The sequence below is a fragment of the Ornithorhynchus anatinus genome, chromosome 8 (genome assembly GCF_004115215.2).
Source record: "Ornithorhynchus anatinus isolate Pmale09 chromosome 8, mOrnAna1.pri.v4, whole genome shotgun sequence".
NCBI lineage: Eukaryota > Metazoa > Chordata > Mammalia > Monotremata > Ornithorhynchidae > Ornithorhynchus > Ornithorhynchus anatinus.
In genome coordinates this window covers 3236616-3764773 of record NC_041735.1, presented here as the reverse complement: position 1 = coordinate 3764773, position 528158 = coordinate 3236616, and the positions used below count along the sequence as shown (strand labels likewise).

The window sequence follows — 528158 nt, the reverse complement described above, 5'->3', positions numbered from 1 at the left end:
CCGTTCCCTGCTCACAACCAACTTACAGTCTAGAATTAGAGGATGGACCTACCTCCTCGGACAGATCCGTTCCCTGCTCACAACCAACTTACAGTCTAGAATTAGAGGATGGACCTGCCTCCTCCGACGGATCCATTCCCTGCCCACAAAAAGTTTACAGTCTAGAATTAGAGGTTGGACCTGCCTCTTCAGACAGATCCGTTCCCTGCTCACAACCAACTTACAGTCTAGAATTAGAGGATGGACCTGCCTCCTCAGAAAGATCCATTCACTGCCCACAACCATCTTACAGTGTAGAATCTGAGGATGGACCCTCCTCCACAGAGAGATCCATTCCCTGTCCACATCCAGTTTACAGTCTAGAATCTGAGGATGGACCCTCCTCCTCAGACAGATCCATTCCCTGCCCACATCCAGTTTACAGTCTAGAATCTGAGGATGGACTTGCCTGCTCAGAAAGATCCATTCCCTGTCCACAATGAGCTTACAGTCTAGAATTAGAAGACAGACCTTCTTCCTCAGACAGATCCATTACCTGCCCACAACGAGTTTACAGCTTAGAATTAGAGGATAGACCTTCTTCCTCAAACAGATCCATTCCCTGTCCACAGTGAGCTTACAGTCTAGAATTAGAGGACAGATCTTCTTCCTCAGACAGATCCATTCCCTGTCCACAGTGAGCTTACAGTCTAGAATTAGAGGACAGATCTTCTTCCTCAGACAGATCCATTACCTGCCCACAACGAGTTTACAGCTTAGAATTAGAGGATAGACCTTCTTCCTCAAACAGATCCATTCCCTGTCCACAATGAGCTTACAGTCTAGAATTAGAGGACAGATCTTCTTCCTCAGACAGATCCATTACCTGCCCACAACGAGCTTACAGCCTAGAATTAGAGGATGGACCTTCTGCCTCAGACAGATCAATTCCCTACCCACCACGAGCTTACAGTCTAGAATTAGAGGATGGGCCTTCCTTCTCAGACAGATCCATTTCCTGCCCTTCCCTGCTCAGATTCTAGACTATAACCTTGTTGTGGGCAAGGAATGGATCTGTCCCTGCCTACAATGAATTTACAGTCTAGAAGTAGAGGATGGACCTTCCTCTCCAGAGAGATCCATTCCCTGCCCACAACTAGTTTAAAATCAAGAATCTGAGGATGGACCTTCCTCCCCAGACAGAGCCCCAGACCCTAAACCATTCTATGTCCCTCCCTGGCCCTAACCCATCCCAGGCCTTGGCCTAGCCTGAGTCCCCTGGCCCTAATAATAATAATTATTATGGTATTTATTAAGTGCTTACTATGTGCCAGGGACTGTACTAAGCACTGGGGTGGATACAAGCAAATCAGGTTTGACACAGGCCCTGTCCAACGTGGGGCTCACAGTCTCAATCCCCATTTTACAGAATAATGGCGGTATTTAAGTGCTTACTATGTGCCAAGCACTGTTCTAAGCACTGGGGTAGATACAAGGTAATCAGGTTGTCCCACATGGGGCTGACAGTCTTAATCTCCATTTTACAGATGAGGTACTGAGGCCCAGAGAAGTGAAGCGACTTGACCAGGGTCCAACAACAGTCAAGCGGCGGAGCTGGGATGAGACCCCATGATCTCCTGACTCTCAGGCCCATGCTCTATCTATTATGCCATGCTGCTTCTCTGCTTCCTCACCCATCCTAGGCCCCCCCACCCCAGCCCTGATCCAGCCTGGGCCCCCACATTCCTGAGCCATCCTGGGCCCTACCCCCCGAGCTCTGACCCCCGTCTCCTCCCTCCCCCCCCCAAGTCCTGACCCAAACTGGCTTCCACTATTCTTGAACCAACCTGGACCCCCAGCTCTGCTCCTGGCCCTGACCCAACCTAGACCACCCCCAAGTCTTGACCCACCCTGGGCCCTCTATTCCTGAACCAACCTGGACCCTCAGCTCTGCTCCTGGCCCTGAACCCAGCCTGAGCCCCCCAGCCCTGACCCACCCCTCTGACCCAGCCTCAGAAGGCTCCCTGCTCTGCAAACCACAGTGGCACGGGCTGGAAATACAGGTCTCAGGTCAACTGGGCAAGAAGGATCAGCCCAAAGCAGACATAGGAAGGATAGAATTCTGAATCCCCTTGAGGAAGCAACCCATCTCCCGACGGGGAACCTGCCTGCAGAAAGCTGATTATCTGAACGGATTGGAGCCGAAACTGGATCAGTTCATTGAAAATCTGAGTAACTGAACCAGACTGGGTTTGGCAGTTTCAGACAGGCACTTTCTCAGCTGCGTTTGGTTGCCGGAGCTTTTTGGGGTTTGGGGTTAGACTCGGTTAGACTTCAGAAAGCAGGCATTCCGCTGTACTGGCCACAAACAGGAGCCGTGTGCGTAATCAACCAATCAATCAGTAGCATTTGCCGAGCTCTGTGCAGAGTGCTCTACTAAGGGCTTAGAAAGTACAACAGAAGAAATGCAAGAGAACCCCTCTAAGCTAGCTGATCCTATAACCTGCAAAGTTTTTACGTAGATGAAGAAAATAGCAACCCCTCCCCCTACCATCTCCTAAAATCCGTACCTCCTAGCATTTTCCCCAAAGATAGTAACCATAATTGGAATCTAGACAGATCTCAGAATGCTTATATAGCCTATTACTTCAGCACTATCTCTTACACATACCCCCTCTTCAAGGAGGGTGGCCTAGTGGAAAGAGCCTGGGCCTAGGAGTTGGGACCTGGGTTCTAATCCCATATACCTGTTGTGTGAGCTCGGACAAGTCACTTAACTTCTCTGTGCCTCTGTTCCCTCATCTGCAAAGTGAGGATTCAATACCCGTTCTCCCTCCTACTTAGTCTGTGAGCCCCATGAGAGACCTGATTACCTTATATCTACCCCAGTGCTTAGAACGGTGCTTGGCCCATAGTAAGTGCTTAAGAAATAGCACAATTATTATTATTACTGTTATTCTTATTATCTCTAATCCATCTCCCCCGTTAGGTTGTAGACTCCCAGGGGGCAGGGATCATAACTTCCAATTCTACTGGACTCTCCAAAGTGCTTAGTACGGCTCTAGACACGTGATGGGCACTCAGCAAATGCTACTGTGTTTTTTAAAAGTCCATGGGAAAGAACTTATCTGTGGATTGAGAGGTTTAAGATGTTTTAATATATTTAAGAGAAAATAAGAGTGCAATCCACGGAAGACACAATAAAATCCCCAAATAATGTATCCATCAAACCTTAACCTACATTTAACTTCTGAAATTAATTGTGCAGTTAAATTCCTCTTTAGAAAAAGGATGCATCCCAGAACTCTAATTGCTGACTATCATAATTCAGAGGCATGACACCAATAATTTTACTTCTAGCTAAGTGTAGAATTATGCTTAAATGCATGAAAAAGAAAGCTCTATCAGTAAATATTTGGATTTCTATCTTAACAAGAGCAGTAGAATTTATCAGACCTGAACTAATGTTAACAACACCTAAAGCTTAACAAATTGAAAGTTGAAGGCATTATCTTTCCTCCCAAAACCCTCCTCAGCCCTCATAACCCTCGTATGGACTTCAACTCTCTCTTTCTCTATCTTTCCTTCCCTCCCTCCTCCCCATCCCCCAATCCAAGATGTTGCCAAGCCTTTCCAATTCTAACTCAATAATCAGATCTCCTTTCCGTTTCATTTCCACAGCCCCGAGCCTCGTTCAAGCCCTAATCAACTTGTACGTGGATTAATAATTGGGGCATTTGTTAAGCGCTGTTAGCAACTCTGAATTTGTTACTATGTGCCAAGCACTGTACTAAGCACTGGGGTGGTTACAACACAATTGGGTCAGATCCAGTCCCTGTCTGTCACGAAGCTCACATTCAGGATGAGAGAAAATGGGTATCGAATCCCAATTTACAGATAAGGAAACTGAGGTATAGAGAAGTTACTTGCCCAAGGTCACACAGCAGGCAGTGGAAGGTATTGAACGCTCACTGTGTGCAGAGCTCTGTACTAAGTGCTTGGGAGAGTATAATCCAACAGAGTTGGCAAACGTTCCCTGGCCACAATGAGATTACCGTTTTAAGAATGAGAAAACAAATATATAAAAGTCAGGGAGGGACAGTGATAGATATGAAGGAAGTAGGATTACCTTATGGTGCTCAGTACAGTGTCTGGCACGTAGTAAGTGCTTACCAAATGCCATAATTATTATTTTTATGAGAAGTCCTCAACATTCACACCAATGAGTGCTGCCTGATATAGGAGCTTCCCTAGGCAGCCCCCAAATAATACGGTGGCCCGTAGGGTCTCCTGTATCTACCTGAGGGGCTAAGGTCTAGGTATTTACTGATGACTTTCTGTGTGCAGAGCACTGTACTAGACACTTGGGACTGAACAATACAGTAGAGTTGGTAGATTAGTTCCCCCTCTAGACTCTAAGGTCACTGTGGGCAGAGAAAGTGCCCACATTCAGTCAGTCAGTCATATTTATTGAGCACTTATAGTGTGCAGAGCACTGTACTAAGCTCTTGAAAAGTACAATACAGCAATAAAGAAAGACAATCCCTGCCCACAGTGAGCCTACAGTCTAGAAGGGGAGAATGGATATCAAACTGTAAGCCTGTCAATGGGCAGGGACTGTCTCTATCTATTCTCCCAAGAGAAGCAGCGTGGCTCAGTGGAAAGAGCCTGGGCTTTGGAGTCAGAGGTCATGAGTTCAAATCCCAGCTCTGCCACTTGCCAGCTGTGTGACTGTGGGCAAGTCGCGTCACTTCTCTGTGCCTCAGTTACCTCATCTGTAAAATGGGGATGAAGTCTGTGAGCCCCACGTGGGACAACCTGATTCCCCTGTGTCTACCCCAGCGCTTAGAACAGTGCTCTGCACATAGTAAGTGCTTAACAAATACCATCATTATTATTATTATTATTGCCGATTTGTACATTCCAAGCGCTTAGTACACTGCTCTGCACAAAGTAAGCGCTCAATAAATGCTATTGAATGAAAACAAGTAAACAGACATCAATATAAATAGATAGAATTATAGATATATACATAAGTGCAGGGGGTGGGGAGAGGGTTATATTATATTATCCTCTCCCAAGGGCTTAGTAAGTGTTCTGCACAAAGTAAGCGCTCACTAAATACGATCGATTGACTGACTGACTTGTTCCCTCTCCACAAGAAGCTCACTGTCCAGAGGGAGTGGAGATGGAGAAGAGACTCAAATCCACTTTTTTTTTCATGTTTAATAGCAAGCAAGTGCCTGGGCGCAGCTAGTAAATGGTATATGTGTATATTTAGCTGTCCTTTGTACTCAAAGGAGATGGCCTTGACAGAGGATACAAGAATATCAGAAATCAGGAATCTGCATAAATGTTAGTCCATCCATAAATATCGATTGTGGGTTCCCCAGGGGAAAAGCCCTGTATAGGCTAGTGGTCTAGAGATTAACCCTGAGTAGTTTTGGAGACTATATTATTGATTAGACGTAGTAAATGCCCTAAGGAATTTACTATTAAATCCGGAAGACCACGCAGGCAAATACATTCTCAACATAAATAGGTTCAGTTAAATGCAACAATTACAAGATGGATACTGGTTTACATTGGCACCGGTGTGGGATTTTGTTTTGTTTTGTTCTTAATGAACATCACCTTCCCTGCAAGTTTAAATTAAGCCAAACATGCCTATAGAGAGATTCTAAGGGAACAAATGACTGCAAATGTGTTTGATAACAGTCATAATTTATTTCCCTGATGGAGACAGAGAAAGTGAAAAAAAAAGAAAGAGAGTGATAGAGAAGGAAGAAGAGAGGAAGAAAGGGAGAGTGTTGAGAAAGTAAGAGAGAAAGGAAGGGAGAGAGAAAGAGGGAGAAGAGAGGGAGAGAAGGAGAAGGAGGAGAGAGATCCTATTTCTGGGCATGTCTATAATATCAAATTTCCAGTGAAACTTGATTTAGTTTATTTATTTATGTTAGTATCTCTCTCCCCTTCGAGACTGTAATCTCGTTGTAAGCAGGGAACAGGTCTATCGATTCTATAGCTTTGAACTCTCCCAAGCCCCTAGTACAGTGCTCTGCGCATAGTAAATGCAGAAGCCCAAAAAGTTAGAGAAAGAGTGAGGCTTAGTAGATAGAGCCCGGGCCTGGGAATCAGAAGGACCTGGGTTCTAATCCCAGCTCTGCCACTTGTCTGCTGCGTGACTTTGGGCAAATCACTTCACTTCTCTGGGCCTCGGTTACCCCGACTGTAAAATGGGGATTAAAGAGTGTGAGCCCCATGGGGGACAGGGACAGTGTCCAAACTAATTAACTTGCATCTACCCCAGTGCTTGGCATATAGTAAATGCTTAACAAGTACCATAATTATGATTATTAGTTTGTATCTACCCCAGCTCTTAGTGAAGACTGTGAGCCTCTCGTGGGACAACCTGCTTACCCTGTATCTACCCCAGAGCTTAGAACAGTGCTCTGCACATAGTTAGCACTTAACAAATACCAACATTATTACAGTACCTGGCACATAGTAAGCGCTTAACAAGTACCACAAAAGAAAGGAAGCACTCAATGATTGATTGAGGGGTTGATAATTTTCCATTTCCCTGAAAGTTTTGCCTTGGGGATCATCACTTTACAAAACCTCCAAAGTTTTCCCAATAAACTCCTGACCTTTCTGTTCTGTTCACTTACCTCTTGGAAAGACAACCATTGATCTAGATTCTCAATTTTAAGACTTTCTTCACTATTTTTCACCTGGTGTATCCAGAAACAGCTTTCACCTCAGAACTAATTTATGGGTTTAGATTAATTACACCCCACACTTAGACAATTAGCCTTAATTTAATGCTGTCTTTTCTTTCTAACCAGAGTAGTTTAGGACAAGATAATTTATGTAGCCAGAAGCCACACACATCATTAAATTTCATAAAGATTTTACCACTGTATTTCCAAATAGCTTAAGTACAGTGCTATTAATATAATGATTTTTGCAAACCTCAGAGGACTCTTCTAAATTGTGAACTACGTATGTACGGGGAGGGATCACTTCATTCACTACCAAAATTGTTGTCTGGAGGAGGTGATATCAACAGAGAGCCTGCTGGACTTTGTAGAGAACTGACATCCCTTCCAGGAGATTTGCATCAGAATTCAGGGAGAACGAGAAACAGTGTGGCCTAGTGGATAGCGCACGGGCCTGGGAGTCAGGAGGACCTGGATTCTAATCCTGGCTGCGCCACTTGCCCGCTGGGTGACCGTGGGCAGGTCACCTCACTTCTCTGTGCCTCGGTTACCTCATCTGTACATTGGGGATTAAGACTGTGAGCCCCATGTGGGACAGGGCCTGTGTCCAACCTGATTACCTTGTATCTACCCTAGCGATTAGTACAGTGCCTGGCACATAGTAAGAGCTTAACAAATCAATTTTTTAAAAATGTCCTTTCAGACAGTCGTTGCCAATAAAGGATATCAGTGGGACCTCAGTAATAATAATAATGATATTTGTTACTCACAGGTCTCCTTTGTGGTCAAGAGATTAATTGGCCACACCCACTTCTCTTCAACTGGGAACTTAATCACTGTCCATGGAGTAAAAGTGATATTTACCTAGCTCCTGCTGAGAGCAATGTGCTATACTAAAAACTTGGGAAAGCACAATGGAAGCACAGTGGATGTTCTCTGATCCCAAGAAGCTCACCCTGTAATGGCAAGGACAGACATAAAAATATTTTCAGAAAGTGGAACTGGAAGAAATAAATGGAGTGTTCAATTGAATTTACAGCTAGACGTAAATGCCGAGGATTGGTGTAAATAACCCCATGCTTGTCAGAGGCAGCTTTTGGGTTGTTACGAACCCAGGTGTTGGTGAATGACTGGTGGACGGTACGTTGGAGAAGCTGGGATTTTAGGGGACTTTTAAAGGTGGAGAAGGATGAGGTCTGGAACGTGTGATTTGCTTCTGCTGTACTCTCCCCAGCACTTAGTGGAGTGTTTTGTACTTAGAAAGGACTCACCAAATATCACTGATGGATTGATAGGGAGGGCAGATTAGCTTTTGCCTGCCTCCCCCTCTGTCCTTCTTCCCTTCTCACTTCTCCCACTTTCTGGTTGCTCCAGGTTTGGGAGAAGAATTCTGTCATAGCTCTAGAAAACCGATATAACCCAAATTGCTCGCTTCACTACTCTTATCACCAACCTATTCACTGTACCTTGATCTCATCTATCATTCACTGATTCATGCAATCATATTTATTGAGAACTATGTTCAAAACACTGTACTAAGTGCTTGGGAAAGTGCCCTACAACAATAAATAGTGACATTCCCTGACCACAGTGAGCTTACAGTCACGCCGCTGACCCCTTACCCGTGTCCTCCCTCTGTCCTGGAACTCCCTTTCCCTTCATATCTGACAGACCACCACTCTCCCTAATCAGTCAATCAATGGTGTTTATTGAGCACTTACTGCATGCAGAGGACTGTACTAAGCACTTGGGAGAGTACAATATGACAATAGAACAGAGTTGGTGGACACATTCCCTGCCTGCAACAGTCTAAAGGATGATCTCACAACCTTCAAAAACTTATTACAATCACATCTCCTCATTCCTCCTACTCCCTCTCCCTTCTACGTCAACCTTGTACTAAGATTTATACCCTTTAAACACTTGATATTCACCATACCCTCATCCCCACAGCACCTATGCATATATCCATAGCTTATTTTCATTCATTCATTCATTCAATTGTATTTATTGAGCGCTTACTGTGTGCAGAGCACTGTATTAAGTGCTTTGAAAGTACAATTCAGCAACAAATAGAGACAATCCCTGCCTATTTTAATGTCCATTTCCTCAAAACTCTAAGCTCCTTTCATTCATTCAATCATATTTATTGAGTACTGTGTGCAGAACGTTATACTAAGCACTTGGGAGAGTATGATTCAACAATAAACTGACAAATTCCCTGGCCACAATGAGCTTACAGTCTAGAGGGGCTTTCTTGCAGGGAATTTGTCTGTTTATTGTTATATTTTTACACTGTGGTCTCCCAAGCACTTAGTACAGAGGTCTACACACAGTAAGCGCTCGGTAAATACGGCTGACTGACTTGCACTTGGATTTCTATTCTTTTTTCACCTCACCCTCAGCCCTAAAGCACTTACGTCCATATCCAGCATTTATTTTATTATCTGTCTCCCACTCTGGACTATAAGCTCTTTGTGGGCAGGGAACACGTCTATCAACTCTGTTATATTGGACTCTCCCAAGGACTTAGTACAGTGCTCTGCACACAGTAAGCACTCCATAAATACGATGGATTGATTGACTGGTTGGGAAAATACAACAGTTAGTAAAGAAGATCCTTGCCTGTGGGGACTTGACAATCAGCAGGGGGAGAGAAATACTAAAATAATTACTGGTGGGAGAAAAAAGGAAGGTCATTGGAGAAGTCTTACTTCCGCAAGAGGGTACGTACAAAATCGCAGCAGGTGGTTGTGAGTACATAAGCGTGTGGTTGCACAAACTGTGTGACCTGGACTGTCATTCATTCATTCAATCATATTTATTGAACGCTTACTCTGTGCAGAGCACTGTACTAGGCATTTGGGAGAATACAGTACGGTAGTAAACAGACACATTCCCTGCCCATAAGGAGCTTACAGGCCCATCGAAGGAGGCGAGCACCCAGGAATCTGTCAGAAACGGATCGACAGAGTCCAAAAGTTTGACTTGCATTCCTGCAGAAGTGTAAATGGGTAGAAAGTTTCCCAAGACACTGAGGGAGCCAAATGAATCCTGGGAAGTCGGTCTTGATCAGGGGTCTCAGCCTCTCGTTCATCCAAAAACGAATCTCCATTTTCATTCTGGTAGGGCCCTAGTACAGTTCTAATTCACAGCAAATGGCCTCACTTGCCAAATGACCAATATGGATTGCTTTCGCGTTTCTTTTCACCCTTTGGGCTCTTTCTAATGCAAGTTTTAATTTGGTCCAAATCTGTGGAGCATGTGAGACCTAATGAGATAATAGTTCAAGTTGGGATGGTGCCAGGCGATGGATAATAAGAGCAGGTCCCACTTTTCCATAATTGATACATAATGGACCAGATCCCTTAAGATTTATTCTTCTAGTCAATACTGCTCCTGCCTCTAAGAAGGGAAGAAATGACTCAATCTTTAGAGAAGTGCTGTTTCTGTCAGGATGTTAATTCCTGTAATGGCTGTCCTTCTTAAGAAGCCTAGCTCATCGTATCTCTAGGCTGGCCTAATAACAATATTAACAGTAATAACAATAAGAATTATCATTATTATTATTACTTGTACATTCAGTTAAACACTATTTCTTCTACTTCCACTTCATGAAATTATTTTTACATCTGTCCTTCCCATTACAGTGTGAGCCTCTTGGGGTCAGAGAACATCCATTGTGCTTCTGTTGTGCTTTCCCAAGTGCTTCTTATAATGCATTGCTCTCACTGAACTAAGCGGTGGGGTAAATACTAAATAATTAGGTTAGACACAGTCCCTGTCGTGCACGGAGCTACAATATAAGGGGAAAGGAGACTAGGTATTGCACCCCCATTTTGCAGGGGAGGAAACTGAGGCTCAGCCAACTGAAGTGACTTGCCCAAGGTCACACAGCAGGCAAGTGATAGAGCCAGGATTGTGAACCCAGGACCTCTAACTGCCAAGGCCATGCTCTTTCTGCAAGGCCATTCGGCCTCTGCAACCCTCCGGAGGGAAAAATCTCTGAAAAATATTTCATCGTTGGAGAGTGCCTTTTGGTTGCTTCACTGTAGATTCTCGCATCGGGCTTTGAGGGCACACAGGCACCCACAGGTGAATTTTACCAGCGCCGTGGAGAATTAGATACCTGTAGCCCTTGTCTAAATCGAAGTCTCCGGGCCAACCTGCCTTGTAAGAATATCGAGCGCATGAACGAGAGATAGTGGATCAAATCCTGCTGGAAGAGGAATGTAAATCAAGCAATAGAAGGTGCATTAAGGGTCTCCAGGTCACAAGCGAATCACTGAAGACCTGAAGGAAACTCGGAATCGATCGATCAATCAGTGGTAGGTATTGAGTGCTTTCTGTGTGCAGAGCACTGTACTAAGCACTTGGGAGAGTGCCATACTACAAAGTTGGTAGACATGTTCCCTCCCCACAGGGAGCTTACAGTCTAAAACATAAGCACTTGCATAGCCGGTCAGTGTAGAATTCTATCCTCTAACGTGGCCATGGGATATTTGGAGACACTGTGTTGCTCCCCTTGATATCCATCCTAACAGTTAAGGATGGTTCTTCCAACAGTCCAAATTTTTCCTCATGGACCTATCGTCTACCTTTCATCTTTAGCATCCCTAAATTTTCCCCTTAATAATCTGTTATGGACCCTTCTCCCCATCAGCCAGTCAATCGGGGGTATTTATTGAGCATTTTCTGCTGTTCAGAGCACTTTACTAAGCACTTGGGAGAGTCTAAAATACCACAGTGGGTAGACGTGTTCCCTGACCCCAGTTGGCTTACAGTCTAGAGGGCTTCTATGAATTGATCCAAGTACTGCTCAAACTTCTTGTTATTTTTACCTGCGATTTGGAAGTGATTAAATTCCATATGCTTACCGCCGGCAATTCCCGTCTCCCAAGCTTTAGGCATGAATGAACTTTTTCAGGCCCCAAAGTCACCATCTTTTCCAGGATTCTAAATAGTACCTCGCCAGAGAGTTGCCACCTCCTAGAGATCTGATTTTGCACCTCTTAAAATGTCAAATTCATCCTCAGATTGAACCCGGCACCATTACTTCTTCCTCTCCAGCAGTCTGTGACTCATTCTTAAGATAGGAAGAAAGGTCCTTGCTAAATACTGAGCATTTAGAACACTGATGAGGCTTAATTTTGTGATATTATCCTTTTTCCCTGAACACTAAGGTAATTGGGTGTGACTTTTTGTTTAATCGTATTTAAATGTTTACTCTGTGCCAGACACTGTACTAAGCACTGGGGTAGATACAAGATAATCAGGTTAGACATAGTCCCTGTCCCACATAGGGGTCACAGTCTTAATCCCCATTTTACAGATGAGGTAACTGAGGTACAGAGAAGTGAAGTGACTAAAGTGACCCATTCACAATACCTTTCTTCCCCACCCTCAAACCTGCCGACCCCGATAAGAAACAAACACTTCTTTTAATTTTACATAAAAATTCCATTTGCCAAGTTGTTGGGAATTGGAAATTATTTATTTGGCTGCTAACATAATCTCTGATATTTTATCACTGTCAGCAAATATGCCTATGTATCGTATGGCCTTAATGATTACCAGCTGATTTTTCTTTTGGCTTTGATTAGCATCCCCACTCTTATGTGAACTGAATCTGAGATATGATTCATGGTGTTTAACTACTATTTCAAGCTTTTTTTTTCCCCTTCGCAGTTTCCTCAAAGCCTTCCAGTTTGAACAGCATGCTGTCATCCCATTTAAGCCATAAGCATTTTTGGAGGGAAACAGAAATATTGATCGCTCTCTTACTTTGATCAAATGGCTGGATTAAAAACGAGAGGATGATACTGCAAGTGAAGATTTATTTATTTATTTTCCGTGGGGCCCTTGAAGACACAGAGATAATCACAGGCAGGCTTCAGAATGAAACTCCCCCTGACTATTTTTATGAAAAATAGAAACAGGAAATTGTATCTATTTAAAAGGAATGACTCCCTGCAGATTAACATCTTCCAATATTTAACTGTCTCTTTGTCCCCTAAGTGGGGGGAGAAATCCACTCATTTCCATCTCCATTTTCATATTAAGGAGACTCAAAAATGGCATGGTGGTCTGAGTCTAGATTTTCTCGTTTGAATATTTTGCATTGCAATTGTCAGACGCCAATGAATTCAAGACTCTTGGACTCATTTCTAAAATGGCCACTCATCTGGGTCCTTACTGGACAGTGAGATTTGCAGCTGGTTTATCTCTATACTATACAAACATAACCATTTTAATAATATTATGTGGCTTAGTGGAAAGAGCCCAGGCTTGGGAGTCAGAGATCGTGGGTTCTAACCCCGGCTCCTCGACTTATCAGCTGTGTGACTTTGGGCAAGTCACTTCACTGCTCTGTGCCTCAGTTACCTCACCTGTAAAATGGGGATTAAGATTGCGAGCCTCATGTGGGACAACCTGATTACCTTGTATCTACCTCAGCTCTCAGAACAGTGCTTGGCACATAGTAAGCACTTAACAAATACCATCTTTTTTTTTTTACTGTTCGAACATTTTTTCCTCCTATTTATAGTTTATTTTAGGACTTATTTCCTCCCCACATACATTGTAAACTCCTTGCGAGCAGGGATCGTGTCTTCTTCTTCTACTGCGTATACCATGGCACTTAGTAGAGTGTTCTATGCCCAGCAGATGCTCGATAAATACCCCTGATTTATCGACTGCGGAGACCCCAGCTTCAATTCCCTCCTCTGGACCCTCCCCTGGCTTTAGCTCATTCTCCCACCTCAACTTCCATCACCTCAGACTCTTCTTTCCTTCGACACAGACAAAAATGTCTTCCCAAATCTATGAAGTGATGGAAAACTTTCTAATAAAACTAAAATAATCCAGGCGAAATCAAGGACACCATTTTCACTGCACTGAGGCTCTACTTGAGAGGAAGCAAACAAAATCAAGTCCTTGGAATGAATCCTTAGGAGAAAATTATTCTTGCCACTCAACAGCAAAGGGCATTCATTGCTAAATTTCTCTTATCTTGGGTGCACTAAAATGAACTAATAAAAGCCTGTAAATATTGGCCTTCCATGTCTGCTTCGGCTCAAATCTCCTTAAGCAAGGAGAAGGAGCGTGGCCTAGTGGACCGGGCATGAGCCTAAGAGTCAGAGGACCTGGGTTCTAATCCTGGCTCCGCCGCTTGTCTGCCATATGACCTTGGGCAAGCCACTTAGCTGCTCTGTGCTTCAGTTACCTCATCTGCAAAATGGGGATTAAGCCTGTGAGCCCCACTTGGGACAACCTGATTACCTTGTAGCTCCCCCAGCGCTTAGAACAGTGCTTGGCACATAGTAAGCGCTTAACAAATACCATAACTGGTATTATTATTATTATCAATACCATCTCTACCACTTATCTGCTGATTGACCCTGGTAAGTCACTTAACTTCAATGTGCCTCAGTTACCTCATCCGCAAAATGGGGACTAAGACTATGAGCCTCATGTGGAACGTGGACTGTGTCCAACCTGATCAGCTTGTGTCTACCCCAGCGCTTAGTACAGTAGCTCGCACATAATCAGCACTTAACAAATACCATTTTAAAAAATGACATCAGCATAAGGGAGAGAATTTTGTGATAACCCTATATTGTGCCTTTTACTGTCTCATTTCAGATACCGCAGATTATTTGAAAGCTAAGCCTAAGGAAAGACCAGGGTTAAAAAATCAACTTCCCATCAGAACAGAAGGTCAAGTTGGCAAGGAGTCTATTAGCATTAATGATTTTCAATGATTACCAACTTGCAGGCTGAAGGAGAACAGGTTTGTTTAGAAAGAAGGAGAGGAAACTGTAATATATAATCTTCGATTCGGAGCCCAGGAGGTCGCCCCATCCCAAGGCTTGAGGGGAAAGAAAAAAACGGAGGGAGCGAGGTAGACTGTGAGCTAGCTGTGAGCCAGGATCATGTCTACCAACTCGGCACCGACCTCTTGCCTATGTCCTGCCTCCGACCTGGAAAGCCCTCCCTCTTCACATCCTAAAGGTAATTATTCTCCCCGCCTTCAAAGATGTATTAAAAGCAAAACTCCTCAAAGAGGCCTTCCCTGACTAATCCCTCATTTCCTCTCATTAACAATAATAATAATAATAATACTCTCCCCACCTTCAAAGATGTATTAAAAGCAAAACTCCTCTAAGAGGCCTTCCCTGACTAAGCCCTCATTTCCTCTCATTAATAATAATAATGATAATTGTATTTGCTAAGCATTTACTATGTGCCAAGCACTGTTCTAAGCCCTGGAGTAGATGCAAGGTAATCAGGTTGTTCCACGTGGGACTCGCAGTCTTCATCCCCATTTTACAGTTGAGGTCACTGAGGCACAGAGAAGTTAAGTGACTTGCCCAAAGTCACAAAGCTTATAAGTGGCAGGGCCGGAATTAGAACCCATGTCCTCTGACTCCCAAGCCCGGGCTTTTTCCTACTAAGCCATGCTGCTTCTTTATTAATAATGACGGTGTTTGTGAAGCACTTTCTATGTGCCAAGCACTGTTCTAAGCAATGGGGGGATACAAGGTTATCAGGTTGTCCCAGGTGCGGCTCACAGTCTTTATCCCCATTTTATAGATGAGGTAACTGAGAGATAGAGAAGTTAAGTGACTTGCCCAAAGTCACACTGCAGACAAATTGCAGAGTTGGAATTAGAACCCATGACCTCTGACTCCCAAGCCCGTCCTCTTTCCACTAAGCCACATAATTTTATTAAAATGGTTATTATTATTAATATAGTATTTGTGTTTGTATAGTATAGACATAAACCCAAGCCCATGCTCTTTCCACTGAGCCACGCTGCTTCTCTCACTTTTTTCTCCTCTTCTCCCACTCCCTTCTATGTCACCCTTTCGCTTGGATTTGCACATTTTTTTCATCTTTTCTTCAGCCCCACAGCACTTACGTATTTGTAATTTCCCTATTTATATTAATGCCTGCCTCCCCCTCTAGACTGTAAGCTCATTATGGGCAAGGAACCTGTCGGCCAACAGTTACGTGGTAGTCTCCCAAGTTCTTAGTTCAGTGCTTTGCACACAGTAAGCACTCAATAAAAATGATTGAGTGGCAGAGCCAGGATTAGAACCAAGGTCCCGTGCTCTTTCCACTGCGCCACATTCTGAGACTTTCTAGGGCGCTCATGCTTAGTGTGCTTTCTCCTGCTGTTCCTTGGGGCATCAGAAATGTCAGAAATACTAATTCGGTGGCAGGTAATGTCTTCTGATTTTATTTAATGGTACTTGTTATGCACTTACTATGTACCAGGCACTGTACTAAGCACTGAGGCAGACTGTAAGACCATCAGTGGGCAGAGATTGTCTCTATCTGTTGCCGAATTGTACATTCCAAGTGCTTAGTACAGTGCTCAGCACATAGTAAGCGCTCAATAAACACTATTGAATGAATACAAGCTAAGCAGGTTGGACGCAGTCCCTGTCCCACATGAGGTTCACAGTCTTAATCCCCATTTCACAGATGAGTTAACTGAGGCACAGAGAAGTTAAATGACTTCCCCGAGGTCACACAGCAGACGAGTGTTGGAGCCGGGATTAGATCCCAGGACTTTCTGTTTTCCGGGCTTGTGATCTACCCACTAGGCCACGCCGCTTCTGGTTATTGATGTCTTTGGCTTTCATTCAGGGTACACTGTATTTCCCAGAGAGTTTCTTTCCATGAGGCTAGAAATCGAAATAGCTGCCTTGGCAGGATCACCCCAGCCAGCACTCTTGAGTACTCTTGAGTACCCTAGAGTTGTTTGTTCCCTTTGGCTTTGGGTAAGGCTGGCAAATATATGCAAAATGTATGGATGGTCACCCTCCACCATTATTAAGCTGTCAATCAAAAAAGCTTTTCTGCCAGGAGATACGGTTTCACATTCCCACAGCCAACCGTTCGCTCTATTAGAATCCTTGCGAGGCGTAGACCAGATTGGGTTTCCACATGTCTTGGATGGCAGCGTTTTCAAAACCAAATGTCTGCTTCTAAAAGCGGAATGATTTGCCATCCCCTGCCCTTGGGAGTAGCTTACCCACCCAGGCTCGGCCCCGGCAGGCTTTAAATGTTTAACTTCCAACATCATTCTTCGGGTGACATAATTTAACCGCTGTTGACGTTGGAAGACGATGCCTCGACTTCTCTGTGACTGCCCTTCACCATCCCGGTCTCGCTGGGGTATAAATAGAACCCCCTGGCTAAGCGGTCGTGGACTGCAAGACTGTTACGTGAAGAAACAGTCAGTCAGAACTCGAGACGGGATAAAGAGCTTGGGTGCAGAATTCTGTAAACTATTTAGTAGTAGTAATAATAATAATGATAATAATGTCGGTATTTGTTAAGCGCTTACTATGTGCCGAGCACTGTTCTAAGCGCTGGGGTAGATACAGGATAATCGGGTTGTCCCACGTGAGGCTCACAGTCTTCATCCCCATTTTACAGATGAGGGAACTGAGGCACAGAGAAGTGAAGTGACTTGCCCAAAGTCACACAGCTGACAAGTGGCAGAGCCAGGATTCAAACCCATGACCTCTGACTCCGAAGCCCGGGCTCTTTCCACTGAGCCACGCTGCTTCCTTGATGATGATGATGATGATGATGATGATGATGATGATGATGATGGTATTTGTTAAGCTCTTACTATGTGCCAAGCACTGTCCTAAGCACTGGGATAATAATAATAATGATGATGATGGTACTTGTTAAGTGCTTACTATGTGCCCAGCACTGTTCTAAGCACTGGGGTAAATACAAGGTAATCAGGTTGTCCCACATGAGGCTCACAGTCTTAATCTCCATTTTGCAGACGAGGTCACTGAGGCAAGGAGAAGTGAAGCGACTTGCCTAAAGTCACATCGCTGACAATAATAATAATGATGGTATTTATTAAGCGCTTACTATGTGCCAAGCACTGTTCTAAGCACTGGGGTAAATGCTGGGAAAGCAGGTTGTCCCACGTGAAGCTCACAGTCTTAATCCCCATTTTACAGATGAGGTCACTGAGGCACCGAGAAGTGAAGTGACTTGCCCAAAGTCACACAGGTAAGAAGAGGTGGAGGCGGGAGTCAAACCCACGACCTCTGACTCCCAAGCCCGGGCTCTTTCCACTGAGCCACGCTGAGGAGGAGGAATAGTAGGAGTAATAATAGTTGTAGCAATAGCAGTAGCAAAGAAGAAGGAAAAGGAGAAGTGGAGAAAAAAGCTGGGGAGGCAGGAAACCTGAGAACAGTCCTCTAGACTGTAAGCTCCTTGTGGCTGCGGAAAGTGTCTATTGTTCTAGTGTACTCTCCCAAGCGCTCAGTACAGTGCTCTGCACGCAGCAAGTGCTCAACAAATACGATTGACTGACCCCTGGAGGAAAGGACACCGACCCTGGGGCAAGGGTCCAGATGACAAGAGACAGGGAAGAGGAAGGAAAGAGCCACGAGCAAGAGTGGAAACGGGAGGGCCACCCGCTTTGTTCTGCCCGCTTGTGATTGGCGTATATTTCCTGCACAGCTCCCTGGGAGTAGTAATCATATTTCTGATGTGCTTTCCGTGTGTCGGGGTGAGTCTTCGGCTTGCTTGGGTTTTAAGAACGGGGTCTCCGCGCTCTCTGGGAAAACAAAACTACTCAAGGCCCTTCCTCCTTAGCTAATTTCTGTTTTAAATCCGGTAGAACTCCCAACCGCCAATTTTCTAGTCTAAATCAAATCTTGGGCCATTCGGCAGGCCTTCGTGATGTCACTTCCTTGCCCATTTCTCCCAGGGAATTACAATTTTTGAACTGAAAATCTGACCCAGCCAAATCGACTCCCATCTTGGTATACATCCGTGGGTCGCGTTTTCATCCCGTACATTTTCTTCCACGATCTGGTTGAGTAGTGGGAACGTGTCATCGGCATTAACTGATTGACCGTTTATTTAGACCGTGAAGTGTAGATAGTAAACTTCTGCCTGAACACAGATGCATATCTGAGCTCGACAGTGTTTTTAAATATGATATTTATTCATATTTTCCAAGCTCATGTGAAAGCTATTCATACACTTTACTTACAAGCCAGGATTACTCACTAGACCTGCCAATCCCTAAAATTAGTTTTTTAAAATACCATGTACAAGTCAGAAGAAACAGCTCATCTCTTTGAAGGTTGCAGACAGGCTAATATTTTACTTTTCTAAAGAAGATAAGGACAAAATATCAGGAGAAGCTGCATATATGTAGCCGTAATACTTAGAGGTCGACTTCAGTGGTGAATTATTACACTTTGAAAGATTTCCAGGCAGAATTGAGTCTCATTTTTGACATCGAGTTAAAATCACTTTAGTGTGAATAATTTTAAAATGAAACATTTTCCAAGGGGTGGGGGTGGAGGAGGAGGTTTACACTGGATTTTATCCAGTTATTAAATTCTACATCCCTAGTACCTTGAATCTAGAAAGAGTTTATTGGGCCTGGTGGAATGAATGTGGTCTTTGTGAAAATGACACTGTGAGCCGTATGAAGACAGTTCTGGTCTAGACAGAATAAATGCTTTTCCCTGAGGGGATGCGGGGAGAGGAGGGATAATCATTATAATAATTTTTAAATAATAATTATTAATATTACTACATGTAGCATGCATTAAGTGCTGTTCATGTGCCAAACACTGTGCTAAGTCCTGAGTAATAATAATTAGTAATAATCATGGCATTTATTAAACACTTTCTATGGGTGTACCCTGGGTAGATAGAAGATTGCTTGATCAGAATCACCGCCGCCTCACATAGGGCTCAGTCTATTTTATTCCCATTTTACAGATGAGGAAACTCACGCCCAGGGAGGCAGATAATAATAACCATAATGGTACTTGTTAAACCCTTAGTGTGTGCCAAGCACTGTTTTAAGCCCTGGGGTAGGTACAAGTTAATCAGGTTGGTCACAGTCCCTGTCCCACATAGGGCTCACAGTCTAAATCCCCTTTTTACAAATGAAGGAACGGAGAAGTGAAGTGACTTGCCCAAGGTCATACAGCGGACCCGTGGCGGAGCCTGGATTCGAATCCAGGTTCTTCTGACTCGCAGACCTGGGCTCTACCCACTAGGTCACGCTGCTTCTCAAATGACTTGCCCAGTGTCACTCAGTAGACCAGTGCCAGAACTGGGACTCAAACTCTGGTCTTCTGACGAGCTTCCCTGTGCTCTTTCCACCAGGCCTCCCTGATCCATGGCATAGAAACAGATGATCAGGCTGGACTCATTCCTTCTCCTACTCAGGGCTCACAGTCTGAGGAATATATTATAACATTCATTCATTCACATTTACTAAGCGCTTACTGTGTGCAGAAAACTATACTAAGCACTTGGGAAAGTACAATATGACAATAAACAGTGACAATCCCTGCTCACGACGAGCTCACAGTCTAGAGGGGAGGAGACAGACATCAATGCAAATAAATAAAATTACAGATAACCATATCAGTGTCTGTCTCCAGCTCTAGACTGGAAGCTCGTTGTGGGCGGGGAGCGTGTCTGCCGACTCTGTTACATCGTACTCTCCCAAGCGCTCAGTACAGTGCGGTGCATATAATGAGCGCTCAATAAGTACTACTGATTGATAACTTACTGTTTTAATCTAAGCATTCTCGCAGCTCACAGGAAACAAATTCGACTTTGGACCGTGATCCCACTAACCTCTACGGCATTCCTGATGGCTTCAGAGCCGTGGCCCTTTTTAAGTCTCTCCTTCCATCCTTGGCCGGTCCTTCTGCTGCTCGCCGTTGACGTTTATTCTACCTACGCAAGAACGAAGAGTTAGGTGAGAATTTCTGCTCCGTGTGGAGTCTTGATAGAGGGGAAACCTTGTCTGGTTCAAAGCGGGATCTTTAATGAAATTCTTTGGACTATTGGACACTCCTCCCTAGACTGTAGTCAGCCTGTCAGTCTGTCGTATTTATGGAGTACTTACTGTAGTGGACTGAACATTGTATTAAGCACTTGGGAGGGTATATAACAATATCATAGACACATTCCCTGCCCACAATGACCTTACAATCTAGATTGTAAATTCCTTGAGGGCAGGGCTAATGTCTCTGACTCAGTTGTACTCTCGCACTCAATACACACTAGAAGTAGATGCAGTATTTATTATTATTATAGTTATATAATAATGGTATTTGTTAAGCGTTTACTACGTGCCAGTAACTGTATTAAGGGCTGGGGTAGATACAAGCAAATCGGGTTGGACACAGTCCCTGCCCCAAGTGGGACTCACAGTCTCAAAGCCCCATTTTACAGATGAGGCAATTGAAGTCCAGAGAAGTAAAGTGACTTGCCCAAAGTCACACCGAAGACAAGTGGCAGAGTCGGGATTAGAAGCCATGACCTTCTGACTCCCAGGTCCGTACTCTAACCTCTAGACCGTGCTGCTTCTCATAATGTACTATGCTAAACCTTCCAGAAAGTACACTAGTTTCACAAGACACCTTCTCTGGTCTCAAGGCTATTACTCTCTAATGGGGAAGACAGTCATGAAAATATTTATCATTTGAGTCATCAGAATAAACAATAGGTTGTAAAATCGATCGTGCTAATATATGCAAAGGCTGCTTAAGAAAGACAATAATAAAGAGCCCCCATGTGGGACACAGACCATATCTAATTTGATTATTTATCTTTATCCTAGTGCCCGGAATATAAGTGCTTAATAAATACCATGATGAAAAAAAGTGCTACTATAATGACTCTTCCTTTAAGGGTGATTGATCGTTTGAATGATTGAAAGAAAAACAAATCTGGCGGCTGTCAGCCTCCTTGTCACCATTTTTCTATAGGCAAGCAAGCCTTAATTTTTGCAAATATTTGAAATGTTTCTTCTGGGACGATACATACTGAGACATCTCTTATTGTGGGCTGAAGTGTAGAGAATCTGTGTTTCTTCCTATTTTGGGGTTTCATTTTTTTAAAATGGTACCTGTAATGGTATTTTTGAACAAATATCATAAAAAAATTGTGAAGCACTTACTATGTACCAGATACCGTACTAAGCACTGGGGTAGATGCAAGATGATGATTCAATCGTATTTCATTCAGTTGTATTTATTGAGTGCTTATTGTGTGCAGAGCACTGTAATAAGCACTCGGGAGAATACAACAATAAACAGACATATTCCCTGCCCATAAGGAGGTTAAAGTCTAAACTGTTGGACACAGTCCCTGTCCCACATGGGGCTCAGAGTCTTAATCCCCATTTTGCAGATGAGGGCACGGAGACACAGAGGAGTGAAACGACTTGCCCAAGGTCACACAGCAGACAGGTGGCGGAGCTGGGATTAGAACCCACATCCCCTGACTTCCAGGCCCTTGCTCTTCCTACTAGGCCATGCTCTTCTTGCAACCTCTGTAGTTCATCCGTCAATTTCTACAGCCCACTATCTATCTTTAAAAAGTTTCTCGCTCCTCATTATCATCATCACTCTCGAGGTTGAGAGTTTCTTGTGGCAGGGAAGGGACCATGGACATATCTCCTAACTCTGTTCTGTACTCTCCCGAGTGCTTATTGCTACTCACACCGTAAGTACCCACTCAATACGACTGATTGACTGCCTGATTGATTATATTCACCGAATACTTACCAGTGCAGAGCTGCATAGTTGGTCCTACGGAAATACCCAGAATAAATAAAAGATCCCGGTCCCTGCTCTCTAATTGAATGGGGAAGACCAGCACGTGTCATTTAATAGGCCAGAGAATAGATTAAAGCTCCCAAGCCCAAGAAGTCACAGGAATGAAAAATAAGGAAAAAATCTGTAATTTCTTCAGTGAGTGCTGAGGTGACTATGAACAGGGAGCTTGAAGAGGATGAACCAGCTGGTAGAGAGTGAAGAGAGCAGAGAGGTAAGTGGGAGTCAGCTGGTGGTCAGATATTTTTATTTTATGAGATGAGCAGTGGGAAGTCACAGGAGATTTTTGAGGAGAGGAGTCATATGCTCCAATTGGTTTTATAAAAAGTCGATACGATAGATTATGTAAACGGAAGATAGGTGGAAAAGGGGAGAATCCGGAAGCACGGATGGTGGTTTTAAGGATGGAGGAGAACGGGGCCGGTCCATGAAATATTATGGAGGAAGAACAAAGGAGAGTAAAGAGTGATTCAATGTGGGAGGGAAATGGCAATGAGGAGTCAAAGATGGCACCAAAATGGCAGGCTTGGGGGAGAGGGAGGAGGATGAAGTCTGAGTCAACCATGGGAACTAAAGGAAGAGGGGAGGGATTTAGAAGGATGATGAGGAGTTCAACTTGGGCCTTATTCACTGAGATGCTAGCTGGATATAGAATTGGAGGCTGCCCAAAGGTAGTTAAACTGGAAATATAGATTTAGGAGTCACGCCTTAGCAATGGGAGGGCTACCATAAGATAGAAGAGTTCCCAAGAGAGCAGGTGGGGCCGGAGGACGGGCTGAGGCCGAAGAGAGAGAGAGAGAAGAGCAGGAGGCCTTCCTCCACTTAGTAGAGGTAGGATGCTGTGCTAGGCGGAGCTTAAACGGTGAATATGTTCAAAATGGTGGAATTACGACTCTCCAGCTGAGGCAAAATTTCCCTGAAACACTGCCTGGCAGGAGAAACCAGCCTCGTGTGAAATAATCAAAGGGGTTGCCATGGTCTCCCGCTCTCCGATTTCTCTCATATTAATTGGGGTCAGCCCTTGAGTGGCAGGTGCCTAATCCAAACAAACATTCTCCATGTTGCCTGCGGTTGACTTTTCAACTCCAGTGGCAAATGCCTCCGCATCCGGTTGACTAAACCGTGGTGACTGGCAGCAAGTCAGAGGGAAAGCAAGGCGGCCCGAATGGGATTCCAACCTGTTTCTTTCCAGGGATTGTGTCCCTGGTTAAGACCATCTACTTAGATTTCGCCGTCTTCTTACACAGGAAGTGTTTAGACTGTGAGAGGAGTCACACCCCACCAGTCTCATTGTCTCATCCCACCTGAACCTCTGAATTTGACACCATGACTAGTCGGTCAATCGTATTTATTGAGCTGTTACTGAGGGCAGAACACTGTACTAAGCGCTTGGGAGAGTACAATAGAATGATATAACAGACACATTCCCTGCCCACACGAGCTTAGCCGATGGGAGCTGGCTGGCTCAGGAGCTCAGTACCGTGCTCTGCACACAGGAAACGCTCAATAAATACCATTGATAAAATACCATGAATTGATTCAATAGTATTTCAGTAGTGTTTATTGAGCACTTACTATGTGCAGAGCACTGTACTAAGTGCTTGGAATGTACAATTCGGCAACAGATAGAGACAATCCCTGCCCACTGACGGGCTTTCAGTCTAATAGCTCCATTGCTGGCTAGGTCCCAGCCGGGGCCTTTCTGGACCATCTTCCATGCCTCGGGTCCCTCATCTGTAAAATGGGGATTAAGACTGTGAGCCTTATTTGGGACAGGGACTGTGATGATGATGATGATGATGATGATGGTATTCATTCAATCGTATTTACTGAGTGCTTACTGTGTGCAAAGCACAGTACTAAGCGCTGAGAAAGTGCAATTCATCAACAAATAGAGACAATCCCTGCCCACAATCAGCTCACAGTCTAGAAGGGGGGAGAAAGACATTAAAACAAGTAAATGGGTATCAATAGCATCAATATAAATAAATAATATTATTGATATGAACACACATGTATTTGTTGTCGAGTACTGTTCTAAGCACTGGGGTAGGTACAAGGTAATCAGGTTGGACACAGTCCCTGGCCCTCAGGGGCAAACAGTCTTAATCCCCACTTTACAGATGAGGGTACTGAGGCACAGAGAAGTCAAATGAATTCCCCAAGGTCACAAAGCAGACAAGTGGCAGAGGTGGGATTAGAGCCGAGGTCCTTCTGGCTCCCAGGACCATGCTCTATCCACTAGACCACGCTGCTTCTCTGTGTCCCACCTGTTCAACTTGTGTCTACCCCAGCGCTCGATACACTGCCTGGCACACAGTAAGCGTTTAACAAATACCATAAGTAAACTATCACTGACCCCACGCTTCTGCAATCGCAGTGTAGATTCTACCCATGGCTGGGCACAGTTTGGGCCCCGTTCACAATCAGGAAGCGAAGGGACGAGCGCTGAGATTTCTGTGTGGTTTTCACAGCCTGGGTGAAAGCATTAATGGACTCTGTCACTGACTTGCTGTCACCATCTGCGGGTGGTTTCTTTGTCATCAGAGCAAATATGTGAGAGTAAGTCATATGGAAAACTCTTCCAACTCCACAGAGTAAGGGCATCATCGAATATTCTAGAGAAGTCATTCAAGGGTTGCTATGGACACACCCAAAATGACATGGAATGGGACTATTCCGCTTTGCAGAATCGGCCCGGAGCTATCAACAGATGAAAAGTGAAGAAAACTGAGGTAACAAATGGTTCAACCTGGCAGAGGGAATCCTACAAACAAGCAAACACTTTCACTGATAACCTGGAACTAAATGCCAAAATGGAATTCTGCATCCAAAGAAATTCTTTACCATTGGCTTTAAAACACTCCGTCACTCTTCCCCGCCTATCTTACCTCACTGATTTCCTACTACAACCCAGCCCGCACATATCACTCCTCTAAGGCCAACCAACTCTCTGTACCTCCATCTTGTCTACCTCGCTGCCAACCCCTCACCCACATCCTGCCTCTGGCCTGGAACTCCCTCTTCCTTTCACTCATTCAGTTGTATTTATTGAGCACTTACTCTGTACAGAGCACTGTACTAAGCCTTTGGGAAAGTACAGTACAGAAGCAAATAGGCACATTCCCTGCCCAAAATGAACTCACAGTCTAGAGGTGGGAAGACAGACCACCAATAATTGACAGATAATTGATAAATAATTGACAGATATATACATAAGTGCAGCAGGGCTGGGTTGGGAGAAGGACCAAGGGAGCAAGTCAGGGTGGCGTAGAAGGGAGTGGGAGAAGTGGAATTGGGGAGGCGTTTAGTTTGGAAGGCCTCTTGGAGATGTGCTTTCAATAAAGCTTTGAATGGAGGGAGAGTAATTGTCTGTCACTGGATTTGAGGAGGGAAGATGTTCCAGGCCAGAGGCAGGATTTTGGTCTGACCAACAAATGCCAGAGGAGATTTGGAAGAGGTCAACCAGGAACATACCTCTGTCTTCGAGATCCCGTGTCCCCCCTTCTAGCCGGAGAGAGTCCCTCATACCCAGTGATGCTGTCCAGAGACCCTCGGTTGCATTTTCTTAGGTCTATCCTGAATCCCTTCCGCTGCAGTTTAAAGCCATTTCCTCTCGCTTGTCCTCAGTGGAGAGGGGGAGCAGATGGTCCCCATCCTCCACAGAACAACCCTGATGTGCTCGAAGACTGACTGCTAGGAAGCCACCCTCCACTCTTCCCCCGCAGAAATCCCGGCGTGACCAGAACGTCATGTTACAGGGAAGATCATCCCAGTGTCAGGAGAAGGGCCATGCCTGCAGCTTGCCACCTTCCTCTGTTCTCCCGGGGTAGAGGCATACAAAATGGATTTCCATAATAGCTGCTATGGTCTGTCTGTTCCCTTCAGCCTCAGGGTCCTGACACCCTTCCACCGCAGAGGATCTTCGGAGATCCAGAGGGGAGGGTTGGCTACCTCGCCGCCAATCCCTCACGCACGTCCTCCCTCTTTTCATACCTGACAGATGATTACTCTCCCCACCTTCAGAGCCTTTATCGAAGGCACATCTTCTCCAAGAAGCCTTCCCCAACTAAGCTCTCATTTCTTCCACTCCCTCTCCCTTCTGCATCACCCTTGCATTTGGATTTTCATCCTTCATTCACCCCACCCTCGGCCCCACAGCACTTAGGCACGATATCCATGATTTATTTTACTGTTGGTCTCCCTCTAGACTCTAAGCTCCTCGTGGACTTAGTCTGGATAAAGTAAAGGCCGTGCAAGACCGGGCTTCCCTCCCTTCTGGAAGCGGTCAGGGTGGCCTGGTGTTAGTTGGCTGGTGCGGGAAGGGGGATTTTTGAAGAGATGCAAGATTTCTCTGTTTCCTTGCAGCCTCACCCCTTGGGGTGTAGGTCAATACAGTGATCTGGATGGTTCAGAAATGGGCTTTCAATCTTTACCTGGAAGTAGCAGGAGCTCATGGAGAAAGTACGGACGTGAGAGTTGGAGAGAGGAGAATCAAGGGTGCTGAATAATCCGTGTCGGGTCACTGGGGGAGAGTTAGGGATGGAGAAGGGAGCGTCAGCGGTGTAGATGGTCTGTGCTGGGACACTGGAGAGGAATTCAGAGACGGGGAGGGAGAAGTATGCAGCACTGTGTGATTCTGCCTTAACCACGAGGATGAGTATCGGGGAAAGCACCGACACATGGTTCATCCAAGCATCTTGGTGCCTCTGTCAGAGACCGGCCCCTGGGCCGAATGGACCACGAGTATGATTCATTAACAGCTCTGCAGTCAATCGATGACATTTGTTGAGTGCTTACCGTGTGCAGAGCACTGTACTGAGCACTTGGGTGGAGTACAATACAACTGAGTTGGTAGACTCAACTGCTGCCTACAGGAGCTTACAGTCTAGAGGAGATGGACATTAATATAAATTACAGAAATCAATCAATTGTATTTACTGAGCACCTGCCGTGTGCAAACGTGCTTGGAGGAAAAGGGGAAATAGTAGGGAATAAGGATAGGTATGTATGTGTCGTCGGGGTGGAGTGAGTATCGAAGTGCTCATGGCCTTTGGTTCTTCAGGCCCTGGAGAAATCACCTTCATCCGAGGTTTGTGTTTCCTGAAACCTGTGAAAGACATCCGCTGGCAGGGAGTGGTCTCTCAGTTGGAACAAAAATCCCCTTGGAACATCTAAGCTCCTCTATGAAAACAACTCCCTCAGACCCCGCATTAAAACAGTGAGAAATACCACCCTGGGCTAGATGTTGGTATTTGTTAAGCGCTTACTATGTGCAGGGCACTGTTCTAAGCGCTGGGGGAGATACAGGGGAATCAGGTTGTCCCACGTGAGGCTCACAGTTAATCCCCATTTTACAGATGAGGGAACTGAGGCACAGAGAAGTGAAGTGACTCGCCCACAGTCACACAGCTGACAAGTGGCAGAGCCGGGAGTCGAACTCATGACCTCTGACTCCGAAGCCCAGGCTCTTTCCACTGAGCCACGCTGCTCTGGAGAGTCATAAGGACCTGGGTTCTAATCCCACCACTGCTGTGTGACCTTGACCAAGTCACTTCACTTCTCTGGGACCTCAGTGACCTCACCTGAAAAATGGAGATTGAGACTGTGAGCCACATTTGGGCAGGGACTCTGACCAACCCAATTTGCTTGTAGCCAGTCTAGCGCTTAGTACAGTTGACCGGCACATACTAAGCACTTGACATATACCGCAATTATTATTATTAAGGGTGTCCCCGACTGAACCCTGCAAGTGTCTAGCTCCGAGGCCTCGGGCCAGGCCCCGCCGGAGAAACACCGGGCCACCGCGCTCCTCACGATTGATTAATCTGCTCTGGAGCCCGCCACAGATGGTCTCGGTCTTCGCCTCCCCCAACCCCCCACCTAGGAATTTTTCGAAAATGACACCCAAGTTTTTCTTGGCAGAAGTTGGACTGCCTGGCAAACAGTTCTCTCCAGCTCTAATTAGGATGACAGCTTTAATGGGGAAGATAATCGCATTAAATGGTTCTTATTCCACTCCCTGGGACGAATTTGCAATGGCCGTGAAACGGGTGAAACGGCAAAAAGAAAGGGATGAGAGACCACACATCTAGCTAGCAGGTCACTGTCTCATCTCCTCAGAGGTGATGGCCCCCAGGGGGATTCTTCCAGAAGGTCCATGTGACTGCTGACAGAACAGATCCAAAGCTCTCTCCTCTCCCCACTCACTGATTGGTGTCGCCTAGGTGCTTAGTACAGTGCTCTGCACTGATTGATTAATTAAGCAGAAGGTTTGGGAGCTCAAGGGTAGGGGCTGTTCCCTAAATATCCTAGATTCTTCCCTCGGTCAGGGAAAATACTGCATGAGAGAAAGGTCACTGAGAGAAGGGGATTGGATTTAATAATAATAATAATCATTGAGGTATTTGTTAAGCGCTTACTACGGGCCAGGCACTGTACTAAACGCTGGAATGGATACAAGCAAACCGGGTCGGACAGATTCCCTGTCCCACGTGGGGCTCACGGTCTTAATCCCCGTCTTACAGATGAGAGAACTGAGGCACCGAGAAAATAAGTGACTTACCCAAGGTCACACAGCAGACAAGTGGCAGAGCCAGGACTAGAACCCAGGTCCTTCTGACTCCCAGGAATGTGCTCTTTCCACTGGGCCACACTGCTTCTCACAGGTCGCGAATACTTGTTATGCATCTACTGTGTGCCAAGCACTATATTAAGGGTTGGGGTAGATACAAGATAGTCAGGTACTGTTAAATTGTCATATTGTACTCCCCCAACTGCTTAGTACAGTGCTCTGCACACAGTAAGTACCCTAAAGCCAATGGCTAGGAGTTTCTACTTGGTCAATGAGGAATAGGGAACCACTGGAAGATTTTGAGGAGTGAGGAGATTGTACGCTAAATGATGTTTTAGAAAAGTGATTCAGGCAATATGGGCTGGAGAGGGTAGAAACTGGAGACAGGGAGGCTGATGCAGTAGTGATTCATAATAATTCCTTCTGTCGTATTTATTGAGCACTTACTGTGTGCAGAGCACTGTACTAAGCACTTGGAAAGTACAATTCAGCAATAGAGACAATTCCTGCCCACACTGGGCTTACAGTCTAGAAGGGGGAGATGGGTCAGAAAGGTGGCTGATGCAGTAATCCAGTCGGGATAGGATGAGTGACTGTACTAAAGTGGCAGCGGTTTGGATGGAGAGGAAAGGGCGGATCTTGGCGATGTCGCGAAGGTGAGACCGGCAGGATTTGGTGACGGATTGGATATGTGGGGTGAATGAGAACAAGTACTAATAATGATAGTACCTGTTAAGCCCCCTCTCGGGATCACACCTGAAGACTTTCCAGGATCCTACCAGTCTCAGCTACGGGAGGGAGGGTCAAGGAGAGGCCTACCCATTCCCTCACTATGCCCCTTTCTGAGACATAGCACTTGTCCGTGTTCGGTGCGAATTAACCTGACACCGCACTCAACATCCAGTTGATTTGACTTACGTGGAGGAAAGTGAGGGAATAACTCTTGCGTGTGTGTCATGGGAGACGTATTTCAACGCTTGGAGCTTTAGGAGTGGAAATGGTGAGATTGATTAGGTGGTGAATCAGTCATTCCCGTATAAATAGATGCGTCGGTCCACAGACGCAGCCTCCCAGCGGCACGCTTAGTTCCTTAAAGCTGCACACACGGAGTACAACGTCGTGCTCTGTTGAGAGAAAGGTACCCCCGTGCGGGAACTCTCTGATGCCACTCAGAGCCCTCCCCAACTCTGGGCAGTTTTCTCACTGGCCTTTGAGGTTCTGAGAGGCTTTTTAGTCTCCTTAGAGAGGCAACTTGGTGTAGTGGATAGGGCACCAGCTTGGGAATCAGAAGGGCATGGGTTCTAATCCCGGCTCTGCCACTTGCCTACTCTGTGACCTTGGGCAACTCACTTCACCTCTCTGTGCCTCAGGTACTTCATCTGTAAAAAGAGGATTGAGATTGTGAGCCCCACGTGAGACAAGGGATTGTGTCAACCGGTTTGTTTGTATCCATCCCAGTGCTTAGTACCATGTCTGGCACATAGTAAGCACTTAACGAATGCCATAAGTATTATTAATATCATTAACATACCTCCATCTTCTTAATAATAAGTACGGTCTCGGTCAAGCATTTATTATGTGCCAAGCATTATAGTAGATACGAGAAAGGACAGATCATACTCGGACAGAATCCCTGCTCCACAAGGGGCTCAGCGTCTAAGAGGGAGAGAGAATAGCTGTTTAACCCCCACTTTACAGATGTGGAAACTGAGGCATAGTCAGTCAGTTAATCATATTTATTGAGCACTTACTGTGTGCAGAGCACTATACTAAACGCTTAGGAGAGTACAATAGAACAAGGTAATAGACACATTCCCTGCCCACAATGAGCTTACAGTCTAGAGGGGGAAATTAAGTGACTTGTCTGAGGTCACACAGCAGATAAGTGACATTAGAACCCAGGTCCTCTGACTTCCGGGTCTGGGGTTTTTCCACTAGGCCTCACGGCTTCTTCTGGGGCTTAATGGCTTACTGGTTCCAGTGGAAACTTAGTTTCCTGCTACCGCTTCCTGCTCTTGTTCAACCTCCTTCTCCTCCTCCTCCACCGCTGCCCCAAACAAGAGAGAGAAACATGGTGCAGTGGAAGGAGGTGTAAATTAGGATTTCCCCTTTGCAGCGGGCTGATGATTTACGTCCACTCTGATTTGGACATCCTAATGGGGAAGATAACTCCTGCTCGCTGTCCCTCTCGTCACAGGGATGTTCATGGGCACGATGGGATTGCTGATCAATCAAAGGTATTTACGGAACTCTTAACTAGGTGCAGAGCACTGTACTAAGCGCTTGGGAGAGTACAGTACAACAGGAATTAGCAGTCACGTTCCCTGCTCATCGAGCTTTGAGAAAGTGCTTTGGAAAATGGAAAGGAGGCATGTAAAACCAAGGTATTATTAAATACTGTTATCCTTAAAGGTTCTGGCACCTTGACTAGAACAGCAGTTTTTAGATCTATATCTGAATCTCCAAAGCTGTCGTCGTCGTCGTCTCAGGGAAGAGATTTTGGGGCATCTGTTGAAATCCGACCAGATTTTCCATTGAACTGCAGCCCTGATTCCCGTTTTAAATAGAAGTTTCTTTTGCCATCTTCAAACAAAGCTTCTCGTCCCTGCCAGGAACCGGCTCGAGAGTAAGGGTTGGGAGTGGGTTGGATTAGGCTGGTGGGAATTCTTCCTTTAGGTGACAATGAGCCTCAGTCAGTCAGTCAATCGTATTTATTGAGTGCTTTCTGCGTGAAGAACAATATACTAAGCGCTTGGGAGAATACAATATAACAATAAAACGGACACATTCCCTCCCCAGAACAGATACTTTCCCTATCCATCCATGCATAATCTTCAGTGGCTTCTGAGAAGCAGCATGGCCTACTCTCCCATGCATTTAGTACAGTGCTTTGCACACAGTAATCGCTCAATAAATACTGTTGAATGAATGGAAAGAGCAAGGGCCGAGGACTCAGAATACCTGGGTTCTAATCCCAGCTCCACCACTTACCTGCTATGTGACCTTGGGTAAGTCACTTTGCTTCTCTGTGCCTCAGTTTCCTTAACTATAAAATGGAGATTCAAAACCTATTCTTCCTCCAATTTAGATTGTGAGTCCCGGGAGGGACAGGGTCTGAGTATGACCTAATTGACTTGTACCTACCCCAGCACCTAGAATGGTGTTTGACTCACATTAACCGCTTAACAAATACCATAAAAACAGAATATGGAGGGAAAAGTATAAAAGGATTTATAAAAAATTACATTTGCTGAATGAGACAATCCACCCAGTCAATCTGACCCCAGTAGAGTCACTGTTATTAGAAATATTTTGCTTTCATTCCAAATGTCAACAAGCTTGGTAACAAGAGGTCTCTGCTGGTTTTGTACCGATCTTTATTCCAGAAAAGAGGGCGCCGCTGCCTAAGATCTTAGCTGGCAATCCCCAACAGAAGATCTCATGAAATTCCTTATCCTCAGCTGCGCCCCTCAAATGATGCACCGATGGACAGAGAGTCAGAAAACCATAGGCAGCCGAACAGCACGGTTTGGGGAGGCTAGCGGACTACCATTTCCTATTGCCCAGACAGTTTGTGCTCATGCCCCGTTGGAGGTAAAACGTGACATTCCCCTCCTAACTGTTGCTGTCTGAGCAATACTCACCTGAAGCAGCGTGGCCTAATGGCATTTGGTCCGTCAGTCAGTCAATCCTACTTACTGAGCGCTTAGTGAGTCTGGAGAATGGTACTAAGCTCTTGGGAGAGTATAACAGAACAATATCACAGACACATTCCCTGCCCACAGTGAGCTTAGAGTCTAGAGGGGGGAGACAGAGGTTAATACAAAGAAATAAAATTGCAGCTCCACATCCCATCCTGCTTTGGTATAAAGGCCCCTGGGAGCAGCTTACCAGGAGAGCAGTGAAGGGGAAACATTTGCCGTCTTTTGGAAACTTTCTTTTCCCTCCTCTCTCTTCGAAACGCTCCCCCTCTCTCGCCCATCCATCCTATATTCAGCACCTGCCATATGGGCCGTTCAGCAGGTGGCTCAGACATGCAGCTGTTCATACCTGCCGCTGAGGTGTTTGACAGTGTGACTCGCTAAGGAGATTTTCGAGGACCTCGCACCCACACTGTGTGTGAGAGTGAGAGTGTGTGTGTGCGTGAAGGAGTCGGGGTGAGAAAGACCGAACCATCAGTTTACAAATGCCAGGTGACTGAGACGCATTAAACCTTAAATGACGTGTTCCGGCTGGGGCAAACGCCTAGGTGGAGGAAGGGGGAAAGGAAATATGTCTTGTCTCCCTGCTCAGTGTTTCTGGCTCAGAGAACCTTCAAGGCCACTCGCCCATAGTAATAATAATAATAATGAGGGTACATGTTAAGCACTTACTACGTGCCAGGCACTTTTCTAAACACCGGGATCGACAAGAGCAAATTGACCTGGACGCAGTCCCCGTCCCATCACGTGGGACTCACAGTCTCAATTTCCATTTTACAGATGAGGTAGCTGAGGCCCAGAGAAGTTAAGTAACTTGCCCAAGGTCACAAAGCAGACAAACGGTGGAGCCGGGATTAGATCCCATGACCTTCTGCCTCCCAGGGTCGGGTTCTATCCATTCCACCATGCTGCTTCTCTGCTTCCCCTACCAGTCCTCCAGTCTGAATGATAATAATAATAATAATAATGATGGTATTTGTTAAGCGCCTACTATATGCCAAGCATTACTCCGAGCACTGGGGTAGATGCAAGGTTATCAGGTTGTTCCACGTGGGGCTCACATTCTTAATCCCCATTTTATGATTAGGGAACTGAGGCACAGAGAAATTAAGTAACTTGTCCAAAGTTACAGAGCTGATAAGTGGCAGAGCGGGGATTAGAACCCAGGTCCTCCTACTCCCCAGCCCGTGCTCTATCCACTAAGCCACGCTGTCATCTGTGACCCTCTCCCCCATGATTCCCTACCAGTTTCCAGCTCCATTTTGGGGTTCAGTCTCCAAATACGCCTTAAATCAATCCATAAATCCATCAGTGATATTTATTGAGTACTTTCTGTGTGCAGAACACTGTACTTAGCACTCGGGGGAGTACAGTATAACAGAGTTAGTAGATACGTTCCCTGCCCACAATGAGTTTATAATCTAGAGAGGAAAGAGAGATTCTAATATAAATAAATCCTTTATAAGATATGTACTACATAGGTGCTGTGGGGCTGTGGGTAGGGTGAATATCAAATGCCCAAAGGGGACAGATCCAAAGGCATAGACGATACAGAGTGTAGCAATGACAAAGACCTGCATGGCGTAGCGGTTAGACCCGGGGCCTGGGAGTCAGAAGCTCGTGGCTTCTAATTCTGGCTCCACCACTTGTCTGCTGAGTGACCTTGGGCAAGTCCCTTCACTTCTCTGGGCTTCGGTTCCCTCATCTGTAAAATGGGGATTAAGGCTATGAGCCCCACGTGGGACAGGACGGTGTCCAATCCGATTTGCTTGTATTCCCCCCCCGCTGGGTTTACTACAGTGTCTGGCACATAGTAAGCCCTTAACAAATACCACAATTATTATTATTATTGATATATTTCCCTCCCCAGGCACCTAGGTACAGAGGAGCCTATTCCAAATCACCAGACTTGAGTTGTGAATTTTTTTAATGTTTGGAACAGCCGCGACTTCTCCGCCCCCTTGACTGCGTGCCCTGAGACAGATGCCTTTTTGGCTTCCCATCTGCAGCCGGCCCCTGATCCCATTCTTCTGGAATGCACCATGGCCCCGCGCCCAGACAGGGGGAAAACTGCGCAGCCCTGAGAGGGGTGGGACCGACCGTGGGGGAGGCCATGCCGAGCAAACACTCTTTCATCTTGGCTTCGCTGACACCGTCCTCTCCTGGTGCTCCTCCTGCGTCTCTGGCCGCTCCTTCTCAATCTCTTTCGCAGTCTCCTCTTCTGCCTCCCACCCTCTAACTGTGGGGGCCCCTTAAGGTTCAGTTCTGGGTCCCCTCCTCTTCTCCATCTACGCTCATCCGCTCCCGTGACTTCAACGACCGTGTCTCCTTGGATGATTCCCAAATCTCCATCTCCAGCCCTGACTTCTCTCCTTCTCTGTAGTCTCGCATTTTCTCCCGCCTTTAGGACATCTCTAGCCGGATGCCCCGCCGACACTTCAAACTAAACACATCCGAAATGGAACTCCTCATCTTCCTATCCAAACCCTGTCCTTCCCCGTCTTTCTCCTCACCAGAGGCAACCCCACTATCCTCCCTGTCTCACCAGCCTGTAAGCCTGGCATTATTCTTGACTCAACTCTCTCTCCACCATCTGATATTTACTGAGCGCTTGCTTTGTGCGAACACTGTACTCAGCACTAGGGGGAATGCAAAATAAATAAATTCAGACATGGTCCTTTGTCCCACTGGGGGATCACAATCTCCGAGGGGAAGGACAGATGTCTAGAAAAGAGAAATGGATTATCGACAAGGTACAGACCATAGGAGTACTTAGGAAACAATAATAATAATAATTGCTAAGGCCTTTCTTTGTGACGAGAACTGTATTAAGCATTGAAGCAGATGCAATATAACCAGATCAGACACAGATCTTATTCCTCATAGGGCTCACAGTCTAAGGAAGAAGAACAGGTATTAAATCCCCATTTTGCAGAAGAGGAAACTGATTTTCAGAGAAGTGAAGTGACTAGCCCATCATCACCCAGCAGGCAAATGGCAGAGGCAGGATTAGAACCCCGATCTCCCGACACCTAGTCCTTCGGCCTTACCATTAGGCCATGCTGCCTCCCAAATAATCAAAAGTAGGGTGGCGTAGTGGATAGACCATGGGCGTTGAAGTCAGAAGGACCCGAGTTCTAATCCTGACTTCACCTCATTTCTGCTGTGTGACCTTGGGCAAATCACTTCACTTCTCTGGGTCTCAGTTCCCTCATCCGTAAAATGCGGATTAAGACTGCAAACCCCAAGTGGGACCTGGACTGTGTCTAATCTGATTAGCTTGTATCTAACCGAGCAGTTAGTACAGTGCCTGACATATAGGAAGTGCTCAACAAATACCATTAAGAAAAAAATCAGGAGGAATAGAAAGGAATAGGAACACATAAATAATGCTTTGATGGGGAAATTCTGATTATTTCCCCATTTCAGGCACAGGGATGTTGGGAAATGAAAAACAGAGTGTAAACACAGTATTTGTCTGATTCATAGGGGAAATTTCCACGTAGGAAACTTCTTGAAAGGGTTTTGCGGTATGCATTCTCTGTGTTGTCAGATCCTTGCAGCTGCCAGTAACAACAATCAATTAATCAATAAATGATATTTATTGAGCGCTTACTGTGTACAGAACGCTGTACTAAACTCTTGGGAGAGTACAATAAAACAGAATTGGTAGACATGTTCCCTGCTCAGAGCGAGCTTACGGTCTAGAGAATTCAATGAAAGTGATATTTGGTTTCCCAGTTATTAATAAGATCCGCGGATTTCCCAGACCCCAAACCACTGAACTGAACTTCCTTCCAAAACTAAAGTGACACTAATTTTCATTCAGATTTCCCAAATCGCACAGTCCTGTGAAAGCCACATGACAGATATCATTAAAAATTAATACTCTAGTTCAAAATTAACTAGACATGACTGAGTTGTGCCATCTTAACAATCAATCAATGGTATTTGAGCACTTATTTTGTGCAGAGCCCTGCCCTAAGTACTGGGAAGAGTACAGCACAATAGAATCGGTAGACATGATCCCAGCCACAAGGAGCTCATGGTCTAGTTGGGGGAGACAGATGTTAAAATAAATTACAGATAGAGGAAATGGCAGAGTGTAAGGCTGTGTACGTAATAATAATAATAAGAACGATGGTATTTGTTAAGCCCTTACTATGTGCCAAGCACTGTTCTGAGTGCTGGGGTAGATGCAAGGAAATCAGGTTGTCCCTGGCTCACAGTCTTCATCCCCATTTTACAGGTGAGGGAACTGAGGCACGGAGAGTTAAGTGACTGGCCCAAAGTCACACAGCTGACAAGTGGCGGAGCCGGCATTAGAACCCATGACCTCTGACTCCCAAGCCCGTGCTCTATCCAATAAGCCATGCTGCTTCTCAACATAAGCACTGCTGGGCTGAGAGTGGGATGACTATCCAGTGTTTAAGGGGTAATAATAATAATGATAATCATAATAATGATAATAATGATATTTGTTAAGCGCTTACTATGTGCCAAGCACCGCTCTAAGCGTCGGGGGAGATACAAGGTAATCAGGTTGCTCCACGTGGGGCTCACAGTCTTTATCCCCATTTTACAGATGACGTAACTGAAGCACAGAGAAGTGAAGTGACTTGCCCAAAGTCACACAGCTGACAAGTCACGGAGCCGGGATTAGAACCCGTGACCTCTGACTCCCGAGCCCGTGCTCTTTCCACTGAGCCACGTTCCTTCTCCCAGAGCAGAAGAGCCAGACACCGAGACGCTAGCGGTCTTGCGGAGTGTTGCCCTGCTCGGGCGGTGCCTCGTCACGATGCCATAAGGAACGTTTTGTGGAAGCGTGCCCGGACCCAGAGCAGTTCCTAGGGCTACCCCGACCCCCGCCGCTTGCTCCAGAGCCGGTGCGTTGTCTTCCCAGGGCCCCGTGAGCACGGGTGCGGCTTCTGAGCCACGAAATGGGGCGGCAGGAGCCGGAGCAGAGAGAGGCCGGACCCTGAAAACGAAAATACCGGTCATAAAAATGTCTGGTGCCAAATCATTACCAGACCAGCCGAAAGCCAGACTATCCAATAAACTACTGAACAAAAAGCCACCCTAATTATATTGTCTGTCAATTATCCTGACCGTCTCCTTTCTTCTTCTTCTCCTTCCTCAAGGGACGGGAAAAGGAAAGGAGATCATTATCCAAAATCCAGTTTGGCTACTTGTTTGCGGTGCTTGCGGTCGATCCTGTGGGGAATCATCGTCCCCCTTTCGCAAACAGGTCCCTGAAACACGGAAGGGTTCTAGTGTCTATTCGAGGTCCCGTAACTTAGAACTGGAGCTCGGAATTCCAAACTCAAGACGGGATTTATACGCTTATCTTCCTTCTCCATCGGGGCATCTGGGTTTGGCTGCCCGTGGCACGTGAGTCTGAGGAAGAACTATTATTCATAGTAAGGGGCCTCATCAATCATATTTGTTGAGCACTTACCGTGTTCAGACACTGCACTAAACACTTGGGAGAGTACAATAGAACAGAGAACTCAATAAATACGATTGAATGAATGAACGGATGATTGAAGACGCATTCGCTGCCAACGAGGAGTTCATAATCTGAAGTCGTATTTAGTGCTTTAACAGGACTTATTAATAGCATTTAATTTATTCATATTATAATACAAATAGTATTTACTGAGGACTTACAGTGTGCAGAGCTCACTTGGAAAAGTACAACAGAATTAATAAATATAATCACTGTCCTGGGAAGCAGCATGGCCGACTGGGAATCAGAAGAGCTAATCCCGGCTTTGCCAGTTGCTTGCTGTGTGGCCTTGGGCAAGTCGTTTCACTTCTCTGTACCTCAGTTCTCTCTCCTTTTGAGACTGTGAGCCCCATATGGGACAGGGACTGTGTCCAGCTTAATTAACTCATATTTACCCCCAGCACTTAGAACAGCGTTCGACACATAGTAAGCGAATTACAGGTATGAGGAAGCTATAGAATATAATGCCATGCAAATAGGTTCTCCGGGAGCAATTGGGGGTAAGAACCCAAGTGTTTAGGGGATGCAGAAGGGGCAGCTGGAGAGAATTAAGGGTGAGGTGATGAGCGTTTAATCAGGGAAGGCCTCCTGGAGGAGATGGGCTTTGAGAAGGGCTTTGAAGATGGGAAGAGCAGTGGTCTCTATGGGGGGCTCATGATTCCCCCTCGAAGGACTAAGGCTGGTCACCCTGCTATGGAAAATGTTAGTAACGTGGCTCTGAAATCCCATTATTCCAGGTTCCGGGCTTGGAGCCTGTCCACTGGGAGTTTAAGTAGCGACCAACAGACTTGCTCTAGTCCTAGGACTGAGTCCCTGGATGATCTGAGTTTTAAGTCTCCTCTCCCTTGCCCCATTCCTCCACTCAGCGCACCTGGATAGGGGGTGCCCTGACCCCCAGCATGGCCTAGTAGAGAGAGCACAGGCTGGGGAGTTAGAGAATCCGGGTTCTAATCCCGGCTCCGCCACCTGTCCACTGCGTGGGCAAGTCACTTCACTTCTCTGGGTCTCAGTTCCCTCGTCTGCAAAATGGGGATTATTAATAATAATATTAATACTAACAAATATGGTATTTGTTAAGCACCTACTATGTGCCGGGCACTGTGCCAAGCTCTGAGGTAGATACAATCAAGTCAGATCGGACACAGTCCCAAGTGGGGCTCACAGTCTCAATCCCTATTTTACAGGTGAAGTAACTGAGGCACAGAGAAGTCTCTTGATGATGTTGCTTTATTTTCTTTTGTCCTGTTTTGCTTTGCTGTGTCTCCCCCGTTTAGACTGGGAGCCCGTTGTTGGGCAGGGATTGCCTCTATCTGTTGCCGAATTGTACATTCCAAGCGCTTAGTACAGTGCTCTGCCCATAGTAAGCGCTCAACAAATACGATGGAATGCATGAAAAGTACAGCGACTTGCCCAAGGTCACGCAGCAGAGAAGTGGCAGAGCGGATATGACCCATGACCTTCTGAGGCCTGGGAGTCACGATGCTGCTTCACAGGGGATTCAGTACCTGTTCTGATGATCTTGCATCTATTATAGTGTTTTCTAGTGCTTGATTCTATTTATTTGCTCTTGATTCTATTTATTTGCTATTGTTTTAATGAGATGTTCATCCCCTTGATTCTATTTATTGCTATTGTTCTCGTCTGTCCGTCTCCCCCGTTTAGACTGTAAGCCCGTCAAAGGGCAGGGACTGTCTCATCTGTCACCGATTTGTACCTTCCAAGTGCTTAGTACAGTGCTCTGCACATAGTAAGCACTCAATAAATACTATCGAACGAATTGACATGTAGCAATCACTGAACACATACCACATTTTTTATTATTATTATCGTTGTCATCCCGCTGGGGTCCATACACAGCCAGTTGGTTCTTCTCTTGCCTCTATCTCCTCTCACCCAACTCCCTCTCTGTGCTTATGTGAAAAGCTTCCATTCATCGTCCCCCCAGCAGCGTGGCTCAGTGGAAAGAGCACGGGCTTTGGAGTCAGAGGTCATGAGTTCGAATCCCGGCTCACTTGTCAGCTGTGTGACTTTGGGCAAGTCACTTCACTTCTCGGTGCCTCAGTTACCTCATCTGTAAAATGGGGATTAAGACTGTGAGCCCCACGTGGGACAACCTGATTCCCCTGTGTCTACCCCGGCGCTTAGAACAGTGCTCGGCACATAGTAAGCGCTTAACAAATACCAACATTAATATCCAGCCTGCAGTGGCCACCGGCTCATGCCACCCGTCTAGCCGCAGCCCCTGAGAGCCGCTAAATTCCAACCTCTATATTTCATCCCAGCGTTTAGTACAGCACTCTGCACATAGCAGACACTAAATAAAGACTACTGTTACAGCAACTAGTACTGCTAGGAGTTGATGGGGCCGGGGCGGGGGAGGGAACGTTGCTTTACAGTCTTAGGAACGAGAAGCAGTGGGGCTTACAGGGTTGGGAGTGAGAAAGTCATGGGTTCTAAACCCAGCTCTGCCACGTTTCCTGTGTGACCTTGGGCAAGTCACTTAACTGCTCTGTGCCTAAATTCCCTCATCTGTAAAATGGGGATGAGTAGTGTGAACTCCAACCTGTGTCCGATCTGATTAACTTGTATCTAGAACAGTGGTGCTTGACACTTCGTAAGCCCTTAGGAAGTATCTTAATTATTATTATCATTTTTATTAGGAAATCAGGGTATTGCAGGGCTCCGGAACCACTGGCCGAGCTCTACCAGCAGAAGCAGCACGGCCTAGTGGCAAGAGCACAGGCTTGGGAGTCAGAGGTCATGGGTTCTAATCCCATCTCAATCATTTGTCTGCTGGGTGACCTTGGGCAAGTCACTTCACTTCATAATGATAATAACGATGGCATCTGTTAAGCGCCTACTATGTGCCGAGCACCGTTCTAAGAGCTGGGGGAGATAGAAGGTAATGAGGTTGTCCCACGTGGGCCTCTCAGTCTTAATCCCTATTTTACAGATGAGGGAACGAATAATAGTAATGGTATTTGTGAAGCGCTTACTATGTGCAGAGCACTATACTAAGCGCTGAGTTAGGCACAAGGTAATTGGGTTGGACACAGTCCCTGTCCCATATGGGGGCTCACAGTCTTAATCGCCACTTAACAGATGAGGTAATTGAGGCATAGACAAGTCAAGTGACTTGTCCAAAGTCACACAGCTGATCAGTGGCAGAGCGGAGATTAGAACCCACGACCTCTGATCCCCAAGCCCATGCTCTTTCCACTATGTCGCACTGCTTCACTTCTCTGGACCTCAGTTCCCTCATCTGTAAAATGGGGATGGAGGCTGTGAGCCCCACGGGGGACAGGGGCTGTGTCCAACCCGATGAGCTTGTATCTACCCCAGCGCTTAGGACAGTGCCTGACACCTAATAAAAATAATAATAATAATGTTGGTATCTGTTAAGTGCTTACTATATGCAGAGCACTGTTCTAAGCGCTGGGGTAGATACAGGGGAATGAGGTTGTCCCACGTGAGGCTCACAGTCTTCATCCCCATTTTACAGATGAGGGAACCGAGGCACAGAGAAGTGAAGTGACTTGCCCACAGTCACAGTGCTTAATGAATACCATCATTATTCTATTCTTAGCAGCTCCACCGTTTACCCCCGGCCCGGCACCGGGGTGGCGGGTCTTCGCCGGGGCCCGGTCGGGGGGCGGAGGGGGAGGAGACGGGGCGGCGGGGCCACCGCGGGCCCGGGCCGAGCCTCGCTCGGGACCCGCCTTTAACGCGGCCCCACACGGGGCACACGGGAGCCGTTCGGCCCGCCCGACCCTGACCTTTGCCCCCCGTGCATCCCTGCGAGTTACCCTGCCTGCAGACCTAGATCTTCTCCCGCCCCGGGAGCTTCCTCCTCTGCAGCCCTGCTCCTTCCCTCTGCCCCTGTTGTAACCAGGCACTCTCCTGGGGGGGGGGGGGGGGCAACTTATCCCCCTGGCCTCCCCGGAGACGCCTTTTTGGACGCCACCCGGGAAAGGTGAGGTCCTTTTGCCACGGGCTGGATTATCGGGGAAGAGTAGACGGCTCGTGTCTCCTCCATGCCTACTGATTCTCTCTCGGTGGGAGTGCGGCCTGGTTCGTCTGCCTCGTGCTCGGCTGCTCCCCCGATTAGACCGTAAGCCCGTCAACGGGCAGGGATGGTCTCTATCTGTTGCCGAATTGTACATTCCAAGCGCTTAGTACAGTGCTCTGCACATAGTAAGCGCTCAATAAACACTATTCAAAGGACCTTCCCCCTGCCCCTGCAGGCCTGGACCTCCCCGCTGCAGGCCTGGACGTTCCCCCTGCCGCTGCAGGCCTGGACGTTCCCCCTGCCCCTGCAGGCCTGAACCCTCCCCCTGCCCCTGCAGGCCTGAACCTTCCCCCTGCCCCTGCAGGTCTGGACCTTCCCCCTGCAGCCCTGCCGCCCTGGGAGTTTACCCCGCTGCAGGCCTGGCCCTTCCCTCTGCGGCCCTGTCGCCCTGGGAGCTCATCCCGCTGCAGCCTTGGACCTCCCCCTCTCCCCCTGCAGGCCTGCAGCCCTGGCCTTTCCCCCCCTAACCATGCAGGCCCGGAGCTTCCCTCTGCAGGCCTGCGGCCCCCTTGCAGCCGGGCTGCCCCGGGATCTTCCCCTCCTGCAGCCCTGCAGCCCTGCAACCCTGGACTGTGTCGTCCCCCCCCCCCCCCATGCAGCTCCGGGAGCTTTCCCCGCTGCGGGCCGGGAGGTGGGTGGAGGAAGAAGGGCTCAGGTTGCAACGAGGGACCCGCATCTGCCTCCCGCCGACTCGGATTTCAAGGCAGGGAGGGAGAAAGGAAAGGAGGGAGGGAGGAAAATCAGGAGGGAAGGAGGGAGGGAGGAGAGAGGGGGAAGGGCCTGGCTCTAGGGAGGGGGCGTGGCCCGGAGGGGGTGGGGAAAGGGGGCGTGTCCATCCCGATGACGTCACGGAGGCGGGTGAGGATTGGCAGTCCGTCTGCCACTTCGTTCATTCATTCTATAGTATTTATTGAGCGCTTACTAGGTGCAGAGCACTGTTCTCTAGCGCTGGGGGAGATACGGGGTCATCAGGTTGGCCCACGTCTTCATCCCCATTTTACAGATGAGGGAACTGAGGCCCAGAGAAGTGAAGGGACTTGCCCACAGTCACACAGCTGACGAGGGGCAGAGCGGGGATTCGAACCCGTGACCTCTGACTCCCAAACCCGGGCTCTTTCCACTAAGTCACGGTGCTTCTCGGGAGAGGGATTATAGGAGAAGATAGGACGTTCTGGAGAAAATCTATCCATAGAGTCGCTATGAATTGAAAACGACTCGATGGCATTTGATAATAAATGATAATAGCTCCCATCCGAACCCCGTTCAGCAAGGGAGCGTGCTCAGCCGGGGGAGGTCATGGGTTCTAATTCCACCTCCGCCACCTGTCCGCTGTGTGACCCTGGGCGAGTCGCTTCACTCGTCTGTGCCTCAGTTACCGTATCTGTAAAATGAGGATTGAGACTGTGAGCCCCACGTGGGACAACCTGATTTGCTGGTATCCACCCCAGCGCTCAGTACAGTGCCTGGCACAAAGTAAGCGTCTAACAAATACCGTAATTATTATACCACGGCTCTAGGACTTGGCTTAGCCAGGCACACTGCGTACAGCTCTGGGACAACGTTCGACGGGGGATGCAGTGATCAGGGGACTTGCTCCTATTGCAGTCTCTCGAGCGTTCAGTACAGTACTCCACCCTCAGTGGGGGCACCGTGATGATGAGGCTCGGGCACAACTCTTCCAAACCCGTGCTCCACCCTGCCCCACGCATCTGGGATTCAGGCCTCCTCTGCTGGGCCGGGAGATGATAATAATATCAACAGTAATGACATTCCTCATTAAGCACCTACTATGTGCCAGGCACTGTTCTGAGCGCTGGGGTAGATACAAGATCATCAGGTTGGGCGCAGAACCTGTCCCACATAGGGCTCACGTTCTTAAACCCCATTTTACAGATGAGGTAACTGAGGCACGGAGAAGCGAAGTGACTTGCCCGAGGTCACTCGGCAGGCACGTGGAAGAGCCGGAATTAGAATCCACACCCTCCGATTCCCAGAAGCAGTGTGGCCTAGGGGAAAGAGCCCAGGCCCGGAAGGAAGAGGACTTGGGTTCTGATCCTGACTCTGCCACTTGCCTGCTGTGTGACCTCGGGGAAGTCACTTAATTTATTGTACCTCGATTTCCTCATTCCTAAAATGGAGATTAAATACCCGTTCCCTTTCCTCAGACAGTAAACCCCAGGAAAGGCAGGAACTGTGTCCCATCCGCTTATGCTGTACCTACTCCAGTGCTCAGTACAGGGCCTGGCACATAGTAAGCACTTTATAAATTCCACCATTATTACAGTTAAGACTCATTTGGAAAAATGACCGGGGTTCTAGTTTTTTAGGAAGGTTTCCACACTGGACAGGGGAGCTGATTCACTAATTAGAGAGTTAAGGCCCTGCCTTTCGATCACTGCATGTAGCATAGCCCAAGTGCAGGGCGTGAAATGCGCAGCGGGGAAGAGAACGTGTACAGAGAGGGGATTTCATCGGACAGATGACTTAATTCAGAATGGTGCCCCAGGTGCCTCTGGATAGCTAGCACCACCGACTGTCCCTTCTCTTCAACGGTAAGTTTTCATGCAACATGGGACCTTCTTCAAACAAGTAGCTCACTTGAGATAATTTAATATACATTGTTCCTTGGGGCTCTGAAAAGTAACAGGAAGAACAGTACAGTATTAACCACAGTGTATTTCTAATAATAACAATGGTTAGACGATTTACTCTACTGTAATTTACTTTAGGGTCTGTCTCCCCCATTAGACTGTAAGCTCCCTTAAGGCAGAGACCAAGGCTGCTGACAATAATAATAATAATGAGGATATTTAATATGCAGTTATCAAGCCAAGCACCGAGGCTTGTCTTGCGCCGTCAGAGTCGTCTCCGACCCGTGACGACTCCCTGGACGCATCTCGCCCAGAATGGCCCTCCTCCATCTGCCATCGTTGAGTAGATGCAGAATAATCAGATCAGACCCGGACCCTGTCTCGGACGGGACACCCAAAGAGGTAGAGAGACAGACGAAGCAATCGATCGATCAGTGGTATTGATTGAGCGCTGACTGTGTGCGGAGCGCTTGGGAGAATACGATGCAACAGCATCGGTAGACATCTTCCTCGCCCACAAGGAGCCCGCAGTCCAGAGGGGGAGACGGACGTCAGGATAAATAAATCATTTATAATATATAATTGATAGATGTGTACTTAAGTGCTGTGGGGCTGAGGTTAGGTGCAAATGAACTAAGTAGAGGCCAAGTAATCAGGTCAGACACAGTCCCTGTCTCACGCTCAAAGGGAAGTCGAGAGAGCGGGTCACAATTCCCCTTCTGACAGATGAAGAAACTAGGGTACAAAGAGATTAAATGACTTGCCCAAGTCACACCTCAGGCCAGTGGCAGAGCTGGGACCAGCATCTGGTTTCCTGACTCCTTCCCACTAGGCCACAAAAACCTTTTTCAGCGTTTGCATGGCCTCTTTCTTCCCCGGGGGCTTTACATGCAGCGTTGATGTACCTAACTCATTCTCAAAGATGTTGATTTACAAGATTTTTCTCCAGCAATGTCTGTCTCTTCAAGTGAGAGCTACTGCACTAGGCATTTTTTTTTAATGCCGTTTGTTAAGGGCTTCCTAGGAGCCGGGCGCCGTGTTAAATGCTGGGGCTATTATTATTATTAAGTGCCGTCGAGTCGTTTCCGATTCATAGCGACTCCACGGATAGCCTTTCTCCAGAACATCCTGTCCTCTGCCATAATCCGCAACCTTTCTTACCGTTCTTCCGTTATCGTTGTTAGGGTCTCTATCTATCTAGCCTCTGGTCTGCCTCTTCCACGTTTTCTCTGGACTTTTCCTAGCATTAGTGTCTTCTCCCACTCAGGTTGGACACAGTCCATGTTCCACGTGGAGCTCTGGGTATTAATTCCTATTTCAAAGATATTCCCAAGGTTCTGGCGGCCAGACCAGAGAGCAGAGCACTTCTTGGCTCCTCTCTCTCTCAGAATCACACTTCTGGTATTTGTTGAGCCCTTACAGGGTGCCGGGCACCGTTCTAAGCACTGGGGTGGGTACAAGAAAATCGGGTTGCACGCAGTCTCCGTCCCGTGAGGGGCTCACAGTCTCAATTCCCATTTTACTGATGAGGTAACTGAGGGCCAGAGCATAATAATAGTAATAATAATAATTCTGGTGCTTGTTGAGCGCTTACTGAGTGCCAGACACTGTTCAGAGGTAGTGGGGCAGATACACGAAAACTGGGTTGGACACAGTCCCTGTTCCATGAGGGTCTCACAGTCTCAATTCCCATTTTACTGATGAGGTAACCAAGGGCCAGAGAATAATAATAAAAATAGTTCTGGTGTTTGTTGAGTGCTTACTAAGTGCCAGACACTGTTCAGAGGTGGTGGGGTAGATACACGAAAACTGGGTTGGACACAGTTCCTGTTCCTTGTGGGTCTCGCAGTCTCAATTTCCATTTTACTGATGAGGTAACTGAGGGCCAGAGAATAATAATAATAATAATTCTGGTATTTGTTAAGTGCTCACTATATGCCCGACACTATGTTAAGCAGTGGGGTAGATACAACAAAATTGAGTTGGACACAGACCCTGTTCCTTGTGGGTCTCACAGTCTCAATTTCCATTTTACTGATGAGGTAACTGAGGGCCAGAGAATAATAATAATAATAATAATGATAATTCTTGTATTTGTTAAGTGCTTACTAAATGCCCGATACTATGCTAAGCAGTGGGGTAGATATAAGAAAATTGGGTTGGACACAGTCCCTGTTCCACATAGGGCTCACAGTCTTAATCCCCATTTTACAGGTGAAGGAACTGAGGCCCAGAGAAGTGAAGTGACTTGCCCGAAGTCACACAGCAGACAAGTGGTGGAGCCGGGATTAGAATCCATGACCTTCTGACTCCCAGGCCCTTGCTCTATCCAAGCTGCTTCTCTTCTCATTCAACCCCCAATTTCAGTCCAGCACTAAATCATGTCAATCCCACCTGCAAGACACTGCTAAAATCCACCCTTTCTGCTCCATCCCAACTTCCATCACATTAATCCAATCATTTATCTTCTCCCACCTTGACACTATATCAGCCTCCTTGCTGACATCCCTGCCTCCTGTCTCTGCCCACTCCCGTCCATACTTCACTTGGCTGCTCGGATCATTTTTCCATAGAAACGTTCAGGCCATGTCTCCCCGCTCCTCAAGAAACTCCAGTGGTTGCCCATCCACCTCCGCGTCAAACCTAAACTCCTCACCGTTGGCTTTAAAGCCCTCAACCCCCTTGCCCCCTCCTTCCTCACCTCGCTACTCTCCTACTTCCAACCAGCCCGCACACTTCACTTCTCTAATGCTAACCTTCTCACTCCACTTGTCAGCTGTGTGACTGTGGGCAAGTCACTTCACTTCTCGGTGCCTCAGTGACCTCATCCGTAAAATGGGGATTAACTGTGAGCCTCACGTGGGACAACCCGATCACCTGTATCTACCCCAGCGCTTAGAACAGTGCTCGGCACATAGTAAGCGCTTAACAAATACCAACATTATTATTATTATTACTTGGTGAAGTAGCACGGCCTAGTGGATAGAGCGCAGGCCTGGGAATCGGAAGGGCCTGGGTTTAGCTCCGCGACTTGTCTGCCGTGTGACCTTGGGCAAGACACTTCACTTCTCTGAGCCTCTGTTACCTCTCCTGTAAAATGGGGATTGACGGTGAGAGACCCAGGCAGAACAGGGACTGCGTCCAACCCGATTTGCCGGTACCCACCCCGGAGCCCTAGTCTAGTGCCCGGCACACAGTAAGCATTTAACAAATTCCACAATTATTATTATTATTCCCTCGATCTCATCTACCTTGGCACGTATTAAGCGCTTAACAAATGCCATCATTATTATCTGCCTCACCACCGACCTCTCACCCACGTCCTGCCTCTGGCCTGCAACCCCCTCCCTCCTCGGATCCGACAGACAGTGTCTCTCCCCCACCTTCGAAGCCTTAATGAAGCCCCATCTCCTCCAAGAGGTTTTCCCTGACTAATCCCCTGTTTCCTCTTCTCCCACTCTATTTTGAATCGCCCTGGCTTGCTCCCTTTATTCACCCCTCGCACCCCCCAGCCCCACAGCACTTATCTATATAGCTGTCATTTATTTATTTCTATCAATGCCTATCTCTCCCTCTAGACTGTAAGCTAGTTGTGGGGAGGGAATCTGTCTGTTTATTGTTCTATCATACGCTCCCAAATGCTCTGCACACTGTAAGCGTTCAGTAAATAGCATTGACTGACTCGGCTGTTCACCAAAGTTCCTAGACAGTTACGATAACCCCCAGTAAAACTTCCCTGTCCAAGTAACTCACACCTGACACTACTCAGGCCTCCCTGCTGAAACGGACCAAAATTTCTTGGTTCCCGAGCCTCCTCCTCCTCCTCCTTCAACCTCACCTCCTCCAGCCGCAAACGTGTTCCAGGCAGGAACTTTCGCATGGGGAAACTTCGCCTCTGCTTCCGAGATCTTTCTTTGGTGGCCACAGTGATTGCCCCAAGGATTTCGAGGAGTTGGCAGAAAGGTTCTTACTTTCATTCAGACTTGCAGGGGAGAAACTGAGGCAGAGCTTGGACTCCAGAAATAGAAATGTGGTGAAGGAAAGAGATGGGAAAGAGGCTGGAGTGGAAATCAAAAGGGCTTGTAACACAGTCTCCAACCTACGTCATGCTATAAGGATCACGGGAAGCAGCTTGGTCTGGTGGAAAGAGCGCGGGCCTGGGAGCCAGAGGGCCTGGGTTCTAATCTCCACTCCTCCCCTTACCTGCTGGGTGACCTTGGGCAAGTCGCTTCACTTCTCTGGGCCTCAGTGTCCGCATCCGCAAAATGGCGAGTCAAACCCTGTTCTCCCTCCTACTTTGACTGTCAGCCCCATGTGGGACCTGGTGATCGTCTACCTAACCCCAGCTCTAAGGACAGGGCTTGGCACAGAGTAAGCACTTAAGAGATACCATAGTGATTATTAATAGCATTTATTTCAAAAAACCACAACAGAGCCTAGCGGCACCCCGAGGTCCTCGGAGAGAAGCACGTGCTCCTCAGACAGTGACTCTCCCCCACCTTCAAAGCCTTAATGAAGCTCCATCTCCTCCAAGAGGCCTTCCCGGGCTAAGCCCCCCTTTCTCCTTCTCCCACTCCCTTCTGCGTCGCCCTGACTCGCTCCCAGCACTTATGTCCCTACCTGTCATTTATTGATTTGCATTGATGTCCGTCTCCCCACCTCTAGACTGTCAGCTCCTCGTGGGCCAGGAATGGGTCTGTTTATTGTGGTTGTGTAACTTTCCCAAGCGCTTAGTCCAGTGCTCTGCACACAGTAAGCACTCGATTAATGCAAATGAACGACTGAATGAAAGCAAGGGTCCCTTGGGCTTCCTGGCAGTGGTGGATCAGCATCAGATTATTATTACAATAGCTATTATCATACGGTTCTGGAAAAGACAGAAAAGGGCTCAGAGGGTCGGGAGCTGTAGGGGGAACTTGGTAATAATAACAATAATAATAATAATGATGGTATTTGTGCAGCACTTACTATCTGCCAGGCACCGTACTAAGCGCTGGGGTGGACACCAGCAAATCGGGTTGGACAGAGTCCCTGTCCCATGGGTTGCTCACAGTCTCAAGCCTCATTACACTGCTGAGGTTGCTGAGGCCCAGAGAAGTAAAGGGACTTGCTCAAGGTCACACAGCAGACAAGTGGCGGAGTCGGGATTGGAACCCAAGTCCCTCCGACTCCCAGGCCTGTGCTCTAATCCGCTAGGCCAGGCTGTTGTTGCTTGTTAAAACAGCCAGCCCCTCCCTCGCCCGTGAGCGCCCTTCCTTCCAAAGGCAATGATGTGCTTCTTATCAGCCAGCAGCAGAGATCAAGGGTGGGGGGTTTTTGCTAAGGGGTGGGTCCCGGACAGTTGCCCAATTATTATTATTGCCACCGTTTAATGGTTGATGGGAGACAATGATCTGGCTGTTGGTTGCTCTAGCGTCCTCTCCCGCGGGCTCAGTCCAGTTCTCCGCACGCAGTAAGCGCTCCAGAAATACGAATGAACGAAAGGAGACAGTGTAGCCCCTGACCTGCTGGCTACACCGAGCAGTGTCGCTTAGTGGCTAGAGCCCGGACCTGGAAGTCGGAAGGACCTGGGTTCTCACCCCGGCTCCGTCGCACGTCCGCCGCGTGACCTTGGGCAAGTCGAAGTCGTTTCACTTTTCGGGGCCTCAGTTCCCTCACCTGTAAAGCGGGGATTGAGACTGTGAGCCCCGGGGGGGGACGACAGGGACTGAGTCTCACCTGATCAGCTTGTATCTACCGCACTGCTTAGAACAGTGCTTGGCACATAGTAAGCACCTTAACGAGTACCTTAATGATCATCGTTATTATTACTGGATGATTTGGATGAGAACCGTTGGGATTCCTGTCCTTTCTCAAGGCATACATAAACACACATACACGCAAACACACGTGTGCAAGCTCGGAGAAGTGGCCCAAACCACAGTCCCGACTGGTTTACCTCAGTTTATTTTTTTCTCTGACTCTGCTAAGGAAGGCCTCCTCTTTATAATAGTAATAATGTTGGTATTTGTTAAGCGCTTACTATGTGCCGAGCACTGTTCTAAGCGCTGGGGTGGATACAGGGTCATCAGGTTGTCTCACGTGAGGCTCACCGTTAATCCCCATTTTACAGAGGAGGTAACGGAGGTACAGAGAAGTGAAGTGACTTTCCCACAGTCACACAGCTGACAAGTGACAGAGCCAGGATTCGAACCCATGACCTCTGACTCCCAAGCCCGGGCTCTCTCCACTGAGCCACGCGGCTTCTCTTTGTTCAGCGAGGGGCACGTTCCGGCCTGGGGAGAAATCCTGAGCCCGGCATAGACACGGCGCTAACCTCCTCGCCTCCCCGTCACCGGCCTCAGTCTCCAGATCCGGAAAATGTCCCCAGCGGGAATAGAGCGGGTCAGGGAGAGGGAGTGCGAGCCGGGCAGCGGTACTGATCGAGTGCCCACTCTGTGCCGAGCACTGTACGGTGATAGTTGTTATTGTGGGGAGAGGAACAGAGTCGGTTCAAAGCCCTACTGAAGGCTCACCTCCTCCAGGAGGCCTTCTCGGACTAAGCCCCCCTTTTCCTCAGCTCCCCCTCCATCGCCCCAACTCCGTCCCTTTGCTCTCCGCCCCTCTCCGCCCCACAGCACTTGTATATAGATGTATATACCTTTAAGTCTATTTATTCATATGCCTACCTATTTACGTGTTTCGACCTGTATACGTACCTACAATTTTATTTATTTATATTGATGGTATTGATGCCCTTTTCCTCATCTTGGTGTCTCCCCCCTTCTAGACTGTGAGCCCGCTGTGGGCAGGGAGGGTCTCTGCTGCTGAATTGTCCTTTCCAAGCGCTTTGCCCACAAGTCACTTAACCTCTCTGTGCCTCAGTCGCCTCATCTGTGAAATGGGGATGAAGACTGGGAGCCCCACGTGGGACGACCCGATCACCTTGTATCGTCCCAGTGTTTAGAACAGTGCTTTGGACATACCAAGGGCTTAACAAACGCCATCATTATTATTAGTAAGTGCTCAATAAAAACGATTGATCGAATGAATGAGTAAAGGTTCCCTGCCCACAAGGAGCTTCCAGTGTAGAGGGGGAGACCGCCTTCATCCGAACAGCCTTCCGTCAGTCGGTGGTATTTATGGAGCGCTTCCTACGGGCTGAGCACTCTACTGAACGCTGGTGGATCGGTGGTATTTACTGAGCGCCTACCGGGCGTAGAGCCCTGTACTAAGCGTTTGGGAGAGGGCCGCATTATAGAGTCGGTAGACACGGTCCCGGCCCACCTGCACTTGGTCGGTGTTTCCGATGGCGGGGTTTGCTGGCCTGTGGATTCATTCATTCAATCGTACTTACTGAGCGCTTCCCGAGTGCAGAGCACTGTACTGAGCGCTTGGAACTCATTCGTTCATTCGATTGCGTGTATCGAGCGCTTACCGTGTGCAGAGCACTGGACTAAACGCTGGGAAGGGCCAATCGGGCAACGGATAGAGACCATCCCTGCCCGACGACGGGCTCGCAGGGGGAGACAGACCGCAAAACAAAAGAAGTCGTCAGCCATCGATACCCTCAGAATCGATCAGTAGAATCGCAGATCTATCCCCATTGCTTCGTTCTGTTTTGTTTTACCGTCTGCCTCCCCCGTTTAGACGGTGACCTCGTCTCGGGGCAGGGACGGCCTCTCTGCCGTGCACCTTCCAAGCGCTTAGTCCAGTGCTCTGCGCAGAGTAAGCGCTCGCTAAATACGATCGAATGAATGATTAGTCAAATAGAGCCATCGAGAATATCGACCGGGGGAGGGGCGGGGAAGGGGAGAGGGCGGAGGGAGGGAGTGGGGGCGATGGGGAAGGCTGAGTCCGGGAAGGCCTCCTGGAGGAGGGGAGCTCTGGGGAGGGCTTTGGAGAGGCCGGGGGGCGGCGGGGGGGGGGGGTCCCGGGGAGGTGGGATCCAGATGTTCCCCCCTCCCCCGACTCTCCGTTGCCCATCTGTCCGGGGCGGAGGAGGGGGAGGGGCGAGGGGAGGAGGAGGAGGAGGAGGAGGAGGAGGAGGAGGAGGAGGAGGAGGAGGTCCTAGGGGGCAGGGAATGTGTGTGGGTGTCGGCGTGGTGGAGTCTCCCAGGCGCTGAGCCTCCGGTAAGCGCTCAGTCCCCGCGAGGGGCTTTGGGGCCGGGGGGCTTTGTCCACGGGCGGCGGGAGGGGGAGGGGAGCAGCAGCAGCAACGGCGGCGGCCTGGGGGCCCCCCGCTTCTCGGGGGCTGGGGGGCGGTCCCGGGGGGCGGTCCTGGGGGGAGGGGCGGGGCGCGGGGAGCCGCCAGTTCCGCCGGCGGCGGAGGAAGGGGCGGCGGCGGCCCCGGCCCCACTAGGGCCTCCTTCTCCTCCTCCTCTTCTCCTTCCTCCTCCTCTTCCTCCTCCCCGGCCCCGGGGGTGCGGGCGGCGGCCGGGAGGGGGGCAGCGTGGACGCGCAGCGAGGCCCGCCCCGCCGAGCCCCCTCCACCGGGAAGCCCCCCCCCCCCTCCCTGCACCGGGGAGCCTCTCCGCCGCCCGCCCCGGCCCCGGCACAACTTTCCTCGGGGGCCCGGCCCGGCCTGGGCCCGGCCGGCAGGTAAACGCGGGGCGGGGGGCGGGACTGCGCTCTCCCGGGGGGGCTGGGGGGGGGTCCGAGTGTGCGAGGGGGTGTGCGAGGGGGTGTGCATGGGGGGGCGAGGGGGGGCGTGCCACCCGGGAAGGCTGCGAGGGAGGCCGCAAGGCGGGGTTGGGCTGCGGGCCGACGGCTTTGGTCCGCCCGACAAGGACCGACCCTCTGTCCGGCCGGCCTTGGGGCGGGGGGTGTAGTTGGTGTGTGTCTGTGTGTGTGTCTCTAGGTCTGGGGGAGGGCTGGGAAAGTCTACAGGGGAGTGTGTGTGTGTGTGTCTGTGTGTCCCCGCGCACATGGAGGGGACCGTGGAAGTGGATGGGGGGGGAGACGCTGTGTGTGTGTGTCTGTGTGTTTGGGGGGTTGGGGGGAGACTGTGAAAGCGTATGGGGGGGAGAGAGTATGGGGGTATCTGGGTGGGGGGGAGACTGTGAAAGCGTGGGGGGGGGAGAGTATGTGTGTGTCTGTGTGTGTATGTCTGGGGGAAGACTGGGAAAGTGTATGGGGGAGAGGGTGTGTGTGCACATGGGAGTGTGTAAGGGAGCAGGGGGAGAGTTTGTGTGTGTCTGGGGGGAGACTGGAAGGGTATGGGGGAGAGTGTGTGTGTGCATATGGGAGTGTGTAAGGGTACAGGGTGAGAGTGTGTGTGAGTCTGGGGGGAGACCGAAAGCGTATGGGGGAGAGTGTGTGGGGGCATATGGGAGTGTGTAAGGGTACAGGGTGAGAGTTTTTGTGTGTCTGGGGGGAGACCGAAAGCGTATGGGGGAGAGAGAGAGTATATGTGTGTGTGTGTGTGCACATGGAAGGGAGTGTGTAAGTGTACAGGGTGAGAGTTTGTCTGGGGGGAGACTGGGAAAGTGCATGGGGGAGAGAGAGTGTGTGTGTGTGTGTGTGTGTGTGCACATGGAAGGGAGTGTGTAAGTGTACAGGGTGAGAGTTTGTCTGGGGGGAGACTGGGAAAGTGCATGGGGGAGAGAGAGTGTGTGTGTGTGTGCACAAGGAAGGGAGTGTGTAAGTGTACAGGGAGAGAGTTTGTGTGTGTGTGTCTGGGGGGAGACTGGGAAAGTGCATGGGGGAGAGAGAGAGTATATGTGTGTGTGTGTGCACACATGGAAGGGAATGTGTAAAGTGTACAGGGTGAGAGTTTATGTGTGTCTGGGAGAGAGACTGAAAGCGTATGGGGGAGAGAGTATGTGTGTGGGGGGGGGAGGGGGAGACTTTGTGTGTGTGTGTGTGTGTGTGTGTGTTTATGGCTGGGGGAAGACTGAAAGTGTATGGGGGAGAGACAGTCTATGTGTGTGTGTGTATGTGCACTTGGATGGGAGTGTGCAAGTGTACAGGGTGAGAGTTTGTGTGTGTGTGTTTATGGCTGGGGAAGACTATGAAAGTGTATGGGGGAGAGTGTGTGTGTGTGTGTGTGTGCACTTGGATGGGAGTGTGCAAGTGTACAGGGTGAGAGGTTGTGTGTGTGTGTGTGTATGGGGGAAAACTGAAAATGTATGGGGGAGTGTGTGTGTGCACATGGAAGGGAGTGTGCAAGTGTACAGGGTGAGAGGTTTTGTGTGTGTGTGTATATGGGGGAAAACTGAAAGTGTATGGGGGAGAGTGTCTGTGCACACATGGAGGAGAGTGTGTAATTGCACGGGGAGAGCTTGTGTGTGTGTGTTGGGGTGAGTGTGTGTTAGCGGGAGTTCGGGGGCGCTGCCCCCAGCTCCCTGACCCCAACCCCTTTCCCGAGGGGGTTGGGGGAGGGAGGAAGGGAGGGCCGGGCAGACCCTTTCCCCACGGGACCCCCCCAGGACGGGCCCCGGCGGGCGCTGGGGGCGGCTCATTGTCCGGGCCTGGGGCCGTCAGGCCTGGGGGTCCCGGGGGTCCGGGAGGGTCCTGGGGGGCGGCGGGGCGCCTCATTGTTGCAGAGAGTTCGGATCCCCGCGGCCTGTACCCCCCCTCCCTCCGGAGGACCTCCTGCTCTGCAGAGGTGGTGGGGGAGGGGGACCGGGGAGGGGGAAGGGATGCCCCCCCCCACTCCCCCTCCTGGGGTCTGGCAGTGGGGTGGGGAGGGCCACGAGGAGGAGGAGGGTCCGGCCTTCGGGAAATTTAGGGGATGGCGGCCACCCAGTTGGCCAGACCACTGTCCCCTCCACAGGCACTGTCCCCTCCACAAACACTATCCCCCTCCCCCACGAGCACTGTCCACCCCACGAGCACTGCCCCCCCCCCCCCAGCACTGTCCCCTCCACGAGCACTGTCCACCCCAGGAGCACCATCCCCTCCATGTGTGCGCCGTCCAGAGACCCAGCAGAGGAGCCGGGACGCCCCCTCACCCCTTCTCCGGCCCCCTCCCCTCCATCTGTCCGTTTCCCCCCCCCGACTCTTAGTGGACGCCCCAAGCCATTGGTGCACTGTGCCCCTCTCCAGGACCGGCGGTGGCGAGGAGGGTCCGAAGATGAATCCGCAGCAGCAGCAGCAGCAGCAGCAACAGCAACAGCAGCGGATGGCCGCCATCGGCACCGACAAGGAGCTCAGCGACCTGCTGGACTTCAGCGCGGTAGGACCGGATCCCCCGCCGTGGGCCACCACCTCGTGGCAGGGGGCTGGGGGAGTCACACAGAGATACACAGAGAGAGAGAGAGAGAGAGAGAGACGGCCACTCCGGGCCGGCCCGCTCAGCCAAGTTGGACACCTGAACTTTGTTGTAACGTCTGGGCTCCCGGATTGGAGACTCCGCTGCCGGAAGGGTCAATGACTTTAGTTAAAATCATGTTGCCCCCCCCCCCCCCATCGTCTGATGGTGAATTTGGGTTGAGTCACCCTGTGCTACTGCTGATGGTTATCAGGAGTAGTTTTGTTTTTGTTTTTACACTCCCCCCCCCCCCCACCTCCCCTTGCTTCCTCTTCCCCTTATTCCCTCCCCCACCACCACCACCATCCCTTTTTTTTCCGGTTTTATTGGTGGGACCTTGAAGTGTCAGCTTGGAGAAAGTCAGTCTGGAGTTAGGGATTTCAGGATGCTGCCTTGCTTATAAAGCCCCTTGGGGATTTGAAAGAAGAAGGGGAAAAAAAAAACCCCAAGAACCCCCAAAACCCAAAAGACAAACTCTGGTGTGTGTGTGTGGCGTGCATGTGTGTATACATCTATATACCCACACACATAATCTTCAAACTATATATACACACACACACCATATTATGTGTATTAAATATATAATCAATTACCCTTCGTTAAAAGCGGCTCACTCGTCTAGTCATAGTTGGCAGCGAAGATTATGGTGCGAACATCTTGAGCTGAATTCAATCATTTTAGTGTCTACCGCTGATTTTCCTGAAGAGAAAATGTTTGAACAAAATGTCAGGGAAATGGCCGAGATCATCAAAACTCACTTCTTGGTCCTGCCGACGTGCCAGTATCCTGTTTTGGGGTTTTGGCTCCAAAACAGATCAGCTAATTGATTGTTCTCCACGAACCTACTCTGGCAGAAAGACTAGGGCTATCGGAGAAGCGATTTTAATACTTTAATGCTTTTTTTTTTTTTTTTGTGTGTGTGTGTGTGTGTGTGTTGTTGTTGTTGTTGTTTTGCAGATGTTTTCCCCACCTGTTAATAGTGGAAAAACCAGACCGACAACATTAGGAAGCAGCCAGTTCAGTGGATCGGGTAAGATACAGTTGAGAACCCAAAGCTCAATTCTTTGAATTCTGAGCAGCCTCTTCCTGAACCCCCCCACCCCACCCCTCGGTCTAGTGGTGTTATTCGGGTGGCTGTGTGCCTCTGTCTGAAAATAACCGGTGACTTCGCTAGTGACTCCTTTGACTTGCTTGAAAGGAAAAGGTGGATTTCAGACGAATCTGACGTGCGCCTTAAAATGTGGTTATTTGTTTATCCAATACGATGGCCTGCCTTTAGAGGCAACCTAGGAGATAACGGTTGTGTTTCTGTTGGTTACGGCGAGCACTTCTTCCTTTTCGTTTTAGCGCGATACCTCTTCGGCTAGCTAGCGGTTAAAGTGGAATTAATTGCTGGATGTTCCTGAAAGTTAAACGACAGGCAATCAGGTATCTCTCTAAGGACTTGGCGTGGTTCTGGTTATCTTCATGGAAGACCGAGAGAGGTTTTCGGCGGGATTTGGTCGTCGGTTGTTTCGAGTTCCTTTCGGGGAGTGAAGTGAATGAGACACGAGTAGGAACGTAAGTGTAGGTAGCGAGCCCGTGTCGAGAGCGGGGAAGGCCTCTTCAAGGATAGCATCGTGTTCGAACATCCTCTGGGCCCCCAGATGGAATTCTGGCACCAGATTCTAAAGTGTCCCTGGCCCGTTCAGTGTACGTTTTGAATGCTCTTGATTAATCTGCCCTTCCTAGATGAATATTTGAATGGCATTCTGAATCTTGATCCAGAAGTTCATTTTTACAGACTCCCACGTTATCGCTCTTGCTTTTCCCCAATCATCCTCCGTAGATTTCTCGCCAGCCTATTTCAGTCCAAGAAGGGTGTAATTTCCTGTGCCCTTTGCTCCTCAGTACTTGGAGAATTAACCCCCCCCGCCCCCCCCCTTTCACTGACGCACCATCGGGAGCAACGTCTAAAAATGGCAGATATTAAAACCCGTGCGTCGGGGCCGAGGGAGTTCTGTAGGTGTCTCCGTGATTCGAGTGCCTTTTTCGAGGAAGTCTGAAAACGAGAATGCAGGGGCATAGGCTCTCTTTACAGCACTATTGATAATGTATTGAGCAAACTTCCTTGTTGTTCAGTTTCTGAATGGAAGAACCTATTTTGAAAAACGATGCTGACATCATCCAGTAAAGTATCTTTCAAGGGAGAGAATTATTCAGAGCTGGTGGAGCTTCTGTTATTTGAGAAACTATCCTGAATATTTTATTTTCTTTATTGATTTTTTTTTTCCCCATTTCTCTAAACCAACAGCCAAATAAACTCTGGTCACAGAACTCCCTTCCAGGTCAAGAGAAAAGCCAGATTTGGCTGACTTTCCAGGTCAGGAATGGTACAACCGTCAGACAAAAGTGATTTCCCCATCTACAGTCTTAGTACGGTGGGTTAAGAGCATCCTCTTGCAGCAGACAGTTCTGAGTGAACCAAATTTTCCAAATGTGCCAGTGTGTTCTTTTGACCTTGATGTTTATTGAAAATTTTTGTAACCTGACTGCTTTGGGGCACTTTTGAAGGCAAGCTGCAGAAGGCATCAGCAGGTTATTTTTATTATCGGGAGGAATTTCCTGTGGGCTTTTTCCAATGACCTAGATAGTAATATTAAAAAATAATAATGATAGTCACTAACTAATTTGGGAGTCAATTCAAGGCGACCGATCAGTTATTCGAATGCTTCAGAGGGAATCTGACCCCAATCATCCCACAACGTTAATCTCGGATTATTTTTCTGCACGGCAGGAATGCTTTTAAGGGAGGAGCTCGAGATTGACAATTCCCGTTTTCAGTTCAATCCCCGACTCCACCTCCGTTCCTCAACCTACCCTGCCAAAGAGTTGGGGGAGGGATCTCTCCGGCTCCTTGGGACGTGGTCAACCTTACCCTGGTCATGACGGCTGGGTCTCCCTCTCCCCCCCACCCCCGGCCCCCACTCGGGTGTGGGGAACGACCCAGGCGAGGGTGAGTGTTGTCGTTTGAGGTCATAATAAAGGTCGGCACGCGTGACAGAATTTGACCGGACTTTTTTTTAAAAAGGATGACTTAAGGAAATGCTTAGGCCATTTTCATCCGACGATCTGCATTCTGAAACAGTCTTCCGTTCTAGTTCCAACTCTTTTTGGCTTTTCAGCTGCGGAAGGCAAAAGCTTGAAAAATCTTAAAATCAAATCAGAGTTTTCTTGGCATGGGAGTAAAATTCCAAGCGAGACTTAAGCCTTTGAGTCATGGAGACGAGGAATGTTCAGTTTGGTCCTCGTTGGGGAAAATTCCGGCCCTTTTTACGGAGGTGACTTCATTTTACTTTTGGGGAGGCGTGGAGGGGGGAGACGGGACAGGGCGGTCGGGTCGCCAGGGGCTTGTTCAGAGAGGTCTGACCCGCCCACCCTGTGTGTGTGTATGCGCGCGCGTGCGGAGAGTTTTCCCGGAAGAGGAGACACCCTTTCCGAAGCAGCAGGCGCTATCGCCCGATTGATCCCGTTCACGGGGCAAGCCGTAGCGATGGGTGGCAGCTTGCCGCCTCATCGGAAGCTACTTCCTCGTGAGACGACGGTTAATGCCTACCAAACTGTTACTTCTCTTCCGCGCAAATTCCGGCGTCACGCCATGCGATCGCAGCCACGCAGGTGTCCGTTTCTCCCGAGGGGCTCAGGGAGCCGGAGGCGGCCCCGTGGTTGGGTCGGGATGCTCGGATTCTCCCAGAAGATTGGTCCGCGGGGTGATCTTGACCCAGGGTGGAGTCCCTCTCCGCAAGGGCGAGAGGCGACAGACTCCGCTTCGGCTCGATCGTCAGCCGGCGTCGGGCTTTGACGTAGAGAGCGGTGTCCGAGTGGCAGAAGTGCCGGAGTCTCATTACTGGCTCCCTAAGGGATAATCAGTCCATCAGGGACATCTGTTGAGTGCATCCTGGGTGCGGAGCACTGCTCTAAACGTTTGGGAGAGGATAGTCCAACAGAGTTGGTCGACACCTTCCCCTGCCCCACCTAGAGCTTACAGTCTAGACTCACGAGACTATAGCGATCCTGGGTGACTTTGTTGGGGAATCAGATTTCAGGAAACAGACGACGATCATCGCTGAATACTTTGATTGGATGGTTTTTGAGGCCAAGTAGTGAAAATGAATTTGGAGGGCAAGCCAATATTTATTTAGTTGTTTACCCACTTAGGACTATCCAGTAGCAAATGATCTGTTTATTTGGTTACCGACATAGCTTCTCCATAGCGTGCAGCGTTTTGAGTATGGAACCTCTTTGATATTTCCTCCTCGACCATCCAAGTCTTTCGTAAAAGGAAGCAATGGTTTGCTTTTTCTCATTCCAAACGTTGTATTTTGCTCAAGTGAAAGGAATATGAAAAACTTGCTTATCCCCTCACTGGAGCTGTTTTTTCTATTTCTGTGATGGGGTCGAGATTGGTTCCGTTCTAGGTTTTGGAGGAAGTAGCTGTAAAAGAACAACAACGAAACAGCAACAAAACCTCTCCGTCATTTCATCTTGAAAGGGATATGACAGTAATGATAACTGTGGTATTGGTTACGTACTTACTATGTGCCAGACACTGTTCTAAGCGCTGGGGTAGTTGCAAGGCAATCAGGTTGGACACAGTCCATGTCCCTCATGGGGCACACAGTCTTGATCCCCATTTTACAGGTGAGGGAACTGAGGCACAGAGAAGTGAAGCGACTTGCCCCAGGTCACACAGCAGACATGTGGCCGACCCGGAATTAGAACCCGTGACTTCTGACTCCCAGGCCCGTGCTCTTCCTGCTAAGGCCTTGGCTCATGCTCCTAATTCCCCAACAGCTTTTACAGGTGGTCGGAAGGGTGGGCTTTCAAAAAAAGTTGGGTTTGCACCAGAAATAATTGTAGTGACTAAAATCTTCCACCTGAAGCACGTTCCTTTTTCAGCGTCTAGCTAAGATTGGAATGATAGAATTTTTTTCCACCAGAATAAAAATTGGGATAAAGACAGATTTAGCAAAGAGCATATTGTCAAAATTCGTAAGGGACTGGAAATAGATTTCAGTGCTGTCTAGGTTGGTTTCTAAGTGCAAGGCGTGGGAGGCCTCAAATTAATCAGAGAAGCAAGGTTGGTGCTCTTCTTGGCAGTGATTCCTTAAGGAGACGGGCCAGGGTCACGTCATTTATCTGAGAACGTTGCAGTTGTGGCGGTGTTTTTACAATTCCACGCCGTCACGCTCTCCCCTGTTACGGTCTCCCCTTGAGGGTGCTTTGTCCGGGGGGTCCCGGCAACCGCCTGACGCAAATCTCGAGGACGAATATTAGGTTTCGGTCAGGTTGTGTGTGTGGAAAAAGTAGAAAAACGTACGGCCGTTCTCAGAACTGTTAGCTCTTCGGTGGGGTGCGTTGCTGAGGTAGTCCTCGGGTCAGAGAACCACCGGCCGGGAGTGAAAGCCATCGGGTACGACAGCAAAACCTCCCCGTGCCTCCCGGAGCCTTCCGATGGCAAATCGTGTCACTTAGCGGCGCCGAACGGATCCCCGAGTGGGGGAAGTGAAATGACACGTGGCGCACGGCGGGTTAAATGACCGAGGGGTTGGGTCGTTCGAGCCGTCGCTTTCGCGGATGGTTTCCGTCTCCCGGGAAAGCTCCGTGGTCTTGGATGGTTCCCTCTTTGGGGGAATTTCCCCCCTCCCCTCCTCCCTTCCGTGTTTGGCCGCGTTTCTCCCACCCGCCCCCTTGGTTGGGTTCCTCCCACAGCCCGCCCCGACTCTCCAAGTGGGGCTTCCTGCTGGGAAGTGGAAAAGGCCATGGAAAAGGAATGCCATTCCTGCGGGCAGAGTCCGGAGCGAAGCCAACTGGGGGCCGACGCAGGCTGGGCGGGAGGGAGCGGGAGCGGGGGTGGTGGGAGGGAGCGGGGGTGGCGGCGGGAGAGGGGGTGATGGCTCGTCATAGGCGGAGGGGACTTCCCCGCCTGGTGAAGTCACTCGCACCCAGGGCTCCGGGCTCACGCTCCAGGGTCTGCTTTCCTGAGGAGGGGTCTCTGAGGAGAATGTTGTGGGCAGGAAGTTGGGGGGAAATCATTAATCAGTCGATGGTGTTTCTTGAGCGCTTACTGTGTGCAGAGCACTCTACCGAGTGCTTGGGAGAGGACTGTATCGCAGAGTTGGGAGGCACATTTCCCTGCTGACGACAGGCTAGCGCGCAATCTCTCTTGTACCGTCTCTCGCTCTCTCTCCCACTCCTAGCCTTTCCTCTGCCTTCCTCTCTCTCTGTGTCTCCTCTCTCTAATTTGGAGTGACTGCTCTAATTCCATTCCTATTTGTATCATGTTTAGGGTGGAGAGGTTGACATTTAACCTGATTCCGTGGTGCTTTAGGGAGTGAAATGAGAAGGCGGGGAGCAGTAGCAATAAGACCGGACTTTGGGAAGCTCGGGATGGACTTCGCCGCCGCCGCCCGGTTGCCAAACGACACCCACTTCGGGCCAGGAGTGACTGGAAAGGGGTCGGGGCCAGCGCGGGCTCGGAGGCTTCGTTCTTTGCGCTCCAGGGGAATCCCGCAAGCGGCCCCCCGATAGCCCCCGCTCCTCTGCTGGGAGAAAATAGCTCCAGCGTTGGACAGGGAGGGGCGGCGGCGGAGGGAATGGCGGAGTGCCATGTGGTGCTCTGAGCTGGGAACTGGGGGGTGAATGCTTGTTTTAAGGGGTTCTTGCAACTTGGCCGGCCTTCTGAGAAGCAGCGTGACCCAGTGGAAAGACTATGGGTCCGGGAGTCCGAGGACTGGGGTTTTAATCCTGGCTCCGCCACCTGTCTGCTGCGTGACCTCAGGCAAGTCACTTGATTTCTCCGGGCCTTATCGGTAAATTGGGGATTAAGAGTGTGAGCCCCATATGGGACAGGGACTGTACATCCAACCTGATTGACTTGTATTTACCCCAGTGTGTAGACAGTGCTAGGCACATAGTAAGTGCTTAGCAAGTATTATTATTATTATTATGGAAAGAGTTGGGTTCTAATGCTGGCTTCGCCACCTTTCCGCTGTGTGACCTCGGGCAACTCATTTGATTTCTCAGGGCCTCCGTTACCTTGTCGGTAAAATGGGGATTAAGAGTATGAGCCCCTTGCGGGACAGGGACTATATCCAAACCGATTAACATGTACTTAGAACAGTGCTTGGCACATTGTAAGTGCCTAACCAGTACCATTATTATCATTACTGTGGAAAGAGACCGGGGTTCTAGTCCTGGTTCTGCCACCTGTCTGCTGGGTGACCTTGGGCAAATCACTTACATTCTCTGTGCTTTGGGGGTTCAATACATATTCTCTCCCCTACTTATAGTAAACACCATGTGGGACAGGAACTGTGCCCGACCCGCTTGTCTTATTCATTTTAATGTCCGTCTCCCCCACTAGACTGTAAGTGTATTTTGGGTGGGGAAAGCATCTGCTAATTCTGTTGTAGTCTACTCTCCTAAGCGCTTAGAACAGTGCCCTGCGCGTAGTAAGCGCTCAGTAAATACCACTGACTGATTTTTTCCTACCCCAATACTCAGTATGGTCCTTGGGATATATTAAGCACTTCCACAATAATTCCTTATTGCGATTATTGTTATTTGCAGCTCGCTGGAATGCCGGTCTGGCCCTGAGGTCAAGTGTTTCCCGGGTAATGGCACTCCCAGATCAGGGGATGCGTTCCCACCCATCCAGGCCAGGCCACGGGGAGGGAGGGCCAAGATCCTTTCATCCTGATCGCCGGGCCAGGTGAGGCCGGATTCCAGCTAGGAGGAGATGGATTCCAGCTAGGAGGAGATGGATTCCAGCTAGGAGGAGATGGACGGCTCCCTCACGGAGAGGAGCCTGCTCTCCCGTGGAGAAATCGAGAGAATTGGCTCGGGGCTGGGTGGGGGGGTGAGAGAGGGAATTCTCTGCCAAGGGGAAGGTAATAAAGCAAACCTGGGAAACAGTTATCTTCCAGGGTCATAAATAGTGATATCCATTATTAAAAGGCCAAGCTAAAATTGGGCGCAGGAGGAAAGGCAGAAATGCAGCGGTCAGCGGGTTATCACCCAGAGAGCTTACTAATCGTTCTGGAAAAGAGACCATGGCTCTGATCCCTGGAATGGCTTGGGGATGTCGGATGGTTTCGCTGTCAAGGTATACAGAAGCGGCGTGGTGTAGTGGATAGAGCATGGGTCCTAATCCCGGCTCTGCCACGTGTCTGCTGTGTGACCTTGGTCAAGTCACTTCACTTCTCTGGGCCTCAGTTACCTCATCTGTAAATTGGGGATTAAGATTGTGAGCCCCATGTGGGACAGGGACTGCGTCCAACCTGATTAGGTTGTTTCTGCCCCAGCGCTTGTTCATTCATTCAGTAGTATTAATTAAGCATTTACCAAGCATGTACCAAGCGCTTGGGAGAGTACAGTACAACAACAAACAGATACATTCCCTGCCCACAATGAGCTCTCAGTCTAGAGGGGAAATTTAGAAAAGTGCCAGACATTGTCCTGATTATTATTATTATGTTCAAGTTGCAGGATGATGTCCCTTTGATTAAGCCAGGTGGGGGGTTTGGAAGAAAATGAGTTATACTGCGTACTTTGCCCATGGGTGGGCTCTGGGCTCACAGAGAGTAGGCTGATGTGTGACCCAAATTGAGGCTGGGCCAGGAGAGGGAGGGGCAGAGATGCTCCTTTGGACTTGGCCTGATCGGCGTCCTCTGAATCTAAATTCTCTGAGGGTTGGGATCATCCCTCTTGCTTCCCATGCCTCTCGATTGGACCTTTCATTCAATTCAGTCGTATTTATTGAGTGCTTAATCTGTGCAGAGCACTGTACTAAGTGCTTAGTACAGTCCTCTGCACATGGTAAGCGCTCAATAAATATGATTGAATGATTGAATGAATGTTTCTCTCCAGTTCCCCAATCCCCCTGCCCCCCAGCCTCCCGGACCATCAGAAGTACTGAGGCAAGTTCAGCTCTCTAGAGTGCCAGACCTAAATGAGTCTGTGCGCAGAAGCAGCAGGGCCTAGTGGATCAAACGTGGGCCTAGGAGCCAGAAGGTCACGGGTTCTAATCTTGGCTCCATCACTTCTCTGTTGTGTGAACATGGGCAAGTCGCTTCACTTCTCTGTGCCTCAGTTCCCTCATCTGTAAAATCGGAATTAAGACTGTGAGCCCCGTGTGGGGCAGGGACTGTATCCAACTCGATTATCTTGTACCTACTTCAGGACTTAGAACAGTGCCTGGCACATAGTAAGCGCTTAAATACCAATATCATCATCATCATCATGTGTCTGTTTTATTCTACTGTACTCTCCCAAGTGCTTAGTACACAGTAAGTGTTAAATAAATACGAATGAATGAATGACTTTACCCGGGGACCCAAAGCTCTTTCCCTGGGGGGTTTTCGGAGCTCAGTTCACAGCCCCAGAAAAAGAGGTTTTAGGGCAGTAACCGGCTCCGATATGTTGGATGCGTCTGAGAGTGGATCAAACGGCCCGTAATAAAAGGCAGAAGCATAAAAGAACACCCTCGCCAAATTCAGACTGTTGGTAATGATCTAGAAATCCCGCTCCTCCCGTCTCCCCTCCCTCCCCGTCAAGGGAAAACGAACCCCAGCCGGCAGGAAATCTGTTTTGGACTTGAAGTGAAAAGGGCAGGCCGAGACGAGAACGCTCGTAGCCCTCGGCCTTGTGTCTCGGGGCCCAGACGGTGGTGTCCATGCACTGGAGATGCCTGCAGGTGGACAGGTCCTTGATCTGGGTGGCGGGGGGAAAGAGGAGGAGGTTAGAGGGAGGCCAGAGAGAAGGAGGCGGCAGCGTCTCAGAGAGGGTTCCACCCCTCTTTGCTTCCCACAGCTCGCCAAGGAGCTGGAAACCAGCAGGGCCAACTTGAAAATCCATCCACCGCTTCATTGGAGGTTGTCGTGGAGAAGGCCGGCTGCACCTTAATATGGACACGGCCGCCCCCGCAATGCGGGAGGAACTCTGAGGGGGCTCCTGCTTCAGGAGGGAATTGAAGTCATCGAACCCCCCCCCCCCCAGACATGGGTGGGGCAGTTGCGGCTGTGGTGGGATTGTCGTGGGACAAATGTGTGTGGGTGTGGGTGTGCGCGGAGAACGGGGCGGGCGCAAGAAAAAGGTGCCAGACTCTATCTTGGCACAACTTGAGACAGACATGCACACACACACACACCCACATCCCTCAGTGTTAAACAGGGCCAAAGAGCCTGAACTCTCCCAGTTCACTCTTCGGCGGTGAAGGGAGGGACGCTCCCTTGTGTCGTCCACTCCCCAGGCTGCAGTGCGGAGATTTCTGAAGCGTCCGGCTGAGAGGACAGGCCGGTCCTCAAGGAAAGAGCCTCCCGCCGGGTCAGGAGCATGAATGTGGAAAAGATCCTTCTGGAAAAGTGGCGGTGGAGGCCAGAGGTGAGGGCGGGTGACTCAGGCCGCTCAGGGCCAGAACCACTTCCCACCTTCCAAGTGGGGGAGATAAATGGGATTGTTTCAGGTGGATCCCTTAGTCTGTTAGGGTTGTGTCCGACCCGATTATCTTTATCCGTCCCAGTGCTTATTACAGTGCTCGGCACAGAGTAAGCTTGGAACAGATGTCATAGTTATTGTTGTTTTCCAGGCCATCCCAACTTTTTCAAGTCAGCAAGCAGATCATTTTTGCGACTGGTTGGCATGGCTATCTGTAATATTCCTAAGAGTCAAAGCGCTTTCCACATCTCATCTCATCTGCCTTCACACTGTGCCCGTGAAGCAGGGAGAGGCCAGGGATCCTTATTCCCATTTTACAGTTTGGGAAGTGGAGGCCCAGAGAGGTGAATTGACTTCTCCAAGTCCCATCGTGTCAGTGGCAGAGTCGAAATTTGAACCCAGGTTTCCTGGCTAGCGGACAGACTCTTTCTGTAGTCTCTTTCTGTAATTTATTTCTATTAATGCCTGTCTCCCGCCCCAGGCTGTAAGCTCGTTGTGGGCAGGAAATGAATGTGTCTGTTTATTGTTCTTTTGTACTCTTTCAAAGGGCTTAGCACAGTGCTCTGCACACAGTAAGTGCTCAATAAATATGAATGAATGAATTTTTCCTCGTCTACGCTGTTGGAATTGGTCAATGGTGCTGTCCGTCCGTCCCTTCCGCCCCCGGATGGAGCACCCTCATCCGAGAACGCTTTTAGGGACAGAGCAAGGAAGCAAGGGAAGGAGCATGGCCTAGTGGATAGACCATGGGTCTGGGAGTCACAAGGTCATGGGTTCTAATCCTTGCTCCTCCACTTGTCTGCTGTGGACCTTGGGCAAGTCACTTCTCTGGGCCTCAGTTACTTCATCTGTAAAATGGGGTTTAAGATTGAGTCCCATGTGGGACAGAGACTGTGTCCCACCTGATTAGAACAGTGCTTGATACATAGCAAGCGCTTACAAATGCCATTATTATTATTATTATTATTATTATTCTAGTGCAGGATGCAAGGTCTCTCAAAAAACAGAGTCCCGGTGGGAGCGGGATCTGGGAAGCTGGGTGTTTCCGGGAGCCTCCCGGGAGCCTACCTGAGGGAGTGAACTGGGCCCAGGCTTAGCACCCCCATTTTCCTTCTGCAGTGTGTGTGCTCTTGAGCCGCGTTAGCTGCTCCCCGGGACTTAGCTCCCAACTTCTCGAGGGAGGGCAAGCGTTCGGATTTTCCAGCCCCAGGAATGGTCGATAGAGGCTACTGAGCAGGGCTGGATTCTCTCTCTTGTGGGGGTGGGCCGGGGCCCCCTGTATATACTAAACTTGCCTCTCAACATAAAGCGACTGTGGTGTATTAGTTTTAATTTGAAGTGGCCTACTTCTTGTGAACAGCTGTTACATTCCAAAGCATAGATCATACTACATTTATATATGTATATGTATATATATGTGTGTGTGTGTGTGTGTGTATAGATGCAGACACCCACACACCCACATATAATAATTGTGGTACTGTACTAAACTCTGGGGTGGATACAAGCAAATTGTGTCCAGCCCATGTGGGGCTCACAGTCTCAATCCTCATTTTACAGGTGAGGGAACTGAGGCCCAGAGAAGCAAAGTGATTTGCCCAAGGCCACACAGCGGATAGGTAGCGGAGCCGGGGTTAAAACCCATGACCTTCTGACCCCCAGGCCCTAGCTCTAGCCACTAGGCCACGCTGCTTCCTTGCATGTAGGATGATTGTATGTAGCTGGGGGATTATTTTTGCGCATTCCCTCCCTGTTATCCTGAGGCCTTGGGAACCCTGTTGTAAAGTCTTTGGATGTCCCCTCACTAGGGCTGAATCCCGATTCCACCCTTCTTAGACATCCTGTTGGTTCAATGAAACTGGGGTCTCGAATAAACGAATAAACACCCCCCTCGATCGAGAGGAAAGTTTTTGAAGGAGCAGAACACCAGCCCCCTATCTTCACGCCATCTTTCTCCATCCGCTCTCCACCAAGTGGAGAGTTTTTAGTCGTCCCAGGGAGGGACTCAAGACCTGCTGTGCAGCAGCAAGTTGTCATCCGGCTGAGCTTCTCCCCTGGGGAACCTGAGCTTCCTCGTACCTACCTGCTGCTTCCCAATTCATTCATTCAGTTGTATTTATTGAGTGCTTACTGTGTGCAGAGCACTGTACTAAGCGTTTGGAAGAACTCAGTAGTACAATAAACAGACACATTTCCTTCCCACAGTGAGAAGCAGCATAGCCTAATGGATAATAATAATAATAATGTTGGTATTTGTTAAGCGCTTACTATGGGCCAAGCCCTGTCTAAGCGCTGGGGGAGATACAAGGTTATCAGGTTGTCCCAGGTGGGGCTCACAGTCTTCATCTCCATTTGACAGATGAGGTCACTGAGGCACAGAGAAGTTAAGTGACTTGTCCAAGGTCACACAGCTGACAAGTGGGAGAGCCGGGATTAGAACCCACGACCTCTGACTCCCAAGCCCAGGCTCTTTCCATTGAGCCACGCTGCTTCTCACACAATAATGGTATTTAAGTGCTTACTCTGTGCACTGTTCTAAGCTCTGGGGTAGATATAAGGTAAACAGGTCATCCCACGTGGGGCTCGCAGTCTTCATTTCCATGTTAGAGATGAGGTAAGTGAGGCACAGAGAAGTGAAGTGACTTGCCCAAGGTCACACAGCAGACAAGTGGTGGAAGCAGGATTAGAACCCACATCCTCTGACTCCCAAACCTGTGCTCTTGCCACTAGGCCATGATGCCTCTCAGTACAGCCCAGGCCTGGGACGCAGAAGGACTTGAGTTCTAATTCCGCCTCCGCCGCTTGTCTGCTGTGCGATCTTGGGCAAGTAATTTCTCTGGGCCTCAGTAACTCACCTGTAAAATGGGGATGAAGATGATGAGCCCAGTGTGAGAGAGGGACTGCGTCCAACCGGATTAGCGTCCAACCAGATTAGCTGATATCTTCCCCAACGTTAAGAACAGTGCTCGACACATAGTAAATGCTTCACAAATACAATTATTATTATTATTGTTGTTAATGGGTCGTGGAGGAGGAAAGAAAGGAGGAAACCTATTGGAGGGGGCAGTAGCAGACGGTTCACTGATTCTGACCAGCATGGCAAGTGTGTTCCCGGCCCGGGTACCAAGGTACCATAATGAATAATTTAAGGCCCCTAAAACAAACTAATTAAAAAATAAATAAGCAAGGCCACGGGAAGTGTTAAAGTGCTGCCCTTCAGGAAGCTGGAAACACATTCTCTGTTGGGACTCTCTCTTCCTTTCCCAGATGTACCATCGCCACCTTAAGCTCAAGAGCAGAGCCACGAGAGGGGGCCATGTTAAAGTGATTTTTGTCTGCACTTTGGTACTAACTGGGTTAGATTTTCTGCCTGGAAATAGGTTGAATTTAGGTCTGAGGGGCAGCAGGGTCTTGTCCAGAAACAAGTGAGAAAAGTAATGCTAGTAATAACCGCTGTTTATTAAAGCACGTACTCTATGCCAAGTACTTTGCTAAGCACCGAGATAGGTACAAGGTAATCGAGTCAGACACATTCCCTTAATCACCGGGAGAGCTGTTTGTCTGTTTTAAACTGAGGACATTGAGGCCCAGAGAGAGTAAGTGACTGGCCCAAGGCCACACAGCAGGCAAGCGGTAGGGTAGGATTAGAATTCGTGTCTCCCGACGCTGGGTCCCGTGCCCTTTCCACTACGCCATGCTGCCACCTTGTAATCCTGATGCTCTTTAGCATACATTAATGATTCGTTACCTATCTAACACTTGTGGTGAGTTGGAAAGTGTTATTTTCATTTCACAGAGGAAACAGAGAGAAATATACAGATCTATGCATTTGTCTGTGGTTTCTTATTGCCCTTGAGTGACAGCAAACTGAGCTGTTGGGAGTTGCACCTGTGCTGATATAAATCAAAAATGTCTTTTCGAAGAGGAATTTTAATGCCTCCAGAAAAGACCCCCGTAAGAGCTTGAGTGGCATGTCTCCCGTTGGATTCCCCCCGCAGAAAAAGCTGTGCGCCTGTAACTCTTTTCTTGTCCAAGCTCTCGGTTTGAGAGTTGAAGGAAGTTTGTTTTAAATATCTGACCTGCTGTAATGTCTTTCAGAGCCGCAGATGAGGGGAGAGGTTTTTGGCACAAGCGATGTTCACATTCCACGGAAAGGACTTCTCTGCCCCTTCTGCCCGGTTGGCCGCGGGCAGTTAGTTTGCAAGGCCCCTTCGGCAACCTTGGCACCCGGAGAAATTCGAGGGTCGTAGGATGCCAGGGTGTCCAACCCGGGGAGGCTGTGCATGGGGGGGACTAGCAGTCTTCCCCTAGGTTAGAAAAATCACCTGATAAGAATCAGACTAATTGTGTTGTTGCTTATGAGAAGCACCACGGTGTAGTGGATAGAGCCACGGGCTTCGGAGTCAGAAGGTCATGGGTTCTAATCCCGGCTCTGCCACTTGTCTGCGGTGTGACCTTGGGTAAGTCACTTTATTTCCTGTGCCTGTAGAATGGGGTTAACTGTGAGCCTCTTGTGGGACAGGGATTGCATCCGACCCGATTTGCTCGTATCCGCCCCAGCGCTTTGTACGGTGCCTGGCACATAGTAAGCGCTTAACAAATACCACAGTTATTATTATTATTTACTTACCGTGTGCTAAGCAGTGGGCTGAGTGCTGGGGTAGTGTTGGTTATGTACTTACTATGTGCTAAGCGGTGGACTGACCGCTGGGGTGCATATTAGGTTGGAAGCTGTCCCTGTCCCACAGGGAGCTCAAAGTCTAAGTAAGGTTGGGAGGAGGTCAGTCAGTCAGTTGTATTTATTGAGCATGTACCGTGTGCAGAGCACTGTACTAATCGCTTGGGAGAGTACAGTGAAACAACATAGATTATATTAACTGCCCACAGTGAGCTTATATTCTAGATGGGGAGACAAACATTAATAATAATAAATAAATTACAGATATGTACGTAAGTGCTGTGGCATTTGGAGGAGACGGATGAATAAGGGAGTAAGTCAGGATGATGCAAAAGGGAGCGGAAGAAAAGGAAGAGAGGACTTAGGGAAGATCCCTGGGAGGAGATGTGCCTTCAGTAAGGCTTGGAAGTTGGAGAGAGTCAATGTCAGATATGAGGAGGGAGGGCTTTCCAGGCCAGAGAGACAGGAGGACGCGGGTGGGATATTGGTGGTGAGATAGATGAGATCCGAGGTACAGGTGGAGGTATTCGGGCCCATTTTGCAGATGGGGAAACTGGAGCCCAGAGGTGTAGAGTGGTTTGCCCAGGGTGATACAGCAGTGGTTTGCCCAGGTCCCCCGACTCCCAGCCTCGCGCTCTTTCCACTAGGTCACGCTGCTTATGGGGGTATCGCCACACTGGCCGAGCTTTTCCATTCTCGAATTAGGAGCTGGTCACCTAGATGGAGAAGGTGTTTGTGGGTCCACAGAGCAACAGGAAGTAATTGGTTCTCGTGTGCTTAGTACTTGGTTTTCAGACTCCGGCTACAGAGGTGAAATGCTCATATCGTTTCGACTGTTTATACGCACACAAAGTGGGAACGGAGTGGAAAGAGAGAATCTCATTTTCTGCTCAGATAACTTGGCAAATTTATTGGGCCCCGCATCAGTTACTCCTCATTTCAAGCCCGGCTGTAAGGCCGAAATGGGTTATGACTGGAAATGGGATGACAGAGTGCCTACCCTCGGGGGTCAGTAATCACAGGACGCTTCTTTCCAAGTGCAGATGTGGGGAACTGCGTCCCCAACGCTCAGATCCCGCCACCCCCCAAGACGGGGACGGGGGACCCGCAGGTGCAGGACCGAAAAGAAGGCTCCATTCCAGCTCCGATCGAACCCAGATCTTCCCACGATTACTTCCCGACGCCTTCCCCAGGAAGGATAGACTGTGAGCTCGTTGTTGGGTAGGGATTGTCTCTATCTGTTGCCAAATTGTACTTTCCAAGTGCTTAATACAGTGCTCTGCACTCAGTAAGCACTCAATAAATATGATTGAATGAATAATGGGAGCCAGCCTTCCCTTGGAGCCGAGCTCGGTCCTGATTCTAGGACTGAAATGAGGATGGTAATCGTGGTATTTGCTGAGCGTTCTGGGCCGCGTTTTCTAGACGATCCTCAAACCCCAGGCAGAGGCTGACAGTTGGAGGTGAAATTAACAGCCTGTCATCCTCACTTCCCAAGATCTGTCTCCCTTGCCACCTCAGGGGCCAATTTTGAACTGTGAGAGCCGGGGCGATGGGACAGGGAGGGTGGGGGAAGCAAGCAGGCCAGTGGGTCTTAAAACTCAATTTTTGGTCCTTGCTGCCCAGCTCGGAAACCCGTAGATCTTTTCAGTCTGCTAAGGTCCCATCGGAGACCGGGAATCCAACCCTAAGGGGAAGGGGGAGCAGCATTGAAGCAGCATGGCCTAGTGGAAAGAGCAAGGGCCCGAGAGTCAGTAGTCCTGGATTCTAATCTCGGGTCTGCCATGTGCCTGCTGTGTGACTTCGGGCATGTCACTTACCTTCTCTGGGCCTCAGTTACCTCATCTGTATAATGGGGATTGAGACTGTGAGCCTCCTGTGGGACAGGGACTGCGTACACACCTGATTATTTTGAATCTACCCCAGTGCTTAGAACACTGCTTGGCACATAGTAAGCGCATAACAAGTACCGTAATTATTATTAATTATTATTATTAGGGGACCAAAAGCACAGCTATGAAACAAAGGGGGCAACAATTCTATCGTCACCCCCCTCCCCTTCCCAAGGAATTGTTACCTTTGCTCACCGCATTGAACTTGCGGCTTTTCCCTAAAAAGTGAGACTCTTTCCCTACCCTCCTGCCCAATGCCAAGTGTTCAGTACCGCTGCCTACATCTTGCCGGAGGAGAAATCAACTGAAGCGGCAACAGAAGCTGCCCAGGACCTCAAGCTCCAGCAAATACCAAGGTATTCCACTGGGAGACTTGGGTATTCTCTCGTGACCCCAACCGCGATTTGAAATGTAAATATACATGGCCCCCGATCAACCATTTGGTTGAAAACTAATGAGGAAAACAAAAGAAGCCACTCCCTTCAAGAAACTCTAACACCTGTGGAGCCTTTAATAGGAAAACCAATGAATAATAGATGCTGATATTTAGTGTAGCCTAATAGAGCGTGTTCTTTCTCAGGTTGGCAGAGAGCAGGGCCCTGGTGCTGTGTTTCCTCACTCCCTAACAATTCCCCCCCCCCCTTTTTTTTTCCAACGAGGGTCTCTTCGGGTGGGAATGTGCCTAACCCCCCCAGGGACGGGGACCACTGTGATCAAGGGTGATCAATTAGTTAACAACCTGTGCCACTTTTCTTTTTTTTTTGGTATTGGTTAAGCGCTTCCTGTGTGCCGGCACTATACTAAATGTTGGAGCAGATACAAGCTAATCAGATTGGACACAGTCTGTTACCTCACAGTTAAGGGACTTGCCCACGGTCACGCAGTCAACAGGCGGTGCAGCCGGGATAAGAACTCAGGTCCTCTGACTGCCTGACCTGTGCGCTTTCCACTAGGTCACACTGTAAACTCGTTGTGAGCAGGAAATGGGTCTGTTTATTGTTGTATTGCACTCTCCCAAGCGCTTAGGACAGTGCTCTGCGTACAGTAAGCACTCAATAAATACGATTGACGGACGGCTTTCCTTTCCACTGGCAAGGAGCCGTATGACGCTTGAAAGACTGGATGTGGGGTGACAGATTCAAGTCTTCCCCCTCGGGGTCTTGAAGGATTCCTGCAACAGCAGTATCCTGAGAACAACCCCACGGGGGGAAAATGCCACCACCCCTTGCCCTTCGAGGTTCTGACTTGCCTCCCACCAGAAGAGAAGATCCCTTTATAGGGCTCAGAGGCTCTTGGAGGAAACTTGTGCTCTGAAGGGAACATCACTGTAGGGTCCTTGAGGTCAGGGATTGGGTCTGCTAACTCCATCGTGTTCTCCGAGGGTCTCAATAAAGTGCCCAGAGGACGTGCTCAATAAATACCACTGATGGCTTGATTACTCACTTTGAGGCAAACAGTCCTCCCAATCATCTCACCTATTTCAGTCAATCTGTGGTACTATATTGAGTGCTTGCTGTGTGCAGAGCACTGTGTTAAGTGTTTGGGAGCGTATGATACGATAGATGTGGTAAACACGGTTGTTGCAGATAACCAGAGGGTTCCAATCCTGGCTCTGTCACTTGTTGGTTGTGTGCCTTTGGGCAAGGTACTTCACGTCTCAGTTCCCTTGTCTGTAAAACGGGGATTAAGATTGTGAACCCCATGTGAGACATGGACTGTACCCTACCTGCTTTGCTTGTATCCACTCCACCGCTTAGTACAGTGCCTGGCACAGAGTGAATGTTTAACAGAGGCCATTAAAATAACCCAACTCACACAAAGAAGATGGCTGCCGTGTTAGTGGACCCATTCAGGCAGCGCTCTGCTCTCTGCGGGTGGGGTACTCAAACTGAAAATGGCAGTCCGCAGACAATCCCCTCTTGTTTCTTGTTTCTTGCAGTTGTTTCCCTCTCTTGCCTAATGGCTTTTACCAGAGGCCCAAGATCTGACTCTGTTTCCCCGTCCAGCCTTGTGGAGGTACCAAAGAGCAGAGAAAGGGCCAAGGGTGGGGGCAAGAGCTAGACGGGAATCGGAGGGCCTGGATCATCCACCTCCGGGAGCCTTCTGTTTCTCACCTTCGAGTCGCTCCCGCCGACCTTCAAGGGAGATGGTGAACCTGAGCCATAGTCGTTTAAAATGGAAAGTACACTCCTGCCATCTTCGAAGAAAAGTTGGTATCTCCTGACCTTCACATTTACCCTTTTGCTTGATTGCAATAACCGGAAGTCGGAGTAACCTGGGTGTGCTTTGGAGCCAAAGTGTCTTCTTTGCTTTTGGAGTCTGGAAAAACCTGACTGGGAAGCTCGAATGGAAGGTGAAGGATTTCTAGGGAGTGAGTGCCAAGACCACCCTGAGCGAGAGGCAGATGGGGTTGATAACGAAGCAGCGTGGCTTAGTGCATAGAGCACGGGCCTGGGAGTCAGAAGGACCTGGGTTCTAATCCCAGCTCTGCCCCATGCCTGTTGTGAAACATGTTGGGCAAGTCTCGTAACTTCTCTGGGCCTCAGTTACCTCAACTGTAAAATGGGGATTAAGACTGTGAGCCCCATGTGGGACAGGAACTGCGTCCAACCTGATTAACCTGCACCTACCCCAGCGCTTAAATCAGTGCTTGGAACATAGTAAGCGCTTATCAAATACCATTATTATTACATACTTATGAAGACCTTATCTTCACAATCTTCTTCAAGACAAAAAAAAACACCCAAACTCTCCTGGGAGATTCCCATTGCCCTGAGACCAGTTTATCTGTTATATTGGTGGCTTAGAGTACCTTTTTCCATCCATTCCCCCTATCGGGCAACTGGCCTTCTGAAATGTGTGTAATGTTTTCTCGAGGAAGCAGATCTGGCCATCCTTTTCCCCAGCAGAAAGTTGTTGGCCCGTCAAGCTGACTGTGCAGACAGCTTCTCCGCTGGAGACCCCAAACTCCCTGCTAGCTCTCAAGAGCTGGCCCAGCGGTTTGGGGGGCAGGTTGGCTTTTATGATGTGATTCTAAGATGAGATAATGGGCGATATTTTTTTTTTTAGGCCTTGAATGGCCGCTTTATAAATTTGTGTTGTGTGAAACAAAGTGGGGCTTGTGAACACAACATTTAGAGACATAAAGGACACACTTTTTGGTGAAGATGTTCACTGAATACCAAGAAAGATGAGAAAAAGGAGCTTTTGTTTGTGAAGTTTAATAATGTGCCACTGTGTTCCCTGGCTAATTAGGTTGAGAAAGAAGGGCTCCTGATCTCTAGCCCTTTGGATGGGAAACCCTCAAATGGGCCTACCAGTGGCTAAGGATGAGGTGCTTGGCTGACAAGAGTCCTGTTCCACTGTGAATGCATACAGTGCTGCTGATGTCGGGGACTTTGTTTCTCATGATACCTTGCAGATGTAAGAGCGCCTTGATTTTTTCATAGAGCTTCCCCTCAATTACCTTCTTCTCACAACATCCTTGAGAGAGAGGGAGAAGTGGGTATTTTTATTATTATTCCTGTTTTGCAGACAAAGAAGCTGAAGCAGAGAGGGTTAAGCAGTTTGTCCCGGGCACAGGGAAGGCCACAGGCTGAGCTGGGCGTAGAGTCCCAGCTCCCCCCTTTAGACTGTAAACTCGTTGTGGGCAGGGAAAGTGTCTGTACATTGTTGTCTTGTACTCTCCCAAGCGCTTAGTACAGTGCTCTGCACACAGTAAGCACTCAATAAATATGACCGACTGAATGAACGAATCCAGGGCCCCGATTTCCAAGTCCATGCTGCCTCATGTGTAAGTAACAGCCACAGAACCAAAACGAGCCTACGCATCTCATCTGGGTGGATTGGAAGCCTTTAATGCTTTGAGAAGCAGCCTGGCCTAATAGAGAGCTTGGGTCTGGGAGTCAGAAGATCTGGGTTCTAATCCTGGCTTGGCCACTTGTCCACCGTGTGACCTCGGATAAGCCACTTCACTTCCCTGGGTCTCAGTTCCCTTATCTATAATTTGTGGATTAATGCTGTGAGCCCCAAGTGGGATGTGGACATAGTGAGGAGATTATCTTATAAATACCCCAGTGCTTAGTACAGTGCCTGGCACATAGTAAGCATTGAACAAATACCATAAAAAAAAGTAAACAAAGCACTGAGAGAAATGCCTCCTTCCTCAGAATTCATCCTTGGAGTGCCAGTTAGTGGAAATTCCCAAGGCCAGTCAGCTTCACTTTATTTCACTTCCCACTATCCCATCTGCCTCTCCCAGCCCGTTGTTCTTTAAAGATGGGCTCAGGGCTGGTGCCACAGGCTGATTCATTCAATTGTATTTTTTGAGCGATTACTGTGCACAGAGCACTGTACTAAGCGCTTGGGAGAGCCTCACGTGGGACAACCTGATGACCCTGTATCTCCCCCAGCACTTAGAACAGTGCTCGGCACAAAGTAAGCACTTAACAAATACCAACATTATAAGCAGACATATTCCCTGCCAAAAGGAGCCCTGCTGGAGGGAGAGGCGTGGGGCCCTGGTTAGACTTGGCCTCATCATGTCTGCTCTCACTTTTTCAGAGGTAAACCTAAGAGAGTTCTCATTAATTAATTTGCTGCAATTAATTCACATCTGTATATATCTGTAATTTATATTAACGTCTTCCCCTCTAGACTGTGAGCTCGTTGTGGGCAGAATGTGTCTTTTATATTGTATTCAACCAAGGAACTAGTACAGTGCTTTGCACACAATAAGCATTCATTAAATATGATTGAATGAAAGCCCAGAGACACCTTCCTCAACTCAGTGGCTGTGGATTTGTTTTTAATTTATTAGAAAATAAAGGGTCTTTTATCAGCTAAAGTGGGTGAAGGAGGGAAAAAACAATCCCTCAACAAATCAAGAGGAGGGCCAAGTTCAAGACAGAGAAGCAGCAAACTGGATGATGGGAGTAAGGGCGGCCTTCGTCTCGAGCTGCTGGTTGTCCCTCACTCTGCTGGGGGTTTGCTGGTAGAAGCAGCAACAGTAGCCACAGCAGTAGTGCGGTCCTTGAGTTCGGAGATGACGCTGCCGGTGGCGAGCGTGTACCTCAGAGTGGGGTGTTTGGGAGGGGGATGGCAGGTTTGCTCGTTCTGTGAAGATCTTGCTGGGCGGCACTCTCAGTGTTCAGGCCGTGTTCAGGCACGAGTGGCCGCCAAGGGGGAAGGTCTGTCTTGCCGTCCGCAGCACCTGCCTGGAGTCTGGGAGGCTCAGTGCAGCCTGTCGCCATTCCCACAAAAACAAGGCCAGCGGAGCAGGTGCGGCCTCTCACCTGATCAGAAACCTTACCGAAGGCCCATCTCCAAGAGGCCTTCCCTGAATAAGGCCCCCTTTCCTCTTCTCCTACTCCCGTCTGCATTGCCCTGACTTGTTCCCTTTGTTCTCCCCCTCACCAGTGTCACAGCACTTAATGTACATGTCTGTCATTTATTTAGATTCATGTATTTCTCCCCACCTCTAGACTGTAGATTTGAATGAATGAATAAATCAGTCGATCGTATTTATTGAGTGATTACTATGTGCCGAGCGCTTTAATAAGCACTTGGAAGAGTACAGCACAACAGAGTTAGCAGACACGGTCCCTGCGCCTAACTAGCATACAGTGTAGAGAGGGAGACAGGCATTAATGTGAATCAATAAGTAATTTATAATATGTAATTTAAAGATACGTATGTAAGTGCTGTGGGGTTGGGGGTGGGGCGAATGTCAAGTGGCCAAAGGTCACAGATTGAAGTGCGTAGACGACGCAGATGGGAGAGCGAGCCCGGGAAAAGAGGCCTTAATGGGGCAAGGCCACTTGGAAGAGATGTGACCGGTAGTAATGCTTTGAAGGAGGAGAGAGTGGTGGTCTGGCATAAAGGGAGTGGGAGGAAGTTGCAGGCTGGGGAAGGGGACGTGGGAAAGCTGTCGGCGGCAAGGTAGACGAGATCCGGGGCACAGCGAGCAAGCTGGGGCTGGAGGAGCGGAGCGTGCGGGCTGGGCTGGAGTAGGAGATTAGTGAGGTGAGGTAGGGTGGGGCGAGTTGATTGAGGGCTTTAAAGCCGAGGGTCAGGAGCGAGCGTTCCTCTGGGTCTGATCCATTCTCCCCTAGTGGCTGTAGGGGCTCCCAGGAGGGACCCTTCCTTCCTCCTGGGGCCTTCTGGCCTTGCTGGAGGTAGAGGGATAGCCCCCCTGCTGGGTCCAAGGCCGCAGGGTGGTCTGGTGGTTAGAGCTCGGGCCTGGGAGTCAGAAGGACCTGGGTCCTAATCCTGGCTCCACCACTTGTCTGCTGTGGGACCTTATCATCATCAACAAGTCACTTGACTTCTGTACCTCTTCCCCATTTGTAAAATGACTGTGAGCCCCATGTGGGACAGGGACTGTGTCCAACCCTTTGGCTTGTATCCACCCCAGTACTTAGGACAGTGCCTGGCATACAGTAAGCGCTGAGCAAATAGTATAAAAAAACCTTCTTCGGGTTACCCTTTCCAGGAAGTTCTTCCTTTTGTCTGCCCTCCCTCCTTCCTGTTGCATTATGAGTTCATCTCTTCTTCTCCTCCACAGCAAGGAGGGAGAACAGCTGGCCACCATCCTCCCTGTAAGAACTCTTAATAGTTGTTGAAGAAATAATAGCCTCCAAGTGAGTGTTGATTCCAGAGAACTCGGCTTCTCCGCACCAATTAAGAGCACTTTGGGGAAAAATGAGGAGAGTTGGCAGAATGTTAGCAACTTTAACTTGGAGCATTCCAATTTGCCTCCAAGTCCTCTACTCTGGGAATGAAAAACACGTTCATTTGAAATATTTAAAGGAAGTGGAAAGTCATCATCATGGGAGATGGTACTCTGAAAAACACAAGGCTCTTCATCAGTCCTGTCTCTCAAATGCTAGCTTCTTCTCCGGCTCCATGGGAGAAGCCCGAGACCCAGTGGCATCGTTGTCCTCTCTCGCCCCAAGCCACTGGTTCGGGTGCATCCGGCAGAAGCCGGAAAGGGTTCATGTGCCATGGTTACTGGGAAATGGAACGAGCCAAGGCAGAGGCTGGAAGTCGAGCTGGCTCTTTCCTTCACCCACGCACCGGACAGCCCGGCGCTCCCATTGCTATCAGTGGGGAATCTGGCTTCCGATTGGGCGGGAAGCAGAAAACTGCCTGGAGGGGCAGGTTGGAGGCGTTGATGAACCGAGGAGAGCCAAACCTCATTTTGGTGGTGATTTTTTGTTCCCTACCACCAGTGGAGTTGACGTGGCTGCGGTGAAACGCCACCGAGCGCTCGCCCTCTCTGGGTTAGGAGAAGCGATGGATCATTGCCCTGCTGTCAGCTGAAGTCTGCCAATCCGCAGGATGGAGAGGAGGCCAACTGAAAAGTTCAAGACCTCAGCTTTTCCTCCTTCGACACTCTCATCCCACACTAGGATTTTGAATTAGGTCCCTGCTTGGAATGGGTGGATTCTGGAAGCGCTTAGGGTAGTGGGGGAAAAGTGACCCACCCTAGACGGGTTGGATTTCTTCCGGGCGTGTTTCTCACCAGTCGGGTTCCAGGAGCTGAATTGAACCCCGAATCAGGTCACCGCTCCCTCCGCGGAGGCTTGGTATCTCAGCGTTAATTCATTTTAACGTCTGTCTCCCCCTCTAGACCGTAAGCTCCTTGTGGGCCGGGATTGTGTCTCAAATATTTAGTAGGGTCCTCTGCACACAGTAAGTACTCAATAAATACGATCGAGTGATTGATCGATTGGATCCCAGAGACCCAAGCACAGCATGGCCTAGTGGATAGAGCACGGGCCTGGGAGTTGGAAGTCAAATCCACTGACCAGAGCTTCCCCAGCTCTGGAACATGGAAGGGCTTCCTTCTTCCCCTCTGGGATGTAGTGGTTCATTTTTAGATTGCCCAAGTGCCCCTCGACAGCATAAGACGAGATAAGACAAGTGGCCCCTCGGACCGTCGTCAACTGCTGCTCGATGCCCTGTAGTCCCGCGAGCGCGAATCAGTACGGACGGGACAGGGCCTTGTGCCGCCAGGAGGAATCAGCCAGAGTTTGGCCGTCGCTCACGTTCGTGTCACAGGGCACCCCTGGCTCGGTTACTGGAGAACATTCGGTTGCCATAGTGATAAAGGCCCTATGAAAGGAGGATTCTTGGCAGAGTTGCCGCGTCTTCTGAAGCACTGGGTGTGTGCGGAGAGGGAAGGAGCCGGTCGGTGCCGGCGGCCCACAGCAGCCAAGGAAAGGGTGCGATGAGTTTTCAAGCTCCTCGGGAGACGGAGTGGTGGACTGGGGAGGGGATGGCGGAGGGGACGGTTGTCATCTTGAAGGTGACGGAGGCTTTGAGTCGTCCTTCTCAGGGAGAAAGCTGGAGGATTTCCCCAGTAGGCCAGGAACGTTGGCCCAGGCTGAGCCCAGGGCAGGCCTGGAGCTCTTGTCAGGATGCCACCTCTGTTCTTGGGGAAGCCTGTGGTTTTCCTGGCGTTCCTCGGGTGGACGGCCTTGGCCCCTGGCCACCCCTGGCTCTTGTTTGGCCCGTTCAAGTCCAGGGAAGGATGGAGACTTGACCCGCCGAAATTGCTGGGGCCCCTGACAGTGCTCTGCGCACAGAAAGCGCTCAACAAATCCAACTGACTGACCCTGAGGCTCCTTTGCCAGCCCTGGGTTTCCTGATGCCCCCTGATCATTTTCTGTGTCCCTCCCTGGGCACCCGATCCTAGTATTGGAATGGCCACAGCCTGGGCCTGGGAGTTAGAAGGACCTCGGTTCTAGTCTCAGCTCCACCACTGGTCTGCTGTGTGACCCTGGGCAAATCACTTCACTTCTTTGTGCCTCAGTTCCCTCATCTGTAAAATGGGGTTTAAGACTGGGGTTTAAGACTATGGGGGACAGGGACTGTGTCCAATCCAGTTATCTCATATCTACCCCAGTTCTTAAAGCAGTGCCTGGCACGTAATAAGTGCTTAACAAACAGTAATTGCAATTATTATTATTATCATTATTATCAACAAGGGCTGGGTTGCCTCTTTTCTCTATGGCCCCCCGGTAAGCCACTAGTCTTGGGCTTGTACCCTCCTTCCCTTCCCCCACCCGTCCTCTAGCTTTTTGCTGAAGTCTTCGCTCCCCAGAGAGAAGTATGGGGGCTTTTTTCCCATCCAGGCCACCCTCCCCGGGAGCCTCCCAGCTGGCCCGCTGCCCAGGGAAGTGACCTGAGGAGTGCCGGTCACCTGGAGGCTGGAGGCCAAGGGGCCAAGAGGACGGGTGGGCAAAGGGGAAGCAATTTAGCAAGCCGTCAGTAAATTCCACCGATCGATTAACAAGGGGCGACACCATGGGCAGACGAGGTTTCCTCCTCTCCCCACCCAGTTGCCCTCCAAACAGTTTGGGAGCAGATTGTTAAACTGCATAAGCTCCGCTGTACCTGAAATCCGTAGCAGGCCTCGATTTCATCGGTGAATCGTTCCAGAAAACTTTTGCCTTCTAGGTTCGACTGCTTCCTCCGAAATAGAGGAATTTATTAGAAAGATTTTCCCTTTTCAAGTTTCTCCCCAGCCCCCTTCACTTTCACATTTGATCTGTTTTGTCTTTTTTCCATAGGGTGATTGGGCAGAGGGGATTTAAAGGGAAGTGACTCAAATCAAACCGTCTCTCATAACCAAGATCTGCCCCATAGAAGCTGACGGCCAGGGGCAGAGGAAGCATGTCATTCCTCTCCTTCCTCCACCATCCCCCCATCCTCCCTCCCCAATTTTTTTCTTTACATTTGAGTAAAAATCATTCTGTTTTTGACCAGAGTGCATTTATCAACCCTGTTTTGTCGGCTAGAGCAGTCAAGCTTCCACTGGGCTTGGCCTTGGGAGGAATTACGTAGCTCTCTTCTAAACAATTTAGACACGTTCTGCTATTTTGAGATTCCACAAATGTTACTTTAACTGAAGAAGACAAGTTATTGGTTTGGACAGGTAGAGAGGATGGTCAGCTGTGGTTGGTAAGGAGAATATAAAATAAGGAAATGTATGGCATTTGAAGAGATGGCTTCAGTGAAGTATCCTCCCCCTCTTGGTTTTTCAACACATGGAATGTGTAGATTTTGTGCCGGTCCTTGAAACTGACGATCCACTGGAAAAGTTCCTTGTACGAAGGGCCAGTGGCAGAATTCCACCTGCTCGATGGGGTCCAACGTAATAATAATATCAATAAACATAATAATAATGATTCAGTGAGTTCAGAGAGCACTTTTATTTTTCCAAACACCAATGGTTTCAATTTATCCTCCAGCTTCACTGCCCATGGATCACTATCTCCATTTTACAGTTGAGGAAATGAAGCTCGTACAGTAGACTTGTAACAGAGCTAGAGTAGAACCCAGGTTTCCTGACTCCCATACTCAGTCATTCATTCACCAGTATTTATTGAGCCTCTACTGTGGGCAGAATATTTTACTGGCCGCTCGGGAGCTTCTGATAAGGAGAAAATCAATCAGCGTATTTGCTGAGCGCTTACTCTGTGGGCAGAGCGCTGTACTAAGCACTTGGGAGAGCACAATAAAATAGAATTGGTAGACATGTTCCGTGCCCACAATGAGCTTACAGTCTAGAGGGAAGACATGTCTCCTTCCCTTGAGGCACCTACAATCTAGTGAGGGAGAAAACAGATGGAAATGATATATACAAACCGGAAATAGGAGGAAAGATATAGATATATGTGGTTCCAGCCAAAGCAAGAATGATTAAAATATGAAGGGATAACATAATGTATTAATAATAATAATTGTGGTATTTGTTAAGCTGTTACTAAGCGCTGGGGTAGATTCAAACAAATTGGGTTGGACATAGTCCCAGTCCCACATGGGGCTCACGGTCTCAATCCTCATTTTATAGATGAGGTAATTTAGGCACAGAAGCCACACAGCTGACAAGTGGCAGAGCCAGGAGTAGAACCCAAGACCTTCTGACTCCCAGGCCCATACTCTAGCTACTACATCATGCACTCATGCGATAGGGATTAGTTGAGGGGGGAGTTTGGAAGGGCTTTGAGGGTGGGGAGGAGGAGATCTGCTGGATTTGAGCTTAGTACAGTGCTAGGCACCCATTAAATAATAAATACCGTTGATTTGATAGGGAGGGATTTCCAGGCAGCCGAAAGATGAACCATGGAGGAGTGGCATGGCCTAGTGGAGGGAGCACGGCCCTGGGAGTCAGAGGACCTGGGTTCTATTTTCAGCTCCACCACTTGTCTGCTGTGACCATGGGCAAGTTATTTTACTTTTCTGGGACTCAATTTCTTCATCTGTAAAATGGGGATTCAATCCCAGTCCTCCCAACTAGGACTTTGAAGCCCAGCACTAAAAGCAGTGCTTGACATAGTAAGTACTTAACCAATACCATCATAGTAATAGTACTAATTACAACAGTACTTGGGAGATGGGAAATTAGAGAGCTAAGTGTAGTTAGGTGAATTTGGGAAGAGTGAAGAGTATGAGCTGGGATGCTCTGTGAGAATAGAGCAGAGAAGGAAAGAGGAGGGTTGGTGGAGGTGGAGAACCCTGTATATAAACCTCAGAAGCGGGAAGTAGCATGGCTTAGTGGAAAGAGCATGGGTTTGGGAGTCATAAGGCATGGGTTCTAATCCTGGCTCTTCCACTTGTCTGCTGTGTGACCTTGGGCAAGCTACTTCACTTTTCTGGGGCTCAGTTACCCCATCTGTAAAATGGGGATTGCGACTGTGAATCCCACATGGGTCAACCTGATTACCTTGTCTGTACCCCAGCGCTTAGAACAGGGCTTGGCACATTGCAAGCACTTTACAAATACCATAATTACTATTATTATTAAGTGTCCTTTTCCACCCGACGTTTTGAGGAGAGGAGGGATGCGCTCCAAAGAGCATTTTTGGAAGATGATCTGGGAAAGGGAGAGACTGGAGGCCGGGAGAGCAGTAAGGAGGCCCGTGCAATAATCCAACCAGGAGGTGACGGAAGCTTCTCTTTTTTATGGTGTTCATTAAGTGTTTACTATGTGCCAGGCACTGGGATAGTTACAGGGTAATCAGGTTGGACACACTCTCCCTCATGGGACTCACAGTCTTAATCCCTATTTTACAGATGAGGGAACCGAGGCCCAGAGAAGTGAAGTGACTTCCCCCAGGTCACATACCAGAGAAGGGTTGGAGCTGGAATTAGAACTCAGGTTCTTCTGACTCCTAGGCCTGGGTTCTTTCCACCAGGCCAGGCCACTTCTCCAAGCTTGAATCGGAGTATGGCTGAAACAGAGAGAGAGAGGGGCAGATCTGGGAAAATCCATCAGAATTTAGAGAGAGCCCAAACGTGGAAGGTGGGAAGGCAAAGGAGTCTAAGAGAACAGCAGAGTTGCGAACTTCTGGCTCAGAAAGGCTGGTAGTGATGGTGGTGGTGATCATGATGGCAGATTTAGGAAGGAAGACGAGTTGTGCTTTTGCTGAACTGCGTTGTAGAAGCCGGTGGGTGAATGTGTCAGCGATGCGGGAGGAAAAGGAGCCAAGGGAAAGGATCGGAGACCCCGCTGGCGTACGCAGTCTCAATAGACAGAAAGGGTCGAGATTGAGGTGGAAGAAGCTTGAGAAAAGGAAGTGACGTCAATGGGATTCTCCCGCTCACTCATGGAGATTGGATAAGAGCAGCAGTGGGAGATGGCGATAGCCGGCGGGGACAGCTGGACTCCAGAGTCTTTTTTAGTGTGGGAGAGACACTTGAGCCTTATTGAAGGCATCTCTCCTCCAAGAGGCCTTCTCCGATTAGGCCCTCATTTCTTCTTCTCCCCCTCCCTTGTGTCAGTCAATCGTATTTATTGAGCGCTTATGGTGTGCAGAGCACTGTACTAAGTGCTTGCTCTTGCATTTGGAATTGCACCCTCCCTCAGTCCCACAGTTCTTATGTACACATCCATAATTTATTTGTATAAGTGTCTGTCTCCCCCTCTAGACTGTAAACTCATAGTGGGCAGGGGACATATCTACCAACTGGCACATTGCACTTTCGCAAGCAGTTAGTACAGTGCTCTGCACACAGTAAGCGCTCAATAGTTACGCTGGATTGATTGAGGCCCACAGACCGAGCTGGCTCCCAAACCAGCTCCCCGCCTCCCTCAGCCCACCTCTCTCCTTTCTACCGACCATAGGAAAGCAAGTCACTTCCAACTGTTAACAGCATAGCCGACACGACCGTTGCACAAAAGACAGTTCTTTTCCACACTCCGCACAAGGGAAGGCCGTCTTCTGGGGTTGACACACAGCATCTCCTGGTGCCGATTCTGAATCTCCAGTTCGTATCGTGGTCTCCTTCCAGGAGCAAGAGGTCGGTGGCCAGATGGAAGTACAGTGAGAAGGATGGCATAGAGGATGCGGGCTGGATTGTAGTAGGAGAATATTGAGGTGAAGTAGGAGGAGGCAAGGTGACTGAGTGCTTTAATGCCAATGATACCACCGAGTGCCTTGACCCTTCCTGCTTGCAGGATGTCAGGGGGAGAGTGAAGGGGTGTTTGAGTCAACGAGAAGCAGCGTGGCTCAGTGGAAAGAGCACGGGCTTGGGAGTCAGAGGTCATGAGTTCGAATGCCGGCTCTGCCACTTGTCAGCCGTGTGACTGTGGGCAAGTCACTTAACTTCTCTGTGGCTCAGTTACCTCATCTGTAAAATGGAGATTAACTGTGAGCCTCACGTGGGACAACCTGATTACACTGTATCTCCCCCAGCGCTTAGAACAGTGCTCGGCACATAATAATAATAATAATAATGTTGGTATTTGTTAAGCGCTTACTATGTGCCGAGCACTGTTCTAAGCGCTGGGGTAGACACAGGGGAATCAGAATGTCCCACGTGGGGCTCACAGTCTTAATCCCCATTTTACAGATGAGCTTTTCCACTGAGCCATGCTGCTCATAGTAAGCGCTTAACAAATACCGACATTATTATTATTATTATTATTTATTTTTTTTTGTATGATCCTGGCTCTGAGAGGAGCCGAGAGAGGTTTGCCGAAGTGGCTAAAGTGCACTACAGGGACAGGAGACCTGGCTTCTAGGCCAGGCCCTGCCCACCCTTGCTGGATGACTTGGAAACTCACTCTACCTTTCTGGTTGTCACAGTTTTAGCCACAAACTCAGGAAGGAGCTCTCTATGGTTACAGGAACTGCTCTGAGCTGTTCAGTGCATGATGCAGCTCAGGAATATCACTGGTCTTTAAATTAGGTGAAATTTACCGTGGGAGTTGGAGGGCAGTGTGGCCGGAGAGGCCGATGAGGGAACTGACCCTTCCGACTACACCTTGTCTGCACACGGACTGTTGCCGGCTCCGACGTGTTTGTTGTTGGCGGTGCCTGTCATTAGAGAAACAGCGTGGCTCAGTGGAAAGAGCCCGGGCTTGGGAGTCAGAGGTCACGGGTTTGAATCCCCGCTCTGCCACTTGTCAGCTGTGTGACTGTGGGCAAGTCACTTAACTTCTCTGTGCCTCAGTTACCTCATCTGTAAAATGGGGATTAAGACTGTGAGCCTCACGTGGGACAACCTGATTACCCTGTGTCTACCCCAGCGCTTAGAACAGTGCTTGGCACATAGCGCTTAACAAATACCAACATTATTATTTTCCCCTCCTACTCTTCCCCTCCTGCTTGGAGAGAACCACCCTTTTCTTCAGCGTGGCTGGTCTTGGTGTTGCCAAAGGATCTCACCTTTCAAACTGGTGATGACTCAAGGGCTGTAACTGGGTTTTAGGGCAATCTGAAATTCATGGTGGTGCTGTTCTTGGCAAACTTTGTAAATTGAGAGTCTAATAATAACAATAGTGGTATTCTAAGCGCTAGGGTAGATACAAGGTAATCAGACTGGACACAGTCCCTGTCCCACGTGGGGCTCACGGTCTTAATCCCCATTTTATAGATGAGGGAACTGAGACACAAAAAAGTGAAGTGATTTACCCAGGGTCAAACGGCAAACAAGTGGCAGAGGCAGGATTAGATTAGGATTAGAACCCAGGTCCTTCTGACTCTCGGGTCCGTCACAGGCAGCCCACCACCTACTTCCAGGTGGGGTTTAGGGTCGCCGAGAAGTTTCTTATGGGAGGTGGCCAATGGCTGCCCATCATCAGGTTGAATTTGGGGAATAGAGTTTGGGTTAAATATTAGTGCTCAGCTACCTTTAGGGGTCTGCCCTTGTAGCCAGGGAAATCTGTGTGATCATTAGAGCTAAAGCAGATTGTGTTGGAATTTTTTTTTCCATTTTCCACTCTCCTTCTACTGGGCTAGTAGGTTTAGAATTCTCCAAGGTTCCATTTTTCTGCATCTGACGCCAGTCCAGTGGCTGGCCCGGCTGATGTAGTGAATCTATCCCCTTCTCGAAAGATGGTATTTGTTAAGCACTTACCAGGTTCCAGGCACCGTACTAAACACTGGGGTGCATACAAGCGAATTGGGTTGGACACAGTCCCTGTCCCACATGGGGTTCACAGTGTTAATCTCCTTTTTATAAATGAGGTCACTGAGGCCCAGAGAAGTGAAGTGACTTGCCTAAGGTCACACAGCAGACAAGCAGCGGGGCTGGAATTAGAACCCAGGTCCTTCTGACTCCCAGGCCTGTGCTCTATCCACTAGGCCACACTGCTTCTCTGTGCACGTAAGAGCACTTAGAGAGCATCTTTAACACCCAGGAGTAGGATATAAAGCCACATCCCCTCTTTTCAGATTTAGCTGAGTGAAGGCCCAGGAAAGGAATAAACCCAACCTCCACACTGAGCCCAATGTAATAATAATAATAATGGTATTTGTTAAGTGCTTACTATATGTCAAGCACTGTTCTAAGTGCTGGGAGGGATACAAGGTAGTCAGGTTGTCCCAGGTGGGGCTCATGGTCTTAATCTCCATTTTACAGATAGGGAACGGAAGCACAGAGAAGTTAAGTGACTTGCCCACAGTCACACAGCTGACAAGTGATAGAGGCAAGATTAGTAACATGACCTCTGACTCTCAAGCCTGTGCTCTTTACACTGAGCTACACTATTTCTAATGTAGAGTCCCATGTAATGGAGCTGGTGGGAAGGAAATAGAATTGCCAAGTGAATACTTCCCTGTTGGTCAAGCTGCCTCTTGCCTTTTCTGTGGCCTGTTAAAAAAAAAATATCAGTAAAGAGATTCTTGGAACAGCCCTTTTCTTGATGATCTCCAAGGCCGGAAGCTAGCCCAAGGATTCATCACCAAAGGGCAACTCGATTTTCAAAGTCTGCTGTGTTGACTCTGAATTTTCTGGTTGGCTTCAGGAGGGGGAGCAGGCCCGGTTTTTGCTTTGAGAATCCCGAAAGTCGAATTAAAATTCCGAGCAGAGATGATGCAACCGGGCGATGGAATTCACTCTGCCACTTAAGTGCATTTTCCAGCATCCCAGCCGTAGGCCGTGTGGGGTTCGTGCTTCGTTTATAGGAAAGGGTCAGTAATAAAAGTGGGTCTGGACCAAGGCAGTGCTGGATTTTTTTGAGCTGCAAGTTCACTTTGGGGGTAAGTGTGGCTCATAAAACGGCTGTTTCATAATCCACAGTAGTGGCTTGTCCTTTGGGTAGCAATGCAAACATTTCTCTTTGTGACTGTTTTCAAACTCATTAGCTCTCCCCTTCACCACAAGCTGTGTTAAGTCACTAATTGTAATGTGGTGCAGAGCTAATGTACTTAGTAACCGAAATAAGAAATAAAACTGTTTAATGGGACTGAGCTTGCAAATGCTCCCTCCCTGTATTTTGAATATTTATGAAGACCTCTACTGATACAGCTTGCCTGAACGTACATTGTAGACAATGAAAAGATTTGTAATTCAGACGTTCTGCATTTTTAAGGGGGTGAAGTTTTTTGTTTCAAACCAAGATTCCACTTCTGACGTGGATTTGGAGATGTAGGGCTTGAAAGATTATGTATTCTCTTCCTTTCCTCTAGAACTCTCCTTCCATGACTTGACTTAAGCCTCAGTAGTAATTCAGCGATAACTTGGGGATATTTGAATTAAGTCAGTTTTGGAAGACGTGGGCCTAGTGATGAATTGATAGCGTTTTTTTTTTTTTATTATTCCTTGTCTGTCTTTGTTCTGTTATTGAAACAATCTTTTATCTTTTTTTAATTGTGTCCTTCAACCGAAGGTGATTGCCATTGGCTGGATTTTAAAACAGTCAATTGTAAACAGAGTGTATCAGTAAGAAATACCGAATTCTTCCCAAGTCTTCCACCAGTCTTCCCCAAACAAGCGACGTTTAAAGAAAAAAAAATCAGGTTAGAATGTTTATTTATATGGTTTTAAAAGGAGATCACTTGTATAGTCTTCAGAAGTCTGTTGGGTAGTTGACTCCAGGGTAGAATAACTGTGGTATTTATTAAATGCTAACTATCTACTGGCACTGTTCTAAACGCTGGGGTAGATACAAGCTAAATAGGTTTGAACAGTCCCTGTACCACTGAGGCTTACAGTATTAATCTCCATTTTACAGATGAGGAAACTAAGGCACATAGAAATTAAGTGACTTGCCCAAGGTCATACAGCAGACAAGTGGTGGGGCTGGGATTAGAATCCAGGTCTTCTGACTCCCTGGCCTGTGCTTTTTCCACGAGGCCACGCTGAAGTGTTTATCACTTAAATGCTTGAAATGAATTTCTTTCTTAGGCTATTACATTCTCTGGACTTCGGCTTCCTCTAGAATAACTTTATTAGATACTGCACAGCAAATGTTTTCTGGTGATTTTTAGATGTAAAATCTGAGCGTGTGATATGCTTAATGTTTCAGTGAAAGATTGCCAGCTGCTTTTTTCCCCATACAATCTAAAAAAAAAAAAAAAGTACCGTACTTGGAATTCCTTATTGTCCATATCAGTGCGATTATTTAAAACCACCCCTTAAAATTATTTTCGGTGTGCTAACGTGAGTAGTAATTTTACTAAATGTGTCAGAAAAGGACCCTGCTTTGGAAAGTAATTTTTGATGTAGAAGTGGAAAAAAACCAAAGAAATCCCTGTCTAAGGCTATCTTTTTTAGGTGATAGATTACATTTGACAGGTGGATATATGTACCAGTGCCTAGCCTACGGCCATGATCTAATAATCCTGGATGTGGTTACAAGTCGTCTAAAAAGATTCAATAATCAAGCTTGGTTTTTTTTTTTACTTTTTTTTCTTTTACGCAACAGAGTCTGACTGAAAGAAAGAAATAAGGCTGTGTTAATGTGACCGAATTTGCTTCTTTGCCCTGTATTTTGAATATTTAATAATACTTTTGGGAAACAAGCCGAATGGTCACTTTAGGAAAGATAGGGAAGCCACTCAGGAGGTGTATTTTTAATAATCTGTAGTATCGGTCTTTGATATCAGCAACTTGTTTGTTATTTTCATAGTATCGGACCTTTAAACTTTCAATAATTCCATTTTTCCAAGAATTAGTCATCCATTATTTTTATGACCATTATTATTTAACCCCACATTCTAAATGAGTAATTGTATTTAGATTCTAGAAAACGAAATGGGGAAAAAAAAGGCGTAAGGAAAGACTGGTTTGAACAAGGATAGTTTATTTGCTAGGTTGGCGTGAGAAGGTTTTGTTGACCTGATCCCATCACAGGATGGCCCTGACGGCCCTTGCGGATACCGGTTAGGGAGGTGCTCTTGATGTCTTGCGATGTCCCCTGAGGTGGGAATGTCATATGTCATTTGTCAGAAGTATCCTGGCCCCCTCCATACCCCAGAGCTGTTCCCTCCCCAGGGCCATTCAATAGTATTTATTGAGCGCTTACTATGTGCAGAGCACTGTACTAAGCGCTTGGAATGAACAAGTCGGCAACAGATAGAGACAGTCCCTGCCGTTTGACGGGCTTACAGTCTAATCGAACTTGAGTCCTCATGTCCAAGACAAGGCACAGGGAGGTTTGATCAGGCAGTGGTATTTTTGGGCAGAGCACTGTACTAGGCACTCGGGAGAGTACAGTACCACAGAGTTGGTAGATGTGATCCGTGCCCCACAGGAGATTATTTAGAGTCTGCAGAGGGGAAACAGACTCTAAAATAGATTTGCGGAGGGGGAAACTGTAGAGAATCATAATTTTTACCTACGTATTGTGTGGCTGGGGTGAGTATCAAAGTGCTTAAGGAGTGCACAGCCAAGTTCAGAGTCAGAGCAGCAGGGTGGGCAGATGGGGTAGATGAGGGCATTCGTCAGGGAAGGCTCTGTGGAGGAGATGTGATTTTTGAAGGGGTCTGAGGATGGGGAGACTGGTGGTCGGTCTATCAGATACGAAGGGGGAGGGAAGCCCAGGGGGAACGTGGATGAAGGGTCGGGGATTAGCCCTCTGGACTCTGAATCTAGAGATCTGAGTTCAAATCTCAGCAGGATCTAAATTTCCAGCGCTTAGAACAGTGCTTGGCACGTAGTAACTGCTTAACAAATACCATTATTATTGTTATTCCCTCATCTGTAAAATGGGGATTAATATTGATAATAATAGTGGTATTTGTTATGTGCTTACTGTGTGCCAATCACTGTTCTAAGCGCTGAAGACCGTGAGCCCCATATGACTCATGGAATTTTTCCAACCTGATTAGCTTATCTGCCCCAGCAATCAATACAGCGTCTGGAACGTAGTAAGCATTTAACAAATGAAGAGTGGGGAGATTGGACTGAGTGGTTTTACAGAAAAAAAGATCTGGGCAGAAGAGTGAAGTATGGCCTGGAGCGGGTAGAGACAGGAGGCAGGGAGGTCAGCGAGGAGGCCGACGCAGTAGTCAGGGTGGGAAGTAAATTCTTGGATCAGTCTGGTAAGTTTGGCTGGAGAGGAAAGGGCAGATTCTAGAAATGTTGAGAAGGCAGAACCGACAGGATTCGGTGACGAGATGGAATGCGTGGGTCGAATGAGAGAGAGGAGTGGAGGATAAGGCCGAGATTATGGGCTTGCGGGACGGGGGGGATGGTGGTGCTGTCTACAGTGATAGGAAAGTCGGGGGAGTGTATCTCAATATTTTCTTAAAATGAGAACAATTTGGGCTTTCCCCTTCCAATTTTGGTTATTACGGAAAGAGCCACGTATACAGATGGGAAGGATGGTGGAGGAGCTTCTTTGTGATTTAAAACTCATAATTGTAGCCTTTGAACTCCCTTGTCTGCCCCTGTAGAGTGGAAGCTTCGTGTGGGCAGGGAATGTGTCACTGGCTTGTTTTGTACTTCCGAAGCAGTTAGTGTAGTGCATTCATTCTTTCATTCATTCATTCAGTCGCATTTATTGAGCACCTACTGTGTGCAGAGCACTGTACTAAGCGTTTGGGAGAGTACAATACAACAATAAACAGACACATTCCCTGCCCAGAAGGAGCTTATAGTCTAGAGACGGGGGATGGCATGGCACCCAGGGGGTGCTAAATAAAGGCCATTACTACCACCAGTGTAGAATGTGAAGAATGTGGTCTCTCTTAAGCGCTTGCTACATCCCAGGCACCGAACTAATCGCTGGTCATATCAGTTGCTTTAACTCAGTCCCGTGCCTGAGATTAATCAAGTCCCTTATGGTACCTTGAAGGGCGGTCTCATGGATAGGCAACACCAAAAACCCCAATTTCCCCTGTCCTGTGCAGTGTGGAAAATAATGTCTTAACACCGGACCTCATCTTCAGCCTCATTTCTGGGACTGAATCGGTATAAGGCAGGCTACTGATGGCATTTATTAATCTCATCTTATGCTGCCGAGTCGTCTCTGACCCATAGCGACTCCATGGACGTATCTCTCCCGGAATGCCCCTCCTCCATCTGTGGTCGTTCTGGTAGTGTTTCCATAGAGTTTTCTTGGTAAAAATCTGGAAGTGTTTTACCACTGCCTTTCTCTGTGCAGTAAAATTAAGTTTCCGCCCTGGACACTCTCCCGTGCTGCTGCTGCCCAGCACAGGTGAGTTTTGACTCGTAGCAGATGGCCTTCCGCTCGCTAGCTACTGCCCAAGCTAGGAATGGGATGGGGAGGCCGCTGCTTCACTCTCCTTCCCGTAGCCGAGACTGGTAGAGTACTAGAAACTCTCCAGGAGTAATCTTGAGAGTGGTGGCTTTATTAATGGTTTATTTTAAATAATAAATCAATAATTGCGATATCTGTTAAGCGCTTACTATGTGCCAGGCACCGTACTAAGCGCTGGGGAGGATACAAGCAAATTGGGTTGGACACAGTCCCTGTCCCACGTGGAGCTCACAGTCTCAATCTCCATGGTTGCTGCCGTTCCGACAACCAAGGGAGGGTGGCTCAGGGTAACAGCCAGGTTTATGCGTCCAGGTCGCGATGGCGTATATGAATGGTTTAGTCTGTGCAAAATCAGTCGTTCATATTAATTGAGCACTTACTGTGTGCAGAACAATGTACTAAGTGTTTGGGAGAGTACAATGCAACAGTTAACAGGCATATTCCCCGCCCACAACCAGCTTACAGTCTAGAGAATTTAGCAAAGCACTGTGCTAAATGCTGGGTTAGTTCAAGATCAACTGAGGACTTGCCATCCCTAAATGATCCTTCACTCCGTGGCCTTTGTGAATCATGAAGGGGTTTGGGGCTCTGTCGTTGCTGCTGTTCTAACGTTACCGAGGAAGGGTGGCTCGGGGTAACAGCCAAGTGTATTTGTCTAAGTGACTTTATGCCGTCGGAGTACCCGCCCTCTGCCTAACCACTTGAACAGTTTACTCATTTCAAACACCAACTGCCATTCATTGGTTACAGCTCCCCCACTTGATCTGCTACCCACGATTCCTGACCACACGCTTCTAAATTAAAGTGAATTTATTTGGCCTGCTAGAAAATACCTTGGATCTCGGTCCTCATATTGACCCTCTCCATTCAGAAGTCAGATCCATTTTGAATTTTTCCTGGCTACTGTTTGACAGTTGATCCACGCACTTTCATGACTCTCTTGTGACATGTTACCCTCCTCTGGTTCACTAGGAGTGAAAAAAAAGTCTCTCGCTCTTTGTTCTTTGTTTAACTTATTCTTTGTTTCTCTGATCATAAATTATGTAGCTGCCAGGTCGTTGCAATCTATTTTAGTGATTTCCTACTCTCCCCTCCCACGTCTCTCTGCATACTGCCATTATTGACTTTATAGGTCGACCTGTGGGATGGCAGTGAAATCGGCTGGATGGATATTTGTATCGGTATTAGCTGTGCTAATCAAATTTAATTTTCAGCATTTGGTCTTTCTCTGCCATTCACCTAGGGTAAGAGTGCGTGTTTGCTGAACAGGTTGTTCCTGACCTGGAGGGCAGTCACTTGGAAAGTTGTCCCTCTTATTTTTTTCCCCAGATGGCATTTACTAAGTTCTTACTATGTGCCAAGCATTGTTCGAAGAGCTGGGTTAGATGCAAACTAGTCAAGTTGGGCCAATCCATGTCCCGCTTGAGGCTTACAGTCTTAACCTCCATTTTACAGGTAAGGTAGCAGAGGGACTGAGAAGTGAAGTGACTTGCCCAAGGACACACAGCAGACAGGTGGTGGAACCAGGATTAGAACCCCCATCCTTTGGACTCCCAGGCCCGGCCTCTAGCCACTAGACCTCCAAAGTCACTTGTCGTTAGTTTACCGGAACCTCCTTAGGACCATTTTCTTCCCTGAAAAAAGTTTTCGTTATATTCTTTTCATATCCTTCCCATAGCAGGCATATGGAATTCACTGCCACCAAAGGTTCTGCAGACAGAAAACCTCAATCAATCGTATTTATTGTGTGCTTGCTTTGTGTGGGGTTGTGTACTAAGCGCTTGGGAGAGTACAGTATAGCATCACTAGGTTCAAGAAGAATGGGAAGAAATGAATGGGCAAGAACTCTGTTAGAAGAAGCAGAAGAGAAGCAGCGTGGCCTAGTAGAGAAAGATTGTGGCTTAGTGGATAGAGCATCGCCCTGGGAGTCAGAGGACAAGGGTTCTAATTCCGTTCTGACTCTTATCTGCTGTGTGACCTTGGATAAGTCACTTCACTTCTCTGGGCCTCAGTTACTTCTTCTGTAGAATGGGAATTAAGACTGTGAGCCCCATGTGAGACATGGACTGTGTCCAATCTGATTAACTTGTGTCTATCCGCGCTTAGAACTGCACCTGGCACATAGTAAGCGTTTAACAAATACCATTAAAAAAAAAAAGTTAAGCACTGTTAGAGTGCTCCAGTAGGATTTAGGTAGATTCGCATGGAAAGCAGCGTGGTCTTGTGGGAAGAGCACGGGCCTGGGAGTCAAAGGACCCGGATTCTACTCCTGCCGCTGCCACTTATCTGCTGTGTGACCTTGGGCAGTTGCTTCACTTCTCTGAGCCTCAATTCTTTCATCTACAAAATGGGATTCAGTACCCGTTCTCTCTCCTACTTCTACTGTGAGCCTCCTGTGGGATCTGATAATCTCATATCTACCTCAGTGCTTAGTAGAGTGCTTGGCACATGATAAGCGCTTTACAAGTACCACAGTTATTATTAATAGTTGTATTGTTATAGTCATCATCAATATTATCTAAGAGGGGAAAGTTAGGATTGTTAGGGCATCTTTTAACCCTGAAAGTGAGTTTACAGGAAAGCAGGCCATAGGTGTGATCCAGTGGGTTGCTGTTGGATGTTTCCACCTCCAGGTTGGTAGCGTCTCTGGGGTCAGCATAGCCTAACTCTGAACTCCGTCAAAATTCTCTCTGTATTTTTCCTTGTTTTTAAAGGACCGTACTTCTTGGGTACCCTGCCACCCCGTTCCCCATCTCAGGAAAAATGTATCTCATCGCCTCAATTTGACCTTCTGCTTCTTTTGTAAATAGAGGCAGAATTCAGTCAGGCTTTTGGCAATATCATCCTCATCTGTCACTAACTCCCTTCGCGCGTCTTTTAATAGCCTCGGTGGCGCTCGGCCTGCTATTTGCTTGTTATGCATTTTAAGAACTCTTCACTGTTTAGCTTTATGTCATTTCTATTTGAATTTAATTTATAACTTTAACCTTCCTTATGAATATTTTACAATTTAATTTTATACATAATCGTTCGCCCTGAAAGTTTCTCATTTACATTAAGCTTTCTTTTTTTCCTTCGTCTCCCTGTAAAGGGCCTTTTTCTTTGAAACAAGTTATTTTTCAGCCGAATAACTGACACCTAACCCTTCACTAATAAAACTCATTTACTTGAACATCTTTCCTTTGCCGTTTTGGAATGTTCTTCAAATACGGTATCGGTACCCGATTAACTTGGCCGCTTTTTAGGTAACCTTACTGGTCATGCTCTCTCTCGCTTCGGCTTTCATTTCAGTCCCAGGTCTAAAGAGAGTTTGATTCACGGCTTCTCAAAGGTCTCCATTGCTCTGCATTTTAATTATAGTCACTGTATTACTGCAACCTGTTCCGTGTTGAATTAAGAAAATTGCCAAAGAAGCAAGTCTTCAGGTGACTGCTTTAGCAAACTCCACGGGAATGTCGCCCCATATGCAAGCAATGGGCTTCTGAGCCGACCAGAGGGGGAAGGGAGAGCTTCGATGAGCCTTGGGGAGCTTCGATGAGGCTTCATTCAATCAATCATATTCATTAAGTGCTTATTGCGTGCAGAACATTTTACTAAGCGCTTGGGAGTGTTCTAGTCAAGTTGGTAGACTTGGCTAGAAGGTCAGGGTCTCTCACTTGCCTTCCTGCCCATTTGGGCGGTCCCTCAGTCCCTCTCCCCTTCACTCCAAGCTTCCCCAGTCAATCAGGCAATCGGTGATATTTGTTGAGCGCTTACTATGTGCATAGTACTATTCTAAGATCTTGGGAGAGTACAATGCAGCAGAACAGGTTCTAGACTGTAAGCTCATTGTGGGCAGGGGATATATCTGCTTATTGTTGTATTGTACTCTCCCAAGCACTTAGTACAGTGCTCTGCACTCAGTAAGCGCTCAATAAATGTGATTGAATGAATGAATGAATGAGTAGAATAAGGGATCTAGAGAAGGAGACTGTCAGCCCAACTCTCAGCCAATTCTACTCTATCCACTCCTCAGCCGTTGAAGAAATGTTTGAGAAGCAGCACTGCCTAGTGGAAAGAGCCCAGGTCTGGTAATCGGAGGACCTGGGTTCCGATCCAGTCTCTGTCAACTGTTTGCTGGGCGACTTCGGCCTAGTCATTTCACTTCTCTGGGCCTCAGTTCCCATTTTACAGATGAGGTAACTGAGTCCCAGAGAAGTGAACTGACTTGCCAAAGGTCACACAGCAGACAAGGGGCAGAGCCAGGATCAGAGCCCATGACCCATGGAGTCAGTATTAGTAGTAATAGTATTTATTAAGCACTTACTGGGTGCAGAGCACTGTACTAGGCTCTGGGAAAGAGTTCCCTTTGAGGAACGGTTCCCGGTTCCTCAAAGGGACCACAGTCTATGAAGGTGACCCGATCTCTGTCCTCCAGGAGCTTCCAGTCTAGCGGACTGGATGTAAAATCACTTACATACAGAACTCTCTCCCTCCAAATCCGCCAGACCGCCACTCTCCCCAACTTCAAAGTCTTCGCATGGACAAGTCTCCTCCAAGAGGTCTTCTCCGATTAACCCCTCTTTTCATTATAATAATAATGACAATCGTGGTATTCGTTAAGCGCTTACTATGTTGCAGGCACTGTACTCAGCACAGGGGTGGCTACAAGCAAATCGAGTTGGACACAGTCCCTGTCCCACGAAGGGCTCACGGTCTCAATCCCCATTTTACAGTTGAGGGAACTGAGGCACAGAGAAGCGAAGTGACTTTTCCAAGGTCACCCAGCAGGCAGGTGGCAGAGCGAGGATAAGAACCTGTGACCTTCTGAGTACCAGGCTCTAATCCCTAGGCCACGCTGCTTCTCTCTTCCCCCGCCCCCTCTCCCTTCTGCGTCTTCTTCGCACTTGGATCTGTGCCCTTTGGGTATTTGGTATTCTCCCTACCCTCAGCCCCACAGCACTTATGTCCATATCTGTAATTTATTTGTTAATGTCTGTCTCCCCCTCTGAACTGTAAGGGGAGGGAGTGTGGCTACCAACTGTATTGTATTATACTCTCTATTCCTTCTAGACTGGCAGCTCACTGTGGGCATGGAATGTGTCTGTTTATTGTTGTATCATACTCTCCCAAGCGCTTAATACAGTGATCCGCACGCAGTAAGCACTCAATAAATATGATTGAATAAATGTTCTCCCAACTGCTTAATGCAGTGTTCTATCCATGGTAAGCACTCAGTAAATACCATTGATTGCTTTAGAAGAGTGAAGAACAGTGAATATGTAGATGAGTCAGAGATAGAGCATGGGCCTAGGACTCAGAGGGTCATGGGTTCTAATCCCACCTCTGCCACTTGTCTGCTGTGTGACCTTGGACAAGTCACTTCTCTGGGCCTCAGTTACCTCATCTGTAAAATGGAGATTGAGATTCTGAACCCCACGCGGGACAGGGACTGTGTCCAACCTGATTTGCTTGTAACCACCCCAGTGCTTAGTACATGCCTGGCACATAGTAAGTGCTTAACGGGTACCATATGCATTATTATTTCCCCCCAGTTAAGTCCCTAATCTGTGGTGCCCAGAGACTCGGCCATTGATTTAGGCCTCCTTCCTAGAAAGAAGCTTCCTTTTCCTGATGCACTCTTACAAGGATTGTGATTTTCATTTTTATTGTTCTTTTCCCCAGTAGGCTTCCCTTTGACTAAAAAAAAAAAAAAGCACTCGATTGCGAAGTAATGATCAAAGGGGGTATTTATTGAGCACATACAGTGTGCAGAGCACTGTACTAAGTGATGTCATTGTTACCCTGTCATAATGTATGTCGCCTTATCCAAAACACAAGCCAATAACGCTTGATTCTCCACTCACAGCTATTCCACCACATCCGTTGCCTTCACTTTTAGACCTCTCTGGGTTTTCCCAGCTGCACAGAGACCAACTTAAAAGACTAGTAGAAGGGTTTGTTTCCTTGCCCTTTGCAATTTGCTGTTTTTTTTCTGTGCCACCATGTTACTGGGGATTTATGCTCGGGATGTCACTGGGGGAGAAAAGTGGGAAGATTCTGTGGTGGCGCTGCCTCGTCTCAGCTGTTTAGGAAGGCAGCAGGGGAGTCAGAGGACCTGAGTTCCCTTCCTGCCTCTGCCCCTTGCCTGCTTTGTGACCCCAGGCAAGTCATTTCACTTCTCAGTGCCTCAGGTTCCTCGCTTGTAAAATGGGGATGAAATACTTGTTCTCCCTCTTACTTAACCGAGGAGTCTCATGTATCCTACCTGATTATCTCGTATCTTTACCTACATTCAGTATCTTGCTTGGCACGTAGGCGCTTAACGGGTACCACTATTGTTGTTATTAGTAGAATGCTTGAGCAAGAAGCACAGGTTAGATCCAACGGCACGGACTGCGCGTCGGACTGCCTCGTGTCCGTTCTTCCTTCCGAGGCCCTCCGTCAGGCAGATCTGTCTTGCTTTTCCAGCCCTTGGGGGAGACAGGGTGTGCTAATGGTCGGAGAGGGGAGTGGAGTAAGAAGCCAGGGTCGCGCAGAGAGTTAGGTTGATTCATTTTAACCCACCCACTGAATTCCTCCCTCAGCCAAAACCCGATCCAGTCAAATTGGCTGATTGTTAGCATTGCTGACAGAAGGCCCGGTCGGGGAGGAAGTGGAGACGTTTGTCTGGAGTGCTGTTTTTGGATCATTGGTGGATTTCAGTTATCCGGACCGCTTTGCAGTCTGTCCTGTGACCATTCCCTAGAGTCTTCCGGATGCTCACGGTGACCCTAGGATGACCCAGTGTGGACCCCATTGAGGCGATGATGGATAATCAGATTGCATGTTGGGAAGGCCTGCCCTCTTGGGGCCTGCTCCGGGTTCCTCTTCCACACCTGCTAGGGCTTTGTGGGATTATGAATTATTAAAACGGCCTGGAGTTCAAGCTGTAATCGCAAGCGGCCCAGCTCTATTGAATCCCTTGGCTGAATCGGAGCGATTTCGGGGATCCGGCCCTCTCCCGCTTCTGTCGCCTCGAGGAACCATCCGATTTTCAGATCGTAGTGCACTCCGAGCCCCAGAGGAGGCAGACCGCTCGCCAGCCTCCAGAAGCGCACGGAAAATTCGCCCCACTTGGTGCCGAAAGGCAACCCGCTTTCAGGACAGGATGCAGCAGTTGCCCAAGTAGAACCTACCAGCACCTTGCGATGGTTTCGGGCCGGGACCGCCTCGGCCAGTGGAAGCAGTAAGGCGGAATTTCGCTCTGGAGGATGGAATTATCATCCAGGCTGGAACCCGGCCAGGGCCCGAGGATTAGCCTCCATCCCCTTGTGGAAGAAAAAGCCCCTCCCCCTCCACCCTCTCCTGACCTCAGGAGACGGGAGTTCTGGTCTGTAGTTGGAGGGCTCGCCGAGTCACCCCTGGGGAAGCCAGACCCAGTGTAGCGCTTCAGCCTCCAGTAGTTGCTTAATCGCCCAGACCCCGGCAATTGGAGTTGCAAACAGCGTTTCCCCTTCAAACCCGTGCAGCAGCTCAGCGGGCGACAAAACAAACATGCCACAAAGTATCGGTCCCCGGGGCCAGTCAGACGAAATCAGCTCAAAATCAGCTCTTCAGGCTCCTCGAGCTGCAACTCTCTTCTCCTCTTGGGGTGGCAGAAATCTCCCACCCAACTCCCCAGCAGAGGATTCGGGGTCCCAGCCCTTCTGGGGAGGAGAGACCCCCCCTGCCCCCGGCAGCCATGTGAGCCGGAGTCCCAATCCTGCTCGTCCCGGGTCTTGTCTGAGACTTTTTGATCAGACCCAAAATGGTGGTGCTTTTTTTTTTAATGGAATCAGTCTTATTGAGCGTTTACTGTACTAAGCGCTCGGCAAAGTACAATGCGAAAGGCAATCCATCATATTTATTGAGTGCTTATTGTGTACTTAGTGCTTGGAAGAGTACGACACCACAGTAGAACAGACACGTTCCTTGTCCACAACGAGCTTTCAGTCTAGAGGGGGAGACATGTTACGATAAATAAATTATGGATATGGACATGAGGGCTGTGGGGCTGGGCGACGCAGAAGGGAGAGGGAGAAGAGAAAACGAGGGCTTAGGAAGGCTTCTAGGAGGAGACATGCCTTCAACAAGGCTTTGAAGGTGGGGAGAGTGATTGTCGTATATGAAATGGGAGGTCGTACCAGGCCGGAGACGGCACATGGGCGAGGGGTCGGTAGCAAAATAGTGCCAGGCCCTGCGCTAAGTGCTGGGGTAGATACAAGCTAATCAGTGGGACCCAGTCCACTTCCCATTTGGGGCTCACAGTCCTAATCCCCATTTTCCAGATGAGGCAAATGAGGCCCAGAGTAGTAAAGTGACTTGCCCAAGGTCACACAGCAGACACGTGGCGTATCCGGATTAGAACCCAGGTCCTTCTGACTTCCAAGCTCAGACTCTTTCCACTAGGCCACGTTGCTTCCTGGGCTTTCTGGTCTGTTCTTCCTTTGAACCGCCCCACCCCCGCAGCAGTCCCCAGGAAAATTTGGCTTTCAAGGACCCCACCCACATCCCCCTCGTGGAGGTTTTCCTCTTTGCTGACCGCAGCAAGTGCGCACGCTTTCTGAGGTCAGTAAATGCTGATTCCTGCAGGAAGGCAGCTCAGACACCGGACCAGAGAGCAAGGCCAGGGAACGGAACCTTTGAAGCAGCAGGATCGCGCTTTGGAATTGAAGCGCGTGAGTCAGCCGGAATGAATCTTACTTTCCTGCCAGCTTTTAACTCTCCGAGTGTTGTGTCCAGTGGTTCCTTTTGCTTTTTCAGGAAGTTGGCAGGGTCAAACGCCAATTCTTGGTTGAAACAGGGAAAGAGAATCGGTGCAACAGTGGATGCCAACCCCCAGGCACGAGCAGAGACCCTTCCCTCCCCGCACCTCAATGGGGACGAATGCCGTTAAGAGTTAATCCGGAGAAATCGGAGCTTTTAAACGGCTTCTTTTCGGGCCAGAAAGGGCCGAGAAGCAGCGTGGCCTAGTGGCAAGGTGACAAGCTTGGGAGTCAGAGGACCTGGGTTCCATTCGGATCCGTCATTTGTCTGCTGTGTGACCTTCAAGTCACTTCTCTTGTCTGGGCCTCAGTTAGCTCTCATCTGTAAAATGGGGATGAATCTGGGAGCATTCATTCATTCAGTAGTATTTATTGAGCGCTTACTATGTGCAGAGCACTGTACTAAGCGCTTGGAATGTACAAATCGGCAACAGATGCAGTCCCTGCCCTTTGACGGGCTTACAGTCTAATCGGGGGAGGCAGACAAGAACAATAGCAATAAATAGAATCAAGGGGAAGAACATGTCATTAAAACAATAGCAAGTAAATAGAATCAAGGTGATGTACATCTCATTAACAAAATAAATAGGGTGAGGCAGGGACCATTTGCAACTTGATTACCTTGTGTCTACCGCAGTGCTTAGAACAGTGTGTGGTGCACAGTAAAGCTTAGGAAATACCATTATTATTGTTATTATTGTTGTGGGCAGAGAATGTGCTTATTATATTTTACTCTCCCAAGTGCTCAGTACAGTGCTCTGCACACAGTAAATGCTCAGTAAACATGATTGAATGAATGAATATTAGAAGACCACTTGGGCAGGGACTATATCTACCAACTTTTTTATTTTGTACTCTCCCAAGCGCTTAGTACAGTGCTCTAGCACACAGTGAGCACTCACTAAATGCCATTGATTAATTGAACATCTTCACAGCCCCGTTGGTCAGCGGTCATCCCCCAGAGACATCCCGAGTTCAGCCTCCCCTCCGAGGTTATGGCGATTCAACCCCTTTTAAATCCTTCCTCCCGTCTCTGAGACCGCCCAAACATGAAGTAACTTTAGGTTGATCCTACATAATTAATTTTCAACCCCGTTTGAATCGAGGTGGCCGTGCCTGGGAAAATGCCGTATGGGATTTTCCTCCCGGTGATTGATTCATAGACCCTCTGTGGAAAAGCCCAGGGCAAGGGGCTCTGAGGATATTCGTGTGTGAGGTGTGGTTCTTTTTTGCTGTTTCAAAGAGAGTGGTATCCGGGGTTGTGATGGAAAGCATTTGAAGACAAAACTCTGGGCACTATTTGATCTCTTTGAGAATTTCTCCCATGACAAGGTAATAATAATAACTGTGGTATTTGTTAAGCACTTACTAAGTGCCAAGCACTGAACTAAGCGCTGGGGACAGATACAGGATCATCAGGTCCCACGTGGGGCTCACAGTCTAAGTAGGACAGAGTGCAGGTATTGAATTCCCATTTTGCAGATGAGGAAACTGAGGCCCCGAGAAGTAAAGTGACTTGCCCGAGGCCACAGAGCAGGCAAGCATCAGATTAGAAGCCAGGTCCTCTGACTCCCAGGCCCCGGGCTCTTTCCATTAGGCCGTGCCGCTCCTCAAGTTGTGTTCTGATGAAACCGTGGGATCAGATTGATCTCCGCATTATCGCTTTCTCATCACTGCATCGCAGCTCACGAGGTGAGCCGAAAAGCTCCGGAAAACTCAGAAAATAGCTGGACCTGGGAGTGCTTGAGAGGAATTCTAGACTTAATACCCAGAAAAGGGGGTTTCTGGAGACAAAACTCTCCAACTAGAGTTTAGCTTGTCCCATAGTATATCCTGCCTGCCACCCGCTAGGATCATAGTGGGGATGGAAGGAGGAATCTTTTTGGGCTGTGAAATTAGGTGAGTCAGTATCAAAGGCGGGTCAGGACAAGCACTGGGCACGTCTGTCTAAATGAAAATATGAATACCTCTGCTTTCTAAGAACAGTAGTAACAATCATAATGACAGTGATATTCGTTAAACGCTTACTATGTGTCCAGCACTGTTGTAAGTGCTAGGGTAGATAGATGGTTATTGGATTGGACGCAGTCCCTGTCGCTCACGGGGCTCACAGAGTAATAATAATAATACTTGTGGTATTTAAGTACTTACCATGTGGCGAGCACTATACTAAGTGCTTGGGTGAATTCAAATAAATCAGGTTGGACATAGTCCTTGTCCCACATGAGGCTCACAGTCTCAATTCCCATTTTACAGATGAGGTAACTGAGGCCCAGAGAGTGAAGTGACTTGCCCAAGGTCACACAGTAGATTTTTGGCGGAGCCAGGATTAGAACTCTTGATTTTCTGACCCCCAGGTCCCTGCTCTATCCTCTACGCCATGCTGCTTCTCGAAGGAGGGGGACGTATTGGGGCCCGGGCCTGGAAGGCAGAAGGTCATGAGTTCTAATCCCTGCTCTGCCACTTGTCTGCTGAGTGGCCTTGGGCAAGTCACTTCACTTCTCTGTGCTTCAGTTCCCTCATCTGTAAAATGGGGATTGAGACTGTGAGCCCCACATAGGACAGGGACTGTGTACAACCCCATTTGTTTGTATCCACCCCAGGGCTTAGTACAGTTCCTGGCACATAATTAAGTGATTAACAAATACCATTACTATAATATAATAATAATAATAGTAAGCCCTCACATTACAGATGAGAAAAGAGAGGCTCAGAGAAGTGAGTTGTCCAAGGTCACACAGCAGTCAAGAGGCAGAGCTGGGACTATTATTATTATTATTATTACTATTGTTATTGTTGTTCTTATTATGGAATTTACTAAGCGCTTATTGTGTGCCAGGCACTGTACTAAGCACTGAGGGGAATACAAGCAAAGCAAGTTGGGCACTGTCTCTGTCCTACACGGGGCTCAGAGTTTCAATCCCCATTTTACAGATGAGATAACTGAGGTCCAGTGAAGTGACTTATCCAAGGTCAACAGCAGGCAGAAACGGGATTAGAAACCAGGTCCTCCGACTCCAAGGCCCGGACTCTTTCCACTAGGCCGCGTCGCCTCTAATTCATGGAACTTTAGCAGCAAACTTGATTTCGGTGGCCGGGTGCCTCGTATGTATGATCTGCTGTTTCCATGAGGGAAGTGTTGATTAAGTAGTTTCCATTTTGGTATTACAGTATGTCCTGTTGTAAGTTGCTGACTGAGTAAAAATCTTGTAAGTCAAAAAAGCAGCTCAGCTTAAACCCCTGGTATTTCTTATGGAAACACCAGAAATAGAAATCTAGCAGCAGGCTTATTATCTACTGAATGCACCGACTCGCTCTGGGTGTAAATTAGTTTTCAACGTAGGGAGGAGAGGCTATTGACCGTGTGTCCGAGCAACACACTTCGGAGAGCTGTCAACGGAAAGGGTCATCGCCCCTGCAACACTGATTTTTTTGCTTTACGAAGCACGAGCCCTTCTCTCAGGGCAGTTAAAAAAATATATATATATGACCACCTGTGAGCAGTCAATCGTATGGATTGAGCGCTTCCTTTGCGCAACATGGTATTAAGCACTTGGTTGAGGACACTGCAACAGAGTTGTGGTTGTTTTTTATTTTTATAGCATTTAAGCGCTATCTAACAGCACTGTAGTAATGATGGGATTTGTTAAGTACTTTTACTGTGTGAAGGCTGAGGTAGATACAAGCTAATCAAGTTTGACACAGTCCCTGTCCCAATGGGACTCCCAGTCTTCACCCCCATTTTACAGATGAGGGAACTGAGGCGCAGAGAAGTAAAGTGATTTGCCCAAGGTTAAGTGACTTGTAAGCACCAGGGAAGATACCAGATTATCAGGTTAGACACAGCCCCACATAGGGTTCCCAATCGTAATCCCCATTTTACAGATGAAGTACCTGAGACATAGTGAAGTGATTTGCCCCAAGGTCACCCAGCAGACCAGTGGCGGAGGTGGGATTAGAACCCAGATTCCCTGTCTCCCAGGCCTGTGTGCCCTTTTTGCTAGGCCACAGTGTTTCTCCCTTTGGTCCCCTACCCACAAAGAGCTTTCATTCTAGAAGAAGAGTCAGATATGTACAGATGGTCTTAAGAGAAACTATCACTGCCTTAGACCCAAAGAAGAAATCTCCAAATCGATTGTTCTTATTGAGCATCTGCTGTGTGGCTGATCACTTGATGAACCATTTAGAATTGATCTGAATAGTCTCTACCCTCAGGGAGTTTACAACCCAAGTTTGCCCTACTTCTGTTGCAAAATCACAAACTTGGCTCCAGGTAAACTCTGCTGCTTGTGTACTGTGTGACCTTGGGTTAGTCACTTCACTTCTCCAGGCCTCATTTGCCTCATCTGTAAAATGGGGATTAAGACTGTGAGCCCCATGTAGGACAGGCGTGGTGTCCAACCTAATTAGCTTCTCTCTACCCCAGTGCTCGGTACGGTGCCTGGCACATAGGAGGTACCTATCAAGTATGATTAAAAAGAAGAAAAAACAGAGCGATGTGAGATGAATTCTTTGCCTCCAGAAATTTCCCAAAGGGGCTGCCGGGAGACAATTCCCGACTCTCCTGAGTCAGGCTTGAAAGTCCCAGTCTGGGCCTATTTCCGAACTTGGAGTGCTACAGAGAGCTAAAGAGGAGAAAGGGGGAGGGAGAAAGGCCTTGCTGCCCTGCTGGCTTTCTGACAAAACAGGTCCCCCAGGTGAGGAGGCAGAGATGCCACCTGGGGATTTCCTGTCCCAGAGAGAGCTGCAAGCCATAGGTTTCCAAGCCGACCTAAATCACCGTGGAATCTTTATTGCCTGGCCCCTGGGATGGTCTCTATACTTCTGAAAGTGCAGACTTTTCAGCTTCAGTCAGGTTACATATATTGGCAATTTGCACAGGCATTGAAAAGCCAATGGAAAAAAGCAGAGAGAATCAATCAGTCCATCAGTGGTATTTATTGAGTGCTTACTGTGGGCGGACATTGTACCCAAGCACTTAGGAAGCAGCGTGGCCTAGTGGAAAGACCCCTGGCCTGGGAGCCAGAGAATCCCGGCTCTACCACTTGCCTGTCGTGTAACTTTGGGGAAACACTTCACTTCTCTGGGCTTTAGTTTTCCTCAACTGCACAGTCGGGATTCAAAGTCTGTTCTCCTTACTTAGGCTGGGAAGCCCCATGTGCGACGGAGACTGTATCCTGCCTGATTAACTTGTATCTTCCCTAGTGCTTGGAAGAGTGCTTGACACAGAGTAAGCGCTTAACAAATAGCATTTTAAAAAAGGACAATCCAACAGAATTGATAGATGCAATCCCTGCCCACATTGAGCTCCCAGTCTACGGGGAGAATCACATTGGACATGGCCAAAATATCCCGCAAAGTTGGCTTCTGTCGGGTACACCGAGGAAAACTGTAGGAAACGAAGCACAGTTTATCGACTCGTTTTCGTTGTTCTCAGAACATAATGATGATTTCAGAAGCAATCTCTGATTTATCAAGCCAGAAGAGTTAAAATGGTTTTAATGGCCTGTCATCCATCACCTACGGTTACCAGTAACTTGTCATCTGTGTTTACCAAGGTAATTGGGCTTTCCAAGGCAATTATACGTTCCCCTCTATCTCCGGTTGAAGCATAAAGGTGGCAATTTTTGAGCACAAAAACGTGAAAAACAGATGAAAACGATCCAATCTGTGTCTGTCCTTGATTGGTCTGAAGCGAGAGCGCCTGTTTGCTTATAAACGATAATGCGAGCGCAGCAATCGGACCGTGCGGGATCATGCGTGTTTATGTTCCTCCGATGGGTTATTAGGGTTTGGGGACGACTGCACGGATTAGAATTTTCTTAATGATCACTGCTATCAATGGAGAACTAGTTTGCCTTTTCTCTGAGTAACGAGAGTTAATTTGACCAGAAATTATACCGTGAACGATGACTTTGAATGTAGTCATTTGCCACACTCATAAATGGGAAAGCGATTGTGATGTGTGTAAAATATATTTTGACGGTCGGTCACGGTTCTCCTGCTTTTTCTTGCTTGGGAAGGGATCTGGCACCGAGCATAAATTTCCTGAATTTCCTCTGGTATTTCCCCCATCCCTAATCTATTTTAATGTCTGTCTCCCCTGGTAGACTGTACCCTCCTATGGGCAGGGATAGCTTCTACCAACTCCGTTGGATTGTACTTGCTTATAGTCTTCAAGAAATACCATCTGTTGAATGATTGAAAGCCCCTCCTGATGATTGGGGTGGTCCACTTTTTTCTTAATGGTATTCGTTAAGCACTTACTATGGGCCAGGTACTGTACTAAGTGCTGGGGTAGGTAGAAATTAATCAGGTTGGATACAGTCCATGACCCACTGGGGCTACCAGTCTTAATCCCCATTTTCCAGATGAAGTAACTGAGGCCCAGAAAAGGGAAGCGACTTGCCCAAGGTTGTCCAGCAGACAACTGGTGGAGCCGTGATTAGATGAGGTAAGTGAGGGACAGAGAAGTGGAGCGACTTGCTGAAGGTCACCCGGCAGACAAGTGGCGGATCTGAGATTAGAACCCAGATCCCTCCGACTCCCAGGCCTGTGCTATTAGGCCACGCTGCCTCTTGGGAAGTTTGACACATTCCTAAAACACACATCTGGGGGCGTTGGGGGAGTCCCAAGAGACAGAAATAGAGAGGCCCTTTGTGTTAAAAGCTCGAGGGGGCTTGGTCAGTGTCGGGATTTCCATTTCATTCTTAAAACAGAGCCAGAACTTCCTGAAGTTTCCGAGTCCCTGGTCCTGCAATGCCAGTTGCTTATCCTGCCCTGATGTAGCATTGGCCAGGGAGAGGGCAGAGACACTCCCTCAGCTGTGCCAACTGCCCCGCTCCAACTGTGGAAAAGTCGGGTGGCTGTAGGCGGAGGGAGCACTACGACGGAGACGTTGCGGAAAGCCACTCCGCTGACTGATATCTGAGGAGAGCTGATTGGCCTGAGTGGTTTTGTTTATATGCGTGTGTGGCGCACCCAAGTATCTCTCTCTGCGGTTTTTAAGATCGTCTTTGAAAGTTAGTTTGTGGGAACTAACCTGGCAGCGGCCCCAGGGTCCCTGACACGAGGGTGGAGGCGTCCCTTCCATCAATGCTGTCTGTCGACATCCATTGATTCCGGGGACTGATTTGGTCTGGCATCCGCTGATTCTCTCAGGCGGAGTGGGCGAGGGAGACTTAAAATGGTGGGCCCAGGGGTCTTTTCCCCTCTGTGCCCCACCTTCCCCCCACCCCTCAACAGAGGCAACCCCCAACAGCCCGGTTGGTTGCTGATGCGGAAGGTGACTTGCATGGTTTCTGTGGGGGAAGGGCATGCTGCACATTTCGCCCCTCCAATGTCAACCGACTCCCTGTACCGTGAACGTCTCTCGCCGCCGACCTCTCGCCCACGTCCTGCCTCTGGCCTGCAGCGCTCTCCCTCCTCAGATCCGACAGAGAAATACTCTCCCCACCTTCGAAGCCTTATTGAAGGCACATCTCCTCCCAAAGACTTTCCCTAATGTGGTCCTCATTTCCTCTTTTTTCACTCCCTTCTATGTCACCCTCGCTCTTGGATTTGCACCTTTTATTCACCCCTCCCTCAGCCACACAGCACTCATGTACAAAGCGGTCTTATTTTAGGCTGTCAAGTCATCTCTGACCCATGGCAACTCCGTGGACTCATCTCTTCCAGAACGCCCCACCTCCATCTGCACTCATTCTTGTAGTGTATCAATAGAGTTTTCTTGGTAAAAATATGGAAGACGTTTACCGTTACCTTCTTTCAAGCAGTAAACTTGAGTCTCCGCCCTCGACTCTCCCCCATGCCACTGCTGCCCAGCACCGGGGAGTCTTGACTTGCAGCAGCTCGCTTTCCACTTGCTCGCCAATGCCCAAGCTAGGAATGGAATGAGTAGGCCTCTGCTTGACAATCCCTCCCATAGCCGAGACTGGTAGAGTATTGCAGGCTCTCCAGGTGCGATCCCTAGAGGGTGCAAATTGGTAATTTTTTATTAATAGTTGCTTCCCCCTCTAGACTGTAAGCTGCTTGTGTGCAGGGACCAAGTCTAGCAACTCTGTTGTATTGTACTCGCCCAAGAACTTAGTACGGTGCCCTGCACACCCAAGCCGTATGGCCTAGTGGAAAGAGCACGTCTTTCCTGGGATTCAGAGGACTTGGGTTCTAATTCCCGCTCTGCCTTGCGTCTGATCTGTGACCGTGGGTAAGTCACTTCTCTGTGCCTCATTTACCTCATCTCTAAAATGGGGATTCAATCCTAATCCCTCTTAGACTGTGAACCTCATGTGGGACAGGAACTATCAATCCTAATCCCTCTTAGACTGTGAACCTCATGTGGGACAGGAACTCTGCCTGATGAATTTGTATGTATCAGTGCTTGCTACATAGTAAATGCTTAATAAGTACCATAATTATCAGTATTGTTACAGTAAGTGCTCAATAAGTACGATCGACTAATTGACCATATCTGAGGGGAAGCCCGTTCCCTCCTGAGCCTCCAAGGGAAACAGGCTGAGCACTCCAGGGGCTGTGGGGGGAAGAATGAGGCTTTCTTGAAGGCGCTCCTTCAACCTTGAGCCAGGGCCGCCTCCTAGCTCCTTTCATTCGGCCTTATCACTTGATCCCTCCTCCCCTTCTGTTTGAACTACCCCTATCGCCAGGTGGCTAGAAAGATTTCTACCAGAGGGAGCTTGGAGAGGGTGGTAGTCCATGGCCAGTGTGGAGAGCAGCGTTGCCTAGTGGATAGAGCACGGACTTGGGAGTCGCAGGACCTGGGTTCTAATTCCGGCTGTGCCACTCGTCTGCTGTGTGGTCTTGGGCAAGGTACTTCACTTCTAAGTGCCTCAGTTACCTCATCTGTAAAATGGGGATTAAGAGTGTGAGCCTCACCTGGGACGTGGACTGTGTCCGACCCATCTATCTTGTATCTACCCCAGCACTTAGTACAGTACCTGGCACATGATAAGCACTTAACAAATATCATTAAAAATAAAAAGAGAAAGAGGGAAATGGGATGGGAGTGGAAAAAAATGTGAATACAGAAGTCAAGGGATAGGTCATCTTCTTAGAGAAGCAGTATTGCCTAGCGGATAGAGTCCAGGCCCGGGAGTCGGAAGGACCTGGGTTCTGATCCCCGCTCAGCCATTTGTTGGTTCTGTGACCTTGGTCGGGTCACTTCACTTCTCTGGGCCTCAATTACGTCATCTGGAAAACAGGAGTGAGACTGTGAGCCCCGTGTGGGACTCGGACTATGCTCGCATCCATCCCGACACTTAGTACGGCGCCCGGCACATAGTAAGCACTTACCAAATACCAAAGATGCACCTGGTGGCCCAAATTAAGCCTTTCAATAAGGAAGCAGCCTGGCTTAGCGGAAAGAGCACAGGGCTGAGGGTCTGAAGACTTGGCTTTTAGTCTCATCCCTGCCACTTGCCTATTAAGTGACCCTGGGCAAGTTACTCAAGTTTCCTGTGCCTCAGTTGTCTCATCTAGATGATGGGGTTTCGGTATCAAGCAAATCAATCAGTTGTATTTTTGAGTTCCTACTGTGTGCACGGCAGATTTTCTCCCTCCGACTTAGAGCCCCATGTGGGACAGGGACTGTACTCAGCCTGAGTTATCTTGTATCTATCTACCCCAGTGCTCATACAGTGTTTGACATATAATAAACACCTACCAAATGGAAAAGTGCCATGGCCTTTACATAGAGCATAGGCTTAGGAGTCTGAAGGGCTTGGGTTCCCATCCCTCCTCCGCCATGTGTCTGTGGTGTGACCTTGGGCAGGTCACTTAACTTCTCTGGCCTCAGTTCCCTCACCTGTTAAATGGGGATTCAATACCTGTCCTTCCTCATTCATTCAATCGTGTTTATTGAGCGCTTATTGTGTGCAGAGCACTGTACTTATTCTCCATCCTACTTAGACTGTGAGCTCCATGAGGGACACGGACTGTGTCTAACCCAATTATCTTGTATTTACCCCACTGCTTAGTACGGTGCCTGGCACATAGTAAGCACTTAACAAATACCATTAAAACCCACTATTATTATTGTTTTTGTTATTATTATTGTTAGTGGCTTGTGTACTGGGAAAATGTGGCAATCTAGGATGGATCCTGGGGTCTGGATTCCAGATGCTACTTCTGACCATGCCTCCACACCACCATTCCAAAATGTCTCCAGAGAAAGGGAATGTACGTGGAACGGAGTCTTGTGGGGGAGATAACGGCTCTTGGAGTTATTTCCAGAGTCTCCCTAATGATATGACGGAAACCAAAGTGTGTGGTCTTTTTCCGGGCGAGTGATCGAGAGACTTAATCATAGCTCTCGGGCCATCCCGCCTAGAAGCCCGATTCAGACGGAGCCTTGTGTCTGTTGGACCGTTTCTCCTTCCCTAGCTCTTCCATTTCAGAGGGATTTGTCCTGTGGGTGCAGAAGGATACGACGTTCTCACTCAGATGTGCCCTCCCAACTGGCCATTGAAGAAACGTTGGCCCGCTGGTTTGGGGTGTTAGAGCCCAAGGCTGCATTTCGGAGTGGGGAGGCTCGGCGTGTCACCTCGGAAGTATTTACCCCCGACGGGGAAAGGGTGAGAAGGTCAGCATCTGAGCCGGGCAGAATCGCCGTTGTCCTCGGGGCTGGCGGCGTTTGTTGTTCTCCTGGTGACCTCGGGCGTGCTCGCACAGCAGATGGGTGATGGTCAGCGGGGGCAGAGGAGGTGGGCCGCCCTGCCCCGGGATTCTTGTTTTTAGGACGCCCGGCTTCCCTGGGGTCCTAGAACTAGCCAAACTGAGCTGGCGGGTGCCTGTTTACTCCTTGCACCCCTACAGCGGGGCATTCGGGGGATCCGCTTCATACGCCAGGTTCCTAAGGAGGGATTAGTCCCGGGATGCTATCTTTGGCTTCCGAGCGATTCCAAAGACCGTGCTATTTTCCTCTCGAGCAGCGAGGTCTGGCCTATTCCCCCTGAAAGAGTGGAGATTTGGTTTCTGCGCTTAGTACAGTGGTCTGCACACAGTAAGCGCTTAATAAATACGATTGGGTGACATAGGCATAGTTTGGAGCACCCCCAGCCCCAGTGTCTGTCCTGCCGTGCTTGATGAAGGATGAGGGTCCCGGGATCCCCCAGCCTGAGGGTTGGAAGAGGCTCTGGACTGAGAGTTGCTCAGTGGAAAAGCGTTTCTGTGGAGAAGCGAACGTTCTTGGCAGCGATTTCAAGGTGATTTAATTCCGCGACAATGCTCTTACTGTCAGAATAACAAAGTTGGGTCTCATGGAAATGAGCGAGGCTGTTTCTTCGCCTTGTTTACTTAGATAACGCCCATCATCATTGATCTGGACTCTGTTCAAAGTCAAAAGCAGCCTTTGAAAACAAAGGCCTAGTGACCCAGAGAGGGGCAGGAAGTCAGCTAGAAGGAGGTCCGGGGAGAAAACACTTGTTTCATTTTCTACTTGTGTGAGGAGGCCTGGGGTGTGGTGAGTGGGGCACTTGGGGCAGCAAGGAAAGAACTGCTGCTGCCCTGGGAGGCAGAAGGTCGTGGGTTCTAATCCCGGCTCTGCCACTTGGCCAAGTCAGTTCACCTCTCTGGGCCTCAGTGACCTCATCTGTAAAATGGAGATCGAGACTGTGAGCCCCACGCGGGGCAGGGACTGTGTCCATTCCGATTTGCTTGTATCCACCCCAGCTCTTAGTACAGTGCCCTGCACATAGTAAGCACTTAACAGATACCAGAACTGCTTTCATTATTATTATTATTACTGCTGCGCTTTTAGTAGGGCTGGGCTTTTGTGAACTTGTGAACGGTGCCCAGGAAACACAAAACCCGCTGCTGGGTTCAGATAGGGCTGGGCTTTTGTGAACTTGTCAGTCCGTCGTATTTATTGAGCACTTACTGTGTGCATAACACTGGACTAAGTGCTTGGGATAGTACAGTATAACATATCCATTCCCTCCCCACAGTGAGCTTACAGTCTAGAAGGGGAGACAGACATGAATAGAAATAAATGACAGATATGAACATAACGTTGTGAGGCTGGGAGGAGGGAGTGAAGAAAGGGAGCAGGTCAGGGCGACGCAGAAGGGAGTGAGAGAAGAGAAGAGGGCTTAGTCAGGGAAGGCCTCCTGGAGGAGATGGGCCTTCGCGTGGGGTGGGAGGTGGCAGAGTCATTGTCTGTCTACTAGGAGGAGGGTGGGCGTTCCAGGCCAGAGGCAGGACGTGGGTGAGAGGTCAGCGGCGAGAGAGAGCAATGCCCAGAGAAGGCAAAGACCGAAAAAGGCGGCTTACTGCTGTGGCTACTGGGTTTTGGTAGGGCTATGCTTTCGTGAACTTGTCTGCGATGCCCAGGGAAAACCTGGAACACATGAGCAGCAGTAACTGTTTTTTTCTGAACTCCCGCTTCTAAGATCACTTCTCCTTCATCTCCGATCGGCAAGATCACCCTCCCCACTTTAAAGTCTTATTGAAAGCACATCTCTTCCAAGAGGTCTTCCCAGACTAAGCCCTCATTTCCTCTTCTCTCATTTCCCTCCGCCTCACGCTTGCACTTGGATTTGCATCCTTTATTCACCCCACCTTCATTCATTCAGTCATAGTTATGGAGCTTGTACTGTGTGAGGAGTACTGTACTGTGCGCTTGGGAGAGTACAATGCAACAATAAACAGACACAGCCCCACAGCACTTAGGTACATAGCCCTAATTTATTTATAATCGTTTCTGTCTCCCCCTTTAGATTGTAAGCTCGTCGTGGGTAGGGAAAGTATCTATTGCCTCTGTTGTAGTGTACTCTCCCAAACGCTTAGCTTAGTGCTCTGCACACAGTAGACTCTCAATACGTACCTTTGACTGATCTCCAAGAGGCCTTCCCAGACAAAGCCCTTTATCTCCCTTATCTGCCCTCTCTTCTTCCTGGACTATGAACTGGGCTGTGTGTTTTTTGTTTTATTATCATTATTATTCTGTTATTTGTTAAGCGCTCTCTATATACGAAGCACTGTTCTAAGTGCTGGGGTAGATACAGGATAATCAGGTTGGACCCAGTCCCTGTTCCCCATGGGACTCACAGTCTAAGTAAGAAAGAGATTAGACTGTAAACCCGTCAAAGGGCAGGGACTGTCTCTATCTGTTACCGATTTGTACATTCCAAGCGCTTAGTACAGTTTTCTGCACATAGTAAGCGCTCAGTAAATACTATTGAATGAAAGAGAACAGGTATGGAATTCCCATTTTACAGTTAAGGAGACAGGCACGGAGAAGTTAAGTGACTTGCCCCTGATCTCCAGGATTAGAGATTAAAAGTCACTAAACTTCTCTGGGCCTCAGTTATGTCTTCTGTAAATATGGGGATTGAGCCCCAGGTGGGCCCGGGACTGCGCCCAACCTGATTCGCTTGTATTCGCCCCAGGGCTTAGTACAGTGCCTGGCACATAGTAAGTGCTTCATCAACACCATTATTACTATTATTAGATCTAACCCAGGTCCTCCGACTCCCAGGCCTGTGCTCTTTCCCTTAGGCTACACTGCTTCTTCCCCACTTGAGTTCAAGCATGGGAGGTTTCGAGGGTGAAAGATTAGCGGATCAGGGAAGGGTGACACTTCTGGACGATAAGCACTGTGAGGACAGGGATCATGTCTATTATCTCTGTTGTGTCCTCCAGGCACCGAGCTATCTGCTCAATCCCCAATAGGCGTTCACTAAATACAATCGATTGATGGGTTGATTGGTGCCCAGCCAAGTTTGGCAGCTGGAATAATAATGTTGGTGTCTGTTAAGCTCTTACTATATTCCAGGCACCGTACTAAGTGCTGGGGTGGATACAAGCAAATCAAATTGGACGCAGACCCTGTCCCATGTGGGCTCACAGTTTCAATCCCTATTTTACAGATGAGGTAACCGAGGCACAGAAAAGTTGAATAACTTGCCTGAGGTCATACAGCAGATAAGTGGCGGAGCCTGAATTAGAACCCATGATCTTCTGATTCCAAGGCCCGTGCTCTAACTACTATGCCATGCTGTTTGTTGGGTAGGGATTGTCTCTATTTGTTGCCAAATTGTACTTTCCAAGTGCTTAGTCCAGTGTTGTGTACACAGTAAGCGATCAATAAATACGATTGAATGGGTGAATACGCCATATACCTTGCTTTTTCCCTATGGGAATTCTGTCTCAGGATTCCCTCTTGGAGTAGATTCGGGTTAATGCTCAAAACAGAGGCAAGTTGAAATTGGAAGTGTTGGGGGGGTGAATGGGGAGCCCCCCCCCCCGCCATTTATGGTATGGTATCGCCCTCTACTCTGTGGACTATGAACTTGGCTGTTGTTTTATCATTATTATTATCATTATTACTATATTTGTTAAGTACTTACTATATGTCAATCACTGTTTTAAGCTCTGGGGTAGATTCAAGTTAATCAGGCCAGACAGTCCCTGTCCCACTAGAGGCTCACAGTCTAGGTAGGAGGGAGAACAGGTATTGAATCCCCATTTTGCAGTTAAGAAAACTGAGGCACAGACAAATAAGTGACTTGTCCAAGATCACAGAGTGGGGATTAGACCCCAGCTCCCCTGACTCCCAGCCCCGCGCTTTATCCCCTTGCTAATTCTGTTGAATCGTTGTCTCCCGAGCCCTTAGTACAGTACCCTGCACATAGGAAGCACTCAGTAAATGCCATTTATTATCCACTGGGCCAGTGCTGCTTCTTAAAATGTTTTGTTCTTCCCGAGGGCCATTCCCTATTGAGTCAATGGTCAGGCTGTCTCGGGGGACCCGAACCCCCCTTCCACACGTGCTTTGCTATTCTTGGGACAGGTGGACCAACCACCCCCCGTCATTGCCTGGCTCTGATGGGGGTTACTTTGTGAGTCCACACTAATATCGTCTTTTTCACGGAGACCAATAGAAACTTCCCGTTTGTCCCTGTGACCACCGCACCCCAGTTTCTCTTTCATTTTCCCCCTCATTCACTCCCTGATTTATTGACTTGTTCGTTACGTTGCGGGGGGGGGATGGGGGGAATCCGCACCTCTCCACCCGCTGTCCGGTTTCCTGGAGAGCAGTGCCCATCCGCTCTGGACTGGTCTGAGGTTCGTTGCTCGCGGACACGCCTTGACTCTTGTTTTACTTGGTGTGCTCTCCCCTCCTTGCCCTCCCTCAAAAGAAACTCCCACCTTGAATCCCTCCTGAGTCATTGCATTTTAGACAGACTCCCACCAAGCATCCCTGCTTTCCCTTCTTGCCCCACGGCCAATTCATTCATTCAGTCGTATTTATTGAGCACTTGCTGTGTGCAGAGCGTTGTACTGAGTGGTGGGAAAAGTACAATACAACAATAAACTGTAACATTTCCTGGTCACAACGAGCTCGGCGGTCTAGAGAGATGGGGGAACCAACACCAATACAAATAAATAAATGCCTTTCTGCTGAACACCTTGTATTCCCTCAGGCGGAACTACCTACGACAAATAATAATAATGATGATGATGGTATTTGTTAAGCGCTTACTATGTGCAAAGCAATGTCCTAAGCGCTGGGGGGAATACAAGGTGCTTAGGTTGTCCCAGGTGGGGCTCACAGTCTTAATCCCCATTTTACAGATGAGGTAACTGAGGCACAGAAAAGTGAAGTGACTTGCCCAGAGTCACACAGCTGTCATGAGAGGGAGACGGGATTTGAACCCATGACTTCTGACTACCAAGCCCGGGCTGTTTCCACTGAGCCATGCTGCTTCACTTTGCCTCTCGACGACTCAGTTTCCCAAGGCCCATCTCCTCCAGGAGGCCTTCCCTGACTAAGCCCCTCTCTCCTCTTCTCCCACTACCTTCTGCTTTGCCCTGACTCGGTCCCTTTGTTCTTTCCCCCTCTGAGCCCCAAAGTATTTATGTACATATCTGTCATTTATTTTTTTTCTATGAAGATCTGTAAACTGTAAGCTCTTGTGGGCAGGGAATGTGTCTGTTTACTGTTGTCCTCTCCCAAGCCCTTAGTGCTGTGCTCTGTACACAGTAAGCACTCAAGAATATGAATGAATGATTAAATGTCTGCTCTCAAGTGGGACAGTGACTTGTAATCTACCCCGCTGCTTTACATCGGGGCTTGAATGTGGATAGAGCCTGGGCCGGGGAGCCAGAAGATCGTGGATTCTAATCCTGGCTTGCCACTTCTCTGCTTTGTGACTTTGGGTAAGGCACTTCACTTCTCTGTGCCTCAGTTACCCCATCTGGGAAAAGGGGATTGAAACTGTGAGCTCACACGGGACAGGGACCGTGTCCAACACGATTTTCTTGTATCCACCCCAGAGCTTAGTACAGTGCCCGGCACACAGTAACCACTTAACAAATACATCAATTATTATTATACATAGTAAATGCTTAACAAGTACAAAAAAACTCACCAAAAACAAAGAAGCTACCCATTCCCTGGCCACAGGGAGCTTCCGCTCTGGCCAGTTAGCTCCATTCTGTTTGGAGACACACTTCAAAAAGGCCGATCAGGCAGGCCAGCTTTCCATTCGCTGGCCACCCTACCCAGAAAAGAGGCCCTCCCAGAAACAAGGACGTGGCCCTCAGGCTCCCTCTTTTTCTCCTACACCTCCTCGGGCTGCCCGGCCCAGGTAACCCTGACACTTCTCCGCCCCCGGTCGAGAGGTAGAGACTGCCACTCTCCCCGTCTCTCATCCGGGAATCCTTCCACGGATGTGGTTTGTGGAGACAGCTTTCCCCTGCCCTGGGCGCTTGGGGAGGTTTGCCCGCTGTTCTCTTTTAGGTCAGTCGATCGTATTTATTGAGCGCTTTCTGCGTGCAGAGCACTGTCGTAAGCACTTGGGAGAGGACAGCACAGCAGTGTAACCGACACATTCCCTGCCCACAGTGAGCTTACCCTCTAGAAGGGGAGACAGACATTAATATAAATAAATAAATGAGAGATATGGACGTAAGTGCAGCGGGGCTGGGAGGGGGGATGAAGAAAGGGAGAAAGGCAGGGCAACGCAGAAGGGAGTGGGAGATAATGAAAAGAGGGCTTAGTCGGGGAAGGCCTCTTGGAGGAGATGGGCCTTCAGTAAGGCTATTGAAGGGAGGGGAGAGTCATTGTCCGTCCCATATGAGGAGGGAGGGCATTCCAGGCGAGATGTGGGCCAGAGGTCGGCCGCGAGATAGATGAGATCGAGGTACAGTGAGAAGGTTGGCATTAGGTTGGCATTTTCGGTCGGGGCAATGCGGGGGTGTGCGGATCAGGCCCCGTTTAGCCCCTGACTCTCTGACGGCAAGAAGGCATTGTTTAGAGCAGCTGTGTGAGATGCAGCCTCTCCGAGGTGGAAGGAGGTGCGGGCGAATAATTAAAAAGGGAACCGGAGAGTTAATAACCATGTCTGAACATATGGTTTGGGTGTGGGGGAAGTCCAGGAAGCCAGTGCGAAAATTGCAGGGAATTACAGGCCGGGATTTGATGTTGTTTGATTTGAACCTTTTATCTGGAGATGCATCGCTGGGCTTAGTCTGTTTACAAATTATGAAAGGAGTACTTTACCTTCTAGCGTTTGTTTAGCGCTTGGAGGGGGGGAAAACCAAACTCCTATAATTTGTATGTTTCCTGTTGCATGCAAGCTTCCCGTCGAAAGAACGTGGTGGGAGAGCTGGGAAAGACTTCCTGTTCACTCATTTGTTCGTTTGTAGTTATTGAGTGCTTACTGTGTGCTAAGCACTGTACTAAGGCCTTGGGAGAGTAGAATACAGCAACAGACACATGCCCTGCCCATAACGAGCTCACAGTCTAGAGGGGAGATTCATATGACTAGTGAGCCAAGTGGGTAGAGCCAGGGGAATTTGCAGGGTTTTTGGGGGGGAGGGGTGGTGGTAAATGATTTATTTGAATTAATCCGTTTCCCCCTCTAGACTATAAACTGGCTATGGGGAGGGAATGTATCTACCTGATTACCTTGCGTCCACCCCAGCGCTTAGAACAGTGCTCGGCACATAGTAAGGGCTTACCAAATACCAACATTATTACCAACACATTTTGTTGTAGAGTATTGTACTCTCCCAAGCGTTTAAGATAGTGCTCTGCACCCAGTAAACTATGTGTAAATTGTGAAGTGGAGATTCCATGCCTGTTCCCCCTGCTCCTTCTTAGACTGTGAACCCCTTGTGGGACAGAGACTGACCCTTTCCTCTTTCCCCTTTCCTCTTCTCCCACTCTCTCTGCCTCACCCTGACTCGCTCCCTTTATTCAGCACCCCTCCGCCCAGCCCCACAGCATTCGTGTACAGATCTGCCCTTTATTTCTTTCTGTTAATGTCTGTCTCCTCTCCTTTAGACTGTAAACTCATCGTGGGCAGGGAATGTGTCTGTTTGTTGCTGTATTGTACTCTCCCAAGCGCTTAGTATAGTGCGCTGCCCACAGTAAGCGCTTGACAAATACGATTGAATGAATGAATGACACTGTCCAACCTGATTAATTTATACTTGCTCCAGAGCTTAGATCTGTGCACGACACTGAGCCCGTTATTGGGTAGGGATTGTCTCTATTTGTTGCCAAATTGTACTTTCCAAGCACTTAGTACAGTGCTCTGCACGCAGTAAGCACTCAATAAATACGATTGAATGAATGAGTGACGGTGTCCAACCTGATCATACTTGCTCCAGAGTTTAGATCTGTGCACGACACTGAGCCCGTTATTGGGTAGGGATTGTCTCTATTTGTTGCCCAATTGTACTTTCCAAGCACTTAGTACAGTGCTCTGCACGCAGTAAGCACTCAGTAACTATGATTGAATGAATGATGCGTAGCAAACGCTAAACAGTTAAAATCATGGGGATGATAATTGGTTTGGAGGAATCATAGCCACCCAGATCGGTGAATGGAAGGAGTGAGAATCGGCTGTGGCGAGTGGCGTGGGGTAGGGTTTGCCGCTTCCCCGGAGCTCCGGAGGGCAGACTGCTTTCCTAATGTAGAGTGTTGCTTAGGGGCCTCATCCTCACCCACCTGCAAAGGGGGGGAGATGCCTTTTCCTGGGAAAGCACCTGGAGTTGATCAGCGGGCACAGTGAACGCTCTAAGAAGGCCGGCGGTGTTTCCACCCCAGATGATGATGATTTGTTAAGCGCTTCCTATGTGCCAGGCACTGCTCTAAGTGCTGGGGTAGAGCCAAGCTGATCAGGTTGGACATAGTCCCTGTCCCACGTGGGGCTCACACTCTTATCTGCGTGTTACAATGAGATAACCGAGGCCCAGAGAAGTCAAGTGACTGGCCCAAGGAAGCACAGCCAACAAGGGGAGGAGCCGGGATTAGAACCCAGGTCCTTCTGACTCCCAGGCCTGGCCTCTATCCACTAGGCCGTGCTGTTTTGCTCTGCCCCTGCCACCCTCCCAGCACTTACGTATATATGTATAATATTATTTATTTGTATTGATATCTGTCTCCCCCCTCCTTGACTGTGAGCTCACTGTGGGCAGATATTGTCACTGATTATTGTATTGTTCATTCATTCATTCAGTAGTATTTATTGAGCACTTACTATGTGCAGAGCACTGTACTAAGCGCTTGAGATGAACAAGTCGGCAACAGATAGAGACAGTCCCTGCCGTTTGACGGGCTTACGGTCTAATCGGGGGAGATGGACAGACAAGAACAATGGCAATAAATAGAGTCAAGGGGAAGAACATCTCATAAAAACAATGGCAACTAAATTGTTCTTTCCCAACCGCTTAGTACAGTGCTCTGCACACATTGCTTAATAAATACGATTAAATGAATGAATGCTTCTCACCCCTCTTGGGTCAGGGTGGACATTGGGGGCGGGAAGCCGCTAAGGAGGTGGCGAAGGGGGGACCATGGCTCCCTCCGGGATGGCGGGCGAGCGCAGATCCATGTTTTTCCAATGACTCCCCGCCTGGAAAGGCCCAGTAGAAGGGCAGAGCTTTCTGCCGCTCGACAGCCTGTCAGTCAAGGGGAGAGCTCGCAGGAACTGCTCACAAACCACTCCGCTCGGCTTCCAGATCGGGGGAGATCCGTGAAGAGACTCTCCTGCCGTGACATGGCTGATGGACGGGTGTCGTGCCGCCTGTCCCCAGCCAAGTGCCGGGAGGAGACGGAAGGGAGCGCGTCTTTGGAGCTCAGCGGGTAGGTGAAGAATCAAGCAGTCGGTTGGTATTTAGCGAGCGCTTACTATAATAATTATGGTACTTGTGAAGGGCTTGGTTTGGGCCGAGCACTGTTCTAAGCGCTGGACACAGCCCCCGTGAGAGCCCAGTAAATGGAGTTGAATGAACATGGGGCTTGCAGGTTTAGTTCAGTCATTCATCCATTCAATCGTATTTATTGAGCGCCTACTGTGTGCAGAGGCCTGTACTAAGCACTTGGAAAGTACGGTTCAGCAGTAGAGACAATTCCTGCCCACAACAGGGGGAAGGAACAGGTATTGAATCCCCATTTTGCACATGAGGTACAAGACACAGAGTAGTTCAGCGATTTGCCCAAGGTCACAACAGCAGACATATGGTAGAGCCTTAATTAGAACCCAGGTCCTCTGACTCCCAGGCCCGTGGCCTTTTGGCCACGGGAGCACTATATTAAACGGTTGGAAGAGAAGAATACAACAGAAGGATCAAAAGAAACAATGTACATTCATTTAATAGTATTTATTGAGCACTTACTATGTGCAGAGCACTGTACTAAGAGCTTGGAATGTACAATTCGTGAGGGTCTGCATACCAAAGTAAGATCCTAGTGTCAGCCTGTTAGCATAAGTGTGGCTAGCTCTCTCTCGATCTGTTTATGATCTGACAAAAATTCTTAGAAGGTGGTCCCGTGATAATTTGTTCAGCTCTTACCGTCAAGCATTGCTCTAGGAGCTGAGGTAGATATGGGTTAGGTTGGTTGTATTCACTCAGTCGTATTTATTGAGTGCTTACTATGTGCAGAGCACTGTACTACGTGCTTGGAAAGTACAATTTAGCAACAGAGAGACAATATCTGCCCACAACGGGCTCACAGTCTAGAAGGGGGGAGACAGACATCAAAATAAGTAAGCAGGCATCAATAGCATCAATATAAACAGAATTAGAGAGATATATATACACATCAGAACAAGTAGACTGGCATCAATATAACAAAATGGAATTGTAGATATGTACATATATACACAAGTGCTGTGGGGCGGGGGGGGGGGGGGGGCTAGAGCAAAGGGAGGGAGTTGGAGCAATGAGGGGAGCTGAGAAAAGGCGGGGAACTTAGTCTCGTGCAGTCTCGTGAACGTTTATCGAATCCACGAATAACTTCGGGCTGCATGTGCCCGAAGAATCTGACCTGAAGAATTGGTGGCTAAGACTAGGCGCGGGGTTTGTGTTAGGTCTGTCACAACAAACTGTTGGAAGCAGGGTTTAAGGCTTGGGAAGCTTCGGATTCCTTTCCAAGCTGAATTGGGGAGTTTTTTTAGGGTTTTTTTGTTTTGTTTTGAAATGAGCATTTTTTAATGGCATTTGTGAAGTGCTTTCCGTGTGCCAGACACTGCACTAATAATAATAATTACTACGGTATTTGTTAAGTGCTTACTATGTGCCAAGCACTGTTCTAAGCATTGGGGTGCATACAGGTTAGGCCCAGTTCCTGTCCCACAAGGGACTTCCAGTCTTAATTCTCATTTTACAGGTAACTAGTCCCATCGAAGTGACTTGCAGACGGATGGCAGAGCTGGGATTAGAACCCAGGTCCTTCTGACTCCCAAACCCCGGCTGTATCCACTAGGCCATGCTGAGCATTTCCAGTTTGCGTGATGCCGTGGCGGCTTATCAGCGGTGATGTTAGCGGCCTTAGCTTTGAAATGCGTCCTCTGTTCCCCCCCACACACACACCCAACCCCCCAGGGTTCAGACGGGGACACCGTGGTAAACTTGGCCCCTATCTCGACCAGGCCTGCCTTGGCCACGCTGTAATAATCACCGGAAGATCATTTTTTGAGCACCCTCTGGATGCTGTGCCCGCAACGAAGCACTGGGGAAAGCCCGACCCAAAGAAGCGACACAGTCTTGGCTCAAATAGGGGAGGAAGGCATTAAGTCAGGCCTTAGAGGTAGAGGAATCAGAGTGACTGAATGGACACTAAAGCGCTGAGGTTGGGTAGAAATCAGCCCATAAGCGGTAGATATGGCTGATGAGTTCTGTGACTTGGGGATACTTTTTCCCACAGCTACTGGGGAGGCGTTAACTTCCGGCCCTGGAACACTTGGATGTGCCCACGGTGGCAATGGGGAGGAAGGTAATTTTTCCTCTTGGTGAAAGTGGGAGGGACCCAGACTTATATCAACCAACCAAGGGCCTCAAATGAAGGAATTTTTAGTCACCAGGTGACTTGCCGGCTTGCTCCATCACCCTTCCTTTGGCCTAGTGGAAAGAGATGGGGCTTTGGAGTGAGAAGACCTGAGCTGTAATCCTGGTTCTGCCACCAGTCTGCTTTGTGACCTTGGGCAAGTCACTGCACTTCTCTGGGCCTCAGTTGCCTCATCTGTAAAATGAGAATGAAGACTGAGAGCCCCATATGGGACAGGGACTCTCCAACCTGATTTGCTTGTGTCTACCCCAGCGTTTAGTACAGTGCCTGGCACATAGGAAGCACTTAACCAATACAACAATTCTTCTAATTATTATTATCATGCAAGGGGGTGGCCGTCTGGCTTGCCCTGGTGGGTGGACATTTTGAACCGAAGAGCCCCATTAAATCCCTTTGAGCACTTTCCAAGGCCATCAGATCCGTCGGCCGAAAGCATCGTTGAGGGCTCCGCGGGCAGAGAGCTTTGTCGCTGGCACCGGGGGTGGGCGCGGCGAGGATTAGACCCGCTCCTCGCTTGGCCGGCGCCAGGCCTCTTGTTGGATGTGCTGTTAATCCACTGTGGCCTTGCCTTGAAAAACACGCAGTGAAATCAGATCCCGGTGGTTTCCAAGGTGGGCGAGCCCCATCTGGCGCGGGGTCCACCGGACGGATCCCACACCCTGCCACGGCCAGGCCTCCGGGCGAACCCCCGGGAGAGCCCCGCCGCTCGACTTTAGGCCGGAGCGTGGGCGGTGCCCGCCCACCCACCCACCAAAATGGAGATTCATGTCGATAATAATAGTAACTTGGGTACTTAAGCGCTTACTGTTTGCCAGGCAGTGTACCAAGCACTGGGGTGGATGCAAGAAAATCAAGTTAAACCACAGTCCTTGTTCCACATGGGGCTCACAGTCTCAATCCCCGTTTTACCAATGAGGTAGCTGGGCCCCAGAGAAATGAAGTGACTTGTCCAAGGTTACGTAGCAGACAAGGGGCGGAGCTGGGATTAGAACCTATGACCTTCTGACTCCCAGGTCCATCCTCTACCTACTACATAAGATTTGTGCCCTAGAAGAGCTGGCATTCTAGCGGCGGGATGAGGATTTGGGACAGTGGAGGGATTTTTTGTTGTCTCCCTGGCGCAGACCAGAGGTTATGTGATGGGGTTCCCATCCCGGACCAGTTCTCTGGAAAATGGGGATTAAGACCGTGAGCCCCACCTGGCGCAACCTGATAACCTTGTATCTCCCCTGAGGCTAACAGTGCTTGGCACATAGTAAGCTCTTGAAAAATACCATCATTACTATTATTGTTATAATGGTACTAATAATAACGATAACCCTTTTCATGCTCGCACCTGCTGCGGAAAACTGTGTTCCGGCCTCTTCTAGGACTCTGAAAATGTGAGCTCATTTGTGGGCAGGGAATGTGTCTGTCGTTGTATTGTACTCTCCCAAGCGCTTAGTACAGTGCCTTGCACATCTGCTGTGTGACCTTAGGCAATAAGTGCCTGCACAATAAGTACAATTGAATAAGTGAATGAATGAAAAGGAAGAGGAAGGGCGTTTCTGCCAACCTGGGTATGGCTGACTTGGGGCATGAGGTGGAGGATGATAATAATGTATTTGTTAAGATAATCAGATTGTCCCTCATGGGGGACATACAAGATAATCAGATTGTCCCCCATGGGGCTCGCAATCTTAATCCCCATTTTCCAGATGAGGGAACTGAGGCACAGAGAAGTGAAGTCACACAGCTGATGAGTGGCGGAGCCGGGTTTAGAACCCACGACCTCTGACTCCCAAGCCTCTTTCCCTTAAGTCATGCTGGAAAAGGGGAGGGAGGGCTCGGTTTTGACGGTTGGTGAGATCCCCCCCCCCCACGGTATCATTTCTTTATGTTCCCTCCCTGCGCTCTCCTCTTTTATGTATTGTTTTGTCAGTTCAGGTCATTCTCCCCGGGAGGAACAGGCCCTTACTCTAACCTCTCAGTGGCCCAGCACAGCATGGGTGGTTTTCTCTGGTGGGGAACCAGCTCTGTTGTGTGAGTGAAAATCATCTCTCTCGGTCGGTGGAGGTATTGTGGTTCCGTAGGTAAACATTCTCATTGTGGAAAAAAAAAAAAAGAAAAAAGGGCCTACAGGCCTGCTTTATTTGCGTTCTGAGTAATCCCTTTCCATTAAGGCCGAAGGGAAGGTTTTGTTTGTGAAAAGCCCTGCATATCCTGTCACATCCCTCTCTGTCTACTTAGGTTGTCTCATATATGTGTGTGTCTGTGTGGGTGCGGTGTGTGTTTGGTGTGTGAGCGTGTGCCTGGGCAGTGAGCATCTCGCTAGTCTTCGGGTCACGGGGTTCTGTGTTTATCTGTAATTTATTGGTATTGAGGTCTGTCCCCGCCTCTAGACTGGAAGCTCATTGTGGGCAGAGAATGTGTCTGTTAGTGGTTGTACTCTCCCAAGCGCTTAGTAGAGTGCTCTGCACGCAGTGAGCGCTCAAGAAATGCGATTGCATGAATGCATGATCGGAATTCATCCTTTCCCCCCTGAGAATCTTTTCCTTCCCGTTCTCAGCCAAGCAGCCAGCCTAGGTGCCCATTCTGCAGGGGCGGTGTGGCTAACAATAATAATTTTGGTATTTGTGAAGCACTTACTATGTGCCAGGCACTGTACTAGGCGCTGGGGGTGATTGAGTTGAACACAGTCCTTGCCCCACATGGGGCTCACAGTCTTCATCCCCTTTTTACCTATGAAGGTCACTGAGGCTTAGAGAAGTGAAGTGCCTTGCCCAAGGTCACACGGCAGCCAAGTGGCAGAGCTGGGATTAGAACCCAGGTCCTTCTGATTCCCAGACCTGGACTCTATCCGCTAGGCCATCGTGGTGGTCTCCAGTTTCTCAAGCTGGACCCCCACCCACCTCGATCATCCTTGGCTTGCCAGTACCTGAGACTTCCCAGGCACGTCCAAAAAAGACCCCAACTGATGGTTCATTCATTCATTCAGTCCTACTTCCTGAGCGCTTGCTTAGTACAGTGCTCTGCCCCCAGCACTTGGGAGAGTACGATACAACAGTAAACAGACACATTCCCTGCCAGCAATGAGCTGACAGTCTGGGGGCGGTGCGGTGAGGCGCTAGACAGACATCTATTCAAATAAATAAATGACAGATATAGACAGAAGTGCATATTTATGCTACGTAAGTGCACCCCAAATGGTGGTGGCTTTTTGCCCTATTTTTTGGCTCTTTGAAGCAGACTGTCAGCTCGTTGTGGGCAGGGAATATGTCTTTTTTCTGTTGTACTTCCCCAAGTGCTTAGTACACTGTTGTACTTACTGTTTACTGTTGTACTTCCCCAAGTGCTTAGTACAGTGCTCTGCACACAATCCTTATCTCTTCTCCCCTCTTCCAGCTCCCTCTCCCCGCAACACCCCTAAAATCTCTGCCCCTTTTTTCCCCCGGTGCTCAAAGCAAAAGATTCTCAGGGGGGAAGAGATAAATTCCCATCATTCATTCATGCAGTCGTATTTATTGAGCACTTAATGCGTGGCGAGCACTGTACTAAGCGCCTGGGAGAGTACAAAACAAAAGGTTGGCCACCTCGGCAGCAAGGGCGGTCTAAGTTCTCTTTCTTTCGTAGCTTTTGAGTTTCGTCGGGCACTTGACGTGGTGTGACCTGGCCGGAGAGGACCCAGCCCCAGTCTTTGAGGGCACAAGCGGCTCGGCCTAGCGGATGAACCCCAGGCCCGTAAGTCTGAAGGACCTGGGTTCTAATCCCGGCTCTGCCCCTTGTCGGCTGTGTGACCTTGGACAAGCCACTTCACTCCTCTGGGCCTCGGTTCCTTCATCCGTAAAATGGGGGTGAAGACTGTGAGCCCCATGTGGGAGAGGGATGATCTGTGGTATTGAGTGCTTACTATGTGCAGAACTCTGTTGTAAGCGCTTGTACTAACATTACCACGGAGTCCCCTTGCCCGGAGGGAAACATGTTGTGGGCTCCACTCTGAGGTTGAGATCGATTGAGCTCAGCCTGAAAACCGAGAACTCTAGGCGGGTCACCGAACCCAGAAATCATTCAGTCATATTTATTGAGTGCTTCTTGCGTGCAGAGCTCTGTACTGAGCCCTGGGGGGTGTTCAGTATAAGAGAATTGGTAGTAATATCAGCGTTTTAGAACATAGTAAGCGCTTAACAAATACCATCATTATTAATATTCCCTTGCCCACCACAAGCTAACGGACCAGAGCAGCTCGGCTTAGAGGATTGAGCGCGGGCCTGGGAGTCAGAAAGACCTGGGTTCTAATCCCAGCCCCACCACTTAGGGCTGTGTGGCTTAATGTCTCTGGGCCTCAGCTCTAAATTGGAGATGAGTGTGAGCTCTGTGTGGGACAGGGACCATGTCTGACCTGATTAACTTGTATCTACCCTAGTGTTTAGAACAGTGCGTGGCGCATAATAAGCGCTTATCAAGTATCATTATTATTAAATTATTAAGTCAGAGCGGAAAGGTGGAGACGTTGCTTCCAACCCGGCAGCAGCAGCAGCTCCCAACCCCCGGAACTGCCCTGGCGACACAGGGAGAGATGATCCACCAGCAGTAATAATCATAATTGTGGTATTTAAGTGCCTACTCTGTGCTAGGAACTGTACTAGTGGATAGTACGGGGTGGATACAAGGAAATCAGGTTGGACGCAGTCCGTGTCCCATGCGGGCCTCACAGTCTCAATCCCCGTTTTCCAGATGAGCGAACTGAGGCCCGGAGAAGTGAAATGCCTCGCCCAAGGTCACACAGTAGACAAGTGGCGGAGCCGGGATTAGAACCCATGACCTTCCGACTCCCAGACCCGTTCTCTGTCCACCACACCATGCTGCTTCCCGCGGCCCCGGACACCGGCCCTCCAGACGACGAATCGGCCCCGTGAAGCCCCAGACCGAGGGAAGACAATCTGTTTCCCTTCAAAAGTTCTCTGGTGCATTTGCCTTGTTGGGTTATTTCGGTAATTCCTGAGCGTGAGACGCAAGTTGGGCTAGCGAGGGGCACTTGGAAATCAGTCGTCGTCATTTCTCTGCCTTTGGCTTTTGGGTCCACTTAGGTTAAGAGAGGATTCGCTTCTGTCTGGGAGGGGTTGGATTTTGGATGTCTTGGGCCGAAAACGGGATCTCATGCAAATTTGACAACGTATATATAGACTGGCGGGAAGATAAAGGAAAGGACTCAGTTAAACAAAGGTCTCTTGCCAAACCTAAAAACAACAATGGCACAAAGAAGAGAACAGAATGCAGGGTCTAAAGCCAACAAAATCCAAATGTAAATTCATGACTTGACAGGCGTTGCATGTAAATGGGCTTGTTTTTGGCAACTGGCAGAGAGTTAAAAATACAAAAGGCATCACTGCTTTTACAAGAGCACAAGTAATTGAGGGTTTTGTTTTTTTTTTTTTTTTTTAAGTTGCAGAGAAAGTAGGCCATTTCAGAGTGTCCATGTAGTTTGAGGGATCGTCAGAATCGTCCTTTAGTTCCATCGCCTCAAGTTCCTTTGAGTTTTTATGAATCAGTCAATCAATCAGTGGTTTTTAATCAAGCGCTGACTGAATGCAGAGCACTGTGCTAAGTGATTTGGAGAGGACAGTACAGTGGAATTGGTTGTCACGATCCTTGCCCACAGGAGCTTGCGGTCTAGAGGGGGAGACAGATACGAAAGTATATTTCATAGAGAAGCAGCGTGGCAAAATGGATAGAGCGCGGGCCTGGATGTCAGAAGGATCTGGGTTTTAATCCTGGGCTCCGCCACCTGTCTGTTGTGTGACTGTGGGCAAGTCACTTCACTCGTCCGGGCCTCAGTTCCCTCATCTGTAAAATGTGGATTAAGACCGCGAGCCCCCTGTGGGGACGGGGACTGTGTCCAACCCGATTACATTGTGTCCGGCCCAGCGCCGAGTACAGCGAAGAAGCGGCGTGGCTCAGTGGAAGGAACACGGGCTTTGGAATCAAAGGTCGTGAGTTCAAATCCCAGCTCTGCCACTTGTCCGCTGTGTGACTGTGGGCAAGTCACTTCTCTGTGCCTCAGTTACCTCATCTGTAAAATGGGGATTAAGACCGTGAGCCTCACGTGGGACAACCTGATTCCCCTGTGTCTACCCCAGCGCTTAGAACAGTGCTCTGTACATAGTAAGCGCTTAACAAATACCAACATTATTATTATTATTATTACAGTGCCTGGCATAGGGTAGATTAGGAAATTCCACAGCCATGATTATTATTATTTCAGATCGGGGAAATAGAGGATAAGGAAAAGCTCAAGTACGTAAGCTACTTGTATTGATGTCCGTCTCCCCCTCCTCTAGACTCTGAGCCCGTTGTGGGCAGGGGTTGTCTCTCTTTATTACTATATTGTATTTTCCAAGCGCTTAGTACAGTGCTCTGCACACCGTAAGCGCTCAATAAATACGATTGATTGAATCAATGAATGAATGAAGTGCTGTGGGGCTGGAGTGATTATCAAAGTGTTTAGGGGTTCACAGCCAAGTGCATGAGAGACACAGGAAGGGGAAAGGTGGGAGAAATGAAGCCATTGGCAGGGCAGGCCTCTTGGAGGAGGTGTGATAATACAAAATCCAAGAAATACATTTGACTGGAATCTTGGAACTTCGGGGTTCTCACCGGCTTTGTCCCAGGAAGTGTTTGTCAGTCAACCAGTCGTATTTATTGAGCGCTTACTGCGTGCAGAGCACTTTACTAAGCGCTTGGGAGAGTGCACGACAACAGTATAGAAGACACATTCCCTGCCCACATCGAGCTCACAGTCTAGGGGGGTAGACAGACGTTAATATAAATAAACGAATAAATGACACCAGCGTGACTTCGCGGAAAGAGCCCGGGCTTGGGAGTCAGAGGTCGTGGGTTCTAATCCCGTCTCTGCCACTGGTCAGCTGTGTGACTTTGGGCAAGTCACTTAACTTCTCTGTGCCTCAGTTCCCTCATCTGTAAAACGGGGATGAAGTCTGTGCGCACCACGTGGGACAACCTGATTACCTTGTATCTACCCCAGTGCTTAGAACGGTGCTTGGCACATAGCGCTTAACAGATACCCTCATTATTATTATTAGACTGTAAGCCCGTCAGTGGGCGGGGATTGTCTCTGTCTGTTGCCGAATTGTGCATTCCAAGCGCTTAGTACAGTGCTCTGCACACAGTAAGCGCTCAATAGATACTATTGAATGAATATTTCAGCAATGCAGAATTTTGGACCCCCAGTGGGGACTGTTGGAGTGGTTTATAGCTTGAGTTTCTTTAACTCCGGGCCCCCTCTGGTGGTTCCCCACCCATTCCCTGGGGACAGAGGTCAGTGAGGTCAAACTTCGGTGGGGGGCAGAGGGGAGGGTCTGTTTTGGAGCAAGCAGGGCTGTGTCTCCACTCCGACTAGGGGGTCAGGCATGTGACACCTTCCCTCCTCGAGACCCTGCTGGACCTTCGGGCCTGGGAGTCGAAAGGTCATGGGTTCTAATCCCGGCTCCGCCACTTTCATTTATTCATTCAATCGTATTTATTGAGCGCTTAGTGTGTGCAGAGCACCGTACTAAGTGCTTGGAAATTATAATATAGCAGTATATAGTGACATTCCCAGACATCACTACAGATCAATACAATTATTCATTCATTCAATAGTATTCATTGAGCGCTTACTATGTGCAGAGCACTGTACTAAGCGCTTGGAATGAACAAGTCGGCAACAGATCTATACATAGGTGCCATGGGGCTGGGGGAAGGGAGAGAGCAGTGGAGTTCCTTCATCTGGGTTCTAATCCTGGCTCTGCCACTTGTCTGCTGTGTGACCTTGGGCAAGTCGCTTTACTTCTCCTGGCTTTAGTTCCCTCATCCGAAAAATGGGGATGAGGACTGTGAACCCCATGTGTGTTAGAAATTGTGTCCAACCTGATTATCCCGTGGCTCAGTGGATAGAGCCCGGGCTTGGGAGTCAGAGGTCATGAGTTTGAATCCTGCCTCTGCCGCTTGGCAGCTGTGTGACTGTGGGCAAGTCACTAACTTCTCTGGGCCTCAGTTCCCTCATCTGTAAATGGGGATAAAGACTGTGAGCCTCACATGGGACAACCTGATTACCCTGTATCTACCCCAGCGCTTAGAACAGTGCTCTGCACATAGTAAGCGCTTAACAAATACCAACATAATTATCATCCCCAGTGCTTAGAACAGTGCCTGACGTGTAGTAAGTGCTTAAAAAATACCATGGTTATTAGTATTACTATTATTATCTAGACTGGAAGCTTGTTGCAGGTAGGTCCGGTAGATTGTTATAGCGTACTCTCCCAAGCGTTTAGTCCGGTGCCCTGCACCCAGTAAGCGCTCAATAAATAAGATTGATTGTTTGATGGTTGATTCGGGCCTCTGGCCCGACAGGGTTATATTGCAACTTCATCAGCCCTTAGCCGATCTCACCCCGCTGGGGCTGCCAGGGAATGCAAATGAGTCTGCTCTGTCTCTCCACCTGGCCGGTGAGGAAAACAAGAAAAAGAAGCGGGCCGCGGTCTGACCCCGGCGGGGAAACCCCGGCTGCGTGAGGCAGGCCCGTGAGGCGGAACCATCCGTGACCGTGTGGCACCAGGGCCTTGCCCCCAGCCCGGCCAGCAGCTGAAGTCATCACCGCGGCTTAGTGGAAAGAGCCCCGATTTGGGAGTTAGAGGACGTGGGGCAGCCGGACATGCCTCGGGGGCGGTCAGACCCACACTGGCACTTGCAGGCGGGGTTGCCGTTGGCCAGGACGGGCCGGCAGGGAAGCCTTGGGCTCGGAACCAGCGTCCGTCTCATTTTTGAGGTGTTTCAAATTCTGCCCGACGGGGCTATGGGGGCAGAAGCCAGAAATCAAAATACCCACCCATCCAGATTGTCTATATTGATGATGGTAATAATTATAATAGTAATAATAATGATGGTATTTGTTAAGCACTTACTCTGTGCCAGGCACTGTACTTAGAGCTGGGTGGATGCAAGCAATTCAAGTTGGACCCAGTCCCTGTAAGTGCCTGCAATGTGCCGAGCACTGTTTTAAGCACTGGGGTAGATACAAGTTAATCAGGTCGGACCCAGCCCCCGTGCCACATGGGGCTCACACTCTTAATCGCCTTTTTCCCAAAGCCGGGAGTCCAGCCGCCTCCCTCGTCGTCCCTGGCGGAGCGGGGCTTCCCCGGGAGGGTCGCGTGGAGCAGGGCTACCAGCCGTGGCCACCGCGGCTCCCCGGCCCGGCTTCCCAGACTCCGGACAGGGCCCCGCTTCCGGGCCGAGCAGGTCAGCGGGCTGTGAGGAATTGGGGTCGGGCAGGCCGCAGGGGCCTCTAGACTGTGAACTCGTTGTGGGCAGGGGTTATTACTCATTTTTGTTGTATTGTACTTTCCCGAGCGCTTAGTAAGGTGCTCTGCACGCAGTCAGCGCTTAGTAAATACAATTGAATGAATGAATGAATGACCCTGGCCCCTTTTTTGCCTCAGATGGGGCAACCATCTTTGCGCTGCCACTCCTCCATTCCCATCTCTCCCCCGCCCAGAGCAGAGTGACGTTCAGCCGCTCTGGGGGGCCCCGGGGCCGGAGGGACTGGAGGGAGGGTGGGAGCCAGGAATGCCCTTCCTCTTCATATATCAGAGACTCTCCCCCACCTTTAAACCTTACTGAAGGCCCATCTCCTCCAAGAGGCCTTCCCTGACTGAGCCCTCCTTTCCTCTTCTCCCGCTCCCTTCTGCGTCACCCTGACTTGCTCCCTTTATCCATCCCTACGACACTTATGTCTGGATCTGTAATTTTATTTATTTTTATTAATGGCTGTCTCCCCCTCTAGACTCTGAGCTCATTGTGGGCAGTCATTGTGTCTGTTGTATTGTTATATCGTATTCTCCCAAGCGCTCAGTACAGTGCTCTGCACCCAGGAAGCACTCAGTAAATACAATTGACTGATTGAGTACAGCCTCCCCCTCCCGCATTGGGGTGGAGTGGGGTTCCACACCCCAGTCAGATCATGGTGTAATGGATACAGCACAGGCCTGGGAGTCAGAAGGTCATGGGTTCTAATCCTGACTCTGCCATTTGCCTCCTCTGTGACCTCAGGCAAGTCACTTCACTTCTCTGGGCCTCAGTTACCTCATCTCCAAAATGGGGATTGAGACTGTGAGCCCCATGTGGGACAGGGACTGTGTCCATCCTGATTTGTTTGTATCCACCCCAATGCTTAGTACACTGCCTGGCACATAGTAAGCGCTTACCAGATACCAGAATTATTATCGTTATTATTATTAGTCTCCTGAGAGACCCCTTCCTTTGGCCCAGCTCTCGATCCCCGCTCGAGAGATGACCCGGTGTCGTTTTTAAGCCAAAATGGTTTCTGCTACTTTACCTCCTCGTCAGCACTAAGTGTATTTCAGAATTTAATTTGACTCGGTTTCTGCAACCAGCTGATTTTTCGTGTCTGTGGCTCTTTTCTGTTTTCAGTTCCCACGCGGGAGCACGGAACACATAAAGCTGCGTATTTCTTTCGCCGGCCCTCTGCTCCGCTCTCTGCTCAGAACAATCTTTGGCTCAGTAGCATTTTTTATGTTTATATAGACGGGAATGTAAATGAATGCATGAATTGTTTTGCGCGAATGTCAACATGTTCTTAAAAGCCCCTCTCTTTTCCTTCTTGGGAGTTTGAAAAGAAATCCTGCCTTAGGATTTCGTTCATCCAGGTTGTGGCGCCTTGTTCAGGAACCTTTCGTCCTAGACTCTCAGAAGGCCGTCGCGGGCTCCGTTCTCGTCCCCTCTGGGGAACCCTGAGACTTAGCCCTGCGGAGGGACAGTCCCAATTATAATAATAATTCTGGTATTTCTTAAGTGCTTACTCTGTGCCAAGCACTAAGTGCTAAGTGCTGGGATGGATACAAGTAAATGGAGTTGGACACAGTCCCTGTCCCATGGGGGGCTTTCAGTCTCAACCCCCATTTTGCAGATGAGGTCACTGAGGCCCAGAGAAGTAAAGTGACTTGGCCAAGGTCACACAGCAGACAAGTGGTGGATCTGGGATTAGAACCCAAGACCTTCTGACTCCCAAGCCCATGCTCTATCCACTACCGCTGCTTCTCCACGTAGGATGGAATTACAGCTCCCAGGTTTGCGCCACTAATAATTATAGCGATCACGGTTCTTGTTATGCATTTACTCTGGGCCAAGCACTGTCCTAAGCGCTGGGTTAGATACAAGGTAATCAGGTTGGACGCAGTCCCTGTCCCACATGGGGCTCACACTCTTGATCCCCATTTTAGAGATGAGGTCACTGAGGCCCAGAGAGGTAAAACGACTTGCCCGAGGTCACACAGCAGACAAGTGGTGGATCTGGGATTAGAACCCAGGTCCTTCTGACTCCCAGGACCGGGCTCTATCCACTAGACCACACCGCTTCTCATTTCTGCCTCCAGCAGCATGAATGTGTCAACTTTAGAGTGGAAGCTTGTCCCTCTAGACTGCAGACCTATTGTGGGCCGGGAACGTGTCTACCATCTCTGTTATACTGTACTCTCCCAAGGACCTAGAACAGTGCTCTGCACTCAATAGGTGCATTGGATCGATTGATTAGTAGTAATAACTAATACTGACAATAATAAGATGTGTTAAGCACTTACTGTGTGCCATCTACTCTACCAAGAGCTGGAGTAGAGAAAAGATAATCAGGTTGAGCGCTTACAGAGCATTGTACCAAGTGCTCGCAAAGTATAATACAGCGTTAGACACAATCCCTGCCCACAGCGGGCTTACAGTCTAGATGCGGGGAGACGGACATAATAATAATGTTGGCATTTGTAAGCGCTTACTATGTGCAGAGCACTGCTCTAAGCGCTGGGGTAGATATGGGGTAATCGGGTTGTCCCACGTGAGACTCACAGTCTTCATCCCCATTTTCCAGTGAGGTCACTGAGGCACAGAGAAGTGAAGTGACTTGCCCACAGTCACACAGCTGCCAGGTGGCAGAGCAGGAATTCGAACCCGTGACCTCTGACTCCCCAAGCCCGGGCTCTTTCCACTGAGCCACACTGCTTCTCTGCAAGTAACCGGGCGGCAATATAAATAAATAGAATTATAGATATACGCATTTGTACAAAGTGCTCTGGGGCCGGGAGGGGGGGAAGAGCAAAGGAAGCGAGTCGACGTGATGCGGAAGGGAGGGGGAGCTGAGGAAAAGGGATTGTCTCTATTTGTTGCCGAATTGTACTTTCCAAGCGCTTAGTACAGTGCTCTGCACGCAGTAAGCGCTCAATAAATACAATTGAATGAATGAGTGAATGAAAAGGGGGCTTAGTCTGGGAAGGCCTTTTGGAGAGACAGGGATCGGGTCTGATTCCCAGAGCTCAGTACAATGCGGTGCACACATTAAGCGCTCAATACGTACTATTGCTCCTACTAATAGTGGTAGCATTTATTGAGCTCCTGCTTGGTGTGGTGCACACAGTAAGCGCTTAATAAATATTATAAATGCCACTAATAGCAGTAACCTTTATAATAATAATAATGATGATATTTGTTAAGCGCTTACTATGTGCAGAGCACTGTTCTAAGCGCTGGGATAGATACAGTGTCATCAGGTTGTCCCACGTGAGACTCACAGTTAATCCCCATTTTACAGATGAGGGAACTGAGGCCCAGAGAAATGAAGTGACTCGCCCACAGTCACACAGCTGCCAGGTGGCGGAGCCGGGATTCGAACCCATGACCTCCGACTCCCAAGGCGTGGCGCAGCGTGGCTCACTGGAAAGAGCACGGGCTTTGGAGTCAGAGGTCATGGGTTCGAACCCCGGCTCTACCACTCGTCAGCTGTGTGACTTTGGGCAAGTCACTTAACTTCTCGGTGCCTCAGTTACCTCATCTGTAAAATGGGGATTAAGACTGTGAGCCCCACGTGGGACAACCTGATTCCCCTGTGTCTACCCCAGCGCTTAGAACAGTGCTCGGCACATAGTAAGCGCTTAACAAATACCAACATTATTATTATTATTAAGGCCGGGCTCTTTCCACTGAACCACGCTGCTTCTCTATCTTTATTGAGCTCCCGCTTGGTGTGGTACACACAGTAAGTGCTTAATAGATAGTATTTTTGCTTCTCATAGTGGTAGCATTCATTGAGCTCCCACTTGGTGCGGTACACACGGTAAGCGCTTAATACATTCTATCTATGACTATTAATGGTGGTAGTGTTTATTGAGCTGGGTGCACACGGTAAGCGCTCGATAAATACCACTATTAATAGCGGTAGCATTTTTCGAGCTCCCGCTCGGTGTGGTACACCGTACTGGGCACTCGGGAAATAAAGAATAACGGGGTGAGACTTTGTCCGTGAGGAGCTTACACGCCAACGGAGGAGACACGTAAAAAAGATATTCACAGCCAAGAGGGACGCGAAGGAACACTGCGGTGGTGGTAGCCACCTGGGGGTATGTGATCAGCGGGTGCACCTTTCCGCAGCCGCGACTTTTCTCCCAATCCGTCCATCGGTGGTATCTATTGAGCGCTTACTGGGTGCGGCGCACTGGACTAAGAGTTTCGGAGAGTGCAGCATAACAGAATTGGTGGTCACGTTCACTTCCCACGGCGGGCTTTCCGTCCTCTAACTTCCCTCCATTTCTTCTCCAGGAATCCTTCCACGGTCATTCGGTGGTATTTATTGAGCGCTTACTGTGTGCCGAGAAGCAGCGTGGCTTAGTGGAAAGAGCACGGGGTTGGGAGGCAGAGGACGTGGGTTCTGATCCCGGCTCCGCCACTTGTCCGCTGTGTGACCTTGGGTAAGTCACTTCCCTTCTCTGGGCCCCGGTGTGACCTCATCTGTGAAACGGGGATTAGGACTGTGAGCCCCACGTGGGACAGCCTGATTACGTTCTATCTATCCCGGCGCTTAGAGCCGTGCTTGGCACAGAGGCGGCGTGGCTCAGTGGAAAGAGCCCGGGCTTGGGAGTCAGAGGTCGTGGGTTTGAATTCCGGCTCTGCACTTGTCAGCTGTGTGACTGTGGGCGAGTCCCTTCACTTCTCTGGGCCTCCGTTCCCTCATCTGTAAAATGGGGATGAAGACGGTGAGCCTCACGTGAGGCAGGCTGATTACCCTGTATCTCCCCCAGCGCTTAGAACAGTGCTCCGCACAGAGTAAGCGCTTAACAAATACCAATATTATTATTATTATAGTAAGCGCATAACAGATACCATAATTATCATTGCTGTTACGTTCTAACAAGAGTTGGAGGGCACGTTCCCTGCCCGCGACGAGCCTACCGCCTTCTAACTTCCCGCCGTTTCCTCGCTCAGCGGTATTTATTGAGCGCTTACCGCGTGCAGAGCGCTGTACCAAGCGCTCGGGAGAGGTCAAGGCAACAGTGAACAGACACATTCCCTGTCCCCGACGGGAACCCCTCCTCTTCAGCCGAGAGGCAGACCCGGGGGTGGGGAGAGAGCGGTCCGGAGGATGTGAGTCGTTCCTCTTTTAGATGTAGAGGTTATCTGGGTAAATCCCCGGACTCCAGAGGCCAGCGTTTCAACCCCGATGAGACCGTAAGCCCGTCAGAGGGCAGGGACCGTCTCTATCTGTTACCGATTTGTCCATTCCAAGCGCTTAGTACGGTGCTCGGCACCTAGTAAGCGCTCAGTAAATACTACTGAATGAATGAACCAGCCCAGAAAGCCGGCAATCCCGGACGGTAAGCGTCGGGTTCTCGGCTCTGCCCCCGGCCTGCTGTGTGGCTGCAGAAAAATCACGCGGTCTCTCTGGGCCCGTTTCCCTCATCTTTTCACTGGGAGTAAAGGCAGCTTCTCTGCCCAGTACACAGAGATGTCGGGAAGGTACGTGGAGGGAATCGATGTGAAAGCATCTGAGGATAATAAGGACCCAAAGTAGTAATTGCCAACTCTGTTGTTTCGTCCTCTCCCAGGCCCTCGGTACGGTGCTCTGCACATAGTAAGTGCTCACTACTTGGCCACCAAGGATGGGGAATGTGGACAGGGAAAGTGTCCACCCCTGAGAGGCAGCATGGCTTAATGGAAAGAGCCCGGGCTTGGGAGTCAGAGGTCGTGGGTTCTAACCCCGGCTCCGTCGCTTGTCAGCTGTGTGACTACGGGCCAGAAACGTCACTTCTCTGGGCCTCGTCTGGAAAATGGGGATGAAGGCCGTGAGCCCCACCTGGGACCACCTGAATACCTTGTATCTACCCCAGTGCTTAGAACAGCCCATAGTAAGCGCTTGACAACTACCATTCTTATTATTACCAACTCTTTTCGTTCTGTCCGTCGTATTTATTGAGCGATTACTGACTCCTCTAGACTGTAAGCTTATTGCGGGCAGGGAATATGTCAGTTTGTTGTCGTATTGGCCTCTCCCACGCGCTTATTACAGTGCTCTGTATACAGTAAGAGCTCAATAAATTTGATTGAATGAATGAATGCGCAGAGCACTGTACTAAGCATTTGGGAGGATACAAAATATCAGAGTCGTGCAGTTGAGGTCTGCACGTAGGAAGCGCTCAGTAAATACGATTGGATGAGTGAGTGAATGAATGTGGGTCGAGCACTGGACTGAGCGTTCGGGGGAGCACAAAATAACGGAGTTGGTAGACACATTCCCTGCCCACAACAAGCGTGGAGTCTTAGAGGGAGCTTACAGTCTGAGAGTTCAGTCTGTGCTCTCCCCAGCGCTTAGCCCAGTGCCCTGCGCACAGTAAGCTCTCAATCAATATGACTGATGATGATAATGTTGGTATTTGTTAAGCGCTTACTATGTGCAGAGCACAGTTCTAAATGCTGGGGGAGATACAGGACAATCAGGTCGTCCCACGTAAGGCTCACAGACTTAATCCCCATTTTACAGATGAGGGAACCGAGGCCCAGAGAGGTTAAGTGACTCGCCCACAGTCACACAGCTGACGAGTGGCAGAGCCGGGATTTGAACCCATGACCTCTGACTCCCAAGCCTGGGCTCTTTCCACTGAGCCATGCTGCTTCTCTAATTGTGGTCAGTCGACTGATTGATCGATGGATCCGAGGGGCCTCAGGCCGATCCTTGCATCGGAAACCGGTGGTCAGGCCGGGAACCACGATGGTGACTCTGTTCTGTCTCCAGCGAGCGGAATCTGCGTGCGTTGGGTTTTAGACTTTAGACCACGAAGAGGGTTGCAGATAACAAGAAGAATAATAATAATAATACTGGTATTCGTAACCCTTTCACTGTTTGCCAGGCACTGTTTTAAACACTAGGGTGGATACAGGCGAATCGAGATGGACACAGTCCCTGTCCTACAAAGGGCTCACAGTCTTCATCGGCTCAGTGGAAAGAGCCCGGGCTTGGGAGTCAGAGGTCATGGGTTCGAATCCAGCCTCTGCCCCCTGTCAGTCGCTTAACTTCTCTGGCCCTCAGTTACCTCATCTGTAAAATGGGGATGAAGACTGTGAGCCCCACGTGGGATGACCCGATTACCCTGTATCTACCCCAGTGCTTAGAGCAGTGCTCTGCACATAGTAAGCGCTTAACAAATACCAATTACTTATTTATTAATCCCCATTTTATAGATGAGGTAACTGAGGCTCGGAGAGGTGAAATGACTTGCCCAAGGTCTCATAGCAGGCAAGTGGCGGAGCTGGACTTATTCATTTGTTCGGTCTTTATCGAGTGCTTACTGAGTGCTTGGGAGAGTCCAATACAACAATAATCAGACACGTTGCCTGCCCACAAGGAGCTTACAGTCTAGAGGACTAGAATCCATGACCTCTGACGCCCAGACCCGTGTTCTATCCACTATAAAGTGCCGCTTCTCCGATATGACATACTCATCCCGGGCCTTTTGCTCCACCTGGATCCCACTTCCCGGCCCTGGGATATTTTATGGGGAGAGCCAGGGTGATGGCATGCTCTCCTCGGTGGCCGATCGACCGCCGGAACGCCCCGGGAGGGCCCGGCCCCGCAAAGGGAGCGGGCAGTCGTGGTCATCCGGAGGCCCGGCAGGCGACTCGAATCCCTCACCGGCCTGACGAAGCTCGGGCCGGCTCCCTCGCCCCCGCCCACCTTCCCTCCGAAAGAGGCCGGTCCGAGGGGCCGGTGGGTGGTCGGCGGACCTGGTCAGCATCCTGAGTACCCTGCTGGTGCGGCAGCTCCTGAGATCAACGGGGACGCTCGCCAGCCCGCCGCTCGTTCGACGCGGGCCTGCTCCCGTGGCCTTGCGGGGGTCCTGCCAGGTGCCCGGAAAGGAGCCCACCCTGGCCGAGCCGGATTTTAAGTCCCCGAAAGGCAGAGGTCGGGATCCGCCGAAACGCATGGTGAGCGGCGGGACCCCGCGACTCCCCGACCCCTCCCCGTGTCCCCCGACGTCCGGGTTGGACCGTTGGCGGCCACCGTCCCGCTCGTGGGGTGCACCCCCGTTACCGATCATGGGGTCCAGTGGAATTCCCCCGCTTCTGGGCTGTTCGGCGGAGCCCGTTTACTAGAACCCGGTGGGGTTTTTCCGGCCACCGACGTGTTTACGGGTCCCGCCGGCTGACGCTTGACTGCCCCGGGGCCGGTCGGCCCCGGCGGGGGGCACGACCGCCGACGGGAGCCCCGGGCCGGGACGTTCCGGCCTGTGCCGGGCCCCTCCGCAGGCGTCCCCGCCGGAGGTGAGGCGGGTGGTTCCCGGTCACCCCAGACGATGCCGAGCGGAGCCAGGAGCGCCGCCGGGATGGCTCGGGGCCGGCCGGCGGATCAGGCCGCCGCGGCGATGGCCGAAACCCCCAGCTGCCCACGGGCCGGGGGGCCGGGGGGCCGGGGGGCCGGGGGGCCGGGGGGCCGGGGGGCCGGGGGGGGGTCTCCCGGGACGGGCCCGGCCCGCCGGCTCGGTATCCGGCCGATGCCGTCGCCCGGCTCGGCCGGGAACTGCCGTTGGGCCATTTTGGGCCGGGCCCCGCCGGTCTTGTGACAACGGTCTCCATCGATTCAGTGGAGGGTTAAATAAAGCGGCTGAGTCATAACGGAAGAGACCACAGGGAAATTTGTCACCGAAATGAAGCGATATGATTGTCGGAGCTTGACACCTACCGAATCGTTTTTTTAGGTTTGACTCGGTTTCTAAGTTGGGAGTTCTTGTAGCCGGTGGAGCGCCAAGGTTCTCGCACTGGAGGCTTTGTTTTCTTCTCAAGGCATATCATGCGCCTTCTCTGAAACACAAAGAAAGCCCCAAAATACGGTATATAAGGCGCCCCGGCGATCCGTGTGCGTTGGCGCATCCGTCTTTCGTTCTTCGTCGGCGATCTGGACCGATGGAAACAAGGGGGCCTGACGCCTAACGCGGAATCTGCGAAGGTACTGTCCATTTTGTTTGTTGTAGCTACGTAAGCTGGTCGTGGGCAGGGAATGTGTCTGTTGGTTGTTCTCTCCTACTCTCCCAAGCGCTTAGTACAGGGCCCTGCGCAGGATAAGCGCTCGGTAGATACGACTGAACGAATACGATAATAATAACTATAAGAGTTCTAGTACTTGTTAGGCGCTTACTCTGTGCCAAGCACTGTCCTAAGCACTGGGGTAGATACAACTTGATCGGGTTGAACCCAATCCCTGTCCCACATGGGGTGCACGTTCTTGCTCCCCATTTTAGAGACGAGGTCAGTGAGGCCCAGAGAAGCGACGTGACTTGCTCGAGGTCACACAGCGGACACGTGGCGGAGCCGGGATTAGAATCCACCGCCATCTGACTCCCAGGCCCGGGGTCCATCCGCCGAGCCGCGCTGCCTCGAGGAAGCGATGCGGCCTAATCAGTCAGTCGGTGGAGTTTATTGAGCGCTTACTGTGTGCAGAGCACCGAACTAAGCGCTTGGGAGAATACAGTACGACAGAATCGGTAGAAACGCGCCACAGTGAACTTACAGTCTAGAGGGACTGATGCCGGGAGCCCAGGCCGGAGAGCCAGAGGACCTGGGTCCTCATCTCGCCTCCTCCACTTACCCGCCGGGTGAACGTGGGCAAGTCATTTGACTTCTCTGGGCCTCGGTTTCCTCATCTGTAAAACGGGGACACCTTACCTGCTATCCCCCCTACTAGACTTTGAAGTCCGGGTGGGCCGGGGACTGTGTCAGACGCGATGATCTCGTGTGTCCCTTGACGCTTAATGCTTGGCGTAGAGCAGGCTCTCAAAGACCACCACGGTTAGTTTTCATTTATTTGTCGTACTGAAGTGACCTAGCTGCGACGGGGAAGGCGTACACACGTGCGCGCGCGTACGCACGCCTGTCCCGATCGGCGTTTTTTGATCCTGAGATTTTTGGGTCGTCCTTTGACGTCGATCCATCGACGGTATTTGTTGAGCGCTTACAGTGTGCTGAGTGCCCTCCGCAAACGGAGAGAATGTGAAATCGGGAGCCCCCGGGATCGCAGATGATCAAAATAATAATGGCATTTGTTAAGCGCTCACCGCGTGCCAGGCACCGTACTAAGCGCTGGGGTGGATGCAGGCAGATCGGGTCGGACCCAGTCCCTGTCCCACGAAGGGCTCAGAGACTCAATCCCCATTTTACAGATCAGGTCACTGAAGTACAGAGGAGCGAAGTCACTCGCCCAGTGTCACACAGCAGACGAGTGGCGGGGCCGGGATTGGAACCCGTGACCTTCTGACTCGTAGGCCCGGGCTCCGTCCACCACACCGTGCTGCTTCAGATGCTGTCGTGTCGGGCTTGTGCGTTTCTGCGACGGGCGTGCGGAGAGTGGCAACGTCACGGGATCCCGTTAGCCTCCCGCTTGGCTTTTCGGCGGCGTGCGTGCGTGTGTGTGTGCGCGCGCGTGTGTATGTGTGTGTGCGTGCGTGCGTGCATCGGAGCGTACGGCAGGGAAGCGTTCTTCCACCAGATGGAACGGTTATGGAGTTTTAATTTCATTCGGCAAGTTGGGCTCGCACGGGAGAAGGAAAAATGAAAAGAAATGAAATTTCGAAGAAGTTTGCTCCGAGAGGCAGAGCGGGCTGCCATTTCGGGAATTAATGGTCTAAGACTCTTGTACGGAGGGAGTCCGCGGGCCTCATTACAGGAAATGAATAGAATTGTTGGTGGAATTAAGTTAAGAATAGTAATTGCTCACACAGCTGTTTTTAAATAGCAAATTCAGTTAGGTAATCAGCAAAAAACCACTAAAATGTAGTTGATAGTTATACAGGAACTGCTTTATTGGTCCTGACCGATGGTCCTAAGGGGTACAACGAAAACAACCCGACGAAAACCTTTGTACGCAGTTTTCGTGTCCGTAGAGTGGGGTTTTGCCCCCTAGGTGTAAATGCAGTTAGAATGGATTTCCCCTCCCAGGCTTAACCACGGAAGAAGCAGCGTGGCCTGGTGGTTAAAGCACGGGCCGGGAGTCAGGAGGACCTGGGTTCTAATCCCGCCTCCGCCGCCCGTCTGCCGTGCGCCCTTGGGCAAGTCACTTAGCCTCTCTGTGCCTCGGTCGCCTCATCTGTAAAGTGGGGATCGAGACCGTGAGCCCCGTGTGGAACAGAAAAGGTGCCCGACCCGATCCGCTTGTGTCTGCCCCAGCGCTTAGAGCAGTACCTGGCACATAGTAAGCGCTTAGCGGATGCCATTAATAAAGCAAAAATAAAACAAAAACAACCCAAGCTGGGCCGCGGCTGGGCCGCGGCAAGGCAGGGGTGGGTGCCGAAGGTACGTGCTGCCAACTGAGTGGGTCTTTGCCTCCCCGTAATTCCCCTCCGCCCTCCCCCCCGGCAAGTCGGTGGGATAAAGAGAGTCACGTGCTGCCGACTGGTCAGTTGATAGATGGTATTTATTGAGCGCTTACTGTGTGCAGAACACTGTCTGAACCTAATAACGTTGGTATTTGTTAAGCGCTTACTATGTGCAGAGCACTGGGGTAGATACAGGGTCATCGGGTTGTCCCACGTGAGGCTCACGGTCTTCATCCCCATTTTACAGATGAGGGCACTGAGGCCCAGAGAAGTGAAGTGACTCGCCCACAGTCCCACAGCTGCCAAGTGGCAGAGCCGGGATTCGAACCCCTGACCTCTGGCTCCCAAGCCCGGGCTCTTTCCACTGAGCCACGCTGCTTCTCTCTCTCTATAAAGTCCAAGTGGTCACTACAACAAATTATTATCCCCTCCAGACTTACAAGTCTAGGGGGGCTCAGCTGATCTTTTCCTTCCCATGATTTCCCCCTCTCCCCCCGACCTCGAGTTTCCCGTCCCTGGGGAAAATGGCTTCCCGCTGAGGTTCGGGACGGACGTCTTTTCTCGGACTTAGGGGTTTCTCAGCCCAAGGACAGCCCTCTTTGTGGGGAGGGGGCTGGATCCCTCCGCCCCCGGCCGGCTTCAGAAGGAGCAGTGTCTCCGGGCGGGTCACCTACAGCTGGGACCCCCCCTGCTCTCCACCTCTTGATTTTGGTGGGGGAGAGAAGGTGCCCCAAGGGACACGGCTGGGAAGGACCCGGGTGGGCGACCAGGAGTGATATTGGGATTCCAGCGGGACCTGAGGAGCTCATTGTGGCCAGGGAATGCGTCGACCAACTCGCCTACATCGTGCTCTCATTCATTCAGTCATATATATTGAGCGCTTACTGCGTGCGGAACGCTGTCTTAAACGTTTGGGAGCGTACGATTACCCTATTTATTTTGTTAATGAAATGTACATCGCCTCGATTCTATTTAGTCGCCATTGTTTTTACGAGACGTTCTTCCCCTCGACTCTATCTGTCGCCATCGTTCTCGTCTGTCCGTCTCCCCCGATGAGACCGTGAGCCCGTCGGGCGGCGGGGACCGTCTCTATCTGTTGCCGACTTGTTCACTCCAAGCGCTTAGTCTAGTAAGCGCTCAATAAATACTATTGAATGAATGAATGAATGAATGAACGATAGAGCAGTAAACCGACACATTCCCTGCCCACAACTAGCTTACAGTCTAGGGATCTCTAAACAGGATCACCCTGTCCTTTTACACGTCCGGAATCTGGCAAAAGATTTATCTGATCGGGATTAAAAAGGGTAGGTTCGTTCATTCGTTCAATGCTATTTATTGGGCGCTTACTGCGGGCAGAGCACTGTACTAAGCGCCCGACCGTCTCTCCTCAAAATGAGGTTGCTTATTGGACTCTCCCAAGCGCGTAGTCTAGCGCTCTGCACACAGTAAGCGCTCAGTAAATGCACCCGACGGATCGAGGAGATGACGGCTCAGAGAGTGTCCTCATCTGTAAAGCAGGGACACGGCACCTGCCATCCTTACCTATGCCTGGAGCTCCGTGCGGGACGGGGACCGTGTCCGACCCCCTGGGATCTCCTGCGAACCTTGGGGCTTAGTACAGTGCTTGGCGTCGAGTAAGTGCCTAAAGAATACCACGATTCGTTTTTATTTGTTGTACCGTAGCGACCTAGCGGCGACGGGGAAGGCGCTCACCTCACGATAACTTTCGGTGTTTTTTGATCATTAGGTTTTTGGGGCCTCCTTCCACTCTGGGACCCCCGGCCAGTGCGTAGCGAGGCCCAGTTAGACGTCCCCGCCCCGGGAGATTTCGGGGAGACCGTTTGGGTCGAGACGAAGGAAACGGTTTGGGCTTCCCGCCCGGGAATCGGGCTCCCGGGGCTCTCTGGGAAACCTCACCCCCGGCTGCTTTCCCGGGCCTCCGGAGGCCGTGGAGATCCGAGATTATTTGGGGTCCTGGGGTTTCTGGGAGAGTCTCTCCTCCCGGATTCCCGAAGGGTATTTCCCTTGCTTCGCCTCGTGCCTCCGCTCTCGTGGTCCGCTCGTTTTGGGCGGGGGACGTGCCTGCTGATTCCGTTGCGTTGTACTTTCCCAAGTGCTTAGGTACGGTGCTCTGCACATAGTAAGCACCCCACAGATACCATCGATGATCCTCTGGTCAGGCAGTCTCGGGCGCTGTAAGGGTAGGAGCAGAGCAGTGTAGTTGTCGGGGGCGGGGGCAGATAGAGCTGAGCCAGGTGGGCCCGAAACGGGCAGCCCTGCCCTTCCGCAGATGTGAAACGAGGTAAAATAATAGTAATCGTGGTATCTGTGAAGCGCTTTCTGTGTGCCAGGCACCGTCCTAAGCGTTGGAGTCCGCGTACTAAGCGTTGGACGGAACGAGATTTCAAGGTGCCTTGAAGAAAGTTGGTTTCTTTTTATCGGCGGCTTAGGTTGTTTCGAAATTGGTATTCCCTTCTGGACCGGCATTCTCCTAGACAAATAACTCTGGAACCCCGGTGAGCAGTAGGCTCGCGAAAGACCACTGGATTGGATTATCTGCACCATTAAAATGAGCGAGTCCGTCGATCAAATCGGTAGTATTTATTGAGCGCTTCCTGTGAGCCGAGCACTGTACTAAGCACTGGGGAGAGTCCAGTATTACCGGTAGTTACATTATTACCTACAGAGTCGGTAGATACGTTCCCTGCCCACATTGAGTTTGCAGCGGTGCGGGGGACGACTGTTTAATATAAATGAATAAATTACAGCCGTAATATATAAATTACGGATGGTTCCATGTCCGTCCACACGAAACGCCAGCCGATGCCAACCTCTGTTCGGCTTGTCTTCTCGGCGGGGGCCAGGTAGACCGAGTGATGGCGTTGGGAGTTAGAGTTGTCTTCCGGGGGACCGTACGTGACGCCCGTGTCACATCAATCAGTCGATTTAAGTGAGCGCTGACTGTGTGCAGAGCATTATGCTAAGTGCTTGGGTACCTTCAAAATAATATTCATTCATTCAATAGTATTTATTGAGAGCTTACTCTGTGCAGAGCACAGTACTAAGCGCTTGGAATGTACCAATAGGTAACAGATAGACACATTCCCTGCCCACGGTCAACTTACGGTCTAGGGGGGAGGCAGACATTAATAGAAATAAATAAATTATGGATATGCACGTAAGTGTTTCGGGGCCGGGAGGGGGGGGATGAATAAAGGGAGCAAGTCAGGGCGACGCAGAAGGGAGGGCTTGGGAAAGGCCTCTTGGAGGAGTTGTGCCGTCAATAAGGCTTCGAAGGTGGGAAGAGTAATTGGCGGATATGAGGAGAGAAGGCGTTCCGGGCCAGAGGCAGGACGTGGGCAAGAGGTCGGCGGTGAGATAGATGAGATGCAGGTCCAGTGAGAGGGCCAACCCTCTCAGAGGAGTCATGTGTGAAGATTGGGCTGTCTTTTGGAGGCCTGGCTTCAGGCCACACGTATGTAACGGCGGCCCATAGCGGATAGAGCAGGGGCCCGGGAGTCAGAAGATCACGGGTTCTAATCCCGGCTCCGCCGCTCGTCTGCTGCGTGACCCTGGGCAAGCCACTTCACGTCTCTGAGCTTCAGTTCCCTCATCTTTAAAATGTGGTTTAAGACTGTCAGTCCCATGTGGGACAGGGACCGTCTGGCCCCATTTGCTTGTATCTACCCCAGCGCTTAGTACAGCCCCCGGAATTCAGTAAGCTCTTAAAAAATATTCATTATTATTATTAGCCGGGGCCGGGGCAGAGGCCAGAACTGCACCCGAGCCCGGAGCCTTTCGGGAGCTTCGGGTGATCTCAGTTCCCACTTGGTGCCTGGGAAGACCAAGCAGCTAAGAACGGGGAGAATGGAGACGCTCACCAGCTGGCACATCTGCTTCCCGTCTGGGCGACCACGCTCCCCGCCCCCCCGCCCCGGCCCACGTCTTCTTGTCATCGGGAGGCGGTCACGCCATCGTTGTCGGCTCGCCGGCGTCTTCTTCAAAGGCCACGGGGTCCGGAAGCCGGCCACCGCCGCCCCGTGTCGGCCGCGGGCCCCGGGGCTCCGGGAAGGTCGGTGGGAGCCGGGATTAAGACTGGTCATCTGTCACCACTCCGGCCGCCGGCCCGAGTACCGGGTGGTTCCGCTCTCCGGGACCCTCCCAGATGTTACTCCGCAGATTTGTCCGGGATCCTCCCTGGCTCGTAATAATAATAATGACGATGGTATCTGTTAAGCACTTACTATGTGCCGAGCACTGTTCTAAGCACTGGGGTAGATACAGGGTCATCGGGTTGTCCCACGAGGGGCTCACACTCTTAATCCCCATTTTACAGATGAGGTCACGTGGTGATAATGATAATTACTGTGGTAAGCACTGTACTCAGCACTGGGGTGAGCTACGAGATAGGTCGGGCACAGTCAGTCGTATTTATTGAACGCTTACTGTGTACAGGTCATTGAGAAGCAGCATGGCGCAGTGGCTAGAGCCCCGACCTGGGAGTCAGAAAGAAGGTCATGGATTCTAATTCCGGCTCCACCACTTGTCTGCTGTGTTATCTTGGGGACAAGTCACTTCACTTCTCTGGGCCTCAGTTGCCTCATCTGTAAAGTGGGGGATTGAGACTGGAAGCCCCGTGTGGAACAGGGACTGTGTCCAACCTGATTTGCTTGTAAATTAATAATAATAATAATAATGATTCATTCATTCATTCAATAGTATTTATTGAGCGCTTACTATGTGCAGAGCACTGTACTAAGCTCTTGGAATATACAGATCGGCAACAGAGACAGTCCCTGCCCTTTGACGGGCTTACGGTCTCATCGGGGTTTGTTTAGTGCTTACTATATGCCAAGCACTGTTTAAGCACTGGGGCTAGATACAGGATAATCAGGTTGTCCCACTTGGGCCTCACAATCTTAATTCCCATTTTACAGACGAGGTCACTGAGGCACAGAGAAGTTAAGTGACTTGCCCAAAGTCACACAGCAGATAAGCGGCGGAGCCGGGATGAAAGCCCAGATCTTCTGACTCCCGAGCCCGGGCTCTTTCCATCCATCCCAGCACTTAGTACAGTGCTTTGCACAAGATAAGCACTTAGCAAATACCACAGTCATTATTACTGAGTGCTTGGGAGAGTAAAATAGAACAATAAACAGATCCATTCCCTGTCCACAATCCCCGTTCCACTTAGAGAAGCAGCATGGCGTAGTGACTAGATCACGGGCCTGGGGGTCCAGAGGACCTGGGTTCTAATGCCGGCTCCACCACTTGTCTGCTGTTTGACCTGGACTAAGCCACTTACCCTCTCTGGACCTCAGTGACCTCATCTGTAAAATGGGGATTATGACTGTGAGCCCCATGTGGGACAGGGACTGTGTCCAACCTGATGAGCTTGTATCTACCCCAGCGTTTAGAACAGCGCCTAGCCCATAGTAAGTGCTTAACAAGTACCATTAAAAAAAAGAAGAAGAGTTCCATTTCCTCCCCACCGTGAGTCGTTTCCCGCTCGCTTTGCTGGGACCCATCAGGCGCGTCTCTTTTTGGAGACGCGATGCAGATCAATCATTTTGCCCAACAAGAGCTCTTTGGGAGATTTAAAGGATAGGGCTCCCAAGATGCTAAAACACAATAAAGAATGTTTTGTTTTCTGGGGTATATTGCTTTGGAATTGATCGAGGCCGTTGAATCTGATCTACAGGAATATCATTACTCCCCAGACGAAATTGGATAAAGGAGCTAGAAAAGATAGACATTCTCATTGCTTTGGTACCTGACATATAACCGTCTACAATTAGATTTCTTTGGTCAGATCATTTATTGGATCATCACACAGCAGCTGGCAAACCTGCAAAGTATATTATCTCTGCCGTGTTGACAAGAGTGTTAGGATTTAGTCTCGTTGAAATAAGTTTGAAAATAGTCGTATTTATCATTTACCGGCTAAAGTACAAAAATGTTCTTTGCGGTGCTTTGGAAATCCAATAAGCCTATATGGGTGTGAATATCTGTGTGCGCCTCTATAATCAAACTAGCAGAAAGCCTGAGAAGCAGCGTGGCCCAGTGGATAGAGCACGGGCCTGGGTTCTAATACCGCCTCCGCCGCTTGTCCTCTGTGTGACCTTGGGCAAGTCACTTCACTTTTCTGAGCCTCAGTTCCCTCATCTGTAGAATGGGGATCAAGACTGCGAGCCCCAAGTGGGACAGGGCCCGAGTCCCACCTGATTATCCCGTATCTACCCCAGCGCTTATGCCTGGCACGTAGTAAGAGCTTGACAGATAGCGTTAAAAAGAAAAAAAAGACTGGATTGTCTTTTACAGCTGTGTAATGGGGTGTCTCTGAGCAGAACAGTTAGAGGCAGTGGACAGAAAGGGAGAGCTAAGGTGCGGGCAGTGGGGGGTGAGGAGGTTGGGCTGGGTGGAGGGGAGGAGAATAGGAGGAGAGAGAGAGGAGTGGAGACGTCTCCTTCGGGCCTCCAGTGGCTGGCTGGTCAGCGTCGGGGCCCCAGCAGTGAAGGTCGTGGGTTTTTTGGTCTTGCTTTGCTTTTTTAATGGTATCCGTTAAGCGCTCACTACATCCCAGGCACTCTATTAAATGCTGGTGTATGGGGTTCACAATCATCCCCATCTGACAGGTAACCGAGGCCCAGAGAATCGACGTGACTCACCCAAGGTCACGCACGTGGCAGGCAAGAGGCGGAGAATCGAAGTGACCCGCCCAAGGTCGCCCAACCGACGTGGTGGAGCCGGGATTCAAACCCACGGCCTTCTGATTCCCAGGCCCGGGCTCTCTCCACTAAGCCACGCTGCTTCTCGTGTATAGACCTCCTCCGTGGAAGCGTCACCTTTGGACCGAAGGACAACGGCTCCGTTGCGTCCGGGCCCTCCCGACGAGGCCTCGGACGGTTCGTCGTTGAGCCCAGCCTGCGTTAGCGCAGCCGTTGTCCAGGGCAGAAAGGGGTCGCCTGTGCCAGAAGGTGACTGAGCTTTGTCCGTTCCGGCCGCCACTTTTTCCCGGTCCCTCGAGCGGTCACTGTCAGACCTTAGATTAGACGCCTTGGAAAAGGAGAGGAAAATCCCCGCTCCCCTGGGCTTGAGGCCTCGGGAGGATGGTGACAAAGAGGTGGTGACCTCCGAGGGGATTTGTTCCTAGATGGAGCCTCGCACCAAATAGAGCCTGATGGGGATCCTGGTTGGGCAGCCGTGTCCTGAGGGGGCCCGAGGTCACACGGCAGGAGAGTGGCGGTGCTGGGGGTCACAATCCAGGTCCTTCTGACTCCATTCAGCTCTCTCTCCATTCAGTCATATTTATTGAGCACTTACTGGGTGCAGAGCACTGTAACGACAATAATAATACTAATAACGATGGCACTTGTTGAGCGCTTACTATTCGTCAAGCATTGTTCTAAGCACTGGGGTAGATACAAGGTAATCAGGTCGTCCCACGTGGGACAACCCACTAGACTAGACTGTGAGCCCGTTGTTGGGTAGGGATCGTCTCTATCGGTTGCCGAATTGTACTTTCCAAGTGCTTAGTACAGTGCTCTGCACACAGTAAGCGCTCAATGAATACGATCGAATGAATGAACGGATGGGGCTCACACTCTTGGCCTCCATTTTCCAGATGAGATAACTGAGGCCCAGAGAAGTGAAGTGACTTGCCAAGGTCACACAGCAGACAGGTGGCGGAACCGACATCATAACCCACGACCTCTGACTCCCAAGCCCATGCTCTTTCCATTGAGCCCCGCTGCTTCTCTGTACTGAGTGCGTGGGAGAGTACAGGAGAACAATAAACGACACATTCCCTGCCCACGGTGAACTGTCTTCCACGCTGATTCACCTCTCTTACTAAAGGTGTACAATGATAAAGGAAACTTGCTCCAAAATGCACCATTCATATCCTTCTCGGGACGTAGACTGGCCCTTTTAGACAGTTGTGTGTGTATCTGTGCGTATCGTCTTGTAATTTGAACTGGCAGTGCCCATGTTTCAAAGAAGATGTGAAGTATCTGACTGCAAAAAAAAAAAAAAGAGCGGGTTGCCCGTCGAACTTGGGAAGTTCCACAGGAGAATCCGTCTCTGGATCGTTGTCCGCATCATCCTCGTCTACAGGTGCATCCTTCACACCCCGCCCCTTCTCCGTCTACCGCGGGCACATCCGGCTGCCTCACATCCTTCTCCTTTCTCGTCCCTTAGGTATGGATGACCGAGGAGGTCCAGCGTCTTGGGGAACGAGCGGTCAGCTGAGTCCCTCCTACGACTCCTCTAGGGTAAGTTTGCCCGGCGGCGCGGGCTGGAAACGTGTCGGGAGGGTGGACAGAGGCATCGACGGTGTCTCCGGGAAGAACCCCCGGTTGTCCTGACGTTCCCAGGAAACCCGTTCGGGTGAGCAGAGTGGATTTACCCGCTTTCCGTAAACTGCCGCCGTGTTTAGTCTCAGAGGGCTGCCCCGTGGTGACCGGTGAAGATGCCGCTTCTTCTGCCGGTCTCCCGTAATCCTCAGGGCTTTGGGTCACAAGAGCTTAAAGGGGAACTGGTTTCCGTTGCCCCATTGGCTCTCCCTCCTTGTGACCCAGCGACAAGCCCTGGGAGATGATGGGAAAAGCGCTCAGCACTGTGCTCATCTCCTCAGCACTGTGCTCATTTGTCTATATTTTTATTACCCTATTTATTTTGTTAATGAGGTGTCCATCCCCTTCATTCTATTTATCGTGATGATGTTGTCTTGTTTTTGTCCGTCTCTGTCCCCCGATTAGACTGTCAGCCCGTCATTGGGCAGGGATTGTCCCTATCTGTTGCCGAATTGTACGTTCCAAGCGCTTAGTTCAGTGCTCTGCACGTAGTAAGCGCTCACTAAATACTATTGAATGAATGAGTGATTCCAAGGACCCTTCCTCCCCAGGGCTTGGTTCTGGCTCCCGAAAGGTGCCGTCTTGACCACGGAGGGATGTTTTAGCGGACGCGGAGAATGTTTCCTCAGGGCTGTCGCTTAGGAGGAGTCCAAACTGAGCCCCTTTCACGTTCTGCCTCTTTCAGCAAGTGTGAGAACCCACCATCCTGTTTTACCATCCCCAGCCACGCAACGCGTGAACTTTCCGCTCACCACCCCTTCAAATTATTTTCGTGCGGTGTGTGGGCAGGGAGCTTGTCCGCCGGCTGTGTTGTATCGCGCCCTCCCAGGCGTTTCGTACAGCGCTCTGCGCCCAGGGAGCGCTCGCTGAGCACCCGCGATGATGACGGCTCACCGGGAGAGCAAAGGTTGAAGGCGAGTGCAGAGGAGGGTCGGGAGCGTTGCCAGTTGGGGGTCCGGCCCGCGATCCTTCCGGCCCAGGATTCTGCCCGCTGAGGGTGGCACCAGGGAACTGGGAGAAGCTGGTGGCAGGTGCCCTCCAGGTCACCCACTCTCCTCATTAGGAATAAACCACCCGGAGCTCTACGACCCAACCAGAAAGGGTAGTGCTCCGGCGCTTAGTACGTAGCAGTGATAATGTTGGTATTTGTTAAGCGCTTACTATGGGCAGAGCACTGTTCTAAGCGCTGGGGCAGATACAGGGTCATCAGTTTGTCCCACGTGAGGCTCACAGATAATCCCCATTTTACAGATGAGGTCACTGAGGCACAGAGAAGTGAAGTGACTCGCCCACAGTCACACAGCTGACAAGTGGCAGAGCCGGGAGTCGAACCCATGACCTCTGATTCCGAAGCCCACGCTCTTTTCACTGAGCCGCGCTGCTTCTCCAAGTAGTAGTAGTACAGGGGCTGAAACAGCACGGCTTAGTGGATGGAGCACCGACCTGGGAACCGGGTTCTAATCCCGGTTCAGCCACATGTCTGCTCCGTGACCTTGGGCAAATCACTTCCCTTCCCTGGGCCTCAGTTACCTCATCTGCAGAATGGGGATGAAGAGTGCGAGCCCTGTGTGGGACAGGGACCGTTTCCAACCTGATTAACTTGGATCAACCCCAGGGCTTGGCGCATAGTAAGTGCGCAACAAGTACCATAATTCTTAATAAGTGCCGTAGTAATTATTATTAGTAGTAAAAGTACAGTGCATTGCACACAGTAAATGCTCAATAAATATGATCGAAATTTAGTCCTGGAATATAGGATCGAATTGGTGCCTCCCCCCACCCCCTGCTCAGGATCTGTAGTCTGAGGTACACAGGGGTACAGTGCTCTGCGCATAGTAATAATGTTGGTATTTGTTAAGCGCTTACTATGGGCAGAGCACTGTTCTAAGCGCTGGGGTAGACACAGGGGAATCAGGTTGTCCCACGTGGGGCTCACGGTCTTAATCCCCATTTTACAGATGAGGTAACCGAGGCACCGAGAAGTTAAGTGACTCGCCCACAGTCACACAGCTGACAGGTGGCAGAGCTGGGATTCGAACCCATGACCTCTGACTCCAAAGCCCGTGCTCTTTCCACTGAGCCACATAGTAAGCACTCAGTAAATACGGTTGAATGAGTGAATGAACGATCAAGAGATCACTCTCCACAAGGCTAAAGGTGCCACCCGATTTCATTCATTCAGTCGTATTTATCGAGCGCTTACTGTGTGCGGAGCTCTGTACTAAGCGCCTCTCGATGACAGGGAGAAGCCGCCGGCGTTTTCCCCGGAGCGTCCGTGGAACCCCGCCGGTCGGGCGAGCCCTCTCCGGAGCTCTCGGAGGAAGGGCGGAGGGGCTCGGGATCCCGCTAGAGTCACTTTTCATTCATTTATTCAGTCGCATTTATTGAGCACTTACTCTGTGCAGAGCACTGTACTGAGCGCTTGGGAGTGGACAGCACAACAATAAACGATATTCTGTTTATGAACATGAAACTTGGCATGTTTTTCTGAGACGTGCAGTCAAGCGTTTGTTCTCGCTTCTGTAACAGAAAGCGCTTAATGGACACGTCTCCTTGTGCGTGAAACCTCTACTCTCTTGTGCCTTCAGCGGTCACGTAAATAAAACGCCCCGAGATTTAACCGACATCCAAGCCCTCGAGCGGGTCCTCTCTTAGTTCCCTATCAGATACACACTCCCCGCTCCTGTTTCAGCTTGGGTTCGGGGGAAAGGAGTGGAAGGGAGTGGTTGGGAGGGAGTGCGAGTGTCCCGAAGTCAGGTGGGGAGGCAGGGGAACGATTAATAATCGTCGTGGTATTTGTTAATTGTGGTATTTGTTAAGCGCTAACTATGCTATGCCCCGTATTAAGCCCTGGGGTGGATACAAGCAAATTGGGTTGGACACAGTCCCTCTTCCACGTGGGGTCCAGTCTCACTCCCCATTTTACAGATGAGGTCCCTAAGGCCCAGTGAAGTGACTTGCCCAGGGTCACGCAGCAGACCAGTGGCAGAGCCGGGATTGGAACCCATGACCTTCTGATTCCCAGGCCCGTGTTCTAGCCACCCCGCCGTGCTGCTTCCCCGATGCCCGATCTCACCAGAACTTTAATCTCGGTGGTCCGGGCCTTCCCGGCCGACTGAGGTCTCGCTTGGGGGCTGTCCGTGAGCCTGCTGGATCGCTCTTCCTTGGATAACTTGTTGCCGATTTGTCCATTCCAAGCGCTTAGTCCAGTGCTCTGCACCTAGAAAGCGCTCAATAAATACTATTGAATGAATAACTCTTTTAGACCATGAGCTCACTGTGGCCAAGGATCATGTCTGTCGACTCTCTTGTCCTCCCCCAGGTGCTTTAGGACGCATCTGTAATCTATTTTATTTATATTGATGTCCGTCTCCCTCTGTAGACTGTAAGCTCTTTGTGGGCGGGGAGTGTGTGTCTGTCATTAGATTTTACTCTCCCAGGTGCCTAGTACAGTGCTCTGCCCACAGTAAGTGCCCAAAGAGTATGACTGACTCACTGATCTAGTGGAGAGAGCACGGGCCCGGGAGTCGGAAGGACTTGGGCTCTAATCCCAGCTCCGCCAGTTGCTCGCTGTGTGACCTTGGGTGAGTCGCTTCACTTCTCTGTGCCTCGGTTTCCTCGGCTGCAAAGTAGGGGTATTTAACAATAATGATAACGCCGGTATTCGTTAAGCGCTTACTATGTGCAGAGCACTGTTCTAAGCGCTGGGGTAGATACGGGGGAATCAGATCGTCCCACGTGAGGTTCCCGGTTAAGCCCCATTTTACAGATGAGGTCACTGAGGCCCAGAGAAGTGAAGTGACTCGCCCGCGGTCACACAGCTGACCAGTGGCAGAGCCGGGAGTCGAAGCCATGACCTCCGACCCCGAAGCCCAGGCTCTCTCCACTGAGCCACGCTGCTTGTTCTCTCTCCTACTTTGCGAGTCAGAGACTGTGGTCTAATTAGGTCGTGTCTTTAGAATAGCGCTTGACCCCACAGTAAGTTCTTACCATAAAAAAACCACCCCCAAAATCAGGAGTATGGATTTAGATCAACCACACCCAGCAACCGGTAGGTGATCTTGCCAGGGAGCCAGAAGAGGTGGGTCGTGATTTGGAGGAGATTCTTGTAACCTTAGTTATTTTTTAGGTGCCTGCAATTCAGCAAATTAAATGAACAGCCCCATGTCCACCATCACCTTGCCCCCTCCTACCTCACCTTGCTACTCTCCTACTCCAACCCTGCGTGCGCACCTCTCTCTTCTGGTGCCGACCTTCTCACCGTATCTCAGTCTAGTCAATCTCTCCACCACCCTCTCGCCCACATCCTCCCTCTGGCCGGGAACGCCTTCCTTCCTCAAATCTGACGGACGTTAACTCTCCCCTCCTTCAGAGCCTTGTGGAAGGCCCATCTCCTCCAAGAGGCCTTCCGTGACTAAGCCCTACTTTCTTCTTCTCGGGAAGCAGCGTGGCTCAGTGGTAAGAGCCCGGGCTCGGGAGTTAGAGGTCATGGGTTCGAATCCCGGCTCCTGGGTGACTGTGGGCAAGTCACTTGACTTCTCTGCGCCTCACTTCCCTCGTCTGTAAAATGGGGCTGAAGACTGTGAGCCTCACACGGGACAACCTGATTACCCTGTATCTACCCCAGCGCTTACAACAGTGCTCCGCACGTAGTAAGCGCTTAACAAATACCAACAGTAGTAGTATCATTATTCTCGCACTCCATTCTGCGTCGTCCTGACTTGCCTCTCTCCTCATGTGCATATCTGTAATTTATTTATAGTAATGTCCTTCCCCCCCTCTAGACTGTAAACCTGCTGTGGTCAGGGAGTGTCCGTTTACCGTTGAGTCCCAAGCACTTAGCATAGCGCTCTGCACACAGTAAGCACCTGACAGATACGGTTGAACGAGCGGAATGAATGGCGTGTGGGCCCGGAAGGGTGTGGTGTGGCATGGAGCTGGGCTCTCTGCCCAGGCTTGGGTAGCTGCTGTGAGTCAAAGGTGTCCTGGCAGCTAAGATGATGATGGTATTTGTTAAGCGCTTACTGTGTGCCAAACACCGTTCTAAGCGCCGGAGTAGAGACAGGGTAATTAGGTTGTCCCATGAGGTGCTCACAGTCTTAATCCCCATTTTCCAGATGAGGTAAACGGGGCACAGACAAGTTAAGTGACTTGCCCTAAGTCACACAGCTGATACGTGGTGAAGCCGGGACTAGAACCCACGACCTCTGACTCCCAAGCCCGGGCTCTCTCCACTAAGCCACGCTGCTTCTCGAATAGAGTGGGTAGACACAATCCCTGCCCTCAAAGTGCTTCCAATCTTGAGGAGAAGACAAAAATTCAAAATAAAGTACAGGTTAAGCGGAGCATCAGAGCATAAGGATATATACCTAAGTACTGCAGGACATGATGCGAAGTATTTGTGTCGGGGAGGGGGGTACAAAAGGCGCTTAGGGCTCAATAATAATAATAATAATAACGGTATTTGTTAAGCATTTACTATGTGCCCGGCACTCTGATAAGCACCGGGGTGGATACAGGCAAATCAGGTTGGACACAGTCTCTGTACCACGTAGGGCTCATAGTCTCAATCTCCAATTTACGGATGAGGTAACCGAGGCACAGAGAATCGGTCGGTCAGTGGTATTTATTGAGCGCTTACTACGTGCAGAGCAGTGCTCTGAGCGCTTGGGAGAGGACAACAGAATTAGCAGATGCCAACTGCACCCGGCACTAAATGTGTCCCACCCTAGTCGGTCTTTTATTGAGCACTTACTGTGTGCAGAACACTGGACTGAGCGCTTGGGAGAGGACAACAGGAGAATCAGACACATTCCTGTCCTCCGGGAGCTTACGGTGACCTGACGGCGCCGTTTCATTCATCACGGCTAATGAGCTGCACGCTGCATTTTTCTCTCTTCTTTTCTAAGATATTCGTTGAATGCTTACGACGTGCCAGGCAGCGTATTAAGTGCTAGAGTAAACTGTTCGGACGCAGTCCTCGTCCCTCCTGGGGCGCCCAGAAGCGGCATGGCCTAGTGGCTAGAGCACGGGCCTCTGGGCCTCAGTTACCTCAAATGGGGATTGAGACCGTGAGCCCCGTGTGGGATGGGGACTGTGTCCAACCTGATTTGCTCGTATCCACCCCAGCGCTTAGTCCAGTGGCTGACTCGTAGTAAGCGCTTAAGGAATACCATCGTCATCGGTCCCCATTTTACGGGGAACGCGGAGAAGTGAAACGGCCTGCCCCAGGTCAGCCGTCAGATGAAGTCACGGAGTGGGGATCAGAACCCCGGGGGCTCTTTCCACTGGCCACGAGCCTTCTCAGCCTTTGATCTCGGGCCTCGCCGTTGTCGGTGGAATCCTTTCATCCCACCCATGAGGCACTCCTTAAATTCCAGAGAATGGGTGGGAGGGGAAGGGCAGGTGTCAGCTTCTCCCCCTCATCACTTCCTAGTCTCCCCCTTCCTCAAGCCTCTCAAGGTTTTTTTCTTCTTTGCTCTCTGGTAGCCCGTAACCCCTTGCCCCCTCCACTCTGCCCTTGGCGTGTCCCGCGGTTTTCTATTCGGAGAAGCAGCGTGGCTCAGTGGAAAGGGCACGGGCTTTGGGGTCGGGGGTCATGAGTTCGAATCCCAGCTCGGCCACTTGTCAGCTGTGTGACTGTGGGCGAGTCGCTTCACTTCTCTGTGCCTCAGTGACCTCATCTGTAAAATGGGGATGAAGACTGCGAGCCCCACGGGGGACAACCCGATTCCCCTGTGTCTACCCCAGCGCTTAGAACAGTGCTCGGCACGTAGTGAGTGCTTAACAAATACCAACATAATTATTTTCTATTTCTGCTCAATCGCCTTCTCAGACATCTTTGCCTGCCCCACGCAGAAAACTGTACTGGTCTCTAGGAGGAGACAGGGCAGTCGGTCAGTGGTATTTGTTGGGCACTTACTATGTGCAGAGCACTCTACTAGGCGCTTGGAAGGGTCCGATGCAGCAGAGTTAACGGACACGTTCCCTGGCCTTCGAAGCGTTCCCGGACTAAGCGCCCCCTTTCCTCTTCTCCCACTCCCTTCTGCGTCACCCTGACTTGCTCCCTTTCTTCATCGCCTCTCCCAGCGCCACGGCACTTTGTATATAAGCCTCATTTTTTAATTTCTCTTAGCGTCCGTCTCCCCATCTAAACTCTAAGCTTGCTATGGGCAGCTTATTATCATATCGTGCTCTTCCCAGTGCTTAGCGTAATGCTGTGCACACAGTGAGCGCTCAGTAGATACAGTTGAATGAATGAACATGCTTACCATCCAGAGGGGAAGACAGACATTACTGTAAATCAGTAATTTATATTAATTTCAAGATCGGTACATTAGCGCTATGTGTATATATAATTCTATTTATATTGATGCCTGCTTACTTGTTTTGATGTCTGTCTCCCCGCTTCTAGACTGTGAACCTGTTGTGGGCAGGGATTGTCTCTCTCTGTTGTTGAATTGTACTTTCCAAGCGCGTAGTACAGTAAACGCTCAGTAAATACGATTGAATGAATGAATGGGATTGATGGGGGGGGCGAAGAGCAGATGCCCAAAGGTCACAGACCTGCATAGACCGTTCAGAAGGGAGGCAGAGATGGGGAAAAGGGGGCTTAGTCGGGGAGAGCGGCATGGAGGAGATGGAGCCACCCGAATAATAATAATAATGTTGGTATTCGTTAAGCGCTTACTATGTGCAGAGCACCGTTCTAAGCGCTGGGGGAGATACAGGGTCATCGGGTTGTCCCACGTGAGGCTCCCAGTCTTCATCCCCATTTTACAGATGCGGTAACTGAGGCACAGAGCAGTTAAGTGACCCGCCCACAGTCACACAGCTGCCAAGTGGCGGAGCCGGGATTCGAACCCATGACCTCGGACTCCCAAGCCCATGCCCTTTCCACTGAGCCACGCTGCTTCTCGCCGCTGCTGCACGCTGCTTGAATAGCGGCGTGGCGTATGTGAAGAGGGAGGATGTTGGAACGGGAAGAAAAGGAAGATGTGCTCCTTACCTTCAAGGAACTCACGAAGGCTTTTTTGTGTCCTGGTCATCCCCATTTATTTGTATGTTTGGCGAGTCTCCCCAGTGAGATTTTTTGACTCTAATAATAGCATTTGTTAAGCGCTTCCTGCTACTGTCTGCCCCCCCCCCCCCCCCCCCCCCCGACTGTAAGCTCGTTATGGGCAGGGAGGGCGTACGGCGACAAAATTAGCAGGCACGTTTCCTTCCTGTAATGAGCTTCCAGTCTAGAGGTGCCCTTTGTAGAGACAGTCTGTCTTTTATTGTGTGGTAGGATCCTTTTAGATTGGCAGGTCACTGCGGGCGGAGAACGTCTATACCAACCCTGTTGCATCGTGCTCTCCCAAGCGCTTAGTCCAGTGCTCTGCGCACCGTAAGTGCTCGATAAATACCATCGGTGGATCGATGGGTCACTTCGCTCCTGCCTCGTCGTCTGTCGGTCGTTACTGTTTGTTGCGCTCTATGTACCGAGCGCTGTTCTAACAGCTGGGGTAATTGTAAGATAATCAGATAATAATTGTGGTATTTGTTAGGCGCTTACTATGTGTCAGGCACTGTACCAAGTGCTAGGGCAGATACAAGATAATTGGGTTGGACACAGTCCCTGTCCCACACTGGGCTCACAGTCATTCATTCATTCATTCATTCATTCAATAGTATTTATTGAGCACTTACTATGTGCAGAGCACCGTACTAAGCGCTTGGAATGAACAAGTCGGCAACAGATAGAGACGGTCCCTGCCGTTTGACGGGCTTCCGGTCTGATCGGGGGAGACGGTCTTCATCCCCATTTTACAGATGAGGTAACTGAGGCCCAGAGAAGTAAAATGCCTTGTTCAGAGGTACAGAGCGGACAGATGGCGGAGCTGGGATTAGAACTCAAGTCCTTCCGACTCCCAGGCTCGTGCTGTATCCACTAGGCCACGCTCCTCACCCCGGTCCCAGACCCTCACATGGACTGATCAGATACATGTGTTGAGGAGATCAGACTCAGTCCCTGCCTCACATGTATTGAAGTATCGAATCCCCATTTTAAAGTTGAGGAAGCTGAGGCTGCGAGAAGTCAGACTTGCCCGAGATCACACAGCAGTCAAGGGGCACAGCAGAGATTAGAACCCAGGTCCCCCGGACCCCCAGGTCCCCGCTCTTTCCACTAGGCCTCGCCACTCCCCTGATCGTAATACGCCGGGCTAGTCTGCCCGTGGCAGCTGAACCCCAGTTTCCAGCCAAGATGCCGCAGTTATCCGAGACCCGGATGGGATGCCTCGAGCGCTTCCCCTGACCTCCCGGCTTGCGGTTTCCCAATTTCAGCCGACCAGACGACAGCTGCCCGTTGTCGTCCGTTCTCCTCACGCACCCCACCCCGCGGGGCCGTGGGGCAGCGTGACGGGGCTTCGTTCCGTCCCTTCCGCGCCGAGGCTTCGGCCGCTGCCGGGAGAAGGCCGGGCGAGCCCCGGGTGGGACGGGGACTGTCGGGGGTCTGTCTCAGCGCTCGGTACGGCGCGCGGCACCCAGTAAGCGCTTCACGCGGTGACGCGGGTCGCTGCTGCTGAGGAAACTGCTCAGGGAGTCAGTTGTGGAAGCTGCGACCTTAGCATGAGGTGATTAGGGCTTCGACAGTGGTGGGGTCGGGGGGCTCCTCCAGATGGCCGACGCCTCGCGGGCAGGGATCGTATCCTCCAACTCTGTCGTGTTGACCTCTCTGTCTCTCCCCCCGTCTGACTTTCAATCACTTATTGGATCGTATTTACTGAGCGCTCGCTGCGTGCTATGCTAAGCGCTAGTACGACGATAAATGGACACATTCCCTGCCCGCGATGCACTTACGGTCTAGAGCGAGGGAGGCAGACGCGAACAGAAATAATTAAATGACAGATATGAACATAAGTACTGTGGGGCTGGGAGTGGGGAAGAAAAAAAGGGAGGAAGTCAAGGTGACGCGGAAGGAAGAAGAGGAAAGTGGGGGGTTAGAGAAGGCCTAAACCGATATGCTTCACTCACTAGACTCTGTGAGCTCCATGCGGGACCTGATTTATCTTGTTTCTCCCCCAGCGCCGAGTGCAGTGCTAGAAACATAGTAAGCGCTTAATAAATAGCACAATTATTGTTCGTATTATTATTACCCCTAGTGCCTAATTCAGTGCTCTGCACCAAAATTTAGCTTCTGATAAATTCCCTGATTAATTGATAAGACCGACGCCAGGAGATACTCCGAAAAAATAGACAGTAAATCTGTTTTTTGTGTGTGTGTGGGGAGCCCACTGAAGGACAGGACTCCATCAGTGGCATTCATTGAGCTACTGTGTGCAGAACACTGTACTAAGCGCTTAGGAGAGGCAATCAAATAGACTACGTAGGCACAGTCCCTGCCCACAGCAGGCTTACGGTCTACAGAAGGAGACAGGTATTAATAGAGACTTTTTAATTCGGTCTCTTCCCCCTATCTTTTTCACTGAAGATACATCTGAATCTTGTATTTTCCCAACAGTGTCGTGTTTTGCCCGGGTTGAGAAGCAGCATGGCTTAGTGGATAGAGTCAGAAGATCATGGGTTCTGATCCCGGCTCCGTCACTTGTCTGCTGGGTGACCTTGGGCAAATCACTTAATAATAATAATGTTGGTATTTATTAAGCGCTTACTATGTGCCGAGCACTGTTCTAAGCGCTGGGGTAGACACAGGGGAATCAGGATGTCCCACGTGGGGCTCACAGTCTTAATCCCCATTTTACAGATGAGGGAACTGAGGCACAGAGAAGTGAAGTGACTCGCCCACAGTCACACAGCTGACAAGTGGCAGAGCTGGGATTCAAACTCATGACCTCTGACTCCAAAGGCCCTGCTCTTTCCACTGAGCCACGCTGCTTCTGAGCCTCATTCTCTAAGCCTCATCTACCTCGTCTGTAAAATGGGGATTAGGACCGTGAGCCCCACATGGGACAACCTGATTACCTTGTATCTACTCCAGGCCAGGCGCTTAGAACGGTGCTTGGCACATAGTAAGTGCTTAACAAATACCATCATCATCATCGTCATCATCATCATTATTATTATTATTATTACAGTGCTCTGCTCTGTCCCTTGTGGGACAGGGACTCATCATCTTATTATCTCGAATCTACCTCAGCGCTTAGAACGGTGCCTGACACCTAGTAAGTGCTAAACAAATACCGTAATTATTATGGTTATTAAGAGCCAAAGACTTAGCCCGCGAATGAAGAAGCAGTGTGGCTCAGTGGAAAGAGCCCAGGCTTGGGAGTCAGAGGTCATGAGTTCGAATCCCGGTTCTGCCACTTGACAGCTGTGTGTCTGTGGGCGCGTCACTTCACTTCTCTGGGCCTCAGTTACCTCATCTGTAAAATGGGGATTAACTGGGAGCCTCACGTGGGACAATCTGATTACCCTGTATCTACCCCAGCGCTTAGAACGGTGCCCGGCACACAGCGAGCGCTTAACAAATGCCAACATTATCATTATTAACTTCTCAAGATGTCCGAAGGGTTTTATTTGTCTGAGTAGGGAGGCAGATGCTGTTCCGTGTAATAGTGGCCCGTGCCACCGTTGGACTCTGAATATTTGCTCTGACCACCCGCGGTTGATGATAAACCACCCGACATAATCGCTCTTTGATGTTGCGCGCATGTGACCCACACAGTCTGTGCACTTTGATAACGGAGGTACCGAAGTGCTTGTCCGCACAGCCCCTGCCTGGGATTAGGACGCAGTGTCAGCCTTCGGTTATTGATTTCCAGTACACCTCTCTAGGCCTTTAAGGCAAAAAGTGAATCCTCCGGGTGCTCGTAAGTTAGCCGGCAATGGGCAAAACACTACCCGTTTAGGAAGGCTGTCTCTCTATAATGTAGCGCAGATAGAATGGTGAAACGGATGGATCTTGGGCCGGAGTCCGAAGGTCAGGGTTTCTGATCCTCGTTCTGCTGCATATCTGCTGTGGGACCTTGGGTGAGTCACTTCACTTCTGGGCCTCGGTTGCCTCATCTTTAAAATGGGGCTCGAGACTCTGAGCCTCACACGGGACAGGGACTGGGTCCAATTCGATTTGCTTGCATCCATCCCAGCGCTTAGTACAGTGCCCGTCACATGATAAGCGCTTAACAGATGCCATTATTATTATTACTATGTGACACAGGGTTGGTGTCCAACCTGATTAACTCGTATCTACCCCAGTGTTTAGAAGAGTGCTTGGCACGTAGTAAGCACTTAACGATTACCACCGTCACGAACCGTCTGATTATTATTTTTAGTATTATTATTTCCCCGTCTGTGAAATGGGAAGAAAACGTCTTTTGTCCCTCCCTCTTAGACTGGGAACCCAGGTCGAAAAGGGTCGGCGTCCGTCCTGATGAGCTTGTGTCGGCCCCAGGCCCGAACTCGCTGCTCGCTGCGTAGTAAGCACTTAATAAATGCCTTTTTAAAAATAATACTACTACTTACTATAATTGTTCTTATGACTATTAAAGATAGGGAGGCCCCGGCCCTCTTTGTGATGCCCCGTAGGGTAGTGGGCGACAAGAAGATCTCGGGGACCCTGCCAGAGGGCTGACACACTTGAACGATGGCTCTTGGATGCTTCGAGCCCCAAGGGGGGAGAACGGCACCCGGCTTGTCTCCCTCAATCTCCCCAAGTTGCTTTTGAGTATTTGACTGGAAGCCGTTTGCAGAGACGAGCTGTCAGTTCACATTGCACGGAGAGATGGATCCGGCTTTCTACCCAACTGACAAGAGGAGCAGAAACTATTGAAGGATCGTTTACGATGCGGTGGCGGGGCGGGCTGGATTTCGGGGATCTGCGTTAATAATAATAATAATAATAATGTTGGTATTTGTTAAGCGCTTACTATGTGCCGAGCACTGTTCTAAGCGCTGGGGTAGACATAGGGGAATCAGGTTGTCCCACGTGGGGCTCACAGTCTTAATCCCCATTTTACAGATGAGGGAACTGAGGCCCAGAGAAGTGAAGTGACTCGCCCACAGTCACACAGCCGACAAGTGGCAGAGCTGGGATTCGAACCCATGACCTCTGACTCCCAAGCCCGGGCTCTTTCCACTGAGCCACGAGGCGGGATTAGAATCCAGGTCTCAACCCAGGCCCGTCCTGTGTTCACTGGGCCACATTGCTTCCCCTGCCCAAGATTGAGGACCCTCGGCTTAGGGAGGCGACGGCGTGTGTGTGGTGGGTGGCGGGGAGGGAGCTGAGGAGAGAAAACGGTAGAAAGAGAGAGGGAGAGAGGTCCAGACCAGGACACGGCCTCTGCCGTCCGAGGAGGACTATTTGTTAAGCACTTACTGTGTGACAGGACCTGTGGTCAGTCAGTCGATCGTATTTATTGAGCTCTTACTTTGTGCAGAGCACTCTACCCGACGCTCAGGCGAGTACAATTATAACAATATAATAATAATGTTGGTATTTGTTAAGCGCTTACTATGTGCAGAGCACTGTTCTAAGAGCTGGGGGAGATACGGGGTAATCAGGTTGCCCCACGTGGGGCTCACAGTCCCCATTTTACAGATGAGGGAACTGAGGCCCAGAGAAGCGAAGTGACTTGCCATAATAGACACTTTGCTTGCCCACGAGCTCACAGCCTAGAGAGGGAGATTGTACTAAGCACCGGGGTAGGTACACGCTAATCAGATGAAACACAGTCCTTGTCCCATCCCCCATTTTACGAATAAAATAACCGAGGCGGAGAACGACTGAAACAACTGAGGCGGAGAGAAGTGAAGTGACTCGGCCAAGGTGACGCAGCAGATGAGGGGCAGAGCCGGGAGTAGGACCACGGTGAGGAGAAGCAGCATGGCGTAATGGCTAGAGCGCGCACCAGGGAGTCAGAAGGTTGTGGGTTCTAATCGCGGCCCTGCCACCCGTCTCCTGTGTGACCTTGGGCAAGCCCTTAACCTCTCTGGACCTCACCTCCTCTATAAAATGGGGATTGAGACTGAGAGCCCCATGTGGGACAGGGACTGTGTCCAACCCGATTCGTTTGTACCCACTCCAGCGCCTAGTACAGTGCCCAGAACATAGTAAGCACTTAACACATACCATAATTATCATTAGTACTGTAACTCCCAGAGTTGACGCTCTTGGTCGATTGGGCGCCCTACGTGGGACCCATACCGTGCTTCCTCTGATCATCTGGTATCCACCGCAGGGCTTAGCACATAGCAAGCGCTCAATAAATGGCAATCAGTCGATCGGTCAGTGGTCCGTGTTGAGCGCTTACTATATGCGAGGCACTGTACCGAAGCGCTTGGGAGAGTACGACTCAACAATATAACAGACACATTCCCTGCCCACACAGCAGGGATTAGACTAGAGAGAAAACGTGGTATTTGTTAAGCGCTTACTGTGTGCAGAGCACTGTTCTAAGCGCTGGGGGAGATACAGGGTCATCAGGTTGTCCCACATGAGGCTCACAGTCTTCATCCCCATTTTACAGATGAGGGAACTGAGGCACAGAGAAGTAAAGTGACACCCACAGTCACCCAGCTGACAGGTGGTAGAGCCCATTATTATTAATATTAGTAACAGCATTATCATTGATTTAACTGGTGTGTTTCAAGAGATTCTCTCCCCCCACCTCACCCTCTCTCCCTCCTCTAGACTGGAAGCTCGTTGTGGGCAGGGAATGTATATGTTTATTGTTCCATTGCCCTCTCCCCAGCGTCTAGTACAGTGCTCTGCACCCAGTAAGCGCTCAATAAATACGGTTAACGGACCGCCTTACTCGCCCTCCCCCCGACCCTTAGAGCTCTACAGACATCAGAGAAGCAGCGTGGCTCAGTGGAAAGAGCCCGGGCTTGGGAGTCAGAGGTCACGGGTTCGGATCCCGGCTCCATCACTCAGCAGTGTGACTGTGGGCAAGTCACTTAACTTCTCTGTGCCTCAGTTCCCTCATCTGTAAAATGGGGATGAAGACTGTGAGCCTCACGTGGGACAGCTCGATTACCCTGCATCTCCCCCAGCGTTTAGAGCAGTGCTCTGCACATAGCAAGCGCTTAACAAATACCAACATCATTATTGTTATTATTATCTGGCTGCGGAAGGAAAGAATCCCTCGAAGCAGAAGAAAAAACAGGGAGATTTAGCCCATTTGAGTGGGAGGAGGTTAGGCTGCTTTTCTTCCTATTTTTCCCCGGTCGCATTTCGTGCCAGAAAGGCCGAAAAGTTGCCATGGATTATTACTTTATAAACACTGGGACTTTTTTTATGATTCAACATGAGGTAGTCAAGAGAAATGACGGGAAATAGAGGAATCGGTGGAGGAAATGAAATCATAGGAGCCGTGAGCCGTCTTCCAGGCCTTCAGCTTTGAGTGCTCTGCTTTGGTTTGTAGCTCACCGCAGCGGCGTGGGCTGAGAGCATTCTTCTGGGCCCAGTCCTGTTGAGGAAAGCCCGCGAGAGATCTAGAAGTGGACTGTGGTTTGGCGAAGGAAAGGGTGGATCAGAGAGATGTCTGGCAGCACATCAGTGCCGCTGCTAATAATAATGATAATAATAGCGATATCTGGTAAATGTTTGCTAGGTGCCAAGCACTGAACCAAAGGCTGAGGTAAATAGACTGTGAGCAGATCAGACTCAGCCATGTCCCACATGAATCAATCAATCAGCGATGTTTACCGAGCATTTACTGTGCGCAGAGCACTAGACTAAGCACTTGGGATAGTTTGATACAATACGGTATTGGATGGAGAAGCAGCGTGGCTTAGTGGAAAGAGCACGGGCTTGGGAGACAGAGATCGTGGGTTCTAATCCCGGCTCTGCCACTTGTCTGCTGGGTCATCATGGGCAAGCCACTTCGTTTCTCTGTGCCTCAGTTCCCTCATCTGTAAAATGGGGATTGAGACCGTTAGCCCCACGTGGGACAACCTGATTACCTTTTATCTACCCTAGTGCTTAGAACAGTGCTTGGCACGGAGTAAGTGCTTAACAGATACCGTAATCATCATCGTCGTCATTCTGCGCACAACGAGCCTGCAGTCTGGAGGGGGAGGTGGTCACTGATGGTCGAGCTCATCTGGTTGAAGTCGGTCCCTGTCCCCCGTGGGGCTCACGGTCTTAATCCCTATTTATAAATGAGGTCGCTGAGGCCCGGGGAAGTGAAGCGATTCGCCCAAGGTCACACAACAGACAAGTGGCAAATCTGGTATTAGAACCCAGGTCCTTGTGACTCCCAGCCCTGTGCTCTATCCACGGCACTTACGTACATATCTGTAATTTATTTATATTGATGTCCGTCTCCCCCTCTAGACTGTGAGCTTCTTACGGACAGGCAATGTGTCTGTTTATTGTTCCGCTGTACTCTCCCAAGTGCCTAGTACAGTTCTGTGCACACAATAAGCGCTTAATAAATACGATCAAATGAATGAGTCACGCTGCGTCTCTGCACCGGTCACCTTTGCTGGCTCTGGTGTGGCCTCGCACCCGGACCGATCCCCATTGTTCCCCAGATCCTGTTGACCAGAACTCCAGGAGAGGAACAAGACTCTCGGGAGTAACCGGGGAAATTCCCAGGAGTCCGGGCAGCTTCAGAGTTAAACTGGAAACGGCGAAGGCCGGGGAAAAATCTTGGCAGAGACGAGAACGGGAGCTTGCTTCAGAGATTCACACTGTTGTCCAGAATTTCCCAGTGCCGAAGAGCAGTGCTTAGCCTGCTCAGGGTTCCTCAGGTTTGTTGTTAGAGACGGAGGATAAAGTGTTGCGTTAAGGGCAGTTAAAAAGGAACGCACGCGTGTGTGTGTGTGTTTTGTGTAAGTTGAGCAATGGTCCTGAATTACAGAGAAGACTATCTGTTGGTGCCGGGTACGATAAGGGAATAGCATAAGGACCAGAAAAAAGAACTTCAATCAATGTACTTTTGTGTGTATTTTCAGATTTTTATTTCCTCCTTTGTAACTTATTAACTCTATGGTGTGGAAAATGAGACCTCTCTTTGTTCCGTTTCTACTTCAGTCAGTTCCCCGGGGCCTCCGGGACTTCGTCCTTACAAACAGAGGGGCCGCTGGGATGGTCCCCGCGCACCCTCGGATTCCAGGCTTGGATAGGGCCGCCAGGAGCCCTGCATGTACACGTCCGATGTGCCCCGGGAAGAGCTGTTGGGATGTGGGGTGGACACGGTGGTGCCGACTTGAGTGGCCCCACCCTCGGAAGCAGAGAAGCTGCGAGGCCTAGTGGCAGGTGCCTGGGCCTCGATGTCAGAAGGACCCGGGTCCTCATCCCGCTTCTGCCTCTTGTCTTCTGTGTGACCTTGGGCAAGTCTTTTCACTTCTCCGTGCCTCAGTTCCCTCATCTGTAAAATGGGCTTCAACACTGTGAGCCCCACTTGAGTCATGGACTGTGTTCAACATGATTAGCTTGTATCTACCCCAGCGCTTAATACGGTGCTTACACATAGTAAGCGCTTCCTTAACAGATACCATCATCATCTGAAAAATGGGGATGAAGACTGTGAGCCCCACGTGGGACATGGACCGTGTCCAACCTGATTAGCTTCTATCTACCCCAAAGCTTGGTACAGTGCCTGGCACAAAGTAAGTGCTTAACAAATGCCGTTTAAAAAACCAAAAAAACAAGGTTGAGGTTGTGGGGGTGAAACCAAGTTACGGTGGCTGTCTTAAAGTCTCCAAACTTGGAAGCTGTTTGGCCCAAATAAGGCAGAGACAGCTTTATTTTATTAATAATACTAACAATAATGATAATCACTGTGGTATTTGTTCCTCTTGCTCAGCATTCTCAGCTGAGCAAGAGGAACATCATTCCGGGTCCTTGCACGGTGATGGGACGGAGAAAATAAAGGCACATTAGACTGAACTTCGTTCCACCAATCTCTCTCTCTCCATCTTTGATGAGGAATCTCTTCAACGTGCCCCCGTCTGAAACTGAGACCCTGAGACTTCCCCGTTCATCTTTTCGGTCTGCTTTTATTAAATACACCAACATTTAGAGCCTATTTTCTATTTTAACGGTATTGCAACTCCCCGAGCCTAAACGAACATGGTCGGTTTTATAATCGCCGGTGATACCTTGGTAATTGCTCGCTTGGTTTTTAAGAAATTACGAAGTATTTGCCAAGTGTGCTCCAAGATGGAAAGATGCAGGGTGCTTATTCTCTTGGTTTCAGTAGAAAATTCTCAAGTGAGCAGAGCTCCCAACTTCTTCCTCAAAGCCGGAGAGATCTCAGGCCGGGGAGGGCTGATGTATTCGATCTCTGCGGCCCCACTTCCAACCGTGGAAATGTTATATTGCCGGAGTTGGCGAGGAATCGGATGGGTTAAGGCTAGTTCCCCATGAACTATCTCTTTGGAGATGTTGGTGTTCTCGGACCCTTCTGCTCTAGAGCAGCGGGGTTCCCATGGGGCTCCCCAGTTTCTCCGGTGGCATTGGTGGCCCTGGACCTGGGCTTTGAGAACAGCCCCATTTGTCTGAGCCTTCCACGCTGGGAGGCTGTATGGCCTAGTGGATAGAGCTCGCGCCTGGAAGTCAGAAGGGCCCGGGTTCTAATCCCACCTCCATCTCTTATCTGCTCTGTGACCTTGGGCAAGCCACTTCATTGCTCAGGGCCTCAGTTCCCTCATCTGGAAAATGGGGATAAAGACCGTGCGCCCTATGTGGACCATGGACCGTATCCAACCTGATTAGCTCTACCCCAGTGCTCAGTTCCATGCCTGCACTTAACAGATGCTCTTTTAAAAAAATACGCGTTTCATGAGTCTGCTCAGTTGCGAGCCCCAGTCAACAGTGGCTTTTTTGAGCGCTTACGATGCACAGAGCACTGTATTAAACACTTGGGAGAGTATAATGCAGTAGAGTTGGGAGACATGATCCCTCAAAGAGCCGACAACCCAGTGGGAAGGGAGAATATGCTACAGAATTGTTGGCAGACTTGATACCTACCCTCAAGGAGCGGACAGTCTGATGGGAAGGCCCGTGTCTGTCTTGGCGTGTGAAATGGTGCTTGGCCTGGTTGGGTCTTTCTGTCGCTCTGCTTCCTGCGGCCGTCAGAGCCCAGCAAATTACATCACAGATCCCTAGCCGTGAGTACATGTCTACTCACTCTATCGTGGAGTACTCTGCCAAGTGCTTAGTACGATACTCTAATAATAATAATAGCTGTGGTGTTTGTTAAGCACTTACTATGCTCCTGTGTTCTAAGTGCTGGGGTAGTTATAAACTAATCAGGTTGGACACGGTCCCCGTCCCACGTGGGACTCACAATCTGAATCCCCATTTCACAGCTGCGGAAGCTGAGGCCCGGAGGAGTGCAGCGACTTGCCCAAGGTCACACAGCAGACACGCGGAAGAGCCGGGATTGGAATCTAGGTCCTTCTGCTCATTGCTTTAGGCCGCGTTGCTTCTCCACCCTGCACACAGTAAGCGTTCAATAAAGACCACCGATTGATCGAGTGATTGATTCAGGCGGGGCGACTACGGTTTCCGTTTGAGCCCAGGTTTCCTCTAGACCGTAAGCTCAACGGCGGGCAGGGAATGGGTCTGTTCATTGTTCTGTTGTGCTCTCCCAAGCACGTAGTGGCTCACTGCACACAGTAAGTGCTCAATAAGTACGATTGAATGAATGAAAGAATGAATGCTCATGGCTGTTTACGTCAGTCTCCCCTGCTGGACCGTCAGCTCCTCGCCGGCAGGGGCCGTATCTTCTACCTCTTGTTGTAATAATCATAATAATAATTCGGGTATTCGTTAAGCACTTACTACGGGCCAGTCACTGTACTGAACGCTGGGCTAGATACAAGCAAATCGGGTTGGACACGGTCCCTGTACCAAAAGGGGCTCACGGTCTCAATCCCCATTTTATAGATGAGATCATCGAGGCCCAGAGAAATGAAGTGACTTGACCCAGGTCACACAGCAGACAAGTACTCTCCCCGTACTAGGCTGGGCGCCGAGTAGGCATCCGGGACGGAAGATTGTTCGGTCGAAATGAGAGAGCAGCGATGACTTGCACGTTCGGGGCAGCCCGGGGCTCCTACGGAGTTGCTCCGCGCTTACCTTCCCCACTTGATTTCCCCCGATAGGAAAGTTAGTTCAGATCAAACCTTTGAACACCCAAATCGAAAGCGAAACTTTCTGATGGCATCTCAGGGTCGTTATTCGAGTCACTGCAGGGGTAGAACTTGGCAAATCGAACGAGTTCCTGTTTTCTCACCCCGACGATGTCCGGTGGCTCTGTTTACTTGGTGGAAAGGTTTTGATTGATAACACGGTGCCGTTTGCGGCCGATCAAACAAGGCTCTCGGCGGTGATGGATCACTTGGAGGCCGGTTGTCATATTAGCGGGCAGGGGATTGATGCCGGCAACTTCCCGAACAATGAGATGAGTGCAGAGCACTTAACGTATTTCATGATCCCCCCAAGGCTTTCCTGCCCTGCTCTCCCTCCGTAGATGGTACTGTCGAGCATTTGTAAATAGGAGCAGATTCGATTGTCGTCTTAACCAGATTTAGGTATCGAACAGTTTCCTCCCGTCCTGTTTGTGTGGAAGGAACGATTTCATCAGTCGGTAGTCTCTTGGTCGCTTTTCTGACAGAGGGACCTTTCGATTCCTTTCAACCCCCCGAAATGGCCAACGAGGGCCACAGCGACTCGCTAGAACGGTCGTGGGCTATTGTGTGTAGAGCCGGTGGCTTTTGCGGATGCAAACGATCTTAACAGGCGTGATTCATGAGGCGGCAACTCCGGTTTTGAGTAGAGTGGCAGGAGGTCTTTTGTTCGCCTGCCGAACCCTACCTTTTCCTCTTTGTGCTCAGCCTTTTGTCAAACCCGAGTTCCCGACCGTCTTAGAAACTTGACTCCAAACTTTCGCTGACGCGTTAGACCGGGGTGAAATAGAGAACGTTGAACTTTTGGACCTCAGATGCACCCCCGTCGACCGCAAGCTGCCCGTAGGCAGGGATCGCTCCCGCCAACTCTGCGGTCTCGTACCCTCCCAGGCGTGTAGTACAAGAGGTCCGCACACAGTTAGAGCTCAGTGAAAAAACACCGGTGGATTGATTCGTCCCCCGTCCTGTTAAATGCGCCCAAGTCTGCCGTGTGTAGATTGTGGGGGGGGGGGTCTACTGGAAACCCACCCGGGAAACCGCATGGCCGACGGGCCCCGAACGAAGCTCTGTTCCCCAGCTTTGGGCGGCGCCGCTAGACTGAAAGCTTGCCGTGGGCAGGGAATGTGTCTGTTATAGGGTACTTTCCCAAGTGCTTAGTAGAGTGCGCCACACACGGTAAGCACTCAGCAACTCCCATTGACTCACTGGGAGATTTCTTCGGGAAGACAGGCCCCAAGGAGAAGACAGACCCTCGGGGCCCTGGGAGAGTAGCAGGAGAGAGTGGAGTGCATCTGGCCCTGTTCTCCGCTCTCCACAGCATTCCCGGGGACAGATTGGGGGTGTTCTTCGCCCTCTGTTCCCAGAACAAGATTCTTCCCTCGCCGCCCCCTAAGTTGGAACGTTTCCCCAAGAAAGCATAATAATGTTGGTATTTGTTAAGCGCTTACTATGTGCCGAGCACTGTTCTAAGCGCTGGGGTAGACATAGGGGAATCAGGTTGTCCCACGTGGGGCTCACAGTCTTAATCCCCATTTTACAGATGAGGGAACTGAGGCACAGAGAGGTTAAAGTGACTTGCCCACAGTCACACAGCCGACAAGTGGCAGAGCTGGGATTCGAACTCATGAGCCCTGACTCCAAAGCCCGTGCTCTTTCCACTGAGCCACGCTGCTTCTCCATCTGATGTCGAGGTGTCTGGAGCTGGTGGGATGGAAGGACTGGTAATCCTGATCCTGGGGGCCTGTCCGGGGCTGGAGTCACCTCTCCCAGCTGGCATCCTCTCCGGTGATTCATTCATTCATTCATTCATTCATTCAGTAGTATTTATGGAGCACTTACTATGTGCAGAGCACTGTACTAAGCGCTTGAAATGTACAAATCGGTAACAGATAGAGACAGTCCCTGCCCTCTGACGGGCTTACGGTCTAATCGGGGGAGACGGACAGACGAGAACGATGGCAATAAATAGAATCTAGGGGATGAGCATCTCATTAAAATGATAGCAAATAAATGGAATCCAGGCGATGTACATCTCATTAACAAAATAAATAGGGTAATGAAAATATATACAGTCGAGCGGACGAGTACGGTGCTGAGGGGATGGGAAGGGAGAGGGGGAGGAGCAGAGGGAAATGGGGGGAAAAGAGGGTTTAGCTGCAGAGAGGTGAAGGGGGGAGGTGGAGGGAGAAGGGGAGCTCAGTGTGGGAAGGCCTCTCGGAGGAGGTGAGCTGTAAGTAGGGTTTTGAAGAGGGGAAGAGAATGAGTTTGGCGGAGGTGAGGAGGGAGGGCGTTCCGGGACCGCGGGAGGACGTGGCCCAGGGGTGATCTGGGCAGCCTGGGAATTTGGGGACGGATTTCTGGACCCCGACGGAGGCTTGATTTCCGGTGGGCGCAGTTGCCCAAGGGCGGTCGTTCCCGAGATCTACGCGCTGCTGGCCTGTAATGTATTTATTTACATTAGTGTCTGTCTCTCCCTCTAGACTGTAAACTCGATGTGGGCAGGGAAAGTGTCTTGTTTATTGTTATACTGTCCTCTCTCGAGTGCTTAGTACAGTGCTCTGCACACACTAAGCGCTCAATAAATACCATTGATTGACTAATCTGGGGCGGCTAGGGGGCCCGGGGCTGTTGGTGCCCTTGCCACAGGCCCCGAACGAAGATTTTCCTACCGGTCGTCCAGCTCCGGTCTGCCTTTCTAGGAGGTGGCCTATAAAGCACCGGCTTATCTTTGCAACCTCAACCTCGTTTTAGTTCTCGGGGCAGCCGAGCACAAGTTCATTATTTTTCTTTTCCTAGGTTTATACGCTTCTTGGGAGAAATAACAATAATTCTTGAAACTGCACTTCAAGGATCTCGAAGTGTTTTGCAAACATAAGCTCGTTTAACCGCCCGGTCCCCTGTAGCAAGGAAAGAAACTGCGAGCGGAGAGTAGACCGCTTCTGATCGGCCCGTTCTTTGTCTTCCAGTAACATAGTTAACCGAGATCCGGGGTGATGATAAAAGCAGTCATATAGGGAGTATTTTGCTGGTTATATTTGTGCGTTTGTATTTGTGTGGGCGAATGCCTCGCCCTCCCTGTAAAAATGAGAACGAGAGAGAGAGAGAGCAATCAAATACACCAGATGTATAGAAAACGTAAGACTTTTTACTTGGATCGTTTGAACCTGCAAGTCAACTCCATGTGCTGACCTCTGAAAGGAACCACCCGACCCCAGAGCAGGCAGCTGTTGCCCTCTCGGCCGCCCGGGCGGGAGACGGGCGCCGATTGCGGTTACCGCAGGACACTCCTGTGGTCGTAACCAAGTTGTAAATGTCACCGAGACCGACACCGAGTGTCTAGCACGTGCGTGGAGCCGTGACTCCGACGCCGATCAGAAAAAAAAAAGGAGCCAGAGATGCATTTGGGAGCGGGGGACTCCCGGAAGACTACTTTGAAAGCAGAATTGCGGGCGGAGTTGTGACATGCATCCGTAAGCAATTGTAGCGATTTGACAGCTATTTAGCCCCCAACTCCCAGCCCTTTGGTTGAACTGACAGCACGCCCGCAAAGATAGCGAGGCCGGTTTCAGCCCCATTAATGTCGTCTTGAATGTTCACCCGCAGTCTGGAAAATGATAAATGTTCAGTGATTGATGATTTTGTAGTCCCAGGGGAGGCTGGGGGGTTTCTGGTTGCTGTGAGCCTGAGTAATTCTTCCCCCCTCGCTTGGGCCTCAAGCTGTAAGTTTTCCGAGCCCTCAGTATATGTGGGGATCTTAAGCGGGCCAGGGTAACTGCCCTTCCATTCAACGGTGGGCTAAATTGCATCGAGGAACCACGTGTACTTTTGGAGAGGAGGAGTGTGGAGAAGCGGCATGGCCTAGGGGAAAGAGCATGGGCTTGGGAGTCAGAAGGTCATGGGTTCAAACCTGGCTCCGCCACTTTTCTGCTGTGTCCTCAGGGGCAAGTCACTTCACTTCTCTGGGACTCAGTGACCTCGTCTGTAAAATGGGGGTTGAGACTGTGAGCCCCACAGTCCAACTCGATATTTTTGTATCTACCCCAATGCTTGATACAGCGCCTGGCACATAGTAAGCGCTTAACAAATGCCATCATTATTATTATTATTGTTGGGAGACCAGGCTTCCCACCGCTCTCAGCCTGGAAGTGGGCAAGGAGGAACTCGGCGGGCTTCGTTCTGCCCGGCTCAGACCTCCTTGCCGCCGCATTCTTCCACCGGGAAAGGGGGCCCTGGCCTGTCTGGAGGGAAATTGGCTTTTGTGCATGTTGTGGGGTGGGGGGCCGGTGGAGGCCTGCTGCTGTGGCCCTGTGCCTCCCCCCCCCCCCCCCCCCCCCCCGCCACATCGTGCTGGTCCCCGCCCCCGCTCTAGTGACAATTCTGAATGAACCCGGGGCCCTGTTTCTCCTTCCTCCAGCCCCCCGAGGATCTGTTTCTGGGCACATCGGGTCAGCTCCCCCAGCACCGGGAAGGGGATGAAGGGAGAGCTGCTTGGGAGTCCAGCCGGAAGTCCACATTTTTCACCCCTGCCGGCCTGGTGGCCGTACGACTCTTCACGGTCTCTTCCTTTAATTCGGTCTTCGAGGAGGCACAGCTTCCCCACCCGTCTTTCGTCGACATTGACCCACCCCCTCAGTGCCCAGCCACCATGGCCTCTGACATTTTCTCATGGGAGCGGAGAGACTAGAACCTTCATTTCAGAAGCAAATGAGGAGCAGCGAGGCCTAGTGGGAAGAGCAAGGTCCTCTGAGAGTCAGAGGACTTGGGTTCATTCATTCATTCATTTATTCAGTCATATTTATTGAGCACTTATTGTACTAAGCGCTTGGAAAGGACAATTTGGCAAGAGAGGCAATCCCTGCCCAAAACGGGCTCACAGTCTAGGAGGGGGGAGACGGACATTAAAACAAGTAAACAGCCATCAGTTGCATCAATATAAATAAATTATAGATGTATACACATCAAAACAAGTAAACAGGCCTAGAACAGGCAGGTTCTAATCCCGGTTCAGCTGCTTCCCGGCTGTGTGACCTTGGGCAAGTCGCTTCACCTCTCTGGGCCTCGGTTTCCTGATATGTAAATTGGGAATTAAATATCTGTTCTCCCTTCGCCTTAGATCGGAAGCCCCCCGTGGGCCGGGGACCGTGTCTCCCTTGATTATCTCGTATCTACCTAGTGCCTGGCCCATAGGAAGTGCTTGACAAATACCACTATTCGCATTATTATCGTTATTATTTCATGTGTGTTTCCAGCACGTAGCAATGACCGGCTCCTCCTCCTGTCCCTTCCCGCTCCCCCCCCCCCCCCCGCCCACTCCTGCCGCACGGCCACAAGTCCCTCCAAAATTCCGCAAACATTAACTTCTGGAATATAAATCACGTCGGGGAACCCTCTGTCTCTCTTTGATTTTGTCTTTTCTGAACCCAGTCTCAGAAGGAGAGGAAAAAAAAAATCAAATTTGGGTAAAGAACCCCCTGGTGCTTTCGAGAGCGAGGGCTTAGCGGGGAGAGGGAGAGATGGCGGCTCAAGCCAACTTTATTAGGAGTGACCAATTGCAAGTCTGTACATTAATTAGGAGAGTGTCATTACACTCAATTAGCAACACTGCCAAATAATCCCTTTAATGCTCTGGTCTTTTTTCCCTAGGGTTTTGTAGACAGCCCTCATTACGGTGATCACTTGAATGACAGTCGATTAGGGGCGCACGAAGGATTGTCTCCGACACCTTTCATGAACTCGAATCTGATGGGTAAGTAGGTAATTCTCTGCAAATAGCCACCCCCCCCCCCCGCCCCTCCCCTCAAGCCCCTTTGGTCAGAAAGAGGTATTTTTCATCCCCTTGTCTGAACCCGACACATCAGGCATCTGGAAGTGACCGGGTTTCTCATGGCAACGAGGGCTTTGCGGTCGGAGCTTCTTCTCGTGCAGCGAGATGCCCCAGAAGGGGCAGGCCTTGGCTCACAAAGGGCCATTGTCCCGAGCGTCAGGAAGGAGGACCCCGGCGTCCTCGGCGGCCGTGCCGGAGGGAGCAGTCGGCCAACTGGAGCCTCCCAATCTCCTCCGGCCCACGGGGCACGCTTTGTCATTTGGGTGCTGGCTTCAAGTGGGGGCCCCTGGGAGGGTGGAGGAGGAGTTGCGGGGGGTTCTTTACCACGTGGGTGAAGAGTTTCCTCCCGTGGAAAGAGAGAAGTCTCCACCCCCCCCGTTTGGAGCGGGGAGCGTGTCTACCGACTCTGTGGTGGTGTACTCTCCCAAGCGCTCAGTACAGTGCTCTGCCCATAGTAAGCACTCAGGAAATTCCATTGATGATGATGGTGATCCTCCTTCGCCGTCGGATCCTGAAGCATCGGTACCGTCCACGGGACCGTGGCTCCTGGGTGCTTTCAGGAAGGGAGGACCTGCTCTTCTCTGCCCCCTCCCCGCCCCCGAGGGCGTACCCACAACTCGAAGTTAAAATGCACGCGGCTGGCGGAGCCCGGTTGTGAGGCCAAAGCCTGGTGTGGCCCGCTTGGATCGGCGGCCCGGGGTTGGACGGGGCCCGCGTCTAGATGCGGCGGGTTTTAGGGCACTGGAGGTTGCCGCTGTAGTTATCTTTTGGACGTGACCTATTTAGTGATCTCGGTAAGACACAGCCGCGCTAATCTAAGTGGATTACCTAAATCTAAATCCCGGGGGTCTGCAGTTTCTTCTGGAAATCTTTTTCGCTTCGCTCAGTCTTTGTTTACCTCCCTAATCGCCCGCAAAGTGTCGCAGCAGACAGAGCCCGACACGGTAATACAGATATTGCCAAAAACTGGCACCCGTTCAATGACCGTACCTTATCTTCCGAATCATGGGAACGTGGCACCCCCTCCAAAAAAAGAAAATAATAATCCATCTCCTCACCCACGAAAGAATCGTCCGTTGGTCGCGGTGCCGTGAGGGAGGTCGGCACAAACCAGATTCGGGGTTTCCCCTCAGTCAACCCAGTGCCGAGAAGTCAGGCCGATCCTTGGCCGTTGAACGCGACGGCCGAAATACGGTGACGGCCCCGGGGGCCGGAGGCAGGTTCGGTCTTGGGGGTTGGTGACGGAAGGAAGGTCAGCGACGAATCTCCGCCGCTCGTCCCGGGGAGGCGAGGTTTTACCGTGGTGGCCACAGGCGTTCGGGGTCTGAAGGCAGGACCGCAGCAGCCAGAGCGGCCACCCGGATGGGTTCGCCCCGAAACCCACGCTTCGGGCCGGACGTTGGTCTCGTGAGGGGGTGTCGTCCTCGGGGTGTAGCTTTGTCTTCATCTCCCAAAGACAACTGGAAGTGCCCCGCCAAAGATGGCTTTTTGGGGGGCTTCGGGGAGACGGCGGGAGGGAAGAGCGGATGAAGGAGAGGATTCAGTGAATCAGCGGAGGTTGGCATGTCAGTCATGGCTTGGAGCAGCTGTTGAGTAAAATATGTTTGTAATTCAGTGCGAGGTAACATTTTTCGGTTCTGCCTCGGTTGGAGTGTTCGCGCCCCTGCGCCCAGCCGCTTCGTCTGTGCACGGATCGTTCTTGTTATTAGCCTTGTACAATAGGCATCCCGCTCCGACACCCCGAAATAGTCGTGAGATAAAATGAAACAGCCGAGCAATGCAAACAAGCCGATCTCTTCAACCCAGTTCACAGAAAACAACAACAAAAAATTTGCATTCATCTGATCCGCATCACACAGTTAACAGATGCAGTTCTACAGACCATAAGTTTTCCTTCTAAGTTTTAACCACCTCGTCTTAAAATGTTCATTTACATATAAGATGGGAGGCGGGGGGGGGGGGGGGGGGCGGGGGGGGGAGTGGGGAGGGGTCACGGAACTCCCCGAAGCGATTAGCCAGAAATGTTGAAAAGGATTTTGCTGGCCATTAGCGATATCTGATGTACAGTACTTCCTTTCATTTTCAGTAGAAATGATCGAGTGTGGTATTTCAACCAAGTTTACTGTCAGTAGGTTGGCTCTTGGGAGTGAATTTGACTGGGTATTCAGGGCCGTCGCAGAGAGCAGAGGCCAATGTTAAGCCATGGGAGCAACGGAGAAGTTAAGGCCGGAGGTTTGGCCGGACGGGCAAGTTCCGGGAGGGGATGCCTTCTCACCACCGGCACTCACTTTCTGTGTGCCTCAGTTTTCCCGTCTTCTTCTGAATCATACTTAATAATAATGATGATTATGATATTTGTTAAGCGCTTACCATGTGCCAGGCACTGTACTGAGCCCTAAGCAAATCAAGTTGGACACAGTCCCCGTCCCATAGGGGGCTCGCAGTCTCGGTCCCCGTTTTCCAGATGAGGTAACTGAGGCACCGAGAAGTGAAGTGACTTGCCCAGGGTCACAGAGCAGACAAGCGGTGGAGTCAGGATTAGAACCCATGACCTTCTGACTCCCAGGCCTGTGCCCTGTCCACTCTGTCATTAAGTGCTTACTATGGGCCAGGCTGCATACTAAGCGCTGGGAGAGAGCCGTGCTGATTGTGTCGGACACAGTCCCCGTCCCACCTGGGGTTTACCGTCTTAAACTCCGCTTCACCGGTGAGGTCACTGAAGCCCAGAGAAGTGAAGTGACTTACCCCAGGTCACAAAGCAGACAGGTGCCTGAGACGGGATTAGAACCCGGGTCCTTCTGACTCCCAGGCCCAGGCTCCGTCTACTAAGCCATACTGCTTCCCGTCTGTAAAATGAGGGTTAGTACCTGTTCTCCCTCCCGCTTAGCCTGGGAACCCTGCGTGGGCCTATGTCTGACCTGATAATCTCAAATCTACCCCAGCGTTTATTTCAGGGTGGGGCATGTATTAAGCCCTTGGCAAAGAATAAAAATAATAACCAAAAGCATCTGTGGAGCGCTTACTGTGTGTCGAGCACTGTTCCATGAGATGAGGTAGATCCAAGCTCATCAGGTTGGACACGGTCCCTGTCCCACTTGGAGTTCACCGTCTTGCTCCCCATTTTACAGAGGAGGTAACAGAGGCCCAGAGAAGCCAAGCGACTTGCCCAAGGACCTAGAGCAGACAGGTGGCGGAGCCGGGATTAGAACCCAGGTCCTTCCGACTCCCAGGCCCGGGCTCTGTCCACTAGGCCACGCTGTTTCCCCGGATCCCAGAATGGTGGTGGTGATCACTGTTGGCCCCAGGGCCACGAAGCCTAGAAACCTGGATTTCCCCAGAAATGTCACGGGAAAGGCGTTAAAAGGCCAAGGAGCAAGCCGGGTCTCTCGCCTTCCCCGGGCTGGGCCAGAGCCCTCCCCAGAAAGAGTTAAAGCGAGCACAGGCAAGCGCCCTATTCCATCACTGCTGTCGCCAGCCGAGGCCCCATTAAAAAAGGCGCAATTGTGCGGCGAGGGGATGTTGTTATTTTGCGGATTATGTTCACCCATCAGCACATTTGCCTGAAGAGATAGTGGATTGTAAAGTGCCACTGTCTTTCCTGATGGAGCTCTCGAACCCTTTAATGATCTCGCACATTGCAAAAGAGAGAAATTTTGTCTAACAAGGGTTGATAATGATTCAATAATGAACAATTTGCCGCGGAAAGATGCATTTCCATATTCATTTAGATATTTTTGAAGTGTTTTGCGCAGGAAGTAAAGCTATTATGTCGGATCCGTTAGCGTTCCCCCTCTAATGAATTCCAGAATCATCCTGTTGATTTGTCGCCGGGAAAAAGGAGGGCCTTTTCTCGGGCTGCCAGTGAAATCAGTGCTTCCCTTTGGCAGAAGGGTAAGTAATTAGCATCAGATAGATTTGTCTTCTGGAAAGTGAGACTGAAATCTGTTGACCAGAGTTACGAATTCCTAGGGGTGCCTCCAAGCGGAGTTCATTCGCCTCATCGCCCCGGGCTCTCTCTCCCCCTCACCGATTTTGGGTCCCCGTTTCTTTGTTTGAGTAAAAGTTGACTTCCTTCCTCCCTCCGCCCCCCGCATCCCCCAGTGTCATCTGCTCGATGAGTTGAGGAGCGGAAGTGCTCGGAGCAGCAAACGGGCCAACCTGGCGATGGGGTTTCTCGGCCCGGGGTCTCCCCCCGCCGCCCGCCCCCTCGCCCCCCAGTTCTGCAGCGAGTGACCCCTCTTCCTATCCTCCATCCCCCTGCAGAACAGCTGTTCTGGGGACAGTTCCCAAATCGGCCTGTGATTTACCCATCTCCTCCCTGTTGCTAGAGTTGCACCTTTCCCGGGAGGAGAAAGAATGAGGCAGTGGATTCAGAGTGAGCCGGGGAAGGCTCTGATCCTATCCCGGCTCCCACCGCATCCCAACATTGGGAGCGAGACCTGTTACTTCTTCCCAGTTTGGCTCCCTCTTCTCCTGCCCACCCCCCCGTCGCTCTCACTTTCCCCAGGGTCCAGACGCCAGAGGAAGCCGAGGCAGGAAAGCAGTCGGTCCCCCATCGACGAACCAGATTAAGCCCCCCTTTTCCTCAATTCCCCCTCCCCTCACCGTCGCCCCGACTAGCTCCCTTTGCTCTACCCACCCCTCCACAGCACTTATCTATCTATCTATCTATCTATCTATCTATCTATCTATCTATCTATCTATCTATCTATCTATCTATCTATCATCTATCTTTTCCATTTATTTATATTAATCCCTGCTTGTTTTGATGTGTACATATCTATAATTATATTTATATTGATGCCTGCTTACTTGCTTTGATGTCTATCTCCCCCCTTGTAGACCGTAAACCCAGTGTGGGCGGGAATTGTCTCTATTTCTGAACTGTAGTTTCCAAGTGCTTAGCACAGTGCTCCGCACCCAGTAAGCGCTCAATAAATACGACTGAAAGAACGAAAGCCAGAGATTCGACCGGAGAGGGCTCGGTGGGCTCTTAGGCTGGGGAGTCCCCCTCCCCGCGGGGATCTAGAGCAGGAGGGTGTGCGGCTGTGGGGTGGAGGTGGAGAGGAAGGCACAGACTTAAGCGGCACGCTGCGCTTGGCTCTAGGGAGGTTGGGAGTCGGGGCCAGTCCAGGGGGCGGGATCAGTGGTGCAGGGAAGACGGTCTCTTCTGGAGACCACCGGCTGCCCAGAGCCCATCACAAGCCCCTCCTCGGGCCGGCCCGGGAGGCAGCCTTATCCCGGCTCTGCCACTCGTCTGCTGTTTAGCCTCGGGCAAGTCACTTCACTTCTCTGTGCCTCGGTTACTTCATCTGCAAAATGGAGATTAAGACTGTGAACCCCATGCGGGACAGGGACCGTGTCCAACCCAGTTTCCTTGTATTAGTTATTATTAATGATGGCATTTGTTAAGCGCCTACTACGGGCCACTACACTGTTCCAAGCGCTGGGGAGGCTGCAAGGTGATCGGGGGTCCCACGTGGGGCTCCCATTTTGAACACAGCTCTCATCTAGACCATAAGCTTGTTGTGGGCAAGGAACGGGTCTGTTTATTAATGGTGGCATTGTATCCACCCCAGTGCTTAGTATGGTGCCTGGCACATAGTAAGCTCTTAAATACCAGAGTTATTATTAGAGGAGCGGTGCTCACCCTCCTGCCCACCGCCTCACTGGGTTCTGCCATATTTTCTCTTCTCCCTGAGATCCAGGTGCCGCTGGGCCCTACTCCTAGCAAGCAGTGGGGGGAGGCACCCCAGGTCTCCAGATGCATTGGGGTCGGGGTGCTGGGGGAGCGTTTCTTCGCCCACTGCTGCCGTCTGGGCCGAGCTCCCAGTGTCCCCAGCCCCCGTTGTTTGGCACCCGTGAACTCTCAGCACGCTCTCTACCCATCCCAAGCCCGCAAAGCCCCCGGCCTCTTCACCTCCTCTCGCACGGGGGCCGTGGGGGCCGCCGCCTCACCGGCCCCGGAGACCCCAATTGGATTTAGAGCCTCTCAGCAGGGAGGAGCCCCCGTGGGATCCCGACAGCACCGACGGTCGGTGCAGAGGATTCTAATCCCCGCTCTGGGTTCTAAGCCCGGCTCTGCCACTTGCCTGCTGTGTGACCTCGGGCAAGACGCTTGATTTCTCTGTTCCTCGGTTTCCTCAACTGTGTAATGCGGATTCAGTACCCACTCTCCCTCCTCCTTAAGACTGGGAGCCCCATGGGGACAGGGACTGTGTCCCACCGGGTTAACTCGTGCCTACCACGGTGCTTGACGCATAGTAAGTGCTTAACGAATACCATTTTAAAAAAAGTGGAGGGGGGGACATTTCCACCCCAAACCCCGCTTAGGAGTCTGCTGTCCTCTCTGCAGGTGGGGCTGGGGCAGGAGAGCCCGTGTCCCACGACCGTTGCTCAGAAGGATTTGAGAGACAAGGAGATTGGGTCTTTTGGCATTAATTGGATCGGCTGCCATTGGCGAAATTGCTTGCTAATTGTGGTGGACCGAATCATCCTTTGGAGGCAGATTTCAAAGATCTGGATTAAGGATTTAAAGGAAATGAAGGTGTGGGGGAAGGGAAGAGCAGATGAATATGATTCTAAGCAGGCTGCCTAAAGATGAATTTTACCTTCTCTCTAGAATGAAAAGTGAACCGCATGTTAATTCAAGCTTTAGCTAGGGCAGAGCGACAGTTCTGAAAGAACTTGGATAATGGGGTGAAAACTGATGTGTTAAAGAGATTAATAATAATAATGGTATTTGTAAAGCGCTTAGTATGTGCCAAGCACTGTTCTGAGCGCTGCATCAATGGGCCAGTGGTATTTACTGAGCAGTTATTATGTGCAGAGCACCGTACTAATTGCTCGGGAGAGTACGGTGCAAAAGAATTAGACATGTTACCTGCCCATAATGAGCTTACATTCTATAGAAGGGGAAGCTGACGTTAATACGAATAAATAAGTAACGTAAAATGCGTTATTAAGAGATGTGGACCTAAGTGCTATGCGTTGGGGGTGGGCAAATATCCAGTGTCTGCAGGTCCCAGATCTAAGTGCATGGATGAAGAGGGCGAGGGAGCCGGGGGAAAGAGGGCTTTGTCAGGGGAAGAGATAAAACGTATTTGGGGAGGGCGACTTGGATGGGAGTAAAGTGAAACTCGGTCCGTGGGTCCTTTCTCCTTGAAGATTGTGCCACGAGGACAGTTTGGTGCGCTCAGTCCCTAGGCGGTAGTTAAAGGTGTTTCCGTGCGGATCTAAGGAAACCGACGAGCTCCCGGGAGGATCCGGCACTTCCTCGCTCATCAGAAACCTTCGCTCGCTAGTTTTTTTTGTTTGATTTTTTTTTTAAATGGTATTTGTTAAGTGCTTACTATGTGCCGGGCACTGTTCTAAGCGCTGGGATGGAGACAGAGTAATCAGGTTGGACACAGTTCACAGTCCAGGTCCCATATGGGGCTCACAGTTTTACTCGCCAGTGTAATAATAATAATTGTGAAATTTGTTAAGCGCTTACTATGTGCCAGGTATTGTACTAAGCGCTGGGGGTATAGAAGTAAATTGGGTTGGACACAGTCACTGCCCCACATGGGGCTCACAGCCTCGATCTCCATTTACAGATGAGGTAACTGAGGCACAGAGAAGTGAAGTGACTTGCTCGAGGTCACGCAGCAGACTAGTGGCGGAGCCGGGATTAGAACCTAAGGTCCTTCTCACTCCCAGGCCTGGACTGTATCCACAAGGCCATGCTGCTTCACTGATTAGCTGTCCCTCTCCACTTTGGGCACAAACCTCTCACCAGAGCGGACTTTAAAGTACTCCACCCGCATTCGCCCCGCCTTACTCATCTACTCTCACCTCCCACTTCACCCCGGCTCGCACTCTTCATTCCTCTCAAGCCAGCCTCCTCACCGCGCCTTGTTCTCATCTCTCCCTCCTCCGACCCCTCCCTCAGTCCCTTCCTCCTGCCCAGAACGCCCCGCCTGACTTTGAACCTCCCAGGCTAGAACTCTCACCATCATCAAAGTCCTCGTAAAAGGCCATTTTCCCCATGAGGCCTCCTTCCCTGATGGTTGATTCTTCTTCTCAACCACCTCCTCGGCACTTTAGCGCCATTTGATAACTCCCTCTAGCACTCCTGTACATACCAATTACACGCTCTACTGTTTAAGCACCGACTCATCCGCATAGTCATCCTTTTCTTCTGTAAATTATTTCCGTGCGTGCGTCTCTCCACAGCTAGACTGCAGACTAGAAGGGATTGCATCTTCTAAGTCCCTGGTGCTCTCCCATGGACTTGGTAAAGTGCCCTGCATGCACCGAGTAGGCACTCAGTAAATAGGACTGGTTGATTGATGTTTGGATGGAGGACTGGAGGAGCTATTACATCCACTCTACAGTCCTTCCATCCCACACTGGCTGGCAAAATGACAAAATGCCAACCTGCTCACTGCACCTCGATCTCGTCCTTCTCGCTGCCGACCTATCGCCCACGTCCCGCCCCGGGGCTGGATCGCCCTCCCTCTTCACATCGTGGCCTTGTGGAGAGAGCAGGCACCTGGGAGCCAGAAGGACCTGAGTTCTAATCCCAGCTCTGCCGATTTTCTGCTGTGACCTTGGGCAAGTCACTTCACTTCCTCTGTGCTTCAGTTCCCTCATCTGCAAAATGGAGATTAAGGCTGTGAGTCCCATTTGGGGCAGAGCCTCTGTCCAGCTGGATTTGTTCATATCCACCGTAACGCTTAGTACAGTGCCCGGCACATAGTAAGCACTTAACAGATACCACAATTAGTAGTAGTAGCTCTGTGACGGCAAGTTTCACCCGGGAAGAAGGTGAATCTAATGACTAATGAGAGATTTTTTTTGAATTATCTGTGCACTTCAAGTATCCACGCCCCATTCCTCATTCCTCCTTGTCGTTAAAGGAATTGGTCTGCAGTGACTTTTCCCGGGTGTCCTCGGGTCTCTGGAAAAACTCTCAACGGGAAGAGCCTCCTCCCGGCTTTGGGTTTTGCGATGGCCTTGCTGGGTTGGTGCCATCGCCGATGACTTGGGTAGCTGCCTGCCACGGACAGTCCTCTGTCAAAACCTGGAAATCAATCAATCAGTATGTCGTATTTACCGAGCATTTACTATGACGGTGATGGTATCTGTTGAGTGCTTACTATGTGCCAATCACTGTTCTAAGCGCTGAGGTAGACACAGTGTACTCAGGTTGTCCCACGTTGAGGCTCACAGTCTTAATCCTCATTTTACCGGTGAGGTAATTGAGACATAGAGAAGTGAAGCGACCCAAAGTCACACAGCCGGGCTTAGAACCCACGACCTCTGATTCCCAAGCCCGGGCTCTTTCCACTGAGCTACGCTGCTTCTCTGTGTGCAGAGCAGTGTATTGGGAAGCAGCGTGGCTCAGCGGAAAGAGCCTGGGCTTCGGACTCAGGGGTCATGGGTTCGACTCCCGGCTCTGCCATTTGTCAGTTGTGTGACTGTGAGCTAGTCACTTCACTCCTCTGTGCTTCAGTTACCTCATCTGGAAAATGGGGATTAACTGTGAGCCTCACATGGGACAACCTGATGACCCTGTATCTCCCCCAGCGCTTAGAACGGTGCTCGGCACATAGTAAGCGCTTAACAAATACCAACGTTATTACTGAACGCTAGAGATAGTCTCATACGGCAGAATCAGTCATAAACCCGTGTCCCTGGTTCCTAGCCAGGCCAGAGACAGGACGTGGGTGAGAGGTCAGCGGCGAGACAGAGGAGATCAAGGTAGGTCGGCATTGGAGGGGCGAAGTGTGCAGTCTGGGAGAGCAGGAGAGTAGCAAAGTGAGGCCGCCCTTTGTCCCGCATGGCCAAAACTCAGGACCTGTAGCTAGGTTCCTATTCCGGAAGGCCCACCGGGACCCTTTTCCAGGGACAACTAAACTGACCACTTTGGCCAGTCCCGGAGTCGCGTGCTGGGTTGAGGCGTGACCAAAACATTACTTTTGCTGGCCGTGTTTGTCCGAGGGAAACAGCGATTGGCTGTTCACTCAGTCGTATTTATTGAGCGCTTACTGTGAGCAGAGCACCGTCCGATCCGCTCGGGAGAGAAGAGTCTAGCAGAGTTGATAGACGGGTCCCCCGCCCGGAGCGAGCTTCCAGTCAGAGGACGAGGTTCATTCATTCAGTAGTATTTATTGAGCGCCTACTATGTGCAGAGCACTGTACTAAGCGCTTGGAATGTACAAATCGGCAACAGATAGAGACAGTCCCTGCCCTTTGACGGGCTTACGGTCTAATCGGTTCCAGGTTCCAGGGGGTGGACGTTTGGCGGTACGGCGGGGCCAGCGGCCTTCTCCGCGTCGCTGGGTAGTAATCACGGCTTTGTTTTTCGGCTCGGTAAGGCCGCCTGAGAGTTGTTTAGTTTTTCAGGTCGCCTTAGAAATGCCTGGGGATTTTCAATTAAAAAGGGATTGGGTTCTAAAGCTGTTTTGAGGCAAATTAAATCAATTAGTTTATTTACAGTTAATTATAAATTCTATTTATTTCTTTTATGTACTCTCCTAAACCGTTCCTCTAAAATCATCTAATAAAATGCTTTTTCCCAAGTTTTAGCAGTAGCCTTTCTGTCAGGTCTACGTAGGGAGAATATATTCTGAACGCTTAAAGCATCGAGGAAATGTTAAAGGCCAGTTCTAGACGAGCTTGATGAAGGGAAATCATTGTAAAAAGACCAGAGAATAACGCCGTCGCCGTCTTCCCGGAGAGGTGGATCGCCTTTCCCCACCTCCCGCGAGGGGCTGGATCGTCCCAGGTTCCGGCCGGCGCCGTGTCTTCCGTGTTCGGGACACCGTGTCGGTAGACGTGATCCGGGTCTCGAAGCTCTGAATTTTACGAGTGTCCTACCAGGGCTGCCGTGAGGGAAAGGCGGGATCGGCAGGGCCTGAGCGGAGGGATGGGGAAGTGGGCTTGGCCGGCTGCTTCCCGGAGGTCAGGGTGGTGCCACGAAGGAGAGACCGCAGCACAGCCCCGTGGACAAGGGAGGGCAACGTGGTGCTGCAGACAAGGGAGGACGGCATGGAGATGTGGAGAAGGGAGAACGACACAGTCCCCTGAGGAAAGGAGAGAGCAGCGTGGCTCCACATATGAGCGAGGGCAACTTGGTGCCGTGGAAAGGTGGGGCAGCAGCATGGTGCTGTGGAGGTAGGAGGGCAACATGGCGCCGTGGAGAAGGGAGGACGGCATGGTGCCGTGGAGAAGGGAAAGCAACGTGGCCCCACAGAGAAGAGAGCGAGCAACTTGGCTTCACAGACTAGGAAGAGCGACATGGCGCCGAGGATAAGGGAAGGCAACATGGCTTCGTGGAGAAGGGAGGGTAATATGGCACCGCAGAGAAAGGAGGGCAACGTGGTGCTGTGAAAAGGGAGAGCAGTGTGGCGCTGTGGAGAAGGGAAGGTGGCATGGCGCTGCAGAGAAGGGAGGGCAGTAGAGAGAGCGGGCAATGCAGCGGAACGGATGGGACATTGAAAAACAGCAGGAATCAGTCCTGGCCACACACTCGGAAATCCACAGGCGCCCCTCTAGACAGTAAACTCGTTGTGGGCAGGGAACGTGTTTACCAAGCGCTTAATACAGTGCTTTGCACACAGCAAGCACTCAAAAGAGTGTGCACTTGAGGAATCTTTGGCTGGACTGCCCCGCCCCCCCCCCCATCCGCCCCCCCCCGCCGTCCTCAGCTGCCCAGCCTCCGTCCCAGATCCCCGCCAGCCCCCGTCCCAGATCCCCGCCAGCCCGGGGCAGTAGCGTGTTGGCTGTGCTAGGGGGTTGCGTTCTTCAGAGTTTCTTCCCAGGTATCACATGAAATGAATTGCACTCACACCAAAGAATTGCTCTCATCTGTTTTTCATTTTTCTTCCATGAAAGCTAATGGGTTTCTAGGAAATTAAATTATGCCGTAATTTAGTGACGGCATTAAGTGCAGGGCATTTTTCCCCTTGGGTTTTGGAATGCAGGAGCGTGCGTGAAACACAACCCCCCCGTTGTTCTATTTCTGGGGAGATTTCAAACGAACTGCCTTTGCCGTGACTTAAAAAAAAATATGCGTACTGTGGGGTAACTTGAGGCTTTTCACAAGCCTGGTCGAAGACTTCTGACCTCTGACCCTGCTGTCTTAGGTATTTGCACCCAGGCTTTTCCCGTCCCTTATTATCGTCGTTATTACTCTTTGCTCTGTTGATCTCTCCACCAGCGCGGTGTCTCTTTCCAGTACAGTTGCTCCCCGGGGCCAACGGGCCTCCTCCTTTCCCCCTTCACCCCCCACTCCAGGTGGAATCAAGTGAAAAAGTGGTGGAGAGAGTCAGCAGATTCTCAGGGGTCAGTTTCGTTCTTCTGGCCGGAAGAACCCAAAACCTCTGAACAGTAGCGCCCGGAGGACGTTTCTCAGTCAAGCGTGAGGATTAAAAGGAGAGAACACAGGCTGCCGAAACCCAGCGTAGCTAGCTGCGAGGGGGGCATCGTCGCTCTAGATGCACAGCCAGACGTACGGAGAGGCTCCGACGCTATTTTTCATATTAACGTGTCTCCCCTCTACTCGAAGATCGTTGCGGGCGGGGAGTCGTCCACTTATTGTTATAGTGTACCCTCCCAAGCGCTTAGTTCAGTGTTGTGCACATACGAAGTGCTTAATAAATACCATCGATTGATTGATTAACACCCCAAGAAGAAAATACTACGCCCGGCTGAAGGGTCTCATCCACGGGGAGAACAGCGGATGGGGTCTGTAATGGAGAGAAGCAGCAGGGTGACCTAGGGGAAATAATAATAATTATAATGTTGGTATTTGTTAAGCGCTTACTGTGTGCCGGGCACTGTTCTAAAGCGCTGGGGTAGACAGAGGGGAATCGGGTTGTCCCACGTGGGGCTCCCGGTCTTAATCCCCATTATACAGATGAGTAACTGAGGCACCGAGAAGTTAAGTGACTTGCCCAAAGTCACACAGCTGACAGGTGGCCGAGCCGGGATTCGAACCCGTGACCTCTGACTCCAAAGCCCGTGCTCTTTCCACTGAGCCATGCTGCTTCTCAAGAGCCCAGAGCCCAGACCTGGGAGACGGAGGACCTGGGTTCTGATGCCGACTCTGCCTCTTGTCTGCTGGGTAGCCTTGTGCGGTTCACTTAACTCAGTGGAAGGAGCCCGAGCTTGGGAGTCAGAGGTCGTGGGTCATGGGTTCGAATCCCAGCTCCGCCACTTGTCAGCTGTGTGACTGTGGGCAAGTCACTTCACTTCTCTGGGCCTCAGTTACCTCATCTGTAAAATGGGGATTAAGACCGTGAGCCCCACGTGGGACAACCTGATTCCCCCGTGTCTACCCCAGCGCTCAGAACAGTGCTCTGCACATAGTAAGCGCTTAACAAATAACATTATTATTATTAAATTCCCTCATCTGTAAAATGGGGATTAACCGTGAGCCTCACGTGGGACAACTTGATTATCCTGTATCTACCTCAGCGCTTAGAACAGTGCTCTGCACATAGTAAGCGCTTAACAAATACCAGCATTATTAACTTCTCTGTACTTCAGGTGCCTCATCTGCAAAAAATGGGGATTAAGACTCGGAGCCCCGTGTGGGACAGGGACTGTGTCCAGCCCGATTAGCTTGTATCTACCCCAGTGCTTGACACACAGTAAGCGCTGAACAAATACTTTTATTATCATCATTAGTATTCCCCGTGCCTCAATTCCCAAACTACGAAATGGGGAGTCAATACCAGTTCTCCCTCCTGCTTAGACTGGGAAGCCCCATGGGGGACGGGGACTACGTCCAACTTGATTAAGTTGAAGCTGGCCCGGCGCTTACAACAGTGCTTGACACAGAGTCGGCGCTTTAAGAATTCCCTAATAAAATCAGTGGAGGATTTGTTCATTCCGTCCTCCGGCTGCGCTCGCTGGATCTGTAGCAGCTATTCTGTCTGTGGAGGATCACCTCCTTCTCCCTCCCCATGGTGGTCTTGGGGACATGAGGAGAAGAGGGTGCACGGTACAAGGGAAGCTATTTTCAGGATGCGCCCACTGGCCCTGGCATATACTGGGCAGCGGAGGGAACTTTTTTTCAAATTCACAGATGATTGCTTTGAAAAACCTGTGGCTTTCAAAGAGAAGCTCCAGTAGGGGGAAGCAGCGTGGCCTAGTGGAAAGAGCGCAGGCCTGGAAGTCAGAGGTCCTGGGTTCTAATCCCGGCTCTGCCACTGGTCTGCTGTGTGACCTTGGGCGCAAGTCACTTTGCTTCTCTGGGCCTCATTTACCTCCTCTGTAAAATGGGGATTAGGACTGTGAGTCCCATGTGGGACGTGGATGGTGTCCAGCCTGATTAGGTTGTGTCTACCCCAGCTCGTAGCACAGTGCCTGGCACTTAGTGAGTGCTTAATAAATACCATTTAAAAATAAGACTGAGACAACACACATCCCACCCCACCCTCTCTCCCTGCTGGGTTTTTCTCTCAGCCAGGTGAGCAGCATAGCCGAAGTCCGGCCAGAGTCAGAGGTCCCGGATTCTAATCCTGGCTTCACCGCATGTCTGCTGTGTCACCTTGGGCAAGCGGCTAACTTCTCATGACCTCAGTTTTCTCATCTGTAAAATGAGGATTCAGTACCTGATAACAACAACAACAATAATAATTGTGATATTTGTTATCCCTCCCTCCTGGACTGCGAGCCTCATGTGGGACGAGAACTATGTCTGGCCAGTTTATCTTGTGCAACCTACCCCAGCACTTAGTACATGTTCGGTCCCTAATAAAAGCTTAACCAATGCCACGGTTATTACTATTACCATTTTAAGTCATTGTTCCTTAAGCCGCAATTTACTGTGACTCCCGTGAAGTCCAAAAAGTGAACAAACCAAAAAAAAAAAAAAAATCCCACTGACCTTTGAATGGAGTGTGAGGTTTCTGGGAAAGAAATCGGTATGAAAATGAAGCTGGTGTCTGCTAAAGTCGCAGGAGCGTTGGGGGTGAATTTTTCTGTTATTGTTTTTTCAGGAAAAGGGAACATCTTAGCTCGGGCCAGGTGGTAAATATGATCTGTGTAAGCTGAGGCAGCCGCCTCCTCTCACCACGGAAAGATGAAGATGAAGGGTTTTAATCTCAGAGTCCCTTTTTGTCTCAGCGTGCCAGCTTATCTGGAGGTGGGGGTGGGAGTGGGGGGCGTTTATCAGCTAGGAGGCTCAGTGATGCGTGCAAACCCTAGCAGGACCCTCAGCCGGGCTCTGCCCCTCAGCCCCCCAATATTTGGGATCAGCTGGGCGAAGCCGGAGGATTTAACGTGTCAGCGATTCTAAAATCACCAAGATCCTTTCTCGGGGAGAAAGAGGAGGGCTTGATTATTATTATTTTTTTTAATTCTGGTGATGTAACTGCCCCATGAGGGGGTTGCTTGGAGACCTACATAATAATTATAACTATTATCATTGCAAATCGGAGAATACATAAAGCTCAATGGTGATTAAAGGATAATTTTGTATTTCTTTTCAGGCATCTTGCTTTTGTTTTTTTGCAGTAAGGCTGTTTGTTGCTGCACATAACGCGTGTCCACTTTTGTTCTGGCGTTTTGAAGCTGGCAGCGACATTGCTAACCTTTTCGAGCCTTCCGGGGACTGATGGTTACTGGCAGGGCGTCTGTGGTGATGGGCACAGAAGGGGAGATCAATGGAAATATGCCTACCTACTGAGGTTCATTCAATATTTATTGAGCGCTTACTGTGTGCAGAGCACTGTACAGAGCGCTTGGGAGGGTACACTGTAACAAGCAGACACATTCCCTGTCCACGACAGTGCATCGTACGTAGTAAATGTTGAACAAGTGTCATTATTATTATTACTGTGGAAGGAGACGGGGGTTCTGATCTTGGCTCCGCCACCTGTCTGCCGTGTGACAAGTCACTTAAATTCTCTGCGCTTTGGGGGTTCAGTACATGTTCTCTCCCCTAGTTAGGTCATGAACAACATGTGGGACAGGGACTGTGCCCGACGCCACTGTCGCATAAATGTCAATGTCCTTCTCCCCCAGTAGCCTATAAGCTTATTATGGGCAGAGGACGTGTCTGCTAATTCTGCTGTCCTCTCCCAAGCGCTCAGAACACTGCTCTGCACGTAGTAAGCGCTCAATAAATACCACTGACAGACTGATTCTCTGTGCCTCGGTTACCTCATCCGTAAATTGGAGATTGAGACTATGAGCCCTACGTGGTACAGAGACTGTGTCCAACCTGATTTGCTTGTATCCACCCCGGTGCTTATCAGAGTGCCGGGCGCATAGTAAATGCTTAACAAATACCGTTATTATTATTATTATTGAGCACTAAGCGCCTTTTGTACCCCCCTCCCCGACACAAATACTTCGCATCATGTCCTGCAGTACTTAGGTATATATCCTTATGCTCTGATGCTCCGCTTAACCTGTACTTTATTTTGAATTTTTGTCTTCTCCTCAAGATTGGAAGCCCTTTGAGGGCAGGGATTGTGTCTACCCACTCTATTCGAGAAGCAGCGTGGCTTAGTGGAGAGAGCCCGGGCTTGGGAGTCAGAGGTCGTGGGTTCTAATCCCGGCTATCCCAGCTCTGCCACTTGTTAGCTGTGTGACTGTGGGCAAGTCACTTAACTTCTCTGTGCCTCAGTTACCTCATCTGTAAAATGGGGATTAAGACTGTGAGCCCCACGTGGGACAATCTGATTCCCCTGTGTCTACCCCAGCGCTTAGAACGGTGCTCTGCACATAGTAAGCGCTTAACAAATACCAACATTATTATTATTCACCACGTATCAGCTGTGTGACTTAGGGCAAGTCACTTAACTTGTCTGTGCCTCGTTTACCTCATCTGGAAAATGGGGATTAAGACTGTGAGTACCTCATGGGACAACCTAATTACCTTGTATCTACTCCGGCGCTTAGAACGGTGTTTGGCATATAGTAAGCGCTTAACAAATACCATCATCATCATCACTCTATTCTACTCTCCCAAGTGCTTAGTACAGTGCTCTGCACAAAAGAAGGGCTCAAAAATTACAATCGACTGATTGATTGACCATCGGTAGGAAGTGTTGACGTGGCTACTAGGTCATAGGGTGCCTGAACAGGTGGAAAAAAACAACCGATTCAAGATGTGCTTTGTGCTCCTAGGAAAATTTCCCAAAGTCTTGCACAATATTTAACTCTCTGAATTGGCCCCTTTGGGAATTTTGGAAAAAGAAAAATGATCCTCCAAAAAGCCTACTAAGTGATTTTCTGAACAGGCCCTGCTTTCTGGGCCCATGAGCTCATTTTGAAACTATGTGAGCATAACCATTTTGAATGTCTAGTTACTGCCATAATGGATGGCCTCCGAAGAGAATCACTCCAAAGGTCAATAATGCACGCAGTAGGAAAGGTTTAATTAATACGATCAACAACGCAGGCGTAGAAGGTGCTTTAAAAAAAAAAAAAAAGAGTCCCGAGCAGAATCTGGGTCTGTTGGATTCGTTCTGAGCCTTATTGCCTTCCAAATAGAAACTCTCCGAAAAGCCCAACATCTCCAGGCAGTGCATTCAGAGCAGGGGCCTGGGAGTCAGAAGGACCTGGGTTCTAATCCTGGCTCCGCCACATGTCTGCTGTGTGACCTTGGCCAAGTCACTTCATTTCTCTGGGCCTCAGTGACCTCATCTGGAAAGAGTGTGAGCCTTGTGTGAGACAAGGTCTGTGTCCAACCTGATTAATTTGTATCTACCCCAGCTCTTAGAACAGTATTTGGCACATAGTAAGCACTTCACAAGAACGATAATTATATTTTATTATTATTAGGGCAAGGCAGCTGGCTCCGAGGTCATCGTAGGTCTTTAGCCCTTTAAGCAGTTTGGTAGCCACCCCAGCCCACAAAACCACATAAATACTCTTATACGCGATTATTTCATTAATTCATTCAGTAGTATTTATTGAGCGCTTACTATGTGCAGAGCACTGTACTAAGCGCTTGGAATGGACAAATCGGTAACAGATAGAGACGGTCCCTGCCCTGTGACGGGCTTACGGTCTAATCGGGGGAGATGGACAGACAAGAACAATGGCAATAAATAGAATCGAGGGGAAGAACATCTCATTAAAGCAATAGCAAATATCCTCTATCCATCATCATCGGAGGTATTCACCGAGTTCTTACTTTGTGCAGAGCACTGTACTGAGCACTCGGGAGCTGGTACATCTGAGTTGGTAGACACATTCTCTGCCCTAAATAGTCTTACAATCTGTTCATTCACTTCAGTCGTCTTCATCGAGCGCTTACTGTGGGCGAAGCACTCCACCGAGCACGTGGGAGAGTACAATAGAACAATAAACAGACACATTCCCTGCCCACAACGAGCTCACTCTCTAGAGGGGGAGACGGACATAAATATAAATAAATTACAGATACATAAATTACAGCTATGTACAATGTAGAGGGGGAGACAGGCATTAGTAAAAATAAAAATTATGGGTAGGAACGTAAGGGCTGTAAGCTCGTCGTCTGAAGACCGTAAGCTAGTCACGGGCAGGGAATGTGTCTGTTTATTGTTATAGTTTACTCTTCCAAGTGCTTAGGACAGTGCTCTCTCACAGTAAGCACGCAATAAATGCGATCGAATGAATCATTGGCATGGGGCTGAGGTAGGGTGACCACCAACTAAGGGGAAGAGTTGCCCTTGGTCACATCCATCTGCATCTTTACCTTTTTCTGCAACTCCAGGCCAAGTCAAACTCACTCTTGGAGATGTGCCTCAGGGGTGGTTAATCATCTGCGTGGGGGCTGCGTCTCTTAAAAGACTTCAAATGACTACTTTATTCTCTGTAAAAATGATCGGTGCCCTGATGGCTCATCATCAGGGAAGAGAACGAAAGGAAATTAAATGGGTGAATAAGATCCGTCACTGTTTTCCCCGCAGATAAGCCTCAGCGGGTGAAGCTTCTGTGGGGACGGGGGTGAGGGGTCTCAGAGTTATGGGGGCGACAAAGGCAAGAGAGAGAACGAGCTTGACATAAAGGTTCTTATCCCGGCTCCGCCACTTGTCTGCTGTGCGACCCTAAGGAAGTCTCTGTGCTTCTCTGGGCCTCAGTTACCGCATCTGTAAAATGGGGATTAAGACTGCGAGCCCCATGCGGGACAGGGACCGTGTCCAACCCGATTAGCTTGTAGCTACCCCGGCGCTCAGTACGGTGCTTGGCACGTAGTAAGCGCTTAACAAATACCATCATCATTATTATGACTGTTATCATCCTCTGTGCCTCAGTTACCACGTCTGTAAAATGGGGATTAATATCTGGAACCCCATGTGGGACTGTATTAGGGTCCCACCCTATTAGCTTGTATCTACCCCCAGCGCTTGGTACAGTGCCAGGCACATACTAAGCGCTTAACAAATACCAATTAAAAAAAAAGGGGAGAGGAGAAAGGCAGACGAGATGGACAGACAGAGGCGTGGGCAGAGAACCACGTACCCCGACGACGCTGACCCAGAGTGGGAGTTTTAACGTGTCCGTAACCTTTCAGGTGGGTGTGAATTACAGAGCCAGGAGCCAGAGAAGCAGCGTGGCTCAGTGGAAAGAGCACGGGCTTTGGAGTCAGAGGTCATGGGTTCGAGTCCCGGCTCGGCCACTTGCCAGCTGTGTGACTGTGGGCAAGTCACTTCACTTCTCGGTGCCTCAGTTCCCTCATCTGTAAAATGGGGATGAAGACTGTGAGCCCCACGTGGGACAACCTGATTCCCCTGTGTCTACCCCAGCGCTTAGAACAGTGCTCGGCACATAGTAAGCGCTTAACAAATACCAACATTATTATTATTATTATTATTTGGGGCAGGAGGAGCAGGGCTGCTTGACGCCCCTCCCCTCCCTAGTTGCTGAATTGCCTCCACCCAAAACTACACAAGAACCTGTACCCCAAAGTTACCCAGTATTGGCTTTTGTGTCTATTGTTTAATGAGACGTTCATCCCCTCGATTCTATTTATCGCCTATTGTTCTCGTCTGTCCGTCTCCCCCGATTAGACCGGAAGCCCGTCAAACGGCAGGGACCGTCTCTATCTGTTACCGATTTGGCCATTCCAAGCGCTTAGTACAGTGCTCTGCACATAGGAAGCGCTCAATAAATACTATTGAATGAATGAATGTTAGGCAAACCCACTTCCCAGCCTGCTCTCCTGCTTTTCCCGCCTCTTTGGTTCGATTTGGTTTGGGAAGCCGCGTGGCGTAGTGGATAGAGCTCGGGCCTGGGAGTCAAAGGGTCGTGGATTCTAATCCCGGCTCCGCCGGTCTCCTGTGGGACCTTGGGCTTCCTTGCATTTCTCTGGGCCTCAGTTTCCTCATCTGGAAAGTGGGGATTGAGACTGTGAGCCCCATGGGGGCCAGGGACTGTGTCCAACCCGATTTCCTTGTATCCACCCCAGCACTTAGTACAGTATCTGGCACATAGTAAGAGCTTAACAAATACCAGAATTATTATTGTTATTGTTACACCCGCTCAGAAATCTGGGTCCTAAACCTGACCTTCCAACTAAGCAGGTGTGATGCTACAAGGTGACGTGTTGGTAGCTAATGGTATTTGAGCGCTTACCGTGTGCCGGGCACTGTACTAAGAACTTGGGTAGTTACAAGATAATTGGGTTGGACACCGACCCTGTCCCACGAAGGGCTCGTAGTCTTAATCCCCATTTTACGGAGGAGGGAACTGAGACATAGAGGAGTGAAGTGACTGGCCCAAGGCCACTCAGCGGACGAGTGGCGGAGCTGGGATTAGAACCTAGGTCCTCTGATTCCCAGGCCCGCACTCTTTCCACTAGGCCACGTTGTTTCTCTGAATATTTTAATATTCCACCCCCGCACCCTGAATAATAATCAGTGGCAACCCTGCAGGGTTTTGAGAAGCTGCATGGCCTCGTGGCAAAAGCGCAGGCTTGGGAGTCAGAAGACGTGGGTTCTGATCCCGGCTCTGCCACTTGTCCACTGTGTGACCTTGGACGAGTCATTGCACCTCTCTGGAACTCAGGTCCCTCATCTGTAAAATGGGGATGAAGACTTTGAGCCCCAAGTGTGACCGGGACTGCGTCCAACCTGATCACCTTGTATCTACCCCAAAGCTTAGAAGAGCATTTAGCACATAGTAAGCGGTTAACGAATACCATCATCATTATGCTGGCCTGGGTCCATCCCCTCCATCTGAAATGAAGGACACACCCCCCCCCGTCCCCTGCACATTGCCATCGCGGGGCTTGCGGGGGTTCCCCGATCCGGCCCCTCTGCCTCCCGACCCACTCGGCCCCAGGACCCCTCGGCGACGACCCCGCCCCGGGGGAGCGGAGGGAGGGTCTTTGTCTTTAAATTCCCCCCGTCAGAAACCGTGAGAATGAGTTCCACCTGCCAAACCACAAAAGGCAGAACCGTGAAGAGTGTGGTTAAGCAGGCACCCAGGAGGCCGGGCTAGGAGCCGCGGCGCCTCTGCCGCCGTCCGATGCGAACGGCTTCTTATCGTTCTCCGGAATCGGTCACGGCCGGGTTTCGGAGCCGGGCTGGAGCCAAGAATCGTTTTCGCAGCCACGGGGACAGGCAGGTGTCCCGCCATCTTGTTGGAATCCAAAATGGCGCCACGGGGCCAGGGAGCCGTTCGCAGAGCTCCCGAAGCTTGAGAGGCAGCGGGGATTGAGGCTGTGAGCCCCATGTGGGAAGGGGACCGTGTCCGCCCCAGTTGTCTCGTATCTACCCCAGCGCATGGCAAGCCCTTCACAGATACCGCAATTATTATTAGCACAGTGCTTTGCACATAGTAAGCGCTTAGCAAATCCCACTATTATTAGTAGCAGTCGAATTATTAATATTATTATTATAATCACGCATGGTACAGTCCACGGAGGCAGCCCCCTTGGGGAAAAGGAGATGTGGAGAGTGAAGGTGTCACCTGAGTACCAAGGCCAGCCGGGTCTGGCTTCAGTCAATCGATTGTATTTATTGAGCGCTTTTCGTGGTCTCTCATAGTACTTTCCAGACCTTTAATTGTACTATATTGTGCTCTCCCAAGCGCTCAGTACGGTCCTCTTCACACAGTATGTGCTCAATAAATATGTCTGATTCATTGATTGATTGATTGTACCTGCCAGCAGAAGCAGCGTGACGCAGTGGAGAGAGCACGGGTCTGGGAGTCAGAGGGTCATGGGTTTTCATCCCGGCTCCGATACGTGTCTGCTGTGTGACCTTGGGCGAGTCACTTCATTTCTCTGTGCCTCAGGGGCCTCATCTGGAAAATGGGGATTAAGAGCGTGAGCCCTATGTGGAACAGGGACTGTGCCCAGCCGAAGTTGGGAAGCAGTGTGGCTCAGTGGAAAGAGCACGGGCTTGGGAGTCAGAGGTCAAGGGTTCGAATCCCAGCTCTGCCACTTGTCAGCTGACTGTGGGCAAGTCACTTCACTTCTCTGGGCCTCAGTTACCTCATCTGTAAAATAGGGATTAAGACTGTGAGCCTCTCATGGGACAACCCGATTACCCTCTCTCTACCCCAGCGCTTAGAACAGTGCTCCGCACATAGTAAGCGCCTAACAAATCCCAAACGTTGTTATGATGTCTACCCCTGTGCCCAGAACAGCGCTTGGCACGTAGCACGCGCTTAGCAAGTACCGTAATTATCATTCTCACCATCTCGGTGAAACAACCAGAGTCTTCTTTCAGGCGATACAGGAAATAACTCTGAATTTGGACACGGAAACAACGCATGTGATTAGAACACCCACGGCACCTGATCGGTATGGCCCGGGTGCCTTCTGAGTCCCTGAGTTCTTAGTTTGTCAGTCAAGCAGTGGTATTTACTGAGCACTTTCTGTGTGTAGAGCACTGGACTCAGAGCTTGGGAGTATACGACGGAATTGGGAGACACTTTCCCTGCCCACAAGGTGCTTTCAGTCCATGGGGGGGACGGACATTATTTACTGGATTATAATAAATTATGGGTATGGACGTAAGTGCTTTGGGCTGAGGATGGGAGGTGACTATCAAGTGCTTAGGCACTTGTACTTTCCAAACCTAATTGTACTTTCAAGCGCTTAGTACAGTGCTCTGCACACAATAAGCGCTCAGCAAATACGATCGAATGAAGAAAGTGCTTCGAGGAGACAAATTTGTGTGTGTGGGCGACGCGGACGGGAGAGGGTGTAGGGGAAGTGAGGGTTTAGTAGTCCCAGCTCTGCCGCTTCTCTGCTGTGTGACTTTGGACAAGCCACTTAACTTCTCTGTCCCTCAGTTACCTCATCTGTAAAGTGGGGATTAAGACTGCGAGCCCCACTTGGGACCACCGGATTACCTTGGATTAGAACAGCGATTAGAACAGTGCTTGGCACATAATAAGCGCTTAAGAAATACCATCGTCACTATTATTATTATTATTATTATTATTATGTGTCTCGAATAAGGCTTTGAAGTCGAGGAGAGTGGTGGTGTGGTGGATATGAAGGGGAGGGAGTTCCAAGCCCGAAGCGGGACGTGGGCGAGGGCGATTGGTCCCGGTGGCCCCTAAAAATGGGTTGTGGGGGTTCTGACCCCTGTGAATGTGGAGGTAGCACTCAGCAGGGGAAATGGCTTCAAATTTGGGAACAAAAAAACGCTCCGAAGATCCCGAGTTCCTTTGGAACTGCGGGCTTATCTCATTACTGTCCCTTTTTATTTCGTTATCGTTTGGCATATGAGTACATTACTGATATTCCATCTATTAGCCCGTCCGGGGCTGCCATTCCGGGGAGCAGTCGTGGTTGGCAGCCTTTCCGAGCTGGACCCAGCCAGTGGAAACTCCACGGGCATCATAACCCACTCTAATATTTACCCAAACAGTCGCGATTCAAAACGAGAAGAGAACTTTACCCTTCCGGCAGGCACGTTTTCAAAAAGAAAAAAAATCGAAATGAATAAAAATTTCCAGACCGGTGAAACCTTCCATAATTGTTTGTTTAGTGTTAGAGGCTACTTAAGCCTCAAAGCATAAGGGTGCCAAGTAGAACTAGGGTGGTGAGACCGTATCTGATTAAAAACACTAAGACCTAGCCCACACGCTTTGCTCCTCTAAACGCCTACCTACTTACTGTGCCTCCATCTCATTTAGCCCTACTTATTGAGCGCGTACTGTGTGCAGAGCACTGTACTAAGCGCTCATCTGACTCACCGTCGACCCCCAGCTATTTCCCTCTCTCCCTCCTGGAACTCCCTCTCTTCATATCATAGAGGAGCAGTGCGGCCTAGCGGATGGAGCGCATGCCTGGGTTCTAATCCCGGCTCCTCCACTTGTCTGCTGCGTGACCTTGGGCAAGTCACATCACTTCTGTGAGTCTCAGTTCCCTCATTGGTAAAATGCGGATTGAGACTATGAGCCCTAATGGAGACAGAGACCGTGTCCAACCTGATTTGCTTGTAACCGCCCCAGCGCTTCGTACGGTGCCTGGCACGTAGTAAATGCTTAACAGATACCGCTATTATTATTACTATCTTGGACATATAATGAGGAGGACTGATTCTCTGGAGAAGACACCAGTGCTAGGAAAAGTCCAGGGAAAACATGGAAGAGGCAGACCCGCAGCTAGATGGATAGAGACCCTAACAACGGTAACGTTAGGTGCGGATTAAGGCAGAGGACAGGTCGTTCCGGAGAAGGTATATCCACGGAGGCGCTGTGAATCGGAAACGATTCGATGGCACTTAATAACGATTATTACTATCATTGATTAAACAATAAGAACGTTAATTTCATTGGGTCCCCGTCTAGGGCTCCGTCTCCCAGTTGGCGCACGGCTCAGTAGCTTCCTCTCCTGCTGTAGACCGGCGGCTCGTCGTGGGCAGCGATCACGTCCACCAACCCTGTTGTATTGTCCTCTCTCAAGCGCGCAGTGCGGTCCCCAGGCTTCCGGGCTTGGGAGTCAGAGGTCAGGGGTTCGAAACTCGACTCTGCCCCTTGTCAGCTGTGTGACTGTGGGCAAGTCACTTCACTTCTCTGGGCCTCAGTTCCCTCATCTGGAAAATGGGGATGAAGACTGTGAGCCTCACGTGGGGCAACCTCATTCCCCTGTATCTCCCCCAGCGCTTAGAACAGGGCTCTGCACGTAGTAAGCGCTTAACAAATACCAACATTATTATTATTCCGTGCACAGAGTAAGCACTCCATAAATTCAGTTGATTGACTGTTGATTGATTGAACAGCGGGAGAGTTAATTTCAGTAGCTGGGTGAGAGAGGAAAGGACAGCCTGGAAATGTAAGGCGTGCCGTCCCCGCTTTCTCATCAAGGCAGTCCATCCTGTTCTGAAAAGGCCGGGCTCCGTCTGAGCCAGGGCTCCACACCCTGGTGCTCTCCCTTTTGGCCCACGGCTTAGTGGGTCCCGATCCCGGCTGTGTCGCTTGTCTGCCGTGTGACCTTGGGCAAGTCACTTCACTCCTCTGGACCTCCGTTACCTCATCTTTAAAAAAATGGGGAAGAGACTATGAGCCCCATGTGAGACAGGGGCTGTGTCCACCCTGATTTGCTTGTGTCCACCCCAGTGCTTACTACAGTGCCTGGCGCATAGTAAGCGCTTAAATCCCACAGTCTAAACCAGAAGCTCGTTGTGGGCAGGGAACGTGTCTACTTTGTCGTAGTGTTCGCTCCCAACGATCAGACTGTAAGCCGATCAGACTGTAAGCCCGTCAAAGGGCAGGAACTGTCTCCACCTGTTACCGATTTGTCCACTCCACGTGCTTAGTACAGTGCTCGGCACATAGTAAGCGCTCAATAAATACTATTGAATCGAATAACTACCATTGTTTGATCGATCGAGAGAGGGAAAGGTGATGCCAAGCCTGGCCTGCGTGTTTTCGTCGCACTTTGCTCTCCACAAAGGCCAGGAGAGACGTGTGGGTTATATGACCGTGGTCCCGTGCCCGTGCTGCACCGTGATGGTCTCGGGAGTCGGTGACGGGGTGTCGTGGTGTCGAAGAATCAGTCATGATACGCAACTCGCTCTCCAGATGGCTCCGCTCCGGTTCCTGGCCGGCTGAGAGAGGCAGCGTGGCGTGGTGGATAGAGGGTGGACCTGGAAGTCAGAAGGTCGTGGGTTCTAATCCCGACTCTGCCACTCGTCTGCCGTGTGACCTCGGGCAGGTCGCTTTACTTCCGTGTGCCGTGGTTCCCTCATCTGTGAAATGGGGATTGAGACTCTGAGCCTCACGGGGGACAGGGTTTGTGTCCAACTGGATTTACTTATATCCATCCCAGCGCTTAGTACAGTGCAGGGCACATAGTAAGCACTTAACAAATGCTATTATTATTATTATTACCAAGAACCTTGGGCAAACAGCCTGTCACCCTCTGCACTCCCGGACCATAGCACAGTGTTGGAACATTTGACGTTCTGTCCCTGCTGTGCCCGTTAGGCAAGTTGGAGCCAGCGGCCAAGATAGGAAAGAAAAACCGACTTCTTGCCACTACCCAACCGCCGAGGGACTGAACGCCAGCCTTCCAGACAGTTGAAAGCCACCAGTTGGGGCACGGTCAATCAGTCAGTCGATGGTATTTACTGAACGTTTACTGCGTTCATAGCACTCAACTGAGCACCTGGTGTAATACGGTGTAACAGAGTTGGTAGACATATTCCCTGCCCACAATAATTCAGTCGTATTTATTGAGTCCTCACGTGTGCAGTGTACTAAGCGCCTGGGAGGGTACAGTATAACAAGGAACAGACACATTCTCCACCCACAATGAGCTTACAGTCGAGTAGACAGATATTAATACAAGGAAATAAATTATAGATACGGATATAAGAGCCGTGGAGCTGAGACGGGGGATGAATAAAGGGAGCAAGTCAGGATGACGCAGAAGGGAACAGGAGAAGAGGAAAGGAGGGCTCAGTCAGGGAAGGCTTCTTGGAGGAGCAGTCCACAAGGAACTTACTGTCTACAGGGGGAGATAGACATTCAAATAAATGCCGGATATGGACACGGATCCCGTGGGGCTAAGGGTGGGGTGACTGTCAGTTCCTTAAATTTGCCAGATCCAAGTGTGTGGGTTACGCAGAAGGACGGGATGAAGGCTTGGTTCGGGAAGGCCTCTTGGAGGAGGTGTGCTCTTAGTAAATCTTTGAAGCCACTTCCCAAATAAAGTCAGAAAGCAGAATTCCAACCCTATCTCCTGAACACGGGGCACGGAACGCGGGGGTTTCCGACTTTCGGAACAGATCTTCGCTTCTTCTGCTTTCAATCACCACTTGACACCATGGGGTCCTCAGAGGAAGGCCCGGGTTATGCTGGGAGTAGAAAATGTATGGTCGAACTTGCCTTCCTGTTGGCCGGAAGCAATGAGCCAGAAGAAGCGTTATAAATCACCAGAAAGGGAGCTTTCTGGTGGGTCGGGGTTGAGGAGAAAACTTCAAACTTGAGATCCTCTTGTGAGATCCCAGGTAAAAGCCAATGCAGCTGATCCTAAAGACCTCAAAGGAAAACCTCTCTGAAGGCTGCGACCTTTTAACGGTAAAAACAACACTGTAAACTGGACTGTAACTCATTGTGGGCAGGGAATGTTTCTGTTGAATTGTTCTATTGTACTCTCCCAGGTGCTCTGCACACAGTAAGCGCTCAATAAATCCCATTGTTTGATTAATCGATGTGTTAAACGCTTACGGTGTGGCAGGCACTTTACTAAGCGCTGGAGTAGATACAAGCTAATCAAGTTGGACACAGTCCAGGTCCCACATGCGCCTCACAGTCTTAATCCTCATTTTACAGATGAGGTAACTGAGGCACAGAGACGTGAAGTGACCAAAGTCGCATGGCAGACAAGCGGAGGAGCTGGGATTCGAACCCAAGTCCTAGAGAAGCAGCATGGCTCAATGGAAAGAGCCTGGGCTTCGGTGTCAGAGGTCATCGGTTCGAATCCCGGCTCTGCCATCTGTCAGCTGTGTGACTGTGGGCAAGTCACTTCACTTCTCTGGGCCTCAGTTACCTCATCTGTCAAATGGGGATTAACTGTGAGCCTCACGTGGGGCAGCCTGATTACCCTGTATCTCCCCCAGCTCTTAGAACAGTGCTCTGCACATAGTAAGCGCTTAACAAATACCAACATTATTATCATTAATAATAATAGTAATAACTGCGATGCTTAAGTGCCTTCTGTGTGCCAAGCACTGGACTAAGAGCTGGGGTGAATAGAAGCAAATCAGGTTAGATGCAGTCCCTGTCCCATGTGGGTCTCACAGTCTCAATCCCCATTTTACAGATGAGGGAACTGAGGCACAGTGAAGTGACTCGCCCAAGGTCACACAGCCGACAGATGGCGGAGCCTGGATTAGAACCCATGACCTTCTGGCTCCCAGGCCTGGGCTCTTTCCACTACGCCACACTCCTTCCTGTTGTTTCTCTTATTGATTCGCTTTGGGGTGTTATATTTCTGCCGTGCCAAGTCTGTTGACACAGCAGCCTTATTTTGTATTCAGTACAATGATCAATTTTAATTGGCTGCGTAGTGTTTAAGACGATGTTGTTTGGAACAGGACATCCTTGGCAGGGCGAGGAAAGCAAGCTTCAGCGCCCATTCGAACTCCTCCCCAGCTCCATTGTGTTCTTTCGAGGCCCCGCCGCAGCGCGATCCCCAGAGAGTGACATACAGCCACCGCCAATAAAAACCTTTGTAAATGTTAGATAAAAGAGCAAATTGAGGGGCAGTGATTCATTAGGAAAGAATTTTCTCTGAGCAGATTAACTCTTATTCCTGTTATTCAGGCAGCAGCGCCTCGGTCTCTCCCGACCCTCGGTCCCAGCGTCGCCGGGGAGCTAGAAGCTTCTCCCGGAAGTTGCCGTTTCCCCCGACCTCCTGGGTGGGCAAGTTGGGCGTGGGATGTGTGGCTTCTCGTCTCGGCGATTCGGATGCATTTATTTGCCTTCCACTTTGTCTCCGATTCACGGTCCTCCTGATGTTCCGATGTTAACCTCAGTGTATCCCGAAATTGGTCATCTTTATCGAGCGCTTCCTGCGTGCAGAGCATCGCGCTAAGCGCTTGGGAGAGTACACTATAACAGACACCTTCCCTGCCCTCAGTGAGCTTACAGTCTGCAGTCTTAGAGCTTGCAGTCTTACAATTTCACCTATTACGGGTGCAGGCATCCATGCAGTTGTTACTGCCAGTGGTGAGAGTTATGCCTGCCCTGGCCAGGCAAGGCTTTGAACGTGAGCCAAGTCAGTGAAATCATAGCGGGGGAAATTACTCCGCTCGGATTCGGTGACTTCCCCTACCTGGAGGCCAGGCCTCCCTTAGAGGCGGGAAGATGGAGGCGTAGGTGTGCTGAGTTGCGGCGGGAACTCTTCATTTATAATCGTGTTTTCTTTAAGCTCTTACGATGTGCCAAGCACTGTACCAAGTCATAATAATAATAATTTTGGTATTTGTTAAGCGCTTACTATGTGCCAAGCACAGTTCTAAGCGCTGGGGTGGATACAAGGTAATCAGGTTGCCCCATATGGGGTTCACAGTCGTCATCCCCATTTTACAGATGAGGGAGCTGAGGCACGGAGAAGTTAAGTGGCTGGCCCAAGGTCACACAGCTGACAAGTGGCGGAGCCAGGATTAGAACCCACGTCTTCTGACTCCCAAACCCGTGGTCTTCTAACTGAGCCGCGCTGCTTCTCCTTGCCAGGGTAGACAAAAACCAATCAGGTTCCACGTGGAGATTACTCTCTCTAAACAGAAGAGACAACAGGTATTGAATCCCCGTTTTGCAGATGTGGAAACTGAGGGAAACAATTGAAGTGGCGTGTCCGAGGTCACACGGCAGACAGGTGGCAGAGCCGAGATTAGAACCCAGGTCCTCCGACTCCCAGGCCCATGCTCTTTCTGTGGGCCACACTGCTTTCCTTCAGAGGGCAAGTGTTCAAGACAGATTTAGCGCGACGTCCCAAACTGGCATATGGAAGAACTTCCCGGCAAAATGGGCAGCGATTCTGTGTGGGGGCGGAACTCCGGCAGGAAGAGCCGACTGTTGCAGAGATCGTGTGAGGGGCCTCTCGCGGCGGGGGAGGTGACGGGGGAGGGTGGACAAGGGGGATAGCGATCATTTTAAAATTGCATACCGAACCCTATCGGGACTGCACATTAGAGACAGGCTCACGGAGCAATGGGAGATAAAATCGCTCCCAAGTTTGCATTTGGAGGGATCTGTTTCTGGTTAAACCTGCGTTTTCTCAAATTCTTTAATAGTTTTCTTTTTCCGTCCTTCTGGTCTCTGGGTCTCTGTGAATGTGGGGGCAAGGTTTTAAGCCAGAAGGCCGGAGAAGGCTGAAATGGAGAAACGGTGTGTGCGGGGAGCCTGGGTAGCATTTTCGGTCTAAAGAGGGAACGCGATTATTTAGGATGCAGTCTTTATTTTGAAGTTGAAACCCGTGATGTCTGCAGAAGACTTATTATTTTATATCCCTGTATGTTTTACTGTAATGAATCCAGCTGCGAAGCCTGAATGGAAATCAGATGGCTTGCTGCTACTAACTGATAATATCAGCCACCCAGTTAACTTAAGGCAGACTGCAAATGAAGTGATGAATATTTTACACTGACCCTAGGTAAACATGCAGAGAGTAATGAGTAATGATTCTGGTGAGATAAATAAGGAAAAAAAGGGAGCTATTAGGCATTAGGCTCTATTATCTGAAGTTGGGAATATCAAGTTTAGCTGACTTAGTGAATTTTTGAGCAGTCAGTGATTCCATGCTGAGTTTCCCTTTTTCCCTTTTCCTTTCTCATTTTGTTCTCCCAGAGGGGATTTCTTCAGAGTCGGGAAGGCTTTCGGGAAGCATTGAGTTTAGCCAGAATGGTGTTTATGTGCTGCGGATTTTCTAAATCCGAGATGTATACGATTTCTCCCCGCGCCCGCCGTGTAGTTGATGGACATGATTTTGGTGCTCTGCAAAGGTTACCCTTTTTTATTCCTTCGATGCCAGCTTGTTGGGGTAACAATAGCCGTCACCTTAGTTTTTAATTTTTGCGTCATTTGCCTACAGTGGTGAACCTGGAAGAAGAGGAAGCCTGCTATCCATTAAGCAGTTCCTAGCAAGTTTCATGGAGATGTCAGTTTCTGTTTCTCATTTTCGAATCTAGGGAGCTGACTTTATAATATCATATCCATAATTTCTTAATTACGTCCATAATTACTTTACTTCTATTAATGCCTGTCTCCTCCTAGACTGTAAGCTCGTTGTGGGCAGGGGACGTATCTGCCAACTATCTACAGCTGCCAGTTTTGGGCCAGGATGGTATGGGCTCCCCAGAATCTGTCTCAAGTAGAGTAAGCTCCAGGAGCATCATCAGAGAAGCAGTGTGGCCTAGTGGATAGAGTACGGGCCAAGGAGTCAGAAGGTCATGGGTTCCGATCCTGACTCTGACACTTGTCTGCTCCGTGACCTTGGGCAAGTCACTTAATTTCTCTGTGCCTCAGTTCCCTCCTTTGTAAAATGGGGATTAAGACTGTGAGCCCTATGCGGGACAAGGACTGTGTCCAACCCAGTTATCTTGTATCCAGTGCTCAGAACAGTGCCTGGCACACAGAAAGCGCTTAACAAATGCCGTTATTATTATTATTACCAAATCCCGACCGCGCTATCGCAATCCAAGCCTTTACCTCGTCTCCCAGAACGATGACTTCTCAGAAGCTGGATTGTATTTTTCCCCCGCCTATGGAGCTCCCACAGTTTCTTATGTAGGTTCTGGTTACAATTTTTGAGTGTGTTTGGTCCCGAGATTTCTAAGATTGACCTGGCCATTTACCAACTGTCTCGTGGCCCTTGGCTCAGGTCACTTTTCACGAAAGTGTGGGAGCTAATCCAGGAATCAGAGTCCCCGCTGTTACCCTACGGAAACTTGGGATTTATCCATGCTTCAGACCCCACAGCAGGCAAGCGGCAGAGCCCCTCTGCTTCCACACCCAATTCTGAGGGCCTGGTTCCCCTCTCCTTAGCCACTTCCTCCTCTTCTGTCCTTTTTTCTTTGATATTTGCTAAGTGCTTAGTATAATAATAATGATGGCATTTGTTCAGCGCTTACTATGTGCCAAGCACTGTTCACAGCGCTGAGGTAGATACAGGGTAATCAGGTTGTCCCACTTGGGGCTCACAGTCTTAATCCCCATTTTACAGATGACAGAACTGAGACACAGAGAAGTGAAGTGGCTTGTCCAAAGTCATACAGCTTACAAGTGGTGGGGCTGGGATTAGAACCCATGACCTCTGGCTCCCAAGCCTGTGCTCTTTCCACTAAGCCATGCTGCTTCCACTAAGCCACTCTGTTACTATGTGGCAGGCACTGGGCGAAGTATAGTTTGGAGCGGCTGGAGGCTGAGAGACCGGGGAAGATGGGAAGCGGCATGGCCTAGCGGATAAAACACAGGCGTGAGAGCCAGAAGACCTGGGTTCTGATTGCGGCTCTGCCGTTGCCTGCCGAATGACCCTAACTTCCCTGGGCCTCGGTTTCCTCGATACCCTTTCTCTCTTCTACGTAAATTGTGAGCACGTGTGGGCACGCTGTATTTGGCGTGATTGCCTTTCTATCTACCTCGGCGCTTAGAACAGTGCTTTTTTATGGTATCTGCTAAACGTTTGCTGTTAGGATAGGTACAAGTTAATTAGGTCGGACCTAGGCCCGCTCCCACTTGGGGCTCACACTCTAAGTAGGAGGGAGAACAGGTATTCTGATGTTACAGTTGAGGAAACTGAGGGGCAGGGAAGTAAAGTGACTTGCCTAAGGTCACACAGCAAGCAATTGGCAGAGCTGGAATTAGAACCCAGATCCTTCTGACTCCCAGTTCCATGCTCTGCGTGACGCATAGTAGCTGCCTACTGAGTACCGTTAAAAAAAGGAGGCCAGCAAACCAAAAATAACTTTGGGTGAAAGTTCAGAAGAAACAAATTTGATAATGGTATTCAGATAGAGAGAAGTTAATCAGGGAAGACTTCTGAGTGGTTTTGGACAGTAAACTCCTTGTGGGTTGGGAATGTCCCAAGTCTGTTGTATTGTACTCTCCCAAGCGCTTAGTACAGTGCCCCGTGACCAATAAGTGCTCGAGATATACCTAGCCAGGGAGGAAACGGGGAACAAGAGCTTCATCAGAGGAACACGACTCCATCTTGAATGAGGACTTCTGTCATGTGAGACCACCAAGCGCCTTCCAGTCAGAGTCGGCCTAAGAACTCTGGTCTCCAGATGATTGCGTTACCTTAAAACTGGTGTATCCGTCTTAAACGCGTTTTATGGCGAGCCGGGCAGCTGGCGTTTTATTGGCCGTTTGTCTTGTGTGGATACAGGAGACGCCGGGCCTATAAATCATGAGCAAATTGACTTCCTTTATGGGTTGCCATTCACGCTGTGCACAGCCGACTTGGAGGAAGCAGGTGGGAAGCTCGGGAGGCCGCCCGGCGTCCCCTTCCGCTTGCCGCGGACGCCACCGGAGCGGACGGAATCGGCCAGAGAGCCACGAGGCCGAGCGTCTCCCGGCCGGGCCTCCCGAAAGGCTGAGGGAAACCCTGTCGGGAAACTCAGCCGGCACGCTGCCGTTCTCCGGCCCCCTCGGTGACTGGCTGAGCTCCAAAATGGCAGTCGTCCCCGGTTGCCAAGGAGCCGAGCGGGGTTGTGGTTTGGGTTTCCCTCGTAAGAGCTCGGAATAAAGCGACCCGGTCAGCAAGAAGGAAGTTTGCGCACCAGAGGGCCTTACCCACTTCCGGCCTGGACTTGGAATGAGAGAAAGGAGTGCGGCCCAGTGGTTTGGGGGTGGAGTTTATTCCTAGCCTGTCCGCCCTAGACCGTTCCCTATCCCATTCCTCAGCTTTTCCCTCCTTAAAAGCCTCCCCCGACGCCAATGTCTTGCAGCTGTTTGGAAGGACTGATCGGTAGGGGAAAGTGCTTCGGGAAGCCTCGCATCTAAAGAGAGGATTGTATTCTGGGACTTTGTGGCATTTCCTCCTGGGGAAGGGGGAATAAAAAGCCAGTCAAGGCAAGCCTTCGGTCTTTTTTAGAGAAGCATCGTGGCTCAGTGGAAAGAGCCCGGGCTTGGGAGTCCGAGGTCATGGGTTCGAGTTCCGGCTCTGCCACTTGTCAGCTGTGTGACTGTGGGCAAGTCACGTAACTTCTCTGTGCCTCAGTTCCCTCATCTGTAAAATGGGGATTAAGATTGTGAGCCTCACGTGGGACAACCCGATCACCCTGTATCGATCTCAGCGCTTAGAGCAGTGCTCTGCACATAGTAAGCACTTAACAAATACCAACATTATTATTATTTATTTATTTTTGAATCGAGACGAGAGGTGGTCGGAAGATATCCGATGACAGCTCTGGGGCCCGCACCGTGTTAGCCTCTGGACCCATTTTGCTGGACTGGCCCTGACCTCCCTCCTCGGCATCCTCCACTCTGGGGGAAGGGTCCAGACGGGGCAAGGGTCTCCGGACTCCGGCCGGAGGGCTTCGTCTGCCTCCCGCCGCCGGATGCCATTTGAGCCGGGCGGACCAGGGAACAAACTTCTCAGAAGAAATTCCCATCCCAGCCAGAGGCGAGACTCCCCAAACGGTCCTTCTTCAAATGCCATCATGACAGGGGTGGAGCAGAACCCCACAGTTCACTCCCCACCCAGAAACGCACCACCCACCCTTCACCTTTCTTCTTCTTTCTACTTTATGTATTTGTTAAGCATTAAGCACTTAAGCACTGTTCTGAGTGCTGGGGTACATACAAGGTAATCCGGTCGGCCACACCACATGGGGCTCACAGTTTTAATCCCCCTTTTACGGATAAGGTAACCGAGGCCCAGAGAAACGAAGCGACCGGCCCAAGGTGACACGGCAGACGAGGGGTGTCGCACCGGGTCATGCTGCTTCTCGTTTCGTTAGGGAGCGTCCACACCGTCCACCCTGCTGGGCAGTGTTCCTCAGGTTCCACGTGTGCCCTGGTGGCTAGGGTGGACACATTTGGCCACAACCCCAATCCCTGGGATGAGAACCATTCCAAACTTCATGATGTCCCGGCTCACTGTCGTCAGTAGCACCCTAGCAACCCTCGGGCTTCGAGGCACCAGGTGGAATTCTTTTTCCTCCTGTTTTTCCCTTGACTCACCAGTCCAGCCGGAAGCCGCCCAGCCACGGGCCTAGTTCGAACCGGTCACCCCTCCTGACTGTGTGATGGACAGAGTTGGGCCAGGTCGAGTGGATGAAGAGCAAGGAAAAAGTGGGAGAGAGCGAGATAAAAGAGGAGCTGGTGGAGATTTACTGTGACTTGGCGTGATATTTATTAAAATTCCTCGTTGACTAGAGAGGCTCGGTAGCTTTGGGATTCCACCTTCCCCCCACCCCGCTCTTCTCTCTCTCTCTCACCCCCATTTTTCTCTCTCCCTCTTCCCCCCCTTTTTTCTTTTCTAGAAGGGGTGTCAAAATTCCCCATTTATTTTCAGCCTCCTTTGTCCCCTATCTCTCCAAGCATCCTATTGTCAAACCGTCGCTTTGTGTAAGATACCCGCCCTGGACCCGGACTTTGATGTGGCAAAAATGAATAATGCCGCTATCGACCGCCCGCCGCCGGAGCGCAATCGCGGCCCTCAGAGACGAAGAAGTTCGTCGTTCCCGGTCGTTCCCGCCCCGCCCGCCGTCGCCGCTGCATCGAGTCAGGGGGTTCGCTCCCAACAGCACTCTATTAATATGCACAACATGACCATTTCCAGGAGAAGGTTATTAGAATGCTAGTTTGTATCCTCCAGTGAATGAAATGATGTGTGATTATGAAGTCATCAGGCATGGACCAGTAAGACTCCAGAGAGCCTCCCCCGTCTGAGGTCCTCAGGGTGCCATTGATTGGTGACCATGTGTTTGTGCCCGATAGACTGTGAAATGGTGTGTTGCTACACGGCTGTGTTGCACCTGTGCCCCACCGAGGTGATTGATTGGTTTGGTCATGTGGAATGTTCCCATCTGGTCTGCAGTAATGTGTTTTTTTTCCCTGGTTTTTTTTTTTTTCCCTTCTTCATCTGTGAATAGCAAGTGCTGGCTGAATAGTTACAGCAAGCAGTTTGCGGAGGCTAAACAAGTCTCTTCCACTAAAACACACGCCGGGGACGGAAGGAATAGCATCCTCTCTGGCTCGCGTTATTTTTCATAAGGGTGAGAATTCTGACTCTCACCTGGTCGCTCCCACCTCCTCCTCTCTCTTCCATCCCACGAGAAGATCTCGCACTGTTTTCCTATTTTGTGTAGGGCTGAAGCGGAAATTGCCCTTTTCTGTGGGTTTTGGGCCGACAGGCAACTCTTGAAGCTGTGCGCGCGCGTGTGTGTGTGTGTGTGTTTTTTTTACCAAAAATGATTTCCGTGATTATAATTGGATTATCAAAGTACTGATGCATTTTTAAGCCCTCATTTAACCTCAGAAAAGTGGCGGTTTATTTATTGAAAACTACTGATGTTGCAGTTTAAATGTCAAGAAATTATTTATTAGCTTCCTTTTTAAAAAGATTCTATAGTTACATTGGGCGGTCTTGTTTGATATTTCTTAATCTCGGTCCTTTTTCATAATTGATCTATTCATTCCACCTAATGACTAATTACATATCAGAGCACATCATCAGCCACATTCATCATCGTAGAATGTAATAATCAATGACATTTCAACAAAGGAAAAAATAAATATGCAAATAAGAACTCATTAACATTTGCATGAGCTGTTTGAATAATCACGTTGCTGACAAGGCTGTAATTAACAGAAATTGATGCTGAGTTCAGTATTTGATAGTGTGTTTTCTCAGCGTTTTATTGTTGTCACTGCAGGGGCTAAAATGAAGTTCTGCTCTGCTTGTACCTTGACTCGAGCTTGATGGGATGGGTTGTGCCAGGTACCGAAGGCTTCTGGGAGTCCTTAATTCATCTGTGACCTACACTTAATGCATATAAAGATACTTTATTTAAATTGCCCAATTTTTAATGAAGCACTGCTAGGTTTTAGTAATTACGCAACAACCCGTAGGAAAGAAAAACAAACACGGAAATTGGAAACAATTTTTTTTTTCCCCCTTTCACCACCATTCTTTATTTGGCATCAGGTGCCGGGAGAATTTGGGATTTTTGTTTACGTGCACGATGGAATATTGACGCAGGCTCCCCGTCGCGCCGCCCCCCCGGCCCCTCAACCACCATTGCCCACCCCCCTCAAAACCTGGCGTGGTGGCACCGTGTCAGGAGGTTTGAGCTTATTGTAATTGAAAATCACTTGCTTAGGAAAACATTGTGTAATTATAAAATGTACAGTTTCTGCCTTTTTTTTTTTCCTCTTTGCAATTCGACTCCCCCATGGCCCTCCTCCCTTTCCTGCCCTGTTTCCTGTTTTTGTCATGGATATTAACTGAAATGCACAAAACACAATAAAGCTGTTTATGTCAGTTTTTTGGATGACTGCAAGTGCTGATTATAACAAGTTTAAGGAATTTCCTTTGTTGAATGTGTACCCATGCCATATGGCTCAACATGGAACATTAACTTGACAGGGATAATGGATTGTGGTATATGGAGACAATTTTGCCTGCAGCTTCACTATAACTCATTCTGGTTGGGGATCACAGGTTTATAGTATGGGATGCAGCAAACATCCAGATGGATTTACTTTACATAAAAGAGTTGCATTTCTTTTTATTTCCTCCCTATAATTGGAAAAAAAAAGGAGCTCTCCTTTTTTCTTTTCTCTCTCTTTTATTTTTTAAAAGAAGCAAAAGTAAAAAGAAGTAAACAAAGAACGGGAAAGGTTCATTCAAAAGAAGAAAAAAATGGTTTTTGGAAAACCTCCTTTTGTGGGGTCGGGAGAGATTATTTTTGGATATAGGACATAGTTCTTAAAGTCATAATTCACCTAAGCTTAAATTGTTCATTATCTGGTAAAACAATGCCTTAAATGAGTTCACTTCCTTAAGGTGGAAAACATCTTAATTTGTAACCCAACTATTGAAAAACATCCTCCTCCTTCCACTTCACAGAACGGAGGGGTAACACGCTTAATGAAAACAAATCTCTCCTCCCAAGCAGGTGGAATGATTTGCCGGTTTACCCACCGAGCGGTGTGTCAGCTGAAATGATTTTAGCGAGGCTCGCGTGTTGTCGCATTTCAAGTTCGTAACCAGGGAGGGCGAAGCCGTCTTCCCTTTTGGTCTCCGACATCGAACCGAAATAGCCCAGTGGCAGGAGACGGGGCTCATTGTCGAACAGCCGCAGTTTGAATGGTAATCAAATGGGATGGCTAATTGCCAGCTCTCTGGTTGAGACTGCCCTCCGAGGGTTTCCCTCTCTTACCCAGGGGGAATCGAAAACCCAGAAGTCACTCGGGCTAGGAGATCGACCCCACCTCACGTCACCCAAGAATGCTGGCTTTGTTGCAGCCACCTGACTTGGCCCGTAGGATCGGAAACCAGCTTCTCGGGTTCTTGCCCAGAGGACCTGGTCCTGAGGGTAGGAAGTGGGCAAACTCTTCATTTTGCACACTTCTATTCAGAGCTTTCCCCTTCCTCCCCCGGGCGTTCTCGTTTTTGTGGGGTATCTTACGGTGTTTGTGAAGCGCTCACTGTGTGTCGAGCACTGTTCTGAGCGTCGGGTTAGACCCCGTACCATCTCATCAGACCCAATAGTCCCTGCTTCACGTGGACTGTGTCCAACCTGATTAGCTTGTATCTACCCCAGCGCTTAGAAGAATGTTTGACGCATAGTAAGTGCGTAACAAATGCCGTCATTATTATTATTATGGGGCTCACAGCCTAATGGGGAGAATAGGTATTTAATTCCCACTTTAATAAGAATAATCATCGTGGTATTTGTTAAGCGTTTACAATGCACCAGGCCCTGTCCTGAATGCTGGGGTGGAAACAAGCAAATCGGGTTGGACTCAGTCTCTTTCCCACGTGGGGCTCACAGTGTCAATCCCCATTTGACAGATGAGGAAACAGAGGCACAGAGAAGCGAAGGGAATCAAAGCAAAGCCCAAGGCCACCAAGCAGGACAAGTGGCTAACCCAGGTCTCCTGACTCCCAAGCCACTTTCCACTAGGCCATGATGAGGTCTGGAATTGATCATTCAGACAGTGATATTTATTGAGCACTTACTTTGTGAAGAGCACTCTACTAAGCTCTTGGGAGAGGACAGTACAACACGGTTGGTAGTCACGTTCTCTGTCCATGATGAGCTTCCAGTCTAGAGAGGGAGACTGTCATGAATATAAATAAACGAATTAAGGATATGACTGTTGTCGTTGCGGGCTGACTGTCATCCCTGAGTCAGGGTCGAATCCTCAGTTTCAGCCTGAGTAAAATCACTTATCTAGGAACCATTTTAAACAGTATCCCAACAGTACAGTAGATTTGGATTTCTCCAGGTTCGTGGGGACCTCGCCAGAAAGAGTAGAAAACATTTTTCTTTAGCAGCTCAAGAAAAAAAATTGAACAAAAATAGGTCAAGGACGGTACATGCGCTTCAAAAATGATGGGGGGTTGTTGTGGTGTAGATAAAAGATGGAATCACTATTATAGCTCAGGTATCACTTTTTTCATTGCACAATAAGACCTTTTGCTAAACTATGTAAGCTATGCAGTTTCATTTTACAACTAAAACTCAAAGAGCGAAATTTCTTTCAGCATCCTAATATAGGTAATTTCAATTTACAAAGGGTACTTGGCAGCGTGACTGAAAGAACAGTGTCTCTCAACAGCTGCCTCATTTTGATCGCCAAGATTGGCATTCTTCAGTTTGGTCGTAAGAAGAAAATTGCATTAAACATGCATAAAATAAGCTCCAGCGTCAGGGGAGAAAGATAATAAGCATGGGGTAGGATTGAAACGCGTGTGTCTTTCTTTTCGGTTTTCCCGTCCCCGCCGGCGGGCGGAGACCGAGGCCGAGTCCTCTGCTTTGGTGGAAACCCTGATGATGATGATGATGATGATGATGATGATGATGGCATTTGTTAAGCCCGTACAGTGTGCCAGGCACTGTCCTAAGCACTGGGGAGGATCCAAGCAAATCGAGTTGGACCCAGTCCCTGATGGGACTCACAGTCTCAATCCCCATTTTCCAGATGAGGTAACTGAGGCACCAAGATGAGAAGTGACTTGTCCAAGGTCACATAGCAGACAAGTGGCGGAGCTGGGATTAGAACCCATGACCTTCTGACTCCCAGGACCGTGGTCTATCAACTACGCCGTGCCGCTTCGCCGAAGTCTTCTGAAATCATATTATTATTAATAATAATGTTATTATTATTATGGTATTTGTTAATCTCTTACTATGTGCCAGGCATTGTACTAAGCCCTGGGGTCGATACAGGCATATCGGGTTGGATGCAGTCCCTGTCCCATGTGGGGCTCACAGTCTCGATCCCCATTTTACAGATGAGGTAACTGAGGCACCGAGATGAGAAGTGAGTTGCCCAAGGTCACATAGCAGAAAAGTGGCAGGGTCAGGATTAGAACCCATGACCTTCCGATTCCCCGGCCCGTTCTCTAACCACTAGGCCATAGTGCTTCTCATGTCCCTTCCCCGATTAATCTGGCATCTCCTCACCCCGTATCCACTCCTTAGCCTCTATTACTCTGTCTAGTTCTTTAAGCTAATGGTGGTCTCCCTCAGGAGACTGTAAATTCCTTAACTTTTTGAGAAGCAGCGTGGCTCAGTGGAAAGAGCCCGGGGGCTTGGGAGTCAGAGGTCATGAGTTCGAATCCCGGCTCTGCCACTTGTCAGCTGGGTGACTGTGGGCAAGTCACTTAACTTCTCTGTGCCTCACTTACCTCACCTGTAAAATGGGGATTAACTGTGAGCCTCACATGGGACAACCTGATTATCCTGTATCTACCCCAGCGCTTAGAACATAGTAAGCGCTTAACAAATACCAACATTATTATTAACTCCTACTTACTGTATCAGACTCTCCCAAGCCCTTGACGTGCAACATAGCCAGACCCAGTAAATACTATTGGTTGATTGACTCTGGGCCCCTCACCAGAAAAAAAAAGAGTTTCGATGGTAGGTGTTAGACTTCTGGAAAGGGAAGATGACAACAGTGGTTAGAAAGTCTTCGCGGGGGAATTTTTATTGTGCAGAATGACGTGACCAACTTGTGTTGATCCAGAGATTGATTGTTGAAAGCGTCAATGATCTGCCCCGATGCGTATCTTCTTTCTCTGCCTCCTTTCCCTTCTGACCATTCCACTTCTTGCTGGCTCCTTCGATAGCATAGCTGCCGCTTGCCTACTCTGTGACTTTGGGGGAGTTACCTAACTGCTCTGTGCCTCAGTTTCCTTGTCTGTCACCTGGGGATGAAATACTTGTTCTCCCTACCCCACAGACTGTGAGCCCCAAGTGGAACGGGGACTGTGGCCGACTGGATAATCTCGATTCTACTCCAGCACCTAGCACAGTGCTTGGCAACTACTAAGCACTTAACAAATACCAGTATTGTGATTATTATTATTATTATCATCTCCCTCACGGATAAGGCCGGGGCAGAGGCAAGAGATGAAACTCGAGCCATTTTTCTTCTTGCCTGCAGCTCTAGGAAAATTTTTGGTGGAAGAGGAGATTGACACTAATGAATGTTTTTCTGCAAAACCGTTCAGTTGGTTTCCCCACTTCTCGAGCATCTCCAGGGGCTGCCCATTCAACTCCGCATCAAACAGAAACTCCTTAGCGTTAAATTTAAAGCACTCGATCACCTTGCCTCCTCCTACCTTACCTCGCTGATTTCCGACTACAACCCAAAACGTTCATTTTGCTCCTCTACTGCCGTCCACTTCACCGAACCTCGGTCTCATCTATCTCACGTTCGACCCCTCTCCCACATTCTCCTTCTGGCCTGGAACCTCCCTCCCCATTCGTATCCGACGGACGATCACTCTCCCCTCCTTGAAAAGCCTTGGTAAAATCACATCTCCTCCAAGAGGTCTTCCCTTACTAAGTCCTAATTTCCACTTCTCCCTCTCCCTTATGCATCGCTCTTACCCTTGGATTTGCACCCTCTATTCACCCCACCCTCAGCATTTTTCTGAATATTCATAATTTTATATTATCTGTCTCCTCCTCTAGACCGTAAGCTCCTGTGGGCACGAAATGTGTCTGCCAACTCTCTTACACTGTCCTCTTCCAAGCCCTCAGTACAGTACGCTTCACTCAGGAAGCGCTCAATAAATACAGTTGAGTGACTGAACAGTGGGTGGTGTTTGGATTAGTTTTGGGTTAAGAATTATCCGTGCCTTCGCCCCCACCCCATTTCCACAGATTTAAGGTCAGAATGTGTGGCCGGGCGAAACCTCGATCTTTTCCCACCTCTTCCCATCGCCAACTTTCCCGGCTCTTTCACTCCTAGTCCCCGCCCGGTCCCCCCGTCACCTTCTACGATGGGAGGCCAGAGGACTCGAGAATGATTTAGCTCGACCTACGAGCAAGAATTGCCAGATGTGTCATTAGAGGCGTTGCGAGGGGACGTCCTGAATGTCGAAGTTGGGGACAGAGTGAGGACGGAAGGTTGCTCTGCTGCAGCAGTGGTTTTTCCCAGTCAGTAGGTCAATCAGTCGTATTTATTGAGAGCTTATTGAATGCAGAACATTCATTCATTCAGTCGTATTTATTGAGTGCTTACTGTCCGCAAAGCACTGTTCTAAGCGCTTATTTGTTAAGTGCGTAGTGTGTGCTAGGCTTCGGACTAAGCACTGGGATGAGTACAAGCAAGTTGGGTTGGACACAGTCTTTGTCCTACCTTCATTTAATCATATTTAGTTCTCCCGAACCTTATTATTATCATTATTAGCTGCTAACACTATTATCATTATCATTAGCTCCACACGTGTTACTACTATTAGTATTGTTTTTGTCAATCTGTCTCCCCCGATTAAACTGTGAGCCCGTCATTGGGCAGGGACTGTCTCTAACTGTTGCCGACTTGTACATTGGAGAGTGAGTTGAAATGACTAGCCCAAAGGTACACAGCCGACAAGAGGCAGAGCCGGGATTAGAATCCAGGTCCTTCTGAGTCCTAGGCCTGGGCTCTTTCCCCTAGGCCGCGCTGCTTCTCACGATTTGTCCATTCCAGGCGCTTAGTACAGTGCTCTGCACATAGTAAGCGCTCAATAAATACTATTGAATGAATAAGCGCTTCATCCAGCGCTCTACACACAGTAAGCGCTCAATAAATACCAGGGGAGAGATGGAGAGGATTGGGTCTCTTCAGCCTGGAGAGACGCAGGTTGAGAAGGGACGGGATCACAGTCATCAAAATCCCGAAGGATTCAGCAGGGTGAAAATGGAATTGTTGTTCTCCCAATCACTCACCAACAAGACAAGGGGGCACCCACTGAAGCTTGAAAGTGGCAGGTTCCAAACAAACAGACGGAAACACTTCTGCACACAGCGGGTGGTGAACATATGGAATCTGTTACCACAGGAAGCTGTGCAGGCCGAAAATGCCAGCAGGTTCAAGAGGGTTTGGATCATTCACAGACCAGAGCTCTAGAGCGTGCGAGGAATAGGAAAGTCAGGGCTGTCGATGGTCCTTCGCTAACGTTGACGACGGATGTCAAGCGAGGCCGCTGACCCGGGTTCCTCGGGGCCTCCTGATTAATTAATTTTCCTATTGGTTAAGCGCTTACCGTGTGCCAGGCACTGTGCTTAGCGTTGGGTACGAGCAAATCGGGTTGGACACAGTCCCTGCCCCGTGTGGGGCTCACAGTCTCAATCTCCATTTTACAGGTGAGGTGACTGAGGCACAGAGAAGTGCAGTCACATGCCCAGGACCACCTAGCAGATAAGTGATGGAGCTGGGAGTAGAACCCGTGTCCTCCTGCCTCTGCTAGCAAAATCTTTCCAATCCCCCCACCTCTCCAACGGCCCCTCATGTTTGAGTGCAGTGGCATAGTGAGAAGCAGAATGATGTAGTGGATGAAGCACAGGCCTGGGAGTCAGAAGGTCATGAGTTCTAATGCCGGCTCTGCCGTGTCACCTTGGACAAGTCACTTCACTACTCCGGGCCTCAGTTACCTCATCTGTAAAATAGGGATTGAGACTGTGAGCCCCACATGGGACAGGGACAGTGTCCAACTTGATTTGCTTGTATCCACTGTAGCGTTTAGTACAGTGTCTGGCATATAGTAAGCGCTTAACAAATACCGTCATTCTTATTATCATAATCAAATGCCCATACAGGTTCCTGGCTTCTCAGCAAGCCACCGCTCCACTACTTTAACTCACCCTTGCGCTTCACGGCTTGTTTCGTATCATTTATGAGAAGCAGCGTGGCCTGGTGGATAAAGCACAGGCCGAGAGTCTGAAGGACCTGGGTTCTAATCCTGACTCCGCCACTTATTTGTCTGCTGTGGGACCTTGGGCAAGTCATTTCACTTCTCTGGGCCTCAGTTCCCTCATCTGTAAAATGGGGATTAAGACTGTGAGCTCCATGTGGGACAGGGACTGTGTCCAACCCGATCTGTTCGTATCCACCCCGGCGCTTAGTACATTGCCCGGGACATATCGAGGGCTTAATACCACAGTTATTATCATCGCTATTGATTAACCACTTCCAATGTGCCAAGCATTGTGCTAAGCGCTTGGTGAAGATGCGGGAGAATCCGATCAAACTCAGGCCCTGAGGCACTTGGTGCTTGCCGACTAAGAGGTGGAGAGCGGGGCTCTCATCCTCCATTTTCTAGATGAGGAAACCGAGGCTCAGAGAAGCTGCGACTTGCTTAGGGTCACACAGCAGGCTGGGACAGAAGTGGAATAAGAACCTCGGTCTCTGAATTCCCGGTCCTGGGCTCTTTCCCATTAGATCCTGCTGCTCTGCCCCGGCCCCTCAGAGTCTAAGGATTTCCCTCTGCTGGGTACGTTTCGCCCATCGAGCTCTCCTTCATCAGGGCCGGCTACCTCATCTGTAAAATGGGGATTGAGACCGAGAGCCCTGTGTGAGACAGAAACTGTGTCCAGTCTCATTATTTTGTATGTACCCCAGCACTTGATACAGTGCCTGGCACATAGTGAGCCCTTAAAAAATACCACAGTCATTGGTATTGGTCTGTGCGGGGTCCTGGCTGGCCAGGGAGAAGGGCTTATCCGATCTGAGAGGGTCGGCTAAGCAGCCGAGCCTACGATGGACACCCCTCCACCCCCTCCCATCCCCATATCCTACTATTTTAGAGCCCCGAGTTCAGGGTCGGCACCACTTTTGCAGGTGTTTCCTAAATTGCCTGTTTGTTCCTCATTTTAAACCTTCCAAGTGTCCTGTTGATATCCTGAAAGGTTTCAGACTCACCAAGCTGCAATTTTCTGCTCTTGCCCAGGGGCTGCCCCCCCCACCACCCCCCCACTCACACATGGTCACGGGCTGGAGAAGAAGGTGGAAGGCAAGGGCGGAGGGACATCTTGGGACCGCAGTGTTTTGCCTGAGCCTCAGAAGTCCAGCCCCGTCCCTCTCTGAATTCAGGCTGCCCAAAAGCTCCGGGACTCATTGCCCACCCAACCCAGCCCACCCAGAGCCTCCTCACTTCAGCCCCGGCATCGGGGACCGCTCCCTGCCATCACCAGAGAGGGAGGCTTTGGCAGCAGAGCCCGGGGACCCCACGCCCTGGAATCCATCCCGTCCCGGGGCCCTGCTCAGCCTTGAAGCCCTGTCAGAGAGTCAGTCAGTTGTATTTGTATTCAGTTGTATTCAGTTGTATTCAGTCGAGAAGCAGCGTGGCGCAGTGGAAAGAGCACGGGCTTTGGAGTCAGGGCTCATGAGTTCGAATCCCAGCTCTGCCACTTGTCAGCTGTGTGACTGTGGGCAAGTCACTTAACTTCTCTGTGCCTCAGTTCCCTCATCTGTAAAATGGGGATTAAGACTGAGCCCCACGTGGGACAACCTGATTCCCCTGTGTTTACCCCAGCGCTTAGAACAGTGCTCGGCACATAGTAAGCGCTTAACAAATACCAACATTATTATTATTATTATTATTATTTACTGAGCGCTTACTGTGTGCAGAGCACTTTATTAAGCGCCTGGGAGAGTACAGTAGGACAATGTAACAGACACGTTCCCTGCCCACAGTGAACCTACAGGCTAGAGGGGGAGATCAACTTTAATTGTAATAAATAAAATGACAGATATGGACATGGGTTGTGAGGGTGAGAGTTGGGTGCGAATAAAGGGAGGAGGTCAGGGTGGCACAGAAGGAAGTGGGAGAAGAGGAAAGGGGGGCGTAGGGAAGGCCTCCTGGAGGAGATGCGCCTTTCGTGAGCCTCACGTGGGACAACCTGTTTACCCTGTATCTACCCCAGTGCTTAGAACAGTGCTCTGCACATAGTAAGCGCTTAACAAATACCAGCATTAGTATTATTATTATTATGGCTCTGAAGGAGGGGAAAGTAATTGCCTGGCTGTCAGCCATCAAGGAAGGCCTGAGCTGACACTGATTTTTTTTTTCTTGATGGTATTAGTTAAGCTCTCCATTTTTGTCAAACACTGTTCTAAATGCTGTGGTAGGTACAAGTTAATCAGGTCGGCCACAGTCCGTGTCCCGCATGGTGCTCACAGTCTGTGTAGAAGGGAGAACAGGAATCCCCATTTTACAGTGGAGGAGACTGCGGCACAGAATACTGAAGTGACTCGCCCAAGGTCACACAGCAAGCAGTTGTCAGAGTCCGGATTAGAACCCAGGTCTTTCTGACTCGTTCATTCAATCGTATTTATTGAGCGCTTACTGTGTGCAGAGCACTGTACTAAGCGCATGGGACTCCCAGGCCCATGCTCGCTCCACTAGGCCACGCTGCTTTGAAGTCATCACTCTGTCCGTCAGTCTGGTGACGGAGAGAGTTCTCCTTGGAAATCCTGCTGGAACCTGATTTTAATGGAACACCCCCAAGAACCCCAGGCTTTTTAAGGGGTCATTTTGCACCCAGGCATCGATCCCTCATAGAAAAACAAGAGTTAGTGTGTTTGGAAAAGGGGGACCAATAATACCTGTGATATCTGGGGGGAGCCTGGGTTTTTAAAACCTCCCCACCAAGCCACAGGAGCTACTGATCAATCATTTAATCAGTGGTATTTATTGCACGCCCAGCTGCGTGCAGGGCACTGGATTGAGCTCTTGGGGAAAGGACGCCTGGTCACAGACTTGGGAGCGGGAAGGACGTCCACCTGCGACTCTGTCTCTTGTCTCCCGTCCGGTTCAAGGTGGACGCGTTAGAGCGGAGGCTTCTCGTGGGCAGAGAATATGTCACTTGTTCTACACTTCCCAGGCGCTTACTACAGTGCATTGCACCCAGGGGGCACTCAGAAATGGCCACTCTAGCCAGGCGGAATAAAGGAACATTCATCCATCCGTACATCCATCTAGCCAGCCTCTCCTCAGTGTCGTATCTATATGGCTCGGTGACCGAGCTCCAGCCAAGCCCATATTGGGCCCCTCTGGAAAGGAGACTCCCGAAACTCACCCGTTGAGTGATTGAAACTTCGGAGGTGAGAGCGGCCGGTGAAACGGTGGGCGGTGGCCCCCAGGTGTGAACCGCCGAGGCGGGGAGATAGGGCCGGAGGTTGTCAACAGTCTCCCCTCCCTTCTTGCCCGCCGCCAGAAGCAACCGAGCGTTTTCTTTTTTAGCGGTAAATGGGTCCCTTCGGTAGGAGCGGCGACACGTATGCTCCCTCCATTCCCGAAGACTCTGCGGCCCCTCGTGCTCAAATCAATGCGATCCAATAGCCGGCACATCTGTATCGAAGCAAGCGAGGATTTAATAGAGGTGGAAGTGTTAGCGATCAAATCCCATTTGCTTCTATGGTTGTCATAAAAATTACTTCAATCCGTTTCCCCAGACCCCCAAGGGAATCAACGTGGGAGCCGCAGCTCAGGCAGGAGCGCCGTGTCACAAGGGGGCACTCTCTCCCCGTGATCCCGTCAAACGGGGCCCGGCGATCCCGCCTTTCCCGGGAAGGAGTTTTCCCCGTTGGGAAGCCGTGCTCTAATACCGTTTTAATGCAGTACAGGCCTTGAGTCCGCACTACATAAATCACCAAAGCTTTCGCAGTTAGGAAGCGAAACCGGGGCTCTCGGCATCATCGAGGGACTTTTCGCCGGGCCTGGGCTTCGGGGAGGGGAGCGGGGTCGGAGACGGGGGAGGCATTTCAGGCTCTGGGACTTGGGCAGGAAGGAGCTCTGCCGGTAAAACAATAAAACTGCTTTGGGGAAATAGAGAGTCTCGGTTCTGAGAGGCGAGTCGGGAGACATTGCGAGCCTGCAGCTGCATTTACCATCAAACACTAAGTTGGTGCTGATGAATGTTTTGTTTTTAGTGTCATGGAAACTGTGAGCCAAAGAATGGATATTCTATTCATCTGGGAAAAGAGCAGTTCCCTGCATGAAGCAGCAGTCACTTCCGCCGCAGTTCCCAAAATAGATACTCTGAATATAACCCCAAAAGTCGAGGGAGTAAACGAGCCGTTAACCTAAATCACTTCCAGGCCTCTTTCCCAGCTCGTCGCCTTCTCCCGCTTTGTACCGAAGCGTGAACGGCGCAAGTGTAAATTCGGTCGTTGAACAGATTTTGTGTCGCCCCAACGTTGGAACCGAGAGAGCGTTTGGGGTTCCCGCCAGGCCTATGGAGAACGATAATAATAATAACAATAATGATGATATTTGTTAAGCGCTTACCAGTACCATTCACTAGCACTGGGGTGGATACAAGCAAATTGAGTTTGACCTTCCCTGTCCCTCCTGGGGCTCCCCATTTTACAGATGAGGTCCTTGAGGCTCAGAGAAGTAAAGTGACTTGCCCAAGGTCACGCAGCAGACAAGTGGCGGAGAAGTGTTTTCTGGCCCTGGGGATGACCCTCCTTAATAGATCGGGGCCAGTAAAACTATGTGGTCCATACCAGCCGGTGGCTTCAGGCCCCCGAATCAGTGGGAACGAAGCACCGAGAAGCAGCTTGGCTTAGTGGAAAGAGCGCGGGACTGGGAGCCAAAGGAAGTGGGTTCTAATCCCGGCTCCGCCGCTCATCTGCTCTGTGACCTTGGGCAAGGCACTTCACTTCTCTGTGCCTCAGTGACCTCATCTGTAAAATCGGGATTAAAACTGTGAGCCCCTCGCGGGACAACCTGATTACCTTTTGTCTACCCCTGTGCTTAGAACAGTGCCTGGCACATAGTAAGCACTTAAATACCATTATTATTATTATTATCCCACGGCTGGTCTTCTCAGAGCACGGTTCCTACAGAGGGTCCCCTTTTTTCAAGGGGCGGTGGGGGTGTGGGAAGTGACTGCCCGCGTGGAGAACAGTAACTTATGGCCCAGGGGGCTGCAGGGAAAGGAAGAAGGGCAACGGGAAGGCCCATATCAACCACCCAGACTGTGAGCCCATTGTTGGGCAGGGTTTGTCACTATATGTTTCTGCATTGTACTTTCCAAGCGCCTAGTACAGTGCTCCGCACACAGTAAGCACTCAGTAAATGCGATTGAATGAATAAACGAACCACCTCTAGGGGACAGGGGGAAGAAGACCCCAGGGACAGGAGCTTGGAGCAGCCAATATTAAGAGCAGTAACATTTATCGAGGCGGCTGCCGGACACACCTGGAGCCCCATCAGTCGGTCGGTCGTATCTATTGAGCGCTTACTATGTTCAGAGTACAGTATAACAAAATACAGACTCGTGCCCTGTCCCCAACGAGCTTACGGTCTAGAGGGGGAGACGGACGTTAATGTAAATACGAAAGTTACGGATATGTCCAAAAGTGCCGTGGGGCCGAGGGAGGGGTGAGAAGAGGGAGCAGATTCGAGTGCAAGCGTGACACAGGAGGGAATGGAGAAGAGGAAATGAAGGCTGAGGGAAGGGCTCTTGGAGGAGACGTGCCTTAAATAAGTCTCTGAAGGTGGGGAGAATTGTTGTCTCATAGGAAGAGGGAGGGCAGTCCGGGCCAGAGGCAGGACATTTGCTCCGAGAGGGAGGAGGGTCTGAGGCCTCTCTGTGAGCTGGAAGGGTTCAGCCCACAGAGAAACCCAGGAACAATCCTGAAAGTGAATCGACGCCGTGAAGTGAGTTGTCTTTCCATTCTGGGACAATGGAAGAAAAATTAAGGGCCATAGATGGGGTGAGTTATGGATGTCGGCTGGTCTGCCTCAAGCCACGACTGCTCCAAGCGTAAGTCAGTGTTGCTGCACAGGCAAAGTCCTGGACTGGGAGGACCCTAGGTTGGCCGGTGGCATTGCTTTGGGACTGTTGGTCTAGACTGCCGGGTTGGGCTCGAGCGTGGCCTTCGGTTCATCTGGCCTGGGATTCTAGGAAGAGCAGCCTAGGATGGCCGAAGGGCCAGTAACGTGAGTCATTCTGGCGCTAAGCGGGAAAGAAAGATGGTGGAGGCAGGAGGGAGTCAAGCCCATTGAGCTGGAAATACGGGAGTCACCAGCCTGAGCCCACAACATCCAAAGATGTAACTGCTGTTCATTCATTCATTCATTCATTCATTCAATAGTATTTATTGAGCACTTACTATGTGCAGAGCACTGTACTAAGCGCTTGGAATGAACAAGTCGGCAACAGAGACAGTCCCTGCCGTTTGACGGGCTTACGGTCTAATCGGGGGAGACGGACAGACGAGAACAATGGCAATAAATAGAGTCGAGGGGAAGAACATCTCTTAAAAACAATGGCAACTAAATAGAATCAAGGCGATGTACATTTCATTAACAAAATAACTAGTTAACTAGTAGCAGAGCAGCCCAGGGATGTGGAAGGGCAATGGGGTCTTGAAACTCTCAGCGTTTGAGAAGGTGAGGAAGAGCTGCGAAGGACCTGAACTGAGTCTGAACTCAGTTACAGCCTGGGACGGCCTCAGAGTGAAGGGCCAATCAATCTGTCAATTAGTGGTATTGATTGAGCGCTTTCTGTGGGCGGAGCACTGTATTGAGCGCTCAGGAGGGCAAAATACAATAGAGTTGGTAGACGTATTCCTTGCCCACAAGAAACTTAGTCTAGAGGAGGTCAGAATGAATTGGCCATTACAAGGATAGGACCTACAATATCTTTAAAATGGTACTTAGTAATAATAATGATAATGGCATTTTTTAAGCACTTACCATGTGCCCGGCACTGTACTAAGCACTGGGGTGGGTACAGGCAAATTGGGTTGGACACAGTCCCTGTCTCACGTGGGGCCTCACAGTCTCAATCTCCATTTTACAGATGAGGGAACTGAGGCTCAGAGGAAGAGAAATGATTTGCCCAAGGTCACGCAGCAGCCAAGAGGCAGAGTTGGGATTAGAACTCATGACCTTCTGAGTCCCAGGACCGTGTTCTATCCACTACGCCATGCTGTGCTCCGGGCACTATACTAAGCGCTGGGGTAGATACAAGATCATCAGATTCCACAGGGTCGGGCTCCGACACGAAAGCAGCGGGGTCCGGCTCTAGGGAGCTCTGCCAAGTGGTCCGTAGGTCTCCGTCGTTCAGTCGTATTTATTGAATGCTTACTTTGTGCAAAGCACTGTACTAAGCACTTGGGAGAGTGCACTCTAACAACAGACGGACAATTTTCTGCCCACAACGAGCTTGAACCCTGCAAATCCACGTCTCCCAGGAGGCCGTGACACCGTCCGGCTCGGTCCCATCTGGGAATCTGGCTCCAGAACGATTCCGGGGTAGCTGGGTCGGGGACCGTTTCGGCACCATCGGCTCGTTAATCCTCCGCTCCGAAATCCCACGGGAGAAGGCGTCCGTCAGACCGACCGAAAAGCCCCGGTTCCGGCTGCGCTCTTATCCCGGGGAAGGCCGGCTGCGGGGATTATCGATCGGGAGGGAAGCCGCCGGCGGGCTCCGGTGCCGGCCCCGGGAAGAAGGTGCCGAGGTAAGATGGAGTATAGGATGAGATAAAGGCCGGGTTAGAAAAGTGATTACAACTGGAGACCTGCTAATCACTGACCTCTGCGGGGATCCTTCGGTTTATCGCTAATCTCACTTGCACTTGGCATTTTGCTGTGCCGCCGCCTCATCATTCATAGCTGAGTGAATAATTTGGCAGGGAGCGAGCGGGGGGAGGGTGCAGCTAGTGGAGCAGCTGCGCTTGTTGGCACTAGATATTTAAACATCTTCGACGTAGCCAGCAGCGGGCTTGGCACCGGCTTTAGCCAATAACACTTAAACAAATTGTCGTGAAGAAAATAGGAAGGCATTCAGCTCGGGGACCGTTTCGCCTTTTCCGTCGTCTCTTTCGGCGCTGCGGGGCGAGGAGCCCTCCTTGGCGCGGGGAGGGGAATTTTCCTCCGTCCCATAGGTGCAGGACAGTAGGCCTCGCCGAGCCCGGGGACGGGGAGGGCGTGTCAGCGGGAGGACCGTCGGGGACCGAAAGAGGGGAAGTCGGGGATTTGGATGCCTCCCCCCGGCCCCCACTCAACGAGGGACGGGGCCAGAAGCCTGACCCTGGAAGCGAGGCTCCCGGTGCCCTCGGAGGCATGCCCCACCCTGGCCCGGGAGCTGGAGCCTAGAGGTTCGTGCCCCAGTGTGGCGGAGGAAAGGGGGCATGGAGATATTCCGGATGGAGCTGGGGGAGGCCCGGGCCCCCTGAGGGATTGAGGTCAAAAGGCCGCAGACTTCCTTCCGAAGATCCGACCTTCAGATGTCGGCAAAATACGCCTCTGCGCTCAGAGACATCGAGGAGGTGCACGTGAGAAGCCTGATGGCCTCCATCGTCATCAGCGACGGGGACGTTGGCCCTCCCAAGGGCGAGGCGCACTCCGCCACGGCCCACGAATCTACATCGGCTTGGGCCCACGGTGAGGCGTCTTCCTTGGAGAACAACTGTGGAGATTTTCTTGAAGGCTCCGGGGGATTCGTGTTTCCAGATGCAAAATTCGGTGGTCCTCCATGCACCTGAAGGACAGGCGTGGGCTTGGAGGTGGGGTGCGCAGTTGCCATCGCGGGCCACCCCAGTGAATGTTTTATGCCAGGGCTGGAAGGATCCCGGGGTTAGCCGCCGGCCCTGTGGCTCTCGATCTCTCGACCACTCACCTCTCGTAGGGGTGTCATTCCTTCAAACCGGAGGCAAAGGAGGCTCTGCTTTTTGGTTATTCTTGTGTTGTGTCCAGAAGAAATCCAATACGACCCCTCCTCATTAGAATGTAAGCTCCTTGTGCACAAGAGATGTCACTTTTGTTTTGAATTTCCCAAGCGCTCAGTACAGTGTCTAGTGCAATCAATAAGTGCAGGTACTATTACTACATCATAACCGGTTTCCCCTATTAGGCCACCAAGGGAGAGAATTTAGCTTTCATGGATTTCCACTTTCCCAGTGCATGATGAGAAAGGGCCACTCGTTCGGCGATTCTCATTTTTCCTCTCGAGCATCCCTGTTGAAAATTTTGGTGATGTCTAAATTGAATCGGACTGTACTTTATCCACTTAACGGGATTTACAGCGTTTGGGACCACAGTCAATCAGCAGGGAAAGGGGCCCTTCCAGGGGACAGAAAAGTAGGGGATAATAGTAATGATAATGGTATTAGTTAAGCGTTTACTTTGTGCCAGGCACTGTTCTAAGCGCTGGGGTAGAGCAAGGTAATCAGGTTGGACCCGGTCCCTGTCCCACATGGAGCTCACAGTCTTAATCCCCATTTTACAGATGAGATAACTGAGGCCCAGTGAAGTGACTTGCCCAAGGTCACACAGCAGACAAGTGGTGGAGCAGGGATTAGAACCCATGACCTTCTGACTCCCCGGCCCGTGCTCTATCCACTGTGCCATGCTGCCCGTGATCGGCAGTACCCACTGACCCAGTGTGCGGCCGGCCGGCCAGTCTGACAGATCGGACAAGATCAGCAGGTTGGACCCAGTCCCTGTCTCACACTGGACTCCCAGTCTAAGTGGGAAGGCACACAGACATTGAATCCCCATGGAAAATGGGGATTAAGTCTGTGAGCCCCACGTGGGACAACCTGACTACCTTGTATCTACCCCAGCGCTTAGAACAGTGCTTGGCACATAGTAACCGCTTACTAAACACCAACGTTATTATTATTTTACAGAGGAGGAAACTGAGGCCCAGAGAGGTGAATAATAGCGATGATGATGATGATGATTGTGGTATTTTTAAATGCTTACTATGTGCCAAACACTATACTAAGCACTGGGTAGATACAAGATAATTAGGTCCCACGTGGAATTTATATTCTAAAAAGGAGAGACCACAGATATCGATCCCCATTTTGCAGATGAGGAACCTGAGTCACAGAGAAGTTAAGCGACCTGCCCATGATCACCCAGCAGGCAAGTGGTGGAGCCCCAGGTCCTCTGTCTCCCAGACCCGGGCTCTTTCCACTAGACTGCACTGCTTCAACCGCGCTCCGAGGGCGGGGGGACGTGGGGCGGGCGGGCGAGGGGGGCGTCTGTGGCTCCGGGGCCATCCGTTTCGTTTCCCTCCTCGGGCAGGTTTTGGGCATAGACCGCTCTTGGTGGTGGCAAGCCGGCGTCTTCGATGATTGAGGTTATTCAGTGCCCTCTAGCTTGAAGGATACCTGTGTGGTCACTGGTAGCCTGTGGGTTCCCTTGACTGGTAAACCAGCACCACCTGCTTTCGCTGGCCTAGGGGTTGCCTGCCTCGTGCGGGCGCATGTGTGAGTGTGTCTTCCTCTCTATTTCTCTCTCACACTTTCTCTCTTTTTTTCTCTCGCTCTTTCCCTCTCTGTTTCTCTCTCCCGCTCTCTCTCTCTGTGTCACTCTTTTTCTCTCTCTCTCTTCTCCCTCTCCCCACTCCCCCCTTCTCCTCCCTCCTCTGGTGCCATCCCAAAGCCAAGGTCCAACGAGGGAGAAAGTGTAGCAGAGTGTACCTCCATTCAGTCTGGGCTCCCGCCTTCACCCTGAAACCGAGCCAGCCCCGGGCCGAGCCGGAGGGTGGGGGTCCGGCCCAGGTAACCCATCCTCCGGCTAGAGACCCTCGGAGCCGGACCAGGGCTAACCCTAGCCTCCCAGCTGCTCCAACCAACCTAGCAGTGCCGCAGCAGCCCAGTCCAGCCTGCTCCCGCCACCGGACCCCGGTTCTGACAGCGGCATCCCCAGGTCCCGGAGCACCCGGCTCCCCAGAGCGGGCCCCCTCCCCTGCCTGAATGCAACACCCTGCCGCCTCCCTCCCCCTCGCCGTCTGGTCCCCCGCGATCCTCACACGCGACATCCAGCACCCGATGGAATAACTCCCCCAGCCCGTGTAATTTACCGTTTCCCGAATATTTGTTTTAGCGCCTGCCTGCAGGACTCGACCAATGTTGTTTATCATTTCGGGTACGATTCTCGTTTTCAGGAAAGAAAATGCTGAGTCTGGTTAATGTGAACAGCGTGATTCATGTTACTTCAAATAATTTTGCATACGAGGTATTTTATTTGCTTTGTGCCTGATGGCGGTTGCAGACGAATTGCTTCAGCAGAAAAATGTTTAGGTTTTTTTTTTTTTCTGTTTTTTTCCCTTCCTCCTTTTTCTCTGACGGAATGTGGCTGGTTAGATCAGGGCATTCCAGTGCAGTGGCCATTTATCCACTGGGCCTACTCAGGTATTTCAGAGCAGCGTCTCATGGGGAGCTTTTTTCTCCTTTGATGTCTTTATTTGTAATTCTGCAAATTAATACCAGGTCCAGTGGCCCGCGTTGAATCTAGAGTTCGCCTTTAAAAAAGTTAGCCGCCATTCTGCTTTCTGTAGGCCGGGTGCTTGGATTTACGGTCATTACGGTTCTCTGAATTTAGAAATCATTTGTTCTTTCTCTGGATGGTGAAGGTGAAAATGTTGAAATACCGCGGCGGTATTCCATGGATCTGATCGAATTCTACCCCTCTCGGTAGTCCTGGGTAGGGCTCGGGGTCGGCTGCGGCGTCACATTTCTTTCTGTGCCGGGAGCAGGAAGGAGGGTGTGTGCTGCCCCCTGAAATACGAGTCTTATTCGCTCCTAATCTGAGCTGGGGCAATTTGGAAGCTGGGCCCCGGGTTACCGATCCTTACCAGTTTTGATCTTTCGTGGTAACATCGAGGCCAGGGGTGTGGGGGTCGCTGCCAGATTTCTGTGGCGATGATTAACTAGCCCTTGGTGGCCTGAGAGATGCCCGGCTGCTTTTAGATGGTAAATGGGAGATTTTCAGATAGTCAGTCAATCGGTCGTATTTACCGAGCGCTTACTAAGCTCTTGGGAGAGTAGAGAAGCGGTGTGGCCTCCTGGGTAGGGCACGGGACTGGGAGTCAGAAGGACTTGGGTTCTAATTCCGGCTTGCGGCTTGTCTGCTGTGTGACCCTGAGCTAGTTGCTTCCCTTCTCTGTGCCTCAGTTATTTCATCTGTAAAATAGGGATTGAGACTGAGAGCCCCATGTGGGACAGGGGCTGCGTCTAACCCGATTTGCTTGTATCCACCCCAGCGCTTAGTATAGTGCCTGGCATAACCAATACCACAACTATTATTATCATTAGTATATAACAAAGTTGGTAGACGTGTCCCTCCCCACAAGAAAGAAATCACCAAAACAGAGGGACCCAGAAGGCTTTAAGGCTAAAGCCTCTTCCCTACTCACCAGGAGCTCCAGAAATTGGTGACATTCCCACATAAAGATAATTATTATTATTATTATCATCATGGTATTTGTTAATAATAATGTTGATATTTGTTAAGCGCTTACTATGTGCCGAGCACTGTTCTAAGCGCTGGGGTAGACGCAGGGGAATCAGGTTGTCCCACATGGAGCTCACAGTCTTAATCCCCATTTTACAGATGAGGTAACTCAGGCACCGAGAAGTTAAGTGACTTGCCCAAAGTCACACAGCTGACGAGTGGCTGAGCCGGGATTCGAACCCATGACCTCTGACTCCAAAGCCCGGGCTCTTTCCACTGAGCCACGCTGCTTCTCTAGCCCTTACTATGTGTCAAGCTCATCTCTGGGATAGATACAAGATAATTGGAGTCTACGTAGGAGGGAGAACAGGTATTGAATCTCCATTTTGCAGTTGAGAAAGCAGGTGCAGAAGTTTAATTCAGGCATTCACTCAGTCGTATTTATTGAATGCTTACTGTGTGAAGAGCACTGTTCTAAGCGCTTGGGAGAGTACAATGCAACAATAGACAGACACATTCCCTGCCCACAACAAGCTCACAGTCTAGAGCCGGGGAGACAGACATTAATATAAATGAATAAATGACAGATATGAACACAAGTCCTGGGGGGAGACAAAGGGAGCAGGTCAGAGCGATGCAGAAAGGAGTGGGAGAAGAGGGAAGGAGGGGTAAAGTGAAGTGACTTGCCCAAGGTCATACAGCAGGCACGTGGCAGAACCAGGATTAGAGCCCAGGTCCTCTGACTCCCAAGCCCGTGGTCTTCCCACTAGGCCATGCTGCTTCCCTCTGCTTCCCGCATCTGTGCGTTTCCAGGGCTAGGGGATACCGGGGGAGGAAGTGAAGAAATGGGTCAGCACATCCCAGCACTCGGACCAAAGGACGGATGGACAGAAAGCCCCTACGATCGGGCAAAGTTTGAGAAGGGACCGCTTGTCTGGAGTTGAGAACTGAGCCGATAGAGTGCTGAGTGGTGGGATTGGGGGATGGTCAACTTTCTTTTCCTGTTCCCCGGCCTTCAGCAGAGTGAAAGTTTCCCACCGTTACCACGGAATCGTGCTCGGGGGCCAGTTGAGTGGCCTCCAGCGGCTCCCTGACCTGGCCCAGATAAGAGCCACTTGCAGCGTGGCCTAGTGGAAAGAGCTCGGACCTGGGATTCGGAGTACATGGGTTCTAATCCTAGCTGTGCCACATACTTTCTATATGAACTTGGGCAAGTCTCCCAACTTCTCAGGGCCTCAGTTCCCTCATCTGTAAAACAGGGATTCAATCCCTGTTCTCCCTTCTACTTAGACCGTGAGCCCCAGGTGGGACCTTATTAACTTGTATCTACCCTAGTGCTTGCATGTAATAAGCGCTTAATAAATACCACATCATCGTCATTATTATCATCATCCTCATTCTGGTATTTGTTAAGTGCTTACTCTGTGCCAAGCCCTTTTCTAGATGTTGGGGTAGGTACAGGGTAATCAGGTTGGACACAGTCTTACAGTCTTAATCCCCATTTTACAGATGAGGTTACTGAGGCCCAGAGAAGTGAAGTGACTTGCCCAAGGTCACACAGCAGACAAGTGGTGGAGTCAGGATTAGACTAATCTGACTCCCAAGCCCGTGCTCTTGTTATTAGTATGATTATTATCATCATGTTTGAGAAGTGGGGGCTTTCAGAGAGTTACCTGAATGGGTTTCCATCGCCCCCGGGGTTGGCCCCCGGACCGTACTGACTGCTACGTGGGCAGCCTCAGTCAGACCCTGGCGACTTCGTTTGAGGTACGGGTGGTGTGGCATTTGTTTTAAATGTTAATGTAATCCAGTGGGCCTCCGAATTCAGTCCTGCCAAATAATTAATTATGGGAGACAGGAGTCCCAGATTGTTGTTTTGAAATGGAGCAGAATTTTTTCCAAATTCAGAGCATTTTCTGGAACGGTGCAACTGTTTGTGGCATTTATAACATTTGGTATTTCTCCATATCTGTCTCCCACTTTGAGTGTGAGCTCTTTGAGATCAGGGGCACGTGTTTTTTTGGTTTCCGTGGCGTTGCCCAAGTAGAGTACATTGCGTTCGATAGGCAATTAACCAATGCCATCACTCCTCCTATCAACCAACCGGTCAATTTTTAGTATTAATTGAGCCCTTTCTGTGTGCAGAGAGCACTGCGCTAAGCTAGAGAAGCAGCGTGGCCTAGTGGTTATTGCACTGGCCTGGGGGTCAGAAGGACCTGGATTCTAATGCCGACTCCGCCACCTGTCTGCCTTGTTATCTTGGGGAAGTCACTTCATTTCTCTGTGCCTTAGTTTCCTCATCTGTAAAGTGGGCATTGGTTGTCAGCCCCAGGTGGGTTGTGGATTGTGTCCAACCTAATCAACTCTTTCTACACCAGCGCTTAGTGTAGTGCCTGGCACCACCACCAATTACTCTCCCCACCCTTCAAAGCCTTATTGAAGGTACATCTCCTCGAAGAGGCCTTCCCAGACTAAGTCCCCCTTTTCCTTATCTCCTACTCCCTTTTGCGTCGCCCTGACTTGCTCCCTTTACTCTTGCCCCCCGCCGCCCCACGCCCCACAGCATGTATATTTACATATACATAAATATAAATATATGTAATTTTATTTATTTGTATTGATGTCTGTCTCCCCACCTCTAGACTGTGAGCTCATTGTGGTCAGGGATGGTCACCGTTTATTTTAGTATTGTGCTTTCCAAAGTGCTTAAAACAGTGCTCTATACACAGTAAGTGCTTAATAAATACGATTGAATGAATGAATGGCACCAAGTAGGCATTTAGTAAATGCTGTTAAAAAAACATTAAAGCACCTGAGAAAGTACAGTACAGGAGAGTGGGTAGAACTGATCTCTGTCCACAGGGACCTTCCAGTATTCTTGTTTCTCGTTCTAGAAGAGGTGACAGCAGTTTGTAAGGGTGTACTCTTCTATAGCAACCCATCCCGCCTACTTCTCTCCTCTAATGCCAACCTTCTCTCTCTGCTTGATCTCGTCTGTCTCACCGCTGCCTTGTTGCCCACGTCCTGCCTCTGGCCTGGAAGGCCCTCCCTCCTCTAATCCAAAAGACAATGATTCTTTCCCGCTTCAAAGCCTTATTTAAGGCACAGCTTCTCCAAGAGGCCTTCCCTGATTAAGCCCTCCTTTCCTCTTCTCCCACTACCTAATACGTCACCCTGACTTGCTCCCTTTGCTCTTCCCCCTCTCCCAGTCCCACAGCACTTATGGCCATATCTCTAATTCATTTATTTAAATTAATGTCTGTCTCACCCTCTAGACCATAAACTCACCGTGGGCAGGGATTGTGTCTGTTTATTGTTTTTTGTACTTTCCCAAGTGCTTAGTACAGTGCTTTGCATTCATTCAATAGTATTTATTGAGCGCTTACTATGTGCAGAGCACTGTACTAAGCGCTTGGAATGTACAAATGGGTAACAATTTACCGATTTGCACCCAGTAAGCACTCCCTAAGTACGATTGAATATGTTCCGCTTGCGGCGCAGGGTTCTGGGCGTTTGGCTAGAAGAGGATTGGGGCGGGAATCCCCACCCTTCTGCTTCTCAAAGTCTGTCGTCTGCTCCTCTGGTTTCCCGGCCATCTCCCGTGGCCCCCCCGCCCTCCCAAGCCATTTCTCCGGCCCGGCAAAGACGCTGACCTGAATGTCAACCCATCCATGACGTGCCCTGGGTCCAACGATTTTCTTTTGTTTTCTAGGGAAAACGTCCGAGCGGGGCTCCTTTCCGCTGTACAGCAGAGACGCGGGACTACCCAGCTGCCAAGTAAGTGCAGCGAGCGCCGGGAGCCATGGGATGGATGGCTTTGCGGCTCGGGAGAGGCTCTCATAGTGGAGGAGGTAGAGATTTGCCCACATTATTCCGCCATGCTCTGCTCCTTTAATTGGTGACTGAGCGTGGTTGTTATTTAGCAATTAAGTACAATTTTCTCTCCTGCCGCACCCTGTTCCTGGACCGCCCTCTCGTCTTCCCCCCCCCCCCCACCACTTCACCACTCCCCTCCAGGCTCCCAGCATTCAGAGAGCTCTCAAAATCCCACTTCCTCCATGAAGCTGGTCCTGGTGCACCAGGATCGAGAGGGTGGTTTTCCCCTCCGGCCCCGACCTTTGTCCCAGATGCCGCTGCTCACGCCCCACCTGACGGGGTCGCCTGTCTTTGTGATAACGTTGTGTGCCTACTGGATGTGTCGGCTGTGAATACCATTATTGGCCCCCCGAGAAAATGGGGAAAAAACGATCAGGCGAGAAATCATTCCCTCCCAAATCTCAACCATTCTCACACTTCCCGATGCCTTTATCCCCTCTCTCTGGCCATCCCAAGTGTTCTCTCCTGTTTCCCGCGGCACAGAGCTGAAAGAACATAAGCATCGGTGTGGCCAATAACTTCAATGCCTTCCCCATCCCCAACAGACAGTATACATCGAAAACCAAACAGAAAGAGAGTCAAAGGGCAAGGCCGTGTCATTCAAATCCTGCCGCTTGGCTTTCATTGGACCCACAGCCTGATTTCTTCGTAACGTGAGGCCAAGGACCCGGGACTGGATTTAAATACATCACTCTCCCGGAGCTTGGAGGGCATAGGCTGTCTGCGGGCCCTCAGATAGATATGTGTGGGGGATTTTAGATGGCAGGCTCCTCGAGGGCGAAGACCTCCAGCTCGGCTAATGGGTAGAACTCAGTTTCAGGCAAGCAGAAAATTCACACAACGAAGCAGTGGGAATCAAGAACGGGCAAGGGCCGACAGGGTCCCCGAGGGACGGGGGCATGTGTGGAGAGCACAGAGGTCGCGGTGGAGTTGTCATCCGGAGACGCCTGCTGGCCCATTGGCCAAAATAGGCATTTTCCCCGTTCAGACTTGGGATCATAGGGAATCTTCCCCCTGACCTGGCGTCCTCTGGGGGGATGGATCCTCTAGAAATCAAATCAACAAACCAACTTTAGCCTCTCCATATTCGTAGGCCCGCGCATGACCATAAGCAAGTGCAAACAGCACCGGGCACCACAGTAAAGACCCTGATGGACGATGAAGGCTAGTCTTTGCCCACCCAGCGGGGTGGCATTTGGGGGTGGCATTGGCCTTTTCAGCCCCACAGGCTTCCACGGGAAACAGCCTCAACAGTGGCTTTTTTCTGCTGACGAGAGAAGGATATGGATAAATGTGTATATAGCTCAATCTATCTGTGTATGGTTCTGTATCCATCCTAACATCACACATCCACACGCATACTCAAATAGCCATCTGCCAGGCTGCCAAGTCTTGATTATTCACAGGCAGCCTTGCTCCGCGTGGGGGTTATCCTGATCCTTTGCCTTTTCTTTTTGCTACTCTGCCTCTTGGCCGTTTTCCTGCCTCTTACCATTTTCACTAGCGCTGAGCAGTGAAACGCCAATGAGTCTGCTTGCAGGTGGGTGAGGGTATCTAGTAAAAGGCTTGGAGGAGATGGATCCTTTAAGCCCCTGATATTCACCCCACCTTCAGTCCCACAGCACTGACGTAAGAACTAAATTTTTCACTCGTATTCATGTGTCTCCCCTTCTAGGGTGTAAACTCATTGTGGGTAGGGAATGTGTCTGCCATTATGTTGTACTCTCCTTTCCCCAATGCTTAGTTCAGTACTCTGCACACTGTAAGTAGTCATCAAATACCATCGATTGATTACGTACATATCTGTAATTCATCTATTTGTATTAATGTCTGTCTCCCCCTCTAGATAATTAGCTCCATGTGGGAGGAGTGCTCATGTGCCAACTTTTGTATTGTACTCTCCACACACTTAGTACACCACTCTGTACACAGTAAGCGCCCAATAAATGCCTTTGATTAATTGGTTGAGGAGAGGGGAGAAACTGGGAAACGCAGGTGGGAAAAGTCGGAACTTTGGCCTAAGCGAAATGTTTGGATTGTCTGTGGGCTTCAATTTTTCATGCTGTCGCTATTTCCCATCACCGCAGATATCCATCAATCATGTTTATTCACACTTATGTGTGCAGAGCACTGCACTGAGCACTCTCCTGAGAACGATACAATAGAGGAGGTAGACACGTTCCCTTCCCACAAGGAGTTTATGGCCTACAGAGGGAGACGGACATTAAAATAAATTACAGGTAGATATGTACATGAATGTTGTGGGGTTGGTGTGAAAATCAAAGTGCTTAAGGGATACAGGAAGCAGAAGGGAGGGGAAGTAAATAGGAGAAGGCAGGTTTAGTCGGGGAAGGCCTCTTGGCAGAGATGTGATTTTAGGAGGATTTTGAAGGGGAAGAGAGTGGTGGTCTGTTGGATGTGAAGGGGGAGGGGGTTCTAGACCAGAGGAAGGATGTGGGCAAGGGCTGGGTGGCAAGAGAGATGAAATCGAGGCACAGTGAGTAGGTTGGTGTTAGAGAACCGAAGGGCACGAGTTGAGTTGTAGAGGGAGATCAGCGATATAAAGTAGGAGGGAGCTGGCTGTGGGAGGGCTTAAAAGCCGATGGAGATGAAGGGCAACCGTTGGAGTTTGGGAGGAGAGGGGAGATGGGGACTAATGGGATCTGGGCAGCCGAGTGAGGTATGGACTACAGAGGAAAGAGAGAGGAGGCTGGGAGGTCAGTGAGGAGGCTGAGGCAGTTGTCCAGATGGGATCGGATGAGAACTTGGATCAGCAAGGTAGCAGTTTGGATGGAGATGGAGGGGTGGATTCCAGAAGTGCTGTGAAGGTAGAACCGGTCGGAGTCTGTCGCATTCAGTGACAGACTGAAGACGTGGATCTAATGAGAGAGATGAGTTGAGGATGCTGCCAAGATTACAACCTTGTGAGGCAGGTGTGGTAGTGATGTAGTCTACACAAAATCAGGAGTTGGCTGTTAATTCTGTTAATACAGATATTTATATTGAATTTTAATTGATTTGATGTACATGCGTGTGTAAATATAGATATATCTATAATGCATACAAAAATGCCCACATTTTCCAGTAACCCCTCCTCCTCTCCAAGTTGTCTCCACTTGTTTGAACCTCTCCCCATGAACCAAGAACACAAACACACTCAAAGATCTCCCGGGGGCATGAGTTTCCTTATAAAGGGTGTAGAAGGGAGGGGCAGAGCACATTAAAATTACATCCAGCCAGCTGCTGTAATTTATTTCTTTTAGGCCGTGGACATGAGGGCAAATGTTATTTTCCTTGGCCCTCGTCATCGCTGCTTGCCCCTTCCTATCTTACCTTGCTGATTTCTTACTACAGCCCAGCACGTCCACTTGGTTTCTCTAGCACCAACCTACTCACTCTGCCTCGGCCTCGTCTGCCTGGCCCCGACCCCTAGTCCACGTCCTCTCTCTGGCCTGGAGCTCCCCTCCGGCTTCATATCCGCCAGACGATCACTCTCACCATCCGGAAGGCCTTCTTAAAGCCACATCTCCTCCAAAAGACCTTCCCTGACTCCCTCTCCTTTCTGCGTTGCTCTCGCACTTGGATTTTCATCCTATATTCACCCCACCCAAAGCCCCAAAGCACTTCCATACATATCCGTAATTTATTTTAAAGTTGGTCCCCCTCTCTAAGCTCCTCGTGAGCAGGGAACATGTCTACCAACTCTGTTGTATTGTCCTCTCCTAAGTGCTTAGTACAGTGCTCTGCACACAGTAAGTGCTCAATAAATACCATGGATTGATTGCTGCTGTGGTATTAAGATAATAATAATAATAATTATGGTATTTTTTAAGCACCTATTATCTGCCATGCACTGTTCTAAGCACTGGGGTAGATGCAAGGTCATCAAGTTGTCCCCCCCCCCCCCCCCCCCCCCGTGGGGCTCACAGTCTTAATCCCCGTTTTACTGATGAGGTAACTGAGACACAAAGAAGTCAAGTGGCTGTCCCAAGGTCACACAGCAGACCAGTGGCGGAGCCTGGATTAGAACCCACGTCCTCTAAGTTCCAAGCCCGTGTTCTTTCCTCTCTATCTGTCTCTCCGTTTAGGCTGTAAGCTTGTTTTGGGTGGGGAATGTGTCAGTTATATTGTTATATTGTATTCTCCCAAGTGCTTAGTCCAGTGCTCAACACACAGTAAACATTTAATAAGTAGGACTGACTGAGTGACTTATTGGTACTGCTGAGGCCCAAAGAGGATGAACCTGCAGCATCGAACAGATTGTTCCTTTCCCGGGAACCGAACCAGTTCCAGTGCTTCTTAGGCTGGTGCTTCCTTATTTTGTTTTGCGGTTCCCTTTTCCTTTTAGAGCAAACACAGTTATTTATTTATTTATTTTGTTTGATTGTGTTTATGACATTTGTTAAGCACTTACTATGTGCCAGGGACTGTACAACTCCTCACTATTGGTTTTAAAACAATCAGCTTGCCCCCTCCTACCTCACCTCGCTTCTCTCCTACTACAACCCAGTCCACACACTTCACTCTTCTAATGCTAACCTCACTGTGCCTCGATCTCGTCTATCTCCTCCATCTCGCCACCGACCCCTTGCCCACATCCTGCCTCTGCCCTGGAACGCCCTCCCTCCTCAGATCCAACAGACAATGACTCTCCCCAGCTTCAAAGCTTTATTCAGGGCCCAACTCCTCCAAGATACCTTCCCTAATTCCCCCTCCCTCTTCTCCCACTCCCTGCTGCATCATCCTGCCTTGTTCCCTTTTTTTATCCCCCTTCCCAGCCCTACAGCACTTACGTACATGTCTGTAATTTATTTCTATTAATGTCTACAGACTCTAGACTGTAAGCTCATTGTGGGCAGGGAATGTGTCTGTTTATTGTTGTACTATACTCTCCCAAGCACTTAGTACTGTGCTCTGCACACAGTAAGCACTCAGTAAATACGATTGAATGGATGAATGAATGAATACCATCAAATCAGGTTGGATGCAGTCCCTATCCTACTTGGGCCTCAAAGTCTCAATCCCCATTTTCCAGACGAGGTAACTGAGGCACAGAAGTGACTTGCCCAAGGTCACACAGCAGACAAGTGGCGGGATTAGAACCCATGACCATCTGACTTCCAGGCTCGTACTCTATCCACTACACCATGCCGCTTCTCTCAGTGAGCGCTTACTGGGGGGCAAGAGCTGTGCTAAGCACTTGGGAGAGAACAATAGAACAATAAACAGACACATTCCCTGCCCACAACGAGATGTGGGACGAGTGAGTCTGGGGGTGTTCCGTGGAGCCCCGTTGGAGTTGGCATCTAGGGTTCGTGGGAGAAGAAACCGTAGCCCATCGGCAGCAGACCATCCTCTCCAGCGAGGCCTGTTTAACTGGCCGTTAACCGGGCCTCCCTCAGCCAAGTCTAATGGCCACGTTAATTGCCGGCCACATTAATCGCCGCCCGACTTCTCCGAGCAGAGGAGGGGTCATCGCGGCTCCTCCTCCCCTCCTATATCACAGATGTTGCCGACAAAGCACTATTGTCTCCGGGCCTGCTGGGCTCTCATGAATATTCCCTCTGACGGAGAGCAGCGGCCGAAAGCGTTTAGAGGCCGGTTCTGGTCTTCGTGGTGATCACCGGTCTAGACGGCGTTAAAAAGTCCTAATAGTATTAGTGTCCTCCTGATGGTACAGTATGGAGACTGTTTCCATGTCACCAGCTAACATCCTCGTTCTTGTGGAAAGCATAATTTGCTCGTGGCTGTTTGATTTATGGTAATGTCCAGCAGGGGAAATCCGGTTAGAGGGCTTTAAGTGGGGCTTTCTTTTGGGGTGGGACCGAAGGAAGCCTTTTGCTCTCTGAAGAAAAAGATGCCAGATCTTCGAAGTCCTACTGGCCCGGGGTGTGTGTGTGTGACGGGGGTGATTCAGCACTTGCTTCCAGTTTCCTGTTGTTGAGCCGATTCACTGGGAGATGAGGGGAGGACAGTGGTTTCATATATGGATCAGAGCCAGCCTTCCTCTTCTTCCTCCCCCTCTCTCCTCCTCCTTTCTCTTCTCCTCCTCTTCCTCTACCTCCTCCTCCTCCACCTCTTTCTTCTCCTCCTCTTTCTCCTGCTCTTCTTATTCCTCTTCCTCCTCTTTCTCCTCCTCGTCCTTCCCTTACTCCTTCTCTTCCTTCTCCTCCTGCTCTTTCTCTTCCTCTTCCTTTTCCTCCTCCGGCAATCCACAACCACGTGGAGAGACGTGGGGATCGTTGGTCCTCTCATTCCGAGGAGAGACCTGGTTTTTGGAAGACTGTTAAAATTGGGGCCTTACCAAGGGCGAATCGAAGGGTCTGGGAAGTGGCGTAACTCAGATTAGCTAAGTGATCCTGAGCGAAAATTTTTCCAGATAAGATAGAACAGTAAATGCAATACGATGCAGTCCTCTTTGCCAGAAAAAGACTTACCTTTCAGTGTGCCACATCAAGACGGGAGAGTGCATCCCTTCCCAAGTGGCCAGTTTTTTCTTTGCATGAATTTGAAGCCCTCAACTCTTTTGCAAACCTCAAGTGCAAAGGCCCCCTGCCCCCACCAGAAAGATCACAGGGTGGAGTCAAGGAGCATCATCCTGTCCATTCTCATTAGAGAATATGGACAGAGAGGTTTCATCAGCATAAACAGTACAGGAGCGACCTGTCCAAAAATAACTCCTCGCCTTATTCAAAGAGCAAAGCTCATGCTTTTCAAGGTTGTTTTCCCCAAAAAGTTTGCCCAGTATCCAGTGCTAAAATCAAGTTAATCTATAACAAGCACAAAACGATTACCGTCTTACCCTGTTCGGGGGGGAATCGCCTTGACAGATGCTAACGGATCATTTCCAGGAATATTGCTTTGTGCCCTCCAGAACCATAGAGAATTTTACAAATGATTGATTGGGGAGAGTATCGATATTGCCCATACTCTCACAGGGAAAGAAGCAGCGGTTAAAAAATTACCAATTTCCAGGATTTTTACTTTGGGGGTCAAATGTGAAAGGGAGGGAATCTTGGCAAGTGGAATATCAAGTGGAGAAAACACACAAGTGCTGTGTCCTTGATAGTTGGTAAATGAATTTCTAAGACACATTTACACTAGGGGGGAAGCTCAGTATTTTACCTACCTTGGGAGCAAATATTGATAGAGGAGCAGCAAGGCCTAGTGGAAAGAGCCCAGGCCTGGGAGTCAGAGGACCTGGGTTCTAATCCAGGCTCCACCACATATCTGCTATGGGACCTTGGACAAATCACTTAACTTCTCTGTGCCTCAGTTACCTCAGCTGTAAAATGGGGATTCAATACCTGTTCTCTTTCCTACTTAGATTGCGAGCCCTTATGGGAGAGGTTCTGAGTCTGACCCGATGATCTCGTACTTTCCCCAGTGCTTAGAACAGTGCTATTATCATCATCATTATTTGAGAAACTTTAAGAGAATGATATTTTTAAATCATGGGCTGAATTCTGAATCTAAATATCCTGCGTCCACCTTGGCACTAGCCAATTGGGTCATAATATGAATCATATTTGTTCAGCACTTTCTATGTGCCAAGCGCTATTCTAAGCACTAGGGTAGTAAGAAGTTATTCAGGTGACATGCAATCCCTGACCCACATGGGGCTCACAGACTGAAGGGGTGAAGAACGGTGAGGAAATGTAGGCCCAGAGAAGGGAAGGGACTTGCCCTAGATCACACAGCAAGCAAGTGGAGGAGCCGGGATTAGAACCCAAGCCCCTTGACTCCCAGGCCAAGTCTGTTTCAACTAGGCCACACTGCTTCTCTGAGTAAACATGTGTGGGTTTAGTTCAGTAGCTTTGATGTAGGGTGCTCGTGAGTTTGGCCTAGTGAATAGAACATGGGCCTAGGAGTCAGAAAGACCTTGGTAATAATCCTGGTTCTGCCACTTGTCTGCTGGGTGACCTTGGGCAAGTCACTCCACTTCTCTGTGCTCCAGTTACCTCTTCTGCAAAATGAGGATAAATACTGTGAGCCCCATGTGGGACATGGACTGTGTCCAATCTGATTAGCTTGTATCGATCCCAGCGCTTAGTACAATGCCTGGCACTTAGTAAATGCTTAGCAAGTACCATATTAAAAAAAAAAATCCCGGCTCATTCTAAGTCTGGTATTATCGAGGGAATGAGAAGAGCGTTAAGTGTGAGACAGAACAGGGGAGGAGAAAACAAACGCGTGAAAACATGGAATAGACATGGAAGGAAAACGGCCAGCAAATGCCATCTAATCTCGAAACCAATTTATGCCTGCTGCAGGAGGCTCCCACGCTGTTTTTTTTAATGGTACTTTTAAAGCACTTACAATTTTTTTTATTATATTCATTAAACACTTACTAGGTTTCAGGCACTGCACTAAGCGCTGGGGTAGATACAAGCTAATCGGGTTGGACTCGGTCCAGTCCCAAATAGGGTTCACGGTCTTAATCTCCATTTTACAGAGGAGGTAACTGTGGCCCAGAGAAGTGAAGTGATTTGTCCAAGGTCACATAGGAGACAAATGGAGGAACCGGAATTAGAACCCAAGTCCTTCTGACTCCCAGGCCCGTGTTCTCTCCACTAGGCCACGTTCCTTCTCTACTTCTCTACTATGTATCAAGCACAGTTCTAAACACTGGGGTAGGTAGAAATTACACAGTCCCCATCCCATAGGGAACTCACAGTTTAAGTAGGAAGGAGAACAGGTATTAAATTTCCATTTTACAGATGAGGAAACTGAGGCCCGGAGACGTGAAGTGACTTGCAACAGGTAGGCGGCAGAGCCGGGATGAGAACCCAGGTCCTCTGACCCCCAGGCCCGTGCTCATCCCACCCAGCCACACCGCTTCCCCTCATCTCCCCTTGTAGGCGGACAAAGCCGCAAAAAGTCAGAGTTTCCAATTTCGGTTACAGAATTGCGGCCTGCCTTCCCTCACCCTCCCACCCCCGAGAAAGGGAAGTTAATCGATGGCCGTCATTTTTCTGTGAACCGTGATTGTTGAAAGATGTAATGGCCTGGAAGCAGGCCCCGTGCTGGGAGCCATTAATTACATTTCCCTCAGACAGGGTAAAATATCGTTTTATAAACTACTTTATGCCCTAATGATAGATGGATTTTTCACTTTGTGGTGACTGGGACTGTTTTGAAAGTATCGTACCTATTGTTCAGAAAGCTGTCGGCTCCACGCGCTCCGTGTGCTTGATCAATAAAAGAAAACAATTCAATTGCAGAACAATCCATCAACGTTTCCAGGAATATTGCTACATCGGTTTCTCTTTAATGGCCAATCAGTTATGCCATTGCCATGAAGCTAATCTGAGGTGACTCATTTAGCAACATATTATTACATCATCTGAACATGATGTAAGACACATCAGCATTATTAAATTAGCCTGAGTTTTGCAATATGTCAGTAACATTTTATGCACATTAACGGCATAGTTAGTGTCCCCGATGGGAATTTGTGGAAGCCAAATGCGGTTGTTTTGAGGTGAATACATAAGATATTTTTTTTCACCCAGAGCTTTCGGCCTGTTGTTTTCTCCCGCTGTCACCGTCTTGAGGTCACGGTCCCTGCTCCTCGCCTGCTGCTGGTTTTGTCGAGGAGGGTCGTGGAGATGGGGGTAGCCGAAGCAGAAATTTCAGTCCTTATTTCTCCCTGGCCGAAAATATCTCCGTTGGGAAATAACCACTCTTCCTGGAGGAATGGTGTGAGCAAGAGGGCAGGTGGAAGAATTTCTCTTAGCCCTGAAGCTGCCAAACTCACTGGGTGGGCACAACCCAGGATCTCCTGGCTCGGCTCCCCCTCCCCCCTACCACAGGGTACAACCCCACTGTAAGCCCATCAATGGGCAGGGATTGTCTCTGTCTGTTGCCGAATTGTACATTCCAAGCGCTTAGTACAGTGCTCTGCACATAGTAAGCACTCAATAAATACTATTGAATGAATGAATGAATCCCGACCACCTCGCCTTGAGGAAAACGACCCAAGACCCGAGTGATTCCATCCAGGCACGTCGGCGGCAGCCTCGGCCTCAGTCAATACTAATAATGATGATGGTATTTGTTAAGCGCTTACTAAGTGTCAAGCAGTGCGTAGATACAAGCTAATCAGCTTGGACACAGTCCCTGTACCACATGGGACTCACGGTCTTAATCCCCATTTTACAGATGAGATCACTGTGGCACAGAGAAGTGGCTTGCCCAAGGTCACATAGAGAAGCAGTGGAGCTGAGATTAGAACCTATGAAATACCTGACTTAGGAGGAATCTGGGAAAGAAGAAATACAGTATATTTTAGGCAGTAAATGAGAGCTGGTTGCCCCAGTGGCAATTTAATTTCCCCTCCAGGACCCCTCTTCGGGGGCCCTAGTTATCTGGGGGTCTCTGATCGCCATCTTCCAGAAGATTTGAGTCGTTATCTAGAAGATGGTGATCGGCTGTTTCTTTCCTCAGTGGAAATTAGAACCCAGAGGCAACTGGTTTGGACAGCAGCATAAGATATGTAGGTCGGATGTAAAGAAGAACTTGCTGACGGCGAAGGTTGTGGGACGCTAAAATGGCCCACCGTCAGGAGGGGCGGAGGAGGCGAGAGAACCGTTGTCCATGGTTCAAGCCCAAGGATCGGAAGCCACCTCCATTTCAGGTAGGGTTGGGGTCCAGGTGCAGGCAGCAAACCCACAAGAGGTGGGTTTGGGCCATCCTTTGGAGTCCCTTTGGGCCCTTCAGTCTTGGAGCAGCACCACTGGTCATGGCCCTGTTTGGAGGCAGAGGACTGTTCTAGCTGACCTCCCAGTCTCGAAAGCAGCATGATTTAGTGGATAGAGCACGGGCCTGGGAGTCAGAAGGACGTGCGTTCTAATTCCGGCACTGCCACATGTCTGCTGTGTGACCTAAGGCAAGTCACTTCACTTCTCTGGGCTTCAGTTACCTCATCTGTAAAATGGGGATAAGAGTGTGAGCCCCATGTGGGACAGGGTCTGTGTCCAACCTGATTAGCTCGTATCTTCTCCAGTGGCTTAAAACAGTGCTTGGCCCATAATGTGGCACATAGTAAGCGCTTAACAGGAGCTATTAGTATTAGTATTGTCTGCACACAGCGCTGAATAAATATGGTTGAATGAATGAGTGAATATTATTAATAATAAGGGATTCTGTGGTTGAGTAGTAACTCCAGGAAGAGGCTCCTTGGAAGCATTGACTCAGGGCACGAGGTATCGAGGGGTTCCACAGGCCCCTTGCGTTTAGTCCATAGCGTTGCGCCTCTCGGGTGGGCTTTCAGAGTAATCAGTGGAGCCACTACCCGGGAACCAACTGCCGTCGTGACATTAGAAAACATTCCTAGTGTTCCTTAAAAAGTTTCACCAACATTTTTGCGGTCCTGGAACCCAAAATATTTAGTCGTTTATCTGTTTTCTAGTGCATTTTTTAATTCCACCAGCCTCCTTCCAAAGCATTGTGAGCTATGACCAAATTGGAAAATCCTCAGTTATGACCTGTACACATTTCCCCTCCAGATTTTTCAAAAAATGCTGGGAAACTGCATGGTCTAGTGAAAAGAGCCCAGGCCTGGGACTCAGAGGACTTGAGTTTTAATCCTGGCTCCAGCACTTATCTGCTGTGTGACCTTAGGCAAGTCACTTCACTTCTCTGGGCCTCAGTTCCTTTATCTGCAAAATGGGAATTCATTACCTGTTCTCCCTCCTACTTACGAATCCCGTGTGGGACCTGATTATCTCATATCTACACATAGTAAGCACTGACATATTATGATTATCATCATCGTTGTCGTTATTGTTAAATTCTGGTAAGAAGATAAATCCAGAGCTGCCCAGCTCCTTTATCAGGAGGAAGTGAGGAAGAAGCAGAAGTTAGAATTTCAAGCAGCCCCTCTCATCTCCTCCCTCCTCAAACCCAGGTCTAATGAGAGGCAGCGTGCCTTAGTGGATAGAGCTCGGGCCAGGGAGTCAGAAGGTCATGGGTTCTAATTCTGACGCCACTACATGTCTACTGTGTGACTTGGAGCATGTCACTTCACTCCTCTATACTTCAGTTACCTCATCTGTAAAATGGGGATTAAGAGTGTGAGCCCTGTGTGGGACAGGGACTGTGTCCAACCTGACTAACTTAAATCTACCCCAGCACTTGGAACAGTGCTTGGCACATAGTAAATGCTTAACAAGTACCATAATTATTATTATTGAATGGAAGAAACTGACTGATTTCTCAGATATTGATGCCAAGAACCTCATAGCAGCATATTAAAGCCCATTCCATTTTCATCATATTTAATCAGCTGGGATTTTTTAGTGAATTCGTGGAAAACTTCTTGGTCAGCGTTGGCGGCTTCAGGTCTAACAGACAACTTTGGAATTGCCGCTGCCTGTTAAATTTGGATTCCCCCTTTGTGTAGTTTCTTTTGCCCTCTACCTTCCCTCAAATTATTTGAGGGCAGGGGTTGTGTCTGCTAACGTTATTGTACTTACTGTGGCACCTGCCCAGCGCAAGCGCTCAATACTGGAGATTGAATTTGGATGAACGGAATCTCCCCCAGAAGGCTCCCCACCTCTAGACTGTAAGCTCACTGTGGGCAGGGAATGTAATGGTTTATTGTTGTGTTGTACTTTCCCAAGCACTTAGTACAGTGCTCTGCGCATGGTAAGTGCCTAATAAATACGATCGAATGAATGAATGAAGGCTAGTGAGCACTCTGCAGAGCACAGCAAACCACAACTCTCAGAACCCCGCTGTGGTGACTGGCGACACTCCGTGTTCATTCGATCGTTCAGTTGTATTGATTGAGCACTTACCGTGTGCAGAGCACTCCGTAGCGAGGGAAAGGCCCGTTCCACAGATGTGATTCTCTGGGCTCCAGTTTTTCTCTCATTTTTATTGTTGAGAGAACAGTGTCCCAAGAAGAATCTCGATTCACGGCTTGATAAACTTATGCCCGGCCTGGAAAAATAACATCCTCTGGGCACTGCTGGCGTGTGACTCTCTTAGACTGGCAACAGGCCTGCATCACACAATCGGACTGTCTGCCGTTCTCCCAGCTCAGCTCTGGCAGCCCCACGGTCCCGGGAGAACCAGCCTTCGAGCCTGGCAAGGGCATCAGTCTTACTTCACCCCAGTCAAACTGCTGGGTCAACTGCCAGGCGTTTGCGGGGAGAATGTACCCGTCTTTCAATCATTCATTCAGTTGTATTTATTGAGCACTTACCATGTGTGCATCTCTGTACTAAGCACTTGGGCGAGTACAGTATAAAATAAACAGACACATTCTCTGTCCAAGGTGAGCTTGCAGTCTAGAGCAGGAGACAGATTACAGATATGTGCATAAAATGCTGTGGGGCTGGGACGGTGGATAAATAAAGGGAGCAAGTCAGGGTGATGAAGAAGGGAGAGGGAGAAGAGGAGAGGAGGCCTCTTGGAGAAGATGTGCCTTCAACAAGGCTTTAAAGACGGGGAGAGTGATTGTCGGCCGGGTATGAGGAGGGAGGGCGTTCCAGGCCAGAGGCAGGATGTGGGCGAGAGGTCGGCGGTCAGATAGATGAGATCGAGGTACAGTGAGAAAGTTAGCACGAGGGGAGCGAAGAGTGCGGGCTGGGATGTAGGAAGAGGGTAGCTAGGTGAAGTAGAAGGGGCCAAGGTGATTGAGCACATCTCTGAGGAAGTGGGCAGCAACCTCTTAAAACCAGCCTGCAGCGAAGGAATGAATGTCTGCCTGCATCTCCCTCTCGCCCATCCTCACAGGAAGTGGGGTTCAGTGACAGACTGGCAGCTTCTAAAACCTGTGGCGGTTCCTTCTTTCTGAAATGACAACCTGCCTAACTAAACCCAATCAATCAATTGTATTTATTGAGCGCTTACTGCGAACAAAGTATGTGCTTACTTTGTACAGGGCACTATACTAAGCGCTTGGGAGAATACATTATATCAGAGCTGGTAGACATGTTCCCTGCCCAAGATGAGCCACCAAACCCTCGAAAACTCAGGAATGGGACCCTTGTCTCTTCCTCCTGTATTTTCTGTAGACACCTAGTGCTTGGCACCCAGTAGGTGCTCAATAAGTACCCAGATGTTGACAGGCACCTTAATGGAGAGGAGAAACCAGTGCATCTAGGCCACAGGTTTCAACAGTGTTATCCAGATCTTCCCAAACACAAGGAGAAGCAGTGTGGTATAATGGAAAAAAACCCTGGCCTGGTAGTCAGAGGGTCTAGGTTTTAGTCCCTACTCTGCCAATTGCTTGCTGTGTGACCTTGGGCAAGTCACTTAACTTCTCCTCAGGTCCCTCATTTGTTAAATAGGTATTTGATACCCATTCTCCCTCCTAATTAGACTGGGAACCCCATATGGGACAGGGCCTGTGTCCAACTCGATCGACTTGTATCTACCCTAGCGCTTAGAACCGTGCTTGGCACATAATAAGTGTTTAATAAAGCTTAATAAATACCATAAAGAGGTGGGATGGGGTGGAATCAGATTTGAAGAGACAAAGAAGATGGATCATCGCTGTGTGGGGCAGCTGGGCTGGGTGAGCTGGGGGATGGGGAGCAGATATGGAGAACACGGACTGGAAGCCAGAGAATCTTTGAGCTGGGAGGGATCTGGAGTAGTTTCCTGGTCCGGCCCCTTGCACCCAAATCAGTGTCTCCTCCCTCCCCCTGACCCAGGTCTCGGACATTTGGGTTTTGTCACTTTAAATGGCCTACTCTGACACATATAACTGAAGGAGCTGATCCTTCAGATGTCCAAATTGCTGCATCTTGGGTTACCCCCAAAATAAGGAAGTGGATTAAATTCCCTGTCCACTTCCCACACAGTTTTTGAGTCCTAATGGAGCTCTCACTCCTACACAGTCACCTGGAGAAAAAAAAACTGAAATGAATGCTTTCTAACCTAGAGTGGCCTAATAGTAATAATAATTATGGTATTTGTTAAGAACTTACAATGAGCCAGGCTGGGGTGGAACAACAAATCGGGTTGGACACAGTTCCTGTCCTATGAGGGGCTCCCAGTCTCAATCCCCACTTTACAGATGAGGGAACTGAGGCACAGAGAAGTGAAGTGACTTGCCCACGGCCACACAGCAGACAAATGGCAGATCCACGATTAGAACCCGTGACCTTCTGATTCCCAGGCCCATGCTCTATCCACTACACCATGCTGCTTCCCAGTGGAACAGCCTAGTGGATAGAGCACAGGCCTGGGAGGCGCAAGGCTCTGGATTCTAATCCCGTCTCCACCACTTGCCTGCTGGGTGACCTTGGGGCAAGTCACTTCACTTCTCTGGGCCTCAGTTACTTCATCCGTAAAATGGGGTTTAAGACTGGGAGCCCCATGTGGGACAGGGACTGTGTCCAACCTGATTATCTCATATCTACCCCAGCGTTTAGAACAGAGCCTGGCACACACTAAAGCACTTAAATGTCATTTTTAAAAAAGCAAAAAAACCTCTCCTCCCCAATCCCGATATTTAGGGACCATGTTACCAAATCCAGGTGATGCGACAGAAGGTTTCCTCCCTGTCCCAGGGGCGGTCAGGGGAAGAGAAGAAACTGAGTCAGCCCCACCTGGAGGATTGGTTACGGACATTTTCTTTCCCAGGACTCCAGTGGGACTTTATCCTCCAAAGGCTTGTCACAGCACTGGCCATCCTGGCGTCTCCAACCAGCGGAGCCAGCAGTCACCTGAAGGGATCAGGAGGCGGGGGCGGGTGGGTAGAGAAAGAGAAGGAAAGAAAAAAGAAAAGAAAGAAAGAAAAGGACCAGTTTAGGGAAAACCTACCAGGTAGCACCCACCAGTTCAGACGTGCCCTTGTCTGTGGGGCAGGCAGGGGCAATGAATAAAGGGAGCAAGTCAGGGTAATGCAGAAGGGAGTCGGGGAAGAGGAATAGAGGTCTCAGTCAGGGAAAGCCTCTTGGAGGAGATGGGCCTTCAATAAGGCTCTGAATGGGGGAGAGTAATTGTCAGTCAGATATGGGTAGGGCGTTCTAGGCCAGAAAGCATTTACCCTTTTGCACCATCCCCAGTATATCTCACCGGTGTATCCATTCACCACTGCTCCCCTCCCTCTATCTTCTGCGAGAGGCAGACGGTTCCATGAAAGGTTGGCATCCCAGTTTTACTTACTGGGCCCAGTTGTGCATCAGAGAGGCCGAGCTCCGAATTTCTCCGTAATCATGTTAATCGAGGACGGGATAGTAAAACTCAAGGCGTTATTTTCTTTACGATGCTGCACCACTTTAGTAGTTAGTTCATTTTATTTATTTCTTTATTTTTATTCCAGCAAGCTACATTGGGCTGATTGCACTGACAGGATGCATCTGATGGATGACTGTCATTAGCTTCTCAAACCTGCATGACACTTTAGGTATAGACGATGGTAATTAAATTTTCAAGAGACTACACCGAGACTGAATGACTTGGCCCATTTTTATTCATTTATTTTTTAATTGCGGAACATTTAGTTTGTGGTTGGTGTGTTTTTATTGACCGGGGGGAAAAAAATAGTTGGATCTCAGAGAGGGGTTTTTTTGTTGTTGCTTTGAGATGTTACCCTCTCATCCTGCCTCTCCTCCCTCCTCTCCTCCCCCCCAACCAAAAAAAAATGAATATATTGTCCAATGTGTTTGTAATGACTTGGAACGGTACAGGTTAGCACAAAGCATTTAATGAAACCTTGTCGGAGACAAAACACTAGAGAGGATCATAATTAATGTCTCATTTTCTGCCAGTTGCTATTGATTACTCATTCAAGATCCCTTTGTTCTCAAAATGATAACAATTGTAGTTCGCCTCACTATCTAATGAGATTCTCAGGATAGAATTCTTTAACAACATGCTGATAATTGCACCCATATCCCTAGAATTTCAATTTAAAGTAAATTTACATCATAATACAATTATTTCTCGAACGACAGTGTTTTCCAAATCCGGGGTTTATTACGGTCTGCTTTTTAGTCATTTGTGGAAAATGAACAGGTAACTGATGACTAGCTGGGGGCGGGGGACCAGAGAGGGGGAGAGGGGCACTCTGAGTTGCACAATTAACCATCAGCCAACCAGAGCTCTAAGTTCTCAGTGTCAGGTGCTGATATCTTGCAATTAACGGCGGGTCTTTTCGGAGTAGGAACCGTAGAGCAGAATGGCGTCTCCAAGAGTGCTGTGAGAGGAGGCCAGTAGTCAGACAGCCGACTATGGGCAGGGAACGCATCTGCTAATTCTGTTGTACTTTCCCAAGCGCTTAGTATAGTCTGCACAGAGTAAGCACTTAATAAATACCATTGACTGATGGGTTAATTATAATAATAATTGTGGTGTTTGTTAAGTGTTTACTCTGTGCCGAGCACTGGGATAATAATAGTAATACTGCCGGTATTTGTAAAGTGCTTACTCTGTGCCAGGCACTGTACTAAGCGCTGGGGTGGATACAAGCAAATCGGGTTGGACGCAGACCCTGTTCCACGTAGTGCTCACAGTCTCTGTCCCCATTACACTGATGCACAGAGAAATGACTTGTCCAAGATCACAGGAGACGAGTGGTGGAGCTGGGATTAGAACCCATGACCTTCTGACTCCCAGGCCCATGCTCTATCCACTAGGCCAAAAAGGTAATTGGGTTGGGCACAGTCCCTGCCCCATAAAGGGCTTGTGGTCTTCATCCCCATTTTCCAGATGAGGCAACTGAGGCCCAGAGAAGTAAATCGACTTGCCCAAGGTCACACAGTAGACGTGTGGCAGAGCAGGGATTAGAACCCAGGTCCTTCTGACTCCCAGGTCCGGGCTGTATCCACTAAGCCACACCGCTTCTTCATTGATTGATAGAGTGAACGTCACACTGGGCCTTCTCGAAGCCGTCTTTCCACCTCCGTCATCTCTTTCCACCTCCGCCATCCCTTTGGTTTTGGCAGTCTCCATGGATTGGACCAGGCTAGGAACAGCTGCTCGCTCTTTGGAAAAGGGGAATAAGCGTTTCTGAGATCGGGGTGGTCCTGACAATGGAGGGAATCGTTAGGCGGGGGCCAGTGTGGACCTCCCCAGGGGAGGTGGGGGTCGAGGGTTCGTTTGGCTCGACTGTGGAAAATCTGACTTGAGTGTTGGATGGGGGTTCCCCCGGCCCGACTTGGCAGAGGGAAAGAAACCGCACACCAGTTTGAAACTCTTTTTAGAAGACGGCGCTCAGCGCGCGGTACTTCAAAACTTTAATCACCAAATCAAACCAGCAGTTTTGAAGTAGGCATAGGGTTAATTAGGCGCTTGTTTAATTTGCCGGAAGGAGTGGAAGTTAATTAAAAATATATACCGGGTGCCGGGCATGCCGTGTAATGGCAGGCAGCTGTTCCCAGGAGGTTTCTTTGGGGGTCTCGTAGGGAGGGGGCCACTAGGACCTCAGTCAGTTGGTCTACCAACTCTGTTGGATGGGTCTCTCCCAAGTGCTTAGGAGAGTGCTTTACACATAGTAAGATGCGTGGTCTAGTGAATAGAGCCGGGACCTACGTGTCAGAAGAACCTTGGCATCTAAGCTCCACTCTATCCCTTATCTGCTCTGTGACCTTGGGAAATTCTCTTGACTTCTCTGTGCCTCGGTTACCTGTTAGGTAAAAAATGGGGATTAAGACTAGGAGTCCCATGTGAGTCAGGGACTGTGTCCAATCCCATTCCCTTGTATCCACCCCAGCACTTACTACAGTGTATGACACACAATTAGTAAGTAACAAATACCAATAATACTGTAGTAAGTGCTCAATAAATTCTATTGATTCATTGATAGGGTCCTTCGGCCTTTCCCCGAATGGGGTCAGGCGGTGCCTCCAGCGCTTAGTACAGTGCCTGACACATAGTAAGCACTGAACAAATACCATAATTATTATTATTTCAGTAATACCTTTCCCATTCCTATTCTTTGCTCTGCCTTAGCTAAAGTTGGCCACTCAGGAGCGTGGGGATAAAAGGGGGTGGGGATCAAACTTGGCTGGGAGCGTGGAAGCCCCCCAGCCACTAGATTATAAGCTCCTTGTGGGCAGGGATGGTATCTGCCAATTCTATTGTACCTGGGGTTTTTTTATCCCTGCTGTGTGACCTTGGGCAAGTCACTTAGCTTCTCTGAGCCTCAGTTCCTTCATCTGCAAAATGGGGGCTCAATACCTACACAGAAGGGAGTTGGGGAAGCGGAAAGGAAGGCTTAATCAGGGAAGGTTTCTTGGCCACGACGTGCCTTCAGTAAGTAAGGCTTTGAAGAAGGAGAGAGTAATTGTCTGTCGGATATGAAGAGGGAGGGTGTTCCAGGCCAGAAGCAGGATGTGGGCGAGAGGTCGGCGGCGAGATAGACAAGATCGAGGTACGGTGAGGTTAGTGTTAGAGGAGCCAAGTGTACGAGCTAGGTTATGGTAGATCCTCTCACCACCCATGGCGTCACCACCACTGTCAGTCAATCAATCTGTCGTATTTATTGAGTACATACTGTGTACAGAGTACTGTACTAAGCACTGGGGAGAGTACAGTATAACAGAGTTTGTAGCCATGTTCCCTGCCCACAACGAACTCATAAGTTATATATATGTACGTAGGTGCTGTGGGGCTGAGGAGGAGGATGAGAAAAGGATTTTACTAATCCAAATATGACACAGAAGGGAGTGGGAGAAGAGGAAATGAGGGCTTAGCCAGGGAAGGCCTCTTGGAGGAGACGGGCCTTCGATAAGGCACATTAATGTTCAAGCCTCACTCTCTCTCCCCAACCCGGTTTAGAATTAGAGCTTCCCCAGTGGTGGGTTGGCTGTGGTTGTGGGGAGATCCAAAACAGTTTTCTTTCCTCGCGGGCCGGGCCCAGAACAGGTGCTGAAAATTTCCCTCAATAGACTTGGCCTGCGTGTTCATGAGCTGGACGTTTCTCCTAGGCAATCCTGAAAGGGGGCTAGTTAACAGCAATCTTGGCTTATCTGTTGTGACACTAATCCCAGGAGTCAGTTCAGGTCAGGGATTCCGGAGAACAACCTGCCATTGATTATTCTTTAGTAATTGGATACACGCTCGGCAGATGAGGTTCTAGCCGACTAGAGAGGTACATATTCCGTTCCCTGGACGGTAGGGACAAGGCTCCGCGTGGTTCTTATTGTATGCTCCCAAGCGCTTAAAACAGTGCTCTGCACACAGTAAACACTCAATAAATGCGATTAAATGAATGAAATGAGGACCGTCGTCGAAGAAGAGACCTCAGGAGGTTCAGCTCGGAGAGGGCGGGTCGCCGCCGATGATCCGGAGAGTCGGCCAACCGGCGATCCTTGGGGATCTCCGGGTATTCCTTTCTGTATCAGCTGCCCGCAGGACAGGATCCGTCCTAATCAATAGGGCTTCCCAATTGGCTCAGACAGGCGGAAAAATCGATATGACAAGCTGACATCTACTTCAGTTTGGTTGGCGCAGCGGGGAGATGTAGCGGTTTATCGGGCGAGCCATGGGGCAGCAGAGACGGAAGCAAATGGTTAGCGTTCTGTTCGGGCGCGACTGGTCATCTTGGGGCAGTGTGGCTTAGTGGAAAGAGCCCGGGCCTGGGAGTCAGAGGCCCTGGGTTCTAATTCCGGCTCTGCTACTTGTCTGCTGTGGGATTTGTGTGCATTTGGAAAGGCTTATTGAACTTGGTGTGTGTGGAAAGGCTCTTCCCATCTTGGAACCCCAAGGGTAGCCTATTCACGTGTATAGTTATCTCCACTTATCTTGTTAGAATGAAGAAGCAGGGTGATCTAGTGGAAAGAGCACAGACCTGGGAGTCAGAGGATCTGGGTTTTAATCCTGCCTCCACCATTTGCCTGCTGGGTGACTTCAGGCAAGTCACTTCACTACTGTGGGCCCCAGTTTCGTCATTGCAAAATGAGGATTCAGTACCTCTTCTCTCTCTCTCTCTCTAAGACCGTGAACCCCTTATGGCAAAGGGACTGTGACTAACTCGATTATCTTGTATCTACCCCAGTACTTAGTTCAGTGCTTGGCATACAGCAAATGCTAAAAAAACTACCACAGGTATTGTGAGGTAAAATAGGGTGATTAATATGACAGTGCTTTGGAAAAGTAAAAATTTGGTGCCCAAAACAAGGTGGGATTATTATCAGAACTTTAGTGTCCCAGGGAGGCCTTCCTAATGTTTGTGCTGGGTGATGATGGTCTTTTGGGGGGTGACTTTCCTGGAAGTGAGAAGTCTCAGCCAGGCTCCTTCTGGCTGAGGAAGCGAACTCTGAACTCCTTTTAGCTTCTGAGGATGGGGCAGTGGGGCAGAGTGGTCCTTGAGTGGACAGGCTGGATGGGCAGGGTAGCGCAATGATGGGACTTGAACCCAGCCTGCAAGTAGGTCTAGCGACCTGGGAAGGGAAGGCTGTGTGGGGCTTTATTGTTTTGTTTTGTTTTGCTTGTTTTGTTATGTTTTGTTTTGGTTTATTTTGGTTTCTTATTCTGTGTGTTTTTTGCATTCAGTTATTTAGTTGAGTCATTCTGTTTGTAAATATTCCCATATCACACCCCAACTAAAATGTAAGGTTCTTGTGGGCAAGAACATAGTAATGGATTTTAGAGCAAATTAAACCAAAGTGGTCTTTGGAAGGCCAAATAACTCGGCTTAGATTAGCAAATTTTGGACACATAATCAGGAAGACTAATTCTCCGGAGAGGATGCTAATAACTAGGAAAAGTCCAGGGAAAACGTGGAAGAGGCAGACCGGCAGCTAGATGGTTAGAGACCATAACAGTGATAACGGAAGAACCGTAAGAAAGATTGTGGATTATGGCAGAGGACAGGGCGTTCTGGAGAGTGTATATCCATGGAGTCGCTATAAATCGGAAATGACTCAATTCTGGTACTTTTAAAATGCATACTATGTGCTAAGTACTGTTCTAAGTGCTGGGGTAGGCGCAGGTTAATCAGGTTGGACGCAGTCCCTGTCCCACATTGAGCTCACACTCTTATCCTCATTTTTTACAGATGAGGAAACTGAGGCCCAGAGAAGTAAAGTGATTTGCCCAAGGTCACACAGCAGAGTTGTGGCAGTTCGGGATTAGAACCCAGGTCCTTCTGACTCCCAGGCCTGGGTGCTGTCCACTAGGCCAAGCTGCTTAGTCTGAGAAAAACAGTCAGGCTTGAAAGCTGCCCTTGTTACAGGCCTTTAGACTGTAAGGTCACAGTGGGAGGGGAATGTGTCTACCAACTCTGCTGCACTGTCGTCTCCCAAGTACTTAGTAAAGTGCTCTGCACACAGTAACCGCTCAATAAATACCATTGATTGGTAACCTCCTACAGAGTCAATCTCAACCCGGGCTTCCCTGACCGGCGACTTCTTCAGAGCGTCTGGTGGAAGAAAGTCCTCCGGGCTTCCCGGAATGGAGCCGGGTTCCCAGAATTCCTGGCCGAGATCTGATCTGAAAAGAGCGAGCTCTGCCACTTGTCAGCTCTGTGACTGTGGGCAAGTCACTTAACTTCTCTGTGCCTCAGTTCCCTCATCTGTAAAATGGGGATGAAGACTGTGAGCCTCATGTGGGACAACCTGATCACCCTGTATCTTCTCCAGCGCTTAGAACAGTGCTCTGCATATAGTAAGCGCTTAACAAATACCAACATTATTATTATTATTATTATTAAGTGTGATATTCTGGAAGTGGGGGATCCTGGGCCTTGCTTGGCATTAGAGCCCGTTAACAGCCCAGGAGCTAAGAGGCAGACTTGTTTTCAGGCACCTGCTGAGAGCAGCAGAAGGGTCGGGGTCCCTGAACTTTTTCCACCCTTAGTATCTCGGGAGGGAGGCTGGCTGGGCAGATTCAGGGGTGAGCGGCTGGGATTCATTAACACAGGACGCAGTGCGCCACTTATGTCCTTATCTGTCATTTTATTTATTTGTATTGATGTCTGTCTCCCCGCTACTAGGCTGTGAACTCTTTGTGGGCAGGGAATGTCACTGTTTATTGTTGTATTGTACTTTCCCAAGCGCTTAGTACAGTGTTGTGCACACAGTAAATACGATTGAATGAATGAATTAATTAATGAATTAATTAATATATCTCCAGGCTGTTAAAGGAAGGGCCAGAGCAGCTGGGCCAGAAGGAGGTTAAAGAGATGCCTGGGCAATAAGTCCAGGGTGAGCAATTCACAAGGGAGAGGTAGGAATAATTGTGGAATTTGTTAAGCACTCTCATTCTTTCATTCATTCTTTTGTACTTATTGAACGCTTACTGTGTGCAGAGCACTGTACTAAGTGCTTGGGAGAATAGAACACAACAACCAACAGACACATTCCCGGCCCACAATGAGCTCACAGTCTAGAGGGATAATTTGTACCGGGCACAAGCGCTGGGGTGGATCCAAGCAAATCAGGTTGGATACAGGGTAAGGATACCAAGGTGCCACCTGACAAATGAATGCACTCTGGTGCCCTGACATGGAGTGAGGGCACCACGCTCAACCCCCAAGATGGGGCGAAAGGCCGGCTCGAGCAAGGCCCACAGCACTTGGATATCTATATCCGTCCTTGATTTCATCACAGAAATGTCTCTCTCCCCCTGTAGACTGTCACCTCGTTGTGGGGAGAGAATGTGTCAGTTAGATTGTTGTGTTGGACTCTCCCAAGCCATCAGTACAGTGCCCTGCCCAAAGTAAGTGGCTCAGTAAATACAAGTGATTGATTGGTGGGAAGCCACAGCAGCCAGCCTGGCAGGAGCAGGTTGCCCTTCAGGAATGGCGGACTTGGGAAGATCAGGGCATGGACCGGCAGACTTGGGAATATGCCCATTGCTCACAGTGGGAAATGGATTGTCGGTCCAGCAACCACACCCTCGGGGAGGAACAGGAGCTGGGCGTGGGTGACGTCGTCTTTGACTGAACATCGTTTTGGTTTTTTTTAATCCACCTCCCAGACACTTTTTAGTGGGTGCTGCAGTTCAGTTTGGTTTGATGATAATAATAATAGTAATAATAATAACGATATTTGTTAACCGCTTACTGTGTACTAAGCACCAGAGAGGGAATTCAAACAGATTGGGCTGGACACAGTCCCTGTCCCACATCGGGCTCACTGTCTTAATCCCCATTTTACAGATGAGGCATAGAGAAGTGAAGTGACTTGCCAAAAGCACATGTCCAGACATATGCTTTCTAGCCTGTAAGGTTTTTGTGGGCAGGGAATGTATCTGTTATATTGTTCTATTGCACTCTCCCCACTATGTGGCTTAGTGGATAGAGCACGGGCCTGGGAGTCCGAAGGACCTGGATTCTAATCCCAGCTCTATCGCATATCCGCTGGGTGACCTTGGGTAAGTCACTTCACTTCTCTGTGTCTCGGTTACATCATCTGTAAAATGGGGATGAAGACTGTAAGCCCCAACCTGATGACCTTGTATCTACCCCAGGGCTTAGAAGGATGCTTGGCACGTAGTAAACACTCTACAAATACCTTAATTATTATTATTATTAATACAGTGCTCTGTACACGGTAAGCACTCAATAAATACAATTGAGTGTCTCTAACCTTTAGGCCACACTGCTTCTCCCTGTGTGAGTCGGTGGTGGGGCAGAGGCTTTGTCGCCGTCAGGGGGTAGGTGACCCTTCTGCTCTGCTCTTTCTTTTAGACCAGCCTCCTGCGCCAAGACATCGGGCTGGGGAGTCCGGCCCCTTTGTCTGCTTCAGGAAAGCCAGGCACAACCTACTACCCGTTCTCCGCCACCAGTTCTCGGAGGAGACCGCTCCACGACACGCCAGCCCTCGGTGGGTATGCCAAGCCCGGAGAGCCGGCTCGGGGGGAGCCCGGGAGGGGGTCTGTCTCGGTGCGTACCGAACTCCGGAAAAGCCGAGGGGTCCTGGCCAGAAGATGGAGAAAAGAAAACTCTGGGGTGGTGGGGGTCGAGTCTACGGGCATTGGTCGATCGGTTGCCTCAGAGGCGGGGTTTTGAACTCAGAGCCTTCTCCGGCACCCCGGATACATTTGCCCATTCATTCTTTCATTCAGTCACATTTATTGAGCTCTTACCGTGTGCAAAGCACTGTACTAAGCACTTGGGGGAATTCAGTACAACAATAAACAGACACATTCCGTGGCCATGACGAGCTTACGGTCTGGAGGTAGGGTAGGGAGATAGACGTTAATATAAATAAATTACAGAAGTGCTGTGGGGCTGAGAAGGGGAAGAGTAAAGGAAGCAAGTCAGGGCAACGTAGAAGGGTGTGGGAGAAGAGGAAGGGGGAGTTTTATCAGGGAAGGCCTCTTGGAGGAGATGGGCCTTCAGGAAGGTTCAGATCTGGCACCCGCCTAGAGACCAGGGGAAGCTTCCTGGCCACGTTTCTGTAATGACCGTGTCTCCTCAGAGACAGCGGATCATCACTGGGGAGGGGCAGGGTGGCTTTCATTTCGTCACCCTTGGCCCGGGGCAGTTTTCAAGGGAGCGAAGGTGGGATGGTGTCAGGGGTTGCTGCAGCTGCCTGCAGGATGGATGAGAAGGTAGCACAGTGCTTGGCACATAGTAAGAGCTTAACAAATACCATCATCATCATCATCATCATCATTAAGGATGCTTCCAGGGGGATTTTCTCCAGAGTTTCCCCATGTTGGGTTGTCCTTCAGGGAGCCTCTTACCCCAGAATTCCATAAAATGCTGTGCTCTCTCCCCTTTCCTGCCACGGGTTTTGTTTTTGTTTCTTATATAGTATTTATTAAGAGCTTACTCTGTCCCAGACTTGCACTAAGCACTGGGGTAGATACAAGCTAATCAGGTTGAACAAGGGGGGCTCACAGTCTTAATCCCCTGAGGGATAGATGAGGGAACTAAGGCAGAGGGAAATGAAGTGACTTGCCCAAGGTCCCACAGCAGACAAGTGGTGAAGCCAGAATTAGAACCCAGGTCCTTCTGACTCCCAGGTCCGTGCTCTATCCACTAGGCCTTGCTGCTTCTCAGACATAAGAGAATTTCCCTGGCATGTGGGGACTTTCATTCTGTGGTCCGCACCCTGGGGAGGAAAACTGTCCAAGATCCTGGTGGAAAGAAAGGATCTTCCTGTAGAATGCCCAGAGATGATGCCCACCAGAGTCATGAGGTGCCAGTTTGGACCTCCTCTCCTAGTGACTAAGCGCTCGGGAGAGTACGGTGTAACAATAAACAGACTCACTCCCCGTCCCCGACGACCAGCCAGCCTCCTCATCACCCCCAGCCCCATCACGAGGGAACCCGCCGCCGGGTCCTTCCACGGTGCTGACCGAAGCGTGTTGTTCCTCTGTGCAGATCCTTTGCAGGCAAAGAAGGTGAGGAAAGTGCCCCCCGGGTTGCCTTCTTCTGTAAGTACCACGTTTCTCACTCCACGGCCAGACGGGTGCAGAGCGTCGTGGCGGCGGGGGCTTCCGGCCGGACGCTTGGCGTTCAGATTTCGCGATTTGTAGCTCCTGTGCTCTCTCCCCCGCCCCCCACTGTCCCTGCCATTTAAATCCCCCCTACCCCCATCCCCCCCTTTCCGTCCCCCCTCTTGGGAAGCGAGCTAGGCCGGGAGCTGTCAAAGAAGATCTCCTGTACAGGTCTTTTGATGTTTAATTAGTCATTATGTTGCCGAACAGGAGGACAGACAGAGATTAATAGCCGAGAATCTTAGAAATTTACATTTGTAATAATCCCAGTGGAGCTGGAGACATTAACATTCGGAGGACACGGACGGCTCAGCTTGCCTCTGTAGGACTGAGGTTATTAATATGCATAAATCACCAAGTCAGATGTTCATTGTGAAGCCCTCGTGGATTTTAAAACCTTCATTAAGCCCTTCCTAACTTCAGCCTAGCATCAGGAAGGCTTTCAAGCAACTAGTTTGTTGATCCCTCTTTGCTCGAAAATGTATCCTTTGAGAATAAAGGGCTTTGATGAAGAAGGCAGGAAAGGTTTGGGTGGAAAAAAAAATCATTAATGGCTGTGATAATCTAATGCTATAGGGGTGTTTTTGTGCTATTAAATATGCTTTAGTCTTTAAAGGAAGAAAATTGTTTGTAAATGAATCTGCATGTCCAGAGCCACGTGAGGTATTAAATCCCCAGCGCGAGGCAGGGAGGTCTTTTTTAGCTTTCCTCCCGCTCCACACAAACAAGGCAGACAAGGAGTAGCGAGAGGAGGAAAGGGGGGTGGGGGTGACGGGGGGGGGGGGGTACCCGCATTGCGGGGGTACAACCCTTTGTTGTGTAAATGGATGAGGGGGCTTTTCTTTGGCAGTGCTTAACACATGGGCGCAGGTGGGACCAGATGAGTCATAACTCAGCAGCTCGGTATAAGCCGAAAGGACCCTCCTGCCCGGGCCCAGATACACGGAGAAAGCCACTAAAGTCTGATCCGGTTGTTGTGTGCGTGCGGGCTGAAGTGGAGATGCCACTTCTTATTTGGAGAACAGGGGATGGGGGTTGGGGGGAGCGGGCGGAGACTTTGGGGAGACGGGGACAGGCTTCTCCATCCTCTCTCCCATCCCGCCTCTCCCGCGTGACGCACCCCGAGCAGAAGCAGGGATCCACTCGGCAGCCCATTTCCAGATGGAGCTGCAAAAGGTGAGGCAGCAGAGTCCCAGGGCAGCTGTGCAGCGAACCTGCCATCTACCTGGAAGTCGGGTGTGCAGCTGCAGGCATTCGGAAAAGATTTTTGCTTGCATAAGCACTTGGGCCCACTAGAGACTGAATAGCTGCTTGATAAACAAAATGAACACAATGCCTCAAATCATTATTCGCCAGGGCAGGAATTTTTTTTTTTCTTCCAGCGGCAGCTAAAAATAGTTCGGGCAATTTACATTTTAACAGTTTGTGTGTTGTGCAGGGGTGGGTGGCTTTACAGTCTAGCAGATGATTTCTGCTAGATTAACAGAAATTATATTAAAAATGACAGAGCAGCTAAAACATGTAACAGTGCAATTTTCCCATAATTTATTACTCTAATTCTTGGAGAGTAATAAAAGTTAAATTACGTATTAATATTTAGTAGGGGTACCCAGGTAAGGGGGATCGTATTAGTCAATGAAAAATTCATCTCGTTTCTCTGGCCGGGGATCAATTGGAAGATACAGGGTGTCTTTAATGTTTCTGATTTCGTTCTTTCACGTTTTAAATGAAGAAACAGAAGGACGACACACACAAAAAAATCCTTTATTAAACGCAGAGCGAGCCAGAGCGGTGGGGAGTTAGAGCGCAGGTCCGTAACAGCATCCAGTACTGGAAGTTGATTCATTCAGTTGTATTTATTGCTTACTGTGTGCTGAGCACGGTACTGAGGGCTTGGGAGAGTACGATACACAGTGAACAGACACATTCCCTGTCCACAGCGAGCTTACAGTCTAGAGGGATGTTAAAATGAAACCGGGAGGAACAGGACTCCGGTGTAAGACGAAGTCTGCAGGACGGTGGGTGGCAGGGGATGGTGGGTGGCAGGGGACGGTGGGTGGCAGGGGACGGTGGGTGGCAGGGGACGGTGGGTGGCAGGGGTGGACGCCCCCTCTTCCGAGGGACTGGAGGGATGGCGCCACCCTGCCCCACCCCAGCCATTGGTCCCCATAAACCACAGGACCTTCTTCCGTCCGGCGTCTCTGGCGGCTGCCCCTCCCCTCCCGCCCCCCATCCAGAAAGTCCGCTCGCCTTTGGGGTCCACCGGCATGCCAGTTGAGAAATTCAGCGTGACTTCTGGGACTGACCGGAACGATCCTAAATTACTGCTCGGAGAGATTTCTCTGACACAGTTTACGGCGCCTGGGCTGGGTCGCGGTGCGCGGGCCGGGAAGACACCTAAATTCCCATTCCCGTTGGATCTCTGAGACTCCAGCTGCCTTGGCTGAAAACCGCACTCAGGAAATCTTTGTCGCCCTGAAACCGGGATTAGAGAACGAAGGCCGTTGGTCCCCCGGTGCCATTAGCTTGCAGTGGGTCACGCCATTAAGTCGGATTGTGTTTTGGCAGAGATTAAGGAAGTATTAACCACTTCCCTGTGCATATTAATGCACTAAGACTGCATGCAAGTTTGTCTTGGGCTGCCTGAGGATTTAACAGTGGGTAGGTTTTCATAAATGGAAAATAGAGAGAGAGGAAAATGGAAACAAGGGACAACCGTAGGCCTGCCTGAATTGGACGTGTGTGTTTTTTCAGGTCAGGAAGAAAGCTATCGAGGTATTTTCCAAATTGAGAGTGACAAAATTGTGACAAAACTTGGGAACGCTCTTTGTATTAGGAGGACTTCGGATGAGTACATATCGTCAGATCATTTTAAATTCTCATCGTCTGGTGAATGATGAAGCGTTTTTCCTTTGAGGACATGTGCGACCCAAGAGCGTGTGTATTGTAGGTACTTTCCATTGGCATGGAAAGCCCATATTTTCTGGAACTGGCTGAAAAGTGAGCAATCTAAGGAATTCTGGCTGAGAATGTGTGATGCAGTGAAAGGAGGGAAATGAATCATAAGAGTGAAAGAACAGCCTTTGCATTTTAATTTGGGGGTGAAGTAAAGTGTCAGCAGGCCCTACTGCTCACTTACCAAACTGGAAGCTAGATGGTGAAGGTCCTCCCCTCTCCCCACCTGCCACACACACACAGCCGACCAGGCCCAACGGGGAGCTCTTGGCCTCTCGGACTATTTGTTCGTTCATTCATTCAGTAGTATTTATTGAGCGCTTAACTATGTGCAGAGCACTGTACTAAGCGCTTGGAATGTACAAATCGGCAACAGCTAGAGACGGTCCCTGCCCTTTGACGGGCTTACGGTCTAATCGGGGGAGACGGACAGACAAGAACAATGGCAATAAATAGAGTCAAGGGGAAGAACATCTCATTAAAGCAATAGCAAATAAATAGAATCAGCGTGATGTACATCTCATTAAACAAAATAAATAGGGTGATGAAGATGTATACAGTAGAGCGGACCAGTACGGTGCTGAGGGGATGGGACGGGAGAGGGGAAGGAGCAGAGGGAACGGGGGGAGAAGAGGGTTTAGTTGAGGAGAGGTGAAGGGGGGGGTAGAGGGAGCAGAGGGAAAAGGGGAGCTCAGTCTGGGAAGGCCTCTCGGAGGAGGTGAGCTTTAAGTAGGGTTTTGAAGAGGGAAAGAGAATCAGTTTGGCGGAGGTGAGGAGGGAGGGCGTTCCGGGACCGCGGGAGGACGTGGCCCGGGGGTCGACGGCGGGATGGGCGAGACCGAGGGACGGTGAGGAGGTGGGCGGCAGAGGAGCGGCGCGTGCCGGGTGGGCAGTGGAAAGAGAGAAGGGAAGAGAGGTAGGAAGGGGCAAGGTGATGGACAGCCTCGAAGCCTAGAGTGAGAAGTTTTTGTTTTGCACGGAAGTTGATAGGCAACCACTGGAGGTTTTTAAGAAGGGGAATGACATGCCCAGAGCGTTTCTGCAGGAAGATGAGCCGGGCAGCGGAGTGAAGAATAGCCTGGAGCGGGGCGAGAGAGGAGGAAGGGAGATCAGAGAGCAGGCTGACACAATAATCTAGCCGGGTTATCACGAGAGCCCGTAACAGTAAGATAGCCGTTTGGGTGGAGAGGAAAGGGCGGATCTTGGCTATATTATAAAGGTGCGACCGGCAGGTTCTGGTGATAGATCGGATGTGTGGGGTGAACGAGAGAGCCGAGTCAAAGATGACACAGAGGTTGCGGGCCTGAGGGACGGGAAGGATGGTCATACCGTCCACAGTGTTAGGGAAGTCGGGGAGAGGACAGGGCATGGGAGGGAAGATGAGGAGCTCGGGATGATGAGGAAGATCGGGAGCTCGGACTAAAGTTGGGATGGTTTGGCTGTGCGAGTTGGAGCTGGGAAGCCCCCGGATCTGGATTTGGGTTTTTCCTACGGGGGCTCCCGATTTTAACTATATACGAATGCCCCTTGAGCCGGGTCACCTGCCTCAGGACGGATCCACCTTTTCTCACCCGCCACCCCGTCCGTGCCAGCCCTCGCTTACCCGCCGCAGATGAGCCTGAAGCGGGAGGGGGTTGAAGGCCTTGCATCGCTGGTGGAGGGTTGGCTTTGTCTGTGCTGTGGGAAGACCTTTAACTGGGACACGTGCCGATGCTGGGGAGGTGGGCTTCTCCCCTCCTCTGCAGGAAATCCGCCCCCGTTCCGCTCACCCGGCTCTTGCTTTTGACTTCTTCAGAGAAAGGATACTTCTTCCTCCAGAGCAAAGGACCCTGGGGTCTGGGAGTTACACTTCCCTCTCTCCCAAAAGGAATGAGACGACAGGGGTGCCGCAGGCAGCAGGTGGGTGCTCCCGACGGGCCCCGCTGGGTGGGGAAGAGAGGGGGGCTGCATCTTGGCAGAAGGAGCAACAGTATGAAAAGCAGCGGGGCCTAGAGGATAGAGCAAGGGCCTGGGAGGCGACCCGGGTTCTAATCCCCGCCCCGCCCGTCGTCTGCTTTGCGACCTTGGGCAAGTTACAACACTGTACCTCAGTTCCCTCATCTGTCAAATGGGGATTAAGACTGTGAGCCCCATGTGGGACAGGGACTGTGTCCAGTCTGATTTGCTTGTATCTACCTCAGCTCTTGGTACAGTGTCTGGCACGTAGTAAGCATTTACAAAGACCATGAAGGACAAAAGAAAGTGTGAGTATCTGCCCCAGCCTCCACTGGGTGGGCCAACTCTTTTCAACCATTGGCCTTGCAGAATCATGGTGAACAGAGGAAAAGTGAAAGCAGCCTTCTCCAGAGCCAAATCAGTGGCCTGAGCCATCTCCCCAGTTAGACTTTAAGCTACTCTCCCAAGCATTCTGTGCACAGAGGCTCACAGTAAATACTGTTGATTGGAAGCAGTAGATTGATTCTCCTATGCACGGTGTAGATCGAACTCTTGGACAAGTATCGAACTATTCAGCCACTAACAGGGAATTCCACTGTCGTCATAATTGCAGTATTTGTCAAGCGCTTACTAGCTCCAAGCGCTGGGCTAGATGCAGGATCATCAGGTCGGATGCAGTCCTGTCCCACATGGGGCTCACAGTCTAAGAAGGAGGGAGAACAGGTTTCAAATCCACATTATACAGTTGAGGAAACTGAGGCCCAGACATGAGAAGCCACTTGGCCAAAGTCACCCAACAAACAGCAGAGCCGGATTAGAACCCGGGCCTTCCGAGTCCCAGGCCCCGGGCTCTTCCCCCTAGGCCACACCGATTCCCTGAGTGCCCGGCACATAGGATGAGGTAGAAAGGGCATCCGGTTCAAGACCAAGAAGAGAGATGGGCGTTGGTGGACCCTGTTAAGGTGTCTTTGTGTCCAGCAGCATACGCCATCTTCCAATGCCCTCTGCCCCCGAGCCCCAGAGCAGCACAGCGCGGGAGTCCGGGCTGAATGGGACGACAGACTCTCCCCCCCGGGGAGGAAAAGCTCAAATTTTCTGGCCCCGGGATAATGGAAGGACGGCATTGTGGGCCACAAAGATTATCCATCCTTCTGGCCGGTGGGTAGCCCCGTGACTTTCTGGAGCCCGCGACCTCTCTCCTGACCTTCTCTTTAAGGCCCAATCTTTCTCGGTCAGCACCCTCTCCGTCTTATCTGCTTTGAATGTAAGCCAGCTGCTTCTCACCGCGCGCTGATTTCTTCCGAGAGAGAGCCGGACAGCTGAGGCACCACATTTCCTTAGTTTGATGCAAAAGAGGCGGAGGGTTGTGTGTCACCACATCGTGGTGACTGGAGACCAGCAGACCATGGCTAATGACCTCTTAGCCGTTTTCGTGTGCATATTAAGCCGAGGAGGTAAATAATGGTGGACCCCGAGGATCTCTGCAGCTGAGGGCTTTCGGGCCGGGAAAGGGAATTGACCAGCCCGGTTCTCCGGAGACCCCCGGAGAAGAATGACTTGGGCCATTAAAGGGTTGTGCTGGTCACTCCAGCTAAATTAGGGAGCTGACTCATTAGTAGCCCCCGGACTAGGGTACTGACAGTGGCAAAGAGGAAGCGAGAGGGCGGTCACCTCCCCGGGAGGAACCGGGGAAAGGCCCCGTGCCACTAAGCAGGGTGGCCTAGTGGATAGAGCCCAGGCCTGAGAGTCAGAAGGACCTGGGTTCTAGTTCCGGCTTTGCCGCTTGTCTGCTGTATGACCTCGGGCAAGTCATTTCACTTCTCTGGGCCTCAGTGATCTCATCTGTAAAGTGGGGATTAAGACTGTGAGAGCCTTTTGGGACAGGGATGTGTCCAACCTGATTAACTTGTATGGAGGTTCAAAACCTGTTGTCCCTCCTGCTAGACTCTGTCCACTCTGATTAAATTAGTATCCACCCCAGCACTTAGAACAGCGCTTGACACATAACAAGCGCTTAGCAAATGCTGTAATTATTATTCTTGCTCTTGGTTGATAGACACATTCCCTGCCCACAAGGAACTCACAGTCTAGAGGCCCCACCCAGGTTTCCCAGAGTCACCCTCACCACCTGTGACTGCTCTGTGGAGCACCGGGCTCTGAGAAGCCGAGACTTGCCTAGGGTTTGCATTTCCTCATCCCTCAGCCAGTCAGTCAGTCAGTTGTACTTACTGAGCACTTACTGTGTGCAGAGCACTGTACTAAGCAATATAACCAGAAGCAGACACATTCCCTGCCGACGGGGAGCTCCCAGGTTAGAGGGGGAGACGGTCATTAATATAAAATAATTACAGCCCTCCACTGGCTTCTTTTAACATTGTAATTGTGGTGTTTATTAAGCGCCTGCTAGTCATTCAATCATTCAGTCGTATTTATTGAGCGCTCACTGTGTGCAAATCACTGTATTAAACTCTGGGAAGAGTACAAAGCACTGTACTAAGTGCTTGGAAGAGTACAGTACCACAACAAGCAGACGCATTCCCTTCCCACAGCAAGCTTACTAGTTGTCAAGCACTGTGCTAAGAGCTGGGGTAGGCACGAGATAACCAGGCTGGGCCCGGTCCCTGCTTTTCGTGGGGCTCACAGTCTAAGTAGGGAGAACGGGTATTAAATCCCCATTCTACAGATGAAGAAACAGAGGCACGGAGAAGTTAAATGACTTGCTCAAGCAGGCAAATGGCAGATTGACACCCAGGCCTGGTCTCTTTCCCATAGACCTCGCTCCTTAGCCAACCTTGGGAATCCAATCCCTTCCCACGTGGGCCTCAGAATTTAATCCCCGTTTTACAGATGAGGAAACTGAGGCCCAGTAAAGTGACCTACCCAGGGTCCCACAGCAGACAAGTGGAAGGGCTAGAATTATAACCCAGGTCCTTCTGTAATAATAATAATAATGTTGGTATTTGTTAAGCGCTTACTATGTGCAGAGCACTGTTCTGAGCGCTGGGGTAGATACAGGGGAATCAGGTTGTCCCACGTGGGGCTCACGGTCTTAATCCCCATTTTACAGATGAGGTAACTGAGGCACAGAGAAGTTAAGTGACTTGCCCACAGTCACACAGCTGACGAGTGGCAGAGCCGGGATTCGAACCCATGACCTCTGACTCCAAAGCCCGGGCTCTTTCCACTGAGCCACGCAGCTTCTGTCTCCCAGGCCCTTCTCTCTCCAGTAGGCCATGCTGACACTCTCCTGAGCACTTAATACATTGCTCTGCACACAGTAAAGGCTCAATAAATAATAACTGTGGTATTTATTAAGTACTTACTATGTGTCAGGCACTGTACTGTGCTCTGGGATAGACACAGGTAAGGTTGGACACTTGGAGCTCAATCTAAATCCCTATTTTCCAGATGAGTAACTGAGGCACAGAAAAGTGAAATAACTTTCCTAAGCAGACAGGTGGCGGAGCCGTGATTAGAACTCACGTCCTGCCAGCGCGCTCAGTACAGTGCCTGGCACATAGTAAGCGCTTCAAAAATTCCATTATCATTCCAATCAATTGACGGGTCGATTGATTATACCTCGAGGAGCCGGGGACCGCCGTGGATCTTTAGGGGAGGTCTTCTCGTCGCAAATGCCACTAAGTGAGAAGAGACCAAGCGTAGCAAAGGCGCTGACCTGTGTCAGCCGAATGGCCCCGGACACAGAGGACTGGGCCTCTAGGAAAGAGAGACACTTGAGCACATTGCTGGAATTCCATTCTTCCCCCTCTTGTTTTTCCTGCTCGGCTCCGACTTCCTGTTCGGTAGGCGGTGCAAGGTGCCCCTTGGACATGTGAGAACCCAGGGCCGGCCTGAAGGAACCCTGGCGGGGATTGGTGGGGAGCTGCAGTCAATCGGTGGTATTTATTGAGTACTTACTGTGTGCAGTGAAGCCTCCATCCCACCGCGGCTCCCTATAAGACGGCGGGATGGGCTGGGTGGGGACCATTCACCCGGCCCCGCAACCCAAGGACTCCTGGGTCTAAGCGGCGAGGCCTGGTGGATGGAGCCGGGGCCCGGAGACCAGAAGGACGTGCGTTGTAATCCCGGCTCCGCCACTCGTCTGCTATGTGTGTGACCTTGGGCAAGTCACTTTACTCGTCTGGCCCTCATCTGTAAAATGAGGATTAAGACTATGTGGGACACGGGCTGTGTCCAACCTGATTAGCTTGAATATCCCCGGCGCATAGGAAGCATTTAACAAATACCATTAGAAAAAAAGGTGACAGCCCCCTTCTTCCCGTCACCAGGGAGAGATGCCTTTTCCCCCCTTCCCCTCCCACTCCCTCCGTTGCCCCTCCGGAGCTGCTTGTAGGACCTCGGGAAAATGTGAAGGGGGGGCCCTGCTGGGGCTGTGAGGAATCCGAGGACCCTCCACTCCCAGCTGTAATGAGCTGCCTACATTCTTTCCTCTTGTTTACTTTCCAGTCCTTCAATTTAGCCTGTCACATTACCATTCTTGTTGGTTTTTCTCCCTCTGCCTGCCTCCTCCCCCACCCTTTAGGTTGTGGGTCCCTTGTGGGGACCAGGACCCCGCATGAATCGAGGTCCGGTCAGTCGATCGACGATACTTACTGATCACTGACTGTACGCAGAGCACTGAACCGAGCACTGGGGAGAGAATAACAGAGTTAGGAGACACAATCCCTGCCTTCAAGGAGCTTACAGACTAGTGCGGGGAGGCAGACAGTGAAAAAAAATCCAGATAAGGCAGGGTTTTGCCCATCGTTAGAGCTTTCTCGTGATTGTTGATTTCTGGTCCTCACGCCCGGATTGTAGAAGCCTCTATTTCATTCCACAAAAAAAGGACAGGAGTCACCGGCCACCCTGCACATACGTCTGGGAACCGTTCGGGGCCTCAGTGGCTCCATCTGTAAAATAGGATGTTTCCGAGTCTTGAGGAGACCTGAGTTTGCTAGGACCAGTGCAGGGAATAGGCCTGAGGTGGCTTTTCCTTTTTCTCAGAAGTTTCTCAGAAATCGTTTCACAATAAGATGTTTCGTGGTTTTGTTTGTGAGCCGCCAAGCGAAGTTTGTTTGGAAATGTTTGAAAACCGTTTTTGGACAGGTCTTAATATAACGTCCCACCACGTTTTTGCCGACGACACGCCGTTAAAATGAACCGTTTGCTCTTCGTTACTTGATCGGTACAAATGGGAGACAGGATGTTTTGGTTGGCTCTCGCAGGGTAATTATCCGGAGGTAGTCAGTCTAAAAAATCGCCGCCCCTGGCAAGAATTATCCCGAAACAAAAAGCACCATACGGACCCGGGAAGAACTTCACGTGGAAGTTATTCAGAGCCGCGCGGGCCTGATTCCGCGTGGCCCTGGGCAAAGATGCAGATGTTCGCCCCCGTCTCCCTGGAAATAGCAATTTAAAATGGAATCGGAACCGCCTGGCAGGTTAATGCCGGGGCCTCGCGGGGGCCCGTCTTTCTCCCGGCCAGAAGGAGCGGTGGCCGGCCCCGGCCGAGAGATGGAATCAGGAGACTTGATGACATTTCCTGCGATAGCGAGGGGGAAGCTATTAAAAAATAGTTCCCCGAGGGGGGCTGGAGAGGCGGGGGAGGCCCCAGCTCGTTCCACCCCCGACCGCGGGGTCAGGAGGGATTGGCGCTGGCTTCTGGCGGCCGCTTCGGCCGACGGCTGGCTCCACCGGAGGACTCGGCGGGCAGCGGAACGAGCCGGCGCGGCCGGGGACTGACCCCGGCGACCAGCAGAGCGGCCGGAAAGGCGGCCTTCCAGGCCGTCGCCGGGCCGGGGGCGACTCTGCGGACATGCAGCCGGCGTTGGGCCGGCGGGCGCACACGTGTGTACGTGTGCAGGGGCTCATGTGTGCATGTGTTTCCCTCCGATTGCCCCGTCTCCTTGGGCAGGGTTTTGATTAGAGAGCCACCTGCAGGAAAATGATCATGCTGCACTTCAGGAATTGCGGGGGACCACTCCGTCCCTCTTTCTTGTTCTCTCTCCCTTTCTCTCTCTTTCTCACCGCACGTCGTCGCCTCAGCTGGGAGAAAGGCGGCGAGGGAAAACCCGTTTCCGACGGGCTGAGTGGCACCGGCTTCGTGCGGCAGGGGGCCCCCCTTCCATCTTTCCCGAGAAAAGCGGCTCATCCCGGGGCCGCCCCCACGGGGACCCCCCCCGCCCCCCAGGCAGCGTGTGTGTCTTCTGCTGGGCACAGCACAGCCCCCTTTGGGGCCGACGCCGGGGAGAGGGGCGGGAGGCGGTTCCAGCCCCTCACCGGTTGAAGCCCCTTCCACCGGCCTGTGGGGTCCCCCCCGCTTTCCACCTCATATGGGCACTGTTTATTTACTCCTCCCCGCCCCGCAAAAGCGACCCACACTCTCTCCAAAGCCCTATGGTTGTCAGGCGGAGAATAAAACAAATAAACCCGTTGATTCCATCATCTAAACCCAATTTGGGAGGCCGGCTGCTTCCGCCGACCAGATACGTGCTGCCTTGAATGTTAACCATTCTCACTTAGGGACTAAACTGTTGTTCCGTAAATATCCGGACGATTTTCGAGTTCGCTTTTTTAAAATTCTCCAAAGAGGGAGGAAATCATCCCCCACCCCTGTTGTCCAGATGGTTGGGTCCTTGGATGTTTTCCAGGAGCCTGAAATTCCGCTCCTCTAGCCACGGTTCCTTATTGATTTTTGTTTTTATTTTGCGAATTTGCTTTTCGTTGCCTTTTGTTGTGTTTTGTTTCATCTCTCCGTATGCGTCTTGTCTCCAGTCCTTCCTCCTCCCTTCTATTATTAGTTCGAGAGCTGTCTGGGGGCCGGGTGTAGTTCCCACCTCTGTATTTATTCCCCAGAGCTTAGTACAGTGCTCTGCGCACCATCAGTCTGTCAATCACCTGTATTTATTGAGCACTTACTGTGTGCAGAGCACTGTACCTTAGTACAGTCCTGGGGAAAGTACAGCAGCAAAGTATGTGGTATTATAAATTATAAATAAATACTATTCTCACTACTACTAGGCGTTTCTCACGCCTCTCTTCCAATCTTGTCCCTAACCTCAGGTTTTAGAAACAGTCTCCTTTGGACTGTTTCAAGTCTCATCCTGTATTTGACAGTTGTCCCACCCCCACCCCCGCAGCACTTGTACTTTAAATTATATATAATGAATTACTTTTTTATTCATATTAATGTCTGTCTTCCCCTCTGGGCTATAAGCTCGTTATTGGCAGGGAACATGTCCGCTAATTCTGCCATATTGTACTCTCCCAAGTGCTTAGTACAGTGTTCTGCCTGTAGTAAGCACTCAATAAATAAATTGTGAACTCTAGACCGTGAACTCATCGTGGGGAGAAATGTGTCTGTTTGTTGTTATAATGTACTTTCCCAAGCGCTTAGTATGGTGATTTGCACACAGGGCTCGATAAATATAATTGAATGAATGAATTAATAAATACCATAGATGGATAACGTTTTCTCTGTACATTCCGTACATATCTGTTAATTGTTTACGTATATTAGTGTCTGCCTCCCCCCCAGACTGTGAGCTTGTTGTGGGCAGGGGATGTGTCTGTTGTTGTATTGGACTTTCCCAAGTGCTTAGTATAGTGCTTTGCATACAGTAAGCGCTCAATAAATACGATTGAATGAATGAATACCGGAAAAGTCAGAAGCCTTCTCTAAAGGACCCAGCTGCTCTGCAGTAGTCTAACCTGTATAGGAGTGCCGCTTTCGTGAGGAAATCCCATCAGAGGCTTGGTGGTCACCTGGCCATTTCTACATCAAGGCTGCTGTTCTAGACCCCTTCGCAGGGAGAGAGCACTGAAACGGGGGGATTTTGCCCGCAAGGACCCTGGAAGCCCACAGCTCCCTTGCAGGTGTGTCAGCACCTCCTGGATCCCAGTGAAATGTGGAAGGCACGTTTGCATCTCAAATCATGTTTTATTCATGTCCACATGCCAGCATGGCACGTCTGAGGTTGGGAAATGTTCTTCACACCAAAACAGCATCTCCTCTGCCCCGGGTCCGAATCCCCGCTTCTGGGTTTGGGAAACGATCCCATCTTCCAGATTTCAGGACATCGACTGAGCCCGGAGGTAGTCTCACTCCGGAGCAGTCACTTTTAAATAATTTCCATTGGACACTGGCTTGTACCATTCAGGATTCCCATATCTCCTTGGTTGCGGACATTAGCATTCCAAAATGTAAACAGCCAAGAAAGGACAAGTGTTTTTTTTGTTTAGTTTAGTTTTTATTTAGTGGTATTTGTTAAGCGCTTACTATGTGCCAGTCCCTGTACTGTATATCAGTCAGATAATTGCACTCCCCCACTTCAAAACCTTATTGTAAGCACATCTCCTCCAAGAAGCCTTCCCTGACTAAGCCTAAACCTCTTCTCCAACTCCCTTCTGCACCACTCTTACTTGCTCCTTCATTCATCCTCCCTCCCCGCCCCAGAGCACATATGTATATATCTGTAAATTATTCAATTATTTATTCATCTGTTTATATTAATGAACATTAATATAAATGCTCATTAACATGATCTGTCTCCCCCTCTAGGCTGTGAGCTCGTTGTGGACAAGAATGTGTCTATTGTTATATTATACTCTCCCAAGTGCTTAGTGCAGTACTTTGCACACAGTAAGTGTTTGATAAGTACAGTTGAATGAATGAATGAATGCACTAAACACTGGAATAGATATAAATTAATCCGGTTGGACACAGTCCTTGTCCCACATAGGGCTCACGGTCTTCATCCTCATTTTGCTGATGAGGTAACTGAGCCACAGAGAAGCAAAGTGACTTGCCCAAAGTCACACAGCAGATGAGTGGTGGAGCTGGGATTAGAACCCAGGTCCTTCTGACTCCCAGGCCCAAGCTCTATCCACTAGACTGCTCACTCCCTTTACTCCCCCTCCTCCCCCACCAGTCCCAAAGCACTTACATATATCTCCTTAATTTATTTATATTCTAATGAGAAACAGCGTGGCTTAGTGGAAACTTAACTTCTCTGTGCCTTAGTTACTCATCTGTAAAATGGGGATTAAGACTTGTCCCCCACGTGGAACAACCTGATTACCTTGTATCTACCCGAGCGTTTAGAACAGTGCTTGGCATATAGTAAGCACTTAACAAATACCATTATTATTATTATTATTATTATTTAAAATGTCTGTCTCCCCCTCTGGACGATAAGCTTGTTGTGGGCAGGGAATGTGTCCGTTGTGCCGTACTCTCTCATGCGCTTAGTACGGTGTTCTGCACACAGTAAGCGCTCAATAAATACGATGGATTGATTCTTTTGCCTTCCCTGAGCAAGCTAAACAGCTGTTCCTACACCACTGGGTAGTTTAATGTTTACCTCCCCACTTCTATTTCTTTTCTGACTCCTGGCTTTTTTTGCAGCGGACCGGTCTTCCGTTGTTCATGGTGTTTCATCCCCTCTCCCTCAGAAAGTAGAAAATTAATTTATGGGATCGCCCATCTGGGCTTTTAGCTCGGCCTCATTTATCCCCATGAAAGCCAGCTTTGAAACAGCAAATTCAGGTCAGAAATGAATTTAGGAATTCCTTTCGGCCGGAGGGGATTCGAGCTAAATGGACCCTGATTTTCCTGTGGACACCAGACTCTTTTACATCCGGCATCAGTAACGAGGCAGTGCGTGAGGGATAAGGAGCTAGTGGTCTCTAGTTAGAGGGTTTTCTTTAGCTTTGCCTTTTGTCCCTATCTAAAATAGGGAGTCCCCTATTTCAATCCATGGGGTTTAGCGAGTGCATACCGTGTAAAGAGCACCGTACTAAGCTTCTCGGTAGAGTACATTAAAATGAATAGACATGATCCCTGCCCTCGAGGTGCTTATAATATAGCGAGGGAAAGGAACACTAAAAGAAATTACAGATAGGAGGAAGTAATAGAGTAAAGAAGTTAAATGACCATTGTTTGGTGTAAACTTCAGTTTTACTGAAACTAAAGAGCAGATCTGGAAGAACATGGAAATCCCATTTGTTTTGAAAGGAGGGCTTTGCGTCTCTGGCTTTGAAATATCGGGCCCGGAATGCCCTCCGGCTAGCCGAGGCCTGTCCACCCTGTCTTTTCTCTCTGCATTGTTCCCCGACCAAAGCCGTAGACCGGCCTTGGCGGTTTTGAATCCCTGATGTGTAAACGGGTTGGAACTGTGTATTCTCCGGCCCCAGCTGCCCCTTTAAGTGAGGTTTTCCCCAGAATAGGAGTCCGGTGAGGCTCCAGACCGTAATTCCGTGTGTGACCGAAAACTGGTTTGGCATTCAACAGCACACACCGTATCACTGACCAAGTTGATGTTGCTCAAAGGGGGAACGAAACCAAAAGGGCGTGCCAGCAGACGGCAGTTTTGCCGGGCAACTCGAAATCGGGGCTCCCCGGAGGCGGGCTCCCAGGCTTTCGCCTTAACGTCCCGAAGCCTCAGTTTACCCATCTGCAGAACTGCGGGAGGCCCGGCAGCCGGGTGCCGTCCCACCGGAAGGCCTTCGGGATCGTCGGCCCCGAGGTGCCTTATTCAGGCCGAATGCTACTAGGTCAGGGTTTTATTTTGCGTCAGGTCTCATAATCTGTTAAGATACTTAGGGAAACACACAGGTTATTGTTTGGTGCGAAGGAGGGTGGGGAGAGAAACAATTCAGGGTACAAAGTGCATGTCAGTTCAGAGCTCCTCTGCTGACGGCATGTCTGTCTCCAAAATCGAGTTTTAAAAATTGGCCCTGTCTCCAGCTGACTTGCTTTGTCAGACTGAGTCACAAGATTAACCCTTGACATCTCCCCATGAAAAAGAAAAAGAAAAAAAAGGAATAAACAACTGGCTCGACTAGGGTATCACTTTGCCCCTCCATTCGATCCATTTTCCTGTAATCCGATTCTCGGAAGAAAACAGAAATTCCACTGCAGCTGTTGCTCGGATTAAATTAGCTTTTTTTTTTCCTTCCAAAAATTGCTTCTAAGGAAGAAGCTGGGGGTGGGGGAGGGCGGGGCTGGCATTGGAGTTGTCGAGGGGAATTGGTAATTGTGATAAAGGGGGTGGTTAAGAATAATGATCTGCGCCGGTCAGTTCGAACTTCTGTTTGAGAAATATGGCTCGATGGACTCAAAAGCGAAATCGTTTCTTCCCTGAAGAAAGTTGGGGGCCCGGGTTGGCGTATGGGACAGGTTCTATATTAATTAATGCCCGAGGACTCTTGATTTCCAGAGGAGTTGCCATGCCAAGACGGAGGGGAGGTATTTCTTTTTATTTGGCCAGATTGTAAGCTACCTCAGGGCAGGGATCGGATCTCCTAACTGTGTTATCGTTTCCCAGTTACTTAGTTCTCGTCGGCGCCATCCATCTTCTCCCAAGCCGGGATTAGCTGGTATCTATCTCAGTGTTCAGTACAGTGCCTGGCATATAGTAAGTGCTTATCAAATACCATAAAAACAACCCCCTTCTGCGTCGCCCTTACACTTAGATATGCACCCTTTATTCACCCCTCCCTCAGCTCCACAGCACTTATGTACCTATCTGTAATTTTTTATACTAATACCTATCTGCACCTTTAAGATGTTAAGCTCATTAGAGGAGCAGCCTGGCTTAGTGGAAAGAGCATAGGTTCGGGAGTCAGAGGTCCTGGGTTCTAATCTCGACTCTGCCACTTGTCAGCTGTGTGACTTTGGGCAAGTTATTTAACTTCTCTGTGCCTCAGTTACCTCATCTATAAAATGGGGATTAAGATTGTGAGACCCATGTAGGACAACCAGATAACCTTGCATCTACCCCAGTGCTTAGAACGCTGCTTGGCACATAGTAAGCGCTTAACAAATGCCATCATTATTATTATTATGGGGAGGGACTGTGTCTACCGACTCTGTTATATTGTCCCCTCCCGAGTGCTTAGTACAGTGCTCCGCACACAGTCAGCACTCAATAAATACGATGGATTGATCGATCAGTCAGGACTATCTTTTGAAAACCTCGGGTGTGCAGAGAACCATACTATTTAGTTCAACTCATCAAACCTAAGGAAGCCATTGAAACCATTCTTTAATGTCCTGGATAACAATAATAAATGATTATGGTATTTGTTAAACTCTTACTATGTGCCAGGCACTGTACTAGGCGCTGGGGTGGAGACAAGCAAGTCAGGTTAATAATAATAATAATGTTGGTATTTGTTAAGCGCTTACTATGTGCCGAGCACTGTTTTAAGCGCTGGGGTAGACACAGGGGAATCAGGTTGTCCCTCGTGCAGCTCACAGTCTTAATCCCCATTTTACAGATGAGGTAACTAACACACAGAGAAGTAACGTGACTTGCCCAAGGTCACACAGCAGACAAGTGGCAGAGTCGGCATTAGAACCCATGACCTGACTCAGGCCCAGGCTCTATCCACTAGGCCACGTTGCTTCCGAGTAATTGGGTTTCTGCTTTTGAGACAGCCTTTCTCTTTTGCTTCCACCTTTAAACAGAGACCCAGCTCATTTCCTCCTCATTTCTGTGTTTTGGGGATGTGGACTATTTTAATGTCCCACTTGGAGTTCATAAACTGCAGTCGGACCAAAAAGTGCGGATCCAAACCGCTTGATTTTCTGCACTCTAGAAATACTGACAAGGAAGATCTCAAGTGGTTAACCTTCCTGAAAATGCGGTTTCCTGACTAGAACGCTCCTGTAATGGTTTCTCAAAGAGTGTTTTCATGACTAATAATAGTGATATTTAAGCGCTTACTATGTGCCAAGCACTGTACTATGCGGTATTATTATTATTATTAAATACATGATAAACAGGTCCCACATGGGCATGGTTGAAGCAGTCGGGAGAACAGGTATTGAATCCCCATTTTGCAGATGAGGGAACTGAAGCACAGAGAAGTTATTTGATGTACCCTAGGTCACGCAGCAGGTTAGTGGTGGAGCTGGGACTAGAACCCAGGTCCTCTGACTTCTAGGCCTTGCTGCTTCTAAGTAGCAAAGTAGTAAAGTGTTGTCAAGTGGCTTTCATAGCAAGGATGCGCAGCGTAGCCTAAGGGGAAAGAGCTCGGGCCTGGAAGTCAGAGGACCTGATTTCTAATCTCTGCTCCACCACTTGCCTGCTGTGTGACCATGGGCAAGTCACTTCACTTCCCTGGGCCTCAGTTCCCTCATCTGTAAACTGGGGGTGAAGACTGTGAGCCCCATGTGGGACAGGGACTGTGTCCAGCCTGATTAGCCTGGATCTACCCCATATCTAAGTTCACTGCATGGCCCATAATAGGCATTTAACAAATACCATTTAAAAAAAAAAAAGCATTTCCCCCCTCCTTTTTTTAAAAAAAAAACTAGTTGGAAAATCCCTATTGTTCACTGAGGTGGACGTGCGATACCTTGTCATACCAAACGGATAAGGCAGGGCATTCAGTCCAGAATGGTCGAACCACTTCACATACATTTTGGACGGATTTTCAAAGCTTCCTGCGTGTCGGAAGGTTGGCTACCGAAACGAAGTGTTGCAATGCCACCTCTGCTCTGGGGCATCACTCTGCCCCCTCCCGCCTCCTTCCCTCCTCTTTCAAAATCAAAATTAGATCACCGTTTCCCAGTGATGCCTCTCCCCCTCCCCCCCCCCAAAAAAAGTTATTCCTCCAACAGTTGATTTTACTCGTCACGGCCCGGCCGGGCGGCAGTTGTGTCGGCGGCGAAAGATCACGTCTCTGAAAGTCTAAACTTTTCTTAGGCGGTTTAAGACATGGTATTGTTCCCTGTAAATCAAAGCTCCTTACACAGTTCTCCGGGGATTGAACTGGAGCTCTGTGGTCCCTTGGGAGGGACGAAGTTCAAGGCACTCCGCGGACTGGGATTTTAATAGTCTGATGTACAGTGATGCTCTTTTGCAGCTGCGTTTTGGCCTTTTGTATCTCGAAAGGGGGTGCGAGCGTGTAGCCGGAGGTCGGGGTCGGCGGAGGGGGCTCTTTCTGTTGTCGTCCTGCTCCGGGCAGCTTTTAAAACGGGGTGCCTCGTGTCTGCCTTGCAGTAGCGATCAATACGCTTGATCAGAGTAGTTGGCAACTTGTTCCCGGCCCAAGCTGGCGGTGGGTTTCCACAGCCCAGGAGGAGCCGGCGAAGAGGGGTTGCCGTTTTTGCGGCCTGCCTGCTCTTCCCTTGCTGCAAAAAATGAACTTTACTTCACTTCGTCGTCCGATGTACTCTTTCTAAACTAGGTGCATGGGAGATGGGAGGTAACAGGGTCGCGGGCCGGAGATGTGGGGGTGCTCCCAGGTTTGGCAGGCAGCACGGTGGCAGAGGGAAGCAAGGCTTCGCCGCAGTATTTTTCTGGGACAAAGCCATATTGGACTCCTTAAAGACACATTGGACACCTTGTGTATTTTGGTAGCCAAGTGTGTTTGTGTATATAAGCGACTTGTATTTGCAGGCACAGATAACGAGAACTTTTCACTTCTTCACACAATGACCATGGGAGGGTTTTAAACCCTCTGGCTCTTTTTTTTTTTCCTCTTTCTGTAGTTTCTGTTCAGAGAAACCTGAATATCTGCTTCCAAAATACACACAGAGAGCATTCCTAGAGGAAGATGAAACGCCCTCCTCTTTCCCCCCCACCAAATCCTGAGAATAAAGGGGTCATCGGTGCAAAACAACTAGAAATTCTCCCGATTAGCCTGCCCGGTCCGAGCCCCCGATTCACAGGAAAATATTCCTGCCGAATTGTTTAACCAGGGACACGTTGTCAAAGGAACCAAGGTTCATTAAGACCCTGGGATAGTGTGAGTGAGAAGGAGATTTATTATTTCGGGGCAGCTCTGTGGCAATTGAATCATTCAGTGGTATTTATTGAGCGCTTCCTGTGTGCAGAGCACTGTACTAAACGCCTATTTGCAGAGCATACTGTACTGAATGCTCACTTGTGCAGAACACACTGTACTTAGCACTCGTGTGCAGAGCACTGTACTAAACGCATGCTATGTGCACTAAGTGTTCACTGTGTGCAGAGCCCTTGTGTGTGCAGAGCACAGTATTAAGCGATAGTTGTGTACAGACCGCTGTACTAAGTGCTTGCTGCATGCAGAGCACTGTACTAAGCGCTTGCGTGCAGAGCACCGTATTAAGCGCTTTCTGTGTGCAGAGCGCTGTACTAAGTGCTTAGTGTGTGCACAGCAGTGTACTAGGCCCTCCTACCCATTCGTCCACGTCCCCTAGTTTTCATATTCGGCTCCGAAGTGCGAAATCCTGGGGAAAATTCCACCGTCGCCACCCCCGGTTGACATAACTTAAAACCACCGGCCCCCGCTCGGGCCGGGATGCTCCACTAATTGGGACGGGCCAGAATCCCTTTCATCTTTCCCAGGAAAACTTGAAGGACGAGGGCTTCCCTGGAGCAGGCGGAGCCCGCTTGGCAAACGGCCGGTGACTCCGCGGCCTGTTCAGTCCCAAGTTGGATGCAACTTCAGACGGAGCCAGATGGCGGGGCTGCCAGAGATGCGGAGGGCAGAGTTTTTTCCACCGCCACAAGTGCTCTAATTAAAAACAAATAAATAAATAAAATCTAAAAGCGGGGAAAAGATTCACCGACTCAGGATTAGCCCTCTCCTGGTCTGTCTGGACCTAAGCCACCCAGGCCTCGGGTCGATTTGGGCTTGTCCGTTTCCTAGATCTAGTTTTTCATATTGTATTAATAATAACAATAATCGTATTTACAGAGCGCTTTCTCTGGGCAGAGCTAACTGAACTAAGCTCTTGGTAGAGTACAGTGTTGTGCGTAGTAAAGTGCTCTCTACACAGTGAGCGCTTAGCACAGTGTTCTGCATACAGTGAGCGTGAGTACAGTGTGCCGTGCACAGTAAGTGCTTAGTACAGTGCTCAGTATTCATTCATTCAATAGTATTTATTGTGCACTATGTGCAGAACACTGTACTAAGCGCTTGGAATGTACAATTCGGCAACAGTTAGACACAATCCCTGCCCAACGACGGGCTTACAGTCTAATCGGGGGAGACAGATGGTCAGAAACAAGACAACATAATCACAATAAATAGAATCAAGTGGATGTACACAGTAGGTGTTTAGTACAGTGCTCTGCACACAGTAAGAGCTCATTAAATACCACTGATTGATTCTAGTGCCACAGAGCTGCCCCAAAATAATAAAAACTAGAGTATAATACTGTACCCTCCCATGCGCTTAGTATAGTGGTTTGCACACAGTAAAAATACTAATTATAATTCATAATTGTGGTATTAAGCACTTACTATGTGCAAGTACTCTCCTAAATGCTTAGTCCAATGCTTTGCACACACTAACAATTTTAATTCATAACTATGGCATTTGTTAAGCGCTTACTTTGGGCCCAGTACTCTCCCAAGTGCTTAGTGCAGTGCTTTGCACTCAATAACAATTAGAATTCATAATTATGGTATTTAGGTGCTTGCTGTGGGCCCAGTATTCTCCCCAGCACTTAGTCCAGTGCTTTTCACACACTAATAATTATAATTCACCATTATAATAATAATAATGTTGGTATTTGTTAAGCGCTTACTATGTGCAGAGCACTGTTCTAAGCGCTGGGGGAGAGACAGGGTCATCAGGTTGTCCCACGTGAGGCTCACAATCTTAATGCCCATTTTACAGATGAGGTAACTGAGGCACAGAGAAGTTAAGTGACATGCCCACAGTCATACAGCTGACAAGGGGCAGATCCAGGATATGAACCCATGACCTCTGACTCCCAAGCCTGTGCTCTCCCCACTGCGCCACGCTGCTTCTCTAAATTATGGTATTTGTTAAGCGCTTACTCTGGTCCTAGTACTCTCCCAAATGCTTAGTCCAGGGCTTTGCACACACTAATGATTATAATTTACAGTTATGGTATTTGTTAAGCGCTTACTCTGGTCCTAGTACTCTCCCAAACGCTTAGTCCAGTGCTTTGCATACACTAATGATTATAATTCACAATTATGGTATTTGTAAAGCACTTACTCTGGGCCCAGTACTCTCCCAAGCGCTTAGTCCAGTGCTTTGCACTCAGTAAGAATTATAACTCATAATTATGGTATTTGTTAAGCGCTTACTCTGGGCCCAGTACTCTCCCAAGCGCTTAGTCCAGTGCTTTGCACACACTAATGATTATAATTCAGAATTATGGTGTTGGTTAAGCGCTTACCCTGGGCCCAGTAGTCTCCCAAATGCTTAGTCCAGTGCTTTGCACACATTAATGATTATAATTCACAATTATGGTGTTGGTTAAGCGCTTGCTTTGGGTCCAGTACTCTCCCAAGTGCTTAGTCCAGTGCTTTGCACCCAGTAACATTTATAATTCATAATTATGGTATTTGTTAAGCGCTTGCTTTGGGTCCAGTACTCTCCCAGGCGCTTAGTCCAGTGCTTTGCACCCAGTAACATTTATAATTCATAATTATGGTATTTGTTAAGCGCTTGCTTTGGGTCCAGTACTCTCCCAGGCGCTTAGTCCAGTGCTTTGCACCCAGTAACATTTATAATTCATAATTATGGTATTTGTTAAGCGCTTGCTTTGGGTCCAGTACTATCCCAGGTGCTTAGTCCAGTGCTTTGCACACACTACTGATTATAATTCACAATTATGGTGTTGGGTAAGTGCTTACTCTGGGTCCAGTACTCTCCCAAGCGCTTAGTCCAGTGCTTTGCTCCCACTAACAATTATAATTCATAATTATGGTATTTAAGTGCTTGCTCTGGGCCCAGTACTCTCCCAAGCGCTTAGACCAGTCCTTTGCACAGACTGATTATAATTCACAATTTTGATGTTGGTTAAGCGCTTGCTCTGGGTCCAGTACTCTCCCAAGTGCTTAGTCCAGTGCTTTGCACCAAGTAACAGTTATAATAGTAATGTTGGTATCTGTTAAGGGCTTCCTAGGTGCCGAGCACTGTTCTAAGCGCTGGGGGAGAAACAGGGTCATCAGGTTGTCCCACGTGGGGCTCACATACTTTTAATCCCCATTTTACAAATGAGGGAACTGAGGCGCAGAGAAGTTAAGTGACATGCCCACAGTCACACAGCTGACAAGTGGCAGAGCCGGAAGTCGAGCTCATGACCTCTGACTCCGAAGCCCAGGCTCTTTCCACAGAGCCACGCTGCTTCTCCAATAATTATAATTCCTAATTATGGTATTTAAGTGCTTGCTGTGGGCCCAGTACTCTCCCAAGCGCTTAGTCCAGTGCTCTGCACCCAGTAACAATTATAATTCATAATTACGGTATTTGTTAGGCGCTTACTCTGGGCCCAGTACTCTCCCAAGCGCTTAGTCTAGTGCGCTGCACCCAGTAACAATTATAATTCACAATTATGGTATTTGTTAAGCACTTACTGTGGGCCCAGTACTCTCCCAAGCGCTTAGTCCAGTGCTTTACACCCAGTAACAATTATAATTCATAATTACGGTATTTGTTAGGCGCTTACTCTGGGCCCAGTACTCTCCCAAGCGCTTAGTCCAGTGCTCTGCACCCAGTAACAATTATAATTCATAATTACGGTATTTGTTAGGCGCTTACTCAGGTCCCAGTACTCTCCCAAGCACTTAGTCCAGTGCTTTGCACACACTAATGATTACAATTCACAATTATGGTATTTAAGCACTTCCTCTGGGTCCAGTACTCTCCCAAGCGCTTAGTCCAGTGCTCTGCACCCAGTAACCAGTATAACTCACAATTATGGTATTTGTTAAGCGCTTACTCTGGGTCCAGTACTCTCCCAAGCGCTTAGTCCAGTGCTCTGCACCCAGTAACCGTTATAATTCCTACTTCTGGTATTTAAGCGCCAGCAGTGGGTCCAGTACTCTCCCAAACGCTTAGTCCAGTGCTCTGCACCTAGTAACAGTGATAATTCCTAATTATGGTATGTGTTAAACGCTTGCAGTGGGCCCAGGCGCTCAGGCCAGTGCACCGCGCCCACCAGGCGGTCCAAAAAATCGGAGGGAATGCCCACACCTAGCTTGAAAAGAGCAAACAAAACCGGGGTGGGGGCGGAGTGTCAAATGCTCTTTTTTGCCCCCCCGTTTTCCTGCCCCCTCCCGCAGGCGGCCAGCTTGGGCCGCGCGGGCCTTACCACCGGCCCGGCCCGCGGGGGTGGCGGGGAAGGAGGAGGGACGAGCTGTAGAAAGGGCGGTTGGGAGCGCGGGCCCCCCCCCCGCCCGCGGGGGCCGGATGGTCGGGCCCTACTTTGCATAAGTTCCTTGTGAGCGGCTCCATGTGCGGCCGCCGCAGAGCCCAGCTCGGCAGCGTGCGGAAGGACCGGCCGGGGGGGACCAGCAGGCCCCATGGACGCCTCCCAGTCCACCTTTGCCCCCTGACTGCAACCCCTCACCCTCTTTTCCAACCACCATGTACTGCGCCTACCCCGTGCCTGGCATGGGCAGCAATTCCTTGATGTATTACTACAATGGCAAAACGGTGAGAGTTGCTTTTTCTCGTCTTTTGGAGGGCTGGCCTTCTTTGGGCGGGGGATCTTCTGTCATTTGATTTTCCCGTCGCGGGGGGGGCCAAAAGTCCACGTGGACCCACCGCTCCTTTCCGTAGGACGGCCCGTAATTGAAACAATTCGTGGGGCAGAGAGTTGACTCGGGGAATGGCGTTATCTTGCCCGTGCCGCCCTTTTTATGATTATTTTTCTTCCCCGCCTCCGGGCGGGCCGGTCCTCTTTGTTCGGGTGCGAGGGTATCGCCTCCTTCTCGGCGCGGGGCTTTCGAGGCCCCCATTTCGGGTCGTGGGACGCTTTGGGCGGCGGAGAGCGGAGATGAAAGTCCGGGTGGATATTTATAAAAATAACAAGGACGGATCTCTGGGAATGATTAGGGAAGCAGTCGGCCGGCGGAGGGTCGTGTTTCCTGTTTGGAGTTGGAGGCTCAGACTGCCTCGACTCTTGCGCCATCTGCTTCCAATCAATCCGGCAGCTCCGGGCCTGCACGGAAAAGTTGCTTCGGTTCATAAATTGAAAATCACGGTCTTCAAACCCTCTTTTCCGTCGACGTGCCTTCGAGCGCTCAGTTATTTCGTTGGGGAGGGGTGAAAGTAGAAGAACATTCCCTTACTTTTTTTTTGGGGGGGGGTGTATTTTGGGGACCCCAGAGAGGAGCCGGGAAATGATCCCCCAAACCGTGGCCTGGGTTGCGACGGGATGGCAGTGCGTCAGAAGACGGGGCAGAAAGATGACATGGTTTTTCCCTGTTGCTTTTTAAAACTTGCCAACTTCACCCGTGCCCCTTTATGTCTTGGGTGATGGGGCAGAGTGTGTGTGTGTGAGAGAGAGAGAGAGAGAGTTTCGTTTTGGGGGTGTGTTTCAGTGAGCTCGTTGTGGGCAGGAATGCGTCTGTTGTAGTGCACTCTCCCAAACGCTTACTACAGTGCTTTGCACCCAGTAAGCGCTCAATAGGTATGAATGGATGAACGGTATGTACTGAGCGCTTCCTGGGTGTACTAAGGGTTTGGGAGAGTGTAATAATGAAACAGCTGGTAAAATATACAGTCTAGAAGGAGCTGCGGGAAATGGTCCCGGAAAAATGTAATAACTAATCTCCTTGGGTCGCAAGGGGCTTGGGGGCTTGAGCCTTAAAGGGGAAAAAAAATAACATTTCTCAGTTGGGTGTGTCAGGGGGCTTCATTTTTGAAGGCTGGCGGGGTCACTTGCTGGAGAGTTGGCGGGGCATTGATCTTTCCCTGGCAGGAGCAGAAAGGCTTCTTGCTCTCGGCCTGCCTTAGAACTGTAAACTTTCAGCTAAGCACTGTAGATAGAGGGTAAATAAATATCCTCCCCCCCCCCAGACTCATTAAGAAGTGGGTGTAGGAGCTGAGCAGATCATCAGGATGTTGGGCGAGCCAGGGTGGGGGAAAGGGAGAAGGAACGAGGTGGATAGAAGTGAAATTGCATGGTCTCTATTTCATTTCCTTGCCAGCTGCCTTTCGAACGTGAAATGATTTCTCTTTTATGTGTGATCCTAAGTTAAAACACAGTCCGTTTGAAGTTTTATGTGAAGATATATATTAGGCTTAAGTAAAATTAACTATACAATATCCCTCGAGCAAAGGGAATATGACTTGCATCGAGTTTTGATTTTCTTCTTTCCCAAGCGCAGATCACCCTATTACAACGTTTCTCTTTGTTCTGCGGCCGGAAAAAAAAAGCTTTGATCTTATTAAGTATTTCCAGGCTAGATGGCAGAGCTGGTACTGTAGTGGAGCTTGGCCTGAAAATTGATAGCATGTGCCTGTTACAGGTCAGAGGTGACCTTTATGTGCTGGAAGAGTTAGTAAATAGATGGTAAATTATTTTGGAGTCCTGCGGTCCCGAAGCCGAAACTTATTTATGTTTTTCAAAATATATTTCCCGGTCCCCATTCCCGCCGACTTAGTACTAAGTTTGACCATAAGTACAAGAAAGTAGTTAACAGTGCATTCAATTCTTCCCATAATAAGTACCTCATCCGAATTTGCGTAGAGAAAGAGAATGGGGTGTGGGGGAGTCAGGAAATTGCTTTTTATATTAGTTTTTTGAATAAGAGAGAACTCTGTGTGTCTCCACACGGTGGACGGTTCTTTCCCAGAGACCACCGCTTTCTTGGGCCCCATTCTGTTTTGAAACGTTAAATTTGTGGAGATACGGATTGTGAAGGCCACAAAAGTTTCCGTTGCCTGCCGAGAGGAAGAGAGTCTTCTCCCTGAAACAGAGAGAGTGAAGTCCATATGCTGAGTCTGAACAGTAGGAGAAGGATGGCTTTTGACCTCCCAAATAAAATCTTTCACAGACTAGCCAGGCTTCCAGCAAGGAATCTTCCGGGTGGGAGATTGGTGTGGAAGAAAAACAAGACCTTGTGAAAATAAACCTGCTCTAACACCCACTAGTTGGGAGGATTGCCGGGTGGAAAATTTGACTTTTTAGTGTCCCTCTTCAGCTAAACAGTAAAATCCTGCTGGGTCTGTCCATAAACTGGGATTAAAGCACGAGTCACCTCCGGGACTGGGGAAAAAGATAAAGTTTCTCTGAGACTGGTGTGAGTCCCATTCTTCCCCTCACCTGTTGGTAGCAATAGATTTTTCTGCTTTTTGAGGACAGAAATGAAGAGGGCTTTTAGAATGGGGGCTGGGAGAACCCAACGCCCTTCTCCCCTGCCCTTATTATCCCCTGTAGGATGTCTGATTGAAAGCTTACAATAATAATAATGTTGGTATTTGTTAAGCGCTTACTATGTGCAGACAGTGTTCTAAGCGCTGGGGTAGATCCAGGGAAATGTAGACCTGGATTTCTGCTCCCTATGATTCTGCCAGGTTCTTGGGTTCTAGTCCTTGAAGGTAAAGGTACCCGAGTATTGGAGGCAAAGGGAATGACAGGTTTTGTCTTGAGAAGCTTTGAATCGCTTCTCAAGGGGGGAAGACCCCAGTAGAAATGGGGGTTGTTTCCGAACTGGGAATTCCCAGCCTTTCAAAGCAAAGGAAGAATTAAATCATGGCTGCCTGCCGCCTTCTTCCCCCCACCCCCTTCTTCCCCCCCACCCCCTTCCCACTTCTCTTCCTGCCCCTCCTCCCTCCTACACCCCCCCCACCCTCCTCCTCCCTTTCCAAAAAAAGGCAAGGTTTTAGTTCATTTCCTGTATTTGTTCACATTCAGATTTTTAAAAACTGGAAACTATATGGTTTTCTTTTTGGCCCCCGGCAACTGAGCTTAAAGGTCGGGATTCCATATTTTGGGGAAACTTTCTGTCCTTTTGGCCTCGAAACCGAGAAACGGGATTGTTATCAATGAGAGTGTCACTATTCTAATTTTCACCGTGTTAAGTTTTTAAAACACGGAAGGGTATCATTTAGAAACTCTGAGGCCTAATTTTCCATGTGCTGGCTCAGTACTCACAGCGTTCATTCTTTTCAAGGCGCTGCCTGCCCTCGTGAATATATCTTAGCAGCAAAGCCAAGTTTATAATTGAGTAAACAACTCTGGGGAGGCAGAAAACGAGATCCCATTCAACAAAAGAGAAAGGAAAGAGGAGACGTGGGGAAAAAAGTTCTGGATCTCTTGTTAAAAAGGCCTGGGTCTTTGTCTGGGTGTCTGCAATCTTTTCCACTTCAAAGAGGCTTTGGAAATCTAGACATTGTTTCCTCCGAAGGTGAATCACCAACATGGACAATTCCTATCAACATTTGACTGACCCGGCTTTTCCTTTAGTTAACTCAGAGGGTTAGAGAGCAGCAAGTCTGCTCCTGTTCCACCTTCGGAGAATCAGTTCAGGTGGAGAGGAGTATTGAGCAGAGAAGTCACGGGTTTAAAAAAAAAAAAAGGCAGTCAAGTTTAGCGTTTTAGAGTTGGATTTTAGGGTTTTTTCCCCCCTCTGGGGGAGTATACGAAACTCTCCCCACCCCAGGAGTATTTTTCAAAATATTTTCTTCTGCTTCGCACTGGGTCTTGCTTGTGGCTTTTTAGTGAAGCCAGTAGAACACCGGTTAGCCCTGAAAGGGAAAAGTACAGTTGAATCTGTCCGCACCCCAGACAAGGTCAAATCTAACATTTCCAAGTCAGGACAAACAAAGGATCATCCAGGAAGTCTCCTGTGGACATTGAATGAACAGTCTGTGGATTGGTCAACTTTATTCCCCTTCCCTCCTGCTCCTCCAAGTAGCATAGAGGGCACTGGATAAGCCCGAGTGAGTTGTTTTTTCTAGATGCTAGCGTCCTCGGCTAGGAGGGCGGATGTCCTAACCCTCGTAGGGAAGGGTAGGCCCGTTTCCAGGCCCCGGGGAAGCGGTGAGCGGTGAGGTGCTGCATCGATCAGATCGAGATTTCTTAAAAATGTAGCTGGCTCTGGGTAATGACGGTCCCTGATTTGTTCAGGATGTTACCTCGGAAAACACGTGGAGATGCCGCTTGCCACGGCCCAGGCTCGAGGCCCAGGCTCGAAACTCGGATCGTTAGTGAAGTGAGAGAAATGAGAAGAGAGAAGAATGGAGGCGGGCCCATTCCCATTAAAGTGGCTAGTAAAAATGGGCATGTTGTGTCACACACTAGGTAGGAAATTTTCTCAAAACAAATGAAAAATTCTGGACCTAAAGTGCATAACCAGTTGCTGAGTTTTGGGCATCTGGCTAAAAACTAGGGTCTAGGAGATGGGGGCTTTACTGTATTTGTTTTCATTAAAAAATGAAATTTGATCTTTAGTTGAGCCAAAACAGAAAGTTAACGTATTTTGAAATTTGGGGAAAGAATATGTCACTTTTTTCCATTTATGAAAGTGTTTTGGAAAGGGGGGATTATAGTGGTCCCAAAGAAGAATTATATTGCAGGGGTTAGTATATAGTTTTGGTCTCCAGATTGATCTTTCTCCCCCATGGTTTGGAAAGAAAACAGCTAAATTGTGCTCAAGATTCCAAAACCCTTTATGGCAGATGTTAAATTTTTCCTTTATTAAATGAAATTTCTGTTACTGGAATTTACTATGAGGTTGTAGAGTGGGTTTTGTATTAACAAACACATTCAGAATAGTTTCATTTATTTTTTTCCCCCTTGGGAATTTATCACTGCTTTAATCTGAACACAATATTTAACTGTCTTAGTGTTGGAAAATTATAAATATGTACACCCATTTTTGTGACTAGAAAACAACAATTTGTATCTGTCACACCTTTCTTTAAAATGATGGTGTTTCTTTCAAGTTTGCCATTCACTGTGCCAAGTAGTTGTGATATTTATTACCAGTACAAGCAGTGGTTGATATTAGCTTCTATTTACCCTGTTTAGCATTTGATTTTATTTAGTCTCCTTCTCCTAGACTATTTGTGCTGCAGGCCTTTCAAGAAAAACATTCCTGGGGGTAATATCTGTTAAAAATATATATTCATTCCTAATAGAACTCACACTAGGCAGTAGGGATTTCCCCCCTCCCCCCCCCAAACAGTGATTTGAAAATTATCTCAATGGGAGTCAGTTTTTTGTTTCCGAATATTAGTGACTTCTAGTATTGTTAAAGTTGGGAGCTTCGGGGGAAGTGTGAGAAAACATCCCATCTTTCCAAATTTCTGAGTGACGCTTCTAAAAATCAAAATGAGCACAGATACCACAAAGAGCACAGACTTTCCGATGTTGGAATACTGTCATTTCATCAGTGCTGAAAGTCAGAGATGCCGTTGAAGGTTTGTCTTTGAGTTTCAAATGTGAGGATAGATCCAGAAAAATATCCTGGGCCCCCTGAATGGCCACCAGGCCCCAGGAACCGGCTCTCTAAGGCAGCCAACCCGTCCCCCGGAAAGAAAAGTTATGAGGGGGGTCGACAGGAAGCCGTCCCTGCTTCCGGGGCAGGTGAAAAGGCTTGGAAAAGCCGGGCGATCGGTTCTGGAAGGCGTCTTTGGGGTTACAGCTGGCGCGAGACCAAGCCTCGGGACCAAAGGAGCTTCTCGTACGGCGGAGGGAGGACGGGGAGGCTTCTAGGTGCTGGCTTTTCCTTTTATCCTATTCCACAAACGAAAGCGTTCCTGGGAAAAATGTCCCCCTCAGCCGTTTCCAGCCGCCACGTGGAGCGGGGAGCTGTACGGAGGCAGGCCTTTCAGCCTGTCTTGCCTGTTCACCCCAACCAGCAGTGGAGATACTTGGAAGGAAATTCCCCTCCGGCCCGCCCACATCTCCTGAGCCTCAGTGAGGCCAAGAGCCGTGAGGAGGGAAGAGAGGAAAGCAGAGTCGTGTGGATCTGGGTGTTTTCTCTCCCTGACTGGTGGGGGGGAATGTGTGCATGTTCACGTGTGTACATTCACAAAGCCAGGGCATATCTCCCTCCTTGCAGCCGATGTTCCGTAGGAGTTGGAGGAGAAACGTGAGGAGGGTCCCCTTGCTATCACTGGGAAACGGGCTTTGAACACAGAAGCCCGGAGTGGCAGGTCCTGACAGAGCCGAGCCTGGCTGTCCGTTGGATGCGGGCTTTCCGCCGCCTCCGCCTGAGGCATCCTCATTGATGGAGGGGGACCACCTCATCCGCGGGCCGTCCAGGAAATTTCATGCTTCACGGGAGCTTCAGGAGGAGGGGGGGTAGTCTGGGATAAGGCAGGGTACCCCGTCCCCCCCGCCACCCAGGGCAGCAACAGTTTAAAAGCTGACAAGAAATCTCACAGCCTGGCGTTGGTGTTCTCCTCAGTCAGACTCCAGCAGAGGGCTGTCACATTTTCAGCCATCCTCTCCCTAGCGGTTCCCAGTTCCTCGGGGCCTTTTCCCGCTGACCCACCCCCCGCCCCCGGAGAGAGCCGGCCCTACCGCCACTGTGTACCGGAGACCTCTGGAGGAATAGCCGTGAGCCTGGCTGTCCAAAATGGAGACCCGAGACCTCGGCATCCAAGTCCCCCAGGCCCAACAGAACCTGTTGCATTCCCAAATTCTGGGGGCAAAAATTGGGACCCCCTTTGTGTTGAGTTGGAGTAAATGGTTCGATTGGGCTGCGTGGACTCTGTGTGTGTGTGTGTGTGTGTGTTTAGGTTTTGTTTGTAGTAACACAAAATCAAACTTGTGATTAAAACTTATGATTAGGTCATTAACCAGAAAAAAACTGGCACTCATCTGCAGGTGATCAGATGACATAAGAGGCCTGGTTTTAATTTGCGGGCAGTTCTGATTGTAACTAAAAGAGACTCGTTCTTTTTGTGGAATTGGCCGACTGCTTCCCTACATCTGGAGTTAATGAAGTCTTTGAGACCACATCAGTTGTGTTTTGCCGCAAGAACTCTTTGATCTGAAAAAATCTAGGCCGGCCGAACTGCTGCTTCATAACGTCGCAGCCATGTTTTTGCAAGCTAAGGTTAAGGTACCCAAACCAGCAAAATGATATAAAGTTAGGGGCCCGGGCGCGTTTGATGGGGCCTCACAGAGAACCACGGATCTCATTTCTCGATCAGGTCGTCTACACGGGTTTCAGCAGATGATCTGTGTACAGTGGTAATGGCTGGACAGGTTTGCCCCTTAATTTCTGTTTGGGGGAAGAGCACACAGGAATTGGTTTGAAAATAATCTGTTCATTTAGAGGGAGCCGGGTTCCTGGTTGTGTAATTCAGAGTTTTTAAAAAAATTTCAATAATTTATGCCAGTTACTCTGCCCTTGCACATTGTTTTGCTTTGTTTCCTTGCTTTCTCCATGACAGTGATAGATTAACCATCAGCTATAGCATATGCTGTTTTATACTGCACAACAGACAACTTGTAAATTAGTAAAGCAGTCTCACCTCGTCTACGGTCACGATGGTGAACGCTGAACGTTGGACAGGCTGAGAGCACCTTCTTTCCAGAATACATTCTTCCAAATTGAGTGGCAATAAAGGGAGAGGAGAGGTGGGGGTTTGGGGAGGGTGCCCAAATGCAGTGAAGCAAACTCATTAAAAGTGTTTTCTCTGGATGGGCAACCTGAATATTTCAACTCGAGTTCACCCGTCACAGCAAAACCGTGGGGCTTTCACTCTTCTTTCTGGGAATTTGCTTTTGCAGAGTTCCGGTCACATCCCAGGTGTGGGGGCTATTGGGCATAACCAAAAATGCTTGTGATTGTATTTGGGAGTCTTCTGGGGTGGGAGGCAGTGTTTAAGTATCCTATGACAATTTGCAGGGATGTCACACCAGTGACTTCCAGCTCCATCCTTTCGGACGAGGGAACGGGTGCTCAACCACTTAATTGGTTTCCCCCTGATTAAGAGACTGCACAAATGAGGACTAGTAAATCCTGAAGACGATAGAAGCTCTAAGACAAGAAAAATCTTACTCCCCATCCGCCCCACCCCAATATTTATTTGCCAGCAAGTGCTCTGTAGCTCTCCACAGATATGCCCAACTGTTTCATCCCAGCAGCGCTGCTGTTGTGAAAGAGCTTTAAGCAAGAAAAGTATTCTGGGTATTCTCAGGCAAATGAGCAGAATTATGATGGACAGTCTGTCAGGTGTTCCCTTCCTGTACTGATAGCTCTTCTTGGGAATAAGATTTGCATAGGCCATCCACACCCACCAGAGTGTCCTTTTGAGGCTCCCTCTAGACTACAAGCTCATGGTGGGCAGGGAATGTGTCTACCAACTCTGTTTTATCATACTCTCCCAAGCGGTTAGTACAGTGCTCTGCATACAGTAAGCGCTCGATAAATACCATTGATTAATAGGCCATGGAGAAATGGTGAACTCTTCAGTTGGTGAGACGCCATTAGAAGCCACAGGTTCTTCTCCTTCCCTTCACCAATATTAATAGTAGTGATAGCCATTATTAAACACTTGTTGCATGCAAAGAACTGTACTAAACACTGGGAAAGAATTCATGGGAGAGCTTAATCAGTGGTATTCATTGAGCGCTTACTATGCACAGATACTGTACTGAGCTTGGGAGCGCTTGGGAGAATACCATACAACAGAATTGGCAGATGCACCCCCTGCCCATAACAAGCTTATCGTCTAGAGAGGTCTGTAGTGTAGCTTTAGATGGGGTCTCTGGCCTTTCAGGGGCTCACTGCCTAAGAATAGGTGGGAGAGGGGGCTGATGACAGAAAACAAAACAAGAAGACACAAAATGAACATAAAAAACGAGGACAAGAATAGGGTCCCCTAAAGAGAGGGAATTTGTTTTGTGGGCTGTCTTCTAAGATTCTTTTTCTCCTTACATAAATGTGCAACTTGGAAGGCACCTAGGGGCTCGAATAGCAGAAAACAATGGATGGCCCTGTTGAGAAGAGAAACACTTAAGGAGGACATAACACTTCCAGTTATTTGGGCCACTAAGAGGCCAGGAGAGTTCTGCTTCCCTCCAAAAGAGGAAAGAAAGCAGGGGAAATGTGGCCATTATCGGGAAGTCTTGTGTTACATGTTGACACATTCCACAAGAGTTTGCTACATGAAATTCTTGTCTACAAGCGTTCTGATCTCCAGCTGACAAGAAAGTTCTTGCTTTTGCAGAACGCTGAAGTTGCACAGGGCAGAATCTTTGTGAAGCTGATGGCCACGTTGTTATCAAAGTAAACTTTCCCTGAAAACGGCCTCCTCGGCACTTTGTAGAACACCCCCACTTTTCCCAGATGATCGGGACCCTGTCTCTTTTTCCTGGTTTTCTTCCGTTCCATGGCTAATAACATATTTTTAAAGCGAATCGATTTTTCCCTGCTGTCCGGGAACTGTAAATTCCTTGTGGACAGGCATCGTGTCTACCAACTGTAACGTACTTTCCCAAGCGCTTCATATACTCTGCACCATTATTATCAGTGGTGTTTATTGAGTGCTTCTCATGTGCAAAGCAGTGTACTGAGGGCTTGGGAGAGTAAACAGAGTTGGTACACACGTTCAGTGCCCACAACAAGCAAACATTTTAGACGGGACCCAAGAAGTGCTCAGTAAATACCATTGTCTGAGTGACTGGGGAATGGTTTGTTCATTAGGGTTATATGGCCGAGTAGTTTTTCAGAGTGATGAGACTCTTGATCCCTTGCCAGTTTAGAATGTTCAAACTGGGCTTATCTGCAACGAAGGTTTACCAAAGAAAATTGGCACTCCGCTAACAAATCAAAGAGAGAGTTTTTTTCCCTCTCTATTCTTTTTTCTCAAGCAGTGCCGGACTTGAAAGGTTGCTTGATATTGAAACCTTAAGATCCCTCAGCAGGAGATGGACTTCAGGGGGCCGGGAAAGGGGGGTGTTTTTGGTAATCTTCCCAAGTTAGTAAAGTTCGGGTGGGCGACCTCATCCCTTGGGGTTCATTGTGACCCTAACCCCCCCCCCCCGCACCCCCCCATCTCATCTCTTCCATTTGGGGTCCAGTGATGCCGATATTTGGATGGAGCAAACAGAGTTGCGGGTCCCAACTTGATTTGGGTGGGGTGAGTTTATGGTGTCTGTGGCTTATTTTCTCCCTTCTTTTTTTTTTCTTTTTAATTTTTTTTCATTTTCCCATTTTGAGGCCCCAGTCTGGGTGAGATTTGTATTTTCTAAGCAAAATCAACATTCACGCTTTCATCCCACCACCTGGTTTAGTTGGCACGCCTTAAGATGTGTTATGGGGACAAGCGTGGTGTTCTGCTTTGGCAATCTGCTAAAAAGCAAACGTCCTGACAGTGATCAAATTAAATGTTATTTGTTTGGGCTTAATGCACCGTTTTGCGGGTTTGTGGGTGGAGGGAAGGGGGTTGCTCAGCCCCTACCCGGCAACATGAATGATATTCAGCCCTCGTTGACACGTGTCCTTTTATTGCTGTTTTCTTTTCAAGGTGTATGCACCGTCCCCAAATTCAGATGATTTCAACAGAGAATCTCCTAGTTATCCATCTCCCAAACCACCAAGCAGTATGTTTGCTAGCACTTTCTTTATGCAAGGTAAGTGTCGCTAATTATTCCTGGGCACAACCCCGTTTAGCTTCTGCGGAAGAGAACCGAAGGTCGAACCAGAGGATCCAAGTTGCACCTCCCGGTCGCCCGGAATTGGCGAAGGGTACTGGCTCTGAGAGGCGCCTCTACCTCGTCGAGGCATTTGGGGGCGGGGGGAGGAAGTCTTGTCTTCAAAGGCTTCCCGGCCATGTCCGTTGATTGCCGGCTGCCTCTTAAACAGATTACCCGGCGGGCCAGATGGGCAGAATCTCCCAGCCGTGAGTTTGCAGAGGGATGAATATTAGGAAGGTGAAGGGACCCTCGCTTTTCATTTAATTGTATTTATTGAGTGCTTACTGTGTGCAAAGCACTGTACTAAGTGCTTGGGAGAGTACAATAAAACAACAGACACATTCCCTGTCCACAGCGAGCTCACAGTCTTGAGGGGGAGACAGACATTAATATAAATAAATCGTTGTGGGCAGGGATAGTTACTGTTGATTGTACTGTGCTTTTCCAAGCCCTTAGTACAGTGCTCTGCGCACAGTAAGTGCTTAATAAATATGATTGAATTAATGAAATAAATAAATTACAGATATGTGCTGTGGGGTTGGGAGGGAGAGTGAATGAAGGGAGCAGATCAGGGCGACAAAGGGAGTGAGAGACAAGGGAGTGGGAGGAGGAAGTTGCCTCATCAACCCTGCCCACCCATGCTTCAGTCATTCATTCAGTCATTTATTGAGCACTTATTGAGTGCAGAGCACTGTACTGAGCGCTTGGGAGAGTTCAGTGCAACAATGAACAGACACATTCCCTGCCCGCAACGCTCTGGAGGGTGTGAGTCCGAACTGGAACGGTCAGAGATCGGGTTTCCTCGACTTGACATGGGTGCGGTCGTTGGGAAGGTTGTGGGCCACTGGAATCTCTCGCCCCAGGAATAATAAATACCCCTGGCCGAGCGGTTTGACTTTTCCGTTCTTGGCACCTATGGATTGGAATCCAGATATTATATAGAGGCTACCAGTTATATAGGCTTGCCATCACTGAACCTGTATATTTATCTTGTGTTACAGAATATATATAGAATGTATAAAATCCCTAATAGGCAATTTACATGGTATTATCACCTTGTTAAAGTGCTGAAGGTCATGTCAATGGCCTATTAAGATTAAGAATAAGTATAAGAACCTTTTTCCCATTGTACATTTATGGTGAACACTGTGTAGCTAGGCACCCGCCCTTTTTCTTTTCCCGGAGATTGGAATTTTTATCATCCCTCCTGATAGAAATCTGGACTTCACTGAAGGTCTTTGAAATTTGCTGAAGTCCTTGGTATTTTCTCAGATGTGGTTAGGTTACATTTCAGCAGCAAAGCCTCATTTTTCTTTTCTTTTTTAAACAGGGAGGTAGGAAAAAGGGTCTGTCTCTTCCCCAGTTTCCTCAGAGTTGAGATGCAGCGTGACCTAGTGGAAAGAGTCCGGGACTGGGAGTTAGGAGGCCCAGGTTCAGGTGTTGGCTCTGCCCCTTGACTGCTGTGTGACCTTGGGCAAGTCATTTAACTTCCCTGCACCTCAGTTGCATCATGTGTAAAATAAGATCCTTGCCCTCTTTTCCTCTAACATTGTGAACTCCATGTGGGACAGGGAATTTGTGTCCTATCTGATTATCTTGTACCTACCCCAGCATTGTGTTTGCCGCATAGTGCGTGCTTGATAAATACCATTTTCATTATTGTTATACAGTCGATCAGTGGCATTTGTTGAGCGCTTGCTATGGGCAGAGCACTGTACTAAAGCACTTGGGAGAATACAACAAAGTTGGTAGGCATGTCCCCTGCCCATGATGAGCTCAGTTTAGAGGGGGAGGCAGACATTAATATAAATAATTTATAAACATGCACGTACATAAGTGCTGTAGGACTGAGGATGGGGTGAACACCAAGTGCCCAGAGGGTATTCCTAGCCGCTAATCGGCAAGAGGGGAAGAACAGCAAATTTTTATAACCTGGTTTGCTGGGACGTGGTCTTGGTTTTGAGGGACTTTTCTTTTCTCTCCTCTTCCCAGACGGAACCCATAATTCTTCTGACCTGTGGAGCTCGTCCAATGGGATGAACCAGCCCGGGTACGGCGGGATGTTGGGCAACTCGACTTCTCACATGCCCCAGTCCGGTAGTTACGGCAGTCTGCACACACACGACCGCCTGGTAAGCGAGACATCTCCCCGGCCCGGTCTCCCTTCCGCCCATGTCTGCCCGTGACACAGCCGGCCACCTCAGAATTGGCATACCACAGGTGGTCCCAGGGTTGGACAAGGAGAACGTGCAGCCCTCCGGAGAGCTGGAGTAGAAATGGTGGGCGACTCTGCTCCGTTCACTCTTTGCTCAGGTCCCTTGGGGGCACTTATCTCCCGTGGGCCCGTCGAAGGTAACGTACTCTGGGAAATATCTTTTGGTTACATCTCGCCTTTATTTCCCTCACTCTAGAGTTATCCTCCACATTCAGTCTCACCAACAGATATCAATGCAAGTCTTCCTCCAATGTCTACCTTCCACCGGGGCAGTTCCAGCAGTTCTCCTTATGTCGCCGTCTCTCACACTCCTCCCATCAATGGATCAGATACTATATTAGGTGAGCACTCTGTGGTAAAGGAGAAAGCCATTGGAGACTTTTGGTGGGGTGGGGGGAGGTAGGGGAGCGTGAAGGAGCCCATCTCCCCCTCTCCATTCCTTTCCAAACCAGTAGTGGAATCCGTCTCCCTTTCTAAATCATTGTCACCGCTTCTAAGAACCCCTCAGGTCAACACAGAATGATGTTTTCTTTCTAGAGGCAGCGTGGTCTAGAATAAACAGCAAGGGGCTGGGAGTCTGCCATGTGCCTGCTGTGTGGCCTTGGGCAACTTTTGCCTCAGTTCTCATATGCAAAATGGGGATTCCTGTTCTCCCTCCTACTTAGACTGTGAGCCCCATGTGGGACCTGATCTTGTATCAGTCCTAGAGCTTAGTACAGTGCTTGGCACGGTAAGCACATAATCAATGCCATGGTTATTATTATTATTATTAAATATAGTATTATTATTATCCACATTATTCAGGAGACTATAAGCTCCTTGTAGGCAGGTAACGTGTCTGACAACTCTGTTGTGTTGTACTCTCCCAAATGAGAGAAACAGCATGGCCTAATGGAAAGAGCCAGGACCTGGGAGTCAGAGGACCTGAGCTCTAATCCGTGCTCTGTCAATTGCTTGCCCTGTGACCTTGGGCAAATCACTTCACTTCTCTGGGCCCTTGTTCCTTCGACTGTAAAATGGGGATTCAATGCCTCTTCTCCCTCCTACCTAGATTGCGAGCCCCATGGGGGACAGGAACTGTCTCCAACCTTATTTAACTTGTGTGTACCCCAGTGCTTAGAATAGTCCTTGACAAATAGTAAGTGCTTATTAAATTCTATCTTTATTATTGTCATTACAGTCGTCTGTACACAGTAAGCACTCAGTCAGTCATTGTCATTGATTGGCCCCGGGTCCTTGTTCCATCTCTGTCCCCAGCTTACTGGGTGATCCTGAGCAAGTCCCTTAACCTCAGTTTCCTCATCTGTAAAATGGGAATACTACCTCTCCCCAGCTATCACCCTCCAATGATGCTGTGAGGATTAAATGAGATAATTGATGGTAAAAAGCTAAACAAAATGGAAGGTATTGTTGTTTTCAGTGACAAATTGTAGAATAAAACTCTGGGTTTTTTGTTTGGTCTTTTCTTTCTTTCCATTTCATATCCAGGAACCAGGGGGAACACTGCTGGAAGCTCGCAGACGGGGGATGCCCTTGGAAAAGCCTTGGCATCTGTGAGTAGCGATGCCCCAACCGGCAGGGCTTTGGCTCCCCGGGGGCAGGGGGTCACGAACCTCGCATCCTCCCCAATTACCTGGTTGTAACTCCTGAAGGCCAACAGAGAGGTTAGGGTTGACCAGGGTCCTCCGAGCGGCTCTCTCAGATCTGTACCGTTATAAGTACAACCCTGGCAAGGGAAATCCCTCTTCTCCCCAGTCCCAGCTCTTAATTGGGTCCCACAGAGTCTTAAGTCTAAGTCTTCCAACTCATTCATGGGGTTTAAAGGACGGACCCAGTGACCCCCTAAAATGGGTCAGATAAGACTAGGGCGTGAGGTCTGGCGGGCTGCTGCCGCTTCAGAGCCAAAGAATGAGTAGGATTTACAAGGCTTTTTGTAAGAGAGGGGAAAGCTTTTTTTGCAAAGAAGCGAAGGAGAGAAAAAAGAAACCAGCCTCTTCTTCCCAAATGTTCAGTAGGTTAATGGTAGATCCTTCTGTGGAGATAAGGAAATGACATGTGAAGAGCTAAAAGGCCAAAGCCCACAGGTGCCAGGAGTGTGCTTAGAACTTGGGCTAAGGGAACGAGAGACCAGCAGATGGTTTGCCTGGGGGCGGGGGAGACCTTCGCTTCTACCCGTTGATGAAGCGTGCTGTTTGGGGCAAGTTGGCAATGAAACAACGACGGGGCTTTCATTCAGATTTGGAAAGATGTTCTCCCCAACCCACCCCACTCCGCCTCCAAAAAAACACACACAAACAGAGCCGAGAGAAGAGACAACTATCCCTCAACCCGTAGGGAGCCTCACTCCGACTCTGAGACATCATCTTTGCAGCCTTATCAGATTGCTTTCCCAGTTCCCCCATTCCTCTGGGATGCCCTCATCTCCCCACAGTGTTGGCTGAAGGGCTCAGTGAACATCACGTGGCATGTGTTATCCACAAGCGGCCTTCTGAGGAGGTGGACGGAAAGGAGGTTGCTGGCCAGCTTTGGGGAGCCCACGCCACCTCCTCAGACCAACCATGTTTTCTGCCACCAAAGCTGGGTAGAAACGGCCAGGCCCTGTTTTTATGACTCGTAGTTTTGGAGCGAAGAGAGATGCCTTGTCTTTTCCCTGCCTCTGCCTTCCTCCTCCCCCTCACGCCCACACACCCTGGTGAAAACTGGGCCCAGTAAGGGAGGGCGAGAATCCTCCTTCTCTCTAAGGTTTCAGTGTGCAGTTATTCCATTTTTGGGTTGAGAGGCCACGTTAGGTCTGGAGGTGTACAGAATGGTACCTGCTGGTGTGACCAAGCCAGGTGCATGTTGGGGCCCCACCCAGCTCTGTGGCCAGGGTCTGACCCAAACCTTTGGGTCCCGAAGGTGAGCCAGGCCTCGGGGCGTGTTCTGTACTAGGTGCCGCCCATGAATGGGTTGGACAACCGGGATCCTTGTAGGTCGGTGCTCAAGAAGGGACGGCAGAGCCATTACCCGGCCAAGTTGAGGCCGGAATGTCGAATCCAGTGGGTGGGTGGGCTTTGGGTTGTCATGGTAACTCGTTTCTGACATCCCATGTTGTTGCTTGGCAGGAGCAGCGAGGTCATTCCATAAATCATTTCTGTCATAGCCGATGGTGATGCATTCCATCTGCTCAATCAGGACGTGCCACAGTCCGGACTCCCCGATCCCTTGTTTCTATCCATCTGCCGGTCTCCACCCCAGGCTCACGTTCACTTTTGCAGTTGTTCGGAGAGAGGAGAAACGTCCAGAAAGTGGGATGATTCCCGGGAAGGAGGGGGGGAAGCCCGCAGGATGACGAGGTCTTTCCGAACCTTGGCACGGGTCTTATCGTCCTCCCGGAACCCTACCTTCCACGGGGGTCGAATTGGTTTTCAAAAGATGCATCTGGTCCGAGACTCCAAGACACCCCTGCCCGAGTTATTAGAAGTCATTTCTAGTTCCCAAATTGTCCGCGGTTGTACATCTTGGAAGAGCCTTTTATGTGCGAAACATCAGAGGGTCCACCGTTTGTTCTTCAGTTTAGGCATTAAAGAGCAGACAGAATACTGTGTGATTAAACATGTAAGGCCAGATAATGCATTTGCAAAGGTTCTTTTATTTTAGGTTTAAGCCTGGATAATTGTGGTCTTAATCTCAGGCTAGGCAAGAAAGAGAATTGTACATGAAAGTATTTACACAAAGTTCCCAAAGCCCCGTGGATTATGCATTCGTTTGGATAATGAACTAGTGTAGATAGAAAGAAAAGAAAATCTGGGTATTCGTGCCATTTCTAATGTGTTTCCCTGAATGTTTGCCAGACAATAACCCTTTAAGATTGTGCCCATGGAGGGTTAGTTGGAGGAAGAAACATCTGGTTTATTTCAGTGCCTAATACCAAATCAAAACACTTGGTCTTTAATTTAGAGGAGATCAAACAGGAGGGCTGTTTAACTTTGTTGATTATATCAGACCTCTTTGTGATAATTTATGTTTTGATTCCTACCTCAGAGCAGGGGTAAAGGCGGGGTGTAATTTTTTTTTTTTTGGTCGTTGTTGGGTTTTTTTGTTTTTTGGGGGTGGTTTTGTGTGTGTGTGTGTGTGTGTGTGTGTGTGAGAGAGAGAGAGAGAGAGAGATCTGGATGGTTTAGTAGCCAGTGGTCCCTAACAAAAGGAATGGAAATCCGGGGAAGTTGACTTTTAAAAGTAATTCATGAATTAAGTTTCTTTGTTGCCTTAGACTCAATAACATTAGCATAACAAAGAGGAACTGAAATGTACACTGGGGTGTTTAAAAAATTGGGCTAACAGCTCCGAGGTTTGGCTCTGCCGCCTTCCATTGTGCCCCTTTTGTCCGAGGCCCTTTTCATTAGCCCCTGGCATATTGGCACCCTGCTGATTGGAATGGACCGTGACCCGATGGGAGGGGGCGGCTCAATTGTTGGAGTAAAATGAGTCGTGTTCCCGTTTAAGGCCGGCAGAAGGTGTCAGAGGTATTCATCATTGGTCATTTAACAGTACAACAAACCCGGATTGCATGCGCAATGAGTTTCGACTCGGTGTTAAGGCCCAGCCTTTTAAGCCATTCCTCTCCCCTCCCTCTCCGTTCCCCCTCCCCCAACCCTCATTTTTAAAGTGCATGTGTTTTGGGTTTTTTCCTTCTCTTTCCCTCCCCCTCCCTTTTTTTTCTCTCTCTCCTCTCCAGTGTAAGTATTCTTTAAGACTGGAGATTCCAACAGCAAATATATTGTTGATTTAGTCCGATGGACTCGGGGCTGCTAATGCTCCAAATGAAGCCTTGTTTGTTTAGAATTTTTTTTTCTCTTTTTCCGGTGAATATAGCAATTTGTACCAACTGGTGTAATCCAGATCTGATGCAGTGATAACACAGTGGGGTCCCAGAACTGGAGCTGAATAAATTGGTCTGTGGAATAAGCGAACTTTTATACATTTCGAGCCCTCCATGAAGCCACATGCAAGCGTGTGTACGCCCTCCCCCTCCCCGCCCCCCCAACACACATACACACTCTGTCTCTCTAAACTTCTCTTTAACGAGTTAGGAGCCCATCCAAACATGGGCCAGTCACTGGTCCTTGGGAAACCAGGAAACTCGTAACAGGCCAATTCAACCTCCACTTTGACCTTGGAGTAGGGTAGGGTGGATTCAAACCTGAGATTTCATTAAATGGGCCAGGTTTTTTTCTGACTAGAGAATACATGGTTGCCCTTCTCTCCCATCCCCTTCATATTCAGGGTTTGAAAGGCAGACTGGGGAGATATATAGCTCAATCAACTGTATTTACTGTGTGCAGAGACCTGGCGAGTATATATTTTATCTATATATATCACAGTAAATGCTCAATAAATACAATTGAACTTGATTTGCTTTTATCCACCCAAGCTCTTAGTTCCGTGCCTGGCACTTAACAAATAATGTTATCATTATTATTATTATAATATGTAAAATTTAGGTATAGGTATATTTGCATATTTTCAGCCACTGGAAGGAAGTAAAAATGTCCCCTTGGTCCCCCGCTGGCCAGGCACATTCCTACAGCGTGACCTAATCCTCCCAATCAAAGGCAATGTGTTTGTTGTTTAAACTCATTTTTATTTTATGCAACTACACCCAGTCCGTTTGGAGCTTCCCCCAGCTGTTGCCCTGCTGAGCGATAGGTTGTAGAGAGTTAAGTTTCCAGTGGCTAATGCCCATCCCAGAAAGCCTGCACCTGCTTGACAGGTGGATGCAGGTGGTGTCGGGAGCCGCCTGTGGCCGGTTGACCTCCGAGGGGGTTCGGCCAAGCCCTTGCTCCGTTCAGGGAAAGTGTCCCCTCGATGCTGGCAGTCGTGGTCATGATATGTATCTCAAGGTCTCTATGGGGATCGTGTGTGAAGAGAGAAGAGACTTTCTCCTCCCACTTTTCCCCATCCTCCATTTGAACCACAGAGTTTCAGCCTGCTCTATTTGGACTTCTTACGTGGCCAGAGAGGCTCACCTAGACTGTGGAGCTATCTCGGCCCCGAGGAACCAGGTTAGGACGATCTAATTTCCGAGGCATCACTCAGAAGCCCTCAGAAGGGCCACAACTTCAGTCCATTTTGGATAACATTAGACTATAATAATGGCTAGTCAGCTTCGTACCCATTTTGCTGACTGGCCCCTTCCTCTGACCTTCAACCTGCTTTCCAGTGTGAACAAGCATGCCAATGTCTTTTCTGGGTATTTGAGGGGAGGCAGTTCCCACTGGGAAGTTTGGGTTAAAGTAGTAGTTCCACACTGTGCCAGTTTAGCCACATTGTCTCGCAAACTGGTGGGTTTTGGCGAGCAAATGGGCAGATCACGCAGGTGGCCACGCTGCCTGTACAGACACAGCATTGAAGCATTTTGTAAGTTTCCCCAAGACGCTTATTTTTCCTTGTACGGAAAATATTTCCAAGATGTTTTTGTTGGATGTTGGCATTTGCGTTGGATCAACCAAAGGTAGGCTGCCTGGCTTATGGGAAAGAAAGGTGTTTTCTTTGAAGCCAGCGCTAATTAGAGCCACGCCATCCGGCCCCATCTCAGCTGAGTTTTGCCGGGAGCAGTTTGGCCCCACAGAAAATAGCTGTCCCCCAGCAACGTGGAGTTGGCCCGGTCTGGGCAGGGTTGGCAGTGTGCCAGCCTGCTGGAGGGCACAGGGAGGAGAGCGATTTGCTGGATCTGATAGGGGCCCGGGCTGTTCTCTGGGAGGGCCATTCGGGAGCCCCCGGAACGGAAAGAGTTTCTGTGCGGCCGAGGGTGACAAGACAGGCATTGTAGGTTGGGGGGTGGGCAACATCCCCTGATTTCCTCCCCAGCTCCTCAGCCTACTCGAGGGAGAGGAGATGGGCCTGCAACAGGCCTTCCTCTTCCCGCCCCCCAGGACCAGGAGCGTTCAAGAAAGGCTCAGGAGGGGGTGGGAGGACAGGCAACTTCTGCCCAGCAGTCATCCCTCAGTCAGTCATAATTTATTGAACGCTTACTGTTTGCAGAATACTGTACTAAGCGCCTGGGAGAGTACAATATAGCAGGCACATTCCCTGCCCACACAATCTTAGTCCGAGAGGGGGAGACAGACATAAGTAAATGACAGATACAGACATAAGTGCAGTGGGGCTGGGAGTGGGGGGGAGGTCAATAAGGGGAGCAAGTCAGGGTGCCGCAAAAGGGAGTGGGAGAAGAGGAAAGGAGGGCTCAAGTCAGGCCTCTTGGAGGAGATGTGCATTCAGTAAAGCTATGAAGTGGGGGAGAGTCACTGTCCCTCGGATAGGAAGGAGGGCGTTCCAGTCCAGAGGCAGGAAGCAGGCGAGAAGTTGGCCACAAGGTAGATGAGATCGAGGTACAGATCCCCCACCGGAAGGCTAAGAATAAAGGACGATGGGGAGAAATAGTCGCTTGGGTGGGAGATCTGGGCTCAGTAATCATGTCTGGGCACTGTTCAGATGTTTTGCTTGCCTTTATTGAAGTCTTATAACTGTCTTCTTGGGCCTGGCTCTCTTCAAATGGTCATCCCAGAACTTTTAAATTACTTCCAAGTCTGGGGAGTGACAAATAGTGGTAACAGGAGTGACAGTAATAGCACTTACTGACTACTCCCTGGATGCCCTACATTGTACTGCCCTAAGCACTTGGAAAGGGCAAAACAAGGAAGTAATGTATTCTCTACCCACAGGGAGCTTACTCTCTAAGGACGGGAAGGGAGTGGGGGGTGTATGAGCCTTCTGGTTGCAAGACTTTGTAAATTTGTAAGAAGCAAGAATCTTCTGTTTGTTCACCCAACAGGGGTGGGGGTGAGCAGGAGGATGGGGAGGGAAGGAGGGCGGCCATTCCAGTGGCTCGGGGATGGCAACTCCCTCCTGACTCCGAATCCCCTTGGACTGGTTTTTGTTTCTGCCGTGACTCGCGCCTTCCACTGATCATCCCGCTTCTTTTCCTTGTGCCAGATTTATTCTCCCGACCATACCAGCAGTAGTTTCCCATCCAATCCGTCGACCCCCGTGGGATCTCCATCGCCTCTCACAGGTAGGCCCGACTGCCCTCTCACTAAATCGCGTGAGTGGGACCCAGAGAGAGATTGAGAGCTTGCATGTACTTGGGAAATGTTCACACCTTTTGTCCGGTGGGAAAAAGCTTGCCACGCCCAGTTCTCCCAAAGCCAGGGGGGTCGTATTTTGTCAGAATGCGGTGCTAAGGAGAACTCGGGCCGTCGTACCCGCGGTGTCCGATGCCGGGTGCATGTGTGCAAGCTGGTGGGTCTGGCTCCGCGGCCAGCTGCGTGCCCATTGGCACACGCTGTGGGAAGAACGGTCCCTGATTCCTGAACAACGATCTAACCCCAGCACATGGCGAAAGGTACACAGGCCCGAGGGACCGGGAGGAGTTGGGTTGCTTCGCAGTCAGTGAGTAGGAGGCCAACCTCATCCACACCCCCCTGCCAAATATGTGAACCTCACCTCTTGTGGGGGCAGTAGGGCTGTGGCAATTTAGAGGTCCAGGGAGCAGAGCCCAGGTTCTGCCGTCCCTGCTGCAGTGGCGAGCTCAAAAGGTTGAAGAGGGAGTAAGGGCTCCACGGTTTGTTTTGGGGTGGGATTTCTCAGTCAGGTTAATTCCCGGTCCCCAAGCAACAATCAGTTATATTTATTGAGCTCTTACTATGTGTGGAGTACTATATTAAGCACTCGCAGGAGTCCAGTACAACAAAGTTGGTAAACACATTCCCTGTCCACAAGTCTACCTTTCAAAGGGGGAGACTGACATTAGTATAAATAAATGATGGGTGTGTTCATACCGGCTCTGCCACTTGTCTGCTGTGTGGCCTTGGGCAAGTCACTTCGCTTCTCTGTGCCTCACTTAGTTCATCTATAAAATGGGGATTGAGACTGAGAGCCCCACGTGGGACAGGTCTGTGTTCAACCCAATTTGCTGGCATCCACCCTGGTGCTTAGTACAGTGTCTGGCACATACTAAGTGCTTAACAAATACCACAATTATCATTATTATTATTATTATTGGAATTTCTATGGGGCTGAAGGTGGGGTGAATTAAAGGGAACAAATCCAAGAGCAAATGGGCAGATTAGTCGTTGATGTCGATGACAAACCCTTGCGCTTCGTCCTGGGCTGTGAGTGAGTGAGTGAGGCTCCCCTCGATTCTGGCTGATGGTTTTGTGCTGGCCTGGTTTTAACTCCTGCGGGCAGCCTGCCTCTTCTCCGTCTTCAAGCCCGTAAATCAATTAATCAGTGGTACTTATGGAGCATTTACTGCGTGCAGAGCATTGTAAAAATAACTGTGGTATTTGTTAAGCAACCGATTAATGTAGTATTTATTGAGCGCTTACTGTGTGCTGAGCACTGTCTTAAGCGCTTGGGAGAGTACACTATAACAATATAACAGTGGGTATATAGTGCCATGCACTGTAGTATACATTGTGGTAAAAACAAAATAATCTCATAGGCTAGAGAGAGAGCAGATGAGGGAACTGAAGTACAGAGAAGTGACTTGTCCGAGATCACTCAGGAGACTCGTGGTGGAGCCGAGGCTAGAAGCCAGGTTTTCTGAATCCCAGGCCTGAGCTCTTTCCACTTAGACGGACCTGCCGCTTTGCACTGAGTGCTTGGGAGAGTACGGTCCAACAGGAGTTGGTAGACATGTCCCCTGCCCACAAGGAGCTTACAGGGAAGAACAGAAACAGACATCTAAACAGATATGCCTCTGGGCTGCAGACCCTCACCGAATTTAGGGGCTTTTCTCTGAAAGGCTTGTGGAAAAAGCACTTGCGTGAGAATGGTGCCTCTGTGATTCCATGTAAAAAAAAAAAAATATTTAGAATAGAGAAAGTGGAAGATAACAATGCAGGGTTATTTTTCTCCTCGTTTGTTTAAACAGGGGAGCTTATTGCAGCTGAGATAGTGTAGGCCGGCCTGGTTATTGAGAACCGAGTTTACCGAATCGTAAATACCGAAGAGAATAAAGTTTGGGGAGACCCATTCATTACTGGCTTAAGTGGGCTGGGGGGGGGGGGGCTGGCCGGAGGTGGGGTGAGGTGGTTCGTTTGGCTTTTGGATCATTGTGGACAAGCTCAACTCACTGGAAAGCTGTCGTTGCCTGTTAGGGTGGGTGGTCAGGCTCCAGTGCTGTGGTGATTTTCCGCCAGAAACCTCGCACCTCCAAATCGGGGGCGGGAGCCACCGGGGTCTCCTTCACCCGCCACTGATGGGGCCGGCTGAAACCGAGCCCACGGGGGTCCCTCCGGCCCCCCAGGAACCCTACCCGCCCGTCGGCGTCCTCCCCGTCACCTGTGCTTTGTGTGTCGGTGTGTTGTGACTCTGCCGAGAGACATTCCAGGGTGGGGATGATAAACTAGCAGCAGCTGCTTCTCGCTATTAGCGGGTCCTGCCGCTTTCTCAGACACCGTGGCCTCAGCTGTCTAGTAAAAGTTGAACAGCTGTTCCCCACATCGGCCGGGCGGTGAAAGCCCCATTGACTTAGGGTTGTTGTTTAACAGGGAGCTGGCATCGCGGGCGCGATGACGTAACTTTAACCCCGCCGCCCAGCTTGGCAAACTGATCGATGCCGGTTTTCAGCCCAGTCCGTTTTCCCCTTTCTTATCTGATGGATCCGTCCTGTGCCTGGCTTCGATTTTCCTCTCTTCCCCTCACCCCACCCCCTTCCCCAGAGATCTGGGCAGGAGAAGGAGGGGGGAAACAACATGCCGCTCTTTGTTTTGTAAAATTAACAGGGAACTGAAGGCTGGGCCTTAAGGGACCAGGCTGGATCAAAGGGCTGCGGGAAGAGCCGCCCCGCCCCCCTGAGGGAGGCAGAAACGCCATTTGCATCCCCGCGTAGCATTATGTTATCGCTCCTTTTTCTATAAGACAGTAACGGTCCAAAATGCCAACTCCCATCAACCCCCGCCTGTCTGTGACACCCAGGATGGTCGCTTGCGGCCAAACGCCTGCAGTGGGCTGACGGGAAACCCGAGAAGCTGCTTTAGGGAGACCTCCCCCCTCCACCCTACCCCCAACTTCTGTCATGGCTGAAAAATTCACATCGGATTGTGGAATGAAGGGATTAATAGGTTTCTTCTTTGACTCAGCGACCACATTCAGAGGAAGAGGCCTCTCACATCTTGGACTAGCCGAGCCGACAGGCTGCCAGAAACCGGTGGGGGTTTGTACCCATGTTCCCGGGCCCGCCATCGCCCCTCCCCGAGTTTAAGCAACAGGGCGCAAGTTGGTCCTTGCTCCCATTATAGTGATGATAATAATGTATTAAGGTGCTTACTACGTGTCGGGCACTGTACTAAGCGCTGGGGTAGATTCAAACCAATCCCAAATGGAGAACCGACACAGAGACCCTCTTTAAGTGAAGGCGGGTACGGACTGGGCACTTCGGACGGGCCAGGGGCAGCCTCTTCTGGGGGACCCTCTGAAGCACCACAGAACTCTCGAACCACACATACGTCGCCCCCTCCCTCCCTCACTGACCCTTTTCCCTGGAGAGAGGCGTTTGGAGGGCCACCCCCTTAGGAAGGAAAGAGGATCATTGAGAGGGTGGAGAGGCTGCTTCCCTTTCCTCTTCTGGCCTTGGCAGAGGCCTCGAAAGTGTTGGGCAGGAGATGGTGGACCAGGAGAGAGGCAAGGGTGGAGGCCCAGTGACCGTGTCCTGGTTCCATAGGGGAGATGGACCAGTCCAGCCTGGTCCGCTCCCCCCGAGGCCACCCTGCTGGGCACTTGAGCCAGGGATTCCACAGGCCAGCCTCTGGAGCTGACCCATTGTGCTTGCTGAGTGGAGCAAGGGCCCAGCCCAGGACACTGACCCCACCAGCAAGCCTTCCAGATCTGAATGTTCTCCACCACAGGGTCCTGGACTTCCTAGAAAGTTGAGGAGCAGCCTACCCTGGGGATGTTGGAGGAGGAAGCAAACATTGTCCAGGCAGGGCTGGTTTAGGCCTTCACCTGCCTGGGGCAGGGGCTGTAAGGGGTGATTGGTGGCCATTTTGATGGTCAGTCAGCATTTCCTTGGGGGTAAGACCCCCATTCCCACCTCTGTGATCCTGCCATCTCTTCTTTGGAGCCTTCTATTTCTAATGTTGCCAAAGTCTAGAATCTCAAAAGGTGGACCCCCCCAGCCCTCCCTCGCCCACCACCTCCTTCTGCGCTGTCATCCCAATTCATACCACTGCTACAGGGATTCCAAAATGTGCAGATAGTGAACCGGGCCTAATTTAGCTTGGTAGTCTCAGTGCCTATTGTCCAGACTAACAGTGATCCCGTCCACACCCCCCACATCCCCCCTACCCTTTTTACCTTGGCTCATCACCGCTTGGTTAGATGTGGACTTGAGCCGGGGTCCACATCTGGGAGAGATTTGGAAATGAAGGGGCACATTGAAGCGGGCGGGGAGGGGGCCTTCCATCTCCCCACCACATTGTGCTTCGTGCTTCCGATCAGAAGCCCAAGCTGGTGTGGTGAGCCCTGGCCCTTCTTTCACTGTGGCTAACGTGGTTCTGAAGGTGGCAGAGGCCTGGCCTTTTGGATATCTGTTATCCCCTGAACGGCCTCCCCTCCCTCCTGCGTGCTGGGGAGAGCACATCCCCACAAGTCCTCCCAACACGACCTTCCACTTCATGGCAAGGTAGGTAGAGCACAGACCTGGGAATCAGAAAGTCATGGGCTCTAATCTCGACTCTGCCACTTGTCCTACTTTGTGGCCCTGGGCAAGTCATTTTACGCCTCTGGGCCTCAATTACCTCATCTGTCAAATGGGGATTGAGACTGTCCGCCCCACTTGGGTCAGGGACTCTGTCCACCCCAGTGCTTAGTGCAGTGTGAGGCACATAGTAAGCGCTTAACAAATGCCATAATTCCTATAACATATGGTGGGGTTGGCTTTGAGATCCTCTTCTGGTGCTCCCCCTGCCCTGTCACAGGATGTAGTGCCCACAGAGGTTCTCGTGTGGCCCAAGGGGGGCAAGGCCCAGGGCTGGCACTAGCCCACGGGAGTGGGGAGCAGGCTGGGGGGCGGGGGAAGTGTCCGAAAGTGACACCGATCAGAGAGGAAAAGAGGGAAAGAGCGTGCTCCTGGAAAGCGGCAAAGCCCGGGCCTTGTCCTATTTGTGTGTGCACGCCGCCCTCCCTGTCGCTCCCCACACAAACACACTCTCACACTCCCCGCTGCTATGTTGTTGCTGCGATTGTTAATTGCAGGCTGGGGGTGCCAGCACGCCTTGCAACATAATTGGTAGATTTCATTCACAAACTTGGTCTAAGGGGGCGAGGAGCGAAGCCGGGCCATCTGTTCGGCTGCGGGGCCCGCTGGAGGGAGTTGGCAGAGGCGTGCCGGTGTCCTTGGAGGCGAGGCCCGGACCTGCAGCAGGCCCTCCCGGTGGCCGGGGGGCCGGGGGCTCGGGGGGCCGGTCCCAAACCCGTCAAGGTAGCCCTCGCCGGCAACGCCTCGGCCGGCCAGGACAAGCCAGGGCATTGAGTTTGGGATTAGGTGCAGCTAGACGCAAGTCGGACCGAATCCCTCTGTCGAATGAACTGCGTAATTCTCGCCCCCTCAGGATCCTTGGCATCTCCCAGACCCACTGAAGTATCCCAACCCTTCCTTACTTTGAGAACGCGTGGGCCTCTGGGTCATTTCCCCGGCCCCCGGATGATCCCGGAGGCCGTGGCGGGACTCGGTTCCTTCCCCGGCCGGGCCACCAGAAAATCCAGAAATCTGGAGGGAGGAAGCGCCTCACGGGAGCGAGCCGCCGGAACGAGCCGCAGGACTCCTGGGAGGAGGAAGAAAATGAGTTTGGCCGATGGCGGTGCCCACCTCAGTGAAAATGCCTCATCAGGCCTCGTCTTCGGAGGGGCAGGCGATCGCGTGGAGCTGGGGGACTGGGGCTTGGGATGAAATCCAAGAGCAGCTTTTGCCCGGTCAGACCTGCAAGAGGAGAGTTACCCGAGACACTTGGCTGGTTGGCAGTTGTGCCGGGAGGCGTCCCTTTCTGAAACGAACCCCCCCCCCCCCCCCCCCCCCCCCCCCCCCCCCCCGTTGGAGAGAGGAACTGTTTTTGAGGCCGGCTGTGCAAAGCAGCCGTAATGTTATTAAACTTGGCCCCAGCTTTCCGGCCATAGAGAGCTCTGACTGTTATTGCAAAAATGAGCCCACAGCCCTGTGCTCTAATGAGCTCTTTGGGATGGCAGGTCCGTAGCGTATTAATGTCCTTCTGATTACGTTTGTGGGTCTGCGGCGGAAGCCGGCCTGAGAGAGCCCAGAAGAAATCGCTCAGAGAGTTGGACTACATTTTCCCAGGAGAAGACACCTTGTTTGCTGATAAGGAAAAGAAATACGCTATGTTGCCTTAAGCACCGAGTGAAATATTTTCGTCCTCAGCTACTGCTCTGGTTTCCAGTTTAATAATTAATTGTGAAATTTTATCTGGTCATTAGGAATCTGGGGGACTCCCCGGACCCTTTATTCTTGCGATAAATCATGGGGGTAGGATGCGACCGTAATTGCCGGTTGGCTGCTCGGGTCCAGAATGGGGATGTTCATCAGCAGTGAGATAGAATGTGTTCTGCTTTACCTTCGGTACATCTGAGCTAACTGACAGATGGATGGTATAGTCTTATATATTTATCTCAAGCTTCCGAAATGCGACCAAGGTATCCACAGTGGAAGGTTAAGAATCGATGACGAAAAATGTGCTTCGAATCAGCAGAATCAACTCGGCAAACCCTTCGACTCCCGTGTTTGTGGCTAGTTCGATCGGCGATGTCACTGGAAAAGATTTTCAAAACAGTTGCTTGTATTTAGTTTGGGGCCCTTTGGATTTATTATAAATTTGCGGGTATATTTTCCAAAGCACAATCTTATTGCGTTGGTACGCATTTTCCAGCAGTATTCGTAGTACAGTGGGATGTGGGAATAGGGCAAGGGATTTAAACTTCTGAGTCTCTAGAGGGTGGGAATAATGATAGATCTCATTATTCCCACCCTCTAGAGACTCAGAAGTTTAAATCTATCTTTCTGTCTTTTCCTTCCCCATTCTCCCTCTCTTTTCCTCCTTCCCTCTCTTCCTTACTCTGTCACTCTCCCTTTCCTTCTCCCCTTATCGCCATCTCCTCTCCTTTGTTCCTCTCTCTCTCCTACCCTGTCTGTATTTCTTGCCACGTTCCCCTCCCATTTTCTTCCTCTTCCCGCCCTCCTGAGGTTTGGAGGCAGAGGATGAGCCCCGCTGGACAAGGGCTTTCTTTTCAGCAGTCCACCCGCACTCCCAAATGCAGTCCGGCCTGCCACTGGCCAGGAATGTGGTCCCAACTCTGGCCAGCTGCAGATACCTCCAGAATGCCTCTTTCCCGAAAACCGGGGTCGGGGGAAGGGATGAGGGATCCTTTCCCTTGCCTCCGAGTGCCACCACCCTTGAAACATGTCCCAGCATGCCCCCAGCTAACCTGGCTGTTTTTTGGCAGGTGCCAGCCAGTGGCCGAGGCCAGGAGGACAGGCCCCCTCGTCGCCAAACTACGAAAACTCCCTCCACTCCCTGGTAAGAGCCATTTAAATCGGTCCAGATGCCTTTGATCCGAGAGTCGGGAGTTCATTTTTGTGTCAGTCTGGCGAATCAATGAAGAAAACAGTAGGCTAGCGTTAGAAGTGAATCCTGAGCTAACAAATGGTCTGGTTCAGCCGAACAATATCAGACATGTTGGGGGGGTGTCTCCTGCCATCTGTTCTCAGGGCATCGAGCTTCTGGGCTCAGGACAGCTGGTGCTGAAATGCTGTGTATGAGATTCCCGTACCTTGGATAAACCCAAAACGGAATGCTGTCTACAGTTCCTTTTCTGCCAAAGGAAAAGAACCTGTGCCCTTGAATCAAAATGTCTCTCTCTGTTTTCTTGTGGATTGATTGTGTGTGTGTGTGTGTATCCGTGCACGTGTTTGTGTCTGCTCTTGCCAGTCCCCTCAGAGCACTGAAAGATACTCATCTCTGAAGGGCTGCAGACTTCATAGAGCGGGAAGATGATTTTTTGCATTTTGAAAAAAGATTGGGCAGGGTAGAAATTGTACCATTGAATAGGCTGGTGAAGCAATAGATTTGGAGGAGGGGAGCGGGAAAGGGGAGTTGGAGGTTTTGAATTCGGAGCATATGTGGGATGGTTCGGAGGGCTGACGACTTCCCCGGGCTTTCGATCCTAGTCCGGGGTTGTGAAGAAAAGAGAGAAAGACAGGTGCAATGCCGAGCAAAGTGTAGGCCATCTGTTGATACTTCCAGTTTTCAAACGAAGTTTCTCTTTTCTGTGACTAACAGAAATGTTTTTTGAAATCCAAGGAAAATTTGCTGCTTCTCACCCACTTTGCCCCCAAAATGTAAGCCATAGGTGCAGAGTAGGTTGCTAACTTTACAGCTGCAGTATTAAACCCTCCACCTTCTGATCCCCTAATCCAATTGGATCTCTGCATTAACTTGACTAACATTGGATGCTGACATGCCCCACCTGCTGTTTCCTCATCTCTTTTTGGGATTAATCTTAACCTGTGCTTTGCTTCCTGTTCTGTCTTGACTTTGCCAGAAAAATCGAGTTGAGCAGCAGCTTCACGAGCATTTGCAAGATGCAATGTCCTTCTTAAAGGATGTCTGCGAGGTACTATTTCTCTTTAGATGGTGCCTTTTTGGGTTCATGCCACCTACCGATTTTTTTTAATTATTATTTTTACCTCCCCTCGTCCCCCTTAATCTTCCATTAGTGTCGAATCCATAGCAGGTCTTCCTAACGACCACCTTTTGCCATTTAGGTTTCTGAAGAGTTGCCAGATCAAACTGACCCTTTGGTTTGTCTCTGTTGAGTTCCTCTGGACACAGAGGAAGAAACAGAGTGGGGAGAGATGGGAACATGCCGATTTTCCCTCCCAACCTGTCTGTGTGTTGGGAAAGTGAGGGCTGCAGCTCCGACCATTCCCTCCCGCCGAGACCTCTCGGTTAGCAAAAGAGAAAGATCGTTCAATGGGAGATGAAAATCTGTAAACCCGAACCTTGTGCCCAAGCTCTGGGTGCAAAATCCTCCTATATCCGTGGCCAAATTCCCGGTTACGCTTTGATCCTCTCCCTTTCTTTGGTCAGTAAAAGAATCGTGTGTTTTTCCCTTCCCTCCCTTTTCGGGACACCGCCTAGTACAGCACTCTCTGACCGGCCATAGGATCTATTGCCATTAACCTCCCGGTCGTTCCATTTCACGAAGGAAAACCACCGATTGGTCTGTGACCTGGCATTCATTTAACATCTTCTCCAGATATCCTTTATCTCCTCGTTGATTTGCGGTGCCGGTAGCTGCTTTTGAAGTCGTCCTGATATTTGCATTCGATTGGCCGTCTTTTCGGGAAGTCCAAAGTAGCCGGGTGACGCGTGGGCTTGAAGGCTGGGGCCCCTGCGTGACCTCTGGCGTCCTTTCCGTTGCCCACAGCAGTCTCGGATGGAGGATCGCCTGGACAGGCTGGACGATGCCATCCACGTGCTCCGGAACCATGCCGTGGGCCCTTCCACCAGCCTGGCTACGGCCCACGGAGATATCCAGAGTCTACTGGGACCATCCCACAACGGGCCGATCGGGAGCCTAAATTCCAACTACGGAGCGTCCGGCCTGGTCACGAGCAGTCGATCTGCATCAATGGTAAAGCTCCCCCCCCAACCCCCCCAAAATCACTCGCCGCCGAACGCTTGTCCCAGTGAGTTTGGGGGTGGTCCATGGCCCACTCCGGGGTTCTAGCCGTCTGCACCTGCTCAGCGCCCGAGGCCCCAAAGCAAAAAACGCCCCGATTTTCGGAAAGGGAATGGCAGAGAGGCCTGCACCTGCTACTGGTTTCCAATTAGAGGGGTTGGGTGGATTTTTTTTTCTTTTTTCTTTTTTTACAGGGGCAAGGGGAGGGGGCACAGTAGGGGGGAAGACCTTTGCAGAACTTTGGCCTGGTCATTGGCCCGTAAAATCCCACTGGGACCATGTGCGGCCTTTCTGCAGAGGGCGTTTTAGCTTATCCAGGCATTTTTTCCAGATGTGTCATAATTGGCAGAACAGTTTTTCCTCCTTGAAATAGCGGAGAGGGAGCCTGAATAGGAAAAGCAGTCGAGAGGGACTGGATTTCAAATGTTCTGGTCTGGAAAAGCTGTTTATTGTAAATTGGAACTAGTCTCCGATAGCAGATGCCGACCGAAGCCGGGGAGAAAGCTGCTGGAATGTGAAACCATCGGGAGGGCCGGCCCACGATTTTTTTTTTTTCCAAATGAAAAAAGGGAGGTGGGGGGAGGGAGGAGAAATTTTGAGCACAGCTGTAGCGTAAGTAACAATGGAGAGGAAACAATTTTAGATTAATCCCCAAGAAAAGTAAAATAATTTGATCCATCTTTTCACGAACATGGGAACTGCTCTCTGAAAATAGTGGGATTAGGCTGTTGAGCACATCAAAACCGGCCCCTGAACGTCTTCCGTAATGAAAGAAACTTGTTCTTTCTCTCCTAAATGTAGGGTAATGTTGTTGTTGTTGTTATCATAAAGAAAAAGTCCCTTTTGAACTGCTATATTAACGGGTGCCGTGTGTTTGTGCCTGGCCTGTTTATGGCCAGGTTTTTGAGGTCAGCTGCATGCTGTGAAATATTTTTGTGAAAAGCAGATTTCCAGCTGTGAGCCGTGTGATCAAGGGTAAAGCTCACCTATCGTCAAAATAATTAGGTGCCCCTGCTTGCCGAAGGCTCATGTTCTGTAAAATAGGATTGGTTCCAGATTTTCACACTCTCCCATCAGACGTCTGCCGACCCCTCTCCCCCCACACCCCGAAGCCCCTGTGGTACAGCCGGCCGCCCTCCCTCAGTCACCTATGTGTCTTCCCCGACTTGGTGATGGCTGGCTGGTCTGTGGAAATAATGTTGATCATTGTGGTATTTAAGTGCTTACTATGAACCAGCCACTGTACTAAGCACTGGGGTAGATCCAAGGTAATCAGGTTGGACACAGTCCTTGTCCCACGTGGGGCTTACAGTCTTCATCCCCATTTTACAGATAAGGTAACTGAGGCCCAGAGAAGTGAAGTGACTCACCCAAGGTCACACAGCAGACAAGTAGTGGAGCCGGGATCAGAACCCAGGTCGGTTTGACTCCCAGGCCTGGACTTTATCCATTAGGCCACTCTGCTTCTCTTGGAAAGAGAGAGTGTGTCCTGTATCAACCCTGCCTGGACAGGGATGATCTCCCAGAGATTCACTGGCCACCGCTCGCATCAGCCCAAGGCAGGTGGTTGCAGGTGAGCTTGCCCTTCTTGGGAGGGCGACTTGAGCATTGCTGGCGTTCTGGGATGGGCTCCGGGCACCCTTCAGCCCAAAGCTCCAGTTCACCACTCTGCCCCGGCTTGCCCGGCCCGGCCTCCTCGTGATCCCGAGGGCCTTTCCCGCCGGCCGTGGTCTCGCTCCGGGTGGGCAGGGGCGGGCACTCGCAGGAATGGCGGGCCTTTGAAGAGCCACGCGGGCGGACCCAGGGCGTGCCGGGATGGATCCGGGCCCGAAACCTATTGGCCGCCGCTCCGCCGCAAGCCGGTGGTTCCCGCCGAGCCTCCGGGAGCCGGCGGCCCCGGCTTTCCCAACACCAAAGAGGAGGCGCTGGGGATTTCCAGCTCGCTGGGGCAGCCAGAGGCACTTCCGAGTCTTGAGGTGGGCGGTAAGACAGGGCCCCCCACGCCAACCCCCCGGCAGCTTCCCAAGAGTGCTAGGGGAGGAGGCCGGGTCCTTCTTGGTGGGCCAAGGGATCTTCCGCTCCTTTAGCTCCTAAGAGAGAGCTCAGCAGAAGAGAGAGTCTTAGGCCAGGCTCCGCCGAGAGAGCCCATCTGCTCTGCCTGGTGGTTGTGGGGAGGGCGAGGTTGGAGCTCAGTCCCGATCGATCGATTGATCAGCTTTTAGCCTCTGACTCTCCTAGAGATCGCAGGCTGGGGGAACCGAAGCCCAAGGCACTCCCCCATCCCCTAAACCCCTGCGGCCACTGTGCCGCGAGTCAAGAATTCACCCTTCCACTGGACTTGACGCCAGCCAGCTCCTTCTCAGAAGACTGGCGCAGTGAATAGAGCCCGGGCCTGGGAGTCAGAAGGTCATGGGTTCTAATCCCGCCTCCGCCACTCATCTGCTGTGTGACCTTAAGCATGTCACTTTCCTTCTCTGGGCCTCAGTACCCTCATCTGTAAAATGAGGATTGAGACTGTGAGCCCTACAGGGACTGTCCAACCCGATTTGCTTGTATCCACCCCAGCACTTAATACAGTCCCTGGCATAGAGTGCCTTCCAAACACCACAGTTATTTTTAAGATTGGGTCCAGCTGGGGTCACAGCCCAAATGACCAAAGTGGGAGAAAACAGGTCTTGGGAAGAAAGGGAAAGATTGTTTAGGTGGGGAAACTGCATCCCTGGAAGAACTTAGTGGACTGTCAGGGGTGAAAAACTGGATCGGGTAACTAAGGGCGGTGATGATGGCCCTTTAAGGAAAGAATAAGCGGGCTTCCATCCACCCTTCTGTCTGCCAGTTTAGTCTCAGCCTCCTGGAGGCAGGGTACTAGACCCAGTGACCTCTTTGAGGTTCTCCGGGGTTCTCAATTCTCGACCCCGTTAAGGGATGTGCCCGGGAGCACCGCTGGAGACGCTCCTCTTTTTCATCAGTCGCTCATCAACCACCCATATGGACAAAACTCTTTCCAAGTTGGGGTGGGGGCGAAGGGGGCGAGAAGGCTTTCGTTTTCTACCGTCTGGAGCTCATCGTCACCAGCACATCCAGCTGTCTGCAAAAGTTGGCCTTCCCGGTTTGGTCTTTTCCATCTCCCACCGTGCCCCTGACCGCATTTGGCTAGGAAATGGAAGTGATCCTGGATTGTGGGGCCAGCATCACGACCGCTGGGAGGTAATAGTCCTTAAGCACTTAAGCGCTTACTATGTGTCAAGCACCGTACTTGTACAGTGCTGGAGTAGGTACAAGATGATCAGATGAGACACAGTCCCTGTCCAATGGGGACTCACAGTCTGAGAGAGGGCAGATTTCTTACCCCCATTTTAGAGAGGGGTTAATTGGCTTGCTCAGGTAACACAGCATGCATATAGCAGTACCGTTCATTCAGTTGTATTTGAGTGCTTACTGCGTGCAGACCCCTGTACAAAGCGCTTGGGAGAGTACAACACAACACTAAACCAACACATTCCCCGCCCACAGCAAGCTCACAGTCTAGAGCCAGGGCAGGAACTAGGTCTTCCGACTCCCAGTCCCACGGCCTTGCCACCGCCCCTTTTTCGGGACTCGAATTTCCGGCCTGGTCAGACTTTTCCCACCCCAATCCCCCAGTCCAGGCTTCCCAGCTCATGGGCTGAGGGCCTGGCGGTGGCTCGGGTCAGCTTGATTCGTTCAATTGTGTTTATTGAGCGCCTACTGAATGCCCAGCACTGTATTAAGCACTCGATAGCTGGTTCTAGCCGTCCCTCTTTGCCGGGGTCTGGTTTGCCCACCTCGGTCCCTGTGGATTCTCCCAAGGGCTCATTCACAACACATTCGTTCCCGCTGTGTGATTCGGGGCCAGGAGGCGTGGAGACTCTGATGAGGAAAGCAGACACCGAGATCCCAGATCCTGGAGAGGTTCTGAGTAAAGCCGGGCAAGGGGAGGGAGTGGAAATAGCCCTATCGGCTACGTTTCAGAAGGACCTGCCGGAGCTTTGAAGAATTCCACATCGAACGTCTCCGTTTCTTGGGCCGTTGTTTACATTACTGGCACTGGGATTTAGCAGCAGAAAATGAAACTTCATCTACTGAACATTTTCAATTGGAGATGTTTTAGCTGCTTAACCAAGAAAAAAAAATTAATTAAATTTCCCTAGGAGATGATCTTGGCAAAAGCAGCTAGGAAATGAGTAATTTTAACTCCTTTTTATACGATTAGGGCAACCAGACATGGTTTTCTTTTAACATTTGCTTAATCGTCAAGCTGCTTCTTAAAAATCCAGTTGCCTTCATTTCCTGCCCTCTTGGAATCTTGCAGTTTTGCGAGTATCGATCAAAAAGCCGGGACCCTGGTCTCTGCTTCCAGAGCATGTTATTAAACTGAAGACATAAATATTAGTGTTGCTCAGTGGCTGGAAAAGAGGGTTTCACTTGACCTATAAGTACTCAGTTGGAAATTGGAGTTCACTTTTTTGAACTGCATTTTTGGTGCCTTTGAAAGGACATGTTTGGGCCTTATTTTTCCCCTTGATTAAAAAAATAATTTTTAGAATGGCCAAGTCTTGAGGAGAGACTAGGCTGGCCTGGGCGATTCCTAAGGGAAACAGAAAGCTATTTCAATTCTCATTCCAACTGCAAGCAGCAGGCCCAGGCCATTTAAGTCTTTCGCCAGAGCATTCAATCAACCAGTAGTATTTATTGAGTTCTTACTGTGTGTTGAGTTCTTACTGTGTGCTGAGCACTGTACTTGGGAAGGCACAGTGCAGCAGAGTTGGTAGATGCGATCCCAGCCCATGAGGAGCTTACAGTCTCCGGAGGACATTAAAATAGATTACTAAGTCTATATTGTAATCAGTCAAGCGGTCGTGTTTATGGAGTATTCATTGAACAGCCTTATACTAAGTGTTTGGGAGAATAAAATAAAACAGACATTTTCCCTGCCCACAGGGAGCTTACAGTCTAAAGGGGGAGATAGACGTTAGTAATAAATAGATTGTGGATATATATAAAAGTGCATTGGGGCCAAGGGAGGGGTGAGTAAAGGGTGTAAATCCAATTCCGAGTGCAATGCATAAGGGAGTGGGAGAAGAGGAAATGAGAGCTTAGTTGGGGAAGACCTTTTGGAACAGTTGTGATTTTGCTCAGGGGTGGGGAGGTCACATAATTGTCGTATATAATGTATTCTCCCAAGCACTTAGCGTTATGTGCTGAGCACTATACTCAATAAGTACCATTAATTGATTGATTACAGATAGAGAGAAAGTAGTACTGAGTTGCAATGAATACGGTGCTTCAGAGGCAGCTTAGGAAGACCATTGTCTTCCACCGCTTACAACGCAGGACTTTTGTCCTCCCCTCTTTGCCGAGGGGTTTTGATTAATATCCGGGTACCCAGATATTAGAACCTTTCTTTCCCAGAAGTTCCAGCCCGCTCTTCCTCCACATTCCACAACCTTGCCCCCAGAACAATCCCGGTTCAGATTTCGTCCCCGAGGACTCGGTAGGTCTCCTGCCCGCGTCGGGCCTGGGATCCCCGGCCGATTTTCCGGGGCCTTTTTCATTTGGGTTTTTTTGTTTGTTTGGGGTGGTTTTTTTTAGCCTTCCTACCAGCCAGGCTGGGAAGCGTCTCTGTGACTGGGCTTTCTGCTCTCTCCCTGGCCTCAAGTCAGGTGGCCCCAGTTTATCTTAATCTAAATGAGTTGGGGAGTGCATTTATTTGGCCCCGGGAAAAGGAAGAGGAGCTTGCCTCCGGCCCTCCTCCGGTGGGAGAGGCTCTGATGGTTCCCAATGGCCAGGATTTCTACAGCAACATTATTCTCCCCGCCACCCCCCAATTTGAGAGCAAAGAGGTGTCTTGCGGAAACGCCCGGAAAACAGTTTTGGAAATCCCCGCGCACCAGCGGGTTTCTGCGTGGTCTGCTGCCGATCAGGAGAGAGGAGAGGGCTGGGTTCATTTCACTTGTGCCATCAAAAGCACCCCAAAAAGGGGAGTTTTACAGATTGTGGCGCACGTGGCTCCAACTTGATTTTGGATTAAAGCCACGGAGTGCAAAAAGTTGTTTCCAATTGCCCTTTTGCAGCTTTGGAACAACCTGAAATGGCCCTTTCACAATTTTTTTTTTAAAGCTGCAGGAAGACTGGATTCTCGAAAAGCATGGGCTCAGTGGGGCCAGGAAAAGTGGGGTCTAAACACGCTGAAATCAAATTGGTGGAAATTCTGGCCCCGACGGACTTCAGACAAATAACGGCCCCTGGCGGGGGGGGGGGGGGGGGGGCCCAGAAATGGCCCGTGAATCAGGGTGGGGCTTAATCCTAATTAAGGGGCCACATTAGTATTCAGGGTAGGGACCGAATGCCCCAACCCGGCTTCTTCGAAGTAGGGGCCGCACCGGGGACCTTTCGGTTCCCGTCCCGATCCACCGCCTCCTCATTCATCTCTGCGTGGAGCGGTTAATTAGATTTAACATTTTTTCCATTGTGGACGCTAAAGCCACTGGTCAGATTAAATGCGAGCAAATCCCTCCGAGGGGGCCCCCAGGAGGTAGGAGAAAGTCGTTGGCCGGGCTGGAGCTCTTATTCTGAAATGGGGCTTCGTGATTATTGAAATTTAGTCAAGGAGAGCGTCCCACCCCCAGCTCCCACCCCCAGCTCCCCAATAGCTGGCTGTCAGCTGTATGCTAACGAGCTGAACAATTAAAACTCCATCTTCCCTGGCTTGCCCCACGGGCGATTGCTGAGACAAAGAAGTGTTTGTACACCTGTTGTGTGTTTGTGTGTGTGTGTGCCTGCGCGTGTGCACAGGCCCATTTGAACGCGCTCTCCAGATTGGAGAGGATCGGAGAAGTGGGGAGTGGAACAAGGGTTAAAAAGAACAGGCGAGTGCTGTGAGCGTTAAATTCTCCAGGAAATGGAAGGGAGACCATTTGGACGGGGGAATCAAGTTACAAAGGGAAAGTTTCTGCTAACTTCATTAAGATGAGAAACTCCAGACTCTGTGCTGGCCCTGGGACGCTAGAGAAAAAATTTGTAGTTTTGGCTTAACGTAGCTATGAATGAAAATTAATTCCGAAGCCACTGTACTGGACCAGCGAGCTGAAACCCTTAATTATGGAACCCTATCAAGGAAGGGACATGTACAGATTGTTTTTAATCGTATTTTTTGAGCGCTTACTACGTGCAAAGCTCTGTACTAAGGGCTTACAGATGCCACGGGGCCCGTTTCTTAGGGTCACAGAACATTTGGGGGTCGGGAGAGGGGTCCAGAGGTGAGCGGAAACCTCCGTCCGATAAAGTGATTGACTGGGAGCGGCCGTCTTGGCAGTGGAGATTGTTTATCGGTGGCATTTCAGAAAAGGCCAGAAGCCTGGGGAGTCGAAGGCACTGCCTTTTGGTTTATCCGGCTGCCCTGGCCAGGGTCAGAGGGCACGTGCGCAAGGTTAAAAGTCAGAATATTTTAGTTTTTTTTTAAACAAACAGGCGAAGGGTGGGAATTGGAAACCTCCCCCCGAGAAACCACTAAGAGTGATTCATCGGTAGTGGTAACCAGCAGCTCCGTCCAGTCCTCCCAGCTCCAGGTGCCTACGAAAACATCTCGTTTAGATTCCACTTAAGCTATGTGCTCTTAAGGTTGGGAGCACCCAGGCCGTCTACGGGCTAGCTGATCGAACCACGCTAGGTACTTTCATCTGCATCTCATCCATGCAAGCTGTTGCCCCAGAGTCCATAACTATACGCTCCCCGCGAGCTGAAACCTGGAATTAGATTCGGCTCTCCTTTTGGTTTCCAACCTGTTTCTGAATCTGTCAGGACTGATCTGTCAAGCTGTCATTTTACAATTAGCCCTAGATTTTCAAGGGGCCAGGGAGCCAGCAGCTGTTCCATGGCGTCTGGATGGTCGTTGCTAGAGATTGTGGTTGTTTTTTAAGGTCGGTCCGGAGGAGTCCCGAGCCCTCGGAAAAATCAATCGATCGATGGTATTTATCGAGTGATTGCTGTGTGCAGAGGACTGTCCTGGATGCGTGGGAGAGTACAAATATAACAGAGTGGGTAGACGCAGTCTCCTCCCACAAGGAGTTTGCAGTCTAGAGGGGAGAATATCCCTTTCTAGGGCTAATAATAATAATTGTATTTGTTAAGCGCTTACTGGGTGCTAGGCACTGCATTAAGCCCTGGGGCTGATACAAGCGAATTGGCTTGGACCCAATCCCTGTTTCACATGGGGCTCACAGTGAAGTGACTAGCCCAAGGTCACCCAGCAGACAAGTGGTGAAGCCGGGATTAGAACCCACTACCTTCTGACTCCCAAGCCCGGGTTGTAGCCAGTAAGCCATGCTGCTAGGTCAGCCCACCCCAGCCCACAAAGAAGGCCTCTAGCGTGGCCCTTTTTGCCATCTTTCTCAGGAAGCCACACTCCCCGCAAGCCCTTAGTACAGTGCTTTGCACACAGTGAGCACTCAGTACCATATGTGGATTTAGCTTTTTATTTTTCACCCCCTTGTTTTCAGTGGCAGAAGTTTGCTACAGTTTAACAATACCGGGGCGTGGTGGGGCAGGAAGGCCTGGTGCATGCTCTCCAGCGTGGAAGACCACCAGTTCACGCTGGTGGATTTCAGGGCGAGCTCTTTGCCCCAGTCCAGCCCACCAGAACAACCTGCCGCCAGCCTCGCCGCTCCCGTCCCCCTTCTGTTTTCGCTCACAGGAAACCGTGTATATTAAACAAAGAATAAACTTGCATAAGGGCATTTATCTCTCTCTGGGTAAAACCCTTACGAAGACATGAAAGGTAAAAGCCATATTAATTACTCAAGAGGGATTCAAAGCTCAGCAGTTTACCAGGATTGAAGGATTTATTGAAAAACAGTGGTTCTCATGTGTAACTCCAGGCAATAAACCTATTTAATTAAAGGCTTAATCTTCTAGTTGACATGTTTGCTACTATTCCAATAAAAAAAAAAACTTCATCTGTAGCCAATTTTTGTAAGAATACAGGAATTGTTGAATGCTTAGGGGTGTGTGTGTGTGTGTGTGTGTGTGTGTGTGTGTGTGTTTTCTCTTCTCAGTATGACTGTGTGAACTGCTCAGTGATCAGTTAGGGCCAGGATGAAGTGTTTGTCATTTTAAGATCTTTAAAGATCAAGGCCGTGGTTCAAGATCTTTCCAGGTTTTTGTTGCCGTTTTTTTTTCTTTTCTATGTGGGGAAAGGTGCTCTGAAAATGTACTTGGAGTTCAAGTGAAGATGGGTAGATTTGCCACGGGAAACAGCGTGGCTCAGTGGAAAGAGCATGGGCTTGGGAGTCAGAGGTCATGGGTTTGAATCCTGGCTCTGCCCCTTGTCAGCTGTGTGACTGTGGGCAAGTCACTTCACTTCTCTGTGCCTCAGTTACCTTGTCTGTAAAATGGTGAAGACTGTGAGTCTCACCTGGGACAACCTGATGACCCTGAATCTCCCCCAGCGCTTAGAACAGTGCTCTACACATAGCGCTTAACAAATACCAACATTATTATTATTATTTTTAGAATGGCAGGTTTCTAATGAATTAAGATGATAAGAGGTTGCAGGTATGCCTGACTCGGGAACAAGTGAGCAGCCGACTATCAGGGGTGGGAGTGATGTTCTCTGTCTCCCTGACTCCCCTTTCCTTGCTGTGCCTGTCATGGTCAGCATCCACATCCACAGAATTGACAGGAGACCTGCTGCGGGCAGGGCACGGTGTCATTGCCGAGAGAGGGAACGGACTAAGTAGCGGGCAGACTGAATCACTCACATACACAGAAGCAGCATGACCTAGTGGATAGAGCACGATCCCGGGACGCAGAAGGACCTGGGTTCTAATCCATGCTCTGCCACTTGTCTGCTGTGTGATCTTGGGCAAGTCACTTCCTCCTGACCCTCAGTGACCTCATATGTAAATTGGTGGTTGAAACTGTGAACCCCATGTGGGACAGGGACTGTGTCCAACCTGATGATCTTATTTCTCCCCAGTGCTTAGAATAGTGCTTGACACCTAGTAAGCACAGAATAAATAGCAATATCACCATTATCATTATTATTGCAGCTCACCCATGAGCACTGAGGGGTCTGGTGGGAAGACGTGGTCAGGATTTGAGGGGGGCAGAGAGGGGACTGTCAGGGAGGACTCCTGGAGGGGCTGAAGTTCCAGGAGGACTTTCAAAGAGGAGGGAACGGTGGTCCCCAAGGAGAGCAGGAAAAAAGCAGAGAAGTGGCCACCTTGGGCACAGGACTCTTATTGGTAGCGTTCTGGAGAGAAAGACTGAACCATTGGGTCAAAAGCAGCTGTAAGTGGACCAGCTTTGGGCAAGGGGAGAGGACCCAAGCCACTAGCCCCAAATTCCAAGGGAGCAGGTCAGTTCTTTTCCTCTAGAATTCCCCCACCCTTTCCTAAACCCCACTGGATTTAGGCAGAAATGAAGGGGGCCTGGTGACCCCCGTGGAGCCCAGATGGCCTGCAGGTGGGACTCTGGGAAGAAGGTTGATTTTTCCACCCTCCATGCTCCCTGGAAGATGGTGCGGACATCCTTCTGGGAGAGATTCCCAGCCTGAGGCCCCTGCTGCCCCTCCAGAGTCATCCATCCTCTGTGTCCCCTGACCAGGGACCTTGGACCCAAGTGGGCTTCCGAGGCCTGACCAAGGATGCCAGGGGAGCAAGTGAACCTCGGGCCAGAGCACAGCTGGGCCAGTCATAGGCCCTCCAATAGGGTGGCTCTCAAAGCCTCCGTGAGCTCAAGTCATCCCTCTACGCTTAAAGTGAGTAAGAGCATAATACCGGGCAAAGTGCCACGTTGCCATTTATTCAAAGAGCGGGTTGTTCCCTGGTAGTCACTAGAGGCAGAGAAGACGACGAGGGTCTCCCTGGAGTGTATCCGGTGAAGACCCTCTTGGAGCCCAGGTGATGGCCTTGGGGTCTTTGTGACATTGATGAGCTTTCCCCCCACCACTCTCTCTGCCTTAGGTGGGAACTCACCGGGAAGAATCGGTCAGCCTCAACAGCAATCATTCGGTCCTGACCAGCTCCGTCCCTGCTGCCAGTACAGACCTGAACCACAAAACACAAGAAAATTACCGGCGTAAGAAGGGGGCTTCTTGCCAGTGCTGTGGGAGAAGGGAGGCAGTTCCCCCTCTGTCTCTGGTCATCTACTGGAAGGAGAGGGCGGACTCTCATGCTTGCCCATGGGAGCGAGTCGGGGGCAATCTGACCCAGGCATTGCACGGGGAGATGGGAGGGTCAGCTGGTCATTTCGGACCCGGGCATTGGAGGGTTATAGATGGGGGCAGAAGACTCCCTCGGTTTCACGGGGGTCTATTCTCCTCCCCCCTAACTGTGGGGTGGGTAAGGCCCCTCCACACCTGGAATGGGGGGGACGTGAGAGCCGTGTCCTCCCGCCCCTCCCTGCCCTCCCGTGACAGCGCGGGTGTCGTCCCTGTCGCGCAGCCTTGCCCGGGGGCCTGCAGGGCCAGGCGGGGGCCGCGGGCCCGGCCGAAATCAAGTCGGAAAACAAGGAGAAGGACGAGAACCTCCACGAACCCCCTTCATCCGACGACATGAAGTCGGACGACGAGACGTCCCAGAAGGACATCAAGGTTTCATCTCGGGGCAGAACGAGGTACCCAGATGTCCGCCTGGCCAGGCCTCCTCTCCACCTCCCCTCCCCCAACTCCCGAGAACCCCGCGTATACCCCCACCCCCCGAGGACCGGGGAGCAGAGCAAAGGGCGATCTAGTGAGGTGGGGTCAGGTGGGGATAAGGCCCGAGAGCTGCACTGTGCTGACTGGGGAGCCAGGGAAGGGACATACGACTATCAGTGGTATTTATTGAGCGCTACTAGGTGCAGGCACTCTACTGAGCTTTACTGTACTCTCCCGGGAGCTCAGTATAACAGATACATTCCCTGTCTACAGTGAGCTTATGGTCTGGGGGAGCGGTGCATACATTAGTATACATATACTAGTCGTAAAGGGGTGGCCTGGCCAGGATAGCAGGCAGATTGTGGGAGTGGTGATCAGGGAAGCCTTCGTGGAGGAGCGGAGTGTACAAGGATTTTTTTCCACTGGCAAATCCTGAGCTTGCAGTCTACCCTAGCCTCCCCCAACAGACCCCCTTGTCAGGGCCAGTATGTGGGAGCCCAGATTAAAGGCAGCAGTCCCGTAGTCTCAGAAGACACTTTGACCCACGGTTCATGGTTGTAAAGGAGCCGACCCCTCCCCCAACATGAACTTGACACCACTGTCCCTTCCGCCTGGTGGCCTTGGGTTGAGACCTTCCTGGGGACCTGAAGGCGGGGGCTCGGCCGGGAGGAGGTTTGAGAAGGGGCACATCTCGATCCGGTGACACCAGGGCCCCCGCTCTGTTCCCGTCCAACCTCTGATCACACCAAGAGGGTGCCAAGTCGACGGCAACTGCAGGACATAAAGACCAGAGATGGGATGTGCGTTAATCGCCCAGAATCCGAAAGCCCTGTCCAACATTATATCCGATGGCTGCAGGAAATCGGATTCCCTCCTCTCCCCCTTCCTTGGCATCATTCAGTTACCAGTCTGTGGCCCTGAGCACTTTCCCTCTCCTTCCAGACTCCTGGCTCGGTCCTTCCCTTGCCTTTCCTCTTCCACCTCCCAGCACTCCCCCACAGTTTTTCAAAACCAGCGTCGATAAACTCAGCTGGCTCCCGGCCCCTGTCCCGAGAGGGCTGAGAGAGAGATCCCAGCTAGGGCCGACCCGCGATTGGGAAGCTGAGCTTCATCCCCAAGCTGGCTTGGCCCCAGTCTCTCCCCTCCCCCCGGTTCCCGCGGAGACGGCCCAGAGCGAGACCGGGGCATCGACCTCTTGGGTCCGGGCTGGGGTCTTGCAGCAGCACCAACGAGGACGAGGATTTGAATCCGGAGCAGAAGGTGGAGAGGGAGAAGGAGCGGAGGATGGCCAACAACGCCCGGGAGCGCCTGCGGGTGCGGGACATCAACGAGGCGTTCAAGGAGCTGGGCCGCATGTGTCAGCTCCACCTGAAGAGCGAAAAGCCCCAAACCAAACTCCTCATCCTCCACCAGGCCGTGGCAGTCATCCTCAGTCTAGAGCAGCAAGTCCGAGGTGAGAGAGAGCCCGCCGTTCTCGGCCCCCGCCCCGTGACAGCCACCTGTCCGTCTACCCGCCCCGGCCGCCGGGGAAGGCTGGCAGTGAGTTGGAAATGGCTCCTGGTCTTAATCCCCCCATTTTACAGTTGAGGTGACTCAGGTCCCGAGAAGTGACTTGCCTGTGGTCATACGGCAGACTAGTGGCAGGGTGGGATTAGAACCCAGGTCCTCTGACGCCCAGGCTCTCCCCACTAGGCCATGGAGTGGGCAGCCTGATGGTCTTTCCTCCAACTTACCTCTCCTACTAGCTTTCTTCATGGGGTTTAGCAGGAGTGGTGGTATTTTTGTTAAGTGGTTAGTGTGTGTCAAACACTATTCAAAGTGCTGGGGTAGATATCAGTTAATCAGGTCGGGTACAGTCCCTGTCCCACATGGGGCTCATGGTCTAATTAGGAGGAAGAACAGGTATTGAATCCTCAGGTTTTTTTTACAGCTGAGAAAACGGAAACACATAGAAGTGAAGAGACTTGCCCAAGTTCATACAGCAAGCAAATGGGAGGGGCAGGATTAGAACCCAGATCCTCTGACACCCAGGCCCTTTCTGTCAGGCCACACTGCTTCCCCGTCCGTTCGTTCATTATTCAGTCGTGCCCTTACTGTGTGCGGAGCACTGTACAGAGCGCTTGCGAGAGATGATACAACAATAAACGAGACACATTCCCTGCCCTCGGTGAGCTTACATCTAGAGGGTTGTTTTATGCCAAGCTCAGCAGGGGTTGGTTGGGCATCTCCGTGGGGCCAGCGTGGACCCCCCAGCTCAGATGCTATGCAGAGCAAGCGTGGACCCCAGCTCCAGTTGGTAGAGGGGTGGCGGTGGGGTGGAGGTCTCTGTTCCCCGTGGGCCCAGGGCATCGAGACGGCGGGAGAGCGAGCGGGCCGGGCACCGTGAGCTAAGGCCGAGACCGTGGCCGCCTTCTCTCCGTACAGAGAGGAACTTGAACCCCAAAGCCGCCTGCCTTAAGAGGAGAGAAGAGGAAAAAGTTTCTGCCGTATCGGCAGAGCCACCATCCACACATCCGGGTGCCCACCCTGGGCTCAGTGAAACTACCAACCCTATGGGTCATATGTGAACACGGCCAGGTAGGACGGGGGGCCGGGGAGGGCAGGTGGGTGTTCGCGGTTGCCATCTGCGGTGGGGTCGTGGAACACGGGATGGTGCTGCCGGAGCTACCGTCAGGGAATCCCGCGGCCCCCCAGACCGGCGGTCACCGAGTGACCTCGAGGGTCCTGGTGGGGGGACGACCCTGGCGTGACTCCCCCCTCCCCGCCCCAGCCGCCTGACCACTCAGCCTCTGGAGCTCTGTCTGGTCGGCACCCGATGGCGCGCCCTAACGAATCCACATCCTGATTCTGGGAAGACCCCCGACTTCTTGGCCTTCCCTCCCCGTTCCTGCCTCTACCCCAAGAGGCTCGAGGAGTAGTTGCCGGTGCCCAGCCCCAACTAGTTTTCGCACCCTGTATTTCCCCGGGGGCAAGGGCCACTGGAGAAGCAGTCGAAGCTCCTCAGTCGGTTCAGTCCGGCGTCTAGATGGGCGTAGCCTCCCTCAGACTTCCCCGGAGGGCTCGAAGGCAGCGGCCGGGTGGGCCCAGGGGGCGGTTAGTGGTCATCGGGGGCTGGGCCGGCTGGCCTCGGGGAACGCCCGTCCCCAGAGACCCTCCATCCCCTTGGGCCTGCCACGGGAGGGCACCGGACCCCCCACGCAGCAGTGCCGGAATGGTGCGCGTCGGGCATTTCCCTGGCACGAGGCGGGTGTGCGGTGCAGAGGTCAGGCGGTTCGGGGGTGGGGGCAGGGGAGCCTCCACCTGACGGACCTCATCCTTTCTCCCCTCCCCCCATCTCCCCCTCCCCCCTCCCAACACCTGCCTGCCGGGGCCAGGATCCCAGAGCTTTCGGTAGGCTAGACATAGAAGGTGACCTCTCCTCTCAAGGACACAGACAACTCACTGCATCCGAAGACACAAATCTGACAGGAGGAAAAAGCCCAGAAACACTCGAAGCTCAAGAAACCCAAATGCAATCTCAACGATCACAGGAACCGGTCGACCACCTGCATCCGAAGCGAAGGCGGAAACGCTCTCCGGAGAGAAGGGCAGAGAGCGGGAGAGAGAGAGAGAGTGTGAGCGAGAGCGAGAGAGCGTGTTGCGGCCCCGCGCCCGGCGCCGGGGACTTTCTGGGGCAGGCGGTGTGTCGCTTCTGCACAATCGGAGACTGTCTCCATCTCTCCACTCACCGTGGGAGTTGCCTTGTGCCTAAACTGAATTGACAAAATGCATTGTAACTACAAATTTTATTTATTGTTATGGAACTGTAAAGGTCTACGTATAAAGGGAAAACAAGTGTAACACACGGAGAAGCTGACCCCTCTCAGCTGATGCCAGCATTCGTTATAGCCGTTCATGGGCAGAGAACAAAGTGTCGCCCCCACCCCTAACCCTCACCCCCCCCCACCCCCCACCTTAGCATTCCCAGCATACCTCTTAGTGTCTTAAAGGCGGAAGGGGGCAGTGTCCAGCCATCCTCTGTTCCTCTGGCCATAAGAATAGTGTTTTCCATGCAATAGGATTAGATTCCTCAGCTCGGCTTTCTTCTTTCTTGCGTTGGTTCTTTTGTTGTTCCCCTCCTCACCCCCACCTCCACCCCTCTCTGGGGTATTTTTGGTCTCTGGTAGCCTGGACAGCTACGATTGTAGCCACGAGCCCTGCGCCCTCCCCCCCTCCCCGCCCCGAGGCCCAGCAGCAGCATCGAGCTGCTGGGTTGTCCCCCAACGGGGGACCCTCCCTCCCCCCCCCCCCCCCCCATGACCTGCTCCAGTCAACAGTTTCGTCTCTGGCCAAAGGAGCGTCCGCACTTGGGCAGCTCGTCCGGGTGCCCCCAAAAGGGGGTTGTGTGGGGAGGGCAGGGAGAAGCAGCCTCTCTCCGATCCGCTCCCTTCCGCAGCCGTCACGGTCAGCGGAGGCTGGTCGAGGGTCAGCCGTAAGGAAGCTCACAGGGGGTTTCCGGCGAGCCGGGTGGCCACAGTGGTCCTAGCCGCTGGGCGGGCTCCCGGTGGCTTTTGGCCCGGGGGCCGGTTTGACCAGTCGGGAGCCCCGCCTGTACCCATGCGGGCAACGTGTCGCCCCATCTGTCTGGCAGGTGGGCGAGGTTCCCTCCCCGTCCTCCCTCCTAGCCACAAAACGTGGTCTTGGCCAGGTCCCCCCTCCCTCTTTATACACACACACACGCACACACACCCCCCCCCCCCACCCGGGCAGCAGGCTGGCGGGAGGACCAGAACCACCCCCGATTCCAAGAGTCCGGTAGAGCGGAAAGAAGGAAAGGCAGCCAGTCAGCGACCCGCGGCCCCCTTTCGGTTACTTTGATTTGCGTACGTCGACGCCCGACTCTCTCTGTGGCCTTGTTCTTTATTTCAGTGTTAATCAGCTACACAAAAGTTGTTGCTTATGATGTGTGAGTGATCACATGGCGCTGCTTGGCCTTTTTCTTCTAAGCTTGTTGTCTTTTTGGCTCTGTTAGACTTTGCAGTATGCCCAGAAGCTTTTCTTCATGAAATAGAAAGAAAAAGAAAAAAAAACCATTTGGCTTATTTTTCACTGTAGCTAGTCTTTTATACAATAATCTTGTAAGAAAATTTCTTGAATTCTAAATATTACTCTTTCTAGATTTTTGAAATCGAAAAAGTTTTCAGTAAAAAGTTTCTTACTTTATTTTACTATATTAGGTAGTAAAAATGTAGGGTTATTTACCATAACCTGTTCATTAATATCAGAAATTTACAATAGCATTTTAAGACCATAGTAGAATTCTAGCATACCGTGTAGTACCTATGGAGTATTGTAAGAGCTAATTGTCCGAGATGAATTGCTTCTCATCTTGTTCTCCAGTTTCCATTGATGGTTTATTGCAAATTTGTACCCTGTGTCAAATTCCAAGGTATTGTTGATAAACCTTCTCAACCAGCAGCAAGAAGTTCAAACTTTTTCTGTCACTGTAACAGAAAACACAATATGTATATAACATTTATGTAGCAATAAATGTGCCATCTTTTTTTAACCTGGTAAATCAGTGTGTTTTTCACCTTTCTCCTTGGTAACGTAGACACCGTGTGGTAAGTTTCTTGCGGGCAGGGATCGCCTCCACCGACACTGGTATCTTTTCTCAAATGCTTAGTTCAGTGTCCTGCACACAGTGAGCGCTCAATAAATGGCACTGTTGAATGAGTCGGACTTCCACCCTCACAAGCCGTTTCCCTTGGTGGCCTAGATTAGAGGCGACTGCTTCCCTAACCTCACGAAGTAATCACAATGGTGTGTGTTAGACGCTACCTAGGTGCCAAACGCTACTGAGCACCGGGGTAGAGAGCATGCAGTCATATCAAACGCCGTCCCTGTCCCACCGAGCGGCTCACATCCTAAGCAGGCGAGAGAACGGGTATTTAATCCGCGTTTTACAAACGAGGAAGCCGAGAAGCGAAGTGACTAGCCCACGGTCGCAGAACTGGGATTGGAACCCGGGTCCTCTGACTGAACTTTGCACTCTGTGGCCTGGAGCGATCCAGACTTCTTTCTTCTCCTCCTCCTCCTTACTGCCTTGCCCCGACTTGTGGGTCCGGTTGACCCCGGCCAACTTTGGCAGCTGTTCCCTGGGTTGTTCCACCCCATCCGGCCACCCCTTGGGGACCAGGAAGGGGACTGGCCAGCCTGGGATCCACCTTCTAATTCCAGGAAGCCAGTGCAAGCCGACTGCTGGGAGACCACCCCTTGAGGATGCAGGGAATCGGGGTAAGGGGGCAGCCCCTCAGCCCTGGTTTTCTCTCAAAGGTGGAGTGTTGGGGGTGGGTAGGGCTGTACTTTAGGGGTAGGGGGCTGCCCAGGGGTTGTTTCTCTGGGGGGCCACGGATCCCATCACAGGTGGGACGGACCGAAACACGTGACGAGCCTCAGGCGGGTCCCCCTTCGGCAGGGGCGGACGGCCCCCGCCACGGCGGGACCCTCCCCTGTTCCCCCCGCGTCCCCCAAACCTGGAATGATGGGCACTGCCCAGCCGCTTTCTAGCACAGCCCCTGGGTCACGGTAGCATCAGATGGGGCTGGGGTCACCGGCAGGGAGCTGGTGGCAGTGAGCGCAGGAAACCCCCGGTGCCACGTGCAACCCTGGATACGCTGGTTCGGCCTGGAGCCAAAATGTATTTAGTCAAGTGGTGGGGGGGTGTTGTGTAGAGCTGTACTCCGAGTGTGTGTCTGGGTGTATGCTTGGAAGTCCGTTCCCCCATCTCCATCTGCGTCTTTCTGTCTGGGCTTCGGCTGTCTGGCCGTGGTCATCGCTCCCCTCCTCTGCCTTTTCCCTCCCCATCCTCCCACCCCATCCCCGCTGACTGGGATCCACCTCTTCCCACTCCCTTCCCTCAGTTACCCCCAGCCCCATCTCAGACGCTCCCCGTGTTCTCTCCAACCCAACTGGTCACGTCTTCGGCGAGCACTGAGGGCACTAAATCAATTACAGATCCATTGGTATTAAAGAAGCGGCATGGCATAGTGCATAGACCACAGGCCTGGGAATCAGGTGGTCATGGGTTCTAATCCTGACTCTGCCACTTGTCTGCTGTGTGACCTTGGACAAATCACTACACTTCTCTGGGCCTCAGTTACCTAAACCGTAAAATGGGGATTAAGACTGTAAGCCCCGTGTGGGACAACCTGATTACCTTAGTGCTTGGAACAGGGATTGGCACATAGTAAGCACTTAACAAATACCATAATTTTTTTTTATTATCTGTTGTGTGGCCTCGGGCAAGTCACTTCACTTCTCTGGGTCTCAGTTACCTCCTCTATACAATGGGGATTGAGACTGTGAGCCCCAAGTGGGCCAGGGGCTGTGTCCAACCCAATTTGCTTGTATCCACCCCAGCACTTAGTACAATGTCTGGCACACCGTCAGCGCTTAACAAATACCATAATTATTACTGAGCGCTTACTGTTCATTCTTTCATATTGAGCACTTACTGTGTACAGAGCACTGTGCTAAGTGCTTGGGAGAGTACAATATAAGAATAAACAGACACATTCCCTGCCCGCACTGAGCTTACTGTGTAGAGGGGGAGACGTGCAGAGCACTATTAAGTGCTTGGGAGAGAAGATACATTAAAATTGGAATCAATTGATATCGATCGATTGCTTACTCTGTGCATAGCACTGTACTAAGTGCTTGGGAGAGAACAACAGAATTAGCAGATGTGGTTCCTGTCCACGAGGAGTGTTCAGTCTAGTGGGGGAGAGAGTGATCTTAAAAGAAATTAGAGGTGGGGGAGGCAGAGGCATAAGCACATGCCCATCAATGCCGGGGAGCTGGAGCGAGCTTTAACGTACTTAACTGGGGTGACCCAAATGCCCAAGTGAGGCACTAGGGAGGGCAAGTAGGGTGAGGGGAAAGAGGTTAGTCAGGGAGGGCTTCTTGGAGGAGACGATTATTATTATACCATTTAAGTGCTTACTATGTGCCAGGCACTTTACTAAGCACCGGATTAGATGCAACCAAATCTGGCTGGACACAGTCCCGCCCCCAGAGTCGCCCAGGCCCTGACCCCAAAGGAGGGGGAAGTCAGGTCTGTCCAGCTGGTGGGAGAAGGGAGAAGATTAAATGTGGCAAGGGGGAGAGGGAGGTGGGGGGCGGGGGGTCCCCGGGTGGGGCAATTAGGAGGAATCTCTCTCGCTGGTGGGCGGAGATGGGACGGGCATGAAGCAGCCTTATCTATCACACATCAAAGGACAGCAGAAACCCCACGCCCTGCCAGGCCCGACCACGGAAACACAGCGCCCCGGCGGCTCGGCTCCGGCCACGGCGGGTCGGGAACCCACGGGCACAGGCCTCGGCGTGGAGGAGGAAGGAGGGAGGGAGGAGGGAAGATCGGAGGAAGGAATGGGGCACGTGGGCAGAATTGCAGGGTGTGTGGGGCATGTGGGACACGGGGCATATGAGGCAGGCACAGAACAGAGCATAGGGCACATGGGGCAGGGCACTGCCCATGGGGTGGGCACAAGGAGCTGGGTTGAGGCAAGGGTCATGTGGGACAGGGCACAAGGGGCACCCGGCGGGACACGGAACAGGATGGGTGGGTGGCACAGGAGCGGAGCACAGGGGGAGCGGCAGTCGGGCGGGCTCCCTAGCTCTCAGCCCCCCTGCAGGGTGGAAGGTCTCCTCCAACCCAGATGCCACCCCCTGGCCCGGCCTTCCCTGCCCACTAAGCAGGTCAGGGTCAGAGCCCGCTTTAAGGGGCGCCCGGGGAAGACCTTGTCCCCCCACGTCCCAGCTGTGGGGCAAGCCTACTGTCTCCCCTACTCCTGAGGGAACCCCACTGACTGGCTAATAAGGGCCTTGTGGGGGGTATTGTCTCACCCCAGCAACCAACACAGAGCTCTCGGCCCCCTATAGGAGCCCAGTACAGCTTCCTGCACTCCACTTCTATATAGCTCAGTGCTTAGAATGGTGTTTAACGCATTTACTGAGGACTCTGGGAAGATCCTATGCTGTGATCTGGGACCGCGGGGGCCCAAGGATGGCTAGCTCGAAGCAGCGTGGCTCAGTGTAAAGAGCCTGGGCTTGGGAGTCAGAGGTCGTGGGTTCTAATCCCAGCTCCGCCACTTGTCTGCTGTGTGACCTTGGGCAAGTCACTTAACTTCTCTGTGCCTCGGTTACCTCATCTGTAAAATGGGGATTAAGACCGTGAGCCTCACATGGGACAACCTGATTACTTTGTATCTACTCCAGGCCAGGTGCTTAGAACAGTGCTTGGCACATAGTAAGTGCTTAACAAATACCATCATCATCATTATTATTATTATTACAGTGCTCTGCACATAATAAGCACTCAATAAACACCACTGATTGCCTGACTAGCCCAAAGGAAACCAACCATTTCCTTTAAGTCGATCACCCCGGTTTTCTGCTGTAAGGCTTGGAGTGACCAGCATCAGCCATTTTCTTTCGAGCCAGTCACCCCGGTTTCCAGCTGAAAATCTTGCAATGTCCGGTGTTTGCGGGTGGGAAGGTGCCTCACCGACCCCTTTGAGTCCTGCTAAGTGCTCCCAGCCCAGAACTCTCCACATCCCCCAGGGTTCCCGGGTCAGAGGCTCAGATCGCAGGCCTCCGGGACCCCCGGCCCCCGTCCGCAGCCGCTCGGATGCCTGGGCCCCGTGGGAGGCGGCCGCGGGCCAGGCCGAACCCCGCCGCCGCTCCGGGGGCTCGAAGACAAAGGGCCCTTGTTCGGCTCGGCCGCGGCCTGGCTCGGAAAACTCCCCCTTCATGTTTCTTTTCACTCGGAACACAGCCGCAGCCGCTTTCCCAGAAGATCGTATCTGCCTTTGGCAGAAACTCGCTTGCGAAAATAAACTGTGGCCCGAGAGGCTCGCAGGCGCTCTTAGAAATAAACGGGGGGCCTGGGGGAGGAGGGGAAGGCGAGGGGTGGCACACGCCCCTTCCCAAAATAAATCAGAGCAGGATCGCCGGAGTAATATTTGCCAGATGCAGAGCACTGTACTGAACACTTGGAGAAGTACAAAACCACAGAATTAGTAGACTTGTTCCCTGCCCATAATGAGTTTACAGTCTAGCGGGGGAGACAGACATTAATCTGATTGAATAAATAACTTGTAATAAATAGTACTCTTCTCCTCCTCTCCCCGATTAGACTGTGAGCCCATCATCGGGCAGGGATTGTCTCTATCTGTTGCCGACTTGTACATTCCAAGAGCTTAGTACAGTGCTTTGCACATAGTAAGAGCTCAATAAATACTATTGAATGAATGGCATTTCCTCTCCCATGTCTCCCATATCAGTTTCACCCTTCTCCAGATCGGCCATCCACAGGACTCCCTCCTGGGCAGCGTCGGTGTTATAGGGAGGTCGGGTAGTCCATCTCTGTGCTACAGAAGCAGTGTGACCTAAGTGGATAGAGTACGGACCTGGCAGTCAAAAGGACCTGGGTTCTAATCCCGACTCCGCCATCTGTCAACCTTGTGACCTTGGGTAATTCATTTCACTTCTCTGGGCCTCAGTTCCCTCATCTGTAAAAGGGGGATGAAGACTGTGAGTCCCACGTGGGACAGGGCCCGCGTCTGTGTCCGACCAGATTTGTTTGTATCCACTCCAGAGTTTAGTACAGTTCCTGGTGCAAAGTAAGCGTTTAACAAATACAACAATTATTATTATAAATAGCGGGAGGAGATGGAGCCTGGTTCTGGGCCCGTGCTTACGAAGAACATTTCCTGGAGCCTCTGAAAGTGTCAGGGGAGGGGAGTTGCGGGGGGCATTGCCTCTCCGTTTCAAGAGGGAATTGGGGTGCTGCCTGTGGTCTAGAACCTCACTGTCGTGTCTGTGGACTGGGTTTTGGGAACGGGGGATAGAAGGGGTCCTGAAAACACATTCTGGGAAGGAGGGGCTCATTCTTGAAGACACAAGCCAGCGTCTCCCAGGCACACCTCTCCTGACTGGGCCCGAGTCAAGGGTAAAGGCTTGGAGCATGCGCACGGGGAGATGAGTAATAATAATATTATTAGATGAATAATAATAATAATAATCATCATCATCATCGTCATATTTGTTAAGCACTCACTATGTGCCAAGCACTTTACTAAGCGCTGGGGTGGATACAAACAAATTGGGTTGGGCAGTCCCTGTCCCACAGCGGGCTCACAATCTCAATCTCTATTTTTCAGAGGAGGTAACTAAGGCCCAGAGAAGTAAAGCGACTTGCCCAAGGTCACACAGCAGACGAGTGGCAGAGTCAGCATTAGAACCCATGACCTTCTGACTCCCAGGTCCAAGCTCTATCCATTATGCCGCTCCAAGCTCAGAGACAACCAGTCCCGAGGGCAGCTGGAACTAGAAGACTCACCAGGTCCATCCATCCCCACCTTGACCCAAGCCCTGAGATATACTTATCCAAACTTTGGTCAGGGGTGACCCCGGAGGATGGGGAATTAATCAGGAAAGGCTTTCTGGAGGAGGTGGGATTCTGGAAATGCTTTAAATTCATTCAATTCATTCAATAGTATTTATTGAGCGCTTACTATGTGCAGAACACTGTACTAAGCGCTTGGAATGGACAAGTCGGCAACAGATAGAGACAGTCCCTGCCCATTGATGGGCTTACAGTTTAAATGCTCCTCCTCCTCTCCCCATCGCCCCGACTCTCTCCCTCTGCTCTACCCCCTCGCTGCCCCAAAACATTTGTGTATATATGTACATGTTTATTATTCTATTAATGATGTGTATATATCTATAATTCTATTTATTTATATTGATGCTTTTGATGCCCATCTACTTGTTTTGTTTTGTTGTCTGTCTCCCCCCTTCTAGACTGGGAACCCGTCGTTGGGTAGGGATTGTCTCTGTTGCCGAATTGTACTTTTCAAGCGCTTAGTACAGTGCTCCGCACACAGCGCTCAAGAAATACGACTGAATGAATGAAGGAATGAATGAATGAAGAGCCTGGTCTCCTGACTCACCACTTATCCCTGTCCCGATTAGGATCACCTGTCAGGCATGGCCCCAGACCTTTCGAAGCAAAACACAGAAGGAGAAGGCACAGTCCCTCTCGAATGAGGGAAACCGGTACACGCAGGAGATGACTCTGTTCAATAAGCACCAGAGTGAGAGGAAATCATCAAACACAAGCTAAGCGCTGGGCTGAAAACAGGATAATCACATGGCATCCAGTCCCTTATCGCCACGGAGCTCCAGATCCAGGAGGTAAGGATGGGATAATGATGGCTTTTGCTAAGCACTTACTATGTGCCAAGCACTGTTCTAAGCCCTGGGCGAGATACAAGATAATCAGGTTGTCCCATGAGGGCCCGCGACCTTAATTCCCCTTTTACAGATGAGGTAACTGAGGCACAGAGAAGTTAAGTGACTTGCTCCAAATCCCATGGAGCTGGGATTAGAACCCAAGACCTCGGAGTCCCAAGCCCATGCTCTTCCCACCAAGCCACACTGCTTCAGGTACATTATCCCTATTTTACAGATGAGGGAACTCAAGCTGGGTTCTAATCCCAGCTTCACCACTTTTTTGTATTTTACAGTATTTGTTAAGCATTTACTATGTGCCAGGCACTGTTCTAAGCGCTGGGGTAGATACACGTTTATCAGGTTGGACTGAGTCCATGTTTCACATGGGGCTCACAGTCTTAATCCACACTTAACAGATGAGGTAACAGGCACAGAGAAGTGAAGTGACATACCCAGGGTCACACAGCAGACGTGTGGCAAGACCCGAAAGTAGAACCCAAGTCCTCTGATTTCCAGGCTCGTGCTCTATCCAATAGGCCATGCTGCGCCACTTGTCTGCTGTGTGACTGTGAGGAAGTCACTTCACTTCTCTTTGCCTCAGTTTCCTCAACTGTAAAATGAGGATTCAGTACCTCTTTCTCCTTCCTATTTAGACTGTGAATCCCATGTGGGACAGGGACCGTACTCAACCTGATTAACTCATATGTATCCCAGCACTTAGAACAGCGCTTGACAATTGATTAATTAATTATGGTTTTTAAGTGCTTACTATGTTCCAAGCACTGTTCTAAGTGCTAGGGTAGTTATGAGGTTATCCATTTGGACTAGTAAATGCTTAACTAGACTGTAAGCCCGTTGTGGACAGAGATTGTCTCTATTGCTGTACTGTACTTTCCAAGCGCTTAGTACGGTGCTCTGCACAGTAAGCACTCAGTAAATATGATTGAATGAATGAATGAACAAATACCATTTTTAAAAAACCCAAAATCCTGTCACGGCCAGAGGTCTGCACTACTGGGGGACGCCCCCACCCTGAAACACCACCCCCCAAAAAACCACACACTTTGGTGCTTGTCTTATTTACTCTACTGCTTAAGTACCAAACCGGATACATATCTCTTTTTCCTTCTTCCTCTCATCTGCAATTTATTTTAATAAATTCCCCCCACAGACTGTAAACTTCTTGAGGGCAGGGATCATGTTTAATTACGCTACTTTATTCACCCAAGTGCTCAGTAAGGTGATCTGCACACAGTAGGCCTTCAATAAATACTACTGATTGATGATGATTATGATCATAATGGTGATATCTGCTAAGGGCTTACTATGTGCCAAGCACTGTACTAAGTGCCGGGGTAGATACAAGATAGTCAGGTCGGTCACAGTTCCTGTCTCTCATGGGGCTCACAGTCTAAGCAGGAGGGAGGACGGGTACTTGACCTACCTTTTACAGATGCAGAAACTGAGGCATAGAAAAATTAAGTGACTTGCCCGAGGTCACACGGCAGGCAAATGGCAGAGGCAGAATTAGCACCCCATGGCGTAGCGGCTAGAGCCCGGGCCTGGGAGTCAGAATGTCATGAGTTCTAATCCCGGCTCTGCCATCTGTCTGCTGTGTGACCTTGGGCAAATCACTTCACTTCTCGGGGCCTCAGTTACCTCATCTGTAAAATGGGGATCAAGATCGTGAGCCCCTCGTGGGACGGGGACTGTGTCCAAACCGATTTTCTTGTATCCACCCCAGCGCTTAGTACAGTGTCTGGTGCATAGTAAGTGCTTAACAAATACTATTATTATTATTTTGACTCCTAGGCCTGGGTTCTATCCATTAAGCCATAATAATAATAATGTTGGTATTTGTTAAGCGCTTACTATGTGCCGAGCGCCGTTCTAAGCGCTGGGGTAGGTACAGGGTCATCAGGTTGTCCCATGTGAGGCTCACAGTCTTAATCCCCATTTTACAGATGAGGGAACTGAGGCGCAGAGAATAATAATACTAATGTTGGAATTTGTTAAGCGCTTACTATGTGCAGAGCACTCTTCTAAGCGCTGGGTAGATACAAAGTAATCAGGTTGTCCCACGTGGGGCTCACCGTCTTCATCCCCATTTTACAGATGAGGGAACTGAGGCCCAGAGAAGTGAAGTGACTTGCCCACGGTCACACAGCTGACAAGTGGCAGAGCTGGGATCCTGACTAGAATCACACTTAGATGATTCAGAGTTCGGGTAGGTGGATTTGCCCATTTTTGTTGGGAGGGTTTAACTTGTCCGATGCCCCCAAGCCCGCCTGGGCAACCAGACGTTTGGATCCAGTAGCCAAAAAAGAGACCATTTCGCGGGAGGCCTTGTTTGGCCGCTAGAGGGCGCCCCTTGCTGGCAGAGAAATCCTGGGAAAAACGATTGGAAAATTCTCCGCTCTAACTCACCTTTCCTGCTGACAACTTCCTCATTCATTCGCTCCTAATGATAATAATAATAATAGTAATAATAATAATAATAATAGTAATAATAATAATGTTGGTATTTGTTAAGCGCTTACTATGTGCCGAGCACTGTTCTAAACGCTGGGGTAGACACTGGGGAATCAAGTTGTCCCACGTGGGGCTCACAGTCTTCATCCCCATTTTAATGTTAATGTTGGTATTTGTTAAGCGCTTACTATGTGCCGAGCACTGTTCTAAGCGCTGGGGGAGATACAGCGTAATCAGGTTGTCCCACGTGAGGTTTACAGTTAATCCCTATTTGACAGATGAGGGAACTGAGGCACAGAGAAATTAAGTGACTTGCCCACAGTCACACAGCTGACAAGTGGCAGAGCCGGGATTCGAACTCATGACCTCTGACTCCCAAGCCCAGGCTCTTTCCACTGAGCCACGCTGCTTCTCTTACTTACTGAGCGCTCACTGTGTGCAGAGCACTGGACTAAACTCTTGGAATGTACAAGTAGGCCACAGATAGACAATCCCTGCCCAACGACGGGCTCACAGTCTAGAAGGGGGAGACAGACAGTAGAACAAGTAGACAGGCATCAGTACCAACAAAATAGATAAATAATAATAATAACGTTGGTATTTGTAAAGCGTTTACTATGTGCCGAGCGTTGTTCTAAGCGCTGGGGGAGATACAGGGTCATCAGGTTGTCCCACATGAGGCTCACAGTCTTCATCCCCATTTTGCAGATGAGGTCACTGAGGCACAGAGAAGTTAGGTGACTTGTCCACGGTCACATAGCTGACAAGTGGCAGAGTTGGGGTTCGCACCCATGACCTCTGACTCCCAATCCAGGGCTCTTTCCACTGAGCCACGCTCCTTCTCTGTATATATATAAATATATATATTCTCTTCTCTCTATATATATAAATAATATATTTATGATTCTATAAATAGAATCATAGGTATATACACCTCACTAATAAAATGAATATTATAATAAATAATATATACAAATATACACAAGTGCTGTGGGGAATATATGCACAAGTGCTCAAGAATCAAAAAAACTCCAACTTTAGCCACGGTGTCCAACTGCTGCAGTTTTCGTCCGACGATGTCCACCAGCTCTTTCCAGGGTTCCTGCTAGGGTTGGCCCAGTGAACTAAAGAGACAGATCAATTAAAGGAAAATATTATGTCCTAATAGAAAGAGCGTGGGTCCGGCAGGCAGAAGACCTGGGTTCTAATTCTCACTCTGCCAGATACCTGCTCTGTGACCTTGGCCAAATCACTTCACTTCTCTTTTTGTTTTTTTATGGTAATGATTAAGTGCTTGCTACGTGCTGGAGTAGAGCTGGTGGAAAGAGCATGGGCTTGGGAGTCAGAGGTCGTGGGTTCTAATTTTCACCTGCTCTGTGACCTTGGGTAAGTCACTTAACTTCTCCATGCCTCAGTTACATCATCTGCAAAGTGGGGATTAAGACTGTGAGCCCTACCTGGGACAACATGATAACCTTGTATCTTTCCTAGTGCTTAGAACAGTGCTTGGCACATAGTAAGCGCTTGAGAAATACCATCATTATTACAAGCGCTTAGTGCAGTGCCTAGAACATAGTAAGCACTTAACAAATACCATAATTCTTCTTCTTATTACAAGGTCAGACACAGTACCTGTCCCACATGGGACTCGCACTCTAAGTAGGAGGGAGAACGGGTCTTGCAGTTGAAGGGATTGAGGCACAGAGAACTTAAGTGACTTGCCCAAGGTCACACAGCAAGTAGTTGGTTGAGCCAGAATTAGAACCCAGGTCCTTTTACTCCCTGGCATGTGCTCTCTCCTCTGGGCCATGTTGCTTCTCTGTGCCTCACTCAGTGTAAGCTCCCTCTAGATAGTAAACTTGTTTTGGGCAGGGCATGTCACTGTTTAGTGTTGTGTTGTACATTCCCAAGCACTTAGTACAGTGCTCTGTACATAGTAAGTGCTCAAAAAATATGATTGAATGAATGAATGAATGAATGAATGAATCTTCAGAATGGGGATTCAATACTTGTTCTCCCTCCTGCTTAGACTGTGCACTCCATGTGGGACCTAATTACCCTATATCTACCCCAGCGTTTAGTTCAGTGCTTACCACGGAGCAAGCAGAGCACAGGAGTCAGAAGTCAGAAGATCATGGGTTCTAACGCCAGTTCCACCACTTGTCTGCTGTGTGACCTTAAATAAGTCACTTCACTTCTCTGGGCCTGAGTTACCTCATCTGTAAAATGGGGGTTGAGGACTGTGAGCCCCACGTGAGACAGGGACTGTGTGCAATCCGATTTGCTTGTCTCCACCCCAGCGCTTAGTATAGTGCCTGGCAACACAGTAAGCACTTAGCAAATACCACAATTGTTAATTACCACTATGATGAAACGTACTGAGGGGAAGCAGGAGGAGTCTAGGGCCTTGGAGGAGAGCGGTGTTGGCGGAGAGGTGAGCGCAGACCTTGGAGGTGAGACTGTGGGGTCTGGGGAGGGTGGACCAGCCCCCAACCCCCACCCTCAGGCAGCATGCTCAGTGGATACAGCCCGGGCTTGAGAGTCAGAGGTCATGGGTTCAAATCCTGGCTCTGCCACTTGTCAGCTGTGTGACTGTGGGCGAGTTACTTCTCTGTGCCTCAGTTATCTCATCTGTAAAATGGGGATTAACTGTGAGCCTCACGTGGGACAACCTGATTACGCTGTATCTTCCCCAGCGCTTAGAACAGTGCTCTGCACATAGTAAGCGCTTAACAAATACCAACTTTATATTATATTATATTATATTATATTATATTATATTATATTATATTATATTATATTATATTATATTATATTATATTATAATTAAACTTGGACCCTCCACTCGACCCGCTGCGAACGACAAACAAAAGCCCACTGTCCCGAGTGGCCACCAGAGGGCGCTACGCAAATGCTCTTTTTACGTTATTGGTGAAACGCTTACTACGTGTCTAAGCACCGCAGTAGATCGTATTTATTGAGCGCTTACTGTCTGCAGAGCGCTGTACAAAGCGACTGGGAGACTATGCTATAACAATATAACAGACCTATTCCCTGCCCACAACAAGTTTACAGTCTAGAAGCGGAGGCAGATATTGATATGAATAAAGGAATGGCAGATATGTATATCAGTGCTGTGGGACTGGGAGGGGGATGAATAAAGGGAGAAAATCAGGGTGACGCAGAAGAGGGTTGAAGAAAAGGACAAGAGGGCTTAGTCAGGGACGCCCTCTCGGAAGAGACACGCCTTTGAAGGTGAGAAGAGTGATTGTCTGTCGGATATGAGGAGGGAGGGTGTTCCAAGCCGGAGGCAGGATGTGGGCGAGAGGTTGGTGGTGATAGATGAGATGGAGGCACAGTGAGTAGGTTGGCATTCGAGGAGTGAAGTGTGTGGGCTGAGTTCGAGTAGGAGAGCAGTGAGGTGAAGTAAGAGGGGGCGAGGTGATGGAGGGCTTTAAAGCTGATGGTAAGGAATTTCTGTTTGGTGGGGAGGTGGATGGGCAACCACTGGAGGTTCTTGAGGAGTGGGGTAGAAACAAGTAATCTGATTGGACAAAGTCACAGTCTTAATCCCCATTTTACAAATGAGGTAACTGAGGCACAGAGAAGTGAAGTGACTTGCCCTGGGTCACACAGCAGATGAGTGGCAGAGATTCCTACTCCATCCTGCCTCCTCCAACAAGTGCTCCAACCCCAACCCCGCCACCTCCATCCTGCTTATCCCTCCTTTATCCCCACCTCACTCCTGCTTCAGAAGGAGCGTGGCCTAGTGGATAAAGCCCGGGACCTGAGAGTCAGAAGGTCATGAGTTCTAATCCTGACTCCACCACTTGTCTGCTGTGTGACCTTGGGCAAGTAACTTTGCTTCTTGAGGCCTAGGTGACCTCATCTGTAAAACGGGGATCGAGACTGTGAGCCCTACGTGGGACAGGGACTGTGTCCAACTTGATTTGTTTGTACCCACCCCAGTGCTTAGAATAGTGCCTGGCACACAGTAAGCACTTAACAAATACCGTAATTGTTATTAATTATTATTATTATTCTGGCCCCCCTCCATCTCTGCCCCTTCCCGCTCCATCCCCACCCTTCAGGCAGCCCTTCCCGAGAGGAGTTCCCTGGGCGCCACTCCTGCCACCATGAGAAGAATCCGGAGGGGGAGGGGAAAGTGGGGATTCCCCCGGAGGAGGGGCATTCATCGGGGTCAGGGGTCACACTTGCACAACCATCCCCCCCCACACCCCCCTATCCCATGCCCTGGACCCTGAGTCCAAACCACAGGTCTTTGAACACTGACTGCTGGGAATTCACCCAAGAGCAGGGCAAGGGCAAAGCCGTCCCCCTCCTCCCCTCCTTTTCTCCCCATCGGAGTATTGTACTTTCCCAAGCGCGTAGTACAGGGCTCTGCATATGAAAAGTCCTGGGCTGGCCTTTGCAGACTTTTAACTAATGGGCCTCGGACCAACTCCAAGATCAATCAGAGGTATTTATTGGAGGGCTTTACTCCAGGCAGAATCCTGTACTTAGCACCTGGGAGGATAATAATAATGATAATTATAGTATTTGTTAAGCGCTTACTATGTGCCAGGCACTGTAATAATAATAATTGTAGTATTTGTTATACGCTTACTATGACTAGGTGCCAGGCACTGTATTAAGCACTGGGGTGGATACAAGCAAATTGGGTTAGACACAGTCCCTGGTCCACGTGGGGCTCACAGTCTCAATCCCCATTTTACAGATGGGGCACAGAGGAAGTGAAATGACTTGCCCAAGGTCATACAGCAGACAAGTGGCAGAGTCGGGATTAGAACCCATGACCTTCTGCCTCCCAGGCCTGTGCTCTATCTGCTCCGCCACACAATGGACTATAAGAGTCATCTCAGTGGAAAGAGCATGGGCTTTGGAGGCAGAGGTCATGGGTTCGAATCCCAGCTAGGCCACTTGTCAGCTGTGTGACTTTGGGCAAGTCACTTAACTTCTCGGTGCCTCAGTTACCTCATCTGTAAAATGGGGATTATGACTGTGAGCCCCACGTGGGACAACCTGATTCCCCTGTGTCTACCCCAGCGCCTAGAACAGTGCGCGGCACATAGTAAGCGCTTAACAAATACCAACATTATTATTAGAATCGTCTCTCGGGGAATAAAAATGAAGATTGTGCAAAGACAGTGGTATCTCCGCACCTCCCCACCCCACCTCCCGACACCCCCCACCCCATCCCATCAAAGGTTGAGCCTTTGGGGTTTCTACTATATTCTGGGTGCTCCAAAGGGAGGAGATTCTGAAACGAGCCCCCTCTCCCCTCTCCCCCATCCTTCTCTATGACTCGCCCCCACCCCTGTGAGCTAAAGGGGTGCAGGATCCAAGAGGTCAGGCCCTCTCACAGGGGTCCCCTCTCTGCGAATCCCTGAACCCGATCCCCACTTTGTGCAGGCCGAAGCCAGTGGCAGCCCTCACCCGCGGGGAGCTTAAGCGGGCGTCTTACTTGCTGCAAGATTTCGTGCAGAGCCGGTCCGGTGGCGGAGAGACAGGTCGGGGGAGACCAGCCTCCGCCTGACTCAGGCACTGCTCTGCTCTGCCAGCTCCAACTTCCTGTTGCCCTGGTTCCTCCTCAATGCCTGGTGGAGCCTTTTCCTGGAAATCTCAGCCCCTGCCCAGATCTCACTGAGAGGATTTGTTACTTGTTAAGCGATTACTATGTGCCAGGCACTGGGGTAGATACAAGCTGATCAGGTCAGGCACAGTCCATGTCCCACGTGGGGCTTCATAGTCTTAATCCCCATTTTATAGATGAGGTAAACTGAGGCACATTCAGTGACTTGCCCAATGGAATGGAGCTGCCCCATTCAATCGTATTTATTGAATGCTTTCCATGTGCAGAGCACTGTACTAAGAGCAAGGGAGGGAACAATAGAACAATAAATAGACACATTCCCTCCTCTTATAGAGTCACTCATGTGCGCTCACACAGTCACTCCCATTCGCTCATACAGTCACTCGCAAGCTCTCACACTTGCATGCTCACACTCTCACGCTCACACTCACTCTCCGAGAGTACTTAGCTAATGTAAATAAGGGGAATCTATTAAGAAAGCAATCTAAGGGCCCGACTTCCTGGAGCTAGCTGTATAAACACCCGTCCCTGCTCAGCCCTTAGCCCTTTATCTCTCTGCCGGCCACATCCCCTGGCCCTCCCAGAAGCACTTCTTGGCTAGGAAGTCACCCGGGGAGGTTTAAATATTAATTAAGCCTGCCCCCATCCCTGAGGGATGAGTAAATATTAGGGTCTCTCACCCTCCACGGTGGGACTCCTAACCATTGCTAGATGAAGCAGGCTGGCCCTGAGGAGCACTAATGGAATTCAGATGGGGGGGGGGGCTCCCCTTATCTCCCCTCCTCACCCCCACCTCGGTCCCTCCTTCCTTCAGTGGGATTCCTTAACAGGAAGTTTTTACGAGATAGCGCTCTCCCCTAGGAACCCCATTTTTAAGGAGCAAAGAGAATCATCTCTCCCCCTACCTCCTGGAATGGGAAGCTCCTGGGAGCCTCTGGGCTTGGCCTATTTAGCAGGAAAATAAGTCAGGTGGGTTCCTCCTGAAGCCAGCTCCCCATTCCCCCCTCCCCGCCATTTCTCGCTTGGGGTTATCCTCCTGCTAATGAGGATGGACTAATTGGCTCGGAAAATAAGACCTCGGGGGGCACCAAACTTCAAACACCAACCAAGGAGAGCTGTTTGTGCCTCACCACTTCTGCTTGTTCAGGGTGGGTGAGTGGAAATAGTGGGGAAAAAAAGCCAAGGCCCAGCAAAATTCACTGCCAGTCGGAAATGCCCAGCAATTAATTTTTCTAGCCAGTTCAAGCCACTCTGGGAAAAGGAGAGCCCTTTCAACCCTCGGACAGCTCCTTTCTCAATATTGCACTCTGCCAAGCGCTTAGTACATTGCTCTGCACATAGGTGAGCACTCAACAAATGTGATTGACTTGCTGGCTGACAGACCCTGTCCTTTCCAAGGGTTGGATTGGGTCAAAAAGCACTTGTATTGCATCCAGTGATTAGAACAGTGCTTGGCACATAGTAAGCGCTTAACAAATACCATCATTATTATTATTACAGCCGCAGGCAGCTCCCATTCCCAACCCCTACCCTTGACTATGGAGTTTAGGAACTTCCAGAAGTTTGTTTTAAAATGGTATTTGTTAAGCACTTACTGTGTGCCAAGCGCTGCATTAAGCACTGGGGCTGATAGAAGATACGGTCTCTGTTCCACATAGGGCTCACAGTCTAAGTCAGAGGGAAGAGGATTCAACCCCCATTTTACAGATGAGGGAACTGAGGCACAGAGAAGAGAACTGACTTTTTTAAAAATGGTATTTAAGTTCTTACTATGTGTCAGGCACTGTACTAGGACAGATACAAACTAATCAGTTTAGACAGAGTCCCTGCCCCAGATAAGGCATCCAGTCGTAATCCCCATTTTACAGATGAGGAAACTGAGGCATAGAGAAGTGAAGTGACTTGCCCAAGGCCACACAGCAGACAAGTGGCAGAGTTGAGATTAGAACCCAGAGCCTCTGATTCCTAGGCCCGTGCTCTATGCATTAGATCACATTGCTGCCTCCAGACTGTAAACCTGTGGGGAGGAGACATGCCTACCAATTTTGTTCTATTGTACTCTCCCAAGCACTTAGTACAGTGCTCTGCACACAGTAAGCACTCAATAAATATGTACATTGATTAATTTGAGGATCAACTTTAGTGTCCAGGTCACACTTGCCCAGTCTCAGAATTTCTGTCCTTATCAGAGCCCCCCCCATTTTTTGCTCTGGCTGCCTGTCTGGGCAGAAGTAATCTGGTGAAGCCCCTTCAATCAGTCAATTAAAAAAAAATGGTATTAAGTGCTTACTTTGTGTCAAACACTGTACTAAATGCTGGAGTGAATACAAGGAAATTGGTTGGAAACAGTCCCTGTCCCACAGGGGCTCACAGTTTTAAGTCCCATTTTACAGATGAGGTAACGGAGGCCCAGAGAAGTGAAGCGACTTGCCCAACGTCACACAGCAGACAGGCGGAGGCAGGATTAGAACCCACATCCTCTTGACTCCCAGGCCCATGGTCTATCCATTTGGCCGCTCTGCTTCTCGAAGTGCCCCACGGCTCCAGCCCTTTGATTTAATGTCCACTTAGCTGGGCTGAAGGCAGGGGCCATTTGCTCTCCCTTCCACCTCTGGAGCCTCCTGTTTAGCAGCCCCCAAATCCCTTTCCCTCCACCTTGCTTCAGCGGAAAGGAGGCATTCTAATAATAATAATAATTGTGGCATTTAAAGCACTTATTAAGCACTAAACGCTGGGGAGAGATACAAGCAAATTGGGTTGGACACAGTCCCTGTCCCATGTGGGGCTCATAGTCTCAATCCCCATTTTACAGATGAGGGTACTGAGGCCCAGAGAAGTAAAATTACTTGCCCAAGATCACACAGCGGACAAGTGATGGAGCCAGGACAAGTAACTCTGGATTTATTTTTTTTTTAATGGTATTTGTTAAGTGCTTACTACGCATCAGACACTGTACTAAGCGCTGGGGTAAAAATGAGATAATCAGGTTGGATGCAGTCCATGTCCTGTGCTGTGGGGCTGGGAGGGGGGGATGAATAAAGGGAGCAAGTCAGGGAGACGCAGAGGGGAGTGGGAGAAGAGGAAAGGGGGGGGGCTTAGTCAGGGAAGGCCTCTTGGAGGAGATGGGGTGTCAGTAAGGCTTCTGACTTGCGGGTCCATATTCTGTCCACTACGCCATGCTGCTTCTCCCCTCGCGTTGGACTTTAAGCACTTACTACAGTGTCCTGCACACAGTCAGGGCTCAATAAATACCACTGACTGATTGAACTTTCCTTTTGGCTCACGCTCTCCCCCCACTTCACCACAGTCAGGGCAGCACCAATCTGCCTTAGACATATTTTCAATCAATCAATTGATCAATGGTATTTATTGAGTGCTTACTGTTCACAGAGCACTGTACTAAGCGCTTGGGAGAATATGATCCAACAGAGTTGGTAGCCACTTTCCCTGCCCAAGAGGAGCTTTCAGTCTAGAGGGGTGGGTTAAATCAGGGGTCCCGGCCTGGCGGAGGCAGCCTCCTCTCCGAGTCTCCCACAATCTGCCACAAGCTGGCTGTGTGGCCCCTCGCCCCATCCCCTTGATCTGAATTTTCATTCATTCAATCGTATTTATTGAGTACTTACTTTGTGCAGAGCACTGTACTAAGCGCTTGGGAGAGTACAATCTAACAATAAATAGACACATTCCTCGTTCACAAGGAACTTACAGTTTAGATGGGGAGATGGACATTAATATACGTAAATAAATGAGTGATCTGGACATAAACGCAGTGGGGCTGGGCGGGGGAATGAATAAAGGGAGCGAGTCAGGGAGATGCAGAGGGAGTGGGAGAAGAGGAAAGGGGGGCTTAGTGAGGGAAGGCCTCTTGGAGGTGATGGGCCTTCAATAAGGCTTTGAAGCTGGGAATTTTGAGAAGTGCCATTCATTCATTTATTCAATAGTATTTATTGAGCGCTTACTATGTGCAGAGCACTGTACTAAGTGCTTGGAATGTACAATTTGGCAACAGATAGAGACAATCCCTGCCCAGTGATGGGCTCACAGTCTATACGTGGGAGAGTGCCAACTCCCAGCACTGCAGCCCCCTCCCACTCCCGTCTGTATGGGGTCCCTCTTCTTCCTCAGGGTGGGCTGGAACCCAGGAGTCCCCAGACGAGAGGCAGCCCCCCAATGCGCCCAGCCCACCCTGGTCTAGTGCGTAAAGCTCAGGTTTGGAAGTCAGAAGGACCTGGGTTCTAATCTGTCTGCTGTGTGACTTTGGGCAAGCCACTTTACTTCTCTGTGCCTCAGTGACTTCATCTGTAAAATGGGGATCAAGACTGTGAGCCCCACGTGGGACAACCTGATTGGCAGCTGTGTGACTGTGGGCAAATCACTTATCTTCTCTGTGCCTCAGTTCCCTCATCTGTAAAATGGGAATTAAGACTGTGAGCCCCACGTCGGACAACCTGATTACCCTGTATCTACTCCAGTGCTTAGAACAGTGTTCTGCACAAAGTAAGTGCTTAACAAATACCAACATTATTCCTACTGAGAGCTCACCTCCTCCAAGAGGCCTTCCCAGACTGAACTTCCCCGTTTCCCTCTGCTCCCTCTGCTCCCTTCCCCTACCCCCTTCACCTCCCCTCAGCTAAGCCCCCTTTCCCTCTGCTCCTCCCCCCTCCCTTCCCCTCCCCTCAGCACTGTGCTCATTTGTCTATATTTTTATTACTCTATTTATTTTGTTAATGAGGTGTCCATCCCCTTCATTCTATTTATCGTGATGATGTTGTCTTGTTTTTGTCCGTCTGTCTCCCCCGATTAGACTATAAGCCCGTCAGTGGGCAGGGATGGTCTCTATCTGTTGCCCAATTGTGTACTTAACTTCTCTATGCCTCAGTTCCCTCATCTGTAAAATGGGGATTAAGACTGTGAGCCTCATGTGGAACAACCTGATTACCCTGTATCCACCCCAGCGTTTAGAACAGAGCTCTGCACATAGTAAGCGTGCGCTTAGTCCAGTGCTCTGCACATAGTAAGCGCTTAACAAATACCAACATTATTCTTCTTCTTCCAAGCGCTTAGTCCAGTGCTCTGCACATAGTAAGCGCTTAACAAATACCAACATTATTCTTCTTCTTCTTCCAAGCGCTTAGTCCAGTGCTCTGCACATAGTAAGCGCTTAACAAATACCAACATTATTCTTCTTCTTCCAAGCGCTTAGTCCAGTGCTCTGCACATAGTAAGCGCTTAATGTTGGTATTTGTTAAGCGCTTACTATGTGCAGAGCACTGTTCTAAGCGCTGGGGGAGATACAGGGTCATCAGGTGGTCCCACATGAGGCTCACAGTCTTCATCCCCATTTTACAGATGAGAGAACTGAGGCCCAGAGAAGCGAAGTGACTTGCCCACAGTCACACAGCTGCTTAACAAATACCAACATTATTCTTCTTCTTCTTCCAAGCGCTTAGTCCAGTGCTCTGCACAGAGTAAGCGCTTAACAAATACCAACGTTCTTCTTCTTCCAAGCGCTTAGTCCAGTGCTGTGCACATCGTAAGCGCTCAATAAATACTATGAAATGAATGACGTGGGACAACCGGGTGACCCTGTATCTCCCCCAGCGCTTAGAGCAGTGCTCTGCACATAGTAAGCGCTTAACAGATACCAACATTTGCGCCATCCTGGGTGTCCCCCCCCGGGTCCCCTGGGTGGCGGGTTGGGGGCGGTGCCCGGGATTGGGGGCGGTGCCCGGGCTTGGGGGGCGGTGCCCGGGGGTGGGTCCTGCTGGTGGCGGGGATCCGGAGCCGGAGCGGAGCGCAGCGTTGCGGTGAGTGTCCCCGGAGCCAAAGGGGGGACCCCCCCCATCACAGCCCCCCCTCCATCCCCGCCCTCTTGGCGAAGCCCTCACTCTGTGCCAACCGCTGCGCCCCAGAGCGCCGGATGGGGCATTCCCTGCCCCTCGCCCTAAACCCAGACCTGGGTTCCAATCCCGCCCCCCGCCACTCGTCTGCGGTGTGACCTCGGGCAAGCCGCTTCGCTTCTCTGGGCCTCGGTGACCTCCTCCGGAAAGGGGGGGGAAGGAGGCTGTGAGCCCCACGTGGGACGGTCCGATAACCCTCAGCGCTTAGAACAGTGCTTTGCGCATAGTAAGCGCTTAACAAATGCCATTATTATTATGGTCGCATCTCCCCCAGCGCTTAGAACAGTGCTTGGCACATAGGAAGCGCTTAACAAAGACCATTATTATCGTTATTATTATGCCCCTGCTTTCCATTCCTCCCCCGCCCCAACCCTTCCTGCCGGGCCGGGACGCGAAGGGTTAAATAAAAAACCCACAAAGGTTTTATTTTTAATTTTTTTTTTTGGAGGGAAGGGGCGTCTCTCCTTTTCCCTCCCGGGCCTCGGCATTCCCCACGCGCCCCCCCCCCCCGTGATATCTCCTGTGTGACCTTGGGCCAGTCACTTCACTGTCCTGGGCCTCAGTTTCCTCACCTGGAAACGGGGATGGACACTGTGAGCCCCACGTGGGGCAAGGGACCGTGTCCCACCCGATTTGCTGGGATCCACCCCAGCACTTGGCACAGAGTAAGCGCTGAACAAATACCCTCCTTAATGAATTAACCCCCCCTCCGGTGACCCCACGCGATGTCTGCAGTGAGACCCCGGGCAAGTCATTTCCCTGCGCCGGGCCTCAGTGACCCCATCTGTAAAGATGGGGATAATAATGTTGGTATTTGTTAAGCGCTTACTCTGTGCAGAGCACTGTTCTAAGCGCTGGGGGAGATACAGGGTCATCAGGTTGGCCCACATGAGACTCACAATCTTAATCCCCATTTTACAGGTGAGGTAATTGAGGCACAGAGAAGTTAAGTGACTTGCCCAAGGTCACACAGCTGACAAGCGCTGGAGCTGGGATTCGAACCCATGAGCTATGACTCCCAAGCCCAGGCTCTTTCCACTGAGCCATGCTGCTTCTCTATTGGGGTTTCACGGATGGGAGACCGTGAGCCCCACGTGGGCCAAGGGACTGGGATCCACCCCAGCGCTTAGTACAGTGCCTGGCACATAGTAAGCGCTTAACAAAATGCCGCAGTTAATTAATTAATCCCCTTCTGGTGCCCTCTGCGGTGCCCAGCCCGGACTTTCGGGAATAAAGGCTCTGCTCCAGGAGGGCCTGGTTGCAGTTGGTGTTTGCAGGCCGCCCGCCACAGAGAAGCCCTTGTTTTCACAGTTTTTGTCTTTCTCTTCATGTTGCAAGAAAGGACCCCCCCAGCCTGACCCTCCCAGCCCCCCACCCCCGGCTGGGCGTTGGAAGGAACCGTGGGTGAGGGCTTTGGGCTTTGGTGTGACTCTTCGTGGACCCGGCTTTATCCTTGGCTAATGACAGCCTTGCACTCCCAAGCCTAATCCCGCGTGCACCGTGTTTACCTGCCGGATTTAGCCAGGGAGGAGTCAGTGGCCATCTAGAGCTCGTCCCTGCTGTGTGACCTTGGGTAAGTCACGTCGCTTCTCCGAGCGTCAGTGACCTCATCTGTAAAATGGGGATAGTGACTGTCAGCCCCACATGGGACAGGGACTGTGACTAACCCGATTTTTGCCTGTCACTCTGGACTGTGAGCCCCTTGCGGGCAGGGATCGTCTCTCTTGGTTGCTGTATTGTACTTTTCAAGTGCTCAGTACAGTGCTCAGCACACAGTAAGTGCTCAATAAATATGAATGAATGTATCCACCACAGTGCTTAGGACAGTGCCTGGCACAGTAAGCACTCGGCAAATACCATTATTATTTTTGTCCATGGCAGGGACGGTCTCTATCTGTTACCGATTTGTACATTCCAAGGGCTTGGTACAGTGCTCTGCACATAGTAAGCGCTCAATAAATACTATTGAATGAATGAATGAATGCTACTGATGCCTGTTCATTTGTTTTGATGTCTGTCTCCCCCGTTCTGGACTGTCACTGCCCGATTGTCTCTTATCAGTTGCCGAATTGTACTTTCCAAGTGTTTAGTACAGTGCTCAGCACACATTAAGCACTCAGTAAATACGATTGATTGAATGAATGAATGGTGGTATTTGTCAAACGCTTACTCTGTCCAGGCACTGTTCTAAGCGCTGGGGTAGATACAAAATAATGGGGTTGGGACTCAGTCCCTGTCCCACCTAGGACTCACTGTCTTAATCCCCATTTTACAGATGAGGTCACCGAGGCACAGAGAAGTGCAGTCACTTGCCCAAGGTCACACAGTAGACAAGTGGTGGAGCTGGAATTAGAATCCAGGTCCTTCTGACTCCCAGGCCCTTGCTCTATCCACTAGGCCATGCTGCCGCCTCCACCCTGGGTATCGATCAACCAGTATCGATTAACCAGTCGTATTTATTGAGCACTTACTGTGTGCAGAGCATTGTACTAAGCATTTGGGAAAGGGCAGTGTAACAGAATTAATAGGCACGTTCCCTGTCCTCCACGATCCGGGGGAAAAAAGAGGTGAGGGGACACCCTGTGGCCCAAAGAGCATCAAACTGGATGTCAGGAGACCTGCATCAGTCAGTCAATTCATCATATTTACTGAGCGCTTATTGTGTGCAGAGCACTGTACTAAGCGCTTGGGAGAGAATAATACAACAGTTAGTAGACATGTAGTAGACCTGGATTCTAGGTCTTGCTCCTGCCCCTGGTCTGGTTTACCTTGGACAAGTCATTTAAATAATTATAATTAGTTATTATGCTATTTGTTAAGCACCTACTATGTGCCAAGTACTGTTCTAAGGCTCTGGTTTATCAGTGACTTACTCTGCGCCGGACACTGGTCTAAGCCTCTGGTTTATTAAGCTGTTACTCTGCACCAAGCAGTGTGCTAGAAATCAGATGACCAAATTGGACACAGTTCCTGACTCACACAATGTAGGAAGGAAAACAGATATTTTAATAATGTTGGTATTTGTATTTGTTAAGCGCTTACTATGTGCAGAGCACTGTTCTAAGCGCTGGGATAGACACAGGGGAATCAGGTTGTCCCACGTGGGGCTCCCCCTCTTCACCCCCATTTTACAGATGAGGTAACTGAGGCACAGAGAAGTGAAGTGACTTGCCTACAGTCACAAAGCTGATGAGTGGCAGAGCTGGGATTTGAACCCATGACCTCTGACTCCAAAGCCCACGATCTTTCCACTGAGCCACGCTGCTTCTCACTTTACAGTTGAAACTGAGGTACAGAGAAATTAAGCGACTTTCCCAAGGTCACACAGCAGGCAACTGGCAGAGCCAGGTCCTCTCTATTTCCTCATCTGTAAATTGGGAACAAAATACCAGTTCTCCCTCCCTTTTAGCCCTGTGTGAGGCATGGCCTGTATCCGATTTGATCATCTTGTTTCTAGCACACTGCTTGGCCCAGGGTAAGTGCTGAGCTGTCAGGAGTTACTAACATTTTCCGGTATACGGCCAAGAGCTTTCTGGTAGGCTGAAAGCCCCAGGAATTGGAGGGAAACTAGGCTGGATTAGGGGACGTTTGGGGGTCAGAAGGAACCAGAGGTTGTGCAGATAATTGTGGGGGGTGGGAAGGAGGTTTTGCCCAGGGGTCAGATTCCTGATTGATTGACAGCCTCAGGAGGGCTGAATTCTGCCCTAAGCCTAGGGGAGGAAGTTATTAAGTGGACCCATAATGGGCTGGGGTTTTTTTTATTAGTAATAATAATAATGATATTCGTTAAGCACTTACTATTTGGCAGGCACTGTACTAAGCACTGCGGTGGTTACAAGCAAACCGACTTGGACACAGTCCCTGTTCCTTGCGGGGCTCACAGTCTCAATCCCCATTTTACAGATGAGGTAACTGAGGCCTAGAAAAGTGAAGTGCCTTGCCTAAAGTCACACAGCAGACTAGTGGCGGATCTGGGATTAGAACCCAGGGCCATCTGGCGCCCCGGCCCGTGCTGTAGCAGCTACACCATGCTGCTTCTCTTTTTTTAATTAGCTTAGATGGTTTGGTGGAGCCCCCTCTACCCACCCACCCGATACACACGCCACAAATAGCATTCAGTACTAGGTTGGGGACTTTGTATCAGTTCCTGAAGGACTAGACTTCTAGGCAAGAATGAGGGTTTTGGGGCTGGGGCTGGGAATTTTATGGTCCTTTTGTCCCGCAAAAACAAAACAAAACAAAACAAAATTCACTCCCCTACTCCCAAAACCTCCAGTTGGAGGCCTGGAATGCTAAGCTAACTGTAAACTCTGTGCACAAGTGCTTAGGACAGTGCTCTGCACACAGTAAGCGCTCAATAAATATGACTAGGGAACTTTCAATTGTAAACTCCTAGAGGGCAGTTCCCTTTGTCTTGCTCCTGCCCTACTCTCCGAAGTGCTTAGTTCAGTGATTTACGTTCAGTAGGCAGTCGATAAATGCCATCGATAGATTGGGTCAGCTGGTAAGACCTGTTTTTGGGAAAACAGGCCCATTTGGGGCCAATCTCCTTTTCTGTTGATTTTCCCGGAGGCCACCAGAGTGAAACCTGTCTTTATTTTAATTGTCTGGGCTCTGGACTCAAAGGGCGAAGAGCTTCCTAAATGTAGGTTAGGTTAGGAGGGGCTTCGTTCAAAACAACCCTCTTTTTCACATCCTGCGAGGAGGCAGCGAGATTGAACTCTATCCGATGCATGTTTGCAAAAAGGGAATCTGAAAAGCCATCTTTTCTCCAAGCGCTTAGTAGAGTGCTCTGCACACAGTAAGCGCTCAATAAATGCAGTTGATTTACTGACTCCAAGTGGGAGGGCCAGGGGAAAAGGGAGGTGGTGGTGGAGAGGCTGTGGGGGGGGGGGTCCAGGGAGGAAGGGAAGGTCTCTTCCGCCCACCCACAATCCGCTCTGGTGGAGGGGGGAATTACTAAATAGCCAAGTCTCTGATTCCAGCCAGAATCTAGTTAATAGAGTCAGCAGATCTTGGAATGCCTGCATAATCCCAAACTCACTTAGTTGTGTGATTCCAAATTTAGGTCCCCACCCCTACAAGGCCTGTTAATGATTAAAAAAGAGAAAAAGACCAATTTGAGTTTTACCCCTTTATTATTAATATTAATGATAACAAAACTAAAAAGTCTGGTGGTGTTTATTCTGTGCTGTGTAGTAGATAGAGTACAGGCATGGGAGTCAGAAAGGACCTGGGTTCTAATTCCAGCTCCACCACTTGTATTGTGTGTGACCCTGGGCAAGTCATTTCACTACTCTGGGCCTCAGTTTCCTCAGGTGTAAAATGGGGATCGAGACTAGGAGCCCCATGTGGGACAGGGACTGTGTCCAACTTGCTTATCTTGTATGTACCCCAGTGCTCAGTACAGTGCCTGGCACATGGTAGGTGCTTAACAAATACCAACAGTTATTAATTCATTCAATCGTATTTATTGAGCGCTTACTGCAGGCAGAGCACTGTACTAAGTGCTCGGAAAAGTAAAGAGTACAGCCAAGCTGGAAGACATCTTCCCTGCCCACAAGGAGTTTACGGTCTAGAGGGGGCATTGTTAAGGGCCAATTAATCAGTCAGTTGATCAATGGTATTTGTTGTTTACTATGTGCAGAGTACTGTACTAAACACTTAGGAGATACAACAGAGTTGGTAGGTGTTCCCTACCCACAAAGTGCTCTTGTTCATTGCTTGGCACGCAGCAGGCCTTCAGTATAAAGGGTTGCTTGATTGATGGTGGATAGAGCGTGGCCTCGCCTTCCAGCCCCATAGCACTTATGTCCATATCTGTAATTTTATTTATTTATATTGATGTCTGTCTCCCCTCTAGACCGTGAGCTCGTTGTGGGCAGGGAATGTCACAGTTTATTGTTAATTCCTTCAGTCGTATTTACTGAGCCCTTACTGTGTGCAGAGCACTGTACTAAGCGCTGGAAAGTACAATTCATCAAAAAAGAGAGATCCCTTCCCACTCAGAGCTTATTGTTGTGTTGTACTTTCCCAAGCTCTTAGTACAGTGCTCAGCACAAGTAAACGCTTAATCAATACAATTGAATGAATGGTGTGAGTGTAATCCCAGCTCTGCCACTTGTCTGCTGTGTGACCTTGGATAAATCACTTAACTTCTCCGTGCCTCAGTCACGTCATCTATAAAATGGTGAATAAGACTGTGAGACAAGTCCTGTGTCCAGTCTGATTAGCTTGTTTCTACCCCAGCGTATAGTACAGTATGTGGCACAAAAAGATTGATTGATTGAAACAGACAATGAGCAATTGCCTACCTGAGGGCTGGCGGCATTAGGCCTATTAGTGGTGTAACAGGGCTAGGGCTACAGGTGAAACCATTCTGGCTCCTACCCTTCCCCCCACTTGCTGCCTTTATTCACCCTTCCACCCATCCCCATAACATTTACACTCATATCTTTATTTGTCTGTCTCCCCTTCTAGGCCGCAAGCTCGTTTTGGGCAGGGAATGTGTCTGCCAACTTTGTTATATTGTACTCCCCCAAGTGCTTAATACAGTGCTCTATTTAGAGTAAGTGCTCAATAAATATGATTGATTGGAGGGGGAGCATACCTCCTGGGGATAATTCTGGGCGTGGGGCTCCTGGCTGGGATGGGCTCTAGTACCCCAATTCCCTCAGGATGAGGTGCTAAGGTGGAGAGGTCGGGGGAGCAATGGGAGAACCAGTTTGGAGCCCAAACGAAAGCTAGTGAACTTGGAGTGTGCCGGGGCAGAGGATTGTGGAGCAGAGGACGCCGGAGCAGAGGATTGTGGAGCGGAGTGTGCTGGGGCAGGGGACTGTGGGAGACCTCTAGGCGTCTCCTCTGGAGGACCTGGGCCAACCCTGGGGTTTCTGGAGTGGGGGTGGGAGCATTGACCTGCTCCTTGGGGATGCCCTGAGGGTCCCTTTCTGCCCTCACCATCCCTGTTGGATCCCAACTGACAGGTCATGTCCAGAGGAAATGTATTGCATATCCATTGTTATGGGTCCCATAATGGCCCGGAGCCCTGCGGCTAGTCATTGTGAGCAATGTGTGTTGTGTTGGACGAGCATGGGGCCAGGGTAGTCAGGAGCACTTGAACCAGTGTCGGTGAGCACCCGGGAGCCTTGGCAGCTGGGAGGACTGAAGCCTGTCCAAGTTGATAATGAGCACAGGAGGCTCACTACCTCGATCTCATCTATCTCGCCACCGACCCCTTGCCCACGTCGTGCTTCTGGCGTGAAAAGTCATCCCTCCTCAAATCCAACAGGCAGTTAGTTACTCTCCTCCACCTCAAAGCCTTATTGAAGGCCCATCTCCTCCAAGAGGCCTTCCCTGACTATGCTCCCTCTTCTTTCCTCTTCTCCCATTCCCTTCTTCGTCACCCTGACTTGCTCCCTTTATTCATCACCTCTTCCAGCCCCACAGCACTTACGTACAGATCTGTGATTTATTTATTTATATTAAAATCGGTCTCCCCCCTAGGCTGTAAACTCATTGTGGATCTGTTCTCTTCCAAATGCTTAATACAGTGCTCTGCACACAGTAAGTGCTCAGTAAATACGCTTTAATGACTGAGGCCTGGGCAGCAAGGACTAGTGGGTGCCAATGTAGTCGAGAGCACTGGTGGCCAGTGACAGTGGGCTAGCGTCCAACCCAATTTGGTTGTATCCACCCCAGCGCTTAGTATGGTGCCTTTCACATAGTGAGCACTTAACAAATACCACAATTATCATTCCCAGCCGATTCAGGTTCAGTTCCCAAACCCTGCGGCCCTGAGAAGGGAGCTCTGGTCAGCTGGTCATCCGGCTGGCCCTGTTGGGGCGGGGTGGTCGCCATGGAGTCCCTGGTGTTTGGGGTCACAGCACAGTCCACTTTGCTGGAAGCTGGAGGCCAGGCATCAGCAGTCCTGGCAGGCTGCACGGGGAGGGCTTTGCCCTGCTGCCAATCCTGGATGCCAATCCCGGCTGCCTCTGGCCTGGGGCAGGACTTCCGGCGGGGCAAGCCCGACCCGGCCCGGCCTGGCCCTCAGCTGAGCCTCCCAGCACCTTATGACTCTTCAGCTCCACAAAACTCAGGAAAGAAAGCAGGAGGCGGAAAAAGCGCCTGGTTTCCACCAAGGCCTCCCCTGCTTTGTAGCTCTGCCCCACCCTCACCCCTCTCAGGCTCTGACTGGACCCCCCTTCCCCAAAGCACCCCAACTTTCCCCACACAATTCTGCCATGTGCCCAAATGTATGTGCTGTGGAGACGCTTTCTCTCACTTTAAAACGGGGATAATATTCAAGTAAACTCCTTGTGGGCAGGGAATGAGTCTACCAACTGTTATACTCTCCCAAGCACTTAGTACAGTGTTCACTCCTTAAATGCGACGATGGATTGAAGGATCGGAATCAGTCCTTCAACCTCTGGCCGTGGTCACTGGCCTCTCAGGCTCCTAGACTGGAAGCTCGTTGTGGGCAGGGAATGTGGCTGTTATATTGCTTTATTCTACTCTCGCAAGTGCTTAGTGCAGTGCTCTGAGCAAAGTAAGTGCTCAATAAATATGACTGAGTGAATGATGAATGAATGAATACTAAGCGCTTGAGAATGTAATGCAAAAGAATTGGTAGACACATTCCCCACCCACATAAGGAGCTTACGTATACCAGAGGAGATGGACATATTTTAATTACAAATAGGGGAACTAGAGAGTATAAGGTGCTGTGGGGGCTGGGGAGAGAATCAAAGTGCTTTTAAGATCACCCTGGCTCCCTGATTTCTCCCTCCTTCCTATCTCCCCCCCAGAGCCTGGCCAGAACCAGGTGGGCTCAGAGGAATGAAAGGGATGGGATTTAGGAAACATTTACTATGTGCCAAGCACTAGGGTATATACAGGATAATCAGATCGGATACAGTCCCTGTCCCACATGGGGTTCACAGTCTAAGAAGGTGGGAAAGGGGGTTTCTTCTCCCCATTTAATGCATAAAGAAACCGAGGCCCTAAGGAGCTAGTGACCATGTTTGCTGAGTATTTGTGATGTGCCGAGCACTCTGCTCAGCTCTGGGGTGGAGATACCAGAGAATAAGACTGGACAAAGTCCCTGTCCAAATGGGACTTCCAGTTTGAGGGAGGGAAACAGGCAATTTTTTCCCATTTTACAGATGAGGAAACTGAGGCCCAGAGAGGTCCGAGGTCACACAGAAGGACAGAGTCAGAGCTGGACTAGAACCCCGGTCTCCTGATTCTGGTGTGTTTGGATAGTCACCCCAGAGGAAAAAGTCCCCACCCCAACCCCAACCCCCCTCCTAAACTCCCCCTTCCCTCCCTCCCCCAACCTCCCCACCAGTATCAGAGGCCCAGTTAGTTCTCGGCCTTGTCCTTGGAGTTCCAGGGCTATCTGCAAGCGCCTGCTTGTCCCCCTTTCCCCATCCTCCCCCAGCCTCCAGGGAACTCCTGGATCCTCCCCGCAGCAGGGGCAGTAGCTCAGGAATCTAACTCAAAAGAGCCTCCCAGTGTTCCTGACCTTCAGAGCTTTGGGAAAGGGAAGGGCTGGGAGTGGTGCAGCCCTTCCCAAAGAAGGAGAGTTTCCTGTCCGATCTGTGCAGCACCCAAATTGCCGTGCCCTGAACATTTCATTCTGAGGAAACACTCCTCTCTCATGATCGAATTGCACTTTCCTCATCCCAGTGAGGGCTGTTTGGAGCGGATTGGCTTCCCAGAAATCACCTTCGTGTTTTCAGTTCTAAGGCGGGAGTCAGCGGGCCCTGCTGCACCAAGCTTTTCATCGCCTCTCCTCTCCGGGGTGTCCTATGGGAGTCTACCTGGAACAGCAGACCCTGGGCAACACAACCAGCTTCCATCTGGCCCAGGACTCTTGTCTCTGAGAGCAGCCCCAAACACCCAACACTGACTGTCCAACAACATGGAGTCCCATCACTGACTCTCCTCAGTGACCCAGCATGGACCATCCAACTCCCCTGACTCCCCTCTCCTTCCCTCCCTCCCGACTCTCCCCAGTTCTCCCCCTACCCCCCTTCTACCCCTCTTTCCCCGACTTTCCTCCCTCCCTTCCCAACTTTCCTCCCTCCCTTCCCAACTCTCTCCCTCCCTTCCCAACTCTCCCTCTCCCTCCATGACTCTCCCCTCATTCATTCACTCAATCATATTTATTGAGTGCTTACTGTGTGCAGAACACTGTACTAAGAGAGAGTACAAAATAACAATAAACAGATACATTCCCTGCCCACAGTGAGCTTACAGTCTAGAGGGGGAGACAGACATTAGTATAGATAAATAAATGACAGATTTGTACATAAGTGCCGGGGGCTGGGAAGGGAGATGAATAAAGGGAGCAAGTCAGGGAGACAACAGTCTTCTTTTACACTGTAAGCCTCATGTGGGACAGGGACTGTGTCTAAATCTGATTAGTTTCTGTCTTCCCCAGCGCTTAGTACAGGACATAACAGAAAGAAAGTGCTTAACAAATGCCATCATTATTATCATCAACATTTATATAATCTTATTCCTATCCCAAAACCTACCTCCATATGCATATATTCATTTGTATATTCCACAATTTTCTCAACTGTTTTTTCTTGTTACCTTTAAACAGTTTTTGTTGTCTGTCTCTCTCTGTATTAAGAGTGTCTTGCTTCTGGTGTTCTGTCAATTAATCAGTTAAACAATGGTATTTATTAAGCACTTACTGTTTGCAGAGCTGTGTACTAAGTGCTTGGGAAAGTACAATACAACAGAGTTAGTACATCCCATCCCTGCCCACAACAAGTTTACAGTCTAGAGGACATGGATAACAATAATAATGGAAATAATTGTAGTAATAATAATAAGTGTAATATCTGTTAAGCGCTTACTATGTGCCAGGCACTGTATTGAGCACTGGGGTGGATACAAGCAAATCAGATTGGACACAGTCCCTGTCCCACATGGGGCTCATAGTCTCAATCCCCATTTTCCAGATGAGATATAACTGAGGACCAGAAAAGTGGTGTGACTTGCCCAAGGTCACACCGCAGACAAGTGGCAGAGCCGGGATTAGAACCCACAACTTTCTGACTCTCAGGCCCGTGTTCTAGTGTAAAGTGCCAAGTACTATACTAAGCACTAGGATACCAGATGAGGTAGGACAGTCCCTGTTCCACATGGGGTTCATAGTCTAAGTAGGAGGGAGAACATGTTTGGAATCCCCATTCTACAGTTGAGGTCCCCATTCTACAGATGAGGAAACTGAGGCATGGTGGCTTTCCTAAGGTCATATGGCAGACATGTGGATAGGATGGGCACTGACTAAGCAGCATAGCTTAGTGGAAAGATCCTGGGCTTGGAAGTCAGAGGTCATGGGTTCTAATGCCGGCTCCACCACTTGTCTACTGTGTGACCTTGGGTAAGTCACTTAACTTCTCTGTGCCTCAATTACCTCATCTGTAAAGTGGGGATTAAGACTGTGAGCCCCATGTGGGACAACCTGATTACCTAGTGTTTAGAACAGTGCTCGGCACATAGTAAGTGCTTAACAAATACCATTATTATTATTATTACTATGTGCTAAGCGCTTGGGGAGGCACAGGCAAAGCAGGAGACACTTTTGCCACTTGTGGTGTAACGAGGAAGCGAAACAGCGGAATCAGACCTACAAGCTCTTGCGTGTTTTCCCTCTTTTTTTCCCTTCTCTTCCTCCTTCCATCCTCCCCCATCCCTCTCCCTGCCATATCCTTCCCTCCTGTTTCTACTCCCTTCCCCTCTCCCTCATTTTCCCTCTCTTCATTCTCCCTCCCCTTCTGCCAGTTGAGGACAAGTAGTCCCCTGGAATGGGGGAGAAGCCTGGGGGGGGGGTTGGGGGGGAGGGGAGGGTAAACCAGGAAAAGGAGGAGCCCAGCTCCCACGGGGGAGGGGGCTGGCAAGAAATGGGATTGAACAGTTTCGGGGGGGCGGGGGAGGAGGACAGTGGGGCAGGGGAGAGTCAGGGAGATTTGGCGGGGAGGACGAGGCTCATACCTGAACTGGGCGTCAAGAATCTCACAGAGCGGGTTCGCCGATAAGTCGTTCCCCGCCGAAACGGAGCCTGCGGCCTCAGACCCCGCTCAAGTACCTCATCGTTGCTGCTGCTTCCCCTTAGCCACGAGCAACCCCGGGCAGAAGAGGAGGGCGAAGAGGGCAGGTTTTCCTCAGAACCGCCACCAAGGTGGGTCAGAGCCAAAGCTGGGAGAGGGTTCTATTTTCTTTGCTTCACTAAAAAAGAAAACAAACCCAAAAGAACCCTCCTTGACTTTTAGCCATGTGTTTTGACCAGAGAAAATCCGGGGCGAGCTCGCCGGCCTCTCGTCCGGTAACAGCATGGCATTGTTGGCCGGGCCCCGGCCGCCGGCAGTGCCAGCCCTCTGCTGCTGCGGAGACTAAGAGGCCTCAGTGCAGCGGGGCGGGAGGGGTGTGTAGCAGCTGGCCCTGGTGTATCCCCAGTGCCCACCCCAGGAGCCGAGCACCCTCCCACTAGTGCCCACCCCAGGAGCCAGATGGAGGGGGACGGCTCCCCATGCGGGTCCCCGGGCAGTGGCTGAGGTCATGGGGGTCAGCGGGCCTCTGTTTGGGCTCTGCCTTCTGGGCCGGATGCAACTAGAGGCATCTGAAGCTTTGATCGCCAAGTGCAGATGGGCTCTGGGTCACCAACCCCGGTAGGTCCAATTAGGAAAAACTATGTGGACGCACAAGAGTGTATTTGTGTGTGCCTGTGTATGTATGTGTGTACAGTCAATCAATCAATTGTGCTTTTTGGGCATTTATCGTATGCTGTCCATGTGAGTGTAGATGAGAAGCAGCGTGGCTCAGTGGAAAGAGCCCGGGCTTGGGAATCAGAGGTCATGGGTTCTAATCCCGGCTTCACTGCTTGTCAGCTGTGTGACTTTGGGCAAATCATTTAAGTTCTCTGTGCCTTAGTTACTTCATCTGTAAACTGGGGATGAAGACTGAGCCCTACGTGGAACAACCTGATTGCCTTGTATCTACCCCAGCACTTAGAACAGTGCTTGGCACATAGTAAGTGTTTAACAAATACCAACATTATTATTATTATTATGTGTACAGTCCTTTCCATTTATGTGCATGTGCACACGTGTACAGTTCCCTCCTAGGTGTGTGTGTGCATGTTTTTACACTCCCCTCTCGGGACACTCCCAGCACCCCCACGGAGTCAGACCTGGCTATTTAGGCTTTTTAAAAATTTTTTTTATGGTACTTGTTAAGCGCTTACTATGTACCAGACATTGTTAGACAGTCATTAGCCAAACCACCTTCAGAGAGGCAGCTGGTGGAACAGGGATTGTGACTGATCTGATCCCCTTGTACCTATTTAGTAGCTTCTTAGCACTTAGTACAGTGCTCTGCACACAGTAAGTGCTCAATAAATACGATTGAATATGATTGAATGGCATGTAGGAAGTGCTTGATGCCTACAATGATAGTAACAATAAGGATAATGGTGGCGGAAGTTACCTGGGCTCAGGGCACTGTAGCTTGGAGGCCAGGAAAGATGTGGCTGTAACGTGGGTGGGAATTGGACGCAATCTTTTACTGCTGTTTAATTGGCATTTTTGGCTGGCGGGTGGTGTCCTTATGTCTGCTCCCCCTCCCCCAAAAGGTGCTTCCCCAAGGGCCAAGGAAAACTACTAGAGATGCAGTGGGGCTTAATGGAAAGAGCACGGGCTTGGGAGTCAGAGGACATGGATTCTAATCTCGGCTCTGCCACTTTTCAGCTGTGTGACTTTGGGCAAGTCATTTAACTTCTCTGTGCCTCAGTTACCTCATCTGTAGAATGGGGATAAAAATTGTGAGCCCCACGTGGGACAACTTGATTACCTTGTATCTACCCCAGTGCTTGGCACATAGTAAGCACTTAACAAATATCATTATTATTGTTATTATTACAGTCTGGGCTACCTTGGATTGTTTCCCCTCTCTTCACCGTGAGCCCACTGTGGGCAGGGAATGTGTCTACTACCAACTCTGTTATACTCTTCTCTTCTAAGTGCTTAGAACAATGCTCGGCACATAGTAAGTCCTCAGTAAATAACAATTGCTTGATTGAATGAGTGATTCCAACTAGGTTGGCCAGTGGCTCTCCGAGTAGCATGGAGTAGTGGATAGAGCACACACCTGGGAGTCGGAAGATCATGGGTTCTAATCCTGGCTCTACTTAAGACTGTGAGCCCCAGATGAGACAGGGACTGCGTCTGGCCTGATGATCTTGTATCTACCCCAGCGCTTAGAGTGCTTGGCACATAGTAAGTGCTTAACAAGTAGCATAATTATTCATTATTATTATTATGGAGAACACTGCATCTCTCTCCACCTACAGAGGTGTGGGCAAGCAGCCGGGAGTCACAGATTACAGAAGATCCGAACCCAGGGGGACCAGTGGCTTTTTTCGGCCCAGGCTGGAGGGAGAGTCTTGGGGCCGGAGAGTAGTTTTTAGGCACTCTGGAAAAGAGAAATGCCCATGGGAAAAAAGCCGCTGCAGGAAAAGGAGGGGGCAGGGAATGAATCAAAGTTCGTCTGAAGAAGAATTGATTAGTTTTTGCTTGCGGAGGGGGATGGGGGAAAAATAGGATCTGGTGTGGATCGAATGGCACAGAATTCCCTGCTGGGCCAAGTTCGGATGAGTCTCTAAATAGACTAGACTGTGCTTAGTACAGTGCTCTGCACATAGTAAGCACTCAGTAAATATGAATGAATGAATAACTGCTGAAGGTGGAGGTGACCGGCGGGGCCAGGCTCCCCTTCTACCCCCATCCACCATAGCCCCCCCTTCCTCCTCTATAGCCCCCTCCCCACTAGTCCTTCCCCTACTCTGAGAGCTTCCCCATCCTTAGTAATAATAATCATTATGGTTCTTGTTAAGTGCTTACTATATGCCAGGAACTGTTCTAAGCTCTGGGGTAGATACAAATTAATCAGATTGGATATAGTCCTTGTCCCACATGGGGTTCCCACCCTTATTCCCATTTTACAGATGAGGTAACTGAGACCCAGTGAAGTGACATGCCCGAGGCCACACAGCAGACTTGTGGCGGAACTGGGATTAGAACCCAGGTCCTCTTGACTCCCAGGCCGGTGCTCTATCCAATAAGCCACGCTGCTTCTCAATGATAATAACTCTGGTATTAGATGCTCACTATGTGCCAAGCCCTGGGGTAGATACAAGATAATCAGGTGAGACACCGTCCCTGTCCCACTGTATAAGAAGGTGCGAGAACAGATATCGAATCCTCATTTTGCAGATGAGGGAACTGAGGCACACAGACGTTAAAGGACTAGTCCAGGGTCACAGAGCTGGGATTAGACCCCATGTCCTGATGACTTACAGACCCTGCTGGTGCTCTTTCCACTAGGCTACCCTGCTTCTCCCTACGAGTAGAAATAACTTTAGTGGAAGCAACGTGCTGGAGAAGTGAGGGTGCGGGGAAAGGCGAAAATGGGAAGAGGGGTAAGAAAGTTTTGGATCGGACCCTAACCGCCCTGAAAGAGCAAGGAGTGTTTATTGTGGTTGAGAAGCTATTCTTGGCGCGGAGGTGGTAGGGGTTAGGGCGGGGGTTATGCGGATATTGTTTTGAGTCCCAGCACAAATCTTTCCTTCTCTTTATGGATTTCGTCCTCTGAAGAGACTTCTTTGTTCGGGAAAAGAGCACAGCAGATCACAATAACAGGGACAGAAGCAGCCAACGTTGATTTTCATTTTCTTATAAGGATTGTGTTGAGCTTTAATAAAGCGAGATCTCCTGCGGCCCTCTAAAAATACAGGACCGGATACACCCTGTATTCAAACAATAATGATAGCGCAGGGCTGGGGTAAGATCATTTCCTTTGGAACAAAATAAAAAGCCTTCAGGATTCCCAATTGGAGGAAAATGTAGTAAAACAGCCTAAAGCTTCCTGTGTCAAACAGGTTAGATGGATTCGAGCTGCTTGGACACAAACCGGCAATTGTACTCATAAGTGCAAACCGCTTTTAGAAAGGTCCTGGGATTTCACAGCTGCATTGTCCTTCTCTGATTTCATTTGCAACATTAATGAGAATAGTTTCTTTCCTTTGGCTCTCCCTTTCTCAGTCAATCATATTTATTGAGCACTTACCATGTGCCAAGGACCGTACTAAGGGCTTGGGAGAGTACGATATAACAAAAAAAAGACATTCCCTGCCCACAATGAGCTTACAGTCTAGAGACTCCTCCTTCCCTCCCTTCCTCTCTCCCACTTTTCTTCTTTCCCTCCCCTCCTCACTTTTTCTCGTTCCCTCCTCTCTTTCCTTTCCCCCCCTGGATATGGGGAATGAGTTTTCTCATTAACGTCATGCCCCTCCCCACGGATGGAGAGAGGGAAGGGAATGTGTCAGTGGGCCCGGAGGTTTCTCAGAGGGAGGTGGGAGATGGCGGGGTGGAGGATGTTCTCAGGGGAAGGTGGGAGATGTTGGGGAGGAAGGTTTGGACCCCAGCCTTGGGTCATCTGAGAACGTTGAGTGCTTCTGTCCCCGTAGCTTTCTGACTGCAGCCGAAGGTCACGATGGCTCTGTCGGTTGGAACACGCGGAGTCAGAGCACAAGCGGTTCCCGCTCTTTGTCCGTGCCTTTAGCAGACTCCCGTTGGGATCAGTTTTGGTTACAGCCTAGAGTGATTTTTTTCTTTTCCCCAGCGGGCCCCTGGGAGGGAGGGAGGGAGGGAATCTGGAGAACGCCGGCCCCAAAACTGGGCAGGGAGCCCATTCCAGGCCTCCCCCGTCCGCTGTCCCGGAATGCCGGCCTGACGTGTTTTTGTTATTCCTGGTGGGGCTGGGGGCTGGACCCGCTTCCCACCATGGACTCGGGACTGGGCCGGGGGGGGGGGGAGGGGGGGGAGAAAGGGACGGCTTGTCCCTGCTTGAGGCAAGGGCAAAACCCTGGCGGGCATAACTGGATTGCTGGGTGAACTTGAGCCAGTCACTTAATCTCTCTGAACCTCAGTTTCCTCAATCCACCTCACTCTCACTGGGATGTTGTGAGGGCAGAGCACAGAGATGGAGTGTAAAAGCACTCTGGAATTAGGACGCCCTCCCGAACTTAAGGAATTGTTGGGGTCTTGAAGCTGGCAAAACTATCCACCCTGAAGCGGTTGGGGTCTGAAAACCAGGTGGAGGTTGTGGGGGAGCAGGCTTGAAACCTCTGGATGGTCTCATCACCTTCATGGGGTGGGGGTGGGGGCATGTGGGGGCAAGGGGGCACTACCAGGCCTCAGTTTCCTCAGAAGCCAAATGTGACTAATGATATTCGTCATGGGCCTTGCCTGCTTCTAGGGCTGGGGCACTTCGGTGCCTGGGGCAGCTGAGGCCGTGGGGTCAGATAGCTTTCTAATAATAACAACAACAACAATAATAATAATGATACAGTGTGGTATTGGTTAAGTGATTATATGTGCCAAGCATTATATGAAGTGCTGGGGTCAAGTCAACCTAATCGGGTCAGACACAATCGCTACCCCACACTGAGGTCACGGTCTTAGAAAAGGAGAACAGGAGTTGAATTCCCATTTTAAAGATGAGGAAACTAGGGCACAGAGAAGTTAAGTGCCTTGCCCAAGTCACACAGCAGGCCAAAAAGTGGCCAAAAGGGATTAGAATCCAGATCCCCTGACTCCCAGGGCGGGGTTCTTTCCACTAGGTCTCTAGTCTGTAAACTTATTATAGGAAGAGAATGTGTCTTTTTTTGTTCTTATATCGTACTCTCCCAAGCGCTTAGTGCAGTGTTCTGCACATAGTGCACTAAGCTCTTGGAGTAGGGTTCTCCCAGCTGTCTTTTCTGTTAAAAATCGATTTTTAGTACTGATTGAGTACCTACATTATTTTAATGTCTGTTTCCCCCTCTAGATTGTTGAGAAGCAGCGTGGCTCAGTGGAAAGAGCATGGGCTTTGGAGTCAGGGCTCATGAGTTCGAATCCCAGCTCTGCCACTTGTCGGCTGTGTGACTGTGGGCGAGTCACTTAACTTCTCTGGGCCTCAGTTCCCTCATCTGTAAAATGGGGATTAAGACTGTGAGCCCCCCGTGGGACAACCTGATTCCCCTGTGTCTACCCCAGTGCTTAGAACAGTGCTCTGCACATAGTAAGCGCTTAACAAATACCAACATTATTATTATTATTATCTCCTTGCGGGCAGCGAGCCTGTGTACCAACTTTGTTATATTGTACTCTCCCAAGAGCATAGTACAGTGCTCTGCACACAGTAAGTGCTCAATAAATATGATTGATTAGGACACTGTACTGAGTGCTAGAGAGAGAATAGAAATAAAAGACACTGTCCCTGCTAATAGAAGATTGTGACTCCTTACTCTCTTGTACTTTCCTAAGTGCTCAGAGCAGTGCTCCGCACCCAGTAAGCACTCAATAATAATTAAAAATAATTCTGGTATTTATTAAGTGTTTACTGTGTGCCAAGCACTGTTCCATTAATTGACTGTTTGATTAAATAAGGGAGGTGGACAGGCTGAAGTGATTTGTGGTTTGTAAGAGCAGGAGAAAGCAGAATTTCAAGTCAAAATAGCAAGATTATGGAAAGACGAGTGGATAGGTAATGTTGGTAGAGTTACGTGTTCCTAAGGAGAAGCGGTATGGCCTAGTGGATAGAGCATGGGCCTAGGAATCAGAAGGACCTGGGTGCTAATCCTAGTTCCATCACTTGTGTGACCTTGGGCAAGTCACTTCTCTTTGGCTCAGTTAACCTCATCTGTAAAATGGGGATGAAGACTGAAAGTCTCATGTGGGACATAGACCGTGTCCAACCTGATAAGCTTATATCTGCTCCAGCATTTAGTACAGTGTCTGGCACATAGTAAGTGCTTAACAACTACCATAAAGAATAAAAATCTACCCCAGAGCTTAGTACAGTGCCTGGCACCTAGTAAGCATTTAACAAATGCCATTTTATTATTATTATTATTCATTCAGTCATATTTATTGAGCACTTACTGTGCGAGGCATTGTACTAAGCGCTTAGGAGAGTCCTATACAACAATAAACAGACACATCCCCTACCCACAACAAGCTTTCAGTCTAGAGGAGGGAGACAGACACTAATATAAATAAATAAATTACATATATGTATTATTATTATTATCATAACCCCAGGGGGAGATGAATCAGAGAGGGCTTCCTGAAGAAGGTGGGGCTTGACTTCCTGGAGGCTTCAGAAGGGTTTTGATAATAGAAAGAGCTGTGGTCTGGTGGGTTTGATGGAAGAGGCCAGGGAGACTGTAGGAATGAGGGATTTGAGATAGAGGGTGAAGAGTGAGGCCCCTGGAGAAGCTGAACTTGAAGGGAATGGAGTGTGAGCTGGAGGTACCTAGCGGAGGAAGAAAACACTTCAGGCAGATGGGGAAGCTGGGCGGAAGCTGAGGGCAGTGTTAACCCCCTGGGCACTATAGGACCTCTAATGATAATAATAATAATTATGGTATTTGTTAAGTGCTTACTATGTGCCAGGCACTGTTCTAAGTGCTGAGGTGTATGCAAGCAAATCGGGTTGGACACAGTCCCTGTCCAATGTGGGACTCACAATCACAATCCCCATTTTACAGATGAGGTAAATGAGGCCCAGAGAAGTGAAGTGACTTGCCCAAAGTCACACAGCAGACAAGTGGCGGAGTCGGGGATTAGAGCCCGTGACCTACTGACTCCCAGACCTGTGCTCTATCCACTAAGCCATGCTGCTTCTCCACACTGCTTTATCTAGACTGTAAGCTTGTTGTGGGCAGGAAATATGTCCGTTATGTTGTATTGTAATCTCCCAAGCACTTAATAGAGGTGCTCTGCACACAGTAAGTGCTCAATAAATACGATTGACTGACAGGATGATTACTGAAGGCTTTGAGACTGTTGGAGTCCAATCTGGGCTTCCATTTCCTGCGGTGGTGTCATGCCCCCCCCGCCAACCCCCATCCCGACACTTTGGTGCAGCCGGACATTTCCCTCTGAAGCCGGTCCTGACACTTGGGGCGCAGAAGGTTTTGTTTTGGCCGACGGGATGAGGAGAGCCCCCCTCCCGGCCGCCCCCTCCTCTGTTCCCTTCCCCCCCCCCCCCCCCCAGCAGCGGCCCCGCCAGAAACGGAGAGATTGTTGCGGAGGAAATCCGGCCGGGCTGTCTCTCCGCAGGCAACTGAGGAAAGGGAGATACCGGCAAAATATCCCTTTTCCTCAGGAGGGGCATGGAAACCTCAGAGTTTCCAAGTCCGCTCGTTATCTCAAACGAAACACTTGTTCTGGGAGGACGTTAGGAGCCAAAGGATGTCAGGAAATGTATGTGTTCTTTGGAGTTGCGAATTCAAAGGAGATAGGGCCTAGAGGATGGGAACGGGGAGAAAGAACCCCACGTCCCCCCAGCACTCCCTCACCACCAGGCAGATGGACTGTGCAGCCAGATGAAGTGGGGTGAGGTGAGAATCAGTGTGGCCTAGTGGCAAGAGCACAGGCCTGGGAGTCAGAAGGACTGGGTTCTAATCCTGGCTCTGCCACTTGTCTGCTGTGTGACAGTTGGGCAAGTCACTTCACTTCTCTGGGCCTCAGTTACCTCATCTCTATAACGGGGGTTAAGCCTGTGAGTTTAGGAACTACAACCAACCCGATTGGCTTGTATCTACCCCCACTGCTTAGTACAGTGCCTGGCATATAGTAAGTGCTTAGCAAATACCACAATTATTATTAGTATTATTATTATTAGGGCTGCATCCCGGAGCTACCATGTTCCCTCCGCCCCCGGCTCCCAGCTTGGCATGACCCGCTCCCTCCCCAAGGCTTACCATCCTCCGGAGGTTCGGGAGAGGGGTGACCTGGCTTATTCCAGAAAATCCTCCCCCATTCCACCCCCCAGCACTATCCCAGTTCCCCTGCCCAACTGGCTTCCCCCTCCCCACAGAGGGATCTTGGACAAGGCACCGCCATGACCCTCCCTCTCCGGTGGTGGACGGAAATCTTGGCCATCGTGGTGGGGCTCGGCTCCTAGGATGCAGGTCAAGGACTCAGTTTTTTTTTAATGGTATTTGTTAAATGCTTACTATGTACTAGACACTGTACTAAGTGCTGGGGTAGATACAAGCTAATCAGGTTGAACACAGTCCGGTCCGTGTCCCACATGAGGCTCACAGTCTTAAACCCCTGGCTCCCTCTGATCAATTATTAGAGGGTGTTCCCCATCCTTCTAATAATAATAATGGTGTTTGTTAAGTGCTTACTCTGTGCCAAGCACTGTTCTGAGCCCTGGGGTAGATACAAGGTAATCTGGTGGTCCCATGTGGGGCCTCACAGTCTTTATCCTCACTTTACAGATGAGATCACTGAGGGACAGAGAAGTTAAATGACTTGCCCAAAGTCACAAAGCTGATAAGTGGCGGAGCCAGGATTAGAACCCACATCCTCTGACTCCCAAGCCCGTGCTGTTTCCACTAAGCCACGCTGCTTCTCTAGGTCTGTTCCACCTAGCTGCCGCGTTCTGAACCAACTGCAAGCTCCTCAAAGCAGGGAAGTACTTGGCTTCTGGAATCTTCTCCCAGAATAATAATAATAATTGAGGCGTTTGTTACAGCATTTTTTATGTGCTAAGCACTGGGGTAGATACAGTACAATCAGGTTGGACAGAATCAATCAAACAGTGGTATTTATTGAGCGCTTACTATGTCCAGAGCCCTGTAATAATAATGATGGTATTTGTTAAGCGCTTACTATGTGCCGAGCACTGTACTAAGCACTTGGAAGAGTACAATACAACAGAATTAGCAGAAACATTCCCTGCTCATGGATGAGTTTACAGGCTGGAGGGACAAGTTGGCTCACGGTCTAAAGGGGAGGGAGAACAGGTATTTCATCCCCATTTTACAGATGAGGTAACTGAGGCGCGGAGTAATTCAGTGACTTTCCCAGGGTCACCCAGCGGGCGAGTGGCAGAGCCGGAATTAGAATCCAGGTCCTCTGCCTGCCAGGGCCGGGCTCTTTCCACTAGGCCACACTAATCTGTTTTCAACGACACTCGGGCCCTCCTCGGGCCCTCGACCTGTTCCTCTCGGTAGTTTCTGAGTAAGGTAATTTTCTTCCCATTCTAACATACACACACATCACACACCCTCACACCAGTCACGGATTCATCACAAATATAATAATAATAATAATGTTGGTATTTGTTAAGCGCTTACTATGTGCAGAGCACTGTTCTAAGTGCTGGGGGAGATACAGGGTCATCAGGTTGTCCCACTTGAGGCTCATAATTAATCCCCATTTTACAGATGAGGTAACTGAGGCCCAGAGAAGTTAAGTGACTTGCCCACAGTCACACAGCTGACAAGTGGCCGAGGCGGGATTCGAACCCATGACCTCTGACTCCCAAGCACGGGCTCTTTCCACTGAGCCACGCTGCTTCTCGTATACCACAGACACTCTGCACACATCACACCCCAAGCACGCCCCCGCAACACACACACTCTACAAACCCTCACACCACTCACACATTCACCACAAACCCCATGCACACATCACAGCCCATGTACCACACATGCACACTCATACACCCGACAAATCATTCCACACCACAAGCACCACACTCACCTCTCCTAGGGAATTGTCCCCAAAGAACCGGGCCTCTGCAATTGGTTGAGGGAGCAGGGCTTGTTTTCAGAGTTAAATATTTCTGAGTTGGCCGGTTTTCTCTCTAAATATTAGCTCTGGAGACGGTAAAGCTGGCTTTGTTCCCATGCTGGCTCTGAAGCCTGGAAAGCAGGGTTGAACACCCACCCCCACCCTCCTGGCCCAGATTGCCTCAGTTTCCTCACATTGACTGCGTTATACTTTTTTTTTTTCCTTTCACATCTGGATGGTGCCCACTCTGGCTGGGCATTTATTAGGTGCCCACCAGAGGCAGATCACTATACTAAGCTCTTGGGAAAAGACAACATGGACAAGTGGCATGTTCCCTACCCACTAGAAACTTTTTTTTCATTGTGGTATTTGTTAAGCTCTTGCTATGTAGCCAGACAGTGTAAGCACTCAATAAATACGATTCATTGAATGAATGAATTCATTCATTCAATTGAGTAAGTACTGCGTGCAGAGCACTGTACTGAGTGCTTGGTAGAGTACAGTATAACAATTTACAGAGTTTCCCTGCCCGCAGCAAGCTTACAATCTAGAGGGGGAGACAGACACTAATATAAATAAATGAATTACAGATATGAACGTCAGTGCTGTGAGGCTGGGATGGGGGATGAAGAAATGGAGCGAGTGAGGGTGATGCAGAAGGGCATGGGAGAAGAGAAAAGGACGGTTTAGTCAAGGAAGGCCTCTTGGAGGAGAGGGGCTTTTCAATAAAGGTTTGAAGGCGGTAGAGGGGAGAGCCATTGACTGCTGCCATTCCACTACCACTTCCCCAGGGCAGCCCCCATCCCGACCTCACATTCTGGGGAACCAAGCGTCACTTCCTGGGGCGTTCCGAGTTCGAGTTCTGATCCTGCTCCCAGCCCTGTGGAGCTGTGGGAGAATCACTGTCCCTCTGCTCCACAGTTGGTCCTCCCCAACCTCCCATCCCCAGCCCCCCTGCTCAGAATTCCCGCGGCAGGTCCCCCTGCTTCCCACCCTGCCGTCATCCCCCCACAATCAAGGGCAGCAGTGGCCACCTGGTGAGCCAGGAAGTGGCCAGAATTGGGGTTTGGGCTGGGAAGACCCAGCTGCCTCCCCCCCATGTGAATGGTGTGTCTGTCTGCCCCCGCTTCCTCCACTAAATTATCTGCACCTCGAGGGCGGACTATCTCAACCACTCTGCACTCAATCGATACCATCATTGATCTGTTGATTGATTGGAAGATGTGGGGGCCGGAGAAATTAGAGAGGTCAGGGTAGAGAGAGATCCAGTTTGGGTAAATGCATAACGTTGTGTCCACTCACTGTCCGTTCCATCTCTCCGTGGGTAACACTTTCCGCATGTGAGTCCTATTGCAGACTCAGGCCTCCAGTGGCCACCAGGCCGCTGACCCCAGGTGCAGGAGTTCTTAATCTGACCGTCCCTTCTGACCAGGAGGTCAGTCAACCTCCCTCTCCAGTGGGTGGGTGTGCGACCCCTCCCAACATACACTCCTGGCCCTTGGCAAAATTCCAGTGAAATTGTGTGGTCTGCACTGACGAGTTCTGTCCTTGGCAGGTCCCCAGAGGCCGGGCTGAGGAAGATCGGTTCACTCATTCATTGAATCGTATTTATTGAGTGCTTATTCTTTGCAAAGCACTGTACTGAGCGCTTAGGAGAGTACAATATAACAACAGACACATTGGGTCCTTGAAGTTGAGTGGACGCTTTGGGTGCCAAGAAGTGGGGGGAGAACCCGCGGTCCTCCCGAGCATCCTGGTGCCACATGGGGGACAGTCCTGGGCTGAGTGGCCAGGGAGGTGACCGGGGCATCGCTAAGGGGCAGGTGGTCCCAGACCAGTGGTGGTCACCGGCTTTGGCCGAGGGCAGCTGGCAAGGTGGGTGGACAGCCCAGAGGTGCCTGGGAAAGCAAGGGCGGAATGTTGCTCAGAGTCACTGGGACCGGCCTCCTGCCTCGGTGTGGAAGCGCCGACCTCCATTCCTGCCTGTGGTGCCGGGCTCAGCGGCGTAACAGGAGAGGGGGTGCTGCACGTTTTGGGGAAGTCAGAATGGAGAAAGCAAATATTTGCTCTCCGGGAGGCTGTGTGCAAACACGGACCCTAAACCAAGGAACGAACTGGAGGGGAGTGGGATTCTCACCTGAATCCCTGAGTCTCAGTTACCTCATCTGTAAAATGGGGATTAAGACTGTGAGCCCTATTTGGGGCAGGGACTGTGTCCAACCCAATTTGCTTGTGTCCATCCCAGTGCTTAGTACAGTGCCTGGCACATAGTGCTTTACAAATACTATAATTATTATTATTATTCATTCATTCAATCATATTTATTGAGCACTTTCTGTGTGCAAAGCAAATCCCTGCAAGTGTGAGTGTGTGTATGTGTGTACGCATGTGAATGTGCCCTCCACATAGCAGCTCTAAAGCTCATTGCGAGCAGGGAATGTGTCTGTTTATTGTGTATTGAACTTTCCTGAGTGCTTAATACAGTGCTCTGCACCTGGTAAACGCTTAAGAGAATCAGCATGGTGTAGTGGATAGAGCTTGGACCTGGGAGTCAGAAGATCATGGGTTCCAATTCCAGCTCCGCCACTTGTCTGCTGTAACTTCACTGTGCCTCAGTTATTTCATCTGGAAAATGGGAATTGAAACTGTGAGTCCCACGTGGGACAGGGACTGTGTCCAACCTGATTTGCTTGTATCTACCCCAGTGCTTAGTACAGTGCCTGGCACGTAGTAAGTGCATAACAAATGCCATCATTATTATTATTAATAAATCTCTCCTAGGTGTGTGTGTGTGTGTGTGTAGGGGACACAATCCCTCTTCCCTTTCCAGATCCCTGTGTGTGTGCATGTGTGTGTACGCGCATTCCACATCACAGCTCTGTGCCTCAGCTCTGCCTGCAGATTCATTCATTGAGAAGCAGCACGGCCTAGTGGATAGAGCACGAGCCTGGGAATCAGAAGATCATGGGTTCTAGTCCCGGCTCTACCACTTGTCTGCTGTGTTGCCTAGGGCCAGCCACTTCACTTCTATGGGTCTCAGTTACCTCATCTGTAAAATGGGGATTAAGACTGTGAGCCCTATTTGGGGTAGGGACTGTGTCCAACCCAATTTGCTTGTGTCCTTCGCAGTGCTTAGTACAGTGCCTGGCACATAGCGCTTTACAAATACTATAATTATTATTATTCATTCATCAATCAATCATATTTATTGAGCGCTTTCTGTGTGTAAAGCACTGTACTGAGCACTTGGGAGCATACAGTAGAACAATAAACAGACACTTTCCCTTCCCAGAGGTGTGTGTGTGTCTGAGTGGAGAGTCCTGGAGGCACTGGGGGTGGGAGAGGCGGGATGGAGTGGGGCTTGCCAGATCTGTATCTCCAGCCACCCCCCACTCCCTAGCCCTGGGCATGTGCCCAGCGGGGATGTCCCCCCCAACCATGGTGAGTGGGGAGATGCACGTTCTCTGGGTGGGGGTGGGGATGGGGATAGGTATCCGGCCAGGGCTTCCTCGGAGATTACTGCATTCAGGACGGTGGGGCTCCCTGGCTGGCTCCAACCTTCCAGTGCCGGTCATCCCAAGCTGCAGTGGCACCCCATTCATTCATTCATTCAATAGTATTTATTGAGCGCTTACTATGTGCAGAGCACTGTCCTAAGCGCTTGGAATGTACAAATCGGTAACAGAGACAGTCCCTGCCCTCTGACGGGCTTGGAGTCTAATCGGGGGAGACAGACAAAAACAATAGCAATAAATAGAATCAAGGGGATGAACATCTCATTAAAACAATAGCAAATAAATAGAATCAAGGTGATGTACATCTCATTAACAAAATAATAGAATCGAGGTGATGTACATCTCATTAACAAAATAAATAGGGTAATGAAAATATATACAGTTGAGCAGACGTGTACAATGCTGAGGGGAGGGGAAGGGAGAGGGGGAGGATCAGAGGGAAAGGGGGGAAAAGAGGGCTTAGCTGAGGGGAGGTGAAGGGGGGTAGAGGGGGAGCAGAGCCCTAGTCAGGGTCTGGAATGCAGACCCCTAGCCTGGACTGGTCTCCCTGTCTGGTCTATTCTGCTGCTCGGCTCTCTCTGGGCCTCGGGGGGTTCTCTGTCCCAAGCAACACCTTCCCCGTTAGGCCGGAGAGAGCCCTATTTCCCTGGGGAGCGAGCCCCGGTCACCAGGGAAACTGATAGCTCTCTCCACTTCCTTTGCAGTGGTCCGGCAATCCGGAGCCATGGAGCTGTTCCTGGGCGAATACAAGCCTGTGCAGCAGGACTACGGCCTGCACCTCCGGCTCTCGGGGGAATCGGCCCAGGTGGCGCCGACCACCCCCAGCACCAAGGCGGGGTCCTACGGGGTCAGCATCCGGGTCCAGGGCATCGACGGCCACCCCTACCTGGTGCTGAACAACGCCGAGCGTGGCCGACCCCTCTCCGAGAGCGCCCAGTCCCGTCCCCAGCCCCTGCCGCACCGTGGGGGGCCCAGACCGGCCGACCGGGTGGACGAGGCGTGCTCCGCCAGCCACCCGCCCGCCCTGCCCGGCGCCAAGTGGAGCCCCAAGGTGGCCCGCCCCTCCGAAGACCCGCCCGGCACCCCGGAAGGTGGGGAGGGTCCACCTGAGCCCCCGCAGCAGGGCGAGGCAGAGGGCCGGATCCCGGCGGAGGGGCCGGGGGAGAGCCTCGGGCCCACCAGCCCCCAGGCCCAGAGCCCTATGGAAAGCGAGAAGTTGGGACAGAGGGTCCGCGGCGGCCCGCCGAAGCCCCCCAGTCCGCCCCTGCTCCCGGGCAGCCCGGCCCCCTCCGGGGACCCCAAAGGCCCAGGCGTCCGGGACGGAGGGTCGGAGGAGCCGGGGTCCCCCGACGGCAGCCGGGACGCCGGGACCCCGCGGCCGGATCTCCTCCCCTTCCGCCGGCAGGACTCGGATGGGTCCCGTTCCCGCCGGTCCTCCGCCTCGTCGGCCGCGACCGCACCGCCCGCCACCCCCTCCTCGCCCAGGCTCCTGGCTGGCGAGCGGGATGGCGCGCTCCACGCCAACAACGTCAACCGGCACGAGAACCGGCGCTACATCCCCTTCCTGCCAGGCACCGGGAGGGATGTGGACACGGGGTCACTGTCCGGTGTGGACCAGCTGATCGAGAAGTTCGACCAGGGCGGCGCCCCGCGGCGGGGTCGGTCCGGGAAGCGGGGCCGTGTCCGGCCGGGAGACTGGAAGAGGTCCCGCAGCGTGGACAGCGCGGACGGCCCCTTCCCCTTCAGCCTGCGGGGGGACCCGGCCTACCTGGACGAGTTCAACCGTAACCTGGGCAAGTCCACCGAGCACCTCCTGCGCCCGTCCCAGGTGTGCCAGCAGCAGAAGCCCCACGACCGCCGGTCCGCCAGGAGACCCCCCTCTGGCCAGGCCCCGGACGCCCCGGAGGGAACCTCCCGGACCCCGAAACCTGGGAAACAGAAGCAGCAGCATCGCCCCGAAAACAAAGCAGTTCCTGACCGGAAGGCGGGAAAGCTGGCCGCGCTCCCGGCCCAGGCCAGGAAGGGAGACGACGAAGTCAGGTTGGCCACCGCCACGCTGCAGCTACAAAACCACGTCTCCGCTGCCGCACCCGAATCCACCACCAAGAAAATCTCCCTGAGGACGTTTCCAGCGGCCCCGGGTACCCAGGTCAGTCGGTCAGTCAGTTGATTGTGTTTATTGAGAGCTTACTGTGTGCAGAGCGCTGCACTAAGCGCTTGGGAGAGTACAATAGAACAATAAACAGACCCATGCCCTGTCCACAACAAGCTTATAGTCTAGAAAGTAGCTTACAGTCTAGAGTCGAGTAATCATATTTATTGAGCGCTTACTGTGTGCAGAGCGCTATACTGAGTGCTTGGGAGAGTACAATAGAACAATAACAGACACATTCCCTGTCCACAACGAGCTTACAGTCTAGAGGGGAGCTTATCAGTTGGTTGGCCAACTGGAGGGTTTGCTGAGCGCCTATTGTGTGGGCAGAGCACTGTACTGAGCGCTCGGGTCAGTGCTACAGTGGTAGTGAGTGCCATCTCTGCCTTCGAGTTGCTCTCAATTTAGCGGGGGGCACGAGAGACTCGGCAGGCTAGGGGAACGAGGAAGACGGGCACGAGAACTGGTGCGAGCGGAAGTACTGAGCCAGGAGTGGGGTGGCTGAAACCTTAGTAGGGTAATAGAGCAGTCATAATGATGGCTCTTATTTAGGGCACAGTCATTCATTCAGTCAGTCGTATTTATTGAGCGCTTACTGTGTGCAGTATCACGAGCCAAGGTGGTTAGATACAAGACGGTCAGCCCCGGCCCCCGGCTCTGTCCCTCCGGAGGCTTAGGTCTAAGAGGGAGGACAGGTATTTTACCTTGAGGGAACAGTCACTCAGAGAGGTGGAGTGACTTAGCTGAGGTCACACAGCCAGCCTGACTAGAGCCCAAGTCTCAATCAGTCAGTCAGTGGTAGAGAAGCAGCGTGGCCCAGGGGATGGAGCACGGGCCTGGGAGTCAGAAGGACCTGGGTTCTAATTCCGGCTCTGCCGTTTGTCTGCTGTGTGACCTTGGGCAAGTCACTTCGCATCTCTGGGCCTCAGTTACCTCATCTGTAAATTGGGGATTAAGACTGTGAGTCTTATATGGACCAGGTACTGTGTCCAATTCAATTACCTTGAATCCACCCCAGGGCTTAGAACAGTGCCCAGCACATGGTAAGTGCTTAACGAATACCATTTAAAAAAAAAGTTGAACATCTTCTTTGTGCAGTAAGCCTTTAAAGGTCACATCTCCTCCAAGAGGTCTTCCGTGATTAAGCCTTCTTTTCCCTGGCTTCCTCTCCCTTCTGCTTCATCTGTATCCTTTGGGCATTTGATATTCATCCCACCTCAGCTCCTCAGCACTTAAGTACATTTCTGTAAATTATTTATATTAATGCCTGTCTCCCCCTCTGGACTGTAAGTTCATTGTGGACAGGGAACATGTCTACCAATTCTGCTGTATCCTACTCTCCCAGGCGCTGAATACAGTTCTTGGCATACAGTAATCGCCCAATGAATGCCATTTATTGATTGCAGAGGACTCTACTAAGCACTTAAGAAGGTACAATACAAGAACTGGTAGCCGTACTCCCTGCCCACCAAGAGCTTAAATCTATAGAGGGAGACAGATATTACAGTAGACTAGGGATAAGGGAAATAGTAGAGTATAAGAATATTTACATAAGTATTGTGGGGCTGAGGAGGGTCTCCTGACCGCCCCCCCAACCCCAGGCTTTTGTCAGAAGACCCGTCAGCGTTTAGCAGAAAGAGCTTGCAAAACCTCCTAGAGGGAATGCAATTTCCGGAAGCTTGGACCCAGGGAGAGCCGTGTCCTGGAGGATTGAGAGTGTTCCAGGCCAGACGGATCCAGATGCCAGGAGTCGTGACGTCATTCCCGGGCCACGTCTGGAGCTGCCAACAGTGAATGCAGAAGCCGCCTCTGCTCCAGGCAGGAATTTCCTCCCCCTAAGGTCCAGGAATCCTCCCCACCCCCAGAGCCCTTTTGGAGCAGTCAGTCAGTCATTCAGTTGTATTTACTGAGCACTTACTATGTGCAGAGCACTGTACTAAGAGCTTGGGAAGGTACACTATAGCATTTGTAGTGCTATATATAGGACACATTTCCTGCCCACTACAAGCTTACAGTCTAGAGGGGGAGACAGGCAATAAAATAATTGTGCATATAGACATAAGTCCTGTGGGGTTGAGAGTGAGATAATAATAATGTTGGTATTTGTTAAGCGCTTACTATGTGCAGAGCACTGTTCTAAGCGCTGGGGTAGATACAGGGTCATCAGGTTGTCCTACGTGAGGCTCACGGTCTTAATCCCCATTTTACAGATGAGGTAACTGAGGCACAGAGAAGTGAAGTGACTTGCCCGCAGTCACACAGCTGACAAGTGTCAGAGCCGGGATTAGAACCCACATCCTCTGACTCCCAAGCCCGGGCTCCTTCCACTAAACCATGCTGCTTCTCTAATCCATATGCATAGGCAATGCAGAAGGGAGAGGGAGTAGGGGAAATGAGGGCTTTAATTAGTGAAGGCCTATCGGAGGAGATGATTTTAATAAAGCTTTGTACATGGGGAGAGTGGTGGCCTGTCACATATAAAGGGGGGTGGGATTTCCAGCCCAGAGGGAGGACCCGATGGAGAAAGTGCAGGTCAGGCAGCTGGGAGAGATAAGGATTATTTAATCCCGACTCTGCCACAGGCATCCTGTGTGACCTTGAGCAAGTCACTTCACCTCTCGAGGCCCCAGGTTCCTCCTGTGTTAAAAGGGGATAATTGTACCTACTTCTCCCTGCCTCACAGGGATGTTATGAGGATAAAAGGAGGCCAATGCTTTAGAAAAATAAAAACCCTCTATAAACCCATGGTGCTACTATCATTATTATTATTGCTGTTGTTATTGTTATGGCTACCGTCACCATCATCATCATCATTTGTCCAGATGAAAGAGTTTCAGGTTTGAGGCCCTGTCGAGGTCTGTGTGGCCTTTAAACTCAGCTCCTCTCACCTAAAGAAACTGCTTCTCCTCTAAGGTCCGGGAGGAGGAGGGGGAAGCCGAGGCAGGAGAGGTGAAGAGAGGAGGAGAGCAGGGAGAGAGCTGTACATTCCAAGTGCTTAGTACAGTGCTCTGCACATAGTAAGCGCTCAATAAATACTACTGAATGAAGGAATGAATGAATGAGAGGTGAAAAGACAGGTAATGGCAAGAGGCCAGAGTCAGGAGACAGGAAGTGAGGCAGCCGGGTGCTGGCTGGCGTCCTGGGCTACCAGATCTCACCTTTGGTTTTGGGGGCCGGGAGGAATTGTGGATTTTCCTAAAAGCACTCCTACGGGGCCTTCCTGAGTGACCCTGAGGAAAACGGGGTATCCAGGAAGCATCTGGGAGTCAGCGGTCATGGGTTCGAATGCCGGCTCTGCCACTTGTCAGCTGTTTGACTGTGGGCAAGTCACTTAACTTCTCTGTGCCTCAGTGAGGTCACATCTGTAAAATGGGGATTAACTGTGAGCCTCACGTGGGACAACCTGATTACCCTGTATCTACCCCAGTGCTTAGAACAATGTTCTGCACATAGAAAGCGCTTAACAAATACCAACATTATTATTATTATCCGGGTGTCTGGTGATTGTCTTGGGTGGTCACTGGCTCTTTGGCCGTAGGCTCGAACAGCGTGGTGCTGCCCGTGGGGAAACGGCAGCTCTGTCCAAGAGCTTGTGGTCCATGGCTACAGTTTACCCAGATGATGCTCCCCCTCAGATAATAATAATAATAATGTTGGTATTTGTTAAGCACTTACTATGTGCAGAGCACTGTTCTAAGCGTTGGGGGAGATACAAGGTCAACAGGTTGTCCCACATGGGGCTCACAGTTAATTCCCTTTTTACAGATGAGGTAACTGAGGCCCAGAGAAGTTGTGACTTGCCCACGGTCACACAGCTGACAAGTGGCAGAGCCGGAATTCGAACTCATGACCTCTGACTCCCAAGCCCGGGCTCTTTCCACTGAGCCACGCTAGATCCCTGCCACTGTTACCACCCTTGCCCAAAACCTCTCCGCTGCCCGCCCTGGCCCCTGGGACCCCTGTGTTTCTGGGGACGGGGGTTTAAGGGATTGACTAGGCACTCACTAGGTGCAGCAGGAAGTGCTTGGAAAAGCTTGGCCCCCAGAAGAGACCTGTCCCCTGCCCTCGTGGAGCTTCCACTCCAACAAGGAAATAAGAAGCAGTGTGGTCTAGTGGATAGGGCACGGCCCTGGGAGTCAGAGGATCTGGATTCTAATAGTCAGAGGATCTGGATTCTCATCCCAGCTCTGCCCTGTGCTTGCTTTGTGACCTTGGGCAAGTCACTTCTTTGCCTCAGCTTCATCCGTGAATTGGGGATCCAAAACCTACTTGGCCTGTGAGCCTTGTGTGGTACAGGGACTATGTTTGACTTGATTATCCTGTACCTTCCCCAGCACTTAGAACAGTTGTTGACACATAGTAAGCACTTAACAAATACCATGATGATGATGATTGTTACCTGAAAACGTTCACAGCTGGAGAAAGCAGAGTCCAATCAAAGGGACACCAATGCCCACCTTAAGTGTGTGGGCTGACCCCCTGGTCCCTCTGGGGTCAATCAATAAGTGGTATTTGTTGAGCGCTTACTGTGTGTCGAGCACTGTACTGAGCGCTTGGGAAAGTTGGTAGACACAATTTCTGCCCACAGGGAGTTTACAGATTATGGGGGAGACTTGTTTGGACCAGGAGGCCGGCCCATCCAGCCTCTTCAGCTTCCCTAGGGGCGCAGCCAGAGTCCCACCAGGGGTGGTATGCATCAGGGTCTCGGGTCTGCTTGCTGAGCGTACAGGACCCGGGGCTGTCCCGAAGCCCCAAGTGAGGCCTTGCCTCTGGAGTGGACATCTGGATACCAGGAGTGTAAGGGCAGAGACAGGAGCTAGCATGGCTTCCCCTTGTGGTGCCGGGAGGGGGACGGTCTGTCAACCTCCGCTTTCCACATGGGTGGGAGATCATTTGTGGGGGACAAGGTCTGCCCAACCCCACCTGCCCCCAACAGCCTGCCGCACCTGCTCTCTGTGTTTCAGGCCACGCCGGATCTCCTGAAGGGCCAGAAGGAGGTCGCCCAACAAGGCCATGAGGAGACGGCCAAGCAGATCCTTTTCAATTACCTCAGAGAGGGGTGAGCGACTCCTTGTCCTTCGTGGTGGCCCTGGCCGGAGGTCAGGGTGGGGCTGTTAACTAAGCTCGTCCTGTCCTAGGAGGCTCCCATCCCCCTGAGCTGATCCGGGGTTAGCAGGGTGGGAAACACATGGTTTTGTGGGGTGGTTTTTGCGGCTGCAGATTCCTGGTTGTTTTTGAGGACTCCTGGGGACTAATATAGGGGTGGGGTCCCTCTCAGAACAGACTTAAGAGGCTCAAAGAAAGTGTGTTTTCTTTGTGAAGGGGAAAGTTGAGTGCCCTGGGACAGGTTTCCAGGGGCGGGGGTCAGGGCAGTCCTTAAATGAAGCAGGACGCCCAAGGAAGGCGGTCAGTCTCACCCTCCCTTGGTAAGGTCTGAGTGGCCACGGGCCAGACCCTTGGGGGGACTGACCGCAATAGTGGTCACAGCATCATCCGGTGAAGGGCTCAGGGTGGGGGGTGCCACAGGTGGAGGCTGAAAAAGCCCAGCTGCTCACGGCCCTCTCTCCTCCCTTCCCAGGCTGGGGCCTCCAGGGTTCCCTGGAGGTTAAAGTGTTTCAGAGGTAGCTGAAGGTCTTTTCTTCCTCCTTCAGGCGGGTGGTCTCTGAGCTCCGATCCAGGGGGCCTGTCGGGGAGTGGGGAGGGCCTCTGGAGGGTGGGGCCGGACCGGGCCTGGCTCACCCGTGCCATCTTTGGCTCACTGCCAGCAGCATCGACAATGATGACGTCACCAAAAGGAAGGTGAACCTGGTCTTCGAGAAGATCCAGACCCTGAGGTCCCGGGCGGCGGCGAGTGCACAGGGGAGTAGCCAGGTAAACTGGGTTTGGTCTGGGGGCCGGGGGAGTGGTGGGGCAGCGGTGTGTGGGCAGCGGTGTGTGAGGATGGGGTAGTGAAAGAATCCAGAAAGCAGGAAACACCCCTGCTAAAGGGCTCAGAATCCTGGGGCAAGGGAAGACCTCACAAAATGCCATCCTGTCCGTTCCCCTGTGTTCAGGCAGGGCTCTCCTGAAGAGACCAGCCCGGCACCTAGCTGATAATGGAGTTGGGAGCTGGAGAGTGGCCCAGGGTCAGAACCGGAAGCGAGCGGATTTCCTCTCGCGTCAGGAGAGTGAGGGTTGTTCACTTGGGCGGCCCCGGCCAATGGCCACTGGCACTGAATTTCACTGGCTTCGAACCATGGGGCAGCTCTCCATTCAGTGCTCTGGCGACTTCAGAGGCCACACCTTCATCACCCTCCCCCTCCCCCCTCCCCTTCCTCAGCAGAAGCAGTGTGGCCTAGTGGAAAGAACAGGAGACCTTCGTTTTAATCCCTGCTGTGCCACTTGCCTGCTGGGTGACTTTGGATGAGCCTCAGTTTCCTCATCTGTGAAATGGGGATTCAATACCCATTCAATGACTTCTCTCTACTCCTTAGCCTGTGAGCCCCACGAGGGACGGACTGGGTGCAATCTGATTGCGTTGTATCTTACCCCAGCACTTAATATAGTGCTTGGCCCACAATAAGTGCTAAATAAACTCAGATTCAACAATCAGTGGTATTTATTGAGTGCTTACAGTGTCCCTAGCACTGTACTAAGTACTCAGGAAAGTACAATACATAGAGTTAATAGATGCAATCCTTGCCTACAAGGAGCTTCCAGCATACCACAATGATGATGATTATTAGTTGGTATTTGTATTTGTTTGTTAAGCGCTTACTATGTGCAGAGCACTGTTCTAAGCGCTGGGGTAAACACAGGGGAATCAGGTTGTCCCACGTGGGGCTCACAGTCTTAATCCCCATTTTACAGATGAGGGAACTGAGGCACAGAGAAGTTAAGTGACTCGCCCACAGTCACACAGCTGACAAGTGGCAGAGCTGGGATTCGAACTCATGAGCCCTGCCTCCAAAGCCCGTGCTCTTTCCACTGCGCCACGCTGCTTCTCATTATTATTATTACCTTATAATATTATTATTATTACCTTATTATTACCATAATAATTACATTATTATGATTATTACCTTAGGCTGCTGAGTCTTCCCTCGAACTCAAAACTCTGCTGGAGCAGAAGAGCAAACTGAGCAAGGAGGTGACCGAGCTGCAGAAGAAACTGGACCTTGAGATGCAGGTATGGTGGTCAATCCGAGATGGCCGGAGTAACTTGGGAGCTAGAGACTCTCCCGAGTCCCGGACCCATCCTGGACGGGCCAGGCCCCTGGACTGTGGGTGGGGGGGGGTCTTCACTCAAGTTCAAGGTGGACACAGCAGGGCCTGCCCTATATCCCCCCCTGGGGTGGAGAAGGGCAAGGGATGTGGACAGGGCCTTGTTTTAGAGATTCCGTCGCTTCTCCTGCCTAAAACTTATGTAGTTGCCTCTCCCACCAGACTGGAAGCTCCTTGAGGTCAGGGATTGTGTCTTCTAATTCTTGTACGCTCCTAAGCACTCGGTACAGTGCACTGCTCACAAGAGGCACTTAGTACATCATTCTGCTCACAGGGGATACTCAGTAACGGATCCCTTCCTCATGGGCAGGAGAGGCGACTCGAGGGCTTTTCCCTCATAACAGCAGTCAGTTAGTCAATCGTATTTATTGAATGCTTACTGTGTGCAGAGCACTGTACTAAGCGCTGGCTTGTGCCCAGAGCTGACTGTGGCAGCCAAGTCAGACAATAGCATCCCTGGCATTTGGCTGTGATTCCTGGTAGCCCCTCAGCCGGTCAGGCAGCCGGGAAGCTGTGTACTTGCCCGGGATGCGGGCCCAAAGCCCGGAGAGGTCAGGACTTTGTATTGCCCCCAGGGTGGATCCAGGGCAATGCCCAGCAGTTAGTACAGTACACCGTGCCGGGTTTGGGGGGTACCCGGGGCACTCCTGGTCACTGCCATTCCCTCACTGTCGCGCTTGGCACCATCAGAACCAGCAGAACCTCAGGGAGGAGAGGGACCAGACGAGGGGGAGCCTAGAGGAGCTGCAGCGACAGCACGAGGGGAAGGTGGAGGAGAACGCCGAGCTGCAGAAACAGATCGGACAGGGCCAGACCGAGCTCCGGAAAACCCTGGAGGAGTAAGTCTAATGGGCCCGGGTTGTAGTGACCCTCCACCGGCTCCCCTGGAATGCCTCCTCTCTGGGCCAACATCACCCGCCCCTCCCGCGCCCCTCCCCTACCTCACTTCCTGGAGGAGGTGTCATCTTGAGAAGCAGCGTGGCCTCGTGGATAGACCATGGGCCTGGGAGTTAAAAGGACTGGGATTTGAATCCCAGCTCCTTCACTTATCCACCGTGTAAAAGTCACTTCACTTGTGCCTCTGTTCCCTGGCCTGTAAAATGGGGATTAATATGGTGAGGCCCATGTGGGACATGGACTGTATCTACTCCAGTGCTTAGTACAGTGCCTGGCATATAGTAAGTGCTTAACAAATATAAAAAAAAGAGAGAGTTTTGCCACAGGGGAGGGATGTGATTGGGTGATTTGAAGTGGGAGGAGGGTCTTGGGTGTCCGGACATCAGCCACGCCTGATGCCCCCGCCTGACGTCCTCACCTCCTCCTTCACCCCCAGACTGTTCCGGGTGAGGATGGAGAGGGAGCAGCATCAGCTGGAGATCAGAGACCTACAGGATCAGCTCTCAGAAATGCACGACGAACTGGACAGCGCCAAGCACTCAGAAGATGGGGAGAAGGCGGCTCTGATCGAGGTGAGGAGGCAGAGAGAGAGCCGCTCTGCCTGGGGACGCCCAGACTGGGCTGCCCCAGGTGGTGCCCACCGGGGTCCTGCTTGGTGAGGCCGGGGCGGAGGGAGCCCCGGTCCATGGCGGGGGTGGACCGGCCTCACCAGGCCTTCGGGACAAGCTCTGGCCTTGCCATTACTACACAAATGCAAGCAGTGTGGCCTAATGGATAGAGCGCGGGCCTGGGAGTCTGAAGGACCTGAGTTCTAATCCCAGCTCTGCCTCTTGGCCTGCCGTGCCACCTTGGGCTAGTCACTTTTCTCCATCTCAGTTTCCTTATCTGTAAAATTGGGATTCGGCACTTGTTCTTCCTCCTACTTAGACAGCAAGGCTCACGTCAGACGGGTTTTTTCCTGACCTGATTAACTTCTGTCTACCCCAGTGCTTAGAGTGGTGCTTGACATATAGTAAATGCATAATAAATACCATAAAAAAGGGGGTGCACAAAGATGCTGTTACTATTACTATCACCAGGTCTCAGAGGGTTTGGATAGACTGGAGTCCATGGTCACTGAGGGTGGGGGGAGTGGAATTATTTCTCTCAGTACTATTTATTCAACACCTTCTAGTACCAACTGCTTTATTTAGGGCTTGGTGAAGTACAGTAAAGACAGGTAGAGAGAGAACTGAGAAGCAGCATGGCCTAGTGGAAAAACAATGGGCCTGGGAGTCAGCTGTCTTGGGTTCCAATCCCAACTCTATCAATGCCTTGCTTTGTGACCTTGGGCAAGCCATTTAACTTCTGTGCCTTAGTTTCCTAAACTGCAAAATAGGGGTTCAGTACATGTTCTCCCTCCAACTTAGACTGCGAGTCCCTTGCAGGACAGGGACTGTTGTCTACTATGCTTAGTACAGTCCTTGGCACATAGTAAGTGCTCAACAAATGCCATTTAAAAAAAAGCCCACGAGGAGTTTCCAGGGTAACTGACAAGGCAGATCAATCAATTATATTTATTGGGCACTTATTGTTTATTAAGAGCTTCAGAGAGTACAATCTAACACTATCATTGTTTTTTGGCTCTTTCTGTGATATTTGTTAAGCACTCACTATGTGTCAAACACTATTCTAAGCTCTGGGGTAGGTAAAAGTTAATTCAGCCGGACATAGTCCCTGTCCCACATGAGACTTACAATCTAAGTAGGAGGGAGAGCAGGTGTCCCCATTTTTCAGGTGAGGAAACTGAGGCACAGAGAAGTTAAGAGACACAGCAGGCAGTTGGCAAAGCCAGGAATAGAACCCATGTCCTTCTGACTCCCAGGCCCATGTTCTCTCCAGTAGGCCACGCTGCTTCTCATTGTTATTTTATTAATAATAATAATCATGCTGTTTGTTAAGTGCTTACTATGTGCCAAGCACTGTTCTAAGCACTGGGGTAGATACAAGGTAATCAAGTTGACCCAAGTGGGGCTCACAGTCTTCATCCCCTTTTACCGATAAGGTAACTGAGGCAGAGAGAAGTGGCTTGCCCATGGTCACACAGCAGACAAATGGCAGACATAGAAGCAACGTGGCTCAGTGGAAAGAGCATGGGCTTTGGAGTCAGAGGTCATGAGTTCAAATCCCAGCTCTGCCACTTGTCAGCTGTGTGACCGTGGGCAAGTCACTTAACTTCTCTGTGCCTCAGTTACCTCATCTGTAAAATGGGGATTAAGACTTTGAGCCCCACGTGGGACATCCTGATTCCCCTGTGTCTACCCCAGCGCTTAGAACAGTGCTCGGCACATAGTAAGTGCTTAACAAATACCAACATTATTATTATTAGAACTCAGGTCCTCTGACTCCCAAGCCCGTGCTCTTGCCACTAAGCCACGCTGCTTCTCTAACCGTATTCAATATTTGATATTTTATAACAATATACAATATAACATGGTCACGTTCCCTGCCTAAAACGAGCTCCCTCCCCCGGGGCCCAACCCAACCGTACCCAGTGTCTCCCCGTCTAAACTGTAAGCTTATGGTGGGCAGGGAATGTTTGTCCTCTCCAAACCGCTTAGTACAGTGTTCTGCACACAGTAAGCACTCAAAAATACGATTGATTGAATGAATGAGCGAACCCAACCAGACCCAATCAGAGTCTCCATTTTGTGTCCCGTTCCTGCACCGGCAGGAGCTGCTCCAGATGAAGCACGAGCTGCAGGAGATCCTGATCAGCCGAGAAGAACAGGAAGACCTTCTCCGCAGGAGAGAGCGGGAGTTGACGGCCCTGAAAGGCGTGCTCAAGGACGAGGTGTCCAGCCACGACCAGGAGATGGACAGGCTAAAGGAGCAGTATGACGCGGAACTGCAGGCCCTACGGGACAGCGTGGATGAAGCCACCCAGGTGAGCAGGCCGCCCCTCCGTCGGTGAAGAAGGGAGAAAAAGCGTTGCCGAGTTGGGGTAAGGCTGTTACTGGAATGTGGCTCCGCTGCCGGTGGTGTTCCAGACGGAGTTGTTCCGGGTAACGCCGTTCTGGGCGGTGTGGTCCCAGAGGGCTTGGTCCCGGGAGGTGTTTTTCCAGGTGACGTGGTCCTGGAAAGTGCCGCTGGCGGCCTGGTCTCGGTCCCGTGGACCCCACGCCATTTGGTTTCACAGCCGGCACGAGGCCGAGACAGGTTTAGACAGAATACGAGGGAGAGACCAGAGAACGTCTTCTCACGTCTGTTCTGGTAGGAGACAATCCTCACGTGTGAACGAGGAGGCTCGGAGCAGGTGGAAACGGTGGTACACGTGCACGTGATGAAGGTCCAAGTGGGACACTGCTCCACTTCTGCCTCACTATTCAGTCCCTACGGTTCCTGTGTGTTTTGGCAATTTTGTAGTGTTTAATGTGGTAAAAGAGTAATGGCTGAAGGGATTCTGCTAGTGACAGAGGTAGCAGTACTAGGGGAATTGGTATAGAAAATGTTTTTAGAATGAGTCATCATCAAACCATCTACTCACTCACCCAACCTGATCCCGGCTCCACCACTTGTCTGCTGTGTAACCTTGGCCAAGTCACTTCATTTGCCTGTGCCTCATTTATCTCATCTGTAAAATGGGGATTGAGATGGTGAGCCCATGTGGGACAGGGACTGTGTCCAACCCAATTTATTTGTATCCACCTCAGAGCTTAGTATAGAGCCTGGCACATAGTAAGCACTTAACAAATATTCTTCTTCTTTCTTCTTCTTTCTTCTCCTTCTTCTTCTCCTCCTTCTCCTTCTTTTTCTCATTATTATTATTCTTATTATTAATGAGAAGCAGCGTGGCTCAGTGGAAAGAGCCTGGGCTTGAGAGTCAGAGGTCATGGGTTTGAATTCCGGCTCTACCAGTTGTCAGCTGTGTGACTGTGGGCGAGTCACTTAACTTCTCTGTGCCTCAGTTACCTCATCTGGAAAAATGGGGATTAAGACTGTGAGCCTCACGTGGGACAACCTGATTACCCTGTATCTCCCCCAGCGCTTAGAACAGTGCTCTGCACATAGTAAGCGCTGAACAAATACCAGCATTTATCCTTATGGAGCCAAGGGTGGCCACACCACCATTTTCCCTTGCATGAGTACTCCAAACACATAAGCAGCAGTGTGGCCTAGTGAAAGAGCAGACTTGGGAGTTGGGGGACCTGAGTTCTAGTTCCGGCTCTCCTACTTACCTGCTGTGTGACCTTGGGCAAGTCACGTGACTTCTGGGTCTCAATTTCCTCACCTATAAAATGAGGTTAAAATACCTCTTCTCCCTCCCCCTTAGTGGTGTGACCCCCCACATGGAACAGAGACTGTGTTTAACTTCAGTCAAAATATACTGAGTGCTTACTGTGGGCAGGGTACTGTACTAATTGCTAGGGAAAGTACAATACAATAAAACAGGTAGGGAAGCAGCATGGCTTAGTGAGTAGAGCATGGGCCTGGGAGTCAGAAGGACCTGGGTTCTAATCCCAGCCCTGCCGCTTGTCTGCTGTGTGACCTTGGCCAAGTCATTTGAGCTTAGTTAGCTCATCTGTAAAATGGGGATTGAGGCTGTGAGCCCCATGGAGGACAGGAACCGTGCCCGACCTGATGCTCTTGTATCTACCCCAGGGCTTAGAACAGTGCTTGGCACATAATCAGTGCTTAACAAGTACTGTTATTATTATTGTTATTAGACAAGCTTCTTGCCCACAGAGAGTTTACAGACCAGAGGACTTGATTATCTTGCACAGTAAGTGAGTGCTTAACAAATACCCCCTCCCCATTACTATTATTATCATTACAACCCATACCTGGGAGGGTATCTCTGACAATGCCCCGAGGGTGAGCCCCAGCTCCCAGGGAAGTGCACCCTAACACTCTCCTTGCACCTGGCAATGTCCCCCACAAGCGGCTGTAATGATGGGATGGACCCCAGATCCCACCCCCCACCTTTTCATTCGGTGTTTCCTCTCTGGGGTGGGATCTTGGAGGTTGCTTTGCTGGGTGGTGAGGGGATTCCTGCGTCAGGGTCAAGGAGTTACTGAGACTCGGGTGGACAGGCGTGCTGCAACCTTGCATGTTTGCCCCTCCCACCCCCGGTGGTCCAGGCTTGGGGCTTGGCCAGGGAGGAAGTGGGGCTGGAGGGGGCAGGGCCAGGCCTGGGGCTCTTCCTTTGCCGCTTGGGCTGAAATTGCAATGACAGGACTGGGCGGCCGGGCGGTCCGGTGGCCAGACCTTGGCCCCGGGTCGTTTGCGGGGTCCCAATTATGGAGCCATAATTGCTGAAAGGCCTCCCTGTTCGGCGCCTGGGAAACAGCTCTGCCCCGGAGAGGCCTGGAGCTGTGGGACAGGATTGATATGAATGGCTGCCTCCCCATCCCTTCCCTGCACCCCTTGCAACCGCCCCCTTGGGTCCCCCTCAGCTCACCGTGAGCCCGGGCTCAAGGCCCAGTCCTCGGACTCCATCCAGGGAGCGACTGTCAGCACGAGGCCAAGAGCTGTGGTTTATCATCTTTCCTCTTCTGCACGGGAAGCAGCGTGGCTTAGTGGAGAGAGCCCGGGCCTGGGAGTCAGAGGTCTAGGGTTCTAATCCCGGTTCCACCATGTTCCTGCTGTGTGACCTTGGGCAATTGGAGAAGCAGCGTGGCTCAGTGGAAAGAGCATGGGCTTTGGAGTCAGGGCTCATGAGTTCGAATCCCAGCTCTGCCACTTGTCGGCTGTGTGACTGTGGGCAAGTCACTTAACTTCTCTGTGCCTCAGTTCCCTCATCTGTAAAATGGGGATTAAGACTGTGAGCCCCACGTGGGACAACCTGATTCCCCTATGTCTACCCCAGCGCTTAGAACAGTGCTCGGCACATAGTAAGCGCTTAACAAATACCAACATTATTATTATTATTATTATTACTTAACTTCTGTTCCTCAGTTCCCCACACCTGTAAAATAGGGATTCAATACTTGTTCTACTCCTACTTGACTGTGAGCCCCATGTGGGACCTGGTTATCTTGTATCTACCCCAGTGCTTAGAAATAATATTAATAATGATGGTATTTGTTAAGCGCTAGTGCTATTTTTTAAGCACTGTTCTAAGGGCTGGGATAGATACAAGCTAATTAGGTTGGACACAGTCCCTGTCCTCTGTGGGGCTTACAACCTTAATCCCCGTTTTACAGATGAGGTAACTGAGGCCCAGAGAAGTTTAGTGACTTGCCCAAGGTCACAGCAGAAAAGAGGCAGAGCTGGGATTAGAACCCAGGTCTTTCTGGCTTCCAGGCCTGTGCGGTATGCACCAGGCAACACTGCTTCTCTACTGTGCTTGGCACATAGTAAGCACTTAACAAATATCACAATAATTATTTTTATTGCTGTTATTATTATTATCCCTGACACCCCCAGGCCAGGCTTTCATGCCAACAGCTCCTACCGTGGCCTAGTGGATAGAGCCCAGGCCCGCGAATCAGAAAGGACATGGATTCTAATGTCATTTACACTGTTTGCTGTGTGACCTGGGCAAGTCACTTAATTCTCTGTGCCCCAGTTCCTTCATCTGTGAAATGGAGACTAAGACTGTGAGCCCTCTGTGGGACAGGGACTGTGTCCTACCTGATGAACTTATATCTACCCTAGCGCTTAGAACGGTGCCTGGCACATAGCAAGCACTTAACAAATACAATTGTTGTTTATTATTACCACCATTCTGAGCTACCCCCCACCCTTACCCCCTGCTCTTGACTGTACCCTTCCTCCCCCTCCCCAGTTTCTGTGGCCCCCAGCCCTTTCTGCAGATCACATGAGTCAACATAGGAGCAACTGCTCCGCCTCCACCCAATTCACCCAGCTCAGCACCCCCAACCAGCAGCTGGCTCTAGCGGCCAGCTGCCCAACCGGGCGGCGGGAGTGACCGGCTTGTCCTGACTGCCATGGGAATCCATGTCCTCCACACGCATGAGAACGAGTTCCTGCCAGTGCCTCAGGGCCAGGCTGGTCAGGGAAAGAGCTGGTAGAGGCTGGGATCCGAGGTCACCTGCCTCCAGGCAGGGATTGGGGTCCTGGGGTTGGGGACTGGGTTGGTGGCTTTCTCATGGCCCTGGACAGTAAGCCAGGGACCCCCAGGGCTCTAGGAGAGGGTCCTGCCTGAGTCTGTGCCTTTGGCTCCTATTAAGTGGTCTGCCTTCCTCTGCAGAAAGGATTTTTTTTATGGTATAAAGTGCTTACTTTGGGCCAAGTGCAGGGGTGGATCCATTCAAATGCATGCCTTGTGCCACTCAGTGTAAGAGGGAGGTAGCTTATTCCCAGGTCAGAGATGAGGAAACAGTGGCCCAGAGAGGGTAAGGGCCATGACCAGTTCACCCAGTGAGGCAGGGCTGGGATCTTTCCCCCCATCAATTAATCTATTATAATAATAATAATTGTGGTATTCATTGTGTGCTTACTATGTGCCAGGCACTGTACCAAGCACTGGAGTGGAAACAAACAAATTGGGTTGGACACAGTCCCTGTCCCCCATGGGGCTCACAGTCTTAATCCCTATTTTACAAGACATAGAGAAGTGAAGCATTTGTGTACATATCTAATTTATTTATTTATATTAATGTCTGTCTCCCCCTCTAGACTGTAAGCTCATCGGGGAATGCATCTGCTTATTGTTGTACTTTCCCAAGTGTTTAGTACAGAGCTCTGCACACAGTAAGCGCTTAATAAATGCAGTTCAATAAATTGAATTGAATAAATGCAATTGAATGAAAGTGACTTGCCCAAAGCCATACAGCAGACAAGTGGCAGAGTCAGAATTACTAAACACTGGGGAGAGTACAGTATAACAATGAAACATCCAGTCCCTGCCCACAGTGAGCTTACAGTCTGGAGGGGGAGGTAGACACTAATATAAATAAATAAATTATGGATATGTACCCAGAGATCCAGAGAGGTTGAGGGTCTTGCCTAAGGTTGTACAGCGAGGCAGGGCCAAGCTCCTCCCTCCATCCTGGTTGGTTTATGAGATCTCAGGAAGGTTTGTGTCTTTTCTTGACACACACTTCCACTACCCAGGCCTGAAACCTGGTGATCTTCTTCCAGAATTCAGTTAAAGGGATCATTTGCTCTCAAGGACCCCACATTCTCTCCCTCCTCTGTCAGTTTGGAGCAGGGGCAAGTTTCCACCTTCAGCTCAAAGAACAACAAAGCAAGCCCAAGTTTTCCAAGAGGAAAATCTCCTTAACGATCTTGGCAAGTCATTAGAAGAAATTCAGCCCAGATTATAGGGTCAGAGAGAGTGGAATGGGGGGAGGGGGTTGTGGCCACCCTGGTGGTCACCCCCCCCCCCCAACCGCATCCTGCCTTCTCGAGGTCAGCATGAATCCTTGGCTGTATCTTGGTTGCCGTCTCCCTGCCGACCATGGCCTGGTGTGTCCTGGCCTTGCAGTGGTCCCTAAACTCCTGGGCCCATTGTGGGGTGGCCTGTGAGCAGGGGTTTGGGGGGCATCTGAGGTTAGAGTGCTCGAGACCAGCTGCCTTCAAAAACCAATTTAGGTTTGTGGGAGGAAGGGGCCGGTCCCTTATTTAATGATTAAGTGATTACTATGTGCCCAGCACTGTACTTTGGGGTAGATAGAAGATAGGCCCCACCCGGGGCTCACAGTCTAAGTAGGAGGGAGAACAGGTATTGAATCCCCATTGCAGATGGAGGGAGTGATGCGTGGATAAGTGAAGTGATTTGACCAAGGTCACACAGCAGATAAGTGGTGGCGCTGGCATTAGAACCCAGCTCCTCTGATTCCCTGGCCCCTGCTCTATCCATCGGGCCATGTTGCTTCTCTGAGGCTAAAACTGTGACCGCTTCATGGAGAGCAACAGGGAGAAGACGGTCAAGTCGAGAAACACTCTTTCCTGAGAACGGAAGAGTCCCTAGAGGGTCATTTAGTCCAATCCCCTGCCTGTCTGTCAGACCTCATCTATCCTCTCCCAGGAGAGCTTCTTCCAACTCTCAAAGCACCTGATGGGGGGAATCACCACTGCCGGCTCTCTACCCTAGTGTTTTGGGCAGGGGGAGACCGCGGTGGCTAATCCATTAGTCTAACCCTCATCCCTCTGGCTGCTGTGCAGTTTGGGCTGACTGGAACACCAAAGCTAGGTGGAACTGTAGCAGATGGGAGGCGGGAAACATTCCAATCATCAAGAATTCCAGTGGGTGGAGTGAGTCTAAGAGGGCGACAATTCCAGAGCCCCCCCTCAGGCTCCAGGGTGTTGACTGGATGTCCAGCTGGCCCTGCTTGGACCTAACCCCCCCCCCCCCCCCCCCCCCGCTCCAGTGAGAGAGGACCGGCCAGTTCTGAGCTGGTTTGGGCTGGCAGCCCACGGCTTGTTCCCTTTCCTGGAGCCCCGTTCAAAGATCAGGAGAAGGCAGAACTGTGGTGGGGGGAAAGGGAGGGGAGAGTGTGGCCAGAAATTATGGGGAGGGGAGGAGGCAGGGAGGCTGGCCAGAGGATCTGGCCCCAGAGCTGACCGTGACCAGGCCATGGTGGGAGTGAATCCTGGCGGGGTTTGGCTTGGAGGGGGGTGGGGAGGGTATTGTGGTGCCAAAATAGCTGCTTGTTGAGAACCTAATCCCCTTCCCAGGCCTCCTCCCACCTGTCCCTAGCACTCATGCCCTTCAGAATAAAAATCACTATGGCATTTGTTAAACTCTTAAACAAGCACTGTACTAAGCACTGGGGTAGATACAAGGTAATCAGGTCAGACACAGTCCCTGTCCCAAATCGGGGTCTGAGAGGGAGAGCAGGTATTAAATCACAACTTTACAGATGAGTCACGGAGAAATTAAGGTCTCACAGGAGGCAAGTGGCAGAACCGGGTTTAGAACTCAGATAGCCTGACTCCCAGTCCGGTGCTCTTTCTACTAGACTACACTGCTTCACACACCGTGTACTGCAGTGCGAGCCCTCACCCCATATGTTCAGGGATCGGGTCTAATTACCGCATATCAATTAACCATATTGAGTGCTTACTGTTTGCAGAGCACAGTCCTAAGCATTTAGCACTTGTATATTAATAATAGTAATGATAAGTAATAATTGTGGTATTTGTTAAGTGCTTAATATATGCCAGGCACTGTACTAAGCGCTTGCCTCTACATTTTTTTTATGGAATTTGTTAAGCACTTGCTATGTGTTATACACTGTTCTAAGATCTGGGCGTGGCTCAGTGGATAGAGTACAGGCCCGGGAGTCAGAAGGACCTGGGTTCTAATCCAAGTTCCACCATGTCTGCTGTGTGACCTTTGGACTGGCATGCAGTAAGTACTTAGCAAATACCACAATTATTATTCACTTCTCTGAGCCTCATTTACCTCATCTGTAAAATGGGGATTAAGAGTGTGCACCCCATGTGAGACAGGGACTGTGTCCAACCTGATTACCTTGTATCTATCTACCTTAGCACTTAGAACAGTGCTCGGCACATAATAATAATAATAATAATAATAATGTTGGTATTTGTTAAGCATTTACTATGTGCAGAGCACTGTTCTAAGTGCTGGGTAGATACAGGGTTATCAGGTTGTCCCACATGGGGCTCACAGTCTTAATCCCCATTTTACAGATGAGGTAACTGAGGCACAGAGAAGTGAAGTGACTTGCCCACAGTCACACAGCTGACAAGTGGCAGAGCTGGGATTCAAACCCATGACCTCTGACTCCCAAGCCCGGTCTCTTTCCACTGAGCCACGCTGCTTCTCTATTGCATAGTAAGCACTTAACAGGTACCATAATTATTGTTAGTAGTAGTAGTATTAAGTGAATAAGATTGGACACAGTCCCTCTCCCACTTCAGGTTCACAGTCTAAGTAGGATGGAGAACAGGAGTAATAATTATAATAATTGGTATTTGTTAAATGCTTATTATGTGCCAGGCACTCTACTAAGCGCTGGTTGGGACACGGTCCCTGTCCCACATAGGGTTCACAGTCCTAATCTCCATTTTACAGATGAGGGAACTGAGGCACAGAGAAATGAAGTGACTTGCGCAAGGTCACACAGCAGACTCGAATAGGCACAGGGATTAGACTGTAAGCCCGTCAAACGGCAGGGACTGTCTCTATCTGTTGCCGACTTGTTCATCCCAAGCGCTTAGTACAGTGCTCTGCACATAGTAAGCGCTCAATAAATACTATTGAATGAATGAATTAGAACCCAGGTCCTCTAATCCCCAGGGCTGTGCTCTGTTCAGAGAAGCAGCGTGGCTCAGTGGAAAGAGCACGGGCTTTGGAGTCAGGGCTCATGAGTTCGAATCCCAGCTCTGCCACTTGTCAGCTGTGTGACTGTGGGCAAGTCACTTAACTTCTCTGTGCCTCAGTTCCCTCATCTGTAAAATGGGGATTAAGACTGTGAGCCCCACGTGGGACAACCTGATTCCCCTGTGTCTACCCCAGCGCTTAGAACAGTGCTCGGCACATAGTAAGCGCTTAACAAATACCAACATTATTATTATTATTAGGCCACAGCATTCATTCATTCATTCAATCAATCATATTTATTGAGCGCTTACTGTGTCCAGAGCACTGTATTAAGCGCTTGAAAAGTACAGTGCGGCAACAAAGAGAGACAATCCCTGCCCACAATAACAATAATAATAATGTTGGAATTTGTTAAGTGCTTACTATGTGCCGAGCACTGTTCTAAGCGCTGGGGTAGATACAGGGTCATCAGGTTGTCCCACGTGAGGCTCATAGTCTTAATCCCCATTTTACAGATGAGGTAACTGAGGCACCGGGGGTCACAGTCTAGAAGGGGGGAGACAGATATCAATACAAGGAAACAAGCAGGCAGCAGATGCGTTTGAGTGTGTGGTTTGGGGTGGGGGCTGAGGGCCCTGCAGTCGAAGAGAGGGGCCTGGCGATGGAGCGGGGGGGGGATTGTTTTGCTGTTGTGTTTTCACTCTCACCATCCAGCCCGGCCAGGCTGAACTTTTCCCCTCCGGGACTAGAGATGGGGACCTGCCCCCTCCTCTCCCTAGCCCCTCAACTCTCCTCACTTCCCATGCACTCTCCCTCTCTTTCTCTGCCTTTCTCATTCTCTCATTTTCATTTTCTCTTTCAATACCTTTCTCTCATTCTTTCTGCCTTTCTCATTTACCCTCATTCTCCCTCTGCCTTTCATTCTTTCATTTTCATTTTCTCTTTCTCTCTCTGCCTTTCTCTCGTTCTCATTTCATTTTCTTTCTCTTTCTGCCTTTCGCTCTCATTCTCTTTCCCCGCCTCTCTCTCTCATTCTGTCTCATTTTCATTTTCTATCTCATTCTCTCATTTTCATTCTCTCTCATTCTGTCTTTCTCTCTGCCTTTCTGTCATTCTTTTTTTCATTTTCATTCTCTCTTCTCTCCACGTCCCCTAGAGGGAACTGCAAGGGACCTGCTTCTGAGCAAAGGCAGGGCTGGTGGGTGGCCCTCTGTAGAGATAAGATCATCCCAACCATCTGGGAAAGCAGGAATTGGAATCCTTATCTGCTTCTGCGGCTACAGATCTGGCCACCCCTTTCTTCCCCTCCCCTGCCCCCAAGGGTCCTGATAGACCAATCAGGGAAGTGAAGGGGACAACTGGGGCCGGGATCTTTCCCGCTGCCTGTCTTTGGACAAGGCTCCATCCGCCTGGTCATCCTGGTTGCACCTTCTGTTGTTTGTTAATGTACTAAACGCTGTAGTGGGAGCTGGGATAGGTACAAGGAACAAGATCAGACACAGGCCTCCTCTCTCCCACATGGGGGCTCATGGTGGAAAGGCCTTGTTCGGTTTGGCTTGATTGGGGTGAGACTTAAAGGGGCTCCTGGAAGTGCCTGGTTGAGGAGCTTGGGTGGAACCAGCTGTAGTCCTGTAGGCCTCCCCTCCCCCACTTCTTCCTCCCCACCCCCTGCTCCCTTCAGTTGCATTTAATTACCCATCCTAGGACTCTTTGGAATGGGAATTTGTGACTGAATGAGGCTGGTTTGAAAGGGAAGGGCATGGAGAGGGGGCTGAGGGGAGCCAGTTGTGGTAGGGAAAGGGGGCGGGGGGATGGGAATTTCTGGTCCCAAGACTGTCCTGCCTGTCCCCCCCTGGATGCACCCCATCGCCTGACACTCACAAGAGGCCCAGTGGAGAGCACCCCCTCCTCCCTCACCATCTGCTTTTCAGATCAGAAAGACACCTTGCCCCCTCCTATCTCACCTCGCTATTCTCCTGCTCCAACTCAGTCCGCACACTTTGGTTCTCTAATGCCAACCTTCTCACTGTGCATCGGTCTCATCTATCTCGCTGCCAACCCCTTGCCTGCATCCTGCCTCTGGCCTGGAATGCCCTCCCTCCTCAACTCCCACAGACAATGATTCTCCAAAGCCTTATTGAAGACCCATCTCCTCCAAGAGACCTTCCCTGACTAAGCCCTCCTTTCCTCTTCTCCCACTCCCTTCTGGGTCACCCTGACTTGCTGCTCCCTTTGCTCTTCCCCCCTCCAAGCCCCACAGCACTGATGTACATATCTGTAATTTATTTATATTAATGTCGGTCTCCCCCCTCTAGAATGTAAGCTCCTTGTGGGCAGGGAATGTGTCTGTTTATTGTTGTATTGTACTCTCCCCAGTGATTAGTACAGTGCTCTGCACACAGTAAGCTCTCAATAAATACAATTGAATGAATTAGTGAATGAATGACAGGGGTCACTCTAGCTCCAGGGCTTAGAAGGTGCCTGGACCCTGGACACAGAGCCTGTGTGTGGCACCAGTCCAGGTGGAGAGCAGAGGCCTTGGTTGAGGGTGAGTGTTAGGGGAGAAGCCAAGAAAGTGCCAGTATGTCTCTGTTTGGGTATTGCAGTTTCTGCACCAGGAAAGTTGGATGGAGCAACTGAATGGACAAAAATTCCCAAGGCAGCTTAGAGAGCCTTGCAGTTAACCCCTTTCCAAGAAGCTCACCCTGCCTCCCGCCCGGAACAGTGGTCTGGTTTGGACTCTGGTCCAAGCGGAAGAAGGGGAAGGAGAGAGCCTGAGTGTGTGTGTGTGTGTGCGCGTGGCGGGTCTGTGCACTCACTGGGCCCAACACTGATGGTTATCTCCAGACACAATACCCAGTTGGCTTTGTCCGGTTATCAGCCAAGAGGAATGAGGTCCTCTGCCCTCTCCCTGCAGAGTCGGTCAGCCTGGGGGTGAAGGGAGGGAGGAGGCCAGCTTGCTCCTGGCCCCGATAAGGCTGGGGTAAGGGTGGGCAGGGATAAGGAAGAGCATGGCCTCTCCGAGTCTGGTCATGGGCCAGCTGGCTGTGTAGCCCGGGACTGATACTTTCAAATTTCCCCCAGCCCAGTTGCCGTGAGAGTGGTAGGCGGTGACGGAGGAGCGTTGGGGGTGACAGACCCCATCAATCCCTGACAGCTGGGACGAAAGCAGGTTGGAGGAGGAGGAGGCTGGAATCTGGGCTGGAGGGTAGACAGTCTGCCCTCCCCGTCCCCTGTCCTTGTCCCTGCCGTGGGCCAGCCAAACTGCCACTGGTGGGAGTCTGGTGTCCAGGTTGCCTATACAGACCAGCATTTGGGCTGTGTGGAACATGAGGGATCCTGGAGTATAGAGAAGCCAGACCCCGACCCACCCAGGGGTGGAGTCAGTCCCCTACGGGAAGCTCAGATGTGGGGTAGAATGTGCTGGAGAAGACATTCCAACCTCCCTGGCTGCCTCGGTTGCTCCGGGTTTGGTCCATCCTCCTCCCAGTTCACGAAGCAGCACCTGGGTTCTAATCCCGGCTCCCCTACTCGTCTGCTGTATGATTTTGGACTTAACTTCTCTGTGCCTCAGTGACCTCACCTGTAAAGTGGGGACTCAATATCTGGTCTCCTTGCTGTTTAGAATGTGTGAGACAGGTGGGACTGGAATTGTGTCAGATCTGATTATCCTGTATCTTCCCCAGTTCTTAGAATAGTGCTTCTACCCCAGCGCTTAGAACAGTGCTCTGCACATAGTAAGCGCTTAACAAATACCAACGTTATTCACACATAGTAAGCCCTTTACAAATGCCATTCTTATTATTATTAGTTGTAGTATTATTATCATTTGGGGCACTGCCTTTGGGCAGGATGGTCAGAAAAGGGGCAACCAGAAAAGGGCCACCAGTTGAGTGAAGATGGCAATGATGGCCGTCTATTGCTAGTGACCCTCGGGAAGGCAGGCCCCTGATGGAGCTGGGAGGTAGGGGGTAGGGGGCTTTCTGTGCAAAGACTTGGGCTGGGGGAAGGGGGTCTCACCCACTTGGGGCCCAAGAATCCCCCTTCCTGTCCAGTGTGGAAGCAAACAGGGCCTGTGACCTTGCGCCGGGCAGCCCGCTGGCTGTTAGGCCACCTCCTGACTGTGTGTCCTGCCCTGCGGGAGGGGCAGCCCAACCCCTCTGTTTATTCAGCTGCTCCTGCAGGCCTGGGTCTCAGCCACCCGCGGAGCTGACCTGGGAGAGGGGAGAGTGAGTTGGTATGGGGGGAGGGGGTGAACTACAGGGCTTGGGGGAAGTGACCCCCAGCACAGGCAGGGAACCCCCATAGTCCCCCAAGTTTGTTTGGATGAACCCACTGAGGGTTTGCCTTGGGTCCCTCGGTCCTCCCAGGTTCTCTGCCTTGAATCTTGGCACTGAGCATGGCATTCTGGGCCTTATGGACGCCAGAGTTGACTCGGGCATTTTCAGGCCGTCGGGGGAGGTAGATTTGGTGAGCACCTGGTGTAGGGCATTTGGGGGCTCCAGTCATGACGAGAGGGCTTAGAAGACGGGTCTCCATCTGGATGCATTCATTCATTCATTCAATAGTATTTATTGAGCGATTACTATGTGCAGAGCACTGTACTAAGTGCTTGGAATGTATAATTTGGCAACAGATAGAGACAATCCCTGCCCATTAGGGATTACAGTCTAATCGGGGGGAGACAGACAAAAACAGTAGCAGTAAATAGAATCAAGGGGATGTACATCTCATTAACAAAATAAATAGTGTAATAAAAATATATACAAATGAGCAGATGAGCACAGTGCTGAGGGGAGGGGAAGGGAGAGGGGAAGGAGCAGAATGGGGGGGAAAGGGGGCATAGCTGAGGGGAGGTGAAGGGTAGGGCAGAGAGGCAGCAGAGGGAGCAGAGGGAAAAGGGGAAGCTCAGTCTGGGAAGGCCTCTCGGAGGAAGTGAGCTCTCAGTAAGTAGGGTTTTGAAGAGGGGAAGAGAGTTAGTTTGGCGGAGGTGAGGAGGGAGGGCATTCCGGGACAGCGGGAGGACATGGGCAAGGGGTAGACGGGATAGGCGAGAACGAGGGACGGTGAGGAGGTGGGTGGCAGAGGAGCGGAGCCTAGGAGGTGGGCAGTAGAAAGAGAGAAGAGAGGAGAGGTAGGAGGGGGCAAGGTGATAGAGAGCCTCGAAGCCTAGAGTGAGAAGTTTTTGTATCGTGCGGCGGTCTGTAGGCAACCACTGGAGGTTTTTAAGAACGGGAGTGACATGCCCAGAGCGTTTCTGCAGGAAGATGAGCCGGGCAGCGGAGTGAAGAATAGACTGGAGCGGGGAGAGACAGGAGGAAGGGAGATCAGAGAGAAGGCTGACACAGTAATCCAGCCAGGATATTATGAGAGCCTGTACCAGTAAGATAGCCGGATGCAGGTTTAACTTGTTGCAGGACGTGCATGTGCTTATATTAATTCAATAGTGTTTAATAATAACGATGGTATTTGTTAAGCACTTACTATGTGCAAAGCACTATTCTAAGCGCTGGGGGAATACAAGGTGATCAGGTTGTCCCACATGGGGCTCACAGTCTTAATCCCCATTTTACAGATGAGGTAACTGAGGCACAGAGAAGTTAAGTGACTCACCCAAAGTCACCCAGCTGACAAGTGGCAGAGCTGGGATTAGAACCCATGACCTCTGACTCCTAAGCCCATGCTCTTTCCACTGAGCCACGCTACTTCTCTCTCATGCAGATATACACGGTACAGGCCCAAATCCTTCCTGGACTCTGAAAAGAGGGCAACAGAGAGGCCAGGTGATAAGGCCAGTTGTCGGTTGGGGTTTTTAGGGTACATGACCCCTACCCTTCTCCAGGAAGACTGCCAGCCCAAGGAGCTGAGGCAGAAAGAGGAACCACCCTTAGAGGCCTTTTGGGGATTCCAAGGTGCCATGGAGCCAGAGGGTGTCGGGCCAGGCCCCATTTGTCCCTGCCAGCTGGAAGTCAGTGTTGTGATGGGAGCCGGGGCCAATGGTGGGGCTCGAGAACTCTCAGCTTTCTGGCTCCCTGGTGTGGGAGGACCGGTAAAAGGAGGACGGGTAAACGGGGCACAGACTCGGGAGGCAGTTTGCCCGAGATTCGTGGTCCTGACCACCTCTACCCAGGGTCCTACCCATTGAGCCACCCTCCTGCCTTTGACCCTGCGACAAACCCTTAAATTATTTTTGCCTGTTCCATGGTTTTCAAGGATAAGGGTGGCAAATCTTGTTTCCGAGACCTTCATGGGGACTCTGGCTTTGAATTCGTTAATCTGACAATGTCTTATACTGAAAAATTCTCCATTTTCTGAAGAAACACAAGAAGGAAAAGTAAGTCCTTTAGAAACAGTCGGGTTACGAGGAGCCCTTGTTTGACCAGACACCTTGAGGGCAGGTGTTTACTCTACAGAAGGGGTGTGCAAGATATTGATCCAAGTGGCCCACAACTCTAGGCCTTCAGGATGAGGGAAAAGTGGCTGCCCTACCCCAGGGTGGCACCTGTTGGGGCACCGGGCAGGTGACGAATCTCCCTGGGTGGGGGTGCCCACGAGGGCAGGGACTGACGCTCACCCGTGCTTGTTTCTGGCAGAACATAGTGGCGCTGGCCAGCCGGGAGAGCCCGATGGCACGCAACGGCCCCGAGGGCCAGGTGAGGGCCCTGGCGGAGGAGAATGAGAAGCTGCGAGCCCGGGTTAGGGAGCTGGAGCTGGACGCGGCGCAGCTGGAGAACGAGGTCGACGCTGTGTGTGGGGGCGATGGCGAGGTCTGGGAAAGGGTCCGGAAGCTTGAGGTGAGGACTCCAGGGCAGGTGGGTGGGCCCAGGCCTGGGAGGTGCGAGGGAGGGGTGAGGCTGAGGCTCAGCGGGAGGGAAGGGGCAAGCCTGGGGAGGTCCAGTCTGCCCCTGCACCTTTTTTACTTCCCGTGACTGCCCAAGGAAGGAAGGCGAGGTTCAGGGCTGAAGTTGGCGTGACTGTCAGGGATATCTATGAGACCCTCCTAAGGGCCGAGCCCTGTACGAAGGGCTCAAGAGCATACTGCCCCACCTTTAAGGACTTCCATTCTATTGAAAGGGGGCCTTGGTCCAGCCGGGGGACCCTCCGCCAGGCCGACTCTCCGAGGAGGGTGGAACGGGGTTCCCTCCCCGGGGCAGTGGAGTTGCCGTGCGTTCTGCTCGGTGGAGAGGGGCGGTGGCGGTGGGAAAGGGTGACCCGCCCGCTCTCTGATGGCAGGGGGAGAAGCAGCAGCTGCAAGAGGCCCTGGCGCGGGCCGAGGAACAGGACCGGGAGATGGTGTCAGCCACCCGGGCGCTGGAGAAGCAGCTGGAGGATGTCCAGGTAGTCCCCGGGGCCGGGCCCTCGTGAGCTTTGCTGGGCGGGGCAGGCTGGGAATCAAAGTTGGAACTGAACTGGGAGGGAGGCACAAACCCGCTCTTCAAAGGCCTCCCCACCCCGGAGTTCTGGCTGGGGTGGGCCCCAGGGTGAGGAGGGGGGCTAATAATAATAATAATAGTGATATTTGCTAAGTGCTTACTATATGCTAGGCACTGTACTAAGTACTGGGGTGGATAAAAGCAAATCGGGTTGGACACAGTCCCTCTCCCATGTGGGGCTGGCAGTCTCAATCCCCATTTTACAGATGAGGTAACCGAGGCCCAGAGAAGTGAAATCACTTATCCAAGGTCACACAGCAGACAAGTGGTGGAGTCAGGATCAGAACTCATGACCTTCTGACTCCTAAGCCTGTGCTCTATCCACTATGGCATGCTGCTTTTCTAACTAGTTACCAAGGCAGTCGGTCCTCTCCTTAAACCACACCCCCAGTGCCTAGGTTCTCAGCCCCCAGGAGAGGGTTCCGATGAGATGACTCAGGATCCCAGGGTCCCCCCCACCCCAGGCTGCCAGCCCTGCCAGTCGACTCTAGGGATCTTGGGTGAACTGCCCCTGGGGCACAAGTGGTCTGGAGTAAATCGTCCCATTGAAACCGGATCCAGGCCTGCAGCCATGGAATAGATTAGGTTTCAGCCTTGGTTGTGAGTTAGAGATGCCTTGCCAAAATCCACGCTTCCCTTTCCAGTCCAGCTTTTTCCTGACACCCTCTGTTTTCCATACCCTTCCTAGGCCCAGGGATTTAGTGGGTACAGAGCACTGTTCTAAGCAATGGGAATCCACAGGTGGGATTTAAACACAGACCCTGTCTCTCTGGGGGATCACAATCTATAAATTAAAGGTGGACAAGGGAAGGCTGGAGATAGACACATTGAGAAGCAGCGTGGCCCCGTGGATAGAGCACGGGCCTGGGAGTCAGAAAGACCTGGGTTCTAATCCCTGCTCCACCTCTCATCTGCTATGAGACCTTGGGCAAGTCGCTTAACTTCTCTCCACCTCTTCTGTTACCTTGTCTTTAGAATGGAGATTAAGACTGTGAGCCCCAAATGGTACATGGACAGTGTTCAAACAGATTATCTTGTATCTAACCCAGCACTTAGTACAGTACCCTGACCCATTGTAAGTGCTTAGCAAATACCATTTAAAAAGAAAACAAACCCTGAAACCCTAAAACATTAAAACAGAATAAGAGGCAAGGACAAATATGCAATAAACGAAAGTCAGTAGGGGGCTGTGATTAGAGGGGCAGAATTTCTCCTCGTGATCCAAAGTCCTCAGCAGTGGCTACACAACCTCTAGCTTTCCTGAGGTTTATGAGGCCTCATGCTGCAGACGCTGTTCTCATTCCTGCCCGGGCAGTGGAAAGCAGGACAAGTTGGGGTCACTTCGATGGTGCAGAGAGGAGCTGGAACCAGTCGTGGGTGACGGGGAGGACAGTGTAGCTCAGCTGCAGTGGAAGAGAGGATTCCCATGCCCAATACTGCTGTCTTCCTAATTTGTCCACCTGGATGAGAAAACCACCTTTGGGAGCAGAATCTGGATGCTTCCCCCTGCCTCCCCCTTCCTGGCTTCTGGATTGGCCTGGGTGGAAATGGCTTCCAGTCAGGGCAGCTGTTGACCTTACAAACACCCTTCACCATCCCTGCCCACCCCCTGGGATGAAAATGGCTCACACTCCAGGTGGCTGACAACATTAAAATGTTCCTCATCCCCCTCTCCTCTGACCCACAGTATGGCTTCCTAGACTCCTGGCCACCCCCCAGAAAATTTGCAACTCATGTGCCAGGCCATGATTCCCCCGGGCTCCCTTGACTCCCACCCAAAGTGAGCAAATGGATTCATTCATTAATTCAGTCATGTTTATTGAATGCTTATTGTGTGCAGAGCACTGTAGTAAGCGCTTGGAAAGTACAATTTGGGAACAGATAGAGACAATCCCTTCCCAACAACGGGCTCACAGTCTAGAAGGGGGAGACAGACAACAAACAAAACAAGTAGACGGGCATCAATACTATCAAAATAGATAAATAGAATAGAGAAGCAGCATGGTTCAGTGGAAAGAGCCCGGGCTTGGGAGCCAGAGGTCATGGGTTCGAATTCCTGCTCTGCCACTTGTCAGCTGTGTGACTGTGGGTAAGTCACTTCATTTCTCTGTGCCTCAGTTCCCTCATCTGTAAAATGGGGATTAACTGTGAGCCTCACATGGGACAACCTGATTACCCTGTATCTCCCCCAGTGCTTAGAAGAGTGCTCTGCACATAGTAAGAGCTTAACAAATACCAACATTATTATTAGAGGAGCAGCGTGGCTAGAGGAGCAGCGTGGCTCAGTGGAAAGAGCCTGGGCTTGGGAGTCAGGGGTTGTGGGTTCTAATCCCGGCTCAGCGACTTGTCAGCTATGTGACTTCGGGCAAGTCACAACTTCTCTGGGCCTCAGTTACCTCATCTGTAAAATGGGGATGAAGACAGTGAGCCTCACGTGGGACAACCTGATGACCCTGTATCTCCCCCAGCTCTTAGAACAGTGCTCTGCACATAGTAAGTGCTTAACAAATACTAACATTGTTATTATTAGATATATACACATCATTACTAAAATAGAGCAATAAATATGTACAAATATACACAGGTGCTTAGGGGAGGGGAAGGGGCATAGCAGAGGAGGGAATAGGGGCAATGGGTGGGGAGGAGCAGAGGAAAACGGGGGGCTCAGTCTGGGAAGGCCTCCTGGAGATTCCTGGAGATTCATGGAGGTGCATTGTGGGTGGGCCACCAGACTGCCGACGATCCCATCCTTGAAGAAAGGGGGCAAGGGCTGAGGGGAAAGGGGTGTCTCTGGTTGGTCGGTGGTCTCTGAGGTGTCGTGTGTATGTGGAGGGGAGGGGGTGGGATGTTCTGTCTCCAGCAGCCTTTCCCTCATGTTGGGCAGTCCCAGAGGCCTCCGGGGGGGTGGCCAGTCAAGGGCCACCTCCCCCCAGGGTCTGGTGCACAGTTTCCCCCGGTGAAGGCTAAAATCATAGAAGCCTTGGGGAGTGCAGGGGACAGGACAGAGGAGCATACTGGTGGCCAAGGTGTGAGGACAGGATCAGTCAATGAATTGTGGATTCATTGGTAGACTGTAGCTGTAGACTGTAAGCTCATTGTGGGCAGGAAATATCTGTTTGTTGTTGTACTCTCCCAAACGTTTAGTACAGTGCTCTCCCCACAGTAAGTGCTTAATAAGATCGACTGGTATTTATTGAGCTCTGACTGTTTGCAGAGCACTGTTCTAAGAGCTTGGGAAAGTACAATAACAAACACATTCCCTGCCCTGTGTGAGAGCGGATGGGAGGGGGCAAGAAGGAGGATGGGGCAGCCCGCTTTCTCTGGGCTACGAGACCCCATCTGAAAACAGGGCACAGACTGACTGGTTTTCCGGGGTCCTCAGGCTGAGCCTGTTGCAAGCAGGAGTCAGAAGGCCCAGGGAAGCGACCCCACCCCTGCCCTCTCTCTGGGCTGCTTGAGAGGGAAGGAAGGGAGAAAGTTGCGGGGAGCTCCCCTCTTGGAGCTGTGTGTCTCAATGCCCTGCACCCAAAACTTCCCTCGCTGGAGTGGGCTCCCTGGCTGTCAAGGCGGGCACCTCAGCAGAGTTTTGAAGGCCTGGCTTTTCCGAGGCCGGGAGGAGGAGAAGGAGGAAGGGGATGGTTATGCCCCTCCCCTCCCTGGCAGAGAAGTCTCAGCCAGACCACACAGGAGCAGCAACAGCTGATGGCGAAGCTGAAAGAGGAGACGAAGGAGAAGGAGCAGCTGAGGAGGGCGATGAGAGAGATGGAGAAGGAGCACTGGCAGACGGACAAAACCATTGAGAAGCTGCGCAAGGAGGCAAGCAGAGGGCTGGGCGAGACGGGGGCAAAGAGGGCGGGAGGTGACGCCCGGCAGCCGGTGGGCCTTGGGTGAGGAGAGGATGGCTGGGTGGGGCCATGAGGCTGCACGGGGTGGCAGCGCCTGCTTGGTTGGCCGTGAATGATGGGGGCCAGTGGTGATTATGCTCACATGAAGGATGTGTTCGCCCTCTGGCCGCCAAGAATCGAGCTGAGAGGGATTCAGAGTCAGTATGCCATTCCTGACTTGGTTTTGGTGTCTAGACTTTGTTTTGCTGTCTATTAAGGACTTTCTATATGACCAGCATTGTCCTAAGCACTGAAGCGGGTAGTGGCCTGCCTTATAATAATATCTGCAGGTGGTTACAGTCCTTGTTGCTCATGTATTCACCGTCTAAGAAGTTGGGAGAGCACAGAGGAGAAAACGGAGGCCCAGAGAGGTGAAGTGACTTTCACAAAGGCACAAGGCAGGCCAGTGGCAGAGCTAGGACTAGAACTTGGGTCTCTGGGCTTCCAGTCCCATGTCTGTGTCCTGCCTCTCAAGCCCCTTCTTTCTCTCCAAGTTTGAGGGACAAATTAGAGAGGACTTTGTCCTGAACTGCTGGGACCAATGGGGAATTTAATTCTGTGGAGGTTTTTGGGTGTCAGAAAGAGGTTTGGCTGTGATGGTTGTGCCTGTCCCAAACCCTGCCTCCCAGGAGCTTCCAACTGGACTGGTTCCTCGGCCTGGTCCAGACAGCCAGGATAGGGCCTGGAAGCTGGGAACTCTGGCCACTGGCCCTTCCTCGTGGAGGTGTGGAAGGGCTAGGTCCCCTTGCCCTCCTCCTGCCTGGCACCCAGTGGTGTGGACTGACCGCACACCATGGGCCTCCGCAGGTGGCCGAGGTCACGGAGGCCTCGCGGGCATCCACTCTGGAGCTGCAGAACCAGCTGAGTGAGGCCAGGGAGAAGACCCGCAAGGAGCTGGGTGAGATGCAGAGGCAGCTGTTGGAGAAAACCCAGGAGGCGGACAAGTCTCGCAAGGCCACCCAGAAACTACAAGATGAGGTAACAGCCTGTCACGGCCCGACAACCTCCCAAGCCTCTTCCCCGTGTCCTCCGGGGTTCGTGACCCTAGTGTTCTGGGTTACATTGCTGCAGGAATTGGTTTGAGGGTCTCTGGCAGCTGCACACTGGTGTTCAAGGAGACCCTGTGGTCCCAGGATGGGGAAGAGTTACCACAGGCCATCTAAGCGTGAGGCTGGGACCTTGATGCTCTTTTTAATAAACAATCGTGATGGAGTTTATTAAGTGCTTGCTCAGCCAAGGACTGTGTTACACACTGTGCTAAAGCCAAAGCACAGTTCCTGTCGGACTGGGAGCTCACAATGTAAAGGGAAGGAGAGCAGGACCCTTTCTATTTGCAAAGGAGGCAACTGAGGCTCAGAGAGGTTTAGGGATGCACCCAGGGTTACATGGCAGGCCATGAACAGAACGAGGATTAGAACCTCGGGTTTCCAGACTCTCCCAACTGACGAGATGAGAAGACCCGTCCAGACCGTCGACTGGGGTGGGGCCCACAGGAACGTCTTTGATTTAGGGAAAGTGGAGATCCAGGTTGGGGATGGTCTGAGTAGGTGGTCTGTCTTTTGCTCTCTGAAGGCCTAGGGCTTCTTCCCCGGCTGCTTTGGATCTCTAGCCCGGATAGGCTGGTGAGGGGTGTTATGCAGCCCGGGGCAGTGAAGGAGAAATGTCAAGCAAGGTGGGAAGCCCTACTGTCTCCGGGCAGGCTTGCCTTGGCCCTGGACTGCTTGTGGACTCTTCCTCCAAAATTGGCAGCAGAGGAGCGGCATGATATTTCCAAGCCAGTTGCTCCAACCCTCCTTCATCTGTAAGCTTTTGTGGGGCCAGTGCCAGTCTACACTGCCTGGTCATCCCTTGGGAGCTGGCTAAAGGGGTGAAATAAAGGGGCTCCCCCTCGGGCCAAGGGGTGTCTGTGATTTCAGCCCTTTTTTTCTGGTCGTCCCTTAGCCATGGGCTTCCAGGGGAAATGACTGCCCCCAGTACTCGACTCCTCCCACCCCAGCCCACCGCTCCTTGGGGAGCACGAGACTGGGCCCACCCTGCCTCCTGAGCACTGGAGACTGGGGTCTCCCTGGAGTCCGCCCCCCTCCAGATGGGGTTGTCTTCCCTGCTGCCCCCTGGCCTCTTCTTGGTGTTTCCCCAGCGCCATCTTGTGGGTTGGAGAAATCACTGGTCCTGCAAATCACAGGCCAGCCTGGTCCTGGCCTGTCTCTGTCAGGAGCCTCACTTCCGCAAGTGGCTCAGCCCATCTAGCTCCCTACAAGTCCTCAGCACCATCTCAGCAAGGGCGACCCCGTCCCCACTTCCGTTGGTTACTTCTCCCTTCACTGGCTTGATGGGAGGTTCAAAGGACAGGTCAGGGCAGCCAGGACCAGCTTGGGGTGCCCCAGGACTCTGAGGATTGGTCTCTATGCAACCAGTCAAGTTGAGTTCAACTACACCCTGGGCATGTGCCCACAGAGGGTGGGTCTGAGCTGACCAGAATGGCCAGCACGAGTCTGAGGCTTTGAAGAATTGGAACTCCACGAGGGGTGTGGGAAGATATGGGCAGGGACAAAGAGGCTGGGGGAGTCCCCATCCGCTGAGGGCCCAGGGCTGTGTGGGGTAGGTTGGGGCTCATGAGTCTCTCAGGCAGGGGGCGGAGGCAGCCGCTCTCTGGTTCCTCAGTTTTGTGGGACCCGCTCAGCCAGCCAGGGAGCACCTAGCCTGGTTCTGTCTCCCCAGCTAGGGGTCCGCTTTCCCGGAACCCATGGATACGGTAGCCCTGACCCCCGCTCGCCTTCTCCCATCACCCCGCCAACCCCCCGTTGCAGACACTCTTGCTGGAGGAGGAGCTGCGAGCCCACCGGCGGGCCCAGGACGAGGCCCTGACCAAGCGACAGCTCCTGGAACAGACGCTGAAGGGCCTGGAATACGAGCTAGAGGCCAAGAGCCACCTGAAGGAGGACCAAGGACGACAGGTCAAGCTGATGGAGGTGGGCCTGGGGAGGGAGAGGGCACGTAGTGGGGAGTGGATCTATGATAGTTGGTGTGTACTGGGGAGGAAAGAGGGCATGGGGAGGCTGGCTGGTGTCAAGGAGAGAGAGCACCTGGATGTCGAGAGGGAGGAGGGTATGGGGTGAACAACGAAGACTGGGGGGGGCACGGGGTGGACACTGAGAGCTGAGCTGTGGACGTGCAAGACCGAGTAGCACGAGAACGCGGGGACTTTTTTAGAGTCCCTCTCCATGGCCCCAGAACAGGAAGGTGGTGCACTTTGAGGTTGGGAAGTGGCCAGAGAGGAACTAAGCTGGAACCCAACCCTGTCCTTCGCCATCCCAGCGTCCTCGTCTCTCTGTCCCCACCAGGCCTCGGTTTGGTCTGCTGTGGCCTGTGGAGCCTCGGGCCTCTGTCCCCATCCCCAGAGAGCCCTCCCGAGTCCAAGGTAGCGCGGGCTCAGCACCTACCTCTGTCGATTCTCTCCTAGGACAAGGTATCACAGCTGGAGATGGAACTGGATGAGGAGAGGAACAGCTCAGATCTGTTGTCGGAGAGGGTGGCTTGGAGCCGAGAGCAGGTAATTGGCCCAGTGGGCCCGGCACAAAATACTCTTCAGAGGGACTCCAGTTCTTCTCCCACGTGTCTGCCTGGGATGGGGACTGGTGTGGGACAGCAGCGTGCTTCAGCCTGCCTGCTCTGCAGCCTCCACCACAGGCACCCAGTTTTCGTCAGACAGTTTTGATGGAAAGGGCCAGCCTGTTTTCCCCCATCCTGAGTTCTCCAGCCCAGAGCTACGCCGGTTCTCCAGTCCAGACAGGACTGAGGCAGATTCAAGAGGCAGGACAAACTTGGGGATGACAGGGATGGCCAGGCCCAGCATTCCAGAGCCAGCCTGTGTCCGAAGGGCTGGTCGGGTACCTGGCTTTATGGGGGTCCAAGCGACTGCCCTGTTCTCCTGGCCCACCTTAGTCCATGGTGGCCACAGTGGGTGCCCAGAGGCCTTTCTCGGAGGAAAGGGTGCCAGAAGACAGGCAGTGGCAGTGTGCCAACCAGCCTTCTGGCCCTTCAGTTACCCAGCCAGTCAACAGTTAGCACGGACCTCTTCCCTTGTCCAGAGCACCGTATTAAGTGTTCAAGGAGCTTATAATATCCCTGCCTTTAAGGAGCTTACAATCTAGCGGGGAGATACTGAAATCAACCATAAATGGAGGATATGACAGAGTATGAGGGCGTGCATGTAAGTGGCCGTGGTGAGGCGCATTGTGGCGTGTGTGAAGTGGCCACAGGGGAGTATGGGGTCCCTGGAGAGATGAGAGACTAACCAGGCAGAAGGGGGAGGCTGGCTGCTGTCCCTCTCCCGTGACAGGCCCGGTGACTTGGGCCAGAAGGGAGGAGGGTGAGATCCCCCGGGATTGGCAGGCTTCTACCACTCCCCATCGATCCAGAGGGCCTCGCGGGCCCCGCTCCCAGCCTGCGTGGCCGGCCGGGCGTCCCCTAGCTGGGCAGCCTGAGGAGAGTGGCCGCGTGAGCCCCGCCGTCACTTAATGAAGTGGCTAAATGGAAACTGAAAACCCAGCTGGGGACCCCAAACGCGACATAATTGGCCCATGTGGGTTTTCGGGAGAGCCGGAGGTTCCGGTTTCTGCCCCAGAGACAAAGGTGGCTTTGTCTGCCACCCGGCCGGCCGGAGCAGCAGAGCGGTGAAATTACCCGGGGGCGCTCTGGGGTTCGCGAAGCAGGCGGAATGACAGATTTGTTTTGGTGACACGTCTTCCTGTGAGATGGGGGCGGCCGGTTATCCCGATAGTCAGATCATTAAGACAAATGAACAATCAGCAGTTTAAACAAACCTCCCTTTCTGGCTGGGCCTCAGGTCACGGGGGAGAAGCAACCTTCCCCCAGAATTCCGTTCCGTTTATTTTTTTCTCCTCCTCTTCGACCTGGCCCCTGGAACCTGGGGAGGTCACCGACCTCTCCTTTCCTACTGACCTCGGACCGGAACCAGCTAGAGTGGGGCAGGGCACACTGCAGGGGATGGGGGAGGGAAAGGGGTTGTATTGGGTTGGTCCCCTGAACATACATACATGCACAAACACACCCAAATACACTCTCGCACTTTTTCTCTTTCTCTCCCCTGCCCCATTCATAGCTGAAGTACTAGTGATGCAACACGTCCTTGCTGGGTCCTTATTAACGTTAATAATAATAATAATAATAATATTTTAAAATATTTACTATGTGTCCAGTGCTGGGGTTGACACAAGATAATCTGGAAAAAATCAGTCCCCGCCTACACTGGGCTCACAGTCTAAGTAGGAGGAAGAGCAGGCATCGAATCCCCATTTTATAGATGAGGCACAGAGAAGTGAAGTGGTTTGCCCAATGTCACACAACAGGCAAGAGGCTGAATTGGGATTAGAATCCAGGTTCCCTGACTCCCAGGCCCTTGCTCCTCCCACTAGGACACCCAATTTAGTTTGTCCTCCCAGCATCCGTGTTGGGAAGAGGAGCACGTCCATGTCCCATTCTTCCAGATGGAAGAACTGAGGCCCGAGAGTCTCACACAAGGATGCAGATTGCGTCCATAGGCAGACTTGGGACTGGAACTCAGGCCCTGGACTTCTAGTCTGGCCATTGGCTTTTGCCACTCGCTCAGGGTGGGGCTGACAAAAAGGGAATACTGCTATCTACAGATTCCCACTCCCTTGCTGTCAGTCAGTCAGTTAATGGCATTTACTGAGCGCCTGCAAGGTGCAGAGTACCACAGAGTTACCACTGAGTAGGAGGCAAGGTGCCCGCCCTCGAGGAGCTTTCAGCCCGGGGAACCGGAGGACCCAGAGTCCGTTGAAGCCGGGACTGATCCGTCCAGCTGACCGCTGGCCCCTGGAGAGCGAGCCTCTTCCCTACCAGCCCGAGGAGAGCTCCCCACATCTGACCCCTGGCTCCACAGCCCAAGGAGAGGCTGGTATGGGGCAGCTTGCTCAAACTCCAGCAGGCATCCAGGCCACCCCAAGCCACCCCAAGCCACAGAGTCCCCACAGGGGACTCTGGAGATTAGGGCGGGGCCTTTTGCTGTACGACAGCCAATGCCACAGCTTTAAGACCACGAGATGGCTATGTTATCTGACCCAAGCCCATAGCCCACCCTGCCCAGGGTGCTGTCCCTGGCAGTGGCACCAGGATCCTTGCAGGAACTTTATGATGTGTCCTCATGATCCCCCTCCCAACCCCATGGTTATGGATGGACCATCCGACACCCCTGACTCCCCTCTCTCCCCTGTCTCCCCAGATGTCCCAGTTCAGGCCCCCCAACATCCCTGGGCTGTCCTTCCAGTACCCTAGCCTGGCTGTTTTCCATGAACCATGCTACTCATAAACCTAGCTAAATTTTCCCTGAACTTGCTGATATTTGCAACTGCGTGGCGTCCTGTGGGAACAGATTCCGATGTGTGCAGAAGTGTTTCCTGCTGCTGGTCCCAAGCCTGTCCCCTTCAAGCCTCAGTGGCTGTCCCTTGCCCTGGTGCTGCGGGATTTGGTGAACAACTGTTCCGTTGTTGGCCCTACCCTCCGTGACTTTGCTAACTTTGATGCTGTGAACGCTGCCTACTGCCCTGTTGTATGACTTTGGGTAAGTCCTTGAAGCCCTTTGGGCCCCCCGTTTCTTCACTAATTATGGTGGTATTTGTTAAAGCCCTAACTATGTGCCAAGCACTGGGGTGGAGGCAACCAAATCAAGTTGTACGCCGTCCCTGTCCCATGTGGGACTCACAGTCTGAATCGCCATTGAACAGATGAATTAACTGAAGCCCAGAGAAGTGAAGTGACCTGCCCGAGGTCACAAAGCAGACAAGTGGGGCAGTCGGGATTAGAACCCATGACCTTCTGATTCTCAGGCCCGTGCTCTGTCTACTACATCATGCTGATTCTCTACTATGCCTTGCTAAGACCTACCTTGCCTTCTACTCCAGCCCAGGAGTGCTTGGAGGAGAAACTGAGAGGGCGAACATGAAAGTGCCCAATAAATTTGCTTTTCCAGGTTCAGATGCCCTCTTCTTTCCAGGCTGGTTTCATCCACGGTTTCCTCCGTGACTGAGCTCTCCTCACTCCCCTCCAGCAATTACCAGTGAATCACCTTGGTACTATCTATCCACTTGCGAACGCACAACTAAAACTCTCACCTAAAATTCCAATTTCCTTCTTCTGACCGGTAAATTATTTCATTGTCCATCTCCCCTGCTAGACGGTAAGCTCCTTGAGGGCTGGTTTGTCTACTGCACTGAGTAGTAAATAGTATTTACTGGGTGCCTAATTTATGCAAAGGACTTTTCTAGGCACTCTCCCAAGTAAATTCTCAATAAAAATGACTGATTGAGTGATTCAGAAGAGACCCCACCCAATTTTCCATTCTCTGGAAATAGGAGGAAGCAGCGTAGGGAAGGTGGGGCTTTCTGGGCCATCCCCTGTCCAGACCCCTGCCCCGCTGTTTTCTGTAATGCCAAACCTGCACACCTTAAAGCCAGAAAGACGCTGCACCTCCGGACAACCGGCTGGTGCCGTCCTCACCTCTGACCTCAGGAATGTTTGCTGGCACCCGGCTGCCACGTGGGGACCCTTCTGCCCCTCCCCGGGCAGCCGTGCCCCTGCATGTGTTCCCGGTGGCAGGCTGGGTTCATGTAAAATGCATGGGGGCACGTGGACGCCCTTGGCCCACGTCAACGTCACGGACGACGACCCCGAGCTCCGGTCTGGGCGCGGGCTGCAGTTATGGGCTCGGCCTGCTGACCCTGCTCCCTCGGGAGCATATTTGCCTGCTGAGCCAGACTCCGGGGGGGTGACCCATTGCCCTCCTGCCTACCTGCCGGGGCCTGCCCGGAGGCCGCCTGGCTTCAGAGGAAGAAGCCCCATGTACTGTCGCTGAATCTGGTGCCTTCCTGGCGGAGGCAGCCAGCTCGGCAGTTACATTTCTCTTCCCTCTTTCTCCCTGCTCTGGTCTGGCCAGGGCCTCTCTGACCCCGGTGGGACTCCAGGCTCGAGGGATGGACTCAGGTCAGAGTCAGTCCCCCCCAGCTCCTGCCCTGACTCTTCTCTCTGTTGCAGATCGAACAAATGAGGAGCGAGCTGGTGCAGGAGAGAGCCTCCCGGCAGAACCTGGAATGTGACAAGATCTCCCTGGAGAGACAGGTCAGGGTCCAGAACCACGGAGTGAGTGGTCCCAACGGAACACCCCGCCCCCCCGCCGCCACACACAGGTCCCCTTCCCCCTAGGGAGATCACTGTCCCCTGACCAGTGTGGACACCACCACCGGGCGCCTTTACTTCCGATCTTTGGATTGCAGCCCCCAGCCTCCTTCGGCTCTGGCTCTGGCCGTCAAGTCCCATGGCTCGGATGTGGTGCCCGTGTCCGCGGGTACAGGGGAGAGGTCGAGGTTCCCCCAGTGATACAACTTCCCCCAGTGATACAACTGGCAGCTACGTAGGTCCCTGCAAAGAACCTCCTCGTGCGTGTCCCCATTTCGCCCTTAGTTATGTGATGGGCTCACCGAATGGTGGGGGGTTTTTAGGCTTTGGAGTCAGGGTCTGGGTTCCCGGAGCAGAGAGGTCTGGACCCTGACCCTTTGCGTGCATCCATCCCCTGTACAATTCCAGAACAAAGACCTGAAGAGCCGCATCCTTCACCTGGAGGAGTCGCACAGGTCCGGGAAGGAAGGGCTGGTGACGCAGATGGAGGCTCGGCTCTCGGAGCTGGAGGAGCAGCTCGATGCTGAGAAGAGGTGAGGCTTCCCTCTGTCCATGGCGACTCCGTTCTCCGCCCCGTTCCCCCCGCCGCCCTGGTCAGCTTCATTCGCCCCTGCCCCAGCTCCAACACGTCTACCCAAGGAACTGGGGCTAAAGACCCTCAAATGGAGTGCAGAGATCTGACCCTAACAAGTGTCCCAAGTCAGGGTTCCCCGGGGGTTCCCGGCCTGTTGTCCTCAACAGACCCAAAAGTCCCCAGACCTTTCTCTGCTCACATGCCCTCACCCTCCACGCTAAGGAGCTGTCTGTGCTTCCCCAGGGGCCGGGAGCGGGGCTGACTGCCATCGTCACCTTGCTTTTCTCGCAGGGACCGGGTGACCCTCCAGGTAAACAACCGGCGTCTGGAAAGGCGAGTGAAGGAGTTAGTGATGCAGGTGGACGATGACCACCTCTCTCTGACTGACCAGAAGGACCAGGTAAGGGGATGAGGGTGACAGGGGGTGGAGGGACAGGGAAGAGGCCATATGAGCAAACAGACTCATCAGGATTAGAGAAGCAGTGTGGCCTAATGGATAGAGCGTAGGACTGGGAATCATAAGGACCTGCGTTCTAATCCCAGCTCTGCCACTTGTCTGCTGTGACCTCGGGCACATCACTTCATTTCGCTGTGCATCAGGTACCTCAACTGTAAAATGGGGATTAAGATTGTGAGTCCCATGTGGGACAGAGACTGTCCAGCCTGATTATCTTGTATTTACCCCAGCTCTTAAAACAGTGCCTGACACATAGTAAGCGCTTAACAAATACCATAAAAAAAAAGGATGGGCTGGGCACCCATTGTGTGCAGAGCACTGGACTGGGTGTCCACGGAGTCCGGAGCACTGGACTGGACACCCACTGGGTGCAGAGAACTAGACTGGGCACCCACTGTGTGCACTCTCTCCACTGCAGCTGAGCCTGCGTCTGAAGGCCATGAAGCGCCAGATGGAGGAGGCAGAAGAAGAAATAGACAGGCTGGAAAGCGCCAAGAAGAAGCTGCAGCGGGAGCTGGAGGAGCAAGTGGACGTGAATGAGCAGCTGCAGGGACAGCTGAATGCTGTCAGGAAGGACTTAAGGTGTGTGGGTTCCCCCACGGGGAACAGAAGAGGGCCCGAGGGCTCGCCCTCCGGGCCGGGCATTAGTACCTACGGCAGTGTGGGGTCTGGCTGGAGGCGGTAATGAAGCCGGGTAGGCTGGCAAGGCCCAAATCTGTCTCGCCGCCTTCCCCTGGGGGAGTGGCACCCGCTACCAGGCCTACGGTGACAGGCAGGGGGTGGCCTAGTTGTACTACTGATTGAGCACCTACTGTGTGCCAAACACCGTATTTAGCTCTCCTGATTCCCAGGGCTCCGGCTGGACACCGGCCAGCCGGGGCGGGCCGACCTTAAGCCCAGGGGAGTGACCTTGACTCGTCCTTCCCCCAGGTGGAAAAGGTCCTCGAGTCGAGTGCTGGATGACCTGGATGACGACGACTTCAGCACGGATGGCGAGAGTGTGTACGAGGGGACCGTGGCTCACACGTTCTCCAAGAATGGCAGCCCCCCCAGCTAAGCCCCGGCACGGCCCTCACCGCTGCCACCCCGAACCTTTTCCCGACCGCCCCGCCGAGAGCCGAGCCCCCTTCTCACTCCCCCCTATCGAGCCACTCCTTTCCCAAGGGGGATGCTGCTGTCTGGGGCCTCGGCGGGGCTCCCCCAGGAGGGGACCGCCCCGACACAGGATTGTGGGAAACGCCCCGACGACCTCCGGAGACCGCCTCTGGCAGCCTGGGCCGTGGGCTGTGGGGGTCACCGGTCAGCTGCGCGGAGGGCAGATTGAGATGACGCCCGATCGACCTTGGGCCGACCGCTGGGATTCCGGTTTCTAAAAGCTCCCGGAGTTGCTAAGTCACTTTGACTCACCAAGAGGCCAGATCCCCACCAAGAGGCCAGATCCCCACTAAGTGTTCTTTCTCTTGGCAAAGAAACAAAGCCAACAGGATTGCTCAGTATTAAGGACCGGAGGCAGGGCCAGGGGCCGGAACAAGACCCCAAAAGGGACTCTGAAGGAGGATTGAGCAGCATCGTCGCACAGTCAACTTCCTGCGCGGACAGGGAGAGGGGGGATAGGGCAAGGCCAAGGGTGTGGGGGGGGAGGGAGGGGGGGAGCAGGTGACCAGCACAGTCAGGTTGGAACTGAATGTCCCCGGTGTTCCCAGCCCGGTTTTCTGCTTCCAGTTGCCAGCGGGTTAAGAATGGGCAGGTTGGGAGGGGGGGCGGCCCTGCACGTGGACGGAGCCCTGCTCGGGAAGGGTGGGGAGTGGGAAGGTTTCTTGGTGAAGCCACGGCTCTCGCCCCGGGCCCGAGCTCGCCACCCACCCCAAAACGGCAGCTGGAACGTAGGTTGGGCGGCCGGGTACTTCATGGTCTCTCCCTGCCGTCAGCCCAGCTGAGGTTGCAGGGCCGGTTTGGGTTGGAACGTCATCCGGGGACCATGAAGCGTGACGGAGAGCTTCCGGTCCCCAACCTCAATGGGCTGGACGGGGCCGCCTCCCACCCTCCCCACAGCCCAAGTGAGAGAGGCAATTCATGTCCATTCTCTGGACTAGAGTCTCTTCCCTGCTTCCTGCCTCCAGCTTGTCATCTCTGGGGAGGTCACCAACAGAGTGCGACAGCGCCCTCAACCTCTCTCTGCCCTATTTTTAACCCTGACTGGCGAGGGCCCCAAAGTTGAAGCCAGGCTGCTATTCCCCAGAATGGGCTCTTTTCCTGTTGATCAGTAGCTAACGCCTGCCTAACCCAAGACAGTGTGTTCTTTATGCTCTCCTCAGCTCCCTAGAAGTTGATTTCCTTTTCCCAGCAACCGATGGGGCAGGCCGCTCACCCTCTGGCCAGCAGACAAGAGCTGCCGTGGTGGCCCTTGCTCTGTTGCGCCGGTGGGTACCCCTGAGCCACGCTGACCCCTTAGGGTCCCTGGATCTCGGCTGCGGCCCCCCTCCCCTCCGTCCACCGCCAAGACTTGTCAGATTCAGAATCCACTCAATAAATGCCACTCTCCAGGCCGGTCCTTCCGCTCTGCTGTCATTGATCACTGTGGTAGGGCAGGGTGGGGAAAGGGATCCTGAAGCTGAGTGCAGGGTTGAAGACGTGACCAACCCGGGCTGGGTCTGCCATCTTTTCTCTTGCCGGGAAGGGGCGGCGTGCGTCCGCCTTCCGGGAGGACTGAGGGCCACCTGACGGAAAGAGCTTGGCAGGAGGTTGGGCAGAAAGTCGAGATGAAAAGAAACCTTTTGCTACCTGGGATCCACGAAGACCCTTGAATGTTTGGGAGATAGTGTCAGAGCTTGGGGAGCCCCCCAGTCAGCTCATGGTTGTAGGGCCATGATCTGAGGGCTCAGAGCCCTGAGCAAGAGCATCTGCCCCAGACACTATGTAGCCAAACCCCTCACCCCCACCCGGAAGTGTGGGTGGAGACTGAGGCCAGTGGCTACAGAACCCGGAAGGGGGCAGACAGGGAAAACGTGGAATTGCTGTTCCCGGATTTTACCGATCCAGGGCGAGGGGCACCCACTGATGCTGGAGGGAGGCAGGAGCAGAACAGACAGTGTATCAGTGGTATTGATAGAGTACTTACTGTGGGCAGAGCACTGTATTAAGCCTGTTCTTCACCCAGCGGGAAGCGGGGCGAAGTTCCAGGTCTGTACTACCCCTGGGAAAGCCCTGAGTTAGGGAGGAGTCCACCTCTGCCCATGAGGATGCCGTCATCTGAGCACTCTTTCTCGCTCTCCTCCAGCAGTTGGGCCTTGTGTTCAATCCAAGAGGCTAGGTTGTGGGTGGGGAGGGAGGCTTGTTCTAGAGCTACTGGACCGGTTTTCCCGGACCTCCTTTAGAGGTGCCAACTGGACAGTGGTGGGGGGAAGGGAAGGAGGGGGGACTCTTGGCCCTGGCCCGCTACCCAGAGGCAACCTGTGAGCTTTGGGGTAGATAAAGGAAACAAGCCAAGTCTGCTGTCGAGGCATTTCCCCACCCCATGAGGTTCGTGTTTCACGCTTTCCCCAGAGGACGGGGATATGGGCACCAACAACGTACTGGGCACCCGCGGGCTGGGTGAGGCGGCGGCAGGGAGAGGCAGCAGATGAAGCCAGAGAAGGGGCAGGAGGAATGAGTGTGGCCTCCAGGTCAGTTGAGGAAAGAGAAGGGTGTGCTTAGCCCCACACCCCACGGGAAGAGCATTCTGTATGCCCCCAAATTCATTTTTCCCCACTCACAGGGGGCAACGTTTGAAAGGAAACTTGGGCCATTTGCTCCTACTCCCAGCCTTTTTCCCGTCTCTGCCACTATCCGGTAGTGCCCCATGTGACCTTACAGTGACTGGTGGGACGGGATGGGGGTAACTCCCCAGCCAAAAAATTCTGCCTTGTGGCTGGGGCACATGGTGGGTGGAGGGAGTAGGGGGTGTCTTGGTTGGAGTTAGGAGACCCTTGATCAGGGGTCAAAGCCAGAATGGCGCTGGGTGGCCCCAGAAACCCAGTTGGAGGATCAGGGACACAACAAAGGTAACAGCTTAGAGAGAAACCTACAGAGAAGGAGGAGATGCTGGGCCCTTCAGCTTTACTGTTTTCTCTCCCAGGAACAAGCTGCTCTCAACTAAGGTGAGGGGTTTCCTGAGGGTCATGGGGGCTCTGGGGCACTGCAGTGAGGCTGGGGATGAGGCTGGGCCAGGGTGCCCAGTGGCATTCAGTGAAATAGATAGCAGAGGGAGGTCTGTGGGAGGCCGGAACTGTCACTGTTCTAAGATGGGTTGAGGCTGGACCTTGGGGAGGAGGGAGGCCCGAGGCAGAGGAGCCCTGCGGAGCCCCTGTCGGGGAGCTCAGGCCCAGAGACAGATGAGTGTTCGGATCAAGAGACAGGCAGATGGGCAGTCTTTCTCATACTTGGGGCTGGGAGAAAAGGCACACACAGGGTTTTCCCCCACTTCTGGGCAGAAGATCCTTCAGCTGAGGCAGAGGAGGGCTGACCAGAGGTCTCCATTGCCTCCTGTTCCAGAGCCACCCCCTGCCCCCTCACTGGCTTCAGCGACCCCATCTTCCCTCATCACCTGCAGAGAAGAGCCAGCTTCAGAGAGAAAGCACTCCCTGGGGATCATCCTCCCCAGCTCCACCCCTCGCCATCCATGCCCACCCCACGACTGCGTGAACGGCATTCCCAGCCTCACTTAGTCCAGGCCGCCAACAAGACCTTAGAGTTTCCATCTGAGGTTGAAGAGACTCAAAAATGGTGGCTTTCTGGTCTGCTCTCCCTTTGAAGCTTGCCTCTTTCCAGGCCTCATCCCCATAAAGTCCCTGCTACCTTTCTGCCCCCAAGCTCAGAGAAGCAAATAATAATAATAATGATGATGATGGTATTTGTTAAGCACTTACTATGTGCCAAGCCTTGTTCTAAACATTCATTCAATAGTATTTATTGAGAGCTTACTATGTGCAGAGCACTGTACTAAGCGCTTGGAATGAACAAATCGGTAACAGATAGAGACAAACCCTGCCCTGTGACGGGCTTACGGTCTAATCGGGGGAGATGGACAGACAAGAACAATATCAATAAATAGATTCAAGGGGATGAACATCTCATTAAGACAATAGCAAATAAACAGAATCAAGGCGATGTACATCTCATTAACAAAATAAATAGGGTAATGAAAATATATACAGTCGAGCGAACGAGTACAGTGTTGAGGGGATGGGAAGGGAGAGGGGGAGGAGCAGAGGGAAAGGGGGGAGAAGAGGGTTTAGCTGCAGAGAGGTGAAGTGGGGGGTAGAGGGAGCAGAGGCAAAAGGGGAACTCAGTCTGGGAAGGCCTCTTGGAGGAGGTGAGCTTTATACAAGGTAATCAGGTTGTCCCACGTGAGGCTCACAGTCTTAATCCCCATTTTACAGATGAGGTAACTGAGGCACAGAGAGGTTAAGTGACTTGCCCAAAGTCACACAGCTGATGGACCTTGCCCCTGGGGGGAAAAAAGCCAGCCACCCTGGCCAGAGGCTGGGGGGACAGGCCCATGGGTCCCAGCCTCCCCCCTTCCCGCCAACTCTCATGTGAAGAGACCAGGGAGCTGAGAGGGCAGGATCAAGTCCTACAGAGGAGAGGAGTATGCTGTCTCCAAATGTCCTTGGGGAGTCCATTTCCTGAGGACAGTGGAAAAAGAACTAAAAAGTCATAGGCCAGGAAGAAGAGCAAATAGTTTAAGAAAACAAAAGGCGCGTCTCTCAGCCAAAAACTGGCAGCCACAGACAGATCGGCATGGCACCCACAATCCAGAAAGGTGAGGCTCTTTATGAGCAAGAGCTTCACAGGGACAGCAAGACAAGGAAGCAAAAGCCAGAACAGGGTCAGATGCAGCAAACATCAGTCACGGGAGCACAAGGAGAGAAGAGGTGATTATTTGGACCGTGCGGCCCAGACTGTGATTCCTGCACTGGCCTTTACGGCCTAACGTGCACCGTAGCTGAACTTCGCCGTTAGCGGCATCTTGGAGCATGGAGGATAACCCTCGCTCTCCATAAATACTCACTGAACACCTTACAGTGTACAGAGCACTGTATTAAGAGCTTGGGTGAGTACAATTATAAAGCCTTGGTTTTTTTTATGGACCGTTTTTCCTTTTTCAAAGCACTTTCACATCAGTTATCTCATTTGATCCTCACAGCATCCCTGTGACGTTGGGAGGGGCAGGGTATTATCCCCATTTTACACAAGAAGAAACTGAGGCCCAAAGAAGTGAAATGACTTGCCCACAGTGTAGCCGGGAGTAAAACCTGGGTCTTCTGGCTCCTGAGCCCCATGCTCTATCCATTAGACCACACTGCTTTATACGTACAATCCCCGACCTCAAGGAGTCTACAATCTATCTGGGGACCTCAACATAATTACGGTCAGAAATTACAGCCAGAGACGGGGAGTCGAAAGCAAAAATAGTCAAGGTGTGCTGCGGATATCCAACCTGTCAATAATAATAATAATGATGATGGCATTTGTTAAGCGCTTACTATGTGCAAAGTACTGCTCTAAGCACTGGGGAGGATACAAGGTGATCAGATTGTCCCACGTGGGACTCACAGTTTTAATCCCCTTTTACAGATGAGGGAAATTGAGGCACAGGGAAGTTAAGTGACTTGCCCCAAAAGTCACCCATCTGACGAGCGGCTGAGCCGGGACTTGAACCCACTCCCTCTGACTCCCAGGCCCGGGCTCTCTCCCCCCTGAGCCATGCTGCTTCTCAGTACAGGGGTGGCAGCAGATTTGCACGATGCAGCCAGGACTACGGGGCCTGCATTGGCCTCTTTGGTCACCCCTGCCCCTATTGGAAAACGGCTAACGTTTTCCTTGACTACATGATACATCACCGTAGGTGATCACCCGCAGAGCGTGCTGTGGACAACCAACATGGCAGTACAGGGGTGTTGGCAGGTTTGCTTGATGCAGTCAGAACTGTGAGTCCCGCCCTGGCCTCTTTGGTCACCCCTGCCCCGATGGGTGAATTTCTCCACCGGTAACGTTTTCTTTGACTACATAGTACCTTACCCTAGGTGCCGACCCCTGAGGTGTGCTGTGTGCTGGATGACCAACATGTCAGCGTAGGGGTGTCGGCAGGTTTCCTTGATGCAGTCAGGACTGTGAGTCCCGCACTGACCTCTTTGGTCACCCCTGCCCCGATGGGTGAATTTCTCCACCGGTAACATTTTCTTTGACTACATAGTACCTTACCCTAGGTGCCCACCCCTGAGGTGTGCTGTGTGCTGGACGTCCAACATATCAGTATAGGGGTGTCGGCACGTTTGCTTGATGCAGTCAGAACTGTGAGTCCCGCACGGGCCTCTTTGGTCACCCCTGTCCCGATGGGTGAATTTCTCCACCGGTAACGTATTCTTTGACTACATGGTACCTTACCCTAGGTGACCACCCCTGAGGTGTGCTGGACGTCCGATATGACAATATAGGGGTGTCGGCAGTTTGCTTGATGCAGTCAAGACTGTGAATCCCACATTGGTCTCTTCCGTCATCCCCGCCCCGGTGGGCCAATTTCACCACAGCTAATGTTTTCTTTGACTACCAGGTACCTTACCCTAGGTGACCCCCCCCCCCCAGTGATCTTCATTAAGCGTTCATGGTGTGCCCAACCACTGAGCTGAACCTTGCTTGGAGGAGATACAAGGTAATCAGTATAGACCACAGATCCCTTCCCCACATGGGGTCCATGGCCTAAGAAGGAGGGAGAACAGGCATTATGCTCATTTTACACAAGAAGAAACTGAGGCCCAAAGAAGTGAAATGACTTGCCCACAGTGAAGCCAGGTCTAAAACCTGGGTCTCCTGGCTCCAAACCTCATGCTCTATCCACTAGACCACACTGCATTGTAGGTACGATTCCTGACCTCAAGCGGCCTACAACATATCTGGGGACTTCAACACAATTACGGCCCTAAATTACAGCTACAGATGGGGAGTCGAAAGCAAAAACAGAGCCAAGGTGTGCTGCGGGCATCCAACCTGACAGTACAGAGGTGGCTGCAGATGCGGGTCCCCCCGTGGCCTCTTTGGTCGCCCCCGCTCCCGTGGGTGAATTTTGCCACCAGTAACATTTTCTTTGACAACTTGATACCTTACCCTAGGTGACCTCTCCCAAGACGTGCTTGGACGTCCAATATGGCAGGACAGGGGTGTCAGCAGATTTGGAATTTCACCACCGCTAATGTGTTTCTTTGACTACATGATACCTTACCCTAGATGACCACTCCCAAAGCGTGCTACGGCCATCCAAAATGACAGTATAGAGGTGTCGGCAGGTTTTCACGATGCAGTCAGGACTGTGAGTCCTGCCTTGGCCTCTTCAGTCACCCCCGCCCCGATGGGTGAATTTCACCACTGGTAACGTTTTCTTTGACTACATGATACCTTACCCTAGGTGACCACCCCCGAGGGATGCTGTGGACATCCAATGTGGCAGTACAGAGGTGTCGGCAGGTTTGCATGATGCAGTCAGGACTGTGAGTCCTGAGTTGGCCTCTCCAGTAACCTCCTCCCTAATGGGTGAATTTCACCATCGGTAACATTTTCTTTGGCTACGTGGTACCTTCCCCTAGATGACCATCCCCAGAGCGTGCTACGGACGGACATCCAACATGACATTACAGAGATGTTGGTAGGTTTGCATGATGCAGTCAGGATTGTGAGTCCCATATTGGCCTCTTCAGTCACCCTCGCCCCCATGGGTGAATTTCACCACCACTAATGTTTTCTTTGACTGCATGATACCTTACTAAAATAAGTAAGACTACATGATACCTTACCCTCGGTGACCACCCCTGCCAATGATGGTCTTTATTAAGCATTCATGGTGTGTCCAGCCACTGGGCTAAACCTTGCCACTGGGCTAAACCTTTCCTGGGGTAATCAGTTTAGACCATAGTCCCTATCCCCAATGGGGTCAATGGCCTAAGAGGGAGGGAGAACAGGCATTATCCCCATTTTACAGATAGATACACATTATTCGCTACATTCAGCCCAGGCGATAAAAGCAGTATTGTTTGAAACCTTAAACCAGTTTTCAGTCTCCCCAGGAATGCAACCTGCAAAGACTCCCTGCCTCTCTCACCCTCTCAAGGACCTAAATTGCTCTAACATTCCTCCTAGAGGTAAATAATTCCCTCCCTGCTCCCTCCCCATCAGTCCTTAAACAGCAATTAATTAATTAAACAATGATGAATGGGTCTTAAAATGAATAATCATATTTATTAAACACTTGCTATGTGCTAAGCACTGTTACAGATTTGAGGTTTTCAGTCTGAACACAGTCCTAGTCCCATTCGGGGATCACGCTATTTTTTTACATTTTACAGATGAGAAAACTGAGGCTCAGAGAGGTTAAATGTCTTGCCAACAGTTACACCTCAGGCCAGTGGCAGAGCTGGGACTAGAACCCAGGTCTCCTAACTCCTAGACCTATACTCTTCCACTACATTATACTAGTCTCCCTCTGCCCATAGTTTGCACTGGATTTTTCAAGGCAGAGAAGATTTTGAACTGGGAACGTTTCCGAATTTAGAACCTGGTGATGCACTTGTTGAGCTTATTATGAGGAATAATCTAAAGAGGACCTAATAATAATAATAATTGTGCTATGTGTTAAGCACTTAATAGGTGCCAAGAACCGCACTATGTAAGTTATGTAATATGTAAATTATCTGACTTACATAGACAATCCATCGCATCCTAGTAAGATGCCAAAGCAAGTCAAAGTTATAGTCTCCCCCAAACCATTTTTGATTTTGGAATGATCAAATCTCGCAGTAGTTTTCAAGAAAGCATCTCTAAGGGACAGCATTTAAAGGTGCACAGAGGTCTTCAGAAGGAGTTAGCCTGCTTCAAGCTACTTAATGAAGAAAAGATGGGGAGTAAGCAAATAAGTTCCCCCCCAATTCGCTTATTAAATTTATTTCAACCTCTATATCGTCCTAATGGCTTAACTCACATAAGAGGGGTTTCTATGGTTCACCCACCCTATACCCCGTGGCCAAAACGGAGAAGAATGTGAAGTTGGCAGTGACCATACTGAATGGTCCGGCATACCTGGATTCCTCATCTTAAATACATCTTTGGCTTTCTGTCCCTTTCCCTATCTGCAACCGGCACCTCCTTTACGAGATCCATTTTTTTAGTTGTCAGCATTTTGTAAATTGGAAGCGAGTTCCATTCAACAAAAATATACAAACTAGAACTAGGCAAAAGAAGTGTAGTTAGCAGACCCAGTCATTTCAACCTTCTGTGTCCTTCTCTTGGCTCAGCCCAGAAATGGGGGCCTTTGGAAAAGTGGGTTTTCCTCAGCTCCCGGGGAGCTGGTAGGCAGGCGTGGGGCTATCTATAGTCCTGGTCTGGGCCAGAAAATGGGTTTTTAGATTTCTCCATTCTGCTAGTTCATTCCTTCACCCCTATCCCTGGGGCACTGTGTGAAAATAAAAAAAATTTATCGCCCAGAGAACAAGCCACTACATATAAGGTGGCCAATTGTCAGGTTTTATGTTGGATGGTCTGGTTTTCAGGAAGTGGGTCAGTGATCAGAGGTCTCCCCGCAACAGTGACAACTCTTAAGCTCAGATGAACTCAGTGTGCTTCCACAAAATGGCGCTGGTGACATCTTTACTGCATATTGTATTGTTATTATTTTACCTGTTAGGCCCTTACTACGTGCCAAGTACTGTTCGAGATGCTGGGGTAGATACAAATTAATCAGGTTGGACACAGACCCCGTCACAATCAATCAATTGTATTTATTGAGCGTTTACTGGGTACAGAGCACTGTAATAAGCACTGTCCCACATTAGGCTCACAGTCTAGGTAGGAGGGATTAGGATTGAACCCCCATTTTACGGGTGAGGGCCCCGAAGCACAGAGAAGTGACTTGCCAGCAGACACGCGACGGAGCTGAGATTACAATTCAGGTTCCCTGACTCCCAGGCCCCTGCTCTTTCGACTAGGTTATGCTCTTCTGCATAATACCGTAGGCATTCTTGGTTTAATAAAGGCTTGTTGACAGTTATTGACTATGGAGAAGTCAACTTCTGCACATAAGTGAAGTTGTGTGCCTGGTTGGTAATTTACGAAGTCACATGTCTCAGTGACTGATATTTGCCAGAATATTTGCCAGGTCTAGTCACAAATAGCACATGGACGGTACTGCCAAACTGGAGCCTAGAAGACACCACTTAGGGCAAGATGAGCCTATAGGAATGGGTGGGAGTGTGCAGGGCGCCACTGGCAGTTAGTACCTCTTTCGGCTTTCTGCAGGTCATAATCCAGATTCACAAAGGTGCCGCATTTCTGCCCCAAAGAGACAAATCAATCCCATTTATCAACCCTTTGGAAGGCCCTAGGGAATCGATTAGAAATGCATCCTAGTATGGCATGTCTACCTCCAATCAGTTGTATTTGTTGAGCGCTGTGTGCAGCGTACTGTACTAAGCACTTGGGAGAGTGCAACGGAGTTGGTAGACATGGTCCCTGCCTACAACGAGTTTACAGTCTAGGGCTTGAGAGGATTGAGCCAGAGAACAGGAAGTCAAAGACTGCTTGCCAATGTGGCCTGAGGAAAAGAGCTGAGTCTGTAAAGAGAGACCCTGAAAGACCCTCTTGTTCCCCAACTTGGAACATCCCCCATCGCCTTGTTGCCAGCCTTTTTCATCTTCAAAGCTCTCCTAAAATCTCAGGTCTTCCAGAAAGCCTTCCCCAATTAATTCTCAAACTCCAAGCCAACTGCCAGCCCTGGACCTTATGTATTTTTCTCTGTGGATATTCCACTGTCCTTTCCATTTCTTCCGATTTTTCAATCGTTCATATCCCCTAACTGATCTTTGGGCTTCCTTTCGGTCCCGCTGTTTGGGAATATTTTTGCATTTCGGTCTCTCCGATTTCACTATTTCACGATAGGCCAGGAACGTATCTTTGGGCTTCCTTTCGGTCCCACCCTTTGGGAATATTTTTGCATTTCGGTCTCTCCTATTTCACCGTTATTTCACGGTAAGCCAGAAACGTATCTTTGGGCTTCCTTTCGGTCCCACTCTTTGGGACTATTTTTGCATTTCTGTCTCTCCGATTCCAATGTCTTTCATTGTAGGCCTGGCACGTATCTCTTTTTGCCTATTTTCTTTTCCAACTACTCAGTAATTGCTGCTCCTTCTCTCTCCACGGGCCTTATCGCTGCTACGGATTCTAGTGCCCGGAGCCTGGTGGGCTGTGGTAACGGCCTTCCAGGGGCAGGGAGAGCTAGATAATAATAATAATAATAATGTTAGTATTTGTTAAGCGCTTACTATGTGCAGAGCACCGTTCTAAGCGCCGGGGTAGACACAGGGGAATCAGGTCGTCCCACGTGGGGCTCCCAGTCTTCATCCCCATTTTCCAGATGAGGTAACTGAGGCCCAGAGAAGTGAAGTGACTTGCCCACAGTCACCCAGCTGACAAGTGGCCGAGCCGGCATTCGAACCCATGACCTCTGACTCCCAAGCCCGGGCTCTTGCCACTGAGCCACGCTGCTTCTCTATGGTGGAGGAATGGTGGAGGAAGGGTTGATTTAAAACAACTCCTCTGTCTTTTCTCTCATCCTCCAAACTAGCACAAGCCACCTCAGCCTGGAGTGATGCCCGGGTGGCCGGCGCACCTATCCGCTTTGGACACCCGGTGTCCGGCAGGAAGGCCCCAAAATGATGGGGAAAGTAAGTGGGGAGTGGGGGTGACCTAAACACCCGACTCCAGTGGAGTGTGAGTGGATGTGAGGACCCCAGGCGCCCAACCGTCTCAAGCAACTGTCGTTTGGCCCCCAAACGGTCCCCTTAGGTGAAGGCCACGCCCACTTCCGTTTCCCCGCCAGAACTGGATTGCCCTTCCCCCCACGCGTGGCTCAGTGGCAAGAGCCCGGGCTTGGGAGTCAGAGGTCGAGGGTTCGAATCCCGCCTCCACCACTTGTCAGCTGTGTGACTTTGGGCCAGTCACTTCACGTCTCGGTGCCTCAGTGACCTCACCTGTAACATGGGGATGAAGACTGTGAGTCCCAAGTGGGACGACCTGATTCCCCTGTGTCTACCCCAGCGCTTAGAACAGTGCGCGGCACATAGTAAGCGCTTAACAAATACCGACATTATTACTTGTCAGCTGTGTGACTTGGGGCAAGTCACGGCGCTTCTCTGGGCTTCAGGTCCCTCATCTGTCAAATGGGGACGAAGACTGTGAGCCTCACGTGGGACAACATGATGACCCTGTGTCTACCCCAGCGCTTAGAACAGTGCTCTGCACATAGTAAGCGCTTAACAAATACCAACATTATTCACATCTCTTGTGCCTCAGTTCCCTCATCTGTCAAATGGGGACGAAGACTGTGAGCCCCACGGGGGACAAACCTGATCACTTGTATCTCCCCACTTCGCACAGAGTAAGCGCTTAACACATACCATCATTAATGGCTGACATTGCACCTAGACCAGTGCTTTGCACATAGTAAGCGCTTAACACATACCATCATTAAATTAATAGCGGACGTTGCGCCCAGAACGGCGCTTTGCACATAGTAAGCGCTTAACACATACCATGGTAGAAGAGTGCTTTGCAGATTGTAAGCGCTTAACACATAGCATCATTAAATTAATCGCGCACGTTGCACCTAGACCAGTGCTTTGCACATAGTAAGCGCTTAACACATACCATCATTAAATTAATGGCTGACGTTGCATCTAGAACAGTGCTTTGCACATAGTAAGCGCTTAACACATACCATCATTAAATGAATCACGGACGTTGCACCTAGACCAGTGCTTTGCACATAGTAAGCGCTTAATACATACCATCATTAAATTAATGGCTGACGTTGCGCCTAGAACAGCGCTTTGCACATAGTAAGCGCTTTACACATATCATCATTAAATTAATGGCTGACGTTGCTCCTAGAACAGCGCTTTTCACATAGTGAACGCTTAACACATACCATCATTAAATTAATGGCTGACGTTGCGCCTAGAACAGCGCTTTGCACATAGTAAGCGCTTAACACATACCATCATAGAAGAGTGCTTTGCACATAGTAAGCGCTTAACACATACCATCATTAAATTAATCCCTGACGCTGCACCTAGAAGAGTGCTTTGCACACAGTAAGCGCTTAACACACCATCATAGAAGAGTGCTTTGCACATAGTAAGCGCTTAATAATGTTGGTATTTGTTAAGCGCTTACTATGTGCAGAGCACTGTTCTAAGCGCTGGGGGAGACACGGGGGAATCAGGTTGTCCCACATGGGGCTCACAGTCTTCATCCCCATTTTCCAGATGAGGTCACTGAGGCCCAGAGAAGTGAAGTGACTTGCCCACAGTCACCCAGCTGACAAGTGGCCGAGCTGGGATTTGAACTCATGACCTCTGACTCCAAAGCCCATGCTCTTTCCACCGACACATACCATCATGAAATTAATAGCTGACGCTGCACCTAGAACAGCGCTTTGCACCTAGTGAGCGCTTAACACATACCTTCATTAAATTAATGGCTGACACTGCACCTAGAAGAGTGCTTTGCACATAGTAAGCGCTTAACACATACCATCATTAAATTAATAGCTGAGGTTGCACTCAGAACAGTGCTTTGCACATAGTAAGCACCATGCACTTACTATCCTTCTGAGGGGGGCGACCCCGACATGAGCCAACTCCCCTCCGTCCTGGCCTCAACAGGGGCGTTTGTTTCATTCATTCGATGGTATTTATTGAGCGCTTACTGTGTGCAGAGCACTGGACTAAGCACGACTCCACAATAAATTCATTCAGTCGCCTTTATGAGCGCTTACTGTGTGCAGAGCACTGTACTAAGCGCTTGGTAAGTATGACTCCGCAGTAAATTCATTCATTCGATCGCATTTATTGAGCGCTTACCGTGTGCAGAGCATTGTACTAAGCGCTTGGCAAGTACGACTCCGCAGAAAATTCATTCACTCACATCATTAAGATAATTCATAATGATAATGTTGGTATTTGTTAAGCGCTTACTATGTGCCAAGCACCGTTCTAGGCGCTGGGGGACATACAAGGTAAGCGGGTTGCTTACCTGATTAATAATATTATTAATCATTAATAATTCTAATGAATAATTAATAATATTATTATTAATCGGGCTCGGAGGGCATGCCCAACCTCCAGGCCGGGTGGTGCGGTTGGCAAAACGGGAAGCTGAGGGAGAGGATGGGAGGCTGTTGTAGCTGAGCCACAAGAAGCAGCGTGGCTCAGTGGAAAGAGCCCGGGCTTGGGAGTCAGGGGTCCTGGGTTCAAATCCCGGCTCTGCCACTTGTCAGCTGTGTGACTGTGGGCAAGTCGCTTCACTTCTCTGGGCCTCAGTTCCCTCATCTGTAAAATGGGGGTGTAGACTGTGAGCCCCACGTGGGGCCACCTGATGACCCTGTATCTCCCCCAGCGCTTAGAACAGTGCTCGGCACATAGTAAACGTTTAACAAATGCCAACATTATTATTAGGCACTGGGCCTCAGTGACCTCATCTGTAAAATGGGCATTAAGACTGGGAGCCCCACGTGTATCCTCCCCAGCGCTTAGAACAGTGCTTTGCACATAGTAAGCGCTTAACACATGCCATCATCATTATTATTATTACTATTATGTGGGACAGGGACTGTGACCAACCCAATTGGCTTGTATCCACTCCAGTGCCTAGTACCGGTGCCTGGCTCATAGTAAGCGCTCCACAAATACCATAGTAATTATTATTATTAGTAGTAATAATATAAATAATAATAACAAATGCCATAATTCAGTGGAAATCAGAGTCTTCTTCCTCATCTCCCCCCAGGGATCGAGGATGGGGGAGTTGAGGTTGGGGATTTCAGTTCTCCACGTGATCCACTGGGTGGCAGCAGAGAGCGGGAGATGGAGGCGCCTGTGGAGGTTCATTCATTCATTCATCCATCCAGTCATTCATTCATTCATCCAGTCATTCATCCATCCATCCATCCATCCATCCATCCATCCATCCATCCATCCATCCATCCATCCATCCATCCATCCATCCATATTTATTACTCGCTTCCTGTGTGCAAAGCACTGTACTAAGAGCTTGGGAAAGTTTCTTCTCTCTTGGGAAAGATACAAATAATGTTGGTATTTGTTAAGCGCTTACTATGTGCAGAGCACTGTTCTAAGCGCTGGGGTAGACACAGGGGAATCAGGTTGTCCCACGTGGGGCTCACAGTCTTAATCCCCATTTTACAGATGAGGTCACTGAGGCACAGAGAAGTTAAGTGACTTGCCCACAGTCACACAGCTGACAAGTGGCCGAGCTGGGATTCGAACCCATGACCTCTGACTCCAAAGCCCGTGCTCTTTCCACTGAGCCACGCTGCTTCTCCAGGCACGAAGGTCATCAGGTTGCCCTGCGTGGGGCTCACAGTCTTCATCCCCATTTTACAATTGAGGTAACTAAGGCACAGAGAAGGTAAGTGATTTGCCCCACGTCACACAGCAGATAAGTGGCAGAGCGGGGATTAGAGCACACGTCCTCCGACTCCCAAGCCCGTGCTCTTGCCACTAGGCCACACTGCGGGCACTGTACTAAGCGCTGGAGTAGTAATAATTGTGGTGTTTGTTAAGCGCTTACTATGTGCCAAGCACTAGATGCAAGGTAATTAGGTTGTTGCACGTGGGCTCACGAGATTTGTTCCCCATTTCATAGATGAGGGAACTGAGGCACAGAAAAGTGAAGTGATTCGCCATAGTCACGCAGCAGACAAGTGGCAAAACCGGGATTAGAACCCAGGTCCTCTGACTCCCAGGCCAGTGTTCTTTCCACTGAGTCATGCTGCTTCTCACCAGAGATGCTTCACTACCACCTGAATTTTTTGGATGTTGGACTCAGGCCTGCAAGAAGAGCCGGAGAGTCAGAAGACCTGGCTTTTTATTCTGACTCAGTCACTTAATAATAACGTTGGTATTTGTTAAGCGCTTACTATGTGCCGAGCACTGTTCTAAGCGCTGGGGTAGACATAGGGGAATCAGGTTGTCCCACGTGGGGCTCACAGTCTTCATCCCCATTTTACAGATGAGGGAACTGAGGCACAGAGAAGTGAAGTGACTCGCCCACAGTCACACAGCCGACAAGTGGCAGAGCTGGGATTCGAACTCATGAGCCCTGACTCCAAAGCCCGTGCTCTTTCCACTGAGCCACGCTGCTTCTCAAAGTCACACTTGCCTACTGTGTGACTTTGGGCAAGTCACTTAATTTCTCTGAGCCTCGGTTTCCTCATCTATAAAATCAGAGTCAGTCCTTAGTTCTCATCCTACTTAGACTATTTAGTACACTGCTAAGTGCTTAGTATAGAGCTCTGCATTTAGTAAGCACTCAATAGATACCATTAATTATTTAGACTGTGAATCCCTCTGGGGACTGATTATCATGTATCTACCTCAGTGCATAGTACAGTGCTTGGCATAGATTAAGTGCTTAACAAATACCACAATTCTTGTTATAGTGTGAGTAGAGAAGTTCAGGGTCCTTGTTATTCCAGAGTCCAACATTACAGTAAATCTGGAATCCTAGGGCCGCTAAATCTTCCCCCATTATATCTCCCAAAGTGCCTGGACGGTAGAATGTAAGCTCCTTGTGGACCACGATTCCATCTACCAACTCTGACGTATTGTAATTTCCCAATAATAATAATAATAATTGGGGTATTTGTTAAGCTCTTACTACTTGCCAGCCACTGTACTAAGTGTCGGGTTGGATACAAGCAAGTTAGATTGGACATTCGATCGTATTTATTGAGCCCTTACTCTGTGCGGAACCCTGTACTAAGCGCTTGGGAGAAGTATAGTGTAACAATACCCACATGAGGCTCACGGTCTTAATCTCCATTTTAGAGATGAGGGAACCGAGGCACGAGAAGTGAAGTGACTTACCCAAGGTCACACAACAGACAAGTGGCTGAGCTGGGATTAGAACCCAGGTCCTTCAGACCCCGGGCCCGTGCTCTGACTCTCAATGCTTAGAATGGTGTTCTGCACACAGTAAGCGCTCAATAAATACTACCGATTGATTGATTGAGTTTCCCCTTCCCCCCCAGAGCCACCCCAGAGGCCTCGTGAGCTCGGAAAAGCAGCGTGGCTCAGTGGAAAGAGCCCGGGCTTGGGAGTCGGCGGTCATATGTTCGAATCCCAGACCTGCCACTTGTCAGCTGTGTGACTGTGGGCAAGTCACTTCACTTCTCTGTGCCTCAGTTACCTCATCTGTAAAATGGGGATTAAGACTGTGAGCCTCACGTGGGACAACCTGATGACCCTGTATCTCCCCCAGCGCTTAGAACAGTACTCTGCACGTAGTAAGCGCTTAACAAATACCAAGATTATTATTATTATTATCTTCCAGTCCAGTCCCCTCCTGCAGAGTTTCCTCCCTGTGTCTTAGCTCCAGACAATCCCACGGCAGCCTCGGGCCATACACTCCTCCAGAAGGCGGGGGTTTGCTTCCCTCAACCCTCCATCGTCCCCCCCCAATTGTTTACTCCCGCCTCAGGCCCGGGCCAAGCTGGTAAACACCAGCTGCTTCCTGCCCCCGCCCAGCCCTGGCAGCTGGAAAATGTGCCCCCTCCCCTCGCCAGCACCCCCAGAATTGCCGGTCAGCCCACCAGTAAGGATGCCTTAAAAATACCAACACCCTGCCCTGGGGCAGGGCCGGACCTCCAGCAGGACCTTGAGCCAGACACTTTGAAGGAAAAGCAACACGGCCTAGTGAATAGAACATGGGTTTGGGAGTCAGAGGGACCTGGGTACAGTGTTCTGCACAGAGTGCTCAATAAATACGACTGAATCACTAATCCTGACTCCACCACTTGTTTCCTGTGTGACTTTGGGCAAGTTACTTCACTTCTCTGGGCCTCAGTTACCTCATCTGTAAAATGGGGGTTATGACTGTGTGATCCATGTAGGACATGGTATCCAGCCTGATTACTTTGTATCTACCCACGTGCTTAGAACATAGTAAGAGCTTAATAAATACCAAAGGAAAAAAAAAAAACACCCAGCCCCCAGCATATCACGCCCGGGCTCTCGGGAATCCCCTGGCTGGGATGCAGCCCCTCATCCCAGCCGCGGGAAGGTGGACCGGCTGATTCCCTAAAGAGCAGAGAGGCTGGACTGCTCCACAGAGACCCTCCGGGGTCACCTGGCCCCTGGTCTTAGTCACACTGAAAATGGCCAACAACAGTGTGGTCTTGTGGAAAGAGCTCGGGCCTGGGAGACAGAGAATCTAGGTTCCTTCACCCAGTCATTCATTCAATTGTATTTATAGAGCGCTTACTATATATAGAGCACTGTACTATGCCCCTGGGAGAGGACAATATAGCAATAAGTAGACACGTTCCCTGCCCACAAAGAGCTTACGGTCTAGAGTGGGGGAGACGGAAATAGAAACCAAAAATGACAGATAAGGATATAACTGTCGTGGGGCTGCGGCGGGGGATGAATAGAGGGAGCAAGTCACAGTGACGCAGAAGGGAGTGGGAGAAGAAGAAAAGTGGGGCTTAGTCAGGGAAGGCCTCTTGGAGGAGATGGGCCTTCAGTAAGGCTTTGAAGGGGGGGGAGAGTCATTCTGACAGATTTTGAGGAAGGAGAGTGTTCCAGGCCAGAGGCAGGACACGTAAGAGGGGTCGGTGGCGAGATAGGCGAGAACGAAGAACAGTGCGAAGGTTGCCATTAGAGGAACCAAGTGTCCGGGCTGGGTTATAGTAATAATAATAATAATAATAATGTTGGTATTTGTTAAGCGCTTACTATGAACAGAGCACTGTTCTAAGTGCTGGGATAGATACAGGGTCATCAGGTTGTCCCACGTGAGGCTCACAATCTTCATCCCCATTTTACAGATGAGGTCACTGAGGCACAGAGAAGTGAAGTGACTTGCCCACAGTCACGCAGTTGACAAGTGGCAGAGCCGGGATTCGAACCCATGACCTCTTACTCCCAACCCCATGCTCTTTCCACTAAGTCACTCTGCTTCTTGTGGAAAGAGCTGGGGGCTGGGAGTCAGAGGCCCTGAGTTCTGATCCCAGCTCTGCCATTTGTCTGCTGTGTGGCCTTGGGCAAATCATTTAAAATAATAATAATAATAATAGTGCTTGTTAAGTGCTTACTATGTGCCAAGCACTGTTCTAAGCACTAAGGTAGATCCAAGTTAAGCAGGTTGGACAAAGTCCCTCTCTCACAGGGGGCTTAATCCCCATTTTACTGATGAGGTAACTAAAGCTCAGAGAAGTGAAGTGATTTGCCCAAGGTCGTGCAGCAGACATGTGGCATAGTGGGATTAAAACCCAGGTCCTTCTAACTCCCAGGCCCGTGTTCCATCCAGTAAACCACACTACTTCTCTGCACCTCAGTTTCCTAATCTGTAAAATGAACCGTCAATACCCATTCTCCTTCCTAGTCATTCATTCATTCATTCAACTGTGGTACTTGTTAAGCACTTACTCTGTGCCAAGCACTGAATACAAAATAATCACATCCCACATAAAATAAATATTTTATTTATTTATATTGATGTCTGTTTATTTGTATTGATGTCTGTCTCCCCGACCCAGACTGTGAGTTCGTCCTGGGCGGAGATTGTCACTCTTTGGTACTGTATTGTGCTTTCCCAAGTGCTTAGTACAGTGCTGTGCACACAGTAAGCACTCAATAAATACGATTGAATGAATAGAGTATAGGGAGCGGCAGCTGGGATTGAGCGAGAAGCCGTCCCGCAGGGTTCAGACTGCAGGGGTGTGTCTGCATTTCCCACGGCCGGGTGCCGGGAGCCCTGGCAAGGACACCACCTCGGTTATCCCTGCCATAATAATAATAATAATGTTGGTATTTGTTAAGCGCTTACTATGTGCCGAGCACTGTTCTAAGCGCTGGGGTAGACATAGGGGAATCAGGTTGTCCCACGTGGGGCTCACAGTCTTAATCCCCATTTTACAGATGAGGGAACTGAGGCACAGAGAAGTTAAGTGACTTGCCCACAGTCACACAGCCGACAAGTGGCAGAGCTGGGATTTGAACTCATGAGCCCTGACTCCAAAGCCCGTGCTCTTTCCACTAAGCCACGCTGCTTCTGGGGCCATCCTCCCTCTGGGGTTCCCGCGGGCCAAGGCAGAGGTCCAGACTGGCCCAGACGGGCCTTGTGTGTCTGACTGGGTGGGGGGATGAGGAGCTATTCCTCCCCACCCCTTGGGACCCTCAATCGAGGGGCAGATCCGGCTGTCACAGGCTGAATCCGAGAAACCGACATGGGTCCCCCGGCCCCGGGCCCGGGGCCGGGCCCTGAATCACCCCCCGCCCGCCCCATCCCCGCCCGGTCTCCCCGGGGCTGGATGTCACTGGCCGGGCGCAGATAAGCCGCCCTGCACTTTGCTTTTCCTGCTGTCATATCCCAGCCTCGGGCGGGCCCGCGATCCGCCGGGGCCCGAGGAGGCAGGTCCAGCGGCATTGGCGGCGGTAGCCATGGCGACTTGCTGGACCAGTGGGAGCAGGACCCTGCAGGTGTGTGAATCCCCCTCCGCTTCTCTCTCCCTCTCCCGCTCTTTCCTGACTTCCTCTCTCCAAGCAAGTTGCCCATCCGGGTCTCCCCATCTTGTCTTCCCCCTCGGTTTCCTGGCCGGTGTAGAGGTGTGGGCCACCACTGCCAGAGGGATGGGGCCTGGTGGGGACAGTAGTTTCCGTCCAGCTCGGGTGGGGAGGCGTTTGGCCTCTCCCTCTCTTGTGAGGCGACTATCCTGTTGGTCCAGAGGAACCGAGAGAACGACCGGTTTGGCTCCCTCGGTCGGCCCACGTCCGGCTGGGAGGGGCGTCAGACGGGCCGTGCGGCTCTCGGCTTCCTGTCCTCGGGACCAGGCTGGGCTCCGACGCCGTTCGGCGGGGACGGACGTGGGCGGGAGAATCTTCCGTGGGCAAAAAAGTGGCTGCAGTGGAGATGATGCCGAGAGCTCGGTTGTCGGGTCGCTTCGTTTCATCGGCCGCCCCCGGGCCTGGCAAGCAGGAAAGGCCGGGGGGATTCTCCCCATTCGACAGATGGGGACAGGGAGGTTCAGAGATGGTGACTAAACAGAAGTCACCCCACAAATCTCTGGCAGACTGAAAACTAGAACCCAGAAGTCCCGATACTGAGTCCAGTGCTCTTTCCTCTTGTCCATTTTTCCGTAGCTGCCTGTCCTGGGGGTTTGGGTGGGAAGGTCAAGGCTGGCATCTACACTGGCATGGGGAAGTGTCAAAATGCCAACCTCTAGAAGGTGGAGATTTGTAGGACTGGCATCTCCTGCCTCCAAAAGAGTTACCGCTCCTTTACTTCTACACCCAGAGAAGGAGACTCACAACCCTCACTCTTCTCCAGCCTAACCTACGTCCCTCCCGCTGCAGAGGCAAAAGAACTGGAATCCCCACCCCCCCACACTTAACTCATCAATCGACCAATCGATCGATGGTATTTACTGAGCACTTACTGTGTGCAGAGCACTGTTCTAAGTGCTTGGGAGGGTACAATATAACAGAGTTGGCAGACACGATATTCAGCTCTCCAAATTACCCTCTATCCTTCTTTTATTGATGTGATTGATGCCTGTTTGTTTGTTTTGATATCTGTCTCCCCCCTTCTAGACTATGATCCCACTATAGGCAGGGATTGTCTCTCTCTCTTTGTTACTGAATTGTACTTTCCAAGTGCTTAGTACAGCGCTCTGCACACAGTAAGCGCTTAATGAATACTATTGAATGAATGAGTGAATGAATGAATACTCTCCAGGAGGGATAACCCCTCTCCCCAGTCCCTTACGGTCCTATAGACTGGAAGTTCGTTGTGGGCAGGTAACGTGTCTGCTCATTGATGTATGGTAATAATAATGATAATAATAATAATAATGATGGTATTTGCTAAGCGCTTACTCTGTACTAGGCAATAGGGTGGATATAAGCAAATCGGCTTGGACACAGTCATCTTTGTCCCACATGGGGCTCACACTCTTATCCCCATTTTGCAGATGAGGTAACTGAGGCCAGACAAATGAAATGACTTCTCCAAGGTGACACAGCAGACATGTGGCAGAGGTGGGATTAGAACCCAGGTCCTTCTGACTCCCAGGCCCGGGCTTTACCCACTAAGCCACGCTGCTTGCCAACACAAGCTGGTGCACAAGCCGAGGGTGAGTGGAACGCTTACCTGGCAACCCCGGGGGAACCTCTCCTCCCTGCAGGCTAGCTCAGTGCTTTGCACATAGTAAGCGCTTAACAAATACCATCATTATTATTATTATTCTCCATCTGTCGGGCACTCTCCCAAGCGCTTAGTACAGAGAGCTCTGCACACAGTAAGCCTTCAATCAATATGATCGACTGACTGACCTTTCCTCGCCGGTCCTTTAGTTTAGCTCTTTAATTCCTGCGACGTTTTCCGTTTCGGACGGCCGGGCCCCTTTCTCCGGTTTGATAGTCCCCTGTCTCTCTCTTCCCTCGGTTCTCCATGGTGGCAGAAGGCAGGGCTGCAGCCAAAAAAAAACATCTGGTAGGGAGTGAGATGTTGCCTTTGTATGGAAATGTCAACAAACTTTCTGTTCCTTTTGTGGAAGCAGGCTTAGACTCTAGAGACAGCTGTGGTTTCAGGGTCAAAGTTTAGATGCAAGTGAGGCAGTAATACTATTTTTTGAGCGCTCTCTGGGTGCAGTACCCTGAAGTAAATGGAAGGACGACAAAGTGGCCCATTTCCCTGCCTGCTCACATCTCCGGCGTGGCTCAGTGGGAAGAGCACGGGCTTGGGAGTCAGAGATCATGGGTTTGAATCCCGGCTCTGCCACTTGTCAGCTGTGTGACTGTGGGCAAGTCACTTAACTTCTCTGTGCCTCAGTTCCCTCATCTGTCAAATGGGGATTAAGACCGTGAGCCTCACGTGGGACAAACTGGTTACCCTGTATCTACCCCAGCGCTTAGAACAGTGCTCTGCACATAGTAAGTGCTTAACAAATACCAACATTATTATTATTATTATCTTCTCTCACGGAGGAGATGGAATGAAAAATGGGGATTAAGACTCTGAGCCCCTGGTGGGACATGGGCTGTTGCCTGCAGGGAATGTGCCCGTGTATTGTTGTACTCTCTCAAATGTTTAGTTCAGTGTTCTGCACAGAGTAAGCGCTCAACAAATATGATTAATGAATGACTGGCCCCCTCTGTCTTTGAAGCAGCATGGTGTAGTGGATAGAGCACGGGCCTGGGAGTCAGAAGGTCGTGGGTTCTAATTCCAGCTCCGTCACTTGTCTGCTCTGTGACCTTGGGCAAGTCACCTCAATTCTCTGGGCCTCAGTTACCTCATCTGGGAAACGGGGTTTAGATTGGGAGCCCCATGTGGGACAGAGACCATGTCCAACCCCAATTGCTTGTATCCACCCCAGTGCTTAGTACCGTGCCTGGCACAGAGTAAGCGCTTAACAAATACCACAGTTATTATTGTTATTATAATGGGGGTAGGGAAGGGGTACATACAAGATGATACGGTTGAACACAGTCCATGTCCTACATAGGGCTCACAGTCTTAATCCCCATTTTACAGGTAAATTCACTGAGGCCCAGAGAAGTGAAGTGACTTGCTCAACATCACACAAGAGAAAAGTGGTGGAATCAGGATTAGAACCCAGGTCCTTCTCATTCCCAGGCCTGTGCTCTTTCCACCAGGCCCTGCTGCTTCTCCTCAGTATTTGAGGAGCTGGGCCATTCTCTTGAGAGTGTAGGGGAAAAGTATTTTTGGGGGTGGTCTTCCCCACTCCCGGCTGCTGCTAGGTACCGAAAGGCCCCGTGAGAGCAGGGGGCTGCCGGGGATGACCCCGGGACTCAGCATCTTCTTTATCAGTTTCGCTTTGATGCCGCAGGTTTACACCATCAATCAACAGTGAGTGAGACCTACTGTGAGTAAGGCTGTGAGCCCTATGTGGGACAGGGTCTATGTCCAACCCAATTAGCTTGCATCCATCCCAGCGCTTAGTGGGTTGCCTGACACATAGTAAGCGCTTAACAAATACCACAGTTATTATTAGCCAGGTGGTTTCAGGATTCCTTCCCAGCCCATCCACCGGGAGAGGTGCCCGAGGTGCCCCAGGAGTTCTCGGGACAGCAATGTATAGTGAGCAGGTCACCCGTCAGTTTGTAGCAGCTTTGGGCCGGCCACTCCCTGCTCTCTCCATGGTGATAGACTGAAGATAATTGTGTTGTCGTGAAGCGGGTTCGTCAACCGATTGGTCAATCAGTGGATAGTATTTAATGAGCACTTACTGATTTCAGAGCACTGAACTAATCACTTGGGTGAGAACATTTAGGATAAGGAGATGCAATCCCTGCCCTTATTATGTCTACCTCCCGGAGTCTAATAATAATAGTAATGCTGATTGTGGTGTTTGTTAAGCACCTCCTCTGTGCCCACCACTGTAATAAGCCCTGAGAGAAGCAGAGTGGCCTAGTGGCTAGAGCACGGCCCTGGGAGTCGGAAGGACCTGTGTTCTAATCCCGGCTCGGCCACTGGTCTGCCGTGTGACCTTAGGCAAGTCACTTCAATTCTCTGTGCCTCGGTTCCCTCCTCTGGGGATTAAGACTGTGAGCCCCATGTGGGACAGGGACTGGGTCCTAACTGATTAGCTTGTATCTACCCCAGCGTTTAGAATAGTACTTGACACGTAGCAAGCGCTTAAGAAATACCATTATTAATATTATTATTACAAGACCATCTGATCGGACACAGTCCCTGTCCCACATGGGGGTAAACAGTCTAAGTAGGAGGGAAAAGAGGTATGGAACCCCCTTTTTTCAGATGAGGAAGCAGAAGCACAGAGATGTGAAGTGACTTGCCTGAGGTCACACAGCAGGCAAGTGGTAGAGTCGGGATTAGGACCCAGGTCCTCTGACTCCCAGGCTCAGGCTCTTTCTAGCAGGGTATGCTTCTTTGATGGCCAGCGGGCCTCCCACTCGCCCACTGTCCAGGCCAGGCCAGGCAGGGCCAAGCTAGTAATAATTATAATAATTGTGGTATTTGTTAAGCGCTTACTATGTGTCAAGTACTATTCTAAGCGCTGGGGTAGATACAAGTTAATCAGGTAGGACAAAGTCCCTGGCCCAGGTGGGGCTTACAGTCTCACTCCCCACTTTACGGGTGAGGAAACTGAGGTACAGGGAAGTAAAGGGACTTGCCCGAGATCACGCAACAGACAAGCGGCAGAGCCGGGATTAGAACCCATGACCTTCTGACTCGGAGGCTCGTGCTCTACCCACTACATCATGCCGCTTCTCAGTTCGGAGCTCACTCACCTTTGCTCCACTGAGGAACGAGCGTTTCTCACAACAAATCCCGTGGCCTGTGACCTTTAATCTCCTCCCCCACGCCCCAAGTCGGGAGTGCAGGAGGATGACTCACTCATTCATTCGATCATATTTATTGAGCGCTTACTGTGTGCAGAGCACCGTACTAAGCGCTTGGAAGGTACAATTGGGCAACGGATAGAGACAATCCCTACCCAACAACGGGTTCACAGTCTAGAGGGGGGAGACAGACAGCAAAACAAAACAAGTAGACGGGAATCAATACCATCAAAATAGATAAATAGAATTTTATATGCACATCATAAAAAATAGAGTAATAAATATGTATAAAAATACACAAGTGCTCTGGGGAGGGGAACGGGGTAGAGCAGAGGGAGGGAGTAGGGGAATGGGGAGGGGAGAAGGGGCAGAGGGAAAGGGAGGGGTCAGTCTGGGAAGGCCTCCTGGAGGAGGTGAGCTCTCAGTAGGGCTTTGAAGAGGGGAAGAGAGTGAGTTTGGCGGATGTGAGGAGGGAGGACGTTCCGGGACAGAGGTAGGACGTGGGCCGGGGGTCGACGGCGGGATAGGCGTGAACGGGGGACGGTGAGGAGATGAGTGGCAGAGGAGCGGAGTGTGCGTGGTGGGCTGGAGAAGGAGAGAAAGGAGGTGAGGTAGGAGGGGGCAAGGGGATGGAGAGCTTGGAGGCCCAGAGTAAGGAGTTTTTGCTTCAGGCAAAGGATGATAGGCAACCACTGGACATTTTTGAGGGGCGGGAGTGATATGCCCTCTCTGACAAAGAAAGCCAGGTTCTGCAAGGCTGGGTACCAGGCGCCTCCCGTTCCCTGGGCACAGGTGCCCCCTCCCACTTTCCTCTTCTTCCTGGGGGGAAACCAGACTCCTCCGGACGGCCGACGGCCCGCGAGTCGTAAGGCCCGGCCCTTCTGAGAGCTCCATGTGAGGGAGCAATATCTCCCTTGGCCCCTTTGGGCTCAAACGTGTCTCCCCCGGGGGGCACAGAGAGTGGAGTGCTGGCTTTGCCCTCTCCATTGGACCTGAGAACCCGGCATTCGAGCTTCTGGGCAGGTTTTGAGCCCTTGCCCGATATCCAGCCAAGACGTGGGAATGTCACAGATTCCTCAGGCAGGAGGGGACCCGGTGAGGTCATTCGATCCAGCCTCCTGTCCCTGGACGGGGCTGCCCCTAAACCCCTACTCATGCATTCCAGTGTCGAAGTCAGGAAGTTGCTCCCGTGTCACACCTAAATCCCTCCCGCTGCCACTGAAGCTGGTTGTCCAGGGTGAACGTTTGGCAACTTGGCCTCCACCCGTCGGGTGAGACGCAAACCCGGTTCTTGTGGTCTGGAAGTCTGGTTTGGGCTAGTCCAGAGCGACCCGCTTTGCAACACACCGCATTCCCCCTGGAGTTCCTGTAGGCCCCAAACCGAACTGTGGGGTGACGAGGCTGAGGACGGGAAACACCGCCCCAGCGGGGTTGGGCCCTCGGCCCACCCCCAAAGTCTCAGGAGGTTTTTTTTTTTTAAATGGTATTTATTAAGTACTTATTCTGTGCCAGGCACTATATTAAGCGGCGGGGTGGATACAAGCAAATCGGGTTGGACACAGTCCCTGTCCCACATGGAGCTCACAGTCTCAATCCCCATTTGACAGTTGAGGGAACTGAAGCCCGGAGAAGTGAAGTGATTTGCCCAGGGTCACACAGCAGACGAGTGGCCGAGCTGGGATTAGAACCCATGACCTTTTGACTCCCAGGCTCGGGCTCTGTCCACTACGCCACGCTGGAAGTAGGGTTTGTGTTCTCTCCTAAGTGCTTAGCACAGTGTTTGGCAAATAGTAGGCACTCAGTAAATACTCTCCACTGACTGGTTGTATCACCAGAGGGCCAGGTCTCGTGCAGCCCTGAGGGTCGACACCATTAGAGTCCGCCCACTGCCCCAACTGGACTGCCCGTCCGCGGGTTCGGATCCTACCCCACTCAGAACCCCCTCTCCCAGCCAGCCGGGCCCCTCGACGGCCCCGGGAGGTAGATACTGTTATCCCCATTTTCCAGATGAGGAAACTGAGGCCCAGAGAGGCTAAGTGGCTTGCCCAAAGTCAACCCGGCAGGCCCAGTCATAGAGTTGGGATTATTTGTTCATTCATTAAATGGTATTTATTGAGTGCTTACAGTGTGCAGAACACAGTACCAAGCGCTTAGGAAAGTACAATACAACAATAAACAGTGACTCTATCCATTAGGCCATGATGCTTCTGTATAAACATATATATATATATATAAACAGACGCATATATATGTACACACACATAGAAGAGCAGCGTGGCTCAGTGGAAAGAGCTTGGACTTGGGAGTCAGAGGTCATGGGTTCTAATCCCGGCTCTGCCACTTGTCAGATGTGTGACTGTGGGCAAGTCACTTAACTTCTCTGTGCCTCAGTTACCTCATCTGTAAAATGGGGATTAACTGTGAGCCTCACGTGGGACAACCTGATGATCCTGTATCTCCCCCAGCGCTTAGAACAGTGCTCTGCACATAGTAAGTGCTTAACAAATACCAACATTTTATATATATATATATAAATATATAAATGTATATATTTATGCAGACAACCATATGGATATGGTTCTCCTTGGAGTTCCTGTAGGCCTCAAACTGAGTTGTTTTATATATATATATATGTATATATATAAAAATACATACATATAAAGAGAGAGAGAGACTGTACTCCTTTCTTGAGGAAGGTCAGGCTTCCATTAGGATCCCTACTCATGCCCCAGAACCCCTTCCTTTCATTCATTCAATAGTATTTATTGAGCACTTACTATGTGCAGAGCACTGTACTAAGCGTTTGGAATGAACAAGTTGGCAACAGATAGAGACAGTCCCTGCCGTTTGACGGGCTTACAGTCTAATCGGGGGAGAGAGACAGACAAGAACAGTGGCAATAAATAGAGTCAAGTCTCATGGGTCTTTGGAGTGCTTTTCATCTTTAATAATAATAATAACAATAATAGTGTTTGTTAAGCACTTACTATGTGTCAAGCACTGTTCTAAGCACGGGGCTAGATGCAAGAGAATGAGGTTGGACACAGTCCCTGTCCCACACGGGGCTCACAGTCTTAATCCCCATTTTACAGAGGAAGTGACACACAGAGAAGTAGAGCGACTTGCCCAAGGTCACACAGCAGACAAGTGGCAGAGCGGGGATTAGACTGTGACCCCCAAGCCCGGGCTCTAGCCGTTAGGCCATGCTGCTTCCCCTGCTGCTGCTTCAAAAATAAACTTTTCCGTTCCTGTCTCCAATCCCCGCTCTCCCAGGGATGGCCTTGGAGCGGACAAAGGTGCGATTGTGGCTTTGATTCGATTGGCACGAAACTACCCGGCCGCTCAATCAATCCGTCGTATTATGTTCTCCCAGGGCCCCCGGAGTGGAAAGTGGAGGGTGTGCCCAGGGCTTCTCAGACTCTCTCTCTCTCTCCTCCCCAACTCTTTCTTTCTCTTTCTTGGCCTTTCCCTGTCTCCAAGGGGAAGGGAGAACAGTTATTTAATCCCCATTTTACAAATGAGGAAAATCAGATCTAGAAAAGCTGTGCGCCTGGTGGGAAGATCAGGGGCCTGGGAATCAAAAGACCTGGATTCTAATCCCGGCTCTGCCGCATAATAATAATGGCATTTGTTAAGCGCTTACTATGTGCAAAGCACTGTTCTAAGCGCTGGGGAGGGTACAAGGTGATCAGGTTGTCCCAAGTGCAGCTCACGGTCTTTATCCCCAGCCTCTGACTCCGCATGTCTGCTGTGTCTCCTTGGGCAAGTCACTTAACTTCTCTGTGCCTCGGTTACCCTGTCTGTACAATGGGGAGTAAACCCTACTCCCGCCTACTTAGTCTGTGAGCCCCGAGTGGGTCACAGGAAATGCGTCCGCTTATTGTTGTATCGTACTCTCCCAAGTGCTTAGTCCAGTGGTCTGCACACGGTAAGCGCTCAGTAAATACGATTGAATGAACTTGTATCCACCCCAGAGCTTAGAACAGTGCTCTGCACATAGTAAGTGCTTAACGAGGAGTCAGAGGTCATGGGTTCGAATCCCGGCTCTGCCGCTTGTCAGCTGTGTGACTGTGGGCAAGTCCCTTAACTTCTCTGGGCCTCAGTGACCTCATCTGTAAAATGGGGATTAAGACTGTGAGCCCCACGTGGGACAACCTGATTCCCCTGTATCTCCCCCAGCGCTTAGAACAGTGCTCGGCACATAGTAAGCGCTTAACAAATACCAACATTATTATTATAATGAACGTACCATAATTAGTTGCCCAAGATCACATGACAGGCAAGTGGTGGAATTAGAAACTCTCGGGCCATGCTGTTTCTATCATTAGTATAATTATTATTTCCAGTTCGAGTTGATTATCCAGAGACCTAGCTGCTCAGAGGCGGAGCCTCCATCTCTCTGAGACTGCAGTGGACCCCTTCTGCCTCTCCGGCCCTTTCCGGGGGGGATGTCACCCAACGCGTCTCCGCTGTAGCCTTCTAGGTAACTGAGGAAAAGCTCCCCGATGCCCCCGCCTTCACCGTGGAGTTGCTTCTGCCACCCTGGGCCGGGAAGCAGCGTGGCTCAGTGGAAAGAGCCTGGGCTTCGGAGTCAGAGGTCACGGGTTCGACTCCCGGCTCTGCCGCTTGTCAGCTGGGTGACTGTGGACGAGTCACTTCACTGGGCCTCTGGCAGAGCAGTAAGCGGTTGAGAAGCAGCGTGGCTCACTGGAAAGAGCACGGGCTTTGGAGTCAGAGGTCATGGGTTCGAACCCCGGCTCTACCACTTGTCAGCTGTGTGACTTTGGGCAAGTCACTTAACTTCTCGGTGCCTCAGTGACCTCATCTGTAAAATGGGGATTAAGACTGTGAGCCCCACGTGGGACAACCTGATTCCCCTGTGTCCACCCCAGCGCTTAGAACAGTGCTCGGCACATAGTAAGCGCTTAACAAATACCAACATTATTATTATTAAGGCCATTCATTCAATCGTATTTATTCATTCAAGAGTATTTATTGAGCGCTTACTCTGCGCAGAGCACTGTACTATGCGCTTGGAATGGACAATTCGGCAACAGATGGAGACAATCCCTGCCCAGGAACGGGCGCACAGTCTAAACGATGCATAGGCGATGTAGAGGGGATAGTGGATGGAGAAGCGAGTGCTTAGTCAGGGAAGGTTTCCTGGAAGAGAAGTGATTTTAGGAGGGTTTTCATTCATTCATTCATTCAATAGTATTTATTGAGCGCTTACTATGTGCAGAGCACTGGACGAAGCGCTTGGAATGGACAATTCGGCACCAGATAGAGACCGTCCCTGCCCAGTGATGGGCTCACAGTCTAATCGGGGGAGACAGACGGCGAAGCAAAGCAGAACAAAACAAAAAGAAGCATGGCTCAGGTGAATGAGCGTGGGCTTGGGAGTGAAAGGTCACGGGTTCGAATCCCGGCTCTGCCACTTGTCAGCTGTGTGACTGTGGGGAAGTCACTGCACTTCTCTGGGCCTCGGTTCCCTCATCTGTAAAATGGGGATTAACTGTGAGCCTCATGCGGGACGACCTGATGACCCTGTCTCTCCCCCAGCGCTTAGAACGGTGCTCTGCACCTAGTAAGCGCTTAACAAATACCAACATTATTATTATTAAAAAGCAGTGGTGGTCTGCTGGATAATAAGGGGGAGGAAAGGGCTTCCAGGCCCAGTGTGGAGAAGGAGTCGGCGGCAGGATCATGAGGTTGTCCCACTTGGGGCTGGCAGTCCTCGTCCCCGTTTTCCAGATGAGCTGACTGAGGCCCAGAGAAGCGAAGTGACTCTCCCGAGGGCACACAGCAGCCAGCTGGCAGAGGTGGGATTAGAACCCGGGGCCTTCTGATTCCGAAGGGGGCGGGTCGGGGGGCGGGGCCTGAGGGAATGAAGGGGAGCGCGCGCGGCGGGGGGGGGCGGGGTCTGAAGGGAAGGGCGGGAGCGCGCCCGTCCGGGGGCGGGGCCTGAGGGAGTGGATGGGGAGCGCGCGCGCGCGTCGGGGGCGAGCCCGGGGGCGGGGCCTGAGGGAATGGAAGGGGAGCGCGCGCCGGGGGCGTGTCCTGAGGGAAGGGGCGGGAGCGCGCCTGTCCGGGGGCGGGGCCTGAGGGAGAGGAGGAGGGAGCGCGCGTCGGGGGCGGGGCCTGGGGGGGTTGCCCTGAGGGAAGGGGAGGGAGCGCGCACTCGGGGGCGTGCCCGGGGGCGGGGATCTGAGGGGAAGGAGGAGGAGGGAGCGCGCACTCGGGGGCGGGGCCTGAGGGCAGGGGCGGGAGCGCGCTTCGGGGGCGGGCCCGGGGGCGAGGTCTGAGGGAGAGGAGGAGGGAGCGCGCCTCGGGGGCGGGGCCTGGGGACAGGGGCGGGAGCGCGCTAGGGGGCGGGCCCGGGGGCGAGGGTCTGAGGGAAAGGAGGAGGGAGCGCGCGTCGGGGGCGGGGCCTGGGGGCAGGGGCGGGAGCGCGCCCGTCCGGGGGCGGGGCCTGAGGGAGTGGCTGGGGAGCGCGCGCTCGGGGGCGGGCCCGGGGGCGGGGGTCTGAGGGGAAGGAGGAGGGAGCGCGGCTCGGTGTGTGTCTGTCGGGGGGTGCGGGTGCGGGCGCGCGCGCGGGTCGGGGGATGCTGCGGTCGGGCTCGTCGGTGACCGTGCTGTCGGGGGGCTCCGGACGGACGGTGAGTAACCCCGGCGCCCCCCCGCCCCCCCCCCCACCCCGGGACCGGAGAAGCCCCAGCCCCTCCTAACCGCCGGGCGACAGGCGGGGGGACCCCGGGGGACCCCGGGGGGGGGGGGGAGGGCGGTCGCCACAGCCCCCCTCTACCCTGGCATAACAAGGTTGGTATTTGTTAAGCGCTTCCTCTGTGCCGAGCGCTGTTCTAAGCGCCGGGGGAGACACAGGGCAATCAGGTGGTCCCACGGGAGGGTCCCAGGCTTCAGCCCCATTTTACAGAGGAGGGAACCGAGGCCCAGACTTGCCCACGGTCACCCAGCTGACAAGGGGCGGAGCCGGGATTCGAACCCAGGACCTCGGACTCCCAAGCTCGGGCGCTTTCCACTGAGCCCCCGCTGCTCAGGACAGTGCCTGGCCCAGAGGCGAGCGCTCAACAGACACCGTCATAATGATTATGGTTGGTACTTAAAAAAGATAAAGGAGGAGCTTGCCTCCACCCCAGCGCTTAGCTCAGTGGAAAGGGCCCGGGCTTGGGAGTCGGAGGTCGTGGGTTCAAATCCCAGCTCCGCCGCTTGCCCGCTGTGTGACTTCTCTGCACCTCAGTTACCCCGTCTGTAAAAGGGGGATGAAGACCGTGAGCCCCACGTGGGACAACCTGATGACCCAGGATCTACCCCCGTGCTTGTATCACCTTGTATCCTCCCCAGCGCTTAGAACAGTGCTCACAGTGCCTGGCACAGAGTAAGCACTTAAATGCCATTATTGTTATCAATATTATTGTTATTATCTATCACCCCACCGAGGGCGCAGACGGTTTTTCCTACCTTGCTTTTCGAGTCGAGGTATTCCCAGCTAGGCGTTTCCCACCCTCGACAGCTCCCTGGGGAATCTCCGTGCCCTTGGCATGGATTTTTATCCAAATTCACGTGCATTCGTCCAAACTTGCATTGATCGGTCTGAATTTGCGTGCCTCTACTGGATAATCTGCTCTTTGGGAACTGTTTTGGGGGGGGAGAAGCGAGTGCGAATCCCACAGAGAGCTGGGGATGGGGCGGGTGGAAGGGAATTATTCACTTGACAATAACCATAATAATGATGATGATATTGGTTAAGTGCTTACTATGTGCCCAGCACTGTTCTGAGCACAAAGGTAGATGTAAGGTCATCAGGTTGGACACAGTCCCCGTCCCACCTGGGGCTCATAGTTTTCATTCCCATTTTAGGGATGAGTTTTAACTGAGGCCCAGGGAAGCGACCCCCCCCCCCAAGGTCACACAGCAGGCAAAGCCGGGATTAGAACCCGTGACCTTCCGAGTCCTAGGCCCGGGCTCCGTCCACTGGCGACGGAGCTCTTGCAGTCCAGCCCGCTGTTTGCAGACAGTTAGCAGACCTTTCTTTATCTGGACCACCGTGGTTATTTACCCCGCCGGCCAGAAACCTTCCCAACAAGGCAGGAATGGATGGAAAAGTGGGGTCGTGTCCCAGGGCCGGCAGAAGGCCGGCCGCCTCTCCGTCCCGCAGGATCCCTCTCCCTCCCTCTCGCTCTTTCTCTCTCCGGACACGCAGGGAGGCTTGTACTCTCACAGAAATGTCAAGTGAGGAGATAAACAGAAGGGATTCTGCAATCGGCAAGTTACTGGAATGTTTAAGGAGCCTCCCCCCCCCCCCCATTTAATCTGCAAATCCCAGTGTCCATGACATGTTATTATAATAGTAATTGTGGTATTTCAGTGCTGACTGTGTGCCAAGCACTGTACTAAGCAGGGGGAATAGAGTCGAGATAAACAGGTCGGACACACAGGCTCACAGTCCAGGAGAGGTAGGACGGGTTTCGAATCCCCATTTTACAGATGAGGAAACCGAGACCCGGAGAAGTTGAGCGACTTGCCCGAGGGCACCCAAGCAGCTCAGGTGAGGGGTTGTCGGGTGTGTGACTTTGGGCAAGTCGCTCTCTGTGCCTCAGTTCCCTCATCTGTAAAATGGGGATGAAGACTGGGAGCCCCACGGGGGGCAACCTTGTATCTATCCCAGCACTTAGTGCTTGGCACAAATGCCATCGTTATTATTATTATCACTATAATTATTATTATCCCAGATCTCCTGCCTCCCAAGCCCAGGGTCTTTCCACCAGGTCACCTGCCTTTCCAGAAACCACGAAGGGGAGAGTCAGACCCGGTGGAGCAATTTATTTGTTTCTCCCCCCGAGCCGGGTGGATGAGTGAGTACATACAGAAGGCCAGACCGGCGGAGGCAAAATCAACTTATCCTGAATCGCCGTCAAGAGGAGGGATTTTAAAAGTTAGAGTCTCCCTGTTTTGGATCCGTGCTTAAGAAGGGAGGATTAGTTACAAAAATGCAGCAGGTAGGAGAGCACCTCATCTATATGTCATCAGCGATTAATTATCTGCCAGTGGATGACCCACCTTGCAACTAAGGAGCATGGCATGAGAAGCAGTGTGGCCTAGTGGCAAGAGTGAGGGCCCGGGGTCAGAAGGAGCGGGTTCTAATCCTGACTCCACCACCAGCCTGCTGTGTCACCCTGGGCAAGTTGCTTAATTCCTTTGGGCCTCAGTTTCCTCATCTGTAAGATGGGGATTCGGTACCTCTTTTCTCTCTCCCTTAGACCGTGAACCCCCGATGGGACAGGGACTGGGTCCAACCGGTGGTCTGGTTCGTACCCCAGTGCTCGTAGCGCCCATTTAACAAATAGCACGGTTATTACTGTCGATGGATCCCGTGAGGGGAAATAAGGGGACGACCATTCATTCGGTCATATTGATTGAGCGCTTATTGCGTGCAGAGCAGCGTACTGAGCGCTTGGAAAGTACAATTCAGCAACACACGGAGACCATCCCTGCCCACAACGGACTCACGGGCTAGAAGTCTAGACATTGAAACTCTCAGAGTAAGATAATCTGAATCATCAACAAATATTGCTTTTTAATGGTATTGAAGTGTTTACTACGTGTCGGGCGCTGTACTAAACGCTGGGACGGATACAACTTTTAATCAGGTGGAACAGAGTCCCTGTCCCACATTAGGCTCACAATCTTAATCCCCACTTTACAGCTGAGGAAACTGAGGCACAGAGAAGTTAAACGACTTGCCCACCGTCACACAGCAGGCGTAGCAAGCGGAAAGAGCCTGGGCTTGGGAGTCAGAGGTCATGGGTTCGATTCCCGGCTCTGCCACCTGTCAGCTGTGTGACTGTGGGCGAGTCACTTCACTTCTCTGGGCCTCAGTGACCTCATCTGTAAAATGGGGATTAACCGGGAGCCTCACGTGGGACCACCTGATGACCCTGTATCTCCCCCAGCGCTTAGAACGGTGCTCGGCGCATAGTAAGCGCTTAACAAATACCCACATTATTATAGCAAGCACCTATTTGAGGATCACATGGAGAGTTGCCATCTGCTTGGATAGAAGTCTGTGTTTTTCAGGTCAGAGTAGCTCCCTTGGATCCTAAAAAGATGCTCCAGTTGAAAAATAAAACTTTTCAATGTGGGTTCCCTAGCTAACTCAGAGGTGTGTCTTAATGGAAATTAGGGCAGCACGATAAGAGCGAAGATAATTACGCTCTTTAGCCTTATCCGACAGTGAGCCCTTTCCCGTCCGTCTGCGTAAACCCGTGACTGCAGGGGAAAGGGAAGCTGGAAACCCAAAGGGGACAAACATTCCGAGTTCGCGGGTCGATTGCCAGATTAGGTGAATCCGTGCCAGGCGGGTGGTGTGAGAGACGGACCGTGAAGAGAAATAATAATGTTGGTATTTGTTAAGCGCTTACTATGTGCAGAGCACTGTTCTGAGCACTGGGGGAGATACAGGGTCATCAGCTCGTCCCTCGTGAGGCTCACAGTCTTAATCCCCATTTGACAAGAAGCGAAGCGACTCGCCCACAGTCACCCGGCTGACAGGTGGCAGAGCCGGGATTCGAACCCGTGACCTCTGACTCCCAAGCCCGGGCTCTTTCCACTGAGCTTGGCCTCTGGATGCTACTGCCTGGGGAAGCTCTCCCTCCTCCCTCGCCGCCTCCGCTCCGGGGATTTCTTTAGAGATCCCCCTCGGACGCTTCCGCCCGGGACCGAGGCGTAAGACTGGGGGGGCAGTGGAAGACTCCTCTGCTCTCCCAAGCGTCCAGCACAGTGCCATGCACATCGTGCGTACTGAGGGCCTACGACGGATGGGCTCCGCAGGGGGGATAACCAGCAGGAAGTCAGGCTCCGAGCCAGCTGGGCCCTAAAAATAGAATCATCTCGGGCCCCAGCTGGGCTGGAGGGAGAGGAGGGATGGGACGGAAACCGACGGGGACGGAGAAACGGCAACAGGGCTCCCGGAAAAATCCCATCCCGTTGCTCGGGTTTTTTAATTCCTTCCTGCCTCTTCCAGGAACTGACTGGGTTTAATGGTCACCGGAGAGGAAGGAGTTGGGAGGGAAAGAGGCTGGTGGGTTGGGTTCAGGTGGAGTGGGTGTGTCCAGTGAACGCCGACACAAACTTCCTCTCCTGCGTCCGTTTTAATTTGTTTCTGGAATGTGAGTACTACGCACTATCTAAGCACTGGGGTGGATGCCAGCTCACCAGGTTGGACCCAATCCACACCCCCCATGGGGCTCGCTGATTTAAACCCCATTTTACAGATCACCGAGGCACAGGGAAGCGATTGCCCACACAGCAGACAAGTGGCGGAGCCAGGATTAATAATAATAATGGTGGTATCTGTTAAGCGCTTACTATGTGCAGAGCACTGTTCTAAGCGCTGGGGGGGATACAGGGTGAACAGGTCGTCCCACGTGGGGCTCACAGTCTTCATCCCCGTTTTACAGATGAGGTAACTGAGGCCCAGAGAAGTGAAGTGACTTGCCCACAGTCACACAGCTGACAAGTGGCAGAGTGGGATTCGAACTCATGACCCCCGACTCCAGAGCCCGTGCTCTTTCCACTGAGCCACGCTGCTTCTCTATTCTAAGCGCTAAGGATTAATTGATTCTAATTAGTTCTTCGCTGTTCTAAACGCTGGGGTAGATTCAAGGTTTGACCTCGTCCCTCTCCCGTAGGGGGCTCACAGACTAAGTAGGATGGACAACAGGTATTGAATCCCCATTCCGCAGATGAAGATAATAATAATGTTGGTATTCATTAAGCGCTTACTATGTGCGGAGCACCGTTCTAAGCGCTGGGATAGATAGAGGGTCATCAGGTCGTCCCACGTGAGGCTCACAGTCTTCATCCCCATTTGACAGATGAGGTCACTGAGGCCCAGAGAAGTCACCTGCCCACAGTCACCCAGCTGACGAGTGGCAGAGGCGGCATTCGAACCCATGACCTCTGACTCCCAAGCCCGGGCTCTTTGCACTGAGCCACGCTGAAGAGACTGGAGCGCGGAGAAGGCGAATGACTCGCCCAGGGTCACACAGCCGGCACGGGGCGGAGCGGAGATTAGAACCCAGATCCGCGCTCTACCCGCTAGACCACGCCGCCTCTCACGGCTGGTTGTCCCGAGCCGCCCAGCCCACGACCGCACCACCGCATTTTTGACTTCTGAAGTTGTTCTCTCCTCCCAGGCCCGGCGAGGCTCGGCCAAGGGTGAAGAAGAAGAAGAATAATGATAATTACGGTGGTAATTAAGCACTTCCTACGTGCCAAGTTCTACGCCAAGTTCTGGGTGGGTGCAGGATGATCAGGTCAGACGGAGTTCCTCTCCCATTCCTGAGAGGCCGGGAGCAGGTTTCACGTCTATTGCTGCACTCTCCCAAGCTCCGCAAACACTAGTAATGAAGATAATTGTGGTGTTTGTCGTGCCAAGCACTGTACTAAGCGCTGCGGCGGGTGCAAGATAATCAGGTCAGCTACGGCCCCTGTCTCAGCGGGGACTCGGTCCGAGGAGGAGGGAGGATTTCATTCATTCATTCATTCAATAGTATTTGTTGAGCGCTTACTATGTGCAGAGCACTGTACTAAGCGCTTGGGATGAACAAGTCGGCAACGGATAGAGACGGTCCCTGCCGTTTGACGGGCGCACGGTCTGATCGGGGGAGACAGATTTGATATTCACCTCCCCGTCAACCCCGTGGCGCTGCGTACGTGACCTTACGCTCTTGACCGTTTCCCCCGCTTGAAACTGATTTTAATGTCTGGCTTCCCCTCTAGATTCATTCGTTCGTTCAGTCATATTTATTGAGCGCTTACGGTGGGTAGGGCACTGTACTAAGCGCTTGGGAGAATACAATAGAGCAGTAAACAGACACGTTCCCCGTCCACGATGAGATTTTAGTCCGGAGGACTCCGGACTTAGCTCCTTGTGGTCGGGGATTGTTTCTACTGACCCTGTGATATCGTGCTTTCCCAAGCATTTAGTGCAGTGCTCTGCGCACAGTAAGCGCTCAATAAATACCACTGCCGGATTCAATCCCATTTTACAGATAATAATAATGTTGGTATTTGTTAAGCGCTTACTATGTGCAGAGCACTGTTCTAAGCGCTGGGGGAGATACAGGGTCGTCAGGTCGTCCCACGTGGGGCTCCCGGTTAATCCCCATTTTCCAGATGAGGGAACTGAGGCCCAGAGAAGTGAAGTGACTGGCCCAGCGTCACACAGCTGACGAGTGGCAGGGCCGGGATTCGAACTCATGACCTCTGCCTCCCAAGCCCGGGCCCTCTCCACTGAGCCACGCAGTACTCCGGCTCCGACGGGGACTCCAGGGAGATGGAGAAGCAGGGTGGCGTCGTGGCTAGAGGTCGGGCCTGGGGGTCGGGAGGACCCGGCTTCTCATCCCGGCTCCGCCACGTGTCTGCCGTGTGACTTCGGGCAGGCCGCTTCACCGGGCCTCAGTTACCTCGTCTGGCAAATGGGGATGAGGGCGTGAGCCCCGTGGGGGACGGGGACCGCGTCCAACCCGATTAACCTGTGCTTAGAGAAGCGGCGTTGGCCGAGTGGCAGGAGCCCGGGCTTGGGGGTCCGAGGTCATGGGTCGGAACCCCGGCTCTGCCGCTCGTCAGCCGGGTGACTGCGGGCAAGTCGCTTCACTTCTCTGGGCCTCGGTTCCCTCATCTGTAAAGTGGGGATGAAGATTGCCAGCCTCACGTGGGACCACCTGATGACCCTGGATCTCCCCCAGCGCTTAGAACAGCGCTCTGCACGTAGTAAGCGCTTAACAAATACCAACATTATTATTATTCTCGGTGCCTCAGTTACCGCATCTGTAAAATGGGGATCAACTGTGAGCCTCACGTGGGGCAACCGGATTCCCCTGTATCTACCCCAGCGCTTAGAACCGTGTTCTGCGCATAGTAAGTCAAGCGCTTAGTCCAGTGCTCTGCACATAGTAAGCGCTCAATAAATACTATTGAATTCATAGAACAGTGCTCGGTACATAGCGCTTAACAAGCACCATAATAATAATAATACCGATTCTTCTTATTGGTCGCCCTTCTGGACATCCACCCAGGACCATCCCATTAAACATGGTTGACTGTTTCTCCAGTGACCCAGCCCGGACCATCCGACACCTCTGACCCTCCACCCCCAACCCTCCCCTCCCCATCCCACCTCTCCTCCGGTAACCCAGCCCGGACCACCCCTCACCCCCGACCCTTCCCCGCAGTGACCCGGCAGGGTCTTCATTCACGTCTCTCTCCCAACTCTTCCTGCGGCCATTTCCCGCCGCCCAGCTTCCGCGGGAACGGGTTCCATTCGCTTCCCCGACCCCGTCCGTCCCGGACGGTCCCTCCGTGGTCCTCAAAATCCCATCTTCTCGTCCGCCGTTCACCGTCTTCCTAGTTCGAGGGCCTTTCCGGTCTCTCTTCCAAAGAAAGCGGCGCCGAAACCCCCTTCCCTGCCCCACCTTCCCTGACCCTCGGACCGCATCCCGCGGGCCGGATGTCTGCGTAAACAGCCGGAGCGGCCCAGAAGGGCTCTGGCTTAGCCGTCTCCTCCGGCCCTCCCGCACCCCGGGAAGCTCGGGACGGGGCCGTCCTCGACTGAGATCCGGGAGCCGGGGTGATCGGGGGCCGTAAATACCTGCCGTCGCTGGCGGTGGACATACGGCTGGGCCGTCCGGTTCCCAGCCTCGATTCCCCCCCCCCCCCCGCGTCCGCAGGGGTGGTCCTAAATTGCTTCTCTTCGGGGGGCAGAGGGAGAAGATTCTGGGAGGAGGCGCGGGGTAGGAGTACGGGGTGTCTCCGGCAGTGCTGGTCCCCCCCCCCCCACACCGCCGCAGACATTTACCTCAGCACCCTGGGCCTTCCAGCATCGCTCCGATGCGGCCAATCGATCGGTTGTATTTGTTAAGCGCTTACTATGTGCCGAGCACTGTTCTAAGCGCTGGGGAGCTGCGGGGTCATCAGGTTGTCCCACGTGAGGCTCGCGGTTGATCCCCATTTTCCAGATGAGGTCACCGAGGCCCAGAGAAGTCAAGTGACTGGCCCACAGTCACCCAGCTGACAGGTGGCGGAGCCGGGATTCGAACCCACGAGCTCCGACTCCCAAGCCCGGGCTCTTGCCGCTGAGCCGCGTGGAAGCCGCCTAGCTTAGACGCTGGAGTACGGGCCTGGGAGTCGGAAGGACCTGGGTTCTAATCCCGGTTCCGGCAGCCGTCTGCTGGGTGTGAGGCCACGGTCAAGTCCCTTCACTTCTCCGGGCCTCAGTTCCCTCATCTGGAAGATGAGGATTAAGAGTGTGAGCCCCACGTGGGACAGGGGTTGGGTCCTACCGGATTAACTTGTATCTATCCCAGCGCGTAGAGCAGCGCTCGGCACATAATCAACGTTTAATAAGTGCCGTTATCATTATTATTGAGTGCTCACTGCGTGCAGGGCACCCTTCTAAGTGTCCGCAGCAGGCGGGGATGGGCGCAATCAAGGCCTGGTCTTTACCGGGCCAATAGTCTCATCCTGGAAGTTTGCTGAGTGCCTGTTGGGATGGAGAGGAGCGAGCACTCTAATAAGAATAACGTTGATATTTTTTAAGTGCTTACTATGTGCAGAGCACTATTCCAAGCGCCGGGGTAGATACGGGGTAATCGGGTTGTCCCACGTGAGGCTCACAGTCTTCATCCCCATTTTACAAATGAGGGAACTGAGGCCCAGAGAAGTGAAGTGACTTGCCCACAGTCACCCAGCTGCCAAGGGGCAGAGCCGGGATTCGAACCCGTGACCTCGGACTCCCAAGCCCGGGCTCTTTCCACTGAGCCACGCTGCTTCTCTAAGCACTTGGGAGCACTCCAAAGTAAAAGGCACAGCCCTGCTGCTCTCATAGAGAGTAAATAATCATAATAAATAATGATAACTGTGGTAGTTATTAAGCGCTTACTATGCACCGAACTCTGTATTAGGTGCTGGGGCTAGAAGATAATCAGGCCCCACATAGGGCTCACGGTATAAATAGGAGGGAGAACGGGGACTGTATCTCCATTTTACAGATGAGGGAACTGAGGCGCAGTTTTAATCCCAGCTCTGTCGCTCGTTTGGACAAGTCACTTCCCTTCTCCGGGCCTCAGTTTCCTCATCCGTAAAATGAGGACTGAGACTGCGGGACGTGGACCGCGTCCAGCCTGATTAACTCGTTTCTAGCCCGACTCCTAGTACAGTGCCTGGCACGTAGTGAGCACTTAACAAATACCGTTAAAAAAGCCGAAACAGAGAAACAGAAGTGAAGCAACTTGGCCAAGGTCACCCAGCCGGGAAGTGGCAGAGCCGGAATTGGAACTCGGGACAGAGGACTGCCAGGCCTGTGCTTTTTCCTTAGGCCACGTTGCTTCCGGCCCCAGGTGTCCTTGATTTGACAGAGTTGTCCATTTTGTGATTTAATCAGGAGCAGCGTGGCCTAGTAGATGGAGCCCGGGCCCGGGAGTCAGAAGGTCGTGGGTTCTAATCCCGGCTCCGCCACTTGTCCGCTGTGTGACCTTAGGCAAGTGGCTTTACTTCTCGGTGCCTCAGTTACCTCATCTGTAAAACGGCGATTGAGACTGTGAGCCCCACGTGGGACAGGGACCGTGTCCAACCGATTGCTCGTATCCATCCCGGCGCTTAGAACGGTGCCGGGCACATAATACGTGCTTAACAAATACCTCAATTGTTATTATTCTTATAAATTGAGAGTCAACTGTGTGTGGAGCACTGGCATAAGCTCCATCAGCTTAGCTTATGAGAGAGGCATAAGCTCTAGGGGAAGCAGCGTGGCCCAGTGGAAAGATCCCGGGCTTCGGAGTCAGAGGTCATGGGTTCGACTCCCGGCTGGGCCACTCGTCAGCTCTGTGACTGTGGGCGAGTCACTTCACTTCTCTGGGCCTCAGTGACCTCATCTGTAAAATGGGGATTAACCGGGAGCCTCACGTGGGACGACCCGATGACCCCGTATCTCCCCCGGCGCTTAGAACGGTGGTCTGCACCTAGTAAGCGCTTAACAGATACCAACGTTATTATTATTATTAGAAGCACTTGGGACAGTGTTCTGCACATAGTAAGCGCTCCATAAATGCGACTGAAAGAATGCATGAGCGTTGGGTGGGGGGGGAGGCCGTTAACGAGGGCAAATAGTGAGGGTGGGTGGGCACAGCCAGCAGGAGGGAGTCGGAGGGGCGTCTATTAGCCGGGCCTGGAATGCTCCAACTCTTCCGCTCGGCCCAAACTGAGCGCTTCCCACCCTCGGCCCCTCGAGGGGGATCCTCCGCACCCGGGCTTCATCTCCCCAGCAGCCGGCCACTGGCAGCTCTTGGAGGGCAGGACGGGGCGACCCCCCCCCGCCCCCCAGGACCGAGTCGTTGGGGTGGGGCGACGGTTTAATGCCCTCCCCCGAGGCCTGGACGACCCTGCGGGGGGTTTCCCCGCGCAGAGAAGCTTCCCAGAGATGAATGGAGGGTTGGTTCCGGGCCGGTGGGCGTGAGGGGGTGGCCGCGGGAGGGCTTCTGGGTGGCGTTCCCGGAATCGTTAGGAAAAATGGGCTCCCAGCCCTCGGGGACCTCGCCATCCCAGCCGGGCGTCGGCCAATACTGAAGGCCGAGGCCTCGGAGCGGAAGCGACGGGGCGGAGTGGATAGAGCCGGGGCCCGGGAGTCAGAAGGTCATGGGTTCCAATCCCGCCTCCGCCGCGTGTCTGCCGTGTGACCTCGAGCAAGTCGTTTCCATGCCCCGTCCCTCGGTTATCTCGTCCGTAAAATGGGGATCGAGGCCGTGAGCCCCATGTGGGACGAGGGACTGCGTCCAATCCGACTTGCTCGCGGTACAGGGCCCGGCGCGTAGTGAGTGCTTAACGGACACCACAGTTATCGTTAATTATCATTCGAGCCCCACGAAGGCTGCGGGGACCGAGGAGCAGGGGGCAAGGAGGGGGCTGGTCCCCTAGGCCAGTCGGCCCCAAGCCCCACCTGCCTTCTCCACCCAGTCTAGCTCCCCTGACGCCCTCAGTGGAGGACCATCCAGTCAACCCACGGTACTTATTGAGCGCCTAGAACGGTGCTTGGCACATAGGAAGCGCTTAACAAATACCATCATCATTACTATGGTTAAGAAGTACCGCCCTAAGCGCCGGAGAGGACGATAAAGTAGGCGCGGTCTCTCTCCTTAAAGAGTTTACCACCTGTGTGGGCAGAGTGATATTATGGTATTTGTCGAGCGCTTTACTGTAACAATAATAATGATGATGATGATGGTATTTGTTAAGCGTCTACTCTGTGCCAAGCACGGTTCTACGCACTGGGGGAGATACCAGGTTATCAGGTTGTCCCACGTGGGGCTCACGGTCTTCATCCCCATTTTCCAGATGACATGACAGAGGCCCAGAGAAGTGAAGCGACTTGCCCAAGGTCACACGGTAGACGAGTGGCGGAGCCGGGATTAGAACCCATGACCCTCTGATGTCCAAGCCCCCTAGGCCGTGCTGCGTCTCTAAGCAGAGTACCATCCTAAGCACTCGTGTACCATAGAGTTAGTCGGCAGCATAATAATAATGGTATTCGTTAAGCGCCTACCATAGTCGTAATAATGTCGGTATTCGTTAAGCGCTTACTCTGTGCAGAGCGCTGTTCTAAGCGCTGAGGTAGATACAGGGTAAGCCGGATGTCCCACGTGAGGCTCACGGTCTTCATCCCCATTTTACAGATGAGGCCACTTGCCCACAGTCACACAGCTGCCAAGCGGCAGAGCCGGGAGTCGAACCCATGACCCCTGACTCCCAAGCCCGGGCTCTTTCCACTGGGCCACGCTTACTATGTGTCAAGCGCCGAACCCGTCCTCAGGGAGCTTGGAACCTGGCAGGACCGAATGAGAACGGTCCACCCCGTGCCCCGGGAGACCGGGTACAGTGTCCGCGGAGAGTGGGAAAGCGGAGCCTGGCGGTTCCTTTCTAGGGAGGAGGGAGAGGCGAGTCCCCCTCCCCCGCCCCGGACCAAGGCCGCCGGCCGTGGACGTTTCTCAAACCAGATCCTCGGCCTCATTGTTGTTAGGACATCCGGCCCCGCTCCGGCCCGGAAAGGGGCCACGTAACCGCGGCTAATCGAACAAAGCGAGGAAACGCATTTTCCAGAGCAATGTAAACCGCTTGCATCATCCATGTGTTCGGTGGGGGCTCACTCGAGGACGAGGAGAGTCGGGCGAAATCAAAGAAATAACCGGCCGACCGTACGGAGCTCGTGGCGGACGGCGGACGCGTTTAATGTCCCAAGCGCTTAGTACGGTGTTCCGCAAACGGCGAGTGCTTACTACTTACTGCGGCGTGGCTCAGTGGAAAGAGCCCGGGCTTCGGAGTCAGAGGTCGGGGTTCGACCTCCGGCTCTGCCACTTTTCACTCAATCGTATTTATTGAGCGCTCACTAGGGGCAGAGCACTGTACTGAGCGCTTGGAATGAACGAGTCGGCAACAGATAGAGACGGTCCCTGCCGTTTGACGGGCTTACAGTTGTCAGCTGTGTGACTGCGGGCAGGTCACTTCACTTCTCTGTGCCTCAGTGACCTCATCTGGAAAATGGGGAGTCCCCGTGAGCCTCACGTGGGACGACCCGATGACCCTGTCTCTCCCCCGGCGCTTAGAACAGTGCTCTGCACGTAGTAAGCGCTTAAACACCAACGTTATTATTAAAATGGGGATTAACTGTGAGCCTCACGTGGGGCGACCCGATGATCCTGTATCTCCCCCAGTGCTTAGAACAGTGCTCTGCACATAGTAAGCGCTTAACAAATACCAACATTATTATTATTATTATTAATTGGGGAGGAATTTCCAGACCGGAGGAAAAGCGTGAGTTGTGGATAGTTGGACTCCCCAGAGGGCAAATCTCTTCTCAGTCCATTTGGCCGTGCTTGACCCGTTCTTCGTCCGAGTATCTCGGACCTTGTCTGATGTCCTGGGCACAGAGATGAGGAGAAACGGTAATAATCGTGGAACTCGTTAAGCGTTTACTACGTGCCGAGCACTGTGCTCCGCACCGGGATAGAGAGACGACAGGTTGAACACAGCCGCTATTCCCCATGGGGCTCAGAGTCTCAGGGGGAGGGACGCCAGGTGTCTCATCCCCATTTTTACGGATGAGAAAACCAAGGCACGGAGAAGTGACGTGACTTGCCCAAGATCACACAGCAGGAAGGGGGTAGAGCAGGGGTTAGAGCCCAGGTCTCCCGACTCACTGTAGACACTGTAGACTGATGTCCTTGTGTATATTTGTTCATATTTATCACTCTATTAATGATGCGTTTATATCGAGAAGCAGCGCGGCTCAGTGGAAAGGGCCCGGGCTTGGGAGTCAGAGGTCATGGGTTCGACTCCCGGCTCCGCCACTTGTCAGCTGGGTGACTGTGGGCGAGTCACTTCGCTTCTCTGGGCCTCGGTGACCTCGTCTGTAAATTGGGGATGAAGACCGTGAGCCTCACGTGGGACGACCCGATGACCCTGTATCTCCCCCGGCGCTTAGAACGGTGCTCTGCACATAGTAAGCGCTTAAACAAATGCCAACATTAGAGAAGCAGCGTGGCTCAGTGGAAAGAGCCCGGGCTTGGGAGTCAGAGGTCAAGGGTTCGAATTCACGCTCCGCCACTTGTCAGCTGTGTGCCTGTGGGCAAGCCACTTCACTTCTCTGGGCCTCAGTTCCCTCATCTGGAAAAGGGGGATGAAGACTGTGAGCCTCACGTGGGTCAACCTGATTACCTTATATCTCCCCCAGCGCTTAGAACAGTGTTCTGCACATAGTAAGCGCTTAACAAATGCCAACGTTATTATTATTATATATCTATAATTCTATTTATTTTGATGGTATTGATGGTCGTCTACTTGTTTTGTTGTCTGTCTCCCCCTTCTAAACTGTGAGCCCGTTGTCGGGTAGGGATTGTCTCTACCTGTCGCCGAATTGTACTTTCCCATCGCTTAGTACGGTGCCCTGCACACAGTAAGCGCTCAAGAAATACAACTGAATGAATGACTCCCGGGCATGAGCCATACCCTCTCGGCCCCAAGGAGGGAAACGCTGTTGTCCGAGGGCTGTCTGTCCGGAGTGCTTGGCCTCCTCCTCCTCTAGCAGGGGGACGGGGGTCTTTAGGGCAGGGTAACGTCTGCGGGGGGCCAATCCCCCACCCTGGTCTAACACCAGCTTCTCCCTGTTATGTGTGTCTGTGTTTCTCCTAGACCAACGTCTGTAGACTCCGCCTGACCTTACCTCCGGACCGTCCGGCCCCGGAGCAGAAAGGACAGAAGGATGAGAGGAAGGAGCCAGTAAGTCGGGCGCGGGAGTGACCGCTCCGGGCTGCCCATCGCGCTGGACGCTCGGTGATTGGGTTTCCTGGGGAGAGTGACGGTGACGGTGTCCGTGGCGAGGACGGTTGCGCCCGCTCCCCGGCCTCCTTCCACTTCCCCCCTGGCAGCCCCGACTCCACATTCTCTGCCGGACCGCTGTGCTCTGAGCGGTGCTCCCCGGACAGTGCTCCCAGACGGTGCTCAGGGGGCTCCGGGAGCGGGTTATGCCCTCGCAGAGCCAGGCAGGCAGCCCGGCACGCTCCACGTCCCCCTGTGGCCGGGCGGACGCTCCCTGTCTCCACCGAGGGCCGAGGGAGCCCAGCAGTGGGAGAAGGGGCAGAAATAGGGTGGCCATCCCGGGGCCCTGTCACACACCGGACGTACCTTTGCAGACCTGGCAGTAACGGTGGTATGCTCCGGGCTTTTTTTTTTTTTTTTTTGGTATTTGTTAAGCGCTTACTGTGTGCAGAGCGCCGTTCTAAGCGCTGGGGGAGATACAGGGTCATCGGGTCGTCCCACGTGAGGCTCACGGTTAATCCCCATTTGACAGATGAGGGAACGGAGGCCCAGGGAAGTGAAGTGACTCGCCCACAGTCACACAGCTGACAAGTGGCAGAGCCGGGAGTCGAACCCATGACCTCCGACTCCGAAGCCCGGGCTCTTTCCGCTGAGCCATGCTGCCTGACATAGTAGATTGCAAGTCACTTCACTTCTCTGTGCCTCAGTTCCCTCATCTGTAAAATGGGGATGAAGACCGCGAGCCCCACGTGGGACGACCTGATTCTACCCCAGCGCTTAGAACAGTGCTCTGCGCATAGTAAGCGCTTAACCGATATCAACGTTATTATTATTAAATTGATGTCCTGCGGAAGCTTTTACAGAAATCCGCAGAAGCTGGAATGTTGGAATGCCTTTGACTGGCACTGGGAAGGAACCCCTTGTGCCTTTGGGTACATTTCCCCCACCCTGCCTTTCTTCTCCTGGGCAGAGGACAGGGGTTTGGGGATAGGGGAACCGGTCTTGAAGGATCAATTAATAACACGTACCGAGCGATTCGCCGAGTACGAGAATCGGTAAACGAGACTCCTGCCCTCCAGGAGCCTGCAGTCTGGTCGGGGAGACAGACGCTAAAATAAGTTACCGAGAGAAGAAGGCGGAAAGGGGATATGTACGCGGGAAGTGCTTAAATCGTGAGGCAGCTGCAGAGCCCCGTAGTAAGAGCCCGAAGGAGGACTTCCACCGTGGCCACGTTCCTCAGTGATTCCTGAGGGGGTGGTCCAGCCTCGACCGGCCCTGTGGCTCGGGGGCGAGATCAGCAACCCTCGTGACTTGTCCGGTCGTGGTCCGCCACCCCTCTTGATAGCTCTTCCCTCTCAGCAAGGTTCTCCCACTCTCTCTTCCGGCCCGGCAGGCCGTCTTTGTTGGCCACGGCGATCCACTGTGGCCCTGCCCCCGTGACATTGTCGTGGGTGTGCCCCGTCCCGTGATTGGTGGTTTGGGTCCAGGGAAGGCAGACGGTGTCCGTGACCGAGCCAAATCCCCCGGCCGGCGTCGAGCCAGCCGGCGTCCGTCCGGTCAGCGGCCTGGGCCCGGCAAGCCGGTTTTTCAGGCCCCGGGTGGAGCCGAGGACGAGAGGACGGTCCATCGCTCCCGGGAATGTGGAATTTCTCGGGGAGTTTCCTTTCCGCTCCTTCCTCTTCCTGATCCCGTGAACCACATCGTTCAAGAATGTCCATTTCCTAATTGCCAGGATGGTATTTCCCAGCGAGCCGCAGAGTAGGCCCTGCCCTTCCAGCCGCATTTCTCCCCCGCCCTCCCCGGCCCGTCCACGACTCCTACGAGCCGCGGGATAAGCCCTCTGGAAAATACGTCTCCTCCAGGAAACCTTCCTCTGTGATTTTTACCTCTCCCCGGGTTATTTCCTCCCAAGCCACCTCCTCGGTACTTCTGGGCCCACCTCCGCCTTTATACCTCGTTGTCTTTTAATGTGACTCTTTCATCGCCAAAGTGCTTTCGCGTTTCCCTTTATTCTTTTGTGCTCACAACCGGGAGGAAAAGGCAGGTATTTAATCTCCGTTTTACGGATGAGGGAACGGGGGCCCGGAGAGGTTGAACGACTTGCCACAGCAGGCCGGGGGCTAAGCCCGGGCTAGAATCGGGAACGCCGACCCCGAGTCCCGTGCTCTTTCCACTAGGCCACCCTGCCTTCTACGCCCAGAACCCGGAACCTCACGAAGCCGCTCAGACCACTCCCGTAGCCCTTCTGCTGTGCTGACTTACGGACCCTACTGTTTCGGCGCTTACTCATCTGTCTAGCCATTTCCCTTCTCTCTGTCTTTTGGTTTATGTCTGTCGGCGACCCCGACGCGCCCAGACTTTAATCTCCACGAGGACTAGGATCAGGACTTCTGACGCCTATTGCGCTCTCCCAAGCGCTCAGTACAGCGCTCCGCACACTGTAGGTGTGTGCTCAATAAGCACTATTTATGGATGGACCCAGCAGCTTCCTTTGTCCACTGTGCCGGCCTCCCTGGGCGCACCTAGAGAGGCTGGCGTGATGTGGATATGTACACTGAGGACGGACGAGGCTTTAAAAACCTTGGGGGGAGCGGTTTGAGCAAGAACACTCCGGTCGTGGAGCTCGGGTCGCCGGTCTTAATTTTCTCTTCTCCTCCTAGCGTCCGGACCCCTCCAACGGGGAGCCTGCCAAGAAGCCCCCCCATGGGGTGGTCTACGGGGTGGTCCGCAGGTCAGACAGCAACCAGCAGAAGGAGATGGTGGTGTATGGGTGGTCGTCCAATCAGCTGAGGGAAGAGATGAACTACATCCAAGACGTGAGTCCCTCGGCGTTTCCACGGTCAGCGTCTGTCCGTCGAGTGTGCGCCGAGCACCGACCTGGGACGCAGCGCTCCGCCGAGCGCTCGGGAACGTGCCGTAGAGTCGGCGGGCGCGATCCCCGCCCTCCATCAGTCCGGGGTCGGGGGGAGACGGACACAGAGTTGATTTCGGCTCAAAGAGGAAAAGAAAGGATGCGCCCAGCGCACGTCAGTCGGGTCGGGGATTGACCGAGGCGTCTCCCGGACGTGCGCAGGTGAGAGCCTCGCTGGAGAAGGTCCGGAAGCGGATGTGCGGAGACTACGATGAGATGAGACACAAGATCGAGCAGCTGACCAGGGAGCTGGAGGTCAGCATCCAGGCGGCCGCCGGGCAGACCGGCGGGGGGGGAGGGGTGCTGAGTGGCCACCCGCCGTGTCCTCGAACGGTCACCCGCACGTTCCGATCCGCTTGGGTCTGGGACCCGGGCTGACCTTGACCGTTGAGGGGTCAACGGTCGGCCGGTTCTGAGCCGGGCCTGTGGCAAGGACAGCGGGGGAAAGAGCAGGTGGGACTGGTGTGGACTGGACAATACCCCGGGCCAGATGGTCCAGGGTGGGGAAGGAGCCAGAGATCCCATTCCCCCACTAAGGGTCCTAGGCTTGGGCGGGAGACTTGGGTCCGCGGCAGGCTGGGGGAACCACCATCAGTATTTACCGGACACCGCGTCCTCTCACGGAGCATGGTACCGGATCCCCCTGAACATGCATTCCTTAGTAGCGGGGATGGCCAGGAAGAACCCACCCGGATTTTCACAGTTCTGTTCTAAAGGCCCGGCCGGCCTGGGCCAGAATCCCCGGGGAGGGGAATGGCAAAGAGGTTCCGTGTGTCACCTTCGTTCATTCATTCATTCATCCTGTCGTATATGGAGTGCTTACGGTGTGCGGAGCACTGTACTAAGCGCTTGGAAAAGTAAAATGCAACAATAAACAGCGACCATCCCTGCCCACGACGAGCTAACAGTCTAGAGGGGAGGAGACAGACAACAATACATATAAACAGACATCAATATGATAAAATTACAGTTATATACCTAAGTGTTATGGGGCTGGGAGAACGGGGAATAGCAAAGGGAACAAGTCAGGGTGACGCAGAAGGGAGTGGGAGGTGAAGAAAAGTGAGGCTTAGTTTGAGAAGGCCTCTTGGAGGAGATAAACCTTCAATAAGGCTATAAAAGGGGGAGAGTAATTGGTGGATTTCATTCATTCATTCAGTCGTATTTACTGAGCGTTTACTGTCTGCAGAACACTGTACTAAGCACTTGGAAAGTACAATTCAACAAGAGAGAGAGACCATCCCCGCCCCAAACGGGCTCACAGTCTAGAAGGGGGTGAGACAGACATCAGTAGCATCCATATCAATAAACCGATATATATCCGCATCGAAACAAGTAAACGGGCTTTAATCGGAAAGAAATAGAATTATTTGAGGAGGGAGGGCGTTCCAGGCCAGAGGCAGGACGTGGTTTGTACGTGGGGGGCACACACTCGAGTTTCACGTGTTTGTGAACGTGATCTAATATGTGGCCACGTGTCTGTGGGTGGGTGTGCTTGTGCGTCCGCGATTACGCTTGTGGGTGCTGAACCCTCTCCTCACCTGATCAGGTATCCAGCGTCCGCCAGGACTATCTCCAGAGCCACATCCAAACCCAGGCCGCGGCCTTGGACAGCTTCGACCGCCTGAATTCTTCCTTGGCTGCCGACTCCGTCGGCCTACAGGTACCTTACAGACCCCCCGGCACGCCGACCCAACCCTTTCATCGTCATCGGTGGTATTTATTGAACGCTTACTATGTGCACAGTGCTGTACTAAGCACTTGGGAGAGTACAATATAGCAGAGTGGAAGCGGCGTGGCCTAGTGGACACAGCTCGGGCCTGGGAGTCAGAAAGGTCCTGGGTTCTGATCCGGTTTTTGTTACTTCTCCGCCTCGTGACCTTGGAGAAGTCGCTTCACTTCTCTGTGTCTCCGTGTAAAACGGGCAATAAGACGGTGAGCCTCATGTGGGACGTGGACTGTGTCCAAGCTGACTCGTGTTGTGCCTGGCACATAGTAAACACTTAAATACCATGAAGAAAACAAAAGGTTGGCAGAAATGTTTCCCACCCACAACGAGCTTATAGTCTAGAGGACTCTAGCGTGGCCGTGGCTACCGCTGACCAAGTGGGTCAGGTTGGCTAAAGCCGGTGTGGGTCAGGGAGCTGGGAGGCGGTGCTGGGGTTGGCTACGGGGGTCAAGGAGAGAACCGTCCCGCCGCTGCCAGGCCCTGGGCCTCTCTTTTGGCGGCGGCACGTCGGGGGGACCCACCCCGGAGCCGCCTGGATCGCAGTGACTTCGTTCTTTGCCAGGGAGGGGGGAAGGAGCCACCTTTAACGCACCCCGGAGCGGGCTCCGGCCTCGCTAGCCGATTAGACCCCGTGCCCGCGCTTGGACGGGTGACTGTCGCCCCTCTTCCTCACAGAGCCCGCTCACGGCGTGGCGAAGTTGATAGGGTGACGTAGTTGATAGGGCGCGGGCCTGGGAGTCAGAAGGTCCGATCCAGGCTCCGCCACTTGTCGGCTGTGTGGCCTTCTCCGGGCCTCAGGTACCTCATCTGTAAAACGGGGATCAAGACTGTGAGCCCTAGACGGGACGGAGTCTCTGCCCGACCCGAATTGCCTGTATCCGTCCCAGCGGTCGGTACGGTGCCTGGCACATCGTCAGCGCTTACCAGATGTTGTTATTACTACTGTTACCGCTTGCCGAGCCCCGCCCTAAGCGCCTGGGAGAGTCACGTACGATCCCGGTCTGGAGTTGGGGGGAGCCCTGGTGAGACCCCGGCAGGGGACGGGGGCGAGGGGGGCGGGGGGCGTGCGACGGGACCTCCGGCTGACCCGGGCCCGCCTCTCTCCCCGGCAGAAGTCTCTGGTGGACGTGACGCTGGAGAACAGCGGCATCAAGGAGCAGGTGCGGAATCTGCAGCGGGCACACGAGGCCTCCGTGGAGAAGCTGCAGGAGAAGCAGTGCCAGCTCGAGCTGGCCCAAGTCGAAAACCAGCTGCTGAAGCTGAAGGTAGCGTGGCCTAGTGGTTAGAGCCGGGGGCCCGGGAGTCAGAGGGACCTGCGTTCTAATCCCGGCTCCGCCGCTTATCGGCTAGGTGACCTTGGGCAAGTCACTTCGCTTCTGTGGGCTTCAGTTACGCCATCTGTGAAACGGAGATGAAGGCTGTGAGCCCCGCGTGGGACATTCGTTCGATCGATCGTATTTGTCGAGCGCTTACTGTGCGCAGAGCGCTGTACCGAGCGCTTGGAAAGTACAATACAGCAAAAAAGAGACAGTCCCTGCCCACAGTGGGCTTACAGTCTAGAGCGGGGGAGACAGCCGTCAAAATAAGTAAGGAGGTATCAATAGAAATAGTTGGAATTAGATATACGTAAGCGGGGCGGGGAGGGGGGAAGGGCAAAGTGAGCAAGGCGACATGATGCAGAAAGAAGGGGGAACTGAGGAAAAGGGGGCTTAATCCGGGACATGGACTGTGCCCAACCTGATTAGTCCGTAGTAACCCCAGAGTTTAGTACAGCGTCCGGAAAATAGTGAGCACGTAACAAATGCCGTAAAAAAAAATGAGATGCCGCCCGACAAGCTCCTGCGCCCAACCTATTTATTGCCTCCTTGCCACCCCTGACTCTTTCTCTGGGGATCCCCAGGGTGGGAGAGGAGGAGCAGGGCGAACCAGGGCCCACCAGCCCGTCTGGGCACGGCCGTCCGCCCGAACCTCCGCCCCTGGGTCTGGAGTCAGGAATGCCGCCCAACCAGGGGTTTGCCTTCTGCTCGGGCCGGTGGTCGGCGGGCTGGCTCCGCCGTGCCCCAGGCAGTCCCTCGCCCGGGAACAGGCCCCTCACAGTGGGCTTAGTGCCAGAGACTCATCCCCACGGCAGGTGGAGTCGTCCCAGGAGGCCAGCGCGGATGTGATGCGGGAGGTCACCCGGAGGCTGTACAGCCAGTACGAAGACAAGCTGAAGAAGGAGCAGGAGAAGCACGAGGCGGAGAAGGAGGCCTTGATGGTACGTGGCAGGGCCGCCGATCCACCCAACCCGCTACGTCTGCTGGCCCCGGGGGTCCGGGAGCCCACATCCCCCCGCCCGTCCCTGGCCGGCCGGCCCTTGAACCGGGGAGACCCCGCGCCCGCTTGTTCAGGATCCGACAGCGGCCGACCGTGCGTGCCTCCCGGTCTGCACCCCAGGGCGCAGAGGGGCCGCTGGCATCCTGGGACCGGGGACCTTGTCAGTGCCTGGCATCCGGTTTGTAAGTCACCGGGCCGACGTGGGCGAGGCATTCTCTCCTCCCCGACTCTTCGTGCCCTCCTCCCGCCCGACCTCCGGCCGTGGCTGGGGCTTTGGCTCCGGGTGTTCGGTGAAGTCAGGGGGCCAGCTCTGAATCTCCCAGCTGGGATCTCTGGGGAGCTCCTGGGGACGGGGATGGCGTCTTTTAGGTCCCTTACGTCTCCAAGCCCCCGGCCCCCGGTCGGGCGATACTGCTCATGCTGACCCTGTTTCAGAGTCTCCTTGGACCACTCCCCCGCTTCCGCTCCCACCTCACTGAGCTTGAGGGCCGCAGAGGGGCCGTGTGGAGAGAGCTCAGGACCGGGAACTAAGTCAGCTAACTTCTCCAGACCTCAGTTTCCTCATGTGTAAAATGAGGATAAAATACCTGCTCTCCCTCCCCCGGCAGAGCCCCAACTGAGAAGCAGCGTGGCTTAATGGAAAGAGCCCGGGCTTGGGAGTCAGAGGTTCTAATCCTGGCTCCTCCGCTTGTCTGTGTGGCCTTGGGCAAGCCACTTAACTTCTCTGTGCCTCAGTTACCTGATCTGTAAAATGGGGATTAAGACCGCGAGCCCCAACCTGATGACCTCGTAGCTACTCCAGCGCTCGGAACGGTCCTTGGCACATAGTGAGTGCTTCACAGATACCGTTATTATTATTGTCATCGTCATCATTAGAGACTGTATCCGATATTATTCTCCCATGTCTACCCCGGCACTCGGCACAGTGCTTGGCACACTGTAAGTGCTTAGGAAATGCCACCCTAATTCCCGATAGCCCGCAACATCGAACGGAGGGCAGAGAGAGACCCTATCGGTCACCCAAAGCCGATGACCACCCCGACCCAGCCGAGCTCCGCCACTGCCCCCGGGAGCAGAGCTTCCTTCGTTCATTCAGTCGTATTTATTGAGCACTTGCTGTGGGCAAAGCACTGTACTAAGCGCTTGGGAGAGTACGCCGTAACAACAAACGCACACATTCCTGCCCGCGACGAGCTCACCGTCTAGAGGGGGAGGTAGATATGAATATATACAAACAGATAAATAACTTACAGATACACTTACACGTAAGTGCTGCGGGGATGGGAGGGAGGATGAATGAAGGAGCAAGTAAGGAAGTGGGAGAAGAGAGGAGGGCTTAGTCGGGGAAGGCTTCTTGGAGGAGACGGACCTTCAGTAAGGTTTCGAAGTGGGGGAGAGCTGCAGAAGCGGGCAGCCCCACCTCAGGGAGAGCGCGGTCCGACCGAGCCGGGGGTAGCCGTGGACGGAGCCCGGCCCGCTCGGCCCAAGGGAGCGCCGGGGCCGGGCCGCGGCCCGCCGCTCAGCGCCGTCCTTCCGTCTGTCCGCCGGGCAGGAGGAGACCAACCGCTTCCTGAAGGCCATGGAAGAGGCCAGCGTAAAGATGCAGGCGGCGGAGGCCAGCCTGGAGGAACGAGACCGCAGGGTCGGGGAGCTGGACCGGCTCGTGGAGCGCATGGAGAAGGTGGGTGGGCGCGGCCCCACCCCCGGGACCCTCTGGGCACCCGCGCTCCCGGGCGCCCAGTACGGAGTGCCCAGCTAGGGGATGATCAAGTAAATCCCTCCCCTTCTTCCAACTCGGGGCAGGCCCTGCCCTTCCTGTAGCTTATAACCCCTGGATTGTGGGGAAGGGTCGAGGGAGGGAGAGGAGGGGTCCCTGCCCTGGGCGTTGTCGGGGGGGGGGGGCAACCGTGTTCCTGTCAGACTGACCTGTGCCCCTCCCCCTGAGAGGTTTGCCACCCACGTGCCCCGGGCCCGCCGCCCTCCCTGGGCCGATGGAGCCGTGACGCTTTTCCCGTTTCAGGAGCGTCAGCAGCTGCAGCAGCAGCTCTTGCAGCACGAGAGAGAAATGTCGCGGGAGACGACTCATCCCCATCCCGACCGGGAAAGGTAAGGCCCTCTCGCGTCCCAGTGGTCACTGCGATCTGTCCATCCCACTGGGACCTGTCCTGTCCGACCTGCTGCGGGCGGCTTCCCGAGAGCCTCTGCCCGCCCCCCCCCCAGGGTCCTTCCGCGCGTGACACCGCGGGGGCCTCGCAGTCCTCCCCAGCCACGCGCCAAACTGCTCCCCCAGCCCGGCGGAGGAGGGGTCGCCGGAAGCTTTCGGCATCGGCTGTCGATGGTGCAGCCATGGGCCGATCGGGAGGGATGTCCAGAGGATCTGGACTTCAACCTGGGAGAACGGGTCGTTTGGGGAGAAGATCGGGCTGATGGTGACGGACAAAAATGACCACCTGATTTCCTTGGGGCTGGAAGCGGGACGGCAGTACCCTGGGGCCATCTTCTAGTCAAGAGACCCTTTCCTCCTCCCGAATCCCTTCTGCGAGTCTAAACTCGGTGAGATCTAAAAGTAAGGGTTTTGAGGGACCTGGGGGTCTAAGCCCAATTCTGGCACTTCTCTGCCGGGACGTCAGGGCGGATGCTTATCCTGACTGGGCCTCGGTTTCTTCGGCCGTGAGATGGGAATGGTAATATCCTTCCCTTCCTTCCAGGGTGTGGGAAGACCAAATAAAATGTCATGTCAAAAGCTCTGAACACATCTGAGGGATCAACCGATCCATCAGTGGTATTTTTCGAGTGTCTACTGCGTGCAGAGCATCGTACTAAGCACTTGGGGGGGTCAGTAGGGTCGAGAGAGTCAGCATATAAAATCCCTGCCGTCATGGGAACCTACGGTCAAGCAGGGGAGATAGACGCTAATAAAAATTACAGGTAGACGGAAGCAACGGAGCTTAAAGATCTGTACGTAAGTGCACCTGGGGGAGCCGAAGTGAATACCCAAGCGCCCATGAAAAATGCTTAAGGGAAGCAGCACGGTTTAGTGGATAGAGCACGGGCCTGGGCGTCGGCAGGACGTGAGTTCTAATCCCGGCTCTGCCACGTGTCTGCTCTGTGACCTCGGGTAAGTCACTTCACTCCTCTGGGCCTCAGTTACCTCATCGGTAAAATGGGGATTAAGACTGTGAGCTTCGTGCGGAAGAGGGACTGGGTCCAGCTTGATGACCTTGTGTCTTCTCCAGCGCTTACAACAGTGCTTGACGTGTAGTAAGCACTTAACAAATACCGTCGTCATTATTATCATCATCAGGTGAAGCAAAAGTGCCCAAGTGGCTGTTGGAAGGGAAACTGGGTGGAGAGATGAGAGATTAATGAGGGAAGGCCTCCCGGAGGAGATAATAGTGTTGGTATCTGTTAAGCGCTTACTATGTGCAGAGCACCGTTCTAAGCGCTGGGGTAGATCCAGGGTCATCAGGTCGTCCCACGTGAGACTCGCAGTCTTCATCCCCATTTTCCAGATGAGGGAACTGAGGCACAGAGAAGTCAAGTGACTTGCCCACAGTCACACAGCTGCCAAGTGGCAGCGCCGGGATTCGAACCCGTGACCTCGGGCTCCCAGGCCCGGGCTCTTTCCACTGAGCCACGCCGCTCAGAAGGGCTTGAAGAGGGGAAAGCAGTCTTTCATTCATTCAGTCATATTTATTGAGTGCTTACTGTGGGCAAAGCACTGTTCTAAGCGCTTGGGCGAATACGATATAACATCGGAAACATTCCCTGCCCGCGACGAGCTCACAGTCGTCTGCCAGGCGCGAAGGGAAAGAGACTTCCAGGCAGGAGGGAGGGAGCGAGCGTAGGGTCTGCCGTGGTGGGGGAAGGGGAGGAGAGGGGAGGGGCCGGGGGGCTTCACCTGCCCCGTCTTGGCTCAAGGGGAGGGGCTTCACCGGCCTATACCTTGGTGTTGAGCGACAGAGCAGCTGAGGGGCGGGGGAGAGAGACGGGGCCGCCCACGTGTCGGGGAACGGAGCCTCCTGGACACGGAGGCGGTGGTCCCTACGGGTTATCGCCCGTGACCGTCGCCCTCCGGTCCCATGACCACTCGCCCCCTCCCGGCGGGTCCATCTCCCCGATGCCTCGGTGGGTCCTGTCGCGGCTGTCGGGGTTGAGCATCTCCTTCCGCCCGGCGCGGGCAGGTACCGGCAGCTGGAAGAGTCGGCCGCCGGCCTCCGGGAGCGAATCCGACACCTGGACGACATGGTGCACTGCCAGCAGAAGAAAGTCAAGCAGATGGTGGAGGAGGTGAGAGCCGGCCGGGCCGGGAGACCGGTCAGACCCGCGAGGGGTGGTGGGTCAGTGTCGCGGGGTGGTGGGAGCCGCCTGCCTCCCGGTGCCCCGTGGCCGAGGAAGCCGGGGAGGTCCGCTGGCTTCCCGGGGGTTGCGTCCGGGCCGGCTAGGGGTGCCCCCCCCCCCCCCCCAGGAGCTACGTTCCGTGGTGGCAGTTCCAGGGTCAGTTATCCGTTGAGCGCTTACTGTGTGCAGAGCACTGTACTGAGCGCTTGGGGGAGTACAGTGTCACAATATTCATTCAGTAGTATTTATTCAATAGTATTTATTGAGCTTTACTATGTGCAGAGCACTGTACTAAGCGCTTGGGATGAACAAGTCGGCAACAGATAGAGACGGTCCCTGCCGTTTGACGGGGCTTGCGGTCTGATCGGGGGAATAAACAATAAACAGACACATTCCCTGCCCACGACGAGCTTACAGTCTAGAGGGGGAGATAGACATAAATATGACACCCCCAGGCCTATGGTCCTTGAGGGATTGTCCCCTTGGGTCACCACCCACCGAGGGGTCACTTCTCCGGGGTCTGTACCTGAGGGACCCAGGACCCCGATCATCCGGCCAGAGGGGCCGGAGAGTCTGTCTGACTCGGGGATGGGGGTGGACTCCCAGTTGGGGCCGCGGAGAGAGTCCAGACACAGCCGGCGGGGAGGGTCGCGAAGCCGGGGAAGGGCAGCCGAGCTGCTGTGCCGATGCGGAGAGGGACACGGATTTTTCAAATTTCAGGTGATACGTATTTTGGAGGGTAGTTATGGTGTCTTATTCTCGCGAAAACCAGATTTAAACTCGAAAACGTGCTCGGACTTAACCCCGCCTTTCAAAAGATGATTTGTGGGATTGACGTCAGGTGGAAGCCGGGCCTGTAATCCCTGGCGGATTCCCCCAACCCCCATCATCACGGAATGGGGATCCCGCTCTGCCTCCGTCCTCCCTCCAATACAATCCTATTGTACTGGAATTACAATAAGAGGTGCGCAGGTCGGAATTCCTTCTGAAATTCGGCTTCCCGTCCAGTCAGTTCGGAGTATTTGCTGCACTTTTATTCTCTGCAAGAGCACTGTACTGAGAGTTTGGGAGGGTACAGTAGGGTACAGTAGGCACAACCCCTCGCTCTCAAGGAGCTTACAGTCTCGGAGGGGATCCATCTGGCAATCGGAGGTATTTATCGGGTGCGCACTGTGCGTAGGGCAATATACTGAGCGCTTGGGAGAGTCCATTACAGTTAAGTTGGTAGATCTTGCTTACAGTCTAGTAGGGGAGACAGACCTTAAAATGAATTACAGGCAGGGAAGCTGCAGAATTTAAAGATGTATATGACCAGGTTCCATGGGGGGGGGATCGGGGGGATGAATATCTAATCAATCAATCAGTGGTACTGATTGAGCGTTGAGTCTGTGCAGAGCACTGTACTAAGCATTTGAGAGAGTACAGTACAACAGAGTTGGTAGACACGTTCCCACGGTGTCTAGAGAGGGAGACGGACATTAATAGAAATAATTTACTAAAGCGATCTGGGATGAGGACTCCAATGTGTCGGTGGCCCGGTAGGGAGGAAGGAGGGTGGGGTCTGGTCTTCCAGCTGCAGGGCGTTAAAGCGAGATGTACATAGCGTGGCCAGGCCACCCCATGGGTGCAGCTGCCTGTAGGCTCGGGGCAGGGGCTGGCGTCGCCCAGAAGGCCGAGGGCCGGGTCCTTTGGGGAGAGGCCGGGAGTTTTGACCAGCTCTGTCCCCCTGTGGTATCCCAAACTTCTCCTCTGCCTGAACCGGAAGTCTGGGGGTCCCACTCCTCTCTGCTCTCTGGCCCTGCCTCTTCCTCTCCGGGCAAGCGGGTTGACGTCTCCTCGCCCCCCTCCTTCCCCTCCCTCTCTTCCCCGACGCCCACCCGGTGCTGGTTTGCGCCTCGTTGACCACGTGTGGTCTGAGAAGACTCCGTGCCGCCCTCGTTTCCCCTCGCCGGGCTGGGCAGAGCGGGGCTTCGAGAGTCAGGAGGCCTTGGGGCCCATTCCGTCCTCGAGAGCGAAGTTGATTTTACACGATAGGTACAGAGAGCGGTGCATTGTGAATAGCACGTAGGGGAGTACGAGGAGCTTAGTCGACATGATCCCTGGCCCCAGGGAGCTTCCGATCGGAGGACTTGCCCGTCCTGGGCACGGTGCCTCGAAGGGAGGAAGCAGAAAGGCAGCGTTTCCTCCCCTGCCAGAAGTGAGACTCACTCAGCGGCTAGGCTGGACTGCGGCCCCGTCTCCGATCCCGGGTGCTCTCTGAGGCCAGGATGCCAACGGGACCCCGGGGCCCTGGGGCAGAAGCGAGGCCCGGCTGAAGGACCGAAGCCCGAGTCCCGAAGACGCTGAAGAGCGGTGGCTTCATCAGCGGGGAGCCAGATGTCCGGGACGGGGGCACTGACCCGTCGTGACGGCGATGGCATCGGGAGGGGATGCCCAGCTCGAGGCTCCGGTGCGTCCCGGGGAAGTCTGGTGCGCTCCCTTTTCTGTGGCAGAAAAGAGCTGGAGGAGGGGCGGCCCCGGCCGAGCCTGCGATCGACACAGACCCTTCTGGGGCGGAGAGGGAAGGGGGCTCGGAGAGTTCCCCCGTCCGGAGCGACTCATGAATCAATCATGCATCTGCTGCATGAAGAACACTCTACTAAGCGCTTGGGACGGGACAGTAGAACCACTCAGGATCATTCCTGCTCCCAAGGGATTTTCCACCTAGGAGGGGAGACCTAGAAACAACAGAGTTTCAAGACCTCTACTTAAATTCTACGGGGATCGTGACAAGCCACGACTTGGGTGGTGCAGTAGGGCCGGAGCGGTGGTAAGAGTGACGTAAGGTGGAGGGATGAGATTAATAAAAGGGATGGGCAGAGAGGCCACGTAATGGCTGTTCCCCGAAACCCACAGTCCCGGGGTCAGGGACACCCATTAAAGCTGGTGGGTGTCAAGCTCAGAACGAAAAGAGTCGGAAACAGTCGTGCATCCGGCTGGGGGTGAGTCCGGTAAGCCAGGGGAACCTGTGGAGCCGGACCCAGCAGCAGGGAGATAGTGCTGGAGAGGGCAGACGGAAATGTGGGATGGTCCCTGCTGTGTCACTGGGAGAGAGTGGGAGATGGACAGGGGAGATTCAGGGGTGTGAGACGGTCCATGCTGGGTTACCGGAGGGAGAGTCAGGGGTGTTGGATGGTCCATCATGGGTCGCTAGAGAAAGACTCAGGGATGGCGAAGGGAAAATCAGGAGCGTTAGACGGTCTGTCTTGGGTCATAAAGGGAGAGTCAGGAATGGAGAGAGGAGAGTCGGGGATGTGGGATGGGCCGGGATGAGTCACTGGAAGAAGAGTCAAGTTGGTTGAGTGATCCATGCTGGGGCATTGAAGGCAGAGACAGGGATGGAGAGGGGAAGGTTCAGGGCTATGGGATGGTCAGTGCTGGGTCACTGTCGGGAGGGTCAGGGATGGAGAGTCAGGGGCGTTGGATGGTCCGTGCTGAATCACCAGGCCAGAGTCAGGAATGGAGAGGGGGGAGTTGGAGGTATCGGATGGTCCGTCCCTAACCATGGGCGGGAGTGACCGGACCAATTGACGAGTCATCCAGATGTCTCGGTGCCACTGTGAGAGACAGAGTCCTGGGCTGAGTGAACACTGGGCCCAACCCAGTTCTATAACTGCTGCCTGGAAAATGACTTCAAGGGAGAGGAGAGCGGGCCGAGAAGAGCGACGGAAAAATTCGGGGAGCCCATCCTATGTGGGGAATCGAAGGACGCGCGGAGGAGATGAGAAGGCCGAGGGGATTGCATCTCTGCTTGCAAGAGCCTGAAGGTCTTGGAATTTCACCGTCGTCACATGGATGGGTCCCTAGGGGCTGCACCACCCAAGCTGGAAGGGTGACCGGAAGAACCATCGATCTCATTCAGACGTGTCGGTGGCAGCCGGGTGGTCCGGGGCCCTCCCGGGGGCAAAGACTGTCCTTCCCTGGTGACCGAGGGCCCTTCCTGGTTCCTCCCAGCTCGCTTTTCCTCCCCCCACTTCTGCTCCGCTCCAGCCGGTGGTCTGGGACAGCTCCTCGCTCCTCTCTCTCTCTCTCTCTCTCTCTCCCCCATCTGCCTTGCCTCTGCATCCCCAAGGGTGGGGCAGCGGGCAACTCCGGGGAGACCACACTCCAGCTCTTTCTTCCCGGATCTCGGCCCCGGGCGGCTCCACGGTGTCTCCGTGTGGCTCCGTTTGAGCCGGAACCCCGGGGGGGGGTCGAGGGTCCCGCTCGGCCCGGACCTCCCATTCCCCCTACGCTCCTGGGAGCCCCCCCGGATCCCGCCGTGGGATTGGATCCGTCCGGTCCCGGAGCAGTGACGGCTCCCGGAGGTGCCAGGGAGGGACGAACGTCTGCTCCAGCAGAGCGGCGACACGGAATCGGGATGCATCCTAACCCGCTCCCTTGACCCGTTTCCAGATCATGTCCCATGAGCTCTTCTCCAGATTTAGGCTCCGGCTCTTTGGCAGCTGACGGAGCGGGAGCCCGAGCCCCCCGAGAAGCCCCGCCGCCGTCGGCGCGACCGCGGAAGAACCTCCCGCCGACGGGGCTGACTTTTCCCCACGACCTTTGAGAGCCCGACCCCGCTGGAGAAGGCCGGACCCCCCCGAGGGCCGAACCCCAGCACTGCCGACGTGAGCGAAGTCCCAGAGAGAGACGGGTGGAGACCAGCCGGGACGCTGCCGACCCTTGACCCGCGGCCGGCAGGGCGGTGACGAGTAGAACGTCTGTGCGGGGCTGGGCCCGGGATCCCAAAGAACAGCCCCCCGGGATCTCCCCAGAGAGACCCTCTCTGAGGCCGGAGCCTCACCGTACACCAGGACTCTGAGGAAGTTCTCTTTCCCGCCATCTTTGCCGTGGGACAGTGAACGTGGAGTGTAGTGGAGAGAGCCCGGGGCAGGGAGGCAGGAGACCTGGGTTCTAATCTCACCTCTGCCACTGCTCTGCCGTGTGACTTCGGGCAAGTCGTTTCACCTCTCTGGACCTCAGCTTTCTCACCTGTAAAACAGGCGTACCGTTACCCGCCTTCCCCTGCCTCACGAGGACGTGTCGAGGACAAAAGCGGGTCGTAGTTTGCCGAAAGCACTTTGGAAATTGAAAGGTTCCTCCATAAAGTCAAACGCAGAGTCTTACTGTGAACCCTTCTGGTTTGAAATGCTAGCGGCAGCAGCTCCCGTCGGTCCAGGATATCAAAACGCCCCCCTGTCCCACTCTTCCGTCCACTGGGCGAGTGTGAGAGTGAGGCAGGGGGTTGCATTCCCGTAGGATTTCGTACAGTCTGAACTACAAGTCCCCGAATGCCCTGGGACCTGAACTGTGGGTCCCGAGCGAGCACCGAAGCTGGCCCGGAGCGGCCAAAGACCAGTGCGTGGGAGACGGAGTGAGGGGTCGAGCTGAGACCGTCCCAATTCTGGAACGTTGGTCCGTTGGTCTAAAACTCCGGAGGACAGCAGCCGTCCCGGACCGTCCCGGCTCAACCAGGACTCCCGGTCAGGGTTTTTGCTGCCGGACGGCAGCCGGCCCCGCCACACCTGCGTGAGGAAGGAGGAGGTCGGCCGTGGGCTTTCGGCGCCTTGGTAGAGGGCGGACACAGCAGGACGGTGGCCAGACCCCCGGGAAAACCGGGGGATCTCCGCCTCTCTGGTCCTCGTCTCCTGCTCCTCCGGAAAGCCCCGAGCTGGGGGAGGGGAGCCAGGGTTTCCCATCAAAGCCCCACGCTAAAACCCTCCCGCCCACCACCCCGAGTCCGCCCGCCTCGACCCGCCTGCCCTTGGCCGTCTCAGGCAAGGCGCTGGGCCAAGCGTCACCCGGAGGGGCACGTTAAAGGCTCGGGCCACCCCCCATCAGCTCTGGGTGAAGGGTACGGAGGGCGGGGGTCTGCTCTCTATGCCGCCACCCTCCTCCATCCTGGGCATCCCTCGCTTCCCGACGGTGCTTTCCTCTGGCGGCAGGCCCTGCGAGGCACAGGTTAGCCCTGGCGCTGATTTCCTCCAGAGCTTCCGACCTGTCCTCGTGTCCAGGGGTGCTCTTCTGCGGGGACTGTTCGGGGCCTCCCGGGGGAGGGGTCCCGGGAGGGACTCAGCCTTTGGGAGAAATGACTCAAAAAAATCTTCTTGACCTCCTGCAGTGGGGCGAGTTTGCCGTGGGGGTAAGTCGTCGTCAATCTTCAAGTGGGCAGGTCTGTGTATACATATACATGTGTGCGTGCGCGACGGGCGGAGGACAAATCTGGGTGCGAGAATTCAGACCGATAGTCTGCCCTGGGCTCGTCTCACTCCTAACTGTATCTCGAGCGGACGTGTTCGACTTAAAAGCCCAAAATTACATCTGGGCACCCATACCCTTTTGGTATTTATTGCGCAGGAGAATATTGGAGCTTCATTTTACGAAGTGAAATTCATGTAAATAGTCCACAGGTTTATTGTATTGTAAATAAAATGCAACACGTCGTTCTTAGAGATGTGGTTAAATCCGCTCCGGGCTAGAGGTGCCCTCGGCTGCGCCGGGTGGCCGGCTGGGGTGGGAGGCGGGGGAGGATGTGCCCAGGAGGAGGCACCGCCTCACAGCAACCCCCCCCCGACAATGCCACTCCCGTTCACCTCCACAGCCGGTCCGGCCCCCGGCTCCGTCGCCCACGGGGCTGCCGGTGGGCCTTGGGGGGGGGTGGGGCGGACCGCGTGCTGTCGCCCTCTTGGACGCCCGGTGTCGTGGCTGGGGATGGACTCTTCCTTCAGTGACCCGGTACAGGTCATCCAACCGACACTCCGGACTCTCCCTCAGTGACCCAGCCTGGACCATTCAACTCCTCTGACTCTCCCCAGTGACCCATCCCGGACGATTCGACACCCCTGAGGCTCCCCCAGTGACCCAGCCTGGACCGTTCGACACCCCCGACTCTCCCTCCGGTGACCCGGCGTGAGCCATCCGATACCCCTGACGCTCACCCCCACATCCGTGACTCTGCCCTCTCCAACCCCGACTCTCCCCGAGTGATTCAGCGTGGACCATCCCACACCCCCGACTCTCCCCTCTCCATCCCCGACTCTCCCCGAGTCACTCTGCGTAGCCAAATGATGCCCACCTGGCCAGTCAGGTACCTGCTGAGGGTCCCGAGTCGGAGACCCCGGTGCCACCTGACTGGCAAGCAACGGGCGGAGTGCTCTTCTGTCTCAGGGTCTTGGGCACAAGCTCCTTTTTCGGGCAGTGACCCGAGTCAGGTGGACTATTCCCGCGATGTGGACGTCACCTAAAGCCTTCAGCCCCTGGGTGGTGTTGCCGTCTTTCTGTACCAGGAAGGCAACTTAAGGGCATAGACAGGGCAGGAAACTGGAGGGCCGCGGCCGAGGGCGGGGTGAGTTGGAGGTGAGTACGGGGCGGGGTTCCGGGCTTGTGTTCCTTCTCTCTACCGGTGCCATTCCGTGAGTAGAGTCAGGGATAGCGGAGCTCCTGGGACCTGTAGTCCCAGAAGAGCTGGGGCTGCCCGGAAATCTTGAGTCTGATCAGAATTTGTTACTCTTATTATTAATAATAATATCACCACATAATATTATTAATGTCACGGGCTCTAATAATGGTAATAATAGCAATTGTGATATGTTTTAAACACTCGCTGTGCGCCAGGCACTGTCCCGAGCGCCGGGGTGAATGCAAGCTAATTGGGTCGGACACAGTCCCTGCCCCACGTGGAGCTCACGGTCTTCACCCCCGTTTTACAGATGAGGTAAGTGAAACACAGAGAAGTTTAACGGCTTGCCAAGGTCTCGCGGCAGACGGGCGGCAGAGTCGGGATTAGAACCCAGCTCCTTCCGACGCCCAGGCCCGCGCTCTATCCGCTGGGCCGTGCTGCCTCTCACGATCCATACCCCGTCAGCAGAGAGCAGGGGCGGATCAGAGTCGGCCTGGGTCTCCCACCGGCCACGGGCTTCTGGGGAGAGGGGCCTCGGGGGAGATGCTGCCCGATTCAGAAACACCGTCCGAGCGTGACTCGGCTGACCCGATTGGCATTTCATCACCCCTCTGTGCCCGGCCTCTGGCCCGAGACCACAGCTAGCACTGGGGGGGCACTGGGAGAAAGCTGGACCAGAGGGCTGGGCCTGGCCCGCGCACAGCTCGGGATTCAGAGCCGGAGCACGTGTGTCGGGAGTTACTGACGCTCTCGACGCACGTGCTCGGAACTCAGTAGCTCCAGAACGGTCAATAAATAGTACCCGTACTGCTGAATAACCCCCCCTTCTCCCCGCCTAAGAGGGAACCTAACTTTCCCTTCTACATCCCCAACCGGAATAATAATAACGTTGGTATTCGTTAAGCGCTTACTGTGTGCCGAGCACTGTTCTAATAATGATAATGTTGGTATCTGTTAAGCGCTTACTATGTGCAGAGCACTGTTCTAAGCGCTGGGGGAGATACAGGGTCAGCGGGTTGTCCCACGCGAGGCTCACGGTCTTAAGCCCCATTTTCCAGATGAGGTCACTGAGGCACAGAGAAGTGAAGTGACTTGCCCACCGTCACACAGCTGACGGGTGGCAGGGCTGGAATTCGAACCCACGACCTCCGACTCCCAAGCCCGGGCTCTTGCCGCTGAGCCACGCTGCTTCTCTAAGCGCTGGGGTAATCAGGTTGTCCCACGTGAGGCTCACAGTCTTAATCCCCATTTTCCAGATGAGGTCACTGAGGCACCGAGAAGTGAAGTGACTTACCCAGAGTCACACAGCCGACGGGGGGGGGGGGGGGGGGGGCGGAGCCGCGATTAGAACCCATGACCTCGGACTCCTAAGCCCGTGCTTCTTCCACAGAGCCGTGCCGCCTAACCACTTGTTCGTAAATCTGTCGGAATTCCTGCTAGGAGATCCCGGCTTTGCCGCTTGTCAGCTGAATGACTGTGGGCAGGTCACTTAACTTCTCTGTGCCTCAGTGACCTCATCTGTAAAATGGGGATTGAGACTGTGAGCCCCAAGTGGGACTACCTAATTACCCTGTATTTACCCCAGCGCTTAGAACGGTGCTCTGCACATAGTAAGCGCTTAACAAATACCGACATCATTATTATCATTATTATTATTAGATGACTATACGTGATGGCCAAAGGTGACTCTACACCTTCCTGTCGTCGATTTAATGGTAATAGTGTTTAGGGGCAGTTTTGTGCCTGTCACCTCTGTGATACTGTACTCTCCCAGTCGCTTAGTACGGTGCTGTGCATACAGAAAGTACTCGATAAAAACGATCGATCGATCGATTGAGCACCCACTGGGTACTTTAAAGTGTCCTTGGGAAGTACAACCCGCAGCGCGACCTTGGGCAAGTCACGTAACTTCTATGCCTCGGTTTCCTCAACTGTAAAGTGGGGACTCGATACCTGTTCTCTCTCCTCCTTAGAGAGTGAGGTCCTTGTGGGACAGGGACCGCGGGGCCTGATTACCTTGTGTCTACCCCACTTGTCAGCTGTGTGACTGTGGGCAAGTCACTTAACTTCTCTGTGCCTCGGTTACCTCCTCTGTAAAACGGGAATTAAGAGTGTGAGCCTCACGTGGGACAATCTGATGACCCTGTATCTACCCCAGCGCTTAGAACAGTGCTCTGCACATAGTAAGCGCTTAACAAATACCAAATTATTATTACCCCAGCTCTTAGAACAGTGTTTGACATATAAGAGAAGCAGCGTGGCGGAGCACGCGGCAGAGAAGCAGCGTGGCTCAGTGGAAAGAGCCCGGGCTTGGGAGTCGGAGGTCCTGGCTTCGAATCCCGGCTCTGCCCCTTGGCAGCTGTGTGACTGTGGGCGAGTCACTTCACTTCTCTGGACCTCATTTCCCTCATCTGGAAAATGGGGATGAAGACTGTGAGCCTCATGTGGGACAACCCGATTCCCCTGTATCTCCCCCAGCGCTTAGAACAGTGCTCTGCACATAGTAAGCGCTTAACAGATACCAACATTATCATTATTATATAGGAAGCGCTTAATACATACCATTTAAAAATCCCCAAAATACAAACAAACAAAAACAAATGACGCATTCCCCTCACACAAGGAGCCTCTGCTGTACTCCGGGGTGACCGACATAAAATACATACAAATAGAGCAATCAAAATAAATCAAGGTTTAATTGAATATATATCTGTACATATCTCTCTCTCTATATACACACACACACACACACATGCTAAGGATGGGTTTGAATTAGTAAATAAGTGGTCGAGATGGCTGTTGGGTTCGTTCTTCTGACTCAGGTTGCTGGGTGTGGAAGTGTTTCCTTGATAAACACTTAGTAAGCGCTCAACGAATTCCATTGATGATGATGATGACGATGATCCGTGGCTTGGTGGAAAGAGCCCGGGCTTGGGAGTCAGAGGTCATGGGTTCCAATCCCGGCTCTGCCACTCGTCAGCTGCGTGACTGTGGGCAAGTCACTTCGCTTCTCTGGCCCTCAGTTACCTCATCTGTAAAACGGGGATTAAGACCGTGAGCCCCACGTGGGACAACCTGATTCCCCTGTGTCTACCCAAGCGCTTAGAACAGTGCTCTGTACGTGGTAAGCGCTTAACAAATAGCAACATTATTATTACCGTAGCGCTTAGAACAGTGCTTGGCACATAGTAAGCACTTAACAAATACCATCGTTATTATTATTCATTTCACGTCTCCCCTCTCTTACTCTCCTCCTCCGGTCCCAGCCGGCCTCCCGCTCTAGCGCTGTAACTCCCGCCCGCTTCTTTCTCCGGAGACGTTCTCTCTTTGCCCTCCGCAGTCAGAGGGCTAAGACTGAGGGAAAGAGCCCGGGCGTGGGAATCAGAGGTCGTGGGTCCGGATCCCGGCTCTGCCACTTGTCTGCTGTGTGACCTTGGGCAAGTTACTTCACTTCTCTGGGCCTCAATTCCCTCGTCTGTTAAATGGGAACAGACGGTGAGGCCCATGTGGGTCTGTGGCCAATCTGATCAGCTTGTATCTGCCCCAACACTTAGAAGGGGCGGCCCTTAGCAGGCCTTTAGCGGTTGAGGCCGGCCGGCCCGTAGCTCCCCTCCCCGCCCCCCGCCTTAGCGGTGGCCGGCCCCTTCCTCCCTGCTGGAAATGGCGGAGACCTTCTCCCCCCAAAACTTGCCAAGGTCCCCCAGCCGGCCCAGAAGGCTCCAACCAGGGGGGTGATTGAGAAAAAAAACGAATCCAAGAGTGAGGTTCAAGGGCCGTTGGCAAACGAAGCCGGATTAGGGGCAGCTGCGTGACGGAGCCTGCGATTTTGCAAAAACTCGGCCCGGGGGTGGGAGAGAGGGGATGGGGGATGGCGGGGAGAGGTCCAGGGTTCAGCAGAGATGCAGACGGCTGAGCATTTCCAGACTGGATTCTGCAGGCTTCTGCAAAGGATCCCATCGATCAATTAGTACCCTTTACTGAGCACGGACTGTGTGCGGAGCACTGTACTGAGCGCTTAGAAGAGCACGGGAGAGCTAATGGGTGCGATCCCTGCCGTCCCGCCCCCTTCTGTCTGGACTCATTCATTCATTCAGTAGTATTTATTGAGCGCTTACTACGTGCAGAGCGCTGTACTGAGCGCTTGGAATGGACAAATCGGTACCAGATAGAGACGGTCCCTGCCCTCTGACGGGCTCACGGTCTAATCGGGGGAGACGGACGGACGAGAACGATGGCGATAAATAGAATCGAGGGGATGAACGTCTCATTAAAACGATAGCAAATAAATAGAATCAAGGCGATGTACCTCTCATTAACAAAATAAAGAGGGTAATGAAAATATATACAGTCGAACGGACGAGTACGGTGCCGAGGGGAGGGGAAGGGAGAGGGGGAGGAGCGGAGGGAAACGGGGGGAAAAGAGGGTTTAGCTGCGGAGAGGTGAAGCACGGCGGTAGAGGGAGAAGGGGAGCTCAGTGTGGGAAGGCCTCTCGGAGGAGGTGAGCTGTAAGTAGGGTTTTGAAGAGGGGAAGACAATGAGTTTGGCGGAGGTGAGGAGGGAGGGCGTTCCGGGACGGCGGGAGGACGTGGGCCGGGGGTCGACGGCGGGATGGGCGTGAACGGGGGACGGTGAGGAGGTGGGCGGCGGACTCCCGGCCTTCCTCTCCTCTGCGTGTTCACGCCTGGAGGTCCGAGGCCAGGGAAAGACAAGGAAGGCCCAGGGTGCTGTGCTACCCAGCCGATAGATTGCCCTGTTGAACTGGAAGCTCCCTGAGGGTCAGGGATGAGGAGGTCCTGCTTCCGGCGTCCTCTCCCAAGCACTCAGTAGAGTGCTCGCCCCGCAGCCGGCGCTCGGCACGTGCCATCGGTAGAGGGATCGACCGATCGCTCGGCGGGATTGACGTTCACGCCTCGGGTCTCGGGTTCTGACTCCCCGGGAATTGTTTTCTGTCCAGGTGGAGTCGTTGAAGAGGAAGGTGCAGCAGAAACAGCTGTTCATCTTGCAGCTGCTGGAGAAGATATCTTTCTTAGAAGGCGAGGTATGATGCCACATGTGTGTCGGGGGGAGATCTGTTCGCGTACGTGTTATACGCATGCGATTTTGGGGGCGTGTATTTGCCGTGTTGCTCGGGGAGCGGCGCCTTCAGGGGGGCTGAACCTGCCACGGGCACTTGGACACGCAATCATTCAGCCGTATTCACTGAATGCTTACTGTGGGCGAAGCACTGTTCTAAGCACCTGGGAAAGCACAATATAACGACAGATACATTCCTGCTCACAGCGAGCTGGCAATCGTGAGGATCCAGAAGCTATTTCCAGGCCCCCCGAGGGGGGTGGGGAGTTCCCAGAAGCCGCCAGGGTTTATTTGCTCCATCTTCTGCACGGCCCGCTGCCGGGGAACAATCGGATTGGCTGATCGCCTCTCATGGGGAATGATCGGAATGGCTGGACGGGGTTCTCGGTCTCACGTGTCCATAGGCTAGAACGTGCACAGACGTGGAGAATGGGGGATGTGGGCCCGGGATGGTCGCTCGGGACAGTCTGGGCTCAGCACCGCGAGGCCGGGACAAAAATTTGTGTGCCCTTGCCCCGTGCTAGCTCTGGGGTCTGAGGTCTCCCCGCTTGATTAGCTTGTATCTACCACAGTGCTTAGTACAGTGCCCGGCACATAGTAAGTGCCTTACAAATACCCCAATATTATTTATCTGGGAGCAGGCGAGGCCTGAGAAGTGGGTGAATTGCGTGTGGGTCGCCAGTGAGGGCCAGAGGGCCCAGGTCCTACCTCTCCCCGGGGCGTGGACAGGAAAGGTGTGGGAAGGAGACAGCAGACGGCAGGGCCGGGCGGCCGGTGGGGCCGGAGTTGTAATTTCCGGGCCCGGCCTCCGCCCGCCGCCTGCGGTTCACAGGTGTGTGAACCCGGTGGATCTGGAGTGAGGGAGTGGGCCGGGGTCATCCCCACCCACCCCCGGCAACGTGACCGTCCACAGAGAGTCCTCTAGACTCTAAGGTCCTTAGGGGAAGAGAGCCCGTCTGCTTGTTCTGTTGCCCTGTACTCTCCCGAGCACCGAGTACGGTGCTCTTTTTTTGTGGTATGTGTTAGGCACTTATTATGTGCCCAACACCGTTCCGAGCGCTTCGCCGTGTGACTCACGTCAGGCGCGGTCCCGCGCTGGGTGCGGGCCGGGGTCGGCGCGTGGGTGTCCGGGGCCCCCGGGGCGACGGCGGCTGACCGTCTTCTTCCTCCCCACTGCCCGCACAGAATAAGGAACTGCAGGACCGCCTGGACTATCTCAACGAGACCCGATCACAGGCTGAGGTGGAAACCAGAGAGATCGGGGTGGGCTGTGACCTCGCTCCCAGGTAAGCGGCCTTCCCCACTCCATCCCACGCCTTGGGTCCCTCGGGGGTTGTGCGGGCGCTCCCCGCACGGGCGGTCCCTCCTGGGAGTGTGGGGATGAACGGGGCCGGGGGAGCTGCCGGGGCAGATCTCTACCCGGGCGAGCGCAACGGATGGGCAGAGGCAGGGTGGGAAGGAAGATGGAGGTGGGAATCGGTCCATTTGCCACGGGCCGGTGTGCCGGCGTCGCTCTCTGCTGGACATCGGGGGGTCTTGGTCCCCGTCGCTGGTCCTTCGCCCCACTCCTCTCTCCCCGATTCTCCCTTTCCCCTCTTTTGTCCACCTCTTTCTTGTTTCTTCTCTCACACTCTGTTCTCCTCCCTCTCAGTGTCCGCTCCTTCCCCTGTCCTCCCCTCCTCAATCAACCGGTGGTATTTATTGAGTGCTTATTTAGCACAGTGCTAAGCCACAAAAACATTAGACCGTATAACCCGCGTAGCCCAGGGCTCTGTCCCCAGCCGGGCCCCAGGGTGCTTGGAAGGGCTATGTGCTATCTGTCGTCCTCCTAGGCGCTCATTCTCGACAGCTCTGACTCCCTCCTCTCCATCTCTGATTCTCCCCTCTCCATCCTCGCCTCTTTCCAAATGACCCAGCAGGGACCATCCAATCCCCCGACACTCCCCTCTCCATTCCTGGGGTAGGGGCCATAGTGAGCTCTCCCGCAAGAAAGAGCAGGAGGCTCTTCCCTCTCAGTCCCGCCTCCCCAGTCCCTCTGGTCTGCCTCAGTCTGTTCCTGGATCCCCTCCGGGCCTTTCTCGGCCTCTCCTTCTTCTTCCCCCAGCCTGTCTCGGTCTATCCTTGGACTCTCCCAGGCCTGCCTTGGTCTTTCCTTTTTCTTCCCCTGGCCTGCCTCAGCCTCTCTCAGGTCCTCCCGTCCTCTCCCCGGACACCCCCAGGCCTATTCCTACCCTGGTCTGCCTCAGTCTCTCACTGGACCGCCACACCCCTCTCCCCCCGACCCCAGGCCTGCCTAGGCCTCTCCTTTTTCCTCGCCCTGTCTCAGCTTCTCCCTTTTCCTTCTCCCCGCGCCCAGGCCTGCCTCGACCTCTCCTTGTTCCTCCCCCGGCCCGCCTCAGCCTCTCCCCGGGTCCCCTCACAAGCCTGCCTTGACCTCTCTTTTTTCCTCTCCCGGTCTGCTTCAGCCTCTCCCCAACCTCCCTGGCTTGCCTCAGTCTCTCCCTGGTCCATCCCAGTGTGCCTCAGCCGCCTCCATTCTTTGGGCCCTGAGCCCAGAAACGCCCTGAGCCCAGAAACTCCACGCCACTCTCCATCTCCCCAGTGGTAGCTCCTTCCTCCGAGAGTTCGAGGATAGAGCAGGGAGTTGGAGCAGCGACTCGGCCTGTCGTACTGCTGCCCCTCAAGTCCCCTGCCCTGCTGGGCCGGGGCACGGTGGGAGCTGCGATTTTCCAAGCCGTTTTCCAGTCGTGGGGGCCCAGGGTCCGCTGATGGTTGCGCCCGATCAATCAGCTCCAGTTTTATTAAACTGTACTCTCCCAAGTGCTTAGTACAGTGCTTTGCCCCCAGTAAGTGCTCAGTAAATACGATTGATTGATTGTAAAATGGGGATTAAGACCATGAGCCCTCTGTGGGACAGGGACTGTGTCCAACCTGATGATCTTGTATCTGCCCCAGTCCTTAGAACAGTGCTTGGCACATAGGAAGCTCTTAACTAATACATTAAAAAAATAGGTATTGAGCACCTCTGTGCGCAGGACACTGTACTGAGCGGTTAGGAGAGTGCATAGTCCCGGCTCTTAGTGAGCTTCCAGTCTACTTCATTGTCCAGGTGGGAGCTGCAGGGCCCAAACCACCCCCTCATAGGCCCGCCCGGCTCCAGGGTCCCGTGGGGCTGACCGTTTCGGAACCGTTCCCTGACCCGCCTTCCTTCTACTCCCTCAGTGAAGCCGGCGTTTCCAGCAGCGGCCGGACCCGGGAGATTGTGCTGCCGACGAGAACCTACACCCCGTACACCAGAGTCCGGGACCTCGGCCCCAAGAAACCCCTCTCCTGAGCCCCGCCGGGGGCCCGGCCACTGCCACGGGGCACCCGGGACCATCCCGGCCACCACCGAGACGGCTCTGGGGACCACCCCGGGATGGACAGACGACCTCCGGGGAGCCGGAGAAACTGAGGAGAGTCCCCGGGCTCCTGAGATGGTCTCGGGATGGTCCCGGGCTCGGGCAGAGAAGGCCCCCCCGCCCCCTTGGGGTTTCTTTCTGATGGACGTCAGACGAGCGGTCGGTTCCGGGCCCGGGAATTAGACGCTCAGCGTCGCCTGTTACAGGGCAGAGCCTGGTCTCTCCTCGCAAGTATTAGTGGCCCCGGCACTCCTTCGCCAGAGAAGTGCCACCTTTAAAAGAAGATCTCTCGACATCGCAGGGCTATTCAGAGGCCTCCTTGGCCCTGGTGGTTCTGGGGCTGGAGCTTCTCCCACCCGCTGCTCTCGCTCTCCTGGGGAGCCACCCTCTATCCCCATTTCTTCCTCTTTCTGTCTCGCTCCACCTGGCGTGAATCTCTCTCTCTCTCGCTCTCTCTTTCTCCTGAGGAATCTGGGCGGCTCAAAAGATTTCCACGGCCCTTGGGGGCGGCCATCTGTGCCCGCAGCCGGGTGTCGGCATCAGAGCCGAGCCGGTGGTCAGAAAAACGGAGAAAGTCCGAGTCCGTTTTGTTCCCGTGCCTCTGCCCGCTGGGGAAGGCACCTCTGTCCCTGGCATCATTGATTCTGTCCGGGCCCTAAAGAGCCGGGGGCGTGTTGGGAGCAGAGCGGGGGCTGCTAAAACTTGTCAAGGCTACCGTGCCCGTGCTCTATACGGGGCATCTACTGGCAGGGCACTGGATTGGGTTCCTACCGTATTCAGGGCCTTAGACTGGGCACCTACTATATGCAAGGTGCAGTCCTAAGTGCTTGCTGTGTGCTAGGTCTATTTCTGGGCACTTACTCTGGGCAGGACACTGCCCCGGGCATCTACTTTGTGCTGAATGCTGTACTGGGCGCCTACTGTGTACAGAGCACTGTACCGGGCCCCCTTCAACGTGCTGAATGCTGAACTAAAGGGGTGGAAATGCACAATAAAAGAGAAAAAGATGGATCCTTCCTTCCAGAGGTTTATAATCTAAAGGAGGCAAGCAGGTACTAATTTCCAAACACACCGTGGTTCAGAGAGAAGGAGCAGAGAAGGAAATGATAAAAAAGAAAGTAAGGAATTCACACCTTCCAAGCAGCATTTTGGGATGGTGGTGATTGTAAGCTTCTTAAGGACAGGGAATACCAGGAGACTCCTGAGGATCCTCCCTGTCTGAGAGAGATCCAGGACCGTGTAACCTGGAGGAAATCCTTCAGAGCCGCTGCCGAATTCCCATTTGGCAGAAGGAAGCGTGAGCCTTTGGAAAGACGACAGGTCTGGGAATCAAGATACCAGGGTTCTAGTCCTGGCTCATTCATTCATTCAATAGTATTTATTGAGCGCTTACTATGTGCAGAGCACTGTACCAAGCGCTTGGGATGAACAAGTCGGCAACAGATAGAGACGGTCCCTGCCGTTTGACGGGCGCACGGTCTAATCCGGGGAGACGGACGGACGAGAACAAGGACCTGCCGCGTGACCTCAGGCAAGTCACTTAACATCTCTGTGCCTCGACTACCCCATCCTTTAACCGGAGATAAAGCTGTGAGCCCCAGGTGGGACAGGGATTGTGTCCAATCGATTTGCTTATATCCATCCCAGCACTTATTAGAGTGCCTGGCACATAGTAAGCGCTTCAGAAATACCACAATGATCATTATTATCTCTGGACTCAGTTTCCTCAGCTGTAAAATGGGGAAAAGAATCCTGTTATCCCTTCCTTTAGGCTGTGAGCCCCAGGTGGGGCAGGGACTAAGTCTGATCTGATCAACTGATTCTTCCTCAATGCTTAATAATAATAATAATAATGTTGGTATCTGTTAAGCGCTTACTATGTGCCGAGCACTGTTCTAAGCGCTGGGGTAGACACAGGGGAATCGGGTCGTCCCACGTGGGGCTCACGGTCTTAATCCCCATTTTACAGATGAGGTAACTGAGGCACAGAGAAGTGAAGTGACTTGCCCAAAGTCACACAGCTGACGAGTGGCTGAGCCGGGATTCGAACCCATGACCCCTGACTCCAAAGCCCATGCCCTTTCCACCGAGCCACGCTGCTTAGCACGATGGTGTGTCAGAGAGTAAGCCGCTCAATCAGTATCACTACTATCATTATTCGACAGGGCAGACTGAGTTTTTATGGTATTTATTAAGCGCTCACTATGTGTGGATGACGATGATGGTATTTTTTAAGCGCTTATCATGTGCCGAGCACTGATCTAAGCACCGGGATAGATACAGGGTTATCAGATTGTCTCACGTGGGGCTCACAGTCTTAATCTCCATTTTACAGATGAGATAACTGAGGCACAGAGAAGGTAAGTGACTCGCCCAAAGTCACACAGCTGACAAGCGGCGGAGGCGGCATTAGAACTCACAACCTCTGACTCCCCAAGCCGGGGCTCTTGCCACTAAGCCACGCTGCTGCACTGTGTTATAAGTGCTGGGGTAGATACAAGTTCATCAGGTTGGACACGGGCCCTGTCCCACGTGGGGCTCACCGTCTAAGTAGCAGGGATTAAGATTTCATCCCCTATTTTACAGTTGAGGAAACTGAGGCACAGAGAAGTTACAGTTGAGGAAACGGAGGCACAGAGACGTCAAGTGACTTCCCCAGGGTCACTCAGCAAGCAATCGGCAGAGTCGGGATTAGAACCTAGGTCCGCCGACTCCCCAAACCGTGCTCTTTCCATCAGGCCAAGCTGCCCCCCTAAAAAAGAAGACGGCTTGCGTGCATGTGGGACCTTAAGGTGATGTCTGTGTTTGTTCGGTCATTCAGTCATATTCATTCATTCATTCAGTAGTATTTATTGAGCGCTTACTCTGTGCCGAGCACTGGACTAAGCGCTTGGAATGGACAGATGGGTAACAGATAGAGACGGTCCCTGCCCTTCGACGGGCTTCCGGTCTAATCGGGGGAGACGGACGGACGAGAACGATGGCAATCAATAGAATCGAGGGGATGAGCGCTTACTGTGTGCAGAGCACTGTACTAAGCACTTGGGAAGTACAGTTCAGCAACAAATGGAGACCATCCCTGCCCACAGCAGGCTCACAGTCTAGAAGGGGGGAGACAGATATCAAAACAAACAAACGGGCATCAGTAGCATTATGATAAATAAAAAAGATGATAGATATATACACATCATTAATAAAAAATAGAATTAGAATGATAAATATGTACAGATATACAGAAGCGCTGGGGGGCAGGGGGGTAGAGCAAAGGGAGGGAGGTGGGGAGGGGGAGCAGAGGAAAAGGGGGGGGCTCGATCTGGGGTTTGCGTGAGTCTAGTTTGTGCGTTGGGGTGGGGAGGGGGCTCCTGCCGATGAAGCCAGCACCTCCCCAAAGCCCGAGACCTACTGAGTGGCAAACGCTGTACTGAATAATAATGATAACGTCGGTATCCGTTAAGCGCTTCCTATGTGCCGAGCGCTGTTCTAAGCGCTGGGGGAGATGCGGGGTCATCGGGTCGTCCCTCGTGAGGCTCGCCGTCTTCATCCCCATTTTACAGAGGAGGTAACTGAGGCCCAGAGGAGTAAAGTGACTCGCCCACGGTCACACAGCTGCCAAGGGGCAGAGCCGGGATTCGAACCCGTGACCTCTGACTCCCAGGCCCGGGCTCTTTCCGCTGAGCCGCGCTGCTTCTCTAACCCCCCCGGTGACGCTGTCCGTGGAATTCCAGTGTTGAGAATCCCCTCCGAGCGGGGGTCCAAACTCAGGGGAGACGAATTTTCGGTTCGGCCTCTCCTGGGCCCGTGACGGGGGCGAGGTATTTTAAGGGGTTCGGTTGTTTGACTTGAATCCCTCGGATATCGGCCGGCCCCCCTGCTCCCGTCTGACCGAGAATGCTGTCGCGGGAGCTCCTGGAGGAGCGGTGTGGCCTATGGGGAGAGCATGGGCCTGGGACTCGAGGGGCCTGGGTTCTAATCCCGGCTCTGCCCTCTCCCGAGTGGGGCTTTCGACGCCTCTCCCCTTGGGGTAATAATAATAATAATAATAATAATAATGTTGGTATTTGTTAAGCGCTTACTATGTGCAGAGCACTGTTCTAAGCGCTGGGGTAAACACAGGGGAATCAGGTTGTCCCACGTGGGGCTCACAGTCTTAAGCCCCATTTTACAGATGAGGGAACTGAGGCACAGAGAAGTGAAGTGACTTGCCCACAGTCACACAGCTGACAAGTGGCAGAGCTGGGATTCGAACTCATGAGCCCTGACTCCAAAGCCCGTGCTCTTTAGCACGGTTAGGAACGTTAGGGGTTAGGGGTTAGGAACGTTGCGTCTGCAGGGCCTGGGGGGCGGGAAGAGGGGAGAGGGGTTGGGGCGTCTTCCTTGGGAATGTTTTCTTTGGCAGGCTCAGCCTTGGGAACAGGAAGTCGCTCCCTTGTTCCAGGTTTAAGACCCCTTGGAACCGGAGCCCAGAGAACGGACGAGCCTGACGGCGGGAGAAAGAGCCTGGTTTTATTTTTCTGGAGGCGGAGCGGGTCGCCCCCCTCACCGTCCCCACCCGTGGCTTCCCCACCGCTCTCCACATCGCAGTCCGTCCCCCCCCCCCCCCCCCCCGGGCCCCGGGAATGACCAGCGACCCTGAGGATTTTCCTCCGGCCTTTCTCATTCCTGTGGTACTTGGTAAGCGCTTCCTAAGAGCCGAGCACTGTACTAAGCGCGAGTGTAGATACAAGACTATCTAGGTCATGGGTTCTCATCCCCTCTCTGCCGCTTATCAGCCGTGTGACTTTGGGCAAGTCACTTGACTTCTCGGGGCCTCAGTTACCTCATCGGTAAAATGGGGATGAAGTCTGTGAGCCCCACGTGGGACAACCTGATTACCTTATATCTACCCCAGCGCTTAGAACAGTGCCTGGCACATAGTAAGCGCTTAAATACCATTATTAATTAATTAATTGACAGGTCCCACATTGAGCTCACAGTTACCTTATATCTACCCCTGCGCTTAGAACAGTGCCTGGCACATAGTAAGCGCTTAACCAATACCATTATTAATCAATTAATTAATTAAGATAGGTCCCACATTGAGCTCACAGTTACCTTATATCTACCCCAGCGCTTAGAACAGCGCCTGGCACATAGTAAGCGCTTAACCAATACCATTATTAATCAATTAATTAATTAAGATAGGTCCCTCATTGAGCTCACAGTTACCTTATATCTACCCCAGCGCTTAGAACAGTGCCTGGCACATAGTAAGCGCTTAACCAATACCATTATTAATCAATTAATTAATTAAGATAGGTCCCGCATTGAGCTCACAGTCCAAGTTAGAGGGAGAACGGGGATTGAATTCCCCATTTGGCCGATGAGGGAACTGAGGTACAGAGAAGCGGAGTGGCTTGCCCAAGGTCACCCAGCAAGCGATTGGCAGAGTTGAGATTAGAACCCAGGTCCTCTGACTCACAGGCCTGGGCTTTCCTTACAGTGTAAGCTCCTGGAGAGCGGGGGACTGGTGTCTGCCTTCTGGTGTGCCCGCCCAAGCGCTTAATACACGGTGCCGCGCCTTCACTGGGCATTCGGTGCTCCCAAGGATGGAAGGCTTGACCAATCCCTTCCTTCTGGGATGCTCCCCCGAACGTTTAATACGTAGTGCCGCGCCTTCAGAAGGCACTCAGTAGAGCAGCGTGGCTGAGTGAAAAGAGCCTGGGCTTCGGAGTCAGGGGTCATGGGTTCGACTCCCGGCTCTGCCACTTGTCAGCTGGGTGACCGGGCAAGTCACTTCACTGGGCCTCAGTTACCTCATCTGTAAAATGGGGATTAACCGTGAGCCTCACGTGGGACGACCTGATGACCCTGGATCTCCCCCAGCGCTTAGAACGGTGCTCTGCGCATAGTAAGCGCTTACCAAATACCAACATTATTATTACCTTGATGGGTTCATTCATTCATATTTATTGAGCACTTACTGGGTGCAGAGCACTGTGCTAAGCACTTGGAAAATACAATTCAATAACAGAGAGAGACAATCCCTGCCCACGCCGGGCTCACAGTCTGGGGGGGGGGGGGGAGACAGACATCAATACAAGTAAACAGGCATCGATATAAATCGATAGAATGGTGGATATATAAATAAATACATATTGGGCAAGTCACTTCACTTCTCTGGGCCTCAGTTGCCTCATCTGTAAAATAGGGATTAAAACGTGAGCCCCACGTGGGACAATCTGATTACCTTGTTTCCCCCAACCGGTGCTTAGAACAGTGCTTGGCACAGAGTGAGCGCTTAAATGCCATCGTTATTATTATTATTATTATTGTTATTACATAAGTGCTATGGGGCAGGGACGGGGGGAAGAGCAAAGGGAGCGAGAGAGTCATGTTGACGTGGAAGGGAGGGGAACTGAGGAAAAGTGGGGCTGTTTTAAGGGGGCCCTGTTTGTGAACTGAGCTTTGCCCAGAGCGGTGGCCCCCCGGGTGGACAACTGTCCGTCCGTCTGGGCCGACCGTCCACCGAGGCCCCTGATGTGACACTATTAATACTAATAACTGTGGTATTTGTTAAGCGCTCCCTCTGTGCCCAGGCGCCGTACTCAGCGCCGGGATGGATACAAGCAGATCGGTTGGATGGAGTCCCCGTCCCACAGTCTCGATCCCCGTTTTACAGATGAGGTCACCGGAGGCACAGAGAAGGGAAGTGAAATTAAGTGAAGCACTTAGTACAGCGTGAAGTGCTCCGCGCACCGTAAGCGCTCAACAGAGACGATCGAATCAAGTGATTTGCCCAAGGTGACCGAGCAGACGAGCGTAGGAGGCCGGAGTAGAAGCCGGGTCTTTGGGACTCCCAGGCCGTGCTGCTTCCGGCCGGCGGACGCCGGGGTCGGCCGGCCGGCCGTCTGTCCGGGGTGACTCTCCGCCGAGCCGCGGAGAGGAGAAGCAGGTGAGAGCCTCCTGGCCGGGTGCTGAGCCAACGGCGCAAACGGGGCCGGGCCCTGGGGCCGAGGGGAGGAAGTCTGGCAAAATGGCCACCCTCCTCTCTGTTTGCTCAGCTGGCCGGGGGTGGGGAAAGCACTGGCCCAGGGAAATGGGATTAATCAAGGGGGCTGTTGCCCGTGGGAGGAGAGAGGAAAACCTTGCATGGACCCGGGTGAGAACATTTCAGTCAAATGGCCGACTCGCCGGGGGAGGGAGGGGAGGCGAGGCCCGGTTGAGTTGGGCGAGGAGATGATCTCACTTTTACTTTGAAACATAATAATGTTGGTATTTGGGAAGCGCTTACTATGTGCCGAGCACCGTTCTCAGCGCTGGGGGAGATACAGGGTGATCGGGTGGTCCCACGTGGGGCTCGTGGGTTTAATCCCCATTTTGCAGATGAGGTAACTGAGGCGCAGAGAATAATAATAATAATAATAATGTTGGTATTTGTTAAGCGCTGGGGGAGATACAGGGTCATCAGGTTGTCCCACGTGAGGCTCACAGTTAATCCCCATTTTACAGATGAGGTCCCCAGAGAAGTGAAGTGACTTAATAATAATAATGTTGGTATTTGTTAAGCGCTTCCTATGTGCAGAGCACTGTTCTAAGCGCTGGGGTAGACGCAAGGGAATCAGGTTGTCCCACGTGGGGCTCACAGTCTTCGTCCCCATTTTACAGAGGAGGTAACAGGCACAGAGAAGTTAAGCGACTTGCCCACAGTCACACAGCTGACAAGCGGCAGAGCCGGGATTCGAACCCACGCTCTCTGACTCCAAAGCCCGTGCTCTTTCCACTGAGCCACGCTGCTTCTCTACTTGCCCACAGTCACACGGTTGACAAGTGGCGGAGCTGGGATAGCGCTCACTACGTGCAGAGCACTGTTCTAAGCGCTGGGGTAGACCCAGGGTCATCAGGCTGTCCCCCGTGAGGCTCCCAGTCTTCGCCTCCATTCAACAGATGAGGTCACTGAGGCCCAGTGAAGCGACTCGCCCACAGTCACCCAGCTGACAAGTGGCAGAGCCGGGATTCGAACCCTTGACCTCTGACTCCCCAGGCCGGGAGCCACGCCGCTTCTCCACGCGGCCACTTAAAACATCTCCCTCAGTGCCCACGCCCGCCTCAACCCAGGAGCGGGAGGGAGGATAGGGCATGGCCGTGGAGGAATTCGCGCCCTGGGAGAAAGGGGTTTGAGGGCAAGACTCGGAGATGGAGCTTTCTAGTCCCAGCTCCGCCACTTGTCTGCTGTATGACCTTGGACGAGTCACTTCACTTCTCTGGGCCTCAGTTACCTCATCTGTAAAATGGGGATTAAGACTGTGAGCCCCATGTGGGACAGGGACTGTGACCAGTTTTGCAATAATAATAATAATAATGTTGGTATCTGTTAAGCGCTTACTATGTGCAGAGCACTGTTCTAAGCGCTGGGGTAGACACAGGGGAATCGGGTTGTCCCACGTGGGGCTCACAGTCTTAATCCCCATTTTACAGATGAGGTCACTGAGGCCCAGAGAAGTGAAGTGACTTGCCCACAGTCACCCAGCTGACGAGTGGCCGAGCCGGGATACGAACCCATGACCTCTGACTCCAAAGCCTGTGCTCTTTCCACTGAGCTACCCCGGCCCTTAGAACAGCGCCTGGCACAAAGTAAGCGCTTAACAAATGCCATTAAAAGAAAAAAAGAAGAGAAGCCCGCTCTCCTGGGTCCCTCTCCCTGCCCACTCCAAGAGGCAGCCCGGAAAGCCCCCAGCCTGGAGGTGGGGTACAGAACGCCCCCCCCCAAGCCTTGTCCAGGCCCGGTGGGGTCAGAGGGGAGCCCCCGACTTGTCCCCAGAGCCCTGGGCAAGTCCCCAGGCCCCCCGATTCTTGATTCTATTTATTGCTATCGTTTTTGTCCGTCTCCCCCGATTAGACCGTAAGCCTGTCAAAGGGCAGGGACTGTCTCTGTTACCGATTTGTCCGTTCCAAGCGCTTAGTTCAGTGCTCTGCGCACAGTAAGCGCTCAATAAATACTATTGAATCGAATGAATGAATGAATGAAAAGAGGAACCAACATCATTAGCCCCACGTCTGTTCCCTTTCAATACAGGGGCGGGGGCAACCGACTCCATCTCCCAGTCCCGTCCACAAAGCCGGGGGGGGGGGTGACTTCCTGGACTTCCATCCCCCAGCGCCCATCCCGGTACCACGGGCCCCCAATCCTCCAGAGTTTGAGCCCCTAAACTTCACTCCGTTGGTTTTTAATCCAGGAGGACAGCAGGAAGGCCCTTAGAGGCTCTCTTTTAATGGCATTTCTTAAGGGCTTTCTATGTGCCAGGGACTGGGGTAGACACAAGCTAATAATAATAACGTTGGTATCTGTTAAGCGCTTACTATGTGCCGAGCACCGTTCTAAGCGCTGGGGTGGATACAGGGTCATCAGGTCGTCCCACGTGAGGCTCACAGTTAATCCCCGTTTCGCAGATGAGGTCACTGAGGCCCAGAGAAGTGAAGTGACTCGCCCACAGTCACACAGCTGCCAAGTGGCCGAGCCGGAATTCGAACCCACGACCGCTGACTCCCAAGCCCGGGCTCTTTCCGCTGAGCCACGCTGCTTCTCTAATCCGGTTGGACCGGGTCCATGTCCCGCCCGGGGCTCGTGATCCCCATTTTACCGATGAGGCAACTGTAAATGAGAAGAGTGAAGCGATTTGCCCGAGGCCAACTTAGACAAACGGGGGAAGCCGGAATTAGAACCCAGGTCCTCTGACTCCCAGGTCCAGCCCCTAGGCCTCGCCGCTTCCCGAGGCCTCTCCTCGCCTGGGAGAGATCCAACCTCGGGCCAGGGTGGGAGCCAAGCGATCCCCTCACTCCGGATCGCCCGTGCCGGCGAGGTCGGGGGGGGGCGGCCCGCCCGGACCCCCCAAACGTGCGGCCCCCCCCGGCCGTCCGGCTGAGGGACTCGGGGTCTGAGGGCTGGCGGGGGTGGAGGGAGGTCAGGGGCCCGCCTGCAGTTCCCGCTCGCCGGAAAGCCTCGAACATCTGCGCGGCCCAGCTGGGAGCGGGTAAGCCCGGTGACCGACTCCGTTCCCACTCGATCTCTTGCATTTCCCCCCCCCAGTTCGGCCTTCTCCTCCTCTTCCCCGGCAAACGCGGTTTCCGCCGCTCCGGGGCCCCGCGCGGTTTCTCAGATCTACCCGGATCCCCGCCTCGGCCATTTGCCCTCTTCTGTCAGGGCGGGAGGGAAAGGAGGCAGGGAGAGAGGGGGTTTCGCTTGACCTTGACCTGTTCTGGATCCCGGAGTTAGAAGGTGACTGCAGCCTATCCAAAGTGCCAGGCTCCGTCGGCTGCTATTCATTCGTTCCTTCGGCGAGTGCTTACTATGTGCGGAGCACTGGGGAAGCGGCGTGGCCCAGTGGAAAGAGCCTGGGCTTTGGAGTCAGAGGTCACGGGTCGTCAGCTGTGTGACCGTGGGCAAGTCGCTTCTCTGGGCCTCAGTTCCCTCATCTGGAAAATGGGGATCAACTGCGAGCCTCACGTGGGACGACCCGATGAGCCTGTATCTCCCCCGGCGCTTAGAACGGTGCTCGGCACAGAGTAAGCGCTTAACAGATACCAAGATGATGATCATTATTACTAAGCGCTTGGGTGAGAACATTACAACAATAAACAGTCACATTCACCGGGCTTTCGATCTAGAAGCGGGGGAGACAGACACCGATGCAAATAAATCACAGTTTCGTACAGATTCGCTCCGCCGAGGAGGAGGGACCGAGGTGAAGGTGAAGACCGAAAGGGGGCCGGGGGGTGGACGGGGCTGGAGATGGGTTCGAAGAGCAGCGTAGCCAGGTCTCCAGTCAAGGTGCCGAGGTTGGAGAAGCCTCAGTGACCTCATCTGTAAAATGGGGATTAATAATAATAATAATAATAATAATGTTGGTATTTGTTAAGCGCTTACTATGTGCCGAGCACTGTTCTAAGCGCTGGGGGAGACACACGGGAATCAGGTTGTCCCACGTGGGGCTCACGGTTAATCCCCATTCTCCAGATGAGGGAACTGAGGCCCAGAGAAGTGAAGTGACTCGCCCACGGTCACACAGCTGACGAGTGGCAGAGCCGGGATTAGAACCCATGACCCCTGACTCCTAAATCCGAGCTCTTTCCACTGAGCCACACTGCTTCTTCTATAATGATGGCATTTGTTAAGCGCTTACTATGTGCCAAGCAGTGTTCTAAGCCCCGGGGAGGGACACAAGGTCATCAGATTGTCCCCCGTGGGGCTCCCAGTCTTCATCTTTGGGCAAGTCACTTCACTTCTCTGGGCCTCAGTTCCCTCATCTGTAAAACGGGGAATGAAGACTGGAAGCCTCATGTGGGACAACCTGCTTACCTTGTATCTCCCCCAGCGCTTAGAACAGTGCTGGGCACATAGTAAGCGCTTAACAAACACCATCATTATTATTATTATTATCCCCATTTTCCAGATGACGTCACTGAGGCCCAGAGAAGTGATTTGCCCAAGGAACAGAGCAGACGAGGGGCGGTGGTGGGATTAGGAGAGCTCGGGTTTAGGAGTCAGAAGGACCTGGGTTCTAATCCCGGCTCCACCACCTGTCAGCTGTGTGACTTTGGGCCAGTTGCTTCATTCATTCAACAGTATTTATTGAGCGCTTACTATGCGCAGAGCACTGTACTAAGCGCTTGGAATGGACAATTCGGCAACAGATGGAGACAATCCCTGCTCAGTGATGGGCTTACTTCATTCATTCCTTCATTCCTTCATTTATTCATTCAGTAGTCTTTATTGAGCGCTTACTATGTGCAAAGCACTGTACTAAGCGCTTCACTTCTCGGTGCCTCAGTGACCTCATCTGGAAAATGGGGATGAAGACTGTGAGCCCCACGTGGGGCCACCCGATGACCTTGATCTCCCCCAGCGCTTAGAACAGAGCTCTGCACATAGTAAGCGCTTAACAAATACCAACATCATGATCATGGGTTCGAATCCCGGCTCTGCCCCTTGTCAGCTGGGTGACTGTGGGCAAGTCCCTTCACTTCTCTGTGCCTCAGCTCCCTCATCTGTAAAATGGGGATTAACCGGGAGCCTCACGCGGGACCACCTGATGACCCCGTATCTCCCCCGGCGCTTAGAACAGTGCTCTGCACAGCAGTGTGCACACTTAGAAGCAGTGTGGCTCAGTGGAAAGAGCACGGGCTTGGGAGTCACAGGTCATGAGTTGGAATCCCGGCTCTGCCACTTGTCAGCTGTGTGCCTGTGGGCGAGTCACTTCACTTCTCTGGGCCTCAGTTCCCTCATCTGGAAAATGGGGATTCACGGTGAGCCTCACGTGGGACAACCTGATGACCCTGTATCTCCCCCAGCGCTTAGAACAGTGCTCGGCACTTAGTAAGCGCTTAACGGATACCAACATTAGTAAGCGCTTCACAAATACCAACGTTATTATTATTGTGATTATTAGAACCCAGGTCCCGCCCCCGCCAAGCCCGGGCTCTGGCCACGAGGGGGCGCTGCTCCGCTCGGCGGGACTGTCCGTGTCCGCGCCGGAGCCTCAATAAAGCTTTCGGGGTTTGAAGGGCTTCTTCCCCCTCCCCTTCACTTCCGGTAAGATGGCGGCGCCCTGAGGGCCGGGCCGGTCCCCTCAGGCCGCCCCGGAGGCGGCATGGCGGCGGGCAACGGGGGCACCGGGGACATCGGGGGCACCGGGGGCCTGGGGCAAACGAGCCGCCAGGAGCTGAGGGACAGCCTGCGGCGACAGGAGAAACTGCTCCGCAACCAGTAAGGAGGGCAGAATGGGGCCTTCGCCTGGAGACGCTTTCACCACATCATCGGCATCATCAGCAATGATCAGATAATCATCATAATCATCATAATAAATCATCATCATCATCACAGTAACAATCATCTCATCTGTTAGGCGCAGACTCTAATAATGATACTAATGAGGGGGGTGTTTGTCAAACTGCAGTTTGAGCCCCACGTGGGGCGGGTGGCCTTGTGGTGATGATGATGATGATGATGTTTGTCATTATTATATATAATATACAGTATTATATAGTACAAAAACATACTATATAATAACACAGTATAATATAGTATAATTATAATATAATTATTATATTATTGTATATTATATAATAAGAATGTTGTATTTGAGAAGCGCTTATTATGTGCCGAGCACTGTTCTAAGCGCTGGGATAATAATAATAATGATAATAATGATGATGATGATGGTGTTTGTCAAGCTGCGGTTTGAGCCCCACGTGGGGCAGGTGACTTGGTGGTGATGATGATGGTATTTGTCATTATCATTATTATTACATCATTATGTATTATAATTATAATAATAATGTATTTGAGAAGCGCTTATTATGTGCCGAGCACTGTTCTAAGCACTGGGATAATAATAATGATGATGATGATGATGATGATGATGGGTGTTTGTCAAGCTGCAGTTTGAGCCCAGGTGGGGCAGGTGACTTTGTGGTGATGATGATGGTATTTGTCATTATTATTATCATTACATCATTATGCATTATAATTATAATAATGTATTTGAGAAGCGCTTATTATGTGCCGAGCACTGTTCTAAGCACTGGGATAATAATAATAATAATAATAATAATAATGATGATGATGATGGTGTTTGTCAAGCTGCAGTTTGAGCCCAGGTGGGGCAGGTGACTTTGTGGTGATGATGATGGTATTTGTCATTATTATTATTATTATTATTATTATTACATCATTATGTATTATATTATAATAATAATGTATTTGAGAAGCGCTTATTATGTGCCGAGCACTGTTCTAAGCGCTGGGATAATAATAATAATAATAATGATGATGATGATGATGGTGTTTGTCAAGCTGCAGTTTGAGCCCCATGTGGGGCGGGTGACCTTGTGGTGATGATGATGGTATTTGTTATTATTATTATCATTACATCATTATGTATTATATTATAATGTATTTGAGAAGCGCTTATTATGTGTCGAGCACTGTTCTAAGCGCTGGGATGATAATAATAATACTGATGATGATGGTGTCTGTCAAGCTGCAGTTTGAGCCCCACGTGGGGCAGGTGACCTTGTGGTGATGATGATGGTACTTGTCATTATTATTATCATTATATTATTATACATTACATATAATAATATTTGCTATTGTTATTATTAATAATAATGATAAGGTATTTGAGGAGCGCTTATTATGTGCCGAGCACTGTTCTAAGAGCTGCGGTAATGACAATGATGAGGATGATGATGGTGTTTGTCAGGCTGCAGTTTAAGACCCACGTGGGGCAGATGACCTTGTGGTGGTGGTGATGGTATTTATTATTATCATTATATTATATATATAATGATAATAATAAAGTTGTATTTGAGAAGCGCTTATTATGAGCCGAGCACAGTTCTAAGCGCTGGGATGATGATGATGATGATGATAATGGTGTTTGTCAAGCTGCAGTTTGAGCCCCACATGGGGCAGGTGACCTTGTGATGATGATGGTATTTGTTATTATTATTATCATTATATTATTACATTATATAATTATTATATATTATAATATAATAATAATAATAATAATGTATTAGAGAAGTGCTTATTATATGCCAAGCACTGTTCTAAGCGCTGGGGTAATAATAATGATGATGATGTTTGTCAAGCTGCTGTTTGAGCCCCACACAGAGCAACCTGATGACCTTGTGATGACAATGCCATTTATTATTATCATTATTATTAACAATAATAACGTTGGTGTTTGTGAAGCGCTTGCTATGTGCCGAGCACTGTCCTAAGCACTGGGGTAATGATTCATTCAGTAGTATTTATTGAGCGCTTCCTATGTGCAGAGCACTGGACTAAGCGCTTGGAATGAACAGGTCGGCAACAGATACAGTCCCTGCCGTTTGACGGGCTCACGGTCTCGTCGGGGGAGACGGACAGACGAGAACGATGGCGATAAATAGAGTCGAGGGGAAGAACGTCTCGTAAAAACAATGGCGACTAAATGATGATAATGGCAACTAATGATGATAATGATGATGATGGTGTTTGTCAAGCTGGAGTTCGAGCCCCGCGTGGGGCAACCTGATGACCTGTGATGATGGTGGCATTTCTTAAGAATAATAATAATAATGTTGGTATTTGTGAAGCGCTTACTATGTGCCGAGCACTGTTCTAAGCGCCGGGTAATAATAATAATAAGGATGACATTTGGTAGGCGCTTACTATGTGCAAAGTACTGTTCTAAATGCGGGGGGATACAAGGCGATAGCTTGTCCCACGTGGGGCTCACAGTCTCGAGCCCCTTTTTACAGATGAGGTAACTGAAGCACCGAGAAGTGAAATGACTTGCCCAAAGTCACACAGCTGACAGGCGGCGGATCCGGGATTCGAACCCACGACCTCTGACTCCCAAGCCCGGGCTCTTTCCACTGAGCCACGTTGCTTCTCTAAGCGCTTACTAGGTGCCAAGCGCTGCTCTCAGCGCTGGGGGAGACGCGAGGTCATCGGGTTGGACACAATCCTTGTTAATGGTCATGATGGCATTTGTTAAGCGCTTACTAGGTGCCAAGCACCGTTCTCAGCACTGGGGGAGATACAGGGTCGTCAGGTTGTCCCCCGTGGGGCTCCCAGTCTTCACCCCCATTTCACAGATGAGGACACTGAGGCCCGGAGAAGTTCATTCAACTGTATTTCGTTCGTCTGTATGAAGTGACTCGCCTAAGGTCACACAGCGGGCAAGCGGTGGACCCGGGAGGAAAGTACAATGCAATAATCAGAATAATGGTGGTATTTGTTAAGCGCTTACTATGCGCCAGGCGCTGTTCTAAGCGCTGGGTAGATACAAGGACAATAAACTGCCAGGGAAGTGAAGTGACTTGCCCAAAGTCACATAGCAGGCAAGTGGTGGAGCCGGGTTTAGAACCCGTGACCTCCTGACTCCCAGGCCTCTGCTAAATCCCGACTCTGCTCCTTTCAGCTGTGTGACTGTGGGCAAGTCACTTGACTTCTCTGTGCCTCAGTTCCCTCATCTGTAAAATGGGGATGAAGACTGCGAGCCTCACGTGGGGCAACCTGATTCCCCTGTATCTCCCCCAGCGCTTAGAACAGTGCTCTGCACGCAGTAAGCGCTTAAGAAATACCAACATTATTATTATTATTATTATTATATCCATTATGCTATGCTGCTGTGAAGTGCGGAAAGTGTGTTAAGCACTGCACGAAGCCTTGGGGACGATGCAAGGTGATCAGGTTGGACACAGTCCCAGTTCCACTCATTCATTCAATTGCATTTATTGAGCGCTTACTGTGTGCAGAGCACTGTACTAAGCGCTGGGAATGTACAATTCCGGCAACAGGTAGAGGCGATCCCTGCCGTCTTCCCCGACTCCCTGCTGTTTTGTCCTTGCCCTTGAATTGTCTCTCTCCGTTGCCGAATTGGACATTCCAAGCGTTTAGTACAGTGCTCTGCACATAGTAAGCGCTCAGTAAATACTACTGAAGAAACAACAGGCTCACTGTCTTAAGAAGCAGCATGACGTGAGAAGCAGCGTGTTGCAATGGATCGAGCCCGGGCCTGTGAGTCAGAAGGTCCTGGGTTCTAATCCTGGCTCTGCCACTTGCCTGCTGTGTGACCTTGGGCAAGTCACTTCACTTCCCTGTGCCTCAATAACCTCATCTTTAAATTGGGGGTTAAGACTGAGCCCCGTGTGGGTCTCGGACTACGTCCAACCTGATTACCTTGTATCTACCCCAGTCTTTAGAATAGCGCTTGGCACATAGTAAGGGTTTAACAAATACCACTATTATTATTATTATTATTATTATCGTCATTATTTTCTCTCTCTCGCAGTACGTGTTTGGGGGAACCGGGTGAGAGTGTGGATGGCTCAGGGCAGGCCCTCACTACTGCAGAAACAATTCAAGAAGCAAAATGGTCCATTCCAAGCGCTCAGTACAGTGCTCTGCACATAGTAAGCGCTCAATAAATACTATTGAACGAATGAACGAGAAGCAGCGTGGCCTAGGGGATATAATCCAGGCCTGGAAGTCAGAGGGACCTGGGTTCTAATCCCAGCTCCGCTTCTTGTCTGCTGTGGGAGCTTGGGCCAAATCACTTCATTCAGCAGTATTTGTTGAGCGCCTACTATGTGCAGAGCACTGGACTAAGCGCTTGGAATGGACAGTTCACCACCAGATAGAGACGATCCCTGCCCACTGACGGGCTCACGGTCTAATCGGGGGAGACGGACCACTTCACTTCTCTGGGCCTCAGTGACCTCATCTGTAATTAAGAACCGTGAGCCCTCAGTGGGACAGGGACTGTGTCCAACCTTGAGTAGCTCGTATCTACCCCAGCGCTTAGCACAGCGCCTGGTACACGGTAAGTGCTTAACAAGTACCATGTAAAAAATGCTGCCCGTTGTTTTTATCTTTCCCCGCTTCCCCGCTGGCGCCTGGCTGTGCCGACCTGAACGGGCCGGGCTGTATTTTCAGGGATTTTCACGGCCGGACCAAATAATCCTTCTCGGAGACGCTCGCGGGTAAGGTCTCGGTATCAGTAGCGTCTTCTTCGATCCGAAGGATTTGAAGAGAACCATGTCAGGAAACGCCCGGCCTCCCGCCTCCCCTTTGCCGCCCCCCGCCCCAGCCTGGTCAGAGCGTTTGGCGAAGATTTCCCCTCCGGTCCCCCTTTGGTTCAGGCGTGCTGAATTCCTCCCAGAATGTTACCGATACCTTCGCTGGCCGGGCGGAGGGCGGGGAGTCGTGAGATGTTCGGTGACGTCGCCCCCGTCTCTTCCCGTTCCAGGAAGTTTGTCAGCAAGCTGCCGGACCAAGGGAAGCGGATCGTCGGCTCGGTGGCGCGGCTGAAGGCCGCCCTGGCGGAGCGGCGGGAGGAGGGGGCTTCCCCCGAAGGTCCGGCCGCGGCTCCGCAGGCGCGCGGGTCCCGGAGCCCGGACGGGGGAGCGGCTCTCGGACGGCTGCCGGGACGGACGCAGACGAGCCGGGACCCACCCGGGCGCTCTGAGGACACGTCGGGACAAGCCCGGGTACCCCAGGACCCTCACGCGCAAATGTGCCGGGATCCCGGCGGCACCGTGGCCCCCGGGCCGGGCCGGGGCGAGGACCCGCCGAGGCAACCGCGGACGCATCAGGGGCCGCACGGCATCTCGGTGCCCGTTCGTGGCCGCCGGGAGGACACGGGGCGCCCGGAAACGTTCCGGGAGCGGCGTGGCACCGGGGCGCCCGTGTCCGACCTCCGCGAGGACACGTCGGGACACACAGAGACCCGCCGGGAACCGCGGGGCACCCGCTCTCGGGACACGTCGGGGCACGCGGAAACACGTCGGGGGCCGCGCGGCCCCGTGGCCCCCGTTCCCGCCCGCCGCGACTCCGGGGGCAGCGGGACCTCGGGCCGGGGTCCGGCCGCCGGCCCCCCTGGGGGAAGCGGCCCCGGGGACGTCCGGCAGAGCTCCGAAGAGGCGCTGATCGCCGGCCTCCAGAGGGTCACTCTGGCGGAGGGCGTGGGGCGGGCCCCGTCGGGAGCCGCCGGCGTCCCGTCCGGGAGTACCGGCCGCCGGCCTCAGATAAAGCCGCACTTCCTGGAGGTCCTGGAGGCCCACGCTCACAACCCCGGGCCCCCCAGGCCCGGGTTTAAAACCAACGTGTGAGTGTCCCGCGGGCTCCGGGGAGGGGGCCGGGGGGTGGCCGGGGCCTTCCTCGGGGCAGGCGGGGCGGGAGCGCCGGGGGCTCGGGGGAAGGACCCCGCGGCCCGCCTGACCTCCCCCGGCCCCGGCTCTCTGGCCGTAGGCTGCCGGCCCCGGCCGGAGAGCCCCCCGCCGGGCCGCGTCCCCCACGTCCAGGGGCGGAGGAGAGGCGGCTCAGGGAGAGGAAGCACCTGGATGACATCACCGCGGCCCGGCTGCCCCCGCTGCACCACCAGCCCGCCCAGTTACTGTCTCTGGAGGAGTCGTTCGCCATCCAGCAGCGGCAGCAGCGGAGATACGAGGTACGGCCCCAACAACATCCCAAATAACGGCGCGGTCTCCTTTCTCCCCTCCCCCCCCCCCCCCACATGATGAATCCTTTTAATTGAGTGCTCACTCTGTGGCAAACCCTGTGCTAAGACCTGCGGTGGCTAGGAGATCGCTAGATCGGAACCGAGTCTCCCGGGAGAACCTCTCGGTACCCTGAGAAGCACGAGTGCCCTGAACCTTCCCCCCTGGGGAGGTCCTGGGTGTGCGTCTCTCTCCTCTCCTCTCTCTCTCCTCCCGAGTCTTGATTTGGCACTGGGGAAATTGAAAGATAAACGGATTTGTTCACCGTCCAAATGGGGACGAACAGTTAGAGAATAATAAGAGCTGTAAAAGTCCCCAGCCCGGGATAGGACTGTGAAACAAAACAGATGCCCAGTTCCTGGATGGAGAAGGCCTTACTCTTCCCCTTCCCCCTCCGCGCCGCCCACCCCGGATCTGGGCCGTTGATTTACAAACCACCGCGGCCTTCCCGGCCTTCCTTCAGAGAGGACCGCCGCGCGAGGGGAGACCCAGAGAAGTTGAGCGACGTACCCGAGGTCACCCAGCAGGCTACAGACAGAGTCGGGATGGGAACCCAGGTCCTCTGACTGTCGTTCGGTCCCGAGGTCTCCCCGTGGGGCCACGCAGCCGAACGGTGGCCCTTTCACAGACTGGGTCACCCTCCCTCCTGTCTCCCCCAGGCTGACCACTCCGCACACCAGGCCGGCCGTCAGATGGGCTCACCTTGGCCGGGTTACAATTTTGCTCTTGGACAGCCGCGGGGGCGGGAGGGCGGGCGGGAGGCTCCATCAGCGAGAGAATCGATCCAGCACTTAGAAGGATATTATTTCATAAACCAAACTGCTGAGCGATGCACATTACCCGCATCTATCTCTATTACCGCCGTGGCCAACAATCCAGTCCCCGGCTCTGGATTCAGAGGGGGTCCTTTCTCAGCGAGGTCAGTTACTCACGGAACCAGTCGCGGGTTCCGCCGGAGCAGGAGTTTTCGTGAACGCGACTCGGTTAGGACGCCAGGGAAGGGACCCGTCCTCGCCGGGGGGGCGGGGTGAGCCCCCGGTTGGCCCAGGAGGAAGCGGTCGTGCCCGCCCACGTGGCGTCGGTCAAGGCGGGACACCGCCGTGCTTCCTGCCTCCTTCCCCATCCCCGGGAAGGTCGACCGTCTTCTAAGGCATCGAAGACCGAGAAGCAGCGTCGCCGAGTGGAAAGAGCCCGGGTCCGGGAGTCAGAGGACCTGGGTTCTAACCCTCGCTCCGCCACTAGCCTGCTCTGTGACCTTGGACAAGTCACTTCACTTCTCCGTGCTTCAGTTGCCTCATAATAATGTTGGTATTTGTTAAGCGCTTACTGCGTGTACAGAGGGCACTGTTCTGAGCGCTGGGGTAGATAGAGGGGAATGAGGTTGCCCCACGCGAGGCTCACAGTCTTCACCCCCATTTTACAGATGAGGGAACTGAGGCACAGAGAAGTGAAGTGACTTGCCCACGGTCACACAGCTGACAAGGGGCAGAGTGGGGATTCGAACCCATGACCTCTGACCCCCAAGCCCGGGCTCTTTCCACCGAGCCACGCTGCTTCTTGCGGAAAGTGGGGTTTAAGACTGTGAGCCCTATGTGGGATGGAGGCTTTGTCCAACCTGATTGGCTTGTGTTTACCGTGGTGTTCAGTACAGTATCCCACTTCTGACACTTCTCTCCTCCAAGAGGCCTTCCCAGACTAAGCCCCCCCTTTTCTCTTCTCCCACTCCCTTCCGCATCACCCCGACTTGCTCCCTCTGACCTCCTCCCCTACAGCAGTTGTCCGTATCTGCAATTTATTTATTTGTATTAATGTCTGTGTACGCCCCCTCCAGATGGTAAGCTCGTCGTGGGCAGGGAGTGTGTCTTAGTGTTGCATTGGCATCTCCCAAGCGCTTAGTCCAGTGCTCTGCACACAGTGAGCGCTCAGTAAATATGATCGAACGCGTAAACGACTACGGTGCCCGCACGTAAGAAGGGCTTAACAAATACCGTTAAAAGGACACCAAAAAGGGGAAGCAGGCGTGTTTAAATCTCCCTCTCCCTTGTCTCACTCTCTCCATCTGTCTCTCATTAAAGGATCTACAAGCCAAACTGGCAGCACAGAAACTCGCCGAAAGGCTGAACTTTAGGATGCTGGAGAGCTACCGTCCCGGGCCCGAGGCCTCGCTCGGTTACCGAGAGGCGAGAGACGAAGACGACGGTGACTCCTCAGAGGACTGATTTGGGAGGGGACCGAGGGCCCGGCCTCCCACCTGTCCCTCCTGGAGCCCCGGAGAGCCGCTGGGCGACTCCTGAAGCCCGGCCCCTGACGGGGAATCCGACAGCCGTGCCAACCAGGGGGTGTGATCACCCCGGTCTTCCCACTCGGGCGGCCGGCAGGAACTTCAGACTTCGGTGGGGGGCCGGGGGCGGTTCACCGTGACCCCCCGCCCTCAAGTATCACCGGAAGACCCAGCCAAAGGCCTGTTCCCGTTAGAGTCGACTCAATGTTTTATACTTAGCCAGGTGCTGCATTTCCCCCTGTTTCATTAGAAGATTCTGCGTTGGGTTTTATGCCGTTTCAGTTTAGGTTCTTCTCCTTCCCTTCCCACCACCTGGGTCCTCGCTCGCAGGGCAAACTTCATTCTTTTCCCCCTCAGCAACACAGATGATAATGATAGTATTGTCTGGTTTTTCTTTTTTTTTGGTTGGGTTTTTTTTTTTTTTCCCGCACCTTTAATATCCAAAGTCGCTTTCCCGTCGTTTAGCTCATTTTATCTGTACGGCATCGCTGAGAGGCGGGGAGAAGCAGGGAGCATCCCCATTTAGCGGATGTGGAAACTGAGGCACGGAGCGGTTAAGTGACTCACCCAAGGTCACCCAGGAGGCAAGTGGAAGGGGTGGGGGGTGGTTCTAGTGACTCAGGCCTGGGGTCTTTTCACCAGGCCAAATCCCAGCTCCTCGTTGGGCAGTGAGGGTTAATGCCGGCTCCGCTCAAGCAGTGGTATTTATTGAGCGCTTACTCTGTGCAGAGCACTGTACTAAGGGGCTTGGGAGAGTACAATACAACCGAATTAGACACATTCCCTGCCTATAACGAGCTTACATCTAGGGGCAAAAAGGTCCTAGGGGACCCGAGGATGTTCCGAGGCAGGCGGTGGGGAGCAGAGCGTGCCGGGAGAACGGGCAACCTAGACACTCGTCAGAGAATGTGTCTGTTGTTTACATTATACTCTCCCAAGCGCTTAGTACAGTGCTGTGCACACAATCAGTGCTCAAAAAATACACTTAACTGACTGACTCGTCAGCGGGCCATCAGCCAGTCCTAGAGACGTTCCTCGTATGTGGCATTTGAAATGGGGGCGTCCGGGGAAGCGGGGGTTGAGACCGGAGGGAATAATAATGAAGGTATTTGTTAAGCGCTTACTATGTGCCAAGCCCTGTTCTAATGGGAACAAGCACCGTTCTAATAAGAGTTACAGCCGCCCACCTTACCCGATGGCAGTCAGCCGTAATGAGGCCTTACCTTTCATTCAGTCGTATTTATTGAGCGCTTGCTGTGTGCAATACCGTGTGACTCCTCCGCAGTCAGGTGTGGAGGCCAGATGGACGCGTGGAGCCGGGCTTCCATCCGGGGCTTCCATCCATCTGAGAGAGGGCCTTTTGCGGGCCCCAGGTAGCTTTAACTACCAAATTTGGGTGAAACCCGAGAGAAACTGGGCCTGGCGGCCTCTCGCTGGTGAGGAAGAGAGAATCCAAATCTAATTTGCAGGGTTCTGTGAGGTGCTTTGAACTTAATCTCATTACTCCTGCCAACTCTCTTCTGAAATGATTCTAAGGCCAGCGGTTTCGAACTTCAGGGTAAACCCGGGCTAGGAATAGGGGGAAATTCTAAGATGACCACGGCCCGCCCCACCTACCAGTCGGCCACGCCACCAGATCGAAGACCGTTAGCTCGTTGGGGGCCGGCAACGTGTCTGTTATACTGTGTCGTACTCTCCCAAGTGCCTGGTACGGTGCTCTGGACACAGTAAGCGTTCAGTAAATACGGTTGATTGACTGATTGACCACTGATGGGTGGTGTGAGGGTGGGACGATCACCTGAGGTGGGAATTTAACTCCCGAAGGGGGCTGAGTCGCCTTGTCGGTCCTCTGACCGCTGGGCTACGGTGCCTTGGCCCTCATCACTGCGGCTTAAATGTTTATGGAATGTCCCAAACGCCTCTTTAATCTGTCCCTCCCGTCATCTCCCCAGACAGGTAACTAATCTGCCTGTGCAAAAGGCACGGGACTTTTTACTCCTCCTTCCTGCTGGGAACCAGAAGTCCCTGGGTGGGAAACCGTAATAGTAATAATAATAATGATGGTACTTGTTAAGCTCTCACTACGTGCCAAGCACGCTTCTAAACCCTGGAGTAGACACAAGTTAGGTTGGGCACAGTCCCTGCCCCACAGAGGGCTCACACTCTTAATCCCCGCTTTACAGATGAGGTAACTGAGGCCCAGAGAAGTGAAGTGAGTTGCCCAAGGCCACACAAACCGTGCCTCTTCTAGAGTTGCCTAATGTCTAGTTAAAAAAAGTTGGTCAGGATGGAGCTGTCAGTAGTAATATTGGTCATATTGATGGGTAACTTCTCTGAGGTCACCAGTGACCTTCTTGCCAATCTAATGGCCTCTATTCCACCCTAATCCTCGACTCATTCATTCAGTAGTATTTATTGAGCGCTTACAATTCATTCAATAGTATTTATTGAGCGCTTACTATGTGTAGAGCACTGTACTAAGCGCTTGGAATGTACAAATCGGTTACAGAGACAGTCCCTGCCCTCTGACAGGCTTACTGTGTGCAGAGCACTGTACTAAACCCTTGGAATATACAATTCGGCAACAGATAGAGATACTCCCTGCCCAATGACGGGCTCACGGTCTAATCGGGGGAGACAGATGGACGAAACCAAGACAACGTCATCACGAGAAATAGAATCGAGGGGATGGACACCTCATTAACGAAATAAATAAGGTAATAAAAACATACAAATGAGCACAGCGCTGACTCCGACTCCTCAGCTGCCTTTGCTGTCGTGGACCACCCCCTTTCTCTTGGAAAAAAATATCCAACCTTGGCTTCACTGCCACCGTCCTCTCTTCCTATCTCTCCGACCTATCCCCCTCAGCCTCTTTCGCCGGCTGCTCTTCTGCCTCCCACCCTCTAACTGTGGGAATCCCACGAGGCCCCGTTCTCGGTCCCCTTCTACTCACCGACGCACAGTCCCTCAGAGTAGTCGCTTGCTCCCACGGCTTCCACTACCTTCTCTAGGCCGATGAGTCCCAAATCACCTCTCCAATGAAGCGGTGGGATTTATTGAGCGATTCCGGTGGGCCGAGTACTGTTCTGAGACCTTGGAGAAGAGTACAATACAACAGGAGTAATCGATAGGTTCCCTCCAGTTCTGACCTCCCACTCTCCCTGAAATGTCTCATTTCCAGCTCCCTTCAGGACATAATAATAATAATGTTGGTATTTGTTAAACGCTTACTATTTGCAGAGCACCGTTCTAAGCGCTGGGGGAGATACAGGGTCATCGGGTCGTCCCACGTGAGGCTCACAGTCTTAACCCCCATTTTACAGATGAAGGAACTGAGGCATAGAGAAGTGAAGTGATTTGGCCACAGTCACACAGCTGACAAGGGGCAGAGCCGGGATTCGAACCCATGACCTCTGACGCCCAAGCCCGGGTTCTTTCCGCCGAGCCACGCTCTCTACTTGGTTGTCCCTCCGACACCTCAAGCTTAATGTCCGAAACGGAACTTCTCATCTCCGACAAGCCTCATCTTCTCCATCATTGTAGACAACACCACCACCCTCCCTGGCTCACAAGCCC

General features: G+C 51.2%; 3 protein-coding genes and 2 long non-coding RNA genes across 16 annotated transcripts; all 5 read left to right on the top strand.

The window, feature by feature from the left end:
* The first annotated feature begins 52855 nt into the window (after nt 1-52855).
* TCF12 (transcription factor 12) lies at nt 52856-339282 on the top strand. Of its 8 annotated transcripts, none has more exons than XM_029071272.2 (21): nt 52856-52904; nt 55821-55950; nt 56983-57055; nt 153988-154061; nt 179871-179973; nt 240336-240400; nt 265098-265233; nt 266742-266794; nt 301950-302055; nt 304111-304250; nt 304530-304674; nt 305822-305886; nt 312308-312386; nt 319829-319902; nt 320927-320998; nt 321815-322021; nt 333052-333166; nt 333532-333703; nt 334946-335178; nt 336150-336302; nt 337100-337907. In XM_029071272.2, the coding sequence occupies exons 2-20, from the start codon at nt 55849-55851 to the stop codon at nt 336290-336292; spliced, it is 2157 nt and encodes a 718-aa protein (XP_028927105.1). In that variant the 5' UTR covers nt 52856-52904; nt 55821-55848; the 3' UTR covers nt 336293-336302; nt 337100-337907. The 8 variants fall into 8 exon arrangements, with proteins under 8 accessions (XP_028927105.1, XP_028927106.1, XP_028927107.1 ...); XM_029071273.2 differs by lacking the exon at nt 52856-52904 and adding an exon at nt 53340-53372 and having other exon boundaries at nt 337152-339282; XM_029071274.2 differs by lacking the exon at nt 52856-52904 and adding an exon at nt 53340-53372 and having other exon boundaries at nt 321818-322021.
* LOC114813865 lies at nt 81209-82841 on the top strand. Its single transcript, XR_003761627.2, has 2 exons — nt 81209-81299; nt 82650-82841. It is a non-coding gene; the product is annotated as an uncharacterized LOC114813865 (long non-coding RNA).
* On the top strand, nt 215454-217312 carry LOC120638560. The gene is made up of 2 exons (XR_005660270.1): nt 215454-215957; nt 216843-217312. It is a non-coding gene; the product is annotated as an uncharacterized LOC120638560 (long non-coding RNA).
* Nucleotides 339283-359845: 20563 nt separating the features above from the next.
* On the top strand, nt 359846-430822 carry CGNL1 (cingulin like 1). Of its 3 annotated transcripts, none has more exons than XM_029070216.2 (19): nt 359846-359897; nt 386859-388303; nt 393271-393365; nt 394075-394177; nt 395373-395474; nt 396260-396408; nt 396903-397038; nt 399180-399392; nt 414302-414502; nt 414942-415046; nt 418805-418957; nt 419833-420003; nt 421833-421994; nt 422486-422575; nt 427096-427179; nt 427645-427769; nt 428102-428210; nt 428686-428849; nt 429198-430822. In XM_029070216.2, exons 2-19 carry the CDS (start codon nt 386879-386881, stop codon nt 429322-429324), a joined length of 3714 nt encoding a protein of 1237 aa, XP_028926049.1. In that variant the 5' UTR covers nt 359846-359897; nt 386859-386878; the 3' UTR covers nt 429325-430822. The 3 variants fall into 3 exon arrangements, with proteins under 3 accessions (XP_028926049.1, XP_028926050.1, XP_039768885.1); XM_029070217.2 differs by lacking the exon at nt 359846-359897 and adding an exon at nt 361368-361563; XM_039912951.1 differs by lacking the exon at nt 359846-359897 and adding an exon at nt 371956-372189.
* A 30429-nt stretch (nt 430823-461251) lies between these two features.
* On the top strand, nt 461252-524959 carry LOC100089313 (myocardial zonula adherens protein). 3 transcript variants are annotated; one of them, XM_029070600.1, is made up of 15 exons: nt 461252-461355; nt 475955-476041; nt 478741-478896; nt 479154-479246; nt 480541-480654; nt 481833-481985; nt 482852-482977; nt 484589-484717; nt 485057-485142; nt 487221-487326; nt 499753-499836; nt 501057-501157; nt 521050-521907; nt 522051-522249; nt 524374-524959. In XM_029070600.1, the coding sequence occupies exons 1-15, from the start codon at nt 461302-461304 to the stop codon at nt 524515-524517; spliced, it is 2490 nt and encodes an 829-aa protein (XP_028926433.1). In that variant the 5' UTR covers nt 461252-461301; the 3' UTR covers nt 524518-524959. The 3 variants fall into 3 exon arrangements, with proteins under 3 accessions (XP_028926433.1, XP_028926432.1, XP_007658350.2); XM_029070599.2 differs by lacking the exons at nt 521050-521907; nt 522051-522249; nt 524374-524959 and adding an exon at nt 503094-504283 and having other exon boundaries at nt 461253-461355; XM_007660160.4 differs by lacking the exons at nt 461252-461355; nt 521050-521907; nt 522051-522249; nt 524374-524959 and adding exons at nt 466938-466967; nt 503094-504283.
* The last annotated feature ends 3199 nt before the right edge of the window (nt 524960-528158 follow it).

What these genes read in the sequence shown, in the direction of transcription:
- TCF12 (XM_029071273.2), top strand. Translation starts at nt 55,849, where the DNA reads ATGAATCCGCAGCAGCAGCAGCAGCAGCAGCAACAGCAACAGCAGCGG. An exon ending in TGGATCAGATACTATATTAG is followed by an intron (nt 304,675 to 305,821) that starts GTGAGCACTCTG and finishes TTTCATATCCAG; the next exon opens with GAACCAGGGGGAACACTGCT. An exon ending in TCATCTCGGGGCAGAACGAG is followed by an intron (nt 333,704 to 334,945) that starts GTACCCAGATGT and finishes GGGGTCTTGCAG; the next exon opens with CAGCACCAACGAGGACGAGG.
- CGNL1 (XM_029070216.2), top strand. Translation starts at nt 386,879, where the DNA reads ATGGAGCTGTTCCTGGGCGAATACAAGCCTGTGCAGCAGGACTACGGC. An exon ending in TGGCTTGGAGCCGAGAGCAG is followed by an intron (nt 422,576 to 427,095) that starts GTAATTGGCCCA and finishes TCTCTGTTGCAG; the next exon opens with ATCGAACAAATGAGGAGCGA. An exon ending in CAGCTCGATGCTGAGAAGAG is followed by an intron (nt 427,770 to 428,101) that starts GTGAGGCTTCCC and finishes CTTTTCTCGCAG; the next exon opens with GGACCGGGTGACCCTCCAGG.
- LOC100089313 (XM_029070600.1), top strand. Translation starts at nt 461,302, where the DNA reads ATGCTGCGGTCGGGCTCGTCGGTGACCGTGCTGTCGGGGGGCTCCGGA. An exon ending in TCGTGGAGCGCATGGAGAAG is followed by an intron (nt 484,718 to 485,056) that starts GTGGGTGGGCGC and finishes TTCCCGTTTCAG; the next exon opens with GAGCGTCAGCAGCTGCAGCA. An exon ending in TATCTTTCTTAGAAGGCGAG is followed by an intron (nt 499,837 to 501,056) that starts GTATGATGCCAC and finishes CTGCCCGCACAG; the next exon opens with AATAAGGAACTGCAGGACCG.